The sequence below is a fragment of the Aethalodelphis obliquidens genome, unplaced genomic scaffold (genome assembly GCF_003676395.1).
Source record: "Aethalodelphis obliquidens isolate GAN/ISIS:26980383/991018 unplaced genomic scaffold, ASM367639v1 scaffold10, whole genome shotgun sequence".
In the NCBI taxonomy this organism is placed as follows: Eukaryota; Metazoa; Chordata; class Mammalia; order Artiodactyla; family Delphinidae; genus Aethalodelphis; species Aethalodelphis obliquidens.
The window spans coordinates 41956633-42522453 of record NW_020837954.1 but is presented as its reverse complement, the minus strand read 5'-3'; the positions used below and the strand labels follow the sequence as shown (position 1 = coordinate 42522453).

At 44.7% G+C, this 565821-nt stretch overlaps 8 protein-coding genes, 2 long non-coding RNA genes and 1 pseudogene across 23 annotated transcripts in view; 7 read left to right on the top strand and 4 right to left on the bottom strand.

Moving 5' to 3' along the window:
- Positions 1-37026: 37026 nt before the first annotated feature.
- Positions 37027-39117, top strand: CCDC177 (coiled-coil domain containing 177). Its single transcript, XM_027111766.1, has one exon. It carries the CDS (start codon positions 37027-37029, stop codon positions 39115-39117), a length of 2091 nt encoding a protein of 696 aa, XP_026967567.1.
- A 31956-nt stretch (positions 39118-71073) lies between these two features.
- On the bottom strand, positions 71074-100879 carry PLEKHD1 (pleckstrin homology and coiled-coil domain containing D1). The gene is made up of 13 exons (XM_027111616.1): positions 100301-100879; positions 87362-87455; positions 86948-87037; positions 86641-86717; positions 85695-85786; positions 84657-84709; positions 79429-79523; positions 76704-76797; positions 74827-75005; positions 74180-74312; positions 73635-73779; positions 73159-73308; positions 71074-72863 (listed from the first exon to the last, which is right to left on the bottom strand). The coding sequence occupies exons 1-13, from the start codon at positions 100447-100449 to the stop codon at positions 72694-72696; spliced, it is 1521 nt and encodes a 506-aa protein (XP_026967417.1). The 5' UTR covers positions 100450-100879; the 3' UTR covers positions 71074-72693.
- A 75-nt stretch (positions 100880-100954) lies between these two features.
- On the top strand, positions 100955-103804 carry LOC113623049 (uncharacterized). The gene is made up of 3 exons (XR_003433747.1): positions 100955-101218; positions 102623-102749; positions 103676-103804. It is a non-coding gene; the product is annotated as an uncharacterized LOC113623049 (long non-coding RNA).
- Positions 103805-111889: 8085 nt separating this feature from the next.
- SLC39A9 (solute carrier family 39 member 9) lies at positions 111890-160880 on the bottom strand. 4 transcript variants are annotated; one of them, XM_027111611.1, is made up of 8 exons: positions 160091-160876; positions 139806-139914; positions 136835-136855; positions 125682-125876; positions 119672-119740; positions 118487-118572; positions 117843-117977; positions 111890-115900 (listed from the first exon to the last, which is right to left on the bottom strand). In XM_027111611.1, exons 1-8 carry the CDS (start codon positions 160184-160186, stop codon positions 115670-115672), a joined length of 942 nt encoding a protein of 313 aa, XP_026967412.1. In that variant the 5' UTR covers positions 160187-160876; the 3' UTR covers positions 111890-115669. The 4 variants fall into 4 exon arrangements, with proteins under 4 accessions (XP_026967412.1, XP_026967413.1, XP_026967414.1 ...); XM_027111612.1 differs by lacking the exon at positions 136835-136855 and having other exon boundaries at positions 160091-160880; XM_027111613.1 differs by lacking the exons at positions 125682-125876; positions 136835-136855.
- A 350-nt stretch (positions 160881-161230) lies between these two features.
- Positions 161231-175923, top strand: ERH (ERH mRNA splicing and mitosis factor). The gene is made up of 4 exons (XM_027111615.1): positions 161231-161357; positions 164954-165041; positions 168860-168980; positions 175413-175923. The coding sequence occupies exons 1-4, from the start codon at positions 161355-161357 to the stop codon at positions 175513-175515; spliced, it is 315 nt and encodes a 104-aa protein (XP_026967416.1). The 5' UTR covers positions 161231-161354; the 3' UTR covers positions 175516-175923.
- Positions 175924-196210: 20287 nt separating this feature from the next.
- GALNT16 (polypeptide N-acetylgalactosaminyltransferase 16) lies at positions 196211-296322 on the bottom strand. 2 transcript variants are annotated; one of them, XM_027111609.1, is made up of 15 exons: positions 295507-296319; positions 225931-226088; positions 224259-224357; positions 223017-223084; positions 222398-222463; positions 220178-220299; positions 217313-217400; positions 215675-215759; positions 215275-215378; positions 210551-210677; positions 208927-209019; positions 207460-207543; positions 202457-202598; positions 201687-201809; positions 196211-198417 (listed from the first exon to the last, which is right to left on the bottom strand). In XM_027111609.1, exons 1-15 carry the CDS (start codon positions 295681-295683, stop codon positions 198280-198282), a joined length of 1674 nt encoding a protein of 557 aa, XP_026967410.1. In that variant the 5' UTR covers positions 295684-296319; the 3' UTR covers positions 196211-198279. The 2 variants fall into 2 exon arrangements, with proteins under 2 accessions (XP_026967410.1, XP_026967411.1); XM_027111610.1 differs by lacking the exon at positions 196211-198417 and adding an exon at positions 198424-199040 and having other exon boundaries at positions 295507-296322.
- Positions 296323-307274: 10952 nt separating this feature from the next.
- LOC113622909 (60S ribosomal protein L21 pseudogene) lies at positions 307275-317796 on the top strand (annotated as a pseudogene).
- EXD2 (exonuclease 3'-5' domain containing 2) lies at positions 314280-406004 on the bottom strand. Of its 3 annotated transcripts, none has more exons than XM_027111606.1 (9): positions 405471-406004; positions 347399-347784; positions 333168-333424; positions 328695-328821; positions 321160-321491; positions 320040-320146; positions 319654-319789; positions 318653-319009; positions 315661-316233 (listed from the first exon to the last, which is right to left on the bottom strand). In XM_027111606.1, the coding sequence occupies exons 2-9, from the start codon at positions 347735-347737 to the stop codon at positions 316017-316019; spliced, it is 1872 nt and encodes a 623-aa protein (XP_026967407.1). In that variant the 5' UTR covers positions 347738-347784; positions 405471-406004; the 3' UTR covers positions 315661-316016. The 3 variants fall into 3 exon arrangements, with proteins under 3 accessions (XP_026967408.1, XP_026967407.1, XP_026967406.1); XM_027111605.1 differs by lacking the exon at positions 405471-406004 and adding an exon at positions 372520-372619; XM_027111607.1 differs by lacking the exons at positions 328695-328821; positions 405471-406004 and adding an exon at positions 372520-372619 and having other exon boundaries at positions 314280-316233; positions 321160-321417.
- LOC113622910 (uncharacterized) lies at positions 372773-391938 on the top strand. 2 transcript variants are annotated; one of them, XR_003433719.1, is made up of 6 exons: positions 372773-372963; positions 377945-378163; positions 381423-381614; positions 383927-384126; positions 389371-389606; positions 391581-391938. It is a non-coding gene; the product is annotated as an uncharacterized LOC113622910 (long non-coding RNA). The 2 variants fall into 2 exon arrangements; XR_003433718.1 differs by lacking the exon at positions 372773-372963 and having other exon boundaries at positions 377563-378163.
- A 127-nt stretch (positions 406005-406131) lies between the features above and the next one.
- Positions 406132-503958, top strand: DCAF5 (DDB1 and CUL4 associated factor 5). Of its 4 annotated transcripts, none has more exons than XM_027111601.1 (9): positions 406132-406435; positions 433765-433908; positions 436216-436252; positions 437133-437272; positions 439037-439166; positions 459083-459296; positions 478671-478737; positions 492924-493051; positions 499294-503958. In XM_027111601.1, the coding sequence occupies exons 1-9, from the start codon at positions 406222-406224 to the stop codon at positions 501064-501066; spliced, it is 2847 nt and encodes a 948-aa protein (XP_026967402.1). In that variant the 5' UTR covers positions 406132-406221; the 3' UTR covers positions 501067-503958. The 4 variants fall into 4 exon arrangements, with proteins under 4 accessions (XP_026967402.1, XP_026967404.1, XP_026967403.1 ...); XM_027111603.1 differs by having other exon boundaries at positions 406153-406256; XM_027111602.1 differs by lacking the exon at positions 406132-406435 and adding an exon at positions 406927-407315.
- A 60551-nt stretch (positions 503959-564509) lies between these two features.
- The window catches only part of ACTN1 (actinin alpha 1), a 95960-nt gene continuing 94648 nt past the window's right edge, over positions 564510-565821 (top strand). Inside the window, exon 1 of one of the 4 annotated variants that reach the window (XM_027111597.1) lies at positions 564510-564955. In XM_027111597.1, coding sequence (XP_026967398.1) covers positions 564851-564955 — 105 coding nt within the window. In that variant the 5' untranslated portion in view covers positions 564510-564850. The remainder of the gene's footprint in view (positions 564956-565821) is intronic. The other 3 variants (XM_027111595.1, XM_027111596.1, XM_027111600.1) reach the window with 3 other exon arrangements.

The following is a 565821-nucleotide window of genomic DNA, read 5'->3' as shown; positions in this document are numbered from 1 at the left end:
TGCTAGATGGGATGCTCCCTGATTCCTGAATCATTGAATAAAGACAATTAGATCTTCAAATTTACTTGGTTGAATTTTGTTTTCTAACATCTCCTAGGTCCAGACTCACTGCAGTTGATGGACACCTTCCCTTCCTACTCATTTCCTCCTTTACTGGGGCCTCACTGCCCAGACCACTAAGGGGGTTGAAAGCAAACATTAGATCTGCCTGGATCTGCAACAGAGTTCAGCAACCTGCTGTTGGCTGCAGGAACACCCCAGGCGGACCCAAGGGCCAGGAAAGCAACAAGGGGTTGGAAGCAAAGGAAGGGCTAGGGAGGAGTCAGAGAAGACAGATGAGAGAAGAAGAAAAGAAAAGCGGGCAAATCATCCTAGAAGCAGCTTGGCGTGATGGAAGATGGGTTAAGCCAGGCATTGGAGCCCCTAGTTTTGCACTGCAGTCAGTTTGGCCACTAACTGATGGGTGACTTCATGCAAGACCCTCTACCTCACATTGTAAAATGGCTTCTGAGACCCTATGCAAATCTGTTACTATCTAAAAATCTTATCCTGGACATCCCAGTGTCCACAGAACAAAATCAAACTTGGAGCATGTCTTGGACTGTGTCTTGTGCACCCTACAGTCTGGCCCAGATCCTCTCCATCCCTCCACACATCCCACGCTCCAGCCTCCCCACACCACCTGCACGCCTCTAACAAGCCACCTACTTTCACACTTCAGAGCCCATGCCCACACTGTTTCCTCTGCCTGGAATGCCCTCCCCAGTCACCCTTCGCAACCTTTCTAGAGCTTCCCTTCTGCTCTTCTGTGGCATTTTGGATGATCCTCAGTTTAGCACGTATTTCCTTCTGCTTTATATTGCCAGGATCAGGGGTGAATCTCTTTTCTCCCTTTGTAAATGCTGGCTCCCCAGCCTCTCCTCTCCCACCACTTCCCCTCCTGCCAGGTTCCAGTGGCCTCCTCTATAGAGCTGAGCAAAAGCCCCTGTTACATTCTGCCTGTGGGCCTTACTCGTCTCATCTGCAAAATGGAGATGGTACGCCCTGGCAGAGGTTAAATAATTTTAGGCCATTAAAGAGATAATTCCCAAGATGAGAGTTAAGAATAATTTAAATTTAGAGATTCTCAAGTGGGAGGAACAGTTGATTTTTTTTTAATTTAAAAAATTGTTTTAAAATTTGTAAATATTTTTGAAAATTTAACAGTTTTACTGAGATACAATTCACATATCATACTACTCACAGTTTAAATATATAATTGTATATTTGAAATGTACGACTCAATGGTTTTCAGTATATTTACAGAGCTGTACAACCATTACCACAATCAAATTTAGCACATTTTCATGATCCCCAAAAGGAACTGTATACTCATTAGCAATCACTCCCCATTTCCTCCCACTCCAACCCCTGCCCTAGGCAACCAATAATCTACTTCCTGTTTCCATAGATTGGCTTATACTGGACATTTTGTATATGGAATCCTACGAGATGTGGTCTTCATAATTGATTTTTTTGTATCTTACACCTAGCATAATAAATTTTAAGGCCAGAGCTAATTTTTTAATTTTCACTTATTTATATAGCCCCTGCCTTGTACTAAAAGGGCTTAAGATGGCTCTTCAAGCTAATATTCCTAGGTCCATCCAGATTTCCAGTACAAATCTTTATACTCTAAATCTAGGTACTGGAAAATGGCTTGGTGGCTAGACCCAGGTTGATGGTGAGTAGAGTGATCAATCATGCAGTTTGCCTGGGGCAAAGGGCGTTCCAGGGACATGGACTTCCAGTGCTAAAACTAGTACAGTCCTGGGCAAACCAGGAAGAATCGGTCACTCCCATGGAATGAGTCAGAGGGCACGGTATGCCTTCTCCCTCTCCCAGGAATCTAGAAACTTGTGCCTCTACCACTTAGAGGGCAGGAAAGAGGAGCGTGGCTCCCTGAAAGCGAAAGCGAGAAAAGGTTCAGAATTTGTACCTTGACCCTTGAACAGGGTGGGGTTAGGGGAACCAACCTCTCTGCAGTCAGAAATCCGCTTGTAATTTACAGTCAATCCACCTTTATGCAGTTCCTCTGTATCCACGGTTTGACATCCCAGTGTTCAACCAATGGGGATCATATAGTACTGTAATATTTACTGGAAAAAATCCGCATGTAAGTGGGCCCAAGCAGTGCAAACCCGTGTTGTTCGAGGGTCAACTGTACTCGGTATCTCTGTTGTTATCACTATTACGTATAACAGCAGGAATGACAGCTACTATTTATTGTGCACTACTGTGTACCAGATACTTGGTAGGGACTTTATACATGTAACCACTAATTTTGACAACACCCCCAAGTTAAATATTGTCAACACCACTTTACACGTGAGGAAACAGTCTCTGAGAGATTTCTGTGACATCAGAAACTACATAGCATTGCAAAACCAGAATCCACTCTTGTCTGTTCCAAAAGTTACACTTTTTCGGGACTTCCCTGGTGGTCCAGTGGGTAAGACTTTGCGCTCCCAATGCAGGGGGCCCAGGTTTGATACCTGGTCAGGGAACTAGATCCCGCATGTCGCAACTAAGAGTTTGCATGCTGCAACTAAGGAGTCCGCATGCCGCAACTAAAGATCCTGCATGCTGCAACGAAGATCCTGCGTGCCACAACTAAGACCCGGCGCAGCCTAAATAAATAAATAAATAAATAGTAAAAGAAAAAAAAAATAACAAGAACTCATAAGAAAAAAGAAATGTGAAGCCCTAATTTGTTAATTTGTTGGGCAGATACTACTATGTCCAGGGTTTAAAAAAAAAAAAAGTCACACTTTTTCAAATAAATCATATGCCTTCTCCTGTCCCCAATTTTTAAAAAGAGCAAATAATGACCCAAATGGTCTTTACATATTTCTTGATCTTTTCTTGCACACCAGCTCATTTTATCTACACATCCTCCCCATAAAGTGAGACATTATTATCCTCCAGTTTTACCTGTAAGGAAGTTGAGGCATCCAGCAGACTTCTGGCTTGCCTAACCTGAGGCAGGAATTAGCATGGGGTTTCTTGTTTTGATTAAAGATTCCTTGGGCAGCCTTCAAAGTAAACAAGTAAACCCATCTGACTCCAGGGGAGGTGGAGGTATTCAAGCCACCTTCCCCACAGCAAGTCAGAATCCAAGGTGGGTGGGCTAGGCAAGGCTGGGCACGCAGAGTTGAAGAGCAGTTCCCACTGCGGGGGAGAAAGACCCTGAGCTCAGGTGGTTGTGCGTCAACTGTGGCACCTCTCCCCAAGTGTGTCAGGAAACTGTGAGAGTCAGGCTTGGTGGCCCAGTCCCTGTTGGCCACCGATCTCCAGGGGCTTTGCAGAGGTCAGAGGTCAGAGCGGGGCTTCCCAGAGCAGCAACTGTGATTCCCTGCTCACCCCAACCCTGAGCCCAGCCCTGGAAAAAGTATACCTGAGGCTGCCCGGTCAGCAGGTGTGTGTAAGGGGATGAGCCAACCCCCCCTGTTGTTCTGAAGCACTGACAAGTCTTTGATGACATCTGTATCTCTGACACAGACCAGGTAAGCAGGGTAAAAGTATCAGCCCCGTTTTACACTCAAGATAAGCCAAGGCAGCAAAGAGAGCATCTACCTGCTGTGTCTTCAGACGGGAACTGCCCAGATGCCGCCTGCACAGGTGCCAGCCAGCCTCATTTCCTGCTTCTTCTCCCTGGCCTTGGCCCGAGGGCTGGGCAGTGGCTCTGGGGGGCTGCCAGCAGGGAAGGAGGAAGGCCCTGGGGGCAGCGGTGTCCTGAGCTCCTTCCAGACACAAGTGGCCCTCCGCCCTTGCTGCTCCTGGTCACTTGACACCCATTCCCTTTCTTTCTCAAGTCTGTCCTGACCATTCATTTTCAAGTGATTTAATGGTGGGAAAGCAGATGGTGTGATTGGCTCTGCTACCTCTGACAGCAAGTGGATGAGGATGGAGTGGCCCCCTCCCTTCAGATGGGCCTGGGAGGCAGAGGCAGGGCTGTGAAGCTCTGGTGCCACTGCTGATTTACTAAGTACCCCATACTGTCTGCCAGGCACCGTGCTAATGGTTTTACCTACATGATCTCATTTAATCCCTGCAGTAACCTGTGAAGTTAGTATTAATACTGTTATCCGCATTTTGTGGAAGGAAACTGAGGTACTGAGAGGTTAAAGATAAGGCCAAGGCTACACTTAAGTAGCAGGGCCAGGCCTGCTTACCTCTTACGGAATGCAACTGCAACTTGCACTGCAAAAAACAAATGTGATTTTTTTTTTTTTTTTTTTTGGTGGGGTTAGTTTTTTTGGCCTGGTCGTGCGGGATCTTAGTTCCCTGACCAGGGATCTAACCCGTGCTCCCTGCATTGGGAGCACAGAGTCTGAACCACTGGACTGCCAGGGAAGTCCCCCAAATGTGATTTTTTTAAAGGGAAACCAGAGCCAGTTACCTGCAGTGTTGTGCTGGAGCCTGCTCATGCTGTCTCTCAAGAACCATTAAAGTAATAAATACCCCAACTTATCAGTTCCTAGTTGTACTACATTGTGCTTTTTTACCTATGCTTTCAAGTCTATTTACATCCATTATGTACGTATGGTGGAAATACTGTATAATATTATATTACTTAGAATCTCTTCCCAATTCCAGGTTCAACAACATCTCATTAAAACCTTGAAATTAGACATGGTGGAAGTACTTACACCACAGAAATTAGCAAACCCTACAAATCAACCCTCACTCCCAGGACAAGCTGTTAAACATTTACCAGCACGTGTGCCTGCAGAAGCTGCCATGTAGGAACAGTGAACCCAGCATAGGTGGCCTAGGGTTAGATACACTCAACAGTAAAGCCAGTAGGTGAATGAGGGCAGAGAATATGTGGGGTACCCCTAAGAGACAGCCAGACCCTAGAGATTCTCCATTTACCAGGGAATGTGTGTGAAAAACATCTGATGCCCCCAAAGTATGTCAGTTCCATCACCTCCCCTGAGGTGTACTATGAATATTTCTTTTAATTTCCCCTGGTAATAGAAACTAACACAATAATAGTACGGGACTTTAACACCCCACTTTCACCAATGGACAGATCATCCAAAATGAAAATAAATAAGGAAACACAAGCTTTAAATGATACATTAAACAAGATGGGCTTAATTGATATTTATACCACATTCCATCCAAAAAAACAGAATACACTTTTTCTCAAGTGCTCATGGAACATTCTCCAGGATAGATCATATCTTGGGTCACAAATCAAGCCTTGGTAAATTTAAGAAAATTGAAATCGTATCAAGTATCTTTTCCTACCACAATACTATGAGACAAGATATCAATTACAGGAAAAAATCTGTAAAAAATACAAACACATGGAGGCTAAACAATACACTACTAAATAACGAAGAGATCACTGAAGAAATCAAAGAGGAAATCAAAAAGTACCTAGAAACAAATAACAATGAAAACACAATGACCCAAAACCCATGGGATGCAGCAAAAGCAGTTCTAAGAAGGAAGTTAATAGCAATACAATCCTACCTCAAGAAACAAGAAACATCTCAAATAAACAACCCAGCCCTACACCTAAAGCAGTAAGAGAAAGAAGAACAAAAAAATCCCAAACTTAGCAGAAGGAAAGAAATCATAAAGATCAGATCAAAAAGAAATGAAAAAGAAATGAAATAAATGATAGCAAAGATCAATAAAACTAATAGATGGTTCTTTGAGAAGATAAATGAAATTGATAAACAATTAGCCAGACTCATCAGGAAAAAAAGGGAGAAGACCCAAATCAGTAGAATTAGAAAAGGAAAAGGAGAAGTAACAACTGATACTGAAGAAACACAAAGAATCATGAGAGACTACTACAAGCAAAACTATGCCAGTAAAATGGACAACCTGGAAGAAATGGACAAATTCTTAGAAAAGCACAACCTTCTGAAACTGAATGAGGAAAAAACAGAAAATATAAACAGACCAATCACAAGCACTGAAATTGAAACTGTGATTAAAAATCTTCCAACAGGGACTTCCCTGGTGGCGCAGTGGTTAAGAAACCACCTGCCAATGAAGGAGACACGGGTTCGAGCCCTGGTCCGGGAATATCCCACATGCCACGCAGCAACTAAGCCCGTGTGCCACAACTACTGAGCCTGTGCTCTAGAGCCCGCAAACCACAACTACTGAGCCCACGTGCCACAACTACTGAAGCCCGCATGTCTAGAGCCCATGCTCTACAACAAAAGAAGCCACCGCAATGAAGAGTAGCCCCCACTTGCTGCAAATAAAGAAAGCCCGCACGCAGCAACAAAAACCCAATGCAGCCAAAAATTAATTAATTAATTTTAAAGAAAAATCTTCCAACAAACAAAAGCCCAAGACCAGATGGCTTCACAGGCGAATTCTATCAAACATTTAGAGAAGAGCTAACACCTAACCTTCTTAAACTCTTCCAAAATATAGTAGAGGGAGAAACACTCCCAAACTCATTCTACAAGGCCACCATCACCCTGATACCAAAAAGCAGACAAAAATGTCACAAAAAAAGAAAACTACAGGCCAATATCACTGATGAACATAGATGCAAAAATCCTTAACAAAACACTAGCAAACAGAATCCAATAGTACATTAAAAGGATCATACACCATGATCAAGTGGGGTTTATCCCAGGAATGCAAGGATTCTTCAATATACACAAATCAATCAATGTAATAAACCATATTAGCAAACTGAAGGAGAAAAACCATATGATCATCTCAATAGATATAGAGAAAGCTTTCGACAAAATTCAACACCCATTTATGATAAAAACCCTCCAGAAAGTAGGCATAGAGGGAACTTACCTCAACATAATAAAGGCCATATATGACAAACCCACAGCCAACATCATTCTCAATGGTGAAAAACTGAAACCATTTCCACTAAGATCAGGAACAAGACAAGGTTGCCCACTCTCACCACTATTATTCAACATAGTTTCGGAAGTTTTAGCCACAGCAATCAGAGAAGAAAAAGAAATAAAAGGAATTCAAATTGGAAAAGAAGAAGTAAAACTGTCACTGTTTGCAGATGACATGATGCTATACATAGAGAATCCTAAAGATGCTACTAGAAAACTACTAGAGCTAATCCATGAATTTGGTAAAGTTGCAGGATACAAAATTAATGCACAGAAATCTCTTGCATTCTTATATACTAATGATGAAAAATCTGAAAGAGAAATTAAGGAAACACTCCCATTTACCATTGCAACAAAAAGAATAAAATACCTAGGAATAAACCTACCTAAGGAGACAAAAGACATGTATGCACAAAATTATAAGACACTGATGAAAGAAATTAAAGATGATACAAACAGATGGAGAGATATACCATGTTCGCGGATTGGAAGAATCAACACTGTGAAAATGACTATACTACCCAAAGCAATCTACAGATTCAATGCAATCCCTATCAAACTATCAACGGCATTTTTCACAGAACTAGAACAAAAAAATTCACAATTTGTATGGAAACAAAAAAGACACTGAATAGTCAAAGCAATCCTGAGAAAGAAAAACAGAGCTGGAGGAATCAGGCTGCCTGACTTCAGACTATACTACAAAGCTATAGTAATCAAGACAGTATGGTACTGGCACAAAAACAGAAATATAGATCAATGGAACAGGATAGAAAGCCCAGAGATAAACCGACACACATATGGTCACCGTATCTTTGAAAAAGGAAGCAATAATATACAATGGAGAAAAGATCGCCTCTTCAATAAGTGGTGCTGGGAAAACTGGACAGCTACATGTAAAAGAATGAAATAAGAACACTCCCTAACACCATGCACAAAAATAAACTCAAAATAGATTAAAGACCTAAATGTAAGACTGGACACTATAAAACTCTCAGAAGAAAACATAGGAAGAACACTCTATGACATAAATCACAGCAAGATCCTTTTTGACCCACCTCCTAGAGAAATGGAAATAAAAATAAACAAATGGGGGGCTTCCCTGGTGGCGCAGTGGTTGAGAGTCCGCCTGCCGATGCAGGGGACACGGGTTTGTGTCCCGGTCCGGGAAGATCCCACATGCTGCGGAGCGGCTGGGCCCGTGAGCCATGGCCGCTGAGCCTGCGCGTCTGAAGCCTGTGCTCCACAGCGGGAGAGGCCACAACAGTGAGAGGCCCGTGTACCACAGAAAAAAAAATTAAAAAATTAAAAAAAAATTTAAAAATGGGACCTAATGAAACTTAAAAGCTTTTATACAGCAAAGGAAACCATAAACAAGACAAAAAGACAACCCTCAGAATGGGAGAAAATATTTGCAACGAAGCAACTGACAACGGATTAATCTCCAAAATATACAAACAGCTCAGGCAGCTCAGTGTCAAAAGAATAAATAACCCAATCCAAAAATGGGCAAAAGACCTAAATAGACATCTCTCCAATGAAGATATACAGATTGTCAACAAATACATGAAAGAATGCTCAACATCACTAATCATTAGAGAAATGCAAATCAAAACTACAATGAGGTATCACCTCACACCAGTCAGAATGGCCATCATCAAAAAATCTACAAACAATAAATGCTGGAGAGGGTGTGGAGAGAAGGGAACCTTCTTCCACTGTTGGTGGGAATGTAAATTGATACAGCTACTATGGAGAACAGTATGGAGGTTCCTTAAAAAACTAATAATAGAACTACCATACAACCCAGCAGTCCCACTACTGGGCATATACCCTGAGAAAACCACAATTCAAAGAGAGTTATGTACCACAATGTTCATTGCAGCTCTATTTACAATAGCCAGGACATGGAAGGAACCTAAATGCCCATCAACAGATGAATGGATAAAGAAGATGTGGCACATATATACAATGGAATATTACTCAGCCATAAAAAGAAACGAAATTGAGTTATTTGTAGTGAGGTGGATGGACCTAGAGTCTGTCATACAGAGTGAAGTAAGTCAGAAAGAGAAAAACAAATATCGTATGCTAACACATATATATGGAATCTAAAAACAAAGAAACAATGGTCATGAAGAACCTGGAGCAGGATGGAAATAAAGATGCAGACCTAGTAGAGAATGGACTTGAGGACACGGGAGGGAAGGGTAAGCTGGGACGAAGTGAGAGAGTGGCATGTGCATATATACACTACCAAATGTAAAATAGATAGCTAGTGGGAAGCTGCCGCATAGCACAGGGAGATCAGCTCAGTGCTTTGTGACCAGCTAGAGGGGCGGGATAGGGAGGGTGGGAGGGAGGCAGATGCAAGAGGGAAGAGATATGGGGATATATGTATAGCTGATTCACTTTGTTATAAAGCAGAAACTAACACACCATTGTAAAGCAATTATACTCCAATAAAGATGTTAAAAAAAAAAAAAGAGTCGTGTACCACAATGTTCATTGCAGCTCTATTTACAATAGCCTGGAGATGGAAACAACCTAAGTGTCCATTGACAGATGAACGGACAAAGAAGATGTGGCACATATATACAGTGGAATATTACTCAGCCATAAAAAGAAACAAGATTGAGTTATTTGTAGTGACGTGGAGGGACCTAGAGTCTGTCATACAGAGTGAAGTAAGTCAGAAACAGAAAAACAAATACCATATGCTAACACATATATATGGTGTCTTAAAAAAAATGGTTATGAAGAACCTAGGGGAGAACCTACCAAATGTAAAATCGATAGCTAGGGGGAAGCAGCCGCATAGCACAGGGAGATCAGCTCGTTGCTTTGTGACCACCTAGAGGGGTGGGATAGGGAGGGTGGGAGGGAGGGAGATGCAAGAGGGAAGAGATATGGGGATATATGTATATGTCTAGCTGATTCACTATGTTATAAAGCAGAAACTAACACACCATTGTAAAGCAATTATATTCCAATAAAGATGTTAAAAAAAAAAGAATATTAACAGAACCGTTATTTGCAATAGCCGAAAACTGGAACAACCCAAAAGTCCAACTACAGCAGAAGGCATAAACACGTGTGGTATGTTCATACAATGAAATACTATGCAGTGACAAGAATGAACAAACTTCCAAGTCACAGAACATGTGGCTGAATCTCACGAACATGATCTTGACTGAAAGAAGCCAGACACAAAAGAAGTATACACTACATGATTCCATTTACATAAAGTTCAAAGATAAATAGGCAAAATGAATGTAAGGTGTTAGAAGTCAGGATGTTACCTTTAGGGGGGCATTGTGAGTAGAAGGGAGTATGAGGGGACTTCCGGGGTGCTGAGAACGTTCTGTTTCTTGACCTGAGTCCTGGTTACACAAGTGCTCGTTTTGCAAAAGTTCATAAGGTATATTCTTATGATTTGTTCACTTCTTTGAAGTATGTAGTTAGTTAATAAAAAATTTACTTAAAAAACCCTAAAACATCAATCAATCCAATGCTTGCACCTAGAATTACCATGACTTTGGTAACTATAAACACAGATGGATGTACGTATGTAGTTTTAGTGACTCAAATGCCTTCAGCGTTGTTGCTGCCTGTTGCATGATTTTTCTGAAATGGTGAGCTTTTGGTAAAGTGCTGAAAAATAAAGCACACTCTTCCTGCAATTGTTGTGATTATTGTATTTCTGATTGTTATACAAAGGAGCTTTTTTTTCCTGCATAAACATCCAGCAGGGCATACAAGAAGCTGTGGAACACAGGGTGGTTCTTTGACGCGCAGGGCTGTCCTGTCCATTGCAGACCTACTGGCACCCCTCACCCACCCTGCCGTCTGTGAAATGGGTATGATGGCAGTATCTAGCTTGTAAGACTGTTGTAAAGACTAAATAAGTTCTTTTCAATAAAGTGCTTGGAAGAGAGCCTGGTACACAATGAGCACAAAGTAAGTGTTTAAATATTATTTTTGTCCTTCTGACCACTCCCACCCATTAAATGCCAGTGGTGCTGTTAATCATCATAACAACCAAAAATACCCTCACAGGTGTCTAAACAACCCCTAGGAGATGACACTGCCCATAATGAACCATGGCTTTAAACCCACTGGATAACCAGGGCTCACAAGAAGTAGCACAAGAAGTAGCAGCAGCACCCACTGATTCATTCATTCATTCATTCACTCACCAAATATGTGTTAAGGACTACTTTCTTCCAGGTCCCACCCTCAAGCTGCCACCAGGCTGAGTGGGAAGACCAAGATGTCCACAAATAATGACAACGCAAGATAGTAAGTGTTTACATAGACCAGCAAATTGTCTATCGGAGATTCTAGCCTCCTGTAGAGGGGTGTGGTCAGCCTTCAGTTTGTTTTAATTTTTTATTTAGTTACCAGTATTTGAAAAGGAGAAGATTTCACATAAAAAGCAAGACTTCCTGCTTCTTTTTCAAAATCCAAAGCTTTGTACATGCTGGGCCTGCATTTGTTTGTCTGGTCGTGGGCTCTGCGTATACCACAGTCTCCAGCTGGCCCTCATTTACCTTCCCTGTCTTGAAGACCCTGGAGCTTGGGGCCACTGTCACAGATCTGTCTGCTGGTAGCTATGGGGACCCTGAGGAAAACAGAAAGCCTCCAGGATGAGCAGGTGAGTGAGCCTTGAACCCTCAGCGGGAGGCAAATAAAGAGGGAAAGGACCTGTCACTGGAGGCGGAAACGGTGCTCTGAAAGCAGGGGCATGCCTGCAGACCAGTCGCTAAGACATGGAGGCATGTGGCAGAGCCCTCGGGCCCACTGCTGCAGAGGGAAGCCTGGGACCAGCTGGAGTCAGGCCAGCACTTGGAAGTTCCGAGGTCTGAGACCAGCCTGCTGTCTTTCCCTGCGTACTTGTTTGAGAGGTACGAGGTCAAAATCCGAGTGAGTGCCTGGGCTGAGGTGCTGCCAGACACTGCTCACGGTGTCCTTGCACCTGGGCCTACCCATCACACGTCTGGGGTCGGGGCTTGGGAGATGAACAAGAAGCATGAAGAAAGTGGCAGGAACAGTGTGGTCCTCAGGGTCTCTGCAGGGCTGGCCTGACCTGGCATGACTGAAGGGTCAGAGACAGCTCCTCCCACATGTCTAAAATACACTGTTAGAGATTCACGTCCCCTAGCTCGGCGCTTCTCAAACTTTTCTGTGCACACCAATCACCTGGGGGAGCTTGTGAAAATGCAGATTCTGATTCAGCAGGTCTGAGGTGGAGCCTGAGAGTTTGCCTTTCAAACAACCCACCAGGGATGCCGTTCTGCTGGTCCAGAATCACACTTGGAGACTGGATCGGGGTTTCTCAACAGCCCCACTGTTGATATTGTGGGCCGGGTAACTCCTTGTTGTGGGCCTGTCCTGTACACTGAGCAGCACCGCTGGCCTCCACCCACTAGATGCCAGTACCAGCCCCCTAGTTGTGACGACAAAAAATGTCTGCAGATACTGCCGCATGTCCCCTGCGTGAGGGACAAAATCGCCCTTGGTTGAGAACCAGTGCTCTGGAGTCTGGAGAAACTCTTAAAACGTAAGAGTTGGGCTTCCCTGGTGGCGCAGTGGTTGAGAGTCCGCCTGCCGATGCAGGGGACACGGGTTCGTGCCCCAGTCCCGGAAGATCCCACATGCCGCGGAGCGGCTGGGCCCGTGAGCCATGGCTGCTGAGCCTGTGCGTCCGGAGCCTGTGCTCCGCAACGGGAGAGGCCACAACAGTGAGAGGCCCGTGTACCGCAAAAAAAAAAAAAAAAAAAATTGTAAGAGTTTATATGTCTATGGGCTTTGCTGGAATTTAGAGAGCCTTCAAGGTACTGAGCGGGGCAGACTGCATAATCTGTGGGTCCAGTACAAAATTAAAATGTGGGAGCCCCTGTTCAAAGAGCAGGAAAAATGTGCCACTAAAGGTACTAGAATATAAAGGTTTTGCCTTTGAAATATTTTTATTACTTGTAGAATCTACGAGGGGTAATAGAGATACATGAGTAACAACATGAACTCACAAATTGTAAAAATGTATTTTTGGTAACTTATTTTACATAACTCAGTATATAATAAGACTTCATTAGTGTTAGATCTTGATTGATTATAAAAATTTTCTGGCTTGATTTTCTGCAAATTCATTTATTAGGTCATAAAAATGTATAATTTTAGCAACTTTATTTTCAATCAGTATAATGGAGAGTGATGTTAGTTGCTCTTGGCAAATGTAAGATTGCAATTTTTTTTTTTTTTTTTTTTTGCGGTACGCGGGCCTCTCACTGTTGTGGCCTCTCCCGTTGCGGAGCACAGGCTCCGGACGCGCAGGCTCAGCAGCCATGACTCATGGGCCCACACTCCGTGGCATGTGGGATCTTCCCGGACCGGGGCACGAACCTGCGTCCCCTGCATCTGCAGGCGGACCCTCAACCACTGCGCCACCAGGGAAGCCCAGATTGCAATATTTTCAATAATTTTTTTATTTTGAGAAGGAGGTTTCCGCCGATGCAACTGTTACTGAAGCTGTTAAGAGTATTTTATGGGCTGTGAATACATTTCTGATAAATTATTTCAAAATATAAATTTTAGTACATTTAGAGCTGAAGATTCTCATGGAAAAATTTTTCCAGGCAGATTGAATTCTTCATACAAATCAGTTTCATGCAAGTCTGAATTTGATTTTAAATGTAAACTACACAATGGCCTTTTAATGTTTCTTCTGACATTTCCTGTATGTTGAGGTCATATAAGAAACTGAAAGTGGTTTCATCTTTCGTATATAATTTAAAACACCTATTTCTTCATTCTTTCATTGTATCTTCAATTACAAGAAACATTAATTTTGAAATTGTCTTGCTTGTTAATGATTGGTTTAATCCAAGCTTCATATGAATACAGTGTTCTTTTTCATTGAATGAGACAATTCGATTTCAATCTAATCCTTCTTTCTAAGCCTGTGAATACTTGCTTTGCAATTTTTCAGTAGTCTTTAAAGATTCTAAACTCCTTGAAGAATTCTAATAATTCCCTGATATGCTCTATTACAATGTCTAGATATATGTTTTTATTTTGTAATAATTTACTGACAAAGTCTACTGCCTGGAGGCCAGGAATTCCTGTCTGGGAGCTCAGATCCAAGAGTTCATTTTTGTACGGACACTGCAAGGATGGGCTCCAGGGACACAAGTAGGCCTCCCAGTGGGGTATCTAGTGCTGCCTTCCTGTAGAGCCCCTCCCCGCTCCTGGGGTTGCTGCTGCCACCACTGTCACTGCCACCAATCTGGGCCCAGGTCTGGCCCAGCGACGTTGGAGCCCGGTGGTGCCCCAGACTGTGCCAGGCATGCATGTGCACGTGGGGCCACTAAGCCCATTGTTCTGTGTTCCTGTTGCCTACCCAATCTGTTGTCTTGTCTCACGTGTGCTCCATTGATCCACTGGATTTCCCTTACAAAACACTTATCTATTTCAAAGGATACATTATTAAGAATTTCAAGATGGAGACAGAAGAAGAGCATTAACCAAGGCAGATTTGGGGAGTTCCCTGGTGGCCTAGTGGTTAGCATTCCAGGCTTTCACTACTGGGGCCTGCGTTCAGTCCCTGGCTGGGGAACTGAGATCCTGCAAGCTGCATGGCATGGCCAAAAAACAAAAAACCAAGGCAGATTTAATGCTCTTTGGGAGCATAGGACCTGGTATAACCACACAGGTAGCACACCCAGGAAGCCTACCCCACAAAGGGTAGTGATAGGTAGTGAATGAAAGGGGGCTTAGTGAGAGCAGTTACCAGCAGAATCCATGGGCCTCTCAGAGGCAGCAGGAGGGCATATGGAAAGGAGAGCTAGAAGACTCTGAGGGCAAATGAGATGTTTTGTTTTGTGTCTTTTTAATTTATTTTATTTTTGGCTTAGTTGGGTCTTCATTGCTGCATGCAGGCTTTCTCTAGTTGCCGTGAGCAGGGGCTACTCTTCGTTGTGGTGCGCGGGCTTCTCATTGTGGTGGCTTCTCTTGCGGAGCACGGGCTCTAGGCGCGCGGGCTTCAGAAGTTGTGGCGCATGGGCTCAGTAGTTGTGGCTGGCAGGCTCTAGAGCGCAGGCTCAGTAGTTGTGGCGCACGGGCTTAGTTGCTCCTCAGCGTGTGGGATCTTCCCGGACCAGGACTCGAACCCGTGTCCTGTGCACTGGCAGGCGGATTCTTAACCACTGTGCCACCAGGGAAGTCCTGAGATGTTGATTTTAGAATCTACACATAAGCATCCCCTGCACAGCTCCATGGAAGCAGGCTGCTCTGGTGTGGACAGGAGTCCCTGGGAGAAAGTATGTCCATGGGGACTGCTGGTTCCCACAGTTACTCAGGGAGAGACCCTCCAGGTTCAAGGCCCCCTTCCTCTGCCCTCTGACTTCCTGCACTTTCTCTATTTGCTGCTCTCACACTATTCCTTTTCCCGACTTCACTCCAACTTTTCTCCAGCTCTTCCTTCTCTGTCCTGCTCTCCTTTGCAAATGTGCCTGGGGGCAGGCCTAGATCTTCCTTGGCGGTAAGAAATACTTCCAGAGAAAGATTAATTTCAGAAAGATGAAAACATTTTCCCTAAGGCTGAAAATAAATGGAAAAAATATGACAAAGGGAAACCAGCCTCAAAATGTAAATACCTTTTAAGGCTTCGGTGAAATCCAAGCTGCCAGCCTCTCAACAGCTTGCGGGGAATGTCACCACAGCTTCTGTAGTAACCGCCCCAGAACAAGTAGGGGCCTTGGGCTGAGAAGAACAATCACAGCAGAGAGAATCTCCTCGGCTAACAGAACGTCCCGGCGCCGGCAATGCCAGTGACACTTCGGGGCTGCCACTGCTAATAAATTACACATGTGCTCAAGGTCTCAGTAAGAGAGTGTGTTCACAATCACAAGCCTGTGAGGCAGAAATCAATACCCTGCCTTAGCGATGGGAAATGGGGAATCAGAGAAGTCAAGTAACAAGTTCAAAGTCACCCAGCCAGTAATTGTCAGAAGCAGGATTCAAACTACGGTCTACCTGACTCCAAGTCCAATGCACACTGTTGAATACTACGTCTTTGTCCCAAAGCTGTCCTTAAGCAGATTAGCACAGTCAGCAAAGTGTATCTTTCACCACATCTTTTTAGGCCTCCTGTCCTCACCTTGTGGGTCGTCGTTGACCTGACTCAGCCACCCACTTCTTCCGACTGGCAGTGGTAGAATTTCAGGCATGATAACATGCCCATGGAGAGAGATGTCCGCCGGTCGGCATACCTCTCTGGTCCCTCATGCACTTATTCCAAAGGGCAAGATCAGCTTTGTCTGAGGCTCTGGGCTCCGTGTACAAAACACATGGTTTATGGATATGATGCCTACGTTATTCCTACTGTTTCTTAAAGCCTGACTCCTTTGCTGAAAGCAAAATTCAGGCATTAAGTTGTTCCCATTTTCCAAACGAGGAGGCTGAGTGTAAAGGTGAAAGAAGGAGGAATATGCATGGAGTACCGTGTGGTCATGGTATCGGGGAGGTGCTCATAGGAATGCCTGTTCTGTGCCCTTCCTTTCTGTCTGAAATGAGTCACTGCAACTCCAGTCTCCTGAGGCACTGAGAGGGGCTCTCCTGGCGACCCTGACAGCTGACCCTCCCTCGGCCTGTCCATCGGAACAGTGTCTCCAGGGCTTTGCTCAACAGTTTTGTGAGCCAGCCAAATTCCCATCCACGCCTACCTCCCGCTCAACTCTCTGAATGCTGGCGATCCACAGGCAACATCTGCTCCAGGGGCTTAATCCAGCCTTTGGAAGGTTGCCCTTCCGAAATCTCTGGCCTGGCACCACTCCCAGCCCCAGTCATCAAAGGGCTGCTGCATTGCTGTGGCTTTTCCAGCAATGGCTTTGTATGGTCGAGGGAGCAGCTCTGATCTCCATGGAGCTGGGAAGGGCTGGGGATGGAGGAAGGAGGCCAGAGACGAGAAGGCAGGAAGGCCTGCACACACTTGCTCAGGACCTTCCACCCAGCACCTGCAGGCTCTGTACAACCCCGAGGAGTCAACAAATGTGACTTACACTTTCACAATTCAGCTTTGATACTAACCTTCAGGCATAAACAGTTGTCAGTTCTAGCAGTATATCGTGGAACTTGGAGTTAAGAAGGACGCACGGTTTTATCTTTCGGAGTTAAGCATCTATGAATGCATTTTTTCATCCAGTTATGGGACACTTCAATATTTTGTATTCATATTAACAAAGACACTCTGTCTACAGTACTGCTCTCTGGGTTTCCCAGCTTCACAGATTATTCTAAAGTATTGCTCTGTAATATGGCTTGGAAGAGGACGAGGCTTTTGTGACAAGCGACGACATAGATACTCAAAAACAAGAAGTAATTGGACAGAAGTCACAGGAATTTTGCAGAGAAAACCACATCATGAACAATCCAATGACCTCAAACAATTAACTAACGCAGGGTCCCAACATCCCCATGGTCTCTCTGGTCTCAGAGCCCTGCAGAAGGTCCTCTAGACCCCTCTACCCGGTCCCAGCACCAAGAGCCCTCCTGTCCTTTCCCAGTCGGCCCCTCGGTAGCCTTTGTGGAAGCAATGAGTGTTCACTTTGTGAGCCACGTCTTAGGCTTCCCCCGACCACAGCAGTCCTGCAGCGTGCCTCAGGCTCCACCCTCTGACTCTAGCCTTCCAGACGTGCAGTCCTCCCCAGAACCACTCAGAGCCAAGGCTCTCGCAACCCCCAACCCTCACCCCACCCTAACCCTCATAAGACTGACCCTCTCAGGACTTGTTGGGTTCAGGAACAGAATTAGATGAAAGCCCACCACCACTGACTGATCATTTTCTGCAAGTCCTCCAAGGGGCCAAGGGCCCCTCCTGGGCTCTTATACTCCCACCCTAGAGGCCTCATCCCTCTCTCCCTGAAGCTAGCGTCATTGGTTGGAAAATTGAACACCAATAAGACTCCTGAGTGCTTCTTTCCCATGGCAGGAACTCAGGCTCAAATGGAAGCTGAGGGGATACCAGCTCACTCCTTCCTTTTGGGCTGTCCTTAACATCATCAGAACATCTCCATGGGTACCACATCTCTTCTTTTGTGCTCTTATGGACTTTCTTGACACTTATAAGCCTTCAGACTTTTTATTAGGCCATTGCTTCAGTTAGTATTACCTTTAAAAGATATCAAACTGTGGCTTAAACACACTCAAGATGGCTGCTGTAGCTCCAGCCATCCCATCCATATTCAGGCAGTAAGAAGATGGGCTAGGACATATACCTAGAGAAAACTATAATTTGAAAAGATAAATGCACCTCAGTGTTCATAGCAGCACTTTTTACAATACCCAAGACATGGAAGCAACCTAAGTGTCCATCAACAGATGAATGGATAAAGAAGATTTGGTACATATACACAGTGGAATATTACTCAGCCATAAAAAAGAATGCAATAATGCCATTTGCAGCAACATGGTTGGACACAGAGATTATCATATTAAGTAAGTCAGAAAGAGAAAGACAAATACCATATGATATCACTTATATATGTGGAATCTAAAAAAATGACACAAATGAACTTATTTATGAAACAGAAACAGACCCACAGACATGAAAAACACACTTATGGTTACCAAAGGGGAAAGAGGTAGGGGAGGGATAAATTAGGAGTTTGGGATTAGCAGATACAAACTACTATATATAAAATAAACAAGGTCCTACTGTATAACACTGGGAACTATGAACCCCGTAATAAACCATAATGGAAAAGAATATGAAAAAGAATAGATACACATATGCATAATTGAATCACTTTGCTGTACACGAGAAACTAACACAACATTGCAAATCAACTATTCTTCAATAAATAAATAAATAAGGCGGGCCAGAAGAAAAGAGCTGTTTTCCTGGAAGCCCCACCCAACCACTTCCAATTACATCTCATTGCCCACTTTTATTTGCAAGGAAGACTGGAAAGCAGTACTTTAGCTGGGCACATTTCTATTCTTAATAAAATCAATCCGGGTTCTATATTAAGCAAGACGATAAGAATGGATATCGGGTAAGCAATTAGCAATACCTGCCCTGCTATTTTTGTACCTTATCTTTCTCGTCACTGTTGGGCTAGATGTGTTTCGGAAGTCAGAATTCCTTGGGTTTTATAAAGGTGATATGGAGCTTATACTGCGTGTCATATAATGCCCCCACTGGGGGTCTGGTACAGCACTAGGTAGCCCACACAGTAACTTTTCCATAGTGAAATGTTTGAGTCACATTAAGGGTGATAAATAAAACTATAAATGGCCTCACATCAGCCCAGGTCAGATTTCATCACCTAACCAGTTTTTACAGCCAAACTTAGGGGAAAATTCAATTTTTAGAATTTCTGGGATTTTGCAGCTATGAATGAGGAATGGTGGCTCTGTATCCTTATTTTACTTAGGGAGAGAGCAAGGCTCTTCTTTCTTAGAGAAGTTAAGTAACTCACTCAAGGTCACACAGCTGTAAGTGCGATAGCCAAAACTGGAATATGGGTTTTCTAACTCTAAGGTGAGCACATAGGGAAAAGAGGCCTATGGGAAGCTGACTTTTTATGATGATGCCCGGAGCCATGATGAAACGACACAGGAGTGCCTGCTTAGATTGAGGTCTGCTTCGGGGAGGTTATATTTAAAGTGAAGATTTATAAACACATTTTAAGCGCGCCGCAGATGAGCTTAATTTAAAAAGAAACCACATGTTATATACTCCAAACAGTCCAAATGACAAGACTTCTAATTTATTTCTTATAAAGTTCAAAGAGCCTACTCTTTACTATTATTTATATAAAATAATACATTTTTTATGTACATCGTACAAAATTCAAAAGGTACCAAGGTGAGAAGTAAAACCGGTCTCCCACCACTTCTTCGCAGAGACAATTGCAGTGACTTTTGTGTATCTTTCCAGAGATAGCTCCTAATTTAGAAATTACCAAATATTATCAGTGGTTGCCTGTGAATCATGGGATTAGAAGTGATTCCCGTTCCTTGTTTGTTATACTTTTATACTGTTGAGATTTTGTGCCAATTATTTAACCCCATGGAGCCTCAGTTTCATCCTTGGTAAAAGAGATGTAATACTATCTGTACAGTACCTGTTTCAATATAACGCGCTTATCCCAGAGTCCAGCCCAGAGCAGGCGCCCAAGCTCTTTCCCTTCAGGTTTTGGATCAGACCAAAACACAGCCAGGCTCAGACCCTAAGTGCATTGGTGTGTGCTGGCTGCTGGCCACATTTTTCCCCTGGGTACCTCACCTTTGTGGTGAGGTGAAGAAAGTGGGTGAGATTTCAGGGCGGGCAGGGCACAAAACCTTTCCAGGGTTCTTGTCCACCTCCTCCCGCCCTCTTCCCCCTTTATCTCCAGGCAAAGCAGTCTTGCGCTCACAACTCTGCTCTAAGACAGGAGGCCTAGGAGCCTTCCAGGCAGATCCAGGGTCTTGCCTTTGTAGGGTTAAGGCAGCCAAAAAATTGTGTCACCACTCTCCTATAAATGAGAGGAACAGGACTGGCTACATAATTTGCAGGGCCCAGAGCAAAGATAAAAATCTGGGGGCCCTTGGTCAAAAATTAAGAATTTCAGGGGCTTCCCTGGTGGCGCAGTGGTTGAGAGTCCGCCTGCCGATGCAGGGGACAGATTCGTGCTCCAGTCCGGGAAGATTCCACATGCCGCGGAGCGGCTGGGCACGTGGGCCATGGCCGCTGAGCCTGCGTGTCCGGAGCCTGTGCTCTGCAACGGGAGAGGCCACAACAGTGGAGGCCCACGTACCACGAAAAAAAAAAAAAAAAAAAAAATTAAGAATTTCAAGTTGAAAACAGTAAACCATTAAACTAAGGGCAGAGTTATACTAAATGTGGGACCCTGGGAGACTGCACAGGCCTCATGCCCAGGAAGCTGGCCCTGGATGGGACCGAGATAGGCTCTGTCCCCCCCAGGAATGTCCTCTGTAGGCCACTCTCCCTGCCACTTGGGGAAGGCATTCACCAGCATTGCTTCCTCTCCATTCTACACCTGAGAGGATTTGCAAGAAGACTCAGACCTCAGAAAAGATACTCAGGGTTCTGATGGAGGTCGTGTCCACCTACCTAGACAGCCAGCCACATGCCCACACAGAGCTTGCTGTTTTTGCTGCTTTGCAGTTTGATCTCTTTGCCATCTTGAAGGTCTCAAGCTGACGTTGCTCAACATAGCCTATACATGTGTTTGAACATGAGTGCCTTTAGGTAGAGCAAGCCTGTTCTCACACAGCCACGGGCCCTCTGCTCTGCACTGCAAGCTCCTCCTCTAAGGATTCAATTGTCTGGATGGTATCCAATCTTTTTTCTTTTAAAAACGGAAGGCCTTACACCTCATGAGTCGTTTTCAGTCAGATCTTCTCTGGGAGGCATGAGGAAGGTATTCTCCCACAACTGGTTCCCTCTCCAGGACTGTTAGTCTTTGAACATCTTTGCAGAGAGAGCATGGCTTTGAGCTGATCTGGATTTTAATCCTGGTTCCACTAATTAGCCGGTGTTAGGGACTTCTCTCTTGTAAACCAGAGCTCACTTCTGCTGATTAATTGATATGCATCAAACATCTTTAAAACACCCATATCCCTAGCTAAATTATTGTCTATCCTTAACAAGAAATACTATGCAACTATTAATATGAATGAGGAAGCTCTTTATGTAATGATAGGAGACATCTCTAATTTATACTATGTAAAAAGGGTAAGATGTGTTTGTAGTATACCAATTTTAGTTTTCTAAAAAACTGTGGGTTATATAGACATATATCTGATGTTACACTCATCATCTCTGGAAACATGCACAAGAAAGCAATTTTGGTGCCACTGAGTGGGAAACTGGGAGACAGGAGCCTCAGGTAGACCTCCTTCTCACTGTATATTCTTATACCGTCTGAATTCTTTTTTACCACTTGTACATCTTCCTGTCTAAAAATAAAATATTTAATACAATAAAAAACCCCAAAAAGTCCACATCCTTTATCCCAGTAATTCCACTTTTGTAACTCGATCCAAATGAACTAATTGAAAATATAGACCAAATGACTGGCACAATCACTGGCACATTTATAAATAGTGAAACATTAGAGATAAACGATGTCTAACAGGGGAGCATTTAAATAAACGATGATAACAGGTACATGTAAAAGTATGAGATTACATCACTCCCTAACACCATACACAAAAATAAACTCAAAATAGATTAAAGACCGAAATGTAAGGCCAGAAACTATCAAACTCTTAGAGGAAAACACAGGCAGAACACTCTATGACATAAATCACAGCCAGATCCTTTTGGACCCACCTCCTAGAGAAATGGAAATAAAAACAAAAATAAACAAATGGGACCTGATGAAACTTAAAAGCTTTTGCACAGCAAAGGAAACCATAAACAAGACCAAAAGACAACCCTCAGAATGGGAGAAAATACTTGCAAATGAAGCAACTGACAAAGGATTAATCTCCAAAATTTATAAGCAGCTCATGAACTCAATAACAAAAAAACAAACAACCCAATCCAAAAATGGGCAGAAGAGCTAAATAGACATTTGTCCAAAGAAGATATACAGGTTGCCAACAAACACATGAAAGAATGCTCAACATCACTAATCATTAGAGAAATGCAAATCAAAACTACAGTGAGATATCATCTCACACCAGTCAGAATGGCCATCATCAAAAAATCTACAAACAATAAATGCTGGAGAGGGTGTGGAGAAAAGGGAACACTCTTGCACTGTTGGTGGGAATGTATATTGATATAGCCACTATGGAGAACAGTATGGAGGTTCCTTAAAAAACTACAAATAGAACTACCATATGACCCAGCAATCCCACTACTGGGCATATACCCTGAGAAAATCATAATTCAGAAAGAGTCATGTACCAAAATGTTCATTGCAGCTCTATTTACAACAGCCCGGAGATGGAAACAACCTAAGTGTCCATCATCGGATGAATGGATAAAGAAGATGTGGCACATATATACAATGGAATATTACTCAGCCATAAAAAGAAATGAAATTGAGCTATTTGTAATGAGGTGGATGGACCTAGAGTCTGTCATACAGAGTGAAGTAAGTCAGAAAGAGAAAGATAAATACCGTATGCTAACACATATATATGGAATTTAAGGAAAAAAAATGTCATGAAGAACCTAGGGGTAAGACAGGAATAAAGACACAGACCTACTAGAGAATGGACTTGAGGATATGGGGCGAGGGAAGGGTAAACTGTGACAAAGCAAGACAGTGGCATGGACATATATACACTACCAAACAAAATAGATAGCTAGTGGGAAGCAGCCGCATAGCACAGGGAGATCAGCTCCATGCTTTGTGACCGCCTAGAGGGGTGGGATAGGGAGGGTGGGAGGGAGGGAGACGCAAGAGGGAAGAGATATGGGAACATATGTATATGTATAACTGATTCACTTTGTTATAAAGCAGAAACTAACACACCATTGTAAAGCAATTATACTCCAATAAAGATGTAAAAAAAAAAAAAAGATGGCAAAAATAAGTGATGGAATTTTATTCAGACAGTAGATGTTTACATAAAACATCTGATGCCAGTGTATAGTGTCTATGACGTAAGGTTAAACAAAAGAAGGGTGGTGTTTATTTATCAAACATTATGTAACTTTGGTATGTGCTGGCACTCTTTTTAGTGTTTACAAGTAATTAGCTAGTTTACACTTCAAACAAGTCTATGTGGTAAATACTAATATTATCCTCATCTTACAAACGAGGTAACAGGGATAAGAGGTGGAGTGCTTTGCTCACGGTCAGACATCAGATGAGGGGCAGAGCCAGGATTCAAGCCCGGGCCGAGGGCCCCAGAGTCGACCCTCTGACCACTCCGCTTCACTGCTCTCTAGACGTGTATACACACACAAACACGCACACACAGACACACAAACACGCACACACAGACACACACACGTGCGCATCAACAAAATTGTGTGTCTGCACAGTATGCTCTCACTACATCTTGTAGAGCCTAGGAAAAGTGTTACAAGGAGTTATGGCAAATGTTATCGATGATTACCTCCGGATAATGGAATTAAAAGTGGTTTTTTTCCTTCTTTATACTTTTCTTCTACTTTAATGTCTGCACAGATTCATTTTATCAGCAGAAAAGAAAAGAGAAAAAGAAATCGGATTCCCTTAAAACTCCTTCCCACAGACCCCAGGTTTTTCTGGAAACAGCTCTTATGCTGCCCCAGACATCTCCACCTGGGATAAATGGTTTTTCTGGCCCATCCCGCTCACTGCCCCAGTGCGGCCATCATCGAGGTAAGACAATCTAGTTTGTCTGTTAGGGTCCAGGCAGGGTCTGACCAGTGCCAAGAGCAGAGGGCCCATTCCCCGACTCTACCCCTTTCCTCAGAGCAACTTCAGATTATATTGACTCTACCAGATCAGTTGAGACTCCAGCCTCTCTCATGCCAGCCCAGTTTAGGCAGTCTCCTGGACTTAGGCAACTGCTGTGCTGAGTCCAGGTACAAGACTCTACGTGTATCCTAATCAATTTCTTGAAACTCAGTCCAGAATCACAGCTCCCTTGGTACCCAGTAAAGTCTGGTGCTCTGTTTCTCAAAGGTGCCAAACCCACTCCGCCTTGGGGTCTTCCCCCAGGTCCTCCCCCCCATGGTTCCTTTTTGCACAGATGTCACTTCCTCAGAGACACCTGCCCTGACCATTCAACCTGAAGTGGCCCTCTCCTTTTATCCCACTTTATTTTTTATAGCACTTCTGTGAAATCATCTTTTTAATTTGTTTACTTCTTTATGCCCCTTCTCTCCCCTAGGATGTAAGCTCCAAGACAGCGGGATCTTGTCTGCTTTACCTCACATACTGCACGTGGAAGGACCTTGATAAATATATGTTGCATGGATAGATGGATGGATGAATGAACAAATGAATGAATGCAGTTTGTCAGTGCTGATGTGAGCCTTAAAGGGTTTTCCAAGCCCATCTCCCCACTTGCTAGCTGTGTGACCTTGGGCATTTTGCTTAGCCCCTCTAAAACTGCGTCCTCATCTGTCTACTGGGGACTGTAATAACCCCCACTTCTCCAGGACTACGACCATTAACTAAAAAGTAAAAATTATGTGACAGGGTGAAAAGTTCCTGGCATATAAATCTAGTTACAGTTACTTTTATTATTTCTCTGCCCAGATTAGTGTCATCTTTGATCACCCCGTCTACAACCAAGTTGTGGATAAAACCCTTGAACAGCATTCGGGAGGGCACTGCCACTAGAGATGACAGCAGAAGGCTGGAGTCTGACCGGGAACACGCTTCCCCATCCCATCCACAAAGGGTGTCCAGGACCTTGCCTTTGATTGCCAGTGTTGCCCTGATCTGCCAACCTAGTCAAGAAAAGGAAATGAAAGCACCTTGGTTCTGTTCTTGGTGATCCTTCTTTTCCTTTTGAGGCTCACAGGCCATTTGTTGGCTGACCTCACCCAGGGCTGATGTCAAGTTCACTTTTTGCCCTGGGCTGGGCCAGGTCGTGTTGCCTGGCAACAGAACACCTGCGTGTCCTAGTCTGATCCCCTGGGCTGCTCAGGGCTCTGGCCTCTGGCTGTACCAAAGCAAGGAAGACAGGCTCCGGGGGTTGCTGGGTTGCTCTGGGGCGGGGGGGGCGGGGGGGAAGCTAAGGGGTGCAGTGATGGAGAGAAGGAGAGAGAGGAGGGAAGCCACTTATGATTTCCCAAAACACTGGGCAGAAAGTGCCTGAGATGCTCAGTATTTGGAATCTGTTCTTTAAAAACAGTTCCTCTGTATGCCTCCTTGAGTAGACGGCAAGTGCTCCTTGAGTGGACATGTTCTCAGCTGTCATCTTAGGGAGGCATCAGCTGTGATCATGCTCTCAGCTGTCATCTTAGGAGTCTTCCTTGAGGAGAAGGAGACTAGTTCCTGCAGCCACTTGAGAAGAGGGCTACAGGGGCTGAGCCAGGAGGTTTGGGAGGTGAGGCTCAAGTAGGGCTGTGTGACAGGGAGCTCAGGGTGGGGGGGATCCACCTGGAGTGCCCCACAAGCGGATGGGGAGAGTGGATGAGCTAGGGGTGGAAGGATGGAAAGCTTCTCTTCTCCCTACACACTTGGGCCTGGCTCACTCCCATTCATCTTTTTTTTTTAATTTTTTTAAATTTATTTTTTATTGAAGTATAGTTGAATTACAATGTTGTGTTAATTACTGCTATACAGCAAAGTGACTCAGTTATACATATATATTTTTTATATTCTTTTCCATTATAGTTTATCACAGGATATTGAATTTAGTTCCCTGTGCTATACAGTAGGTCCATGTTGTTTATCCATTCTGTACACACCAGATTGCATCTGCTAATCCCAAACTCCCACTCCTGCCCTCTCCCACCCTCCTCTCCCTTGGCAACCACCAGTTTATTCTCCACGTCCCTGATTTTGTTTCTGTTTCATAGATAGGTTCATTTGTGTCATATTTTAGATTCCACATATAAGTGGTATCATATGGTATTTGTCTCTTTCTGACTTACTTCACTTAGTATGATAATCTCTAGTTGCATCCATGTTGCTGCAAATGGCATCATCTTGTTCTGTTTTATGGCTGAGTAGTATTCCATTCATCTTTTATGTCTCTGTTTCAACGTCACTTTCTCAGGGAAGCCTTCCCTTCCTCCAGACTAGGGTAGATCCCCCTGCTCTTCCCTCTCATAGCCCACACTCTTTATTCACAGCCCTTATCCCTTGCTGCAATGTGCACCTGTCTCTCCCTCCACCCCAGCCACGAATACCGTAAGCTCTGTGAGGGCAGCGGCCACCTCTGCCTGTTCACTGCCAGTCCCAGCACCTCACCCCGTGCCTGCACACGGAAGGCACTAAAGAGCATGGAGTATCAGATGGAGTAAACGAGTGGAAGAAGGGACAAACAGAACAGGAGGGCACTTGCAGAGGCCCCACTGCCCTGGTCATTTGCCTCAGCCTGCCTGGCCTCCCTGGTCAGATACAGAGGGCTTGGGAATGCAGGCAGGTTGACGTTCTGTTTCCTATGCCCGGGCAGGGGAAGCCAGTGTTTCCCAAAGATTTGTGTTGTCACTGCTCCACCTGCATAATGAATAACAGCCACTCTTTCCCAAGGATGAAGTCATTTCCCTGGGATCAACATAAAACCCACAGGAAGGAAACTAGCATTCATTGCACACCTACTATGTGCCAAGCCACTGGGTATCTTACTTGACTCTCAAAACAGCTCTGCAAAGCAAACAATTTCTGTTTTAACCGAGGCTCAGAGATGTTCAATAATTTGTCATGTTCATAAAAAAAGATCTGAAATTTGGACAGTTGTGTGCGTGGCCCTGAAGCCCATAGCAAGCCTCGGTGGAGGATGGTGTCATGGTGAGCCTTAGCCCCGAGTGCTGCTGGGACTGCCCGTGGCTGCCTCTCCTTGCTTGCCTCTCAAAGACCAAGGCGATGATGGGGAGAGCCTCCCCAAAAAGGAGGAAAGAGGGGGCAGAGCATGAACAGAGAAATGAGACCAAGTATGCATCGTGTCCATTTATTCCTCAAACCTTTTGAGTATCGCTCTCAGGCACAGGGGTTTTGGGACAAAATGTCATAAAATACAGACCCCCTCCTCACAGAGGTCATTATCTAGCGGGTAAACTGAATAAAAAATCAGACATTACACTTTAGCAAAATTGATGTCATTAGATCACTCATTCTAATTTTTAAAATACCTGAAGTTCTCTACAATAAAATGTTTAAAAATACATATTGTAGCTCTATTCAAATGCAGTGCTCAGGGTGTGGAGAAAGCCCGGTAGAGGGTTGTCCAACCCAGACTGAAGGGCAAGTCAGGGAAGGTGTCATCGAGGAGAAGACATCTGAGCTGAGTTTTGCTAGACAAGAAGGAATTCGTGAGGCGGAGGGGCAAGAAACAAGTATTGCTGGCAAAGGGCACATGCAGAGAGACGCCGAAGCATGAAATGGCATGGCCTGCTGAGAGAATTGTAGGTACCAGTCGATTCCTAGGGCCAAAATGAGGAAGCCATTTTCTTCAAGTTCCCTTGTAGAACTGTCCCTCAAGTGCATTTGACACCCCTCGGGTTTTAGGGGTTTGGTGTGGTGTTTTTGGTCCTGGTTTCTCACTCTAGAGAACAGCACCAGAACCACCAGCAGGGACTTCCCTGGCGGCGCAGTGGTTAAGAATCCTCCTGCCAATGCAGGGGACACGGGTTGGATTCCTGGTCTGGGAAGATGCCACATGCCACGGAGCAACTAAGCCCGTGCGCCACAACTACTGAGCCTGTATGCCACAACTACTGAAGCCCGCGCGCCTAGAGCCCGTACCGCACTGAGAAGCCCGCGCACCACAACCAAGAGTAGCCCCCGCTCGCCACAACTAGAGACAGCCCGCCCGCAGCAACGAAGACCCAACACAGCCCAAAAAAAAAAAAAAAAAAAAAAAAAAAAAATCACCAGCAGATGAACAGAGGAGGGGCACCACCTGGTGGCCAGAGTGTGGAGCCTTCCCTCCTCAAAACTTGCCTTCAGTAAACAAAAACAATCCTGCCTGCCATCAGCTCTATTAAAGAGCTAAGCATCAGGGAAATCCTCTGATCTCCAGGAACAAAAGGCAAAATAAGTAGAGGGCAATGTTTCCAAATGGAGCCGAGGACCTGAAATCCAAGTTAGAGGCATAAAGGAAATTAGCCATAAGAAAGCTTGGATTTGCTTGTCATTTCATCCAAATTTAGTAGCCATATAGTGATATTATATTTGTGGAGTGTTTTCTTTAATATTTGCTGATTTTCTGGCCTTTAAACTTATTTTTTTAATTAAAAAAATTTTTTTTGGCTGCACCGCTCATCATGTGGGATCTTAGTTCCCAGCCAGGGACTGAACCCGCATCCCCTGCGTTAGAAGAGCAGAGTCCCAACCACTGGACCACCAGGGAAGTCCCTATTTGTGGAGTGTTTACCATGTGCCAGCGACATGGGTACACTGTGCTATGCGCTGAACATATTTCCTCTCATTTAATTCTCAGCAACAACCTTATAAGGGAGACACTACTATACCTATTTTATAGTGAACAAAGGGCAGTTCAGAGAGGTTGACTAACTCTCCCAGGATCACACAGCCAGGACACAGACAAGCTGGGAGTTGAACCCAGGTTTGTGGACTCAGAAGCTCACGCTCTCAACCACTGGGTTAGACACCTGAGGGATATGGCCATTAAACAGGTCCAAAGAACTCATCATATTGGCCCCAAGCTTCTTCCTCTTCCTCCTGCATTCCCCATCCCAGCAAACGGCACTACCCTCTGCCCATCCAGTTGCCTAAGCCAGCATCCTGAGAGTTTTGACCCCACACCTAATCACTCTCCAATTTATGATGCTCATAAATATCTTTAACATTTTTCTATTCTGTCTTCACTGCTGCTGCCTCAGTCCAGGCCAGGGCCATCTCTTGCCTGATTTGATGTTCTCCCAGCAGTCTCTCTCCTTCCCAGCAATCTATAGTCATCTCTCCCATTATAGACTCCATGACGATGGGGCTCCACCACTATAATCCCAGTGCATGGCACACAGTAGGGAACTCAGCCAATATTTGAATGACTGAAGATAGCCTGGAATCATTATTTCCATTTCACCAATGTTACGGGCTGAATTGTGTCCCCTCAAAACTCATATACTGCAGTCCTAACCCTCAGGACTTCAGAATGTGACTGGAAATTGGACCTTTAAAGAGGTAATTAAGTTAAAGTGGGGTCATTAGGGTGGGCCCTAATCCAGTATGACTGGAGTCCTCATAAGAAGATATTAGTCCACAGAAAACACACACAGAGGGATGACCATGTGCGGACATGGCAAAAAGGCGGTCGTCTACAAGCTAAGGAGAGAGACCTCAGAAGAAACCAAATCTGCTGACACCCTGATCTTGGTCTTCTAGCCTCCAGAGTGTGAGACAGTAAAGTTCTATTGTTTAAGCCATCCAGTCTGTGGGATTTTGTATAGCAGCCCAAGCAAACTAATATAGTCAAGAAAGGAAATCATTCTCAGAGAGGTAGAAGGACTTAGCCAACACTGGATGGTAAGTAGTAATACACTCAATAGTAATCCGTTAATCACATTCTGTCTTGTGATCACTCTTTTATGTTGTTTACCAACTCTTATAACTGACTGATCTCATGTATTATTTAACTTCTTGAATATTTGGGTACTGTTACTTCAACTGGCACCCAGGACCAGGACGGTCTTACCCTTCTCAGTATTCCCAGACTTCCTAGCTCAGCTTGGTGCTTTTTACCAATAACTTTTCAATGCATTCTTTGTTCTGTGTGATTGATTGCCACATTTGGATGGGCAACAAGGAGCCTGGTGGAAGATTCCCGGTCCTCAAGAGAAACATGCAAAAAAGGGGCCACCATTTCCAGTAATGGAATATGACTCATCTCTGAATCTCCAAATACAAACATCAGGATGACTGTCTAAGACATTGTGGAAGGCAGTGATGCACAATGTTTGGCGTTAAAATTTCCGTCTTTTAAAAAAGAAGTGTGTGTGTGTGTGTGTGTGTGTGTGTGTGTGTGTGTGTTGCCAGATAGTGGGGGGAAAGGCCTGTGGAAACAGGAGTTATACCTTCAGAGTAGCGCCTCTGAAAACAGAAGGGGGCCTAAAGCACTGTGCGGGCAGGTGGCTTCATGCCAGACACAGATGACCCAGCAAAAGAGGCAGAGACTGAAGACAAGTCTGGCTCCTGAGCAGTAGCCCCTCTTTTGAGTAGACCTATAAACATTTCATAGTCAAAATGCCCAGGGGGCCCCCAGGGCCTAGCCATACTCAGGAATGAGGACCCTTCTCCAGTATCACACAAAATGGAATGAGTATGGCCCTTCCAGAAGTGAGAGAAAACCCCACTAGATTAATTGTAAGACTCCCTCTAGATTTCCTTGCTGACGCACCTCCATGGTTTAGTGCAGGTTGGGGTCTCTTGTCCCACAGGACAGTCCTCAAACATGAACATCACCTGCTTAAGATACTTAACTCTAAAGATTCATCCAAGTGGCCTAATAGCTCAAAATATCTTGACAAGGCCAGTTTCACGGGACATACACTGGGCAAAGTAGCACCAATTAGACCCTGTTCCCTCTCATTGATGCGTTCAGCAGGAGGGCCCACAATGTACCAGGCCCTAAGCAGTTGTGAGCAGCAACAGACATGGACCTGTCCTCCCATAAGTTATAAGTCCCTGCCACCTACACACCAAGCTGTGTAACTGAGCTGGTGGGCTTTGGGTGATTATTTATCTACAGGTAATTTTTTTCCTTCTTACTTTTTAATTTCCCACTCTGATGAACATATATTATTTCAATAAAGTATGAAAGAGAGCACTTTATGTTTAACAAATATTACCTGTACCTGCTAGCTTGTTTCATAAATTTCTTCTTAAGGCCTTAGTCTCAAGCATTGGGAACGGTTACACTTTACACTGTGTATTACCCTGTGTCTAATCAGGAGACAGAAACCACGCAGTAATGTAAACAGAGGAAGCTTAATATAAAAAGTTACTAAGCTCTGAAAAGGGAGTAAATAAAAAGATATAAAGAGAAGGCTCAAAGGTTCCCTAAGGCTGAGGGAGAGTCCTCAAGGAAGGACAACTTGGAAGGGGAGCCCCTGCCTCATTGGAGAGGGTGTGGTTACAGCCCACTGGGTTGCAGAGAAGTCTGGGGCAGAGCTGCTTTGCAGTTGTTGGGCGAACACGAAACAATCGTCATGGGCACAGGTGTCCAGAGGCTGGTGACAGGGAGTAGAGGGACAGTACAGGCTCAAGGCTCAGAGCCCATGGTGTCCGCCTCAGGGAGGCATGGGAAAGTGGTTAGCAGGCCTGGGCTAGGGCTGCGAGGTTGCCAAGGGACTGCTCTGAGTATGCAGCTGCAGTAGGGGGGGGCCACAGGGTAGTCCCACATACCTGCACCACTCACTCTGGAGCAGGAGGAAGAAAAAGCAAAAAGCACAGCACACAGGAACCAAAAGGAGAAGCCTCCTTCCTCCGGCGAAGACCCTGCAGCTCCCTCTGCTGGCAAACCTTAGCACTGTGCTGTCAAGTAGAAAATGCTTATAGACCGTTATCCCAGAGCAAGTACTGATGGGTGAATCTGGAGGTATAAGGCAATAAATTCATAGCTGGCACAAGCTGCTATCAGTAATTAGAATAAGGGTTGCCAAGCTTTTTCTATAAAGAGCCTGATAGTAAATATTTTAAGCTTTCTGAGTCATATGATCTGTCAAAACTGTTCAATTCTGTCATTGTTGCGTGAAACACAGCATAGACAACAAGTCACCAAATAAGCCTGGCTTCTTCCAATAAAGCTTGATTTACAAAAATACCCAGTGGTTTTGACCCACAGATCATCATTTACCAACTCCTGATTTAGAACTTTAGATTGAATCATCTCTGCTCTGTGAATGGGATTACATTGAAAGGAAGGAGGATGAATGCACAGAGCTGAGGTGGGTGGTGGAGACTAAGAAAAAGGAATTTAAGTGGAGATAATGTCTATGTTGTATTTTTTTGGTCCAAATTAGATGAGTGCCATGTAGAGTGTGTCCCCCCCACCCCCCGCCAAATTCATATGTTGAAACCCTAACCCCCAATGTGATGATGTTTGGAGATGGGGTCTGTGGGAGGTAATTAGGTCATGAGGACAGAGCCCTCATGATGGGATTAGTGCCCTTATAGGAAAAGACAGGAGAGAGCTTGCCCTCCACCGTGTGAAGATACACCAAGATGGTCATCTGGAAACCAGGAAGTGGGTCCTTACCAGACACCGGATCTGCCAGTAACTTAAACTTCTCAGTCTCCAGAATTGTGAGAAATAAATGTGTTTTTTGAACCACTCAGTCTATGGTAATTTGTGATAGCAGCCCAAACTGACTAAGACGGTGAGCTGTCACATTAAAGGATCTAACGGGGTCCTTAATAAATTATTATCTCTAAGGGTCTTTGCAAGACAAAGTAACAGTCCATATTGTGCTTTCTTTTCAGGAAGCTGAGACTCAGAGAGGTTAAGACACTTGCCTCAAATCATAGAGCCTGGCTGAGCCAGATTTTGAATGATTAATCTGTCTGACTCTTAAACGCACCATGTCCACTACCCCACTCATAAGGGACAGGTGGGTGTTCCCAAACTGGGCTGCTTTAATAAAGTTGCATTTAACACCCTTGATCTTTGGCAGGCTGGGATTCCCGATCTGGAGGAAATCAATGCTTAACCTGTGTGAAGCCCATCTCCTGAAATGTCCAAGGCACGCAGAGATGAGAGGTGAGAGATATCTGACTGTCCAGTGGCACCCCATGGATTGCCAAGTCAGTTTTGCTGAATTGGCTGGCTAGGTCACTGTCCTATTTTAGGGCCCCCTTCCCATGGCCGCTGCTTCCACGACCCTCCCAGATGAAGAATCGTTTCTTAATCAAGGATGGAACATTTGTGGGGTTTTCCCTTAAAATCTTGCAGACACTACACGTGTCCTTATTCTGATCACCCCTATTAGATGAGCTTTATCAAAATAAATAGTAACAATTTTATCACTGTTTACTGAAATGTGTTGGTCTAGGTACTTCGCATATAGTCCTTCCAGCTCTGACAACAACCCTGAAAGGTACCTAATACTGTCTCTATTTAATGACAAAGATGACATTTACATAGCAGACATTATTAATCCTTGAGGTAGGCAATTTAGTGGGATCTTCTGTAAAGAAGGGAAAACCGAAGTAAAGAGGTTTGAAGAGGTTGACTTGCCCACCCCACTTATCTCCATCTGCATCCACATCTCTCCAGATGTTCAATTTGGTGTAGAAATATAATACATGGGACCCACTTCAGGGTTAGACAGAGCCAGGTCCAAATCCCAGCCCCATTTCTTACTGGCCATCTGACCAATTGCTCCTTTTCTCTATTGAGAGCAATTCATGGCATTTTTGCATGTCTTGTAAAGGCTTTTATTCTGGACTACTTTTCAAGGATGTTTGTGCAGCAAACATCCTTGGAAGACAGAGATAGAGTCTCCCTCTACGTCAGGGGGGAAATTTGTTTTCTCCCAGGATAATAAAGTTAATGCCTCCCTCTGGGGCAAAGTTTAAACAGGTTTGCTAGCAGTCCCCTTTAAAAGGGTAGGGTCTACTAAGCTTAGGGTCACTCAGCTGGGACACAAACCCATTATATGTAAAATATCTATCTCAGCCCACCTCTCCATTGCCCCACGGGACTTGGGGAGCAAGGGGGACCAACAAGAACATAAACCTCATGCTACCTGCTGTGCCACGAGTAACAAAGTCCTTTGTTTCTGACCCACGAGTTTCACGTCTTCTGCCCGCATCAATGAACCGGTGGCAGGCTAACTTGTTAGCATGTAAGTAGGCTAAAATCTCAAGCCCTTCACAGTCTTTAACACTCTCATCCAAATGTCAAAAGAGTCAGTAACTCTCACCTTCTCATCTCCCACTGCACCGCAGCCTCCTGTGGTTTGGCATCAGCTCCAAGGACAATACTGAAACTATTTTTGCCGATGTCACCAAAGACCCTCTCACTGTCAGTTTCAGTGGGTATTTGATTCTGGCAAAATCTTTCTGGACCTCTGCAGCCTTAACGCTAGGGGCACACCCTCCTTCTGAAGCGCTCTACCATTAGATTCCACGAGACCACACTTGCCTGCCTGTCCTTATTCGTCCTTTTCATGGGCTCCTCTTCCTTTAGCAGCCCCGTCAATGTCCTGCCCACCTCCCTACTGCTCCGCCTGCCCTCCCTGGATGATCTCACTCACACTTCTGGCTTTAGAAAGCTCAAATATGGTGCTGATGTGCCAAACTCTAGCTCTAGTCCAGACCTGTGACACAACTTACCCAGCCACCTGCTGAGGGGCTCCACCTCAAACTCAAGTGATCCTAAAAGGAACCCATCCATCCTTGGCCCTCCACACCACCCAATCCTCCTTCTTGGACCCACACTCTCAGTTTGTGGTTCACCCAGCCACCTCATCACTCCAGGAAGTCATCCTTGCCCCTTCACCACTCCTCACACCCCAGAGCCAAGCTCCCTTTGAGTATTGCTTCTTCTACTCTCCACCTCAGGAACCTGTTCACCCTTACCTCCCACCAGACCCAGGCCTCCTACTGCTGTCCCCCTCAGGTCCCAATCCTTCCTGCCTTGGGTTACTGTAGTGTCCAGCTAACTGGGTTTCCTGCCCCCCTTTGGCCCTCCTATAGCCCTCACCCCGTGGTTGCCAGAGTTATGTTCCTAAAGTAGAAGCCAAATCATGTCATTTCCCTGCTTTAGGCCTTTCACCTGCTCCTCGCTGCCTATCTGACAATGTCAAGTTTATTAAGGACAGAGTTCACAGTGCTCTCTAAACGTTATGTCCCACCCACGCTCCAACCCCCTCCCTTAAATATTCCTTCCATCTGTCTGCTGTGGCCACTACCACTCAAACTGGAAGAGGTGGGGAGGAGGTATCTCAAAATAGCACTCATTAACTGGTACTGACTGGTTTTAATTTGTACTGTCTGGAACCAGGAAGTCCTAAAATGTTGCATTAAACAGTAGTGTGTTTGGTTGGCTTTTCTTAAAAAAATAAAGTCATGGTTTGGATCAGGAGCCAGAGTTCTACCAAATTATTGCTATCAACTTTGTTTGCTTCTCAGGGTCGCCTTGAGAAGGAATGAGCTATTCCTTCATTCTACCTAGTTAAGGTGCTGCTAGAACAGGGTTTGTTGATGAGAGAGAATATATATACATCTCCCCCCACACACATACAACTTCTCCTTTGCCCTATAAGCAAGGAAATCAACACCCTTGAGCGTCCACCAGGAGGCGCCGGTGGGGGGGCCGTCGAAAGACCTGCGGTACCTTCACGATTGGAGAGGCGGCGGTGGATGCCGCAGCGATGGAAGCCGGCTTGCTTCCCTTTTTAAGAATCAGTGTGAGGGAAGGGAGCAGAGCTGCGTTATTTTAGGGAGACCTTGTCGCACTCCCCCTCCCGCGGGTAGGTAGCGTCTGGGGTGTGCGCGGGCCCCATGGAGAGACGCTGGCGTTGGCTGCGGTGGCAGCTGGGGCTCCTATCGCGGCTGCGGCCGGCAGTAATCCGACCCCGCCGACGCAGGGACTGAAGAGGCGCAAGCGAGAGCGGCAAGCTGCGAACAAAAGCCCGCCGCGCGGGACGTGCGGTAAGCTAACCGGCCGGGAGACCCGGGAGCGGACGGGCTCGCTGAGCTCCAGTAGCCCAGCTGGATACGGTGGGGGGGGGCCTCGGAGGACATCTGGGGGCAGGTGTCCGAGCCTAGACTGAGGTGGATGGAGCTTTTAGCATGGATTTAGAGAGGATTAGGTGCATCCGGGAGGACCCAAGCTCCTTCACCATCCCTGGCAAACACCCGGTGGGGGGGACGGGGGAAGGCGGGCACAGCTCCTAGCAAGCCCTGTCCAAGAGGCAAGAGCAAGAATCGATCACCCGTCCCAGGGAGGTCTTTTCGGACTGAGGTATTTCTCTGCGCCCTTCCGTCACCCCTGGGCCCCGCGCCTGGGTCTCCTTTGCAAATGGAAATCAACCATAAACTTCTTCCCTAGGCAAATGGGGTCTTCACAGCAGTGCACTCTGGGGATGAACAGACCTCTTCCTTTTTGTTCCTGCAAAGCTGCATCCCCGGTCGCCCGCCTAAGCTACAAACAAATACGCTAATCCTCCCGGGAATCCTCCAGAGCCTCTCTGGTCGGCTACTGCCTGCTCCTCGATCTTTTCATTTTAACTCGCAACAGGGAGGAGATGCATCTAACGGGCCAGACGCCCAGGGGAGCCTGGCCACAGGCCTCCGCCCAGCACTCCGGCGCTGAGGGAGACTGAGGCTGCTCTCTGTGCACCCTCCCGCCCGCTGGGGTTTCAGGGCATCGGTATTATGATTTACATTCCACCGGGCCTCTGAGCCTAATCCCAAAGCGGATTAAGTTTTTTGGGGGGGGCGGTGAATATGAACGGGGAGGGGAAAACTGCTTTCAAATGTGTTCTTCGATGTCCTCCCTTGTCATCCGCAGAGCCTCCACAAAGGGACAGGGCTCAGCCATGGTGGATCCCGTGCCTGAAGAGGAGAAGGCGGGAGCCGAGCCGGGAGGCTCCGGAGGGGACGAAGCCGCCGCGTCCGTGCCCCCTGACTCCCAGGGCGCCCCGCAGCCCGCGGCGACTTCGGCCTCGGCCTCCGCCGCGGCGCCCCGTAAGGCTGAAGTCCCGTGCGCAGCAGAAGGCGGGCGGCGGGAGCAGTCCCCGCTATTGCACCTCGACCTCTTCAACTTCGACTGTCCGGAGGCCGAGGGCAGCCGCTACGTGCTGACCAGTCCCCGCTCGCTAGAGGCCTGCGCCCGCTGCGCCGTTAAACCCGTGGAGCTGCTGCCACGGGCCCTGGCGGACCTGGTGCGCGAGGCCCCCGGCCGCTCTATGCGAGTAGCCACTGGCCTGTACGAGGCTTACGAGGCGGAGCGGAGCGCCAAGCTGCAGCAGTGCCGGGCAGAGCGCGAGCGCATCGTGCGCGAGGAGAAGCGGCGCCTCTTCACGCCTTTGGGCCCCGCGGCCGCCGCGGCCTCGGCCCCTAGTGCTGGCAGCAGCAGCAGCTGCAGCAGCGCCAGCCTCCCGGCCTCGCCCGCACCGCGCGCCGCCCGCAAGGCCTCCTCCAGCCCGGCCCGGCCCCAACCTACGCCCGCGCGGTCGCGGGCAGGAAGGAAGAGCCACTCACTAGACTCCCTGTCCCGCCGGCGGGAGGGCGCCCTGAGCTCCGAGTCAGGCGCGTCGTCGTCGTCCTACAGCGGTGAGAGCCTGCGGGAGCTGCACTGGCCGCCGCGGGCCTCGGCCAGGAACAGCTGCCCGGCGGGGTCGGCGTCCTCTGCTCCCAACCCTCTGGGCCGCCCATCCGCCCTGGCCCTGGTTCCCCTCACCGGCCGCAGCTTCAGCCTCGGCGACCTGAGCCACTCGCCACAGATGGCTCAGCACGTGGAACGCATCGTGCGCCAAGTGCGCGCCGAGCGGGGTCTGCGCGCGGTGCCGGAGCGCGACCGGAAGATCGCGGCGCTGATGCTGGCGCGGCACCAGGAGGAGCGCCTGTTGCTGGAGCAGCGCGCCGCGGCCCACGGCCAGTGGGAGCAGCAGCGCGTCCGCGCCGAGCAGCGACGGGAGCGCGAGGAGCGCGAGAAGCAGCGCGCCCTGGAGCAGGGCCGCCGAGCCTGGGCCGCGCAGGTGGAGGAGAGGCGCGGCCGCCGGGGCCGCGAGGAGCGCGAGGAGGCGCGGCGGCGGCAGCGGCAGTGCGAGCGCAGCGAGGAGCGGCGGCGGGAGCTGGCCGAGCGCCAGGGACTGCTGCGGCGGGAGCGGGCGGAGCGCACGGCCCGGGAGGACCGACTCCGCAAGCTGCAGCAGGAACAGAACCTGAAGCAGCGGGAGGAGGGGCTGCAGGAAGTGCGCGAGCGGGCCGAGCAGGTGCGCAGGGAGCGCGCTCAGCGCGCGGCCCGCGCCAAGCAGAGTCAGGAGGGCCAGTTGCAGCGAGAGAAGCGGGAGCTAAGCCGGGCGGAGCGGGCGCGCCATGAGGCGTTGCTGCAAGGCCGGGCCCGGCTGGAGCGCCAGGAGCGCGAGGGCCTGCGGAGCTCCCTGGAGGCCAGCTTGGGCCGCGCGCAGGAGAACTACGAGCAGTTGGTGGAGCAGCGCACCCGGGAGCTGCGCGAGCGGGCCCGGCGGGAGGAGCTGCAGGGCCGGCGGGCCAAGGAGGCGGCCGAGCGCAAAGACCGGGAGCATCAGGCACACCTGGAGGCTCTGGCCCGGGTGGGCGAGCGGCGGCTGCAGCACGCGGCGCAGGCGGCCGAGGAGGCGGTGCAGCAGAAGGCGCGGCGCGTGGGCCAGAGCCGGATGGAGAAGGAGCGGGCCCAGCGGGCCAACAAGGAGAAGGTGGAGAGGGACGAAGACTGCCGCCGGCGGGAGCTGCTCCAAGCCATCGGTCGCAAGCTGGAGCGCAGCGAGCAGCTGTCTCGGGACCGGCGCAGCGCGCTGGAGAGCGCCCGCTCCACAGCCCGGGCCTCCTTCCACGTGCGCGAGAAGGTACGCCAGGAGACCAACACGCGCTCCTTCGATCGCATGGTTCGCGAGGCCCAGCTGCACGCCAGCCTGGACCGTAAATGACCGCCGCCGTACGCTGGCCGGAGTGCCACGCTCAGCCCCGTGGGGCCTCTTTTGGCCATTTTGACCGGACCGTGGGAGTCCCCAGTCTGGGCGCGGCACCGCAGCGTCGCCAGGCTTCTGACCAATGAGGCAATGAGAGGACCGACGTGTGAGACCTTTCAGTCCGCCGCCATTGTTTTTAAAAACTGACTTCGTTTGGAAATGACATAGCACAGTCTTTGACCACATCCAGCCTTGGTGGATCCCGCATCGCACCGGTCCTTGCCAATGTTCCCATTGTGTCTGTTGAGTTGGAAAAGAAAAAAGCTGGGAGAAAGGGGCTGGGTCGAGGCTGGGGGAGGGGAGGGCAAGGAGACAGTGCAGAGGTGACTGCCCCCCCCTGCAGTAGTCCCCCCAGGCATCTTTCACATACTGGTGTCTGAGGCGACTGCGGGAACTGCAGTGGAGGAGGCATCTCCTTGGCTCCCCTACGTCTTTTAACATATGGCAAGTTGCACAAAGCTCGGAGGCCTTGCAGAAAAGCACAGCTCTTCCAGGGTATTAGGCCACACTCAAGTGACCCAAAAGCTATTGATTTTTGTGGGCTAGACTTTTAATCTGCCTAAATTCTGGTCTTACTTCTGATAGGTTTTCCCTTGATTCCGCTAGGTATTCTAGTTAGACAATCATTTGCAAATAATGATCAGTTTGGGTTTTTTCCCCTCATTCTCCCAAGTGACACAAGAAATCAGTTGGTTTGGTGATGCTGTTTAGCTTTAGTGGGAGCCCCCAGCCCCTCGGGGGAGGCGGATTCCTTAGGCACCAGTGTTTCCCCCATTGAGCTTTCCTGCAGGGTATTTTCAGGGGAGGCAGTGTCTGATGGCCACCTCCCAATGTGGAGCCCACTCCTCGCAGACAGCAGCCATGCCTTAAGAAGCAGAGCTACCTTATGTGCCTGCCCAGGCCAATTCTGCCTCAGTCTCCAGCCCTGGATGCAGCCCCAGCAGTGGGCCCCAGAGAGTCTGGGGTGTCGGATTCCCTCTGTGAAGGAATCGTCACAACTGCTCTGAGGGCAATTACTTTACTGTGGTGGCAGAAGAGCTGGAATTGCCTCTTTGCTGTGAGGGTCGTGCTCACTACGGTTGGCAGTGTATCTTCCTCTCCTTCCCCACGTGAGGAAAAAGAGAATCTCCCTCTGACATTCCTGCGTCCCTCTCCCCTATAACTGAAAGTATTTAGTCAGTCTCTCCGTGCCTCACCTTTCCTATTGGCCAGATGGGGCCATCAGTACTCTTCTCCTGGTACCTCAAGATCTCCCGGATCCAAAGCATCGCCTCGGTATTATTTGTTGGTCTTCTTTGTGCCTTTCTTGACCTAGAGTTGGGAGGCAGGAGGGCTGCTCTTGGCCTAGTTTGTTTCTGGGAATATGGATTCCTGGCATAGGAAGGGGCAGTGCGACACGGACAGATGGTCATTTAGCCTCTGGGGGAAAATGCACGCAAGACCAGGCCACTTTCTGGTCCAAAAAGTCCCATTCAGTTGTCTTCCGGCAACTTTAACCTCTAGAGTGCTTCCCTTCCAGGAAGCCAAAATCAGCCCCCAGCCATGTCCACCCAAGGACTCTACCTTCATCAAGGAAGGTGGGAAGTAAAACATTTCTTTTTACATTAAGTCAAGATGAAGAAATAACAGTTACCAAAAAAAAAAAAAAAGAAGAAGAAGATTCAAGGTAGAGAACTACTCTGCTAGACATATTTCATGTATATTCTGTTGGGCAGAATTGTCCCTAAAGTGTCTGGTGTTACACACACACACACACACACACACACACACACACACACACATTCTGTTAGCCCCCCCCCTCCACAATCAAATGCCGGCAGGTACAGGAGTATTGTGTAGAAGGAAGCAGTGCTTAGGTGTTACACTTCAGATGACGTGAAACCAGAAAAGGAGTTGTGCCAATGCTTACTTCTTGAATGGGTGAATTTTTCCTTAAATTTTCATGTTGGTAACCAGGTTGTCAGTGAGCTATAATAATCGGCCTTTCTGTGAGTCAGGGGCATTTAACTAAAAATGTTAATGTGATACTGGTTCTTACCTTGTGGTTCCTGATTTGATAGAGGGGCCTTTGAGGCCTTAATAGAAAGTTCCACCTAAAACTACTTCCTTCCAAAGTATATGCATTCATTTGAGAAGGACACAGTCTGCTCTTTTGGATAAGGCACTGAAAGGTACGTAGGGGATCTTCCTCGGCCCTTTAGTCAGTTTGTTTTCTGACTTCTGGGTGACTTTGGGTAGATCACCTCTGTGTGCCTTGGTTTCCCCACCTGTAGAATGGGGATCATGATTTCTGCCCTCCCCACACAAACACTGTGAGGATGAATCAGAGTCAAAGTGGTGCTCTCAGTTCTAAGACTTTGGAACGACAGGTGCCATCACTGTAAACAGGAAGGCTCATGTGACTGCACTATGCCTAGCGTGTAAAGTACCATCGTGGCCTAGTGCAGAAAGGAATGTTCTCGAAAAGCACATTGTGGCTCATAATGCCACATGTGATGCAAAGGCCCAGCTCTGAATGTCACCAAATCAGATGTTTGCACTTAGAGAAAAGCACAGTGTAAAGGAAAAAAACCTTTGGGATCCTTTAAATATACATATATAGCTAAGTAGAATTCAAGCAAAAACAGAAGCCAAACTTGGTAATAATAAAGAAAGGTTCTTCCAAGTGTCATACCATCTTCTAGAATGTAGAGCATCTCTGTATTCTAGGATAAGTGGTCATGTTGCTCTTTGAGGAGGAGCGATTTCCAGGATCCTTTTTTTATAGTCTTCTCTTTGAAGTGATGCCAGAGAGGAGGAGTGTTTCTTATTCTGAAATGCAGCGAGAGAAAATCAGAGGGGTGGGAGGACGGTGGGGATGATGGACGGAGAAAGTCTTACTTTCCAGGAAAATGCAGCCTTGACATGACCCCAGGCCTTCACATTTGCCCCTTGGAACAACCCCTTGCTCAGAGGGAACATGAGGTGGGAAGAGGAGGAATGGAAAAGGTTGGAAAAAGCTTTAGTTTGGTTCGTTACCAAGGGAACAAGCAAAACAAAACCATTTCAGATGGAATCATCGGTGAAGCTAGCCCAGTGTCCTGCTCGGGCAATGACCAGTGCCTACACCACATCTGGACAGGAAGATGGAAGTTTCCTTTCAGAAGCACACAGACTGTGAGTCTTCAGTGGAAGCAGGAAGCAGGATTTTCCTAAGGCAAAGAGTCTGTAGGAGAGTGAAGGCACGTAAGAATGCTGTTAGTGTTCAGGCCATTCTGGAAAGCCTACCACTTATCATCCCCCTTCCTTTAAAAAGTCCACTGAGGGCTTCCCTGGTGGTGCAGTGGTTGGGAGTCCGCCTGCCGATGCAGGGGACACGGGTTCGTGCCCCGGTCTGGGAAGATCCCACATGCCGCGGAGCGGCTGGGCCCGTGAGCCATGGCCACTGAGCCCGCGTGTCCGGAGCCTGTGCTCCGCAACGGGAGAGGCCACAACAGTGAGAGGCCCGCGTACTGCAAAAAAAAAAAAAAAAAGTCCACTGAAACAGAGGAGTGATCAACTCTACATAAGGGCCTGTATCTTATTTACCATTGAATCCCCTGCAGCCCATGGTTTAGCACCTCGTATGCGGTAAGCACATAAACACTGGATGGAGAGAGGATGGATGATGGACAAAGAATGGTAACCAGAGGACATCTCTATAGAATGGATTGAATGGAGGCCTCCATTCATTTGTCAAATTAGTATTGAGCTGTATGCCAGGCATTGCTCTTGGTGCTGGGGAGACAGAGTCCCTCTGATCCTTGACCCTGGAGAACATCTATGCTGCAATGTCATGAGATGAGCAGACCCCTCCATTTCCCCATTGGGCTTAACTACCTTCCCATCCTGGTATCCAACCACAGGCAAACCTGATGGTCCTTCAAGCACTAATTTCAAGGCTTTTCAGTTTCCCGGGGACATGCAATCCGCCAACCAACCATCATCTAGTCACTGTTCTCTTTCCCTCAGAGGAGCCTTGATTAATCAGGTCAAATTCATAAGGTCATGTACTTAATCAGCTTTAAATTACAGTAAAAAGAGAGAGAGATTAATTACCTTCAAGGGCATTATCTGTGTTGCCTTTAACAGAGGCAGCGTAAATAATGATCGTCAACATAGAGAACCAAGCCTCAGGCTGTGCAGAGTCCCAGATCACCAAAACAGGGTACCACCTCCATCATTCGACTGTTCTTGCTGACACAAGCACCTCCACACTTCAGAAGCACTTCCAGCTTTAAAGTCCCAACAGAAAGAGATTTCTGATTAGTACTAAATTGATAAGAACGTTTAGTGAACCAGAATATCCCACTTCTTAAAGCTTCCAGGTGATTGCGCTTACCCCCAGGTTGCTCCGTAGACTTGTCTTTTTCCACCATTTGACTGCAGCTCTAGCCTGCATGTCCCAGGAAAACGTTAGGCAGAGGAGCATAAGGAAATCTGGCATTTCTCAACACAGCCTGGGAAGGGGCTGTCAGAGACAAGTCTCTGTTCTAGAAATGTTATTTAGGCCTTAGATGTGACACACTGGCTTTGGGCATCTGATGCAACCCCTGCAGCATTACGCCTGATCACATGCTTCGGTTACGTGACTACGCAAGAGCGCTTCGTCTGCTCACATACATGCTCTGTTCCACGGAGCTCTGGTGCTCTGGACACGCACCTCCTCCCAGCCCCTCATACTCTCCCTGGTGCTGCTTTGTCGTCACATAGGTCGGGGCTGTGACAGAGGGTGCAGTTAGTAGCAGGTGTTAGGATATAGAAGCGGAGGCGGTTTCTTTCTGAGGAACACTGGTAATCACTGTTCGCAGCCTTGTTACTTCCTGATTCATCAAATGCCGTCATGTCGGTATTCGAGCGCAAAAACCTAGTCCGCAGTGGTTTTTCAGTTAGCTGCCACTTTGAAGCGTTCATGCCTTTCTTCCTCTCCACTAGTACAGTATTGATGGCATGTTTTTGTGTCAGACGCTTGAACGATTCACAGGACTGTCAGAAAGATGATCCATCTCTACTCCTGTGTTGGAGTGTACACGCGCACGCACACACACGCTCCTACCCACCCCAGCATCAGCGTTCTTGCAGAGGGAGGGGACGTGTAGCCATCTCATTTTTCAGAGAAGGGTAAGCTCTGGGAACAATGAGCTGCCCCCTGGTGGGGGTCCAGTGATTCCACCTATACCTCCAGTTCCAAGGCTGCTTCAATCTCTGGCTTGTGAGCATGGTGTCCATATTTCCCAATTCCACCACTGAGCCACATGGGTGACAAAGGATTTTCATGTTGCCACTACACCTCTTCCCCCTACTTAGTGTGAGAGACTGACTGGGAAATGGAATTTGGATGCCAAAATGTTGACATTTAGAGCATCTCAGTGTGACAGAATGATTGATATCTACAAAATTCTGAACATCCAGTCCGTGTGGCTACCATACCTTCAAGGCAAAGTGTTTGGCAAAGGAACAAGCTTTGTTGACTTATTCAAACTATTACCTACTATTCCACAGGCCCCTCCTGTCGTCTGTAAAATGAGGACAAGGAATCCTACTTGGTAGAGAGTTACTAAATGGAGTTAACACTTGGAAGGCAGCACAGTCCTTGGCAGATAGCACTCAACTTGCGGATACTGTTATCCTGAACTTGGGAAGGTGGCAAAGGAAGGAATGGGGTAGGTTGAACTTTAGCCAGGTGGTACTGGTGGACCCCAGGCTCAGATGGCAGCCCTTTGCAGCTGTATGTATCCCTTGCTGTGTGGCAATCCCTCAACCATTCCAAAGGAGGGGGCTCTGGAATAATGGGTCCCAGTAATGTGTCATAGTCTGGGTCGGGGAGGGGGGCGGATTACCGTGTTTACCAAATGTTTGGCAATAAAATTGATGTATGATGATAATTTTTGAAATTTTATCTTAAGACTTGACTAAAATGACAAAATGTTTTTAAATTTACATCTCTTCTTGGGGAAAAGAGGGTGTGCTGCTGTCTTGGTTAGACTCCAATGCTTTGGTAACATCTTTAGCAGAACCAAGTAGAAGAGGGTGTGGGAGAACCACTGTTCTGGGGTGCTCTGGTAATGCAGGATGTGGTACCTGGCAGGAATTCTGAGATATGCAGCCATCTCTGCTATGGCCCCGTGGGCATGAGGAAGAGGGTCTGGGACAAGCGCAACCCGGGAGAGCGCTGATGGGCTCACCGTGGGAACCGATGTTGGACCAGGAAGGAGAGAGGTGGGTGTGCGTTAGCATTGCTTCATCCTCAACAAATGACATTCTCTGATGAGGCACAGAAAATGCCCCCGTCTCCTTCCCTGTCCCCCAAGCCTGCACACAGTTGCATGGAGGTTAGCTGCAGGACTGGATCTGCAGAAGTCCATTCCCCACTCTGGAGGTACATCAATGCACAGAGATGCCGAACAGGCCTCCTGGCCCGTGCCGGCCCGCACTGTGCATCGGGAAGTGAGGACCCCAGGTGAGGTGAGCTGCTAGGAGCTCGCCTGCATTTGTCACCTTTCTTCTGCCCTTGGATACCCTAGAGGGAGGCCCCAGTGGACCTTAGAGGCCTCCTGAGCCCTCATCAAAATCATAGAGGAGGCAGAACATGCCTCCCAAGAACATCTGCTTGTTTGAAGAGAACCCACAGGGTGAGCAAAACACGTAGCCAGAGGAAAACATTTGCTCATGTTGTGACTGCAGGGGTAACGATAGCGGACGCACGCTAAGCACTTAGACTGGGCAGCTGACTGTTTTTTGGTTTTGATTTTGGGTTTTTTTTTAAGCACTTAATCCTCACAAGGGCTTTAGGAGGAAAGTACATTCTTATTCCCATTTTACAAATGAGAAAATGGAGGCACCGAGTTTAAGTGACTTGCCCAAGGTCACACAGCTAGTGCTGGGCAGAACTGGGCTTGGGGAATTGAGTTTAAGTGGGCTTCACTTCGGCTGATACGCATGTCACTTACTAGACCAGCCCTTCCTGCCTCTTGAGATTCAAAGCCAAAGGATATTAGGAGTGGAGCAGTTCATTGTTTGATCCAGGCTCAGCCGAAATCTCTGGCCTTACGTTTCACAGTCTGCCTCGGTTGCCACGTGTGGGTCAAGAATTCTGCCTGGGCTTCTCCTTCCTGCGGCCACTAAAATAAGTGGAAACAAATGACAGGGAGGGAGGAAAGTGAGCTTCTTTGGGAAAGGAAGGGGCTGATTTATGAAGGGTCCTTAAAATAAGTAAGAGCATCATTATGTCCAAGAAAGGAGAAAATTCAGTGACAGTGGAGGAAAAAAGGAAGGGAATCAAAAAAGAGAGAGGCTGGGGCATACTAGGAGGAAGCCAGAGACAGAAGAATTCAGCTGGGATCTATATCTTGTGAGTCTGAGCACAGCTAAATAAGTCAGTGCCTCAACAGAGGAGCGACAGGCCCACCTCTGGAGCCGCCTTAAGGCAACTGAAGCAAGACTCAGGGAGGAGAAAGGAGAGAGCAGGTTCCTTAGACACTGATAGTTGCTGTAGGTCCCACTTCAAAATTATTCATAGTCTAGATGTGTCAGATCTACAAAGATAAGGCTAGGCAAGCCATCCCTAAAGGGCTTTCCAAAAGTCGCCAAACTTCTAGCAAAAAGAAAGTACAAGTAACGAAAACATACATAATTTCTTGTGCTGGTGATTAAGCCAGTTAAGAAATCCTTGGAATCCATTCGAAGGTACTCTTGAGATACCCCTTCGCTATGTGGGCCCAGAACAGATATAGTTTCTACCTCAAGTAGCAGAAAAAGTAAACAACACTCAAGGCCAAGACCGCATGCTTTGTAACGTTGAGGACATGATGGGTAGCCGTATGTGGTAACGTTGAGGACATGATGGGTAGCCGTATGTGGTAACGTTGAGGACATGATGGGTAGCCGTATGTGGCAGGTGAAGACTTGAAATGTACACAGTGCACTAGAATGTAGAACGATTTAGAGGGCAATAGATATATTTATTAGGCAAGAGAAAATCTATTATTGATTTTCTTTAATGTTCTTATCATCTAATCCCAATGAAAGAGGCCAGATTGCCCTGAAGCTTTCAGTTTGCCTGAACAATATGAAACCGTTGATATTCAACTGTTTTTTTGCCCTACAGAGCAGCGAACAGCGGGATGACTTGCGCCCTAAGCGGGCTGTCTGAAGCTCCTACCGGAACTGGAGGTGGGGGCTGTGGGTGTGGGTAGAGGCCCAGATGGCTGGGGCATCCAGGTCTCATGCAGAGAGAGATGTCCCTTAAGGAGCTGGCACAGGCAGGTCAAGGGCAGCCTGCTGGCCTGCATAGCAAAGGGCAGCTTTTCTGCCTGCAGGGAGCGTACATTTGCATCAGCACGTCTAAATGGGAATCCATTTGGTCTCCCGCCACAGATTGGGCTGCACGGCCCTTCATTTTCTTAAAATCTGCAAACTTTTCTGCAGAGGCTGCGGCCTCCTGGCTGACTGCACACTCCCAGGAGTCCTGCAGGGAGCAAGTTGACCAGCACGCTGCTGCCTGCCCAGAATACCAAACAGCCAACAGCAGTGCAGGCTCCCAGTCCTCTGCTGCAGCCGGCTACCCCGGCACAAGCTCCACCCTCCAAGAGCCCTTTCTCTCCCTCCATTGTCGCTTTTCTACAAGCCCACTTGTTTCCAGGTGGCAGAAATACGTCTGCAATCCAGCAATATATTTCTAAAACCTTCTCCATGACAACGCAGGGCCGTGAGCAGACTGCCAGATCTGCGCAGCCAGAGAACCACCCTGGGGGCAACGGCGTAAAGACAGCACAGGGCAGCTGCGGATGCTAAAAGTCTGCCTTAGCAGTGTTGCAGTTTGGGGTTAACACTCCCCATCTTCTGGGGAAGCAGTGAGCCCATGTCTCCAGATGCCCAACAATGATAATTCATAAACCCTGATGTTAACACAGAAGCCAAATAGTCCAGGGGAGCTTGGACGTCTTTTCTTCTTGAAAGATCTTTTGCAGCAGAACAAGAAGAGAGAAATGCAGCAAAGAAGGACCTGGGTTTTATAATGGGCTGCCAGTGTTTTGTGATTGTACAAAGTCTTTATATATCTCAAGTGCCATCCAGATGGTATGTCTCACAGATGTCGCCTCCCCACACCCGCCCAAATCACCCCTAGCCCCAGACAATCTCACAGTGGCCAGGGCCTAAGAACCAAAATCTCTACTTTCCCTCCCCGATATTGAATGACATTAACCTTGGGGCAGAACGCCAGGCACAGCAGAGATGGCTCCTCGAGACCCAGCATCCACAAAGAAGCTTCCTAGGAGCTTGCTGTGGGGAGATGGAGGTCATCAAACAAGGGAGAAAGCCAGAGGAGCAAGGGGGGGCCATATCCGTGAGTTGGAAACAGGGGTGAAGGCAGAAGCCAAACCAGATGGCACTGATTCTCCTTCCCAACTCTGCCCTTCAATCTAGCTTCTTTATGGCTAAACCAGAGGCAGGACCTCCAGACCTCAGGGCATCCTTTAGCGAGGAGCCAGGTGCTTTCCCTGCCACGCTCACACTGCACCCTTCCCCAGCCTGCACCCCACCTGTTTAAGCAAAGCCCTCACCAGTGGTGTGGTGGCTTAATAGTTTGGCCTCAAAACAAAGGGTACCAAACCTCTGCACTCCGATCCGGGTTCAGAAGGACATACTCATGTCAGAGGCATTGAAATCAGACCATTTGCCACCAGTCAGGGCATCAAGCAAACCCAAACTCAGGGAACCTTGAGCCACCTACCACCATTCTCCTGGGGTTTTCAGATAGGATCAGGACTCCCTCCACCTCTGTTCTCCTGATGGGGTCAGTGCTGAGCTCCTGCTCTGCGGTCAACACCAGCCCTCGCTGCAGGGCAGGGGAGTAGACGTCTCCTCTGGGCTGTTTCCTATGGTCGCTTACTCTCCACACAGTCAGTGAGTTGACAAGGGGGTGCCACAGGCACGTCAGCTTTGACTCTGGGGTAGTTCACGGCTACGGCTACTCTGTGTCGTTAAGTACGTTATTTTTATCTCCTAAATTACAGGACTGGCAACAAAACGCGCAGTGCCCAGTGCAAACTGAAAATGCATGGCCTTTCATTCAAATATTATTAACAATTTCCAGACGGCTACAGCAGAACATTCAACACAGCACAGGACCCTTCTACAGGGCACCGTGAGCTGCACAAAATCTACCCCCCTGGAGCCAGGTCTGCCAAATCCTTATCCTTGGTAGAAGAAGCTGTAGCCACACACCAGGAGATAACATTTCTGGAGTTTTATTTTATTTTATTTTAATTTTTGGCTGCGTTGGGTCTTCGCTGCTGCGCGCGGGCTTTCTCTAGTTGCAGCGAGCAGGGGCTACTCTTCGTTGCGATGCGCGGGCTTCTCATTCCGGTGGCTTCTCTTGTTGCATTATGCAGGCCCTAGAGAGCGCGGGCTTCAGTAGTTGTGGCTCTAGGGCTCAGTAGTTGTGGCTTGCAGGCTCTAGGGCGCACAGGCTTCAGTAGTTGTGGCGCCCGGGCTTAGTTGCTCCACAGCATGTGGGATCTTCCCGGACCAGGGATCGAACCTGTGTCCCCTGCATTGGCAGATGGATTCATAGCCACTGTGCCACCAGGGAAGTCTGTTTCGGGAGTTTTAAACTTTAAGAATGATAAGGACTTTTACAGTTGCAAAATTAGACTCAGAGAAAAGAAATTCAGACATCCTATTTTGTTGTTTTCCTTTATCTAATTCCCATTCCGATCTTTCCCTACACATGAGTACAAGGGTTGGGGAGTGTTTTTCTGGGCCCATCAGACGTGGGTGGTAGGACACAGCCTTCGCCAAGGTGGAAGAACTTGGTTTCTGCCCATTTCATTAACAATCAGCCTTTTTACAAAATTATGCAGTGGTTAAAACTGTAGTCAGACAACCTGGCCTTCAGATCACCTTGAGCAAATTATATAATTTCCCTGAGCCTCAGTTTCCTCATCTGTAAAGTAGAGACAGTAATGGTACCTACCTCACAGGTGGTCGTAAGAACTAAATGAGATAAAAAGTGAAGAGAGAAGAGCACAGTGCCTGGCATGTTATATGAGTGCAATAAATAGCTTTTATGATTAATCTCATCATTATTTTTTTTAAGTAGGTGCTTCTAAAAGTTGAGCTCTGTTGAAACAGAGGTAACCATGAGCTGAACTATTTCTCTTAACCTCACTCTCAGGGAGAAAGTGCTAGAAGGGATACAGAGAGACTGGCCGGAGGTGTCCATGTTCAACCCAAATTGTCTATCCTAACAGCCCATTAGGGTGGGATCATGGACCCTCAACTAACTTCCTGAGATTTCTCCCCCAAAGCTCAATTAAGGCAGTTCTCTTGCCAATTCACAGACAAAATTAAGTCAACGCATAAAACTGCTTTAATTTTAGATTCCCACCCCCACCGTGAGGTTTTTCTTAAGACTTTGGTGTGTGCTTCTGGATAGCTAAACTAGAATGTAGACTAAAACGGCAACCATTTAAAACCAACGTAGAGTGAGTATCTTTAAATTTAGGACCACAAAGATTCATGACTTCCACATGATTTGTCACCTGAACATATTTAAGTAAGGTGAACATGAACTTTGCAACAGTGACCTTGCATCAACATTAGCTTATGTGAACTAATCCCAGGCCCTAGGGGGTCCCCTTGCTTGATGACTTATTTGAGGGTGGCCTCCCCTCCGACCCCTCCTCACCCTGTGCTCCACTGGGGAGGAAATCTGAGCATGGCCCTAGGAAGCTCAGCCCTTTGTATCCCTCCACAAACATGTGCGATTCTGGCTCAAACACCAGGAACAATTAAACCACCATCATCTCCTTGTCATGGTCAAGGACAAGTCGGAGACGAATGTGGGGTCTGAATGCCCCGCTCTGACGCAGCACTCCCCTTCTTCTCCAAAGCTCTTTTTTAGGCTAAAAAGAGTTTGCTCTGGGGCAAACTCAACCCCTTAAAGACTTGCTTACACTCCAGGCTGGGGCTCACTAGACCCACGGAGCCGTCAGGAAAGCTGACGTTATTTCCGGGCCTCCCGGGCTGCAGGATCACAATAGTGCATGTTTGGAAGTTTGGGAATGGGGATGATGCTGTGCATTTGGTCCCCAAAGCCAAGGCTGGTGGACAGTGAGACAGGCCAACTGTGCTCTTCTGAACCCTCAGGTCGCAATTAAAGCTGCTGTCCATGCAAAGCACCCCAAAGAAAGTCTGACAAAAGAGAAGGAAGCACTAATAAAAAGCAGCGGCATCTAACTGCTGCCAACGCTAGTGCTCTTGGGAACTGTCTTCAAGGAAATGCTGGCGGGAGGCCAGAGCCCCGGCTTTCAGAGTCAGCTTCCAAGGCCTTGGTCCATTGGATGGTTCCCTCCATACAGTGACCAGAGAAATCCACCAGGGCTGCCCTGCCCCAGATTTATAAACAGACCTCCCTAGCTGTCTATAAATTGAAAACAAATTACAAAAGAGTTTACATACCTTTTCCAATTAAATTTGATCTATGGATTTTTCCCCTTTTTACCAAGAGACTACTTTTGCCCAGGTTTTCAAGGCAAAGATAATCTAGTGAGACCTAATCAAAATACTCCCAGGTCTCATATTAGGGTGGAGCTTTCCTGATAACAGGGGCCTTATGGTAATGTACCCCATGGACTGGGGTCCAGCACTGGGCTGCACTTAGCCCATAGTTAACAAGCTCCCTGGGGAGCGCTTCTCTGCGGAGCCTAGACTGGCTGACTGGAGGTGGAAGAAAGCCCTGGGTGTGTTTGGAGGAAGGGAGAGAAGAGTGGAGATTGCTTTTCAGGTTTTGCTTGGGATTAAGCAGTGGAAGTGTTTGAGATCCCTTTAGGCAAGAACCGAGGCAGTTTGCAAGTGAGTGTCACTACCATTGATCCAATCAATATTCACTTAATTCTGACTGTAGTCCAGATCCTGAGAACAGAGGGCAGGTGAGAGCGTGGCCCCTGCCTTAAAGCTCTGCCAGTCAGGTAGGGTTGCAAACAAGCCAATAGGTTTTGGTTTTTTTTTTGTTCTTTTTAATTTGCGGTACGCGGGCCTCTCACTGTTGCGGCCTCTCCCGTTGCAGAGCACAGGCTCCGGACGTGCAGGCTCAGCGGCCATGGCTCACGGGCCCAGCCGCTCCGCGGCATGTGGGATCTTCTCGGACCGGGGCACGAACCCGTGTCCCCTGCATCGGCAGGCGGACTCTCAACCACTGCGCCACCAGGGAAGCCCAAGCCAATAAGTTTTTACAAGACCCTGTGATGTGTATGCTCCAGTGAGGACACGGGTGAGAGCTCACAGGAAGTGCTGGTCCTGGGAGCAGCAGAGACAGCTTCCTAGAAAAGTGATGTCTAAGCTGAGACTGGAGGGATGAGTAGAAGGCTGAGAAGTGACTTGTTTTTCTCTTGCCTGATATTCCATAGGCAGGCAGATGGTCCAGACTGGGTAGACAGCCCACAGCACGAGGTTGTCCAGGGCCTGGCTTCCTTCTATCTTACTTTGCCATCTTCTATGGCATTTTCCTTGCTTGCATAATCAAAGCTAACTCACCAACACTGCTTCCATATTCCAGGAAAAGAGAGAACGTGGAAGACAAACAATTTCCTCTTCTGGGAGTTGCATGCATCACATTTGCTTCCATCTCACTGGCCAGAACTTAGTCCTATGGTCGCTTTTTGGCTACAAAAGAGGCTGGACAATATAATCTCTGGCTAAGTTGCCGTGTCTCAAGCTAAAGCTAAGAGGGAAAAAGGGGAGAATGGACACTAGTGGACAATTAGAAGTCTTTGTCACAGTGGGAGAGAGAATGGTCTATGCATGTATGCCCTTGTCAAGGGCAAGAGGTGAAAGAGAGTACAGTGGACTCGGGGAGGAATGTACCATACACTATACTAAGTACATTACCTACATGGTTTCATTTAAACCTCATAATCCTACAAGTAAAAAGTGTTACCATTTTAATTTTAAAGAAGAGGGAAGTGAAGGTCAGAGAGGTTGGGTGATTTTCCCAAGGTCACACAGCTGTAAAGGTGAAGCCAAGATATTGATCTAGGTCCACCTGGCTCCAGACCTGCTGGTCTCTCCATGAGGCTACAGTGCCTCTCTGTGAAGCCACCTAGAAGGTAGAGGGGAGGCTATGGGAGACTCCAGGAGTCACTGGCTGAATGGTGCCAGTGGTGGGGCACTGCAAGGAATGAGTGAAGACTAGGAGGCAGGGAGGGGACTGGCAACAGTTGGCAAGTGAATCCAGGAAGGCACAACTGATAAAGCCAACCATGTCTGAGTCTAAGAGAATCGGTGTTTAGATTCTGCTTTGAGATCAAATTATCCCTAGTAGTTGAATTCTAGAATCTCAAGGCACTCAGATGTAAGGATCTGGTTCCTCAAACCGATCAACAGGATAGTTTTGACGTCTAGTCCTACCCGACTCACAGCAGGAGCCCCTCCCGCAGCGTGCCTGGTGGTTGTTCATCATGGGCAACTCAAACACTTTCAGTGCAGGGAGCTCACTACCTCCAGCCAGTGTCTGTGTCAGAAAATGCTGGGTACCCTGATCCCCTTCTGAATGGTCCAGCTGAGGGGCAGATGGATTCTACACAGCTGTAGAGGTTGGGTGAGGCCCAGCTCTCTGCTGGTGCATTTAATCCATCAATCCACTGATTGAAGAGTTCAGGGAGTCCAAGGCCAAGGTTATGTGAATCTCTACACAAGATATTTCTCTTCACTATGCTTGTCCTAGGGCCTTATGAGACAGAGACCCTGGACTCTCTGATTTCTGAGGGCTTTTCTGACCTCCATGAATGTTAGGCATGTTCATTAATCCTTTTACCCGTAGCCTCACAATCACAACCTTGGAGAAAAATCACTTTGAAATTTGCAGCAGATTTGGCCTATGAATAATTCAGCACGGCTCCCGACTCAGGGGAAGGATTCAGTTTCTGAAGCTTCTTAACCTACAGGAGACAGTAGATAGGATACTGCAGGGATGCATCTGCTTAGATTTGAGTGAATGGATGGGAGGAAGGATGCAGGGAAGGAAGGAGGACAGGGAGGGCGGGAGGGAGTGAAAAGGGAAGGGAAGTCAGATATAAGACAAATTTCCTTCTTCAAGCAGTCTTAGAAGCTCCCAAGGACTTCAGCTCATGTTGGGGAACAGGCACTGGGGTAAGAATTGTGGTCAGGCTGTGGTGCCAGGCCAACCTGCCTCGAGAGCAGCTACAGGAGAGTAACCATTGAGTGTGGAGCTTGTCCACCATGGAACCAAACTCAAACACAGGTAGGAACCCGGCACCAGCATGCAGAGCTCCTCCCTGGAATGCCCAAGCCTGTGGGACCATCCCCCATCCTCCTGTTTTGTCTTGGCTTTGTCTCCAGACTAGAAGAGAGAGAAGGAAAGAGATGGGGACTTGGCTGAGTTTCAGCCCTGGTTCTACTTTTCATGGCAGTGGGACCTCAGGCGGGTCACTAATGTGTGGTGTCATCGGGTAACTTTATCCGGCTAAGGATGACCGTATCTGGCCAGAGCCCCTCCCACTTCCATCACAGGTGGGGTCTCAGCTTACTATCTTGGAATTCTTTTGCTTTTTAAATAAATGCATTTTTTACTATTCACCTCCCACTCCAAGGAGGTGAAGTGGATAGAATTTTTTTTTTTTTTAAATCCTATCCTATCACAGGTCAAACAAATTCAAACTCTTTACTACTGAAGCTCATTTGCCCTGGTGGGCCAGGTTGCCCCATGTAAGGGACTCCCTAATGCAGGCTGAGGGCTCACTTAAGAAGCCTATTTTTTTCTCCTGTATCCCCAAACTACTTAACACTCCCATAGAAAGGAAAGGTGAGTCCCAGGAAAAGCATGTCAAGGAAACGTGAGCAAGAATTTCTGTCCAGGATCCAGACAGAGCAGGTCCAATCCACACACCTCAGGCTCACTCAGGGAGGGAAGTCCCCAGGCATGGAGAAGAGCCCAAGGAGGCACCCTTCCCCACCCTGTGGGCCTGGAGTGATGCCTCCTTCCCCAGGCCCTGGATCACCCCTGATATCATCCTGTTCCTTGGGGATGGGAGGAGAGGGTGGGCAGGGCTAGGAAGAGTGAGATTTCAAGCTTCTCTTGAAGCCAGCAGTCTCTGATCTCTGTTTCTCCACCTTTAAAATGGAAATTATAGAAGCACCAGCCCTGTTTCTTCATGGGCTGAGGCAATGGAGGTGAAGGTGTCGACAGTGAGGAGCCTCACAATACTGGCTCTCATTGTGGGGCTGCCAGTCCCTATTTCAGGAAGCCCTCGCCGGACTGGAGATAGACAACGGGCATCCTCTGGCTGCAGCAGGTTCCTTGGAGGGACGCACACTGTGTATGAAATATAGTCCCTGCCTGCAAGTTGCCTAAATGCTTGTCGGGAACAGAACATACTCCTGCACTACCCCGAGGAACCACCCTGCAATGGTGGACAACCTGGTGCAGGTTCTTTGCTGCAGATTGACGGTTGTATGAGTTAGCGTGCTTGTCCTAGCACCTGAGTCCCATGGCCTCCCTCCAATCGGGCTCCTGGCATCCTCCACACCTTGGTGGAGTCACCAGGACTCCCAGCCTGGTCCTTTACTCAGTAGCTCCAAAACCCTTTCAGACACTAACCCACCCTGGGAAAGAGGTTCACGTCAGCCTGATCCAGATGTCAGTGCACTGTTTACAATGGAAAAGCAGCCCCTCATTTGCACGGAGCCCACATCCTTCCGAGAAGGCATACATCCACGTAAGGGACCCAGTGAGAGACCGGAAATTTTCCTCATGAAAAGAGTGAAACCAGAGGGTACTGGGCAGCCTCACGAGGCATCATCTGTTACTCCATCACAGTTGCATGGTGGCTGCCTCCTTTGCCCTTCTCATCCACAGTCTCTTTCTCGCTGGGTATCTTGGGAAGCCTCACTCTCCTGAAAGTCCATTTCCTCTTTTTTTTCTGTCCTCCATGAACAGTTCTGCCAAGAAAATAAGTTAAATCACAGTTTATCTCGTGCTGTTCGCACATTGGACATGGACCTCCTTAGTAAGACTCACGGTGAGCCAAACCCCCAAGAACTGCCCCACCCTCCCGGGCTGCCAGCCCCAGGGAGCAGCAGTTCCTTCTGTGACTGGCCGTACTGCAGTCACTGTCCGAAGGACCAACTCTATTTTTCAGGAGAGACTTCACGCCCCCAGCCAAGGAACTTAGTAGCGAACAATCTCTTAGGCCCTGATTCTCGACATTTTAAAATTCATAGTCCACAAAGATTCAAGCAAGCTTTACTACTATCTGTGGTTTGAAGGACAAAATGCTGGATGATGACAATGACGAGGACGATGTTTAAATTCTATTAGAATATTGGGTGTATTTTCAAACTCTGCTGCCCCCAGTCCATGTGCTGACACCCTGCCCCCTCCCAGAAGGAGGTTCCCTTCTACCCCCCACATTGTTGTAAATTGCTGTTTGGGGGTCACCTCTTCAAATGAACCTTCTCGTTTGTGCTGCAGGAATCAATTCTACAAGCGTTGGGAGTGCCAGGCTCTACGCTGGTATCGCCAGCCTGTTTGTGGGTGGACGGGGGGCGGGGAGAGGCAGAGTTTCAGATGGAATAGCACAAAATTCAATAGTGAAAGAGTGTTGGTTTCTTTTTTTTCTGTGTTGGAGTTCTGAGAGTGGATCTGGCGGTGAGGTGTGGCATCTCACGGAATGTAGGAAGATCTTTTCAGCTGTAGAAGGAAGGATATAAGGACCCTCTGCAGGGAGCCGAGGGAATACTGGAGAAGGCTGTCTGGTGCACCTGGCTGGACCTGGCGGTGCCGCAAACGGAGAGGTAAGGGTTGGGTGGGGTGACCCAAGACAAATAAAAACCCCTCTCCTCGGTTCCTTTCACACCTTTGAAAAGGTGACTCAACCTGGCCACTCCTGGGCTCCGCCTCTACAGTCTACGCAAAGAGCGGCTTTTTCCCAGTTTCCTGTGGAGGACCTAATGGTCTCTTTCCTGCGGTTCTGGGAGGGCAGGTGGAGCCTCTCTGGGAGTTTTCTCATTATTAATTATCCCATGAAGCCTCCAAGGCTTTGTCTCTGCTGCGAGTGAGAAAAATGAGTCGTGAGCATCCCTAACGCTGTGTGAGTCATGGGCAAGAGTGAGGCTATTTTCCCATGGGTTGTTTTTCTGGGTGAAGCCACACTCCTGTACCAGTGTGCGCTGTGGGGAGCTGGGAAGGCTGACTGCCGCTCATCTGGCAGGTGAGAAGGTGAGTAGGTGAGAAGATAAGGTCCTCAGGTGCCACAGCAGTAGCCATGGGGAGGAGAGAAGCCAGGGAGTGGGGTTGGGTGAGGCTGCCAAGGGGGCGCACAGGGAGGGGCAGTGGCAGCAACGCCCCTCGTGGAGTGGATCAAAATGCGGCACGGTGGTAGGGGACCCTCACAGGTGTTCCTTCTTCTCCTGGAGGCTAGAAATCAGCGGATGATCAAAGTAAAAACTTTCAACTCTCATCTCAGATTTTTATGCTTTTTTTTTTTTTTAAGGTTGGAGATTTGCAAGCATTGAAAAACTCTAGGCCATGGCATAATAATCTTAGAGGAGAGGCTGGGCTGCAACCTTGTGAGGAGGTTAAGATTGGAAACCTGTCCCTGGGAGCCTACAGGAAGTGGTCTCTAGTTCTCTGTCTCCCCTTTGTCCTCTCCTGGAATGCTGGTTCTGAGCTTATCAGCCTTGTTCTTAGTCTTTCTGGCAGGTTCCTCCTCTTGTTGGGGTGCCCCAGGGTCAAACCTTTGTCCTGACCTTCACTCACTCCCTTGATGGTCTCACCTAGTTTCAAGGTTTTAAATACCATCAGGATGGGATGACTCCCAAATTTATGTCTCCATCCCAGCCTCTCTCCCAACACCAGGCTTAAATATCCAATTACCTTCCTGATACATCCACTTGGATATCTAGCAGATATCTCACATTCAATATATCTAACATGGGAACACCTGATCCTTTCCCCTAAACCTCCTCTACCTGCAGCCTTCCACATCTTAACTAATGGTGACTCCATTCTTCCCACTGCCCAAGCCAAAATCTTGGCATAATCTTGACTCCTTTTCCTCTCCCACTCCATATCCAATTTGTTAGGAAATCCTGTGGATTTTCCCTTCCAAATAGATAAAGAATCTGACCGCTTCTCACTGCCTCCATTCTCATCATCCTGGTCCAAGCCACTGTCATTCCTTATCTGGATTTCTGTAAGCGTGTCCTAACAGGTCTTCCTGTTTCTACATGGTCTAGTCTCAATACGGTACCAGGTTGTCATTTAAAACGTAAGTCTGATCATGCTGCCCCTCAGCTCAACCTCCTGAGATGGCTCCCATCTCTCTCCCAGGAAAAACCAAAGTTCTCAAATGGCCCACAAGGCCCTGCATGATCTGGTCCTGTCACTCCTCTAACTTCACCTCCTACTGCTACTGTCCCCTTGCTCACCCCACTCCGGCCACACTGGCCTTCTTGCGATCTCTCTAACACCTGGACACATTCCCACCCCAGGCTCTTTGCAATAGCCATTCTGTTGCCTGGAATGCTTCCCCCAGGATATTCCAATTCCCTCACCACCTTCAATCCCATCTTCAAATTTCGCCTTCTCAATAAGGCTTATTTTGGACTGAATTGTGTCCCCCACCCTGCCCCTGAGTTCATATGTTGAAGCCTTAACCCCCAATGTGATGGTATTTAGAGATAAGCCCTAAAAAAGAGGCAATAAAGATTAAGTGACATGATGAGGGTGGGGCCTTCATCCAATAGGGCTAGTGTCCTTTTAAAAAGAGGAAGAGACACCAGAGCTCTCTTTCCTTGCACACACAAAGAGGTCATGTAAGCACACAGAGAGATGGCGGCCACCTACCAAGAGAAAGAAGAGGCCTCAGAATGAAACCTAACTTGCCTGCACCTTCATCATGGACTTCCCAGGGTCTGGAGCTGTGAGAAATAAATTTCTGTGGTTTAAGCCACCTGATCTGTGGCATGTTGTTATGGCAGCCCTAGCAGACTGATCCTGTTTCTCTATTACTATTGCAATCTGCCCACCCTTCCTTCCTGGGGCTCCCAAACTCCCTTACCTTGTTCTACTTGTCCGATTTACCATAGCCCTTAGTGCCTTTTAATAAATTATATAATTTATTTTTTTCTTATATTTACTGTTTACTGTCTGTCTCCCCTGCTAGAGCATAAGCTCCATGAGGGCAGGAATTTTTGTCTGTTTCGTTTACCAGTGTATCCAAGTGTTTGGAACGGTGCCTAGTGAAACCGAAACTCTGCAACTCAGGTTGGGACTTGAACCCATGGCAGGGACTCGGACCCAGCCAAAACTCAGATTGGGACTTGAACCCATGGTCTTCTAAGAAATTTATATATATATATATATATATATATATATATATATATATATATATAAATTTATTTATTTTTGGTTGTGTTAGGTCTTCGTTGCTGTGTGTGGGCTTTCTCTAGTTGTGGTGAGCTGGGGCTACTCTTGTTGTGGTGCGTGGGCTTCTCATTGTGGTGGCTTCTCTTGTTGTGGAGCACAGGCTCTAGGTGCGCAGGTTTCAGTAGTTGTGGCTCGTGGGCTCTAGAGCACAGGCTCAGTAGGTGTGGTGCATGGGCTTAGTTGCTCCACGGCATGTGGGATCTTCCCAGACCAGGGCTCAAACCCGTGTCCCCTGCACTGGCAGGCAGATTCTTAACCACTGCACCACCAGGGAAGCCCAACCCATGGTCTTGTTTTTTTTTTCAACCCATGGTCTTTTAACTGAGATCACACACCAGGTCTCAGGACTTAATAAGCTCAGGTTCTTGATGTCTCATCACAGAAAGAATTCAGTGAGAGACAAAGTGATAGGTAGGAAGTGGATTTGTTTAGAGAGAAACACACTCCACAGACAGAGTGTGGGCCATCTCAGAAGGCGAGAGCAGCGCCTGGGTGTGGGGTTGTCAGTTTTTATAGGGTGGGTAATTTCATAGGCTAGTGAGTGGGAGGAATATCCCAGCTATTTCGGGGAAGGGGTGGGGATTTCCAAGAATTGGGCCATTGCCCACTTTTTTTGCGGTACGCGGGCCTCTCACTGTTGTGGCCTCTCCCATTGCGGAGCACAGGCTCCGGACGCGCAGGCTCAGCGGCCATGGCTCATGGGCCCAGCCGCTCCGTGGCATGTGGGATCTTCCCGGACCGGGACACGAACCCGTGTACCCTGCATCGGCAGGCAGACTCTCAACCACTGCGCCACCAGGGAAGCCCCATCGACCACTTTTTGACCTTTAGTAGTCAGCCTTGGAACTGTCATGGCACCTGTGGGTGTGTCATTTAGCTTGCTCAAGGTCTAGTGGAAGTCGATCATCCACCATCTTGGGCCTAGTTGGTTCTAACCAGTTTATGTCATGTCCTCAGGCTAAGTCATTCTTTTAAAGGTTGTGCCCTGCCCCCTTCCCTCCTGTTTCCCTAGTGCATAAGGGATATTCACCAAGTCTTGTCAAATGAAGGGATGAGTCATCTTTTTTGAAGGTGCAAAAGAAACCAAGGAACCAAGGAGAGGGTTTTTTATTTATCTTGGGTTTGCTTGTCTCTAAAGGGAAAGCAGCCCAACCTGGCCGGGGGGTGGGGGGGGCAGGGGGGAGGGGCACGTGCGCAGATGTGCTGGGCAGGTGTGGCCGTGGCCTCCAGCACCCAGAGGGACAAATGAGGCTCAAAAGGCTCAAGCACGGCCACTTGGCTGGTGCTCTCCTAGACTGAGAGTCATGCAGATGGGAGGAGCTGTCACCCACTTTGTTTAAAGAAGGAGCCAACATTCTCCAATGGAAGCAGGAAGACGGTCCAAGCACACAGCATGTGCAAAGGCACCAGGCATGAAGCCATCTGGGAATACAGATCTGCAAGGAGTGTGAGTGGAGGAGAGTGAAAGCAAAGCAGAGTCCAGAGAAGACGAGGTCTTGAGGACAAGGAATGTCAGGTTCAGGCACTTGAGCTTTATTCTGTCAGCGATCAGGGACCACTATAGGACTTCAGGCAGAGAAGCAGCCTGATGGGATTTACTTGCTAGAAAGATCACTCCCTGAGTGCAGAACACGAGTCTTTGTTAACCGATAACAGGCAGAGCTACCGCCAAGCCTCCCTTGCAACCACAGGGAGGGAAACCTAAACCCCACTCCAACCCCCTCTCCTCAGAGTGAGACAACCCAAATAGCTGGGCTCTGTCTTTCTTTGGCTCTTAGCAAGAGAGGGACTTATCTATAGGCAAATACCATTCAAAACACTCCAGCCTCAGTCTTTTCCTTAAAACACTCCCATCAGGCTGTTGCCATGACAACCATGGCTGACCCAGCCTCCAGGAAGCTATTGCGAGTCCCGAGAGGATGTGGTCCTGCTGCAGCTGCTGCTCATCAACTCCTCAACAATGCTCGCCCAGCGATGCAACAGTCCCGCTGGCTACGGTTCACACACACACCCACAACCCTCCCACTCCTCTGCATCTGTCCTGTGCACATATCCTTCCCACTCACATCTGTACTGGTGGATTTCCTGACCAATCACAGATCCAGTTCTCCCCACCTACAACAATGATTCAGCCGAGAGGCGGGCATATGACCTGAATTGCAGGACCAGTTCATTCCTTGGGATGAGTACAGGGAACCTCAAAAAAGGAGCTCCCCTTCCTCTAGGGTGCCAAGCTGGGGCTGGCAGCGGCCATGCCCTCTCCCAGATGTTTGCGGTGGGAAAGCGAAGTCAACACACAAATAGAAGCAAAGATAAGCAGAAAAGAGAACCAACATCCCGGCGGCAGAGTCTCCAGTTCTAGGCCCTAAGCCCTGGCTCCTGTCACTCATGCTTTGATTGAGTCCTTCCCAGCCTCCAAAGCCAATATGTTCTGTCACGGGAATCCGAATTGTCCCAGATGGGCCCTCCCTCTTTCCAAGTGAATTCTCCTCAGGCACCGCCCATCCACCTCTATCCCCTTTCTGAAGAAATCCCCTGCCTCTCTGTGCCTTAATTTGCATAGCTCTACAATGGAGACAGTTCATCTTGTTCCCAACCTCCCTTCAGCCTAAGAACTGTTAATGGAACAAGAGGAGACAGAAAAGGCTTGGAAGGCTCGGAAACTCAGGAATATGTCACAGGATTCAGGAAATGACAGAAATGGTTCATGCTGAAGAGACGTGGAGGGACAGAAAGGGCCCAAACCTGCCACGCTGGCCTGAGCAGGGTGACAAAACTGTGGGCCCGGCACTGGGCACTGGGCGTGTGGGCTGCTCCTGGCATCCCAGCCACTGCCAGGCTGCTGCCAGTGAAGAAGGCATCCGGTTGCCACACAGGGTGAGAGGACAGCACGACCCACAGCTTTCCTCACCTTCCCAAGGATGTCCCGCTAACATTAGGCTTCAGTTCCTCAGCCCTGACCCAGAGGCTTTACCCTGAGTACCAAAGGGAACAAGTTCCTCTGTGTGTGTGAAGGACAGGGAGAGACTTTCAAACAAGCGGCGTAGAAATGCTGAATCTGAGGCAGAGAGCATGAGGAAGACCATCAGGATTCACCCAAGCAGCGTTCACGTGGTCCCTCCTAAGTGCGGAGGTGGCCCTCTCACCTCAGCACAATACCTGTTTGCAAAGGTTTACGGTTCCCAAAGGTCTCCCTTACTTCAGCTCTCTGGATCCTCTGAACAACCTCTGAGGTAGTAAGGGCAGACATTACAGCTACAGTTACTAGTGAGGAATGTACACTGACAACTGAGGAATCCAGTGCCTAGAAACGTTAAGTAATTTGCCCAAGTCACACAACTTATAATTCGTGAAACCTCAACTCCGCCATGGGACTCCATTGCTCTGTTCTCCCTCCTGGAGACTGGAGCCCTGTGTCCCGAGACACTAGCATATACGTCACTGAGCAAGCGAAACTTTCCCCTCTTAGCCCTCTGGGCAGGCAGAGTGGTGATATGGGCAGTGCTAAGTGACGGGGTTTCACAGACGCTCTAGAAAAACGTCTGCCCCAAAATAGCTCAAGTAGAGATCCATGGTTTAGGATAAGCGCCACAGCCTCCATTAACCCCGTCAGCTTATAGCTGGTTACCCATGGGGCTAATATTCTGAGTCATGGACACCTTCCTGTTTGATAATGGGTCTGATATTCAGGACCAGCATCCCTAGACAGAATGTGGTAGGATAAGCGGGTTGGTGTTTTGATTTGTCTCCTTTTGGGAGGCTCTGAGCTGCTGGGACTCTCCCCGACCTCCACAGTGTCGCTTACGGTGAGGGGTACCGACCGCTGGCTGCTCGTCAGCGTCCACGTTCGCCTTTTTCCTGGTGCTCAGCCAGGCTACGTTTCCCAGACTCCCCTGCAGGGGAATGTCGCCATGTGATAGTTTCAGCCAATTAAATGAGGACAGAGGTGCTCTGAGCCATTTCCAGGCCCAATGGAAAGGCGTTAGGGATGGCTGGAGACTATGACACCAGGGCAACTTTGGAAGCCTTGGGTTGATAGTGAAAAATTGGCCGCTATGCAGTTTCCTGAATGACATATATAGGACTCTCCACAGTCAACCTGCACAAACAACCAGGCTTTGTCTCTTGTCTCCTGTCATCTCCCCAGCACCAGAGCAGGGTTCGGCACATAGTACATATCATCCAACATAAGACATCATTAGATATAGGGCACACCACTATTCTATGTACCACTAAGAAATAAAGGGTGGGGACTTCCCTGGTGTTGCAGTGGGTAAGAATCCACCTGCTAATGCAGGGAACACGAATTTGATCCCTGGTCCGGGAAGATCCCACGTGCTGCCGAGCAGCTAAGCCCGCGCACCACAACTACTGAGTCCGCGCCCGCGTGCCTAGAGCCCGTGCTCCACAACGAGAGAAGCCACCACAATGAGAAGCCCGCACACCGCAACAGAGTAGCCCCTGCTCACTGCTGCAACTAGAGAGCGCCCGCACGCAGCAACGAAGACCCAACGCAGCCAAAAATAAATAAAGAAATAAAAGAAAGAAAGGGTGTCGTCAAACTATGACACTATACTTGCACTCGGAATTTTTTAAACTAAATTTATTTATTTGGTTGCAAATAAACTAAAATTTATTTAGTTAAATAAACTAAATTTATTTATTTATTTATAAATAAATAAACTAAATTTATTTATTTGGGTCTTAGTTGTGACATGCAGTCTCTTAGTTGCGGCACGCATGTGGGATCTAGTTCCCTGACCAGGGATCGAACCCGGGCCCCCTGCGTGAGGAGCGTGGAGTCTTAAACACTGCGCCACCAGGGAAGTCCCCCCAGAATTTTTATTTTACACTTATTGAAAGAGCTTTTTTAGATGTGGTTAGTCATAGGTTTTCATCAGATATCACTCTTGTGCATAATAAAATGGGAAATAGAAGTGAAATAAGTGAGCTAAGGCATTTCTAGAACTTCTCATCCCAAATCTGACTCCTCTCTCTTTGACTAAGAGTGACGGTGACCACATTTTTTCCACACAATGCCATCTTCTGAAGCATCGAGAGTGTCAATGATGCAGCATTTCTCAAAAGAATCCGTAAAAGAACTAAGTGTCATAGGTGCTGGGCTCTTAAGCCAGTTTTACAGTTGTGTGGATCAGCTCTGTCTCAAGCACTGCCAAACGAGTCTGATTCACCAGCTCCCCGGCAACCATCTGGTTCTTATCTGTTAAGTGCACCTCCGTGAGTATTTCGGGATTTTTTTTTTTCACCAAACTGTTGATGCGCATTCAGCACATTTTGACGCTGGGACTTCTGATGCCCGCAAAGGCAAGGACAACCTGATCAAACTGCTGTACGGCCAGCAGCTGCCATCGATTTAAGATACATCCCAGTTTCAGAGATTTTGAGTTGGGGTGCGAGTGTCATAGAATTTTAAAGAATATGATTGTAGACTGTCAATAAATATTCGTTGAATGAATGAGTAGATGAATTCTAGTTCCCAGTCTGCCTGAAAAAACGCCTTGACTTTCTTAGGAAAAGGTCTTCAGGGGCTTCCCTGGTGGCGCAGTGGTTGAGAGTCCGCCTGCCGATGCAGGGGACGCGGGTTTGTGTCCCGGTCCGGAAGATCCCACATGCCGCGGAGCGGCTGGGCCCGTGAGCCATGGCCGCTGAGCCTGCGCGTCCGGAGCCTGTGCTCCGCGGCGGGAGAGGCCACGACAGTGAGAGGCCCGCGTACCGCAAAAAAAAAAAAAAAAGGTCTTCAGACTTTGGGATCACACAACAAGTCTGATAACGCTAAGGTGATTACGCTCCTTTTTCGCAAATAACAGAAAACCCAAGCAAAATGACCTAAACTATAAGGAAAGATACATCAGCTCACATAACAAGGAGTCCTGAATAGGCAGATCTAGTGTCAGTTAACTCAGTGACAGCTCAGCAGGGACCAAGGCTCCTTGCCATCTTTCTGCTCAGTTACCCTAGGCACGCTGCCTTGGGCCTCAGGTCAGCTACCCCCATGGTCACAAGTAGGCTGCCTTAGTTCTAGGTGTCATAGCCAGACATGAAAATGTCCAATGGAGGAAAAGGGACTGTATCTTCACCATGACTCTCTTTGAAAGTGAGAAAACCTGTCCCCCAGCAGACTTCTCATCTCATTGGCCAGCCTGGCCCACACCTAAAGCAGTCTCCAGCAGAGAAGTGGGGTCACCAGAATTCAAGAAGGGCGTTTTAAAATTTTTTTTATTTTATGAAGGAGTATCGTTGATTAACAATGTCATGTTAGTTTCAGGTGAACAGCAAAGTGATTCAGTTATACATATACAAGTATCTATTCCTGTTTCCAATTCTTTTCCCATTTAGGTTATTACAGAATATTGAGCAGAGTTCCCTGTGCTATGCAGTAGGTCCTTGTTGGCTATCTTTTTTTTTTTTAATAAATTTATTTATTTATTTTTGGCTGCGTTGGGTCTTCATTGCTGTGTGCCTGCTTTCTCTAGCTGCGGTGAGTGGGGGCTACTCTTCGTTGCGGTGCGCGGGCTTCTCATTGCAGTGGCTTCTCTTGTTGTGGAGCACGGGCTTTAGGCACGTGGGCTTCAGTAGCTGTAGCTCGCAGGCTTAGCTGCTCCACGGCATATGGGATCTTCCCGGACCAGTGCTTGAACGCGTGTCCCCTGCATTGGCAGGCGGATTCTTAACCACTGCACCACCAGGGAAGTCTCGGATATCTATTTTGAATATAGCAATGTGTACCTGTCAATCCCAAACTCTAAATCTATCCCTCTCCCACAAGGAGGATTTTGAGAACGTCTAATTTCACATCCTCATTTAATCAAGGGGAGGTCAGATGGCTTGCCCCTCTCTCAGGATTAATCACTGGCTTTACAGGAACACACGGGCCTCTAGATTCCCAGCCCAGGGCCTTCCCATGGGCTGCTTACTTCCACCCTGAGAGGACTCTTATGTTCCGGAGGACACTGGGCGGGGGAGGGGGAAGGGCAAAGGAAGGTGAACGTCAGGACACTGCCAGTCTGGAAGTGGTTGGAGACAGCGAGAAAAGGCCTCGCTGCTTTGCAAAGCCCTTAGGATGAGAAGCTCTGACCCTCAGGACCTCCTATACTGGACTAGCCACACTTTCAGAAAGGAAGAGTTCTAGGGAGACTGTCAGTTACCAAGCCCCTGAATCAATCCCTTAAGAACCCTTGACAGAAAATATCTGTGTGGAGACTCTGGGCCTAGAACACAGAGGAGCTCAGTATATTTGTTGAAGGAAGGAAGGGAAGGAGGAAGCTCACTGAAAATAATTTACATGTAACAATTTACATCTTTACACATAATATTTTACATACTAATATTCCACATTAATATTACATATGCTAGAAAGAACACTGGCCGTGAACTCAAATACCTGAAACTCCATTTAGAAGCTGTGTGACGTTGGGGTTCATTTTTCTGTAAATCAAGGAGAGGGATGTTGTAAGGACAAAAGAGAGAACTCAGTGTGAAAGTGCATGGCTCACGATAGACTGAACACATGCTGGCTGTGGCAGAGACTTTTGTTTCATGTCTTAAAGGGGAGAACAGCTGGGAGACTCACACCGATAATGCGGAACCTCGGCCTTGTCACAAAGCCCTCCCTTTTCTTTGAGAGCCTCAGTTCACTTTCCCACTGGAATTTGCTGGCCCAGCTCAGAGCATGCTGCCATCTGCTGGGGACAAGGAGGAGGTGAACACCAAAGCCTCCCTTGACGTGAAGCCATCACAAGGAGCAGCCTGGAAAAAGGGAAGCATAGGGACCCAGCTTCCGCTCAGCTGTGACTCTCTTACCCTTTAAGAAGGGCAGGGCCCTCACCCCGGGACAGCAATTTATGAGAAAAATAAGATGTCTACCCCTTTTTCTTTTTAAAAGTAAGTGATAGGATATTATTCAGGCTTAAAAGGGAAGAAAATTCCTACACATGCTACAACATGGATGAATCTTGAGGACATTATGCTAAGTGAAATAAGCCATCACAAAAAAGACAAAGATTGTACGATTCAACTTACACGAGGTAACTAAAGTCATCACATTCATAGAAACAGGAAGTGGAATGGTGGTTGCCAGAGGCTGCGGGGGAGGGGAAATGGAGAGTTGTTTAATGGGTGTAGAGGACTTCCCTGGCGGCCCAGTGATTAAGACTCCAGGCTTCCACCGTGGGGGGGCACAGGTTCAATCGCTGGTCAGGGAACTAAGATCCCACATACTCCATGGCACAGCCAAAAAAAAAGGGGTGTAGAGTTTCAGTTTTGCAAGATGAAGAGTTCTGGAGATTCGTTGTACAACAATGTGACTATACTTAACACCATTGAACTATACACTTAAAATGGTAACTTTTATATATATACATGTTTTTAAATTAATTTGTTTTTGGCTGCATGTGTCTTCGTTGCTGCGTGCGAGCTTCTCATCGCAGTGGCTTCTCTTGTTGTGGAGCACGGGCGGTAGGTGCGCAGGCTTCAGTAGTTGTGGCTCGCGGGCTCTAGAGCGCAGGCTCAGGAGTTGTGGCGCACGGGCTTAGCTGCTCCACGGCGTGCGGGATCTTCCCAGACCAGGGATCGAACCCATGTTCCCTGCACTGGGAGGTGGATTCTTAACCACTGCGCCACTAAGGAAGTCCCCAAATGGAAACTTTTATGTTATGTATATTTTATCACAATAAAAAAAAAAAAACAGTAAGTGATAGGGATAATAAGCACATAGTAGAAGAAGTGATGCTGACAGGTGATCTCAGACGCCAGGGTGAACATGAGAACGGACATCTTCCCTTTCCCAGGACAGCCTTCCAACTGACCTTCTCCTTGGGGTGATAAATCAGTTATCCTTCCTGTTCTCATCTCAACCCTAAACTTTCCTCCTCTCATCCCTTCTGACAACAGCATGGCTCCAAGTTCAGCCTAAGCTGGAACGTCATCCCTGAGAACTGTATCTTCCTGGGCAGTGCTGTCGGTGGCGGCCATGTCTTTGCTGATTCCATGACTGCAAGTTCTCAGATCATAGAACTTCAAAACTGCAAGGGCTTTGAGCAGCCTCGTGAGATTTAAGAGATTTATGTCCTATCTAATAAAAATATATAAGTACAAAAAACATTTAAAACAGTGGCTTATCAAAAGCTCCAGAACAGGAAGCAGTGAGACAACGCTAACCAGCCCCACCCCCTGGGGAGCAGCAGGCAGCGTGTGGGACAAGTTCCTCCCCTCAGCGCCTTGTGATGGGGTCACTGCCCTGCAAGAGGAAAGGCTCTCCTGTGGTCAGTGTCACTCCAAGGCCCATCGGTCCTAGTTTTTGCCAGGATAACAGGGCAGGTTGAGTCTGTTCATAGCAGGACTCTCGGCCCAGAGGTAGATGTCAGATCCTCCAAGGCAAGCAAGGCAGAGAACCTGAGCCCCAAACTCGCTGGCTGGCTCTGCAACTGCCCGGACAGCTCCTGGAGCCCCTGTGGCCGAGCACTGGCCTTTGAGCAGCCCTGACTCACAACAGCTTCGCTGCCTGATTGTCAAGGGTCGCACAGAGGGAAAGCCAAAGGACACACGGAATGCCGGACTGCATTGAAACATTGGTGGCCGTTGCAGGTAGAATTCATCACAAGGGGATGGAGTTTATTAAGACCCTCCCGCCCCCAGGATTTCTGGGCTTGGAGTGCTTCCTGAACTTCCCCTGAACAACTTTAACCCAGCGGGATGGAGAGGGAAGCTCATTTTGGGGCCAGAGGAGTTGGTAGCAATGAGTGGAAGCCCAAGTCTAGGGAAAAGAAGGGGAGATGGGATGTGCAAAGAGCCAGGAGGACCAAACCTGGGGCGCTACACCGCACCCGTCCACAGCCACGTGGATGTTTGAACAACCAGTTTCTCCCAGTTGCTTTGGATGTCTGGGACCACTCCAGACCTCTATTTCTAAGTGGCAAGAACAAGAGGATACCACTGTACCCTCTCCCAAAGCCTTGCAAAGGACACCCCTTCACCTCTGCTCCCAGGTGTGGGATGAGATAAGAGAAGTCAGCATCTTCCCCCCCACCAAGAGTCAAAGCCATAGGGTTTCTGATCTTGGAGAGCCCTTGCTGCATCCTGAGGGTCTGAGTGGCTTCATCCTGGCTTAATGCAGAAGCACGAGGGTCCCCAGGGACTGCTGGCCTTTATCCGAGGGCTCCTTTGTTTGATGGGTTTAATAACTACCTTCCAATTAGACCAAATCTGACCCACCCTGGGCTCGAGCAAGTTTCAGTTTCACCTTCATCATTCATTGTAGGCTCCAAATCTCATGTGGATGGTACCCAAGCACCCACGGGCTGCCCAGGTCATGCTGGGCTGGGTGACATAGGGTGGATGGGGGCAAGAATCACATTCCTCCAGAGACAAATACAGGCAGTGGATCCTTCCCAGGAACTGGGAGCTGGAGAGCAGATCAGAACACAAGTGTTTTACACTTTACAGATCTCTTGCCTCACCCATTAACATTTCACTGGAGAAAAGCACTAAAGCTAAGATGACCATGGAAATACCATCCAAAGTGGGACCCTTGTGATAGCAAAAGGGGGAGTCATTAATAATTATGCTGGGAAACAACATATAAAGGGCTACAATATAGATCATCCATTCCCCAGTGAAGGAACGGATCAAACAGGAGGAGAACCCAGTCATCACCATTTCTCTCCCTCCCTTACATGATTACAAAACAAAAGCATAAGCCTCTCCTCATCAGAGCAGGTAGAACTGTCAGTTTCCAATAGGGACACCAAAACTAGCAAGCCATCAAACTAGGCACCCTTTGCCTGCCTAAGGCCATTCCCATGGGCGCAGTCAGCTCTGTCCCTTTTGGTCTGTGCTCAAATCAGAAGAAAATCTGGCTGGTAGTCCTTGTTACAAGGGGACAGCCAGGACCTCAGGGCGGGAACACAGCTTTTTCAGATATTAAGAAGCCACTCCCTGGAGGTGCAGCAATGGGGAGTACTTCCTCATAGGGAGGGAAACGTGTGCGCTAATGAGCACAAGCAGCCAATTCCATAATTCCACATTCAGCCTGCAGGGGGCAACATCTCTCTAGCAATGACCACAGTGCAAGCGACGCGGCAGGCAACCCTTTTAATCGGCCGAGGAATAGGGTTTTGTTTCTGTAAAAAATCAGGTCCATATATTTCCAGTAAGTAATTTTCACCCCTACATATTTTCACATAGGGATGTTACTCTTTTTCTATTTACAGTGTCTAGGTACAGAGTAAGTTTTTAACAAATAAATACTTATGGATTGATCAGTTGGTTGACGATAACACAGACTTGCCTGAGGCGTGGAAAGTACAGGGTGAGATAGGAGGGAAGAAATTAGAGATTGGTGAATGTGCGTTAGAAAGCACTTTCCTCTCTGGTTAATAGCTTGCCCAGGCCGGGAAGTGCGTTTGAAAATTTCGGAAAGATATCTCTCCAAGAACAAACCATTATTAATTTAATTCTTTAAAAACAGAAAATAAAATAGTAATCTTGGTTTCTAAAGCTTCCTTATTTTAAAGTCCATCCTACAGACACGTTAGGTCAATGAGTTCAGGTTTATGCAGGTTTCTACACGTTTAAAGCTTTGACATTGAGACTCATGCCTTTCAGATGCATTGATTCTGAAGCACCTCCACCCCTATTCCCACCTAGGCTCGTAAGAGACTGGCTGAGGCCATCCAAGTCCACCCACCGCTGAGAAGGGACTGATGAGGTTCATTTCACCAGGCAGTCCTGCCCGCAGAGCAGGGCAGCCTGCCTGGCCTTGGCTGGCCCAGCCGCAGACACGCCCATGTTTCGAGTCAGTAACATTCCTTTTCCCACAGAACAGGCTGCAGGCCCCTGCCCTGCAGCCATCTGTCCACCTCTCAGACTGGGCTCCATTGTCCAAGCAGCAGACCATCAGCACCTTTAATACTACCCGTGCCCCTGAGCACCCTGACCCCAGGGAGACCCCTTTTCTGGAGAGACCAACAGACTCAGGCAGTTTCGGAGGGAAGGCCTGGAGGGAGAGGAGCCAGACAGTCTGTCCATGGGAGAGGGACACACAGTCCTTAGCACCCTGGAGGGCAGTGTCTCCCAGAAAAGCTGCGAACAGATGTTTCAGCTTCGCCTCTGATGACCCTGCGCCAACCAATGGCCCCCCATCTTCCAGGGCTCGTGGTCACATTGTTTCACTGGGTAAAGCCTCTACGGGAGAGGAGGCAGCAAGGTGACCGAAGGAAGGGCAGCTGGGAGGGAGACCTCTGGGGTCCCGCAGCCCAGCAGGGCCATGGCAGCCAGAGGGAGCAGCCTCCCTGCTGGGCCAGGAGTGGATAATGCAGGAGCCCGCCGCCTTCTTCCACTCGCTGACTTGCTGCCTGTCCTCTGGGAGAGACCTCAGTTTCGCTGCTGGCCACAGCTCCCTCCCGCCCAGGGCCCTCGGTACATGCACAGGAGGAATGTCGGGGCCACATCTTCCCCGGAGGGCGCGGAGGCTGCAGGTGGGCGAGTCACCCTGAGTAGGGCAGGGAGTGGGTGGCCCCACAGCCAGGGCCCGGCCCCGGGAACGGTGTGTCTGGCGAGGGTGGCAGGCCACCGGCCCAGAAGCGGCTGTGCCAGCTCCCTTTCTTCCCTGCCCCGCGGTGTGGTCAAAGAGGGGCCTTGACCGAGGGACGCCTGTGGCTCTCAGAAGCAAAGAGGGTTGGGAAGCCCTGGGAAGCAAGGGTCAAGGTGGGCAGGGCGGCAGAGTCACAGAGAAGTACAGCGGGCACGGCAGAAGGTGGTGGGCCCTGCCCTGCCCATCCCGCTCCCCGGCCAGAAAAGTCTCTCCGTGCCGCCAGGCCGCATCCTTGCTTCACCATGACAACCAGGCGGCACCCAGCTTGGCCTGAGCTGACCCAAGGGTAGGGTCTGGGGTGAGGGTAAGGGAGGTGGCGTCCCTGTCCTTTGCGGGTGAGGCCGGCCCCCACGTGGAGCGCTGGCAGAGAGGAGCCGCGGAGAGTCAGGCCTCCCCCTCCCCCTCCCTCCTGCCCCCAGTGAGGAAGGACCTGGGCGGCGGGGAGGGGCGCCCATCACTTTCCCACCGGGGGAAGCGCAGAGGGGGCTCCAGGCTGGGTCGCCATGATGTGGTAGATGGACTCGCGGAAGCGCTGGTCCCGGCTGAGCCGCTTGGCCACCTCCTTCAGCTCCTGCATGTTGTTGGCTTCCAGCTGGGAGGTCATGAAGGACTGGGACGGCTTCACTGGGGATACGGTGGCCCCACGGGCCGGCCGTGAACAGCCCTCCCTCCACTGGGGCACAGCCCTGTCCCCAACCCCAGCCCCCCTCCCTCGCACCCCATCCTCCAGCCCCTCCCGGCCCATGGGCTCCCATGACCCCGGGAGAAGCCCAAGGTTGGGGGAGCCGGGCTCGGGCCACACTCGGGGCTGGGCCAGCCCCTCTCCCTCCCCGCCCTGCCCTCTTCCTGCCTAGTCACCGACAGCCCCGACCGTCCCACCCGCCAGGGCCCTGGTGGGGGGGGGGGCAGCCACACCCACCGTCATTCCAGGAGGTGCTGGACCGGCGCCGGTGGAAGCGGCAGCTCTTGATGCGGCGAGTGGCCGCCTTGTGGATGTACACGGAGTTCTTCATGATGACCGGCATCTTGGCCTCCAGCTCCGCATTCCGGATGCACTCTTCAAAGAACCCTGCGGCCGCAGTTCCACTGCACCCTCCCCTCCTGCCCGCCCCTCCCCTCCCCAGGATCCTGGTGGGGTGGAGAGGGAAATACGCTGACCCCCATCCCTTTGAAGACCTAAGTCACCTGCCAAAGGGGGCAGAACTTCAGGCTTTCCCCCCACCCCGGATCCAAGAGCCAAAGGCAGCCACGCCCAGGAGATGCCCATCAACACCTATGGGTCACCTAGTGCACACCAGGCCCCCGAGTGGCGCTCCGGCCCCAGGCCGGGCTCCGCAGGGCCTGGACGGCTGGGCAGAGCTCGAGGGCTGGGCCGGCGGCGGGGGCAGGGCTTACTCTTCAGGTGGCTCACGTCAGCCCGCATCCTCTCCTCCTTCTGCTTGTTCCGCACCTTGGAGTTGAGCCCTTGTTCCAGGCTCCGCAAGGCCCCCTCTGCCTCCCGCAGACGCCTCTCCAGTTCCACGCGGACCTTCACCTCAGCCTGAGGGGAGAGGCGAGGAGAGGGAAATGGGTCCTGGCGGGGCAGCTACCATCCCTTGGAGGCCTTCCCTGATCACCGGTGGCTCAGCGGGCTTTCTCGCCTCCGGACTGGGATGCAAGTTACCACATCCTGCTTCTTGTCTTACGCCCTCCACCCGATGGCCGGGACTCAGCCCCTGCACGGGACAGGTGTCTCCAATGATGCCCCGCCGCAGGTCAGGCTCAGGGCTTCCCCTCGTGGTGGCTGCACTGCCTGCACCTGGCTGGTCAGATTAGCAGGGCTCATTCAGGAAGTTGCCCGGTGAGGGGAGGGATGTGAGGGAAGTGTCTCCAGGTGAGGGAAGTAAGCCTCCATGTGAGGGGAGGGCCCCGAGCACCACGTGCTCCCAGTGGCCCAGCACCTTGAGCTCCCGCTCGGCCTGCTGCTTCTCCGCTGTCAGCTCCTGCAGCGAGTTCTGCAGCGCCTGGGATTGGCTGGAATAGAACTCCCGCTCCTCCTCCAGGGCCCGCGAGCGTTCCTCGTTCTCCTTCATCCTGCCCCGGGAGAGGTGTTCACTCAGGGCCCACTCACCAACGGGGCTTCCCTTCCAGTAGGGACCTGGCTGGAGAAACCTGAGACCCTGCTTCGTGAGCCCCAGAACTGGCTGGGTCCTGTCTCCCAGGTGGTGATGGGGGTAATGTGGTCAGTGAGGGGAGTCCTGGGTCCACGTCTTGCTAGTTCTGTGAGCTCGGGGAGGTCCTCCAACCCCTCCAAGGCTCAGTTTCCTCATCTGTAAAATGGGGCTGAGAGGACCTGCCCAGCCTGTCACAAAGCTCTGTTAGACAGGCCTAATGACTGTCTATATGGGTCACACCATTGCAAGAGACAATTATCAAGTCTGTTTAGGATAGTGAAGGATTGCTTCCCATTTGTCTGGTGGGGAAACTGAGTCCTAGCCAAAAGGAAGTGAGTGACCCATTTGATCGAGGACAACTAGAACCCAAGAGCCCAGGTGTCCAGTTCATGGAGAGTCTCCTCTGTGGACTCAGGGGGTTAGGGCTCCCTCACCGCTTCTCCGCCAGAAGCTTCTCCTCCAAGAGCTGCTGCATCTTCTCCTCTATCTGCCTCAGGTTGCTATGGAGACCCCCACTGGGAGGGGGCTCCTCGCTCTGATTGGCCAGTGTCTGCAGCTGGTTCTCATTCTCCTCCAGCATTTCCAGGGTTTTCTTCTTCTCTATGGAGAGTTCCTGGCATGGAGGGAGGCGAAGAGAAAGAGCCTAAGTCAGGTTCTCCGCCATGGCTGCCCTCACCTCGATTTCAATTCCGGGAAGTGAGGCTCTCCTCGCTCAGTCCTCTGAGGAACACCTGAAATGTCTTCATTCTTCCCTGAGGTAAAAGGCCAGCGAGGATCTCCTTCCTCCCACTGAGGCAAGGCTACTCCTCCACCGAGGAAGTCAGGGAGGAGCCCAGCTCGTGGCAGTGGACGTGGACGGGGCACCTACTACAACGGGGACCAAAGGCTCAAGGGCATCGTGAGCTTCTGGGGTCCTTGTTCCTCCAGGAACAAGTGAGGGAGTGTGCTGGGCTTGTGTGAAGAACACCCAACAGGAACCAGTCCACGAGCAGACTTAGACATTCTCCCCACTTATCAGACTGGGATCTTGCACTACTAAGAGATTCTGGAGTTGAAACTACCCATGAGAACGACTTCCTGTGGTAAGACAGGGAAAGATAAACAAATAAAGGCACCACAAAGCCGCAGTCAGTCAAGGGGGAATAGAAACCTTGCGATCCGCAAGGCAGTTCATGAATCTGGTAACCATCACGGATCTCCCACGACATGCCAGGCTCACTCGAGGTGCTGGGCTTGGAGAGAACTTAAGATGCAACCTAGTGAAGCTCACTGTTGGGAAAACACAACCTCATGTGTCAAGTGCATTAACAGATGTACAAAGTGCTGGGGGGACCCAGAGCTCAGAGCAAATCCCTCCTTCGAAGAGTCGGGGAACCTTGACTACAGTGATATTTGAGCTGAGCTTTAGGATGAAAGTGTTCTCTAGGCAGAGAAGAGGTGAGAGCACGTTCTGGAGAAGGAGCAGTGTGGGCAAAGGTGTGGAGGGTGGAGGTCACGGCTTCCTCGGGGCACTTGTGTTCAGTGGTTTAAACCAGATGTGGGGATGTCATTGTGCTGCGTGTGGAGGGGCAGCAGAGGGAGAGGGGACAGGAGGGTAGCAGAGGCTGGGGCCAGAGTGTGCACCTGGACGCCCTGCTAAAGAGTTGGCACCTTGTCCTTGACACATGCCCCCTCCTCCTCCTCCCTCGCTGTTTCCGTATCAAGTGGAGGTGATCTGGCAGTGGATTTTCCCTCACGCTCAATTTCACCGGGGAACAGCTCAGTGAATGAGCCGCAAGAAGGAAGTGGTGGGTGGCCGTGCAGCCCACCCTAATCGATCCTCCATCGAGTATAAAAATATAAGCACTGGGGCTTCCCTGGTGGCGCAGTGGTTGAGAGTCCGCCTGCCGATGCAGGGGACACGGGTTCGTGCCCCGGTCCGGGAAGATCCCACATGCCATGGAGCGGCTGGGCCCGTGAGCCATAGCCGCTGAGCCTGCGCGTCCGGAGCCTGTGCTCCGCAACGGGAGAGGCCACAACAGTGAGAGGCCCGCGTACCACACAAAATAAATAAATAAAATATATATAAGCACTAAAGAAGGTGGATTTCCTAAGGCCAGAGTCATGGCCAGGGCAAACTTGAATTTGCCCTCAAGTGTCAGCTGGAGTTCCCAATGGTCCACAGAGAAGAAACCCTTTAGATCAGCTCCCCTTCGTGCCCCGTTTCCCTTGCAGATAACTCTCTGGGGCAACACTGCTGGAAAAAACTGTATCACGTGGCCCAACCGACCATGGCTCCCTCCAGGCAGCCAGCCCGCCAGTGGCCCCTCACCTCCAGCATCTGCTGTAAGGACTCTGTGAGGCGCCTCAGCTCCTTTTTCTCTTGTTCCACACCCTTGAGGCATCTTGCAGTCAGTTCTAGCTCCCTGCAGGGACAGAGGGCTGGGTATGGCAGTGCCCACCCCTCCCAGGCCCCTTCGTGGCTTCTGCTTCACAGAAGTCTATGCGGCTTCCCTATACAGCTCAGAGGGCTCTTTGGAAGGCCAGCCCCTCACGTGGCTGGGTGCTGCCAGCAGCTGTAGGAGCCCAGGGCTGAACGGAGGAGATCCCGGCCAAGTGGGGCTGAAGTCACTTGCTCCAGGTGTACATGAATCTGTCAGAATAAATCCAGGGCCACCCCAAGGGCAGAGAGGAGTACTGGAGAAACAATGGCCTCACCCTGTCTTCCCTGGACAGCCCTTGCTACAATCTGCTCACTCTGACATGGGACATGGCTGAGGCCCTTCTCTGGGGTGACAAACTCCTTGCTGCTGTCTTAACAAGCCTGGGTCCCCTTGGGCCTTTACACCCGGTTTCCCTTCCTCCTGCTTGAGATGCCTTTTCCTTCTCCCACCCATTTTCCAACTCCTACCACCCTTCAAGGCCCAGCACAATCTAACCTCTGTTGAAACCCACATATATCTTAATTCGTATAAAACGAATGTGCTGTGCCCTTGAGCACCTGTTTGTACATCATTGTAAACATTGTTGATGTTTCCTGGGTGTGAGTCTGGTTTTCCCAACCAGATCCTCAAGGGAGAGAGGGCTTATCTTCCATTCCAGGGTCTGGCACGATTCTGGAAGTGAGCAGGTGCTTGGCCATTAGCTGATGAGAGTCTCTGAGCTTCTCCCTCCCCGAAACACATGTCTAATGACTTTCTTTTATAACGCTGTTTCAAGAACACTCTTTCTGGGCTATCACTGATAATCAGTAGTGACGATGGTGCTGGGGATGATAATGATGGTGATGGTGACAACAACCAGCACCATGAACAGTAACCAGAGCCGTTGTCTCCAAATTCATGGATAGGCGACATAGAATGACCTGGAGGGACTTCCCTCGTGGTGCAGTGGTTAGGAATGTGCCCGTCAATGCAGGGGACACGGGTTTGATCCCCGGTCCGGGAAGACCCCACATGCCGTGGAGCACCTAAGCCCGTGCTCCTCAACAAGAGAAGCCACCGCAATGAGAAGCCCGTGCACCGCAATGGAGAGTTGCCTCCGCTCGCCACAACTAGAGAAAGCCCGCGAGCAGCAATGAATAACCAACGCAGAAAAAAAAAAAAAAAAAAGGAAAAGAAAAAGTAACGACCTGGAGAACTTTTTAAAGTACAGTAAGTCCCCTACATACGAACCTTCAAGTTGCAAACTTTCAAAGATGTGAACATGCATTCGCATGTCCAATCACGTAAGTTAGTTTACGTGTCTGGCGTACGTTGTCACGTGCGTGCATCCTCTATAAATGGTTGTGCTTTTGTGTGCTTTACTGTACAGTACTGTACAGAGTACACAGTACAGTATCTTTATCTCAAGCCCAGGAAAGAGCTACTACCCACACGTCACTGGATCGTTTTTTCAAGAGGGTGGATAGAATTGAATCCAGCAAGGAACCAGAACTTGTGCCATCAGCGTCAGGCGTGAGTGAAATGGCAGCTCGCCCTCCACCTCCTGTTGCTGACAGTCCTTCAGCTCTACCATCTCCCACCTCCCCTCCCTCCTCCAGTCAGTAATTCTTCTTGCCTGTTCACTCAATGCCAGCCCCTGTATGCCAGTTGTACTGTACTTTTCAAGGTACTATGCTGTAAGATCGAAAAAGTTTTCTTTATTTTCTGTGTTTGTTTTTTATGTATTATTTGTGTGAAAAGTATTATAAACCTATTACAGTACAGTACTATACAGCCGATTGGGTCAGTTGGGTACCTAGGCTAAATCTGTTGGACTTACAAATTGGACTTAGGAACAAGCTCTTGGAACGGAACTCGTTCATGTGTAGGGGACTTACTGTACAGATGTCTGGGTCCTAACTTCAGCAGATTCTAATCCTCTTAGATGATTATAATATGCAACTGGGTTTGCAAACCATACACAGACTAAAGATCCCAAGGGACAGACATCATTAGCCAGAATGTGAAGAGACTGTGCAGGAAAGACAGGGAATGTTGAGGATTTTGGCCAAGGGCACCTCCAGACCAGCCTGACCTGTCTGCCCCGGGTAAGGGAGGTTTGCCCGAGGCAGGAGGGGGTCATTGCTCATGGGGATTTCTGATTGCACCTGCCCATGCGTCATGCTCCAGGGTGCAGAAGTGGCTCATCGGTGTGGGGTCTGCAGCTTTTTCTGGGCACACTCCAAGGCCCGGAGCATTGGGAGGACAGATCTAAACCCAGTCATCAAGCAGTAAGGATCTCCTGGGGGGAGGCCTCTCCAGCCTAACGGGAAACATGGGTCCTACATGTCCTAGCCTGGGTGCACCTTGCCCCCGCCCCATTCCCCCAGGCACCACCACCACCTCTTATTTTTTTTATTATTATTTTTTTTTGCGGTACGCGGGCCTCTCACTGCTGTGGCCTCTCCCGTTGCGGAGCACAGGCTCCAGACACGCAGGCTCAGCGGCCATGGCTCACGGGCCCAGCCGCTCCGCGGCATGTGGGATCTTCCCGGACCGGGGCACGAACCCGCGTCCCCTGCATCAGCAGGCGGACTCTCAACCACTGCGCCACCAGGGAAGCCCCACCACCACCTCTTGATCTGCTCCTGTTCCATCTTCAGCTCCTGTACCACCTCCTCAAACTGCTGCTTCTCGGCCTCCAGCACCTGGTTCAGGCGCTCAAGCTCCTGAAGAGAATCAGAGAGGAAGAAAAGCGTCACAGGCAGCAAAGGGCTCCTGAGGCCAGGAAGCCCCGCTCTAACCCAGGGGACCCTCTGCGGTTCAGCACAGTCTGCACCAGACCTGGAATTAAGCCCTGAGGAGCCCTGGTCCCATTCAGTGACACACAGTCTCAATGACACCGAGATCTGTGATGAACTGGGCTCACTTAAAACACACTTAGAATATATATGCATACGTGTGTGTGTGTGTGTGTGTGTGTATAGAAATGAATCACTTTGCTGTACACCTGAAACTAACACAACATTGTAAATCAACCATACTACAATAAAAATTTCAAAAATAAATAAAAAATGAAACAAAACAAGAACACACTTAGCATGCTGAGCTAGGGTTTAGAAAGGATCCCAACATTATCTCCTGCGACAGGATGTGATGATAATTCTAGATGTCTGCTCCACTGGGCAACTCCAGTCACTCGCACCCTAAGGCGTGTTGGCTGGCCCCCAAGCCCTGGAGGGAAACGTGTGTGTGTGTGTGTGTGTGTGTGTGTGTGTGTGTGTGTGTGTAGATTTCCATTAAAGATCCCTGGCGTGGCACCTGTTAGAAGCCGCAAAGGAAAGCTATTCCCAATCCCAAAGTCAGAGAGTAAAGCCCTTTTCCTCAAGGCATCTGGGAAACAATGAGCACAGGTGGCTGCAGCCTCCCCTGGACTCACCCGCAAGGGAACAGTATAGCCAGAAAGCCCAGGACAAGCTGGCCCGGGGAACCAGACCAGTCCCTTCAGGATTGCCGGCGAGCTCAAGTGTTTTCCCAGCAAGCAGGTGCCCCCCAGGGGTTCTGTTTTCCTGGGGTTCAGTGGCAGGTGGTATTGAGGGGTGCACTTCAAGCCAAGGGTGGTTAGAAGCATTTTGTGACAACTGTTTTGTTCTTCCACATTTTACGCTGTGGGAGGATATTATTTCTAGATCCACTTTCTCTCTCATCTTCTAGCTCCAAATTACGCCCTCATTCTTCACCCAGGGGCTTTGTTCTCAAGGAATGGAAACCCCACCAGGGGGTGGGGCTGCCTGTAGGGAGAAGTTGCCCTTGGCTTTGAGGAGGATCAGAGAAGGAATAAAACCCAAAGGAAAGGGAAGAGTCCGATTAGTGACCCTAGAGTCACTAAAACTAATGTTTTCAAAGAACGTTCAATGACATGGAAGACTGCTGAAGGTACAGTGTTAATGAAGGTAAAATGAAAGGTATCATGAAAAAGGCCATAAAACTGAATATCCGATGTGATCCTATTATGTTTAAGATATATATAAGAATATTATATAGGGAAAAAAACCAAGGAAAAACACCAAAAAGTTGACAGTAGGGGCTTCCCTGGTGGTGCAGTGGTTAGGAATCCACCTGTCAATGCAGGGGACACGGGTTTGAGCCCTGGTCCAGGAAGATCCCACATGCTGTGGAGCAACAAAGCCTGTGCGCCACAACTACTGAGCCTGCGCTCTAGAGCCCACGAGACACAACTACTGAGCCTGCGCTCTAGAGCCTGCGAGCCACAACTACTGAGCCTGCACTCTGGAGCCCGTGAGCCACAACTACTGAAGCCCGTGGGCCTAGAGCCCGTGCTCCGCAACAAGAGAAGCCACCACAGTGAGAAGCCCGCGCACCGCAACGAAGAGCAGTCCCCGCTCGACACAACTAGAGAAAGCCCATGCGCAGCAACGAAGACCCAACACAGCCAAAACTAAATAAATAAAATAAATTAAAAAAAAAAAGTTGACAGTAATTACCGATCAGTTGTGGGGTTAAGGATAAAATATGTTTTCTTCTTCATGTTTTCCAAATTTTCTACAAAGAGCACGATTTCTACCATTAGGGGTTAAAGTTCTATATTAAAGAGGAAAAAGAAAGAAAATCTCCTTCCTGGTTGCTCCCTTCCTTTCCACCTTCCATTTCATCTGGGTGATTCTTAAATGAAGCTGATGTCCAGGTAGAGCCTAAGAATGCTGATGGGAGTGGAACACACAACCTGTAACTGAAGCAGCCAGAACTTTCTGTTCACACGGCCCAAGGCAGCATGAGTGTTTGCGGCACCGCTGCCATGACTGGGGTCAGCTAAGACCCCCTGCAGCTGAAGGCTTTCTCCACCACATCATGCTTGTGCTTCTGACTTTTTTTTTTTTTTCTTTTTTTTTTTTTGCTTCTGACTCTTGCACCTGACTTAAGTTGCCAAAGTATGAGGTTGGAAAGAAGGCACTAGACGGCAAATTCCAGCTCCACAGAAGGAAGAGCTTCCAAATAGTGGAGCAATAATGCAAAGGATACCTCCGGAGGTAGTGAGCTGCCCATGCCAGAATCAGGATCAGTAACCATCAGGGAGGTCGGCAGAGAGCCTCACCTTGAAAGGGGCCGTCCTTTCCAGCTCCAAGAGTCTGAGTTCTGACTGGGAGCACCCCGCATGGCAGGAACCCTGCCTGACTTGGCCCTGGGCATTTCTGATTTCCCATGTGCCTGCCCACATGCAAGGCTGAGCTCTCACAGTTCAACCAGAAAAGGGAAGGTAGGCAGGCTGCCCTCCTGCAGGGGATAAGAGTGATGATAAGGGAGCCAGGGACAACTGAGGGACCTGCACCCAAGGAACGGCATTGTCTTCTGACCCCAGGGCAGAAGAGCCCAGGATGGTTCCCTTTGAACTCTCAGCTCGTACCCCAAGAGTTCCCTGCCCTTTCTGCCAAGTGGAGGATGTCAGAGCTGCACCATCACACAGCGCGTATCTGCACAGGCCTTACCGGTCCACAAAGCACTCCCTGGCTTCTATTTCACTGAGCCCCTCAGCAACCTGGGAGCTCGTCAGGCACAGCCATCACTCTTACTGGAGCATCACAGAGCCAAATCTGTCCAAGGTCACACAGTCAGTGATAGACTGGTACCAGACCCTGAGTCTCCTTTTAAACCAGACTGCCTCTTGGAGACCAGAGAATCTTCAGCTTCTCACTGGGCCATTGTACCAAATGCCTTTCTAAGTGGCCCAAGCAAGGTACTCCCAGACAATCTCTGTGACCTGCAGTGGAGATGGGAAGGGTGAAGGGGGCAGGTGGGTCCATAATATAGATGAACAAGTTAAGGAAGGAAAACCCTTGACAGAATGACTCCGTGAGTTCTATTCCCAATCTAGAGCACACAGCTGACACCGGAATGAGAACCCGAGCACATCCTCTCCCTCCTGCCAGCCCAGAGCAGCCTTTACCAAGGTGGACCCAAGCTGGACCCAAGTGAGTCTTGTTCACATTTTGTACCCAAAACCCAGGACGTTCACAGCTGGCAGGTCTCCTTCCTTCAGCGTGCTATGGCTTTAAGCAACGTCTGTGAGCAGTGGGTCTCTGCTGGCCTCATTTCCTGGCTAAAGACCTAGATAGAGTGTCTAAATTTTCCTCGGGCTGACTGCTGTCCCAGATTTAGTCTCTCTGATGGATAAGTCTGTCTCTCTCTGCCAGCGGCTGTGTCTGTCACTCCATCCCATCCCCTGGCTTCCTAAATTACCTGCTTTTAAGTTGCTGACAACCCACCAGAAGTCTCACTTTTCAAAATGTGCAGAACTGTATGAAGAAAATGCCAAACTCCTAATGTGGGAAGAGCCCAGATGACAGCGCGGACCCAGCAGCCCACACGCTGCGGGTGGGGGGAAGGCTCAATGCCGTCATGGTGCCAATCCTCAGATCCGTGCAGTCCTAATACAAATCCTCAACAGATTTTCTTTTCTGTTTGTCTGGGTTTGGGTTTTTTGTTCGTTTGTTTGTTTTGTAATTGACAAAATGATACTGAAGTCCAGCTGGAAGAAAAATAGGGCAAGAATATCTGATAAATTTTTGGAAGAAGAAAAATGAGGGTGGATTGTCCTCAAGATGTAATGTAAAATTATAAGAATCAAAAATATTCATTCATCAAGTCATTCCACAACATTTATCATGCACCCATCCTGGGCCAGGTGCTCTGCCAGGCCCCGGGAGTGTTTGGGGTGCTACAGGGCCATGATGCTTCTTGACTGTCGGGCCCGTTTCTGAGCCCAGTGACGGGTGGTTGGAAAGGGTGGGGAGTTTGCAAGAGTCAAGTCAGAGAGGCAGGCACTGAGCCCAGGCTGATGGGCCCAGCCCTGGACTTGCCTGGGAGAGACAAGGAACAGGAACCAGGCAAAGAGAAGTGGACCAAATCAGGCCCTCCCTCTGTAGGCACCTCAGGGTATGTCACTCTGGGGCAGTTCAAGTGCAGGATGGGCTAATTAATGATCGTAACACTCACAAATGTAGATGTTCATTAAGCATGTACTATGTGCTAAGCACTTTCTATGTAACACCTCACTGAATCCTCAAAACATCCCTGATAAGATGGGTTCTATTATTATCCCCATTTTCCACATGAGACTATTAATGTTCAGAGAGGTTAGGTAACTTGCCCAAGGTCACACAGCCAGAAGCAGTGAAGGTCCAATCCAGACACAGGCAGCCTGACTTGAAGTCAGCACCGCTAACCACTACCCTACCCTGCCCTTCAGGGGTGGTCGTGATTTCTCAGAACAGGCAAGGCCCAGTGCTGCATGGAGATCCCAAACGGCATGGACTTCAGCAGCCCCCGTCTTCAAATGAGGCAAGGGTCTCCTTCACGCCACAGCCTGCCCCCAGCCAATGCTTGGCCTCCTTAGAACTTGTACGTTGACATTTAGAGGATGAAGGAACCTCTGATATCATCCAACCCAATCACCTTTATGGTGCCAGAAGCCCCGCTGTGGATGAGAAAGGCCACCGCAGCCTCCTGTGAATATCACCAGTGACAAGCAGCTCATTACCTCCTGACACAGCTTATAAAATTTTTGAATGGCTCTTTCTCTAGAAAGTGATCACCCACTCTTTTTATTTTCCTCCCCCGCGACTGGCAAGGAGAAATACACTTCTTGCCAAGAAGCAACAGCAAGTCCCAAGCACTGTCATCTCATTGGCCTCCCTGCTCTGCCCGTCTGATTTCCCAGCGAGTTGTCTGGGTGCCCATCTCCCCTACACCACTCCCTAATGCCAGGAACACAAGTCAGTACACTGTGGCTGTGAAAGGGCCCACAGAGCGGGAGGCGGCGGGGAGCAGCCTCGATGCGCCCCTACCTCTCTCTGCTCCCTCTGAAGGCAGAGTTCTTCAGTCTCTTCCATCAGTTTGTCTGCCAAAGCAAGGACACACGCTGTCACGAAAAGCTCACTCCAGATCCAGTCCTGAGGGGTCAGTGCCTGCGATCACCTCCATCACCCCCAGCTCCTCCCGAGGAAGAGGTCGGCACTGCCGTGCCCAGGCCAGAGGGGGTGGGGCAGCTCCCGGGGATGGACGCTCCATGCTGGCCTGAGCTGCCACACTCCCGTCCCGGCACTGTCCCTGCTTCGTGCATTCATAAGACAATGACAGCTCATCTTTGGAAGCTCAGGTGGGTCTCTGCACCCCCGGGTTAACCTCTGTGCTGGTGTCTGGCTAGTGAGGCAGGGCAGGTCCTGGGGGCAGAGGGTGTCTGGAGCAGGCAGAAGGGAACCAGTGCTGGGGCCCCACTTGTCTAAGCAGGGGAGAGGGTCCCAGGCAAAGGACCGACCTCCCAGGCTCACCTCCTTCTTTCTCAAACAGAGCATGCCTACCAGCCAGTCAGGAACACAGGGGCCTAGAACCTTAAAGTGGGCTGGGGGTCATAACTGGGACCAAGTCCAGACCTTTGGGGCCCTGGGCAGGATAACGTCAATTCCATTAGTGGGACCCTTACCGCATGCCTGACACAAGAGCTTCCAGGCGTTTTCTTATTTAACCTGATCCTCATACCACCTCTAAAAGCTAGGAACAAAAATGTCTCCATTTTAAGGATGAGGAAACTGAAACTTAGGCTGAGCTGCCTAAAGATACACACAGCTGATGGAGAAATGACAAAGCTGGGTCCAGAGGCCAGGCTCCTAACCACCTGCCTCCTGCCTCCTGTCACGCTGGCCTAGAGGACATGTATCACGCCATAGAGCCCTCCAGGCTCCGAGCCAGTCTCTGGCTCCTCATAGCCTGCTAAGCCCCACCCAAGACACGCTCTCTCAGTCCTGCATCAAGCCCTGGGCTGCAGCCCCCGGCCCTGAAATGCTACCGTCAGGGAGCCTCAGTTTCCAGCCCATCCCTCAGCCAACCTAAATACTCCTGCTTCTCCTTGGCCAGCTGCAGCCCCTGGGCCTCTAGGCTTTTGATCATGGCTTCTCCCAGCTGGGCATTCTTCCAAGTCCTGGGGAGGGAGGGCAGATGGGACAGGAGAGAAGAGGAAGAAACACAAAATCGTTAAAACAGAAGGGTGGAGGAGAAAGAGAACGTGCATGGTGTGTACCCGCCATTCTTTCTCCTCCAGAATCCCAGCTCGCATTCACCTCGGCACCCGCGGCTCTGGGCACGCCACCAGCATCGATCAGTTACAGTCCCCGGAGGCGGGCCCAGGCTGCAAAGTGGGCCACCGTGGGCTGGGCCAACAGAACTTTGGGAGCAGGGAAGAGATTGCTTCCTGGACTGCTTTCTACACCATTGAATGCCCACCACCTGGCACAAGGCCTGGCACGGGGCAGGCACTCAGCATTATTTGTGGAACTAAAAGCACGACCCAGCATGAATAGGCAGGGGCTGGGACAGGGCTTTGTGTGCAAATGGATAGCGCTGGGCTGGAGGTTTCTGTGATCTGGACTCTGATGTACAAAGCACCAGCTCTGGTCTGAGCTAGGGTTAATTATGGGCCTGGGGAGATGAGACGGGTATCAGGAGGCAGCCAAATCCTCCTAGCGATGCTGGGTTTGGTCCTGAGAGTTGGAGACAAACGGTGCCCACGTCTGCCACCTGTGACGCTAGACAAGCAAACTCACTTTGCTCAAAGCTCACTTAGGAGACCCCCCAAAGATGCTCGAAATCTGGTCTGTCTCCTCTCCCCACAATAACCAGCTCCCACAGCCCTGTCCTCCCCACCCTGCCCTCTCCTAGGATGCTCAGTGCCCACCGGGATCCCAGCAGAGAGGCAGGGAGATCAGGGTCGGCACAGCCCACACCCTTTCCCCTTCTGGACCCTCAGGCTGACCCCTCCTGCCCGTGCGCACTTACACCTTCCCAGACTCCTGCAGCATCTCCAGCCACTGGGTCTGCTCAAACTCCGACTCGGCAGCCAGCAAGATGTTCCCCTGCCGGGAAGAGGAGCCACGGTTGTGTCTGAGAGGAGGCCACCTTGAGGACCATGGAGGCCACGGCCAGGCCTCTGCAGGCCCTGTTCTGCTCTCCCACCCGACATCCCCAAGTCACTGACACTCTTCCCAGGCCAGCCCGCTGGAGGGGTTGCCCTTAGGGAGCCTGGGGTCCCAGAGAAGCTGCTCTGCCCCTGCTGAGCCCAGGCCAAGGGGAGAGCCTTACTCACGTGGAAATCCTGGTGGGAGATTTTCATGGCATAGGGCATGCTGGGCTCTTCCTTAGCCTCCACCAGGCAGCCCCCCAGAGGGATGACACCCTGAGAAAGAATCAGAAGAGGCGCCCACCCCCACACCCCCGCCCAGCCCAGGTCACTCAAGGCCTCTGGGAGCCCTCAGCCATAGCCAGGTGTTGCCCAGGGCCCAAGAGGAAGCCAGACCAGAACTTTCCCAGAGGGGGCACTGGAGGGTGGGGACCCAGGTCAGGAGGGGTCCAGGGTGGCTTGTGCCCCCAGAAGGACTTGTTTTCCAGACTCCCTGACCAGAGCAGGACAACAGATGGTACCCTACCCTCAGAGGATACCAGCCCCCGTTTTCCCCACTGGGCCCTCCCCCGTTGTGGCCCTGGGGAGAGGCCCCCTCACCTTAGGATGTATATTGAAGTATTTGTTGGTTTCAAAGCTCTTTTTTTCACTCTCAGAGTAGTAAAGAAGAAAGCTCTCTTTGATGATGAAAAACCTATAGCAGGAGGTGGGGAAGGAGGGGCAACAGGAGAGAAGGGGTGAGGTTTCTCGGGACGATAAGAGTGACCTTGAGGGGCCCACGCTGACATGGGGAGCCCCTGGGGACACCAGCTCAGACTCATCCTCACCAACTCATGTGCCACATCCGGGCAAAGGCCTCAGCTGGTCAGTCACCCACCAGCAGGCAGCCCAACCCTGGCACCAGTGGAAGTGGGCACAAGAGGCCTTCAGTGGCTTCCACAACTGGCTCCTCCAGCCCCCTGAGCCGCCACACAGCGGGTATCTGTGGTCCTTCCCCTCAGGTACCTTCAGCCCCGTGAGCCGCCACCTTGGTCCCTTAGGGTCTACCCCAGGAGAGGCAGAAGGAGGGCAAGAAGACACAGGATCCCGACAAGTGGTCCTGAAGACTGGCAGTCAAATGGGGTGTGGGTACCAGGCTGGTGAGGCCAGGCCTGCCGCCTACACGTGACACCCGCATTGCCTCTGGGCTCAGCTGCTCCACAGCCTCCTTCTGGGATGTGGGTCTAACTTAGGATCTCTGGGCCCTTGGTGCTTTCTGACTGATGCCCACAGCTGGAGCATGGCCTAGGGACTCTCACAGACCTCGTGCTTGGAGCTGACTAGGATAAGACACCAGGTGCCCTCCAGGGGAAGATCCAATTGGAACTGAGAGCCCCGAGGCTCTGGGACACTCAGAGTGGCTGGCTCCTTCCTCCCAGGGCCCCTGCTAATGTCACTGTTGGAGCCATGGGACTTGGGGGAGCCAGAAACAGCGCTCAAATGGGCTCATGACAGCCAACAGCATGAGTCTCCCCGGCTCTGTGTTCAGTGACACCGTACTGGTAGCTGATATCAGTCATACTGTGAGTATTTACACCATGAAAATCCTCAAATGTTCCAAAGCAGTGCTGCGCCCCACCCCCCTCCCAAGAGAGCCAGTTGTTAAATATTTATCAGCACATCACTGGTTGGACACACCCTCTTGGGAGGGGCTTGAAAAGTTGCTGGCGAATCTCTGAAGGTGCTACCAGCCCTGGGACCCTTCCTGAGGCCGCGGCTACCGCGGGAGGGTCGCTGGCATGGCTGACAGCTACCGTCTCACCTCCCCTAGGAAAGGAGCTCAGCTCTGTCCTCTGCTGTGTGCCTCACCCCAACCACGTTCTTTATTTGCACCGACCCTCTCTGCCCAGCCAGATACTGAGGGGAGCTGTGGACCTCAGCGGTGACATACTGCTAATGCCAACTCTTCCCCCAGTGGAGGAAGAGCACACGAATACCATCCTCTGCGGAACCGCAGGCACCTCCTGGGCCCCCCAGCACCTGACCCCTGCCCACCTTCTTGGCCTTCCCACCACTTCTGCCCCTCAGCCTCTCTGCTCGAGGCGAACACCGAGCTCACTGCCTACTGTGAAGGAGATTGTGCAGCTCTCCCAGGAGTGCCCACTGGTTGAACCTGCCTCACCCTTGGTGACCAGCCCAGCCCACACTGCCGTCGGAGTTCCTCCCGCACTTGCTGACTGGCCATGAGCTTGGCACTTAGCTCCATAGCCACACCCCGTGTGCTCATCTTGTCTGGAGGGGACACTGGGCTCCTAGAGGGCGGGCCATGGTCCCTCAGTCCTGTGGGATGAGAGAGATGTCCCCAGAGAGTTGCAAGGGCAATTCAGAGTAGTTAAGAACACAGACCTGCCGCTTCTCAGCTGCGGGGCCTTGGGCAATAAGCTCACCTCTCTGAGCATCGTGTATTCACCTGTAGGATGAGGGTGATAATACCGACCCCGTCTGGTTATTGCGAGGATCAAGTGAGATTGTGCTCATCGCTCTGCCAATTCACAGAAGACCCAGGACAGGGCTGAGTGACGCATTCCCAAGGTCCCATTACCCACAGGAAAACGGGAGGCAGCCACCTGCTGGGGACCCTTCTCCTCCCTTTTCAATGGCTTCTGAAATACTGCTGTGGACTGAACTGTGTTCCCCCAGATTCATATGTTGAAGCCCTAACCCCCAATGTGACTGTATCTGGAGATAGGGTCTCTGGGCGGTAATTAAGGTTAAATGAGGTCAAGAAGTAGGGCCATAATCCAACATGACTGTGGCCTTCCAGGAGGAAGCATTTGCTCTCCCACTCTGCCACGTGAGAACAAAGTGAGAAGGCAGCCATCTGCAAGCCAGGAAGAGGGTCCTTACCAGAACCTGCCTATGTCAGCACCTGATCTCAGACTTCCAGCCTCCAAGAACAGTGAGAAAATAAATTTCTGTTGTTTAGCAGAAGGGTTTAACAGTTCGACTGTTTACTCAGTCTGTGGTATTTGCCTGAACTAAGATAAATACCTTCGTGCCTTCCTGATACTTCTGCAGCACCCTCCTCACTCAGAGCAAAGCACTGTGTCAGGGGTGGATGTGGGTGGCAGGTAGAAGGTCTCTAGACACACGGGCAGGGAGAGAACGGGGCTCTGGAGGCAAACAGTCTCCATCCCTCAAGCCACAGCCTCAAGCAAGCTCCCAGCCTCACTGAGGCTTTCCTTCAAAACTCCTCTATAAAAAAAAAAAAAAAAAAAGCTCCTCTATAAAATGAGGGTGCATATATCTGTCTCTTGGGGCTGATATGAAGATACATTCATTGATTCAGCAAAGAATCGCTGCACTCCCACCTACGCCAGGCAATGTTCTGGGTGTTGGGGATAGAGTTGTCAACAAGAGACATGCAAATATCTGTCCCCATAGAGCTTATACTTGAATGAGTGTGTGTAGTGGGAAGGCAGATGGTAAATAAGTAAGAAAGAAATGCCATGTACTAGACGTCAATAAATGCTATGGAGGAAAATAAAACAGGGTAAGTTACGGGGTGAGGGGTGAGTCGGGGAGGTTTTGATATTAAACAGAATGGTCAGGAAGAGCCTGAAGGTAATATTTGCGGAGAGGTCAGTGTTCCAGGCAGAGGAACTGCAGGTGCAAAGGCCCTGGGGTCGGAAGTGTGCCTGGCTCTGGAAGGAACGGAGGCTGCAGCATGGCTGCAGCAGAGGGAGCCAGGTAGAAAGCAGATTGTGTAAGAGGCTGTTGGCTACTGTAATAACATTAATGATAAAGCTAATGTTCACTTAGCACTTATCCCAAGCCATGCCTTATTCCAAGCAGTTACCTCTGCTAATTCATTTAATACTATTATCCTATGAGGCAGGTGTCTGCGTTTCTATGGGCAGAAATGAAGCAGGAAGGTGACACAACCCGCTGAAAGTCAGACTGCTAGTTGTTAGAGGCTGGTTTTTCCTCTAAGAGGTACGGCCACTGAGGGTTCTGAGAGGGGTGACATGATCTGACTCACACTGCAAAAGGTTCAGCCTGGCTGCTGGGCTGAGAACAGATTGTTGGCGGGGAGTGTCGGGGAGGGGGGGAGGCACAGGGATCCATTAGTGGCCACAAGAGGGGCAAGAAAGGATCCGGTGGATAAAGGCCCATAAAGTCCTCCGCACTTGTCTGCCACGCAGGATGTGTCCCCAGATGTCACGGCCCTCCTCCCCTTGCCCTCTGAAGGAGGGCACAGAGAGGCAGGGGAAGACGGATGTCCAGGGTAGCCTTTGTTCCACGCCAGCCAGACTTCAGCAGGCCTCAGGGCCCCCCATGGCTGCAGGGGCTGTGAAGGGCCCATGAGCCATGCGTGCCAAGACTGGCCCTGTTGCAGCTGCTGTCGGCTTGGTTTGGGTAGGGGTGAGGGTCACAGGGAGGGGAGCCGGCACGGACCTGGAGGAGGAGGGTGACTCCCTGGCTGGCGAGGAAGAGGATGGCCCAAGAAAGGGCATATTTGGCAAAGCACACTTCGAGGACCCAAAGGGCTGGCTTTGCTTATAACTCCGCCTCAGTGCCTGCCCACTGCTCCAGCTGATGACTCAGGCTTCACCTCAGCAGGTGGGGGCCCAGGGCCTGAGTGCCCCTGCACAGAAGGCCACTTCCTCTTCCTGCCCCTTTCTCCGAAGTCCCCTTACTCCCAGGCCTCTCATTCTGACTGCAAGCCAGGGGCCGCCTCCTTCTGGGCCTTGCAGAGTTGGGCTGGCTGAGTAAGGGCCGGAGATAGTCACTGATTACTTAGCTGTTCTCACATACTGGCTTCCATGCAGAACGTACGTGTCAGTATTTGATCCATGTAACAATCCTGGAAGGTAGGGCTTTTTGCTCCCATTTTACAGATGAGGAAACTGAGGCTTAGAGGTGAAGTAACACATGCAAGGTCACACAGCCAGGGCAGAGGTGGAGCTGGGACTGGAACCCAAAGACAACAGCCCCTGCTTCTACACCCACACCACACTGTCTTGGGAGCTACTCTGGTCTTCGTGCCAGCACCTGGGCAGGAAACAGATGGGCCAAAGACAGTAGGTGTTAAGGCTGGGGTAGCCAAGGGTCAGAGCTCTGCCACTTACCAGCAGTGTGACCAGGACAAGTCCCCTGATCTCTCTAGGTCTCAGGTCCCCCAGAGTAACTTGAGGATAATAATAGTACGTACATCTCTTAGGGCTGTCGGGATAATGAAATGAGTTTGTTCACATAAAGACTTCGAACATTGTGAGACACATGGTAAATATTCCTTAAGTGTTTACTTTTATTACTACTATTTTATTTATTATTATTAGGTTCAATGTCTGCCGCAGCCTCCCCTGACCTCCTTTCCCATTTGTGCTCACAAAAGCTCCTCCTGGCGGGAGCTCTTGGCTCCAGCCCAGCTGGCCAGCTCGCCATCCTCCAAACACACAGCACTTTCCTGCATTTGCCCTCCCTCCTGTCCAAGGCCCACCCTTCTATCCAGGCCAACTTCAGTCCTGGGCGAAGCTTTGCCTCCAGCCCTGGCCCTCAGGGCCTCCCTGTCCAGCCCACTGTGCTGTGGGGAAGCCCAGAGAGTGTGCGTCAGTCTGTGTCTGGGGGGGGTCAGTGTCTACCCTGGCTGCCTCTTCTCTCTGGTTTTAAAGAATTTAAGTATTTTCACCTCTAGACTAAGGAGTATTTATGAGGTACCAAGACACTCATTTTTCTAAGTGTTTTATTGACATGATCTCATTTAGATCTCTCATAACAATTCTAAGAGATGGGGGTGTTTGTTTTTCCATTTCACTGGTGAGGAAACTGAGGCACAGAAAGATTCAGCAACTAGCAAAGGGCAAACTGGGAACTCAGCTCTGTCTGCCTGTTACCGAACCAGGTTCGTTTGCCTGACGCGCAGCAAGCCAAATGCTGAGAGGCCGAGGTTTGCAGCAGAGACAGGGGCATATGTGGAGTGGCCGGTAGCTCCTGTTATGTGTATATTAATACCACATTGGCAGTTAAAACCTACTGAGAGAACATTAGACAACTTGGCTCCAACAAGGGTCATCACGAGAGCCTGGATCGATCTCTTGGGAAATATCTTCTTATGGATCCCATCAGGAATAAGGTCGATAATTGAGGGATTTACTTAAACCGTCATTTTTCATGTGCTTGCTAGGACCTATACTCCTTCTTGCTAAAACTCTGTACTTGCTCTTTGCCACGCACGCTTAAGCCCCAAGTTCTAATCCATACGATGACCAATCAACATAAAGACCCAGACCACCACCCCACCCCCCGCCAAAAAAAAAAAAAAGAAAAGACCCAGAGCCTTGGTCCCATATTTGCAAGGAAAGGCAAAACAATTCCATTCCTCAAATCCTCTGCAGGCCTTCGCCCCTTAACAGCAGAAAGTAGGCCTCTTCCCTCAAGACTGAGGAATTGGATCAAAAGATAGGGGAGGACTGAAACTGTGCCCCATAGGGTTCAAAACCCATAACAGAAACTGGTGACTCACAGAAACTCTCGAGCTTGTCTTACAGAACTGCAGATAAGGGAACGGCTTCTTTAAAACCCCTCTGCTTGTAACACAACGAAACCTGCTGAAACCGGAGGGACCCAACCCGGCAGATCCCAGTCTGCACAGAATAGACTTGCTTGTCCCGTAGGTGACCTTTTGACGTCACAGCCCCAAATTCCCCCACGGTTCATACCAAACTCACCTGGAATTTGCACACGGGTCCCAAGAAGAAGTCTGTAACTCAGATACGCCTGCGCAGAACACCTCTTTCCTCACCTCCTTCCCTCCAATCACCGCTCCCCACGCCTCAGACCACCCTGTTTGTTTATACCATAAATACCCCAAGCTCCTCGCCTTCGGGAGACGGATTTGAGATTTATTCTCCCGTCTCCTCACTTGGCTGCCTTGTGAGTAAAACTTCCCTCTGCTGTAAACCTGGGTGGCTCAGAGCTTGGCTTGCTGTGCGTGGGGCAAACAAACCTGGTTGCGTCACATGCTGACAGAGCTCAGGTTCTCGAGTGCTGTGCTCTCTGATGCCTGCCCCTCATCGCTGCACTTGTCTCTCCTCATGGCTTCAGACCTGGCATCGTTGTTTGCCTTCTTAGAGCTTCTCTCTGCAAAGTGACTGTAAGCTCCTGGCCGGCTCAGGTCAGACAGCGTGAATGAATCCCCTGGTACAGCCTGGGCCCTGGGGCTTGATGATTTCCTGCCCTCAGGGAGCAAATGCAGGAGCGAGAGTTGTATAAATCAATAATTTGAGAACTACTCAATGCTTATCAAGCTCCTCGTTTGTGCCAGGCACTGTTTTAGTAACATCAGAATGTTTGTTAACTACTCATTCCTCACATGAGCTAGATGAGGTAAGTGGAGAACAGAGAGGTTAAGTAACATGCCCCAGCTTACACAGCTGGTAAGTGGGGAGCTGGGATCATTACAAAGCACCAGGGTACCCTGTGACATGGTAAGTTTGTATGAGACACCGGAAGAGTACAGACCAGTGAGCAACAAATGGTTTGGGTGTCCAGCCAAGGGAGTGGCAAGTGAGAGGAGGTGACAACTGAGCAGGGTTTGGAAGAATGAATAGGAGTATCTAGGAAACTGAGAGGAAGAGGAAAGGGGAGATGCATTCCAGACAGAAGCAACAGCAGATGCAACGAATAGTGTGTTCGAGGTTATCGGAATATGTCTGGCATTACTGGCAGGTAGGTGCCAAAGGGGTGGGCAGTGGTGTGGGAGGAGGGAGGGTAGGGGGTGAGTCAAGGTCAAAGAGACAAGTGGGGACCAGACCAGGGTGGGGCGTGGGGTCCTTGTGAGAAGGTGGGGCTGCTTCTTGCAGATGAAGGGAGCTGCCAGTGGGTTTCAAACAGGGCACTTGTGAGGTCAAATTGCAGTTGTAGACATGGTGACGGTGGCTTTGAGGGCTCCACACCCCGGCAAAGGCGCAGATTAGAGTTATTGGTTATAACAGAGTTATTGGTTATTGCTGATAAGAATCAGCAGGGCTTGTTGAATAGACAAAAGTGGGGAGAGCAGAGTCTGGGATGACATGAGGGCCAGGCCCTAGCATGGGCGACAGGGTGGACACAGGTGCAATCCAAGCTGAACGAGGGAACCTTCCTAAGCTATGCCTCCACCTTTACTCCCCTCCTCAGTGCTCTGAAGGTTGACAAGGGCTCAAGCAGAACTTGAGAGCTAACATAGGCCTCACAGTCGATCCAGCTGGAAGTGAGGGAATAAATGTTACTTAGACCCACAGGTACCTTCTAGGCTGGGTGGGTCCTGGCAAAGAAAGGCCCATCTACTCTGCCCGAGCTCCTTAATGTTTGGAGATGCAAAAGCCAAGTGTGGGCGTACAGGCTGGAAAGGGCTTTGCATCACAGAGTGAGAGAAACTTGGAGTTGGGGGAAATCCTGGAGGGCGGTGGGGAGGAGGGGTGATGGGAGAATGCAGAGGAGAGAGGATGCAGGGAAGTTGCACGAGCCCCGGTCCTACAGGGTCAAGAGATAGCAGTGAACAATCCCAGCTCTGATGCTAGTGAGATGCGGTGCCTGGAAAGCTCGAGAAACTAGGGAGCTGACCCTCAACTAGGTGCTTGCACCTCTGGGATTTAAATGCCTCCTCCACCCTGCTCTTTGCCGAACCTTCCCCTCAGCACAGTCTACTAGACCCCCAAAGACCTTGTGTGGAGGCTGGTGAATCTGTGTGGCGGGGGTGGGGTGGGCGCGAAGACGGAGGAACGAGCCGGGGTCCGTATCCGCTAGTGCAGCCAGAAGCATCTACACTGGGCAGCCAATTCATCCAAAAACAAGGAAACAAGAGCTTAGAGCCCCTCGGGGATCAGCAGAAACCCTGCGCAGGCTTTACACTTCCTCAAGTCTTCCTGTGGGATGAGACCTTGGGCCAGACGTCTCACTCTCAAGAGGGCAGCCGGAGCCCAGCGGACGTGCGAGCTGCCCATGGGTTACGTTTCACGGGAAGGCGGGATACGCAGCCTGGCTGCCCCTCCTTCCCTGGGCACAAACATCCAACACAGAACCAGCACACAGGCTCCCCCATCCCTGAGCCCCTCAGGCACTGAGAACGGGGGTGTGGGGTTTGAAGCCAGGTAAACCCTAGAGCCAGGGAAGGACAGCTTATCAGAAGTGTCCCTTTCAGAAGTGACAGAAGGAAGGTAAAAATGACACAGCCCTCGGTGCGTGTCCCTTTTCATTCTTTCCGGGTGGCCTTGTATGCTCGGGGGATGCTCATCCTGGCCTCTGCCGCTTGCCTGGCTCTAGGTCTGAGATGACAGGACAGGAGGAATCCTGCCTGTGACGTATTGATACATGGGTGATGACAAGTTAGGGTTTAGGAAGAGATCATCAAGTCCAAGGGGCTCCAAAACATGTGAGGATCCTTCAAACAACACAGTGAAGACGAGCTTACTAGGTCAAGCAGGTAACCGTGCAAAGGCACTGGGTGAAGTGGGAGGGGCCTTGGAGCCCCGCCTTCTCTCCCCGCCCCGCTGTGGTGGAGTTGAGGCACTTGTAGGATCACCATGGAACAGAGTTTAAAAGCCACAATTTGATCCGTTTCCATTCTGTGGATGAGACACTGCCAGCCAGCGAGATGTGACACAGCCATGCCTCGGCCTGAGTCATGCGCTGGTCACCGGCAGAGCTGGGACTGGAACTCAGAGGTCCTGCCTCTAAGCATGGGTTCACCTGCCACCAACGGCCACAGCTGCTCTCAAAAGAAACAGCTTTATATTTCCAAGTCTTGGACATAAGGAAGTTGAATTGCCTGAAAGGGTTCTGGCCCCCATTTTCAAACAGGCCATCAACAGCCTCCACTGCCAGCTCCCTGGGAGGGCGGGGAGAGGAAGAAGTGTGTCTTGTCGGCACAACCAACTCCTTTAACTTTGGTGCAGGCGAATCAGCACAGGACCGCAGTGAAGCCTGAAATAATGGGTGTTAATTTCATCTTACAGCTGTGCTGTGATCCGGAGAGCGTACCCATCTCCTTAAGCTAAGGACTCCGTGTAACCTCGATACCACCACCTCAGAAGGGGCAGGGTGCGATGGACAGAGGGGTCTGGGGAGATCCCTGCGCTGCCACCTAGCCACTGCCTACCACCAAATGCTGTCCTTCTAAAAGAAGTTTGGAGAACACAAGTTGATTAGAAAAAGAGGGGCCTGCGGGCGCCCTCCAGCTGGGACAGAACAAGCAGAAATGTTGCAGCTGTGCTGGGGGGACACCTCCCAGTCAGCTGTGAGAAACACTACATGAGCCAGAAAGTGAGACCAAATCCCAGTGTCACTAGCGTGAGGCAGAGCCTAGCGCATGGAGGTGATATGCTAGCTCTTCCCCTCAGCCCTTTGGGACAGCTCAGTACCGCAGTGTCACCTTTAGGAAGCGGCGCTCAGAGCCAAAGATGAAACTCCCGGACCCAAATCTCTGTGTGAAGAAAGTCTCCACGAGTCTTTTTGGTATGATGACCACTAACTGCGCAGATCACCTCTCCACACCTGCGCAGGTTGTGGCCTGAGATTTGGGAAATCAGGCCACTGTCTCCATGGTTTCCCTGGCACTCCGTGGACACCGTGAGTCTCAGCTCCCTGAGGCAGGACCCACCGATGTTCCCCAAGAGTGAGCTGCTGCTGGGCTAGGCTCAGGGCCCACTAGTCACCTTACACCTGGGGGGCTGGGAGAGGAGGGACGGGAGTGTGGACGCTCCTGCTGCAGGAAGGAATGGGCTGGGCCCGCCTCATCAGGGGCTCCAGCCTTGGGAGGTGTTGGGAGGGATTTGGGAGAGGGACTGGAATGCCGGGGAAAGTATGAAGCCCTGAGAGAGAGCTGGCCTGTCTGCTGGACCAGCCCTACCACGGGGCTGACACCAGCCAAGGCAGAGATGCTCTACTCCCTTCCTCCTTGTCTCTGAGCACCCGCATCTCCACTGCTCACAGGTTAGGGGGAGGACAGAGTCAGCCACCTTGCCCTCTAGACACCTCTTCCAGATCCTCTTATCTCTGCTAAGGAATGTTTTTGATTCCTTTCTCTTTTCGTTGTTCATGGAAAAAAAGCTGACCCTTCAGCTCAAAGGCACCTTCCCGCCCCGGGAAGGGCAGGGCTGCTGGGGCACCAGGAGCTGGAGGCACAGCCCTGAAACACACCCTGAGTGGAAGAGGTTTTACAGAACCCAGCTGGCCACAGCCGCCGCCATCCTGCCCGTTCGTTATTTATGTGGCTTGGGAGCCTTTCCAGGGCCCCTCCTCTTAGCTGTCCCCCTCCCAGGGCATCGATCGCCCTAATGGCAAGGCTCTGCAGCGGCGGGCCTGAGCGGCCCCTTCCCAGGCCTTCCTGCGGCTGCTAATTAGCTGGAGTCCACAGACTGCACTTCGCAGATGGGGAACTGGGACCCAGGGGCCCCTGCTGGGCGTTGAAAGGGAGCTAAGCTTAGCATCGTGCCTCCCCCATCCCAGACCCTCTCTGGCTGGCTGTTGCTGATCCAAGGCTAAATCGTGTGTGTGTTTGTGTGTGTGTGTGTGTGTGCGTGTGCGTGTGTGTGTGTGTGCGTGTGTGTGTCTGGTGTGTTCCCAGAACTGTGAACATGGACAGAGGCCTAGAGTGGGCAGGGGGAGTCTTTTCACAGTGGCAACTCCAGAGTTCCCACAAAGGAAGGGAACAGAAGTGACAGTCTCCTTGGAAGGGGGCTGGAGGGCTTGACTTTGCAGGGCATGTACGCTGCTCTGACTTGGACTGGACGGTTTCTGAGTGGCTGTAGGGGTTACTGGTGGAGCTCCTTGGGGTGGGGGCACTACAGCTCTCCAAGGCCCCCTTGGCTCCATCACTGTGCTTTTAGCTGGAGCTTTTGTCCCCAACACCTCCCAGCCCTGGAATCAACTGTAGCTGCAGGGTCCAGGTCCCCACACCTGAGGGTTGCAGACCCCTAGCATTTACTAGGGATGCAATCAGGTGAAAATGCCTGGAAAGAGACATCTTGGATGTCCGGAGGTAATACCAAGGACAGCAGCCAGACCCAGTGGAGGAGTGTGGGCTGCCTGGAGCAGCTGAGGTAGAAGTGGTGATGGGGCCACTCTGCTAATGGTTCTTAAATTTATAAGCGGCCTTCCCATCACCACTCGGGCGCCCTGGTAGAGACAAGCTTGCTCCTGGCGCTCGGGAACTGCAGCTCAGACAGCACAGCCCTGGAAACCCCTCACAAGATGCTCTCCATGCTGCCCCAGGCCTCCATTCAGGGGATCAGAGATAAGCTGAACTTTGGAGGAACTCAAGGAGCCTACATCCCATTAAACCCTAGAGTAAAATCCAGCAGAACTAACAAAAGTATGTGAAACCAGGTATGTAAAATGTGAAACACCGTCTACAGCTCCGTTTGTTCTGTGGTCTTGCAGACATATTAAATTATTCATCAAAACAGAACATCAGAACCAACCACTACCATGTCTCCGTGAACTGTGTTCCTGGGAACATATGAAGCCCCCCCTGCTCAGGGGCAGACTCATAGTGTGGGTTGGGAAGGGGCATCTAGACACAATCCTAGTTTCCTGGGCAGGATCATGCCTCCAGGGAGGGGCCAATCAGGGTCTGAGTTCACTAGACCATTCCATAGAAAACCTCAGAACTGAGATGGGCTTGTCCAGAAGGTGTCCCATTGCTCCTGAAACCAGCATTGGGAGCTTCCTGCAAATTCAGGGCTGTGAACTCCCCCTTCCTCCAATACCTTCCAGGCTCATTTATGAGTGGAAAATAGCTACTGATGTCTGGGGAGTGTGGCCTCTGAGTTGGGACCAGGAAGCTGATGCTGAAAGACCCAGGCTGCTCTGACCTTCCCAACCACTCCTTCCAAGGGATCCATCCTTCTAACAGGACCAGTCCATCCTTTCCCCCACTTTCCTCAGTCTCTGCCCCATCTCCCTTGAAATATATGCATTTCAAGGGACAGTTGGAGGGGTTCCTAGCATCACTCCTCCAGGGGTGGGCACAGAGCCTTCTAGGCCCTTCTCCTGGCCGGTGCCTTTCAGAAGCTCTCTTAGTGTATGTACCAGCTGGGGGTAGGCGGAAGTGGGGGGTGGGATGTAGGACACCCATGTCCCACCTTAAGTGCACTTCTAGAAGCCTGGAGCAGGGGAGTTGTGAAGATGATGGAACCCAGTGGGGCCCCCAGGAGGCTATCTTTGGCTGGAGACAGGGCTTCTTCCTCCGCAGCAGAGTATGGCCCAATCTGACCCAGCTGGGCTCCTACCACGGCCACGCTCTTCAGCCCACACCCACTCTCCCCAACCCGACTTAAATCCATTCTGCAGAGAACTCAGCGGTCCCACCCCAGCTCGACCAGCCTCGGGCAGAGATGACCCAGCCCAGGCTAGGATCCACATCTTCCAGGAGGAGCCAGCGTAGAGTGAAATGGGCCGAGGCCAAGGTCACAAAGGAAGGCAGAGGTAGGACGGTAATGAAGGGTTTGGTAGGGGGTCCTTCGGCCCTGGCTCCCTCCCCCGGCGGTCCTCACCGGGCGCGGCAGGGGCACTCACCGTCGGGACCACTTGGCCGACGGCCTCCCGAAGGGCCGCTTCCACAGCACACCATAGAGCTGCACTTTGGTGCTGATGTCCAGCGCGTCCGAGTCAGCCTGCTCCAGAGACGGCGAGGGCGACACCGAGTTGGATTTGGACGTGAACATCCTGCTTCAGCGGGGCTGCCCCAGCCGGGCCCACCCGCTCCCCGGGGCCGGCACGGATGCGGGGCTCCGGGCGAGGGCGGGCGCGGCGGGAGGCTGCGGAGCGTCGGCGTCGGCAGGCGCCTCCGGGCGCCGTCGGGGCGCGTCGCAGCCGGCGGAGACGCGAGGCGGCTCCAACCGAGAGCTGCTGCGTTAAAGCGCGCGGAGCCCGGAGCGCCGCGGCAACTGGCGAGGGGCACGCAGCCTGCGGCTAGGGCTCGGGGCTGCGCCGGGCCAGGCGGGAACTCGGCGGGGAGGGAGGCTCAGCCTCCAGCCAGCAGCATCGCCCACCCCCCTCCCTGAGACAGCCCCAATTCTGGTGGCCCCGATTGGCTGGGCGGGGCAGGTGAGCTAGCTGGAGGCCGGCCGCGAGCGCCAATCAGTGCGGGCGCCGGCGGTAAGGCCGGGCTCCGTGCGTCCGGAAGGTCCCGGCGGGTCGCGCGGCCCCGAGACTAGGCCCCAGCACTTCCCCACCCCCACCCCGCGTACCCATTTCTCCCCCGGGTTTCCTCTCGGTTGCAGCGCCCACATCGAAACCGGGAACACGTCTGCTTTGTGACGGGCTTGGAGTCACTGCTGCAGATCCCTACTCGCTCTGGGTGGGGGAGAGCAGATGACCGGGCTTGGAATCCCACCTCAGTCCTTACATGACTCCGTGAAGCTGCGGTGAGCCTCAGTTTTCTCTCCTGTAGAGCGGAGACGCCTGTACCTTCTCAGGCAGGGCGGGGACCAGGTAAGACTTCAGCCAGTGCCCGAGCGCCCGCCCCGAGAGGAGGCTCCATCGGGGCTGTCAGCCCCTCCCCGCCTGCTCTGCTGGGTCTCACTTTGTACCACCGCTGCCGCGCCCGGATCGGATTTCTTTTCCCAGAACTTGGCTGCCTGCGTCGGCATTTGGCACTCAGTGCCGATCCCGAACGGTCAGTGCAGCTACTGTCCGTGATTTATCTGCACGCCTGGCCCGTGCTCCCTGGGGCCTGGCGCTCCATCCACTTCCGCTCCTCTCGGCGCCTCTAGATGACCGTCTCACTTTCCGGCGGGTGCAGACGTCTGTCCTGCCTCTGGGGACCGCCAGCGGAGTGGCTCTGTTAGCATCGCTGCGTGCAGGCACCACTCCAAAGGCAGGGAAGTGAGTCTGCTCGGAGAGGCAGCCGGCTGGACCACGCGGCAGTCATCCTACTCTTGGCCGCGGAGTTGCAGGCCATCTCTGGACAGTCAGGATTCTTCCGCGCACTTGGGAAAACCACTTACCCCCTCAGGGGCTCTGATGCCTCAGCTGTAAGATAAAGACGTCAGATTGGAGCAGAAGTTTGCAAATAGGTAGCCTGAGTGCCAAATCACTTTATAGATAGACGTTATTAATTTGCCCAAGCAAAAGTAAAAACTTGAGGTATAATTAAAATATGACAAAACGCACAGATCTCAGGTATTTATTTGATGAAGTTAATTTGATGAATGTATACACCAAGCCACCAGCACCCAAAGCAAGATGCAGAACATTTCCATCGCCCCAGAAAGTTCCCTTATGCTCCTGCTGGCCAACTTCCCATCCTCACTCCGACCCAGGCAAACCACTTTCAGACTCTTATCAACATTGGCACGCCTTTTTAAAAGTTTAAAATTTTAATGTCTAAAATGGCATTCTCTACAGAGCGACCATCCCCTGGAGTCCTTTGCTAAGCCTGCTTCACTCATTATTACCTGCCTGGCTTCTCGTTTCAGGCATTTGAATTTGTGATCCTCACTAGATGCTCCTCCAAGGCCTTCCCAGGCCTAACACCTTATGAGTCTAGTTAAGAAGGGGCTTAATAAAGGGCTTCCGCACCCTGGCACCCTTCCCCTAACCAAGTCTTGGGTTCCCAAGCCCAGGCAACATCCTCTTGTTTCTCACTGTCCAAAGGGGCCCATCTGAATTCCCTTGTGCCCCTCGTGGTTCATGTTTCCCTGCAGAACATCTCAGGCACAGCTCTAACACAGGGTCCAGGGCCTGAGTCCACCAGGTGGGAAGAGACAGGACTAGGAAGATGATGAGAGCCCATGGAGAGCATACAAAGTGGACACTTCACACTTTGGGAGGTTATTTTTGACACGTTTTCATGCTTGGAAAACTTGCCACTTTAGGAGTTTTGTTTTTTTCCAGATGGAAGCTAGAAAACTTGGGTCACAAGCTTGTGGTGTGGAGTTCACTGGTTGGGGCACCAGGACAGGACTAAGTTGCAGGGGACAAACATGAGGAAAGAGAACGCACCGCCACCAGTTTCTCAAGGGTAAGTACCGGAGGCATCTGACTTGCTTTGGGGGTCAGCTGTGGCGGTAAGGTTGCGTGCCCAACGCAGCCAGCAGCATTTGACTGGCCACACGGACAGTCACAGGCAGGTGGGCTCCTGGCAGCACACACATGGCAGCATCAACAGCCTCCCCGTCAGGCTGCTTCTGCCGCATGGTTCTGGATAGCATTCCTGGAAGCTTCACCCCAGGTCAGCCCCTGGTTCCTTAGCCCTGCCAATGTCCTTTTAATAAATTAATTCCTCTTCTGCTTAATCAGGTCAGTACCAGTTTTAGCTGCTTGTGATGAAGGACTGGGGATGAGCCATAGGTGGGAGAAAGGCAGGATGCCTGGAATCATTTTTAAGGGAGTCCTTCCCAAGGAGAAGGGCTGCGTGAGCCCAGATGGTTCCTGGGAAAGAACCATCTTCATTCTGTTTCTTCTGTGGAAGAAATAGAGCACAAGTTCCTTCAGCAGCAAAGAGAAAGCAATCTTTGCCCATTCCCTCTGCAGACAGGACATCTGAAGAGACCTTAGCTACTGGTAGTTAAGGAGAGGTGGAAACACTGCCCTGAGACAAACAGCATGAGTTTGATGGTCCACTAGGTACTTGAGTGTCTTCTGCTTCCCTCAACTAACCAGTCCAGATCATGCTAAGTCAGCCTTGGGAGACGCCGTTTCTGCTTCCACTCTCTGCTCCAGCTGGTGGCAGTGCTGGATGCCTGGCAGATGCTTCTGCATGAGACAAAACAAGCTGGGTGCCAATCCACTGCCCCAGCCCAAGTGTGGGCCAGGGCTGCCCAGTCTTATCGGGAAGCAAGTTGGGGTGGAAACTCAGGGACCTAGTGCTCTACAGGCTCAAATACAGAGATGATGTTCTGAATATATGATTTACATCTTATCTATTTCATTTCATTTTTGAAACAGCCCCGATGAGGTGTGTGTTACTTTTAGTTTTCCTGATGAAAAAAATGAAGTTCAAAAAAGTTGTCTAGGGCTTCCCTGGTGGCGCAATGGTTGGGAGTCCGCCTGCCAATGCAGGGGACGCGGGTTCGTGGCCCGGTCTGGGAAGATCCCACATGCCGCGGAGCGGCTGGGCCCGTGAGCCATGGCTGCTGAGCCTGCGCGTCCGGAGCCTGTGCTCCGCAACGGGAGAGGTCACAACAGTGAGAGGTCCGCGTACCGCAAAAAAATAAATTAAATAAATAAATAAATAAGTTATCTCCCTAAGGTCACCCAGCGAGTCATTTCCTGGAACATGACAGACCCTCAGATACGTGTTGAATGAGGGAAAGGCAGGATGCAGATACTTGATTTGGTCTGAATCCTAAGCCCATACCTGTCACACCGCAGCACACTGCCGAGTGAGGTGCAGTCTGGGAAAGTGCTGGACCTTTCTTTCAGTCTCTCCCCTTTTTTCTAGTAATTTCTCTCAATTGCCAACTCACCTAAGCCTCCGAGTTCCCGCAGAATTGAAAACTCCTTACACTGTAAAATTCCAGCCTCTCAGCTGTGTTCAGGGATAGACTCCTAATAATGAACACACATTTTCTGATAGTTTTTATTTTCTCGCCAGCTTTCCTGAGATATGATTGACAAATAAAACTTTTATATATTTAGTATACAATATGATTTTTTAAAGATGTACAATATGATAGTTTAATATACATATGCATTGGGAAATGCTTACCACAATCAAGTTAGTTAATACATCCATCACCTCACAGAGTTACTGTTTTTGTGTGTGTGTGGTGAGAACATTTAAGATCTACTCTATTGGAAATAGACTCACAGACATAGAGAACAGACTTATCGTTGCCAAGGGGGCAGGGGGATGAGAGACGGATGGAATGGGAGTTTGGGATTAGCAGATTCAAACTATTATATGTAGGTGTGTAAACAACAAGGTCCTACTGTATAGCACAGGGAACTATATTCAATATCCTGTGATAAACCATAATGGAAAAGAATATGCAAAAGAATGTACATATATGTATAACTGAATCACTTTGCTGTACAGCAGAAATTAACACAACATTGTAAATCAACTATACATCAATAAAATAAATTTTTAAAAAAAGATCTACTCTGTTGGCAAATTTCAAGTATACAATACAGTATTATTAAGTGTACATTATATCTCCAGGACTTATTCATCTTATAACTGAAAGTTTTACCCTTTGACCAACATCTCCCCATTTCTCCCACCTTCCAGCCCCTGGCGACCACTGTTCTACTGTCTGGTTCTATGAATTTGACTTTTTTAGATTCCACAGATAAGTGAAATCATACAGTATTTGTCTTTCTGTGTCTGACTTATTTCACTTAGCATAATGTCCTCCAGGTTCATCCACGTTGCTGCAAATGGCAGAATTTCCTTCTTTTTTATGGTAAAATAATATTCCAGTGTGTGTGTGTGTGAAATGTTCTTTCTCCATTCAGCCATCAACAGACACTTTCAGTTGTTTCCATATCTTGGCTATTGTAAATAATGCTGCAATGAACATGGGAATGCAGATAGCTCTTTAATACACTGATTTCATTTCCTTTGGATATATATTCCAGAAGTGGAATTGCTGGATCATATGGTAGTTCTATTTTTAATTGTTTGAGGAACTCCATACTGTATTCCATAGTGACTGTACCAATTTACATTCCCACCAACAGTGTACAAGGGTTCCCTTTTCTCTACATCCTCACAGATACTCATCTCTTGTCTTAATGAGAATAGCCATCCTAACAGGTGTGAAGTGCTATCTCATTGTGGTGTTTTTTTTTTTTTTTTTTTTGCGGTACGCGGGCCTCTCACTGTTGTGGCCTCTCCTGTTGCGGAGCACAGGCTCCGGACGCACAGGCTCAGCGGCCATGGCTCACAGGCCCACCCGCTCCACGGCATGTGGGATCCTCCCGGACCGGGGCACAAACCCACGTCCCCTGCATCGGCAGGTGGACTCTCAACCACTGCGCCACCAGGGAAGCCCTCATTGTGGTTTTGATTTGCATTTCCCTGATGATTAGTGATGCTGAACACCTTTTCATGTACCTGTTGGCCATTTGTATTTCTTCTTTAGAAATATGTCTATTCAGGTTCCTTGCCCATTTTTTTTTTTTTTTTTTGTGGTATGCGGGCCTCTCACTGTTGTGGCCTCTCCTGTTGCAGAGCACAGGCTCCGGACGCGCAGGCTCAGTGGCCATGGCTCACGGGCCCAGCCGCTCCGTGGCATGTGGGATCTTCCCGGACCGAGGCACGAACCCGTGTCCCCTGCATCAGCAGGCGGACTCTCAACCACTGCGCCACCAGGGAAGCCCTTGCCCACTTTTTAATCAGGTTGCTTTTTTGCTATTGAGTTGTATGAGTTCCTTACATATTTTGGATGTTAACCCTTTATCAGATAAATTGTTTGCAAATCATTTCTCCCATTCCATAGTTTTTTTTTTTGGTTTTTTTTTTCCATTTTGTTGATTGTTTTCTTTACTGTGAAAAAGAACATACAAAAAAAAAAAAGAAAAAAAAAAAAAAAAGAACATACATTTTCATAATGTTGCTTTTATCCATGATCTGCAGGCTCATGTGATGGTCACCATTGTTCCATGAAACAGGTATTAGCATGGCTGTTGTATATGGCCAGCCCATGGTACTTAAATGTGTGAGTACTGACAGGGATCCAGCTCTCTGATCTTACACTTCAGCCAGAGCGAGCCAGACACAGAGTCTTACTTAACCCACTCCGGCCAGGGATGGGCAGGAAGACATTCTCAGACAGGGAACAGTGACAAGGGTCTTCCTGGAGTCACATCCTGATTGGGCCTCAAAAGCTCCCAGCAACTTGGACAGAAGTAGCTCTTCCCATAGTGCCATCTCCTCAGCCCTCAGCCCTCTCTGACCCTGACCCCACCCTCAGGCAAGCAAGCCAGGCTGATGCCAAGTGAAGGACCCAGGAACACTTCTACTCCAGGTTCCCTGAGCTGTCCTGGTGCCCGTGTCGGTCTGATGGCTCGGCCCAGCACAAGTACGCCTATAGGGCCAAGAAGCAGAAGAAACAGAAAAGATCTGGGCTCCAGGCCAGGCCTTGCTATAGTATCAAATCTCTTCCATAGAAGCTCTTTTCCTCCTCCAACGCTAATTCCATCATTCAGGCTCCTGTCCGGGATTCCACAGGGTATGGAACCAATTCAGCTGAAACTACACTCTCCTCTGGTTCCTGGGGACCTTTGCCCATCCTTCCATCCTAGCACGTGTCTGTCTGCCTTGTTTGGAGTTTTTTTCTGTGTATGTCCCTTCCAGACTGTGAGCTCCTTGAAGAAAGGGTCCAGGGCGTGTAGTAGGCGCTCAGCAAATGCTTAGTGAACTGATTTGTCTTCACTTGGCCCGTTCAGATGCCAGTTTCTTGTTTCATTTTGCCACCTGAGTGGAGACTGACTTCTCAGGCCCTCAGCTGACCCTCATCTACAAAACAGAATCTGTGGGGTGGCTGAGAATGGCCATGAAACAATCTTTAGATGGCAGGCTTGTCGCCTGCTTTTAGCGTTAAAGTGGGTTTAATTCCAGGTTCTGCCATTAGCTGTGTGAACTGAGAACAATCATTGGACTTCTCTGGGCTTCCCAGCTTGCTTCATGTAGTCAGTCCTCTTCCACTTGTACCCCCTGAAAAGCCTTTTCAAATGACTCCCCACCTACAGCAGGATCCCCGAAGGAATCTCAGCTTGTCACCCTCACTCACATGATCTTCTCAAGACTCAAAGGTGATCATATGAGCCTCCTGTTTAAAACCCTGGAATGGGTCTCCATTCCTTCAACTTCAGCTGCCAGCTCCTGACCTTTGACTAATACCCTCCACAATCTGGTCCCAACTTATTGTCACGGTCACCCCTTGTCACCTTATCCCACATTCTCTGCTCCAGCCACACCGGTTCTAATATTCTGAGGAGCTACCAGGCACTTTCACATCTTCTTTTCACTTGTTCTCTCTAGAGTCTAGAATGTCTTTCTTAACTTCCCCAAATCCTACTTCAAGATTCAGCTCAAATGACTCTTCTTTCGTGAAGCCCTTTCTGATGCCACCCCTTCTGAGGATTGAAACACTTACCTCTTTTTATCGAATTGTATTCCACTTTGACTGCATTTCCTATGACCAAGGGTAGGTCTCAGACGCCTATACTAAGGGGCAGGGCTTGGCTGCCCGCAGGGGAACCCCAGGGGGAAGGGAGGGGGGTAAATGGCACCACGGGTAAGGTCAAAGCCAGCAGCCGAAGGACGAAGGGGATGGGGGATCAAAGGAGCGCACGTGTGGGCCCTGGGCAAATCCCCATTCTAAACGTCTTGAGACCGAGAGGCCATTGCACCAAACTAGACAGCTCTGTTCTCATCAGCAGGGTCAGCCTCTTGCTAGGCTTCTACCCTCTCTGCCAAACACCTGCTCACACTCAAGGTTGCCAATGTGATGTATTTCTGGGGGTGGCCAAGGATCTCCTGCCCTGCCAGCCTTTTCACTGCACTGACGCGGGCTCTTGGTACCCAACAGCATTGCTGAGGACAGCACGCTGCTCAGAAACACTGAAGGTACAAAGGGCTCCCCCTCGTGGGTGATGTGTGGACTCAAATGTAAACATTAATTTGGCTTCTAAGAACAAGTATTGAATATAATATTTTATTAGGGGACGGGGGGTGGTGTTCAATCTGACCAAAAAGCCCATAGCCATTTGTTGTCACAATCTCACACACTCCCAAAACGTCTGAGGGAGAGCCAGGATGCTGGTTCCTCCTCTAGAACAGAGCCAGCAGTTCATGGGACCAGGTGCCAGGGGCTTGGGTGCCAGTGGTAGCTCCATCTTGACTCAGTGAAAAGACCTTGGGCAAGTTACTTTGAAACGTTTGTGACTTCATATATATCATATATGATATTTGATATATGAAGGGCCCCTTCATATACCAAAAGGGGCCCTTCCAACTCTCAGCATCACGTCATCCTTGGACTCTTTCTTCTAGGTCCAATAGCATGTTCTTTTCTGATTTCTCAAAGTACTGAGCAGGGGAAGGGCAGAGACAGAAAAGGAGAAGGTAACACAGGTTCTCCTCACATTCCCAGTCCCACCCCACCGTCAGCGCAGGGGAAGACTCATTTCACACAGGGGCTGGAGCGGGGGAGGAAACAAGAGGTGGAGGGTGGAGGCTCTGGTGAGACAGTGGTAACAAAGGAAGATGGTAGGCAGGACACTTCCCGATCCAGGACAAGTCCCCTTAAGTAAACCAGAGAGTTGGGGAGGGAGAAGCGAAGAGAGAAGGAAGATGGGGCACCCCTCCCAGGCCGGGTCAGGTCCTCTGAATATAACTAACACCAATGTTCAGAAGTGGAAGGAGGGAGTCCTTGGGCCCCAGCCAGGAAGTGGGGAAGGCAAGCAGGGATGAGGGAGGGAAAGTCACCAAGCCCCACCTTGAGGTACCAGCAGAGCCACCAGACTGCAGACTTCTACCTCCACAAGTCATCGTGTTGTGACAGGAGCTGAGGCCAGCCGGACTGCACCCGGGAGTGGCAGTTGAGGCAGGAATTACAAAGACACTGGCTGGGCCCAATTACCTGTAGGATTTCAAATCTGGAAGCTTCGAAGTCACCTAGGGAGCCAGCATGTCTTGCACACCAGCTCTCACCTCCCCTGTCCTCCAGCCATGGCACCTGCTAGGCGGAGTCCATCTTCTTGTGCCACCAGGCCTCTGCCCTCATGGGTCCTCTCTTTCCCACCTTCACTAGCTCATTCTGCTCAGCCTTTGAGTTCAGCGCAGGTGCTATCTCCCTCTGATGTTCTCCCTGAAGCCTACCCTGGGTTCCTTGCCCCCAGGTGTTCTCTGAGCGCCCAGCATTGCCTTGGCTCCCAGCATTGCCAACTGTTTCCTTGTTCGAATGCCTCACTGAAGCATGAGCTCTTTAAGGACTGGAACTGACCCTTATTGCCTTCTGTACACTCAGCTCTGAGGAGTGCCTGGTCCATAGGAAGGGCTGTTAACCCTGCTGAATGAAGAGGTGGGTTAGTGGAGGAGAGGTGGGGGGCTCAGTCTACTTCCTGTTCCACCCACTGGAGAATATGGTATCTATACCCTCCTGCACCTGACAGCCCTTGAAGTATCTGGTGATGGTTATCAAATTCTGTCCCCAAGAGCATTCCAGACATAAGTAAACAATCCAGTCCCTTCTACACCGCCTCCAAGGCCCTGGCTTCCCATCCCCTCTCCACTGGGCTCCCTCCTCTGACGGCTCTAGAATTTGTCAAGATCCCTTTATGAATGAGGCAACCAGATTGGGACACATGCTTTCACTCACGTCCTTATCCAAAATTTACAGAAATGGGCAATGGCTATCATTGCAACAGAAATCAGTAGCTAAGCCAGAAAGGAGAACCAGGTTTTCTGATCCCTAAATCAGTCACATAGTACCTTACTAACATTAGTTAGTACTGGATTAGTAACCTGAACCCAGTTAATTGCCCACCTATATGCTCAGTCTCCTGCCCTGACTCCCCGCCCCTTTGCTAACTCCCAAGCAGCCCTGGCTTCAGTGTGAGACAAAGGCGGAGCTACACATAAGGCCAGCAGCTGATTCTGCCATGAATCAGGGCAGAAGCTGGTGGGGGAAAAGGAGAGGAGAGCACAGATCACGAAAAAAGTGCCCCCTCAGGGCAGACCAATTCATTTAACAACATATTTTTTGAGAACCTAGCTCCCTGGAGCTTATATTTCAGCAGGGAAGAGGGACAAAACAAAGACATATATTATAAAGCAGATTAAAAGGTGATCAGTGCTACAGAAAAAGAAATAGGGTATGGGCTTTCCTGGTGGTGCAGTGGTTGAGAGTCCGCCTGCCGATGCAGGGGAAGCGGGTTCATGCCCCGGCGGCTGGGCCCATAAGCCATGGCCGCTGAGCCTGCGCGTCCGGAGCCTGCGGGAGAGGCTGAAACAGTGAGAGGCCTGTGTAGCGCAAAAAAAAAAAAAAAAGAAAGAAATAGCAGGGTAAAGAACACTGGGGCGGGGGTGAGCAGATTACAGTTTTAAATACAGTGGTCACAGGAGGCCTAATTGAAGGAGACTCTGGACCAAGACCTGGAGGAGGTGAGGGAGCTGGAGGAGGGGTGTTCTCGACACGGGGCAACCAGAGTGGGATACAAAGCAGGCTCATTTCCTAAAAACTACACTGCAGGATGCAGCTCTAGCTTGTAAGAATTAGAAATTAAACAGAATAAGGATTGCTGGCTATTTTGGCTAAAACTGTATATAGACACATGTGTAAATATGTATATGTATACACATACATCTATGTACATTTGGATCTCAGGGCAGTAGGATGAAAGGGCTGTTACTTAGTAATGCTGGCTTCTGAAGATTTCACAACCACCGCTTAAGGCAAAAGAGGGATGAGGCACTTCAGCTGAAAGCTTCCATCAGAGATGGCAGGAATCATAAATACCATGTCCTTTTGGCCTATTTTCTTATTTATGAGGAAAGGTTTTCAGGCAACATGTAACACTCTGGGCACAATCTTTGTAACCAGCTGTAGCACACGTGATACATATAGAAAGTCAGCACAAAGTAGACCAGTGATAATGAAATCTAATGAATAAACATAAGCTATACATTTAAATGATACATTGCTATACAGAGCGTTTATCGGTATATCAGTTAAAAAATGAGATCTAGTACTAAAGTCTACAGAGGGAGAAAACACTTATAAAATTCACAAATTGCACTTCTATTGAAATCTCTATTTCCAGAGTCAGTTGTTCATAGCGTCTACACACTCATATTAGTAACTGTGCCCTTTGAAATGCACCCACTGTGACTGGGATCTATTGGCCTGCTTCTCTTTTCTGGGATTAAATGGCTACCTTCGTAAATAATATTTGCTAACAACAATGGCCATGGAAAAAAACTGTCAATAAATTGCTATCTCTTGGGGCAGATGGTGTATTGAGTGCTTAATCTCCCCTCCTCCTTTCCTTCCCTCCTTCCCTAAAGGATGTACATATAGACACATCTTTCCACTGTCCCTCAAAACTTTTCATTACCTTTTCTGATGTTCGAATGTGGGTCCAGTCTGGTCATCAAACAGAAAAAGAAAACTGCCGAGAGGATAAGTAATGAACCACTCACATAAGGTATGCACTAATAAAAATTTAATATCATAAAATAAACCAGAAAACAGCAAAAACATTTTTTTAAACCATTCACAATTAAAGTGGAAAGAGACAAAATTATAAGGCAGCCATCCATGGAATGATTTCATGTTTACAAAGGATCCAGAAAAGGGGACATTTAAAATCACTGTTCAGGCTACTGAACCAGGGGAACTGCAGTGTTGTCCCACGAGACTTCCAACTTGGTAGAAGATGCTATGAGAAAACAGATCAAAGCCAACCTCCGTGTGTTAGGCTGGGCATATCTAGAAAATTCCTAATGGTTGTCTAGCCCTTTTATGCAAGTCATACATTTCCCTCAGGTCTCCTCAGGTGAATCTAGATGTCTCAGGTACAAAGGGGCTACATCAATGGTTTTAATTTCATAGCATCTCCAACAGTGCTCTTGGGGTTATGTGGACCATTGTGTATTGAGCAGAAGTTTTGTAATGTAAGGAAGGTACCCCTGTGGAATGCCTATAGAGAGTTCTCGCCTTGCCCTACAGCAGTTTTGGATGAAGCCGGTCATTATTCTCAGTCTCCCAAGGGGGCCCCACAGACAGGACCGTTCTTTGGGGGCTTGTGCTGTTGACATACATACAGTTCCCACGTTCAGTACCTAGCTACCATGTGTCTGAGAGGCTGGCATGTCCTCCGAGTTCTAATCCTTGAAAAAGAGAAAAACCAGGCAATGACACTTAGAAATAGGCCGGTAAAAAACGCAATTACATTTTCTCCTTTCTACAAAGAACTGACCACTCAAAACAGCCATCTCTCTCATTTTTCTAATGATTCAAAATACAGGAACAGACTTGGCTGTCTTGAATAGGGAAATAAAAAGGTGATGAGGGGAAGAGAGAACAACATAGCCTCTGTAGGTGGTACTGTTTCCAACTCTCTACACTCCAGTGCAGAACCTTTGCCTAAAAAATGAAATCTGGCAATAGCATGCACAGGAAAGCCATCAGACCTGGAACATCGCTACTTTGGGGATATGGGAACTGACAAGCAATTCACTGGCGAACAAGTGATGGGAATGCATCAGTAGTGTTTTTCAACTTAATCTGCCATTTAAGAGAGCACTTGAGATCTGAAGAAAGTCTATCCCTACCGAGGAAAGGGAGTCAAATTGCAATTCAGATTAACTTTGGTTATGAGGAAGTAAGGGCCATGCTTTTCATCATCAATTGCATCTCTCTGGTAGCCAATAATTCCATCTGTAATCACGGCAGCAACTTAAGTATTGCCAAGGTTTTCAAATGTGTGAGAGCATTAAGGCATCCACATCGAAGGAGGCAGTTTTAAACAAGAGGAAAATGGAACTGAAATGTGCCAATAAGTGACCATCAGTGTGACCTCTCCTGGGACACTGCCCACCATGAGCAAGTTCTTCCCCCCGTGAAGGAGGCCTCTGCCACGCTGCTCGGTTCCTTGCTGCCTTGAGATGCATTGAGCCCTGTAAGATTAGTATGGCTATTTCTGCCTGCTGACCAGGACGGAAGTAAGTGGTTCCGAGGCAGCAGCTTTAAAATCTGGGAAAGCCCATAGCTCTTGAGAGCTGATAGGCCGTGAAAGGTTTGCTTGTTAACGTGAGGTCCAGAGGGGAAGGCAAATTTGGAAGTTAGATGGTCTGATCCTTGCCAGAGTTCAAGGCCCTACCCAGCAAGATATTGTAGCCAAACTTTTAAGTGTGATGGCAAGGCACTGCTGAAAGAGGCTTTGGCCAGCAGAACAAATTTCTGATCATTGCACACAACAATACGATAGAAAGTGCCGCTACCCAAACCGAACCAGACACTAACATGAGCTATTTACGTAACTAAGTAAACTTCCGGGTAGAGTCAAGGCAACCGTGTTATTCTGAAGGACCAGATGAAACCCTAGGACTCTCCTAAGTCAGAGTTGTTATCAGGAAAGTCACGTAGACTTTCATACTGTACCTTCTGTTGGTTTTAATGTCGTACACAATGGCTGCCAGCCACTATCCAGAACCAGATCCTGTTTATGCTACTTTGGTCTACAGCCAGCAGAGGGCTCTCAAGCTCTTTTTCCCCAGCTGCTGACCCAGTAACAAATCTAGGAAGGAAATAAAGATATCCTGGGCATGCTGGCTTATGTGTCCTATAAAATGTTTTACAAACTCCTAAATCCAATGCCCTGACGAAAACAGTCTTGGTTCCCCCTTTCTGTGATGTGGTGTGAAATGGTACAGAAAGTCAAAATAAATTAACAATATATCATATACTTATTTGATAACAAGGTTTACAGGGATTTTGGCAAATATGGAAAAATTATCCTAGTTTGCTTAACACTTTTACTATCTCAATTGTTTAAATTACCAGAATATTAGTGATTGTGTCATCTCACATATGAGGAAGTGATATTTTAAGGGCTTAATAAAGCTGCATTTGACACAAAGGTAACTTCACTGAAAGGAATAAAGAACAGACACGAGACTATCTTCATCATCACAGTTCAAGAAGTGGTTGTCCTGATGAGAGAACTCAACTCACAAATATTAACATCACCACCAGCAGTAAGCAGCAAATTGTAGCGAGGAAGGGCTGGAGGGAAAAGTTAGGAGAAAAGCATGGAAAAGATGAAGAGACAAAAGACATGATTTTAATAAGCTTTAAATCAACAGGCAAACACTTCCCATTTATGATACATCTTGACTTTCTTCACTGCTACAGGTGCTTATGTGACACTGACCTAGCAGTCCCCAAGGGGCACCAAGTATTTTGCCAGAGGGACTGCTGGTCTGCTAAGATAAATACTTAAAGAGACAAAAAAAGGACAACATAGGTTTTGGTAATCTTACTTTTAAAAAGGTTATTACAAAGATGTCAGTAACTATCCGAATTCACTTATAATTGAATCCCCTTTAATTTCCAAAGATACTTTGGGACCTGACTGTTCCTGAAGGAAAGCCTATGCCTAAGGAAAGCCCACCTACTAGAACCTGGCTCCTCTATAAAGAATGTGCTGTACAGGCAGCTACTCTACACAAAGGAGAACTTGAAAAGAAATGCTTTATAAAACACTAGTTACCTCTTTAAAAGCTAGTCCACCTCTGTTGCTCCATTTGATGGAATGGCAGGCTCTCTTTAAAGAGACAAGTGCAGAAGGAGGTGTTTAAAAGACTCTCCAGACATACCCTCTTCAGTGGATCTCTCTCTCAAGTAAAAAGTCAGCTTTCAATGTGTCTTGCCGTCCTTTTCCTGACTCTAGCCCCAAATGAACTACTTATCTTTAGCATCTAAGACAGTGGGCATTATGACCTTCATTCAAGGCATAGATGTGGCATAGATGCTAAAGCACCAGACTTACACGGCGAGAACCATGTTAAAAATCAATGGATTAAAGTGGCAGAGCCTCGAAACTAAGAAAGAGATTTAGCTTAATTACAGAACACTGTACTTTCATAATTATTTCATTATGAGTATGAAGGTCTCCACTTTTCCTTAAAACTAAATTCCATCTTCCCTGAGAATAGGGTTAAGGGAAACAACAAAACTCAAAATGCCAAGGGCCCTTGAAAAGACAACACATGGAATGTCTGTATCCTTCGCAGTGTGTTGTTTCTACTCGAAAAGCTTTCCATTACTCCAGGTTTTCATCTCACCTCCCTCCAGAATCTTTAGGGTTACGGGTGGAGATGGGCAAGGCGAGACAAGAGACTGAGGAAGTGAGCAGCTGTCACGTGCTGGCTGTTCTCACTGGATGGAAAACGGCCATGGCCTGAGGCTGGACCCTCAACAGTCAGTGCTGGTGTCCTACTGACAGAGCGAGCGGGATGAGGCAGCCCAGAACCAGGGCTGCTACCTCCAGGCGGCTGAGGCCTCTCCCTCCAGCGGGGTCGGGTTTGTGGCTGTGCCCCATTCCGCCTACCTCAGGGAGGACATGCACCGTGGCAACATAAAGAAATGTCCCAGCAGAGAAAAGCATGGCCACTCCAGTGGCATTGACCTCTGAAAGGGCTTCTTTACTGCTCTGTGAAGTAAGATAGAGAAGAAAAATTAAGTCAAGTAAAATCCAGAGGCAGGAAGAAGTCCCAATAAAAAAATACCCAATATTCATAACTCGTGTTATCTGGGGCACCGGGGACATCCTGAGATCAGAACGATCTTGTTATTTATGGGAAGCTTCCAAACAAGGGTTTAAGACTATTGGTGATGTACACAATTACTTTTTCAAACAAACTTCAAGTCTGGTTGAACAGGTTTGGCCTATATTATTAAGATGGAATCAACAGCATTAATGCAGATATCAAAGTTCATACATTCATTCATTTATTCTACTAATATTAACAAATATGCCATATGCACCAGGCTCTAGGCCAGTGCCTGAGATACAGTGGGAATCGAGACACAGTACTTGCCCTCACAGAGCCTAGAAATATCTCGTAAGCTAATCTTTATACAATTCATTTCAATTTTTTTTTTTTTTTTTTTTTGCTGTACGCAGCCCTCTCACTGTTGTGGCCTCTCCCGTTGCGGAGCACAGGCTCCGGACGCGCAGGCTCAGCGGCCATGGCTCACGGGCCCAGCCGCTCCACAGCATGTGGGATCTTCCCGGACCGGGGCACGAAACCGCGTCCCCTGCATCGGCAGGCGGACTCTCAACCACTGTGCCACCAGGGAAGCCCTCATTTCAATTTTTTAAATGAAAAAAGTGGACCTACTAAGACAATTAATTGAAAATTTAAGAACATGCCATAAATGTAATATGTAACTCCATGCCTCCAAAATTATCATACCTTCCTCTCAAAAGTTCTAAAAACTTATATTGATCAATGCAGTAATAAATAGGGTAATATTTATTTATTTAGGCTGCACTGGGTCTTAGTTGCAGCATGTGAGATCTTTTAGTCACGGCATGCATGCAGGATCTAGTCCCCCGACCAGGGATCGACCCCAGACCCCCTGCCTTGCCAACGTGGAGTCTTACTCACTGGACCACCAGGGAAGTCCCAATAGGGTAATATTTAAAAGGGAACTATGTATTGCTCAGTGACTAAAAGACGATAAAGCTCACAATCAGGTGTTAGCAATCCAGATCAACTAACCCTTGATTAACAGGAACTTAACCATTCTTTAACCATCTCATTTCTCATATATTCCTTTCAATACCAATTTTACTATATCAAATACGAATTGAATGACGCTCAGAAGAATCAGTGACCTTCAGAGACAGTGGGGGAAAGTGGTTTCCAGGAACTAGCCCTGAGTTGGTTTGGTTCTAAGATTTTCCTCCTGTTGCCTGCCAATTGATATTTAAGTAAAATGGGTAAGGCTGCTGCTAAGAACTGCGGCCCTAGTGGACAAAATTATAAAGCGTGGAAAGGTCCAACTGGAGCAACAGAGCAGAATGCCCGGGCTCTGAGGTGACAAGCGACACATGCCACTTCAGGTCTGGAGCTACACTGAGTGCAATGACGAAGCCCTGGGTACTTAACATGCAGTGATATGGGAGCTGGGAGTAGAAGAATCTGAGTCTCAGCTGAATACAGAGATCTCTGCTCATCGCTTACTGCTCTCAAAGCTGCTGCAACCTTGTCCCTCCCTCACTCTTCCTGTGCCTACTGAAACATTAAATACATTCTGTTGTGACTTATTATGTATCTGTCAAATAAAATTAGCATGTCTGATAAGGTTTAAGTTGTATTATTTTAAAGATCATATATTTGTGCAAGTATTTTTGGAACTGATGGGGAAGAAGTTTTCAAATTAAATGAATAAGAAAATGCTCCAAATTTATGAAGAGGATTGACTTGGAATTAAGATGTACACTTTGTACAGGTTTTTAATTCGAATTTTATCTTTAGTTTGGGGGGTAATTTAACTGAAAAATTCAATATAAGAGACTACACCTTCTAGTAGATCACAAAGAATTAGATACTTGTCTAGATAAGCTAGGAATGAGTCAGACTTACCTTACTTAGTCCTAAGTATGTCACCATGGACATAACTGGTGCTGCCAGTGCAAAGACCAGTAAGTGCTTTCTGATTCGATTCCGCTCGAGGCCTGCATGCATTAAGAAGGAAACCAGCCCAAACGCAGCTGGTGCCTGGAAAAGAAAAACTATCCCTTGTTACTCTGGAAGTTTGGATTGCTTCTACATTATGAAGTACATATCATTTGACTGAATTCTCATACAAGAAAACCAGGCATACTAGTAAGTCTGGGCTTTGACTTTTATGAATTAATGTTCTAAGCTAGAAAATATCCCATTTGTGTGTGTGTGTGCATGTATGTGTGTCTGTGTAATAGTTAAGAAAAGAGTATAAAGAAAGGAAGAATATTTATGAACAAAAATTACTATGAAATGTAGAAATCTGTAGAGGACTTAACAGTTTGTGTATATGACCATAAAAAAATAAAACCCCTTCAAGTATAAGGTTAAGAAAATGGTAGCAGAAGACCCAGCTATGAACAGATTTATTCAATTCTCTAAAATGAACCGCAATTACGAAAATAACTAAAAAAACTTTCCATTCCAGAAAAACATAATGACCAAAGAGAATTTTTAATTATAAATGTAGTCAATACCAAATCTTACACCAAAATTCTGCTTACCTTATGTAGCATTATTGCCACAAACACAATTAACTGGACACTAGTTTGTGAAGTAGAAGCTGCTGCTCCCAAAGCAACACCGTCAGCTGAATTTGGAAAAAGTGAAACATAAAACACTATAACTATAAATAACAACTATAATAGTTGGTGAGTGACTGTGTGGGCTTTAGAGTCAGATAGAGCTGGACTGGACTCTGGGACGGTTACTTAACCTTTCTGAACCTTAGCCTTCTCATTTCTACAATGGGTTCAATAAAGTATGTATTCCTAGGGTTTTCATGAGGTAACATATGTGAAGAGCTTAGCACAGGTGCTATTCAATATTCAATTTGTCAGTTATTGTTGCTGTTGTTGGAAAAGTATGATGCTCAAAAATCTACTGATTAATCAATCAAACTGTAATAACAAAATATCAAAGAATTCCAAAGGAAGCATCTCTGCATCTTGCAGATGAAAAACCAAAATAAAGACACTGCGACTTGGCATAGATGATTTACACGTAATGAGTAAACAGTGGTTGAAATGGATGAATTTTTTTGTTAGAAAAGCATGTTTTACTAGAAAGTCCAGATAACAGTGTGTCACTTTTCACATGCTTTTGTCATTTACAGAGCCCTACTACTCGGACTAGTTTTGGTTATGATTCTAAGGCATGCCCTGTCAGCAATGCTGAGACTTCGACACTCTACAGCCTACCTCTGCCTCACCTGGCACTTGGGCAGATACCCAGCACCAGGGCTACTGAGTACAAAAGTGAGCAGGCTCTTATGCAGATGAGATCCTACAGTAGAGGTCAGCAAACTTTTTGTCAAAGGGATAGATAGGAAGAATTTTAGCCTTCGTGAGTCATTTGGTCTCTTGCAACTACTCAACTCTACCATTGTGTGAAAGCAGCCACAGATAGTACGTAAACAAGTGGCCATGGCTGTGTTCCAATACAACTTTACTATGGACACTGAAATTTGAATTTCATGTATTTTTCATGTACCACAAATTATTTTCATCCATTAAGAAATACAGAACCATTCTTATTGCAACCCCAACACTGAGTACTCCAGGGCTCATGCTTCTGTTGGAGGCCTTCATTAAGCAACCCTTTCCCCAAAAGGCCAGCCCTAGAGTATTTCATGTGGATGGTCCCTGTGTGACAGAAAAGAAAGGGGTTCCACTGCAATGTGACCCTACCTGCAGCATGGACGACCAGACCCAGCGTGGTGGTGATTTTGGAATTGCTAGGCCTTGCTGTTTCTGGATCTGAAGTAAAAATACGCAAGTCAGCCATGAAGCAACGTGAAACAGAAACTATTAGAACATTCACCTGCGGGTGGAAGAAGTCTTTGAAAGCTCTTAAAGTAGAACATTATTATTTTCCTCACTATTGTCTTTTTTCTTCTGCTTCAAACACTTGGAAGTTTCCCCTGTCCTGAAGAGGTGGGCAGGTGGAAACTCTTCATTTGACCCAGGCTTCCCTGAACAGACAAGATGTCACCCCAAACAGCCTCACACCTCTTAACGCTTCACCTCTCCAAGGAAAGTGCTCTGTGGCGTCTGACCACCTCTCTAGACCAATCTCATTGTCATTGCCTACCCCTCCCCCTCCCCCTCCCCAGCCTCCTGCAACTTTATCTGTATTCTAACATCAAAATGTCGTTCACATTTGCCTTTCTCCATTTTGTTGCCACCATCCTAACCTAAATTTTCATCACCTCAAAGCTAAATTAGCAGTAGGCTCCCATCTGGTTGTCTCCCCTTACTCTCATTTCTCCCTAACCTAATTCATCTTACACATCCTTGTCGGATTCATCTTTCTGAATCACCACCCTTGTGATGGGTCAGTTAAGAATTTGCTGCTTTTCAAATTCAGTCCAAACTGCTCTATTAAGTAGGTCTTGAGCCCTCTATCAACTGGTATCATCTTTTTTTTTTTTTAATAAATTTATTTATTTTTGGCTGCATTGGGTCTTTGTTGCTGCTCACGGGCTTTCTCTAGTTGCGAGAGCAGGGACTACTCTTCATTGCAGTGCGCAGGCTTCTCACTGTGGTGGCTTTTCTTTGTTGCAGAGCACAGGCTCTAGGCACGTGGGTTTCAGTAGTTGTGGCTCGCAGGCTCAGTAGTTGTGGCTCACAGTCTCTAGAGCACAGGCTCAGTAGCTGTGGCACACGGGCTTCGTTGCTCCGTGGCATGTGGGATCTTCCCAGACCAGGGCTCGAACCCGTGTCTCCTGCATTGGCAGGCAGATTCTTAACCACTGTGCCACCAGGAAAGTCCTCAACTGGTATCATCTTATTTCTTACTGTCCAGTCCAGTTAAACCAGTTTCTGTAACACCCTCTAACAAAAACTGTCTCATTCTCCTTTCCCCAAATCTCCTCACCCCTAATTCTTGGCATGTACTACACTGCCCAGCTCATCAATCCAAAACCAAGACATTGTTCAAAGTCTTAATTCTAGGACCGCTTACTCTGCAAAAGAATCAAAGATTAATTCCAGCTTAGAACAACTCTCCCCTTGCCTAGAAATGTACAGCTCTATGCACAGTCTCTACATGCTACTTCAAGGTTTCTTCTGTATTCCACCTTAGATATACAAAACTGTTTTCACTTAAATATGTCCCTCCCAATTGACTGTGAACTATACAGAATTAAATTTTATACTTCTTTCCATTTTTTTATTTGTCTTATAGAATGTATCATAGCACTGGTCACCGAACAGTTGCTTAATAAATCCTTGTTGGAGATTAAAAAAAGTATTTACCTGTATTACAGGTATTATAAGAAATATACAGGGCATCCCTGGTGGCGCAGTGGTTGAGAGTCTGCCTGCCAATGCAGGAGATGCGGGTTCGTGCCCCGGTCCGGGAAGATCCCACATGCCGCGGAGCGGCTGGGCCCATGAGCCATGGCCGCTGGGCCTGCGCGTCTGGAGCCTGTGCTCCGCAACGGGAGAGGCCACAACAGTGAGAGGCCCGCGTACCGAAAAAAAAAAAAAAAAAAAAAAAAATTATCTTCTAATTAAAACACTGCAAGAAGGGAAGCTAAAGCCCCTAATCACTCTGAGACAACAGATATTTCAATATCACCCCAAACTGGAAAGAACGATCATATTACACTGTGTGACAAGCTTGTTTTGGCTTTTCTTTACACAGTCTTGTGGTCTAATTATAAGTAGCATCTTAAAAAAAATTAGAGGGGGGCTTCCCTGGTGGCGCAGTGGTTGAGAATTTGCCTGCCAATGCAGGGGACACGGGTTCAAGCCCTGGTCTGGGAAGATCTTACATGCTGCGGAGCAACTGGGCCCGTGAGCCACAACTACTGAGCCTGCGCGTCTGGAGCCTGTGCTCCGCAACAAGAGAGGCCGCGACAGTGAGAGGCCCGCGCACCGCGATGAAGAGTGGCCCCCGCTCGCCACAGCTAGAGAAAGCCCTCGCACAGAAACAAAGACCCAACACACCCAAAAATAAATTAATTAATTAATTTAAAAAAAATTAGGTTTAAAATTAAAACACAATTTCTATAAATCTATAGGAAAAGACTCTGATTCAGAATAAATTTAATAAACGAATTAACTTTTACTGATAATAATACATAAAATCCTGCAGGTAATAGGTAAAGTGAGGTCACCAGATACATGAAAACCAGCAAAAACAGTGACCTCTGAGACAAAGCAGGAGGAAAAATAAACACATACTACATTTAATTCTTTGTATGGGGCTACAGGACACTAATGCACCTATAAATGCATTTTAAATTTAAACTGACAAGAATTGCAAGAAAAATGTCATAAAGGCCACTATGGACAACTATGTAATGTAGCTGGAGTCAGATTCCATCCAACAGAGGGTGCTTCTCATTTGCTATTTGGAATAAAGCACATAAGTAAAACCTTTTACTCCAAAATCAATTTCCTAAAATAAGACTTGGTTAGTTAAAAAAAAAAAAAGTTGCAAGAATAGTTCAAAAAGCAATCATATACCCTTTTCTCAGAATGACTAATTGTCCAACATTTTGCCCCATTTGCTTTATCATTTGGGCTTATGCTCTCTTGTTTTCTATCTACACTACACAAATACACATATTTGTGTATATCTTTTTTTCTGTACCATTTAAGAGTAAATTGCATACATTGTAACTCTTTATACTTAGATACTTCCGTGTGTATTTCTGATGATAAAGGATATTTTCTTATATAATCACAGTAAAGTTATCAACTTCAGTAAATTTAACATTGATATTTTTTTCTACTCTCTCTTGCATATTCTAATTTGTCAATTGCCCAAGAATGTCTTTCAGGGCATTTTTCCTTTTCCAGGAAGGATCCAGCCTAAGATCATATGTTGCACCTAGTTTTATATCTTTAGTCTCCTTTAATCTGAGACATTTTCTCTGCCTTTGACTTTGTGACATTGATATCTCTGAAGAATACATTTCCTTCCCTGCGCCTTTCTTGTTTTATAACAGAGTGGTCCTTCCTTTTGGATTTGTCTGATGTGTTCTTAGATGATGCATTCTTGGATGGAATACTACATAGGTGATGCTCCTCAGGCTATCACATCTAGAGGCACAGGATGAACATCTGCTGCTCACTGGTGGTGTGAATTCTGGATTATATATTGGATATTGTAAATGTTATCTTGTGGATACTATGGATTCTATTATACTCCTCCAAAGAGTGTTGATTTTTTGCTTTGCTTTACATAACTTGATTTGGCTCAAACTGCAAACTCTGTCTTCTGGGCAGCTGCCTAAATCTCAGTTTAGTTCTTTGACATTTAGCTGAGCTGTCTAGAGTCTGCCCAAGAAAGCATGGTTCAGGGCTTAGCCAGAGACTTGGGCAGTTTATACATAGAATTTGGGGCTGAGTTTCTCTGTCTCTCTCCTTTCTAAGATTCTCCCCTCACTTTCCAGGGGCTGGGTAGCTTGAACTCTGTCCTCCAGTTCCTTAGGCCAGAAAGACTGTCTTCTATCAGTTAGTTACCCCATAGGCACTGACTGCTAAAAGCAGTAAAAATAGGAACTAAAAGTAGTAAAAATAGGTTCCAAGTGTAGACTCCCTTCCAGAATTTGCCTCCTTTAGGTCACTCACTCTCCAATGTCTTCAGATAGTGGTTTTCAAAATTCTGTCCAAAGTTTACAGTTATCTGTACAGAGGCTGGTCTGGTAGGAACATTCTGCCCACACTGAAAGCAGAAGACCAGTGACATTAATTTTGATCATCTGATCAAGGTATTGTCCGATTTCTTCATTTAGTTACTTTTTTTTCCCTTGTAACTAATAAGCAAATCAAAATATACCCCCTAGATTTAACATTCATTGATGATTCTGGCCTGAGCCAATTTTTACTATGAAGGTTGCAAAGATGATTGTCCAACTCCAACTGCTTGCACATTTACCAACTGGCATTTAGCTTCTGCTGGAACCAAATGCCCTCCCTTCTCCTTTTATCTTTCTCCCATGTGGATGTGCCCATTGATTCCCATTTTTTCAATGATTTACGCTTTATTGCTGTTCTTAATTATCTTGGTGCACAAACTGTCTGAGATCTGGCCAAGAGAAGCCCCTTCAAGCTGGTTCCTATATCCTGTGACATGTTTCCATCTTCTTTGAGCACTAGATGTTCCAAGCTCATTTTATCCTTACCCTGTCCTGTCCTAGAATCAGCCATTTCTCTGAAGAGCCCTGATATACTCATTGCTAGTGGGGTGTCTTTACTTCTAGGCCCTCTCTGCACACAGAACTAAGACATACATACATGTATACATCGACACACATGTATATGCACACATACACATATACGTTTTAGAAATCATGATTCCAAGAGCTCCGATTCCAACCCATCCCTGTAGGGGTTCTTTCTTGCTTTCCCTCATTCCCTATTTGCATGTCCCTTCTTCCTCAGTGAGGGCTCTGGTTCCACCAACAGCAACACATTTACTCATTTGCTCAATCTTGTAACATATCTAAACTAGTTTCAGAACTGTTTTGCCCACACCATTACAAAAAGCAAAGCCTATTAAAAAGAGTTCAGTACTGTTTACGCTTCTTCCCCAACTCTACTCACCACTAAAGGTATATAGTCAAATACTACATTCATAAGTTACTCGAATTAGTTTTTTCTGCATCCCCTTCAGTGTAACTGTGTTATTCATTTGAAGTATAGTTCATCTGTTTCAGTTAGCTCCCCCATCCTTTGTTGATTTCATTTTATATTTTGAATATGGAAAATATTAACATATTTCCCAAAGTCAAAACTATATCAAAAAGGCATGCCCGGGGAAGTGTCATGCCCTCCCAAAACCCTTCTACCTTATCCCACCCATGCCCTCACTCCTACAAGTAATCAACTTTGTTTTCTAGCTGATCCTTCATGTTTCCTTTTTGTAAAGATAGGCAAATATATACACGTATACTTGTTTCCCCTTCTTTTTTACACAAAACATAATATATGATGTATAATAACTTATTTTTGCTTTTTTTTTTTCCCACTTAACAGTATTTCCCGGAAATCTCTCCATATTGGTTCACAGAGATCTGATTCCTTATTCTATTTCATGGCTACATAGAACTCCATTACATGGACACACCACACTACACTCAACCAATCTGCATGACTAGACATTGAAGTGTTTTTACAATGATAAACAATGCTGCGCTGATTAGTCTTGTGCATATATATTTTCATATTGGAGCCGATTCATCAGAACAGGTTCCTAGAAGTGCGATTTTGGGGTTGAAGGGTAAATTCTCCACTACAGGGGCTGTACCACTATGCATACCCACAGCAAGAGACGAGAGTGCCTGTTTCTTCACAGCTTTGCCAACAGAGTATACTGCCAAGGTTTTGAATTTTTGCCTATCTGACAGGTGAGAAATGGCATCTCAGTGGAATTTTGATTTGATCTAAAGTCCACAGGCTTTAGACTGCTGAAAGGCTCCATGGCACAAAAAGGGTTAAGAACTTCTGCCCTAGACCTCCATCAAATGAGCTTTAAAATAACAAGGGTAATAATATAATAAACACTCCCTTGTGCCACATGTCACAACCCACTAGCTTTCTCAAATGAATGAAGTGTTCACCAGAACCTGAGAAAGTTTTAGCACTAAATAAGGCCACTGATACATACTGAATTATTCAATCACTGGTGATCACCTAAAATGCAAATGTTTTGCACTGCCCAGAAAACCTTGGAGCTACTTACCATCAGTAGAATGCACATGGGAGCTGCCAATCTGGTCCACCAGCAACATGAAAACAAAGCCCAGTACGAGGGAAACACCAATGTAGGCATGGAGCTGTGTGTGGTCATGGCTGTGCTCATGTTCACGGGCAACCGGTATTTCTGCTTTGTCTGACGCAATCACATTCTGTGTTTGACTCGCTTGGTGGTGTTTCCCTAGAGCAGAATGAACCATAAAGAGAAAATGTGTTTTCCCCCTCAAAACATCTTCATGTAGAAGCTTCCATTCTTTTGTATTTCAAGCTCTACAGATTTTACTGCAAAGACATTCACTTCCTGTGTTATAATCTAGCCAATCATAAACTCCCTTAACTTAAAGTTCATGATGAAAAAATTCCCAAGGGTCGTCTGCTTTTGGCATGCAGAGCTTTTAACTGCCTGTTATTCCCAAAACCTAGGAAGTGGAAGCAAATCACCAAGAAAGCAGTCATATTCCCAAGGGATAGCATCCCCAAATCTTCCTTTCGGGCTAGAGAAATTCACACCAATCTCACCAGAAACTACAGTGCGGTTTATTTTGATGAAAATAGGCAAATGAAGAACAGTAACAGTGAAAATAATTACAATCAAATTTATCTAGTTTTACACTTAGGTTGATATAAAAATTGCAAATAAAGGGCAAACTGAGTATAACACTTTTAGCTTTAAAAATCTCAGGGGACAATCACTAATGAGAAACCAAAAGGGCAGAGCAGTTTAAAAGAGACATTTCCTTCTAGAAAGATGATTGTTCTAGAAAGATGACTGTTCTAGAAATATGATTGTCAGGATACTCTGAATTACAGTAAATGACACCTGGCTAAGTAATACTGCTAGTTTATTATACTCACGTATTTGACACTCAAAACATAAACACTTCAAGGCCAGAATCCTGATCTTTGCTGTGTTTCATAAATACAGGCTAACATACTAAACACATTTCTTGCTTATAATTAGATTAAGCATTTTAATCTTTGACCAAAGAAATTACATAAGTCTGTTGCAATATTTTAGAGCCTGCCTTAATTCTTTAAAAGTCATTTTTGAGAAGCACAAAGCCCATACCATCTTAAGATAATAAAAACTCATGTATTTTTCTAATTCTTGAAAGATTTTTTGTTTGTTTACACACCTTTTTTTTAACTTTTAAAAAATGTGGTAAAATACACATTACATAAAATTTACTTACCATTTTAACCATTTTTAAGCATACAATTCTGTGGCTTTAAGTACACTCACATCATTCTACAACCATCATCCATCTCTAAAACTTTTTCATCTTCCCAAAGTAATTTTTTAATCTTAAGATTTTTTTCCCTAATAGTGATTGCATTTACTTGTTTTAAAATGTCTAAATCTCTCTCTCTTTTTTTTTAAATCAACTTTATTGAGGTATAACTCACAAATGTAAAAACTCTAGTAACTACCACCAAGGTCAAGATATGGAACAGTACTTTAAAATATTAGAAAAGTTGTCTTGTGCGTCCCTGGAGTCAATATGTCACTCTTGGTCCCAAGCAGGCACTGAAGAGCTTTTTGTCCCCAGAGTTTTCCCTGATCTAGGATTTCATATAAATGGAATTATGCAATATATCCTCTTTTGCATAAGGATTCTTTTGTTCAGCATAACATTTTGAGATTTATCTAAGCTGTGCATGTAGTTTGGTCCTCTTTTTTGTTGAGTAGTGTTCCATTGTATGGACATATCACAACTTGTTTATCCGTTCAGCTGTTGATAGCCATTTAGGTAATTTCCAATTTTGGTCCATTATAAATAAAGCTGCTATGAGCATTCAGGTGCAAGTCTTTCTGTGGATACACATTTTCTTTTCCCTTGGGTAAATACCTAGGATCAGAACTGACAGGTGTATGTATGTTTAACGTTATAAAAAAAACCTGTCAAACTGTTTTCCGAAGTGGCTGTACCATTTTACAAACCCAACAGCAATGTCTGAGAGTACTAGTTGCTCCATTCCATTGTCAACATTTGATATTGTGAGGCTTTAAATTTTTAACCATTTTTACATAGGTGATCATGTCATCTGCAAACAGATAGTTTTACTTCTTGCCAATCTTTACGCCTTTTCTTTCTTTTTCTGGCCTTACTTCAGACTTGCGTCTGGCCAAGACCCCAAGTACAATGTTAAGTACAAGTGGTTGAGAGGAGACAGCCATGTTTTGTTCCCAGTGTTAGGCATCTTACCTGTAGGTTTTTCAAATATACCCTTTCTCAGTAAGGAAGTTCTTTCCTAGTTTGCTGAGAATTAGGAGTTTAATTCTGTCAAATGTTTATGCTTTTCTGTACCTGTTAAGGATGATCAAATGGTTTTTCTACTTTATTCGATTAAGATAATAAATTAAAATGGTTTTTGGATATTAATCCAATCCCTGATTTGCATTCCTAGGATAGACTCCAATTGGTCAAAATGTATTATCCTGTCTATATATTGCTGTATTCAATTTGCTAATATTTGGTAAAGCACTGTGTCATCTATATTCATGAGGGATATCTGTCTGCAATATTTTTTCTTGTAACATCTCTGTTTGAGTTACACTGGCATCTTAAAATGAGACGGAGTGCTCCTCCAAGAGACAGGCAGAAAAAAACTTCCTCCAGCCCCCCAATTTCCAGTTTATTAATTTAAACAAGTTCTGAGTATCAGCAGTTAATGTTAATGGCGCTAATGTTAAGCAGTTTTTGAAATTGCTGACATGAGACTTATGACAATGTTTTTTAAACTTTTAAGGACATGATCCCTAGTAAAAAATAAATTTTACATCATGATCTAGTAAACATACACATAGATGAAAAACTAAATAAAAATCTGCAAAAAATAATACTTATCCTTACAATGGTTACAACGCACTATTCTATTTCTTCATCTGTCTTGTCCCTCCTTTGTGCTCTTCTTAAATGCCAGTCACAAGTAAGTCACAACTTACTAAATTTATTTCAAGATCCAGAGTTGCTACCTTCAGTTTGGAAGCACTGCTGGAGGTAAAGAGAGACTTTCAGAGGAAGAAATGGATGATTTTGGAATAAAAGGTATTTCCTGGAAATCAGAAGCCTACGCTGCAGTGATCAATTAAAGAGAACTGAACGCTAGACAGGTCTAGGAGGAAAAGGTGGGCAGACAGAATGTGCCTACCCTGTCCTTCATGCAAGCAAAATTATTGTTAGCAGTAAGGATTTTAAGCTAGAGAACTTACTGAAAGCTCAGAGATGAAAAATAATTAAGTTTATGAGAGAAGCAATCTAAGAATTTTGATCAGTAGTGTTGGACAATTAAAATGTAGCCTCATGGTAAAAGGAGGGTGTTCAGTTTGTGAAAAATCATTGAGCTACATACTGCCAATATGTGTACTTTCTTGTATGTATGACGTATACTTTTTTGTATGCAATATTTCAATAAAAAGTTAATAAACTCAAAATGCAGTACCCTGATGACCAATACTGAGATGGCAGAACTCACTACTTTTCAAGTAGGTCTTTGTGTGCTGGGAGAATAGCTTAGCATGGCCTCAAGAATGTAAAATAAATAAACGAAGTAAAACAATTGACTTTCTCTAAAGACAAGGCAATTTTTGGTATGCTTCTGTTTTAACATACAAAACCAATTCTTCATATTTATAGATGTAAAGAAACTACACATGTGAAGTCAGTCATAGAATTTTGCTAACTACAATTTTCAACACTATTTAGAAAGATGCTATTGGAAAGGATTTGAATGATTATCTTTTCATAAGGTACCCACTAAATATTTAACAAAACGGGCTCCTGTCTCTGCCTCTGCTTAGACTCTGCAGGAGTTAATGAATCCATGGGCCTTCCATGCTGCTTCTCCTGGATAACACCTTGTCTTTCAAAACTCAGCTCATAAGTCCCTTCCTCCTTGAGATTTTCTGTGTCCTCCTCTAGTCATGTACACACAGAGTAGTAGTACGTGTCTACCATAGATTTTATATGACTATAACATAATTCAGACAGCAGCAAACTGCAGGACAGAGGCTCATGCCTAGCTCTGTAAATAAAATTTGCACTGGAACACAGCCATGCTCATTTGTTCATGGACTGTCTGTGGTTGCTTTCATGTTATGACAGCAGAGTTGAGTAACTGCAACAGAAACCATATGGCCCACAAAGCCTAAAATATTTACTATCTGGCCCTTTACAGAAAAAGTTTGCCAACCCCTGCTGTCACTGACTGTTAATTTATTCATTTTCCATCAGCTGTGAATTCTTGAAGGCAGGGCTATATTGTGTATCTATGAACGGATAACAATCAATATAAGGCCATAAATTGAGTAGATACTCAACAAATTGATGTTGAAGGCAAAAAAATAGCCTTCACTTCTATATTTTTTTTATGTGGCATTTCATCTCAAAAGTTATGCAATTAATTACTTCCTAAGCAAAAAGATTTTTTTAAATGGAAATAAAATACAATCTTTTAGTTGTATGTTTTAAGGTAATTATGCACATGCTTCTTTATAAATCCAGACTTAATAGGTAACAGATGTACATGCTAAATTAGGTGAAAGGTCATGCTAAAGGAGCTTAGGTACAAAGGTGGGTTAACACCTTATTAAAGGGTGTTAGTCATACTATTATTTGTGAACAGTTGCATAATAATTTTTAAAGATAATTAATTTTCAGGTGTCCATAGTTCTGAAACTAAATGTCAAGCCTAATTACAACTTTCAAAGGGTGGCCAAAATTATTTCCCTTCATAAGGTATAACTATATCAGAATTTTTAAATTTAAATGAGTATAAGATCCTTCTATATCTTATCCTAACAATGCTTTCTTTATCTAAATAATTTTGGAACTCTTGGTACAGCATTCAGAGTCACATTCATGAATCACAATAAAACTGTCATATTTTCTAGTATCACCAGCTTTTGATCTAAAATAATATTGAATAAACAGGTCACCTATCTTATCGAACAGATTGGCATTGAATAAGTTGTACATTTCTCTAAACCTAAACTACTTTCAAGGAAAATTCTGCTGCCACTGATGATTCTCATCTAAGTGTGCTGCATACTCTGGAGGTAAATTAAAGAAAGAGTTCCAACATTTTTTGAGCATTCACTGATACAAGTACATAATTTCCTGACGTTCCCATTTTGAAGGTGTTAACACCTAATTTTATGTAAAATTGTGGCAAATAAGTAAAATGTCAGCAACATTATTTTTATATATATATATATATATATATATATATATACATGTTCACATACATATATATATATATATGGCTTGAAATAAGTGTGCTGTTGATTGAAGCTTTCCATAAAAGACCTGAATACTTATACTTAAGTGGAATTTAACTTTATATAAAAACATGAAATATTTACTGGATTATATACAATGAATGGTAGGCATTATTGGTTTTATTTGCGAGCATTAGCCAAAACAAAACAAAAAAAACTTTTCAAAGTGAGTGATAATCCCATGATCTTATTAGTACATAAACTGATTAGTAATGGGATCCAGATATTCAGTATTAACACATCCATCCTTCCTTCTACTCTAGGACATGAAACTCAACCTAGCAAAAACTGAGATCTCAAAACCCAGCTATTTACTATTTACAGTAGCCAAGACATGGAAACAACCTACATGTGCATCAACAGATGAATGGATAAAGAAGATGTAGTGTATATATACAATGGAATACTACTCAGCCATAAAAAAGAATGAAATAATGCCATTTGTAGAAACATGGATGACCTAGAGAGTATCATACTAAGTGAAGTGAGTCAGAAAGAGAAAGACAAATACCATATGATATCACTTACATGTGGAATCTACAATATGACACAAGTGAACTTATCTACGAAACAGAAACAGACTCACAGACATAGAGAACAGACTTGTGGTTGCCAAGGGGGAGGGGGGTGGGCAAGGGATGGATTGGGAATTTGGGATTAGCAGATGCAAACTACTATATATAGAATGGATAAACAACAAGGTCCTCCTGTATAGCACAGGGAACTATATTCAATATCCTATAATAAACTATAATGGAAAAGAATATGAAAAAGAATGTATATATATGTATAACTGAATCACTCTGCCGCACAGCAGAAATTAACATCACATTGTAAATCAACTATACTTCAATAAAATAAAATTTTTTAAAAACCAAGCTATTTAATTAAAATACATTACGTTGTGGACATGTGTTACTCATTCTCAAAAGAACTTTCAGGTTGTTATCGTTGTGTCTGTTTTACTCAGGGCACTGGTTGGTAATTCACATGCTGAGACATGTTCCACATCACATTCCCCACTGCAGAGTATATAAAACCAGTATTATCATTGGATATTGCTCATCAGACATATATTTCTCGTGCCACTAACAGAGTGTTCAGCAAATCATTATGGGCTTAATTCTTTCCCTAGATATTCATATAGGAGTCCTTCCAGTAAGTTCCATCAGTATAGTATGTAGCCTTTCTATGACACAGACACATACGTTAAATTTAATATAATAGAATTTAATATAATAGAATCAATTACCCTTTGAACAGATTTGTTGGAACTTCTTCTTCAGATTAACATGTACAAAGAACAAAGCATTCTAAGATTCAAACCTTCAGGTAATTTGTTTTTTTTGTTGTTTTTTTTGAGGTGATCCCCAGTTTTCAGTTTTGTATTTTTGGCCTTCACTGGTTGTTTTAAATTTCTTAACTTCTACTCACACCTTATAACCTTCACAGATTTTTACTATATACTTATCTTTTTCTGGCAAAGACAGACAGTTCTTTACACTTGACGTGTTTTCAGTAATAGGGTGGTGTAGCTCTTAATAATGATGCATTCTGTTTCTGATATAAAACAGAAAACTGACCATAGTCAAATGTATAAAGCTGACATTTTAAAGGGATGTTAGTGAATCTTTTATCAAAATACTACCGTGTTTCTGAAAGACAAGAATCTCATTACAAGGTAGGAAACAGATTTCTTTAGCAGATAAACAGTGTTTTGGTAATGTGAAATTCCTTACAAAGTCCACCATGTAGCAGAGTGTCATTAAAAGTGTAGGCTTCACAGAAACTAACACATCATTGTAAAGCAATTATACTCCAATAAAGATGTTAAGAAAAAAAAAAAGTGTAGTCTTCCAAGTAAGACAGGCTGTGTTTCAAATCCTGGTCCTGACGCTTACTGGCTGAGTTCCTTGGGCAAATTATTTAACCTCTTTGTGGCTCAAAAGCCTCATCTACAAAATAGTATCCACCTCAGAGGGTTGCTGTGATGATCAGGCAATATATTCACACAATACCTGGTATGTGGTTAAGTGCTCACTGAATGTTTAGGAACACAGTTGTACATTAAATGGAATTAATTTGGGAGATTTATTTTTAAACATCTTATATGAAATAGTTGGCCTGATTATCTGGTCAGATACAATACTGAACAATAAAACAATGCTGGGGGTGAAGGGAGAGGAAGGGGCAGGGAAAAAGCAGAGACTAGACATTTTAGCAGACAGAATAAGAGGTAGATGAGATAGGTTGTATTAGTCCAGGATCATCCATGTTTCAGAATCCTGAAAGTAAAGTATAACAAGAGCCTTAAAGAGCTCCATTTTTATTAATGAATGATAGGATAAAAGTTAATTAAATATAATAGCAGATTTAACCCTCTACTTTAAATGCAGAGCAAAATGACAGAGAAAGCCATAAAATGATAACTGTATCTCTCTAAAGAACCTGACACACGGCATTCTTGGAGAAATAAGTGGGATAATCTATACTGAACTATTTCTGACCACAACAGTTTCAATGATCATCCAGTTATGAGCACATCACATTTATATTTAGGTCTTTGACCAACAGTCTGCCTTCCTAAACATATCAATTCTCATGTTCCAAAGAATTATGGTGGTTTCAAACATTAGCTCCACAGTAAACAAGGACTGCAGTACTCAATAAACTATGTTCTCAAAACTTCTGTTTCTAGGGCTTCCCTGGTGGTGCAGTGGTTGAGAGTCCGCCTGCCGATGCAGGGGACACGGGTTCGTGCCCCAGTCCGGGAAGATCCCACGGGCTTCGGCCCGTGAGCCATGGCCGCTGAGCCTGTGCGTCCGGAGCCTGTGCTCCGCATCGGGGGAGGCCACAACAGTGAGAGGCCTGCGTACCGCAAAAAAAAAACCAAAACCTTCTGTTTCTATAGTAAGATGGTTTTCTCACATGAACGCTAATAATCATCTAAGGCCAGTGAGTTTAGAGCTATAAACACAGAAGAGTATGTGAGAGGTTCCTTTTTACATTAATTCGTATTTAATAATGCTTATTAAAGTGTCAGAGCACTTAGTTAACATTGTACACTGAGCTCTGAAAAAATATGTTAATTATCATAATTATAAGGTTCACAGAAGAACTAAACCATAGCCTGTAGTTACATGTAAATAAACTCCTTTTTCAAAGTTTGGAGAAAAGTTGGTTTGATGTACAATAAAGAAAGAGTGGAAAAGGGTGGAGGGAGAAAAAGATAAAGTAGCAGAAACTAAAGTGATGTGACTTATCAGTATAGAGAGAGATGAGGAAAATTTGGAGATAGCTTAGTTTAAAACTAACATCATGGTCGAGCTACCTCAAAATTTAATAAAGTGGAATATTAACATTTTACTTTTTAAAAAGAATGATGGGAGGGCTTCCCTGGTGGCGCAGTGGTTAGGAGTCCGCCTGCCAATGCAGGGGACACGGGTTCGAGCCCTGCTGCGGGAAGATCCCACATGCCGTGGAACGACTGAGCCCATGTGCCACAACTACTGAAGCCCGCACGCCTAGAGCCCGTGCTCAGCAAGGAGAGAGGCCACCGCAATGGGAGGCCTGTGCGCCGTAACCAAGAGTAGCCCTCGCTCACCACAACTGGAGAAAGCCCGCACGCGGCAAAGAAGACCCAACACAGACAAAAATAAATAAATAAAATAAATTTTTAAAAAAATAAAAAGAATGATGGGGACTTCTGGTGCTGGCCAAGGTGGAGTAAACCCACTATAGTCTCAATCACACACTGATTATGACAAAAACTCTGGACAAAACACACAAAATACAACTACCTGAAGACTATTAAGAGTAAACAATAGCAAGAGGAGAGAGGGCAGCAAAAACTTCAAAAGAAACCCTGTCCTTCTAGCAGAGGACCAGGAAGAGGGACTGCTGAGAGGTGTTGGTGTGGAGGGAAGCCCTCCCCTTTTTTTTCCTTTTACTCTCCCTCTCTTTTCTTTCCCAGCCCTGCCTTGAAGGCAGCCCCAGCTGCAGAACTTCATGGCAGTACCAACAGCAGTTAAAAACCCAAGAAATACACCATCTTTCTGGCCACAGTACCTAGGAAAAGGGCCCCAGTGGTCTGAAGAGTATGGGGGGAAAACAGGTTATTCTGTTCTCTCTTTTCTCCTGCCACTTTGCCCTGACAGCAGCTCAAGCTACATGGAGCTTATCAAATTTCTAAATACTAGAATATCGGAAACTGACATTTTTAAAGTAACATTTACAATTGCACAACAATATGAAATATTTAGGTATAAATCTAACAAAATATTTGCAGATCTGTATGCTAAAAACTACAATACTGATGAAAGAAATCAAAGAAGACCTAAATAAATGGAGAGATATATTGTGTTCATGGATTGGAAGGCACAATATTCTCAAAATGTCAACTCTCCCCAAATTAATCTATAGATTCAATTCGATATCAATCAGGATCCCAGCATGATTTTTTTTGTAGATACTGACAAGCTGACTCTAAATTTTTATAGAAAGGCAAAGGAACTAGTTTAACCAAAACAATTTTGAAAAATAAGAACAAAGTTAGAAGGACTTCACAATCTAATTTCAAAATCTGCTATAAAGATATAGTCATCAAGAAGACAAATGTAGTATTGGCAAAGGATAGACAAATAGATCAATGGAACAGAACAGAGAATCCAGAAATAGACCAACACAAACATGGTCAACTGATTTTTGACAAAGGTGCAAAGACAATTCAATAGAGATAGTCCTTTCAACAAACGGTGTTGGAACTATTGGACATCCATCCATATGCAAAAAATGAAGGACTTCCCTGGTGTGGTGCAGTAGTTAAGAATCTGCCTGCCAATGCAGGGGACACGGGTTCAAGCCCTGGCCCAGGAAGATCCCACATGCTGCAGAGCAACTAAGCCTGTGTGCCACAACTACTGAGCCTGTGCGCTCTAGAGTTCATGAGCCACAACTGCTGAAGCCCGTGCACCTAGAGCCCATGCTCCTCAATAAGAGAAGCCACCGCAATGAGAAGCCCGTGCACCGCAACAGAGTAGCCCCCGCTCACGCAACTAGAGAAAGCCCGCGTGCAGCAACAAAGACCCAATGCAGCCAAAAATAAAAAATATAAATAAATTTATTTCTAAAAAAATGAACCTTTACATTGTGTTCAAAATTAACTCAAGATGGATCATAGACCTAAGTATAAAACCTAAAATTATAAAACTTCTAGAGGGAAACAAAAGAGAAAATCTTTGTGAACTTGGGTTTAGCAAAAGGTTTTAAAATATGACACCAAAAGCACAATTCATGAAAGAAAGAACTGATAAATTCACTTCATCAAAATTAAAAACTACTCTGTGAAAGATACTGTTAAGAGAATGAAGCCACAGACTAGGAGAAAATATTTGCAAATCACATATCTCAGTAAAGGACTTGTATCCAGAATACATGAAGAACTCTCCAAATTCAATAATAAGAAAACTCAATTTAAAATATGGACAAATGATTGGATACCATCAAAGAAGATACAGCAATGGCAATCAAGCACATGAAAAGATGTTCAACGTCATTTGCCATTAGGAAACTGCAAATTAAAACCACATTGAGATACCACTATCCACCTAATAGAGTGACTAATGAAAAGATGTTCAACGTCATTTGCTATTAGGAAATTGCAAATCAAAACCACATTGAGATACCACTACCCACCTATTAGAGTGACTAAAATAAAAAACTAAAACAAAATAGACAACATCAAGTGTTGGGAAGGGAATCAACTGGAACTCTCACACATTACTGAGGGGAACACAAAATGGTACAGGCACTTTGGAAACAAGTTTGGCAATTTCTTATGAAGGTAAACACACACTTACCATATAACCCAGCAATTCCACCTGTCAAAAGAAATAAAAATTCATGTTCGCACAAAGACCTGTACACAAATGCTTATAGTGACTTTACTGATAATCACCAACACTGGAAAAAACCCATGTCTTTCAACTGGTGAAGGAATAAACAAACTATGGTTCATCCAAACAATGGTTCATCCAAACAATGGCATACTACTCAGAAATAAAAAGGTACAAACCACTGATACACAGAACAACATGATAACTCTCAAACTCATTATGCTAACTGAAAGAAGTCAGACCCAAAGGCTACGAGATTACATGTATATGACATTCAGAAAAGGCAAAACTATAGAGAGAGAGAAGAGATCAGAGGTTGCCCAAGGTTGGGGGAAAGGTTTGACTACAAAAGGGGATGAAGGTGATGGGACTGTTCTGCGTTTTGACTTTATACATTTGGCAAAATGCAGTCATTCATGCCAAAAAGAGTGAATGTAAAATATATAAATGAAAATTTTTTTTTTTTTTTTTGCGGTACACAGACCTCTCACTGTTGTGGCCCTTCCCGTTGCGGAGCACAGGCTCCGGACGTGCAGGCTCAGCGGCCACGGCTCATGGGCCCAGCCGCTCCGCGGCATGTGGGATCTTCCCAGACCGGGGCACGAACCCATGTCCCCTGCATCAGCAGGAGGACTCTCAACCACTGCGCCACCAGGGAAAATAATTTTTAAAGTTTTTTTTTCTTGTTTTTGGCAAGGCTCGGTGGCTTGTGGGATCTTAGTTCCCCGACCAGGGATAGAACCCACACGCCCTGCAGTGAAAGCACGGAGTCTTAACCACTGGACCGCCAGGGAAGTCCCTTAAAAGATTTTTTAATGATGGCTTAGGGCAGGAGAATAATCTATGGTGAAAAGGTTAAAGAGACCAGAACGCTTATTTTTGAAAAAACAGGTTTATACAGCACATACATTTTCAAATGAATCCACAAAATTATTTTAGAACAAAACCAGGAAAACTATTAAAATAAAGGAAAGCAACCCAACACATAGTAGCTACATTTAACTTTAAAACTATACCTGAAAATATGGTATGTAAATTATGTCATAAACTGTTATTAAAAAACAAACAAACAAAAACTAAACCTGAAGCAGTTCTTTCCTCTACCCCAGTGTTTCCCAAACTTGTCTATTAAGAATCATTTGGGGCTTCCCTGGTGGCGCAGTGGTTGAGAGTCCGCCTGCCGATGCAGGGGACATGGGTTCCTGCCCCGGTCCGGGAGGATCCCACGTGCCGTGGAGTGGCTGGGCCCGTAAGCCATAGCCGCTGAGCCTGCGCGTCCGGAGCCTGTGCTCCGCAACGGGAGAGGCCACAACAGTGAGAGGCCCGTGTACCAAAAAAAAAAAAAAAAAAAAAAAAAAGAATCATTTGACAACTTGTTAAAATTAGACATTCCCAGGTCCCTTCCCTGGAAATTCTGATTCAGTAGTCTAGGTTGGGGGCCAGGAAACTACATTTTTAAAATGCACCCCTCCCTCAAGGAACTTTTATTATCAGGCAAGTTTAGGAAATAACTGCCACCCACAATTCTTAGCAGAAAGACGAGCAAAACAAATTTTAATTGTCTATTTAATCATAGTCTGAATGTTTCCTAGGATATCAGGATAGTAATGATCACATGCAGAAAAATTCAAGATGATCCACTAGAATATGAAAGGACTTTAAACCTCACATTCCAAAATTTTCTATTTAAGGAGTGTGTTTTGTAATGTATAGAGTAAATCAGTACAATAGCACGTGTGTATCTTTTTTCCCAATAGAATATATGATCAGAAAAGGGTGAAAACCACTGCTCTAAGGCTCCTGATTTATTATTTTTTTCCCCTAAGGCTGACCAATCCTCAGCTTCTGTCCTATTTTGCAATAAAATCTCCACAATCCTCACTCTTTACCATTATGCCCATATTCATACCCTAGGCATAAGAGCATCATCAATCTGGATAAAAGACACAGTTCTTCTCCTCTACTGAGACCTGAAAGACTACTTATTATACTATAACTAGTAAGAAATTTGGAAGGTGTTTACCTCTTTATACTATTCTTAAAGTCCAACAGACTCTTGGCATTTGAAGATTCAGTTCACCAATTTAACATTTGTGGTTTCACTCCTTCACAGGTATCTGTGAAGTTTCATGACAAGTAGCAATCTGATTTTGCTGAATCACAAATTTGAATCAAGTATGCCTTCCAGCTGGTGTGAAGGACCAAATCATTTAACAGATGAGTGAACCAAGCTGACACTGCTCAGCATTTTCTCTTATACAGCTATACTGTTCTCTGCTTGTCAGGAAAGGTCTCTTTAATTTTTTAGTTATCCTTTACTACAGAGGTCCTCACTACAAAGCTTACTATAAAGGGTCCTTTAATCCAAATGTGTTTATCTATATATTTTTTTCAATTAAAAAACACTAAAAGGGGCTTCCCTGGTGGCGCAGGGGTTGAGAGTCCGCCTGCCGATGCAGGGGACAGGGGTTCATGCCCCAGTCCGGGAAGATCCCACATGCCGCGGAGCGGCTTGGGCCCGTGAGCCATGGCCACTGAGCCTACACGTCTGGAGCCTGTGCTCCACAACGGGAGAGGCCACAACAGTGAGAGGCCCGCGTACCGCAAAAAAAAAAAAAAAAAAAAAAACACTAAAAATACAATCATTATCATGTAGGATCTTGGAAGTTTTTGCACGGACATTAAAAAATGACTGTCATACTTATAAAGCCCAGAATTCATGCATTATTGCAAATAAATCTTAAGTGGTATTCATGGATTGAGGCATTCAATCACAAACTGCTATTGATGTGTTTATTGTCAAAGACGTCAAAAGATGTTTTGGCATATATTCTATGGCGAACCTGAACTGTGTTCAGAAAAAAATACCACTAAGCTTCTCCTTTCAGCCCTCCACATCAATAACGTATCTCAAAGGCCTGTCTCTCTTTCTCACCCTCAAGAAAATCTTCATAAAGTGCATGTACTCCTTCAGGCACGATGACAGCAAGGGCAGTTCCACAGAGGAGGCCAGCACCCAAAACAGTCACCAGCTTTAGTCGCTCCTGGAAAGAAAACATAAGCTGTTGAAAAGACTGATGAATGAACGGGGTAAAGTTTCTGAAGTACCTGCAATGAAGACTGTGAGCTGCTTATCTGTGAGGCCAAAATCTACAATGGCCACTGAACATGAAAAAGCGTCAGCTTCATGAATAATAATGCCAATTAAAACAAGGAGATGCCATTTTTAAGTTTACCAGATTGGCAATGATGTGGGAAAACTTGTCTACTACCCACAATAGGGAGAAATGAGCATACTTGTCTAACACTGGAAGAAATGTGAATTGCTGCAACCTACCTGGACCCCAATTTGGCAATTTAGATTTAAAGCCTCAAAAATGTGAATTCTTTGATCCAGCGATTTCACTTCTAGAAATTTATCCTAAGAAAGAAAGAACTATGCAAAGATGACCACTGCACATATTAAGAATGCAAACCTGAAAATAACCTAAATGTCCACGAAAGGAGACTAGCTAATAAACTTTAATACTTCATCACAGTAGCACAAGACTCAGTAATTAAAAATTATGATACAGGTCTATTCATGGATATAGAAAGTCATGATGTACTGTTATGAGGAAAAAGCTGGTGGCCAACAATATGCATTGATAATCTCGTAATTCTTTTGAAAAGGTATACATACAAGTAGAACAAGTATAAATTACATATTAACAAATTTTTTACTTTATAGATTATAAACATAATGTGTGATATATAATTTACAACACATTTTTTAAATTTTATTTTTAAATTTATTTATTATTATTATTTTTTTGCTGTGTTGGGTCTTGGTTGCTGCATGCAGGCTTTCTCTAGTTGCAGCAAGTGGGGGCTACTCTTTGTTGCAGTGTGCGGGCTTCTCATTGCGGTGGCTTCTCTTGTTGCAGAGCATGGGCTCTAGGCGTGTGGGCTTCAGTAGTTGCAGCACGCGGGCTCAGTAGTTGTGGCTTGTGGGCTCTAGAGCGCAGGCTCAGTAGTTGTGGCACATGGACTTAGTTGCTCCGTGGCATGTGGGATCTTCCCGGACCAGGGATCGAACCCGTGTCCCCTGCATTGGCAGGCAGATTCTTAACCACTGTGCCACCAGGAAAGTCCCTACAACACATTTTTAATTTATCTGCAATGAACATCTATTACTCATACAATGAAAAAACGTATTCAGTTTAAATTTATTTATTTTTGGCTGCGTTGGGTCTTCGTTGCTGCACACGGGCTTTCTCTATTTGCACCGAGTGAGGGCTACTCTTCGTTGCGGTGCGCATGCTTCTCATTGCAGTGGCTTCTCTTGTTGCAGAGCATGGGCTCTAGGCGCACGGGCTTCAGTAGTTGTGGCACACAGGCTCAGTAGTTGTGGCTCGCGGGCTCTAGAGCACAGGCTCAGTAGTTGTGGTGCATGGGCTTAGCTGCTCCGCGGCATGTGGGATCTTCCCAGACGAGGGATCGAACCCGTGTCCCCTGCATTGGCAGGCGGATTGTTAACCACTGCACCACCAGTGAAGTCCCCGTATTCAGTTTGATGCTTAAATGTCCTATAGCTTTTTAAAAAACACTTGACTAAGATTGACATACTAGAGCTATAGATATTTACTGCATACAACTTTCTGTGTTTGGAAATAAGTATACATCTGTGAAACCATCATCACAATCAATGCCATAAATGATCTATGGTTTTAATCCACTTAATCCCAGTATTTTCTTTTCACTCAGGTTTCTTTAAGAGACAGTATCCTGACATACAAGATATAAAAGATTAAGTTTCAAAATTTCTTGAAGCAGTGATGTACCCTATATGGCTTCCTGAAGTCTTAGCAGTATGAAAAATGATCTTTAAAACTACAGGAAGGTGGACTTCCCTGGTGGCGCAGTGGTTGGGAATCCGCCTGCCAATGCAGGGGACACAGGTTTTAGCCCTGGTCCGGGAAGATCCCACATGCCATGGAGCAACTAAGCCCGTGAGCCACAACTACTGAGGCCCGTGCACCTAGAGCCTGTGCTCCGCAACAAGAGAAGACACGCAATGAGAAGTCCGCACACCACAAGGAAGAATACTCCCTGCTCGCCACAACTAGAGAAAGCCCGTGCACAGCAACGAAGACCCAACGCAGCCAAAAATAAAATAAAAATAAAAAAACCCACAAGAGGGCATTTATGTTGCTTAGGACAAAGTTTTAACAATTTAATAGTATATCATGTACTTAACTTTTCTGTTTTAGTTTCTTTTATGAGGTTAGCAAAAATAACAATGGTTGTATTAGTTCTGATATACTACTGAACTTGCAACTGTGAAGCTGTGGGAATATATATGTACAAGTACTGCCTCTATAGGAAAATGGGTTTTTAGCTGAAAGGCTGGTTGAAACATTACCCACTCCTTGTTTGGGAACAAAGAAGGGATCTATACCTACTGTGTATCTATTGAAAATGGCGGAACTACATTTGCAGTGTCAGCACCAGCTAATACTTGCCCTATAGCAAGAGGGAAATCCCCTTAGCACCTAGGCCAGGTCACCCCTTCATACATTCAGGACAGCCATTAACTACTTATAAACTGAGAGTGTTCTGAATGCATCCAGTGGTTGGCGCACTGGCTTGGGGGGCAGAACTGACTCCATGTTCAAATTAGTTAACAAGTTAGCACCTCAACTCTTCTTATTTTTTAATTAATTAATTAATCAATTAATTTTTCGGCTGCGTTGGGTCTTCGTTGCTGTGCGCAGGCTTTCTCTAGTTGCAGTGAGCAGGAACTACTCTTTGTTGCGGTGCGCGGGCTTCTCATTGCGGTGGCTTCTCCTGTTGGGGATCACGGGCTCTAGGCGTGCAGGCTTCAGTAGTTGTGGTACGTGGGCTCAGTAGTTGTGGCTCACTGGCTCTAGAGCGCAGGCTTAGTAGTTGTGGCGCACAGGCTTAGCTACTCCGTGGCATGTGGGATCTCCCTGGACCAGGGCTTGAACCCGTGTCCTCTGCATTGACAGGTGGATTCCTAACCACTGTGCCACTGGGGAAGTCCCTCAACTTTTCTTCTGTAAAATAATATTTCTACATGTCTTGTGAAGATAGAGGAGTCAATAGGAGAAAGTGGCCAAAGCGTTTTGGAAAAATGACACCAGACAACTGGCGTTACTATTTTAATGCTCAATACTGAGCTATTCTAAGAGTCTTTGTCATTTCCAAGTTACTAAACTCACTGAAGTACTGCTAATCAGAGCATTCATTTGAGACAAACTGTCAGAGCATGGAGAACACAAGATGGAAAAACAGCTCTATTCTGTGTAGAAGGTGGCATGGTAATTAGTCTTTTCATCATTCTCTCTAAACAATTCATAAAAGTCACCTTTGTTTAAAAAAAATCATGAATGTCAAGTTTTACTGCTAAGGAAGGACAAAAATGAGGGTAAAACTGAACTGGACTGAGCATACCATTTCATCTGAAGGTCTCGGTTTCAGAACTCCACAATGCAAACTGATGAATAAATTACGAGGAAAGAAAATTGTCCTGTCAGCATTTTGACTATGCTCTACTCTGGGAAATGGAAATGAAAGATACCCCAGATTTGCAAATTAAGGGAAGATGAGAAGAGAGGAAAGGGATGTATGTACCGAAAAGAGAAAGAGCTAATTGCCCTCAAGAATTACTTGGGTTACCAGTAACCCAAGTTACACCTATAACCCAGTTACAGGTGTTACTCCCAAGAGCACTCCCCAATAAACTTCCTGCATGCAAATCTTCTCAGAGTCTGTTTTCTGGGGAACCCAACCTAAGACACTCACATCATACACAAAAGTTAATTCTTGATGGGTTATACACCTAAATATAAAACCTAAAACGCAAAAGCTGTTAGAAGAAAATATAGAATATCTTGGCAATCACGGGGTTGGCAAAGATTTCTCAGCAGGGACACAAAAAACACAAACCATTTTAAGAGAAAAAATTCAATATCAGAATTTTAAATGTTTGCTGATCCATTAAGAAAATGAATTAGGCAAGCTGCATACTGGAAGAGAATACCCGCAGTACCTACATCCGTAATGGAAATACATATATCTGTGTAACGCTGCCCACATCAGCCCCCTTCAGGTTGGAGACACCTATTTCCCCAGCTGCTGGGGCTGTTGCCTGCTGATGGCTTGCAGCTGAGTCCCTCTGCGATACTGCCCTTGGGTCAAAGGAACTGGCTAGCCTCAAGTTATAGTCCCTCTCCCAGGGCAGTCCACATCCAGTGACTAGCCCACTTGGTGCTATGTGGAGGGAGGTACAAAGCCTCATCTCCTTGTCTCAATTCAGAATATCTCAGAAGGGGCATCCAGCTTCAGAGCCTTCTGTGGGTTGATCTGAGGCCTCTGGGGCAACTGAACGACAGTTCAACTTCTCCATCTGCTTAATCCTGCTCATTCTTTCACAGGTGTTACTCCCAAGAGCACTCCCCAATAAACTTCCTGCATGCAAATCTTCTCAGAGTCTGTTTTCTGGGGAACCCAACCTAAGACACTGACAAAGCACTTGTATTTGAAATATAAAGAATGAATACAACTCAATAAGAGACAAAATTAAAGTTAAAAAATAAAAACGGGTAAAACACTGAACAGATACTTCACAAAAGATATATGAATGGCCAGAAAGCCCATGAAAAGGTGCTCAACATCATTTAAGCATCATGAAAGTGCAAGTTTAAACTACAGTAAGATACCTCTTCACACCCACTAGAACGGCTAAAATTAAAAAGACTGAGAACACTAAATGATGGCAAGGATATAGAGCAACTGGAACTCTCATACATTGTTGGTGAGAGCATAAAATGGTACAACCACTTTGGAAAACTGGTCATCTCCTATAAGGTTAAACCAGCAATTCCACTTTGGGGTATTTACCAAGAGAAATGAAAGCATATGTCCCCACCAAAATTTGTATAAGAATGCTCATAGAAGCTTTATCCATAATAGCCAGAATCTGAATCAGATGTACAGCAATAGCAGAATGGATAAACAAACTGTGGTACACTTACACAATGGAATACTAATCAGTAACAAAAAGGAAAAAATGACTGCTTCATACAGCAACGTGAATCTCAAAAACATCACCCCAATGTTTGAAAGGCCTTACACAAAGAGAGCATGTACTGAGTCCATTTACATGAAGTTTAAAAGCAGGCCAAACTATCTATGGCAACAGAAATCAGAACAGCGGCTGCTTCTGGCAGGAGGGTTACACAGTGGCAGAAAAGACTAACTGGAAAATGGCACCAGGTTATTTTTTTAGGATGATGGAAGTGTTCTAAATCTTGATTGGGATGTGAGTTACATTTATATACATTTGTCACATTTCAGCAAACTGTATTAAGATTTGTACCTTTTACTCTATAAAATTATCTGGAGAGTAATTTACTCAGCCAGGACCTCTGAAAGGATTCATTTCAGAACTATTCAATTTTAACAAGGCGTCTTCATGGCAGTTTTTTGAAACCAAGGTCAGAAGTCTATGGAGAATACCAAAAACCACCTTCAAAATGTTTTCTTGGGGAATTCCCTGGTGGCCTAGTGGTTAGGATTCTGGGCTTTCACTGCCATGGCCTGGGTTCAATCCCTGGTTGGGGAACTAAGATCCTGCAAGCTACGTGCTGCGGCCGAAAAAAAAGTTCTTTTTTTCTTAATCTAATTTGTCATTCAGATAGTCCTTAAAAATCATTCACCAGAATTTTATGTAAATAACTGCATGCAGAAACCAGTGGTGCTCACAATCGTGGATCAATCCACAAATTCACAAGGCACTTACCAGGTGCTTCATTATATTCTACACTGGAGTCACATGAAGCACTAGATTGAGACAAGTTTTACAAGCAGGAGCAGAAGGTTTTTGAGGCTTGCATACCACAAAATTAAGGTGCTGAAATAGTACCATCTAAGAGAACTGAGGGATACATGACATCCAGAATAACTACGGACACTACAAAAAACACAAAAGCTTCAAATCTATAAAGAAAGTAAAAAATAATTCTCCTAAAATGCTCTTTTAAATTTTAAGTAATTTAAAATAATTTAATATTTTTAGACATTGTTTCTAAGATGAAATTACTTATAATTCCATTCACGTATTTACATGGACCAGATTTCTGAACATTATCTATCACAACAGATTTTATAAGAATTTCCCAAAGGCCCAAGCTAGAAAACAGTCAAATCTCCATGTGTAGCTAATATCATTACAAAAAAATTATGGTAAATCTTTAAAGTACATAGTCATGAAATTACACTTCTTTGTTAATCATGTATGAACAATTAAATGCTCTCAGCTGAAGGAATGTGAATGGGAGCCTGGTCCAAATTTTTAGAAAGACAGTAAAAATTTTTATTAATCTTTAGACACATACTTTTGAAAGTGTGATACTAGCTACCAAAGTTATCAACATGGAATCCAAGTTTAAGAACTGGAAGAAATTTAAGAAATGATCCTCGCTCTATGAAGATGGAGAATCAAAAGCCAAAAATGAGGGATGATTTGCCCAAGATCACACAGCTAGGCTAGTTAGTGTAGAGGCATGATTAGATTTGACATCGTACTCTGCTGCCCTGTGCATTCCAAGACAATGTCCTTCATATGGCACGAGACATAAATCCATTACATAAAATTTACCTCTAAAAAAAAAGACAAAATCCAATCACACAACCTCTTTAAATAGTGTGTCAGAAAATCCCTTAGCAACATCGAGAGGAAAACCAAAATTACAATTAGTTATAACTGCTCTCTGTTGACATTTTCTAAAGGTCTGTGGCAAAATGAGAAATAAGGACAATGTAATGAGCTTTTCATAACATTTTATTTCTTCAATGTAGAGGACTATTCTTTACTCTAAGATTATGTCCTACATACTCTTTTATGTTAAAATGTCCTTTCTTTTAAGAAATGATGGTGACAATAGTTTTTGTATTTTAGTGTCCTTACTTGCAAAATTAAAGCAGGCAATCCTTTACCAATTCTCCTGAATTTCAAATATATTACTGACCTGTGAAATCCAAAAGCCTGGAAAACCCTGGCCTACAACAGTGTAAGCATGAGATCTGTATTACAATACCATAAAAAAAAGTCAGAAAAAAAAGAATTTGAGAATCTGTAAAAAAGAGATCATTGAGGTAAACTTGAGTAAATCATCTAGCTTTGTAATATTTCCTCTGAGGAAAGGCAGTGTGAGCTAAAATTACTGTATTATGTTTTCAGTCTATTTTGAAATTAAAGCACATTTAATTTACCAAATGAAGTTAAACTTCCTATGTTTAACTAAGTTAACTAAATTGAACAAACTTATGTTTGTTCCTGGAACTCCTTACCCCAAAACTTTAAGTTCTATGAAGGCAGAAACTTTTTTTTTTTTTTTTTTGCGGTACGCGGGCCTCTCACTGTTGTGGCCTCTCCCGTTGCGGAGCAACAGGCTCCGGACGCGCAGGCTCAGTGGCCATGGCTCATGGGCCCAGCCGCTCCGCGGCATGTGGGATCTTCCCGGACCGGGGCATGAACCCGTGTCCCCTGCATCGGCAGGCGGACTCTCAACCACTGCACCACCAGGGAAGCCCAAGGCAGAAACTTTTGTTTTTAATTTCCTGCTGAATACTCAGTTTATAGAACAGTATCTGGCACATAACAGATTCTCCCCTAAACATATACTAAGAGAATGAATGAAATGCCCAGCATCATGCAAGGCACTGGGGACTTGGTATCTGCCACTCCACTGGCCTTTAATATCAACAAATATATGAATGCACTGGAACCTCTTTAGAATACTTGTGCTAGGAAATAGGCCTTTTAAGGGAAAAAGTCCCTTAAAAGCATAACCATATCTAGAATTTTCAGTGGTTATTTGATTCAAAATTTTTCCTTTGGCTCAAGGGGTATTAAAGTACATATAATGAAGAACCATAATAGAATTCCATCATAGTAAATGTGAGGCAATGCTGTCATCTGTCTCATTCATGCAAATACCTTAAATGACAACTGTTTTATTTCCAAGGAGCTCAAAACCTTGTTTCAATCTTCAGCACTGTTTCAATCACTGTTCAGTCACTGTTTCAATCTTAAGCAAAGCGATATAAAGATTATTTATTCTACATAACTTTCATCAGCTTGATAAATGTGTACTAACTTTCTTACGGCAACCTAATTATAGAGGCAACACTTGTGATGAAAAAAAATCAATAGTCAAAAAATAGGCATAATTGTCAAGGCATATAGTTTCAATTTTTCTTAAAAAGTTTTTTTAACTACCTAAATCATTTTAGACTCAATCTTACTTATTTCAAGCACTTGAGGTGTGGCTCCATGTTATTTGTACAGCTGTATTCTTTCACACAACTTCACAACTTGTTATTTAATCTCAAAACTATGTACATGTCAAAGTTAAAATGCTGACATTTTGCTTATGGTTCCCTCCTTTGCTTATGGTAAATCACTAAAAGGGTGTATTTAAATGAAGAACTACAAATTCCAAGTGTTGGTCCAAGATGAAAAGAGTTCCCGAAGCAATAGTTTCTGGTGGAGAAATGAAATATTTGCTCAAGAGAGGCATGAACTGTGCAATGTCATTCATTTTATGATATCTCATTTTACAATTTCACATCTGTAGCCTGACTAAGCCAAACGATTGACCAAAAGTATTAATTAAAACAACAGTTTGTATTCAATGCCATTAGCTATCAGTGCAGTGCAAAGCTTTGAAGTCAGTTTAGTTTTCTTGGCAGACACCAAGGTAGTTAAATGGTTTTTCTTTCCTTGCTCATAGAAACAGTCAATAAATTATTTGGTTCAACTAAACGCATGCTGATAATTTTAAAAGCTTTTAATACCGAAGATTGTTTATTTCAATCTCCCTTATACCATGTTCATGTTAGTTCTGAAAGCATCAACTATAGTTTCCTAAAAAATCAAAGATGCATCTCATGTTATGAGACTGATTCCTTCAAAGCTCCAGGCACTGAAGAGATGAAATATCATAGGGCACAAAGTAACTCTTGTTCAAGCAACAAAGGCTTTCTTTCTCCATATTCTTACAAATAAGCCTGCTTCAAGGAGATACTTCCTAATGTCAATTTAACTACTACATTATCTGCTGCTAAGTGTCAGTAACAGATAACGAAGAAAACTCAAATATGAACTCGATTCTTCAAGTCCTTACAACTGAGGCAAGATGCCAAAAAGCTTACTGCCTCTAAGTAGTGGCTCTGTGATACTGAGCAAGTTCAATATCCTTCAGGGCTGCCACTACTACCGCGATCATGTAGGAGCATGATGTTAGCACATTTAGCACAGAGTAGTTGTCATTATTACTTATCTTCAGCCTCATCAGTAGCATGCAGTAAATGCTTCTAAGCCCCTCCTCCACAAGAATCACAAAACAAAACCCAGATACTTGGACAGAAGTTCAAGTGAACAATGCTACCACAGTTGCCATTATGCCAGTGGCATATAGGCTTCCCCTTTCCTAATTCATTTGACATAGAGGTAAGAACAAGCAATACTTTATTGATGCCACTTCCTTCAATCTTGGAAAACAAGACTAACTTGTCTTTTTGTATGAGTCCTTTCTAAAAATAAAAGGAAATCCCGTAAGATTGTTCGATGTGACTACAAAAACAAACAAAAACCCGTTGATGCATGGGAAAGACCTGGGAAAACACTGGCAATGAAATATTATATTATTAATACATAAGAAGTTTGACTGAACTAAGAAAATTAAAATAATAAACTACATTTTCTCTATCGAATTAGCAAAGTTTTAAAAATTAAAAATGATAGTACTCAGTGTTTGTGAGAACACAGTGTCATTTGCATTTGTTGAAAAAATGCATTTAAAAAACTGGTAATATAGATTGAGAACCTTCTTGAAGATGTTTATGCTCTTTAATCCTGTCATTCTACCCCTGAGGAAATAATCTGAAATATGGTCATAGCTTTAGACACAAAAATAGTCATTCAACACTATTATCATAGCAAAAACTTGAAAACAAATTAAATGCATAATAAGAATTTCTGTATGTAAAATAACTGAACGTAATGAAGACATTAAAAAGTGCCTATAGGGGACTTCCCTGGTGGCGCAGTGGTTAAGAATCTGCCTGCCAAGGCAGGGGACACGGGTTCGAGCCCTGGTCCGGGAAGATCCCACATGCCGTGGAGCAACGAAGCCCATGCGCCACAACTATGGAGCCTGTGCTCTACAGCCCGCGAGCCACAACTACTGAGCCCACGTGCCACAACTACTGAAGCCCGCCGCGCCTAGATCCTGAGTTCCACAACAGAGAAGCCACTGCAATGAGAAGCCTGCGCACCACAACTAAGAGTAGCCCCCACTTGCAGCAACTAGAGAAAGCCTGCACGCAGCAACGAAGACCCAATACACCCAAATAAAAAAAGTGCCTATAGGGAATTCCCTGGTGGTCCAGTGGTTAGGACTTGGCACTTTCACTGCCAAGGGCCCAGGTTCAATCCCTGGATCCCACAAGCCGCGCAGCATGCCCCCCGCCCCAAAAAAGTGCATAGAACATGATTTTAATAATAAAGGAAAATGTTTATAATTACCAGGTAAAAGAAGGGGAAATGTAAATTTATACATATACCACATAATCAACCATATTAAAAATGCAAACAAATAGAAAAAAAAGAATGAAAAGAAACAAAAATGTTACTGGTGATTCTCACTGGACAGTGGGATAATGGATGATTTTATTTTCTTTTTACACATTATCATATTTTTTAAATTTGCCACAAAGAATCCCTATTATATAGCCAGGCTTAAAAAATTTTTTTTTGTTCATTTAATTAGAGGCTATATAAACAGTGGCTTTGAACTTAGTAAACTCTGAGGCTCAGTTTCCTCATCTATAAACAGGGTAAGAATTCTTCCCTTTCAAGGTTACTGTAAAATCAGTGCAGAACTTGACACATGAGTTGATACTGTAGCTACTGTTATTATTAATTATTATACTGTGGTGGGCTTAGAGAGCACAGTGCCCTTAATATGCACGTAGAGATGTTTTCCCCTTTACCAAGTGGTTCTAAACACGTAGTAACACTTCAAATTACTACAAAACACTTAGGTTTTGTAGTAATTTGAAATGTTTTTCAGTCTCCCCCCTTGTTGTCGTGCTGCGACTTATTTCCTCTACTTGTTGCCCCACCCCTTCTAGTTTGCTCTTTCTACTTTACAGAGAGCTTAGAAATCAGACAGTCCAGCCCAGAGGATTGAGACTGGCAGTTCAAAACATAGGGGTTTTTTTGGTTTTGTTTCGTTTCGTTTTTGGCTGTGTTGGGTTTTTGTTACTGCATGCGGGCTTTCTCTAGTTGCAGCGAGCGGGGGGCTACTCTTCATTGCAGTGCGCAGGCTTCTCATTGCGGTGGCTTCTCTTGTTGCAGAGCACGGCCTCTAGGCACACGGGCTTCAGTAGTTGCAGCAATGGGCTCAGTAGTTGCGGCACGTGCGCCATAGAGCACAGGCTCAGTAGTTGTGGCACACGGGCTTAGTTGCTCCGTGGCACGTGGGATCTTCCGGGACCAGGGTTCGAACCCATGTCTCCTGCATTGGCAGGCGGATTCTTAACCACTGCGCCACCAGGGAAGTCCAAAACACAGGTTTTTTGACCCACACAGCGACGCAATAATATTTGAATTAGTAGCCAAAGTATAAAATTTAGAAGGTTCATATAAGAATCCAGATTTCCAACTTCTGAAAAGTAGGAAGATTTGACAACAGCAGGGCTGGTGTCATCAAATGGCACATGCTCTTCTGTGCCACAGTTGACCACGGTTCTCATGACTCCCTTAGACTCCCAGGCACTGACAGTGGAGGTTAGCTGCCACACATCATGACACTTGAACCATTTTATCTTCCTCCAGGCCTGATTCACTGTTCAGCCTCAATACTTATATGATTTTATGACCCGTTACCTAGCTGTATTAGTCAGGGTTCAATCAAGAAATGGAAGTCATAAAGTAATCTGAACCAGAAAAATTTAATACAACGAGTAACTATAAAAGGGGACTGGAGGGCTTCCCTGGTGGCGCAGTGGTTGAGAGTCCACCTGCCGATGCAGGGGACACGGGTTCGAGCCCTGGTCTGGGAAGATCCCACATGCCGCGGAGCGGCTAGGCCCGTGAGCCATGGCCGCTGAGCCTGCGCGCCAGGAGCCTGTGCTCCGCAACAGGAGAGGCCACAACAGTGAGAGGCCCGTGTACCGCAAAAAAAAAAAAAAAAGGGGGGGGGGGAACTGGAATAATGAGAAATTAACCAGTAAGAAAGAACTCTGAAGAACATAAGAACTGCAGCTAAAAGGAGCAGTGACTACCCAGGACCAAAATAAGATTTGCTCAAAGAAGAGGTCTCATAGGGGTTGAGATCCAAACTCTGCTGGAGAGGGCATGGCTGGGGCTCAATGAACAGCAGTAAAAGGTCTGGGACCAATTCCAAGGTATATGTGTGGTGGTGGGGTTTCCCTAGACCAAGCAATGCTTGGACACCAGTAGGGTGTCCCACAATTCAGTTCAATTCTAACACTATCCGGAAATAGCATCAGGTCCTACAAGACTGGCCCCCTGCCATTTCAGATGCCAGTTCCAAGTCCAGGTTGTTATCAGTGCTTCTGACCAACTAGCTATAGGTCAGAGGTTCCTTGGGTTCAATTAATTGGCTAGAGTAGCTCACAGAACTCAGAAAAACATTTTACCTACTAGATTACCTGTTTATTATAAAAGAATATAACTCAAGAACAGCCAGATATAAGAGATTCATAAGCAAGGTATGGGGAAAGGTCACGGAGCTTCCATGCTCTCTGGGCATGCAACTCTCCTAGCACCTCCATGTGTTCACCGAACCAGATCTCCAAACCCTATCCTTTGGGGTTTTATGGAGGCTTCATTACATAGGCATGATTGATTAAATCACTGGCCACTGACGATTCATTCAACCTCCATCCCCTTTCCCCTCCCTGGTGGGACTGTTAAGTTCCAACCCTTGGAATCATGTGGTTGGTTCTCCAGGTGACAAGCCCCCATCCTTAGGTTACCTAGTGGCTTTCCAAAAGTCACCTCATTCACATAATAAGACACCTTTATGGCTCTTACCATTTAGGAAATTCCAAGGGTTTTAGGAACTCTGTGCCAGGAAAAGCAAATACATACTTCTTATTATAAATCACAATATCACAAGCAGAGAAGTTTCTGTGGTGCCACACTGGTGTTAACTCACTGGAAATCTGTACTCTAGGGTGTTGGGAAAACTGTTCATGGGAAAGTGTCTCACCAGAGACTCTCCTATAGAACCACCCAAGATGGGGTTGCCAGTGGGAACTCCTGACTGCTGGGTGCTGGAGAAGCTGTGTGTTCAGCAGGAGGCTGGGGCTTTGAAAGCCACCTGCAGTGCAGAAGCTGGACACTGGTGAGGCTGGCTGTGCTACAGGAATCAAGTCACCTAGGAGGCCTGCTGAGCAAGCATGCCAGAACCAAGAGGGAAAACCCCTTCTCCTTACAACTTCTCTCCAGTATCCTCTACTGACAAAGCTTAACATTGTGCCAGCTGGCAAAGGAAAAATATTTAAAGGGCCCACATCCATTTTTGCAGCGTAGCTAATGAAGAGTGAATTTGGAGCTGAGAGGCAATAAATTGATAACTGGCACACCAGCTTACTAAAATTACATAAAAAGATACACAGGAGCCAAGTGAGAGCCAAGAACAGTAGACAGCAAGTAAAGTGCTTGCTCTTAAGGCTATCTATTTAGCTAATCAGAGACTTTTCTGGTCCTTTAGATTGCTGAGGCTTCTGGATGGACAAGTTCTGCATAACAGAGGTGCTATCAATATTCTTTTCCTTCACCTCTATTAATAATAATATTCACTAAGTACTTACTAAGCCAGGCACGTTCAGTTATAATCACCTTACATATATTAACTCATTTAATCCTCACAATAATCCTATAAGGTAGATACTTCTATTATCCCCACTTTGTACAACAGAGGCAGCGAAAGTTCAAGTAATTTGTCCAGGCTCACAAAGCCAGCAAATGGCAGAGCCATGATCTGAACCTACACAGTCTAGCTCCAGAATCTATACTCTTAAGCACCATGCTAAACTGCTTCTCTATAAAACCTATTTCATTGTTTCATCTTTTGCTTTTAGCACCTGTCTTCTTTCCCCAACTTGCCTTCGTCAAATGCATAAAGAATTAATGAAAGGAACATATACAACAAGGTGCAGAAGCTAGGGTATAATTTTTTGGTTAATAGGAAATTGACCTCCAGATAAATACAGGGTTCACAATCGACTGTTTAATGTAATTATCTAGTAGTTAACCCCAAGACCCTGTCCCTTAAAAATCCATATAATCAGGGCAGAGGAATTTGCAGACCAACTAATACCTGCTTCTATTGCAATGAAGTTAGACATTGAATATTAGTATTAAAGGAGAATTGAGATTTTTATAATTCCATCATAAGTTTTAAGAAATACCTGTACTCATGGTTAGCATTACTACTTATTACTTGGAATTCCAAACTGAGCTACAGAGGCTCTTAAACTTCACTGTCATTCAACAAAGTCTCACATCTAAATTCTTCAATGAGAGGAGAGGTTAAGACCGTCATACAGAAGCATTCTGAATCCAGTTCAGGTCTTCTTCCCTCAAAAAGGATGTCAATTCTTGAAGAGCACAATTTAGAATGACTAAACTATGAAGATATCGAGATATCGAGTGTGAAGTTAATCTTGAATAGTTTAAAATGAGAAGTGCTTCAGATTCCAATTTGGCAGGTGCTAATTTAAAGGGCATCTAAGACATATTCAGTCTTTCTTACAGGTTTCAATGGTATTCAGAGATTGTTTACCTCAGTAGTTTTAATTCTGCTACACTGAGTAAGCACAAGGCATCAGATATACTCTGGAAGGTAAAATGTTAGTGATGCAAGATATTCCTAGTTGGGGAGCTAAAGGTGCTGATTTAGATCCATAATATTTTCATTCCTTCTTTACAATGTTCATTAGGAAAGAAAATATCATCTAATGGTCAAGTGCTTTGGACTGGTAATCAAACTGACTTAGTTCAAATCCCACCTCTACCAGGTATGTGATGTCTTCAAGCCTGAGTATCTATCTCATAGTCTCATCCTGAGGATTAAACAAGATAATGCACATCATTGCCTGGTACATAGAAGGAGCTCAATACGCATTAACTATTATTAATATTATTATGCAGATAAATGTCAATGATGTTTATCCATATAACTTTTTCAGGAAAATAATATTGATCAGATTGCATCTAGACTTTGACTCAAACTTAGCTTTATCAAGCAAAGATACTTATGAGACAATAACAATATAAGACAATAATCTGACGGAAGACAAAGTTACTGATTGCTTTCCAGATATGGATAAACTACAGAGAATTCAAAGTTTCAAAGTCTAAAATTTAGAAATGAAATTCCAAACAACTGTAAAATCTATTGTATTACCATAAAAGGATAAAAGGTTAATACACCTGAAAATGCAAAAGTCCTTAAAAATGAAACTTTGTCAAATCTATTTTAAAAATAATCAATTGTCAGAGAAAAAACATACTGAACAAATTCGTTCTTTAGACACAAACCTTTGATTTGGTGGTAACTCAAGAGCCAAAGAGATTTATTATGAATGAGTCAGTTATTATCATTAGACACAAAATAAAAACTTTAACACATGAAAAACAAAACAAAGCTTAAAATGAGAATAAGTATAATGAAGAAGAGAAAGTTAACTACTAAGAAAAATACTATAAAGCAGGGAGACCAAAGGAAAAGCCCTGGCCTCTCCAAATGAAACATTCATGGTGAACAGGAATGCCAACCCCTAAACAAGACTTTTTGGATTCCAAATTGCTGAGAAGTTTCATGATTTGGGGGTGGGGGGGAGTTTACCCCTTAATAGAAGTCTGTTCCAAAATAAAAGGTTTAAAAATTATAATTTAGAACAAAGTTATAAAAATGAAAATCTTAAAAAAGTTTTTACAATTGGTACTGAGAATAATCCTCAGTGTTTTTTAAAGTTCTTATTATGTTCTAGATACAGTGTTAATCCCTGTGCTTATGTTATTTCCTTACATCCTCACAACAATTCTGTAAAGTCATTTAAGAGAAGAGTTGGATGTTGAACAGCTTGCTCAAGCAGACACTGATTTTGACCTACACTACCCATCTCAGACAGTTCCTTTTGAAATTAGTGCATTACTAATTACCTTAAAAACTTTATTGAAGTAAGAATAGCACTACTTTCATCTGCATATCTATGGATCTATACTGCTTCAACACATGAAAAATGTGGCATTATAATCCAAACTGGCCTGTAACAAGAAAAGTACGAAATGAGAGAAAGTCTTCAAAAAGTTTTATAGCAATATGATATTTACAGTTATAGGAGTAATTGTATGTCTGTTAAATCTCACAATACTGCATTTGGGCTTGTATTTTGTATGCTTTTTTTGAAAATTATTTTTGGCTGTGTTAGGTCTTCTTTGCTGTGCGTGGGCTTTCTCTAGTTGCGGCGAGCAGGGGCTACTCTTTGCTGTGGTGCGTGGGCTTCTCATTGCAGTGGCTTCTCTTGCTACGGAGCACTGGCTCTAGGCGTGTGGACTTTAGTAGTTGTGGCACGCAGGCTCAGTAGTGGCGCACAGGCTTAGCTGCTCTGGGAGTGTGGGATCTTCCTGGACCAGGCCTCGAACCCGTGTCCCCTGCATTGGCAGGCAGATTCTTAACCACTGAGCCACCAGGCAAGCCCTGTATGCCTTTTTTCCACTTCATTTTCTTAGTTATTTCATTTCCACAAGTATATTGCTCTGCAATGGAATGGAAGTTAAACAAGAACTGGCATGCACCAGAGAATTTGAGGAGTGCTGCCCTAGAGCTCTGGTGCAAATACTTTGCTTTCCCAGCTCTGAGACAAAAAGGAGACATGCTCAGGTAAATGACAATCCCCAGACCATCAGTATAAAATCTCACTCTGGCCATCATTTATATCTGAACTTCATTCCTCAATCAGAGCACCTGCTAAGCTGGGTTGATCCCAGGTAATGTTAAGTTGCAGGCTCTCAACCTACTTATGTAGCATTTTCATTTAGAATCAAAGAAAACTACTCATTAACAACTGAATCTTAAAACACAATATAGTACTACACTAGTGTGTCCAACTCTCTCATCCGACAAAACCTCATTTGTGTAAAGCATGTTCTGGCTGCCTTTACAAGTTTAATTTTTCTCCTGCCCATATGCTGAAGAAGAAAGCATCGTGATTATCAGCCACTTATAAATGCATTTGAGAATCAGAGATTTTGTTCCTTTGTTTTAGAAGTCATTTAGGCATAAGGAAGTTACAAAAGCATCAAGAAAGTTGGTTGGGGGGCAAGGCAGTGGAGAAAGTGACCAAAAAAATCAATGCCACACAAACCTCTTGACGGTCAGATATGGCAGCTAGACACCACTGCTACGGCAATTTCAGACTACTTGATTTCAACTCATTTCTAAATACTAATCCTGCCATAATTAATGGCTTTATTGATCTTTTATTCCTGCTCTGAGAAATTCTGAAGAAAAAAGTTTGGAATGACAAAGCAGCAGACAGATTAAGAACATGAATAAAAAGCGAATCTTTTCATATAAATGAAAGTGAACCGCAAAATAAATTAGGTTTATTGGTCCTTTTATTTATAATAACTCCAGTCCCCAAGAAAAGCTAGACTTCCTTAAAAAGAAAAGTTGTTTAGCCAATGTAGGAGTTAGGGGAGCTATTCTCTAAGGGTATAAACTGTGCTTCCTAGTCTCCATGAATGAAGTTTATTTTATTTTATTTTATTTTTGCAGTACGCGGGCCTCTCACTGTTGTGGCCTCTCCCGTTGCGGAGCACAGGCTCCGGACGCGCAGGCTCAGCGGCCATGGCTCACGGGCACAGCCGCTCCGTGGCATGTGGGATCTTCCCGGACCGCGGCACGAACCCGTGTCCCCTGCATCGGCAGGCGGACTCTCAACCACTGCGCCACCAGGGAAGCCCTGAAGTTTATTTTTTACACATTTATCATCTCACTAGTTTCGCAATACATTGATCTATAATAATAGTATAATTTGTCTAGGAAAAAAATGCTAATTCCTAGGAGATAAAAATCACCAGTTGAATTCTAAAATGTCTTTAACTAAGTTACACATAACTTTTATTTTTGTCCTAACAGCTCAAAATGCAGTTACTGCTGTAATAATGAACAGATATTATGAATGATGACTTATAGCATTTCAAGACCTGCATCTGGAAAAAGACCATTCGATCATCCATTTAGAAAGCCCTAAGTGACATATCATACTAATTATCCTTATTAATAGCCTAGTTAATTACACCACTCACGTACACATTTCCTTCAGTGAGAAAAGAAGATAGCGTATACCTGCATATTGCAAAAATCACTCAAGACAGTTTGAGAAAATACTGAAACTGGAAAAGGTCTAAGAATTTTATAGAAATAAAAAGTTCTATCAGTTCTTCATTTGAATTAATTATAATTCTTGATAAATGTTATCTCAATAAGTTTTTAAATATACAAACCAACTTAAACTTCACAAGTGTCAGCTCTAATAATATCAACTCAATTCTACTGTAGTTATAAGAAAATATGATTTATGCCAGAGGGGAGAGAGCAGGTTCACAAAGGACTGGGCAGGCAGGTAGCCCAAATGAGTGAAGTAGGCTTCACAGCCAAGAAGGACCGTGACAATCTACCACTACTCAGCTCTAGCCAACTGTTACCTTGAGGAATAAAGACAAAAACCAATAATAATAAAATTAACATTCTGCTAATCTAATAAAGTAAGTCTGTAGGCTAGATTTGGGGCTACCAGTTTGCTACCTCTGCCACAAGGGACAGAGTGGCTAAGAACTGCTCTGAGTCAGAAAAACTGAGACTGAACAAACAGCTGTGACTCTAACACACTTGAACTCGTCCAAGTTACATGATCTAAATGTCAGTCTCCTCATCTGCACCTCACTGGGTTTTTTAAATGAAATTAAGTAATGTGTATGTTCAAAACATTGTAGCTCAATGTTATCATTAGATGCTGAAAGGAACGGATAAAAAAAGGAAACGGAAAAGGAGCAGCAGCAATTCAAGTCCCCCTTCTATCTGGCTGTGGGCTTTATTTCTCAAACTCATAATGCCTAGTTCCGCCTTCTTTCTCACCCACAGGTTATTTTCTTTACCAGCAATAAATGCCTCCTCTTTCCTCAGGTTTCCTCAAGGCCCACCTCACACCTCACCTATACCTTTCCTTTATATCAATACTTCAGGCCATTCTCCACTCCCCTTTTCTTTGAAAGCACTTTCAGGACTGGCAGTGAAACTATCTTACTGCTGAACCCCAAGGTATACTCAAGAAATCCTGAATGTAGTAGTTTTTCTCCCTCAATCTTTGAGCGCTATGCATGTTGTGAACTCCTTATGACAACCTGAAGAACCTATCTGCACTTTCATTGAAAAATGCTTTCATCATTCTTCCCTGTTAATGTTTGTTCAAGTAATGATAAAGAATCAAATAAATTAAACAATATGTCAAACCATATTAACAAAAAATTCATTTCTAAACAAACATTTGAAAACAACTTCAAAAACCCATTCAATGGTCTCCTTCTTTAAAAGGAAATGTGACTTAAGAACAATCTAATTTAGTGTTTTTCTCACTTCATTCTTATTACAGGTATCCAAAAAAATACCTTTCCCCAAAAAGCTTTGCTTGATTTTCTCAAAAAGAGAAGTTATATTGATTTCAACTCATATGGACAAACAACATTCTCCATTTATATTTTGATTGCAATCTAGAATCTTGATTCTTTGGAACTTCTGGGTATCAAAAGAACATTATGGTGCCTCTCTCCCGTAAAATGCACAGAGTCCCAAATTTTGGTATGCAATTTCAGCGAGTTCAGAGTATTCCAGAATCTTCAGTGGATCCACCCACCCCCGTTATGAACTGTAGTGATGAAGAGAAGGTTTGTTTCTATTATTACATGTTGTGCATCTTTCGAAAAGATAGTCTTCCTTAATAAGACCTTTAACTCTGATATTAACTGGGGAAGCAGCTTCCCTTTACAACTGTCACTACTTCCTAGCTGCCATCCTGACAGCTAACAGAAAATTGAGAACTTCTTACCTCCGAGAAATTAACAGCCAAAGGAATGATTCCAGCCACGTAACATCCCACCAACATAGCCAGAGACAGCAGACTAATGGAGATGAAATCCTCCATTCTGCCCTCCTTTATTCACCCACCACCAGCCTACAAATTCTCGAGGCTTCGAAGGGTGCTTAGGTTCTTAAACGCGTGTGGTTGTTCAAAGATAACAAGTGGACTTTCAGTTCTTTGGTCCTCCCCACCGGCAGATGTGTTCACGAGGCACTTTTCTCTTGAACGTACCTGGAAACAGCCCCTTTTTGCTAATACTAGCACCAGAGAGAACTTTCAGCAATTTTAGGCCCCTGCCCGTAAATTTTCCGATACCAGTCACTGGATTCCCGTGGGTTAACAGATGAGAAAAGTCAATGGGAAATATAAGAGTGAGCGATTTCTTCAGTCGTCGGAATAAGGGTAGCACAATGGGCCTACTTCCTCCACGAACAGCGTTCCAGACGGCAGCAGAAAAGCACGAAAGCCCAAGCGAACTCGTTCGTTCTTCCAGCGGCCCTATCTCCCCGGGGCCGCCCCGCCTGTGATCCTCAGGCTGGTCTGGGACCAGCCCACCAATCCCGGCAAACTCTCTTCTGAGTCTAGAATGAGGAAAGGAGTCCTGCAGATTTTTAACGATGGGCCTTAGGGGTTTAGTAGCGAAGCTGATACAAAGCTGTCTCTGCCCTATACCCAGTGCTGCCCATGTTACTCCACTCCGCGGGGCCTTGACCCGGAGCCACCGATACTACAGCTGCCATGGCCGCCAAGTGGCACCTCTTCATTACTCCACTTCCGGATTGCCTTACCACCCCCTCCTTTAGAAGAGTACTTCCGGGTTACAACTGACCTATGCCCCGGGATTCTCATGCTGCCGCCATTTTTGAGTGGGGCCATTGAAAGATGACTTGTATCACCCTCTATACCAGTGATCAATTTAGCCGCATGCATAATAACGAGAGTACGGAAGACAGCGTCTTGAAAAAAAAATGATTCTTTTTCAAGTTCCGATACATTCCCCGTGGGTCTCGTCGCCCTTTTCCAAGATGGCTGAAACAGAGTCAGTATCTACTCTAGCTGCCGGAAATATGTTAGTCTCTATGGTCCGAAAGGTTCTTTCGCGGTGTCCTTCTGACGACTTCCGGCGGCTCCTCTCGCGGGGATTGGCTGTTGGATACATTGCGGCTAAACTCGTGTGCGGCAGCGGAGTCGGCGGCGGAGTCGGCAGCGGCGGCAGCGAGAGTTTGGCGCGATGGTGAGAAAGGCCTAACCGGCTCCCCGAGCCCCCAGCCTCCAGGGTGACCCCAGCCCCTACCTCTTCTCCCCACCCAGTCCAGCGCGAGTATGCAGCTGCTCGGCCCTCCGGCGTGTGGGTCGACCCTTCCCCTTCCCGCCGCGGAGACGCTGGGCCTGGCGGTAGGCCCCGGAGCCAGGGTCCGCCCTGCGGTTGCGCGCCCGCCGGCTGGCTCGGGCAAGGCGTGCGGTGCGGAGGATGCGCTTTCTCCCGATTGCTGCTTGGTAGAGGCAGGCATGGGGAGGGTGCCCTTTCCCTCCAAACTCTCTAGCTTCCTGTGGGAACAATGGCCGAGGGATGTCTGACAATCCTGTCCCAAAGCTGACAGATTGAGTCTACTGCACCCAGCGTGTGGGCCAGGAGGGGTCATCTTTGCTTTGTAGCGTGCTCTCTCGGCTATTCCCTTTTGTTTTTCTGTGCTCTGCTTTTTTGGAAAAATATGTAATATTTTTCCTCTTCTCTAAGACCTCCAGAGGCCTGGTTTGGTGTGGGGTTTTTTTGTTTGTTTTTTCAGCCCTTAATCCTGTGCTTATCGTTATTTATATTCTCTTGGGGCTGGAGGCAGGAAGGATAGGTTCAGCTGAAGGTCCGGGTTCCTTAGAATCTGACCGGGTTGGTAGTGGAGTGGGTGGGAAGGGTTGTTTGTGGTTTTTTGTTTTTTGCTTGTGTGTGTGTATTTTGTAATCCGCAAAAAGGAGACGCTTACAGGGATTCTGAGGAGTCATGGTTACTTCCACACTGCAATTTTCGTTTTCTGGTTGCTGCAGTTATTAACAGATTATGCAGCTAATGTTAACAAGGAACTTTTTCAGGTTGTCCTTTTCTGAATTTCAATGTTTGACCCAACATAATCTCCCAAAGAGGACTAGGAATTAGAAGACTGGGTTTCCAGTTCCTGTTTTGTTATAACTGGCAATGTGACCTTGGGCAAGTCATTTCATCTCTGAGTTTCCTTCTTTCTGTGCCTTTTATGTCACTATTTGGTATTGTATTAAAATGCTTAGATTAAAATCTGGGAAAATGACAGCAGTTAATATCAACAACCCATTCTCGTTGAACAAATATCAGTGATAATTCTTTATGTCAAGTAGAATTAAAAATTGGAATTTGTATTTAAAGGGAACAATTATTGGTTCAAAAGTCTTAAGTACTTTTGCTTTACTGAAGATACCAGCTTCGATTTCTTTTTTTTTTTTCTTTTTGGTAGTTGGGGAGAAGCATTTGAAGCTAAAGAGCCAGTGTTATGTACTGTAGTATTTCTGCAACAGTAGAATGACTATTCTTAGGGTTCATGTTTGTGAGACTTTAAAAAAGTTAACAAAGCCAGATTGACTATTCATTAGAGTGAATCAAAGCCACTTGGTAATCAGAGAGAGTAAGGATTTTATTAAGGTAATCCTGCATAAATTTTATTTTTCTGATTTAGGTTTCACAGTGTTATCTCCCTATTGTGGCAAATATAAATATATATATGTTTGCCTATATGTACTTACGTTTTGTGTGTGTGTGTGTGTGTGTATGTATATATATATATGGAAGTGGTCATTCCCCTGAGAAAGAGTACCGTAAGGAAGGCCGGCCAGGACCAAATCTGTCCAGAAGAAGGAAAAAATTGATAGGGCAAATATATTTGGATTTTTAGTAAAACGAAAGGGTTCCAAAAATGGCTCCAATAAGAAGAAAGTGACCAAAATTGGTTTGAGAGGTATTATGATCTTAAACTGGTGACAGAAAGGCACTGTCACTTAAGAATAATAACCATTTTGACTACAGTTCTGTAAATTTAGTCATTTCTTGTTCTTAATTTTTAAGCCTTGTCTTTGGGCAGTAAGTACTGAAAACAGTAAACTTCGCTCAGGTTCACTTTAAGGGTAGATATAAAAAGCATACTGTATAGCCATTCCCATATCTTTACTCTTTTAAGTGACTTAATCCTTTATTTTGCATTAGAATAAGAACAAAATATAATAGCAACTGGTATGGCTAGTGTATGGGGCAGGCCCTTTTGCAGGAATGCTAATGTAGTTTGTAAATTAATTTTCTTCTCAACATATGACTTATTGAAACTACTGGTGACTTATAAAAACTTATAAATAACACGTAATCTAATATGCTGCTTTCTTTAGCTTTTACTCACTATTTAAGAAAGGCCTTGATTGTGTTCAGGTCATTATAGGTGAGAATTAGTTTTCATCTCTTGTCATCAAGTTTTGTTTTATCTCAAATCCTCAAACTTTTAATCAGAATGACTCCATTTTTGATGGGGAGGGAGGAGTACGATAAATTCTTTTGTTTTTCATATTGTGTTCAAAGTACTATTTTGGGGGTAATTATTCAGAAAGTCTAGGCATCAGCTATTTCAGTTGCAGATTGTTGGTGGTTAAAAATTCTGATCATTTCAAAACAGTTTGGTTCCTGTAATTAGGAGATTTTGTTTGTTTTTTACCCAAAAATAATAGTACAGCAGAAGAGAAGAGAAAAATATGAATAGTTTGATTTAGGATTGAGTTTACAGTGAGGTTACATCATACTTGAATTTATTTAATAAGTCTTACACACTTGGCAAAAAATTGGAAGGGGTTGTACCCTCAACAGACCAGTGTCTGGGGGCATTTTTGGTGGTCACAGCTTGGCCAGGAGAGGGTGGGAGTGCAGGTACTACTGGTATTTAGTGGGAATAGACCAGGGATACTGCTGAACATCCTGCAATGCACAGGACAGCCTCTGCAACAAGGAATCTTCCAGCCCCAAATGTAGTAGTGTCAAGGTTGAGAAACCCTAAAATAGACCCACTAACAAAAACATGCTCCCCATTGAGGGTGAGATGGAAGATAAAAGTCTATCTGCTGTTCTTTAGGCCTATTCACATCTCTTACAATGTGATCCTCTAGCTATTTTGTGTGATTCCAGAGTTTAAAAATACATAGCCCCTTAAGGTGAGTCATCTACTAGGTGAATAATTTAATGGATTTTCTAAGGTAATGTTAACTATATATACTAATTTTATATTGCCAATTTATCTTACGCCTTAATGTCTGAGTCTAATCCCTGGATAAGATGTGACTTCACTGTTGTGCTAAAGTTAGAAAAAGAACATAGATTGATGCAGTGCTTTGCCGTCATTATAGTGTTTTCCTTCTTCTCTCCTTTCATCAGCCCATATCTGTTTTTATTAGGGACTTAATAGGGCTAGAGCTAGAAAGTGACCAATGGAGATAGAACACCTAAGCAGGTTTATAATCTGGCTAGGAAGATAGGTGCAAAAGAGAAAAAACAGTACAGGGTAGCTTATGCTGAGTACTTGCAGCCAGTAAGTGCAATAAAAGTTTGAGAAAGCACTCATTAAGGACTGGGAGGCTAAGAGAGACCCTGCAGAAGGTAATCCAGCTTCTGGTGCTACACTTGGGCAAAGGCACAAGTACTGTAGAAGGAGCACCCTGATTAATAGTGTTTTAATAACCAGTGATCATTTGTCATGAATGGAGATTCTGTCTCATACTATGAATTTCTCAAATATGAGTTGGAAACTTACATTGAAATCACTTTTCTTTCCACAGTCTCACACCATTTTGCTGGTACAGCCTACCAAGAGGCCAGAAGGCAGAACTTACGCTGACTACGAATCTGTGAATGAATGTATGGAAGGTAAGTTTAAACACTAGTCGAGGGGTAGAAATCTTTGCGTTTGTTTCGGGGGTGGGGAGGTGTTGGGGGGTCGGGGGGGCTGGGCTGTAGAGACTCCCCATTCCTACGCTAGCGTCCACACCAGCTTGTTGACGCTGGCCCAGGGTGAGAGTGGTACGTGCTGCAGCTCTCAGGTGTCTTGAGTTTGTGTTTTCCTCCAGATTTCTTGCATTGTTAATTTGAGCAAGGAAAGTAGATATTTAGGACTGTGTTTGTTGAATATTTGAAATTTAAATTATATATACTGTCTTTTTCTGTTGCAAATATTACTTTACGTTTTTTAATCAAGCTCATTATATAATGACTTTCCCAAGCCTCTGATTGTTATGTAAATGTTCTGTTATTTGTTATGTTATTTTGTTACTGTGTTATGTAAATATTTTACAGGTATTCCTTATATATTGTGGTTAAACTCAAGCACTATAGAGTTGTTAAGGCAGGCCCGAGGAACCTAATAGTGCCTACAGAACCAAATGGTCTGCTTATTAAACAAATAAATGTTAAAAGCTGGTCCATCAGAATGTTAAAGAGTAAAAAATTAGCTCAGTGAGTAAAGGCAAATGGAACCAAACCAGTATCCTTTCATGTACATTTGATTAGCTGGCACCACCCTGAAGGGAAGTATTAGCCCTCAGTAAACCATTAGATGAGAGCACATAGATTGGATCATCACAAATTGGATTCATGTTTACATTTAATCATTATATCAAGTAAACCACCCTGCACCCTGTCTAGCAAATTGCACATTCTTCACTTCATATAAAGATTTTATAGTCGGTGTTTTTGCTGCTGGCATGTCCCTGAATTTGTTGATTATCTGAAGCTAACAGGGTTAGACTTAAAATCTCTTCATTTAAAACCAACAATGAGTAGACCTGTGGGGGGAAAAAAGCTACTTCTAGTAATTAGAGACAGCTTCTACGCTTTCCTGATCCTGCCATCAGATTCTGCTCTAGAAGAGCAAGGCTCTTGTTCTTTTCTTAGGTCCCTTCCTCTGCTGATATCCTTACTTGCCATTAAGGTAGACTTTGTACTTACACTGTCTTTTTAATGAATACACTTTATTTCTAGAGCAGTTTTAGGTTTAAAGAAAAATTGAACAGGAAGTACAGAGAGTTCCCATATACTTCTCCCTAACCCCAGTTTCCCCTATTAATAAATCTTGCATTGGTATGCTACATTTGTTACAGTTGATGAACCAGTATTGATACATTATTATTAAAGTCCATAGTTTACATTAGAGTTATTCTTTGTGTTATGCAGTTCCATGGGTTTTGCCAAATGCATAATGTCATGTATCTACCATTAGAGTATCATATAAAATAGGCTCACTGTCCTAAAAATCCCCTGTGCTCCACCTATTCATCCCTCTTCACCCCATCCCTGCTGCCTGGCAACCACTGGTCTCCTTGCTGCCTCCATTGTTTTTGCCTTGTCATAGAATTGGAATCATTGCCATATGTACCCCTTTCAGACTAGCTTTTTTCACTTAGCAGTATGTATTTAAGGTTCTTCCATGTCTTTTTGTGGCTTGATAGCTCTTTGTTTTTTCTTTTCTTTTAAAATTAGAAATGGTGGTTTATTTTCCATTTTAAAAGTTAAAATGGAAATACTGGAATCAGTTCTCACATGGTGGTTGCCAAATGGTAATTTTCTTTCTTATTTTTCTTCGTTATAGTAGTTAATATTCCTCTGGAATACAGAGATTTCCCTCCCCGCATCCCTTTTTTAAAATTAATAGATTTAATTTTTTTTAGAGTAGTTTCAGGTTTACAGGAAAATTGGTTAGAAAGTACAGTTCTATCATACCCCTGCTTCCTTCCCACCCCCTCCCAGTTTTCCCTATTAGTTATATCCTGTATTAGTTTGATACGTTTGTTACAATTGTAGAATCAATACTGATACATTAATAACTAAAGTCTATAGTTTACGTTAATGTTTGCTTTGAACATTCTGTGGATTTTGACATGTGTAATGACCATTTACTACCCTAAAAATCCCCTGTGCTCCACCCACTCATCCATCTCATACATGGCGTGAGATGGGTCCAAGTTCGTTCTTCTGCATGTGAATGTACAGTTGTCCTAGCACCGTTTGTTAATAAAACTACTCTTTGTCCATTGGATTGTCTTGGTCTCCTTGTCGAAAAGCAGTTGACCATAGATGTGAGGGTTTATTTGTGGACTCTTGCTTCTATTCCATTAATCTGTGTGCCTGTCTTTATGCATAAGCAGTACCACACTGTCTTGATTACTGTAGTTTTGTAATAAGTTTTGGAATCAGGAAGTGTGAGTCTTCCAACTTTGTTCTTTTTCAGTATTGTTGACTATCCTGGACCCCTGTATTTCTGTATCAAATTTAGGATCAGCTTCTCAGTTTCTGCAAAAGTACCTCGGATTTTGATATGGATTGCATTAAATTTATAGATCATTTGGGGGAGTATGACCATCTTGATACTGAGTCACCCGTTCCATGAACATGAGATAGCATTCCATTTATTTAAATCTTTACTTTCATTGACATTTTATAGTTTTCAGTGTGTGTCTTGCATCTTTTTTATTAAATTTATTCATAAGAATTCTTTTTTGATGCTATTTATTTCATTTTCAGATTGTTGGGATATAGAAATATTGATTTTTGTATATTGATCTTATATCATGCAGTCTTGCTGCACTCATTTATTAGTTCTAATAGTTTGTGTTTTGTAGTTTCCTTAAGATGTTCTGTATATAAGATCGTGTCACTTGTGAATAGTGATAGGTACACTTCTTCCTTTCCAATCTGAATGCTTGTTATTTCTTCTCCTTGCCAAATCAACCTGACTAGAACCTCCAATACAATGTTGAATAAGAGTGTCAAGAGCGGATATTCTAGTGTTCTTCTCATCTGAGTGGGAAAGCATTCAGTCTTTCACCGCTAAGTATGATGGTAACTGTGGGTCAGTGCGACAATGAAATTTCCTTCACTGTGAAAGGTTTTTACTTCCTTTCCATTTCACCCTTTCTATTCAGGAACTTATGAGTGATGTTTCTGATCACAGTGTGTGTACCAGTACCAATCAAAAACCCTTACTAAGGAACTTCCCTGTTGGCACAGTGGATAAGACTCCGTGTTCCCAATGCAGGGGGCCCGGGTTTGATCCCTGGTTAGGGAACTAGATCCCACGTGCATGCCACAACTAAGAGTTCGCATGCCACAACCAAGGAGCTGGCAAGCCACAACTAAGACCTGGCTCAACCAAAAAATAAATAAATAAATAAAATAACTAAAACTTTAAAAAAAAAAAAAAAAAACCCTTACTAAGATAGCTTTTGACAACTCTGTGGTTGAATATTACTTTTTCTTAGGAAATTTATGAAGTCAGTTTAGAGGTACATGAAGACCTGTATGTACAGGATAGAACATATTTATTTGTTGAAAAACCTGCTAAGACACACACTGTCGGAATTCCCCGGCGGTCCAGTGGTTAGGACACTGCGCTTCCACGGCAGGGGGCCCAGGTTCGATCCCTGGTCAGGGAACTAAGTGCCACAAGCTGTGTGCGGTGCAGCCAAAAAAAAAAAAAGTTTTATTATTAAGGCACAAAATACCAACATTCTGGTGAATTTATAAAATTTTTAAAAATTTGCTAGTGGCAACAGTGAAAACAAAAGTGATCGACTTACTGTTCTTTTCCCAGCCCAACTTGATAAAAATAAATATTACGATATTAGCATATAACACTACTCATATCTAAAGTTCATATAATTGTAAGATCTTGGTTTTCCCCTCCCTCTTAGGTGTTTGTAAAATGTATGAAGAACATCTGAAGAGAATGAATCCCAACAGCCCCTCTATCACTTATGATATCAGTCAGTTATTTGACTTCATTGATGACCTGGCAGACCTCAGCTGCCTTGTGTAAGTATTAGCCACCATATCTCTTAAATTGTACTTTTCTATTGTTTGTTTGTTTGAGGCGATTTATGGTGTTGGGAACTCACTCTGCCTGACACTGATCGTTGTGTTTTGCTCACTATGTATTAATTAATATTTCTTCTGCATGTGGCTCATAAATTAAGTTGTCAACATAAAGCTAAAGGCACAGGAAAGTCTTAAGAACTTTGCTAATTGATGCAGTTAGTATGCATCAACTTTGAGAACTTTGTTCCTTAACCTTAATAATCTTTTTCTTAGTTTTCTTTTCCCCATTATAGTCTTTATCCTAAAGCAGTTGGCTTTGGATTAAAACTAAGATTATTCTGTTTTCATGACATTATTTTTAGAATGTAAATATATATAGGACTGAAATGGAATTTAATTTTAATTCCACCCAGTGTTAATCAAGTATATTTTGGCATGTTAGAATGAGATTTTTTTTATAGACCCTTATGTTTTCTATTCTCAGAGGTTTGTCAAATTAAAATTTTTTTGTAACATATTATGCTTGTTATAATTTATTTCGATAATTACTTATCACCACTATTACTAAGGAGCAAGTGAGTCTGTAATACTTACTCAGTCTCCTCAACATTTTTGGACAAGAGCCTGAGTGTAAGTACAGCTAATTTTAAAAGGGAAAATGGAAGTACCTTATAATGAGATCTTCAGTCACCAGATGCCTTAATGTTTATTACATGCCAGACACTGCTAGAAGAAAAAAATATTTTTCAGTGGTGAAAAACATATAGGTCCTACTCTGAGGCATTTCCTGGATCACCACTGGAGCCAAGCCTGGACTTGCCGTCTCACCAAAGATTGCTGGTGAAAATAAGCATTTCCTTGCAATTTTTGAGTTTTGAGTTTTGTTTTCTGTTTTTGTTTTTTGTTTTCTTCATTGTGTTTCACTTATAGCCATTTCATTTTGCTCATTCAGAACATTCAGGTGATCCAGTTCTGGTCTTTAATGATATGTGTTTATAATTTTATTATTTTAATATAAAAACTCAGAAAACTGTTGAGGCCAGTAGAGCTATATATATTACGCTATGTTGGTTTGTAATGACTATAGTTGATCTGTTTATTGCCTGACGCACACAGAAAGAGACACATACATATTCATTTAACAAATATTTATGAAGTGCCAACTATGTACCATGTGTGTTCTAGGCACTGGGGATTGAGCAGTGAATAAATCAGGTTAAAAGGAACCCTGTGAAGCTGCAGAAGAATAAGTGAGGGGGAGAGTAGAGGGAGATGAATTTGGTGGGGCAGAGAGGGTGATATCCTAGAAGCCACCTCAAAAGTACTTCATATTATTGGTAGATCAAATTAATGAGGACTGAGAACTGACTCTTGGTTTAGCTGTGTGGAAGTTTTTGGTGACTTCCAGAGCAGCTTTGGTAGTGTGACAGGAGTAAAATCTTTATATAGTCCAGTGAGTTTAAGTTAATGAGAAGAGAAATTGTAGGCAGCCAACACAGACAACTTTTTTGAACAATTTAGCTCAGAAGCAGAGCAGAGAAATGGGGTTATAGCTAGAGAAAGGAATACTTTTTCTTTCCCTTTAATTTTGTTTTTAAGCTGAGAGAAATAATGGTAAGTTTGCGGGCTGTTGGGATGATATAGTAGAGAGGGGAAAATTGATGGCTTTAGGTAGGATCTTGGACAGTACGTTAATAGTAAAGTAGGAAGGATGGGCAGATATGGTGGAAGCTTGGGGAAGTTGTTTTATAATTGCTTTAGTTACCTCAGGAAAATAGGAAGAAGGACACCATTTGAAATTAAGGGTGAGGGAGGAGGTGTCGGAGGCTTGTGAAAAGAGGTAAGAAATTATCTAGGAGGGTGAAGGGATTAGGGAGTGTGTGGTTTAAGAGGTACTTGATAATGAAGTTAAATTAATCATGTGATAAATAGGTTTTTCCTAGTCACTCTAAACCTGAATGGTTACAGGTGAGTCTCTACAGGTAGAGAATCAGCAGAGATTTTGCTAACAGTTGAGGATGTATGCAAGGGAGTATTAATGCAAAGGACTGAATGACCATGTAGGGGTTGGGATGGCGTGGGGCCAGGTAGGATCAATTAATTACAGGTCACAGTGGGGTCAAAGGATTGTTGAAGGTGGGGTATTGGGAAGTAGTGATCAGAGAACGAGGTGCTTGAAATTGGGAGATTGAAGTTGCTGGTAGTGAGAAGGTATAGGGATCTGGCCAAGGAAGGGCAGGGGATGAGATCATTGGAGGAGAGGAGTTCAAGGAACTGAGAGGCCCAGATGTTGGCAGGATCATCTAGTGGATATGAAATCACCAGTAATGTGTTTATTTACTTTCTAGAATTTGAGAACAGGGAGCTCTGTTTTTGTTCACTGCTGTATCCCCAGTGCCTAGAATAGTATTTGGCACATAGTTGGTATTGAGTAAATATTGGTTGTTAAAATACATGTCGTCAATATAATATGATTTGAGGCATAGCTTTTTTAAATTATTGGTAATCTTCCTTTTCTCTCATTTGCATTACAGAGCTACAGTCGGAAATGATAGGATGGTCTAAATAAAAGTGAAAGAATCTAATATGACTTCTTTCATGCTAAATTTTGCAGTGTCTTGTATTCTCAGAAATCTTTGATATTATTTATCTGATTAAGCTGTGGGTATTTTATATTATTTTTACACTGATGGAGAGTTTTGTTTGTTTTTGTTTTTTAATATATGTTCTAGGTGTATTTGGTGAAATATTCACACTTGAACTTAAACATTGGATGTTTCAGTTGGAACTTAAAATTTTAACAGAGCTAGTGTGCATATTCTCATTTCATTCTTTAAATGAATTGTTGATTTTATTTTAAAAATTAATGGCTGTCTTTCTGATTCTATAAAAATCACTTATTGAGACATTGGGTATCTAATCCTGATGGTTTGGGATATGGCACTCATTCGCAGCAGATGGGGAATTACTTACAACCTTGGGAGGTTATGGTTAAGATCTAACTGGAGTTTTAGGATTAGACATAGCTGAGTTTGAATCCTGGCTCTGTCATTTGCTAGCTCCCTTGGGCAAGTTAGCTTAATACTGCTAAACCTCAGATTGCTTATTTGTAAAATTTAGATACATCTGCCTTACAGGACTACTGGTGAGGATGCAGTGCTTACTTAGCACAGCAGTATCAGGTATATGGCAGGAACTCCATTTTTAACTAGGTTGACATCAGGCAGGGTTTTATTTTTAATTACAATGAGGAGGTTGGTTCTTTAAAATTTGCCCCAAGTAGAATGATAGTTTCAAATTTCACAAGTGAGTTAAATCGTACTGTTAACGAATAAAGAGGTGTTATGTTGGTTTTTTGACAGTGAAAGTTACACAGAGTAAAATAGTAGCTTTTATGGGGACATACTACAGGTATGTCATTAGTGATAGAACATAACGTTTCTAACTTCGTGCCATTAAGTGTAAACCAGAAACTACGTCTAGCATGCTAAAATGATTTCTGATACTTGCATTATTAAAGCAAAACAGAGGAAATACATCTTTAATTATATATATTATATACAATTATATATATTACAATAATTATTTAATTATTATAGATAATTCCTTCTAAGCTGTAGCAGTTCAGATAGTATAAAAGAGAGATTAATGGTAATCTATAGTTTTTAATTGTCTATAAAACTGTAAACTGTAGCTATTTATGTTTCTATCTCTAATGTTGAACTTTTGGCCTTTGAAAACTTTCAGAATCAAATTTGGATTTAGAACCATTTTGCTCATATGACTTTGTTATTTGAATGTTCCAGAGAAATAAGATTTCCAAAATTGCTTCCAAAGAGGTCACCTATTGCCATGGCATTTCCTATGACAGCACATCCTGCCCCTCTCCTTAATCAGGGATTGTGACTTGGCCAAGAATTGGCCTCAGACCAAGAATTAAGTTCATTTTTGGTTTGTAATTGTTGTGTACTTGTTGCTTGTATTAAGTTTAAATGGCAAGACATTTTTAATTATTTATTCTTAAACCGGTAGAGGAAGAATGGAATAAATAAGATACTTTGTTGACATAATTAAACCCAAAACAAACTGACCATGCATTAATAGTAAAATTTATTCATGAAGGATTTATATTTCATATATTTGAAATCAGAGTACAGATTTCTTCACAGTTCTGTGATCTGTAAGGTGGTTTTTTTTGTTTTTTCATTTTTTTTCTTTTTTAAATAGGCTTTTTTAAAGATTAAGATAACAGCCTGTTGGCCTTTCGAAGATGAGGGCTTTTCTTGTTTGCTTAGAGACAGAGGGACATTTTTATCCTTAGTTATTGTAATAAGGAAGGTACTCCTTCCTAATCAGGAAGACAGCTTGATATCAGTGAAGACCCCAGCTGATTTCCCTGCTCAGATCCACAGCTTCTGTTCTTGCATAAACCTGACTTAGTTTTATTCTTTTTTGGCCACACTGTAGGGCATGTGGGATCTTAGTTCCCTGACCAGGGATCAAACCCACACCCCCTGCATTGGGAGCGTGGAGTCTTAACCACTGGACTGCCAGGGAAGTCCCTAAACCTGCACTTACTGACCATAATAGTAGGCTAAATGATTTATCTGTACCAACAGCTAAGGATTTTATTAATGTACTTAACATTTAATTGTCTCATTTTCAAGTGTCAGTTAACAGCCATCAACATACAGCTTTCCATAAAGAAGGCATTATTAACTATTTCTTACGTTGGAAAATAGCATGCAAGATGATGGATTCTGAAGTGATCTTGGTGGGGTGAATGATCTAAATAAGGCTGTCCCACCCAGATATTATAGTTCTGAAAAATTCTTTTCCTTTTTTATTTCTGTTCCAGTGTTAATAAAAATATTGTAGTCTATTCTGCCCTACCTTGGAGTAGACTAGATTAGCACTTATTTAATTAGGACATATGAACAGAGGATAGTCAAAGAACATTGGTTTACTTTTTAGGGTATTTCTCATTGTAACAAAAGGACATTAGTAAAAAGCCAAATGTTTTGTAAAAGTAGAAAGCTCATGCATTTTTAATAAACCAGATTCTGACCTTGCCATTCAGGGAAAGAATGTGATAATGGTGTAAGGCATTCCTACTTTGGAGTTCGTTTTTTTTCAAAAATTGGGTCATAGGTTTCTAGCTTAGTGGTTCATGGTAAGGACTCTGGTCAGGAGTGTTTAAGCTTTCACTCCTTGCCTGAAGTCACTTAGCTAATAAGTTACTGAACTTTTTTGAGCCTTGGTTTCCTCCTTTATAAAAAAAAGGATAATTTTATCTACTCAACTGCTAGGTATTGCTTTAGGCGCTCAATCCTGTTGTAAACAGGATGAAGTGAGTTGATTCAGATGAGTGCCTAAAGCAATACCTAGCAGTTGGCAACTTCTTAATAGGTATTTACCATCATTTGTATTTATGTATATAATTTTTTGCTGAGAAGCTAAAAAATGAGGCTTCTGGGTAAAATGAAACAATAATTGATAAACTAGATATTTCATTTTTTTAGGGCATCCCTAAGGGTTTTTTGTTGTTTTTTTTTTAAGGCAAGTTATATCCTTCGCCTCTCTTGAATGCCATGCGATGTTTCCACCAGATGGTGCACATGACTTTGAAACACTGTGATGTGCCTTGTATTTGTGCAATCTCTGCTTCCTTGTTGTCTGCTTTTTTTATACTATAGCTTTAGTTTTTTTTAACTCCAAAAAAATGAATTTACTGCTTAACCAGCTAGATTTCAGTTGTAGGTCAGCTGGAATGTTTCTGTTTTTTGAGTCCTCTAAAGATACCTTGAGTGGTTTGGCTATTAAGTCGATGCCTTGTACTCCCAAAACCCTGGAATCCTAGTGGAGCTTCATTGCTAATGCTACTCCTTGTACTCCAGACCCTTCCCAGCCTCTAGCATTGTTTATATTAAAAAGCAAATCCTAAAATACTGGATGTATATAAAAGTATTTCCTCCTGTTAATACTTTTCAGGGAAGAAATCTTTGTGGCAGTAACATGTTAAAGGTTTGTTTTTTTTAAGTTGATTCAAAGTAAATTTAGCAAATTTGAATTAGTGTTCAATTTTTGTTTTTTAATCACTAAAAGAACCATAAAAATAGTAACTATGTAGGAGAAAGAACACATGGTTTCTGGTCATACTTTGTCAAGAAGTAGATTTGTAACATTACACACATAACTTAAGATCTCTAGGCCTTGGTTTCTTTTTCTGCTGTAAGATAGTACTAGGTGATCTAAACTTCATATCGCTTAAAATTCAACAGTTATGTAATCGCTCTTTTACATTTTCATTAAGTTCATGTATGAACATGTGCACATCTGTGCCATCATTGGGCAGTTATGATTTCAGGTTTTAAAAACGTGACAGTAATTGACCATTGTAACTTTGCTTATTACCTTTCTGTTCCTCAGTTACCGAGCTGATACCCAGACATACCAGCCTTATAACAAAGACTGGATTAAAGAGAAGATCTACGTGCTCCTTCGTCGACAGGCCCAACAGGCCGGGAAATAGTTGAGTTTGGAAGCGTTAGGGGGATGGGGGTGGGCTTGGAACACAGGTGTGTACAGTGTGCTGTAGTAGAAGTTTTGTATTATAGTAATCCTGTTTCCATTTTGGTACACTCTAGCCAGGATTGAATGTATTAGATAAAATAGGATCTTGTTCAATCTGAAACCCCCTTTGCCCCCTTCTCTCCACTCCTTTTTTTTTTTACTTAAACATTTTTATGATGATTTAGGTGGAAGCTGGTTTTTGTCAGTTAATGTTGGTTCCAGTCCTTCAGACTGTTCGTATCTGCTTTATAACATTCACTGTACTAACCCTTCTTCAAATCAGGGTGGGGGTGGTTACGCGGCTTAGTTATGTCCTCAAGACAAAGTCTTAGTGAGAAACAAATAAATGTCCTTTAGTTATATTTTCCCCCTGAGTGATTTTTTTTTTTTTTTTTTTTGTCTCTCAACTGAATTGGATTTTCTTGCCAAAGCATTATCAGTTTCTAAACCAGTAGTCTGCTACACAGTGAATTTGAAGAAAACCTATATATGTGCTGAATTTGTTTTGCTGTGGCTTATATGAAGCTAAAGAGCTTTTACCTCATTTTCCATCCTTGTAAGTGAATCTCAGTTGTATCTCCAAGGACTGTTGATGCAAACATTATGAAGCTCTTTCTGGGGACATAGCTTATCTACAGCAGCAGCCAGGTTAATTCCTTAGCTTTGGTGATGTACTTCTTCTGGAAGGTCCTTGTGCCTTCTCATAGCCTTCAGCAGTTGAATGCTGATTACCACCCCTGTATAGAAGCTATGAGGGTGAGGGAAAGACCACAGAGAAGTACAAGATAATCTTGGTTTTAGTGTAAAGATTGTGGTCACATTGTGACTTGAACATACACTACATTGTACCTCCAGTCATATATGAGAACATTCCCTGATTCTACTATTATCACACTTCACCAATAGCAAATAATATCTTTACACACTATAAGATCGGCAGTTTTTTCGGAGGCTTCATGACTGGCCTCATATCTCCCTTGTCCCCGCCCTCACTTCCACATTAGAGCTTTAACTGTTTTGTTTTATGCAGAATGAAATTATATGTGTAGCTTTAGTTAATATTTCACTGTGAATCAGCTAATTTTTAAAGCTAAAATGTTCTCAGGAAAAAATATAGATCCAAAAGTAAGTCAGATTGGGCTTCCCTGGTGGCACAGTGGTTAAGAATCCACCTGCCAGTGCGGGGGACATGGGTTTGAGCCCTGGTCCAGGAAGATCCCACATGCTGCGTAGCAGCTAAGCCCATGCACCACAACTCTGAAGCCCTTGCACCTAGAGCCCATGCTCTGCAACAAGAGAAGCCACCGCAGTGAGAAGCCCGCGCACCTCAGCAAAGAGTAGTCCCCGCTCGCTGCAACTAGTTAAAGCCCACGCGCAGCAACGAAGACCCAACACAGCCAAAAATAAATAAGAATTTTTTTTAAAGCCCAACAGATTAGACACTGCAGAATAAAAGTGCGATGAACTTGAAGTTAGAGCAATAGAAACTTAAACACTGAAGCATAGAAAGAAATCGGGGAAAAAAAGCTTCAGTGACCTGTAAGATAATAACAAATTGTCTAAAATGTATAATTGAGAGTCTCAGGAAAAAGGAGGATGTGGAGAGAACAAAATGTTGAAGAAATAATGCCAGAAATTTTCAAATTTGATGACAACTCTAAACTCAGATTCACAAAGCTCAACTAACCCTAAGTATGATAAATAAAACACACACATATCATAATTAAATAACTAAAAACTAGTGATAAAGAAAGAAAATCTAAACAATAAATGCTGGAGAGGGTGTGGAGAAAAGGGAACCCTCTAGCACTGTTGGTCAGAATGTAAATTGATACAGCCACTATGGAGAACAGTATGGAGGTTCCTTAAAAAGTAAAAATAGAACTACCATATGACCCAGTGATCCCACTACTGGGCATATACCCTGAGAAAACTATAATTCAAGAAGTCATGTACACAGTGTTCATTGCAGCTCTATTTACAATAACCATATTTATTTACAATAACATGGAAGCAACCTAAGTGTCCATCGATAGATGAATGGATAAAGAAGATGTGGCACGTATGTACAATGGAATATTACTCAGCCATAAAAAGAAATGAAATTGAGTTATTTATAGTGAGGTGGATGGACCTAGAGTCTGTCATACAGGGTGAAGAAAGAGAAAAACAAATACCATATGCTAACACTTATACATGGAATCTAAAAAAAAAGTTCATGAAGAACCTAGGGGCAGGACGGGAATAAAGACGCAGACCTACTAGAGAATGGACTTGAGGACACGGGGAGGGGGAAGGGTAAGCTGGGACAAAGTGAGCGAGTGGCATGTACATATATACACTACCAAACGTAAAACCGATAGCTAGTGGGAAGCAGCCGCATAGCACGGAGATCAGCTCGGTGCTTTGTGACCACCTAGAGGGGTGGGACAGGGAGGGTGGGAGGGAGACGCAAGAGGGAGGGGATATGGGGATATATGTATACATATAGCTGATTCACTTTGTTATACAACAAACTAACAACAGTGTAAAGCAATTATACTCCAATAAAGATGTTAAAACAAAAAGAAGGAAAATCTTAGCAGTCAGAGGAAAAACGCAGATTTGCATACAGAGGAACAAACAAGAATGACAGTAGAATTCTCATCCGGAACTATACAAGCCAGAAGAATGGAATGACATTTTTTTGATGCTAAGAGAAAAAACTGTCAACCTAAAATTCTGTATTCATTGGACATATTCAAAAAAAAGGGCAAAATAAAAGATTCTTCAGACAAACAGAATCTGAGATAATTGGTTGCTAGCAAACTTGTACTACAAGAAATGTTAAAGGAAGTTCCTCAGGCAGAAGGAAAATAAAAACAAACTTGGATCTACACAACAACATGAGAAGCACCAGAAATGGTACATATGTGGGCAAATACAATAGACTTTTTTCTCGTTTTTAAATTTTCTAGTAGATAATTTACTGTTTAAAGATGTACTGTGTGTTTGTAACATCTAGAATTAAACAACAATTGTGTAAAGGACAGTAGGGCGAAATGGAAATACATGCTTGAGAGATTTTTAACACCAACATGAAGTGGTATAATATTTGAAGATGTACTGTGAAAAGTGAAAGATACTGTAAACCTGACTGCAATCACTTAAAAAAAAAAACCCTCAATTCAAAAGAAGGCAGGATAATGTGGAAGCCTGGGGTTGGAGGGATTGCCATGGTAAAGCTAACTCCCTCTCACGCACATGCATTTGTTGTGGAGTATCTACTCTGTTCCAGGACCCCCAGAAGAAACAACAGGTGGTCAAATAGATAACAAATAACAAAATGGTAGATTTAGACCCCATCATACTGGTAATTACATTAAATGTAAATGGTCTTAACCCTTAAATTTAAAGATTGGGGATGTCAGACTAGATCAATAAAGCAAGACACAACTATATGCTAAACCCACTTTAAATATAAAAGGATAAAAACAGGTTAAAAGTAAAAAGATGGGGGGGGCTTCCCTGGTGGCGCAAGTGGTTGAGAGTCCGCCTGCCGATGCAGGGGACGCGGATTCGTGCCCCGTTCCGGGAAGATCCCACATGCCACGGAGCGGCTGGGCCCTTGAGCCATGGCCGCTAAGCCTGCGCGTCCGGAGCCTGTGCTCCGCAGCGGGAGAGGCCACAACAGTGAGAGGCCCGCGTACCGCAAAAAAAAAAAAAAGTAAAAAGATGGGGGAAAAATATGCCATGCAAACACTAAGCTTAAGAAACTGACCTATATAGTCAGTATCAGACAAAAGCAGACTTCATAATGAGGAATGTTACCAGGGGTAAAGAGGGATGTTGTATAATCATAAAAGGGTAAATTTACCAAGAGACATAATCTTAAATATGCCACTCAATAATGGAACTCAAAATATATGAAGTGAAAAACTTTTCGGGAGGTTCTGATGTGCTGGCACTACCTCTCATTCTGAATGTTGCATACCTCTTGCACCTAAATCTGCACCTAAAATGCAGATTTAGGTCAGTGGACTTTGACATTCTGCATTTTTAACAAACTTCCAGGTGCCCACACGTTGAGAGGCAAGATATCCTACACCACACTGCTTTCCAGGAGATAACATAGCAAAGTGCCTGGTGTGTATTAGATGTATAGTAAATAGTGAATCTGACTAAACATTGTGAAGTACATAATTAGCTACAAAAGTGAACAAAGAATGATCTTAGTATAAATCTCACCATCTAGTAGAGGGTAGATGAGAGCATAAATTTAGTACAAGAAACAATATAAAATTGTTATGGGAGGAATTCTAGGGTGGGGGAGGGGAGAGTTAAGGTGACAAGGGATCACAGGTAACAAGCCTACTATCAAAAGGCTAACTGAGCTCTGGACTAGACACAAAGGCAAGTGAAAGATGGGCTAAGAGATAAGGAGGGGCTGAGAGACTGAAATCAAGAGGACAATTGGGAGATGGAGAGATTGGAAGAAGCTAGTTGATGGTCTGGGGAATTTCAGTGAAAGAAACCGTAGAGGATGATCATTTCTTAGTGATTCGCTTTCCTGTCTCCTCCACTACATAGTTTGACTTGTAAGCCTGAGCTAAGAAAGATATTTTACCTTTGGAGAAAATAGTAATCCCTTCAGCTACATTTAGAGGTCCTGTGTCAGTTTACCTAGCACACGCCTTTCTGTTCCGTAATTCAGCGCTTCAACAGGATGTTCAATTTCAGGCATATTGTGAAGAGCTTGGTTTAAAAGCCTCTTCTGTGCCAGAGGTAACTTTATGCTTTTCAGGAGAGTAGAGAGAAGGCTAATGAGAACTGATTACATCACGTAACTGAGATGGGCCCTGTGTCCTTGTCAACAGATGTTTGAATTTAAGGTCTCTGGATTGTAATTTAAGAGATATGGGGTAGATCATGGTTTCTTCCTCGGAAGCCTGAGGTTGGAGGGGTTGCCATGGTGATGCTAACTCCTACCTTCACTTACTAGCATTTGTGGTGGAGTATCTACTCTGTTCCAAGACCCACCCAGGCTTGGTCAACTATATTGCCCCCTAGTCTTTGAGGGAAAGAATATGTTTGAGTCTTTTAGTACTGCTTCAGGATGAACAGTTTGAGGAGCACCAGACAATGCTGGGCCCCTTCTCTCCAAAGTCCTGGCCATTGATTGCGGAGATTGCTTTGTCCTTGACACTGTCCGTGAACACGGAAGCCTGTTAGAAGCATGGTCACCCGCTTCCTTTCACCTACAAAGCAATTCCAGAAAGGATTACCATAATGATCTTCCCAATGACTAAGCAAATCCCAGTGGGAGGGACTTCCCTGGTGGTCCAGTGGGTAAGACTCTACACTCCCCATGCAGGGGGTCCAGGTTCAATCCCAGGTTGGGAAACTAGATCCCACATGCATGCCGCAACTAAGCATTTGCATGCCGCAACAAAAGATCCCGTGTGCCACAACTAAGACCTGACGCAGCCTAAATTTAGATAGATAGATAGATAAATAAAAAATTTTAAAATCCCAATGGGAAGTGGCAGTTGTACTGACAGAAGGGGAGTTAGCCTCATTCTCCCTTCAGCGGGGTGTTCCTAAAGGATTTGAAGGTACAGGTACTGATGAGGCAAATGCTCTTTAGCATGAGGTCCTGGTACAACGCTAAGGGATTTAAGACGGAAAGCCTTGATACCCCAGTATTTGGGGGCTTCTCTGAGCCAGGCCCTCTGGGTCTATTCAAGTACTTGGTTTGAGAAATTACATCTTTCCTTCATGTAAAAGGCTGATGGTCACTACTTAAAACAGCAGAGCATTTGAGGCCTATGTGACCTGTACATGAACAGCGACCATCTCTGTAATATTGCCCAGTAATTCCAGCAACTGACCATCTTAGATAGGGGGATTCTGTAGCAGTGCTTCAAGGGACCACCCACCATTGAGCCGGTGTTGGTATCAGCATGGAGCATGCTGTCCTGAGAGCCCATGGCTAGGACGGTCACTCAGGCTCCCCACGTGGACAGATTCTTCGCCCCACTGGGCTCTGACAGCCACCACCTGGCTACCCTCTGCACAGACATCTCCCCACTTAGTTCTGATTCCCACCTAGGCCACTCATGGAGAGGCCCCTCTCACTCTGCTCTTCCACAAAGATGATTTCACATGGTAAACACTTACATGACCAGCTGCCCTAATGGCTGTCATGCTGTTTACGTCCCATTTTTAGTGCCATTTTTACTGTTTAACTTAATCCTCAAGATAAATGTAGAGCTCAGTAAGTAACAACTGTTACTACAAAACAGACTCCTAGAGTTTTGTGCACTTTTCTCTCTCTATATATGGTGTAGTTTAACAAAATGTATTCCCCAGAAATATTTAATACTGTTATTAAAACAATACTTCCAGAAAGAAGTCTAAAAAATTCACGTTACCGTGAAGTTATCCCTGTATCTTAGTAGAGGCCTGAGACCCTATGGCAGCCGACCAGCCGAAGAATCTGGTTCACCTCCCAGCACTTCTTGGTTCTCTAATGGGCTGTCCTTGCAGCACTGGGAAATGCCAAAAGGTCTGATAAAAATGTGAGGGCTGCTGTTTAACTTCTCTTTTAGCCTATTTCAAGAAATGTTTTAAACATACTAGAGTTGCTTAAATATTGGTGATGATCCTAGTGTGGGCACAATCTTGCTTTGCTTTGATCTTTTTCCTTTTTTGTTCCTTTGCATTTGACACATAATTCCTTGAGGGATGAAGGGTAAAGGAGATGGGAGTGCGGGAGCCCCCTTTGCTCACTAGTATACGATTCCATCAGTGTTAAGGAATTGTTGTGAAGTTCCTTAGGTTTGATAATGGTATTGTGCTTTTTTTTTTTAATTGTTATCTTTTGGAGCATGTACTGAAATATTTACAGATAAAATGATGTAATATCTATGATTTTTTTCAAAATAATCCAGTGGAATGATGTAGAAGAAATAAGGTTAGTCATAATTTAATAATTGTTGAAACTGGGAGATGGGCATTAATCTCTTTGCCTTTTTATATGCCTGAAATTTCTCATAATGAAAAGCTTGAAAGAAAATTGATAGCACAGTTACAATCTTGCCACTCCTGTGCTAGTGGGCTATAGGTAGCTGTAATGCTGATCGTTTGTGAGGCTGGCAGTGAGCACTGGTCCCTTACCCCTGTGTAGTGCTTGGCCATTTACAGCACCTCATGTTCACTACTCCATTCCACCTGCCCAGCTCCCTCCTCGAAACCTGAGCTCAGAAGAGGGCATGCTGAATTCTTAAAGCAGGACATATGTGGGTCACAAAAGAAGGCTTTGCCCTGCACATTTTGGCCACCGTGGCAGAAGAGCTTACAAGGAAGCCTAGCTAGCTATGCTGTGTCAGGCTGGCGTTCCCGCAGGCCCAGGAGCAGCTTGGGATGTTTGGAGCCACTGAAGCTGCATTTCTGACACGTGTTAATGAGCTTTGCTCAGGAATGTAAACAGAGTCAGCCCTTCAAACTAAATTCTGGTAGAATTTAACAACCTTTGCTTAACCATCTCCCTAGACTGCTTCTGGGTGGACACAGAGTGTCAATCTAAAAGGGGGCATTTCCCACCTCTGACAGCTTTCCAACACCAGTTTTTAAAAAGCTGCCAGCTACACCCAGCCTGAGTGTGGGTATTTGCATTTGACACATTGTTCCTGTTAGAGGAAAGCAAATGTGTTTTCTGAATACCCGGTTTCAAACTTTTCTCAACTGCCTCCATAATCATCCCCAGTCTGGCTGGGTGTAAGCTGTCATACCGGGGACGCTGGAGAATCATGCTGGGAGTCAGAAGGACTCAGGCTGACACTGGACAGCTGATTTTTGTCATGCTAATTTTAGGCCATTCCTAATCAGGGACCACCAGGTCCCAAGGCAGTTGTGGTCATTGCCTATTTGCCAAATTAGGTCTTTCTCTAGCCGAGTAAATAGACTTTGAGTACGTGTAGCTGCGCCCCTCAGTTACATGGTCAGAGCTAAGGAGGCCAATGACAGAGATGAACTCATGTAGACAGGTTAACATCTCTGTTCCCTAAGACTAGACACTCCTTGAAAACACATGCCAGTAATTCAAAACCAAACTCATCACCCTTCCCCTTGACCCCATCCAAAGCAGCATTTCCTGTCTTGAATAGGACTGCAAGCCAGCCATTCAAGCCTGAGACCAGAGTACGATTTATTTCTCCCTCTTTCTCATTTTCTATATCCTATCAGTCAGCAAGTCTTGCTTTTCCTTTGTCTCCCTGCCTTCATTCATTCATTTCCACTACTATGTGCCAGACACAGTGTTAACGTCTGGGGATAGGATGATGAATAAGATAGTCCTATGTGACCCCTGCTTTCAGTTCTTATATGTTCTCCTATTTGGGCCCTAATCACCATTCCCAGTGCCCTAGGTCTGCCCTAAGTCAGCTCTCAGCTGTCTCACTCCAAGTTTCCTAACTTGCCTGCCTCAGTATGACTCTGCATCAGTTAGTCAGTTGTCTTCTTTCTTGTTACAAATGACAAAAACCCACCTGAATTACCTTAGGCAAAACTAGAGGAGGTGTCGTTTATTGACTTGTATAACCTAACTACGGGAATGGCCGGAGCACAAGTGAATCTCAGGGTCAGATTCAACCAGAAACACGGACAATCAGGAATGCCTGCTATTTCCAGTCTCTGCTTCCCTTTCAGTGTCAGCTTCATTCTTCCCACAGACCAGCTTCTACTTGGTGGGGACCATGGCTGTCCACAGTCTTCAAGCTTCACCACTTTAGAAAGATTTCTTCTTCTGGTTGAGTGCACAAATCGCAAGGCAATGTTCAGGTTGCCCCAGTTTGGGTCACGTAGCCTAAGGAAGAGGCGGGGTCTGTGTGGTAGACAGCCCCTTAGATGGCCCCCCATGATCCCCACCTCGTGGTCGTCGTGCCCTTGAGTAAACCCCTACTCTTAAGTGAGGGCTGGACTTATTAATGATGCTCTTCTAATAAAAAGGATACAGCTGAAGTGATGGACTCTCACTTATATTAAGTTATGAAAACGCTGTGGCTGCCATCTTAGGCACACTCTCTCTCTCTCTCGGGCTGTTCACTTGGGGGGCAGCCAGCTGCCATGTTGTGAGACAGCCCTGTGGAGAAGCCCTCATGAGTGGGCTTGGAAGCAGATCATCAGAGGCCTGCCAGCAGCCATGTGAGTGAGCTTGGAAGTGAATTCTCTAGGCCTGGTTGAGCTTTGAGATGCTTGCAGCCCTGGCTGACACCCTGACTGCAACCTCATGATGTCCCTGAGCCAGAACCGTCAGCTAATCCGTTCCTGGATCCCAGATCTACAGAAACTGTGAGATAATAAATATGAGTTGTTTTCAGTCACTAAATTGTGAGGTAATTTGGTACACAGTGATAGATAACTAATGCAGTCTCTAACAAAATGGAAGCCTCTATTCAAGCCACAAGAGAAGGCGCATTTCCCAGGAAAAGGAGGGGGCCGTTCTGCTGATAAAAGAACAGCTTCTACCACTACTCTCTCCTAGTCTATCCTCTTTCTTGCTGTGGAAGAGAGATTTTTCTATAATGAAAGTCATTTTCCTGCTTAAGATTCTTAAAGCTGTCTATGACTCTTAAAATAAAGTCCAAGTTTTTAGCCTGATGCCCAAGGCTTTTTATGATGAGCACCTTGCCACCTCTCAAACTTAGCTCCCACCACCCTCCTCCTGCTCCCACCACACTTCTTACGGTCCCTTGAGTACACCACGTCACCTCTGGCTTGCCTTTGCACAAGCCCTTCCTTTTATGATCATGTCCACAAGGCCCACACACTCTAACCCCTAATCACAGGTTAAGGCTTGACTCAGTATCACCACCTCCAGGAAGCCTTCCCTGATCACCTGATCCCTCCAGTCTTCTATCTTCTGAGCTCTAGTAGCATCCTCTGTCATGGTTCTTTTTTTTTTTTTTTTTTTTTGCAGTACGCGGGCCTCTCACTGTTGTGGCCTCTCCCGTTGCGGAGCACAGGCTGCGGACGCGCAGGCTCAGCGGCCATGGCTCACGGGCCCAGCCGCTCCGCGGCATGTGGGATCTTCCCAGACCGGGGCAAGAACCCGTATCCCCTGCATCAGCAGGCGGACTCTCAACCACTGCACACCAGGGAAACCCTGTCATGGTTCTTAATCCCACTGTGTGGAATTGTTGGTGTGATTGTCCACCTCCCTCGATATTCTCTGCTCTTTGAAGGAGGAACCAAATCTTTCATATTGGAATCCCTAGTTCCTTCTAAATAATATCAGTAGGTTCTCAAGATGTTGATTAATTAATCCATTAGCTAATTAATTGAGTTATGGTATCAAGGAGTTACTCTCACCTGCACTTGCCTATTAATCTGGTTCCATTATAAAAGAGTGTAGGCCTCGGGGGTCAACTTCATTTTATTACCTCAACTAGGGTTCATAAATGAATGAAATAGACATAATCCCAATCCATGATACCTTCATGATGCTTACAGTCAAAAGTAAAACTAGTGTGGTTACGACGATCTCCCTGGAGGTCCAGTGGTTAAGATTCCACCATTCCCCTTCAGGGCACAGGCTTGATCCCTGGTCAGGGAACTAACATCCTGCGTGCCGCTTGGCACGGCAAAAAAAAAAAAAAGCAAAACACACACACACACACACAAAACTAATGTGGTTACTATTATGAAGGAAACCATTAGGTTTTTTTGAGAGAGAATAATATTTTGAGTTATTGGAGCTTGCAGAGGCAGAGGCCCCAATAAGCCTTGACATTAAGCTGAGATTTGAAAAATGAGAAGGAGCCAGCCAGCCAGAGTGGGGGAGAAGCATGTTACAGGCAGAGGATCTGCTGTGCAAAGGCCCTAAGTGGGGAAGAGGTTGGTACATTTGAGGAATTCAGAGAAGACTGGCACAGTGACGGCAAGGGGGAGCAGAACAAAATGAGGATGGACAGGTAGGTGGGGAGCAGAGCTCAGGACTCTAGCTCACCACACAGGAAACCCCAGTACGGAGGTACCCGCCCAGCTGTGCGGTTCTTTCATTCTGGCCAAGGGCGTCTCCCGCGAGGCCTTGCACTCACTACTCCCTCTGCCCAAATGCTCTTCCCCAGACAGTCCTCTCCTAGCACTCAGGTCTTGCATCAGTTCCAATTCCTGCCCCATCTGAAGTTAGCCCTTACCTTCCTAGTAACTGAGTCCCATAGGCACCATTTACTTTCTGCATAACACCTATTAGTATCTCAGAATAATCTGGTACATCTTGTGGGTTACTTTTTTTTCTCTCCCTCTAGAATATATGCTCCATATCAGGACCTTGTAGGTATTGCTCACTGCTATATCCCCTGTGCCTAGAGCACTGCTTGGTGTGTAGTAGTAGGTGAGTATTTATTGTTCATTCAGTTAGTCAACAGTTTTTTGTTTTTTTTTAAATTTTATTTATTTATTTTTGGGTGTGTTGGGTCTTCGTTTCTATGCGAGGGCTTTCTCTAGTTGTGGCAAGCGGGGTCCACTCTTCATCGTGTTGTGTGGGCCTCTCACTATCGTGGCCTCTCTTGTTGCGGAGCACAGGCTCCAGACGCGCAGGCTCAGTAGTTGTGGCTCACGGGCCCAGTTGCTCCGCGGCATGTGGGATCTTCCCAGAGCAGGGCTCGAACCCGTGTCCCCTGCATTGGCAGGCGGATTCTCAGTCACTGTGCCACCAGGGAAGCCCTAGTCAACAGTTTTTAAATGTCTGTCATGTGCCAGACCTAATGCCTTGTTCCAGGACAAAACAGACATGTTTCCACCAAGAACCCTGACTCAGGGCCGGCTTCTCAGGTGTGCAACGTGTGCAGTTTGTTCCGGGTGTTGTGCTTAGAAGGGCCCCATGCTGCTGTGATTGTTTTGAAATTCTTAATAGTTTATGCATTAGGTGACCCATATTTTCATTTTGCACCAAATCCTGCAAATTATGTAGCCAGCCGTACCCTAAAGATAACTCCAGACATCTCCTCAGCACATTCAGATTTGAAAACAGTTTAGGGACAAATCAGTAGATTCTGCACATCACTGTTAATAATTTGGACCAGACTGCCTTGTATATTTAAAGCTCTGGAAAGGGTAAGTGATTTACAGAGATAGTGTGGTTCAAGAATATAATTCTGGAAGCCAGACATCCTTGGAGCCCTGGTCCTGCCATTTCCTAGCTGTGTGACTTTGAGCGACTCATAACATCTGCTAACCTTGATTTCCTCGTTACAGATGGAGATAATGATAATGTCTACCCCCACAGAGCTGGCTTGAGAATTAAATGAAATAATACTTAAAACCCTTAGGTCCGGTTCTGCATGTCCTGAAAAGCAGGCCCAGTGGCCCAGCTGCCCACTCCCTTCTTTGCTCCTCTCCCTTTGGCTCCTCCCACTCTCCTGTATAGTCCCAGGTGGAAAATCTGGGTCAGTGTGAGTGACTGCTAAGTGAGAAGAATACTGAGGAGAAAAACCAAGGAATTATAGCCTTCATGGAAGCAATAATATTTTACTTAAAAATTGCTTGAGGGAAGACTTTGTAGATGTTTGCAATTTGTATGCAAATACTGAAGACTCCAACACCCTGAGCCGGGACATGGCCCTGGGCAGAAACTTCAAGAAGACCAAGGCTTGGACCACAGAGAAGCCTTCATCAGTTTCTCTCTGCTGCCTGCCAGTTTAAACTAAAACCTTAGATAATCCCAAAGCTGCCGTTTTCACTGCCTTAGCCTTTAATGTATTCATTAGTATGTAAGGCAGTTTTCTAACAAGGTAGGTGCATCCCCATCTGTATTTGCGGCATCATCTGCTGTATTATCCTTGTTCTCACATTCATTGTCTGTTTAATCAGGCACTGATTTGGCATTAACTTGCAAATGCTGGGTCTCCCTGCCTGATGAAAAAGTATTTTCACTGGTCAAACCTCACCTGATTCCTTGAAAACCCAAATCAACAGCCAGTTTAGAAGAGAAAGCTGAGAAAAAATTGACCTGCACACCAAACCCTGCTTTCTAAGGCTAAAGACTCTCAGAACTGAGAGAACAGAAGCTTTATTGCACTCATTCAGTCATTCAACAAACATTTATTGAACACCTACCATGTGCTAGGTGTTTACCAGGTGCTGTGGATATGTCTTTATCTTCCTGCAGTTTGCATTCTAGTGGGAATGTAGAATACAACCCCGATTCAAGGTGAGAGGGGGAAATATGGACGCTCAGGGAACCTTTAGGAAGACCCCTCCCCCAGTGGCTAGGGATGGAGGTGGAGAATCTCAGGGAAGCTCCCAGCATTCTTGCCCATGAATTACATCCATTTGTCCATCTCTCAGATCTGGGCCTGCCAGGACTCCTCTGTCTGCAAAGTTAACAAGCCTGACATGTACCTATCTTGAATACATGCCCCCTTTTGGAGTCCTGGGGACCCTGGACCAGGGCTGGGGCTAAAGTTGGAGTCAAGGCCTTCCCAAGGAGACTCGTTTGCTTCCCACTGAGCTACACTCATTCATTCGTTCATTCATCCACATTTATTGAGCACATCCTCTGCGTCAAGCTCTGGGGGTCCAGTTGCAAACGAGACAAATACTTCCCCCCTCACAGAGTTTGGGCACCCCTCTAGGCACCATGCCCCCTTTTCTTTGTTTATTCCTGTCCATTCACAAATGTCACCTCGTTCAGCTCTTACTACATCGCTAAGAAGCAGGTAGTGTTTTCCCTGTTTTACCAGGGAGGAGACTGAGGTTCAGAAAGGTGAGGTGACTTGCTGTAGGTTATCCAGCTAGTCAGAGAAACAGCCGGGCCACAGCTTTCAGTGTGGCTCCCCAGCTGCTGCTTTTTCTGCCCCACCAGGCAGAGCGAACCCTGGGCTGGGAAGGGGCCTCCCAACAATGACACGGGCTTTCTCTGTGTCATTGATTAATATCTGTGGGGCCTTCTCAAAGTGTGGCTTTGTCATGCCCCCTCAGGCCTGCTGAGAGTGCCAAGGTCGTGCCTGTGTAGCCTCCAACGACAGAGGCCGCGGGCCTAGGACAGTCATCGCAGCCCCTCTGCTCCAGGGGGTGGGCCCATGAGCCCTGATCCGTGTCAGGCCGGGGACGCAAATGAGAGAGGACCCCAGATGGAACCACGCTTCTGCCTCGTAACCCTCCCTCCCGGCTCCCATCCTGGCCCTCCCCACCAGGCTGAAGCTTTGCAAAGCCTTGTTGGAACATCAAGTCCCCTGCTGAGTCAACCTTCTCTGCTTCTCAAAGGTAAAAGCAAGTGGTACCAGCAAAGTTTCGGAGCCAGACCAGCAGCTCAGGAACAGAGCGGACGCCAGGGCTCGGGCCCCCACGTCTGAGCTGCGAGGCCGTCTCCTGTTGGCTGGAGAACGTCCTTAGCAGCTGGGAAACCCACAGGCTCGGGGTCTGGCAGCTCTGGCCTGGCCCAGGGTCAGAGAAACCCTCCCTGATAGTTTCCAGAAGGCTGCACATGCTTTCCAGTTTCTGACCACAGACATTTTCTCATGTGACCTCTGCCCACATCACCCCCGTTTACAGTTGAGGACCCTGAGGCTCAGGAAGCCTAAGTGGCGTGCTGGAGATTACCTGGCGCATAAAGGGCTGGGCTAGAGTTGGAGCAATTGTTCTCTTACTGCCAGGCCAGCACTCTCCTCGCCACCCCTGTTGTCACATGGTAAACAGCCAAGAAATAACTGGGACGGACACATTGGGTTATAAATTTAAAACAAGCCCAGGTGCTTGACGAGCATACAAGACCACCTAGGTGCCTGGTGAGAACTGGGTGAATCTCCCAGGCTCCACAAAGAACCCTCAAGTCCCCACCCGAGCTGGACAAAGCCACAGGGGCTAGTGTGCAAAAGGAGATTCCACCTGAGCAAGCACAAAACTAGGGCCTGAGGAGAAATAATGCAGAACAAAGAAACTTACTGGCAGGAAGGTGTGTGGAAAACAGCACCCTGGCCAGGCTGCAGGGAGAAAGCAGACAATGTACGAGAGAACCCTGGCCTGTGGGGCCGGAGCATTGGAGGGGGAGCCTGGCACCAGGCAGAGACATCAGCAATTGCCTCTGTTACTGTGTCACGGAAGGTTACGTTCTCAGATCTCCTGGGGCTCCCAATTTCCTGCTCTGTGACTTTGGGCATCTCAGCCTCTCAGCCTGTTTCTACATCTGTAGGAGATGATAGTAGAGCCAATCCTGGCCCACCCTACCGCTCAGGCTTCTAGGAATCAGCCATGGAAGGAACTGGGGTGTAGGGGGACAAACCTTGGGCCCTGGAATAAGACTGAGAGCTTTGCACAGGGCCTCAGTTTCCTTAAGTGCAAGATGGAGAAATAACAATACAGAAGTGTGAGTTAGTAAGAGGATATGAACTAATATATGAAAGGCAATGAAGGGCAGTGAGGAGCTTGGACCCTGGGTCAGACCTCATGAGTTCAAATTCTGGCTCTACCTCCAGCTTAGCTGGGTAATCTTGAGCAGGTGTGTTAGCCTCTCTGGGCTTCAATTTCCTACTTTGTAAACGGGGTGATGATAAAACACCTACCTGATAGAGTTGTTGTTGGAATAAAGAAGTTGAAATGTGTGACTGTCAGTGACTGGTGGATAAGTGATAGTACTGGCTATGAATGTCATCAGTTGGATGACCCATAAAAAGGACTTAGTCATATAACTCATGGCACAATGTATGCCCATCCTGTGGGCTTGGGAGGTGCAGCACTGATTCCTTGATTCATGAATCTTCTGGGGTGGAAACTCTTCTATACCCAAGTCAGCCATCTGTGGCTGGTATTGGGGAAGAAACTCAAATCACACAAAGCAAAGCTGGCATGTGACATCTGGCTCAGCAGCAAACCTTGGCCAAGCCCCCTGCCCACCCACCCTCTGCCCGGAGATATCTGGCAGCCTACTTAGCAGAGGCCGGGTCTGCCACACACAGCGTCAGCTCTCTGAGCCCTCTGTGCCAGGTGGTGACCCACGCCCTCCGGTAGGAGACCAGGACCCATCTCAGTCACCAAACCAGTGAGTGGCTCTCAAACTTGAGGGTGCATCAGAATCCCCTGGGGGCTTGTTAAACTCAGGTGGCTGAACGCCACCACCAGTGTTGATTCAATAGGTCTGGGTGGAGTTCAAGAGTTTGTATTTCTAGGAAGTGCCCACACGATGCTGAGGCTGCTGGTCTGTGGGACCACACTTTGAGAACCACTCACCTGCACCTCTGTGGGACTGAGTTTACACCTTGCTGTTTGTCCTTGAGCAAGTTTCTTCTCCTGACTGAGTCGCCACTCCCTCATCCCTAAGGTGGGCACACCAGAACCTGCCTCATGGGGGTGTGGACACCAAATGAGACAAGGCACATGGTAGCCCTCTTCAGTTCTGGGATCCCAGGAAATGCTCAGTCCATTAATCCACCAGTGCATTGTTGTTGAGGGCTCAGAGACAACTAATAAGTAGGAAGGGTGGAGATTTGAAGATCCTAAGCTTTTAAAGACAAGTGAGAGGGAAAATGAACAAATAGAGATTGGGTGCCTTCTGAATGCAGTGTACTGATTCCTCAATGCAAAAATGCCTTATCACTCAAAACAAAAACCAACCAACCAATGAAATGCAGCTAGAATCTTTCATTTCATTCATTCGACAAGCCAACACTTACGGTGAGTCTGAGAACTGGGCTCTGTGCTGCAGCTGTATTGTACTGTGCTGGGAAGTGCTGTCTGAAGCTGGAGCAGACATAGGTCCTGTAATCAAGGAGCTGCAGTCCAACAGAAAAAAGTCCACCTCCCAGCATAAGGAGGAAGGTGCTCACCAGCTGGAGAGGAACATTCAAGACGAGGAAGAAACAGGCCAGAGATGCTTTCAGGCAGGTGGGAGATAGGGCAGGCTTCCTTATGGAAGCAGCATTTGCCTGGAAAAGGGATAGCATTCAACCCTTGGAGATGACAGGTAGAGGCGGAAGAAACACAAAAGTACAGACAGGAGAAGACAGACCGCAGCTTCCAGAAACAGGACGCAGAGTGGTGTGGTTGGATTGCAGGGTGAGGAACAGAGGGTGGGAGCTGAGGTTGGCCTGGCTGCCTGGTGTCCAGGGATGGATGGCCTTGACCGTCGGTGGTTGACACGGCTCCTCCGAGCCTGTTCTGTGCCCTCTGTGGGGTCGGCGCTCAGCACATTATGGGCTTGGTGAGGATACCACAGGTGTGAGAGTCTGCATGACCCAGGAAGGGTATCCACAAGGAGCCCAAACCGCTGCCCAGAGCCTGCTCACCTTCCCAGCATCCGTCAGTCCCCTGCCCTCCCCCGACAGCCGCAGGACATGAGCCCAGGGCTGAGGTCACACACACACCCAGGAGAGGGCCCCCAGCACCACTCTGCTGCTACACCTGCTGTCCCCCACTGCTTACTGTGACCTGACTTAAACTTAACAACCTCCCACTCTCCCACCCCTGTGGAGAAGAGGCTCTGGAGAGCAGAGTCATCCAGGCAAGGTCTGCCCTTGCCTGTAAGCAGAGGAGCCCGGAGCTATGCAGCTACCCCAGAGCGCTGGGGCCAAGGGTCACCCGTGCTGCAGCCAGCCTCCTGCTGCGCTGGCAACCGCCTCTCACCCGGACGGTGGCAGAGGTCCCGACAAGGCCCTGGAGACTCTTCCCTCCTGGTTCTGGACCCAGAACCCCAGACTCTCCTGCCAGCCCTGGTTTCCCCTCCCAAAGAGGGTTTCCCAGCTGGGGGCATTTCTCCTTATGGGGGCGCCGGTCTGGCTCCGATGTCTGGCTCCCAGATCTCGTCCCCACATTCATCCAGCTCCCCCTTGGCTTCTCCTTCTCGCAGTGGGGTCGAGGGCCACTGTACTCAGTGTACACAGTCCAGAGCCGGCCTGTGTGCACCGTGTCCTGACTCTACCCTGCGCGGCTTTCTCTCCCTCCTGCTTCAGAGCACTGCGGACTCAACATGCGTCGTATCAGCCGGGCCACGTGTCATCACGCAGGTGAACTGGGAATCAGCAGGTCTGGGTGGGAGCCCGGGCACAAACGCGCTTACAAGCACCTCAAGCGATTCCAGCGGGTTATCTGGACGCACCTTGAGAGACAACTTATTTGAAAGAGGAATTGTTGAAAGACAGGCCTGCTTTTCAGATGGCTTGAGCGGTCAGAGAGAACCCAAGCCAGGGAGCAAGAAGAAAGCGAGCCTTTCTGAACACCTGCTGGTCATTTGTATTCATTCTCTCCAGATAAGAATCACTGAATTTTCCAGGCCATCTCATCCCACCCTTTCTTTTGCCCTCCCCACACTAAGAAAACTGAGCCCTGCAGGAGTGGTCACTGGCTCAAGGAGCAGAAGGCCCATCTGTCTGGGTTTAAATGGCTCCTGTATTTTCTATCTATATTCTGTGATTACAGCCTGGTCCACATCACCACCATGCTGCAATGCACTGGGGTAGAAAGCCAAGGCCACTTGGTAGTTGCCCGCTGAGCCTCCAGCTGGGCTAGTATGGCCAGCGGGCCTCACCAGGCCTCATCCTACCCGCCCTTTACCCGGCCCGAGACAGGCATTGCCCAGAATGTCATTTCCAGCTGCCCTGGAAGCACCATGACTCCCCGGCCCCCAGGCCGCAGTGAGAGGCCCCTCCGTGTTTCTCCCATAGCTCCCGCCTTCCCTGTAGCTTTTCTCTTCTGGTATTACGGTGGCCTATTTATCTGTCCATCTCCCCTGCTAGAACATTAGTTCTAGAACATTTGCCTTGTTTATATTTGTGTCCTCACCCCTAGGAAAGTGCCTGGCGTGCAGCAGGCACTCAGAAAACGCTTGTTAATAACAGCAATAACACACACTTACTAAGCCCTTAGAAAGGGCTGGCTGCTTCGCAGTAGTTAAATAAGCCAGTCCTCACAAAGACCCTCAAGAGCTATGAGTACCCCCATTGCACAGGTGAGCAAACCAAGGCTGAGAGATGAAATGACTTTCCAGCTAGTAAGTGGCAGAGCGGGATGGACCTGGCTGATGGGGTCTCCGGATCCCCACTCCTGCTGCACCCTTGCCCACACTCCGTGGGGCCGAGTTCCACAGCAGAGGGCTGTCCCCAGATGGCTCAATCCAGCTTGGCTGCCCACAGACTCGTTGCCAGGTCAGGAGAGAGCGGCCCACCCTGCTCCATCTCAAGGTTTTTGCTAAGGGCCTGGCAGCGAAGACTTTTAAGATGAAAGAAGCTGCCCTGGTCCCCCTCCCTCGTGCTGGAGGAAACTGACTCAGACTATCAAGGGGGACACACAGAAATACCACAGACATTGAGAACATTGTCGGGAATGAAGTTGTGGACATTGTGAACTCCAGCCCTTCCTCTCCAGGTTTTTCCTTTCCTGTCCCATGGTGGGAGAGGACCACACCCCTTCAGCGCTGGAAGACATCCTCCCCAGGCCTGGGGGTGCCAGACCCCCGAGAGGACAGAGATGTTGCCTGGGTTATATTCTCCCAACTGTGAGTGGGGAGACCCCTACCGAGGGGCCGGGAGGAGCCTTTGTGAAGGCAAGTCACAGATGTCCAGGGACAGGGGACCCCCTCCCCGCTTGACATATGGGAGGTTGGCCCCATGCAGACACCCCTCCCGCCCTCCCCTTCCCATGTGCTCTGGAAGACTCTCTTCTGCCGCATTAGGGTTACGTAAGGCCCAAGGCCATGGTTAATTGCTGGCCCCAGGGCTTTTGCTGATTCCTCCAGGGGCTGGCTAAGGGCAAAGAGTCTTAGTTCCCAGGAAAAAGGGGGGGGGGCGGTGAGAGAGAGAATGGGCCTCTGGAGAGGTAGGCTTGGAGGAGGGCAAGAGAGAGCACGACTCAGGAGAAGCCAGCACCAGAGCCCCTCAGGCTAGGAGTGAAAATAGAGGCCAAGTGGAAAGCTGGCTCAGCCTGGCCAGGAAAGGGGCCCGAGAAGGCGGCAGGCAGTGTGCTGCACTCCTTGAGAGGACGAGGGACAGACAGACTCTGCAGCCACGTTGTGTGCTCGGAACTGTCACCAGCCAGGGCTTTGCTCTGGGCCCCTCAGGCCTGGTGGTCAGTTCTGGAGAATCCTGTATGAGCAGCCCTGAGACCAGGTGGGTGCAGGGGTGGGAACGGCTGTGTTCGGGGAGACTTAGTGGCGCGCTGGCCTGCCCACTACTGTTCATGTGCGCACCGAGGCAGTGCTTATTTTTACCTGGGTAGGTTCAGCTTCTGATCACAGAAATGGTGGGGACTTTCCATTGGTTTCCATGGAAACATTAGACAGAGCATCTGCTACCCCATCAAACAAGGCTAGGCTGGTAGGACTCTTTCTGGAATTACTTTGCTATTTCTACCTAGGAAAATCGTCCCACCTGCGTTTTTACCACTGCCGTCTTGCGTGGCAGAGGAAAGGAAGGGCAGTTCAGAGGGACCAGGCTGGTGCCTGGGAGCCTGGGCTCTGGTCCCAGCCTGCCCCACCTGATGGCTCCCCCCCCCCCCCGCCCCAGCAGCCAGCCTGTCTTCCAGGAGCGCCTGGGGTCGTATGGGGGGGCACGTGGGCCGAGGAGCAAGCTACCAGGTGCAGGAGGGGTGAGAGCTGAGCGTGCTCAGTTTCAATTTTCCAGAATAGAGGGAGGGTGGCACTGAAGGCCTTGGCTCTGGAGTCAGAAAGGAAGGCGCTGGTGCACGTGTGCATGTGAGAAGTGGCTTTATTCCAGGAGTTCTTCATAAAGATGAGGTCCTCAGGGGCAGCGAGTGGCACATGCTTTGGTCAGGAAGAGGAAAAGCAAAACAGAATAGGGCTGCGTCCCAAAGGACAGCTGACAAGTGCTGAGCCTGGTTTGATCACAGGAAAGGAGGGGGCCCTCTCAAAGGCTCTCTGAGCAGCAGTCCTCTTACATTCATTGAGAGATGCCCACGTTCCCTGTCCCCAAAGGTCCACACTACCCACTGGGGTGGCAACGCACAAGGGAGATGGCGGTGGATGAAACATCACACAGAGGATGGGAGAAGTGTTGCCCTGGGGGCCAAGGGCTCCGTGCTGGGGAGCGCAGGGGTTCAGGCTAGGGCACAGGAGCACTGCTGAGAGCACGCCAGCCAGAGCCAGGAGGTGAGAGGAAACCACCGAGAGCCCTCCAGGGTGGGTGTGGCCACCTCTGTGGGTGTGGGCACCACGGCCCCAAGGGCTGCATGGAGGGAGCAGGACCACAGCAGTTGAGGCACAGCAGGGAGGGGGAGGGGCATGGCAGCTCCAGTGACTGGTAGCTCCAATCCAGACCGTTTGGCGATCAGGGGCCTCTGTAAGAAGCTGGGGAAATCCATGGACCCTCTCCTCAGGAAAATGCATATATGCACACAATGCAATATTTGGGGGACCATTTCAGGACATTCCTAGGCCTTCTGGAATCCATGAACTCCCTAGGGGTTCCAGGCTGATTTGCTTTGGGTGGGAGACCCACCAGGGTTCCTGGTACCACCAGTCTTTTCCCTAAGATCACACTGCCTGAGCCAGTGGGGCGGGGGGAAGAGGAACGTGGGAAACAGCAGAAGCATTCCAAGACCAGGCCCTGGGGGAGGGGAGAGACTCCCAGTGGTTGTGAGAAGGAACTGGGAGCTCTGCACAAACTGGGGCCTCCAGCCAGCCTCCAGGCCACTGCAGCAGCCGAGCCCCAAGGGCCTCCCTCCTGCAGTGGGGCGGGGTGAGGACAAGTTCCAGCCCGGAGGGCTTCGCCCCCATGACCTAGGGATGCTCCAGAAAGGAGGTCCCGTGCTTACCGCCCTGCCCCCGACCCTGTAACGCTGTACTTACAGAGGCAAGGGCTTTTGAGAAGGCAGGAGTCAAAAACTAAGAGGGAGGATGGGGCTGTTCAGTGGTGTCTGTCCTTATGGGGTCCACACGGTATGACCGGGCAGGGAGCCAGGGCACCCGCTGGTCTTTAAGGCCCAAGGGAGAGGTCTTGTCCTGACACGTATCCACATAGAAGTGGGATCTGTTTAATAAACTGTGTCCTGAGGCTGCCCCTGGAGATCCCCCTTCAGCCCCTTGCTGAGGCGTGGGAACCAGAGCGCAGGACCGGAGACACTGTCCCTGGGGCTGGTACGTGTGGGAGGAATTAGGTCCCCGGGGAGAGACCCAGCCTTTTCAGTGCTATGCTGCTCTTCCGTCCTCGTCTTTCTGCAGATCACCCATCCTTTGCCCTGGATCCTATCCCTCCCGCCCCCAACCCAGCAGCTGCCTGGGACAGGCCACTGAGCTGCTTACCTCTTGCTGTTCTCCACCTGCCCCGCAGGCTGCCCTTTCCTCCGCCTTCAGCCTGCCCCCCGTCCACACTGCCCGCATTCTCCTCTCGTGCCCGATCCCACAGGCAGACCCCTGGCCCAGCGGGACCCGTGTGGGCTGCTGCCCTCGTTCTCCCCAGCCAACAAGGGGAGGCCCCCAACCACTGTCCAGACCTCGGAAGGGTGAAGGGAGGTAACAAAGGGCCAGGGCTCCTGCCCAGTCTCTGCCCAGTAGCAGTCCAGCATCCTGACCTGCTCCTCTCCTCAGGCAAGGCCGGGGTGGCGGCCAGGGCAGCAGGGCATCACCCCTGCGTCCTCCCCGTACAAGCTTTGGAGACTCGTGTGTCGTGGCAGTGGTGTTTGCTGATGATTCCGGCAGAAATGTGAGGAGATGGAAACGGCCCGCTTTACACTCCCCCACCCTAACCCCCTTCCGGTCCCAAAGTCTCATGCAAAAGGTACAGGAGGCCCCAGGCTACGGTCATGTGTGCGGCAGCAGCTGCCACTGCTGGGCTGGGACGTCGGCCTGGCACTTGCTGGCCACCAGCTGGGTGGTCTTGGCCTCCAGGCAGAGGCCGCTGACTGAATGCTGGATGAAAGAGGCTTTTCTCCTCCATCTCTGTGGGGAGAGGCAGGAAAGGAGGGGAAAGAGAAAACAATGATTAATAATAATCATAGCGTTCATCCCTTCATTACACGTGGATGCAAGTGGCCCTAGGACACACCCCCATCTAAATGGTCTGTGTGTCCTTACAGAAGAGGTGGCCACACCCCACGTGCAAGCCTGAAGCCCGTTCCTCCTGAACGCTCTGGCTTCCGTAGGCTGGCACGAAGAACTCACTGTCTAGGTCAGAGGCCCACGGGCTGAGTCTAGCCCAGAGATGTATGTTGTCTGGCCTGCACGTGCTTATTTAAAATGTGGCTTAGTCGTCGCATAAAAACCTGCATTTACAACTTCCCTTTAGACATGGGCCTGGTTTCTTTGGTGGCATCAGTCGGTTGTGGCCGAAGACCTGCTCTCTGCTAGTCAGCCTAGTTCCTGTTCGCCATAGTCCCACCTGGGCCCAACTCTTCTCCTCTAGGGCTTCCCCACTTGCACTCTGTAGGCCCTTGAGGTTGAGTCCTGGACTAGGTGAATCCTTTACTCCTTCAAACAAGATTTCTTCTTCCTGAGCTCTAAGCTTCTGCCTGCAGCTGTGCAGCCGGTTACCTACACACTTTAATGGGAACTGGTCGCCGTCCCTGCAGAGATTAAGAGTGATGGGAGGGTGAGGGCACTTGAGTCCCCCTATCAGAGTCATGTCCCCCAAACTTGACAAGGGGGACAAGAGTTGTTCCTGTAGACCATTCTGGAAGTGGCTGGATGGAGGATGGAGTGTGGTTTGGAGAAGGGATGAGAGGCTGAGACCCAGGTTTCGAGGCTCAGGGAAAAGTACAGGGAGACAGGTCTACTTTTGGTTTCTCTGCTATTTCCCTCCCTTGCATCCACAGCCCCTCTTCCTATATCTACCTCGTCCTCTGTCCTCCGAAGAAGTGGGTAACGCTGGAGCCGCAGGGCTCTGATGGGGAGGGGCCCTGTTCTCACTGGAGCAACTGGGAGAAGGGAGATGAGCAGCAGCAGCTGCAGGGCCAGGGCTGGGGCGGCAGGGGAACGTGGGGTGGCCAGAGAAGGGGACCAACTGGGAGGTGCCAACAGGGTGGAAGGCAGCGAGGGGGCGTGCTGCAGAGCCCAGATTCCCTTTAGGAATGCGGGGCTGAGAACCAGTCTCTCTGGCCCATGTGGTCCCAGCAGAGAGGGCTCCCTGGCTTAAAGGTCCCGGGCAGTGGGCAGGATAGGGCCTTTGGTCCCTCTGGAAGTCACAGCATCCTACTGCCTTGTGCTCCTCCAGTCTCTGACCTCCTGGGAAGGGTTGGCCACACACCCCATCTGGGCATTGCTGGGCCACACCCTTCTTTCATCCTTATGGCCAATGTGATCGGCACCTTCCTTGACATAAGGTAGGCACCCAATGCAGTTTTGTTTTATGAAGAATGAATGCATGGGTGAATGAATGAATCACCCAGTCATGAGGAAGTGCTCTGCAAATCATGGGATTCTCACTTCCTACCTGTGCCATCAGGCACGGTCTCGGGGTCTCCCTGACTCTCCTGGCCATTATGTTCTGGCCTTGCCAGGGAAACAATATCACCTCACAGCGCTCTCCCATCGCCAGTCTTGGTTCTTGGTTCTTATAAGGCAGACAGGGAGGGAGCCCCTCATTTCATAAGTGAGGAGACTGAGGCTCAGAGAGGTGAGGGGGGTGACGGAGCTAGGACCTGCTGACACCATCCCAGCAGCTCTATGCACATGTAACTCTCCCATAACTGATACCCAGGTGGCCTCAGAAATGGGGCCAAAGGGTGACCAGGAAGGGAGGCCTAGATTTGAGAAGGCACCGTCAGTGGGAGAGCTGCTCACCCTGTCCTCCTGGAAGAGAGGGCTCAGCTGTTGGGGCCCCTGCAGGATTTGCAGGGGCAGAAGGAATGGGGCCAAAGGAGATTTCTCGGAGCCCTGGGTCAGTGTGAAGGGGCAAATGGATGCTTCAGCTCCAGAGAAGTATTTGAGTGGTGGCTGCCCTCGGAGCTACTTCCCTGACTTTGGCCTCAGCAAGGATGGGGTTGGGAGTGGGCTCAAGGCCTGACCCTCAGAGAGGCCGGTACTCCAGGTAAAGGGGAGCCTGGGGACCCACCTAACTGCAGGGCAGGCAGAGGGGGCAGGCAGGACGAGCTGCAGCGTCCCAACCAGGAAGTGCTTCAGAGCTCTCTCTCCCTTCCTCCCATGCGCGCGCGCGCGCACACACACACACACACACACACACACACACACACGGAGGCTGAAGGGAGAGGAAGGATCCGGCTGCTTTTCCAGAATAAAATAGCAAACTGCCGGTCATCCCTAAAGAAAGAGCCGACCCAGGCAACAGCACAGGGGTGGGAGGAAAGCCCGTGGCTGAATCAAAACGCCAGGCACTCTTCTGCCCCTTGCACTGCCCGCAGCTGGCCAGGGTCAGGCACAGGGGGAGCTACAAGAAGGTGTGGGCAGAGGAAGGACTGGACCAGAGCTCTGGCCTTTGTGTCCATTCCCGGGCAGAGGGGCAGCCCTCCCAGCCAGGAATGGAGTGGGGCTGACTGTCACTGGCTGCTGTGTGCCCTGAGCATCCGATTCTTCCTCAACAGGCAGGTCTGACCTGTGTCTCCCAGGATTCATGAAAATAGGGCACGTGAGATGTTTGGCAAATGGAAAAGGCAGTGCTCACGTGAGGCCAGCATGCCAGCTTGGAAAACACTGTGGCTGGATCTGTTTCCCCAATCAGCCAGCAGTCAAGAAATACTTACTGAGCACCTACTATATGCTGGGGCAAGACTGTGGGCTTAGGAGTCATGCTGACCTGGGTTTGAACCTCAGTTCCACCCCTTCCCCACTACGTGATCTGATATGTTTCTTAAATTCAGTGAGCCTCAGTTTTCTCACCTCTAAAATGGGGTTAGTACTAGGGCGCACGTTGCTGGGTTGCTGGGAGAATTAGATGAGATGACCTATGTAACACTCCTAGCACAGCTTCCCAGTAAAAGCTCACATTTATTTTGGCTGTGCTGGTTGTCAGGGGTTAGGGATACAGTGTTGACAAGATAAATAGTCCCTGCCCGCAAGGAGCCACGGGATGCAGGATGGACATTTAACAACTATTTACCGTACTTCCTCATGAGGAAAACAATAGACTTGACCTGGATACTGGCTTAGGTCCCCCAAATCCTCACTCTGGAGGGCTTATTTGAGTCTGTATGTCAAACCCGCACTGTGTTCCCCGGGGCTGCGGCCATCCCGTGCCCATGGGCGAGAAGGCTTACCTGCCTGCCTTCTCTTGGGTTGCACGCCTGTAGTACGACCAGGGACCCGGGGGAGATGGAGGTGGAAGTGGCAGCCAGGCACTTCCCCTGCTGCTGGATGAGATGGTCACTGAACAGCCACGCCTGCAAGACAGGGAGCAGAAAGGCCAAGTCCACAAGTACAGCAATGGATGGATGGATAGATGGGTAGATAGAGCAAATACACTGTGTATTTTGGTAAAATTTTCTACAAATACTAGGGATGGGTGTATGGGTAATCACTGTACAGTTCTTTCAACTTTTCTCTGTTTGAAATTTTTCATAATAAAATATTGGGGTGGGGGAGCTTAGCTGGAACTGGCCAGAGGACGTATGAAGGGATGCTCAGGGGATGGGGAGAAAGACAGGACATGGGAGCAGGGCAGCCAGGGAGCCAGTCCACGCCGGGGTCTCCACTCATGTTGCGCACGTGTGTACACAGGAGTCCTGGATGCCCTGTATATAGAGGCGGACCACAGCTGCATCCCAGGAGAGAACTGGACTCTGTTTGGGCAGCATTTCTACCTCTGCAAGGAGAAAGCAGGTGGTGCCCATAGGGCGACTGTGTGACAGGCTACAAAGGCGACCGAGTATGGTGGGAGCAGACCCAAGGAGCAGAGTGGGAGGGGACAGCTTGCAGGGTCCTTGGGAAAGTGGGTTTGTGGAAGGTGTAGGCAGAGGGAAGATGAGAACGGGCAGAGGGAGGCCCCCACCCGTGCCCGGTCCTGACCTGGGGGCCCTAAGCCACCTACCTGAGCCGCCGGCGGGCTCTTGGCAGACCCTCTGCAGGTCCCCATGCTGAGCAGGAAGTTACCAGCCGTGTCCTGGCCCTGGGATTCTAAGCAATTAGCCCCCTGCTTAATGATGCCGGGGAGCACTTCCTTCACGGGGATGCTGAGAGAAAAGGCAGCGGTCAGACTTGTCCTCTGCCCTCCCTGGGCTTACCCACACTTACCCAGAGGGTAGCGCCCTGCCAGCTCTCGGGGCACCCAGGTGTCCGTGGGGAGGGGAGCCGAGGAGCAGGCCTGGCAGCAGGGGGAGGTGAGCAGGGGTGCCTCTGGGAAGACTGGGCCTCGCTCTACTGGGTTCTGGGCAGCTCCGGGAGCCCCAGGGCCTGCCCTGGAGGCCAGGCCTGAGAGGGTTCAAACCAGAAACCAGGGCTCCCCAGCCCAGAAAGAGGACAGGCTGGGGAGAGGCTGAGGCCCAAATGTGGGCTCAATAAACAATCTCGAAATGACAGGGAAGGGGTCACTTTGAAGAGGCAAATGTAAAATACACAAATATGAAAATGTGTTCAACCTCACCAACGATTAAAGAAATACGTATCAGAGAGGTACCACTGTTTGTTTACCATATGTGTATATATGTGTGTGTGTGTGTGTGTGTGTGTGTGTATGATTTATTTACATACATAAAACATTTATATATTTAAGTGTATGTGTGTATATCTATGTATATATATACACATATACATATATATATATATATACATATATATTTTTTTAAATATCACTACCTAGTATTGGCAATAGCTGTGGGATTGGGTGAGAACATAAACTGACCACCTTTTCTGGAGGGTACTGTGGTATTACGTATCAAAAGCCTTAAAAAGGTGCACACCTTTGTCCCACTTCCAGTAACTTAGTATCCTAGGGCAATAATTAAATATGTGTGCAGAGATTTAGTTTAAAAGATATTCATTCAGAGTGACTGCTTATACTGAAAACATTGGAAATTCCTAGATATCCAACAATAGGGGATGGGCTAAGTAAATTCTGATTCATCTGTAGGAAGGAAACAACCTTTAGCCATTAAAAATGACTCTGGTAATGTGGGAAAGTGTTCAAAACATACAGTTAAGTAAAAGAGGCATGTTTCAAAATAGTGTATTATTAAAACATTTTGTATGCACAGGAAAAACAGGAAACACACACACACACAGAGATATAAAACACACTATCTTACCCTGTGGGTAATAAACCTAAGGGGGATGCTGGCCCCAGCTGACGTGGGCTGGTATTCCTGGGTTTAGGTCATACACGCACTTGGCTTACGGACCCACAGGGCATGATGGGGAACCAGGAGGGCTTAGAGTCTGACCACATGCTAATCCTATCTGCCTCTGTTACCTCTGTCAGGAAGAGAACCTGGGCGGGGGGCATGGATCAGAACATTTCCGGCACTCTCTTGTCTCATGTGGACATCCTGCAGGACCTTGACCAAACCAGGTCTTCCTTCCTCAGGGCTGGTTGGAAGCCCCCGGATTCCCCGAACCTACCCGCTCTCACAGAGCCTCAAGGAGAGCCCTTCACTTTCCCTCCACACTACCGGTAGCAGTGCCCCTTCAGAACCCCACACCCCCTTGTAAGAGGTCGTGCAGTTCTAGAACAGAGGCTGCAAACTGTTGGCCCCTAAGCTGAATCTGGCCCTGGACAGGTTTTTTCTGACCTGCACAGTGTGATTATTGGTGCTTTTAATTAGTTGGCCGTATTTTAAGATTTCAAGTTTACACAGAAAAATCCAGCTTCTTTTTTTTTTGAACTTTAGAATTTTTTTTGAATTTAAAAAATTTTTTTATACAGCAGGTTCTTATTAGTTAGTTACCCATTTTATACATATTAGTGTATATATGTCAATCCCAATCTCCCCATTCATCCCACCAAAAATCCAGCTTCTTTGGAAAACATAGCAAGGTCAGGCTGCCACACCGAACTTGCATTCCAGCATGGCACTAACACACTGTCATGAGCAGCAGCTGCCCCCTTATGGGTGGAGCTTGTGCATTTCAGTTTGCCACAGTCCCCTCCACTCCCTACAGTCATCCCCACCCACTTGACTTATTGACATTGTCTGTCTGATCACTGTAGGATGTAAGTTTGCAACCTGCTAGGTGCAAGGCTGTCGGGAGGCAAAAGCTCCACCCCCTCTGCTTCATCCAGGGGCAATGTGTTATACTTCCCCTCTATACAGAGACAAGGTCCTGCGGGAGCCTCTTTGAGAAGCCAAGGTTGTTTCAGACCCTTCTCTTCTCTTCCCCCCCCTACCCACTGTTGCTTAGGAAGATGTGCAAGTTGATCAGTTTTCAGAGGTGAGATGTGTACTGTCCAAGTGTGGCAATGTCACTGACAACAAAGGCCTGCCCACTGATGCTTATGCAGGAAACCCGGGGCTTGGGCAGCAATCTCAAGACCAGATGCAGCTCCTGAGGTGTCTGAGTCGTAGCAGCAGCCCTGCAGCAGCTGGGATGGCCATCACCACCCTTCCTCTGCTCTCTGGCAGAGCCAGGCTAAGCTGTCCTATTTGTTGGTAGCCCTCTTAAGTCTGCATCTGCTTTCCTCTCTGTGGACCACCTCGAAGCTGGGCTGCCATTAGCCCTTATGATGCCTTTGTAGAAACAGCAATAGGCATCCCTTTCTTGAGACACTTTACTTCCATCTGTTAGAAAATCATCATAATATAGATGATTTTCTACATTATGAAAAAAAAGACAAAAAAGTCTTTTGTTAGAAGACTTTTACTGTCATTTGCCAGGAATTGTAGTAATAAATGTACAATAGTGTGTGACCAGCACCCTTCACATATGGTGTGCTTGTGCAATGCACAGCCTGCACAACTGTTCCTGAACATCCTGATAAAAGTAATACATTAGCAATTGCTGAGGCTAGCCACAGAACTCTGATCTGGAAAAGCAGTACTGCAGGCAGGCCTAGGAAAGCAAAGGCCTCTCTGTTCAGCCTCCTAAGTTTCTCCACTGACCATCTGCAAGTGTGGCCCAACTATTAGGATCCTGTTTGGAGGAACATGGTATCGTTTGGGCCTATAGATCTCCTTTCTAATTAACAACCTGATCCACTCCGGGCCCCTCACCCTGAGAACTGAGGCAGAACATGAAGGAACAGACCGAGGATGAGTAAACTGGATAGGAATGAGCTGCAATTTCTACCTTAACAACAAAAAGTCATTTTTAAACGTCCACACAGTGACAAAACAAACGGAAGATGACTTATGCTCCTCGTATCACACGGCTGGTTTCATCCACTCTCCTGTCTTTGTGATAGATCCAGACTTACGGTAGTTATAAACTACTTCTTCCTCTTGGTCCTCAAGGGATTGCATGGGGACTGGGGTGTGGGGAGGAGAGGCACATCCCCGATCCTCCCAACTCTTCCCCCAGCTCCCCAGCTCCTGTCTGAGGCCTGGAGTCCATGACTCCAACCAGATAGCATGAACTCTGACAGAACATAAAGAAAGACTATGCTTTTTTCCCTCAGAAATGACATGTCTGAATGAAACTGTCCCCTTAAAAGTGGCCACTTGAGGAAGCGGTTCATTTATTACAAGTTTGTAAAGTAATGTTCTTCCATGCACAGCCATCATCTGGGGAGCTGGGGTTATCCGGCTGCCAACTTTTTCCAAGGATGCAGCCGCTGCTCAGACCCTTCTGGAATTCCTTGAACATTGCTTGCAGAGTCAGTTTATCCTTGTTACTTGTTTCAGTCTTGTCACCCTGTATTTGGGACCCAGGATTGTATTATCTGGGTTAATCAACCAGCTTACTCACTGGACTTGGCTACAACTTAACTATGGCTGTTTTCCAAAAATCAAATCTGCCCTTGAAGGACAAAGATTTGCCTCCTTGGAGGATCTGCAGGCTCTGAGAGGTGGAGTGTTCTGGAAAGCCATGATAGCATCCTTGGGAGACAGCAGTGGAATAACCCATTCCCCGAGGTGACATTTCCAGAAGAGAGAATGCTAATTTCAAAGTTATTACTGATGCTTATTGACTATGCAATTTATTCAGTTAAAAATATTTATCAAGTGCCCATTTTGTGACAGGCACTGTTCTAGGGGCTGGAGATAAGGCAGTGAACAAAACAGATAAACACCTCTACCCTCACGAAGCTTCCTGTCAAGTGTTGGGAGATGACAGTAAAATTAATTGGCCACATATATGCTGAATGACAATAAGGGTGACAGAGGAAAATAAGCAGGGAATGCTGGGGAAGGTGCAGTCGGCCAATGCAGAGTTTGGGGGAGCCTCACGCAGCGGGGACAGCTGAGTCAAGACCTGGAGGAGGTGAGGAATGATGTAGCCAGGATGCTGAGAAAGATTTTGAAATGAGGAAAAAAAGAAACAGCTCTGCCCTCCCTACCCCTGTCATTACAGCTACTGCCCACCGTCCTGTCACCCACGCACATACACCATTTGCATGCTGCTTCCTCATTTGCTGGAGCAAACATTTCCCCATGTTTTTTCACGGTTTATGATTATAACATTAATTGACACATATTTGTTTAGATCGACGCATCACGATTCACTAAACTCAGCCCCTATCGTTAGTTTTTTCTCAATTTTTTCACAGCAGAGAAGCCTACAGTGGACATTTATTTGTCAACAGGTTTTTTTTGCTTTGGTTGCTTTATTTCCTTAGGATAAACTCCCAGAAGGAAGAGAGGAGAGTCAAAGGAAATGAGTGTTTCTGCAGCCTTTGCTACATAATGCACTGTTGTTGTCCTAAGGGGACAATGCCCATTTCTAGCTCTAAGGCCCGGTCTGTTAAACTTTGGTTCCTACCACACCTCACTCTTAACTCCTGGTAACCACCTCCCGGTTCCTCCAGACCCTTCACATGACAACAAACACTGACAGCTATTAAGAGCCAGATTGCCTGGGCTGGGGAGAGATCAGGGTGAAGGGTCCCCAAGCTGCCGGCCCCCACCCAGGCCAGATGCACGAGCTGAGGGCTGCACTCACGTGAGCTCTGGGTAGACGTTATCCAGGTACCAGCGGAAGGACTTGCAGTTCATCTTCTTCCTCTGCTCGATCCGCGTGGCCACGCTGGAGGAGAAGGCAATGCTCAGCGGGCATGAGAAGGCCCGGGAGGCTGGCCCCCTCTTTCCACCTACCCCAGGGAGCTAGGGCCAGGAGCTGTCCAAGGCTGCCTTCCAGCCTTGGTCCCTGCCTTAAGTCATTCTCTGACCTGCAAGCTCCTCCCAGGGTTCCTGGCCATGCCTTATTTCTCTCCTCAAATTCCTGCTCACCTTTCAGGATCTGCCCAGCCCACGGGGGCCAGGCTTTAATCTCGGCTTCTTACTCCTTGAGACCTCAGGTGAGGATACCACTATCTGGTCCTTATTTTCACAGAGAGAGCAGAGCCTTAATGAACTAGAAGTTTTCCTTTCCTGCATTCCAGCTGAGCAGAAAGTATCTACCAATAAGAAAACCACGCTTTAAACATCTTTCCATAAATTTGGCAGATAAAAACCATCTGATGTGTCCATGACACTTTCCTCAGCTCCACTGACCATAACGGCCACTGACAGATAACCTCACCGCCTCTCTGAGCCTGTTTGTTCTCAGTAAAGTGGGGACACAACCATCTACCTCCAAAGGTTTTTGTGAGAATCAAATGAATAAAGGGGACATAAGTGCCTAGCACAGGGTAGGTCCTCAGCAGATGTTACTTCCCCACTACAAGAAATAGTGACATAACTTCTTTTTTTTTTTAACAAGGGATAGATACAAACAAATAGAGGGAGATTCATTGATGATCGCTAATAATGTTTTCAAACATATCTGACCACAGCATTAAGTAAGAAATAAATACATTGTGACCAAGTATACCCATGGGCATATATGGCTACAAACGTACAACCAAAATAAGAATTTTCACAAAACAGTATCTATCCGTAACTGCAATCAACTGTTATTTTCTGTTCTGTTCCGTACTAATCTGTAATATTCTAGTTCTCTATCATTTAAAAAAAAAACTGGTCACGACTCTCTAAATTGATTTCACAATTAATCCACATTTTGAAAATGCTTAACTAGACTGTAGTCATAACAGTCCAGGGCAGAAAAATAAGCTAACAGATCACTGTCAGATTTTGAACAGCAAGGGGTGGAGTCAAACCCCCGAGTGTTTTCTACAGAGAGCCATCCTTAAGCACGTCCACAGATGTCTGTCCTGCAGGCAGCTTGTGGACCGGCAGTGCTCTCATAAGCGAGCCCTCCCTGGTTATTTCTCCCTATGAGGCTGCATCCTCCTCAAGGACCAGAACCTTGTCTCTGCGTCGCATACCCTACAGGCCCGGAAGAGCCCAGCGGCCTGGGGCAGCTCAGGTGCTAAGGAGACCCTGAGTGCTTCCCTGGTGTACACACAATTTTGTATTTTGCTAAGGCTGTGGAGGAAGGCCAAGGGGGGCTGGGAGAGGGGCCCACCTGCCGAAGGCCTTCCCTATGGCCGAGGGCCGGGCCTCGTAGTAATACTGCTTGTATTCATCCATCCACACCTCTGCAGTGCGCTTGGTATTCCTAAAAGGGTAGGAAGGAGCAAAATAAGGTCACCAGGGCAGTGACAGAGTTAGGGTTGGGCTCAAGATCAGCTCTGTGAAGTTCAGGGTGCGGAGACAGGAGTGCACGCGAAAGAATGCTGATTGGGGTGGTATCAATGAGAACAGTCTTTTTGGAGGACAATCTGTCAGCATCCATCAGCTCTGTGGGTATGGTCTTTGACACTCCACTTTGAGGAACCTTTTCTACCAAAATACCAGCATGTGGGCAAAGGGACATGTACAAGAATACTCGTGTCATAAAACATTCGTGACAACCTAAATGCCCATCAATAGGAGAATAATGAACTATGTCCACATGATGGAGTACTAGGCAGCCTCTAAAAAGAACACCAAGGTTAGTACATACTGACGCTGAAGGACGTCTACAATTTAGTGTGGAGTGGCAGAAAAGCATGCTGCAGAAAAATCATGCAGTGCGACCCCATTTATATAAAAAACACAAAAAGAAGAGACACATGTATATGTATAACTGAATCACTTTGCTGTACACCTGAAACTAACACAACATTGTTAATCAACTATACTCCAATATAAAATAAAAAGTTAAAAAAAATGTAAAAAAAAACACCCCACAAACACATGCATCTCTATACAGAAACTATATATATATATATATATATATATATATATATATATGAAAAGAAATTAAAAGACCTGAAATGATAGGCTAGAAATCTATTAGCAGTAGTTACTTTTGGAGAGACAAGTGGATAGGAGTAAGACTGGGTGAAAGGGACTTTCACTTTTTTCTCTCTATGTGATATGAAGAGTAAAAATTATAATGTATAATATACTATATGTACAGATATATATATAATATATATGATATAGTTTGAATTTTTACAATAAACATGTACCACTTTTACAAGTATAAAAACAACTAAAATGGGATAAGGGGAAGCAAAACAAAAAGACAGGCCATTTGATGAGCTAGACCTGGGGAGCCACTGCTGGCAACAAGGGAGCCTTAGAAGATGAAGACTCATCCTTGGGAAGGAGTGTTCATGGTGCTCCTCCCACTCTCCCCTTGCCACCAGCCTCAGGGGGGCGGGTGATGGGGGTGGACCCTTCTAGGACCCGCCCCTAGAAGGGGTGGACCCTTCTAGGACCCTGCCTACTGCCCCTCAAGATGAAGTGCACGCTGTGGCTGGGGACACGGATGGGCAGACGCTGACCAAGTCAGGGTCAGGACATGGCGTCTGTGACCAGTACTTGGGACCCAGTGAGGGGAGGGCAGCTTCCAGTTGGTCATTTGGCTGGTTTTCCAAGACCTGCATGGACAAGGACAGTCAAAACAAGCGAGGCCTGGTGGAGACATTCCCAGCTTCATCCTTCCAGCCTGAAAGTACTGGGATCCCAGAATGGGGGGCAAATGGGGAAACCAACACCCAGAAAGGTGGGGTAGCTACCCACAGTCCCTTGGGTAACTGACAGGGCTGGGGTCTAGGTGTCCTAGCTCTTAGCGCGGTGCTCTTTGCACTGTGACCCACCTGATGTAGGTGAGGGCGTTGCCCTCAGGAAAGTTGTAGGGGTGCCGTTTCCTGAAGACGTGGCCCACCCGGCTGCAGGGCACGATCTCCAAGCTCCCACCGCACATCCACACCCGGAAGGAGAGCTCTGCAGAGACGGCAGCCATCAGGACGGGAAGGAGCCACTCGGCAAGTCCCCACGGAGTGAAGGTGGGAAGGAGCTGGCTTCCCTTGCCTTTGGTGTCTCCTTGGAGGCATATGCTGGTGTCAGAGCTCCTGGGCCTGTTTACACGGGGTGCACCCACTCCTTGCACGTGTTCCTGACTGCTTCCTCCATGCTTGTGCACACACACATCCCCCCCATACACACCCTCCTCACACCCATCCCACACACACATACCCACTGGCATCTTTCTGGCTGGCCCAGACCTCCCTCATGGCCCCGGGGGTCTCCATTTACAGCTACCAGTGGCCCTACTGAGACATACTTCCTTTTGGTGGGGGTGTGACGCTGAACGAGCCTTCACAGATGACTGTGGTCCCTAGTAGCGCTGGGAGAGGCGAGCAGTGGCCATCCTGCCCCCCAGAAGGGGACGTCACAAGTTGCCTACTCTATTTTCCACTCAACAATCCTCACTTCTGGCAAGGACCCACCTCGGCAGTTGGCCGAACCTCTTCTGATTTTCTACTTTCTTTCATTTTAACCCTGAAGTTGGACACCCTTTGACATTAAAACACCTCCCTCCTGTCCCAGAAAATCCATAGCCCTTGTTTTTTTGTTTTTAATTAAAAAAAACAAAAACAAATGGAAAGACCATTTTTTTTCATGAGTTCCAGCCTTGGTTCCTCTTCCTACTCCCCAGGTGGCTGTAAGGACACTTGTGGTCCCTGGCCAGGTCTGGGGGCTCTCATCTGGAGCGACTGCTCAGGGACCTCCCAGGGACTAGCAAAGTAGGGACGGAGGCGGCAGGGCTAAGGCCTACCTCCTGGCCAGCCTATGTGCACCCGGTGACTTCCCAGTGTGGTCCACGACTGGACGTTAGGCATATCTGGACCCGCACCCAGGGTTGGCTACGTTAATGGGCTTCCCTAGGCCTGCCTGCAAACTGCCAGGCCTCTGTCCCTTCTCCTGGTCAGGGCCCTGCAGCTGGTTCAGCAACTGAGATTTAGAACTGGGGACGGAAGGTCTGCATTCTGGTACCATTTCTTCCAGATTAACTTTGTTATGTTAGTTAGGTCATTTCATCCCACATAGTCCATACTGTCCACATTACTATTACTTATTGTCATTTTTATCAACAATGGCAATGACAGGGAATTCCCTGGTGGTCCGGTGGTTAGGACGCTGCGCTTTCACTGCCGAGGGCGTGGGCAGGTTCGATCCCTGGTCAGGAAACTAAGATCCCACAAGCTGCATGGCACAGCCAAAAAAAAAAAACAACAATGGCAACAACAAAAGCGGTAACCATCGTCCATTTACTGAGCGCTCACTCCATGCTCTTTATGGCTGATGTCTAATTCTCACAGCTACCATGTGGCATTGGGTGTTATGATCCCCATGGTTTTTTTTAAATTTTTATTTATTTTTTAATTTAATTTTATTTATTTTTTTGTGGTATGCAGGCCTCTCACTGTTGTGGCCTCTCCCGTTGCGGAGCACAGGCTCCGGACGCGCAGGCTCAGCGGCCATGGCTCACGGGCCCAGCCGCTCCATGGCATGTGGGATCTTCCCAGATTGGGGCACGAACCCGTGTCCCCTGCATTGACAGGCGGACTCTCAACCACTGCGCCACCAGGGAAGACCCCCCCATGTTTTTGATAAGGACTGTGAAGCTCAAAGATGTTAAATGACCTCTCCAAGGTCACCTCCACGCTCAGGTGCAGAACTGCAGTGTAAAGTTCACACTTTGTCCAGCAAGTCCCACTGTTTGAACCAGATCATGGTCTGTCAGACGCCGTTGTAGAATCCCTTACACTCTAGTGGGGGGAGGCAGGAACTCAGTAAAAGAAGAAACCAAAATACAAGTAGACAAGAAAATGAGTAGAATACTTCATCTGCGAAGCAGGTAGGAGACTGAAGCAGGTGAGTGGAGTTGGGGGTGAGGCTGCAGTTTTAATGAGGCTGATCAGGGATGTTCTCGATGAACGGGGTGGGGGGGCATTTGAGCCGAGGCCTGAAGGAGGTGAGGAAGAGGCATGTGACTCTTAGGGATGAGCGTTCCGGGCAGAGGGACAAGCAAGGGCACAGAGCTAGAGGTAAGAGCACAGTAGGCAGGAGCGGAGCGAGATGCGGGGAGGGCCGGAGGGGCTGAGGGCGGAGCTGGCGGTGTGTGCTTGTGGGGGAAGGGCAGATGGTGTAAGGACTTCCGGGTTTTGCTCTGAGTGATGCAGGAGCCCTTGCAGGGTCTCGAGCAGCTGAGTAACATGATCTGACTACCTTTTAAAAGGATCCCTAATGAGAATCCCAAGGTTTTCACGTTTGCCACCCTCACTTAAGGTGGCCTCTGGGTTCTGGCGTTTGGCTCTCTCAGGGGAAACAGGAACGAGTCTGGGTTTGGGCATCTCCCTTCCTTCCACAAATGAACAGTTCTTTTTTTTTTTTTGCAGTACGCGGGCCTCTCACTGTTGTGGCCTCTCCCGTTGCAGAGCACAGGCTCCGGACGCGCAGGCTCAGCGGCCATGGCTCACGGGCCCAGCCGCTCCGCGGCATGTGGGATCTTCCCGGACCGGGGCACGAACCCGTGTCCCCTGCATCGGCAGGCAGACTCTCAACCACTGCGCCACCAGGGAAGCCCCAAATGAACAGTTCTGAAAGGCCCAAACCCATCAGTGACGAGAGTCTCCTGGCTCAAAACTAGTCCCAGCAACTGAACGTCTGAGCACCACGGCTAGCCTAGGAATTTCTTTGAATTTTTCGAAGAAACAAAACCCTCCCTAGAACCACTCTGTGGTTCACCTTTCAATTCCCCAATCACTGAGCCCTGGCCTCAGGCAGAGTTTGAAGTTAGCTATTTGATCACTCACTTGTTTCTCCATCAGGCCCCAGCCTTAAAAAAAAAAAAAAAAAAAAAAGGGAAGGAAGGAGAAAAGAAAAAGGCCTCTGGATGCAGCAGAGACCATTAGTTTCCCAGCCCTCTGAATCTTTACAGGAAACTGGATTTGCCAAAGCTCCCTTCAGGCTGAGATGGAGAACACAAAAGAGGTCACTTAGGCCCAAAATACATAAAAGGAGGTCAGAATGGAAGGGTCACTGCACCCCAGTTCCCAGAATTTACTCCTCTGAATGCCTGCCTGGAAACGGTTTCCAAGCATTAAGTTACAAAGGGGAGAAAATCCCACGCCTGTTTCCACTCCGGCTGATCCTGAGCTGGAGCCCCACTGCCCATCTGTCCCACTGCCCTAGTCAGAGAGGGAAGAAAGACCTGGTCCTTGCCTCCCAGAAACACAGACTCTGACTTGGATCACACCTCACAACACTTAAGTGGCTCCTGTAAAGGCACTACCTACACCTGTCAGACGTGGAGTTTCCCAGCTGAGATCTGGAAGGAGGCGTCTACCTCAGTTTGCCCATCTGTCAGATGGGTGAGATACCACCAGCCCTATTTACTATGCAAAATACCTGGTCAGGATGAAAAAGGAAGCAGTGGGAAAGGGCTCTGCAAAGGACTGACTGGGTCCACTGCCAGAGCAAGGACAGGCCTTTGTGTTTCACAAGCCTCAAGGTACCTGCCCCCACAAACCCTGGCCCACTCCTGGATCCCTGGGATCGATCGCCACCCTCCTCCACCACGCTCCTCATCTGGGAGGCTGCCTGTGTGGGCTGCACCCCTGGGCTTCCTTCCTATGTGAGGAAGTTCAGCCAGCAGGTCGGGGGAGAGTGAGGGTGGGTGTTTATCCCCTGACACCTTCCACCTGGCACAGTGGACTGGCTGCAGGCGCCCCAAGACCACAGCTACTGTCGGGGAGCACTCCCTCCCTGTGTTTCAGACCTGAGGGTGGCTACACTTCCCAGCAGTCACCAGCCCAGCCCTACCCTGGCCCTTGTGGTTCCCTGTAACTTGCCCACGCCGTGTAAATAGGCCCTTTTATAAACCCCCCTTAAATCACCCACATCAGATGTTCCATCTGTACCCAGCCTTTATCTCACCTGAACCTCACCAGCGACCCTGGGGGTTCACTGGCTCTTCCCTTTCCTTGTGGGGCTAAAGGGTTCCTATGGCCTCATAATAATAATAATGGCTGCCAGTATCTTCACCCCCCTCATCTCACTTAGTACTTATAACAGCCTCTTGGGGAAACTGAGGCTCAGGGAGGCTTTCACTTGCCCAGGGGCAAACAATTTATAGGTGGTAGGGCCAGGATTTGCACCCAGGCCATCTGACCCCATTGCTTACGTTTAACCGCCACCCCCTACTGCCACCCCCTACTGCACACACCACCCCCAGCCTTTCTTGTAGGGAAGCAGCCATGTGCTTCCTCCATACACGTGTCTAGCCATGTGGCCACAGGTTCTCCCTGACCACCTAATCTCTTTGTTGACTAGCTGTGTGGCTCTGGACAAATTACTTAACCTCTCTGTGCCTCGGTCTCTTTACCAGTAGAATGGAGATATAATAGTACTTACTTCAGAGATCCATTGTGAGGATTTAAGGAGTCAATATGTGTAACATCCTTAGGGCCTTACATATAGAAAACACGCAACCCAGGTTACCCATTATTATTACTGTGGTTATTTCCCAACTTACCAAAATTCTCTCCCCCCCAGATGTCCATCTGGGCATCATACTTTCCCAAGTGGTTAAACCAAGACTTGTCAATCACGAAGATTCCTCCAGCTATGACAGGCGTCCTGGGAACAAGGAGAGGAAAGAAGCAATACATGAGCTGGAAGATCTGAACCCCTCTAGACGGCCCCAGGGCCCAGGCCATTTGCCCTAGCATCCCCCACTTGCAGAGTCACTGGGGTCGGATATCTGGCCCGCTTGCTGGCCTCTGGCCTCTCTCTCCCCCGGGCCCAGAACAGAGTTAGCCCTGGGATCGTGCACCCCTAGGAGCCCTGGCAACTGCAATGGCCCTCCCAGGAGCCTCCAAAGCCCCTGACTCAGGCAAGGAAGGGGTCTCTCCAGAGCCCACAGCAGTCCTGACCTTATGGGCTTGGTGGGGTCTGTCCGGGCAATCTTCTGCTCCAGAGGGATCTGCTCCCACTTGAAATGCAGGCTCCAGTCAAATCCTAAGGGCCAGACTAGGGTGAGGATGCGGCTCGGGGGCTCTTGTCCCCTCACTCCACCCCCCCCGAGAGTCTCCCTTGATCAGAACCCAGCTTGTAGAGGGCCCTGGGCAATTCACGTAGTCATTCCTTCATTCAGAACGAGACAGGTCCCTGTCCTCATGGAGTTTCAATCTACTGGGTAAGACAAAGACTTACAAAGATAAATCAGTAAATGGATAATATGTCAGTTGGGGTTGTAAAGTGCTAAAAAACAAAAAGAAAAGAAAGGAGGGGTACCCATACTATTCTAGTAAGGGTAGCCAGGAAAGGCTCTCTGAGGAGGTAACATTTGAGTAGAGACCTGAATGAAGAACTGATCCATGCAGACATGTAGGGAAAGGGAATTCCAGGTGGGGGGAACAGCAAGTGCAAAGGCCCTGAGGTGATTTCCCTAAGGAGAAATGCCTGGCTCCCTTCAGAATCCCACTCAGCCTCAACATCTAACTAACAACTGTGTCCATTTATTGGAAATCCGAGGCCCAAATAGGAAATCCACTCTGCGCATTAGCTCCTGGCAACAGGTTCTCTGGAGCAGCCTGCCCAATAGAACTTGCTGCAATGACGGAAATGTCCTATATCTGCACTGTCCAACATGGTAGACTCTAGTCACATGTGGTTATTGAGCACCTGAAATGCTGCTAGGGCAGCTTAGGAACTGAGTTTTGAATTTTACTTAATTTTAATTAATTTATATGTACATAGCCAGAAGTGGCTATTATCTACTGTATTGGACAGCACAGTTCTAAAGTCTAGACCAGAGCTGCCCAAAAGAAATACAATGCAAGCCGGAGACGCAAGCCACACATGCAATTTAAATTTTTCCAGTAGCCATGTCAAAAAGTAAGAAGAACATATGAGATTAATTTGAATAATGTATTTTTAATGCAATATATCCAAAATACCATCATTTCAATCATTATCATTGATGATCATATTCATAATCAATACAAAAAATTATTAATGAGATATTTTATATTCTTTCATACTAAGTCTTCAAAACCTGGTGTGTATTTTTTCTTACAGCATATCTCAGTTCAGACTGGTCACATTTCAAGAGCTCAGTAGCCAAATGTGGCTAATAACTACCATATTCGGCCAGGTCTAGACCATTTCCAGGCGTACAGGTTAGGAAGCCGTGCAAAGTTGAGGGCTCCCCCTTCCTCACCCCCAAGACGACAGCAGTCATATCATGTTATTCTGCCAGGACCTGTGGCAATGGTCCCCGGGGCTGGCAGTATTTGAGAAGGATGTGTCAAAGTTTGGGGGGAGGGAAAGATCAGAGACTAGCTTGGCCCTGTCCCTGATAGTGCCAGGAGCCTGCAACTGCCAGCCCTGGGCCTTCGTCCCCAACCCCATGGCTCTACACAATCCCCTTTCGTTTTCTAGAGGTAAAGGGGGTGGGGGTGTGAGACGCTCTGGCACAGTTGGGAAGAAGAGCACCAAGCCAGGGCTTTTGCCTGCCCTCACCTGCCTCCTTTCAGGTCTAGAGCCCCTCCCCTGGGAGCCGGACCCACCTCCCCGAAGGTCAGCAGATGCAGCAAGGTAGGCAAAATTATCCAGACTGATGACATCAATGATGGGGCTCACCACGCGGGTGTGATCCTAGGAGAGGACACATGAGATGGCGTGAGGCCAGGGACTCTGTGAATAAAGGCCCAACTGCCTGCTCTGGGAAGAAGTTCTCTTCGAGGCATTGGGCACTCAGCACCTCCTGCAGGACACGTTAGGCTCCCAGGAGCTGTCCTGCATCACCACATCTAGGCTCCCGGAAGGTCCCTCTTGGGTCTCATGGGCACGATGCTCTCCCAGCCTCTTCCTCTCACATCATGTTGAGCCCTGCCAGGATCTCACCTCCTCAGTAAAGCCCTCCCTGACTGCTGCAGGCTGAGGACTTCTTCCTCTTTTAAACTGCTCTCACAGTTATAGAGCAGACAATTCCTGGGACAGTGAATCAGCTGCTGCCTGATGTGGATCTTCTGTTGCTGGTGTGAGCTGTTGTTTTACTAATTGTCGTCCGTCTGTGTACATGTTGAGGTTGAGTCTTCCCACCTGGACAACCGGCAGCTGAGGGCAGGGACGCTGCAGGCTCTGTGTAACCTGGGTGGCACTCCTCTCATGCCACGTCCACTTCAAAGTCAGACTCACGCTCCCTTCATCATCTCCCAGACACAAATCCACCTCTAAAACATTGGTGGGTAATATGCCAGCTTTACTGAAGGTTTTATTTTTTCTGGGGGTGAGGGGTGGGGGGATAGTGGTGGTGGTGGATTCTGTCATATACCACGTGCAAAACTTAATTGCCCTCCATCAGCAGGATGTCTGTTCTCTTCTTTTCTCCCTCCGTGGAGGGACATGGAACAGAGCTTCTTCTCCCTCCTCTCTCTGCATTCTGTGCTGACCCTCAAAATCCTCTTGTCTGGGGCTTCCCTGGTGGCGCAGTGGTTGAGAGTCCGCCTGCCGATGCAGGGGACACAGGTTCGTGCCCCGGTCCGGGAAGATCCCGCGTGCCGCGGAGCGGCTGGGCCCGTGAGTCATGGCCGCTGAGCCTGCGCGTCCGAAGCCTGTGCTCCGCGACGGGAGAGGCCACAACAGTGAGAGGCCCGCGTACCGCAAAAAAAACAAACAAACAAACAAACAAAAAAAAACAACAAAAAAACATCCTTTTGTCTGCAACTTGGAATCCAGCTCTGCCCCTCAGTTCACACTCCATCTCAGGACGACAAAACTGTGGGACATGGCGGATCAGGGGAGACCATCCACGGTCTCCCACAGTGTTCTGTGGGGGCCTCACCTTATCCTTTTTATAGACTTTTTGTATTGAGATTTAATTCACATTTTTATAACAATTTTATTAGATATAATTGATAGACCATAAAATTTGCCATTTTAAAGTGTACAATTCAGTGGTTTGCAGTATATTCACAAGGTTGTGGCACCATCACCACTCTCTAATTCCAAAACATTTTCAGCACCCCAATAAGAAATCCTGTACCATTAGCAGTCACTCCCCATACCCCGCTCCCTCCAGCCCCTGACAACCACGAATCCCCTTTGTATTTCTACGGATTTATTTATTCTGGACATTTCATATAAATGGAATCATATAATATGCAGTTTTTGTTACTGGCTTCTGTCACTTAGCATAAGGTTTTCAAAGTCCATCCATATTGTAACATGTATCATTACTTCATTCTTTTTATGGCTGAACAGTATTCCACTGTATGGATACATCACATTCTGTTTATCCATTCACGGTTGATAGACATTTTGCTGTTTCCATGTTTCAGCTATTCTGAATAACACTGCTCTGAACACTCAGGCACAAGTTTTTGTGTGGGGCGTTTTCATTTCTCTTGAGTATATACCTAGCAGTGGAATTGCTGGGTCATATGGTAACTCTATGTTTACACTTTTGAGGGAGTGCCAGACTGTTTTCCAAAGTGGAGAACAGCACCATTTGACACGCTCCCCAGCAATGTATAAAGACTCCTATTTATCTATATCCTCACCAGCACTTGTACTGTCCATCCTTTTGATTATAACCATCCTGTAGGTATCAAGTGGTACCTCATTGTGGTTTTGACTTGCATTTCCCTAATGACTTAACGTTGAGCATCTTTTCATGCTCTGGTTGACCATTTGTCTATTTTCCATTGCGGTGCGTGGGCTTCTCAATGCGGTGGCTTCTCTTGTTGCGGAGCATGGGCTCTAGGCGCCCGGGCTTCAGTAGTTGTGGCACTCGGGCTCAGTCGTTGTGGCTCGCAAGCTCTAAAGCGCAGGCTCAGAAGTTGTGGCACATGGGCTTAGTTGTTCCGTGGCCTGTGGGATCTTCCCAGACAAGGGCTTGGACCCGTGTCCTCTGCATTGGCAGGTGGATTCTTAACCACTGTGCCACCAGGGAAGCCCTTTTCTCATTTTTAAATTGGGTTATTTGCCTTTTATGGTTGAGTTGAAATCACCTCATCCTATGTTCCGTATGTCCAAATCCTCCCCATTCTAGAGAACAGCAGGCACATGGGAGGGCGCCCCCCGCTTGAGAACACCATCCTCTCCTCCCTCCTTCTCAGGCTTCCCAGCCTGACTCACCCTCACTCATCACTCCCTCAGGAGGAAAACAACAACACCCATTCATAGTAGGAGCTTTGTGGCTCACCCAGGCTTTCAGCCAATTTAATTCTCACCACAACCCAGTCAGACAAATATTACAATTATCCCTGTTTTCAGATGAGAAAGCTTAATGAGGTGAAGTTACTCAGGAGGGAGCAGACCATTTAGGCTTCCTACTCTGCCTGCCCAACTCCAGAGACCGTTCATCATCCCCCCTCATGCCAAGAACATGTGGGCACGTCCAGAGCTCCCCCAGGGACAGACAGACTTACCTCCTTCACCCGCTGCAGCATGGGCTGCAGCCACTCGGTGTTCACTTCGCAGTGGCTGTCCAGAAAAGTGAGGACAGCAGCTGCGGCCACATCTGCCCCGCGAACTCGGGACCGGATCAGCCCTGCAATGGGAAGGGACAAAGGATGGTGCTGGGACTGAGCCAATTTGCTCATCCGTCCCCCCAAAGTCTCAGGACTCTCCGCCCCTTAAGGCTGAGGTTTCCTCTGAGTTATTGTGATTTAACTTTACTTTGTATTTCTTGACTTCTTCCCTCCCTCTTTTTCTTTCTCTCACCCATCCATCAACCATCATTACTCCAAGGTTATTCTCTGAGTGCCCTCTGCATGCCAGACACTGGACTCTGGGGACACAATGATGAACAGTCAGAGTTTAGCGAACAGAAGTTGAAATAAAGTGTGGTTTGGTACCAAAGGAGAGCCAGAAACCACCACTCAGGAACCTCAGGGTGGTCCTCTCCAGCTGCACTATCCTCTACGACATGCAGAGAGTCTTCTAGACTGAGACAAGCTGGAGTTAGTATGCCAGCCCCTTCACTAACTGGAGCATATTATTTAACCTCTCTGAGCCTTAGTTTTCTTATCCAGAAGATTCAGAGAGAATAATCCCTGCCTCTTGGGGACAGGGCGTGGTGCCCAGGAAACCGACATGTGCAGAGGTTCTACTCTGCTTCCACCTCGTTCCCCAGTCTCGTCGAAGGCTCGTCAACTGTCAAAAAATGGCCTCACTTCTGGCAGCACCCTGGTCAGAGCTGGGGACTTGCCTGATCAGGAGGGAGGAGACCCAGATGGTCCTGCCCCTGACAGAGCAGCCACTGGTGTGGGGAGATTTCCCTGGCCTCACCTCTGCCCGGCACTCTACTGCCCCGTCCTTCTACTCCATAGGGAGCTGTAAAGCACCTAATCATAAATTTACATCTATGTTGTGTAAAACCCCAGGGAACAGCATTCTCCCAGGCCTAAAGGCACCTGCAACCCAGGGCTTGGGAGAGAGCTCTCTCTGGCCTCTTCCATTCCAGTTTGAAGGTCCCTTCGGCCTGACTAGACTTTCTTAAATACACCCATCACATCTCTTTCTTTCCTTCCTTCCTTCCTTCCTTTCTTTCCTCCCTCCCTCCCTCCTCCCTCCCTCCCTCCTCCCTCCCTCCCTCTTTCCTCCCTCCCTCTTTCCTCCCTCCCTCCTTCCTTCCTTCCTTCCTTCCTTCCTTCCTCTCTCTCTCTCTCTTTTTCTCTCTCTCTCCCTCTCTCACCTTCAGTGGTGCCCTATTCTCTGCTTTATCAAGTCTAAATGCCTCCCCCCATCATCTATCCTCACCCCACTCATTCCTCGTGCTGGCCAGGCCCAATTCTCCCAGGAAGGGAGACTAAGTAGAGGGAGGTTAAGAGGCTGGGCTCTGGGTGGGCCCCCTGCCCCGGGGTGGAATCCTGGTTCCTTTATTCATCACTCCAGGCAAATTACTGAACCTTCCTAAACCCCAGTTTCTTTATTTCAAAACAGAATGATGGGCTGTTATGAAGACTGAACATGAGAATGTGGGCAGAGTGAATGCTACAGGGTGAGAATGCAGGAAACGTAGGGAGAGAATGTTAGTACTTCCTGTACCCAGGCCGGACTGATGCCTTTGCTTGCAGAGTCCCCGGGCCTGGAACGCCCTCCCTTGTGCCCTATTCATCTGTCTCACAACCCCTTCACCCAATCCAGGCACCCTCTCCGATCATTCCCCTCTCCTCCATCTCCTTTCTACCCCATATAATTATAACCAGCCTCAGCTCCATAATAAGCTCTCCGAGGGCAGGGACCACATTTATACTTCTTTTGTGTCCCCTAGAGTGCCGTGTACAATCCTATGCTGTAGTCGGTGCTCCAAAACACCTCTTGATTGGAAGTGAGGTCACATCTGCTTTATACTGCCCTGTGGTTTTCTCAAAGCATTTAATCCTTAAAACAACTGTGCAGGACAGAAAGGGTACTATCATTATTCCCATTTCTCACGAGAGACAACGAAGGCAGCCGGAAGTCATACTGTGATAGGGGCTGACCCAAGATAGCAAGAGGGTCTTTCCCCAGACCTTGGTCCTGGCCACCAGGAAGGCAGCAGGACCACGCTGGCTTGGTATGACATGGCCCCAAAAGGGAGCGGGGAGGTGCAGAAGTCTAGATCAAAAGAGCTCTGAGGTGGCACCTAGGGTCCAAGAACTTACCTTCCCGCCGGCCGTTGCGCAGGCATTTGACCTTGGTGATCCTGGTCAGGAGAAGACAGTCTTCAGCTGAGGGTGGAGAGAAGGAAGCAAGCTCATTCAGATATTGACGTCAGACCACATGTGGTTCGACCACTACTGGAACCTCCCAGGAGCTTCTCCAGACCAGGCCCAGGGGAAGGCGAGGCATGGAGGAGAGTGGCCATCTCCACTGGCCAAAGGATTGCCCTGTCCTCCACTCCCCGGCCAGACTGAGGACTGCCTGTACTTGTGGCATTACCCGCCAGGGGGCACCAGAGAGCGCCAGCACTGTCACCGGTCCAACAGCCTCGGCGCTAGATTGTGGGGACAATATTCTGCACACGGCAGTTGTGGTAATGAAGGCTGCTGCTGATGCAGTTTAATTTTTTTTTTAATGTCATCTCACTGGTGTCCCATCAAAGCAACACCACTCCTTTTGCACCAGGGAGCAGAGCCAGGGAGGGCACCTAGAAAAGACTGAAGATCCCTGTGGGGAGCAGAGGTCAGCCTGTGATAGCCAGAACAACCTCAAGTGCGCTTCCCTTGGCATTCTGGGGAAATGGGGTGTGAAGGGGTGCAAAAAAAGAAGGTGCACACTTACGATCTGAACTGAAGTCATCCACTAGAATGATCTCCTGGATCAGGCTGGCAGGAGTTCTGTTCAGGACGCTGGAGGAGTGACGGGGACAGAGGAGCCCAGATCTAGGGGCCACCTTCTACTTCCTTCTTCCTGCCGTGGGTTCCCCCACCGCCCACCTCGGAAGCCAGCACACTGGCCACGGGCAGCTTCTAGCAAACCTTCCGGGCCCTGGTCAATGGCTGAGGGGCAGTGTGTTCCTCAGGCTCCTCCAAGACCCTGCCGACCCTGCTGCCTGGACCCTCAGGTACTTGGGACCCACCCCAGATAGGGGGTAGGGACTGCCCTAGTTTAGCTGTTGAGGCAGGACCTTAGTTGCTCTGGCTACCTGGGCTTAAGAAGCCCACCTGAGGACAACACCCGCTGGCCCCGAAGCTGTCTGCTTGGAAAGCTAGCGAGACTCCTTCTGGCCTGATGGGTCAGGAGGGGTGTTCTCAGAAAGCTCCCCTGCCAACTCTTTCCCTCCCACCATCCCTCCTCCTCCTTTATGCCCTGGTGAAGGAAACCTAAACTTCTTTAATCCCTGGGTACTCCATTCCGAATCCTATTCTTTTTTTTTTTTTTTTTTGCGGTACGCGGGCCTCTCACTGTTGTGGCCTCTCCCGTTGCAGAGCACAGGCTCCAGACGCGCAGGCTCAGCGGCCATGGCTCATGGGCGCAGCCACTCTGCGGCATGTGGGATCTTCCCGGACCGGGGCACGAACCCATGTCCCCTGTATCGGCAGGCGGACTCTCAACCACTGTGCCACCAGGGAAGCCCCCGAATCCTATTCTTATCTAAGTTCATTAAGAAATGAGGTGAGTAGAAGTCAGACTTGACCACGGGGCCAAGCTTAGGAGAACAGGAGGAGCACCGCTCTCTGAATCGCTGACAGGTGCCTACTGGGCTGGCATCCATCCACCTGAGGCCTCAAGTCCATCCCCATCGCCCTGGGCTCCTGACCCCTGCATTTCTGCCCGAGTCCTGGGGACCTGACCTTGTGTTTGTGCATCTCGCTTACAGTTGGACTTCTTGGGTCTCCCTGACCCTGATGCACCAGCCTCAGCCTCTCAGAAGGGCAGAACCCCCCCTGCCAGTGCCCGCTGGTCTTCACGCTGTCTGGCCACAGTACCCAGTCTCAGTGTCCTCCCCTGCCAGGGCCCAGCAGATCCCCGAGGCCTGGGGGAACAGCACCGCGGAGATGAAAGGTCCAAGGTGGGGCTTACCTTTTCACCGTGCGCAGGAGGGTAGAGCGGGCTTCGTTGTGGAAGGTGATGATGATGCTGGTGGCCGGCAAGTCCGACGAATAGGACACGGATGGGCAACTGAGAAGAGAGCAGAGAGGTCAGAAGGCAGCTGGGAGAGTGATCTCAGGGCAGGCTTAAGCTTCTCTTTGGCCGGCCTGCTGCGCCCTGAAGACAGGCGTGGGCCCTGGGCCTCCACACCCATGCCCACCCCGCTCAGGCCGCCCAGCCTGGAGTCCTTGGAGGGAAGCACGGGTTGGGGGACCTTCCCAGGCCTGGATGCTCTTTACAAAAGACCTAGAGCACTCGGAGCCCCACAGTCACTGAAGTGTTGAGGAGGGATCGACGTGTATAGGCACCACACAGGCCCCAGGATCAAGCCCTGGACCAACAGACAGAACTCCCTGCCCGATGGGGCAGCCAAGAGAGACAGAATGGTGGAGGGGAGAAGAGGGAAAATGGCCTCTCTTTGTCTCTGACACGCTGTAGCTTCTTCCTTCGGATGTAGCGGCTCCTGACATCTGGTGGGATCTGGAGAGGAATCGTTCCCATCCTGCCCTCCCGTGAATTCCTCCCTCTCGCTGCCACCGTTAACAGCCACGTGGTGACACCAGGCAGGGGAGCAGTCCCACTCTTCCCACGGGCCCTGGGACACCTAGGGGAAACCGAGTCTCTGAGGAGACACCAAACCACTTCCCCCTACCTCACTCCCTCGCCCAGCAGCTCTGCGCTCTGCCTTCTCCAGACACCACATTTTGGGCCCATTGGCTTCCCCATGCTCAGAAAAGGGAATTAAAATGATCCATCCCTGCCAGGCTTCATCCTTGTTGGTTCTGCGACTGCTTCTGTGAATGCATTTATTGGTGCTCCTGGGGCCGCAGCGGGAAGGCAGCCGCAGTGCTAGTTTTCATGGCAATCTTCTTTATTACAATTGCTCTCTGACTATTCCAGCGGTGACTGTTTTTTTATTATGGCAAGAGGAGAGATTGAAGGTGGAGACACGTATCCTCCAGACGGGACACTACAAGGGCCTGAACGAGGGAGGGGGCTGATGACTTGCCCGCTCACACGGAGCAGAGTCCGAGCTGGGATCAGCATGGAAGGTGTCCTTGATCCTGGTCTAGGGCCTCTCCCACCTACCACTCTGGGAGAACAAAAAGCAAAAGACTGCCGAGCATTTCTGGGAGTTGCCGAGGAAGTGGCAGCAGTGGGGCAGGAAGAGAGGAAGGAGAGGGATACCAGTGGGGCGGCGCACAGCACTCTACTGTTTGCACAGTGCAGGCAGGGCTGGCGGCCCCCCTTCACCTCAGACATCACCAGACGGGCACCAAGAACGCCAGGCTAGCCTACCCCCTTCAGACCTCCCCGTGGTCCCCTGGCAGGTCACTCTTGCTGGGATTCCAGCCTGAGGTATATAGGGGCCTCTCTGGCCTCGCTGGGAAGTCTCCTTGGACCTCTCAGGCTCTCAGGAGGTCAATGAAATAAAGATGAGTCAGGAAAACGACAGATGGTAAGGGTTTGAATGTCTCAAGAGCTGGACCGAGTCTGAGGAAATCTTCCTCATTTCTTAAATCCACATGACTGAAAGAAAAGCCAACTGGTGCTGGCCCTTCCCTCCACCTTTCTTTCTCCACCGGCACAATGGAGGCCACACCTGTAATGGCGCGTGTCCCGGATGGGCCGGTCAGGGCTCAGCTTGTCGCTCTCCAGCTGGTTGAAGGCATGCTGTCTGTAGGGGTCCTCTCCAGGCTTCAGCTGCTTGGCTGCCAGGTACGCCTTCTCATCAAAGCCTTTCGAGGGTGTTCCTGTCACCTGAGACAAAGGTCAGCATCAGAGGGGCCACAGGCAAGAGGATAAAGTAGCCACTGTGTGGTAAGCACTTACGACGCGGTAGGACCCAACTGCATTACCTCATTTGTACCTGTGAGCAGGAGATCGTTATTTTCCCCATTGCACCAATGAGGAAACTGAGGCTCGTGACGGTACCCCCACGTGTGGGGGCAGGGAGTACATGGGAACTCTCCGTACCTTCCGCTGAATTTTGTGCACCTAAAACTGCTCTTAAAAAATAAACCTATTAATAAAAAAGCTCAAGGTCAGAGCTAGTGAGTCACAGGTTTCTGGAGTCAAAATGGTTGTTCTGACTCTGAAGCCCACACTCTTGACCAGGGCTCTTCGCTGGATATGGAGATGGTGACACCTGGAGGGCACCTGACCCCCAAGATGAGGTGTCCTGAGAGGTCACCAAGCAACCTGCAGAATGACAGTCTCCTAGGGATAAACCTGGGCCTGACACTGGGCTAGGCATGAAGGAGGTGCCTGATCAGTAAAACATCCAATGCTGGGACGAGATGCTGCCCAGAGAACCACCTGTGAGGTCAGGTGGGCCCTCACAGGCTAATGCCAGAGCTGCTAGGATGCAAATGCACGGGCAGTGACGCATCTTCTCTGGGACTTGTGTTTGCTGCTGAAATAGCTCACGTCAGACCTCCCGGGCAGCCTGGTTTTAAGTGCTGGGGAGTGATGGATGACAGATGCCATGGCCCAGCCTCCCTCCTCTTAGCCACACCCTGCTTTGTGCTCCCAAAGTCCCCCCATGAAAGTCACTGGGGAAAGATACATCTGAGACGCATGGGTGAGTGGATGGATGCTGACATCTCATTATCTGAAACACACTGCCAGCCGGATGTTGCCTGGAAATATCATCCACGGTGAGTGCATCTCGACTCCGCCCCTTCCACTGGACCAGCAGCCCGGGCAGCAGCTGTGGGCCCACAGGGGCAGCAGGAAGGTGGGTGAGAGTTGTCTAGGCACAGAATCCCTGCATGAGAACTCCATCACAGGCCTAGTCTCTAGAGGGACAGTCCCAAGAAGACAGCTCGACCTGTGGAGAGGACATGGATGTGTTGGGTGATCCACCAGCAGCCCAGGGCCTCCACATTCCCCTGAGAGCCTAGCTCCCAGCCTCATGGGACAGGAATGCAAAGGTTCCGGGGAGTGCCTGTCTCCTAGGGCTGCCTCTCTGTAGTGTTCATGCCTCCTAGTAACCAGTCCCTGAGCTCCCTGAGGTCACAGCCAGTGAGGGAGGTTTCCTCGTGTGTACTGGGCCCAGCCCTGTGTCACACACATACTCAGGATGGTGACAACAGCTGCACTGCCGCACTGTGATATTCTTATTTGGTGCCATGCCGGGGACTGGACAGATGGGTCCCCACAGACTCGCAATCCATTGCAGGAAAGAGAGAATGAGTGGAAGGAGGGGATTGGTTCAAGATGGTGGAGTAGAAGGACATGCTCTCACTCCCTCATGCGAGAGCACCAGAATCACAACTAACTGCTGAACAATCATCGACAGGAAGACACTGGAACTCCAGAAAAGATACCCCACATCCAAAGACAAAGGAGAAGCCACAATTAGACAGTAGGAAGGGTGCAATCACAATAAGATCAAATACCATAACTGCTGGGTGGGTGACTCACAAACTGGAGAACACTTATACCACAGAAGTCCACCCACTGGAGTGAAGGTTCTGAGCCCCACGTCAGGCCTCCCAACCTGGGGGTCCGGCAACAGGAGGAGGAATTCCTAGAGAATCAGACTTTGAAGCCTAGCGGGACTTGATTGCAGGACTTCAACAGGACTGGGGGAAACAGAGGCTCCTCTCTTGGAGGGCACACACAAAGTAGTGTGCCCATTGGGACCCAGGGGAAGGAGCAGTGACCCCATAGGAGACTGAACCAGACCTACCTGCTAGTGTAGGAGGGTCTCCTGCAGAGGCGGGGGGGTGGCTGTGTCTCACTGTGAGGACAAGGACACTGGCAGCAGAAGTTCTGGGAAGTACTCCTTGGCGTGAGCCCTCCCAGAGTCCGCCATTAGCCCCACCAAAGAGCCAGGTAGGCTCCAGTGTTGGGTGGCCTCAGGCCAAACAACCAACAGGGAGGGAAACAAGCCCCACCCATCAGCAGACAAGTGGATTAAAGTTTTACTGAGCTCTGCCAACCAGAGCAACAGCCAGCTCTACCCACCACCAGTCCCTCGCATCAGAAAACTTGCACAAGCCTCTTAGATAGTCTCATCCACCAGAGGGCAGACAGCAGAAGCAAGAAGAACTACAATCCTGCAGCCTGTGGAACAAGAACCACATTCACAGAACGATAGACAAGATGAAAAGGCAGAGGGCTATGTACCAGATGAAGGAACAAGATACAAACCCAGAAAAACAACTAAGTGAAGTGGAGATAGGCAACCTTCCAGAAAAAGAATTCAGAATAATGACAGTGAAGATGATCCAGGACCTCAGAAGAAGAATGGAGGCAAATATCGAGAAGATGTAAGACATGTTTAACAAAGACCTAGAAGAATTAAAGAACAAACAAACAGAGATGAACAATACAATAACTGAAATGAAAAACACACTAGAGGGAATCAACAGCAGAATAACTGAGGCAGAAGAACGGATAAGTGACCTGGAAGAGAGAATGGTGGAATTCACGGCCACGGAACAGAATAAAGAGAAAACAATGAAAAGAAATGAAGACAGCCTAAGAGATCTCTGGGACAACATTAAACGCAACAACATTTGCATTATAGGGGTCCCAGAAGGAGAAGAGAGAGAGATAGGACCTGAGAAAATATTTGAAGAGATTATAGTCGAAAACTTCTCTAACATGGGAAAGGAAATAGCCACCCAAGTCCAGGAAGCACAGAAGAGTCCCAGACAGGATAAACCCAAGGAGAAACATGCCGAGACACATAGTAATCAAATTGGCAAAAATTAAAGACAAAGAAAAATTATTGAAAACAGCAAGAGAAAAACAACAAATAACATACAAGGGAACTCCCATAAGGTTAACAGCTGATTTCTCAGCAGAAACCCTACAAGCCAGAAGGGAGTGGCATAATATATTTAAAGTGATGAAAGGGAAGAACCTACAACCAAGATTGCTCTACCCAGCAAGGATCTCATTCACATTCTACGGAAAAATCAAAAGCTTTACATACAAGCAAAAGCTAAGAGAATTCAGCACCACAAAACCAGCTCTACAACAAATGCTAAAGGAACTTCTCTAAGTAGGAAACACAAGAGAAGAAAAGGACCTACAAAAAAAAACCCATAACAATTAAGAAAATGGTCATAGACACATACATATCAATAATAACCTTAAAAGTGAATGGATTAAGTGCTCCAACCAAAAGACTGAGGCTCCCTGAATGGATACAAAAACAACACCCATATATATGCTGTCTACAAGAGACCCACTTCAGACCTAGGGATACATACAGACTGAAAGTGAGGAGATGGAAAAAGATATTCCATGCAGATGGAAATCAAAAGAAAGCTGGAGTAGCAATACTCATATCAGGTAAAACAGACTTTAAAATAAAGAATGTTACAAGAGATAAGGAAGGACACTACATAATGAACAAGGGATCAATCCAAGAAGAAGATATAACAATTATAAATCTATATGCACCCAACATAGGAGCACCTCAATATACATAAGGCAACTACTAACATCTATAAAAGAGGAAATCGACAGTAACAGAATAATAGTGGGGGACCTTTAACACCTCACTTACACCAATGGACAGATCATCCAAACAGAAAATCAATAGGGAAACACAAGCTTTAAATGACACAATAGATCAGATAGATTTAATTGATATTTATAGGACATTCCATCCAAAAACAGCAGATTACACTTTCTTCTCAACTGCACATGGAACATTCTCCAGGATAGATCACATCTTGGGTCACAAATCAAGCCTCAGTAAATTTAACAAAATTGAAATCATATCAAGCATCTTTTCTGACCACAATGCTATGTGATTAGAAATCAATTACAGGGAAAAAAAAGTAAAAAAAAAAAACACATGGAGGCTAAACAATACGTTACTAAATAACCAAGAGATCACTGAAGAAATCAAAGAGGAAATCAAAAAATACCTAGAAACCAATGACAATGAAAACAGGATGATCCAAAACCTATGGGATGCAGCAAAAGCAGTTCTAAGAGGGAGGTTTATAGCAAGACAAGCCTACCTCAAGAAACAAGAAAAATATCAAATAAACAATCTAACCTTACACCTAAAGGAACTAGAGAAAGAAGAACAAACAAAACCCAAAGTTAACATAAGGAAAGAAATCATAAATATCAGAGCAGATATAAATGAAATAGAAACAAGGAAAACAATAGCAAAGATCAATAAAACTAAAAGGTGGTTCTTTGAGAAGATAAACAAAATTGATAAACCATTAGCCAGACTCATCAAGAAAAAGAGGGAGAGGACTCAAATCAAGAAAATTAGAAATGAAAAAGGAGAAGTTACAGCAGACACCGCAGAACTACAAAGCATCCTAAGAGACTACTACAAGCAACTCTATGCCAATAAAATGGGCAACCTGGAAGAAATGGACAAATTTTCAGAAAGGTATAACCTTCCAAGACTGAACCAGGAAGAAATAGAAGATATGAACAGACCAATCACAAGTAATGAAATTAAAACTGTGATTTAAAATCTTCCAACAAACAAAAGTCCAGGACCAGATGGCTTCACAGGTGAATTCTATCAAACATTTAGAGAAGAGCTAACACCCATCCTTCTCAAACTCTTCCAAAAAATTGCAGAGGAAGGAACACTCCCAAACTCATTCTATGAAGCCACCATCACCCTGATACCAAAACCAGACAAAGATACTAGAGAAAAAGACAATCACAGACCAATATCACTGATTAATATATATGCAAAAATCCTCAACAAAATACTAGCAAACAGAATCCAACAACACATTAAAAGGATCATACACCATGATCAAGTGGGATTTATCCCAGGGATGCAAGGATTCTTCTATAGATGCAAATCAATCAAAGTAATACACCATATTAACAAATTGAAGAAGAAAAACCATATGATCATCTCCATAGATGCAGAAAAAGGTTTTGACAAAATTCAACACCCAGTTATGATAAAAACTCTCTAGAAAGTGGGCATACAGGGAACCTACCTCAACATAATAAAGGCCGTATAAGACAAACATTATTCTCAATGGTGAAAAACTGAAAGCATTTCCTCTAAGATCAGGAACAAGACAAGGATGTCCACTCTCACCACTATTATTCAACATAGTTTTGGAAGACCTAGCCACGGCAATCAGAGAAGAAAACGAAATAAAAGGAATACAAATTGGAAAAGAAGAAGTTAAACTGTCACTGTTGGCAGATGACATGATACTATGCATAGAGAATCCTAAAGATGCCACCAGAAAACTACTAGAGCTAATCAATGAATCTGGTAAAGTTGCAGGATACAATATTAATGCACAGAAATCTCTTGCATTCCTATACACTAATGATGAAAAATCTGAAAGAGAAATTAAGGAAAAACTCCCATTTAGCATTGCAACAAAAAGAATAAAATACCTAGGAGTAAACTTACTTAGGGAGATAAAAGACCTGTATGCAGAAAACTATAAGACACTGATGAAAGAAATTAAAGATGATACAAACAGATGGAGAGATATACCATATTCTTGGATAGGAAGAATCAATACCGGGAAAATGACTATACTACCGAAAGCAATCTACAGATTCAATGCAATCCCTATCAAATTACCAATGGCATTTTTTTTTTTTTTTTTTTTTGTGGTACGTGGGCCTCTCACTGTTGTGGCCTCTCCCATTGCGGAGCACAGGCTCTGGATGCGCAGGCTCAGCAGCATGGCTCACGGGCCCAGCCGCTCTGCGGCATCTTCCCGGACCGGGGCACGAACCCGTATCCCCTGTATCGGCAGGCAGACTCTCAACCACTCACCACCAGGGAAGCCCACCAATGGCATTTTTTACAGAACTAGAACAAAAAATCTTGAAATTTGTATGGAGACACAAAAGACCCCGAATAGCCAAAGCAGTCTTGAGGGAAAAAAACGGAGCTGGAGGAATCAGACTCCCTGACTTCAGACTATACTACAAAGCTATAGTAATCAAGACAATATGGTACTGGCACAAAAGCAGAAATATAGGTCAATGGAACAGGATAGAAAGCCCAGAGATAAACCCACACATCTACGGTCAACTAATCTATGACAAAGGAGGCAAGGATATACAATGGAGAAAAGACACTCTCTTCAATAAGTGGTGCTGGGAAAACTGGACAGCTACATGTAAAAGAATGAAATTAGAACACTCCCTAACACCATACAGAAAAATAAACTCAAAATGGATTAGAGACCTAAATGTAAGACGGGACACTATAAAACTCTTAGAGGAAAACATAGGAAGAACACTCTTTGACATAAATCACAGCAAGATCTTTTTTGACCCAGCTCCTAGAGTAACGGAAAGAAAAATAAACAAATGGGACCTAATGAAACTTAAAAGCTTTTGCAAAGCAAAAGAAACTACAAACAAGACGAGAAGACAACCCTCAGAATGGGAGAAAATATTTGCAAACGAATCAATGGACAAAGGATTAATCTGCAAAATATATAAACAGCTCATGCAGCTCATATTAACAAAACAGACAACTGAATCCAAAAATGGGCAGAAGACCTAAATAGACATTTCTCCAAAGAAGACATACAGATGGCCAAGAAGCACATGAAAAGCTGCTCAACATCACTAATTATTAGAGAAATGCAAATCAAAACTACACTGAGGTATCACCTCACACCATTTAGAATGGGCATCATCAGACAATCTACAAACAACAAATGCTGGAGAGAGTGTGGAGAAAAGGGAACCCTCTTGCACTGTTGGTGGGAATGTAATTTGATACAGCCACTGTGGAGAACAGTATGGAGGTTCCTGAAAAAACTGAAAATAGAATTACCATATGACCCAGCAATTCCACTACTGGGCATATACCCAGAGAAAACCATAATTCAAAAAGACACATGCACCCCAATGTTCATTGCAGCACTATTTACAATAGCCAGGTCATGGAAGCAACCTAAATGCCCATTGACAGACGAATGGATAAAGAAGATGTGGTACATATATACAATGGAATATTATTCAGCCATAAAAAGGGACAAAACTGGGTCATTTGTAGAGATGTGGATGGATCTAGAGACTGTCATACAGAGTGAAGTAAGTCAGAAAGAGAAAAACAACTATCGTATATTAACGCATATATGTGGAACCTAGAAAAATGGTACAGATGAACCAGTTTGCAGGGCAGAAATTGAGACACAGATGCAGAGAACATAAGTATGGACACTGAGGGGGGAAAGTGGCAGGGGGTGTTGGTGGTGGGATGAATTGGGAGATTAGGGTTGACATATATACACTAATGTGTATAAAATGGATAACTAATAAGAACCTGCTGTATAAAAAAATAAATAAAATAAAATTCAAAAATTAACAAAAAAAAAGGTAAGGACATCTAAAAAAAAATAGAGAGAAGGAGTGAAGGAAGGAGGGAGTGGGGAGGAGAGAGAGAGGAAGAAGGTTCTGGCTTGAATCCTGGATTGCTAGAAGGACCCACACTGTTAACTGTGAGAGTGAGGATGAGGGTTCCTTTGTGCCCTTCCCACCAGAGAAAAGAGTGGGTGCTAACTCTGCCCCCCACGTCCACCTAGCCTGGGATCAGGCAAATGGAAAGCGGCCTCCAGCTGATGGTGGAGGAGCTAAAATAAGAAAAAAAATTGCAGAAGCTCCCAAAGGGAGAGCGTGCCAATGAATTAACCCCGCCAGTCAACTGAGAGAAATAACCATGCTTATTTATTTAGGACTTATGGCCACGCTGTGGGTCAGGAAACCTCCTAGCTCTCCACCCACACTCATCCATTGCCCAGTAAACATTGATCGAGAGCCACCAGCTACCGGACACTAGGACACCCTTCTGCAAGTTCCAAGGATCACCTGATCATTCATTCACTTGTTTACAGAGGCTTGACTCCACTTGCTCATTCATTCATCCACCCATTCATTCAGCAAAACTCCGCTGAGCACCACCTATGTGCCAGGAAGGGGAAGAAATGGTTCTGACACTGTCCCCATCCCCAGCCTGCTGCCTTCCTGCGCCTCATTCAAAGCCTCTTCAGGGCCACAGAGAAGGCTGTGGAAGAGCATCTCTAGAGAAGTTCCTCTCAGGAACTCAAAACTGAGCTAGACATCCTCAAAGATGCGTCTGCTTCTCCCTCCCTCAGACCTGTAGCCTCTGATGGTCCAACCCTCCTCCGAGGTTAGACCCTTCACCTGTGACACACCTTGTGAAGAAGGGCACAAGGGTCTGCTCCCTCCCAGAGGTCTCAGCTCTGCTTTCACGTTGACCCAGCATCCCCGGGGTTTAGAGCTGAAACATCAGTTGGCCCTGCGGCAGCGGAGTGGAGGCGATACCGAGGCAGGATAGGATGTGACCCCTCTATCCAGTCCCTCTCTGGCCTCACCCCAGTCACTGCCCTGAGCTCTTCTACCTGATATCTATCCACACACCCACACCACAGCTCATTTCCCTCCAGTTCTTGAACTCTCCTTTCCCTTTGGCCCTGGTCTTTGATTCTGAGACTTCCAGGCCTTTGGGTGTCCCAGTGGCTACCTCTAACTCAATGCCTCAAAATGAATTCTTCATCCATCCCCAAAGCAGCTGCTTCTTCTGTGCTGCCTGTTGCAGAGGTGGGCAGTCCCACCCTGCTGGTCCTCCAGGTGACAAATCCAGGGGTCACCCCTAGTGCCCTCCCCCATGCTCCACAGCCTGAAGCAGACCCCCGCCCTGGGTCTCACAGGCAGTGTCCTATGCACATGCCACTAGTGTTAAACCAACAGATTATTTACTGAAAGTCTAGTTTGTGCAGACACTGTGCAAGAAGCTGGGAGGATGAAAATAAACAAAAAGTATGGCCCCCAGAAGAGAAATCTAGGAATCTAGGTCACTCCCCTTTCCTCCCCCATCCCATGCCAGGCATGGCCATGGAGGATCATGAAACCTCCACTCTCAAACTCAGATCACGGGTAGCTGGAGAACTGGCCATGGAACCTCGCCCACCCCACCCCGGCTGGGGCAGGAGTCCGGTGATGGCGCAGGCACCAGGCACTGGTGGCCAGTGAATGCCGCCTCCCTGCTCCCCTCTTCCAAAGGGGAAGTGTGTTGTGCGATCCTGTTCTCCCAGCCACACTGCTTACTAAGCATATCGGTGAGGGGTAAATACATCCTTTGGCTCTAGGCTGCGGGACCATAAGGAGATATATCTGGATCAGCCTGAGACCCGAGATCCTGGGCTTGGAGCCAGTCGGAGCCACTGGATAGGAGGACTCGCACTGCTGTCCTTTCTGGAGGGGGTGAGGGCATTTGGGGCTGTCTGTGGAATTCTTATACCACATGGCACTGACATCTGTGCTTCTCTTTCTTTTCCACTAGATAGTGAGCTCCTAGCACCTGGCACATAGTAGGTATTGAGCAGATGTTTACTGAAAAAAGGAATGAATACGGAGTGAATGAAGGAATGGATACCTAGACAGTGTCTCTGCTCTCACCTTACTTACAATCAAGTGGGGAGAAAACCACAGTGGACAAATGGGATCCTCTGACACCACACGTGACCTCCGGTGGCTTTCACTCTCCCTCAGGGCACAAGCCCCAGAGCTCACAGCGGCCCAGGAGCAGATGCCCTGTCACCTCGCTGGACTCAGCTTCTACTGTTGCCCCCTGCCTAGCTCTGCTCCAGCCACACTGGCCTCCTGAGGTTCCTTGAGCCTGCCAGCACCTTCTCCTTAGCCCCTTTATTCCTTCTGCTTCCTTTCTGGGAGGCTTTTCTCCCAGTTGTCTGCATGGCTCCCTCCTTCACCCCCTGCAGGGCTCTGCTCAAACCTGGCTCCTCTGTGAGCCTTCCCCAGCCACCATCTGTGAAACTGTGGCCTCAGCCCCACCCTCGCCTTCCCCATCCTCCCGCCTGCTTTGGTTTTCCTTATAGCACGTAGCATCATCGGATGTTCGATGTGCACTTTTGTTATTAATGTTATCTTTTTGACTCCTTCTTCCTACAAGAATATAAGCCTCACCAGGGCAGGGATTGTCTGTTTTGTTTAATGCTGGACCCCAAAGCCCAGAACAGTGCCCCATGCGACCGGAAAACAATGGCTAATGAGTATGTGAGTGATGAGTTGTCATGCCGACAAGCATCTCCTGGCCCCCCTGCCCCCCTCCCCCGCTCCCCACACTCAGCTCACACACGCTTGGAGTTGAAGTGGACCAAGAAGGTGAGGGTGGTTTTGCTCGTCTTAGGGACCTCCTCACTCACATGCTCCTGGCAAGGCTGTTAATCACTGTCTTCCCATCCCACCAACACCTCAATCACCACCATGGGGTGGGCACAAGACCCAGGCTAGGGTGATCTTGTCACTGCACTCCCAGACGCAGGGGACTGGTTCAGGAACGGTCATTTGACTCAATCGGGGCCAATCAGAATCCACCCTGAGACTTTTCTGTAAACTGAGCTCTTTTTGTCAGCACTGGTCAGCTTGGGAGGCGAGCGTCTTCCTGCCCCTCACATGGAGAAATCTTGTCTGGAGAATGAAACCAAGAAGAAAGAATCAGAGCCAAGAGATGGAAAGAAAGAGCTCTAATGATATTGTTTGGGGTCCCTGGAGCCAATTATATCTGATCCAAGTTCACTTCGGGGCTTTTCTATCTCTCTATATCTGTCTATCTAACTATTTAACTACCGGGGCTTCCCTAGTGGCGCAGTGGTTAAGAATCCGCCTGCCGATGCAGGGGACACAGGTTCAAGCCCTGGTCCGGGAAGATCCCACATGCCGTGGAGCACCTAAGCCCGTGCGCCACAACTACTGAGCCTGTGCTCTAGAGCCTGCGAGACCCAACGCAGCCAAAAGTAAATAAATAAATTAAATAAATGTGTAATAACTATTTAACTACCTATCTGTCCTTTTTTTTTTCTCTTGAACTAGTTTGAGTTGGCTGTTCTTCTCTCATAACCAAAAGTTCTGAGATGTCAGTCCTTCGGTCCTTTCAATGAAAAGCAAGCCATTCTCCAGAAGTAAGAAACAAAAATCAAAACCAAAAACCCATAAATGAGCCACCAATGGCAATGACACAGTGTGGGTGAAAGCCATCCATGCCAAGATTTTCAGGCTGTTCTCTGGCATCTGGCCCAGGGACTTGAGCCCAGAGCCAGGTGAGGCATTCCTAGCCTTGTCCAGCAGGCAGGGCTGTGGCCAGGCTTTGGGAAGGGCGGGGGGCAGGAGGGGGTTCCATCTGGACAACGACTTAAGAGGTCCTTGGGTTGCCATGGTGAGGAACAAGCATTGGGAAGATGGTGAGTGCCAGCCTGATGAGGCTCCCACAGCCCTCCAGCCTCCTGCCGAGAGTTCTTGGTGACGTTTAGGCAGCTGCCTCCTCACCATCACCAGTCTGTCTTTTCAGGAAGTGTCAAATCCAGCACTTCCATGTCCAATAAGGTCAATCACATCTGAAATTTTTTAAGCTGAAATAATGACTCTGCTTTATAAAATGGGAAGAATTATTTCTCATCTTAGAGACTTTTATCTTCAGTCAATCACTCCGATTAAACTATGAAACCTGCCTGACTTGTATCAGTTTTTTTCCAGCTAGATTTGCTTATTTCTTCTTGACTGCTAAATTTAGGAAACCAACAGCCAAGGGGAAGGTCGAAAATAAGAAAGGACAATATTTTCCAAGTCATTTTCATCAAAAACAGTCCAACCCAAATCCCCAAGCCTTGTAAACTTTCTTTGAACCTATGCGCACATGGACCCCTAAATTTCAGATTTAAACAACTCGAACCCCTTTTAAACGACTGCTGCCCAATTTCCTTTTATTGCCAGTGAAACAGGTACCTGCTGTTTGCCTTTCACTAAAGTCACTGAAACTGCAAATAAAAAGGCTCTGGTCCTATTTTATGGATGACTCCTGACTTTTTTTTTCTGAGTCTGCTTTAAACGCCAAACACCTGGCGAACAAAATGTGATTCCCAACCACTCCCGACTCCCCTAGGACAAAAATTTCATCTGATGCTGTGTCCCAAGTTGAAAGACTGCCATTCATCAGGAGAGCTGGGAAACAGAGCATGAGTCACCATCTCGGAGAGCACAGGCTTGGGTTCCACCTCTCCCGTGTGAAAAGGTGGGTCCCCTGGGTCTCCCCGCAAGCTGCTGGGTTCTGCGGAAGCAGCCAACCCCTCTTGGACAGCCAGTGCCCCTGCTCAACCAGACAAGATGCCAGGGGCGGCACCAGGCTGGCAACCTCAGCTTGGGCACAGGCGGAACTCACCTAAGGTTACCAAGGGCCTGCCCCAGATATGTCCCCATCTTCCTTTACACATTGCCTCAAAAGTAGTTGTCATAGGGCTTCCCTGGTGGCGCAGTGGTTGAGAGTCTGCCTGCCGATGCAGGGGACACGGGTTCGTGCCCCGGTCCGGGAAGATCCCACATGCCGCGGAGCGGCTGGACCCGTGAGCCGTGGCCGCTGAGCCTGCGCGTCCGGAGCCTGTGCTCCGCAACGGGAGACGCCACAACAGTGACAGGCCCGCGTACCGCAAAAAAAAAAGTAGTTGTCATAGGGGTTACCAGCCTGGGCTTTGAAATCCCATGGCCCTGGGATAAAATGTCAGTGCTTATTGCTCTCTGGCCTTGGAAAGTCACCTACCCTTTCTGAGCATGCTTCTTCATCTGGAAAATGGGGATTAGGGTGAGGATTAAAGGAGATAATATAGATAATACATTTAGCATGGTAACTGGCACATAAATTATATATTAATTATCATTAGCTTGCCTGTCTCTTTAGCAGTGACTCTCAACCCTGGCTGTACATTAGAATCACGTGGGAAGATTTTTAACATCCTGACGTCCAAGCCCCACCCAAGACTAATTAAATCAGAACCTCTAGGGGTGGGTCACAAGCATCAGGGGTTCTTAAAGCTCTCCAGGTGTTCCAATGTGCTACCAAGGCTGAGCAGCTGCTTCGAATGGATGCAGGGTGGTGAGCGACGGCTAGTCATGGGCTGCTAAAATCACAGGACCAAGAGCGAGGAGGGACCTAGGCCATCTCCCCTGACCCCTTCCCAGGAGCCTCACCGTGAGTCTGGTTTTCTGGCCTCTATTTGTACTGACCCAGAGCTTCACCATCAGCAGAGCCAGCTGCAACTCAGCTAGAGCCCCCAAGGCTACTATAGAAATCCCACCTTGCAACACTTATGCTCACAGGCCTGGGAGGTTCTAGCTCAATTTCATACCAAGGAGCGCAAGGTAGGGGCTGCCTGGGAGGCCCACCTTGAACTTCCAGTTAGATTTCCCACCATGACCTGACTTCTCCAGGGTGCTAATGACTGCACAGCTTTATGATACCAGTGGTCTCACCAAGAAGGAGTTCTAGTGGCTATGGTGATCTCACCAAGAAAGAGAGAGGGCACGTTTCCCATCCTCTTAGATATCTGAGCCAACTAGGATCCTCTATTTAAGGCTGGGACAAGGCATCAGGCCCACTGTTCCAGACCACCTGTGTTCAGATCCAGGAAGCTTCCAGGCCCAGTCAAGCTCTCTGAGTCTCATTTCCCACTCTCTACCCAGCCCAGAGGCCATGTAGGGATGGAGGGATTCTGAAGGTGGTCCATGCTAGGAATACGTGGTGTGATAGCTCAGTTTCCACCTGCTTATCAGTTTACCCAGCTTGAGTAGAGCATTCCTGGGTCTGTGAAGGGTACTAGATCTCTGCCTGACCCTCCCAGCCACAGCTGCCGCAGAACATGAGGAAAGATTAGGCCTCTTCTAATCTGAACTGATACTGTCTGCTCACTGAGGGCCTACCATAAGCTGGATGCTATACGAGGTGCTTATTTCTATCTTCAAGTAGTCTTGTTGCCAAATAGGTGCTCTTCTTACCCTTATTTTACAGAGGTGGAAACTGAGGCCCAGAGAGGTAAAACAACAAGCCCAAGGTCACACAGCTGCTGAGTGGCTGGGCTGGGACTAGAATTGAGGCGGTCCGTCTGGAAAGCCTAAACACAAAGCTACCTCTGTGTGCCTTCAGACTACTCTGGGCCAGATGTGCTTGGCACCCCACTTCCAACTCTGAGTCCCTCAGCTCCACAACCAGGCCCTGACAAGTGCAGGCCGGAGGCGGCCTCCCTCCTGGGCTCAGGGTTCAAAGCATCAGTTCATGACTCTGATGGGGACCTGCCCAGTGCTGTCATCTCTTGGCCTAACATGAGCATGGAAACACTTCTCTGCTTACGGCTAGAAAGAAGACAGAAAAACGGAAAGCGTAAGAGTTTGTATTACTCAGACCAAAACAGCACATAACCAGATCTCCTCAGGTCAGCCCAGGCCCTGCTTGGTCTTTCCAGCCAGGGATGCCTCCAGGGTCCTGGTGACCTTGAGCTGCAGTCACATCAAAAGGGGGACAAAGTTGATTTCCCTTCAGGTTCTTGTCTGCTGGATCGTTCTCAATCCCCCAAACAACACGGCCACGCTCTGCAGCTGAGAGAAAGGATGTCAGCAGAAAGAGCTGCCGTGACAGCTCTCAGGGCTCCCCAGGCCCAACACACACCCTCTTGGCCAACATACGGTGGGGGTCACCACCCCGTTCTGCTCTAGTCACACAGGTGTAATATGTCAATGTTTGTAAGTTATCGTTGCACTTCTGGTGTTTCATATTCAGAATCTATTGAACTTGAACCTGTCAGATATTAACTGAAAAAATAAAAGCAATAATGGGCCATGTAACATAGAACATAAAGAGTATGACAATTTTGAAGGCAGCAATAGCCTCCCGTCTCAACGCTGAGGTCGGGACCAGCTGGGCCAGGATAAAATTCAACCCATTAGCACTCAGCAAGGCCCTGAGCATGGGCTGGGCACCTCAGTTTGTAACACTTTTCAGAACAGAGAGCCAAATCTGTGTAGTGGCTGATGCAGTACACTATTGGCATTGTGGGTCATGTTAAGAAGTACTTTACCTGTGGTTCATGACTAATGTAATTAAACAATTAGGTTAGACCCATCAATGGGATAAAGCATGACAGAGGCAGACTTTTTTTTTTTTTTCTGGTCACACCGTGCAGCTTGTGGGTTCTTAGTTTCCTGACCAGGGATTGAACCCAGGCCCTCAGCAGTGAAAGCGCAGAGTCCTAACAACTGGACCGCCAGGGAATTCCCAAGGCAGACTTTTTTTTTTTTTTTTAACGTCTTTATTGGAGTATAATTGCTTTACAATGGTGTGTTAGTTTCTGCTTTATAACAAAGTGAATCAGCTATACATATACATATATCCCCATATCTCCTCCCTCTTGCGTCTCCCTCCCTCCCACGCTCCCTACCCCACCCCTCTAGGTGGTCACAAAGCACGGAGCTGATGTCCCTGTGCTATGTGGCTGCTTCCCACTAGCTATCTATTTTATATTTGGTAGTGTATATATGTCCATGCCACTCTCTCACTTTGTCCCAGCTTACCCTTCCCCCTTCCCATATCCTCAAGTCCATTCTCTAGTAAGTCTGCATTCCCGTCTTGCCCCTAGGTTCCCGTCTTGCCCCTAGGTTCTTCATGACCATTTTTCTTTTTTAGATTCCATATATATGTGTTAGCATACGGTATTTGTTTTTCTCTTTCTGACTAACTTCACTCTGTATGACAGACTCTAGGTCCATCCACCTCACTACAAATAACTCAATTTCATTTCTTTTTATGGCTGAGTAATATTCCATTGTATATATGTGCCACATCTTCTTTAACAAGGCAGACTTTTAAAATCAGGTTAAACATAAAGAAAAAGGAGGCTGGGAAGGGGAACTGGAAAAAGCAGCCTGCCTCGTGGGCAACTTTCTTCAAGGGCCACTGCTGGGACAGGTACAACTTGTCCCCTCCACAGGACCATGCTCTGGACTCTCACCTCCCCTGCAGCCCAGCATTTTATCTAGGTACAATATACAAAGTGGCCGTAAAAATCTGGAAACAGGGATAATACTAATATTTTTTAACCAATAGAGCCCTTTTGATGACTTCTTCTGGGATATGCTAAAGACGCAGCTTTATTCAATGAGAAATCAGAGACACAGATCATCTGAGCACAGCGTATCACAGATGCATGTGCTGGGATCCATGGAAATGTGATCTTATGTACCACATTCACTGCAGTTTTGCACAATGCACCGAACCATACGTTGTTAATGAGCAACAACAAACAACTATGTCCTGCGTTGTCATGTAATCTAAATGAGCCACGTATTATATATGCTCATCCATGTTTTCCTTGATGGCCAGCCTGTAGCTAAACAGAATCTTAAAGGGAAGACATAGCTCATTCTTGAAAAAGTTTTAGTGATATTAAGGTATGAATCCTCCCTGACTTAATCTACAAACTCAGTGTAATCTGTTTAAATAACAAAAAACAACTGTGTTGGCAGTGAGAGGGGCGGTGGTGGGGACAGGAAGGATTCAGCTGGGAGCACTTAAACATGAGTGAACAATCAGGGAAAATCTGAAAAAAAATAAAGATGAGAAATAGACCTACAGATATTAAGACACAGCAAAGACTGCAGGCTTTATGTAGCAAGATACTACTGGCATAAAACCAAACAGATCAATAGAAGAAAATGGAGAGATCAGAAATAGACCTCATGTAAATATGAAGCATTGGCATAAGATATAGTTGCAATTCAAATGGCAGGGGGAAGGGAATGATGTGCTATTCAGTGAATGATGCTAGGAAAAGTGACTAGACAACATGGAAACAAATAAAGCTGAATTCATTTCTTAAACCAAAGTTAATTCTAGGTGGCCCAAAAATTTTAATTTAAAAAAGAAACTAAGAAGTATAAAGAAAAAACTGTTTACTTTTTATTCTTGCTTTTTGACAATCTTGGACATGAAATTCAAATGTTATTTTAAAAACTACATAAAGGGCTTCCCTGGTGGCACAGTGGTTGAGAATCTGCCTGCCAATACAGGGGACACGGGTTCGAGCCCTGGTCTGGGAAGATCCCACATGCTGCGGAGCAACTGGGCCCGTGAGCCACAGCTACTGAGCCTGCGCGTCTGGAGCCTGTGCTCCGCAACAAGAGAGGCCGCAACAGTGAGAGGCCCGCGCACCGCAATGAAGAGTGGCCCCCGCTCGCCGCAACTAGAGAAAGCCCTCGCATAGAAATGAAGACCAAACACAGCCAAAATAAATAAATAAAAAAAAAAAAAAAAAAAAAAAACTACATAAAGACTTAAAGATTTTATGACTAAAAACACCAGAAAGTCAAGATACAAATATCACACTGGGAAAAAAGCATATTAGCCAAATATATGCCAAACAAAGAACTAACTTCTTTAATATACAAAGAGCTCTTATGAATCAATAAGAACCAAGAATTCAAAAGAATGTAGACAAACTACAAACAACAAATGCTGGAGACGGTGTGGAGAAAAGGGAACCCTCTTTACACTGTTGGTGGGAATGTAAGTTGGCATAGCCATTACGGAGGTTCCTCAGAAAACTAAAAATAGAACTACTGTATGACTCAGTAATCCCACTCCTGGGCATATATCCAGAAAAACTATAATTCCAAAAGATATATGCACCCCGGGACTTCCCTGGTGGCACAGTGGTTAAGAATCCTCCTGCCAATGCAGGGGACACGGGTTCAAGCCCTGGTCTGGGAAGATCCCACATGCCACGGAATCACTAAGCCTGTGCGCCACAACTACTGAGCCTGTACGCCTAGTGCCCATGCTCTGCAACAAGGGAAGCCACCGCAATGAGAAGTCTGTTCACCCCAACAAAGAGTAGCCCCTGCTCGCCGCAACTAGAGAAAGCCCGCATGCAGCAACGAAGACCCAACACAGCCAAAAAATAAATTTTCAAAAAATTAAAAAAGAAAAAGATATATGCACCCCTATGTTCATAGCAGCTCTGTTCACAATAGCCAAGACATGGAAACAACCTAAATGTCTATCAACAGATGAATGAATAAAGAAGATGTGGTACATATATACAGTGGAATATTACTCAGCCATAAAAAAGAATGAAATAATGCCATTTGCACAACGTGGATGGACCTAGAGATTATCCTACTAAGTGAAGTAAGTCAGATAGAGAAAGACAAATACCACATGATATCAATTATATGTGGAATCTAAAATATGACACAAATGAACCTATCTATGAAACAGAAATAGACTCACAGACATAGAGAACAGATTTGTGGTTGCCAAGTGGGGGTGAGTGGGGGAGGGATGAACTGGGAGTTTGGGGTTAGTAGATGCAAACTATTACATATAGAATGGATGGACAACAAGGTCCTACTGTATAGCACAGGGAACTATCTTCAATGTACTAAGATAAACCACAATGGAAAAGAATATAAAAAAGAATGTATATCTACGTATAACTGAGCTGCTTTGCTGTACAGCAGAAGTTAACACAACATTGTAAATCAACTATACTTCAATTAATAAAAAAAGATGCCACCTAATTTCCAGGGCTCAATTTCTTATAAATTAAAAACAGAAATGTAGCCATAAAGGATATGAACAAGTAGTTCATAGAAATATGACATACTGTGACTTCCTTGGTGGCACAGTGGTTAGGAATCCGACTGCCCATGCAGGGGACACAGGTTCGATCCCTGGTCTGGGAAGATCCCACATGCCACGGAGCAACTAAGCCCGTGCGCCACAACTACTGAGCCTGTGCTCTAGAGCCCGCGAGCCACAACTACTGAGCCCTAGTGCCACAACTACAGAAGCCCACACGCCTAGAGCCCGTGCTCCACAACAAGAGAAGCCACCGCAATGAGAAGCCCGTGCACCGCAGTGAAGAGTAGCCACTGCTCGCCATAACTAGAGAAAGCCTGTGCGCAGCAATGAAGACCCAATGCAGCCAAATAAATAAATAAATATTAAAAAATATATATATGACATACAAATGGCCAATAATAAATGACAGATGTTCAACATTTCACTGATTATTAAATAAATGCAAGTTAAAATGATACAATTTCTTACTAATTTGGTAAATTCGCAAATAATTATTACTATAATGCTCAGTATTTTGAAAGTTTGAAGAAACAGAAGCCCTTATATGTTGGTGGATTATAAATTGGTATGACCAAGCCTGACAACATCAGCATTTTAAATGCTACTTTTTGACTCAGTAGAAGTTTCAATTTTGTATAAACACATACCTGGTTTTCCTGAGACAGTCTCAGTATATACCTGTGCTCTCAGGAGCCCCTCTGAATTAGAATCTGCCTTAGTTTACGTGATAGATTATATGATCACCTTACATTTCTAGATATTAACTCTATAATTAAACTCACATGAGAATTTTAAATATACAAGTATCTTAATTACAGTAGTATTTATTTAAAATGCTGGAAATAATTTAAATGCCCATCAGTAGAGAACTGATTAAATAAATTACAGTTTATCCTTACAGTAGAATTCTGAACAAATGTTAGAAGGAATAGGTTATGTATGAATATTGTGATTCATTTCCTATAAAGAGTTCATAAAAACATGCATATCTACATGCATAGATTTGTTTGCAAAAATACACGGCAACTGCTAAACAGTGGTCACCTCCAGCAGGCGGCGCAGGAGTGGGCTGGAAGACTAAAGAATTTTACCTGTTTATACAAATCTGAATTTTTTTGTAAATAAGTACTTATTCTTTTACAATAAAATTATTTTTAAAAACCAGATGAAGCTTAATTCCTCTCTACCTAAAAGAGTTGAGCTAATTACTGTCATCATCAACATTAACATCTTCAAAGTGAATCTCAGATATAAATAAATTGATGAAAAGTAAGCCCTTCCTCAGCTGTAACATTTGGGGGCAGAAGTAACAACCAGGGGCAGAAGTACCAGATGGAGAGGACGGGAAGGGAAGTTTCAGGGAGGAAAAATAATCTTCCTTCTGCCCTTCTGAATTCTTAGCTGAGACCCCTGTAATAAAGACAGATAAAGGGTTCTGGGACCCAAATCCAAGGTGTGCTGGGGTTTCCCCCAAACCACCAACAAGCAATTCTTGGACACCAGCTGGGTGTCCGATAATTCAACTCAATCCTGACACTATCTACCTAGAGGTAGTATCAGATTCCACAGGTTGAGGGCTCAGTCCCACAAGACTGCCTTCCACTTCAGATGCCAATTGCAAGCCCACATTGTTACCTGTGCTTCTGACCTACTGGCTTAAAACCAGAGGTTCCCACAACCCCCTCACTGGGTTCAATTAATTTGCTAGAGCAGCTCAGAGAACTCGCTAGGTTACCAGTTTATTACAAAGGATACAAATCAAGAGCCAGATGAAGAGAGAATATGTAAGGTCGGGGGAGAGCAGGGATAGGGGTGTTGTTGCAGGTGAATCCATCATTCAGGTAATGCTTGAGAGCCAGCTGGGTTTCTCCTGATTTCTCCCCAAAGCGTGAGTCTAACAACTGAAAATGGGGTGCAGGGCAAATCCTGGCCAGGGGCCATTAACCTCATCTCAGGTACCGACCAGAGAAGTACACTCTGAAGAGGTTGGTGGGGAGGTTCACGGGCGACGGGTGTCATTTCCTTTTCATTTTGTCCATTTTAAGCTTTTGCAACCTTTGAAAAGTGCCTGGTGTTGAGTGCTTAACTTAGTAACTTGGTTGAAAGGGGTGGGCGGGCCAAGGAGGGCTTCGAAGGGCTGTCGGTGGAGCCCCTCAGGCTAGCTAGCCCACAAGCCATTCTGCAGCGCCTGGGTTAACCTCTGAGCATAGCAGTTTCCTCACCTGCAGAAAGGAGGTGATGATACTTACCACCCAGAGGTGTCAAGCGTATTCAGTAAGATACATCACATCCGGGCCATGGGAGGCCCTCACTAAATGATTGTATAAAAGGAGGGGGGTTGAACAAGATGGCCTCTGAGGCCTCTTCCATCTTGAACATTAAATGAACTATAACTACATCCATTCACCTCATCATTTTCAAGACATATTTATTGCAGATCACGGAGGCCCTCTAGAGAGCCAAGAGCGTCTTCATAGGTGACCTTGATACATGGTAGGTGCTCAGGGGGGGTGTTTTCACATTAGGAAGGTGTGTACATTATTCCCCAGAGATCCAGGTTCCGAGGGAGCTGGAGGAATGGTCAGCAGCTCTGATTAAGTGTCACCAAAATGGTACTTGCTCCTTCTGGGGCCTTGGGTTTGAACAGGAAGTAAGAATACAAAGGACCTCTAGAATGGGGGAGCTGCAGGAAGCGGGTGAACCTGAGACCCCCACTGTGGCTTCTGCCACGTGCAGGAGCTAGGCAGATGGACATGCTAGCTTTGGGCCCAGGAGGGACAGAAATGTGTGTTTTATTGTGGTTTGAGTCATTTGCAGGAAATGACATTACGGTGGGTAAATGGCAGACAGTGCTTTTCTCCCTTGACTAATATCTTTGAGGATTATATTAATTTTTAAGTCAACAGAATGGTTATTAAATTAGTACCCTTTTGGAAAACAGTCTGGCAGTACATTTTTAGTGCTATATCTTTTGGCACATGGCCTTTTCTATTTTATTCTGTCCATTATCTTCCCTTAGTCATGGCAGGGTACCAAATGGGCCCCAAATCTCCCACATACCCAGAAGATTTAAATTTAACCTTTGGAAGAAGGGAGTGACGTGTAAATATGCCTTCTCATCTAGGATTCTTATTTTAACCACATAATTAATTATAGACAAATACTGGCATAAAGATGTTCATGACAGTCTTATTTATAAGAATGAAAATTTGGAAACAATCCAATGTCAACAGCAGAGAAAAGATTAAGTAAATTATGTTCCATCAACTAAAAAGAATATTTGGCAACCTTTTACTATAACTGTCATAGGCTGGGGGAAATAAATACACTCTTTCATGTTATTAGAGGGAGTATAAACTGGTACAAATCTTCTAGAGGTAAACTTACCAGTGTGTATCAAGAGTCTGAAAAAGATGTGCACATATGATTTAATTTTAGAAATCTGTCCTAAGGAAATGATTAAAAATGGATTCCATTTACAATAGCAAAAGATGGTGGAGGAAAATCCCATAGACTTCCAGTAACAGGGAATTGGTTCAATAAGTTTTGGTACACCCCCCCACCAACAGTATACATTGCAACTATCTTAAAAGATGTAGAAATGTATTTTTTTAACATGGGAAGATGTTCGCCATACACAGTTAAGTGAAAAAAAACAACAGGCTACAAATTAATATGTGCATTGTGATTCCATTTTTATCTAGATGTTCTAATTTGTCTTAATGAATAATTATTACTTGTGAAATCAAGAAAAAATAACATTAGCAATATTAGCTATGAAACCTGTGTAGCAGCACAGAAAATTACTTGCACAATAATGGGAGGAAAGGGGCTTCCCTGGTGGCGCAGTCGTTAAGAATCCGCCTGCCAATGCAGGGAACATGGGTTCAAGCCCTGGTGCAGGAAGATCCCGCATGCCACGGAGCAACTAAGCCCATGTGCCACAACTATGAGCCTGTGCTCTAGAGCCCGCGAGCCACAACTACTGAGCCTGCGTGCTGCAACTACTGAAGCCCGCGCGCCTAGAGCCTGTGCTCCGCAACAAGGGAAGCCACCGCAATGAGAAGCCCGGCGCACCGCAATGAAGAGTAGCCCCCGCTCACTGAAACTAGAGAAAGCCTGTGCACAGCAACGAAGACCCAACGCAGCCAAAAATAAAACTAAATAAAATAAATAAATTTAAAAAATAATGGGAGGAAAGAGCAAGATAAAAATTGTATATACTCTGTGATTGCAGTTATGTAAAAATTATGGAGCTTGACAAGAAAGGCATATCAAAAAATAAAAACAGCGATTTGTTAGGATGGGGAGATTATGAGTGATTTTCCATCCTTTCGGTTATTACTATGTTTAGGTAATTTTTATTTTTCAAGTAGAAAAAACTCCTTTGAGATTTTTTCCTCTGTAGCCTTTCCCCTGCTTGGAATGGTTGTCTTTAGGGAACGCAAGGCTGCTTACTTAAAATAATGCCTTACAATGGGCCTAGCTCTTTGCAGCTTCCTTTACTTCTTGTGGGTGAAGTCTATCCTGGTGACACCTTCTCCTTTTATAGGCCTGTACGTCTCTACCCTATTGCTTATCAACTTGGACCCCTGACCCCAAGCACCCAGATGCTATTGAGCTAACCAGCCCCCTTTGGCTAATCCCAGAGCCCATGGATCAAATTTGCCAGCTTTGAACCTTAATGTCTCAGGGTCTTGTAGGGGCAGAATAACCACCTAACATACGCCACTAATAATGGATTGACGCATGTTTAACCCCTCCTAGAACAGCTGCTTGCATACACAGCCCTCGAGAGTACATTCCTTTGGGGGAAACAACTTGGCAAATGTATTGAAAGACTTTAAAATGTTTACAGCCTTTGGTATAGTAATTCTGATCCTAAGGTGTTATAAACTAATAAATATATAAAGATATGGGTACAAGATATACCGCTCAATATTTTTGATACTAGTAAAACATTGGAAATAATCTAAATGTCCGACCATGGGATCTTAGTTAGGTAAACTACGGCACATGATAAGGTTGCCATGTAAAATACAGGTTGCCCAGTTAAATAAGAATTTCTAAAATGTTTTAGTATATCCCAAATATTGCATGGGATATACTTATTCTAAAAAAGTATATTTGTTGTTTATCTGAAATTTAAATTGGAACATAGTTATACTAAAAGATTATTCATTGTTTACCTGAAATTCCAATTTACCTGGACATCTGGTATTTTTATTTGCTAAATCTGGCCACCCTACACGTTCATATAATAGAACACTATGTAGCCATTAAAACTTGTATTTTTAGAGCAGGGGCTTTCAAATTGTGTTTCTTCTCTCCCTATGCTTTAGCTAGAACATCACATCTTTTATTTATTTTATATTTTAGCCTTTGCATAAGATTTGGTTTGAAAATAAGGGTTCCATTGCTAAAAGAAGGTTGAAAAACACTGTTTTAGAAAACTATTTAACAACAGGAGACAGTGCTATAAAATAATAAGTAGAAAAATTCATGTTAAAAAATCAGTACGATTCTAGGTTTGCATATACACACACACATATGTGGAGAGAGAGAATGGGAGAGTGTGAGAGAAAGATACAGACACTCTGGAAGAATCCTTTTTTTGGCTGCGAGGCACACGGGATCTTAGTTCCCTGACCAGGGATCGAACCCATGACCCCTGCAGTGGGAGTGCAGAGTCCTAACCACTGGACTGCCGGAGAATTCCCAAGAATCCTTTTTTTTTAAAAAATTATTATCTCTCTGGGGCTTCCCTGGTGGCGCAGTGGTTGAGAGTCCGCCTGCCAATGCAGGGGACACGGGTTCGTGCCCCGGTCCGGGAAGATCCCACATGCCGCGGAGCGGCTGGGCCCGTGAGCCATGGCCGCTGAGCCTGCGCGTCCGGAGCCTGTGCTCCGCAACGGGAGAGGCCACAACAGTGAGAGGCCCGTGTACCGCAAAAAAAAAAAAAAAAAAAAAAAATTATTATCTCTGGATGTTGGGATTATAGGTGATTTTTAGAAGATTTCTAGAAGACTTTTTCAGATTTTCTATGATGAACTAAATGCGTTTATTTTGAAAAAATTGCTATTAGAAATATCTAACCTCTCAGATGCCATTAGTACTTTAACATCATTAAGCCTCTATGTCTGAGATTCTTCAATTTGGGAGTTATGAACTCTTTGGGGATCTAATGAAGTCTCTCTGTCCTAGACTCAGAAGGTATTTTCACAGAAAATTCTGCATACAGTCCCCCCTCTCAGTCCTTTTTGTTAAGAATCCCTCCTTAGATTCTAGAATGCCATTCTTTTATTCTGCTTGCTCATAAAGCTACTTACTCTGTCCCTGTGGCAGTTGTTCTTAACCTTTTTTTGCGGGGGTCGGGCAGTGGTCTCACACCTGCTCTGAGATCCTATTTAAAGCTATGGACTCGCCTAAGAAAAAAAAGCACACATGAACCCAAATGCCGCTGCAGGCGGTTTCTGAGGCTCACAAACTCCCTGAGGTCCATTCTCAGACTCCAGGTCAGAACCTCTGGTGTAATCCCAAGCCTCTGGCACTCACTGGAGCCCTGACTTGGTTAATTCCCTTCAGGGCCAAACTGGTTAAATATAGACTTTGAAAAAAGCAACAGAGCCAGGGATAGAATCTAGCTCAGCATTCCCAGGGCACCATCACACAGCAAGCACTTCTAAAGCTGTGTGTGTGTGTGTGTGTGTGTGTGTGTGTGTGTGAGAGAGAGAGAGAGAGAGAGAGAGAGAGAAAGATGCAGAGGAAGAGCTTTTTGCACCCTGAGTGCTGTTGAAAAACATTGGAGTTGACAGGAAGAACCAGAGGGAGATCCAAAGCTGGTACTTCTTGCTTTGTATGATCTGTGCCTGGGATGGCTGCGTGGGGCAGGGAGAGGGTGTGGGAGTGGAATACAGAGTACTGTGTCAACTCCAAGTTGGCCGCCCACTCCTTTCAATAGCTCTTAAGCAGGGACTTAAGTAACATGAACCAATCTCTTTTATGGCCCTTAAAACCCTTGACAAGGGTTGACAAGGTGTGGGAGAGGGCTGGGAGCCTGGGAGGACAGCCCCACGGAGGGCGGGGTAATTTAGTAGTAGCTATTGGAATGTTAAACGTGCACACCCTCCTATCTAGCAGCTCTACATCTTGGCATCTCTTAAAAAACAAACAAACAAACTTAACCTACATACCCAAGGAGGAATGAACAGGGTATTTTTTTGGAGCGTGGTAACCGACACAAAGTTATCTCCGATCCACTATACATTTTAAACCAAAACATAATCACCAAACCCTATGAACATAACACAAATTTATGTTTCTTTCCCTAGGGAAAAACACAACAATATTCTGCATAGGGCAAGTTCCAAGCTCGGGCTAAAGCCACCTTTATCTTTTTCACCTCATTCTTATGTACTCAGAGGATCACAAGACCAGCAAGCGCCTATGACAGCCCTGTACAGCGGCAGGAGCCTGGGCTTGGAAGCTCATGTTAAGACTAAAACGGATGTCCTTCCAGTGGGAACACCAGTTGCTTTTTCTCTTTGTTTTCATCTTGACAGAAAGATCTTAAAGTTCATCTGGAAGAACATCTGAAAAGAGCCCTGGGCTCTCTAGAATAGACCTCTCCCCAGCCCCACACCCCCAAAAGAAGGCAAATAACAATGGAAGAGATTTGCCTTGCCAGTTATTAAAATTAACTCTAGGACTTCCCTGGTGGTGCAGTGGTTAAGAATCCACCTGCCAATGCAGGGGACATGGGTTTGAGCCCTGGTCCAGGAAGATCCCACATGCCACGGAGCAACTAAGCCTGTGCGCCACAGCTACTGAGCCTGCGCTCTAGAGCCCACGAGCCACAACTACTGAAGCCTGCACCCCTGGAGCCTGTGCTGCACAACAAGAGAAGCCACCACAATGAGAAGCCCGTGCACTGCAACTGCTAGCGGGGAAGTGTAATCTCCACTAGCCGCAACTAGAGAAAGCCTGCCCGCAGCAACGAAGAACCAACACAGCCATAAATAAATAAATAAATAAAAATTAAAAAAAAAAAACTAACTCTAAAGCCACTATAATCAAAACAATATGGTAATGGCTGAGGAAAAGACAAAACAGATCAGTGGAACAAAATGTGATCTAGAAATATGAGATCTCAGTATGTGACATATGAGCATTCTAATTCAATAAGGAAGATAGCTTGGCATAAATAGTGTTGACATAACTGGCTACTCATATGGAAGAAAACAAAATTAGGTCCTCACTTCATAACAGGTACTAAAATAAATTCCAGATGAATTTTAAATATAAATATTTTTAAAACAATAAAAATATTATAATAAAATTTAGAATAACTGAACATTGAGGAAGATCCTTAAGAAAGGCAGGAAGCCCATCAGCCATTAAGGAAAAAGTAAATAGATTGGACTTTAAAAAATTAACAATTTTCCTATGGCAGAAATACTATTAAATTCAGAAGACAAATAATATCCTCTGAATTAATAACTCATTATTTATTCCACATTTGACAGATAAAAATTAATCTCTGAAATATGAAAAAGACAACCCAAATAACTGGGCAAAGGATATGAACAATTCATTAAAGGGAAATACAAATTGCCAATGAACATATGAAACAACTGATAGGTAAAAAATCAAAATAAAATAAGATGCCATTTTCATCTATCAGATGGGCGAAAATGAAAACAGAATAATAACATCCAGTGCTGATAAGCCTGCAGGAAACACAGCTAGCGGAGGTACTCATTTCTACCACCTGGGGGAAAATAATTTGGCAAGGTGTGTTTAAATCTAAAATATACAAAACTTTGACCGGTAATCCTAGTTTGGAGACTTTATGCAACAGAAATAAAGGCATGAGTGCAAAGTCCTATGTATAAGAGTGTTTATTATAGCATTGTGTATATTGGCAAAGATTTGAAACACCCTGAATGCCGATTAGTGGGGAATGGGTAAACAATTGTGTTAAGGCCATTCCAAGGAAGAGGTACATCGAAGCACACTGTGCTGAAGAGATGTCCCCAATATTTTAAGAGGAAAAGCAAGTTGAGGAATCATTTATAAGGTTCCATTTTCTGTGTAAAGAGAGCAAGGGAGAAAGCTAGCTATGTATATGTGTATATGCATTTCTATGAACATAGAGAAAAGAATAGGAAATTCCATAGTAGGCTGTTAAAATTTAGCTCAGGGCGATGGGATTAAAGTGGGATGGGGAAAAGGGGCAGGAAGAGAGAGTTTTAGCTTTTTCTTTAGAGAGCTCTGTATCAATGCACGTGTTAAAACAGGCATATGATGGGCTTCCCTGGTAGCGCAGTGGTTGAGAGTCCGCCTGCCGATGCAGGGGACGCGGATTCGTGCCCCGATCCGGGAAAATCCCACATGCCGCGGAGTGGCTGGGCCCGTGAGCCATGGCCGCTGAGCCTGCGCGTCCCGAGCCTGTGCTCCGCAACGGGAGAGGCCACAACAGTGAGAGGCCCCTGTACCGCAAAAAAAAAAACAACCCCAAAACAGGCATATGTTGCTTTTGTGACTTTTGAAAATCTAACAATCCTTTTTAAAGAAGAAAGAATATGGGTTTTAATTCTTGGTTCCACCCCTCATGAACTGTCTGACCTGACGTTCTTGCTATAAAATGGGCACAATTCCTGCCTCTACCTCAGGCTCCCAGGAGGATTAAATGAAGTCACGTGAGCAAAGAGCTGTCCCCAGAGAAAACGAGGCCCAGAAAATAGAGGTACTTCATCTGAGGCTATGAATGAGATGAGGGAGCGCAAACGGGACTGTCAGAGTCCCCTGGTTCTCAGGGGGAAGCCCCCTCACACCACCACCACCACCACCACCACCACCCCCACCCTGAGCAGCTCTCATTCCATTGGAGGAGTCTGCCAAGCTCCAGTCCTTCTGGCATCCTCCAGTTGGACCAGTTAGGGGCACAGCCCACGGCCCTAAAACCAAGCACTGCTAATTGGCCTTCTCAGGGATGGACCAACCGATGCTCTTGGCTTCTGCCACTGGGCAGCCACTCCTTCCCTGCCCTGTCCCAGGGACTCCACACCAGACCAGGCCCCCCTCCACCTCCACCTGCCACCACCCACCAAGAGCCTAGTCCTCAGCCCTCCTCTCATGGGCCCCAAACTGACACCCAGGACTTCAAAAGTCAGTGAAATCCAAGGGGTCGCATCTAAAGCCAGCCTACCCCTCTTTCCCTCCAGCCCCACAATGGATGCTGTGAACATTCTGCAGATGCCGCAATGGCCATCCCCCAAATCTACATGCAAAGTTTCTCCTGCAGGCTTCAAACATCACCCTGGGCTCTGAGTGCGCAAAGGCAAGAATGGTTTTCCGAGAGATCAGATAATGTCCCCTCGATCCCTGGGGACCCCAGGGACAGCAAAGGAGAGAATGGCTTCGCTCTAGGCAGACTCCGGTCAGGGCTTCCATTCTGAGTCTGCATGTTTGTATGAGTACAGGGGTGCGTATGTCTGTCTGCACGGGTATGCTGGTGGGTTGCACAGGTATGCTTACGTATATACATGGGCACAAGTTTTTGTGAGGACATGGGCGTGCTGTGTGCATCAGGACATACGTGTGTGTGTGCACACGCAGATGTGGCACATGCACGTCTACTTTAAATGTTTAAATATAAAAGCTCTTTTTTTTTTTTTTTTGCGGTACGCGGGCCTCTCACTGTTGTGGCCTCTCCCGTTGCGGAGCACAGGCTCCGGACGCGCAGGCTCAGCGGCCATGGCTCAAGGGTCCAGCCGCTCCGCGGCATGTGGGATCTTCCCGGATCGGGGCACGAATCCGCGTCCCCTGCATCGGCAGACGGACTCTCAACCTCTGCGCCACCAGGGAAGCCCTAAAAGCTCTTTAAGAAGGCAGAGGGGTTCACCCCAAAGGTTAGAGATTTGCTTGTTTTGGCATGGACTTCTTTTGTGTGCAAATTTCTGAACCATTTGTGACATATGGCAGCACCCTAAGAAACGTCCCTCCCTGAAGTCTGCACACATATGTGCTGAAAGCCACCAGCTGGGCAGGTCTTCATCCCTTCATTTTGCTTCTGGAGCTGATAGAATTCTTTCATCAACCGCGAACAGCTCCATCAGACCCTGAAACATGGCCACCTTGGTGTCTTAGGGACGGAACCCAGGGGAGGCCCCTCTGGCACCACCTCTAGCACCCTCACCCTGACAGCCACACAGAGAGAAGCTGGAGGTTCTCGGCAGCCAGTCCAGGGCAGTGTGAGTCACCGTGACTGATCAGGGAGGAAAGAAAAGATGGATGGGGGGAGGAGTGTAGTTGCTCCAGGACCGGGTGGGGGGAAGGGAGAATCTGCCCACCTGCCCTCATTCTCAGAGCCCACATCTATTAAGTAAAGGGGCACGTCGGTGCTTATCAGAGGAAGGTCCATGAACCTCAAGAATATGAGGTAATCCAGCCAAAGACATGAGATAATCACAGAGCATCTTCCTTTTGTTGAAAGATCTGGGAGCTAGCTATTTTTCTATTACACAAGAAGTAGGTACAAACTTCTCATACATCTTTAAATGAAACAGGAGACTCCCACAGCTCTGTGGGCCTCAGGTCCTGCCCCAGAGCCCCGGAGGGATGTGTCCCCTCTCCTCAGGAAGGTGACAGCCTTTGGGAACAGGCCCTGGGAGCCCTGCAGGGGTTCATCCTAGGATGCCAGTGGTGAGGGGAGTAAGTGGCAGGGCTGCAGACTCTGGCAGGACCTCCAAGGGACCTGGCCCAAGAGTTTTACTCAATATGCTTATTTTTTTGTAGTTCTATTTTTTTAATTATTATTATTTTTTTTGTGGTATGCGGGCCTCTCACTGTTGTGGCCTCTCCAGTTGCAGAGCACAGGCTCCGGACGCGCAGTCCCAGCAGCCATGGCTCACCGGCCCAGCCGCTCCGCAGTATGTGGGATCTTCCTGGACCGGGGCACGAACCCGTGTCCCCTGCATCGGCAGGCGGACTCTCAACCACTGCGCCAGCAGGGAAGCCCCTATTTTTTTAATTTTTAAAAATATTTTTATTGGAGTATAGTTGATTTACAATGTTGTGTAAGTTTCTGCTGTACAGCAAAGTGGATCAGTTATACATATACATATATCCCCCCTTTTTTAGATTCTTTTCCCATGTAGGCCATTACAGAGTATTGAGTACAGTTCCCTGTGCTATACAGTAGGTTCAGTATGGTTTTCAGAGGCTCTGTGTAGGGTTCTGAGAGGCAGCCAGACTGGGTCTGAGTCCCAGCTCCTCATAGGGGGCACGTTGGAGAGCTTTACCTAGCCTCAACCTCTGCACCTGCAGAATGGGGACACTGACAAAATCTGCTCCACGAGGGCTTTATGAGAACTCACTGAGATAATTCCGCAAAGCGCGGTGCCTGGCGCTCCCTGGATCCCAGCCCTGTTGGCTGGAGCCTTTGTTGCAACAGCGTCCCTGTGCAACTTCTCCCTCTGCGCCCCCAGCATCCCTCAGTCCCTCACAGGCGTTCATCCCCAGGCACTCCCAGTGAACCGGCTCCACGCAGATCTCTGTCTCAGAGCCTGTTTCCTGGGAACCTAAGAATCTAGGTGAGATTCCTTAGGGAGCCAGAGAAGACAGAACAAACAAGAGGACCAAGCCCTGAGTCCTAGCCCTCCAAAGTTTAAGGGTCAGGGAGGAGGAAGCCCCAGCACAGAGAGGGGAGGGAATGGCCGGCCGAGTGTGGTCTCTAAGAAGCCGAGAGTGACGAGGAAAAGAGAGAGTGACCAACAGTGTCAAAAGCAGCTGATAGAAAAGAAGGATGAGGACCCAGATTTAATGACGGGATCTAGTCATGTGGAGGTCATTGGTGACCTTGACAAGAGCATTTCAAAGGAATAGTAGGGACAAAAACCCGATTGAAGTAGATCAAGAAAGAACGGAAGCATAGACTTTCCAGTTTGTTATTTTAATCACAGCACGGAGACCCAGAAACAGCATTCTGCTTCCCCAGGGCCACTGCACACACCGAGATGGATCCCTAGCGGCGGACACCTGCCCTGTCCACCTCAGTCTCGACCTCGCGCAGAAGGTCTGCACACTCTGTCCAGATTTTCCAGTTGTTCCCAGCGGTAGGGCTGCTCTGATACCTCTGAGCTGCAAGCAGCGGTGCAAGGCCTCAGCCGGCCGCTCATGGGTGACGTCTAGAGCCGAGTCTCAGGATCTCTGAGGACACAGGATGTAGTTCTCATCACCGGGCCTACCTCTGCAGGACAAAAGCCCTCCTCCGACACATGCCCTGCTACAGCCCCAGCGCCACAGAAGGTACCCAGTAAAGCCTGTACCAGACCTTCCCACTGGGCCCCCAAATTTAGTTTATTAAATTAAATCTTCTGCCACAGCGACCACTTACAACAGCTGTTGCCATGGCAACCAAGCAGCCAGCCCGCTGTTCTCGCTAAGCAGCCACAAGCCTCCCACTGGCTATCTGGCTTGGTGAACCCAGGGGAAGACACCCCTAAAGTGACTGAGAGGCTGGAACATGGTGGGGGGACATGGGAAGTGAGTGGGGGACGGGCGGGTGTTTGTGAGGAGCAGCGCCCAGTGCTCTTGCAGTTGTTCCACAATTCTCCACCAACAGGTTGGGGTGGGGAGAGCTGTAAAGAACTTGTGCCAGAGGGGTCCCCACTCTTCTTGTGATGTAGGCCATGTCTCCAGCAATACCCACCTGCCCCTTCCACTCCCTTTCTGAAAGGTGAAGGAGGGAGGGGGACTTCAAGGGGCAGAGAGGGGACCACACACAGCCAGGAGAAAAAAGGGCACTGGGCCTGAGACAACTCCACTCCGAACAGAGTGTGTTGGCAGGCCCCACGGTTGCTCTTGACAAGGGCGCTGTAACCCCTGGGTCCTCCTGATTGGTCTCAAGAGAAGCCGTTTATTTGAACCAATCCTGAACGTCTTTAATCTGAAGTATAGTTTAGTGACCAGGGGTTTTGAAGTCACACAGATAAGAGTTTAAGCCTCAGCTCCTTCTCTTACTGTTTAATATTAGGCACATTACTTAACCTCTGGGCTTCCCTGGTGGCGCAGTGGTTGAGAGTCCGCCTGTCGATGCAGGGGACACAGGTTCGTGCCCCGGTCCGGGAAGATCCCACACGCCGCGGAGAGGCTGGATCCGTGAGCCATGGCCACTGTGCCTGTGCGTCCGGAGCCTGTGCTCCGCAACGGGAGAGGCCGCAACACTGAGAGGCCCACGTACCGCAAAAAAAAAAAAAAAGATTACTTAACCTCTGAGCCTCAGTTTTTTTCAGCTGTAAAATGTGATGAGCATAGTACCAATGCCATAAAATTATTTCCAGGATTAACTGGGATTAAGCCCATAAAGTATGCAACACACAAGTGCCTGGCACACTGCAATCTCACAGTAAGTGGGGAGTACTGTGGTTATTATTGCTATTGTTATCATCATCAGTGATAATTATGTTGATTAGCAGACCTAGAATGTTGAAGACATAATTGAGAGACAAAAGAACTGAGAAAGATAAAAGCAAACCCCAGCACAGTATATATATTAAGTATCATTCTTGTTTAAAAAAATGTTAACAATGGAAAACAGCATGGCAGTTCCTCAAAAAACTAAAACTAGAGTTGCTGTATGATTCAGCAATCCCACTCCTGGGCATATACCCAGACAAAAGTCTAATTCAAAAGGAGACATACATCCCTATGTTCATAACAGCACTATTACAATAGCCAAGACAAGAAAACAACCTAAATGTCCACTGACATTTATGTATATGTATATATACATTGCCCATTTATATATATATATATATGTGTGTGTGTGTGTATGTAAAATGGAATATTATTCAGCCATTAAAAAGATGAAATAATGCCATTTGCAGCAACATGGATGGATCTAGAGATTATCATACTAAATGAGGTAAGCCAGAAAGAGAAAGACAAATACCATATGATATCACTTATATGTGGAATCTAAAATATGACACAAATGAACATATCTATGAAACAAAAACAGACTTACAGACATAGAGAACAGACTTGTGGTTGCCGGCAGGGGGCAGGAGTGCTGGGGGACAGAAGGACTGGGAGTTTGGAATTAGCAGATGCAAACTATTATATATGGGATGGGTAAACAACAAGGTCTTACTGTATAGCACAGGGAACTATATTCAGTATCCTGTGATAAACCATAATGGAAAAGAATATGAAAAAGAATATATATGTATAACTGAGTCACTTTGCTGTACAGCAGAAATTAAATACAACATTGTAAATCAACTATACTTCAATAAAATTAAAAAAACTGTTAACAATGCATATCTTTAGGTGATGGCACTATGTTTTCTTTTTTTCTTTGATTTTTGTCTTTCCAAGTTTTCTGAATGGAACATGTATTACTTCTGTAATTAGAAAAAAAAAGCTTTTATAAAAGGTCAGAGATGAGCGTTAAAAATGAGCTATAGACTGAAAACCATCAAAGGGTATACTTTAAACGGATGAATTGTATGATATGTGAATTATATCTCAAAGAACTGTTGCCAAGAAAAGCCTTAAAAACTGACTCAAGGTGGTCAGTCAATAACTCATTCAAAAATTCTTAACGTAAAAATGTATAAACTATGGGCTTCCCTGGTGGTGCAGTGGTTGAGAGTCCGCCTGCCGATGCAGGGGACGCGGGTTCGTGCCCCGGTCCGGGAAGATCCCACATGCCGCGGAGCAACAAAGCCCGTGCGCCACAAATACTGAGCCTGCGTTCTAGAGCCCGCGAGCCACAACTACAGAGCCTGCGTGCCACAACTACTGAAGCCTGTGCGCCTACAGCCTGTGCTCCGCAACAAGAGAAGCCACCGCAATGAGAAGCCCGCACACAGCCAAGAAGAGTAGCCCCTGCTCGCTGCAACTAGAGAAAGCCTGCGCACAGCAACAAAGACCCAACACAGCCAAAAGTAAAAAAATAAAATAAATTTTAAAATAAAAAAATAAAACAAATAAAATAAAAGGTATTCATAATAGTCAAATGTTGGAAATAATCTAAATGTTTATCAACTGGTAAATGGATAAACAAAATGTGGTCTATCCATACAATGGAATACTAATCATCAATAAAATGCAACAAACTACCGATAAGCAAACTGCAACCTGGATGAACCTCAAAAATATCATGCTAAGTGAAAGAAGCCAGACACATGACCATATATTGTATGATTCCATTTCTAGGAAATGTCCAGATAAGGCAACTCCATAGAGAAAGAGAGTAGATGAGTGGTTGCCTAGGGCTGGGACTGGGAAGGGGAAGTGACTGTAAATGGGCAGGAGGGCTCCTTCTGGGATAACAGGAATGCTCTATACTTGCTTATGGTGATGGCTGTGCAACTCTATAAATTTAATAAAAGTCATTGAATTGTGCACTTAAAATGAATGAATCTGGGGAGTTCCCTGGCAGTCCAGTGATTAGGACTCCGTGCTTTCACTGTCAAGGGCGTGGGTTCAATCCCTGGTCGGAGAGCTAAGATCCCACAAGCTACGCAGTGCGGCCGGAAAAAAAAAAAAAAAGAATGTAATTTATGGTGTGTAAATTATACCTCATTAAAGTCGCTTTAAAAAGTGAAGGAGAAATAGAGTCACAGATGTAGACAACAAACTTATGGTTACCAAGGGGGTAAGGAGGGGGATAAATTGGGAGATTGGGATTGACATATACACACTACTATATATAAAATAGATAACTAATAAGGACCTACTGTATAGCACAGGGAACTCTACTCAATACTCTGTAATGACCTATGTGGGAAAAGAATATAAAAAAGAGTGGAGGCATATGTATATGTATAACTGATTCACTTTGCTGTACATCTGAAACTAACACAACGTTGTAAATCAACTCTACTCCAGTAAACATTAATTTTTTTTTATTTTTGCGGTATGCGCGCCTCTCACTGCTGTGGCCTCTCCCGTTGCGGGGCACAGGCTCCGGACACACAGGTTCAGTGGCCATGGCTCACGGGCCCAGCCGCTCCACGGCATGTGGGATCCTCCCGGACGGGGGAATGAACCTGCATCCCCTGCATCGGCAGGCGGACTCTCAACCACTGCGCCACCAGGGAAGCCCTAAAAATTAATTTTTAAAAAAAGCGAAAGAATTGGGGCTACTAAGGAGTGGTAGTGGTTAAGTGCAAGGGTCTTGGCATTATTAGACTCGTTGGGTTAAAATGTCAGCTCTCCCAGTTCAGCTGAGCAAGCTACTTCCTTCCAATGTCCACACCGTAAAGTGGGTCTGTAATAACTAATGCTTACTATAATGCCAGGCATTACTCCAAATGAGGAAACTGGGCACAGAGAGGTTAAGTGACTTGCCCATGGTCACACCAGCTCGCACAGCTAGCAAGCAGAAGAGCAGGTAGGCTGATTTCAAGGGCCGAGTGCTTAACCACCTGACTGCAATACCTCACGATGACACCACCTAACTCAGGTTATTATGAGAACTAAATAAAAATAATTAATACAAAGTTCTTGACCTACATTAAGTACTCAGTAAACGCTACAGAGGGGAGAAACCACCATCTAATTGACTCAAATAGCTTGTGTTCGTCCAATTGTATTTTGAAATGTTCAGAGAATAAAGAGCCAAGCCTGTCTAAGAAATAGTCTGAAAGGAAAGTGCTAAACCCTACAGAGCAGCCATAAAGAAATCTCTTTTCTATCTGGTTTAGATATGAAGGAATGGAGAGAGTAGGGAGAAGTCAATGCTATTCCTAATATGTACTTAAGTGCCTGGGTTTCTTTGCAAGGCGGTGGGACAGTGTGCTGAGGCGTCTGGAGCCCAGTCTTTACGGCGAAACAGAACGAGTTTAATCCCAGCTCCTCCACAAATTTGGCCATCCAATCAGTGACAAGATACTTAACTTCTATTGAGTCTCAGCTTCCTCATCTGTAAAATGGGTTAAAAAAAGAAGAGGACCAGCTTGGGGGTTGAAAGGATTACATAATATGTATAAAGTGATCAGCACAAGTTCACGACACACACTTAGGGCTTAGTAAGTGGAGGCGCTTGTCTTCTATCTAATTTTCTTATCATCTACGGGTAGATTTCTCATTGTAGATCATTAAAGAAACATTGCACTTGTAAAGGAAGATTAACCAAATGTCTTGTGGTCCCAACACTGTGATTCGACATTGGGACAAGGCTGCCCAGTGGGCCAACCCTATCCTCACCCTGGAGGGGAGCCGGGAACTACAGTCACTGTCCCCAGGAGGCATCTGCCAGCCTCTCCACAGGGCCTGCAAACCAGATGGGTGATGGGAAGCCAACCTCACTACACTAAAGACCAAAGGAAGGAGGGGCTTTACTTAGATCTGTGAGTTTGGTAGAAGATTATTGTGGGTAGGATGGAATAATTCTCCATCTCCCCAGAGAGCAGAAGAGCAGCTGGGTCTAGGCTGGGCCAGGAGGCTGGCCAAGTTAGGCACAAAGAAGGACTTCTGTGGCCATAAGACCAATGAAGGGTGTGGAAGGAGACGGGGGACAGGAGACAGCTGAGGGGCAGTCAGTTACGCTCCCCTGGGCTCTGGAATGGTGCTTCCACTCCCTGCCCTGCCTGCCTCGGCTTCGGTCTCCTCTCCCAGGAGGAGCAGGGCCTATCACGAGCAATGCCATCAAGCAGCTGACCCACCTTTTCCCTCCATCCCAGGGTATAGGTCATAATGGGAAACAAAGAGGTGGTCTGGCCAACGGGCTAAGAGCACTAACTTAAGAATGAAACAAGTTATGTGGGGGTCCCGGTTCTGCCCCTGACTAGCTGTGTAGCCTTGGGCAAGTTACTTAACCTCTCTGTGCCCCAGTAACTATCCCACAGGGATGCTGGAAGAAGAAAACAAGATCATGTGTGTAAAACGCTTAGGCCGGTGCTGGGCATAGAGTTACTGCTCCACAAATAGCACTATTATTAAGCTAGCGTTGAGGCTGAGACAAAGCCATCCACAGGTCCCCTTTCCCACCCCAGGTTCCTGTCTTAAAAGAGGGACACAGCAAGATGCCACCTGATCTGTGCCCAGGAGGGGCATCCAAACCCCTCTCAAGTTAGCAGTTCCTGTGGGGTTCCACTTACCATACCCACTACAGTGACGACTGTGGTTCCCTATGCTTTTACGGCACTGGACAGTCTGTAAAGCAGTTTCACGTGCACTATCTCATCTAAGCCCGTGTGTATTATAATTGCGTTTCTACAGATTGAGAAATGGAGAGATTCAAGGGGGGATTGCACAGCTAGTGAAGGGAGACTGAAGCCCGGGGCACTGGGCTTTCTGTTCCATATCACTTTTGCTCATCGTGGCAGAGGTGAGGGTTTGTCCTGCTGCGGCATGTACTCACTTTCCTGCCCGAGCTTCTGTGCCCTGTGGTCTGTGACCACAGGCCTGGCAGGCCAGAGTCAAGGTCAGGGCCTGGCATATGTCTGTGGGAGGAAAACCCCCTCCTACCGCCCTGACCAAGAGCAGGAGAGGTGGGGACAGGCCCTGGTCTCACTGGGTTGTATCCTCACCAACACAGCTGGCCTACCTGGGATCACCCCCTGTAGAGACACGGGAAGTCGAGTCAGGTCCTTCCAAGAGATTTTTGGGGACCAACTTCAAACATTTCTATATAAAAAAAATTGTTGACAGAATTTTAGGTGATTTTTATTTTCTTGAATTCATTCTGCATTTTAAATATTTATAGTGACTATAATTTTTCTATTGAAGTATATTTGATTTACAATATTGTGTTAGTTTCTGGTGTACAGCAAAGTGATTCAGTTTTATATATACATATATATACTCTTTCTCAGGTTCTTTTCCATTATAGGTTACTACAAGGTATTGATCTATGTAAATGTTTAAAATATTAAGTCTTGTAGAAAAAAAGCAAAGACCAGCCCTTCCAAAAAGAATCTCCCTTATGATTTAACCCTAAGGTAAAGGCCACTGAAGTTGAGAATTGGGGTCTGGAAGCCCCTCTCTCCCTCCCTGTGGGCACAGGGGCCTCCTCCGAGAATCACAAGTGTCCCAGGAGCTCCGTGGGTTCCGAGAGCTGTGTGTGGGGTGCCTTCCCAGCTGATGTATGCGTCTGTAACACAGTTTAACTGTCATCAATAATGGAACTGGGATGGAGGGTTTGTGCATTTAATTCTTTCCAGATAGGGCTGAAATAGCATTTTCATTCTCCGTCCTCATTTCCAAGGGCTGGTAATTTTCTGGGACCATTACCAGCGGGGCTAAGATTCTGTTCCCAGACCAGAGGTAAAGTGTGCAGGGAAATTTCCTCCGCGGGTCTGAGCGAAGGAAGGTGCTTTCGGGAGCCACATTCTTAATGTGAATCTTTCAATCACTCTCCACCGCAGCATCTGGGGGGCCAATGAGAGCCTTACTATTTTTATAACTTTTTCATTTGCTTCTGTCATCTTAAAATCATCAACAGTGAAACCAAAGGGTAAAGCCCAGGCCGATGTCTCAGCTCCTCTGGGGAGGCAGCAAGGACAGATGATTCTGGGAGTCCGCCCCTGCAGAGCTGTTCCCAGTGCAGGCAGCCTGGGTTCATTTCTCATGTCTTGAGACACTTTTCTCTTCCCCCACCTTCCTGTTTGCCTGCAAAGCCGTCCAAGATGTTGGTTTCCTGAAGCAAAGGGGCATTCTCCTGGGAGCACTGAATCCGGTAAAACTGCTTCCCAGGAATCTTGCAAAGATCAGGCAAGATGGTGTGGGTCAAAGTGTCTACAAATATGAGTTCTGTGGACACAGATGCACGTATGGGTACGTAGCAATAAAGCATTGTGGCGTTGCCTCTCGCTTTTAAGAATCTTACAGGTTACATCACTGACAATGACCAACAAACCACATGTTCATATTAAATTAATTAACAAAAATAAATTGTAGAACAATTTCTACATTGGGCATGGAGACAGCCTTTGTTCTGGGAAGGCCAGCATCCATTTCCCCTTCTGAGCAGCACCCTGGTTTCCTTTCAGAGAAATGCCTCTTGTCTCTGAGGGCAACCTCAGTGAGAAGGTAAATCCAAGCATCTCCTCCCACCCCACCCCCCAACATTACCACGGAAGCCAGAGGGGTCCTTTCAGGCCCCTTTGGAGACATCCAACTTCTTCCCACCAACGGGCAACCACGGGACTTAAGTGGGCCAACAAGGCCCTCCTAGGCCTTAGGCTTGAGACCAGCAACAGAGAAGTGCAGAGGGTGAGCCTTCTAGCAAAGTAAAGCCTTCGGAGGTTTTGATCACCTGAAGCAGCTGGTTCCCAGCCTCCCAGGTATCCCAGCAGCACATTCGCCTACGACTGAGGTCTGTCATGCTAACTTAAGACCAAAGACGCCAAAATGGCGATCCCATCAAAGTGATGACTTCCAGGTGGGCTTAGCCACTAAGCCTCTCCAAGGCATCCCTCAGAGGCCCCAGAGGGAAAATAATTGATGACCTCTATCCACTGGCCGAGAAAAAAGCCACGTCGTCGACAGACCCAAACATGAGCCTGGGTCACGTACACACTCCCTCTCTCTCTAGGTGCTGACTTTTCCAGACCCTGGCTTGAGTTTTTGAGTTTCTGAGGCTGTGGAGACTTGACTATTTTCCAACCCATTGAGTTCTGGGTTGATGGAAACCTGCTGGAACCTTCTGGTCCTTGAGGATGTACCCCGTGAAAAGCCCACAAATCTCATTATCTCCAAGTGATTCCAGGTGGGAAACTAGTGAGGCCTGGGACCACAATTCACTAGGCCAGGCCAGGTGCTCACTCAATGCAGGAATAAAGTCAATGCCACCAGCTACGCTGGGTCTTGGGGATGCACTGGTGCTGGGGTTACTGGTAGGAGTGCTGTGGTCTCCTGGGCCTGACATGTTGGTGCCGGTCCGATTTGGCAGCATCTCCACTAAATTCATCCACCAACAACTGTATCAGAGGCTTCTGTGAAGTCGGTTGTCAACCCGTTCCAACTGCCTTCTGGTTCACCCTAATGCAGGACAACTGTTCCGTGGCTTTGTGAAGAGGCAGCGTGACATGGTGGGAAGAGTTGTGGCTGGGATGCCTGGAGGCCTGCATCCCAGCCCTCGTCTGCACAAACAAACTTTAAACAAGGCTTTAAACGAGGATGGTCTCTCCGTCCTTCAATTCTTCCTTGTAAATCAGGCTACCAGGTGGCCCGCCAGGTCCTTTCTTCAGATCTGACTGGCCCTCCCTCCCGATGCAGCTGGGAAGCAGGGTGTGGGGACCTGATGGAGGCAGTGGCAGACACCTTTGCTAGTTTGCTCTGGACGTGCAGGGTCACTGATTCCAAGAAACGTTTTGGCTTCTCAGCACCACAGTCTTCCAGGACTCAGGAGACTTCAGGGACAATGCAGAGCTCCTGGTGCTCTGGAGAGCTTTCTGGGCGTCCTGAGAATTAGTCACTCAATACCCAGAAGAGGATCAAGTGGAGAGTTTTCTGCTGGTTTGGACCCTACACAGTTAGGATTTTCGGCTAGTGTATCTCATTTTAGAGGCAGTGGCATCATTTCCAAGCTGTAGTTTCGCCTCCGATCTGAATACAAGAGGCAGTGTGATCCAGGAGAAAGAACTGTGGAAGCAGGAAAGGCTGGATCTGTGTTGGCTCTGCTGTCCAGGAGGCTGCTGTTCACCTTCAGGCAAGTCGCTTAACCTCTCTGAGTTGTTTTCCTCAACAGCAAAATGGAAGAATTGGACTTGACTTTGTTCATTTATTTGTTATGTATTCCCTGTAACATCAGATACAAGAAGACAAAAAAATCCAGAGTCGTAAAAGAGAGGGAGTGGGTAGCTTTCCCACTCCTGGTGAGGGACCCCAGGCTACGGGAGCAGTAATAATTGCTATATTGAATTTCTAGCCACACAAAAAGGGAAGCACTGCGCGACGCTTAGTTCTCACTCTTTGCTTAAAGAGAGCCTATCCACCGGTCAAGAGAGAGATGCTTCTTTCCTCCACTGAATTCTGCAATTCACTCAGTCTTCCATTTAGCCAGTAAACATTTACTGAGCATCTAGGAGAGGCCTACTGAGCTGGGTCTACAATAGCAACCAGACCCGAGGGGATTTTATCTTGGGGATTCTCACACAGTGGAAATACAACAATGATGCCAGTGCTGATGGTACAAAAGATGCTGAGAGGGGGTCTATAAAAGTGAGGGTGTGACGCAGAGTTGTAATTCTGAAAAGCCTTGTCAACAGCAAGCAAAACTGCAAATCAGCACCAGCTATGCCACTTCCTGGGGACCTAGCTTGATGTGGGACCTGATCTGGAAAACCAGGAGTGGTGAGCGACCCACATATCCTGGAGACTCTCTCAATTATTCATCAACTCATTTCAGCTTTTGACAGCAGTTAGGGGCTGGACAAGAGATGCTCAGCCTTCTGTAGCAGGCCCGGGGCGCTAGTGTCCTGTGTTTCTAACTGGAGGAAGAACAAATCGTGTCAGGCAGCACCTGCCCACTCACACTCCCTTGCTTTTTTATTAAAACTTTTACACTTTATTGTAAAAAATTTCAAAGGTACTGAAAAGTTGAAGGAATTATACAGTGAACAGTCATGTACCCACCACCCCGATTCTATTGCATTTTGCTGTGTTTGCTTTATCGTGTATCTATCCCTCCATCCATCCTTCCATCTGTCAATCAATCCACCTTAATTCTTTGATGTATTTCAAAGAAAGCTTTGAAACACATCACCCCTCAACACTTCAGCATGCATATCATTAACTAGAGTTCAAAACATGTTTAAGGTTTTGTGTGTGGACGTAAAACGCACAAATCTTAAGTGTACCTTTAGATGAATTTTGATACTGCATACACCTGTGCCATCCAAATCCTCGCCGAGAAATACAACGTTAATATCCCTCCAGAGAGTCCCTTGCCCGCCTCCTTCTTAAGGGGCCCACCGCCCACCGCATCCCCATAGCCCCAGCTGCCGTAATCTATGTGATCTGCGCCCCACGACTCTGGTTGCTTTGCCACAGCCATCTGGCCAGTGTGGACACTGACCCAAAGGTGGCCCATCTAGGCCTTGGCTAGTGACATTCAACCTCTGTGGCCGGGCTCAGAGGGAGGGGCTGGGCCGATCAGAGGCTCTCTCAGGAGGTAGTAAGGTAGGAGGTAGATGGGCCCCTGGGCTGCACAGCTGGTGTTTGTCAAGTGGAGTAAAAGTGAAGCTTTGTTCTCCCCCCAGACGCTCTAAGGACAAAGCTAGTGGCAGAAGCTGAGCTCTGCTGAAGTAAAGAGATAAGATGACCACTCCTGAGGTCGAGGAAAACTTCCCTGTCTGCACATGCGCAGGAAGGCTCCTTGGGGGTCAAAAAGGGAGGGGCGCCACCCCCTAATAATCTGTGGACATACCCCCAGGGGCCTCTGCGGTGGGATCCATCTTAGCAAAAAGTTGCGCAGGCACGCTGGGGAGGGCCCTAGGGCAGGTCAGGTGTGAAAAAAGAAACTAGATAATTGGCCAAAGGTAAACAAAGACCTGGAAGGACTGTCCTGTATAAGGGATTTAAATCACCTCTACAGAGGAGGATGACGCCCATACCCTTTCTCTTTCTCTCCGGGTGTGTATTTCTGCCTTGCTTCAGTCTTAGATAAATAAACTGTTTCTCTGTGTGCTCTCCCCCTTGTTGTACCGTGTCTCTAATGATAAACTTTGCACCTGTTTTTACAGTTTTTGCCTCCTTGAAATATTTTTGCTTTCAAAGGGTAGGGGGGAGAGCCAGGGGAACTTTGCTTCTAGCCTGTAGACCCTGGGGGACTAGTGGCTAGGATTCCTGGTTTTCATCCAGGCTACCCAGGTCCAATTCCTGGGCAGGGAACTAAGATCTCGCTTCAAGCCACGGTTCACTGCTGTCCCTCCGAGATCAGTAGAACACTGAGAGACTGCACTGGCTGGGCAAAGACACGAGGTGAAGGCCACAAGGCAGATCTGGGGCTGGGTCACCACAGTCACGGGCCACATGTCAGCAGAAGGACAGAGAAGCCAGGGCTAGTGAGGACCACGAGTGTGCGTCCAGGAGACACAAGCCTCTGTGTGAGGACAACATGGTCCCTGAGGGAGGACAGGAGAGAAGGCCTCAGTTCCCTTCGACTGCAGCTGCAACTCCAGGTGTCCGGTGTCTGCGGAAACCTGGGGGCCTCTCCTCCCTACAAACTACAACAGCCTCCCTAGAATGTAAATGCAGACAATGGCATGTAGGATAGTTTGTTAGGAAAATGAAAGGACCTTTCTTACATGAGATCCTGCTTCCACGTGGGATGGGCAGTAGGTGTGACCTAAATGTCCCTGGAAAATGATGACAATAATAAATGACACCAGCATAACAAGTGATAATAAAGCCAAGCCCAGTACCACACGTTTCAACACATAATCTCACCTGATCCTCCGCATTGTCCCCATTTTGCAGTTGAGGAAACAGGCGCAGGACAGAGATGTAATCTGCCCAAGTTCACGGTAAGCTGAGGAACCAGAGCCGTGGTACAGAGCCGGGAGTCCCGGCGTTTGCTCACGTGCCTGCTCAGCGGAGGCCAGGTGGTAAGTTTTCTGCCCTGGAGCATTTGTCACAAGTGAGCAGCCCACGTGAAAAGAACCTCCTTGCTCTGGCTCCCAACCATCACCTCCTCGGAACACACCAGGCAGGGCGAGTTACCTGAAGCGGCAGCCCCAGGAGCTGAGGCGGGGCCGAGGGTTCCTCAGTTATACCTATCTGTGTGCCACCAACCCGCCAACCCCACTCCCCGACATTTGTGTTCCTCTGTCCTTGCTGACAGTGGTGGTCCAGGGTCCTTGAGGCTGGAAGGTGGCAGGATGGCCCCACTGCCAGCATCAAGGAGGCGGCTGTACTCCCCGTTCCCTGTGGCCGAAGAGCCGACAGCCTTTCCTGGAGGAACTGAAGCAGGGGTTGGGTGGGAGAGAAGGAAGAGATGCAGGTCTCCATGGCCCCTGACAGCTCTGAGAAGTCAGGATGAGTCTAGTCCCAGGACAGGGTCAGAGAGAGATGTTCAGCAAGGCAGGTGTGAGCGCCCTGAGGCAGGAATCTATTTTTCCAAACCAGGAGGGGGAACGGCTGAGCGGAATCATTCTTTTTTTTTTTTTTTTTTTTAATTTTTGGCTGCTCTGGGTCATCGTTGCTGCGCGCGGTCTTTCTCTAGTTGTGGCGAGCGGGGGCTACTATTCGTTGCAGTGCGCGGGCTTCTCTTGTTGCAGAGCATGGGCTCTAGGCGCGCAAGCTTCAGTAGTTGTGGTGCGTGGGCTCAGTAGTTGTGGCTCTCAGGCTTCGTTGCTCCACGGCATGTGGGATCTTTCCAGACCAGGGCTCGAACCTGTGTCCCTTGCATTGGCAGGTGGATTCTAAACCACTGCGCCACCAGGGAAGCCCTGATCATTCTTCTTAGGTCTGTCGTCCCCTGGTATCTATCCACACCTCTGTCATCATGTATTCTCCCGCCTGACTGTAAGCACCTTGAGGACAGGGGCCAGGATACTGGTTCACCTTTGATTCCCTGGTACCCTGCACAGTTCTGGATGCATTGTAGGTGTTTAATGATTGTATCTTACGTGAGTGAAGACACAACACAGGGAAGCAGAGAAGACAGAGGGATAATAATAATAACAATCTTAACATAGCACTTACTAAGTGCCAGGCACCATTCTAAGAGCACTACTTATAGTAAACAGTCAAATCCTCATAACTACCCTGTGATGTAGGTACTGAGACACAGACAGGTTAAGTAACTTGCCCAAGATCACACAGCTAATAACCAGTGAAGCTAGATTTAAACCCAAGGCAGTTAGACTTCAGGGTCCACGGTCTTAACTCCTGTGATGACCATCACCCCATCTTTCCTACCCTGGACAAGCTTCCTGGAGTATTACACCAAGCTCCTTACTCGCCTGAGCCCAAGAATCAAAACCTGTAAGAGGACAAGTGTGAATCTGGCAGACGCTCCGATGTCCTGGCAACCAAGACACGGGTGATACGGCCCACAAAGGGCCAAGCTGTGAGCAAAGAAACAGCAGCCTTACCAATAATGGTCAGCTTCCCGCTGATTCGGTCAATGTTTACTGGTAGGTAAACACTCTCCGGTGCCTGTAACCTACCAGAGCACGAGACAGACGTGCTCTCTGCTCTCAAGGAACTCAAGTGAAGGACATTAGCGATTCACCATTTGTGATGTGCCTGCTCTATGCCACCCCCCATGTGTATGGTATATCTCTTTTAATGTAGCCCTCATGAGTAATTATGCCCACTGAACAGATGAAGAAACAGAGGCTTAGAGAGGTCAGGTCACTTGCCCCATGGTAACTACACGTATTTACAGGTAGCTGCATGGCAGGTCTTGCTCTGGTGGTACAGAAGGGAGCTCTCAGGTAAAGGGGGTGAGTTGGAGAGCGGTAAAGAACACATAATCAAGATCATCTGCAGGAGTGATAAGTGTGGGGAAGGCCATAAAGCAAGATAAAAGGCAGGAGAGATGAGCCAGTATGGTCAGCTCTGGGTGGGGGTGGAGGCTCTCGGCAGAGGGGACCACCTGTGCAAAGGACCTGGGGCAGAACAACTTGACTTCCTGATGTTAAGACAGGAGGGCAGTGTGGCTGGGACGCAGTGAACAGAGGGAACATTAAGAGATCAATAAAGCAGGGGATTTGACCCTGGGCCTGGCTGACTTCAGGCCTGTGTGCTCCAACATACAACGCGTCCAAGCTGGTAGTGTGCAAAGGAACGATGCAAGGAATCGCCTCTAGAGGACAAGCGCGGTCCCAGGTTCCAAGCCCCTGTGAAGGGTACTGACCTCACCGTGCAGCTTGAATTGTCTGCATGTAAAGAAAAAAAAGCTACCAAGTGCAAACATAATCTTTATCAATTCTGATGTCTCTCAGAGGTCCTTTGGGGCAAACCACCACCACGTAACTTATGGAAAATCAATAGTCCTAACACCTGGTCTTTGACATGCTCTGTGTATGCAAGTACTCACCAGCAGGAAGTAATTTTAGAAGGAATATCATTTCTCTAATGACCATCGTGGTGGCTTGTGGTTTAGACGGGCCCTGAGGACAGGCTCAGCTGCTACCAACACCCCCATGCTGGGGCAGAGAACTGTGTCTGGAGTGATGGCGGACTTAGTGGGGCTCCCCAGGCCTGTGAAATATCGGGCCTCAGAAATGCCACAGGCCTGCGTCCTGAGAGAACAGAGTGATGTCATTGTCTTGAGCAGTCAGGGCTCCCCGGGTCACGGGAGCATGTGGAGTCCAGGAGGATGGAGGGCTGGGCTGGTGTCCTGACCACACAGCCCTGTTCGCAACAAAGGAGAGCACTTTCCACCTCCGGAGCTCACAGAACCCTGCAAAGAGGGGAAGGCGGACAAGCAGGGCACAGGGGTCCACCAGGTTTGGAATCACCCCTCTTTTCCTCCTGCCTAATCTAGGGATTCAAGTGGGGGCTTCAGGTGAGACCTCCCAAACCTAACGAGCCTGGAGCGGCCATGGATTTCCCCTCTCCTGTATGAGTCTGTGGTGAGCAGCCCCCTGCTGCCTATCCCAGCACTGCAGAGGATTGGCTGCAACAGCAAACAGGTCGCTCGCTCTCTGAGCCATAGTATCTTCATCTGTCAAATGGAGACACTAACAGTCCCTAGCTCACAGAGTCAAGTCAGAGAACATGGGTAAAGTTCTTTGCCCTGGGCCCATCATACAGGAGGCCCTGTAGGTTCAAATATCCCAGAATCAGAGTGCTCACCACATACCAGGCACCGTGGAGGTCAGGTACAAACGCTAACCCTGTCTACTGGGTGTGCAGGATCAGCTAAGGAGGAGTAATCTCTAGCGTGATTGGGTTGATGACACAGTAGCAGGTGCCTGGGCCCTCGGGGAGTGGCGTGGGCATGGGGCGAAGGCCCCAAGTTTTCATTAGTCATGAGCAGCCCAAGCTGCTCTTTTTCTGCTGAACGTGGGTGACTGAAGCTGGACCTGCCTGCCCCTTTCTTTTCCTAAGAGTCACAGTTATCGCTGGCAACTTTGGAACTAATTGCTGCAAAGGGTTGGGGGGCTCCCTGATGGCTGTATCCTCAGATTCTGCCCCAAAAGGAGGGAAGGGAGAAGGGAGGGTGAGACTCCTCCCAGGACTGATGAGAGCCAGGCCCTCTCAGGAAATGGGAATAGCCTGGAGATAAAGAGCCTTTGGCCTCTGGGTTGGCCCCTGGGTTTGAATTTGTTCTGACCTCACTCCCCCACCTCTAGCTGCGGGGCAAGTTACTCATTCAGTCAACCAGCATCACTAGGGGCAGGCAGTGTACCTGGTGCCTCAGCTCTCTTATCTGGTAAAAATAATAAGAAAAGGAAAACAGTATGGTAGCTCCTCAAAATATTAAACATAGAATTACCATAGGATCCAGCAATTCCATTTCTGGGTATGTACCTGGAAGAACTGAAATCAGGATCTCGAAGAAATATCTGTACATCCACGTTCATAGCTGCATCATTCACTGTAGCCAAAAGTTGGAAACAACCCAGTGTCCACAACAAATGAATGGATAAGCAAAATGTGGTATATGCATATGATAGAAAGTGTTCAGCCTCAAAAAGGAAGGAAATTCTGCACTCCCTCTTGCGAGAACACTGGAATCACAACTAACTGCTGAACCATCATCGACAGGAAGACACTGGAACTCACCAAAAAAGGTACCCCACATCCAAAGACAAAGGAGAAGTCACAACAAGATGGTAGGAGGGGCACAATCACAATAAAATCAAATCCCATAACTGCTGGGTGGGTGACTCACAAACTGAGTCTTATACCAGTTTGAGTCTGAACACTTATACCACAGAAGTCCACCCACTGGAGTGAAGGTTCTGAGCCCCACGTCAGGCTTCCCAACCTGGGGGTTCGGCAATGGGAGGAGGAATTCCTAGAGAATCAGACTTTGAAGGCTAGCGAGATTTGATTGCAGGACTTCGACAGGACTGGGGGAAACAGACACTCCACTCTTGGAGGGCACACACAAAGTAGTGTGCGCATCGGGACCCAGGGGAAGGAGCAGTGACCCCAGGGGAGACTGAACTAGACCTACCTGCTAGTGTTGGGGGTTCTCCTGCAGAGGCGGGGGTGGCTGTGTCTCACCGTGAGGACAAGGACACTGGCAGCAGAAGTTCTGGGAAGTATTCCTAGGCGTGGGCCTTCCCAGAGTCCTCCATTAGCCCCAGCAAAGAGCTGGGGTACGCTCCAGCGTTGGGCCGCCTCAGGCCAAACAACCAACAGAGAGGGAACCCAGCCCCACCCATCAGCAGACAAGTGGATTAAAGTTTTACTGAGCTCTGCCCACCAGAGCAACACCCAGCTCTACCCACCACCAGTCCCTCCCATCAGAAAACTTGCACAATCCTCTTAGACAGCCTCATCCAGCAGAGGGCACAGAGCAGAAGCAAGAAGAACCACAATCCTGCAGCCTGTGGAACAAAAACCACAATCACAGAAAGATGGACAAGATGAAAAGGCAGAGGGCTATGTACCAAATGAAGGAACAAGATTCAACCCCAGAGAAACAACTAAATGAAGTGGAGATAGGCAACCTTCCAGAAAAAGAATTCAGAATAATGACAGTGAAGATGATCCAGGACCTCGGAAAAACAATGGAGGCAAAGATCAAGAAGATGTAAGAGGGCTTCCCTGGTGGCACAGAGGTTGAGAATCTGCCTGCTAATGCGGGGGACACGGGTTCGAGCCCTGGTCTGGGAGGATCCCACATGCCGCGGAGCGACTGGGCCCGTGAGCCACAACTACTGAGCCTGCGCGTCTGGAGCCTGTGCTCCGCAGCAAGAGAGGCCGCGACAGTGAGAGGCCCGCGCACCGTGATGAAGAGTGGCCCCCGCTTGCCACAAAGAGAAAGCCAATTTAAAAAAAAAAAAAAAAAAAGAAGATGTAAGACATGTTTAGCAAAGACCTAGAGGAATTAAAGAACAAACAAACAGAGATGAACAATACAATAACTGAAATGAAAACTACACTAGAGGGAACCAATACCAGAATAACTGAGGCAGAAGAACAGATAAGTGACCTGGAAGAGAGAATGGTGGAATTCACTGCTGTGGAACAGAATAAAGAAAACAGAATGAAAAGAAATGAAGACAGCCTAAGAGACCTCTGGGACAACATTAAATGCAACAACATTCGCATTACAGGGGTCCCAGAAGCAGAAAAGAGAGAGAAAGGACGTGAGAAAATATTCGAAGAGATTATAGTCGAAAACTTCCCTTACATGGGAAAGGAAATAGCCACCAGAGTCCAGGAAGCACAGAAGAGTCCCAGACAGGATAAACCCAAGGAGAAACATGCCGAGACACATAGTAATCAAATTGGCAAAAATTAAAGACAAAGAAAAATTATTGAAAGCAGCAAGAGAAAAACAACAAATAATATACAAGGGAACTCCCATAAGGTTAACAGCTGATTTCTCAGCAGAAACTCTACAAGCCAGAAGGGAATGGCATGACATATTTAAAGTGATGAAAGGGAAGAACCTACAACCAAGATTACTCTACCCATCAAGGATCTCATTCACATTCGATGGAGAAGTCAAAAGCTTTACAGACAAGCAAAAGCTAAGAGAATTCAGCATCACCAAACCAGCTCTACAATAAATGCTAAAGGAATTTCTCTAAGTGGGAAACACAAGAGAAGAAAAGGACCTACAAAAACAAACCCAAAACAATTAAGAAAATGGTAATAGAAACATACATATCAATAATTACCTTAAAAGTGAATGGATTAAATGCTCCCACCAAAAGACACAGGCTGGCTGAATGGATACAAAAACAAGACCCATATATATGCTGTCCACAAGAGACCCACTTCAGACGTAGGAACACATACAGACTGAAAGTGAGGAGATGGAAAAAGATATTCCATGCAAATGGAAATCAAAGGAAAGCTGGGGTAGCAATACCCATATCAGATAAAATAGACTGTAAAATAAAAAATTTTACAAGAGACAAGGAAGGACACTATACAATGATCAAGGGATCAATCCAAGAAGAAGATATAACAATTATAAATCTATATGCACCCAACATAGGAGCACCTCAATACATAAGGCAACTGCTAACAGCTATAAAAGAGGAAATCAACAGTAACACAATAATAGTGGGGGAGTTTAACATCTCACTTATACCAATGGACAGATCATCCATACAGAAAATTAATAAGGAAACACAAGATTTAAATGACATAATAGGCCAGATAGATTTCATTGATATTATAGTACATTCCGTCCAAAAAGAGCAGATTACACTTCTTCTTGAGTGCGCACAGAACATGCTCCAGGATAGATCACATCTTGGATCACAAATCAAGCCTCAGTAAATTTAACAAAATTGAAATCATATCAAGCATCTTTTCTGACCACAACGCTATGAGATTAGAAATCAATTTCAGGGGAAAATAACATAAAAAATACAAACACATGGAGGCTAAACACTATATTACGAAATAACCAAGAGGTCACTGAGGAAATCAAAAAATACCTAGAGACAAATGACAATGAAAACATGATGATCCCAAACCTATGGGATGCAACAAAAGCAGTTCTAAGAGGGAAGTTTATAGCGGTACAAGCCTACCTCAAGAAAAAAGAAAAATCTCAAATAAACAACCTAACCTTACACCTAAAGGAACTAAAGAAAGAAAAAACAAAACCCAAAGTTAGCAGAAGGAAAGAAATCATAAATATCAGAGCACAAATAAATGAAACAGAAATCAAGAAAACAATGGCAAAGATCAATAAAACTAAAAGCTGGTTCTTTGAGAAGATAAACAAAATTGATAAACCATTAGCCAGACTCATCAAGAAAAAGAAGGAGAGAACTCAACTCAATAAAATTAGAAATGAAAAAGAAGTTACAACAGACACCACGAAATACAAAGCATATTAAGAGACTACTACAAGCAACTCTATGCCAATAAAATGGACAACCTGGAAGAAATGGACAAATTCTTAGAAAGGTATAACCTTCCAAGACTGAACCAGGAAGAAATAGAAGATATGAACAGACCAATCACAAGTAATGAAATTGAAACTGTGATTAAAAATCTTCCAACAAACAAAAGTCCAGGACCAGATGGCTTCACAGGTGAATTCTATCAAACATTTAGACAAAAGCTAACACCCATCCTTCTCAAACTCTTCCAAAAAACTGCAGAGGAAGGAACACACCCAAATTCATTCTATGAGGCCATATCACCCTGATACCAAAACCAGACACAGATACTACAGAAAAAGACAATCACAGACCAATATTACTCATGAATATAGCTGCAAAAATCCTCAACAAAATACTAGCAAACTGAATCCAACAACACATTAAAAGGATCATACACCATGATCAAGTGGGATTTATCCCAGGGATGCAAGGATCTTTCAATATATGCAAAACAATCCATGTGAGACACCACATTAACAAACTGAAGAAGAAAAACCATATGATCATCTCAATAGATGCAGAAAAAGCTTTTGACAAAATTCAACACCCATTTATGATAAAAACTCTCCAAAAAGTGGGCACAGAGGGAACCTACCTCAATATAATAAAGGCCATATATGACAAACCCACAGCAAACATCATTCTCAATGGTGAAAAACTGAAAGCATTTCCTCTAAGATCAGGAACAAGACAAGGATGTCCACTCTCACCACTATTATTCAACATAGTTTTGGAAGTCCTAGGCCTGGCAATCAGAGAAGAAAAAGAAATAAAAGGAATACAAATTGGAAAAGAAGAAGTAAACCCGTCACTGTTTGCAGATGACATGATACTATACACAGAGAATCCTAATGGCATCAGAAAAGTACTAGAGGTAATCAATGAATCTGGTAAAGTTGCAGGATACAAAATTAATGCACAGAAATCTCTTGCATTCCTATACACTAATGATGAAAAATCTGAAAGAGAAATTAAGGAAACACTCCCCTTGACCACTGCAATTAAAGGAATAAAAAACCTAGGAATAAATCTACCTAGCGAGACAAAAGACCTGCATGAAGAAAACTATAAGACACTGTTGAAAGAAATAAAAGATGATACAAACAGATGGAGAGATATACCACGTTTTTGGATTGGAAGAATCAACGTTGTGAAAATGACTATACTACCCAAAGCAGTCTACAGATTCAATGCAATCCCTATCAAATTACCAATGGCATTTTTTACAGAACTAGAACCAAAAATCTTAAAATTTGTATGGAGACACAGAAAACCCTGAATAGCCAAAGCCGTCTTGAAGGAAAAAAACAGAGCTGGAGGAATCAGACTCCCTGACTTCAGACTATACTACAAAGCTACAGTAATCAAGACAATATGATACTGGCACAAAAACAGAAATATAGATCAATGGAACAGGATAGAAAGCTCAGAGATAAACCCACACATCTACGGTCAACTAATCTATGACAAAGGAGGCAAGGATATACAATGGAGAAAAGACAGTCTCTTCAATAAGTGGTGCTGGGAAAACTGGACAGCTACATGTAAAAGAATGAAATTAGAACACTCCCTAACACTATACACAAAAATAAACTCAAAATGGATTAGAGACCTAAATGTAAGACCAGACACTATAAAACTCTTAGAGGAAAACATAGGAAGAACACTTTGACATAAATCACAGCAGGATCTTTTTTGATCCCCCTCCTAGAGTAATGGAAATAAAAACAAAAATAAACAAATGGGACCTAATGAAACTTAAAAGCTTTTACAAAGCAAAGGAAACTACAAACAAGAGAAAAAGACAACGCTCAGAATGGGAGAAAATATTTGCTAATGAATCAATGGACAAAGGATTAATCTTCACAATATATAAACAGCTCATGCAGCTCAATATTAAAAAAACACAGCGGAATCCAAAAATGGGCAGAAAACCTAAATAGACATTTCTCCAAAGAAGACATGCAGATGGCCAAGAAGCACATGAAAAGCTGCTCAACATCACTAATCATTAGAGAAATGCAAATCAAAACTACAATGAGGTATCACCTCACAGCAGTTAGAATGGGCATCATCAGACAATCTACAAACAACAAATGCTGGAGAGGGTGTGGAGAGAAGGGAACGCTCTTCCACTGTTGGTGGGAATGTAAATTGATACAGCCACTGTGGAGAACAGTATGGAGGTTCCTTAAAAAACTGAAAATAGAATTACCATATGACCCAGCAATCCCACTACTGGGCATATACCCAGAGAAAACCATAATTCAAAAAGACACATGCACCCCAATGTTCACTGTAGCACTATTTTCAATAGCCAGGTCATGGAAGCAACCTAAATTCCCATCAACAGACGAATGGATAAAGAAGATGTGGTACATATATACAATGGAATATTACTCAGCCATAAAAAGGGATGTAATTTGGTCATTTGTAGAGACGTGGATGGATCTAGGGACTGTCATACAGAGTGAAATAAGTCAGAAAAAGAAAAACAAATATCGTATATTAATGCATATATGTGGAAGCTAGAAAAATGGTACAGATGAACTCGTTTGCAGGGCAGAAATTGCAACACAGATGTAGAGAACAAACGTATAGACACCAAGGGGGGAAAGTGGCAGGGGTTGGGGGTGTGTGTGATGAACTGGGAGATTGGGATTGACATATATACACTAATAGGTATACAATGGATAACTAATAAGAACCTGCTGTATAAAAAAATAAATAAAATAAAATCCAAAAATTAAAACAAAAACAAAACAACGAAAAGGAAGGAAATTCTGACATATGCTGTAAAGTGGAGGAACCTTGAGGACACTATGCTAAGTGGAATAAGCCAGTCTCAAAAAGACAAGTACTGTATGATTCCACTTACAGGAGGTAGCTAGAGGAGGCACATTCACTGAGGCAGAAAGTAGAATGGTGCTTTCCAAGGGCTGGCAGGAATAGAGAGTTAGTGTTTAATGGGTGCGGAGTTTGAGTTTACGATGATGAAAGTGTTCTGGAGATGGATGGTGGTGACACTTGCACAACAGTGTGAATGTACTTAATGCCACTGTGTACATTTTTAAATGGTTTATATGGTAAAGTTTATGTTATGTGTATTTTACTGTAATTAAACATAGGAAAATAATAAGAAGAAATCAGTATTAGGCATCAATATTGCCATTTCTGTTACCCAGGGCAAGCGGCACCCCTGGGAGTAAAAGTGGATCATTCTAGGCTGAGCTCTCCTGTAGTCAGTGAGACTTGGGAACAGAACGAATGCTCGGCTCAGGGTGGAATCCCAGGGTCTTCCCCCGCCCATCCAGTCTCATTGTTGACCTACCCCGCACCCCCCATTCCAGGTTAGAAAATGACCTGGAATTGGGCAAAGCATACCATGCCTTTACTCAGGCCACACCTCCTGCCTGATATTCCTTTCTCTCCATGTTCAGCCAGCATAGGCTCATCTTTAAAGTCTTGGCCACCAGAAGCCCTAAATAGACATTTCCCCAAAGAAGACGTACAGATGGCCAACAGGCACATGAAAAGATGCTCAACACTGCTAATTATTAGAGACATGCAAATCAAAACTACAATGAGAATGGCCATCATTAAAAAGTCTGCAAATAACAAATGCTGGAGAGGGTGTGGAGAAAAGGGAACCCTCCAACACTGTTGGTGGGAATGTAAGTTGGTGCAGCCACTATGGAAAACAGTATGAAGGTGTCTCAGAAAACTAAAAATAGAGTTGCCATGTGATCCAGCAATCCCACTCCTGGGCATATATCCGGACCAAACTGTAATTCAAATAGATACACGCACCCCTATGTTCATAGCAGCACTATTCACAACAGCCAAGGCATGGAAACAACCCAAGTGTCCATCGACAGATGAATGGATAAAGAAGATGTGGTGTATATATACAGTGGAATACTACTCGGCCATAAAAAGATTTAAATGTCATTTGCAGCAACATGGATAGACCTAAAGATTATCATACTAAGTGAAGTAAGTCAGAAAGAAAAAGGCAAATATCGTATGATATCACTTGTATGTGAAATCTAAAATATGACACAAATGAACTTATCTACGAAACAGAAACAGACTCACAGATGTAGACTTGTGGTTGTCAAGGGGTGAGGGGGGGAGGAGGGATGGATTGGGAATTTGGGATTAGCAGATGCAAATTGTTATATATAGAATGGATAAACAACAAGGTCCTACTGTATAGCACAGGGAACTTTATTCAATATCCTGATATACCATAATGGAAAAGAATATAAAAAAGAATGTATATATATGTAATAAAAGTTTTTAATTGAAGTTGTCTTGTTTAATAAATAAATAAATAAATAAATAAATAAAGTCTCAGCCACATCATCACCCTCTCAGTGAGGGAGGCAAAGTCTTTGCTCTACTCAGCACATGCCCTGTGATGGTACCCACAGACTTCCCCACCCTCATCAGCTCCCTTCCAAGCCCAAGCAACTAGAGAGCAGGAGCCGGGGCTCATTCACCTTTGCACCCCAACTTCTAGTTCAGTGCTTGTCACGCACTAGAAAACAAATGCCTTCCGAGTGGAAATGTACACAACATTTATTGTGCTCACCGTGGATGCTGTTTTGAGAGGTTTACGCGCAGTCACTCATCATAACAATTCAAAAAGGTAAATACTACTGTTATCTAGGGCTGGGATTAGTGTGAGAGAAGTGAGGAACTCAGGTGCAAAATGTAAAGGGGCACCAAAAATATTCAGGAATCAACATAGATTATATTTTACTGAAATATTTTCTTTTTTTTTTTTCGGTACGCGGGCCTCTCACTGTTGTGGCCTCTCCCGTTGCTGAGCACAGGCTCCGGACGCGCAGGCTCAGCGGCCATGGCTCACGGGCCCAGCCGCTCTGCGGCACGTGGGATCCTCCCGGACCGGGGCACGAACCTGTGTCCCCCGCATCGGCAGGCGGACTCTCAACCACTGCACCACCAGGGAAGCCCTGAAATATTTTCTTAAATCAAATATTAAAATTTTAAAGACAGGATCCAGCCCTGCACTTACAGCGCTCACCTCACTCACCTCATCCTAATCCCAGCCCTATCAGATTATGTCTTTATTTTTTGATATTTTATTCAACAACTCCATTTCCAGGTATTTATCTAAGGAATTAATCAAGGCTATGTGTAAAGATTTACCTGCAAGGATATTCATTGTTGTGTTGTTCACGAAAATAAAAAACAGGAGAACATTTGGTTGAACCATATGAAACTGCGAACATTTGACTATTTTTCATCTAAAAAGAACAGTTTCATATTGTTCAGTCTAATGTAAATATCCATCATTTATGAACTGTGATTATATAATCTATGGAACATTCACCCGCTGAAATTCTAGGCAGCCTTTAAAAAATATTTGGAAGAAGACAATGACATAGAAAGGTGACATAGAAAGATAAAGTGTTAAATGAAAAGAACCAGGGACAAAGCAGGATAAAATGTATGATTTCACTAAGAAAAATCCACCAGAAAAGATCTGAATTGATTATTCACCAAAATGTTAATAGTGGTAAGCCTGAATGGTGGGTTTTAGGGTGATTTTTCAGGTCCTTTTTGATTTCCCATCTCTTGTATATTAAACATGTACCATGTCCAAAGGGAGAAAAAAGAACATTCCTCTGCACATCTGACTCAATACAAGCCTCATCCCTGTTTCTTCAAAGTGGTCAATGTCTTAAAGCATATCTTTCTTTTTATTTACTTATTTAGGCTGCGCCGGGTCTTAGTTGTGGCACACGGGATCTTTTAGTTGCAGCATGCAGACTTCTTAGTTGCAGCATGCATGTGGGATCTACTTCCCCGACCAGGAATTGAAGCGAGTCCCCCTGCATTGGGAGTGCGGAGTCTTACCCATTGGACCACAAGGAAGTCCCAAAGCATGTGCTTTAAGTGGAGAAAATCTCTCGGATAAGGCAGCTTCATCAATGCAGGATCAGTAAATACAATGTACATGTTCTACAGTCCCCTTACTTGCCCTTTACAGACATGGCTAATCAACTGCCTGTTTCCCACTCAGTCTGCATGCAGCTTCAGAATCCTTCTCACCACAGTGCTCCAGGACACCACTTCCACAGGTTCTGAGTTGGCAGTAGAGCTGAGCCCTATTTGTCATTCTGGCTCTAACAGGACAAAGACAAAACACCAAAAGCAACAGACTGGAACTAATCCCTCTAGTTTCCAAGGGAGTAGAAAGGCTCCCTGCCTCCACTGCTCTTACCTCTCCTCCAAAACCGATTTTCATCACAGCAAGAGTTTAGAAGGGACTTTTTTTTTTCAATTATACCTCAATTTTATTTTTATTTGAATTTTTGAATTTATTTTACTTTTTTTTTTTTGCGGTACGTGGGCTCTCACTGTTGTGGCCTCTCCCGTTGCGGAGCACAGGCTCCAGACGTGCAGGCTCAGTGGCCATGGCTCACGGGCCCAGCCTCTCCGTGGCATGTGGGATCTTCCCGGACCGGGGCACAAACCCGTGTCCCCTGCATCGGCAGGCGGACTCTCAACCACTGCGCCACCAGGGAAGCCCTATTTTACTTATTTTTTATACAGCAGGTTTTTATTAATTATCTATTTTATACATATTAGTGTATATATATCAATCCCAATCTCCCAGTTCATCCCACCACCACCACCCTGCCCCACCACTTTCCCCTCTTGGTGTCCATACGTTTGTTCTCTACATCTGTATCTCTATTTCTGCCCTGCAAACTGGTTCATCTGTACCATTTTTCTAGATCCATATATATGTGTTAATATACAATATTTGTTTTTCTCTTTCTGACTTACTTCACTCTGTATGACAGTCTCTAGATCCATCCACGTCTCTACAAATGACCCAATTTCATCCCTTTTTATGGCTGAATAATATTCCATTGTATGTATGTACCACATCTTCTTTATCCATTCGTCTGTCGATGGGCATTTAGGTTGCTTCCATGACCTGGCTATCGAAAATAGTGCTGCAGTGAACATTGGGGTGCATGTGTCTTTTTGAATTATGGTTTTCTCTGGGTATATGCCCAGTAGTGGGATTGCCGGGTCATATGGTAATTCCATTTTTAGTTTTTTAAGGAAGCTCCGTACTGTTCTCCACAGTGGCTGTATCAATTTACATTCCCACCAACAGTGCAAGAGGGTTCCCTTTTCTCCACACCCTCTCCAGCATTTGTTGTTTGTAGATTGTCTGATGATGCCCATTCTAACTGGTGTGAGCTGATACCTCATTGTAGTTTTGATTTGCATTTCTCTAACGATTAGTGATGTTGAGCAGCTTTTCATGTGCTTCTTGGCCATCTGCATGTCTAGAAGGGACTTTATTTATTTGTTTGCTTGTTTGGGTTTATTTATTTTTGTCTGCTTTTGGTTCTTCGTTGCTGTGCACGGCTTTCTCTAGTTGTGGCGAGCAGGGGCTACTCTTCATTGCAGTGTGCAGGCTTCTCACTGCAGTGGCTTCCCTTGTTGTGGAGCATGCGCTCTAGGTGTGGGCGCTCAGTAGTTGTGGCTTGCGGGCTTAGTTGCTCCGCGGCATGTGGGATCTTCCCAGACCAGGGCTCAAACCCGTGTCCCCTGCATTGGCAGGCAGATTCTTAACCACTGCGCCACCAGGGAAGCCCTAGAAGGGACTTTAAAAAGAGAAGACACTGAAAGAAAACATTGACCTTGGTTTTAATGATGGTATAAGGATGAGGGCCCAGACTGGGAGGTGTCTGTGCCCATAGATAATGGTGAAATAGGAACTAAAGACTCAGCAGCAGCTGGATCAGAAAGTACTCATCCTGAAGTCAAGGTAAGCTAGGAACATAGCCACATTCTTTACTTTATATATAACCTTCTGCTGACAACCTCGTAGCACTTTAGAAAGGGGTCATGAACACATGTAAGGACGAGCGACGTCTGAAGAAACAGGATACAAGCCACATATATAATTTTAAAATTTCTAGTGGCCACATTAAAAAAAGGAAAAAAACAGGTAAAATTAATTTTAATAATATATTTTATTTAGCCCAATATATCCAAATATTATTTCAACACAGAATATAAAAAATATTAGTAAAGTATTTTAATTCTTTTTTGTACTAAGTCTCTGAAATCCAGTATGTACTTTACACTCATAGCACATTTCTTTCTTTCTTTCTTTCTTTTTTAAATTATTTTTTGGCTGCTTTGGTTCTTCATTGCCGCGTGCAGGCTTTCTCTAGTTGAGGCGAGAGGGGGCTACTCTTCATGCGGTGCACGGGCTTCTCATTGCGGTGGCTTCTCTTGTTGCAGAGTACAGGCTCTAGGCACGTGGGCTTCAGTAGTTGCAGCACTTGGGCTCAGCAGCTGTGTCTTCCGGGCTCTAGAGCGCAGGCTCAGCAGTTGTGGAGCACGGGCTCAGTTGCTCCGCAGCATGTGGGATCCCCCTGGAACCAGGGATTGAACCTGTGTCCCCTGCATTGGCAGGTGGTCTCCCAACCAGTGCGCCACCAGGGAAGTCTGCACATTTCAATTAAGATACTAAATTTTTGGGACTTCCCTGGTGACACAGTGGGTAAAACTCTGCGCTCCCAATGCAGGAGGCCGGGTTCGATCCCTGGTCAGGGAACTAGATCCCACATGCATGCCCCAAGTAAGAATTCACATGCCACAACTAAGGAGCCCATGAAGCTGCAACTAAGGAGCCCACAAAGCTGCAACTAAGGAGCCCACCTATTGCAACTAAGACCCAGTGCAACCAAATAAATAAATATTTTAAAAATCAAATTAAAAACAAGATACTAAATTTTCACCTGAAATATTTTATCTATATTGAGATTTCATAAAATTTACAGCTGAAAATGTAGATTCCATATACTGAAGTTCTTCTAAACACTCCTAGAAGTTTTCCAATAACTGAAATGGCTTTTAAATTTAAATCAATTAAAATTAAATAAAATTAAACATTCAGTTTCTTCTGTTGCACTAGCCACGTTTCAAGCACCCAATAGCCACATGGGGCTGGTGGCTGCTGACCTTGGTCAGTGCAGGTCTGGACCCTGCAGGGCTCTCCCTACCTGTGGGCAGCTGCCATCTCCCATCAGAGCCCCTGTGACTATGTTCAGGGAACCCATGGCCTGGCTCTTCTGGACACTCCTGCTCAGGTGTGGGCCTCACAACCGGTTTCATTCTCTGACCAGGCCCTTTCTTACCCTCTCAGCTTGGCTTGCTCTCAGCTTTGTCCCAGCACAGGTGTTCAGATCTCCCAGGCTCCATGCTCTGCAGTTCTTGGGCTAGTCCACCCCAACCTGGCTCTGTGCCCCTGCCCAGGTGTGGTTCAGGGACCCTGCTTGGCTGGAAGGGTTGTCTAGGTGATGCTGTGTTTCTGCTTTGCAAAAAACCAGGGGTGGGCAATTTGGGGGTTCATCCAGGGGCAAGTCATTTCCTTTTGGTGTTTTGGGAGAAGGCCCTTGCCATTTTCATGCCCATACAAGGTGGCACCAAGATGGTGCTAAAACGTTACTATGGGCACCTCTGCTCCTACCTGGAATCCCTCTTGGCCTGTGGCTCCAGAAGGTCCTCCATCGCCTTCCCTGGTCCCTGTAGGGTGCGCTCTGTCCCTTGGTTCCCTTTCTTCCTCTGGCCTCTTGGGTTGGTGAACTATCTGGGGGCTGTGGCTCAATCACTTTACTCCTTCAAGCCGCCAGCACCACAGCAGACATCACTAATCAATCACAGTTTCTTTCTCCTTGAGCCTCAGGCTGGGCTCTACCCCAAACGCTGGGATGATGCCTCCAGCCTCCCATACCCCCCGCCAGCTGTCCCCCAGCACCCAGTAAGGGATTTCACAGGAAGGGGAAAAGATGGCTTCCAAGCAAAGAATCTGGTCGCAGACTTATGAGGCAGCAGAAGCTAAGCCCCCTGGAACTGACTTGGCCACTTTGGAAGGCAACATAGGTTCCCTCTGGCATCAAGGCCAGACCCTCTTGAAATTAAAGACCTTGAAATGTCAGAAGCCCTCCCCAGCAGTTAGTTTAAAGAAGCTAAAAGCCGGAGCTGCTGTAAGAAGATAAAGGGATGGAAATCTGAAGTCTGAAAAGCGGTGTCTAAAAGCGCATGACTGACAGGGCTCTGGGACTGAAGGTGTGTGACCTGAACCACAAAAATAGAGTGGCTGCAGCTTGCCGGCCACATGAAGCCCCATCATACCAGTCTCCTGGGCACTGGGAAATCCACGAAACATCAGTGCACATGGCCTCAGACAGGCCCAGGCAGAGCCCACTTCCAGAAAGCAGCCCCTCTCACCCACCTCCTGCCTGAACAAAAAGCTGTGTGGGGTCGTTGATTCTGCCAGGCCTCAGGTGTCCACCCAGGCATAGGTGCCCACCTCCCTGTCTGCGGGAAGGCCCTGGAAGCTTCAGCCTCCAGGGTCTGTTTGTACAGAAGAGGGCAGGAAAGGGCAAGAATTCCAAGTTCCTGCATTGCCAGAAAACATCTTTTCCGGAGTCCCGAATGCACCTGAAGAGAACACGATGAACCAGACGAAGAAACAAAGGGGTGCTGGATCAGGTACCAGCGCACAGAGGAATTCTCCTTCCTGCACAAAACTCTCCCCAAGAGCAGCCTCCCGTCCTGCCCTACTCCAACATTTCAACAAGGGCTCCATTATCTTTTGTCTTTTAAATCTCTTCAGGCACTAGCACCCTCTGTTCCCCCTCACCAGCCTCCTCTCTCTCTCTCTCTCTCTCACACACACACACACACACACACAGGACACACAAGTACCTCACTGATCTCACATTGTGGGGAAATGAAGTGTTCCAGCCATAGAACATTTTTCAAAGAACCTAGTTACCTCTTTAAGAACCAACACTTACTAATATATCTGACGACACTGCTGGAAGTCTTTCTGAACTGAATGACATAAGCTCCCTGACATCCCAAGCCAGTACACTGAATGTAATTGATCACTTCCTGATGACTCAGGAACATGTTTCTGAGCCCATCTTTGCCATGATCTACAAGGCCTAATGATCTGGGCTTTCACCTTGGGCCACTTTTACCCTTGCTTACCCTGTAGAGATAGTTGCCCTGGGCTTTGGCTGGCTGGTACACTCTCTCCCTAGATGTCTGCATGGCTCACTCTTTCCATTCATGCTGCAGCTCAAACACCATCTTATCCAACAAGCCTTTTCTCGCCATCCTTCTATCATCTTTCTGTCCCCTTTTGCCACTTTATTTTATTTTCATAGCGTTTGCCATCACCTAACACATTGTATATCTATTTATGGTCTGTCTCCCCGACTAGGATGTGAGCTCTTTGAGAGCAGGGATTTTGCCTGTTTTGTTATCCCCAGAGCCTATAACAGTCCTGGCACAGTAGGTACTCAGTAAATAATTGTCAAGTGAAGGAATAAACGATGCCTTCAGCACTTCTGACCAGTGTGTACCTGTGGGAGGGGGGCTGCTCCAACCTCACATGGCTGGTTGGTCCTTTGCTGTCACCTGTCACTTCTCAGTGTATCAGCAGCTCCTAGCTCTGCCCTCATCTTGCTTCTTTTAATCTGCTGTATATGCAACCTATGAAAACCTGAAGGTTACCAGGAGATGGACAACCTTCTGAACTCCTTAAACTGATTTTTACAAAAAGTGTGTATTTCGGGGACTTCCCTGGCAGTCCAGCGGTTAAGACTGTGAGCTTCTACTGCAGAGGGCATGGGTTCGATGTCTGGTCGAGAAACTAAGATCCCACATGCCTCGCAATGAGGCCAAAAAAAGCGGATTTCTAGGCTGTGGCCTAATTCCATGCCTGTCTTCTGAATAAAGTCCAAGAGCTTGAGACTATGAATTCTCTACTCAGGGGTCTTTGCAGATTGTTGCAAAGTCCTTCTGGTCTTCCCGGATTGTCGAGAGTCTGAAGTCCACCCAGAGACACTCCTGCACATGTGTCTGCATGCCTCCCAGACACGCACAAATACAATGGAATTCTCCTTCAGCAGAAGGCGAGCTGCGTCCCTCCATCAGACAGTGTTTCAAGAGAAGAGAGCGGGGTGGGCTTGGTACAGGTTATTCCTTATGAGAACTGGTTTCATGCTCTTCTGAACACAAGTGGTCTGGTCTTTGTACACCTCACCCCCGGCCCTATTCTCCTTAATCCAAGCACCATCAGACCACGAGCCCTGGCTTGCGGCCACCTCACCTTTGCAGGAATGAGTCCAAAAGGTCAAAGTTGGTTTGAGCTGGGAGGGACCTTGGAGATCCTCTAGTTCAACCCTCATCTGACAGATGAGGAAACTAAGACCCCGAGAGTGGAAGTGACTCACTTATGGAAACACAGCCCCTTGGGAGTAGGGTTGAGCCTAGAAGGGGGATCACTTGGCCTTCATTCTGCATCCTCTTTCTATCCCTTCATCTCCTGATCCCTGGTAGCCAACATCCGTTTCCACCCTGAGCCGTTTCCTTCTGCCTGGACCTGGCCTAGCTAGGGCCTGGGTGAATCGCAACGTCAGGGCCCACAATTTGGAGCATGTTAAGAGATGTGGTCACCGCCCCCCCCCCCCAAACCCTGTGCTCTGAGACAGTGTTGTCTTCATCTCCACGGAGCCACACCTCACTTCATGGAATGGCAAGGAAGTGGCACTGGTGCCCTTAGGCTAAACTTGCAGCTCTTCCTAATAGGTCCAGAAAAGTGGAAAGGCCATACCTGGGGCAGACTTGCCTCGGTGTCTCCCCAGCTGTGGTCTGAGCCTTACCTTGCCTACAGAGTATAATGATGGCCCCCTCTGTCCCCAAACACCCCTTGTCCGCCACTCCTACCGGTTCTGAAATGTTCACAGAAGTCCTCCGGTGGCCTTACTGTCTCTAACCAGATACTGGCAAAGGGTGTGGCTGAAATTCAGGGTGTTGGGGAGCCAGGCAGGCCTGGGCTTCAGTCTCCTCCATAAACACAGCTCAGGGGCACTGCCAGCCGGCACCGCCCTGGAAAGCAATGGGCAAGGCCCCGGGACGCAGGACAGGCCACCTGGAAACTCTCCCCAGGCTGGATGAGGGAAATAGAAGTGGTATATGGGAAGGTCAGACTCAAGGGGCCTCAGGTGGGTGGAAAACCTTTGTGGGCCTCGTTCTGGGGAGCAGGAAAGAGCCTGAGACCAGCACTTCCGGCTTTGCAGCCTTGCCTCTGACCAGCCTTGGCCCCCTCTCCTTCCCTGTTTGGCAGCTCCAAAGGAACAGGGAGGGGACAGCACTGTGGCAGTTATGGGTTTCTTTTTCATCACCCTCCTCCCTGGCCTCAGTGTGTTCAGCCAGCCTTGCTTCCCAGGGCGCCAGGTCTCTTGCAGTATAATAATTGGGCCCTATTTCAAACTCGGTTACAGAGCTGCCTAACATCTTCCGAGACAGTCAGGACCACGGGCCTTTTTCTCCTCCTCCCACTGCTGCTGGAAGAAAGCGCTGACCTGGCCACAGGGAGTGTGAAGAGAAACCCTGGTCAGCCTTTGGACCATTCCCGTGACAGTCAGCTCAGTGAGAAAGTGTTGCTTCTGGTAAAAACAAATCTCTCTCCCTGCAACTTTTACCCGCTAGCCACAGTTCCATTCCTTGGAACCCTACAGAGTAATTCAGGGATGGGAAACCAAGCCCTTTCAGTCCAGACATGTTGGCAAAGGGAACTGGGGGTGTCTGTGGGGCAAAGAGAACTGGGCACCTACACAAATTAAATATAATTTAATTTATATTTATTTTAATTGAAGCCTCTGCTCTCAGAGAACAGTGCTGGAAAAGCCATCTTCTTTGTTCCCTTCTACTAGGTAAGTGGGGATCCCTGTGCAGCCTCAGGGGTTACTACAGGACCAACTCTGGACAGGGGTATCCCTCAGCTAGCCATAAATCTCACAACACCATTCAAAAGAACTCTCTTAAAGCCATTTATTTGCTTCTAGAAAGGAAGCTATCATCAGCTTATCCAAGGATCAACACACCTAACAAACCATTTCACCCAAATTTATTTATTTATTCGGCCACACCGTGAGGCTTGTGGGCTCTTAGTTCCCCAACCAGGGATCGAACCCATGCCCTGCGCAGTGAAAGCGCAGAGTCCTAACCACTGGACCACCAGGGAATTTCCCTCACCCAAATTTAACATATAAAATACCCAAGGTCCAGAGATGTAAGTTTTTGTCCATGCTCACTCAGCAGTATCCCAACTGTAGGATAAAAAACTCCAGTTTAGGAAAACTCTTGCCTAAAACGTTCATGGTTTCAAATAGGAGACGTTGCAAATGAGTACACCTATCCTGAAAATGCCCACAATGGATAGTCTTTTAAAAATATGTCTGTAAAGTGAAATTCCATGTAACACCTTCGCATCCCACCCACGCCTATTAGAGAATTAGCATATGGAAAACCAAACCAACCACAAATGTTCTTCCCGACTGTGAGTCCTAAAGACTGAAGGCCAGCTGTGTCTGCTCCACCTCCTGCTTTGGAGGCAGTCCAGAGCCAGTGAGCATCAATGTAGATTCAAGTGGATATCCCCAAATCCACTGCTTTGCCCTTAACGTACAGCATGGAAAAATCACAAACCCTGCCACATCATAAGCAGCCATTTATGGATGAAGTCCGTATCTCCCTTTAGTTTTACAGATTCTATAACCAATTTTTCACATCAAAATTTATGCCACATGGGCTGACAACAGGGCAGAATATTAAAAATTAGGACCTCCCTGAGATATCTGGGCCATACGGTTGCCATGCCGACACCCTGCAATGCCAAACAATTGTCTCCAAGGTCCAGAAACAACTTGGCTGGCTTGGAATCACCCAGACATTGTGAAGACGGAGCTGCCTCCTGGCCCAGGCTGTTATGCAGACCCTCCCTTTTCCAGCTCAGCTCTCTGATTCCCCAGGGGAGTGATGATGATGCTTGTCTGAATTTTCTCAGCCTCTGTCAGCCGGACTAGCCACATCATTCCCTAAGAATCTGAAAATCCACATGCAGCGCATTCTGGTCCAACTAGACAGAGACGTGTTCTGGAATGGCAAGAAGACCAGTGAGAGGTTAACCACAGATTTCAAAGAGAAATTAAATCTTCAGCTGCACCTGCCCCTTTTAAGTTGAACAAAGGGTTTACCTCCCAGAGAAGCTGAACATACATTCCCCTGGCTCTCTAGTTATAGTCAGCTGGAGCTGGAATAAAGTATTAGTGGGATATGAAGCTTGGATCATTGCTCCCAGAGTTGGGCAGAAATCCTACTTCACTCGTGTAACAGTACTTATTAAGTCTTGCTGTGCTCATCAAGGTGGGGATGCAAGAAGCTTCCTGCATTGTCCCTGCACGATAGCTTCCATTCAATGAGGAGACAGGCCGATGACTGGAAGTCCCACTGAAGCGAAATACCTCGAATATGGGAATACAATGCAAGGCTGTGTCAAAGGCAGGGTGTGACTGGGGATCAATGCCTATGGAACAGACATTCAGGGCTTAAAGCCTAAGAACAACGAGGGAGCTGGCTATGCCCCGAGTGGCCAGAGAAGGCTCGCGGCTCACTCCCAGGAACTTCCACTCTCCCTCTCTTCCTGCACCTCCATTCCTGGCTCCCCGATACTCCTTCACACTTTAAACTCACTGGGCTTCCAGTTCACAGCCCTCTTCTAATCTGCAGTAAGTCAAACCCCATGGGAACAGGGAGAGGGCCGAGAGGATGTTCACTGCAGCCCCCATGACCTGCCATTGCCACCCCTCAAAACGAGTGCCGCCCACCTCCAGCAATGCCCCCCCAAGCCCCCAGCACCATTCCCAGGCTCTCAGTCTGAGTGGCTTTCCCGGATTTCGAAGCAGAGGCACCTGTGATGAGACCAGCCTCAGGCTTTGAGCAGCAGTTAGTATCTCTGTGCTCTTCCCTTCCATTCCCCCTCCTCTCTCCCCTCCTCCTCTTGCAGCTCAGACCCTCCTTCCATCACGTCACCACAGAGAAGGACAGAACATCTGGGCAGCCTGCCTCTTCCCTGCCACTCCAGGCCCGCCTACCCTGGACCAGAGCTGGCCCTCTCAGAGCGTAAGAACAGGGCAGCTTGGATGAGTCCCTGCTGTGGGAGCTCCCTGGGGGTATGGGGCCACTCCTGGTTTGCCCAGTTCCAACTTGAATCTGTCCACCTAGATCCAACATTCTGGGGTCTTTAACACAGGAGGCTTTCCCTCATCAGCCCTTCCGTCCAAACATCCACAAGTGCTTTGGAAACAGTGTCTTAGTGGCAGGGACCCTCAGCCCAGAAGGGAACACTCCACCTAATCAGGCTCACCCCCAGAGAGCTCAACCAGACGGGGGATCTGGCAATGGGGGAGTGGGGCTGGGGAAAACCCACAAACCCCAAGGTCTCCTCAGGCAAAGCCTGGAAATATGGTTCTTTTGCAGGGGATTTTCACTTCTTTCCGGGTAGGTAACAAGAAAGGGAATCTAGGGCAGGATGGGACTACAGAGCACTTCCACGCCTACAACTGCCACTACAAACAACACACCGTATTCCTGGGGCTCAGCTGCCTTGGCACAAAGATCTCAGAGTCTACTCCACACAAGCCTTTGCCCTCCTGACCCTGCGCCTCGCCAGGAGCTCCTCACCCCTGCCTCCCCAGACCCAGATCTTTCAGAATGGCCACCCTGCTCCACTCCCCCACCCTCAACCCCTCACTCTGCTCTCCTTCTTTCCGGCCCCCGCCGGCCTGGCTGCACCGGGCCCAGCAGTCTGTCCTGCGAGTCGGGTCGCCCAAGAGTCTCGCCCACCATCCGCCCCCATCGGAAGACTGCGGCCCGCCTGAGCGCGCCTCTCGCGGGTTCCAGAGCCTCCCGTCTCAACAGGTGCCCCTGCCACAAAGAGCCGGCTCCCGGGGCCCGGGCGGAGGCGGCGACAGGCACGCCCCAGCCCAGGTCCCCAGAGCGCCTGGGGGGCTCCCCCGCACCTCCACCGTGCCCCGCCGCCTTGGTTTTCCCGCTCGCATTGACATCGCGGGGCTGACCTCGTGAGAGGCAATCTCCGAGCCTGGGCGCAGACACTGCTAGTTAGCGCGTCGTGATGGACTGGTGTTGGGGCGTGGGACGCCTTCAGGACAAGACCTTTCCCCGACCCGAAGAACCCCGGGGGTGATAGTGGGGAGTCCTCCGTGCCCCCCCAAAAAGCAGGTTCAAGTTGACCCGGACTGAGAAGGGAGCTCAAAGTCCAGCAAGTCCCTAGCGACCCTGCCTCACCCAGCGCACCCACCCCACGTCCTTTGCCCCCGAGGGGCTGAAGGGGGGTGCGCACAACCACCTACGCGCTTAGCAGCTTGTGGTTCCCACTGCCGGCTCGCCGCGCGCAAGGTCCAGCCGCCTTCGGGGGCGGATGAGACGCGGACAACCCCTAGCCCTCGGCCCCCGGCCCTCGGCCCTCGGCCCCCGGCCCAGGCTGCGCAGCGCCCGGAAAGCCGCCACGTTCCCAGTCGCGCGTGCACGCCGGGCCCACCAAACTTGCAGTACTTTCTCCCAACCCCCACCCGCTGTCACCCTCCCTGCATCCGTGCGCCCTGGCCCCGCTAGCCCGACAGAGGTTGCCATAACAACGGACAGGAATGCTCCAACGTATACAAAGCCGGCGGGGCGCGGCGGGCACGCAGCCCCCGGCCTGGCCTCTCGCCCTCTGCTGCCGCGCGGGGCTAGGACGCGCGCCGCGGCTCCCCGGCCGGCCGCTCGGCTCGCAACGCGTACTCACAATGAGCGGGATGGTGCGGTCCTCCCGGAGCGGTTCCGGCCTCCCGCCGGCCCTCTGCGCGCCCCGGCCGCCGGAGGATGCTGCGTGGGCTCGGTTGTCCTGCCATAAGTAGTAGAAAGTGCCCAGGATCCAGGCTACGGTCAGAATGGCGATGGCATTGGCGCGGATCTTCCTCATGGTGGGCGGCTGGGCGCCCGGAGTAGGGGCCCGGGCCGGCGTGCTCTTGGAGCCGGAGCGGGGGCACTCGCAGCCTCAGCTGTTTGTTTTCGCTCGCGCGGGGCTGCTCAGTCCCGCAGAGCAGAAAAAGGAGAGAGGTGGGGGGTTGGGGGGGGGATAGGGAGAGACAGGAGCACGGAGCGATCCTCACGGTCCTAATGCCCTTCAGTCCGAGGCGCACGCCTCCCGCGGGCGCCCATTCATTCGCGCGCAGAGCCCGCCCCCCGCTCCAGCCCCGGCCGGCTGCGGGGCCGCTGCGCCCCGGGAGAGGAGCGTAGCGGGTGCAAAGCGGCGCCGGAGGAAGGCCCGGCGAGGCAGACGCCCGCGGCGCAATGGCGACGGGCCAGAGCCAGTCTCGGCTCCAACGGCTCGGCGACCGAGCTCCTGGCGGCTGCCCGCGCGCGGCCCTGGTCTGTCCCGCCTACCTCCACCCACCCCCGGACCGAGCGGCCCTGAGTCACCGGTTGGAGATGCGCGACCCCGGCCCGGGCCCGCGCTGCGGAGCTGCCTTTCAGGACTGCGCTCTGAACTGCGCTCTGGAACAGGGTTTAAGGTGTGTTCGGCGTGTCTTTGGAAAGGGACGGCTGGGCGGGAGGAGCGTCTGGAGTTTGCACCGGAATCCTCCGCAGCCTAGGATTCCGAGCCGCCGGAGGTCCCGCCCCGAGGAGGGATTGGAAGCTGGTGCACTTGACATTCGAAGAGAGCGAAGGGGAAGAGACGCAGTTTCATAGCCAGTGAAAGGAGAATGGGGGTACAACCACCCCCCCTCTTCCGTTGGCCTGGGGCTCCCAGCTTTCATGATGCTTCTTTCCACCCCGCCTCGTTGTCCCCTGGACAACCCTGGGGTATTATCATCACCATTTCATCAGGAAGAAGGGAGGCGGCCAGAGAGGCTAGAAGATTCGCTGGAGACCGCACGACTAATTAGTGGGCAGAGCCCAGTCTAGAAACCACCTCTCCGTCTGACACTTTGAACAAAGTGCAAAACACCGTGTTGAGAGACACGGACACAGAAATCATTGAGATTGTGCCCCAGTCCTGGTGGCACTGAGAATCTGATGTGAACTACTCTCACTCCGGGCAGAAGGCAAGGTGGGCTAAATTAATTCTAGGAGATCAGCACAGTGTCAGGGACAGAACAGACACTCAGATGTGGAATAAACAAACTAAGCAGGGATCACAGAGGAAAAATATTGTATTGCGAGGTGGTCTTAGGGGGAGGCTTCTCACAGAAGGTAGATAACTCCTTAGAATAAATTCTTAAGAGGCAGGAAAGGGAGGACAGGGCAGGATGCGCTGCATGAACAGCATGAGCAAAGGTCCAGAGGATGGAAGTACTTGATATTTTCAAGGAAGAGATCTACCTGGCGGTGCCACGGCCCAGGATGCTGGGAAGTTATTGGTGGGAGTTGAAGTTGGTCAGGCTGGGCGAGTCTGGACTCAGGAAGCCCTTTCATGTGAGACACAGGGTTGTCAGGCTGTTTGCATCCTGCTGGTACTCCTGGGCACTGGCTCATCTGAAAGACCACATTAGGTCCTGGCCTCTGAATGAAGCTACCTCGGGAATCAGGCAGATGGTGAGGTCACAGTTCATGCTTTCCCACAACCACCCCCATCAGCATTTCCCTGTTTCTCCAGCACTCAGGACTGAAGCACTTTTGTAATAGCTGCTCAGTACACTTCGGTTGGAGTGAAGTGAATTGAAGGAAGAAAACCTGAATGGGTTTTTTGCTGCAGAAAAGTCATTGTTTTAACTGCAATACCCTTTCCTCACTCAGAAGACTAACCACGAGGACAAGTCCAAAAATGGCCCTACCAAGAAAGTGACCCTAGAAAGAAGGGGACACGTAAAAGAGGGCCTCACAAAGAAATCTATAAGAATAGCGGGGCGGGCTTCCCTGGTGGTGCAGTGGTTGAGAGTCCGCCTGCCGATGCAGGGGACACAGGTTCGTGCCCCGGTCCGGGAAGATCCCACATGCCGCGGAGCGGCTGGGCCCGTGAGCCATGGCCGCTGAGCCTGCGCGTCCGGAGCCTGTGCTCCGCAACGGGAGAGGCCACAACAGTCAGAGGCCCACGTACCGCAAAAAAAAAAAAAAAAAAAAAAGAATATCAGGGAATCTGAGGCGTGAGCTGCGTGGCAGTCAGGAGCAGTAGGAGATGGTGTGGAGATGCAGGCCAGCCTTGCTCTCCCAGGTCTCCCTTGCCTGGGGAGTTTAATTAGACTGCAGTAGGGACCAGGATTCATTTCCATAGACCAAGATAACCCCTGTCAAGCCACTGGCTTGTTTCTGCAGCAATCATGGGGCAGACCCAGTGGTCATGTCCTCTGTGGGAAGCTAGGGAGACTTGCTCCTTAGGAATCAGGCCCCACAGCCATCTCTAGATGACGAGGAAACGTAAGGGCACTGCCCTACTGGTGTCCCTACCCCCATACAGGCTCTCAGGTCAGCCAGGTGGGAAGACCTGGGGAATGACCCTTTGTTGATATAGGCTACTCCTCTCATCCCAGCCTGGTCTATTAGGTCTAGCTGCCTTTGGTCTCGAAAGAACCAGGTGAGAGGATGTGGGATCCAAAGACATCACATCAACCCATAGTGAGAGGCTCCAAAGTCACCCCTAGGCATGGAGGATGAAGCTGGACCATGCCAAACCGAAATCAGGCTGATGGGTTACTGATGGCTCCAGAAGGAGGGCTCCATGAGGAGAGGGAGGGAAGAAGGAGCTGGAACTTGGCAGGTTTCTACAAGTCTTACCCCTTATTCCTCTGGGCTCAGCAGTGAGGATGCTGTACATCTGCACCAAATTGTCACTGCCAGGTAGCTCTGTGTCAGAGAGAAGTCTTCTCTACTCACCCCCCACCACGAAGAGAAACCCCCCAAAACCCCTAGGAGTGTAGCCTTTCTGGAAGGTGTTAGACTTCATAGCTAGCCCTTCCTTAAATGAGCACAATAAACTTCCCTGGGTGTGGGTGGTGGAGGTAAGGTGGCAGGTGATTACCTCGCTCACTGGACTCACAGAAATTTGATATAGACAGAGGCTGAGTGATGGGTCTCAAGCCACAGGCACGCTGGAAGAGCTGGGAACTTGCAGCTGCCACCTCGGCTACAGCCCACGGTCATTCTTCCAGATTCTAATCCCAAAGAGGCACCGAGCTGAGCCTTAGCCCTCCCTGAGATGGATTTCAGCGTTCAGAGGTGGCTGTGAACATTGTTCCCTCTCTGGGCCTAGCTAGCAGAACCACAGAATCAAAGCAACACCTAAGAGAGGTGGTGTTGCCTAACATCATTGAACTTCGAAACCAACAAGAGTGATAATAATAGCTACAGTTCACTGAGTACATAGCAGGTGCCAGCTGCTGTGCTGACATCTCACACACATTATCTCTAAAGCCCCCGCGACCTGCAGGAGAGGACGCTGAGGCTCAGTGAAGCCCTCAATTGCTGAGAGTCATACAACAGGTGGGTGGAGGGACTGGGTTCGAATCCATTTTCCATGCCGGTGTTTGGGCACCAGTGCCGGGCTTCTGAGGCCACTGGGCAGTCTGCAGGGTGGTAGAAATTCTGCATGTAGGGACCTCACTTCCCTCTCTGGACCTCCGTTTTCTTTTCGGTAAAAGAAGGGTTGCTGAGAGATGACCTCCAAGGTCCCTCCAGCTGTGCCATTTTGGACTTGCAGTTGCCTCCCTTGTCACTGCTCTCAGGCACGGTCCCCTTCTCTTTCAAGCTGCTGAAGCCAGCACTCAGGTAAGCTGGGCAGAGTGCCCTGTGGCCCCGGCGCTCCCAGAGGGCCCAGGGAACTGTCTGCCCCTGTGAATTTGATGTGCGGATTTGGGGGTTGGGGTTGTTAACAGAGGGCAGAAAGGGTATAGGTCAGTGTGAAGCCTGAGCTCTGGAGCTGGACAGCCTGAATTCACATGCTGGTTCCGTCACATATTAGAGTGGCTTGGGCAAATTCTTACTCCCTCTCTTAGCCTCGGTTTCCTCAACGGTAAAATGGGGCAGTGACAGCCCTTAACTTGCAGCATTGTTGGGAAAAGTAGGATGAAATGAAGCAGGTAAAAGCCAGTGCTTGGTAACCACCGGCGTCCCCTGGAGGCCCACTCTCCCAGGCAGTGCTGCTGGCTGCTGGGGTGACGGGGACTCCCGAAGGGCCCGCCAGGGCACCTGCGGGGGACTGCTCACCTGGGCCGCGAAGGAGAACAGACCCCAGACAGGCCTCTTCAGCCACACCCAGGTTCCGACAGGGATGACTGTCCTGCCCCACAGGCGCGTGGCTGCCTCTTCCAGAGCCTCTGCTCAGTGGGGCTGTGGGGGAGGGGAGAGGCAGAGTGTACGGCCGCAGCCTCTGCTGGGTGTCCATTCTCGCTGGCTTACCCATTACCCTCGAGACTCTGGGGCACCTCAGGAGCCTCTTGTCCTGTCTGCATCTGCAGCAGGGGTCCAGAAGGAGGCTGAAGGGAACTGATTAGACTCCCATGTCTGCTCGAAGCAGGAAAGAGGAGCCAGGGATGGTGAACAGAATGTACGTTACCATGAAACAGACACTGTGCCAATACACCATCTCAGAACATTCACGAGGACCCTGTGAGGAAGGCTCCACCCTCTCCATCTCACAGATGAAGAGACGGATGGCTGCAGAGGTCACCCAGCCACCAGGTGGCAGGTATGCTACCCACTGCCAGCTGTCCCCACTTAATGCACCAGCGTATCTAAGGAAAAGGTTTTTATAAGTTAAGTTTCTACGAACCATTATAGATCAAGTTGAAGACCTGGCTCTTTGAAAGGAACTCAGTTCTTTATTAGTCATCATTCTGTTTGTCTGAGAACCGTGGCGTTTTATATCAGTTTCTGCCCCTGGAGTGTAAGCCCCATGAGGGCAGGGGTTCTTGTATGTTTTGTTCATCTGTCTCCCCAGTGCTTAGAACACTGCTTGGTGTATATAGTCCATGCTCATTGAGTATTTTTTTTAATGTAAGTTTATTGTTATTTTATTTATTTATTTTTGGCTGCACTGGGTCTTTGCTGCTGCTTGTGGGCTTTCTCTAGTTGCAGCCAGCGGGGGTTACTCTTTGTTGTGGTGCATGAGCTTCTCATTGCAGTGGCTTCTCTTGTTGTGGAGCATGGGCTCTAGGTGCACGGGCTTCAGCAGTTGTGGCGCATGGGCTCAGTCGTTGTGGCTCGCGGGCTCTAGAGCGCAGGCTCAGTAGTTGTGGCACACGGGCTTAGTTGCTCTGCGGCATGTGGGATCTTCCCGGACCAGGGCTCGAACCCGTGTCCCCTGCATTGGCTGGCGGATTCTAAACCACTGCGCCACCAGGGAAGTCCTTCATTTAGTATTTGTTGGTGGAAGGAAGGAGGGAAGAAGATGGGCAGGGTACTCAGTGCAGCATGCATTTCTGTCTTAAGTCAAGCACCTGAGAGATGGTGCAGGACTAGAACCCAGAGAAAGGGCGCAACTCATCTGGGTCAGTGTGGGCCGGTGTAGTGAGTAACCCAGGTTCCCTCCCAGCGCTTCCACAGGAGCAGCTGGCTGCCCCCCAACCATGGGGCCAGGAGCCAAACCCCGCTGCCCCAGATGAGGGGATGAGAAAATCCTCTGTGGTTCCACCAGAAGTCAGGGAAGGAATGACCCCAATTTGGTGAATAACTGCAGGAACTACAAAAGTTATTACTGATCATGAAATGACCCAGCTGCTACATTTGGAAATAAGAGGATTGCAGAGTTAGAGGGCTAATTAGAAATGTGTCACATGCTTTTTCTTAACAGTAAGGAATTCCTACAAAGGAGAAATGCATAAATAAAGCCAGCTGGTCAGCAGAATTGGTCCTGGAGGCAGAGCCCTTTGCAAGGCCTACCTGACCTCCCTATCTCACTGCCTGTCTCCTTCGCCCCTTCCCCTCCTCCACAGCCTCTGTGGAGCTGAGTGGCAAAGATCCTCAGAGCAGACCAGCTGGCCCAAAATGTCAGGCCACTGCCTGTTACGTGCCTGTCTCTTGCCCTCGAATGGGAGTTCCTCTGGGCCTGGCAGCCTTCTTTTGTGTATCACCAGATTCTCGCACAGCATGGGCCATCATGGCAGCTCTCACTAAGTATCTGTGCGATGAGTAAATGAATGAATAAGTATCTAGGGCAGCAGGCTGGTTGCTACTCCCCATTCTGTCCCACTAAAATGCCACCTAGCCCACTCAGATGGTAAGCCAATGCCTGTTTGCCCATTAGGGTGGTATTTCCAGTCCCTTTCTTCCCTTTCCTTCTCGAATGCCTACCACGCCAAGCACTTCTAGGTTCCAAGAATACAAAAACGAACAAAACCTGATTCCACCGCCCGAGGAGCCCGGTAACTGATAATGGGGAAGTAGGCACAGAAGGTCACAAAAGGGTGTAACAGAACTTTAGTCAAACACAAAGGGGACTTCATCCAAGGAAGGAGTCATCTGAGAGCTGAGTATTAAGGATAAGCAGGTGGACAAGATGTGGAAAGACATTCTGCACAGAGGAAGAGCAAAGAAAGGAACTAACGTGTGGAAGTGTATGGGAGGGAGACCAGGAAATGGTCAGCGGGTGGTGTGTACTGGGTAGGGAGTGGTGATGGTAATGAGATTAGAGAGGTAGATGGGCCAGTTAACAGATGTGTTGTATGCCTTTGTAAGAAGTTTGGACTTATTCTGGTAAGCCACGGAGAGCCACCCAAGATTTTGTAACAGGGAATGACATGATCAGTTATAAATTTTAGTGAAGAGGCTGGAGAGTAGTGGTGGGGGATTACAATGACTTTGCAACAGTCCCAGCAAGCAATGCTGTGGGCCTGGGTTAGGGCAGAAACACTGGAGCAGAAGAGAAAGAGGGTTAGACTCAGAGGATTTGGGGATCGGTTGGAGGCGGAGGCGAGAGAAAGGATTTGAGAATAACATGTACATTTCTCGCGTAGGAGACAAGTACCTTGGTGTAAGGTAACCACTAACTGAAATGGGGACACAGGACGTGGAGCAGATTCGGGAGACTTGTTCAGTTGAACTTGAGTTCTCTGTGGTCTGCCAAGGAAGGGAGCTGCAAATCCAGGTCTGGTCCTCAGGTGAAGAGCAGAAGAGGCCAGTCAGGTCGAGAAGAGAAAACCAGAACACAGCTGGGGCAAAGACGCAGCTGGGAGGCTGCCCGTGTACCCAGCACCTAAGCACGGGGGAGAGGCCGTGTGTACCAGAGATCAGGACTTTTGGATCCCTGTGTGAAGATGAAGAGACAGAACTGGCTTTTTTTTTTTCCCCTGCCTGTCAGATGCCCTGATTCAAGCCCTGGACCCAGGCTGTTAGACATACTCGTCTTTTTATCAAGGACCTCATCATCTCGTACATGTTAGGATGGACCTCTACACCTAGGGCTGGAACAAAATTTGGCTCAAAAATAGGTCAGGTGATAAGACCAGAGAGCATTTGAATTGAAAAGAGACCCGTGGTCCTGGTCCTGCATTTCCTTCCATCTAATGGTGCCTATAATCGAAACCTCCATTTTCCTTGAGAAACTGGGAAGTGGAAACTAAGGGAATGTTCCCAGGATTGGTATATAATTTGAAGCTCTCAGCAAGGCTGAAAATACCCATCGATATATTCTGAAGTGTAATTTCCACTCCCTTACCAGCCAAAATAATTGAAGAGGAAGAAAAAGCTGTTAATGGAGGAGGCGTGTGACATCAGATCCACTTTGCCTGGAAATTTACCATTTCAAAGCAATTGAGGGTTTCTACAGCCAATGTTTGTAGTCATACGTGTCCCCTCTCACTGGAGTCACCCTCTGAAGCGATCAAAAGGCCCATCAGTCTGGCTTGGACACTGAAATTGTACACAGTGTCTGGAGCTGATGTGAAAGCAGAGAGAATTTTTAAAATCATGCTGCCGTTTTGTCAGCACATAAATCTTGGGGTGTTTCATCCTGGTAGGTGGTAGAAACAGTTGGGGCTGCCAGTGCTCATGGGACCAGTGGTGGCAGGGCTCCGTGGTGGCCTGGCCAGGCACAACTTCTGCTCTCCCTTGGCATCCCTGTCCCCATGTCCCTGCACAGACTGTCCTCTTCCTCTAGTCTAGGTTGGCATTTCTTTCTCTTGCCCAAAGATGCCTGCCTCTACCTGCATCCCAGTGACAGTGAGTCCAAGGGCCGCGGGTTCTTCAGCAGAGCGGGGGGTCGTGCCACCTCTCACAGCCTCTGCTGGACTCAGCAGGAGAGACAGACAATAGACTTTACGGACGTCCGTCTTCTGTCTTCTGCCAGTGCCAGTGTCTGTGTGTGTGTGTGTGTGTGCGTGTGTGTGCGCACGCACATGCTATTTTTCAGTTGGAATTGGACTTCAGGTTTTTCCTGGAATTACTGATTTCTTTCCCTATATTTGTGTCCAGTGGAGGAAATTTCTAAATCCGTGTCCAAGCATTTGTCTTTCCTTCCATTTCTGAATCACATACCTTTACAAAGGCCACTACCTAAAGACAGAGCATTTAGTATGTTCTCGGGCAACGGGGATGACTAGGAGGTAGGGAACCTGGGTTTTAGTCCTAGGTGTACCATAGGCTAGCTTGGTGACCCCTTACTTATGTTTCAAATAAGATCTTTGGTACAAAAGAATTTGGAAGGTCCTTTCTAGTGCTGGTATTTTAGGATTCTGTTTACTTATTTTAATTTTTTAAACCATTCCCTGCCCCAGCAAGAATTATTGGCAATAAACTGAGATACAATTTTCTTTATTATCATTGGGTCCCCCGGCCCATATTACATACATACATATACACCCAGACAATTTAAAATGTTCCACTGCATGAAGAATCTGAAAATTTCCAGAATACAGCAAACTAAAAAGGAGAAATTGGAAGAATGTTCAAGAAATTGTTACATCCAGGGACACGTCTGAGGAGGGGAATCCGCAGTGAACGGGAGTGGGGGATTTCACTGCATATATTCTTTTGTACCGTTTGAATTTTTTGCCACGTGCACTTATTACCTCTTCAATTAAAAACTTTTTTAAGCAAGAGTTTTCCTTTCTCTTTCTTCGACCACAGGCCCCTCTGCAGCTTAGTTCCTAGCAGGGGAGGAGCCCAGGATGGGGCTGGCATCATTCGCTGGAAGCCACCCCTCAGCCCAAGTCCTCTGGCTGGGTTAGCCAACATCCCTGCTCCCCTGGCTGCCCTGTGTGCCTGGAGGGGGTCTGTGGGTGCACACTACTGCTGGCTGCCCTTGCTCCTACTGTTGGTGGCACTCCAGCTGGACTGTCAAGCTGGTACAGGGCCTCTATTCAAGGTGCTCCATTAAGGGGCTGGCCTTCATGGCCCCAGCAGCCAGACAGGCAAAGGACCTAAGAGTTCAGCATAGGCGGAAGTGTATCCAGCCTTAAAACCTCCAGATCTCGCCATTCCCTTTCAAAGACAAACTGCCTTTTTTTCCCCTCTTTTTAATATTTATTTAGTTACTTAGTTGCAACGGGTCTTAGTTGCAGCTGGCAGCCTCCTTAGTTGCGGCACATGGGCTCCTTAGTTGTGGCAGGTGGGCTCCTTAGTTGCAGCTCGTGGGCTACTTAGTTGAGGCTTGCCAGCTCCTTAGTTGGGGCATGCGAACTCTTAGTTGCAGCATGCATGTGGGATCTAGTTCCCTGGCCAGGGATCGAACTCAGGCCCTCCACAATGGAAGTGCAAAGTCTTATCCACTGCGCCACCAGGGAAATCCCCAGACTGCCTTTTGTTTTGTATTGTTTTCTGCTGCTAATATAACATGAAGACAGAAACATGAAAGAGAAAGAACAAAAGGGCCAGAGAAGAGTGGGGAGAAAAGGTCTCTAAGGTGCTCTCTTCTCCTGGCCCCAACCCCACTCTGCCTGCCTCTGCTCAGCAGAGCTGGGCTGCAGCATCTCTGGCAGGGTCCCACATCCCTGGTTTTCTCCCCCGGTGCCAGTTCCTCCTCAGCTTTCCCTCACGACATCCAGCTTCCACCTGGCCTTCCTCTTCCATTTCCTTTTCTGACTGTCACCTGCGATGGGTCCTGGGCCACTCCACCCCTCCTGTCATCTCTGATTCCTCCTCCTTTGGCTTGCCTACTGCACTGCCACTGTGTCCAGAAACAGCTGCCACCTTTAAGGTCCACTTCCCAGACTGGAGCCACTACCTGTCCCACAACTGGGATTGCTCAAGGTGGATTCCTCCACCCGCCATTCTTTCTTGCCAGGGTCAATAAAGCCCAGGTTGGGGCAAGGGGACAATTGAGAAGCCATGACAGCGTCAGACAAGGAGCAGAAGATGGAGATGTGCTCTTGAGAGAGTGGACAGAAACAAGACTCCAAGAGACGAAAAGATACAGCGCATGAGGAAAAACAGCTTCAGGGAAAGAAAAAGCAGAGAGCGAAAGCCAATAAAAGTGTAATAAATATTAAAACCAGAAAGGGCTGAACAGAAAGCATCCAGAAAGCAAGGGAGTTAGGTCAGAGGGAAGGAGCAGGAAGGGAGGGGGTGGTCGGCACTTGTGGGGCTGGAGGCCGGAGAAATGGTGCAACAGAAATCTCTCAGGAAGGGTCACTCACCTCCCAAGCTATTGGGCTTATTGGCTGCAGCAAGCAAAATCTATTTAAAACACACCAGGCGTCTTGCCTCGTTCTGTTTCCCTGCCCAGAAAGAGCTGGAGCCAAAGGCTTAGGGAACCATTCTAGTGTTAGGACCCTGCATGGACCACAGGGCTGAGACCATGAAGATCTACTGCCCCATCTAGGAATCACCCACCTCTCCCTGCACACACGAGCTGCCAGGCCACTCAACTCACAGCACCCTGATCGCAGTCCCAAAGGTTACTTGAGTCATGCACTTCCACTGGGAAAGACTCAGTGACTTCCTTCATTCAGTCTTCAAGCTTGTCAGAAAACAGATGCTGATCAAATGTGACAGCTGCTCTAAAGGAGTGCTCAAAGGGAGCTCCCTGACCAGTGGGAATATATTTAATGATAACTGGAGAGGCCCTGGGTGATCGGATTACAGCAAGACAAAGTAGAGAGCATGAAAGGACATCAAGGATAAAATGGCCCTAGGGAAACCATATGGGATTTGAATTGGAAAACCTTTCCCCGGGCTGTGTATCTTCTGGGAATCTCTGATCTGGAGAAGACCTGACCCCTCGTCCACCTGTCACAGAGGAGTACAAAATAAGGTGGCCGCTAGGAGATGCGGCCAAACCATGCAAGCTATGTTTTCTCCCCAGCTGAGGGTGGGTCTGAGAGGTTCTTCCTTCCCTGGCTCTTCAGCCCATATATTGTATAAAATACTTTTCAAGGCTGAATATAAGCCCTCTGTTTTGCATGAGATTTACATTCTTGAGAAACTTAGTGTACAAGTCAAATGAAATTTTGCCTGCCAGAGAAGCTGGCTTTTCAAAATAAATGTGAGGTCAACCTTATGTTTAAAAAGAAGGATGGGGCTTCCCTGGTGGTGCAGCGGTTGAGAGTCCGCCTGTCCCAATGCAGGGGACACGGGTTCGTGCCCTGGTCCGGGAAGATCCCACATGCCGCGGAGCGCCTGGGCCGGTGAGCCATGGCCGCGGAGCCTGCGCGTCCGGAGCCTGTGCTCCGCAACGGGAGAGGCCACAACAGTGAGAGGCCCGTGTACCGCCAAAAAAAAAAAGAAGGATGGCTTTTGAAAGTGAATAATCATCCTGGTTCATGTTTGTAACTTTGGAATTTTGAATGACTGATTTGGATGGATGTAGGGGGTGGAGGATGGGACTATCTAGAGATCCATCTATGGTTTGCTTTCAGGTTGCAATTTAAACCTTACTTTAAAACAAACGCAAAATTTAAGCAGATAGGTGTGTTGCAGGAGCTACTGCTAAAGAAATAAGAATTAAAAAAAATTTATTACAGAAAATTTCAAATATATATTAAAAGAAGTAGAAAGCCTAATGTAAAAAACCCAGCCTACTTCTTTTCGGCCGGAACAGCCATCTTCCAGTAATTCGCCAAAATGATCAACACAAAGGGAAAGAGGAGGGGCACCCGCTACATGTTCTCTAGGCCCTTTAGAAAACATGAAGTTGTTCCTTTGGCCACATGCATGCGAATCTACAAGAAAGGTGATATTGTAGATATCAAGGGAATGGGCACTGTTCGAAAAGGAATGCCCCACAAATGTTACCATGGCAAAACTGGGAGAGTCTAAAATGTTACCCAGCATGCTGCTGGCATCATTGTAAACAAACAGGTTAAGGGCAAGATTCTTGCCAAGAGAATTAATGTGCATATCGAGCATATTAAGCACTCTAAGAGCCGAGATAGCTTCCTGAAACGGGTGAAGGAAAATGATCAGAAAAAGAAGGAAGCCAAAGAGAAAGGTACTTGGTTTCAACTGAAGCACCAGCCTGCTCCACCCAGAGAAGCACACTTCATGAGAACCAATGGAAAGGAGCCTGAACTGCTGGAGCCCATTCCCTATGAATTCATGGCATGATGGGTGTAAAGAAAATAAAAGGCCTGGACTGTGAAAAAAAAAAACAAAAAACCCAGCCTAGACAATTATCAACTCACGGCCAATCCTGTAAGAACCATGGACTTTGGAGCCAGACGACAGATCCAGAGTCTGAACTTTACAGTACAAGACAAATAGGATTAATCCTACTGAGGCTGCACAAATGCCCTAGACTAGAGCCTAGAGTACGGGGAGAAGGGCAGAGAAATTCTTATTTAGCAATCAAAGAAGAAACCTGAGACTTAAAAGAAAAAACCAACCCCCCCGCCACATTCACATTCTGTCTCTGTCTCTCTCTGAAGGACGCACAATGAAGAAGTAATAGTAACAGTGGTTATTGTCAGGGAGGGAAAGGACCGGGGAGGAGATTCCTTTTTCATTATACATTTAAAAAGAAATTTTGTACTATGTGCACATATTACCTATTCTTAAAAGTAACCTGTTAAAAACAAACATCACCAAGCTTTGCAGCACCCAAGTCCCCTAGGTGTGACAAAAGGGCAAACTGCCCAGACTCAGAAGCACCAAATGTTACCGCATTTTGACCTGGATTTGCTGTGTTACAGTAATAGGCTCAGTTAGATGAATGGACAACCTCCCAACGCCAAGCTGTACATCACCAGGATGTATGTTTCATGTAATATAAAAAACTCCAGCCCTTAATAATTACACGGGTGTATACATTTGTAAAAATTCACTGAGCTGTACTTTTTTTTTTTTTTTTTTTTTTTTTTTGCGGTACGCGGGCCTCTCACTGCTGCGGCCTCTCCCGTTGCGGAGCACAGGCTCCGGACGCGCAGGCTCAGCAGCCGTGGCTCACGGGCCCAGCCACTCCGCAGCATGTGGGATCTTCCCAGACCGGGGCACGAACCTGTGTCCCCTGCATTGGCAGGCGGACTCGCAACCACTGCGCAACCAGGGAAGCCCTGAGCTGTACTTTTAAAATTTGTACACTTTATTATGTTCATTATATTGTACTCCAATAAAGTATTATTAACAGCAACAAAAATCCCAGCTTTGTGTACAAATAAACCAAAGAATCACCATTTGGGGGTTTATTGGGTTGGCGGTTTGGAGAAAACTGTTGTTTTGAGAAAACACGCTGCGGACTTCCTGCAAAAACTTGCTCTTTGGAAACTACCACTACAGCATGTGCTTTTGGTTAAGCATTCCACGGCTGAAACGCAACTCGATGCTAAAATGCCGAGAGGATGAGGCAAAATCTTGGCCAAGGTCAAGCTCCGCTGATGGTTTGAGAGGGGGATGGCAGCCAACTCTCTGCACTTGTATAACATTTAAAAAAGGAAAAACTAACCCCAAGTCATCTTCTGTTCCTTTTCTGAGCCAACTTTAGTCTTGCTCATTGTATCCGAGAACTCAGAGGGAGCCATGTGTGCTACGGCTCAGGCTGACCCAACCTCCAGGGCCAAACGTACAGATCTTGATTAGACAGGAACTAAGCCAGCTGACTGGGGCTCCAGTTGGCTCTATGAGATTTAACAAAAGATGTCAACATTTTAGATAAAGTTAGGGTCCGTCTAGGAGAGGGCAGAGAAATATACTTTAGCCTCTCTTTTGGCTCTCTGGTCATTTTTTCTGGAACATCAACAAAATGCCCCCAATTTGGTAGAAAATGGGGGCTCACGTCTACATCGAAGTGATTATTGTGAAAAGAGCCTCAAGTTTAGCATACTTGGTACAAATAAATCTGTGCTACACAAAGAAAAGCCAATACACTATACCCCTTTGGGACTGAAACTAAGCACAAGGATGGAATGGAAAATGTATTTCCTGCCAGGTCACAGGGAATGGATATATCGGAAATGGGAAAAATGTCTCTCAGCAGTTTATAAAATACAAACTTTACATTTTGCACATGTCCCGTCTCACTGGTGGCCAGGCAAAGGTAAGCAGGACCAAGTCCCAGGCAGGTCAGGGTTACACAGAGGCAGGCCCCTGAGACTTCTCAAGTCTCCCTGGGAGTTAACCTTGTCTTAGGACTCACAGATGGAGAACAATGTGTTAACACAGTGGACCCCTCAAATTTTCTTAGGCAGTCCTGACACCATAAAAATAGAGAATTTTTTTTTTTTTTTTTTTTTTTTTTGCGGTACGCGGGCCTTTCACTGTTGTGGCCTCTCCCGTTGCAGAGCGCAGGCTCCGGACGCGCAGGCTCAGCGGCCATGGCTCACGGACCCAGCCGCTCCGCGGCACGTGGGATCCTCCCAGACCGGGGCACGAACCCGCGTACCCTGAATTGGCAGGTGGACTCCCAACCACTGTGCCCCCCGGGAAGCCCAAAAAAGAGAATATTTTTAACTTATTGGTTTAATGTTTTCCTTTTCAAGTATCCAATTCTATCCAATTCTCTATGGCACAGCCTTAATTTCTCCTATCTTTAAACTGAGAAACATTCTTCCCCCTCCTCACCCCCCACCAACATCCTCCCATTTACAGAACTTGGCAAAAGTTGCCTCATTTCTACTCTGTGCTTTTCCCTTATTAAGCCTTACAGCACTGGCGATGTGGGTGAAGATAAAGATTTCTCTTCTTTCTTTACTGTTAAATAGTGAACTGAATAGAAATGTGAGTTCCCTAAGGCCACACATAGTACAACTCTGGTGAGAAGAGTATTTTGACCTCCAGCGGAGCTCCAGATGGAGGGAGCAGGCTTCTCCCTAGTCAACGAGGCCAGGAGGACACCGTGTGTCATCCTGTTTCCCTCGCCCCCTTCCTTTCACGCACAGCCTCCATTCCCAGGGCTGGGGGTGGGATGAGAGTGTGCGATGAAGCAGAAGGTACACAGCACCCAAGGGAAAGTGCCACATAAAGAAACGGTGGGATGTATGACAGAATGCTACACTAGGAGGGCCCCTACAGCACATCTAATTCAAACTCCTAATTTTACAGGTAAAGAAAGGAGTCCAGAAAAGTTCAGTGATTGGCCCAAAGACACACAGCTGTTGACCACAACCAGAACCCAGGTCACCAACCCACTCCTCTGATCCTCCAACACACTATACAACTGAGTTTAGGAAAAAGCAAAATACGAAGTCCACAGACTATACTCCCATCACCCCCCCAACCAGATAAATGTACCTTCTTTAAAACTACCTGTGCCTCAATCTCCTATTTCTTTTCAGCCCTGTTAGCTCACTAAGCTCAAATTTTGGATTCTTATCCAGGACTTAATAGATACCCTGGTGGTCTGAGTAGTCAGAATCCCAACTCTGCCCCAGCATGTTGCAGCCTGAGAAGGCAGATCTCTGGAAACAGGAGTAGAGTATAAGGAGCCTCTCCAACTCAGGAATATCTGAACCACACATCACGCTTATAATAATGCTGACTGAAACTCAGCAGCTCTGGAAGCTTATGCTGGCAGAAAGGCAACAGGCTACCTATCGAGCGAGAGAAAAATTCAAGAATTAGAAACAAGGAAGTTGGGCTTCCCTGGTGGCGCAGTGGTTGAGAGTCCGCCTGCCGACGCAGGGACACGGGTTCGTGCCCTGGTCCGGGAAGATCCCACGTGCCGCTGAGCGGCTGTGCTCGTGAGCCATGGCCGCTGAGCCTGCGCGTCCGGAGTCTGTGCTCCGCAACGGGAGAGGCCACAACAGTGAGAGGCCCGCGTACCGCAAATTAAAAAAAAAAAAAAACAAGGAAGTTGCAAGGAGGGCAAATGCTTTGAGTTCAATCTGGAGGGTATGAGATTAACTATCTATCTGCATTCAGTCAGAGCACAGAATGACCTTTTAAGGCAGCAAGTACCACTGCCTTGGAGGAGGGAACAGCCCAGGATGTGTGAACTAGGTCCTTTGACATTCCCTATTCCTATGCACAGCAAGTCAGCTCTTGGTTATCTCCCACGTGATTGCCCATTTGATCCAGTACCCACAGCGTCTAGGGACTGCCAATAACCAGAGTTGGCCACAGACAAAGCTGGTTAGAAGGAAACAATGGTCTAATGTACTTCCCACCTTCCCAAATAACATGTTGCCAGTTAAGTAAAGGACCTTGGTGCCGCAGGCAAAGACATCTCCCTGGTAGGGTAGGTGGAACAGGTACTTTTGAACAAGTGGAACGAACATTTGGCTGCATGTCAGCCCTGCTCCATCACCTGATGCAAAACTGTCCCAGGACTGGGGAAAGACAGAAGGTTTTTGGTTCCAGCATGAGGGGGCAACTTGGTGAATACCTAAAAAGAATAACTGAATTCCAAAACAAGAGTATTCTGAGGATTATGTATTATTTTTATATTACTCAGATCAAGAGTTAACTATATGAGAATCATTCTTATACCCTCTTACAGCTTATTTCGTCCAAGAAAAACTGATTCTCACTGTATTCCTGAGGGATGAAGTACTCTAAAAAAATGACCAGGTAAACCACAGAAAAGACAAGACACCAGAAAGAAGGATTCTTTTAAAATATGTAACAATTAGCAAACTAGAAAAATGAGAAACTCTGATACCTCTCAGAGAATGAGACACAATGAAGAAAAAAACAAAAAAAAAGGAAGAAAAGGTAAATGAATGAATGAAAAACTCAGAGAGGCAAGGTAACAAAGAATTTAAATTATAGTCAAATGTTAGGGTCCCAAACATTAGAATACAAAGCTGAACAAAAGCTCTTTCTGCTTGCTGGGTCCCTAAGAGTCTAAAATGAGGGATTAAAATGGCTTTATTTCAACAGAACACATTTTGTCATCTGATCTCTGTCTGCGACATGGATAAGAATAAGGAACTTATGGCTGCACCCTTAAGAGGCAACAAATCCCTGAATGTTGTGCCTTGTTCACTTAAGGATGGCAAATCACTAATTGCTTGTCAATCGGGAAAAAAAAAAGTCTATAGCTTTTATTTTAAAATAAATTTTTTTATTTTTAATTATTTTTTTTACATTTTTATTTTAAAACAAACTATATCCAAAAAACACTGCTGCAAGGGGGAACAAGGCAATAAAGGATGGGAGACGGAAGGGAAGCAGAGAAAGACTCTGAGCCTGCAGTTGTAACGATCAGGCACATTCAGAGAGGCCTTTGCTGTGACACTGTCCGCTCACCTCTACTCACAGGGGAGGAAGCTCAGCAAATGCACTGGGACGTGAGTTAAAGGGTCAAAGGGAAGCATTCCCTTCACAGGAATTCCTAGAAGGTGATATCAATTTGTACTCACTCCAGCAATGTGAGTCCCCCTCCTCGCAACCCAATTTCTAGGGTTCTAACCTAAAAAAGTTAGCAAAGATATAGTCAAAGATTTATACACAAAAAAGTTCATCACAACATCATTGATATTAACAAAGGATCTGAAACAACCAAAATTTAACAGTGTGGGAATGGATAATAAAGCAAGGTAGAGTTACTGCAAATCTACTTTCCAAGATTTAAAGACACAAGAAATTACTTGTGATACCATGTTAAATGAGGAAAGAAAATTGTATACCAAGCTGTACATATGACTCTCAAGTTTGTTTAAACACCTTACATGTTATATGCATTTTTCAATACTGAAAGGAAATTCATAAACATACCAGCAGAGATTAGCTCTGTGCTACATGGAGGGAAGACGGATTTTCATTCTTTCTTTAGATTCGTCTCTAACAAGCATACACATTACTTTTGTATCAGAAAAAAATTTTATGTTAAAATATGCCCGCCCTAAAATAACTCACTAGAGATAGCAATTGTCAGTCTTAGAGAAAGGCGTCCAAGGCTGACTCAGAAAACAAAAAGATTCAAACCTACACAGTAACTGCTCTGAAAAGGATACGAAATCGAGGGTGCCACAGTCTAGATGTTTCCTCTACCGTGGCTGCTGGCTCTACATTACTAAGCTTTGCAGGGAGCTCTACTGGAGAAACCATTCCTCCTTCCGCAGCAACCACAGCATCTTAAACGACCTCCTAACGTGGTCCTCACCTCTCTGTATGAGGATCACAGGGAAAGAGAAAGGAAGAGCCCTACTCTCTTGTTTCGGAGGAAGACGTTTTTCTTGTAAAGCTGTCAAAATGACTCAAAGTGAGATAGACACAATCTGAAACATAACTCATGAGTTATGTTTTTTTTTAAAATTTATTTAATGAGTTATGTTTAGGACCCGTGTTATCAATGCCCCTTATTTCTCAAGAATGAATATAAAGCAAGATCTACGACGCCCCCTTGTGGCAAGCCTGACTACGACAACCACTTATCCATCTCCGCGGTTCTCCGCCCCGGGCTGTGGGCAGTAACAGCCCCTGAGGAACCTGCCCCCTAATAACCTTAGTGTGTTGAACAAACGGTCCCCAAGGCAGCTGGTACTATTTGTCTTCAAGACTTTCTAGTTTAGATCCCAGAGACACCTATTCGAGGATGAGTGGGGATGAAAGGGCAGAGGAACAAACTGCAGGGTGTGCATGTGTTGTGGGCCGCTGTCGACAGGCCAAAGCTGTTGGCGGAGGCACACGACGACACCTGCACACGTATCATGGGCTGCCACACGGCAGGGACCTATAGCATAAAGATCTCCTTCCCCAAGAGTATTTGCTGATTTTATAAAATTATGAAGAAAAAGGTTTTACATTTACAATCAATGAACTTTGTGCTTAGAAGTTGTTTTATTTACCAGTGTTAGAGCTACCATCACCAACTCGGGCACAATTCCGAAAGAACTGAGCTCTTGTTGAATTCTGGCCATAAAGCTCTTTTTTAAGCTTGTTAAGATCTTGTAAGGTAAGAAAGTTTTCCTAATACTTTATAAAAATACTAACCGCTAATAAGTTGATTCCGTACTCCAAGTGGTGGCCTCACGTTTGGAAAGATGAAACACCACCGTTTTGAACATCGAAACGTATTAATTAGTCTTGGCGTCCCAGGCATGAAGGGAGATGGAGAAATCCTCTCAACCTAACCAAATGACGCTGGGAGAGAATTAAGAGCTTAAAAGAGGTCAGTATTACAAACCTGATGGAACACTGAAGGGACCAGATACTGATTCTGAGAAGAGATAACCTTCCTCTCAGAAAGGGATTAAGCTAAAAACCCTGCCGTTCTGGGCAGGAGGCTTGCAAGAAACAGCAAAAGGGAAAGCTGAGCAAATTATCCAAGTTCTCTTGGGAGATGGTTCTTGTGCTTCTCTGTGCCCCACCCAGGCTGAAGGCCTCTTTCCAGAAAAGAATTCCCTCCAGCGTTAGGGTGAAAACGTATGGCAGGAAGTTGCTGCTTTGGTCCTGAATGTGTCAACGGGAGCATTTTCAAGCATGTGAAATAAACCGAAGCAACCCAGATGGGCTGGAGCCCAACCAGGTGAGTCACCGCACGGCACCAGGCCAAAGAATTTCTAATTATGAGGTTGAACTGGGAATAGGAATCCGACCCCTTTTCGCCTCTCCAACCTCTAGAAGAACGTTTTTTCCCCTCCTAACCTGATGGGCTTGAAATACATGACAGCTCCTGTTTGAGGTGAACCAACATGCTGGACAGGGAGAAAAAGCATTAAAAACCTGAGTGTCTTGACAAGACACTTCAGGGAGAATCCTTCATTTGTCGCCTGCACAGGGAAAGCAGAAGAGGGAGAGTAAAATGAAGGCCAAGCCTCCCATTTGTCCAGAAAAATAAAATAAGAGGGTGGAGTAAAGAACGCTCACCCTGCCCAACTAAAACTCAAGACCATAAGCTCCCCCTGAAAACAACAGCCTTGCTCCACCAGAAGCATCCTGGGATCAGTACAGGTTAGTATTGTGAGTTGTGTCACCAGGCTTTGACAATGACATTAAAACAGGAAGAGGTGAAATTTTCACCCCTGGCTCCAGCTTCCCAGCTGTCCCAACGTGGAAGGGAAGCAGCCATCACGACAGCTTGATGAGAAGGTCCTCCCCGTATTTCCGGAGCAGCTTCTGGTGGTTGTGGTCCACCGACCACTGCTGGGGCAGGTGCTTGGGCTGCATGGAGTCCAGGAAGTGCTGCCGCCAGCGGCTCTCCAGCTGCATGAGGGAGCGCAGCCCGCCCTGGGTGTGGCGCTGAACCACCTTCAGCCCGTGCGGAATGTAGTTTTCATTGGAGATCCTGTCAGGACACAAAGTACATGGGTCTGAGGGAAACAAGCAGGACAGTAACACAGTGGCTCCAAATGCTATGGGCCAAGATGCTTCGACAGGGGTTACAGAGAGGCTGCTGCATTCCTAAAGCGTTGGTCATTTTGATGCTTTTAAAACCATCCTCTTTCCCATATCTGCCTTTTTAAAAATAGTTTGGACATATAACACACAATCCAGCAGAAGGCATTTGGGGATTCTGATCTATACTTATGGGAAGGCCACTGCATAATGCTCGGCCCCCACCAGAGAGGCCCCGCTGTCTGGCTGATGATGGGTGAAGAATGTTGGTCTTTCATTGACTCCAGGGTTCCCCAGTTGCTTCTTTTAAGATATTCATTCTGAATATATTATTAGCTGTTTTATTAGCTGAATTATATTAGCTATTCAATCAGCCCGCGTGTTCCAGGTTTTCAGCACAGTGTAACACCTGAATGTAAAATGAAGGTGGTAATATTTCTTCGGCGTCTTCCTTCTTATACAAAGAATGCCAAACCACATCCACAAGATGTGCTTCTGCTGCGATGGAATTCTACCGTGGTTGCTTGGTTGCACAGCTAGTGCTGTTTAATGAGAAGATGAATCCCTGCTTCCTTTCTAACTAAGATACCTTGTGGACAGTACTGTCAGCTCCTATGAATAAAGGAAGCTCCCTGCCCGGGGCTCAGTTCCTCTCCCTACAATCCATACCCTACTCTCAGTCCTCGCTAACTAGCAGTGTTTGTGCCCCCTGGGTATTTGCAGGGCATTTTCTTATTTAGCTCACAAGCATCCCACTAACTTGCCTAAACTTTCCCCAAACAGCTGTTCTTCTCGGTCCTAGATATCCAAGCCCAGCACCCTTCCATCCAAGTCAGCAAGACGAATTTGTTAGAAAGGTCTGTCACTGAAAGGGCAAGTTTAGCTGTTTTAGGAAATACATTTGGGAATTGGTTAAAGGAGCCAGTCTCATTAATTTGTAATATGACCTTGGTAAGTTACTTAACGTTAACCTCGGGGCATCTAATATAAAACTTGGAGAACAGTTTTAAGAATAAAATTTAAGAATACTTTTTTAAAATTTTAAAAGATTTTAAAGATATAGGATATGTTAGCAGTTACCAGTAAGAAACTCCTACCTCATAGGGTTGTTATAAGAAATAATTAAGGCAATTTATATAAAGTTTATTAACTTGGTGGAATAGATTAGGATATCTATACAACATCTGTTCAATAAATATTTTTTGCTATAATTAAGTTCGTGGGGGAAGGCTGTTTTGTTTTTATAACAAAACACTAAGGCAACCAGCATAACTACCAGGATTTGCGACCTTATCAGTTTAATTATTTCAACCCCTGTTACCATTGAAAGAAGTGGCAAGTTGGGAAGCAAAACTATAGCAGGTAGCCCAGAGTTTTTATCATCTGGGCCATGTGCCCATTTATTTCTCAGGACCAAAAAATGCTTCTCATTTAGGGACACTGAATTAAATGATATGAATTCAACTATGTACTGACGGGGAAAGAGAGAGAAAGCAAGCAAGGAAGGAAAAAGGTAAAAAGTAATTTAAATAGTAACAGCAATTCTGGCCAACATCGCATTCAGTAGGCCAACACCCCGGAGTACAGGTGAGACAAGAAACATGAATCCATTTGTCTCAATTCCCACAGACCTAGATAAGGGAAGAGAGGCAAAACCACACACATTGTACTTCACGGGCAACTCCAGAGACTGGAGGATATATATTTTTTATATTTTATTTATTTATTTTTGGCTATGTTGCGTCCTCGTTTCTGTGCGTGGGCTTTCTCTAGTTGCGGCGAGCAGGGGTCACTCTTCATCGCGGTGCGCAGACCTCTCACTGCCGCGGCCTCTCCCGTTGCGGAGCACAGGCTCCAGATGCGCAGGCTCAGTAGTTGTGGCTCACGGGCCTAGTTGCTCCGCGGCATGTGGGATCCTCCCAGACTGGGGCTCAAACCCGTGTCCCCTGCACTGGCAGGCAGATTCTCAACCACTGCGCCACCAGGGAAGCCCTGGAGGATATTTTTTGACTCTTATTTTCCTCTTATGAGCTGACCTGAGGATTTACTTCTGCAGAGAATGTATAAGGTACAACTCCAGTGTCCCTGAACTCTCCTGCTAAGCATGAAAATGGCTGGACATAAGTATATGACCTCGAAGGGTCAAGGATAGAAGGCAAGTCTCCTGTGGAAAGTAAATTAGCAAACAGATTGCTCTATCGCACCCGCATGGTATCTTAAGCCACAGAGACTCAATGGGGTAAGCACGAGGCTGCGCACTGCACCTGGACGACCACTGCTCCCTTCCTGGCAAGCATTCTCACTGAGTAGTCGGGGTTAAGTCACTGGACTAGTCCTCAATGCCCTCTGAGCAGGACTGTAGATCGTACCTGGTCTCCAGGCTGGCAGCCTCCTGAAGCATCTCCTCTGTGACCGTGTCTGTGTGATAAAACTCTCTGAGCGCCTGCAGCAGCTCCTCCTTTCGGTGCTCAGGCAGACCCTCTGCGTTGAGCAGGGCCCTGGCCCCAGAACGCACCTGCCGGCGCTCAGGATCTTCCAGCAGGCGCAAGCCCTCCTCGGAGCCAGTGGGGGCCTGGAACTCCCTGGCCAGCTGCTGCTTCAAGTGGTTGTCATAGTAGTTGGAGATGGCGTGGCAGGAGGTGCAGAGCAGCAGCACATCGTGGGAGTTGTGGTCCTTCATCTCGATGGGAAAGTGCTTCCGGTACTCATGCGGAATCACGTTCTTCCTAAAGAGGCCAAACAGAAGGCAACGCTCGTTAGCACATGACACAGAACATACACGGAGTCGGCAGGCAGGCAGGCAGGCTACTAGCGTTCTGATCTGGGCCTAAACACACCTGAGGAGCTTGGGTCCCACAGCCCAGCAGAGGTGACATTAAGGCCATACCACCTATTCCACTCTTGGCCCACCTACATACAGGCCTTGGGTTCTCCTCTCCTTGAAGTGAGTGCAGGCCACCGGCGGTCAGACTCCTCTGGCAGGCCAGGGGCAGGGAGAGGCTAATAACAACCTTTGGGAAGGCTGTGCTCCCAGAAGGAAAAGTATCAAGGGAGAATCATGAGGACCAGAGAGAAAGGCAGCTTCCTAAGGAAGGAAGGTCTCCGTTCCTTCATGAGCAAAGGGAATGACTCTCTTCATGGCAAACTGTTATCGAGAAGAGTGCTTCATTCCGGAAACTAAGAACTGGCTCAGGAGGGGCAGAAGCCACTACAGCAAGGCCAGGCAGAGTGCTGAAGCTCTTGAGGACACTGGGATGCCCCCTGGGGACAAGTCTCCCAGCCAAAGTAGGCAGACTGAGTCAAGCCCGCCAAGGGCTCTGCGTGTGGCTTGAAGGGCAATTTCCAACAGGGCAGCCCAGCCCACACTCACCGAATGTATGAGTCTTTCTTGCCACACACTACACACAGGTTTTCTTTAACCATCAAGTAGTAGTCTCCCGGGGATTCAGGTCTCCCCGCAGGTTCAAACTGTAGCTTGACCACAAAAGGCTCTTCACTCACCAGCTCTTAGAGGAAAGAAGCAGTGTTAGTGTATGACTGCCCACCTCTCCCACAAGGAAGAAGCACCACCTCAGTTGTTCTCTGCTGTATCCTGGCAGAGATCTCTATTTCTGGGTTCTGAACAGCCCCATCCCATGTGTCTCTAGGTCTCTCTGCCTTCTATCCATCCCATCCCTCTGCCTCATCTCATGCCCACTCCGGTCAGTGCCTGCATGCACCTAATTATAAGTCTAATATGACAGGTGAATCTCAAACCTCCAATGCCTTTGTCCAGGTACCACTGAGCTTTTCTTCGATCACAAGTGCAGAGGGGCTGTCCGTCAGGGGCGTGGAGAAAGCAGTTATCATAGAGGGGTGATTTTCTGTGGGGAAGGGAGAGAGAAATCTAAAACTGGGAGCTAACTATTGATCAAGGTACCAGTTGCCTTCCTATATTGAGTGACCCAAACTATTCAACACTAGGGTCAAACATTACATTTTTGGAAAAAAAAAAAAAACATGGCAAGAAATCATGTTTATTCCTCCATCTGCACTGGGCTAGGAAAGAGAAATTAAAATGAATCAGTTTATACTATTAGTTTTTATATTCATAGGTTGGAACATTAGAGAGTGAGTTGGGTAGTGTTTACGTAGTTCTATCATGAAAGCACGCAGGAACAGAACACCAGGAAAACTTCCCTGTAGAGTGATCATTGGATTAACAAAGTAAATTAAAATGAAAGAACTTCAAGCTAAAGTAATGGGTGCCACGTGGATTTATTTCTGGCTCATCTGCAATAGTTGCTTCAATTTAATCACACAATTCCTAAAGGCACTTTACTATAGGGACCAAACTTCCACTCCAAAGTACTTATTAGTCATCCTTCTGCAGTAGAGGCATGAGGTGTACAGGAAAATCCCCATTGGCTAGAGAATTATCATCGGCTTAGGATTGGATGCCGTTCCAAATAATCAAATGCCAAATGAACAAGAGGTCAGATGATGCACGTCTCCTGAAAAGCATGAGGCACTTCATTTCACCTTCACAGCTGCCCTGAAGCAAGCAAGGAGTAATAATTATGCCCTCGCTTATAACTGGAAAAGTACAGGTCTAAGGTCACATCAAGGTCAGTGACAAAGCTAGGTTAAGCTCTCCTCCTTTTCACTCCAACTGCCCACAAATAAAAAAGTAGAAGAAGGGCAAAAGGAAAAAGTACACAAGTAAATCAAAGGATAGCTCCAAATGTCCTTGAAGGAAAGGAAAAACAGAATTAATCCTTGGAGAGCCTCTGCCACCTTACCGCACTAGCCTTCTCCCCAGAGCCAAGGTAAGGCATCATGCCTTTTGCTGGAAGCTGGGCCTTGGGCTCTACTAGACATGGAACAACTCAGTTACCTGGCAGAATAGCCCACTCCAAGGGGTTTTCTTTTATGTTTTCTGGGGTCTCTCCCTTGGTGGTTGCCTGGCATCATTCCATCGGTCTTCGGCTTCTTATTTCTTGGCTTCTGCTGAGATTCTGTTGCTTCCCCATTAACCTCCTCTCCCAATCTGCTAATTCCTTTGCTTCGGAATGGGATATCTACCACATCCTGACATTTCTCCAAGACTTTTCTCCAGCCAGTGAAGTCATCATTTTCTTCTAGAGTTGAATTCCTAGAGAAAGGGTATCCAAGAAGATGGAGAAAGAGAGCCACTGAAATCTGGGCATCCCTGGCAGCATAAATTACCTGAAGAGAAAAGTCAGAGATCAGTGGAATCCGGAAGGCAAACCAGAGAGAGCAACTTCAAAATTAATCGCCAAGACACAGACAACTTTTAGGTTCCAATTCAAGATGTACAGTAACCCAGGCACCATGTACTCCTTAAAACCTTTTAATTACAAAACAATTCACATGATACAGAAACAAATCAAATAGTATAATGAATCCTCACGTTCTCTATGTTTTTAACTAACATAGCTCAAATAATGACCTACTCTATGTGCTCAAAATTCCTACTCTATATAAATCAGTGAAGTTTCTTTCTATCTGCTACCAAACCTGCTGGACAGATTTTTCTCAAGTTTGGGGTAGGGTAGGTACCACAGGTCTGACAACTTCACTTTGGAAACTGTCATCATCTAGAAAACTGAAACCAAGATTCATTAAGAGGCCTGTGTGACTATTGATCAGAAACAAACTGCTGTACATATTAATACAATGTGTAAAACAAGGAAAACAGTTTCAAACATGGACCTCAGATCAAAAGTCACAAGGGCCCACTTCTGGAATTTATGTATTTATTAATAGTAAGTCATTCACCCAGGCAACTAGGCACAGGCAAGCTGGTCATAAATAAAAGTTGTCAAAACTATAATTAATAGCTCTTCCCAACAAAGCATGTGAGGACTTTAAAATTCCTTTAATTCACCTTTAATAATCAAGCCTGGTAAATAACACTATTAGTATGGATTTTTTGTGTGTGCTTTTAGAATAATAGAAAAAAAAGAATAGAAAAATAAGGTTTGGGTAAAATTCTCCACCTAGACCCAACCATCTACATCTCTGTCAGCAAGTTGTCTCCCACAGGAAAAGAGGGTGCTTGAACGTGAAGAGTTCAGAATGATTTTTAACAAATTATTTCCAAATGATAAGGAATCCAAGGCACTTTTCAACAAATGGTGCTGTAACAACTGGATGTCCACATGCAAAAAGATAAAGTTGGACTCCTACTTCACACCACACACACAAATTAACTCAAAATGGATTATGAACCTAAGTGTAAGAGCCAAAACATAAGACTCTTAGATGAAAACATAGGAGGGACTTCCCTGGTGGCACAGTGGTTAAGAATCTGCCTGCCAATGCAGGAGACACGGGTTCGAGCCCTGGTCCGGGAAGATACCACATGCCGCGGAGCAACTAAGCAACTAACCGTACTGAGCCTGTGCTCTAGAGCCTGCAAGCCACAACTACTGAAGCCCGCACACCTAGAGTCAATGCTCCACACAAGAGAAGTCACCGCAATGAGAAGTCCGCACACCACAATGAACAGTAGCCCCCGCTCGCCACAACTAGAAAAAGCCCACGCACAGCAACAAAGACCCAACACAGCCAAAAATAAATAAATTTATTTAAAAAAAAAAAGAAAACAGAGGAGTACATGTTCATGACTTTGGGTTAGACAATGATTTCTTAGATATGACACCAAAAGAAAAAAGAAATAAAAGAAAAAATAGATAACTGGACCTCATCATAATTAAAAGCTTTCATGCTTTAAATGATCCCATCAAGTAAGTGAAAAGACAATCTGCAGAAAATGGGAGAAAATATTTGTAAATTATATATCTGATAAGGGATTAGTATCCAGAATACATAAAGAATACACACACACACACACACACGTCTTTTAAAATTCAACAATTTAAAGACAAACAACACAATTAAAATGTGAGCAAAGGATCTGAACAGACATTTCTCCAAAGAAGATATACCAACAGCCAATAAGCACATGAAAGATGCTCAGCATCATCGGTCACTAGGGAAATATAAATCAAAACCACAACGAAATACCACTTCACACCTACTAGGATTGCTCTAATCAAAAAGATGAATAATAATAAATGTTGGTAAGGTTATGGAAAATTGGAACCTTCATATATTGCTGCTGGGACTATAAAATGGTATGGTTGCTTTGGAAAATAGTTGGGCAGTTCCTCAAAGAGTTAAACATAAAGTTACCATGTGATTCAGCAATTCCATCCTAGGTATTTACCCAAGAGAACTGAAAATGTATGTCCACATAAAAACTTATACACAGATATTCGTAGTGGCTTATTCGTAACAGCTAAAAAAATGAAAGCAACCCAAATCTCTACCAATTGATAAACGAATAAACAAAATGTGGTCTATCCATACAATGAAGCATTATTTAGCAATAAAAAGGAAATGAAGTACCAATAGTTGCTACAACATGGATGAACCACAAAAACATGGTAAGTGAAGAAGCCAATCCAAAAAAACCACATACTGTATGATTCCATTTATATGAAATGTCCAGAACAGGCAAATTTATACAGACAGAAAGTAGATTAGCGGTTGCCGAAGGCTGGGGTGTTGGGGAGGTGAGATGGGAAGTGACTGCTAATGGGTATGGGGTTTCTTTTGGGGTGATGAAAATGTTCTAAAACTAGATTGTGGTGATGGTTACACAACTCTGTAAATATACTAAAATCCATTGATTGTATACTTTTTTTTTGGCCACATTGCACGGCTTGCAGGATCTTAGTTCCCCAACCAGGGATCGAACCCGGGCCCCCAGCAGTGGAAGGGCAGAGTCCTAACCACTGGACCGCCAGGGAAGTCCCTGACTTGTATACTTTAAATGGGTGCATTTTATTGTATGTAAATTATATTTCAATAAAACTATTAAAAGAAAGGAAGGAATGAACCTACCAAGGCACAAAGAAGTAACTTACTCAGGGTCGCAGCAAATCTGAAATAGCTTTAGAAAAAACAAATCAGATAACTTGATTCCCAGAACTCTCTCACAGGATAATATTAATCCTAAGATACTAACTATTGCTAACTCTTTCCATTAACAATGTTTTGGGGGATTTCCCTGGCGGTCTGGTTGTTAAGACTGCACTTCCACTGCAGGGTGCGTGGGTTTCCCCTGGTCGGGAACTGGGATTGCTGCATGCCATGTGGTGCGGTCCAAAAAAAAAACCACAACACAATGTTTTAGAAGGATGAACAAACAAACGGTAACAAACTAAGCAAACAAGAGAAGTTGAAACCTAGGCCTGTAGGGGGTAGTAAGCAAAAAATCCAAAACTCAAATTAATCTGAGCCACAAAGAATGGCAAAGTATAAAGAATGCGAGGCACCAGGTATCTATAAAAGCAATGATACAAGGTGAAAACAGGAGGATCAGGTGACAGTCTCTGTAAATAACACTTACAACCCCAGATCTCCTCTCTTACGGCACAGGGACAGGCAATTACTCCTTCCCTGACCCAAAAGAGTAAAAGTTTGTAGAACCAAAACTAAAATGGAGTCACTTATGTCAGAGACAAAATGGAGGTGGCCAATGCAGGCGCATTAAAGAAAATGAAACTTTATTTAACGTAACTTGCAGGAATTTACAGCTCTCCTCAGAAATCAGCAGAGGATGTCAGTCAGTCTCCAAACACTGAGTCTGTTCATGCCATCTTTAGACTTCCTTATTCCCCTGTCTCAGCTATCCTGATCCAAATAAGGAAGAAGACCACTAGGCAAACAATCAGCTGAAAAAGCCAAAAATCTTCCACATTTACCCAATGAGAACCCTTTAGTCTGTGAGCTACTTGAAACTCATCGCTCCCGTGGCCTTGAGTTTCCCAGCTTGCAGGTCAAAACTGTTGCAATAAACTCGTATTTCTGCTTTGTTTTACTCGGTGTGCAGAGTTTGGGTTTTGACAAGTTTAAGTCATATAGTGGCTAAATCACAGAGGATCTGGACCTGGTAATACCAGGCATGGCAGAGGTTGGGGGCAAAGTGTCACCAGGAAAAAGGGGGATTATGGGAAAATCTACATATTAAATGATAAGACTACCATCACCTTCTCTCCCACTCAGCTACCAGAATATAGGCTGTGGGGCTGATACCTCTTGGGCAGAAGAGTAGGAGATTCATGTCTGGAGAAACTGAGTGGCCTGAGAGAAAAGACTTACAGTTACTGACATTTGACTTTAATTTATATTAATAGTTACTGATAATTAAACTCGCTAGTCAAAAATACCTGGCCATATGCTCTGTGCTCCCATTCCATTTTTTTTTTTTTTTTTTTTTTTTTTTTACCGGTACGCGGGCCTCTCACTGCTGTGGCCTCTCCCGTTGCGGAGCACAGGCTCCGGATGCGCAGGCTCAGCAGCCATGGCTCATGGGCCCAGCCGCTCTGCGGCGTGTGGGATCCTCCCGGACCGGGGCACAAACCCGTGTCCCCTGCATCAGCAGGCGGACTCTCAACCACTGCGCCACCAGGGAAGCCCTCATTCCATTTTTTTAAATGTCAAATTTAAATATTATTTTCTGTATTTTACAAAATCTCATTAAGCATTATGTTTATAATTAGAAAAACAAGAATTTTTAAATGAAGAATGAATAAGAGTCTTTGGAAATTCTGAATTCTCACAATAATATGGATCACAAATTTGGTTTCAAATTTGGTAGCAATTAACTTTTTCTTCCCAATGCTTTATTTGAAAGATTTCAAACCTAAGGAAAAGTTAAAAGAATGATAATTGACATTCATAATTGTCAACATTTGCTTTATCTCTTTATAATACAATACATACACCACACAAATACTTTTTTTGGGGGGGGGCTGAACACTTTTCAAAATTAAGTTGCAGCTATTATGATATTTACTTCATCTCTAAATACTTTAGTGTGTATCTTCTAAGAACAAGGACACTCTCCTACATAATCACAACACCATTATCACACCCAAGAACTTTAACAGTTGTATTCTAATGTCTCCAACAGTCCCAAAGATGTCTTTTACAGATGTTGCAGGATTCAGAAATTTCAGAATTTTATTTAGAATTTTTAGAATTATTTACAGAATTATGCATGCAACCTTTATCACAGTCAATTTTAGAACATTTTCAGCAGCCCAGTAAGAAAACTTATATCCTTTACCAGTCATCCCCCACTTCTTCCAGTCCTAGGCAGCCACTAATTTATTTTTTGTCTCTATAGATTTGCCTGTTCTGAATATTTCATATAAATGGAATCATACAATATGTGATCTTTTGTGACTAGCTTCTTTCACTTAGCGCAATGTTTTCAAGACTCATCCATGTTGTAGCTTTTTATTGCTGAATAATATTCCATTGTATGGCTATACCATATTTTATTTACTCATTCATTAACTGATAGATTCAACTGGCGCTTTAATGTCTCCTTTGTAAACAAATATGCATAGCTAAGGATCTAAACATTTTAGAAAAATCTTTAACGTGGAAGACAAAGACCAAATCAAACATTTAAATTAGAAATTCAGAGTAAAAAGAGGCAATGCAGGAAAGAGAAGAAAACTTCAGAAATCTTCAATACTCTAAGATAACAGAAGCTATGATATCCATTAAACAAAAATGCAAAGTTATTTTAAAAGTGAATATTGAGAAAAGACCAGGAGCTCTTATGACTTAATATGATAGGAAATTAAAAGTTGATTGGAATACTGAAAGATAAACTTGAGGACATTTCCCAGAAGGTAAAAAAAAAATAGAGAGATAGAAAATCAAAGAGAAAATATTTCACTAAGAAAATTAGAGGATCAATTCAAGGGATTCAATATAGAATCTAGAAAAAAAAAAAGAGGGAAATTCTCCAAGAAATAGTATGAGAATAATTCCCTGAACTGAAAGACATGAGCTTACAGACCGAAAGGGTCCACTGAATTGTAAAACTATAATGAAAAATGGCCCACACTATCATCATGAATTTTAAAAACTAAGAATAAAGAGATTTTCCAGAAAGAAAAACAAGTCACATACTCAACATCAACACTGGAAGCTACAAGGAGCATTGCCTTCAAAGTTCTGAAGGAAAATGATTTCCACCCTAAAATGTTATCTCTCAGCTGAACTCTCAGTTAATAGAGAGGGAAACTAATATCTTTACAGACATGCATGGTGTCATAAATTAACTCCCCATGCTCCTTTCCTCAAGAAGCTATTTTGAATGTACTCCACCAAGATAAGAAAGTAAAAAGACATGATATTTTTAAAACAGAGGATCTACTATAAGAAGAGAGGTGAAGGGAATTCCCAGGTTGACGGTAAATGCAAATTTCAGGATGAGAGTTGGGCAGCAGGGCTGGAGTCCTGAAAGGAGCAGGATGACAGAGCTCTAGCAGGGCTAGCTCCAAGGGAAAATGAAATGAGTAAGTTACCTGACTGTGTCTGAAGCAGCAGAAAGGAGATCGCTACATAGTTCTGTTAGAGTCTGGGGTTGAAACAGTTAACAGGTATATAGAAAACTAAGCAAACAAAAATATAAATTACTACTCCTGGGAAAACAAAAAGTTGTACAAGGAAAAAACATTTACTTTAGTCAGTTTGCTATGTGGAGCAGCTATAAATAATATCAATATGAGTAGATATTAACCTGATAAAAATGATGATTTACCTCTCTATTGGGAGCATGGGGAAGGGAATAAGTATCTGTCTGGGGATACAGGAATTGCAAGAGTACTATACTAAATCATGTCTTCCACAGCAACAAGTCAAAAGATAATATGTAAAATAAGAAAGAGTACTATATGCATGTAATTTTAAAAGATAATGGTAATTACCAGAAAGAAATGAAATCAGTTGCCTCTGAAAAGAAGGAAGAGTAATTAGGAATGGGGGAGGAAGGCAGGGAACTACTGGCTGTTTTTTTTTTTTTTGCGGTACGCGGGCCTCTCACTATTGTGGCCCCTCCCGTTGCGGAGCACAGGCTCCGGACGCGCAGGCTCAGCGGCCATGGCTCACGGGCCCAGTCACTCCGCGGCATGTAGGATCTTCCTGGACCGGGGCATGAACCCGCGTCCCCTGCATCGGCAGGCAGACTCTCAACCACTGCGCCACCAGGGAAGCCCAGCTGGCTGTTTCTTATAATAAGTCTTATAACACTTTGGTTTTTTAAATTATGCATTTGTATTCATGACAAAAAAAATTACATTTTCTGAAATGCCTGGCATATAGTAAATGCTCCAAAAAAATAGAATGGGGACTCTTACCCTTTTATTTAAGTAGCATCTACATTATTATAGAGCATTGTTCTTGGGTATCATCAGTGAGGCTATTTTAAGGCATTTCTGCCCAACACATATCATCTTTGAGGATTAGAATTTTTAAAATAATTATATTTCACAAGCAATGACTCTTCCACTCTTCAACTACTCTGATAAGAAGTACCTGGTCCTCAGTAAGATTCTCAGCATCCCAGTTGCTGCAACGAAGCAGAAGGGACTTGTCAAGGGGAAAGTTCAAAACAGTCTCAGCGAGTGATTTCAGGCTAAGCCCATTAGAGAGCAAATTGTTTCTACAAGAAATAAATAAAATCATGTGTCAAAAATGGGAAAGGACAAGAACAGGCAAATCAAAAAAGGTATACAAATGGCCAATAAACAAATGACACATAATTTCACTACATCAAACCAAATAAAAGTATGTACAATTTTAAAATCTATCAGATTACAAAGATTTTTTAAAAGTAACTAAATCTAGTATTGGTGGAACATGAAGAATCACCATCTAATCTAAAATCTGTGCACTGAACATTTGTATAACCTTTATGAAAAACAGTTTGTCAGTAAATAGCTATCAAAATTTTGAACATGAAAATTCTGTGATTCAATAATTCCACTTCTAGTAATTGATCCTAAGACAAATGTACATAAAACAATCTTCATTACAGCACTGTTTATAGTAGCAAAGAACTGGAAACAACCTAACATCCTCAATAGAAGACTGGTTAAATATCCATGCAATTAAATTCCACGTCGCTATTAAAAATAAGGATGTAGATCTATATTGATGTGAAAAGATGTCCATGATGTATTAGTTAAGTAACAAGAGATTATGAAAGAAAACATGATATGAACTCTTTACATTAATATATATATATATACACTACACAATAAATGTGTGTATGTGATTCTAGGTATGTGAGAGAGAGGAAGCATAAAGAGTTAGCTAGAAGGATATTAATCAAACGTTAGTGATGTTATCTCTGGGTGTGGGGTTTGGGGTGATCATAAATCTTTATATTTTATGTATATATATATATATATATATATATTTTTGGCTGTGTTGGGTCTTCGTTGCTGCGCGCAGGCTTTCTCTAGTTGCAGCAAGTGGGGGTTACTCTTCGTTGTGGTTCACAGGCTTCTCATTGCAGTGGTTTCTCTTATTGCGGAGCATGGGCTCTAGGCGTGTGGGCTCACCAGTTGTGGCACATGGGCTCAATAGTTGTGGCTCACCGGCTTTAGAGCGCAGGCTCAGTAGTTGTGGCACACGGGCTTAGTTGTTAGTTTCATGTGGGATCTTCCTGGACCAGGGCTCGAACCCATGTCCCCTGCATTGGCAGGAGGGTTCTTAACCACTACACCACCAGGGAAGTCCTACATTTTTTATATTTGAATTGGCTAGTGTTTGTGTATTACTTTTCAAATTTGAAAAATATGATAAGCCTACTTTCATTGAGGGCGCGAAGGTACAATAAAATCAAATAATCTTCTGCTCTTCAAACACTTTCTGATTCAAATAGCTGCAGAGTGGTGAAAAAAATTAATTTACCCAAGGATTGGAGAGTCCAAACAAGGGCTAATGTAAAATTAAGAACACACCAGTCTACAAAACTGGAGCTGACTTGCTGGTTACCAAGTGAGAGACGAGAGGTTTTAGAGGAGGAAGCTTGGAGGTGGAGGTTCACATCAGTGTTACTGTTACAACATGCACGATTCCCTCAGGTACTGTGGAAAATGAAATCATTATAATGATGAAGAAAAGGAAGTCCTTCGTTACAAAAACAAGCAGTAACTTGATGGATTTCATCACCCCCAAAAGGCAGCACTGACTAAAAAGTTAAAAAAAAAAGGTCCAGACACACTTAGGTAAAATATGTAAGGTCGTGGTTCAATTAATGGAAATTAAGAATTTGGGGGAGACAAACTTCTTTCCTTTTATTTTAAATTTTTAAAATCTTTTTATGCTTTCCTTTATATTAGTAATTACAATAGCAATGAATGTTTACTGTTAAAAATTCAGACAACAGAGAAGAGTAATGGGTGAAAAGTGAAAGCCCTCCACCCCCACTTCCACTCCTCAGGAAGAATGACCCTTATGAGTATATTGTGGCCGCTCCAGACCTTTTTTACAGACAAACAAAAAAACAGATGGTTAGACGGAGAAGCAGATATAGTTTCTTGGTATTTGTTTTGTTTTTTATTCTGCAACTTGCTCTATCACTTAATGTATCAGGGACCTCCTTCCCTGACAGTAAGCACAAATGTGCTTATTACATTCTTTCTAACAGCTGTGCCATTTATCAAGACTGGGTATTCCATAATCCTTGAAATCATTACCCTCATTGAAAGACAGCACTTAGTTTTTCGTTACTTAATTCCATTTAGGTCATTAGTCTTTTATTTATTTATTTATTTTTGGCTGCACTGGGTGTTCATTGCTGTGCACGGGCTTTCTCTAGTTGTGGGGAGTGGGGGTTACTCTTCGTTGCGGTGTGTGGGCTTCTCATTGCAGTGGCTTCTCCTGTTGCGGAGCACGGACTCTAGGCGCGTGGGCTTCAGTAGTTGTGGCACATGGACTCAGTTGTTCCGCGGCATGTGGGATCTTCCCGGACCAGGGCTCGAACCCGTGTCCCCTGCATTGGCAGGAGGATTCTTGACCACTGTGCCACCAGGGAAGCCCCATTAGTCTCTTTTTAAACGTCCTATTTGGGAAGGTTTCACATTTTTCGAGGATGGATTAAAAACAAGATGCCACCTTAGCTACTTCAAAGTTTCACTAGGAAAGGTTCCAAAATCATATACAATAATCTCAATAATCAACTATCTTCTGCTAACATATAATAAAAATATAGAGAGTATGAAGAAAAGAGGACAGCATTACCAAGAAAATCTGTGCTCCTCTCCAAAGTCAAATGAAAGTAACTACTTACAGCAAACACCAGGAGCAGCCTATGGCTAAAAGCTGAGTATAATTCTTGCACTATAACGTCAAATTTCTTCTACTATATGTCAAAAATTTTTAATTTTACTTTTAAAGTATTCAAGAATAAAATAAGAATGTTTAAAATTTTAATAAGATTTCATTAAAAATGAAGAAGCCTGATAAATGCTTCATTCTTATTTCTAGAGAAGTTCATGGTCATATTCAGCTTTGGCCAAATTTTCTATTTTGACACTTGGCCATTCTGCATTTAGCCAGATAAGTAAGGGCACTTCTAATTTCTATATACTCATAGAGAGGACTGTAAATGGATAGAAAGAGATCTGGAAGGACAAACCAATCAGATCATGGTGGTGCTATAGGTGGTGATGATGACGATGATGATGATGGACAGTAATAGTTGAAATTTACACAGCACTCTCTATATGTCAAACACCACTTCTAAGTTCTTTACATAGTTTAACTCGTTTAATCCTCACACCGATCCTATGAGATGGGAACATTATTATTTCTACTTTTCAGATGAGGGAACTGAGGAACAGTGAGGCTTAGTAACTTGCCAAAGGTCACGTAGCTGGTAAGAGGAAGACTGGGACTCCCACCCACACAGCCTGCTCTGGAGTCAACCCCTGGCCACTATACACATGGCCTCTAACAGCAGAGTAACAGCAGGCAGCTCTAGCACCAAAGGAAGGAGGGCCTGACGAAAGGCGGCTTTGGCTGCTACACTCCAAATACTTTTACAGAGCTAAAAGAATTTTACAGTAAGTATTTCAATGTATTACTTGGAAAAAAATGGATACTTCATTTATAAGAGTTTCTTTTTTTTTTTATAAGAGTTTCATTTACACAAGCCAAACTACTAAACTAAACTAAAATTTCATTTACTACCAAAAAATTATGATAAGCATAGATTTTAATCAGGCCTTCTGTTAGTTTATCAAATTCTCCAACCCTTCAATATCAGTGGCAGGGAGAAAGGCAGGGAGAGAGGCTGTTTCAGTCCACACTATTAAAATGAGGACCTGCATATATACATGAGAAGGTAACTGCAGCTTCCTTAAACAGGGTAGAATTTCCATAGGAATAGAATTCCAAAGGAAAGGAAAATGTCTTCCTCTCAGTAAAGCATTAGGTCTACCATCATTCTGGGCTGAAAGCAGGGTCTGCACATTCAAATGTTGATCAGGATGAGCTGGGTGTGACAGCTGGGAGGGGTGGGGATTCTGGCAAATTGAACAAAGCATGCTCCTCTAAGAGGATGCTTCCAGCCAGCTGCTACCGTCTAGAACTACTGACCTAGTGTAGTCAAATCACCTAATTTTTCAAGAGAAGCCAGGAATACAGGTTTTTACATTAAATCTTCTGAATTTAAACTAAAATCTCCCCAAAATATCATGCAGGACAAAAACAAAAACAAAAAATCTGCAACTCTAATTTGCCCAAGGAGCCCATCAGTTTACAGCCTGTAGCTTATAGAGACACCTTATTAATGTTTCATCTAAAAAGACCAATTCTAGGTAACTAAAGTTTTCCCAGAAGTTGGAATATTTCCTCACAAATTCAATATGCATCTCAGAAGCCTTTAAGCATCTGAAGAATTTTAGAGGCTTCATTACTGAGTCTCAGTAATCTACAACCCTTGCTAAAATATTTGCCCCCCAGCTACAGGAGTTCCAGTATTCGTACGAACCATACCTCTGCCTCATGGCTAGGTATCTGAGGTCCAGGCACCCCTTAACGACGAGGCCATAATCTTGCAGAAGCTTGCTGGCATCTTCTGAACATCCTACTCCAACTTTTAAAATCGTGCCATCTGCCAAAACGTCCAGTAACGTTTTCGGTAGTGCCCTTCCTCCACAGATCAGCTTGGGCAAGCGAACCAAGGCACAGAAGCCACTTGGACAGGCCATTTGAAGGAGTGACAGAGGACTGGCTTTGCCTTCCGAATTCACCTGTAACAGAGGAAAACAGGGCCACAGTTCACACCCCAGCATAGGACCAAGTACAACATGAAAGTCTGGCAAAAAAGTCTAAGAGGTACAGTCTTAATTTCCCAGAGGGAACAACTGACCAGAGTTTGCCTCAAACCTAACGATGAGCCTTTGCTAACGAATGCAATGCACTCTAAGAAGCAGCGGCCTAAACAGAGGTTACCGGGGGCCCAAACATGAGCCTGAAATGAGCAGGCCATATAAATAGTGACCAGCTGACACAGAGCAGTGCTGGGACACACATTGGCAGAGTCACGTGAGACACACTGGTTTTAAAAAGCTAAGGAAATAAAAGGCTAAGGAGCAGAGCGCCAAACGATGATGGACTCTTTTCATTTACTAGACTCTTTAACATACATGTTAGTAACTTGACTTATATACTTGTCATCACTGCCTCCAGATCCGACTTTTAAAAAGAGGTAGGAAATACAGTACCATCAGTAAGTGGTACCTGCCAATATAATAAATCGTAGTAGCACAGAGTGCTTTCTCAGCATTTTATGGTCACAAATGCTGTTCATAAAAAAAATGTATATTGAGCATAAGCTAGGATTCTGATATCTAAAGAAATGAAAATAACTTTATATTTTAACTGATCTAGTTTTAATCTTTTTGATGTAATAGATAAATTGGAGAAAGTGCTTAAAGCTAAGGAAATTATTCCCAGAAAAATTTACATTAATTAAAGGTTTCCTAAAGCTATCCACAGAACCCAGGTTAAGCATCCAATAAATTCCAATCCTTCTTATTTTCCAGGAGAGGAAATTTAAGGGCTACAGATGAAACAGTTTGACTAAACATGCAGAGATAATGGCAAAGTCACAAGTGGAACCCAAATTTCCCAATCTGTACAACAGAGAAGAAACAGTCAAGATCAAGATCACGAAGAGCTGCTGTTAAAAACAAAATTGGGAGGGACTTCCTCCTCGACTTCTACTTCAGTGCTAAGTAAAACCACGGTTTAACTCAGAAAAGCTTTAGGATTCCCCTTCTCAGGCATTGTTTTATCATATCCTCAAATGGAAACATGCCAGTTTGATTTCCAAAGTGTCTATTTCTTGGAAGATCAACAAGACCCAGAAGAAACTTGACTACTGGTTCCTATTCTATAACAATTCATCTGGATGTGACCAAATCACTTTTTTTTTTATTAAAGCGTAATTCCCTCCCTCTATAATACTGGCTCTCTCCAAGAAAAAGCAGAAAATCTCTACTTCTAATATTTAGCACTGCTAATTTGACATAATACTCACTGCTAATTCCTAAGGCCAGATCTTTGAAAATCTTTTCAGCCAAGTTCCGTTGTCTAAAATACATTAAATAAATAGCTAGCTAGCTAGATAAGTTGTCCTTTTAATACTGTTTCTGGATTGTGCTTAAGATCCACTGTATTATAATTAAGGTTTTTCCACTAGGAATCCAAATGTTTATGATTCCAATAGGTACCCAATTTATACTGAATGTATGATTGGAAGAATATTGCTTCTAGCAAACTCAATTTGGCTTAAAGAATAAGGTATCTAGTCTTTTTGGGGGGGCGCTGTGTCAGGTCTTAGTAGCAGAACATGGGATCTTCGTTGCGGCATGTGGGATCTTTAGTTGCGGCATGCGGACTTCTTAGTTGCGGCATGCAGACTCTTAGTTGTGGCATGCAAACTCTTAGCTGTGGCATGCATGCAGGATCTAGTTCTCCCACCAGGGATTGAACCCGGGCTCCCTGCATTGGGAGCATAGAGTCTTACCCACTGGACTACCAGGGAAGTCCCAAGAATAAGATATCTAGTCTTAATTTCTTGTATTTCCCCCTTTTGCCAACATCTTTTTGCCTTGACATCACTTACCACCCATGGAAAATAATGAAACCCTTGGCTTACCAACATTGTATTTAATAGGAAAAAAAAAACACATTTTAATTTCGTTAGCATTATGTAATCCAGGGGTCACTGGGTTTTTTGTTTGGTTTTTGATTAGTCGACTCATAAGAAATGGTTGGGACATACACAATACATGTACATATGCATTTATAAATCATATAAATGTAGTACTATACTAACGTGTTAAGACATTATGAAATACACACGAAAGTAAAAATTTGAAATGAATGATTTCAGTGATTCACTCACAGAGGACTGGTTTAGGGATCCTCCTTCCTGAGGGCCAGTGATCATCCATTTTAGCTTCAGGAATCTTACAAATCCAGAGCAAATAAAACATTATGGAAAAGTCCGCGATTCTTTAAATGACCCCACAATGGCAGCAGGGAGCAAAAAATAATCTGAGACCATATTCTGGGCTGGAACAAGGTTAACTATCTGTGGAGGTTATGTGTCAGTTAAACTAGACCATGGCTCGAGACAGGAATGAGCTTGTCCTGTTCAAGTGACAGAATGAAGGCTCAATGAGGCCGGAAAGTAGTAAGAGGAAGAGAAAAGGAGACAAAATCAGAGATGCTGAGAGAGGCAAGAGCATGTGAGTCCTTAAGAACACATAAGTAATTAAGACATCTTGGTTTTATAAGAAGCAATGGAGGCTTTTCAAGCAGGGGACTGAGACGATCAGATTAGCATTTTTAAAAGATCACTTTGCTTACTCTATGGAGAAGGGATCATAGGTATATGAGTCCAAGTAGGGAGGCCAGTCAGGAGGCTACTACAAAGGTCCAAATAAGAGACTCTTGAGGGTTGGACTAGGAAGGAAGTAGAGGAGATGTAGAGAAGTACATGGATGCAAAATCTATTTCGGAAATAACAAGGGTAATACTTCCTAAATGGAAATGAAGGGTTAATAGTAAGGAAAAAGGAGGGGACTTCAAGCCTGAAGCCTGGGCCTGCAGAAGGATGCTCTTGGGAAAATGACCTTCACTTCATTCAGTCTTTTTTACACCAATTACTTTGCACCTGTTAAGCAAGGCAGTCTATAGCCAGAGACTCCAGAAAAAATCAGGCAGGAGTCAGGGGCCAGAAATCTATTTAACATCTCCCTCTCCCCCAGAAGAAAGGCAATAATAGCTTCTAAAACATGGCAGAATCCTCATTTTATACAGGTGATTTATCCATACTTACACATCACCATGGGTAACTCGGGGGAATCTGGAAACGCATACCTCTATCTGGTAGAATGCTGTGTTATTTCCTGCTTTCTATAACCACTTCTTTGAATTTCCACGTATTTTGCCATTAAAGAAACTTAACATATTATAACTGCCTTTTTGTGTCTGACTTTCAATCATATCACTTCTGTTAGACAAACCTTAGCAGGGAGGATGTCTCTCTTGATTTTAATCTTAAAGGTGGAGACGACTAGGGATAATACAGGTTTGGGAAGAAAAATCGAGAGGTCTGTTAGGAACATGTTAAGTCTGAGATGACTATTAGACATTCAAGGGAGATGTCAAGTAGACGGGTGGATGTAAAGGGCTGGAGTTCTAATTTTGAGAGTCTTCAGCCTATCAACGGTATTTAAAGCTACAAAATTAGATGAGGTCACTTAGAAAAAGAATATAGATCAGAGGACATAAATTAGTAGTCCTTGGACCTGTCTGCTGTCCCACAGATGTTTAATATTATATATTTCTTTGATCTCCACATTTTAAAAACTTGTGCCAGAACTTTTAAATTGCAGTGGAGTTCACATTTTTAAAAAATCTATATATCGAGTTTCTTTTTAAAGAACTGGACAATCTGGCAACACTTGGCTTGAACTGTATAGCAGTTTCCTCATTTATATAAGGCATGAATTCTCTAATTCACCATAATGTCTTCTCAACACTGAAGCCAACTGTCATTTCCCATTTATCATTGTATTTGTAAACCACTGTTTTTCCAGCAAAGAAATATTTCTCAGGATCCATGTCTCTATAAAACTAGGAAAATGGAAGATAGATCACAGAGGTCTTGTGTTTAAAGAAAAAAGGGAGGGAGCATACTTCTTTATGAAATTGAAGAATACTCCTATGCATTCAAAAATGCAAACAATCACTCTACATTGCCCATTTACATTTCCTGTCTGGACCTTGTAGGCATCTGAGTTTGCAGTCCCTGGGGTGGATACAGAAGAGACCAAGCCTAAGTCAACTCAATATTTGGATGTGAGGTAGAAGGGGGATCAGAAAAGGAAAAAGAAGGAAGAACAGTAAGACAGGAGATAGGAGAGTATGATGGCATGAAAGCCAAAGAGAATGTCTCGTGCAGGAATTATGCAGATGCTTTTGAGAGCTAGAATAACATGAGTCCAAATAAGTGTCCACTGGACTGGAAAACAAGAAAGCCATCAACTTCATCCGTTTCAGTGGAGTAGTATGGTAGGATGTCAGACTAGAGTAGGTCGAAGAATAAATGGAGAATAGCAAATTATACCCAAACAAGTAGATGAAAAGAAGTAATAAAGAGCAGAAATCAGTGTAATGGAACATAAACATACAATAATGATCAACAAAGCCAGAAGTTGGTTCTCTGAAAAGACTAATAACACTGATAAACCCATGGAAGGAGTAATCAAGAAAAAAAAAAAAGAGAAGCAAATAAGCATTGTCAAAAATGTCCTTACATAAAAAAAAAAATGTCCTTACATATCCATCAGATAGGAAAAAAAAAAATGTCACTGGATATTATAAACAAGCATATGCCTGTAATTTAAAATTTTGAAAGAAGACACATGTAGATGAAAAATAAAATTTATCAAAACAGACATGAAGAAATAGAAAATATGAATAGCCCCAAAACTATTTAAAAAATTGTATTCATAATTCAAAAACTTCCGTCAAAAGGAAACTCCAGATGGCTTCACCAGTAGATTCTAATCAAACATTTAAGGAAAAAAGAATGACAATCTTACACAAACTCTTCCAGAGAACACAAACCAAGGAACAGCCCTAACTTGTATGAGGCCAGCATAACATTTTTATCAAAATCTGACAAGGTCATTTCTAGAAAGGAAAATTATAAGCCAATATCACTCATGAATATAGATTATTTTTAAAACACTAGTGAAGTGAATTCAGCAATGTATAAGGAGAATAAGACATCATGACCAAGTTGGATTTATGCCAGGAATTCAAAAATCAATGTATTTTCACCACAAGAACAGAATAAAGGAGAAAAACTACATACTCATCTCAAGAAATTCAGAAAAGGCACTTAATAAAATTCAACAACTATTCATAATTAAAAAAAAAAACTTTTTTAAAATTGAAGTATAATTGATTTACAATATTGTGTTAGTTTCAGGTGTACAGCAAAGTGATTCAGTTTTATATATATATACATTTCAAATTATTTTCCATTATATGTTATTATAAGATATTAAATCTAGTTCCCTGTGCTATACAATAAATCCTTGTTGCTTATCTATAATAGTTTAATAGTTTATATCTGTTAATCTCATACTCCTAGTTTATCCCTCCTCCACCCCCTTTCCCCTTTGTTAATCATAAATTTGTTTTCTATGTCTGTGAGTCTATTTCTGTTTTGTATATAGATTCATTTATCATTTTTAGATTCCACATATAAGTGATATCCTATTAATATTTGTACTTCTCTGTCTGACTTACTTTACTTAGTATGATATTCTCTAGGTCCGTTCTTGCGGCTGTAAATGACAATATCTCATTCTTTCAAAAAAAAAAAAAACACTTGGGAATTTCCTGGCGGTCCAGTGGTTAGGACTCCACACTTTCACTGCCAAGGGCCCGGGTTCAGTGCCTGATCAGGGAACTAAGATTTCACAAGTTGCGTGGCGCAGCCAAAACAAAACAAAACAAAACAAAAAACCTCTTAAGAAACCAAGAATAGAATTGAATGCATTTAATCTGTAAACAAACCTACTGCAGATATCGTACTCAATATGAAAATGTTGAAAGCTGTCAATCTGAGATAGAGAATAAGTCAAGGATGCCTACTGTCACCACTCACACTGAGCACTATATTGAGATCCTCGCCAGTTCAGCAAGGCAGGAAAAGAAATACAAACTGTAAGGACTGGAAAAAAAATTGTCACTTCACAGATAATATAATAGTTTATATAGAAACCCAAAAGAATCTAAAAGTAATTAGAATTAATAAGTGACTTTAGTAAGTTCCTTAATATAAGAGAAATACAAATAAAGTTACATTTCTATATACCAGAAAAAACACAACTTTAAAAATAATTAATTAATTAATTAATTTGGTTTTGGCTGCGTTGGGTCCTCGTTGCTGCATGTGGGCTTTCCCTAGTTGTGGTGAGTGGGGGCTACTCTTCGTTGCGGTGCGCAGGCATCTCATTGCGGTGGCTTCTCTTGTTGCGGGGTATGGGCTCCAGGTGTGCAGCCTTCAGTAGTTGTGGCGCACAGGCTTAGTTGCTCCGTGGCATGTGGGATCTTCCCGGACCAGGGCTCGAACCCATGTCCCCTGCATTGGCAGGCGGATTCTTAACCACTGCACCACCAGGGAAGTCCCACAACATTTTTTAAGATTTCATTTATAACAGAATTATTTTAATCACAGAAAACTACAAATATATTATTAAGAGAAGTTAAAGATCTAAATAAATATTCTTAGATTATAAAACTCAATGTTGGAAAGAAGTCAATTCCCCACAAACTGATCTATTGATCCAATGCAATCTTAATCAAAATATCAAGAAATTGTTTTTGGTAGAACCTGAAAAGCTGATTCTAAAATGTATAACGAAATGCAAAGGACCAAGACTATCCAAGACCCTCCGGGAAAAAAACAAGATAGAAAGTCTTGCTGTGGCAGATATCAAGAGTCATTAAAAAGCAACAGTAACTAAGACAGTTTGTGATCACCGGTAGAAGAACAGAAAAATAGACTACTAGAGTGTCCAGAAATAGATCTATTCATATAGAGATACATGTTTGGGGACTTCCCTGGTGGTGCAGTGGTTAAGAATCCGCCTGCCAATGCAGGGGATACGGGTTTGAGCCCTGGTCCGGGAAGATCCCACATGCCACGGAGCAACTAAGCCCGTGCACCCCAACTACTAAGCCTGCGCTCTAGAGCCCACGAGCCACAACTACTAAGCCCACGTGCCACAACTACTGAAGCCTGCGTACCTAGAGCCCGTGCCCCGCAACAAGAGAAGCCACTGCAACGAGAAGCCCGCGCACCTCAACGAAGAGTAGCCCCGGCTGGCCACAACTAGAGAAAGCCCGCACCCAGCTACAAAAACCCAACGCAGCCAATAAATAAATAAATAATTTATTTATTTAAAAAAAGAAAATGAAAGAAAGAGATACCTGTTTTATGGTAAAGTGGCATTGCACAGCAGTGAGATTTATCTTTTCAATCAGTGGTGCTAGGACAATTGGATATCCATAAAAAGAAAAAATGAAACTCAACCCTACCTCACATCATACACACACACACACAAAAATCAATTCCGGATAGATTATAAATCTAAATATGCAATGTTAAAACCACAAAACTCTGGCTTCCCTGGTGGCGCAGTGGTTAAGATTCCACCTGCCAATGCAGGGACACAGGTTCGAACCCTGGTCCGGGAAGATCCCACATGCCATGGAGCAACTAAGCCCGTGCGCCACAACTACAGAAGCCCGCACACCTAGAGCCCGTGCTCCGCAACAGGAGAAGCCACCGCAGTGAGAAGCCCACGCACCATAACGAAGAGTAGCCCCCACTAGCCGCAACTAGAGAAAGCCTGTGCGCAGCAACAAAGACCCAACACAGCCAAAAATAAATGTTAAAAAAAAAAAAAAAAAGACTGGTAAGAATCTGAAAAAGAATTTACTGATGTCTCTCTGTAAGTGAATCAAGCGGATGTACAGCAGCAAGAAACAGCATTGAAAATCAGCTATACACCGTTATAAAAATAAATTCCCCCCCCCCAAAAAAAAAGACAGAGAGAGAGAGAGAAATTCTTACAGAATTCCTTCAGGGGCTGTGATGCAACCTGGACAGACCACATCTAGACCCACAGCTGGATGGGACCTAAGGCTGCACACTCGTGGGGCTGAGATGCTTGGTGAGGATGGGCCAGCAAATGCAGCCCCTTTAGAGTAATACTGCCTGGTCCCCATTCCATGGGTCCCAAATATCCAGGTGCTGGGGACCCTTCCTACAGCTAAAACATGCATGGGACACCCAGAGGATGGTACACCGGCTGATGGGGAAGAGTTTGGAAAAGGCACCTCATCTCCTCATCTCCTGGTGGTCGGGTTACCCCCTCCAGCCTCTTTCCTAACAATCTCCCCACTTGGGGAAGTCAGCACCTTCAACATCCTGTTTCACACAGTTTGGAATTTGTCCAGAGGATGAAGTGGAAGGGGGTGAACCAATGAGAGACAAGCCCTAGTTGTTTGGACAGGCACATGCCACTCTAATTTCCAATCAGGAAGAGGAACTGACCAAAGGCTCAGCCTGCTCCCAGAACCAGAATAGGGCTTGAAGCAATCCTGCTGTTTTGTGGCCAGTTCCCAAAACAACAAGTTGAAAAACGGAGCTCAGGGGCACTGCAATTCAGAAAACTGCAGGGTTGTAAATGATACCTATTGTCGAAAAATGTCTTGAGGTAAGTCATCAAAAAGGACTTGTAAGCAAGGCAGAATTGCAGGAAAGGAATTTCAAGAGGTAGATTGGACCTGCCATTAAAGCACATGAAAAGCGGCTGCACTTCGCCAATGATGCAGTTGGCCAAAAAGGGCGTATGCGTTTTTCCTGATATTCAGGAACAGGTGGACAATGCAAATCAACACTACAAAGAGGTATCACTTCGCATCAGTCAGAAGGGGCATCCTCACAAAGTGTAAAAACCAGAAATGCAGGACAGCGTGTGGAGAAGGGGGAGCCCTGTTATGCTCATGGTGGGAATGTAAATTGCCAACGGCCACTCTGGAGAAGTGTATTGTGTTTAATAAAAAATCTAAAAAACAGAGCTACAGAGCATACGGCACTTCCAGTCATGGGCGTATTATCTTGGGAAAACCAAACATCGACAGGACACAGGCATCCCAACGTTTAGTGCTGCTCTGTTTACAAGAGCCTTGACTTGGATACAACCTAAATGTCCTTGGAAGGAAAAAATGGATAAAGAAGATGTGGTACTTATGTATGATGGAATATTACTCAGTCATGAAATCAATGAAATAAGGCCAGTTGCAGCAACTTGGGTGGACTTAGGTACGATCATTCTAAGTGACATAAGTCAGACAGAAAAAGAGACATCATAAGTTATCACTTATAGGTGGAATCTAAAAATGGCTACATGTGAACTAAATTACAAAACAGAAACAGAGTCACACATTTAGGGTTTCCCTGTTGGCGCAGTGGTTAAGAATCCGCCAGCCAATGCAGGGGACACAGGTTCGAGCCCTGGTCCGGGAAGATCCCACATGCCGCGGAGCAACTAAGCCCGTGCGCCACAAATACTGAGCCTGCACTCTAGAGCTCGTGAGCCACAACTACTGATCCCACGTGCCACAACTACTGAAGCCTGCACGCCTAGAGCCCATGCTCTGCAACAAGAGAAGCCACTGCAAGCCTGTACACTGCTACGAAGAGTAGCCCCCGCTTGCCACAATTAGAGAAAGCCTGCGTGCAGCAACGAAGACCAAACGCAGGCAAAAATAAATAAATAAAATAAGTAAATTTATATATATATAAAAAAAAAACCCAAAAAACTCCAAGAAAGTAACAGGAGAGTATATTCATGACTAGGGATAAGGTAAGACTTGTTACACAGCACTATATATAGATCTTCTGATCATCAAGCTTTAACAATAAAAGGATGTAAAGGCAATCCACAGAGTGGGGGAAGACATTTACTGTACATTTAACTCACAAAGGGTTCATAACCAAAATATATAAAGAACTATAAATCAGTAAGAAAAAGACAACTCAATAGAAAAAGAGGCAAGAGACTTGAACAAGTACTCCATACAAGAAGATATCAAAATAATCAATAAAATATAGAAAGATGCTCAATCTCAGTGCTGGTCAGGGACATGCAAATTAAAACCACAATGAAATATTACTACACATCCTACTACATCCATTAGGATGGCTAAAATTTTTAAATCTGACAGTACCAAATGTGGACAAGGATATAAGACAAAGGGAATTTTCATACAGTCTTGGTGAGAGATTAAATTAGTAGAACCACTTCTGAAAACAGCTAGAAACAATAGGTACACTCATTACTACTGATGAGGGTAAACTAGTTAAAACCACCTTGGAAAACAATTTGGCATTATTTATGAAAGTTAAAGATATATATACAAACTCTATGACCTAGAACTCCACTCATAGATACATATGCCCAATAATAATAAGTGCATTTGTTCACTGCAGCATTCTTTGTAAGAGCCCCAAACTGTAAACAACCCAAAAGTCCATCAATATTAGAACGGATGAATAAATCATGATATATTTACACAATGGACATATGGCAATGAAGCACAGTCACACACAACATGGGTAAATCTCACAAACGTAATGTTGAACAAAAGAAGCCAGACACAAAATACACACACGATAGTTTCATTTACATTAAATTTAAAAAGCAGACAAAACTCGGGCTTCCCTGGTGGCGCAGTGGTTGAGAGTCCGCCTGCCAATGCAGGAGACACGGGTTCGTGCCCCGGTCTGGGAAGATCCCACATGCTGCGGAGCGGCTGGGCCCGTGAGCCATGGCCGCTGAGCCTGCGCGTCCGGAGCCTGTGCTCCGCAATGGGAGAGGCCACAACAGTGAGAGGCCCGCATACCTCCCCCCACAAAAAAAAGCAGACAAAACTCAATTATCGTGCCTAGGCATGCATTTTTTTTTTACATCTTTATTGGAGTATAATTGCTTTACAATGGTGTGCTAGGACATGCATGTTTAAGTAGTAAAAGTATAAAGAAAAACACGAAAGTAAATACCATAAAATCAGGATAATAGTAACCCTTGGTGGGAGAACAGTGATTACTAGGGGTCACAAGGGGAGCTTCTGGGGTACTAGCAAATTCTGTTTCTTGACCTAGTTTCCAGTTACACAGCTGTTCTCTTTAGTGAAATCATTTAGCTCTTTGTTTTTGTTTCAGGCACTTTTCTTTTTTTTTTTTTGCGGTACGCGGGCCTCTCACTGTTGTGGCCTCTCCCGCTGCGGAGCACAGTCTCCGGACGCGCAGGCTCAGCGGCCATGGCTCACGGGCCCAGCCGCTCCGTGGCATGTGGGATCTTCCCGGACCGGGGCATGAACCCGTGTCCCCTGCATTGGCAGGCGGACTCTCAACCACTGTGCCACAAGGGAAGCCCAGGCACTTTTCTTGATGTGTTTTATTTCACAATAAAAAAAGATTAAAAAAAAAAAAGACTCAAGGGGTAAGTTAAATAGCAGATTACACAAAACTAAGGAAAGAAAAAGGGAACTATAAAAGAGACCTGAAGAAATTGTACAGAATGAATCCCGAGAGAGTAAGATACATTAAATATAAAAGAGATTACCAGACATGTAGGAGAGCAGAAAAAGTTCAGAATATAGCTGATTTAATTCCAGCAAGAAAGAAGAAGGAAAAAAAAAAGGAAGAAGAAGAAGGTGAAAGAGGAGGGGTAGGAAGAAGAGAAGGAGGAGGAGAAGAAAAAACAGGGTAAAGGCAATCTTCAAAGAGAATTTAAAAATTGATATGATACCAATCCTTACATCCAGGATATCTCTCAGAATCCCAAACAGGAAATACAGTAAGATAACACTACTAGTCTCATGACAGCGAATCTTCAGAACCAGCAACTCAAAAAGATCTTAAAAGGAGCTACCAAAAATTAGATTACCTATAAAGAATCAACATTTACACTCATAGTTATTTTCAACAGCAACAATGGAAGCCAGAAGAAAGTGGAATGCAATCTTGAAAATGGTAAGTTGCTAAACTAGAATTTCATATCCAGCGAAAATATCTTCAAAGATCAAAAGCAAAATAAAGACACTTTCAAAACAATAATAAGTTTACTATCAATGACCCCTCAAGAAATGAACTTCTAAAGGACAACCTTAAAGAGAATATGCCAGAAAGTTCTGAGATATAAGGAAAGATGAGCAAAGAAAAAGGTAAACACTTTGGTAAATTGAAATGAATACTGACTGTGTAAAACAAGAACAAAAACAATAACTAAGCAAATACTTACACAAAAGTGAATGAAAGAGAAAACAAATCAGAAATGGAAGAATGAAAAGAAGGAGGATGGATGAAAGTTCTTCTGTGGCAGCAATCAGAGAAATGCAATCACACCTGAAGGGAATGTGGCATCAGAAGAAGTTCAATACATTCCAAAGCCATAAGGAACTGGGTTTTGGATTATTTGCCACTTAAACGTACTCTGCTACAGTGATTAAACATATTATTATTAAATCGATTGCATTACTATTCACTTCAGACTACCCTGTTGTTGCTGCAGTTATACTTCACTTGGTAGGATAATCAAGGTGTTTGGCAAATGTGAATTTTCCTAATCTACTAAAGCTCACTGTTTACTAATGTTTTCTTCTATGGTTGTTGGTGTAAATATGTCTAAAATGATATAGAAATATGTTTATTTCTAAAATGATATAATTCTTATACACAATAAACAAAAGGTGCCCAATCCTTTCCTGATGGCCCAAGGTCATTGGTATAAACTACTACTGCTATTGCTGATATAAAGAAATACCCTCGAGAACTCCCTGGCGGTCCAGTGGCTAAGACGCCACACTTTCAAGCAGAGGGCACAGGTTCAATCCCTGGTCAGAGAACTAAGATCCCGCAAGCCGTGCAGCGCACGGCCAAAAAAGAAAAAAAAGAAATACCCTCAGTAGCTCCTTAAGGCCTTATGTGACTACTAAACCTTGCCCACACTGTCAGGTGTTCTCTTCTTGGTCATCATTGTACTGGCATCTTTAGTTCCTCCTACCAACCTGTGATCTGATTTTGTGGCAGCAATTCTGCTTAGGGCCTCTTTCGATTACACTTCCTGACTCTTGACTGTATTCCAGATACCCAGAAGACATAGATCACAGAATTTTGGCAAGGTATTATGCTGAATTAATAAGAGATGATAACTGTGACTTATTTATATTTTGTAGTATCTTCTGTTGCAAGGAGATTAAAGTTCACTCTGTGAGTCAGAATGACAGAAGAGTAGATGTACCATATTATCCTCATCACAACTATGTAACAACTCCCCCAAAGTAATAGCTATTAGAAAAATTAACCGATGGCTAAGGAAAACCAGATCAAATGCTGGTTACTAGCTTCATAGCCTTGGGCAAGTAACTAAACCTTTTAACACTTCCTATCTGTAAAGAAATAATAACAGTATCTTCCTACGAATGATTATTGTCAAAATTAAATGAGATAATGAAAAAAAAAAACAACATAATACCTGGCTTAGAGTAAATAGTGTCTAGCATTTAAACTATTATCTTTTTAAATCCCAATTTGTGTAATAAACACATATTTAACTAGACCTCCTTAACTATCTTCTCCATGGCATCCTATGAAAATACTATTAAAAATATTAACAGTAGCTAATATATAATGAGCAATTACTCTCTGTTAAAATTGTGCTGAAGTCTATACAGGGATTATCTATTTGAATCCTTAAAAAAGCTCTGGGTGGTAGATACCATTACACACACACACACACACACACACACACACACACACACACACACACACACACTGCTACAGATAAGTACACTGAGGCTCAAAGAGGTTAAGTACTTGTTCAAGTTCACAGAATAAGTGGTGAAAATGGACTCATGTAGCTCAGACTCCAGAATCCATGATTATAAGCACTCCCCTATCCTGAGAAGAGAAGCCGCTTCTCCTTCTGCTAAAATCTATTTACAAATAAGTTGAGCACAAGCTAATTCTCCTTTAATCTTACCCTCTATTTGACTATTCAAGGTCCCTAGCTGGAAAAGCAGAAAAGATACGTTTCGTTTTTTGCCTTTTAACTTACCCACTCACAGTCGATTCCAAGCACTGGAAAATCTTCTAACTCACTCCTAAGCAAGGGCTCAATTTGATCCCACTCTGCCTCCTGAGACACAGTCGCCACCTTTGCTCTAAGGATCCTCTCTTCCCACGAGGCTCTGGGGGCACTGGAGTGCTGCTGGTCCTCTGCTGGAGTGGGCCGCTCTCTCCTGCCTGGCGCTTTCGGCTGCTGCTGTGACAGCTGCTGCTGGGTCACACGACTTGCTTTACTCCTCCGACGCTGGATGCCTTTCCACAGGACAAACCCTCCGACAGCCATACCAAGAAGGGTGGTCACTGTCAAAGCCACTAAGTGTTTAGACATCTTCAACTTTTCTGTTGTTTAGGAAAGCATATCACTAATCCCACAATCTGCAAAACAAATGGCAACAATATATTCACATATAGAATTTAAAGGTCCACGGATACAAGTCCCCCCCAACCCCACAAAAAACGTTGCATTCACAATCCATGTGCTCACAAACTAAAACAATTGCTACAAATTTCCACATGAAACAGTGATATTTTAAAATATTTTCCCCCTTTTGTATGTCCTGTACTCCACCTCTAGCTCCATCCAAGAAAAACCCCCTGCCCTCTACCAGTTGCCCAGGGCTCTCTTAATCCTATAAAATCACATCAATCAAAACAGAATAAACTAGACTCTTACTTCCACTTGCTGATTTATTGTGAGTAAATTTTAGTTAATGGATCTTCCTCAGGGTGTTTGCGTTTGAACCTTCAATCTCTAAGAGTTGAATGGAAACTTCTGCTTTGCAATTTAAAAAAAATCTAGGGCTTCCTTGGTGGTGCAGTGGTTAAGAGTCTGCCTGCCAATGCAGGGACATGGGTTCGAGCCCTGGTCCGGGAAGATCCCACATGCTGCGGAGCAACTGGGCCCGTGTGCCACAACTACTGAGCCTGCAAACCTAGAGCCCGTGCTCCACAACAAAGAGAAGGCACCACAATGAGAAGCCCTCGCACCGCAACGAACAGTAGCCCCTGCTCGCCACAACTAGAGAAAGCCCGTGCGCAGCAACAAAGACCCAACGCTGACAAAAATAAATAAATAAAAATTTTAAAAAATCTAATCATCTGCAACTGGTAGGGGGACTTTTACTTTTCTAGGAGGCGTGGCTGGTGAGGGATGGAGCAATCAGGCTTGAGTGCACATGGATTTTCCGTTGCTCCAGAGGTCTCGGTAGTTCTCCGTGGAAACACACTCAGTTATTGAGGGTAAGCTAGGACAGTACAAAAGGGAAGACAGGACTAGAAAAGAAAAAGAACAGAACTTAGAGAGCCAGGATGTTCAGGAGGAGGTTGCAAATTGAAATGTCCACAGGGTCCAAACAGGATAACACAAATAAGTGAAGCAAGCCAAGTGCAAGAGAAAACTGACACAGACATCCTATTAAATATGTAGGAACTGTCTTCCTTTCTATCACAAAATAGCCTCTTTTCCATTTTCTGTACGTGAAATAAAACTCATATTTTATGGCAAGACAAGAAAAATTTAAACAAAAAATTTTTTTCTATCCTTTGGTCTCCTCTCTCCTCCCACTGTGCACTGTGTATCTACATTATGCATTAACCTAACCTTCCCCATTGAGAGAAATACCTGCTCAACCATAAAGAGCAATATTCTAGCATCAGTAAGACAACTCCTTAAAGATGCCATTCCTTCTTGATCTCATAAGGGGTCACATGGCACTTAGATCTGGATCATGTAAACTGCCAATAATACAGCATTTGATGTACGGCCTCTGTCTCAAAAAACTTATATAACTGCGCCTTGACTTCTAAGGGAAGGAACAGGTCTCAGAGCTTTCTGAGATGCTCTTCCTGGGTTATAATCCTCAAATTTGGCTCAAATAAAATCTTCCATTTCTTTCTCAGACCAACTGATTAATTTTTTCATCAATGCTTATTACAATGTGGTTTTTCTCCATCTATCTCTTGTTTTCCTATTTTTGACAGAAAAATAGGCATATACAACTATCTCTGTACTATTTTAAAAGACAACAGTAAATGTGTAACAATAAATGGTAAGTGGCCTTTGGCCTCAATAATGGAGACAAAACATGGGAGAGCAACCATTCAGCACAAGGTGTTCATCCTGTTTGTGAAGAAGGCCCAGTGTGGTCAGATTATCCTGATTACTCAAGAAAAGTTAGATATCTGAATTTTATGTGAAATATCACCATTTTTAAGTGTTGGCAACAAATTTAGAGTCTTTGAAACATTGTGCCAGCCAAATAAAAACATTTTGGGCTCCGGGTTACCCATCTGTAGGCTCTGACCTAAAATCTATACTGCCCAAAGACACAGTGACCTATTAGACCCTGCCTACACTTCTCTATGGCTGAGGGTTTCCCATTTAATGGGAATTCCTTTTTTTTTTTTTTTTTTGGACATGCTGTGGGGCATGTGGGATCTTAGTTCCCTGACCAGGGATTGAACCCAGGCCACAGTGGTGAAAGCTCGGGATCCTAACCAAGAGACTACCAGGGAACTCCCAATGTGCACTACTTTTATCAATTTTTAAAAGCGTCAACAACAAATTTTTAAAAATAATTTAATATTTACAACAACCCTGGGCTATAATTATGCCTACAGAGATATTCATCAATGGAGAGGAAAAATGGAATCACAACCATTATTACAGTACTAATGAAAACAATAAAAGGGCTATGCTGTTTTTAAAATATTTACTTTTTTGCAGAAACTATGCTTAAGTATTCATATGTACTTTCTCCAGCACTTTTATTGAAGAGGAAACTGAGACTTAATGAGTTTAAAGAACTTGCATAGAGAGATTTCTAGTTAAAATACTCTGAGAAGACATAAAAACCCTTCCCTTTCTCACTCTAAACAATACAAATGTTGGAGAAAACATTAAAAAGATAATAAGGGGCTTCTCTGGTGGCACAGTGGTTAAGACTCCGTGCTCCCAATGCAGAGGGCCCAGTCTCGATCCCTGGTCAGGGAACTAGATTCCACATGCTTGCTGCAACTGAGCACATGCCACAGCTAAGGAGCCAGCAGGCTGCAAGTAAGGAGCCCGCCTGCCACAACTAAAGAGCCCACATGACGCAACTAAGACCAAACCCAACCAAATAAATAAATATTTTTAAAAAAGATAATAAAAGTTTAATACACAGTTAAACTTAAAAAGAAGAAAGGGAAATCATCAAGTGTCAGAAATGGAAGAAGGGAACCCACAGTGGGTAGGAGATAAAGCTGGGCAGAGACCAGAACTCATACCAGCCCCAATGCTGGAGAATATCACCAGCCCAGGGACAGAAGTCTAGGCCACAGGCCCAGGGCACAGTGGAGATGCAGGAGAGTGTTGCCTTGTCCATGAACAAGAACCTGTTAAGTGTTCACCTACTATGGTCCAGGCAAGACATCTGCCCAAGGCTGAGAATATGAACACAGTCCCTTGAAGATCGGCCAAAGTGGTGGAGTAGAAAGACCCTGAGCTCACTTCCTCTCACAACCACACCAAAACCACAACTATCTGCAGAACAACCATCTATGAAAAAGACCAAAACCTCCCAGAAAAGATCGTCTACAACTAAAGACACAAAGAAGGAACCACAAGATGAGTAGGAGGGGACATGATATAATCAAGTCCCATACTCCCAGGTGGGCAATACACAAACTGGAGAATAATTATAGTGCAGACGTGGGAATTCCCTGGTGGTCCAGTTGTTAGGACTCCACTCTTTCACTGCTAAGGGTGTGGGTTTGATCCCTGGTCACAGAACTAAGATTCTACAAGCCATGTGGTCAAAAAAAAAAAAAAGTTATAGTGCAGAAGTTCTCCCACAGAAATGAGAGTTCTGAGCCCCACGTTAGGCTCCCCAGCCTGGGGGTCCTGCAGCAGGAAGACTAGCCCCCAGATCATTTGGCTTTGAAGGCCAGCCGGGCTTAATTTCAGGAAGGACTGTGGGAAATACAACTTCACTCTTAAAGGGCACACACAAGATCTTACATGCACCGGGACTCAGGGCAAAAGCAGTAACTTGATAGGAGTCTGAGTCAAACCTACCTGCTGGCCTTGGAGAGGTGGGGAGCCGGCCTTAGCTGACAACAGCTACATTTGGCAGCTCAGTCACATTTGGAAGCCAGTGCTGGTGGGCGTGATCTTGGGCTCCTCCCTCTAGCCATTACAGCCAAGACCTAGCCCCATCCAATAGTCTGTAGGCAGCAGTGCTGGGATGCCGCAGGCCAAACAACTAACCGAGTGTGGACACAGCCCCACCCATAAGCAGACAGGCTTCCTAAAGTCCTCCTGAGCCTACAGCCTCCTCTAGACACTCCTCTAGACAGGACCTTGCCCACCAGAGGGCCAAGACCCAGCTCCAGCCACCAGTGGGCAGACAGTGGCCCTGCCCTCCAGGAAGCCTGCACTAGCCTCTAGACCAGCCTCAGCCACCAGGGGACAGACACCAGACACAAGAAAACCACAATCCCACAGCCTGTGGACCTAGCCTGCCCACAGCAGGCTAGAACCTACCCTGGGACCAGCTGGGCCCTGGCCCTGTGCACTAGCAGGCCAACACAAGCTTCGGGACACTCCAGACCCCATACCAACTGTGTCAGGAATTACCACCTCCCTGCCAACCAATGATCTAAAACAAGCTCTGTGGGCTTCCCTGGTGGCACAGTGGTTGAGAGTCCGCCTGCTGATGCAGGGTACATGGGTTCGTGCCCCAGTCCAGGAAGATCCCACATGCCGTGGAGCGGCTGGGCCCGTGAGACGTGGCTGCTGAGCCTGCGCGTCCAGAGCCTGTGCTCCGCAACGGGAGAGGCCACAACAGTGAGAGGCCCGCGTACGGAAAAAAAAAAAAAAAAAAAAAAGCCCTGGGATCCCTGGACCCTGCAGCCAGACTCCAGGAACTGGCTCTGCCTGCCAGTAGTCCAACAGTAACCTCAGGGCCTGGCTTCACTCGCCAGTGGGCAGGCAACAGCCCCAGAGTCCTCCGGACCCTGACTCTACCCACCAGTGGAGCCCGCTCTAGCCCCAGGACTTCCTAGGGTTCTGAAGCCAGTCACCTTGTTACCAGGCCCTCTTAACAGCACCCAGCAGCAACCATACAAGGCAGGACCTGGCAACCAACCGGACTAGGGACCGACCAGGCTTACCAGACCACCCACACAGTCAGCCCACCACAACAGAAGGACCCACCCAGCCCTCTTAACGGGAACCCCTAGAGCATATAGCTTGGGTGATGAGACAGGAGCTCACTGCTGGGACACACAGGACATCTCCTACAGAAGGACACTTCTTCAAGATGAAGAAATGTAACTAATCTACCACATACATAAAAATAAAAATAGCAACTTAGACAAAATGAGGCAGCAGAGGAACATGTTCCAGATGAAGGAGCAAGACAAAACCCCAGAAGAAGAACTAAGTGAAGTGAAGATAGGTTATCTACCTGAGAAAGAGTTCAGAGTAATGACTGCAAAGATGATCAAAGAACTCAGGAGGAAAATGGATGCACAAAGTGAGAAGTTAGAAGTTTTTAACTGAGAATTAGAAATTATAAAGAACCACCAAACAGAGATGAAGAATACAATAACTGAAATGAAAAATACACTAGAAGGAATAAATAGTAGGCTAGATGATACAGAGGAATGGATCAGTGACTTGGAGGACAAAGTAGTGGAAATCACTGCCATTGAACAGAAAAAAAAAGAATGAAAAGAAATGAGAACTGTTTAAGAGACTTCTGGGATAACATCGAGCCCACTAATATTCACATTATAGGGGTCCCAGAAGAATAAGAGAAAGAGAAAGAGCCTGAGAAAATATTTGAAGACATAATAGCTGAAAACTTTCCTAACCTGGGAAAGGAAACAGACATATAAGTCCAGGAAGCACAGAGTCCCATACAGGATTAATCCAAAGAGGAACACACCAAGACACATTGTAATCAAAATGACAAAAACTAAAGATAGAGAATATTAAAAGCAGCAAGGGAAAAGCAACAAATAATATACAAGGCTATCAGCTTATTTTCTGCAGAAACTCTGCAGGCCAGAAGGGAGTGGCACTAATCCTACTCATGAGGGCTCCACCCTCAGGATCTAATCACTTCTCAAAGCCCCCCCAATTGGGGTTAATTTTCAACATATGAATTTTGAGGGGACACAAAACATTCAGCCTATAGCACTCTTAAATATGAAAAGACATCCAAGAATCACCAGTTATTGCAGGTGTGTCTCCAACATCATTAATTAGCATTTTCTAAGGAACACGTATAGAATTCTGCACCCAGGGCTTCCCTGGTGGCGCAGTGGTTGAGAGTCCGCCTGCCGATGCAGGGGACATGGGTTCGTGCCCTGGTCCGGGAAGATCCCACATGCCGCGGAGCGGCTGGGCCTGTGAGCCATGGCCGCTGAACCTGCACGTCTGGAGCCTGTGCTCCACAACGGGAGAGGCCACAGCAGTGAGAGGCCCGCGTACCCCAAAAAAAAAAAAAAAAAGAATTCTGCACCTAGCATTTTGAGAGTACACATTCTTTAAAAACATACAAAGAAATAGATGGAACATGCCTCAACATAATAAAGGCCATAAATGACAAACCTACAGCTAACATCATACTCAATGGTGGAGGCTGAAAGCATTTCCTCTAAGATCAGGAACAAGACAAGGACGCCCATTCTCACCACTTTTATTCAACATAGTTTTGGAAGTCCTAGCCACAGCAATCAGAGAAGAAAAAAAAATAAAGGAATCGAGATTGGAAAGGAAGAAGTAAAACAGTCACTGTTTGCAGATGACATGATACTATCCTAAAGATGCCACCAGAAAACTACTAGAACCCATCAATGAACTGGGTAAAGTTGTAGGATACAAAATTAATATACAGAAAACTGATGCATTTCTATTCAGAAAGAGAAATTAAGGAAACAATCCCATTTACCATCACATCAAAAAGAATAAAATCCCTAGGAATAAACCTACCTAAGGAGGTAAAAGACTTGTACTTGGAAAACTATAAGATGCTGATGAAAGAAAGTGAAGATGATACAAACATATGGAACAATACATTGGATTGGAAGAATTAATGTGAAAATGACCTTACTACCCAAGGCAATCTACAGATTCAATGCAATCCCTACCAAAATACCAATGGTATTTCTTCACAGAATTAGAACAAAAAATTTTACAATTTGTATGTAAACACAAAAGACCCTGACTAGCCAAAGCAATCTTGAGAAAGAAAAATGGAGCTGGAGGAATCAGGTTCCCTGACTTCAGACTATACTACAAACCTAGAGTAATCAAAACAGTATGGTACTGGCACAAAAAACAGAAATATAAATCTATGGAACAGGATAGAAAGTCCAGAGATAAACCCATGCACCTCTGATTACATAATCTATGACAAAGGAGGCAAGAATATACAATGGAGAAAAGACAGTCTCTTCAATAGGTGGTGCTGGGAAAACTGGATAGCTACATGTAAAAGAATGAAATTAGAACACTCTCTAATATCACATACAAAAATAAACTCAAAAATGGATTAAAGACCTAAATGTAAGACTGGGTACTATAAAACTCCCATTAGAAAACATAAGCAGAACACTTTTTGACATAAATTGCAATATTTTTTTGGATCCATCTCCTAAAGCAAATAAAAGAAAAAATAAACTAATAGGATTTAGTTAAATATAAAAGCTTTTGCACAGAAATAAAATTTTTTTAATTTAAATATATATATTTTTTAATTTTTAAAAAAAAGAAAAAAAGGGACTTCCCTGGTGGTGCAGTGGTTAAGAATCTGCCTGTCAATGCAGGGGACATGGGTTCAATCCCTGGTCCAGGAAGATCCCACATGCCGCAGAGCAACTAAGCCCATACACCACAACTACTGAGCCTGCACTCTAGAGCCCGTGAGCCACAACTGCTGAGCCTGCACGCCACAACTACTGAAGCCCAGGTGCCCTAGAGCCCACGTGCCGCAACTACTGAAGCCCGTGTGCTCTAGGTCCTGTGTGCCGCAACTACTGAGCCCGTGTGCTGCAATTACTGAAGCCCACGCGCGTAGAGCCCACTCCTCTCAACAAGAGAAGCCACCGCAATGAGAAGCCCGTGCACCGCAACAAAGAGTAGCCCCCGCTTGCCGCAACTAGAGAAACCTTGTGCGCAGCAACAAAGATCCAACACAGCCAAAAACAAAAAGCTTTTGCACAGCAAAGGAAACCACTGACAAAATGAAAAGACAATCTATTGAATGGGAGAAAATATTTGCAAATGATATGACCAATAAGGGATTAATATCCAATATATATAAACAGCTCATATAACTCAACATGAAAAAACAAAACAAAACAAACAACCCAATTAAAAAGTGGGCAGAAGAACTGAATAGCCATTTTTCCAAAGAGGAAATGCAGATGGCCAGCAGGCACATGAAAAGATGCTCAACATCGTTAATCATCAGGGAAGTGCAAATCAAAACCACATTCTCACACCTGTCAGAATGGCAATCACCAAAAAACCCCACAAACAACAAATGTTGGTGAGGATGCGGAGAAAAGGGAACCCTTGTACACTGTTGGTGGGAAGGTAAATTGGTGCAGCCACTGTGGAAAACATTATGGAGGTTTCTCAAAAAACTGAAAATAGAACTACCATAAGACCCAGCAACTCCACTCCTTGGTATATACCCCCCAAAAACGAAAACACTAATTCGAAAAGATACACGCACCCCAATAGCACTATTTACAATAGCCAAGACATGGAAGCAACCTAAATGTCCATCAACAGATGAATGGATGAAGAAGATGTGGTACATATACTTAGCCATAAAAAAGAATGAAATAATGCCATTTGCAGCAACATGGATGGACCTACAGATTCATACTAAGTGAAGTAAGTCAGACAAAGACAAATATCATATGATATACCTTAATTGTGAAATCTAAAACAATGACACAAATGAACTTATTTACAAAACAAAAACAGACCCACAGACATAGAAAACAAACTTATGATTACCAAAGGGGAAGGTTGGGGAGGGATAAAATAGGAGTTTGGGATTAACATATACACATTACTATATATAAAATAGATAACCAACAAAGACCTACTGTATAGCCGAGTACTCAAAATATACTCAATATTTTGTAATAACCTATAAGGGAAAAGAATCTGAAAAAGGATGTATATATTTGAATCACTTTGCTGTACACAGGAAACTAAAACAACATTGTAAATCAACTATACTTCAATAATTTTTTTAAAAAGAAGATACAGTATATACAAAGGAATACCACTCAGCCATAAAAAGAATGAAAATTTACCATTGCAGCAACATGGATGAACTTAGAGGGCATTACACAAAGTGAAATAAGTCAGACAGAGAAAGACAAATACTGTATAATATCAGCAACATGTGGAATCTAAAAATTACAACAAACTAGTGAATAAAACAGAAAGAAGCAGACTCACAGAGAACAAACTAGTGGTTACCAGTGGGCAGAGGGAAGGGGGAGGGGCAATATAGGGGTAGGAGGAAAAAAGGGGGTTATTTTGGGATTATATGAAATCATGTGTGTGAAACTTTTGAAAACTGTGAAGTATTATAGAATATAAAGAATCTTTCATTCAATTAAAAAAAAGGAATATGAACAGAGTCCCTCATGAAAGGACAGCCCCTCAAACCTGCACTCTGGACAGATAAAGGACCCAAGTTCACATTATCCTTGAAAAAGGAAACCCTCAGCCAAGAAACTAAAACTAAAATGCTTAGAATTGGTCCGTTCTGTTGGAACCAGGCAGAGCTGATCATAAAACTGTTTTACCATGCAATGGCGAAACTGTTTTATCATGCAGGAAACACGCAGGACTCCCACCGAAGATCACTCCCTAGAAGAGTGCTCACAAACGAATGAAAACAAAACAAAACCCAAAACCCTAAAATCAATCATAATAGCTCACAGAGCCAGCAAAAAAATATCTATAACTGAGATCTGAAAGAGACTTCAAAGTAACAACCAGGGAAATTCAGGAAAATAAAATCCCAAACATGAACAGAAGGCAACAAAGAGTAGAATTTCTAGATATGAAAAATATCTGTTAAAATTTTTTAAAAACTCAATAGACAGGTTAAACAGCAGATCAGACATACAGAGAGAGAGAAAAAGTTACCGAATTGAGGATAAATCTGAGGAAGTCACCCAGAACGCATCACGGAGATAAAGAGGTAGAAAATATAAGAACAGAGACACAGAGGATGGATTGAGAAACTCAATATCCACATAATGAAGATTTGGAAGATGAAGGAGGTCAGATTTGGTACAGTTCTCTGAGTCCCAAGTTGGAGAAATTAAATATATCCAGAAAAAGACTTGTATAAGAATATTCATTACAGCTGTATTCATAACAGCCCCAAACTGGAAACAGCCCTAGTGGTATATCTACATGGAATGCTAACCAGCAATAAAAAGGAACTTATTACTGATACATGCAATCTGGATGAATCTCAAATAACATTAGACCGAGTGAAAGAAGCTAGATATAAAAGAGATACTGTATAATTCTATTTATATAAAGTTCTAGAACAGCTGAAACTAATCTACGATAGAAAAAAATATGAACAATAGTAGCCTCTGGGAGAGGTGGGTACAGGGAAGAGACATTTAAGCTGAGCACTGAATGACAAAAAAAGCCAGATATGACAAATTCTAAGGAAGAGCATTTCAGGCATGAAGGAACTTTCTGGAACTGTGGTAAAGTTTCATGTCTTGATGGAGGCTTGGGTTACACAAGTGTATGCAATTGTCAAAATTCAGGGATATTTCTGATTTTTCTCCTGTTGGCCCAACTAAAGAATTAATGACTGCTGGTTCATTCATTGTCTATCTTTCCCACTAGAATGTAAACCTCATGAAAATAGGGACCTTAACTGGCTTCTTCATTTATATATAAATATCTCCAGCATGTATAGGGACCTTAACTGGTTTCTTCATTTATATATAAATATCTCCAGCAAGTAGCACAGAACTGATAACAATAAATATTTATTGAATGAATAAAACTCAATTCAAGGTATTATATGTTAACATTTTATGATAAATATTTCTTTTTTAAAATAAATAAGTGTATTTATTTATTTATTTACTTTTGGCTGCATTGGGTCTTCGTTGCTGTGCGCGGGCTTTCTCTAGTTGCGGCGAGCGGGGGCTACTCTTCATTGTGGTGTACAGGTTTCTCATTGCAGTGGCTTCTCTTGTTGCGGAGCACAGGCTCTAGGCACGTGGGCTTCAGTAGTTGTGGCTTGCAGGCTCAATAGTTGTGGCTCGCAGGCTCTAGAGCACAGGCTCAGTAGTTGTGGCACATGGGCTTAGTTGCTCTGTGGCATGTGAGATCTTCCCGGACCAGGGCTCAAACCCGTATCCCCTGCATTGGCAGGCGGATTCTTAACCACTGCACCACCAGGGAAGTCCTATGATAAATATTTCTAATTCAATTATCAAAATTACAAAAATCCGTTTATTCACGTGAAACAAAACTTTTTTCTCCTTATTGAGTCTTCATACTATAAAGCAGCAGTATGGTTCAATACTGGGTTAGGAGTGAGAAAAATCAAATCTTGTGTTATAGACTGAATGTTTGTGTCCCTCTGAAATTCATGTGGAAATCACAACCCCAAATTTTTGGTATTAGAAAGTGGGGCCTTTGGAAGGTAATTAGGATCAGATGAGGTCCAAAGGGTGGCACCCTCGTGACTGGGATTAGTGCCCTTAAAAAGTCACGAGAGACCTTGCTTCTCTCTGACCTCTGCCATAAAAGGATACAATAAGATGTTGTTGGCAGTCTGCAGCCCAGAAGAGAACTCTCATCAGGACTCAACCATGCTGGCAATCTGATCTCAGACTTCTAGCCTCCAGAACTGTGAGAACTGCTGTCTATAAACCACCCAGTCTGTGGTATTCTATTACAGCAGCCCAAACGGACTAAAACACCTGCTAAGGACTTGCCTGGGGATCCAAAGCTTTCAGTGCTTCACTATCTTCAGTGACTGAAAGGCTCTGCCATTCTTTTAAAATAAAATTGTATAAAACAACAACATCAAACCGATAACAATGGTTACCTAAGGGTAGTAGGGTTATAAATAGTTTTGATTTTTCAAATTCTATATGAGTATGTATATATTCATAATTAGAAAAAAATAAGTTTTTTTAGTGGTGCTTTTTAGAGATAGGCAAAGTAAATATCCCACTTAACATTTAAGACATATAATTATATTCTTGAAATAAATCTCATTTTAATGAATTAAACAAATATGTTAAAATGTTTAGAGAATAGCATAAAGTAGAGGATAACAACATGAGCCTTAGAGTCAAATATCCTGAGTTCAAATCCAGCCTCTGCCAATTGTTAGCTATATAAACTTGGTTAAATTACTGAACTTCTCTAAGCCTCAGTTTCCTCCTCAGTAAAATGGGAAGGATAGTACCTACCATGTAGGATTATTGTGAGACTTAAGTAAGATGATCAAAATACTCAGCATATTGGCTAGCACATTAGGGTTCAATAAATGTTAGCTATGACTACTACTGAGGTTCTATAAACCACAGAACTATTAAAGGAAAACAAAGAATCATAGAGTTAAAATTTAGAAGCCAAATTCAGCTCTCACACAATTCAAGATTTCTTTCTATGGTAATCCTGACAGATCATGACCTTATCTCTACCTGAATACATCCGGGAACAGAGTTCATCACCTTAAGAGGCAGTTTTTGTTGAAAAGTCCTTGCATTCTGTAAAAGTTCCCTGCATAGAAACTGCTCTCTTTGATGTTCAGTCTGGCCTCTGAAATGACAAGTGTTTACTCCCTCCTTAGAGCTTGTGAAATATGTGAAGATAGCTCTTATACTCCCCTTAGTACATTTTACTTAACCCAATCAGCTTCCTGTGACCTAGTTTAAAGACCACTTGCCATTATGGCCAGATCTTTCTGAATGGCTCCAAGCTCGTCAAGGTATCTCTTAAATGTGGCACCCAGGTCTGTATTCAAAACTTGAGACATGTTCTAATTGATGTGGACTACATTGGTATTATTACTTCCCAGGGTCTGGACCCTATATTTTATTAATGATGGATGAAATGATAGGTTTTTGAATAGCAGAATCACACTGGCGACCCTCATAGAGTTTGCGGTAAATTAAAATTCACTGAAATCATATTGAGTTCCCCATTTTATATACTTGTAATTTATACTTTGCTGTTAAATCCAAAATTTTACATTTCTTTCTTCTAAATTTCCTCTTGTCTGTTTCAGCCAAACATTGTACCCCTTGAAACCAATTTTCATCTTGATTGTGCCTCCCCTCCCAACTTAAACATGTTTTTGTAGAGAAAAGTGAATTTCTGTCTTCAAAAAAAATAACAGCATCTAACATGTGTTTTTATTAATTCATTTTTCAAATTTATTTTTGTATTTCAAATTATCTCCATGTTTAATAACACTAAAATGAGGTTACGTTACAGTAGAAAAGTTGAAAAAACAAAGTATTATTGATTTGCTTCCATCGAGAAGGGCTCCCTCAGATCTAGAATTCCCAGGCTATCAGGTTCCTACTTATTCTTTATCATGTGTGGCCTGAGAAAAAGAAAGGCCTCACAGGGAAACTGAAGGAGCAAGTGGGGTACCTCCATATGAGGGAACTGTTGGCAACATTCAAAAAACTTACTAATTCATTTTTATATGGAGAGATTTTGTGTGGGTTTTTTCCCAGCCAAGGGATTCATTCAGCAAACATGTAAATAGCACTTTCAATAAACCAGACATTGTGTTAGACTTTGGGTAAAAAGAGTTAAATGGCACAAGCTGCTTTCAGAAAAGGAGAAATGCACGTATTGAACAAGCTGCAATTTGGTGAGGAAACACCAACAACAGAAGCACACACGAGTACAGGGATGGCAAAGAGGAAAGAGTAAGGGGATTATTAAGAGAAACACTCGCTGAGAGGGATGAACACTGAGACTGGTACTGGTGTTAAAAAACGAGCAAACATTCTCCAGGTGCGCAAGGCAGAGGGAATAGCACGTGCAAGGACACAAAAGGCATGGAGCATCGTGGTACTCATGAAAGAGTACAAGCAAATTTAACACATACTGTAAGTGTAAAATACCGAATTTTGAAGAATTACTCTTTAAAAAAAGTAAAAAATATCTTACTGATAATTTCTATATTGATATTTTAAGGTGACCTTTTTTTATTGTAGTAAAACATACACAACACAAAATTTAGCATTTTAATCACTTTTAAGTGTAACATTCAGTAGCATAACTGCATTCACAAGGTTGTGCAACCATCACCACTATCCATTTCTAGAACTACTTCATCATCCCAAACAAACTCTGTACCCACTAAACAATAACTTTCCATTCCTCCCTCCCCCAACTCTTGGTAACCTCTATTATACTTTCTATCTCTATTAATTCCGTATTGATTTTTTATATCTTTTTTTTTTGCCGTGCCACATGGCTTGCAGGATCTTAATTCCCTGACCAGGGATCAAACCTGTGCCCCCTGCACTGGAAGCGCAGAGTCCTAACCACTGGACTGTCAGGGAATTCCCGATTTTTTACATCTTATGTTGAAATAATATTTTGGATATACTGGGTTAAATAAAACCGGTTAAAATTAAGTTCACCTGTTTCTTTTTATACTTCTAATGTGGCTACTAGAAAGCTTTAAATGATTTATGGGGCTCACATTATATTGCTACTGGCTAGCACTGTGCTAGAGCACAACGTGCAAGTAAGGAAACAGAGAGGGATGGTGCGAGAAGGAGTAGATGCAGGTCAAGTTGTGAGGAGCCTTCTATTACCCTGAAAGACAAAACCTTATAGGTAATGGAGAGCCAATAACAGACTTATAAGGGAAGTGACAAGTTCAGGCTCCTATTTCAAAGAACACCATGGTGGCAGTGTGGGTGCTGGACTGCAGGCGGGCAAGGCTAGAGGCAAGGAGACCTGTTAGAAGACTCACCATAGCACGGCCAAGAGGGAAAGAAGATCCAAATCAGGGCAGAAGAAGGCAGAATGGAAAAGAATAGCTCTTAACAGAATGGCGGCATTGGAATCACCTGGATTAGTAAACAAGTCACAACTTTTACAACTTAAAATTTTGAAAGTTTGATGAATATAAAATCAATAGCTTTCCATACCCATTATAACAGTATGAAGAAAATCCCATAGCAATATAAGCTGTTTTAAAACTACAAGCCGCATGTTTTTTGTTTTATTTATTTAGTTAGTTAGTTAGTTAGTTGCTCCAGGTCTTACTTGCAGCAAGTGGGGTCCTTAGTTGCAGCTCGAGTGCTCCTTAGTTGCAAACTCTTAGTTGCAGCATGCATGTGGGATCTAGTTCCCTGAACAGGAATCGAAACCAGGCCCCCTGCGTTGGGAGCACAGTTGTAACCACTGTGCCACGAGGGAAGTCCCACAAGCCAAGTCCCACAAGCCACATGTATTTAAACAACAACCACATGCACACACAAACAAACCTAGGTGTAAACTCAACAAGAAATGTTCAAGATCAATATGAAGAAAAACAGAAAGCTTTACTGAAGATATAGAAAAAGACTTGAAGAGCACAGATACATTATAGCAGCTGTCACTTACAGAGCACATATAATGTGCCAGGCTCTTTACATGCATACTCAAGTATACTCATATATACATGACTCATTTAATCTTTTCAACAACTCTCTACAGAAGGTACGATAATTGCCCTATTTTTCTTTAATAAACAAGAGATTGTTTTACTCAAAAACTCAAAATAATGTAGTAAATTAAATGCAAACTTAATTTTTAAAAAAGTTTTAAAAAATGAACTAACAGCAGAAGCAAGAACTACAATCCTGCAGCCTGTGGAACACAAACCACATCACAGAAAGATAGACAAGATGAAAAGGCAGAGGCCTATGCACCAGATGAAGGAATAAGATAAAACCCCAGATAAACAACTAAATGAAGTGGAGATAGGCGACCCTCCAGAAAAAGAATTCAGAATAATGATAGTGAAGATGATCCAGGACCTCGGAAAAAGTATGGAGGCAAAGATCGAGAAGATGCAAGAAATGTTTAACAAAGACCTAGAAGAATTAAAGAACAAACACCTAGAAGAATTAAAGAACAAACAAACAGAGATGAACAATATAATAACTGAAATGAAAACTACACTAGAAGGAATCAATAGCAGAATAACTGAGGCAGAAGAACAGATAAGTGACCTGGAAGAGAGAATGGTGGAATTCACCACCACAGAACAGAATAAAGAAAAAAGAATGAAAATAAATTAAGACAGCCTAAGGAACCTCTGGGACAACATCAAATGCAACAACATTCGCATTACAGGGGTCCCAGAAGGAGAAGAGAGAGAGACAGGACCTGAGAAAATATTTGAAGAGATTATAGTCAAAAAGTTCCCTAACTTGGGAAAAGACATGGCCACCCAAGTCCAGGAAGTGCAGAGAGTCTCAGGCAGGATACACCCAAGGAGAAACATGCTGAGACACATAGTAATCAAATTGACAAAAATTAAACACAAAGAAAAATTATTGAAAGCAGCAAGGGAAAAACGACAAATAACATACAAGGGAACTCCCATAAGGTTAACAGCTGATTTCTCAGCAGAAACTCTACAAGCTAGAAGGGAGTGGCATGATATATTTAAAGTGATGAAAGGGAAGAACCTACAACCAAGATTACTCTACCCAGCAAGGGATCTCATTCAGATTCGACAGAGAAATCAAAAGCTTTACAGACAAGCAAAATCTAAGAGAATTCAGCACCACAAAACCAGCACTACAACAAATGCTAAAGGAACTTCTCTAAGTGGGAAACACAAGAGAAGAAAAGGACCTAAAAAACAAACCCATAACAATTAAGAAAATGGTCATAGGAACATACATATCAATAATTACCTTAAACGTGAATGGATTAAGTGCTCCAACCAAAAGACACAGGCTTGCTGAATGGATACAAAAACAAGACCCATATATATGTTGTCTACAAGAGACCCACTTCAGACCTAGAGACACATACACACTGAAAGTGAGGGGATGGGAAAAGATATTACATGCAAATGAAATCAAAAGAAAGCTGGAGTAGCAATACTCATATCAGATAAAATAGACTTTAAAATAAAGAATGTTAAAAGAGACAAGGAAGGACACTATATAATGATCAAGGGATCAATCCAAGAAGAAGATATAACAATTAAAAATCTATATGCACCCAACATAGGAGCACCTCAATACATAAGGCAACTGCTAACAGCTCTAAAAGAGGAAACTGACAGTAACACAATAATAGTGGGGGACTTTAACACCTCACTTACACCAATGGACAGATCATGCAAACAGAAAATTAATAAGGAAACACAAGCTTTAAATGACACAATAGACCAGATAGATTTAACTGATAGTTATAGCACATTCCACCCAAAAAGAGAGGATTACACTTTCTTCTCAAGTGTGCACGGAACATTCTCCAGGACAGATCACATCTTGGGTCACAAATCAAGCCTCAGTAAATTTAACAAAATGAAATCATATCAAGCATCTTTTCTGACCACAACGCTATGAGATTAGAAATCAATTACAGGGGAAAAAACCGTAAAAAACACAACACATGGAGGCTAAACAATACGTTACTAAATAACCAAGAGATCACTGAAGAAATCAAAGAGGAAATCAAAAAATACCTAGAGACAAATGACAATGAAAACACGATGATCCCAAACCTATGGGATGCAGCAAAAGCAGTTCTAAGAGGGAAGTTTATATCAATACAAGCCTACCTCAAGAAACAAGAAAAATCTCAAATAAACAATCTAACCTTACACCTAAAGGAACTAGAGAAAGAAGAACAAACAAAACCCAAAGTTAGCAGAAGGAAAGAAATCATAAAGATCAGAGCAGAAATAAATGAAATAGAAACAAAGAAAACAATAGCAAAGATCAATAAAACTAAAAGCTGGTTCTCTGAGAAGATAAACAAAATTGATAAACCATTAGCCAGACTCATCAAGAAAAAGAGGGAGAGCACTCAAATCAAGAAAATTAGAAATGAAAAAGGAGAAGTTACAGCAGACACCGCAGAAATACAAAGCATCCTAAGACATTATTACAAGCAACTCGATGACAATAAAATGGGCAACCTGGAAGAAATGGACAAATTCTTAGAAAGGTATAACCTTCCAAGACTGAACCAGGAAGGAATACAAAATATGAACAGACCAATCACAAGTAATGAAATTGAAACTGTGATTTAAAATCTTCCAACAAACAAAAGTCCAGGACCAGATGGCTTCACAGGTGAATTCTATCAAACATTTAGAGAAGAGCTAACACCCATCCTTCTCAAACTATTCCAAAAAATTGCAGAGGAAGGAACACTCCCAAACTCATTCTATGAGGCACCATCACCCTGATACCAAAACCAGACAAAGATAGTAGAGAAAAAGACAATTACAGACCAATATCACTGATTAATATATATGCAAAAATCCTCAACAAAATACTAGCAAACAGAATCCAACAATACATTAAAAGGATCATACACCATGATCAAGTGGGATTTATCCCAGGGATGCAAGGATTCTTCAATATACGCAAATCAATCAACGTGATACACCATATTAACAAATTGAAGAAGAAAAACCATATGATCATCTCAACAGATACAGAAAAAGCTTTTGACAAAATTCAACACAACTTATGATAAAAACTCTCCAGAAAGTGGGCATAGAGGGAATCTACCTCAACATAATAAAGGCCATATACGACAAACCCACAGCAAACATCATTCTCAATGGTGAAAAACTGAAAGCATTTCCTCTAAGATCAGGAACAAGACAAGGATGTCCACTCTCACCACTATTATTCAACATAGTTTTGGAAGTCCTAGGCCTGGCAATCAGAGAAGAAAACGAAATAAAAGGAATACAAATTGGAAAAGAAGAAGTAAATCTGTCACTGTTGGCAGATGACATGATACTATACACAGAGAATCCTAAAGATGCCACCAGAAAACTACTAGAGCTAATCAATGAATTTGGTAAAGTTGCAGGATACAAAATTAATGCACAGAAATCTCTTGCATTCCTATACACTAATGATGAAAAATCTAAAAGAGAAATTAAGGTAACACTCCCATTTACCATTGTAACAAAAAGAATAAAATACCTAGGAATAAATCTACCTAGGGAGACAAAAGACCTGTATGCAGAAAACTATAAGACACTGATGAAAGAAATTAAAGTTGATAGAAACAGATGGAGAGATATACCACGTTCTTGGATTGGAAGAATCAATATCGGGAAAATGACTATACTACCCAAAGCAATCTACAGATTCAATGCAATCCTTATCAAATTACCAATGGCATTTTTTACAGAACTAGAACAAGAAATCTTAAAATTTTTATTTATTTATTTATTCTGTGGTATGCGGGCCTCTCACTGTTGTGGCCTCTCCCATTGCAGAGCACAGGCTCCGGACGTGCAGGTTCAGCGGCCATGGCTCACGGGCCCAGCCGCTCTGCAGCATGTGGGATCTTCCCAGCCTGGGGCACAAACCCATATCCCCTGCATCAGCAGGTGGACTCCCAACCACTGCGCCACCAGGGAAGCCACAAATCTTAAAATTTGTATGGAGAAACAAAAGACCCCAAATAGCCAAAGCAGTCTTGAGGGAAAAAAACAGAGCTGGAGGAATCAGACTCCCTGACTTCAGACTATACTACAAAGCCACAGTAATCAAGACAACATGGTACTGGCACAAAAAGAGAAATACAGATCAATGGAACAGGATAGAAAGCCCAGAGAAAAACCCACACACCTATGGTCAACGAATCTATGACAAAGGAAGCAAGGATATACACTGGAGAAAAGACAGTCTCTTCAATAAGGGGTGCTGGGAAAACTGGACAGCACATGTAAAAGAATGAAATTAGAACACTCCCTAACACCGTACACAAAAATAAACTCAAAATGGGTTAGAGACCTAAATGTTAGATGGGACACTATAAAACTCTTAGAGGAAAACATAGGAAGAACACTCTTTGACATAAATCCCAGCAAGATCTTTTCTGATCCCCCTCCTAGAGTAATGGAAATAAAAAGAAACAAAAAAATGAATTGACCATCAAAAAAGTGAAAAAACCCATGGGATGGGAGAAAATATTTGCTAGTCATAGATCTCATAAGGGCATGTATCTGGACTATATAAAAAACTCTTAAAAAAAAAAAAAAACTCTTATGGGAGTTCTCTGTTGGCACAACGGTTAAGAATCTGTCTGTCAACGCAGGGACACGAGTTCAATCCCTGGTCCAGAAAGATCCCACATGCCATGCCATGGGACAACTAAGCCCATGTGCCACAGCTACTGAGCCTGCGCTCTAGAGCTCACATGCCGCTACTACTGAGCCCACGTGCTGCAACTACTGAGCTGCATGCTGCAACTATTGAAGCCTACACGCCTAGAGCCCATGCTCTGCAACAAGAGAAGCCACCGCAATGAGAAGCCCGCGCACCACAACAGAGAGTAGCCCTTGCTCACTGCAACTAGAGAAAGCCCCATGGGCAGCAAAGAAGAGCCAACACAGACCCCCCAAATTTTTTTAATAAAATAAATTTTAAAAACTCATAACTCAATAATAAAAAGACAAAGAAACCAATTTAAAACAGGCAAGAATCTGAATGGACATTTCTTCAAAGAAGATATACAAATGGCCAATAAGCACATGAAAAGATGCTCAACATCATTAGGTATTAGGGAAATGCAAATCAAAAGCACAATGAGATACTACTTCACATCCATGAGGATGGCTCTAATTAAAAAGACAGCTAATAAGTACTGGCAATAATATGGAGAAATTAGAACTCTCATACGTTGCTGATGTTGATAGAAAATAGTACAGCTGCTTTGGAAAATAATCTGGGAGTTCCTCAAATGATTAAACATAGAGTTGCCATGTGACCTAGCAATTCCACTCCTAAGTATATATCCAAGAGGAATGAAAGCACATGTCCACCCAATAGTTCATAGCAGCATTATTCATAATAGCCAAAAAATGGAAACAAACCAAATGTCCATCAGCTCATGAATGGATAAATAAAATACAGCATATCCATAATGTTATGGGTTGAATTGTGTTCCCCCAATTAAAAGTCCTCACCCCCATTACCTACAAATGTGACTTTATTTGGAAAAGACCTTTGCATACCTAATTAAGTTAAAATGAGGTCCTGCTGGAGTAGAGTGGGCCCTTAATTCAATATAACTGGTGTCCTACATGAAGGGGAGAAGAGACGCAGAGACAGACTTGCACAGAGAGAATTACGATGTGAAGATAGACACTCTGGGATGAAGGCCATGTGAAGAAAACAGAGGCAGAAGTTGTAGTTACACAGTTGCAGCCAAGGAATGCCAAAGAATGCCAAGGATTGCTGGCAACCACCAGAAGCTAGAAAGAGGCAAGAAAGGATCCTCCCCTAGAGCCCTCAGAGAGAGCACAGTCCTCCTGACCCCTTGATTTTGGACTTTATAGCCTCCAGGGCTGTGAGAGAATACATTTGTTATTTTAAGCCACCCAGTTTGCGTTACTTCAATACCGTATCCCTAGGAAACAAATACACCATATGATACAATTTTATTCACCAATAAAAAGGAATGAGTACTGACACATGCTACAACATGGGTGAACCTTGAAAACATTATGCTAAATGAAAGAAGCCAATCACAAAATACCACATATCGTATGATTCCATTTATACAAAATATTTAGATCTATAAAGGCAGAAAGATTAGTGGCTTTCTAGGGCTAGGGTGTTGGGGAATGGGAAGGGGAGTGACTGCTAATAGGTATGGGATTCTTTGGGGGATGATAAAAATGTTCTAAAATTAGGTTGTAGTGGCTGCATAATTGTGAATATACTAAAAATCACTGAATTGTACACTTTAAACAACAAATTATGTGAATTACATCTCAATAAAGCCACTTTAAAAAAAAACTACTTGAGGACTTCCCTGGTGGTGCAGTGGTTAAGAATCCACCTGCCAGTGCAGGGGACACGGGTTTGATCCCTGGTCCAGGAAGATCCCATGTGCCGCAGAGCAATTAAGCCCATGCATCACAACTACTGAGCCTGCACTCTAGAGCCTGTGCCACAACTACCGAGCCCGTGTGCCACAACTACCGAGCCTGCGTGCCATAACTACTGAAGTCCCTGTGCTTACAGCCCGTGCTCCACAACAAGAGAAGCCACCGCAATGAGAAGCCCATGCACCGCAACGAAGAGTAGCCCCTGCTCGCCACAACTAGAGAAAGCCCACACACGGCAACAAAGACCCAATGCAGCCAAAACAAAACAATACAAAAAAAAAAAAAAAACTACTTGACAAGCTGATTCTAAAATTAATCTGGAAAATAAATTGTAAGACTACCACCAAAACACTGATTAGATAATGAGTATGTGAGCTGATAAAGTATATGACGTCTAATAAAATAACAATAAAAATAATCATGAGGACTATTTATACTACTAGATATCAAAGTGTAATATATATTTGATATAGAATGTTATGGTATTGGTCTAGCAAAATAGAAAATTAGGACATAGAACAGAAGACAGTCCAGAAACAGACACCAGAAACAGACACTATGTGGGTGAGAAATTAGTACATGATAAATGCGTCATTTTAGATTAGTGGGTCAAGAATGGACTGACATTCAGAGTGACATTGTTTGGAAAGAGTAAGGCACACACCATTTTCTCTCTCTCTCTCTCTCTCTCTCACACACACACACACACACTCAAACACACACACACAGGAATTAGAGAAAAACTCTACCATATAACAACTTACAGGAGAAAACATACTCATAAGAGAAAACTCTGCTTCAAGGTAGAACAGGGTTTTTCAACCTCAGCACTACTGACATTTTAGGCCAGAAAAATTCTTTGTTATAGGGGCTTTTCTGTGCATTGTAGGATGTTTAACATCATCCCTGGCTTCTACCCACTAGATGACAACCAAAAAATGTCTCGTGACATTGCCAAGTTGCTCCTAGAAAGCAAAATAGCTCCCATTTGAGAACCACTGGGATAAGGAATGAAAGTCACAAAATACAAAATACACATAGTAAAAGACTGATACATTTAAACATAAAATTTACAACTTTTGTGCTACAAAGATGCTCTATGGTTAAAAGGTAACGACTTTAAAATGCAGTATGTTGGGAATAAATATTTCAAACATATATGAATGATAAAAGATTAATATCCTGAATATATAAAACACTACCATTAAAAAAAAAACACTACCATATATAAAAGATAACCCAATAGAAATGAGACATTTCTCAAAAGAGGTAATACAAACAGCCAACAATCATGAAGAAATGCTCAATCTCACCAATGACTAGGGAAATACAAATTAAAACACCAAATTAGAGTCATTTTCCACCCATCAGGTTGGCAAAAGTAAAAAAGATTGATACCATCAAATGTTTAAAAGAGCTGGGGAAATAGGTATGATTATACACTGTTGGGCAGTTTGGCATTAAACATCCACACCCTCCTACCCACTAATTCCACCTGCAGGTTTCTATCCTTGACAAACGCTCACACAAGCACACAGACGCAGGTGTAAGGATATTCTCTGCGACACTGTGCCTAATGGTGAAAAACTGTAAGCAACCTATGGTATCTCACATACAATGGGATCTTAACACACTCTGAAATTTACAGAGCAGGTAGAACGAATACGCTAGATGTCTACATATTGACAAAGAAAAAGTCCCAAGACCCATTTTTAAGCATAAAAAGTCTAGTTGTTGAATTGGTACAATATGCCACATTTGTAAAAGTTTAACACAAAACCTTACATATTTATAAGTACAAACACATATCAATAAATGTAAAGACAAAGAAATAGAAAAAACACCCCAAACTGATAACAGTTTTTACCTGGGGTCAAGAGATTAAAGAAGAAAAGATGGAGATGTAAAGAGATAGGTCAAAGAGGATCTATTTTAAATTTTTGATATGATTGTATGCATGGACTACAACCAAAATAAATACAGAATAAATATATATTTTTAAAACAAACTCAACTTGACCAAAATTTATAATTCCTTCCCCCTCTTAAACCTCTTTTCTCTCGTACCTTCGATATTAACGAAACCTTTCAGTACTGTTCCTTCTACCCTTGCAATGAAACTAAAAAAATACGGTATAGTGTTTTCAAGGAACGGGTATCTAAGAGAGTTTGCGTCCATTAATACATTAAAAGTTTATAAAGGTTTGGGTTTCGTTTATATTTAAACGAGCCGATATCAATTTTGTAATAAATAATCATTAACGTTCTGGTTCTGATCTATTCCAGGGATGCGAAAAGGGAAGGAGGTGGCTCCCAGCAAGGCCCGGAGCAGCGGGTGTGGTCTGGGAGGAAAGAGGTGGTAACAGTGGGGGCGGGGGACGAATGGAGGGGACCAAACCGTAACTGTGGACGCGTGCAACACGCAGCGCCCAAGCGGTCGCCAGGTGCTGCGAGCGGTGCCTCCGTTTTAGCTAACTGGGTCAAGAAACCACGAAGGCGAGGGGCGGGTGGTGGTGGGATGGTGGTGGGATGAATCGGGAGACCGGGATTGACATATATGCACTAATATGTATAAAATGGATAACGTAAGAACCTGATGTATAAAAAATTAATTAAATTAAATTTAAAAAAAAGAAGCCACGAAGGTTTGGTATGTACTCCTATACAGAGCAAAAGAGGGTCCGAGGAGGCGCCCAGGGAAGGGCGTGGGAGGCCGCGGACCGAGGTGACAGCCCTCGGAGCGCACCTGGGTGCTGAACCGCCCCCGCCACGGGCGAGCGGGGCGGGGAGAGGGGCAGGGCCAAGTCGCTTGGGGAAAACGAGGTCCCCGCAAGCAGTCGCCCCCGCACACGGTGACATCGCCAGCTTCCTGAGCCCTCTCCTCAATCCGCGCTGGAAACCCCCTCCGCCACTCGCACAAGTCTGGAGAAGAGCCTCGCCCGCCCCTGATCCTCGCTTACCTGCGGCCCTGGACCCCACCGGGAACACCTGCGGCGCCTCACATTGAAGACCTGGAACCTCTGTGGCCACCTGCGCGCACCCACCCGGATCCACTAGGACCGAAACCACTTCCGGTCCTGTGACGGGCTGAAGGGACAACCCCAGTCAGGGTGTACAAATGGACGACGCCATCTTGTACGGAAGCCGTTGGGGGCAGGTGGTGCCTCCCGAGTTTCTCCACTGCTGAACAAAAGATTTGTTAAAATTGGAAAACCTTAACATCTTTTCAGATAAGTGGTGTTTTTGTTTTTGTTTCCAGGTGATATTTTTGTTTGTTTTGGTTTTAAAGAAAGAAGCCTCTGGAACCCTTACAAATGCAATCTGGGACATCTAACTGTCCTTACTAATTAGCTCCAGTAGTGTTTCTCCACTGCATAGATATTCTTAACTGTTAAATGATGAAGGTAAATAGAAGAGACACTTGTTTAAATAATGTATTCCTCATTAGCAGCACATTTTATACTATAGCCATTATAATAATTTATAACATCTTTTATAACAATAACCACAATACCTTCCATTTATATTTAAAAACTTTCATTCACCCAGTCTATCAGCAACTGTTATTTGTGAGGCAGCTAATGTGTGCTATGTGCTGTTGCTTTGTCACAGAATGTGTAAAATAGGAGAAATGAGACGTGCATAAACAATATAAGGGATAATAATAGCTGCCATTTGATGACTGTGATCACAGTGTGCTAGGAACTCTGCAAAATGTTTTACATATTTTGTCTCATTTAATATTCATAACCTCATGAGACAGTAGTATTATCAGTACCTCATCACCAACCCATCTGAAGAATGTCCACGAGCTGATCACTCACACCCACAACCCCTTTCCCACACCCTGTCTTTAAAAACCTTTCCCTGAAAGCCATCAGGAAGTTCAGATCTTTTGAGCCCTAGCTGCCTGGACCCTTGCTTGGTGTCTTGCAATAAATGCTGCACTTTCCTACACCACAATCCAGTGTCAGTAGATTGGCTTTACTATGCGCAGGTGAGCGGACCCAAGTATGGTTGGGTAACAAGTGTAGTGATTACTCTTAGTGGAGTAGTGACTCTGGAAGAGAACATGGGGAGGTTCTTGAAGTGCTAATAATGTTCTGTTTCTTAATCTGAGTGCTGGTTTACATGTGTGTTCAGGTTGCATATTTATGTTGGTTTTCTGAATGCATACATACATCAATAAAAAGTGATGGTTTTTTTGGGGGGACTTCTTTTTTTTTTTTTTTTTTAATGAAAATAAAGGAGTGAAAAGTTTATAAGCCCAAAGAAGAAAGAGAACAGGAGAGGCGATAATAGCAGTCAAACAAATATCAGTATAATTTTAGAGGATAGAAATTAGATTAGAATGGAAGGACACATCATTTGAGGGATCCCATAATAAACTGTCTACATCCATAAGCAATCACCCTACATTTAAGGCCCAGTCAACAAGCCCCATCTATGCATAAATAATTTCCAGTCAACTTTTTAGTACTTCACTCTGTCTTAGTCCCTTTGGACTGTAATAACAAAATACCATTGACTGGGTAGCTTATAAACAACAGAAATTTATTTCTCACAGTCCATGATCTACGTGCTGACAGATTTATTGTCTGGTGAGTGCCTACTTCCTGGTTTATAGACAGCTGTCTTTTCACTGTGTCCTCACTTAACCAAGGGTAGGGAGCTCTCTTGGGCTTTCTTTTTTATTTTTTTACACACCACACAGCATGTCGGATCTGAGTTCCCCAACCAGGGATTGAACCTGCATCCCCTGCGTTGGAAGGATGCAGTCTTAATCACTGGGAAGTCCTCTTGGGCCCCTTTTATAAGGCACTAATCCCAATCATGAGGGCTCCACCCTCATGACCTAATCACTTCTCAAAGGCCTCTGCCTCCTGATACCATTATGTTGGGAGTTAGTTTTCAACATATGAATTTTGAAGGGACACAAAACATTCAGCCTATAGCACTCTTAAATATGAAAAGACATCCAAGACTCACCAGTGATTGCAGGATTGTCTCCAACACTATTAATTAACATTTACTAAGGAACATGTATAAACTCTACACCCAGTATTTTAAGCACACACATACTTTAAAAACAAAGATTTAAGAAAATTAATTTTAATTTAGGCCATTGAGCAACTTTCTACATACTGAAAAAAAAATGCTATCATACGGATCTCATTTTCTGACCACATTACAATTAAGTTGGAAATCAATAATAAAATGATTGTTTTTAAAACTCCATATATTTAGAGAATTGGGGTTTTTTTTTGCAGTACACGGGCCTCCCACTGTTGTGGCCTCTCCTGTTGCGGAGCACAGGCTCCAGATGTGCAGGCTTAGCGGCCATGGCTCACAGGCCCAGCCGCTCCACGGCATGTGGGATCTTCCTGGACCGGGGCACAAACCCGTGTCCCCTGCATCGGCAGGCGGACTCTCAACCACTGCGCCACCAGGGAAGCCCCTGGAGAATTTTTTTAAAAAAATCTTAGTAATTTAAAGCTCAGAAAAGAAATCCCAATGGAAATTTATAATATTAGATTTGAGAAGTAATAATAAATACTATACATATATGAAAATTTATAGGATTCATGTAAATTGATAACGTTATATGCTTTTTACACTAGAAAATAAGAAAGACTAAAAATTACATAAGTGATCAGGTAATACATTAGAAAAAACAAAAGAATACATCCAAAATACTAGAAGGAAGAAGATAACAAAAATCAGAGAATAAATTAATAAAATAGAAAAAGATGTTATTCATATGGCCAACAAAACTAAGGTTAGATCTTTGAAAACACTAATGAAAAAAGTTCTGTGAGATTGATCCAGATAGAAGAGAAATAACAACAAATAAATAATACTAGGATTAGAAGGGGGAACATAACAAAATACAGCAGAGATATAAGAAATTAGAAAATGTAATGAATGACTTTATGCCAACAATTTATTAGACAAGAGAATGAAAAGACAAAACACAGACTTGGAGGAAATATCTGCAAAACACATATCTAATAAAGGACTGTTATACAGAATACAGAGAGAACTTTTGAAACTCAACAACCCAATTAAAAAGTGAGCAAAAGATCTGAATAGACATTTCAAAGAAGTTATATGATATCCAAAATAAGCATGTGAAAAGATGTTCAACATTATATGTTATTAGGGAATTGTAAACTAAAACAATAATGGGATACCAGTATTTCATTGATTCTGTAAATTCTGTTAGAATGGCTAAAATCCAAACACTACAATGCCAAGTGCTGACAAGGATATGGAGCAACGGAAACTCTCATTCATTGCTGGCTGGAATGCAAAATGGTACAGCCACTTCTGAAGATACTTTGTCAGTTCCTTAACAAAGTTAAACATAGTTTTGCCATACAATCCAGCAATCATGCTCCTAGGTATTTACACAAATGAGTTGAAAACTTAATCCACACAAAAACTTGCACACAAATGTTTATAGCAGCTTTAGTCATAAATTGAAAGCAACCAAGACGTTCTTCAATAGGTGAATAGATAACAAAACTGTATTACATTCATACAATGGGATATTATTCAGTGATAAAAAGAAATTAGCTATCAACCCATAAGAAGACGTGGAGGAACCTTAAATGCATATTGCTAAGTGAAAGAAGCCAGTCTGAGAAGGGTACATACTGTGTGATTCCAACTACATGATATTCTGGAAAAGGCAAAACTATGATGACAGTAAAAAGATCAGTGGTTGCCAGAGGTTCCTGGGGAGGAAGAGAGGGGTGTATAGGTGGAGCACAGAGGGATTTTAGGCCAGTGAATCTATTCTGTATGATACTGTCATGGTGGATACATGACATTATGCATGTATTAAAACCCATAGAACTGTGCAGCACAAGGAGAAAATCCTAAACTATGGACTTTAGTTAGTAATAATGTATCAATATTGGTTCATCAATTGTAACAAACATACCACACCAGTGGAAGATGTTAATAGAAACTGTGCCTGTGTGACAAGGCGGGGGGAGTTGGGGGGAAGGCATATGGGAACTCGTGCTTTATGTTAGAATTTTCTCTGAACCTAAATCTGCTCTAGTAATAAAGTCAATTAACTACAAAAAAAAAAAAAAAAAAAAAGAGAGAGATCATGCTGTGAACTGCTTGATTTATCTAAAAATGGTTTATTCATTTATTTATTGATTCCAAGGACAACTTAATGCCAAGCATTAGGACATCACGTACAGAAAGTTTAAGAGGAACTGTGGCAGAAGTGCTAGTGGCCTACCCAATATCCATTCTCCTCTCTACTTAGTAACAGAAGTCAGGGTATTAAATGCACTAACAAATGCATTTTTCTGTCTCCATTGTGAATAATTATGGTGGCCATGTGACTACGTTCTGGCCAATGAGGTATAAACAAGTTTTTGCATTGGACTTTGGGTAAAGTTACTAAAAAGGGGGCATTTTTTGGTGGGTTTTTTTTTTTTTTTTTTTTGCCTTTTTGTCATTACCCTTCTACTTCTTTCTTGCTGAGACTAGGACCTGATGGCTGGCACTCCACAGCCCTCTGCCACTGCAGTGGCACCTTGAAGATGGAAGCCAGGTACCTAGAAAGGTGGAGTGGAAAGGAGGAAGAAGCCTGGACCCCTGATTCCCTCTATAGTCTGTACTAACCCTGAACTGCCTACCTCTGGACTTCTTTTACATGAGAAAATAAATTAATTTTTTTAAGCCATGCAGTCAAGTCTTTGTTACTAGCAATAGAACCCAATCCCTAAGTGATACAGGACATGAAAGATACTAATAATGAATGCATGCCACCCAGGTTAACTTAAACCTGCTGAATACAGTGCCCAGTAGATGTACAATAAAGGTGGATACCCTGGGCTTCCCTGGTGGCGCAGTGGTTGAGAATCTATCTGCCTGCCGATGCAGGGGACAACGGGTTCGTGCCGCGGTCCGGGAAGATCCCACATGCCACGGAGCGGCTAGGCCTGTGAGCCATGGCCACTGAGCCTGCGCGTCCGGAGCCTGTGCTCCGCAACTGGAGAGGCCACAACAGTGAGAGGCCCGTGTACCGGAAAAAAAAAAAAAAAAAGTGGATACCCTTTACTGGATTTGTTCAGTGTCTTGAAGATAAAGGTCAAAACTTTGAGGAACCACTAAATAGGCTCTTTCTGAATATCCTATTTCCTTCCATTGAAATTCTATTGCTCCTTTCTGCCTGCTGGTCACATCTATAAACTTTTGTAATATTATTAGGTACTATACAGATTATAAAAATATGTAGCTATGCACTCAAGAAGCTTACAAGCTAGTTGGAACCACAAAAAGACTATTTGTCAGCAAGTGAGAAAAGGTATCCTTTTTTGGTGGTTTAGAGAATCAGAACTTTTTTTTTCTCTTAAGGAGCTGGAATGAGACTACCTCTTGGGAAAGATGCCTGAATTCATTTAGAAGAAATTCATGAAGCCTCCTTAGAGTGAGGGTGAGACACATACATCCCCCAGTGAGACAAGTTCATCTAACAATAGGGGTTGAAAGACTGAAAGGCTGAATCTTCCTGGGAGAAAGATACCTCGGAGGAGACACTTTGGGAGAGAAAGAGTGTTTAAAGTGTTCTGGGATGTGAGTTTAAGTTCTTTATGCGGGGTCATGGGGGGGTGCGTGTTATGCAACTTCATCTTCTCTCCCTCCTAGGTAGGTTTCCCTTAAGTCTATATTGTTCTCTAGTGCTTTTGTTCCAGTAGATTCTTTGGAGGAATTTGAATAGGTGTTGAATTTTGCATCCAGGTTTGCAAGAGGAAAAGACAAAGGTTATTTTGGGTTTTCTGGAGCTGGGGGAAAAGTGTAGACTCTGGCCTCTAGATCACAGAGAAAAGAGCACAGAAAGAGAACTCCAGTTAAAGGTGACGGACTGAGCCACATATAAGTCCACTTCCTCCTGAAATTCCTCTTAAAAAATGGGAAAACACAAAGCTTCAAGGTAAAAAGATATAGAAAAAGATGAAGGCCACCCAAATGAGAAAAAACAGAAGCTATTTACTCAGAACTTGCTGTGGCAGGGAGTCAGCCATCACTTCTGTTTGGCAAAGACTCAAAGGCAGGCAGAGAAATGGGAAATCTTTATAGTGAAAACAAGGGAAGGCTTTAGATATTCTCTGAATGGAGTTCATTGTCATGGGGAAGCTAGGGATACGCTAAATGGAAGCCAGGCTTCTTCTGTGATTGTTTTGGCTTTCTCTGTTTGGTCCTGTGTTGGAAGTGGGGGCAAGATATAAGGAAGCTGACTCACTGACACTTCTGGGCTGACTGCCCCAGAGGCTGGTTGCCTGCCGTGGAGATTAGGGGTCAGTGTTCTATTGTCATACGTGGTATGGCTATTTGTCCATTTGTATAGTCAGTCTCTCACGGAACAGGACATAAAATCACTAACATTTTGGAAGCTGGAAAGCAGAAGGATGGTGGGAACTGACTTAGCAGACTCATCATCTGTCAAAGGACAGGCTAAGAGCAAGCCTGCTTTGTCCCAGAGAACCACCAAAAGACTCTAGAATTGGCAGCACCAGGTACCTCAAGAAGCAGGTAAAAGTTGGGACTAAAAGCACAATAATTGGTTAAAAGTCTACTTCGGAAGCAGACCACCAGCTCCTCCCTAGCTCCCAAGTCACTCCCCTACGGGCCCCTGCAGAAGGTTTAGGATTGATTTCCTGGAGAGGGTAGAGGTTACCCTCTACCTCTTATCTAGTTAAGGATAGGGGTGCCATGCTAGTAATATGAGAATTCAGTGAAAATCACTTCTTTCGAGACTCCTGCATTACTCTCTCACATCAGCAACCAATATTAGAAACCAAGTGTTGAAGAAAAATTTTCAGATAATTTTGATATGAGCATGTATCAAAATTTCATTATCATCTTGCAATAAGGAAGAAGCTCTGTAGTAGGATATGGGAGAAAGTGTGAAATACTTTTAAATGAACCAAAAGATTACTGGGAAATTGGAAACTATGCATTGTTTTAAATATACTCTTGCCACTTATCAGATTCTATGGGATTTATGCCTTTTACTGACTTTGAACTGTTTTACAAAACTGAAGAGATATAAGCTAATTTGTAAAAAAAAAAAAAAACTAATAGTAATGCAAATAATTATTGTCTTTATATTTGCAAATAAATTCTGTTAGGTGAAGCTTCTATTGACATCCCTGCCCCCGACACCCTCCAATAAGCAAGCTTTGCATCTATTAAGAAAATTGGTTTCAACATTTCCCATGGGCTTAGATACTTGTCTGGTCTTTGGATGTTCCTTTGAACTGACTGCAACATCTTTTCCCATTCCCTCATTAATTAATGAGTTAAATTAAATCTTTGACACATTCATTTCATATCTGCACCTATCATGATTTTTTTAAAACTATTATCCTTTAAGAAGTTAAATTCAAAGATTTACTTTTGGTAGGGATATCTGAGAGGAAGAGATTGGTTAGAAAATCATTTTAGAGTAGATACAAAAAAGAAAAGTATATTTGGTAAAACTCACTATACTCTTAACTGAAGGGTGAGTGGGTGCATAACTGGTTTCTCAGAAGTTATAATCCCATTAGTTGTGAGCATTTAATCAGTAATTCTAATTTCTTCCTGGAAAGAGGCTGTAAATTACATTACGCAAAAATTGCGTCTTGGTCCTAGTTTGGACTTTTTTCTTTTACAGATGATGATTCCCAAATCTCCAGTCCAAAGCTGTGTCTCTAAATACTTATTATACCAATGCTACTCAAAATACTGGGCTGAAATGAGCAAATGACCTTGCTATGGAATGTAAATCAGCATTCTGCTTCCTTCACTGAAAAATCTTCCAACAAAAATGTGAAGGGAACTTAACATTGTGCTTGCTGACATAGGTAGTTTATACTTTGGCACAAGCTTTTATCTTGTTGAGGATTGATAAAAACAGATTGCACATAATGGTGGTATGTACCAAAAATGGAATATCATTCAGCCTTAGAAAGGAATTAAATTATAATACATGCTTCAACATGGATGAACCTTGAATACATCATGCTAAGTGAATAATCCTAACACAAAAGGACAAATAATGTATGATTTCACTTATACGAAGTAGCTAGAACAGTCAGATTCATGGTGGTGGCCAGGGGCTGGGTGAAGGAGGAATGAGGAGTCATGGTTTAATGGTACAGAGTTTCAGTTTAGGATGATGAAAAAGTTCTGGAGATAGATAGTGATGACAATCGCAAAGCAATATGAATGTAATATAACTAATGCCACAGAACTGTATACTTAAAAATGGTTAAAATGGTCAATTTTAAGATATTTTATACATTTATTTACCTGCCACAATTTAAAACATGATTAAAATGATACATTTTATCTTGTGTATTTTGCCACAATTTTTAAAAATTGCATGCTAGCTAATCCAGAGACTACACTTTGAATTATACTATATTAGACTCCAGGTTTCTCCAACTAAATTTATCAATCGCAACAGATTTTTTCACTCACTACAAGCTACCTCCTCTCTACTCCCCACTCCACATATATTCTACCTCTTTATCCACTATTTATTTGGTTACTAATACTGGAAACCTGTGAAATATTCTAGGCTTCTTCCTCTCCCTCATCTTTTTGTATGTAATCTAATAATGGTTGTCTAACTATGCTGATTGTAAAGAAATTGTTCCTCAGCTTCAAACCCTCCGACCTCTGCTCTCTCTTTTGGTGCTGGGCTAGGTCTCTGCAATTCACATATTTCCTTTGCCAGCCTGGCTCTCCGTTAGGTTCTGCCAATAGTGGGAGATCAGAGACAGAAATAAGGGAGAAAGGACTTGCTCCTTCCTGTTCACTTCCTATTTCTATCAGTGTCACCCAGGCAACAGTTCTTCATGCCAGCAGCAGCGGTTGGTTCCAGCTTTGGACTTCTTTCCATATTCCCAGAAGGAGGCTTATCACATTCCTCAGAGATACCAGTACCAGCCAGCCAGCCAACCTCCTCAGCGGTCTGAGTCCTGACAGACCTCGGGACTCAGGTCCCTCCTCTGAGCCACTGAGGTACCAGTATAAGGTCAGTACAAGGCAGCATGTTCTCCTCAGGGTCTGGATTCCACCTCTAAGACCCTTCCTTCAAGTGCTTGGTCCCAATAACCCCAACCTTGACCTTTTATTTCTCCATCTACTGCTTGCAGTTACTACTTTCTCTGTTTCACTTTCCCTTTTCAATTCTCCAACACCTGTGATAGCTCTAATAACTCTTTGTGTTAATTTCCTCAGATAACTGCTGCAGTTTCTGTTTCTTTATTGAATCCTAATACAGAAAATAGTCTAAGAGTGGTTCTAAGAAACAGACTTTCAGATATAGGATTTCGGGTTGATTTGGTCATATCCTTAAATTCAAACTCAATGTTGAGCAACTCATCAACGGGAAATGAGACGTAATGACATCATTTTATCACCTTTAGTCATTTGTGTTGAAGTGCCCACTAACGCAAATGCTTTGGAGCCATATTTGACTGATGGTAGTGGTGACTATAACAACTGTAGGCTGGGAGTGACTTTATTTGCACGCACTGAAGAACTTACATAAAGAAATGAAAAGTTCAAGTCATTAAACATTCAGTTCAAGGCACGACAAAAGCTTCTATGGCAGCCCTAAAAGAACCCCTTAGTTTTTGCACCTGAAGGCTAAATCAAACATAAAATTTAATTGTGCAGGTTTCAGAATTACAACAGAAGTTGATTTCATAGCCTTGCCAAAACTCTAGTGAAAGATGGAGCATTGTTTGGGAAGGGTATGACACTGAAACTTGGAATGGGGACATTAGGAACACAAACGAAGTTAAGATTCTAGAATGCCCAAATCTCTCCAGTAGAAACAGCCCTTCATCCCTTGCTTAGAAGTCCTGTAATTATATCATCTGCAGGATGTCTATGTTCCCCAAGTTTCACTCCAACCACTCATTGTTAGCTGTAGATCAGGGTTTCTCAATGGCTGTGGATAATTCTTTGTTGTGAGATGTCCTGTGCATTGTAAGATATTTAGCAGCACTCTTGACCTCTATCCACTAGATCCAGTAGCAGCTTCCCCAGCCTGAGTTGTGACAACCAAAAATATTTCCAGACATTTCCAAAGGTACCCTTAGAGGAAAAAATCATCCCCAGCTGAGGACCACTGCTCTAGATCCATAACCAGGGTCAGATCGCAACATTTTCACGGTCTGACTGGGAAGAAATGACTTGTACTTAATGTTGCAATACTTTGCTGATTTATATTTGAAGAAACTTGGAGAATATGTGGAAGAATGGATTCTTCCTTTCCAAGAAGGAAATAAATAAAGAAGACAGAATGTAATATTAGATTCGGTTGAACAGTTGATGTAGGCACTCATCACAATTCTAAATTTACTGTGTTATCTATGCAGCTGGAAATGACTCTAACAGTTGGTTGACTGAAACTGCATTTTAGTAGTGGCCTATATTCAATAAAGTTGAGATGCAAAACCTTCCTGGCATACTTAGAAGGAATCCAAAGGCTTAAGGAGATAGAAATGTTGGAGTGGATCTATCATGTATGAATTGCCACCCCCTCACTCTCTCATCTGAGAAATCCCAGAGGACACTCCCTTCTCTAAAGCACTGAGAAATACATTAGTGAATGGGCACCAGTATCCTTGTAAACTATTTGGTGACTGTTTTCTGTAGACATGTTTCACGAAGGGAGAAGTTATAGTTGAGATGGGTTCCCTGATTGCAGTGGAGATGCTGGGATCTTGAAGTAGCAGAGGTCAAAGACTGTGAGTGAAGAGTCAATGTATGGACTTCCTTCCAAAGAGTACAGCAAGGAACGAGGAGGAAAAAAGAGTCACTTTACAGTGTTGAAACTTGACAAACGCTACCTCAGCCAGGTTATCAAGGCAGTAAGTCATGCTGACAGTACATACTTGCCTAAATAAACTAGGACTGCCATAACAAGACAGCTTGGACTGGATGGTTTAAAGAACAGAAATCTATTTTCTCACAGTTCTGAAGGCTGTGCCAGCCAATTCTGTTTCTGCTGAGACTTCTTTTCCTGACTTGTATATGGCTACCTTCTCACTGTGTCCTCACATGATGGAGAGAGAGAGCCCTCTGGTATCTCTTCTTATAAGGGCACTAATCCCATTGGATCAGGGCCCCTCCATTATTACTTCTTTTAACCTTATTACCTCCTATAGGCCCTATCTCCAAAAACAGTCAAATTGGGGCTTAGGGCTTCGACATATGAATTTGGGGAGAGGGGACAGGGGATGACACAATTCAGTCCATATAATACCCTTGATATAATGTGATGAAAATGCACTTTACCTCTGTGGCCTTTCTCCCAAAAACACATAACCCCAGTCTAATCATGAGATAAACATCAAACAAATCCCAGTTGAGTGACGTTCTACAGAATACTTGACCAGTAAGTACTCTTCGAAACTGCCAAGGTCATCAAAAACAATGAAAAGTCTGAGAAACTGTCACAACCAAGAGGAACATAAGAAGACATGTCAACTGAATGTAAAGTGGATCCCCTGATGAGATCCTGGAACACAAAGGTAATCTGATGTATGGATTTTAATAATAATGTAATGATATTGGTTCATTAATTATGACAAATATACTGTACTAAGATAAGATGTTAATAATAGAGGAAATTGGGTATGGGGTGTATAGGAACTCTTTAATCTACCTTCACAAGTTTTCTGTAATCTGAAATGTTACTGGAGTTCCACTTATGGTATGTCCTAGTAAGCTCCTGTACTGGACTAGACATGGACTCTAGACAAAATACACCACAAGCCAACTCTCTGAAGGCACTGGGAGTGAAAAAAGAAGCAGATAGATTCTGACAGGAGGTCAACACCTACAAGATAGCAATAGCATGGGATGAATTTTCTATGTTTTATAATAGTCTTTAACCTGAAGGCAGGCTTCATCCAGAGTTACTTAGAGTGCTAAAACACTGATAGAAAATTCATAGTCTTTCTGAAAAACCAGAGGAGAGAGTTGGAGGGACCCACAGCTGCTGGACAGTGAGAGGAGAATCCAAGAAAGGAGTGAACTAGACAGAGGGAGCCACATAATTTGTGTTTAAACACTGTTCAACTTCTGGTAAACCGCTGAATTGCATATTTTCAGGGCAGACTGCAAGCAGCCCAACCAAAGATAAAACAACTGAACTGAAATTTGTACTGCAGCCCAAAAACAGTTTGCAGTTTGAATCATCCCTAATGGCATGTTAAAACAAACAACCACCACCACAACAAAACTGACACTCTTTAAAAAAAAATAACTATCAGACATCTAATAGAGACTAGATAGAATTTAGTCTCCACAACAATTCAAAATTACTTGACATATGAGGAAATAAGATGATGTATTACATCTTCTTCTCAAGAGAAAAGACAATCAACAGAGAGGGATACCAACATGATACAGTTGCTGCAATTAGCAAAGTTTTTTTTTTTTTTGCGGTACACAGGCCTCTCACTGTTGTGGCCTCTCCCATTGCGGAGCACAGGCTCCGGACGCGCAGGCTCAGCGGCCATGGCTCATGGGCCTAGCCTCTCCGCAGCATGTGGGATCTTCCTGGACCGGGGCATGAACCCGTGTCCCCTGCACCGGCAGGTGGACTCTCAACCACTGCACCACCAGGGAAGCCCTAGCAAAGATTTTAAGCCAGATATTATAGCCATCTTAAATGATAAAAAGGAAAAATGTCCATAATGTACAGAAGGATAGGACATCTCAGAAGACAAATTGAAATGATAGAAAAGAACCAAATGGAAATTTCAGAACTAAAAAAAAAAAATCTGAAAAAAAATTCACTGTAATGCTGTGGAGCAACTAAGCCCGTGTGCCACAGCTACTGAGCCTGTGCTCTAGAACCCGCGAGCCACAACTACTGAGCCCACGTGCCACAACTACTGAAGCCCGCACACCTAGAGCCCATGCTCTGGAACAGGAGAAGCCACTGTAATGAGAAGCCCGTGCACCACAAAGAAGAGTAGCCCCTGCTCACTGCAACTAGAGAAAGCCCATGCACAGCAACAAAGACCTAACACAGCCAAAAATAAATAAATAAATTTATATTAAAAAAAAATTCACTGGATAAAAGTAACAACAGAGTAGAGTTGACCAAAGAGTCAGTTTAACTTGAAGACAGGTTAATAGGAATGATCCAATATGAAAAACAGAAATGAAAAATCATTGGAAAGAAAATGAACAGAGCTTCAGAGGTCACAGAAAACATTAAAAAAATCTAATGTATATTAAACTGGAGTCTCAGAAGGAGAGGAGAGAGAGAAAAAGAGACAGAAAACAATATTTGAAGGTACAATGATCAAATGATCAAAAATTTCCCAAATTTGTGGATGGACATACATTTACAGGCCCAAAGATTTCAGTAAATCCCAAGCTGTGTAAATTCAAAGAAAACCATGCGTAGGCATAGTATATTCAAACTGCTGAAAACCAGAAAAAGAGCATGTCCTGAAAACAGCAAGAGAAAAATGACTCATTACATACAAGAGAATGATGAATCAAAAAACTACTAATTTTCACCAGAAGCAATGGAGGACAGAAGACAGTGGACTGACATTTTTTAAGTGCTAAAAGAAGACACTGACAACCCATAATTCTATACCTAGGGAGAACATCCTTCAGAATGAAGGCAAAATAAAAACTTTAAGATTAAAAAAAAAGTTTTAAGAATCTATCACCAGCAAAACTGTACTACAAGAAATACTAAAGGAAGTTATTTGGACTAAAAAGAAATGGTACCTGGCATAAAATCAGCTCTTTAGGAGGAATGAGGGGCATCAGAAATGGTATATATCTGGGTAAATAGACAAGAGATTTTTTTCCCACTCATAATTAAAAAACAAAAACAAAATCGTATGACTGTTTAAAGCAAAAATTGTCTTGTTGGGTTTATAACATTTGTAGCTGTAATACATAAGATAACTATAGCATAAAAGATGGGGAATAGAAAATTGATCTGTAGACTTGCAAGTCTTCTACATTCTATGTAAAGTGGTAAAATATTAACTAAGTAGACTGGGAAAAGTTAAGGATGTAGAGCTTCCCTGGTGGCGCAGTGGTTAAGAATCTGCCTGCCAATGCAGGGAACACGGGTTCGAGCCCTGGTCCAGGAAGATCCCACATGCCATGGAGCAACGAAGCCCGTGCACCACAACTACTGAGCCTGCGTTCTTGAGTCCGTGAGCCACAACTACTGAGCCAGCATGCCACAACTACTGAAGCCCGCGTGCCTAGAGCCTGTGCTCCGCAACAAGAGAAGCCACCACAATAAGAAGCCCATGTACTGCAACGAAGCGTAGTCCCTGCTCGCCGCAGCTAGGGAAAGCCCACACAGAGCAATGAAGACCCAACACAGTCAAAACTAAAAATAAATAAAAATTAATTAATTAATTAATTTTTTTAAAAAGTTAAGGATGTAAAGAGAAATACCTAGAACAGGGACTTCCCTGGTGGTGCAGTGTTAAGACTGGCGGAGTTAAGTCTCCACGCTCCCAAGGCAGGGGGCCTGGGTTTGATCCCTGCTCAGGTAACCAGATCCCACATGCATGCTGCAACTAAGAGTTTGCATAGCACAACTAAGGAGCCTGTCTGCCACAACTAAGACACGGCACAACAAAATAAATATTTAAAAAATAAATAAATAAAAATTAAAAATTTCTAAAAAAAAGAAATACCTAGAACAACTTTTTAAAAATATGTTTATTTTATTCATTTATTTATTTGGCTGTGCCAGGTCTTAGTTGTGGCATGCGGGATCTTTTAGTTAAGGCATGTGGAATCTAGTTCCCTGACCAGGGATCGAACCTGGGCCCCCTACATTGGGAGCACGGAGTCTTACCCACTGGACCACCAGGGAAGTTCCTAGAACAACTAACTATTAAAAATGTAATGTAAAGAGGTATAGCTAAAAAGTCAATAGATAAATTAAAATTAAATTTTAAAATATTTAAATAGTTGAAAAGAAGACAAAAAGGAAAAAAAGAGGCACAACAAATCAGAGGAGACAAATAGAAAACAAATGATGAAATAGAAGGCCAAAATCCAAACATGTTAATAATTACATTAAATGTTAATGTATTAAACACTTCAACTGACAGGCAGAATTGCTTCATAAAAAGGCAAACTACACTATTTACTACCTATAAAATATACACTTAAAAATATAAAGACAGATAGTTTGAAAGTAAATAGATAGAAAAAGACATGCAAACAGTAAGTGTACGAAAGTGGAGTGGCTGTATTAATATCAGATAAAACAGATTTTAAGATAAAAAGTACTACAGGAGATAAAAGGGGGCATTTTGTAATAACAAAAGGTCAATATATTGGAAGTCATAACAATTATAAATGTGTATATGCCTAATAACAGAGCTTCCAAATATATGAAACAAAAATTAACAGAATTAAAAGGGAGGGGACTTCCCTGGTGGCGCAGTGGTTAAGAATCCACCTGCCAACGTGGTGGATATGGGTTTGACCCCTGGTCCGGGAAGATCCCACATGCCGCAGAGCAACTAACCCATGTGCCACAACTACTGAGTCTGCACTCTAGAGCCCGCGAGCCACAACTACTGAGCCCTTGTGCCACAACTACTGAAGCCCTCGCGCGTAGAGCCTGTGCTCCGCAACAAGAGAAGCCACTGCAGTGAGAAGCCCGTGCACCACAACGAAGAGTAGCTCTCGCTCACCACAACTAGAGAAAGCCCGTGCACAGCAACAAAGACCCAATGCAGCCAAAAATAAATAAATAAATTTTAAAAGGGAAATGGACAATTCCATAGTCTTAATTGAAGATTTTAACATATCTCTCTAGGCAACTGATAGTCCAACCAGGTAGAAAATCTTCAAAGACATATACGAACTGAACAACACTATCACCTATTTTGTCATAATTGATATTTATAGAATGCTACACCCAACAACTGCAAAATACACTCTTTTCACGTGCAAATGATATGTTTACCAGGAAAGACTGCATGTTAAGCCATAAAACGTATTTTAAACATTGAAATTTTAAAGAGTATTTCTCTAACAATGGAATTAAATTACAAATAAATAATAACATTCTAAGAAAACTCAAAATATTTGGAAATCAATCTACACACTTCTAAATAATCTACAAGTCAAAAAAATCAAGATAAATTAGAAGATAATGAAAATAAAACATTTGATATTTGTGGGATACAGATAAAGGAGTTTTTAGAGGGAAATTTATGGTTTTAAATATTTTACATTCAAAAATAAGAGAGACTTCCCTGGTGGTCCAGTGGGTAAGACTCCATGCTCCCAATGCAGGGGGCCTGGTTCGATCCCTGGTCAGGGAACTAGATCCTGCATGCATGCCGCAACTAAGAAGCCCATGTGTCACAACTAAGACCTGGTGCAGCCAAAATAAATAAATATTTAAAAAAAAGAAAAACACACACAAAAGGAAGAAAGAGCAAAAATCAACAATCTAAGTTTCCACCAGGAGGAATTAGAAAAACAAGATCAAATTAAGCCCAAGGAAAATAGAAGGAAATAATCAAGAGTAGAAATCAACAAAATAGAAAATGGGCATATAATCCATGAAAACAAAGGCTATTTTAAAAAATTGATCAATAGGAATCACAAGCCTCTAGCCAGATTGATCAAGAAAAAAAGAGAAAAAAGAAAAGAAAAAAGGGAGAGGACAAAAATTACCTCAGGAGTTTAAAGTTGGCTTAACATTTGAAAATCAACCCATGTAATTTACCCGAATCATGCCTGATTTACAGATAATTCTGCGCCAAAGAGAAGACACAGCTGTAGCATTACAGCCCCCAATAGGAGTTTCCTTAAAAGACAGTGGTGAAGTAAATCCTCCCAGTGGGCAGATCTTCAAGAAATACACTTGGTTGTCCACTTTATCTGAACTGAAGAATGGCCAGAACACACCTACCCTGACTAATGGGCAGTTGCTTACAGCTTCACAATACGCTTAGGGAACTGGAAAGAACAGCGGCATTGGAAGGTAAGTAGAAAGAAGGTATGGGGAAGAGGTGTGTGAATGGACCTCTCAGATAAGCAGAATGTAATACGTGTCTCATAAAAATGCTCACAAAAGGGCATCCACTGCAGAGGAGGCTGTCAGTCAAGTGGACAAGATGACACTTAGTATGAATATCACTTCATTTCTTTCTCCAGACACAATAGTGTTTGCTCAATGAGCTCAGGTACAATGTGGCCAAGTCGTGTGGACTCAGCAACATCAACTTCCTCTCAATAAGTCTGACCTAAGTAAGCTCCTCAGCAAGTCTAACACACCTATGATAAATACTGACTGGACCCTCAATACGACACTCCTAGGGGAAGCAGTCAGCCGACTGGTAGCAAGTTGATTACACTGGACCCCTTATATAACAGCAATTGTCCTTCCCAGAATAGACATATATTATGGGTATGGATTTGTCTTCCCTGCTCATACGGTGCTTCTGTCAGCATCACTATCCAAGACTTGAACAGAATGCCTTATTTACTGTAATGGTGTTTCATACAGGGTTGCTTCTAATGGGAAGCATATTTCACTGTAAAAGAAGTGTGACAATGGGCTCATGTCTATGAAATTCATTGATCTTTCCATATACCTTATTAACCAAAAGCATGTGGCCTGATGGAGTGCTGGAAGAGCCTACTAATGGCTTGATTTGAGCACCCTTGCCAGTGGGAGATAGCATCTTGAAAGACTGGGATCATCTTATAAAATTCAATATATTCTTTAATATATAGTGCTATTTCTTCTACAGCCAGAATGCATGTATCCACAAATCAAGGGTTGGAAGTAGAAATGGCTTTTCTCATTCTTATACCTAATAATCCCCTTCCAGAATTTTTACTTCCCATGTCTGCAACTTTGAGTTCTGTTGGTTTGGAGGCCTTAGTACCCAACAGAGTAATGCTTCTACCATGAAACACAATAACAGTTCTTTTGAATGGGAAGTTAGATGCCCCCCTAGCCATTTTGGGCTCCTCATGTCACAGAACCAACAGCCAGGAAAGGATTACTCAAGGGAATTCCCTGGCGGTCCAGCAGTTAGGACTCAGCGCTTTCACTGCTGGGTCCCAGGTTCAATCCTCAGTCGGGCAACTAAGATTCCGAAAGGGGCACAGCCAAAAAAATAAAAGGATTGCTCAGCTGGGTGAGGTGATTGATCCTAATTACAAGGGGGAATTGGGTCTCTGTTACACAGGTACCCAAGAGTTTCTCTGGAACCCAAGAGATTCTCTGGGAAGCCTTTCAGCACTTCCACATCTAATAGAAAAGATTAATGGAAAATTAGAGCAACCAGAAAAAAGCAGGACCCTGAAGGGCATTTAGATTCTTCAGGAATGAAAGTCTGGTTCATCCCAGCAGCTAAAGAACTCAGGCCAGAAAAAGAGGTTCTAGGTGAGGGAAAGGAAATAATGAATGGATAGTGGAAGACAACATTTATAAATGTCAGTTATGGCCTTGTGACCACTTACAGAAATGAGCACAGTAATAGCTATGCATATTTTCTTCCAGCTTTTTATGTGTGTACATAAAAAGAATCTCTCTCCTGATTTTCCCTTATTATTTTACATAAGGACTGCTGATGGTTGTTAACTTTACGATTTAGTCTTTTTTTTCTTTTTTTGGCCATGCCGCATTGCCCTCGGCAGTGAAAGCACAGAGTCCTAACCACTGGACTGCCAGGGAATTCCCTACAATTTAGTCTTTTGGTTTCAATCTATGCAGATAGGACCTTGGACTGAATATGAGAAGTAAATAACATTGCCTATATATGATCCTTGTGAAACAGATGGGTAGGCCAAGGCTGAGGGCAAGGGCTTGGAGAGTAGGCTCAATTTGTGAGTGTTTAGGAGAGGTGGCATGGTTATGTTAACATTATTTTATTTAATCCTCACATCAGTCCCATGAGGTATTATTATCTCCACTTTACAATATTATTCCATTTTACAAATACAGAAACAGAGGCACAGAAATTATGTAATTTGCAGAAGACTGCACAGCTGATGAACAATGGAGCCATTTTAGGAAGCTCTAACCCAGGTCTCTCTGACTTCAGTCTGTCTTGGCCTCACATACCTCAGCAAAGAAGTGGAAATGGTCTCAAGCTACACCATCCTCTAACGTAATGGTCCCCACAGTGGAGGAGGATAGGCACATCCTGGGTGTGCGTGATGGTATACTAGGATATTAACAAAAAATGTTAGATTTCTATTTATACTTTTTAAGTCTAAAACAATAATAAAGAAATTCAGCTTTGCTACTATTTAACATACAGCTGGACACTGGCATCCTTATTTGGTCTGGATGCCAGCTGGCTATGAGTCATTTTGGTATCTTCAGGGAGACATAGGAGCTCCGCAGTGCAAATGGATTGATAGTCCTCACCCATATTATACTTTTTGTGCTTAAGCGATGACATCAGTATGTTCATTTTTATAGAACCAAGACTTTTATGTAGCAGAGTGTTCATAATACAGTGGTCTATGGTGAAAAGGGGATTGCTGACAAAGATATTTGGCTTCGCTCAGAGATTCGCTAAGTGTTTCTTGTCAGAGTATTAAAATAGTTGTCAGAACCTACAAATAACTTACACTTTTCTTTTTTTCTGCTGGGGAAGACAGTGGTGAGGGATAACATATACTTTTCTTTTACAAAAAAATGAGCATTTGAATTTGCTAACTTTTTCAAATGTGGATGATGTTAATGATAAGGTGGCTGTCAGTAGTATGCAACTCTATAGATACTAAAAAACAATGTTTTAAACTCTTTTCCTTCAAGATAAGGTTGATAGTGTAATGAGTGACAAACAACTGCTTTTTGAAAGCTACTGTAAACGAATATTTTGGAAAATGATATTTAGAAGTCTTTCTATTTTGGTAGGGGTGTTTTTTTGCCAAAAAACATAGAAGTATGTCACTTATAAAATGTTCATATTTGCATGCCTAAAACCTTGGAAATAGTTTTCTACTGTGTTTAAGAATCTTACGAATAAAAGAGATTCAGTGAATTTTAAATATATTTGCTAAAAATATAACATCTTCTGATTAATTTGCAAGTGTAACTGATTGATATAGAAGATAAAAATTAACTAGATGAATTTCAGTAAAATTCATCGGGACTGAAAAATCAATTTCATGTTTGAGTAAGCCCAGCCCGCTTTTTTCCCTTTGGATCCTTTGTATTTTTGTGAGTTTCATTTCCATTAAAACGAAGTAATAAAGTAAACAGATCATAGAGGCAAACTTCAGAAATCATAACATCATAGTGTGTTAAACCACCATTTCAAAAATAAAGCAGTCAATCAGATTGCTCTTGCTTAAAAAAAAAAAGTTCATGGGAGCAAAAAGCGCTTTTCGTATAGAAAATAAACAAAATTTATATTTTAAAATAGTGTGTTTATTTCAGCTTCAGCTCATCCTTTAGTTTTTAAATTTTTTTTTGCGGTACGCAGGCCTCCCACTGTTGCGGCCTCTCCCGTTGCGGAGCACAGGCTCCGGACGCGCAGGCTCAGTGGCCATGGCTCACGGGCCCAGCCGCTCCACGGCATGTGGGATCTTCCCGGACCGGGGCATGAACCCGTGTGCCCTGCATTGGCAGGCGGACTCTCAACCACTGCGCCACCAGGGGGAAGCCCTAGTTTTTAAATTTTTAAACCTTTTTTGTGATTTAAAAATGTACAAATATATTAGGACAGTATTACATTATATACATATAACATGGGTGTATGTTAAATGTTGAAAGGAGAGTTTGTGATAAAAAATTTATAGATCATTGTTCAAATACATCATGGTTTCTCAACTTGAGCACTATTGACATTTTGGGCTGGAAAATGCTTTCTGTGGGGGCTGTCCTGTGCATTTTAAGATATTTGGCAGCATCCCTGGCTTCAACCCACCAGATCCCAATAGCACCCTTCCCCCCACAGTTGTGACAATCAAAAAACTTCTCCAGACATGACAAATGTGCCCTTAGGGTAGAGTTACTAGATTTAGCAAAACAAAAAAGCAAAATAAAAACAAAAACAACAGGACATATATTTTTCATCCCCTATTCTTTATTTATCTGAAATTCAAAAATTAACTGGCTTCGGGCTTCCCTGATGGCTCAGTGGTTAAAAAACTGTCTGCCAATGCAGGGGACATGGGTTGGAGGCCTGGTCCGGGAAGATCCCACATGCCGCGGAGCAACGAAGCCCGTGCACCACAACTACTGAGCCTGCGCTCTAGAGCCTGCGAGCCACAACTACTGAAGCCCGGGTGCCTAGAGCCCGTGCTCCGCAACAAGAGAATCCACCACAGTGAGAAGCCCGTCCACCTCAACTAGAGAAAGCCCGCGCAGCAAGGAAGATCCAACGCAGCCAAAAAAAAAAAAAAATTAACTGGCTTCTGGTGTTTTATCTGACAACCTCAGGGTGGGAGGGCAACTCCCTCCCCCGCTGAGAACCAAAGTGCTAATGTATTATTATGCCTATATTACTCTCTACAACCTTACCTTTCTCTCAGCCTCACCCTACCTTCCAAACTCTTCCACTGTGCCCTCTAGAACTTATTATCCACAGCCTGCAAAAGCCCCTGCATTGTCAAGCTTTCTCTTCAATTTCTTACCTTTATTAAAATCTGACTCTCCCTTGAGGACACTATTTTCCTGTTGCCCCACCCAAATGGTGCTGTTTATACTCTCAGGTTCCACATACCTCTGGGATGAGAGGTGTACTGAAATTTGGAAGAAGCAAAAAATATAACTGGTGTTTCCAATGGAAAACTATGCATTCTTTAGAGCAGACCTTTCCACGTTATCTGATTCTAGCTTTTTATTGCTTTGGAGGTATTTTACAACTTATGTAAACTGTATTTAACTGGTAACAAGGCAAAATAAATTCTGTCCAGTGGAAGCTCAATTGACTTTCCTGAAAAAATAGAAACTATCCCATTCTCCACCTTCTTAGTACTAAACATATAATCCTACTTTCACCAGTACCCATCCTGTTTTCCTTCCCTCCTGTTTTAATGGAGGGGCTGTCTTTCCTCCTAATTAGGGCCAAATTCTTTTCCTGTGTTTTGGATTCCCTCAACCCTGCCTCCTCAGAACTCTTCCCTGTGGACTACACAGTCTGGTTTCATCTATATATCTTTTTCAATTTTTGTTTTCCTCTGAATAGGACCCTCAATGGTTTTAAACATTCTTTTTTTTTTTTTTTTCTGTTAAAGAAAACAAAACAAAACCCTTCCTGGATCTTAGCTTCCCTTCTAGCTACTCCTCTAACTGCCTTCATTTCCTTTCCTTCCACTCACTGTTCAGCCAGTTCTCCTCTGGGGTCCTGCGTTATCACACCCATGAAGGACCTCTGATTGAGATCACTTATGTCTCACTGATAAAATCTTAGTGTCAACAAATCCAACATTTTTCAGTCATCTTATTGACTTTCCAACAACAACTGACACAATCTGACCACTCTCCCTTCTTGAAATGCTCTCTTTTCCAGCTTCCATGACAGTACTCTCCCAGTTTTTTTCTTATCCTTCTGACCACTCCTTCTGACTCCTTGTAAGTATATCCTCCTCTATCCATGCATTAACCCCAAGCATCTCTCAAAGCTCGGTTCTAGGCCTTCTTTTCTTTTCTTTCCAGTTAATACTTCTGAATATTCTTGTCCATGCCTAGGACTTTACCACCACCTCTTTATCAATGACCTCTGCCTTGACCATGCATCGGAACACAGGCTACTTATCCATTCTTCTTGGAAGTCTCAGAGGCATCTCAAATTCAATGTATATATAACTGAACTCATGATTTTCTCCCTCAAAACTTAGCCTTTTCCAGGAGTTTTATTTCAATGAACAGTTATACAAAAACCTAGGCCCTGATGTCCCTCAACCCCTAATCGCTCCAATCCATCACCAAATTCTATCTTTTTATATTAGATCCATTTACTTCTAACTCTACTTTCACTAGATTTGTCCAAGCTACCATCTTCTCTCCCTGTGTACTCCTGTAAAATCTTCCTAATCATCTACTCTAATCCACTCTCAGCCCCCTCCATCCTTTCTTCTCATAGTAGCCAAAATAATCCTATAAAATGCATATCTGATCACATAAGCCCCTGTTAAAAACCCTTCGGTGACTCTTAAAGACCAAAATCTTCAACATGGCCAGGCCCCTGCATAATCTAGGCTGCATCCTCATCTGATATCATGTTCCTTCAGCCACAATGAGTGCCTTCTAGGTCTCCCTCCACCCCCTCTACCCCCAGAGACTTTGCATGGGCTGTTGCCTTTGCTTAGAACACGGCCACCCAACTGCCCACTTGGCCACATTCACACCTGCCTTTCCTTCAGATCATAGCTCCCCTCAATGCCTCTAATAGAATTCTCCCATTTTAATCTCTCACCATCATCATCATAATAGCTAATATTCAGACATGTTTACTACACATCAGTCACTGATCTAAGGGCTCTACCAATAAGAATTTGTTATATATGGAAACTGAGTTACCACACACTTTTATGTACCATAACTGTAATTTTCCTCATGTGTAACATAGAATAATAATACTTTCTTCATAGGGTGGTTGAGAATATAAAATGAGTTAATATGTGTAAAGGACTTGGAACAGTGCCAGCCACATAATAAATGCTCAATAAATGTAAATGTTAGCAATTGTTAGTATTGTAATCTTACATTGACTGCATGATTATTTGATTAAAGTCTGTCTCTGTCTCATAAGTACTATGAACATTGGTCAGGGTCTTCTTTTTTTACCCACTATTATATTCCTTGTGTCTTCCTAGGGCATTGGTACATTGTAAATGCTCAAAAACATTTCTGGAGTTAATGAATAATAATTTGTGTCCAACCACGCAGGATTGTTGCAAAGCTAAAAAAAGTATGTGAAGTACTTTTTAAAACTACATAGGCATATAGAAATATTAAACATTTAAATGGTAAACTGTGATAGTAACTGTAACCATAACAGGAATCTTAGGAAATGAAAACTAATGTGGCCTAAAATTGTTAGAAAAGAGGCTTGTGGAAGAAGAGGACTTCAAAGTATATATAGGATTTGCATGGATGAAGTGGACCTCAAAATATGTATAGGATTTGGTAGAGTAGTGTGAGCATATACGTATGCAGGGAAGAATGGGCTACCAGCCTACTTGGTGGATGTGTGATGAGGAGTAACAGGAAATATAATTATGGATACGGTGGAGACAAACCATGGAGGGACTTGATAGGCAGATAAAGGAGTCTGGACCTGATATGACAGAGAAGAGAGTATTGACCAGGCACATTTCAGGAAGATTCGTTCACCTAACAACTAGTGACCAGGACCTCTTCTTGATACTGTAGATTCAATGGTAATCAAAACAAACCATGAGGGACTTCCCTGGTGGCACAGTGGTTAAGGATCCACCTGCCAATGCAGGGGACATAGGTTCGAGCCCTGGTCCAGGAAGATCCCACATGCCGCGGAGCAACTAAGCCTGTGCGCCACAACTGCTGAGCCTGCGCTCTAGGAAGTCACCGCAATGAGAAGCCTCTGCACTGCAACAAAGAGAAGCCCCTGCTCGCGGCAACTAGAGAAAGCCCGTGCACAGCAACGAAGATCCAACACAGCCCAAAGTAAAATATAAATAAATTAATGTAAAAAAAAACAACAACCATGAAATAGAGACACAGATGTAGAGAACAAATGTATGGACACCAAGGGGGGAAAGAGCGGGGGACGAATTGGGAGATTGGGATTGACATATATACACTAATATGTATAAAATAGATAACTAATGAGAACCTGCTGTATAGCACAGGGAACTCTACTTCACTTCGCTCTACAGTAGAAACTAATCCAACATTGTAAAACAACCATATGCCAATTAAAAAAAAAAATGGTGAAGGGATTTGACCAGGTGATTTCTGAGATCCCATGGGCTTTATCATTTTGTGATTTGAATAATGATTATCTTTCAGCAAGCTCATACTTCCAGCTCCAACTTAAGTGAGATCTATACTATAGTCAAGAATACTGGTGATACTATTTACATCTTGAGTTCATGTGGTTTGTTCAGAAGGGAGGGGAAACAAGTTTATAAATACATGCTGTGATCAGTTCATTTTCCAGGAGCCTGTCCTCGATTACCACTGAACCCACAACGACAATTTATATTTGACATCTTTATCAAAGAATCTTCTTGCTTCTCCTTCGTTATATTTTACTTTGGGGAAGGGGCATTGCCCAATTTTATTTTCTAAATGGTGTTTAGCAGACTGAAGATGCTCAATAAACATTATATATCCATGGAACCATCTCTGGAAAAGAAATCTTGGCTATGTGACTACATACCCAGCGCAATAAACAATAACTGTTTTAACCCATTCACCAGGGGTAATTCATGTGGAAACCTAAAATTAAAAATAAGTGAAAACAGCTGGCTCATGATGATTTTGTCAAGAAAACTTCAAATATACAAAACCCAGATGGCTGGCATAGAACAGCACAGAAGATACCAGTGAGTAAATATCAAATGAATAATCCTAGCCATTGAGAATTTCTGTTCACTTTCACTCCATAAAGATTATTTCAAAGTGGATTTCTTTATTCATCATGAAGAATTATGCATGGAAACTGACAAAAGCTTAATCTCCAATATTTACAAGCAGCTCATGCAGCTCAATATCAAAAAAAACAAAGAACCCAATCCAAAAATGGGCAGAAGACCTAAACAGACATTTCTCCAAAGAAGATATACAGATTGCCAACAAACACATGAAAGAATGCTCAACATCACTAATCATTAGAGAAATGCAAATCAAAACTACAATGAGGTATCACCTCACACCAGTCAGAATGGCCATCGTCAAAAAATCTACAAACAGTAAATGCTGGAGAGGGTGTGGAGAAAAGGGAACCCTCTTGCACTATTGGTGGGAATGTAAATTGATACAGCCACTATGCAGAACAGTATGGAGGTTCCTTAAAAAACTAAAAATAGAACTTCAATATGACCCAGCAATCCCACTACTGGGCATATACCCTGAGAAAACCTGAGTTCAAAAACAGTCATGTACCACAATGTTCATTGCAGCTCTATTTACAATAGCCAGGACATGGCAGCAACCTAAGTGTCCATCGACAGACTAATGGATAAAGAAGATGTGGCATATATACACAATGGAATATTACTCAGCCATAAAAAGAAATGAAATTGAGTTATTTGTAGTGAGGTGGATGGACCTAGAGTCTGTCATACAGAGTGAAGTAAGTCAGAAAGAGAAAAACAAATACCGTATGTTAATACATATATACGGAATCTTAAAAAAAAAAAAAAAAGGTTATGCAGAACCTAGGGACAGGACAGGAGTAAAAACGCAGACATAGAGAACGGACTTGAGGACACGGGGAGGGGTAAGGGTAAGCTGGGACGACGTGAGAGAGTGGCATGGACTTATATGCACTACCAAATGTAAAATAGATAGCTAGTGGGAAGCAGCTGCGTAGCACAGGGAGATCAGCTCAGTGCTTTGTGTCCACCTAGAGAGGTGGGATAGGGAGGGTGGGAGGGAGATGCAAGAGGGAGGAGATATGGGGATATATGTATACGTATAGCTGATTCACTTTGTTATAAAGCAGAAACTAACACACCATTGTAAAGCAATTATACTCCAATAAAGATGTTAAAAAATTTTTTTCAAAAGACGAATTATGCATGGAAAACTTGAACGAAATGTCTGGAAAGTAAGTTGGATTGTGATTTGAAAATTCTAGTAACAAATGATACTCTGACTTTAATTACTGAATTCAATTACTTCACAGACTGGAAACTCACTCAAGACCTGTGAAAAATGCCCCTTTTAAAAAATGTATTAGAGGGAATTCCCTGGCAGTCCAGTGCTTACAGGGGGCACAGGTTCCATCCCCGGTCAGGGAACTAAAATCCCGCAAGCCGCACGGTGTGGACAAAAAAAAAAAAAAGATATTAGAAATTAATAACAGAAGGAATTTTAGAAAGTTCACAATATGTGGAAATTAAACAATATATTCTTAACTAATGGGAGAAATCACAAGGGAATTCAGAAAATGCCTTGAGATGAATGAAAACACACAACATACAAAAACTTATAGGATGCAGCTAACACAGTGCTTAGAAAGAAATTAATAGCTGTGAATATCTATATTAAAAAGAAAGATCTCAAATCAGTAACATAACCTTCCAATTTAAGAAATTAGAAAAAGACTAAACCCAAAGCAAGCAGAGGGAAGGAAATAAAGACTAGAGCAGAAATAAATAAAATAGAGAAGCAAAAAACAACAAAGAGAATAAACAAAAACCAAAAGTTTGTTCTTTGAAAATATCAACAACATTGACAAGACAGCTGGACTGACCAAGAAAATAGAGAAGACTCAAATTACTAAAATCAGGAATGAAAGAGGTGCTATTACAACTTTACAGAAATAAAAAGAATTATAAGGGAATACTATCAACATGCCAACAAATTAGATAAGCAATATGAATTCCTAGAAACACCCAAACTACCAAAACTGAATCAAGAAGAAATAGAAAATCTGAATAGAACTATAACAAGAGATTGAATCAGTAATCAAAACCTTCCCACAAAGAAAAGCCCAGGCCAGGCAACTTCCCTAGTGAATCCTACCAAATGTTTAAAGAAGAATTAGCACTAATCCTTCACAAACTTTTCCAAAAAACAGCCGATGGACTTCCATCTCATTTTATAAGGCCAGTATTACCCTGATACCAAAACCAAAGACATCACAAGAAAACTGAAAACAAACATTTCTATAAATATAGTCACAAAAATCCTCAACAAAACACTAGCAAAGTGAATCCAGCAACATATAAAAATGATTACACACCATGACCAAGTAGAATTTATCTCAGGAATGTAAGATTGGTTTAACATATGAAAATCATATTAATAAAGGACAAAAACCATATGATCATCTCAGCATACAAAGAAAAAGCATTTGACAAAATCCAACATCCTTTCATGATAAAAACATTCTACGACTAGGAATAAAAAGGAAGTTCTGCAACCTGATAACAAAATCACATAAAATCCACAGCCTACACAATATTTAATGGTGACTAATATTAGGAACAAGACAAGATGTCTGCTCTTACTACTTCTATTCAACACTGTATTAGAGGTTCTAGCCAAGGCAATTAGATAAAAAAAAAAGAGAAATAAACGGAACGTGGATTGAAAAGGAAGATGTAAAAGTATTTCTATTAGCCCGTGACATGATTTTGTACATAAGTTTTAAGAAACCTACCTACCAATTAGAACTAATAAATGAGTTAAGTAAATTTGCAGGATACAAGGTCAATATACAAAAATCTATTGTGTATCTATACACTAGCAATTTTTTAAAATTAATTTATTTATCTTTGGCTGCATTGGGTCTTTGTTGCTGCGCATAGGCTTTCTCTAGTTGCGGCGAGCGTGGGCTACTCTTTGTTGTGGTGCACAGGCTTCTCATTGCGGTGACTTCTCTTGTTGCAGAGCATGGGGTCTAGGCACGTGGGCTTCAGTAGTTGTGGTACGCAGGCTCTGCATTGTGGCGCCTGGGCTTAGTTGTTCCGCGGCATGTGGTATCTTCCCAGACCAGGGCTCTAACCCATGTTCCTTGCATTGACAGGCGGATTCTTAACCACTGCGCCACCAGGGAAGCCCATACACTAGCAACTCAATGAAGGAAAGAACAGTCTTTTTAAAAAATGGTGTTGGGATGATTAGATGTCCACATGGAAAGGAATAAAGTTGGACCATTACCTCACACTATATACAAAAATTAACTCAAAATGGATCATAGACCTAAATGTAAGAGTTAAGACTATAAAGCTCTTAGAAGTACTACAGGAGTAAATCTCTGTAACTTTGCATTAGGTGGGTTTCTCAGATATGGCACCAAAAGTACAAGTAACAAAAGAAAAAATATGTAATTAGACCTTAACAAAATTTTTAAACTTTTGTGATTCAAGGATACAATCAAGAAAATGAAAAGACAACTCATAATATGAGAAAACATATATAAAGATTATAATCTGATAAGGGACTTGTGTCTAAAGTATGTAAAGAACTCTTACAACTCATCAATAAAAGGACAAATAATTTTTAAATGGGCAAAGGATCTGAATAGACATTTCTCCAAAGAAGATATACAACTGGCCAATAAGCACATGAAAATATGCTCAACATCAAAGGCCATCACAGAATTGCAAATCAAAACCATAATGGGAAACCATTTCACCCACTTGTATAGCTATAATTAAAAAAAAAAAAGATAGGCAATAACAGGCATTGGCAAGGATATGAAAAAACTGGAACCATGTTACGTTGCTGGTGGAAATGTAAAATGGTCAGTTGCTTTGGAAAACAGTGTGGAATTCCTCACAAAGTTAAACATAGAGTTACCATATAACCCAGCAATTCCACTACTAGGTATATATACCCAAGATAAATGAAAACATATCCACACAAAAATTTGTACACAAATGTTAATAGCAGCATTATTCATAATGGCGAAAAAGTGGAACCAGCCCAGATGCCTATCAACTGAAGAATGGAGAAACAAAACGTGGTATTGTCCATACAACTGAATATAATTTGGTCTAAGAAACAAATAGAGTACTGACACATGCTACAACAAATATAAACCTTGAAAACACTGTTAAATGAATGAGGCCAGACACAAAGACCACATATTATATGATTCCACCCATATGTAACGTCCAGAATAGGCAAACCCAGAGAGAGTAAATAGATTAGTGGTTGCCAGGAGCTAAGAGGAGGGAGGAATGGGGAGTGACTGCTAATGTGAATGGGGTTTCTCTTTGGGGTAATGAAAATGTTCTGAAATTAGATAGTGGTAATGGTTGCACCACTTTGTGAATATACTAAAAAGCCACTGAATTGTGAACTTTAAAAACGTGAATTTTATGGTATATCAATTATATCTAATAAAATTATTATCATTTTTAAAAATTTATTTATTTTAGGCTGCGCTGGATCTTCGTTGCTGCATGCAGGCTTTCTCTAGTTGCGGCAAGTGGGGGCTACTCTTCGTTGCGGTGCACGGGCTTCTCATTGCAGTGGCTTCTCTTGTTGTGGAGCACCGGTTACAGATGCGCGGGCTTCAGTAGTTGCAGCATGCGGGCTCAGTACTTGTGGCTTGCGGGTTCTAGAGCGCAGGCTCAGTAGTTGTGGTGCACAGGCTTAGTTGCTCCACAGCATGTGGGATCTTCCCGGACCAGGGCTCAAACCCGTGTCCCCTGCATTGGCAGGCAGATTCTTAACCACTGCGCCACCAGGAAAGCCCTTAAATACATACAAATGGATGTATGTCCTATAGATCTTGTTGGAGGAATTTGCATTTAAATAGATATTTCTTTTTTTTCCCAAATTAAAATTGACTGTTGTCTGTTTGAAATGACCAATAACTTATCCTTTAAAATGACATTACAGTTAAATTATACATATATTTGACGCATTGATCGTTGTCTAAATTAATATCTCTTATCTATGAGTAGTAGTTTATTTTAAAGTTGAAAATATTTTGAAGTGAAAAATTTCTGAGATGCTAGTATCCATACATAGCCCTTAATATGCTAAAATTTAGTAAATGTGTGAGAAACGGCTTAGCATTTTCTTAGGTTATTTTTTAAAACAATTTCTAATGTTTGAACATTTCCTTAGCATCTAGTGCTTTTAAAGATTCTTTACTTTTTCTTTAGTGATATCAGGGCCAAGCAAAACAGAAATCAAAGAGTAAATGAATTTCTGGCAATTCTATGTTTAATCAGTATTCAACTCATGGTGGAGCAATTAAGCAAGACTTCCCATGTTCAGTAATTTCCATATCTTGGTTTTTCCAGAATGAATTTTCAAAACAGTGTTTCCAGGCTTTCTGAATGTGAATGTTAATATACAGAAGTTTCTTGGCCTAGGTAAGAAAAATATGAATTTTTTACTTTTTCTCCCTCTTCCTCCACATAGTCTATGTACTGGAGAGATTACTCAGGAGTCCAATTTCATTTGCTATTTTTAAGCTAAGTACACTGGCTTTTTTTACAATAAATGCCTATATCAAAAAGGCCAAGCTCATATGGTCATTGAAGTTAATTGTTTGTGTTATATCGCTATGTACATTATTAGTTTGCAATAAATGACACAAGGGACTATGTCAAATTCATAATAAAAGTAAACAGCTATGGTGGGGCTTGATCTTCTGAAGTTGGGTTATATTATAGCTAGGGTTGCCAGATTTAGCAAACAAAAATACATGATGCCCAATTAAATTTGAATTTCAGATAAACACTGAATAACAATTTCAGTATATCTCAAATACTACATGGGACATATTTATGCTAAAAAATTATTCATTGTTTATCTGAAATTCATACAGAACTGGGCATCCTGCATTTTATCTGGCAACTCTAATTACATGAATAAGAGAGGTTTTCTGCACTCTCCTTACAAAAAGCTGCCCAGACTATCAGTAGGATATGAACAGACTGAGAGGTCCCTACATTTCTGTCCTGGCTGGTCACTGAACAGTTAAGGAAGTATCCAGCAAAGTCCTAGAATTGGGCTGGCTTGTGATCGGATCCTGGTCTATTTTTAGGCTGAGATAAATGGGACAGTTATTCCAGGGATTGGGGAAAAGCGAGTCATATTTAAAATTGTGGAGAAGTATGTGCTTGAGAGGGGAGGGGAGGGTGTCATATATTGTCACAGTAAAGGCCACTTCAACCACATCATTACTGTGCACATCCACCCCACCCCAGGCAAAACAAAGTAGGTATAAATGATGTCCTATTAATTGGAAGGAGCCAGAGGGCTCCCTGTTTTTGAATGTGTGGATTGAGTACGTCAAGCAAACGAACAGTGAGATGGGAAACTGGCTTTGAAATCATCTTCACTGGAATGAAGCTCAGTTACTTCAAACCCAATGCATCTGACACTGATGCATTACCTTCCCCTCCTCATTCTTCCCCTTTCCCTGACTTCATTCATGTATTCAACAAATATTTGAGTGGCTACTCAGTTCCAGCATGTGCTAGCTCTGGCCATATACCCATGAGCAGAATAGGCATGGTCCCTGCTCTCAGAGAACTTATAGGGGGAACATGCTGATATAATCACGAAAATACATGTTTAATTACACATTAAGACATTGCTATGAAGAAAAGATGTTGGTTGCTATGAAGAAAAGGTGTTGGTTATAATCAAGATGGTATACCACTACTGATCTTTACGGTGCTATTATAATGAAAAAACACTATGAAGCATCCTAAGAATTAAACTTTTTAAAAGAAAGTATTACACATTTTCCTGTTTAGGGAAATAATATTGCATTAATATTCCAGGGCACTTAACACCTGTCTCCTCACTGGGGTCACCGCGGAGGCTCCCAGACGACTGTAGTGCAGCTACTTCTGGCCTGGAACGCAGCTGCTAGTTAACAGCTGTACAGCCTCAGAGCTCCACACTCAAGGCCTTGAAGAGGGGCTCACCGCACCCAATTAAATAACATATATTTCTATTTTCGAATAATGCATCTTGTGTCTTGCGGATGTACCTGGAACTAATGAACAGAGGTACTTTCTGCTTACCTGAGCTTTCTCAACTCGGTTTTGGCAATTTTCTTTTTCAGTTAAAAATTCCTCCCCCACACACACTTTTTTCCCCATATACCACTTCATCATCTAACCGATGGAACCCAGTTTAGCCTTTTTCACTGAACGGCTGGAAGAAGGGAAAATCAGGAAACTGGATGGGGCAGGGGTAGTGTCAAAACTTTCTTTGGGGGGCCCCAAGCAACCTTACCCCGAGTGTCCAGTCCTAACTCCTGGTTCCTTTCCCTTGGACAGGGCTCGGGCGGCCCAAGGATGAGGCGAACTGAGGTAGAACAACCGGAGCCTCTGCCCGCAGTCCTCCCTCCACCTCTTTGCCACCTCGGGCTGCATTTTCCGGACCGGAAAAAAAAGAGCCGGGAGCACACTCGCCGCGGCGATGGACCGCCGGCCTCTGTGGGAGGAAGGCGAGTCCGCAGCCCCGCGGCCACTTTGATCGTTGCGCGCCTCCAACTTCACAGAGTGCACCGCTCAGGGGGTGCAGCCCGGCCTCCGCCCAGAGCGACCCCGGTCCTCGCGCGAGGAGGAGCTGCGGCGGGAAAGCCGAGCCGCCGCCCGCGGTCTAGAGGCCACCCGCCCGAGTTTTTCCGGCCCTCAGCCCGCGGCGGGGGAGGAGCCGCCGCCACTCGCGTTCCCTGGCCCCCATCGCCGCCGGCGGAAGGGCCGCGCGCTTCGCGGAAGCGCGGCCGCAGCTGAGGATCAGCTGCTGGAGGAGGCGGAGAAGGAGAAGGAGGAGCCTAGCGGAGGGGGAAGGGGAGGGAGGGGACCGTCAGGAAGCCGCGAACGCCACCGAGTGTCTGCACACCTCGCTCCGTCTGCTATGGCTGGTTAAAGAACCATCCGGATCGCAGCGCGGGGGGAGGGTCGGGTGGGGGGAGAGCGCCGGCCGCGCGTGAGGCCGAGGGAGGGGCGGCGGCGCGAGCGGCGGCGGCGGCGGTTCCAGCATGAAGAGGAGAGCTGGCCTGGGGGACAGCATGAGGTCAGTGGTGGGCTTCTTGTCCCAGCGGGGCTTGCATGGGGACCCCCTGCTCACTCAGGACTTTCAGAGGAGACGCCTGCGAGGCTGCAGAAACCTCTACAAGAAGGACCTCCTGGGCCACTTCGGCTGTGTCAATGCCATTGAATTCTCCAACAATGGAGGCCAGTGGCTGGTCTCAGGTAAATCAACCCCCTTCCTCTCCCTGCGCCTCCCGGCCCCCTTCCAACCTCCCCTTTCCGTTTTCCCTCGCCACCCTCCTCCTGCCCTCCGTCCCCACCCCCTCCCTCCTCAACCCCCCCTTCGGCGGTGGGAAGGTGGGTGTCAAATTAAAACCCTGGCGGGGGAGGGAGGGAGAGAGGGGTAGGAGAGGATGTCTTCTATAAAAAAGACCTAAAATGGTTGACAGGTCCTTAATTCGCTTTATCCCAAGTGTAAAGTGATCTCTCCTGATGACTGCGGTGGAAGTGTGGGTCGGGGAGGGGGGCGAGGTTACCGCTTGACAAAGTTTGATAGGAAACTCTTCCTCCGCGTACTTTAAAAGGTGCTGGGGGCATTTGAGCGATTTGGTGGGGGAGGAGGCCGCGGCACGCCGGAAGCCGGGGGCGGCGCGGGGGGAGCTCGAGCCCCTGTCTCCGTCGTCCCGGGAAGGGGCTTTGGGTCCGGGGGCCGGGCTGTGACAGGGCGGCCGCCGGAGGGGTCGGGGCTGCGACTACGAGTGAACGGAGGGGAGGTGACGAGCGGGTCCCCTTGGGCCGCCCCCTCGTCGCCCTCGGGCCCAGCGCCATCTCCTCGGGTCCTAGAGTGGCCTCTTCCGTATCTTGTTTTTCTTATGGCTTTGGGAGTGCCGAGGGCTCTGGAGGCCAAGGGGCACCGGCCTGAACTTGAATGCGCAACTTGCGAGGCAGGGGGTGGGGGGCTGGACGACCCCCGGGAGACTTGTTGGCTGGAGCCCCGAGCCCGCACCCCCTTTCCCCGCGCCTGCCGTTGCAGGTGGTCTCCGCGCCTCCTCCTCCCGCCCAGCTGGGCTTGGTTGCCCCCCGGCTCCCCCTCCGGTGTTGGGTAAGTGGCGAAATCGAGGCCGGCGCTCTGGCCGGGCGGTGTAGGCCTCGCTCTCTCGGGGCTCCTAGCGACAGGCAGCTGAATCGATAGCCTATTGCTCCCGGGGAGGCCGGGGCCGGGCGGGTGGCGGCGATAGCTGCTCCGGGGGAGGTGCTCCTGCCGCCCGTGGGGGCGCTCGCCGCCGCCGCCCTCATCACGGGGGTCGCGGGCCCACGGCTGGCGAGAGGGGATGGGTTACGCTGGGGGCGGCTCCCCGAAACCCGGTTCAGGGGAGGAGAGCGAAGACGGCTGATCTGGCGTTCCCGCTCGCTTTCTGCCCTCCCAACCCCGTCCCTTTTCCTATATCGAGAGGGAGGAAGGGGGAGCCCAGCGCTGGACGTGGCGCTTCGCTTCACCCAGGCCGGTCCCCGAATGATTTTCTAATTTACGTCAGTGGGCAGCTCGCCAGAAACTTCTGGGATCATGGCAAAGCATCCGTCTTCTTCGCGAGTAACATTCGGAAGTGACACGGAGCGTGCAGTCCAGTTTGGGGGTAACAGAGATAAGACTTGTGATCATTTCATGATAAACCTTCTGGGGTTTCTCCAGAACTGACTTGACTTTTCCACTTCAGATCGTTTTCTCTTTGACTAGGTAGATTTTGGTCCTAGATCATCTCCTGAAGAAATCTAATATTCCACTTCGAGACATACCCCAAACAAAAGCTTCCTTCCCCCACAGGGCCAAAAATTCCAGGGGGCAAAGATGGGGGAAGAGCTCTTTACAGAGCTCCCAGTTTTTTTCCCTGCTGCTACTTCTGTATTCATCATACTCCTGTCTACTTCCCAGACTGATGTATTCCAACAGACATGTTCCCAGACACAAGTAAATGCACCCTACAGGGTGAGGGAATTTAGGGGGTGCTATTACAGACTGAGCTAATCGTGTTGATTAAATCATAAATGTAGTCATACATTGCTCAATTTAACAGGCTTTTTATTTATTTATTTTAAACATCTTTATTGGAGTTTAATTGCTTTACAGTGGTGTGTTAGTTTCTGCTTTATAACAAAGTGAATCAACTATACATATATCCCCATATCTCCTCCCTCTTGCATCTCCCTCCCACCCTCCCTATCCCACCCCTCTAGGTGGTCACAAAGCACCGAGCTGATCTCCTTGTGCTATGCTGATGTCCCTGTGCTATTCGGCTGCTTCCCACTAGCTATTTTACATTTGGTAGTGTATATACGTCCGTGCCACTCTTTCACTTTGTCCCAGCTTACCCTTCCCCCTCCCCGTGTCCTCAAATCTGTTCTCTACGTCTGCGACGCTTTTTAAAAGTAACAGATTTATTAAGATATAATTCACATGCCATACATTTCATCCATTTAAAGTTCATTAACACTTTTTAAATATATATATTTATTTATTTGGGCTGCGCCGAGCCCCAGTTGCCGCCTCTGGTTCCCCAACCAGGGATGAACCTGGCCCCCTGCATTGGGATGGTGGAGTCTTACCCACTGGACCACCAGGGAAGTCCCCATTAACACTTTTTTAAAGATGCTAAAAAGTTGCCTCCATTTTCTACCAGTTAATCCTTGTGTAGTACCTTCCCCCATGAACCCAATTTTCTCTAGACTTGACCAGTTCATTTCCTTTATCTTAATTTTAGTCTGTAGAGGAGCAGGGTCCTTTCCACAGGCAGGCTCTGGTAAACCTTCTGGTTCTAGGCATTCATTTCCTCTTTTCTAGGCCTGAGTTGCCCATCTCCATCAGTACTTCCTGGGTTCCAACTTTCTTTGCCCCTTACTCCTCCTCCTTCCCGGCACGCTTCCTCTAGCTTTCTTCCTGTTTCCTTTTTATCTACTCATGTCCTTGTTCCTAGTCTTCCAGTAGGCTTTTTCACCTGCCTCTCCAGTTTAGCTCAGCTACCGTTAGCTTTTCTTACTTGTTCCCTGAACGGTAGAATTAGCTTATTCACCATCTAGTATGAGTACAACTTATGCAACAGAAAGTTCCTCCTGTTCGCTTCAGATAAGGAAGCCCCCTCTGGGAGTCATAAATACACTTGTTAAAGCAAATTAAATTTTGTTCTGGGAAGTCCTTCAATAAGCTTCCCAAATTTAAAACTATTTAAGGTGTCTACATCTTATTTATCATTGTCCTTCTTTAGCAGTTAACACCTGAGGGGAGGAGCACATGGTATTTTGAGGCTAATGTTATCAATCCCTAATGTTTCACCAAAAATGTGGTGGGAGGCCAGACTCTAGGATGGTAATGAGATTACTTTTATACATTTTGTTGTAGTGCTTGTATCTTGTCTGGATTGGTTAAAGCTCTTGAAAGTGGTGATTAAAGTGAAAGTTTGTTCCACAGAAAAGGAGATCAGACTGTGGTTACCAGAGGAGGGGGCGGGGGAGTTGGGCCGGTGGCAGGGGAATTGGATGAAGGCAAGTCAGAAGGTACAAACTTCCAGTTATAAGACAAACAGGTACTAGGGATGAAATGTATAATGTACAACATGATAAATATCATTAACACTGCTGTATGTTATATATGAAAGTTAAGAGAGTAAATCCTTCGAGTTCTTATCACAAGAAAATTTTTCTATTTCTGTAATTTTGTATCTATATGATAGAGTGAATTCACTAAACTTATTGGGATTATCATTTCATGATGTATGTAAGCCAAATCATTACACTGTACACCTTAAACTTATACAGTGCTGTATGTCAATTATATATCAAAACTGGAAGAAAAACAGTTTTTTAAAATGATAGATTGTTCATAGTTTGCTCACTGTTTTCATTTTCTAATTGTTTGGGCAGGCTCACGTTTCTTGTAACTGATACACTATTTGGGGTTTTTGTTTTGTTTTTGTCTTTTTTTGTTCTTTTAATTTTATTTATTTATTTAGCCGCACAGCTCGGCCTATGGGATCTTAGTTCTCCGATCAGGGATTGAACCCGGGGCAGTGAAAGTGTCGAGTCCTAACTACTGAACTGCCCGGGAATTCCCTGACGCACACTATTTGATAGAATTAACTTAGACCTAGGCCAAAAATAATATTTGCATGATTCCTATGGCCTTATAAAAATGCTGTTTGTTAAGGATACATCATTGCTTTTTTGTTCTAATAGCTAGCCCCTTTTCCAGGGCACAATGAGGCCAGCAGATATTAAGAGTAAAGCAGAGAAAACCAGGAAGGAGAAAAGGTGCTCAGCTGGGAAGTGAGTGTGTGACAGCAACAAGTGGGAGGATGTTTTTTTGACATTTTGAAATACAGAAGTATTTTAACCTAAAAAGTATTTTTCTTTTTTTTTTTTTGCGGTACGCGGGCCTCTCACTGTTGTGGCCTCTCCCGCTGCGGAGCACAGGCTCAGCGGCCATGGCTCACAGGCCCAGCCGCTCTGCGGCATGTGGGATCTTCCCGGACCGGGGCACGAACCCATGTCCCCTGCTTCGGCAGGCGGACTCTCAACCACTGCGCCACCAGGGAAGCCCTAAAAAGTATTTTTCTTTATTGCTGAAAGGGGCATTACTGTGATATCATGTAAGACAGTGTGGTATAGCATACACATGGTTAAAATCACTGCTGTGTCATTTAATGTGTAACTTTAGTCAAGCTGCTAAGCCTCTCTTTCCTGATTTAAGCAATGGGAATACCAGCACCCACCTGAAGGGCTGTTGTGACAGCTACATTAGGCAAAGTTTAGATTGGGTACTGAACAGAGTTCCCAGCCTTTCAGAAAAAATGCTGAGTTTGTTTTCTTTCCCCTTTGTACTTATAACTTGTGGTTTCATTATTAGCTGGTACTTGTTCTTACAGTGATGGTAATGGACATGTGCAAATGGGGCAGACAGGATAGTTTTGTGATTTTTTTGATGTGGAATGAGGAGGCACAATATGGTGGGGAAAGAGCCTGGGATTTGGTGTCACGTGGTATGTTGGAGGCTCTACCAGTCACAGATTGTACGAATTTAGGCAAGTTCCTTCATTCCTCATCAGTAAACGGGATTAACAAATTGCCCTCACTACCTAACAATGAGGTCTGTTCAATGAAATGTCATATGTGAAGGTACTTTGTGAACTGTATGGGTTTGAGTGAACATTATAAAGGACAGCTTATGCCTGATGCAGTCTTATCTTAGAATATTTATGGGTGTTAGTTCTTTGAGAGATAAGGAACAACATTAAGTGCTACTTACAAGAGATTGTAACACCATCAAGGAGGTTATGGTAGTACACATATTTAAGGGATAGCCTGGGTTTACCTTTTAAGTCTTTGGTTGCATCTGATTCTTTCTTTAAATTGCCTCCATTGTCTCCTCTTAGGTTTCTCCTTTTCCCCAGAATGGAAATATGTTTGCTTAAAAGTCTTTTTATTTTCTCTCGGGGAAGGAGATGAACATCTTCTTGCATTCTGACTGCTAGACCAATCAGAATGTAGCTCTGGGGGAATTCCCTGGCGGTCCAGTGGTTAGGACTCAGCGCTTTCACTGCGGGGGTCAGGTTCAGTCCCTGGTTGGGAACTAAGATCCCACAAGCTGTGAGGCACAGTCAAAAAAAAGAGTGTAGCTCTGTATATATAACTCTCTGCTTTCTTATATCTTATAAATGGTTTTGGTAAATAGAATCTTAGCAGTAAATAAAAATATTCAGCTCTTTGGGATAAGAGTTGCTGTAATATTATTTACCCTGAATTGATGTTTAAGGCATTGGAACTTGTAGCACTAGCAGATTAATAGCCCATAGTGTGAAGTTTTGAGTTACAGTGAGAGATTATGATTTCTTTTTTAATGCTTATGACTAAATGTAGAAAAAGCACCCTCAGAAGCTTTTCAGATAGCATCAGCAACTATACTGTTTCAGAGTGTTAATTAAGTAGGAGTTGTGAATGGGGAGAGGCATTAAATTACTTGGGCATAATATTTATAATTGGACTCACTATTTAGTCCTATTTCTATTTCATATGGGTCTCCCATATTCTTATGGGATATAAGTATCCACAGTTATATAGAGAGATTAAGAGTCATATAATAAGGACAGTGATGCATCTCACAGGGTTGTGGTGAGGATTGAATGAAATAACACCTGTAAAGTTTTTAGCACAAGGGCCTAGACCATGCTGTTGCTCTGGTTGCTACTGCTGCTGCAACTGTTACTACTGTAACAGTAGTAACACGGAGGCCCGCGTACCACAAAAAAAAAAAAAAAAAAAAGCTTTTGTAGTACGTACGTTTTTGTTTTTTTTTTTTGCGGTACGCGGGCCTCTCACTGTTGTGGCCTCTCCCATTGCGGAGCACAGGCTCCGGATGCCCAGGCTCAGCGGCCATGGCTCACGGGCCCAGCCGCTCCGCGGCATGTGGGATCTTCCCGGACCAGGGCAGGAACCCGTGTCCCCTGCATCAGCAGGCGGACTCTCAACCACTGCCCCACCAGGGAAGCCCAGTACATACATTTTGACATGGTGATTAGGGAATCAATTCTTGGATTTTCTTCTGGACTTTTCTGTTTACTGATAATGCATTGCTGTGAAGGTGTTAAATTTTATTCTTTGGTCCATTTATTAGTTCAACAAATAGTTTTTTTTTTTTGCGGCACGCGGGCCTCTCACTGTTGTGACCTCTCCCGTTGCGGAGCACAAGCTCCAGACGTGTAGGCTCTGTAGTTGTGGCTCACGGGCCCAGTTGCTCCGCGGCATGTGGGATCTTCCCAGACCAGGGCTCGATCCCGTGTCCCCTGCATCGGCAGGCGGACTCTCAACCACTGCGCCACCAGGGAGGCCCCAGCAGGTTCTTATGTTATCCATTTTATACATATTAGTGTATATATGTCAATCCCAATCTCCCAATTCATCACACCACCAACCCCCACCCCTGCCACTTTCCCCCCTTGGTGTCCATACGTTTGTTCTCTACATCTGTGACTCTATTTCTGCCCTGCAAACCGGTTCATCTGTACCATTTTTCTAGGTTCCACATATATGAGTTAATATACGATATTTGTTTTTCTCTTTCTGACTTACTTCACTCTGCATGACAGACTCTAGATCCACCCACATCTCAACAAATGACCCAATTTCGTTTCGTTTTATGGCTAAGTAATATTCCATTGTATATATGTACCACAGCTTCTTTATCCATTCATCTGTAAATGGACACTTAGGTTGCTTTCATGACCTGGCTATTGTAAATAGTGCTGCAGTGAACATTGGGGTGCGTGTGTCTTTTTGAATTATGGTTTTTTCTGGGTATATACCCAGTAATGGGATTGCTGGGTTGTATGGTAGTTCTCTCTTTAGTTTTTTTAAGGAACCTCCATACTGTTCTCCATAGTGGCTGCATCAGTTTACATTCCCACCAACAGTGCAAGAGGGTTCCCTTTCTCCAAACCCTCTGCAGCATTTGTTGTTTGTAGATTTTCTGATGATGCCCCTTCTAACTGGTGTGAGGTGATACCTCATTGTACTTTTGATTTGCATTTCTCTAATAATTAGTGATGTTGAGCAGCTTTTCATGTGCTTCTTGGCCATCTGTATGTCTTCTTTGGAGAAATGTCTATTTAGGTCTTCTGCCCATTTTTGGATTCAGTTGTCTGTTTTGTTAATATGAGCTGCATGAGCTGTTTATATATTTTGGAGATTAATCCTTTGTCCATTGATTCGTTTGCAAATATTTTCTCCCATTCTGAGGGTTGTCTTCTTGTCTTGTTTGTAGTTTCCTTTGCTTTGCAAAAGCTTTTAAGTTTCATTAGGTCCCATTTGTTTGTTTTTATTTCCGTTACTCTAGGAGGTGGATCAAAAAAGATCTTGCTGTGATTTATGTCAAAGAGTGTTCTTCCTATGTTTTTCTCTAAGAGTTTTATAGTGTCCAGTCTTACATTTAGGTCTCTAATCCATTTTGACTTTATTTTTATGTATGGTGTTAGGGAGTGTTCTAATTTCATTCTTTTACATGTAGCTGTCCAGTTTTCCCAGCACCACTTATTGAAGAGACTGTCTTTTCTCCATTGTATGTCCTTGCCTCCTTTGTCATAGATTAGTTGACCATAGGTGTGTGGGTTTATCTCTGGGCTTTCTATCCTGTTCCATTGACCTATATTTCTGCTTTTGTGCCAGTACCCTACTGTCTTGATTACTGTAGCTTTGTAGTATAGTCTGAAGTCAGGGAGTCCGATTCCTCCAGCTCCGTTTTTTTCCCTCAAGACTGCTTTGGCTATTTGGGGTCTTTTGTGTCTCCATACGAATTTTAAGATTTTTTTGTTCTAGGTCTGTAAAAAATGCCATTGGTAATTTGATACGGATTGCATTGAATCTGTAGATTGCTTTGGGTAGTGTAGTCATTTTCACAATTTGATTCTTCCAGGTCAAGAACATGGTATATCTCTCCATCTGTCTGTATCATCTTTAATTTCTTTCATCAGTGTCTTATACTTTTCTGAGTACAGGTCTTTTACCTCCTTAGGTACGTTTATTCCTAGGTATTTGATTCTTTTTGTTGCAATGGTGAATGGGATTGTTTCCTTAATTTCTCTTTCAGATTTTTCGTTGTTAGTTTATAGGAATGCAAGAGATTTCTGTGCACTAATTTTGTATCCTGCAACTTTACCAGATTCATTGATTAGCTCTAGTAGTTTTATGGTGGCATCTTTAGGATTCTCTGTGTAGTATCATGTCATCTGCAAACAGTGACAGTTTTACTTCTTCCTTTCCAATATGTATTCCTTTTATTTCTTTTTCTTCTCTGATTGCTGTGGCTAGGACTTCCAAAACTATGTTGAATAATAATGACAAGAGTGGACATCCTTGTCTTGTTCCTGATCTTAGAGGAATTGCTTTCAGTTTTTCACCATTGAGAATGATGTTTGCTGTGGGTTTGTAGTATATGGCCTTTATTATGTTGAGGTACTTTCCCTCTGTGCCCACTTTCTGGAGAGTTTTTATCATAAATAGGTGTTGAATTCTGTCAAAAGCTTTTTCTGCATCTATTGAGGTGATCATAAGGTTTTTTTCCTTCAATTTGTTAATATGGTGTATCACTTTGGTTGATTTGCATATATTGAAGAATCCTTGCATCCCTGGGATAAATCCCACTTGATCATGGTGTTGTTGGATTCTGTTTGCTGAGGATTTTTGCGTCTATATTCATCAGTGATATTGCTCTGTAATTATCTTTTTTTGTAGTATCTTTGTCTGGTTTTGGTATCAGGGTGATGGTGGCCTCATAGGATGAGTTTGGGAGTGTTCCTTCCTCTTCAATTTTTGGAATAGTTTGAGAAGGATGGGTGTTAGCTCTTCTCTGAATGTTTGATAGAATTCATCTGTGAAGCCATCTGGTCCTGGACTTTTGTTTGTTGGAAGATTTTAAATCACAGTTTCAATTTCATTACTTGTGATTGGTCTGTTCATGTTTTGTATTCCTTCCTGGTTAAGTCTTGGAAGGTTATACCTTTCTAAGAATTTGTCCATTTCTTCCAGATTGTCCATTTTATTGGCATCGAGTTGCTTGTAGTAGTCTCTTAGGATGCTTTGTATTTCTGTGGTGTCGTAACTTCTCCTATTTCATTTCTAATTTTATTGATTTGAGTCCTCTCCCTGTTTTCCTTGATGAGTCTGGCTAATGGTTTATCAATTTTATTGTCTCAGACAACCAGCTTTCAGTTTTATTGATCTTTGCCATTTTCTTTCTTTCTTTTTTTTGCGGTATGCGTGCCGCTCACTGTTGTGGCCTCTCCCGTTGCGGAGCACAGGCTCCGGACGCGCAGGCTCAGCGGCCATGGCTCACGGGCCCAGCCGCTCCACGGCATGCGGGATCTTCCCGGACCGGGGCACGAAACCGTGTCCCCTGCATCGGCAGGTGGACTCTCAACCACTGCGCCACCAGGGAAGCCCCTGCCATTTTCTTTGTTTCTATTTCATTTATTTCTGGTCTGATCTTTATGATTTCTTTCCTTCTGCTAACTTTGGGTTTGTTTGTTCTTCGTCTAGTTCCTTTAGGTGTAAGGTTAGATTGTTTATTTTAGATTTTTCTTGTTTCTTGAGGTAGGCTTGTATTGATATAAACTTCCCTCTTAGAACTGCTTTTGCTGCATCCCATAGGTTTTGGATCATCGTATTTTCATTGTCATTTGTCTCTAGGTGTTTCTTAATTTCCTCTTTGATTTCTTCAGTGATCTTTTGGTTATTTAGTAATGTATTGTTTAGCCTCCATGTGTTTGTGTTTTTTAACGTTATTTTTCCTGTAATTGATTTCTAATCTCATAGCGTTGTGGTCAGAAAAGATGCTTGATATGATTTCAGTTTTGTTAAATTTACCGAGGCTTGATTTCTGACCCAAGATGTGATGTATCCTTGAGAATGTTCCGTGTGCACTTGAGACGAAAGTGTAATCTGCTCTTTTTGGATGGAATGTGCTATAACTATCAATTAAATCTATCTGGTCTATTGTGTCATTTAAAGCTTGTGTTTCCCTATTAATTTTTGTTTGGATGATCTGTCCATTGGTATAAGTGAGGTGTTAAAAGTCCCCCGCTATTATTGTGTTACTGTTGATTTCCTCTTTTATAGCTGTTAGCAGTTGCCTTATGTATTGAGGTGCTCCTATGTTGGGTGCATATAGATTTATAATTGCTATATCTTCTTCTTGGATTGATCCCTTGATCATTATATAGTGTCCTTCCTTGTCTCTTTTAACATTCTTTATTTTAAAGTCTATTTTATCTGATATGAGTATTGCTACTCCAGCTTTCTTTTGATTTCCATTTGCATGGAATATCTTTTCCCATCCCTTCACTTTCTGTGTATATGTGTCCCTAGGGCTGAAGTGGGTCTCTTGTAGACAGCATATATATGGGTCTTGTTTTTGTATCCATTCAGCCAGCCTGTGTCTTTTGGTTGGAGCATTTAATCCATTCACATTTAAGGAAATTATTGTTATGTATGTTCCTATTACCATTTTCTTAATTGTTACGGGTTTGTTTTTTAGGTCCTTTTCTTCTCTTGTGTTTCCCACTTAGAGAAGTTCCTTTAGCATTTGTTGTAGAGCTGGTTTGGTGGTCCTAAATTCTCTTAGCTTTTGCTTGTCTGTAAAGCTTTAGATTTCTGTCAAATCTGAATGAGATCCTTGCTGGGTAGAGTAATCTTGGTTGTAGGTTCTTCCCTTTCATCACTTTAAATATATCATGCCACTCCCTTCTAGCTTGTAGAGTTTCTGCTGAGAAATCTGCTGTTAACCTTATGGGAGTTCCCTTGTATGTTATTTGTCATTTTTCCCTTGTTGCTTTCAATAGTTTTTCTCTGTGTTTAATTTTTGTCAGTTTGATTTCTATGTGTCTCGGCATGTTTCTCTTTGGGTGTATCCTGCCTGGGACTCTCTGCACTTCCTGGACTTGTGTGGCTATTTCCTTTCCCATGTTAGGGAAGTTTTCTACTATAATCTCTTCAAATATTTTCTCAGGTCCTTTCTCTCTCTTTTCTCCTTCTGGGACCCCTATAATGCAAATGTTGTTGTGTTTAATATTGTCCCAGAGGTCTCTTAGGCTGTCTTCATTTCTTTTCATTCTTTTTTCTTTATTCTGTTCCACAGCAGTGAATTCCACCATTCTGTCTTTCAGGTCACTTATCTATTCTTCTCCCTCAGTTATTCTGCTGTTGATTCCTTCTAGTGTAGTTTTCATTTCAGTTATTGTATTGTTCATCTCTGTTTGTTTTTTCTTTAATTCTTCTAGGTCTTTGTTAAACATTTCTTGCATCCTCTCAATCTTTGCCTCCATTCTTTTTCAGAGGACCTGGATCATCATCACCGTCATTATTCTGAATTCTTTTTCTGGAAGGTTTCCTATCTCCACTTAATTTAGTTCTTTTTCTGGGGTTTTATCTTGTTCCTTCATCTGGTACATAGCCCTCTGCCTTTTCATCTTGTCTATCTTTCTGTGAATGTGGTTTTTGTTCCACAGCCTGCAGGATTGTAGTTCTTGCTTCTGCTCTCTGCCCTCTGGTGGATCTTGGCTGTCTTCTAAAGTCTCCTTCCTTAACACTGCATGTTCTATGCTTACTTACTTCAACCACGTGACTAACTTCACACCTCCTTTACTCTAATTAAGAGTGGGTATACAAACTGTGGTTACCAAGTTGGTTCCTCTTCTCCATTAATCTAACTAAAAGTACAAATAATATATTGTGTTTACTGAGCCTGTGGTTTTGAGTTTGATTTCTGCTGAAAGTATGCTGCTTGAGTATGGCTGAATTTCAGCCAACAGAAATAGGTATCTTTCCTTATAATTATACCTGTGGAAAAAATATCTATGCTTGGGACACAGATAATGTGCTTCAGAATAAAGTGCCTTTTGGAAGAAGGTTTAAACAATGTAACATGGGCGATCTGCCCAGAGAGCACTGTAAGTCATTTGGAAGCACTTTTGACACTTGGAAGCACTTTTGACAGTAAAATGAAGCATAGTGTTATTGCAGGTTAAGTTTACTTCTGTCACCAGCAGCTTCACTCTGCTTCTGTGAAAAAGGTGTTTTCTTTCCAAGCTTGCACACTGACTGGATGAACAAGGAGGGTTACTCTTCAGGTTCTGGTCTTGGATTCCACTTGCTCTTCACCTCAGTTTTTCTAGGTCAGGGATTTATGGAAAGAATTGACAACAGTAGTTCGTCACTTTAGTTGTCTGCTCTTCCCATGCCTGCATGTTTGCACTTGCTTTGCCACCTTGCGCCTCAGTCCTTGCACTGTGTAGTGTTAGACGCCCGAGATTCTATCATGTACCTCTCAGGATACAGAGTTGATATGCAATGGAGATCAGGTCTATGTGCTTTGAGTACTATTTTCCTGTTAGGGCCAATCTTAAGGGAGTTATATTCCAGAGGGCTGGGGCATGTAGAAATCAATGAGAAAATGGCATCTGAAGTAACTGACAAGCTTATAATATATCCAAGTAGCAGAGATTATATTGGCAGCAAGGCTGATTTCCATCTTCCTTTTGCCTCTGCTGGGGCTCCTGCGGTTGATAAAGTGAGGTAAGATTACCTTAAATCGTTGATCAAGTAACTCCTTAGGTCCCCTGCCTTTGCTGGGGTCCTTTATAACTAAGATGACCATATATCCTGGTTTACTTGGGACCATCCCAACATCCTAGTACAATTATTAGTGCTCCTTTCATTCTTGAAAAGGTCCTAGTTTGGATTATAAGTCACATGGCCACCTGCTCATGATTGTCCGAGTTGTCTGGCACTCAGGTAGAACCAAAGCCCTAGTCTCTTAACACCTCCCATTCACTGTTGAATGCCTCTGCTGGAAAAGCTTCCAAGCCCCCATTCTCCCCACGGTCTTTCAACTGCCACTTTTAAGGTACTAAATTGAATCTGAGAGGCAGAGTGGTTGGTTAGTCATTTGTCTCCTCCTTGTCCTCTTATTAGAAAGAAAAACAAACAAAAAGGCTAAAACCATTTAGAAAATGCTAGATCCAGAGGCTAGTAAGTTACCCCTTCCTTTCTATGTACTTCTTCTTATAGTTCTTGTTCTACTGTTCACTTGCTGTACATTCTTTTTTCTTTCTTTTTTTCTTTTTAAGTCTTCCTGTGGGTTGATGTTTTTTGCAGAGTTGATTTTGAGGAAAGATGTTTTGACGAATGATTCTCCACTGAGTTGGAGTTTTTTTCCTAAGGTGTTTTTAACCCAAAGTGATATAATACTAAAACCATGCTAAAGGCTTAGTTTTGTGGAGTATCTATCTAGCACCATATACATTTGGAATAAAAGTTGGCCCCCTCAAGTGTATAGGTTGGCGCGGTGAAGAGTTTTCGGGGATTGTAGTTTTTCAGATATGTGGGCAGTTGGCTGTAGAATATCTTTGGTGTTGTGTAATGTCATCATTAAAGAAGTTTAAGAGATCTGGCCTAGAGTCCTGATTTCACCCTTCCGTGATCTTAGGCTGCTGATGTTCTCCCTCTGTGGAATCATACAGTTTAATTGCTGGAAAGGACTAATGATCATCTAATTGAAGCCTTTAATTTTACATATAAGGGCATAAAGGAGCAAAGAGGTAAAGTGATTAGCCCAGTAGCTCACAACTAGTAAGTAGTACAAGCAAGATTAAAATCTGGGTCTTCTGACCTGGTCCCTCAGTACGGAAAATTATGAGGTTCTGCATTTATAAAGGACTTACTCAAGTAAGTGGCTTACTTCACCAGTACATTCTGTCTGCAGTTTTATTGTCTCTGAACATGGTTGTTTTGATTAAGTTGGTAGTGCCTCATTATTTTGCAGATGAGTAGTAGAGATTTTCCAGGGGGAGGCAGACTGTCACTGTGGCTGACTCTCCAGTTTTAATTCTTAGCCTGCCTATACTTCCTTACTTTAAAAGGTTTTCCAAGAACATTACTCAGAAGAAGGAATTTTTGCAAATCCAGATACCCGTCAGAATCTTATTACACAACTTTCCTCATTCTGAATTTCCATTCAAGTCTTGTATCTAAATTCCAGTTGTATCTTTCATGTTACTCCTTAAAGCCAAGTGACTAATTGGAGTCTCTGAGGATTGTTGTTTCTTTCTTTTTAGGTGTCTTAACCATGTTTGATGGCCTAGTACAGATACCTTATCGCTTGCTGCCGTAGGTGGCTGAAGCATGTTTTGCCTTAGACATACTGGCAAGAAACAACTGAAATTGGCATGTTTGGCAACCAGGTTCAAGCAGCCCTTGATTTTAGTCTCAGAGTTGACCTCTCTGTTTATACCTACTCTTGGGTGGATATTGTGTACCTTCCTGGAAGGACTAAGCATTGGTGCCTGCTTTGGTTCAATTTTTAGAAATAGCCCAAGAAGAGAGAAGAAAGCTTTATTATGTTGTTACTGTTGCTTATGCAAGGAATTTTGCAGAAGTTATGCAGGCAATCTTCTTATTTAAAAAAAGAAAAACTTAAAAATCAGAAACTTCTCAGATTGAATGAAGAGCATCTGTGTTTTAATGAGGAGAGTGTATTGTGCAGGTTAGTTCTGTAGGGCAGAAGAAGTGAGACTGGACATGAAGACAGTCTGTGGTCTGGGAGTACCTCAAAATAAATGCATCATCCACTATCATAACTTCCCTGTAAATCCTTACTGTTGTTGAGGATCTGTTTTTAGCCCTAGCTCTATTTGAGGATCTTTTTGTTCTTTGATATTTTAGAATTCCATACTTTACCGTTGAGAATTTCCTGTTGAATCATACAAGTTATCAGAATATGGCACTTATAAGACAGACTTCCCACTTATTCATAAGTTTTTGAAATGTCATGTATTAATTATGGGAAATTTGGAAAATACATATTTAAAGAAAGAAGTATCCCACCTACTCAGGATGACCATTTTAGATACCTGGGACATATTTTATTTAGACTTTTTGTATTTAAATGTACATATTTTAAAAATAAAATTGGAATTAGGCCATCTCTGCTGTTTTATCTTTTTTTCTTAATATTGACATTTTTTTTCATATGTCATTGAGTATTTTCAAAAGCAGAGTCTCTCAACCTCAACACTGTTGATGTTTTGGGCCGGATAGTTCTTTGTTATAGGCGGCTGTCCTGGGCATTGTAGGACATTTTGCAGCATCCCTGGCCTAAGACTATATGTGTATGCCAGTGGCAGCTCCCCAGTTGTGACAACCAAAAATGTCTCCAGGTATTGCTGAATGCTCCGTGGCGGGGGCAAGATCACCTGGTTGAGAGCCACAATTCTAAAGCAAAAATTCTCAAACTCTTTGGCTTCAGTGAAAAAGACAAATAACATTTTAGTGTTACTGTAAAAGTAGTTTTGACTTAGCAGGCCTCCTGGGGTTTGTGGAACATACTTTGAGAACTGTTCTAATGTATGATATATTATGGCAGCACTGTATCCTGTCAAGGGCCTACATCAGAATTTAACCAGTTCCCTCTCATTCTATTTATTTTTTGCTTTTATCACAATTCTTATAACTAAACCTTTGCAAAAACTTTTTTTTTTTCCTGAGAATAAAATCTTAGAAATGGGATTCTGGATCAAAGTTTTTTTATGATTTATAAAATACATTTGATATATATTTGTCCTCTGAGATGGTTGAATTAATTTATTTATACTTGTACCACTGTATTATTAGACTGCATCATGGCTATTGTTGGGCATCATTTAATCTTTGCTATTCAGTCAATATGTGAAGATGGTATTAAAAATTTTTATTATTACTGAAGTTCTCATATAACTGGACTTGATTATTAGTGAGGCTGAATATTTTTGTCTTAAGTTTTGGCCATTTTGTAGTCTTCCTTTAGGCTGATTACAGTGTAACTGATAAGATTGCAGCTTTCTTTGTTAAAATGGTCACATTCTCCTAATGCCTTTAGAGATTAATCCCTAGTTACTCTGTTTGTGTTTGAGTGTGTGTCAAATCACAACCTCAGGTTTAGAGTCCCCCTCTTAAGGAAATAGGTAGTAGAGGTGCCTGGTAAACTACTGTCTAAATTTCAGAAGTTTGAGCCCCACCTTTTTGACTTTTGTCACATTTCAGGGGTATCATCTGTGCTATTTAACATTTTTTTCTAAATTGACTCCTTAAAACAATATTTGAAAGGAAACTTTATATTATTATAATGTCTATGAAATCATGGGTTTAATGGTCTAGGTTTCTTTTTCCTAATACACATTAAAATACATAATTGTTAAAATCATTTCTCTACTTTCTGAAATCATCCAGTGACCTCTGCTTACTACACTTTAGGAAGAACAGGTGCTTTGGAATCAGACATCTTGGATTTGAATCTCACTTTGCCTCTAACTGATGGTGTGCTCTTGGATAGGCGAGTTTACCTCTTTGTGCCTTAGTTTCTTCATTGGCAGAAAGGGGATGTTGGAGAAGATGATCTGTTAGGTGTCTTCCAACTCTACTCTGTGATTCTGATGTGTATTCCTTTCTCTATTTCTGCTCAGGAATTTGAGACATTGTCTAGGGGTTGGTGTGCTGGCTTAGGATTTAAAAACCCTAGCTCTGTTAAACCCCACTGCTACTAATCATTTAATTTTAGAGAAACTATTTTATTTCCTAGGGTTCTAGCTATCTCTTTAGGGTGTTGCTGCTACTTTAATTTCTGCTTCTCATTTAATGTGAGGTGATTCAAGCAAGGAGTCAAGGCTTCCATCATTGAGGCACACCAGTGCCTCACCCTTCACATCCTTAAAATGGGGATAATGTTTCTGCCTTACTTGCCTAATTGGACATGTGGAAAAATGAAATAATAGGTAGATGAGTAGAATCAGTTTTCAGGAAAAAGGTACTAGGTAAGAGCAGCTTATTAGCAGAAGTATCACTCCTGTGGCTACTTCTGTAGTGAAGAGCAAACTTGTGTGATACCACCTCTCCTTATCTCTCCATACCTGCCTGCACTTGCCATTTGATTTTTTTTTTTATTTCCTGATTTAGGAAGTACCATTGGACCCCAGTTTTGTGACCTTGGGCAAATCACCCCATTTTAACTTATCCATGGGCTAATTGCAGCCTGCACTGAGGCCTGCATTCAGCCTGCAAAAATCAGGTTGCTATCTTCTCTTAAAAAATTGGAAGATCTGGCTGACTTAAGCCTGCACTCTGCTGTGGCAGTAACTGGCTGGAGCTGAGTAGTGGCTTTCCTTTAAAAAGGGTTGTGTAACCTCTAGTCTGCTATTTAATCTGGCAGGTTTCACTCATTTGCTTTGCTACCTGGCCCCTGTTGTACTTGAGAGGCTGGATTGTATTGTGGTAAGGAGCACCGTCTCTGGAGACAGATTACCTGGACTCAGATCCCAACTTCCATTCTTGGTAGCTGTGCACCTTCAGGTTATTTAGTTTTTCTGTAGTTTCATCTGTATAATAAGGATAACACTACCTGCTTCATAGGGCTGTTAAGAGGATTTGAAGAGCCACTACATGTAAAACCCTTAGGATAGTCCCTGACCCAGAGTAAATTTAGCTGATGTTAGCTATTGTTGGAGTTCAAATAGCATAATAATTAGCTAACATTTATCTAGCTTGTATTGTGTATCAGGCAGTGGGCCAAGCCCTTCACACAGATCTATCATTAATCCTAACATAACACTGTAGAATAGAGAGTTATTTTTTCAGTTTTGCAGATGAGAGGGTACAATTTAGAGTGGTTAAGTAACCTGTCTAAAGGTACATGGCTAGTAAGTGGGTAGCAACACTGACAGTTGAACCTATGTTTTTCTAAATTAATTTATTTTAAATTAATTTTTATTGGAGTATACTTGCTTTACAATGTTGTGTTAGTTTCTACTGTAGAGCAAAGCTAAGCCTGTGGTTTTGAATGCTATGCTGTGCTGCCTCACACTACATCCATCTCTAAAGTAGGTTTAATTGCAGAATTGGCATGCTTGGGTAAACAGAGATTAGTGCTCTTAATGTTTTTGTAAGTGATTTGAGGAGAGAATGCATATAAATAGCCCCAATTTATATACGACATTAGTTCCTTCAAGTAGTGGAATGCCAAACCAATGGAAATAAGCTGCAGGCAACTCCTTGGGTGGAATGAGTGAGCAGAAGAGTGGTAACTGAATTTCAGGGTAGGTAAGTATAAAACAATACATAAAGAAAAATAACAGACTGTTTGTAGAATGATGTGCTCCAAGATATTCAGTAAGAGAATCATTTTAGTCTATTATTTGAAGGTAGAAATGGCCAACACATATTTCATACCCATTAGGATAGCTATTATCAAAAAACCAAAAAATCAGAAACAGAAAATAACAAGTGTTGATGAGACATGGAAAATTGGAACCCTGTGCATTGCTGGTGGGAATGTAAAACGATACAGCTGCTGTGGAAAACAGTATGGCAGTTCCTCAGAAAATTAAACATAGAATGTTACCATATGATCCAGGAATTTCATTTTTGGGTGTATACCCAAAAGAATTGATAGCAGGAACTTGAACAGGTATCTGTACAGCCATGTTCATAATAGCATTACAATTGCCAAAAAAGTGGGAGCACTCTAAATGTCTGTCAACAGATTAATGGATAAAATGTGGAATATACATCCAAAAGAATATTATTCAGCCTTAAAAAGGAATGAAATTCGGGACTTCCCTGGTGGTCCAGTGCTTAAGAATCTGCCTTCCAATGCAGGGGACGTGGGTTTGATCCCTGGTCAAGGAACTAAGATCCCACATGTTGCGGGGCAGCTAAGCAGCGCACTCTAGAGCCCACGCGCCACAACTAGAGAGAAGCCCACGCACCACAACAAAGATCCCGCGTGCTGCAACTAAGACCCTATGCAGCCAAACAAATTAATTTTTTTAAAAAATCCAGTCTTTTTTTTAAAAAAAGGAATGAAATTCTGGTACATGCAGCAACATGGATAGACCTTGAAGACATTATGCTAAATGAAATAAGCTAGTCATAAAAGAACAAATATTGTATGAGTCCATTCATATGAGGTACCTAGAGTAGTCAAATTCATAGAGACAGAAATGGTGTCTCTAGAGGTTGAATGGTGGTTGCCAGGGGAGGGGGGAGGCAGGAATGAACAGCTGATACTTTAATGGATATGGAATTTCAGTTTGGGAAGATGAAAAGTTCTGGATGGATGGTGCTTTTCTTCCCTGCGTAAAGCTGTGAAACATCCTCACTTGGAATTGTAAGTAGTGTTCTGGCCTCTTGCACTTTGGTAGAAAGGATACACCTTGGTTTTAGGCTCCAGGCCTAGCTTCTTAGATTGTTAGCAAGTCATTTTGTCTCTCTGATCCTCATCTGGAAAAAGGGTTATATAATCCTTACCTCGCAAGTGAAGATATATGTGAATAAACTTTTATACAAAAGTTAATTATTTTCAACTTTGGGGAAATAACAAAACAGACTTATTTCTCATACACTGATGTAGCTGGGCTGTATGCCACATAGGCTGCACCTCTATATCTCCATGCTTCTTCTTAGAGCTCAAGGAGAGGTATGGTTGTCACAAAAAGAGGTTTGGCTCCGCAGAGTGGCGATTACACACATGGAGAAGAAGGAATAAATAGGCTGAGAAGAAAGCCAGGCTGCTTGATTTCCTTTAAATCTTTGCAGGTTAAAAAAATAAACAGAACTGCAGCAGTATAAAAGTGCATTAAGTAAAATTCCTATCCCCAAGAGTAACTTCTGTTAACCATTTTACATTTGCCCTTCCATGTACAAATTAGTGTATTCTTTTGTTTTATTAAAATACATCATGCTGTTCATACTCTAACGCCACCTAAAACAAGAGTTTGGAAGATTGGGACAAATTCATGGAGGATACTTAAGAGAAACTAGGATGTTTTAAGGAGTGTATATACCTAATAAATGACACACTGGGCTAATAAGTGCTTTTATATTTATTATCTCACCCAAACACATAACAACCCTGGGAGATAGTTGGCATTTTCTTCATTTTACAGTCATAAAATTGAAGCTAGAGTAGTAGAATAACTCGCCTAGGACACATGGGTGGTGAAACCAGGATTTGAATCCAGACACTTTTATTCAAAAGCTTGCACTTCCTGTACCACCTTTGCTGCCTACAAAGATGGAACCCTAAACCCTGAATCTAATCCCACTGTGTCATTTTTTAAAAGAAAATGTTTTGAATGGTTAACACAGTCACTAACACTGCATCATAGTGATTATGCCATATCAGAAGAGACAGAGCTGCCTCATGCTTTTTTTTTTGCCTGCATAATACATAGTATATATATGAACAGTAAACTTTTTGCATTTTTAAAATTGTGGTACAACATACATAATGCAAAATTTACCATTTTATTTTATTTTTTGGCCCTGCCACGCAGCTTGTGTGATCTCAGTTCCCCGACCAGGGATTGAACCCAGGCCACCTCAGTGATAGCCCTGAATCCTCACCACTAGGCCACCACGGAACTCCTTTTTTTAAATTTACCATTTTAACCATTTTTTTTCTTTCTTTCTTTCTTTTTTTTTTTCGGTACGCGGGCCTCTCACTGTTGTGGCCTCTCCCGTTGCGGAGCACAGGCTCCGGACGCGCAGGCCCAGCGGCCATGGCTCACGGGCCCAGCCACTCCACGGCATGTGGGATCTTCCCGGACCGGGGTACGAACCCGTGTCCCCCACATCGGCAGGCAGACCCCCAACGACTGCGCCACCAGGGAAGCCCTTTAAGTTTTTCTTTTTTTTCATTTTAACCATTTTTAAGTGTACTGTTTAATAGCATTAAGTACATTGACATTGTTGTACAACCATCACCACCATCCATCTCCAGAACCTTTTCATTTTGCAGAATGGAAACTCTGTACCCATTAAACAACAGCTCCCCATTGTTCCTCCCCCAGCCCCTGGCCCCCACCATTTCTACTTTATGTCTCTATGATTTGACTACTCTAGGTGCTTCATATAAGTGGAATCATACAGTTTTTGTCCTTTTGTGTTTGGCTTATTTCACTGAACACTATTTAATGAGACTTAGTTTGATGGACATGTACATGTCTTTTGCTCTACAAACAATGTTGTACTGCAGGAGCATCTGATCCCGACTTTCAGAGTCCTCTCTCAGATCTGTCCTGTGCTTGGCTGACTTTGAGGAAACCCAAAGCGAATTCTTTCCTTCTGTGCCTCAGCTTTTCTGGACTTTTCTTATTTTAAGAAGAATGTTAAATAATTTCTTTTGTTAACAGCACGGTGTGAGAGCTTGCAGACTTTCTGCTTATAGCTCACAAGCCACTGGAAAAGAGTAATATTTAAATATAAAGTCTTTCTGTAACTACAGAGCTGCTGCCACAATGTGATTATAGTACATTTTAGGATGAATTGGTCAGTTTGATACAGAATTAAATCAACCCAAGATGACCAGCATAAGTAGCTGTACTCTCTTGGGATTCTCAGCTGGGTTGAAGCTAAGCAGTGGTTTGTGAGGAAACCAGGCTTAGAAGGCCTGCCCTCTCCTTGTCCCTTGCCTGGCACTGGCACTAAGCAGAAAGGTCTTGCCTTCCTAAGAGGTCCTGGTGCTCCCCCTGAAGTGTCTGAGAGGCCAACCCCACAAGCACCCAACTGCTGCCAGACTCACGGAGCCGGCTTAAAGGATCATACTCTTCCCTTGGATTGTTTGCAGGTCAGACAGTCTCTCTCTGTGGGACTCTACAATACATCTTTGGTTTTTTGAACTGACCAGGTGACTCACAGAGACAGAACTGTAGAGCTTTTTTCATGTTCTAAACTGATTTATCCTTGCTTCACCAGCCCTCCTTTGCTTTGTGGGGTCAGAGTTTTGGGCACAGCTGTTCTGCTCTCTCTACTGGCTTAAAAGCAGCCCAGCAATTTCAGATTATGCCTCAGTTTGCACCGTTGGTGTTTTTTGCCAACACGTGGTTGAAAAGTGTCATCTTTACACAGGGCTCTTAATACCTTGCCTAAGGAAATGGGGGTGGGAGGGGCATGTGCACCTTACATCTTCTGACACTGACCTTGAGGGCAAAGCAGAGGAGGTAGGCCCTGCCATAGCGATAATTTCTGCCTCAGTGATTCCAATCTTCTGTGGACTTGGGCTGTCATCATCATTTTAGGTACTAAGGACAAATCATTTTATTTTATTTTTAATTAATTAATTTATTCATTTATTTAATTTTTGGCTGCATTGGGTCTTCACTGCTGCACAGGGATTTTCTCTAGCTGCTGAGAGCAGGGGCTACTCTTTGTTGTGGTGCGTGGGCTTCTCATTTTGGTGGCTTCTCTTGTTGTGGAGCACAGGCTCTAGGTGCACGAGCTTCAGTAGTTGTGGCACACAGGCTTCAGTAGTTGTGGCTCGCGGGCTCTAGAGCACAGGCTCAGTAGTTGTGGCGCACGGGCTTAGTTTCTCTGCAGCATGTGGGATCTTCCCGGACCAGGGCTCGAACCTGTGTCCCCTGCATTAGAAGGCGGATTCTTAACCACTGTGCCACCAGGGAATCCCCAGGACACATCGTTTTAAATTGATCTCAAGGCACTCTACAAATAACCATTCTTTTAAAATCAGAAAGAATTTATTTGGCAAAATTAAATCTAGAATGAGCATTGAAGATAATGCTGACTGGATGATAGGGGAAGATCCTTTGGCTGAGAATGGTTATGACTTTGAGCGCATAGGTATAGATATTCTATTTTCTTTTTTATTGAACTTTTTTTTTTTTTTTTTAAGCTGCTGCAGTTCAAGAGAGGTTGTACTGCCTGCATAGGTCTTAATGAACAAACACAGAGGTGCCCACAGTTATATTTCTTTGCTATGGGTATCCCAGCACATCCTGGAGAGTCTTATTTTCTTTTTCTATCATGAACATTAAAAATATATATATTTATTTATTTTATGGAAATGTGCAAGCATATACAAAAATGTAGTGTACCCATCTACAACAATTATCAACATTTTATTAATCACCTATCCCCCTACTTTTTATTTTCTGGAATATTTTAAAGGAAATTACAGATTTTTGCCATTTCACCCACTTCAGAATGTACCCCTAACTGATAAGAACTTTTTTCTTTTTTAACATGATCACAGTACTGTTACTATATCTCATAGATGTAACAATGTCATGAAATATTTAAACATAAAGAAGAGAAGTATCAATCAGATTTGACAAAGTGTTGACAGTTTGTTAAATTTTCTTCTAATCTATTGTTTTTTTTAAAGGAAATAAAACTTTACAGGTACATTTGAAGTCCTCTTTTGTTATTTGTGTGTTCATAAATAATATGGTATTGTTTTGCATATTTAAAACTATATACTTAATGTTTTCCTTTACGTATCCTTCTGAAACTTGTTTTTATTACTTAATACTAGGTTTTCAAGATGTATTCATTTCAGTACACGTATCTGTAGCTCATTTTAAATGCTGTATAGTGTTCCATTGTGCTTAGATTTCATTCGTGTTTGTATTCCAGTCGGTTTTATCAGTTTATATATTGATGGATATTTATGTTATCTACCTTTTTTTTTTTTGCTATTATGAACAGTGAGGCAGTGAACATTCTTTTGTACATTTCTTTGTGCCATTTTGTAAGAAGGTATCTAAATTATAATTTACATTTCCCTGATTAATACAGAGGTTGATATCCTCTATAATCTCTGTTGGCCATTTGGTTTTCCTCTTCTGTAGTTGTCATATTTGCCTCTTTTCCTAGTTGTTTTCAAAGTTGATTTGTAGGAATTCTTTGTATGTTCTTTATAATAAGCCATTATCAGCTTTGTGCATTGCTAGAATCTTTATAATTTCAGGAAAGCCTTTCCTGGTCCCTGTCCCTGCTCCTTCTGTGTACTCCACTTAAGTTGGTTTCTGTTTTTATTCCTGTGGTCCTTTGTTTTATTCTTACCTACTCATTTTTGAGTAGTGCTACCAAGTCAGAGAATCCTTTCAGTTGTCCATCAGCTGAATTTGCTTTGTCAGTTACGGTTTGTTTTTCATTCTATAAGGCAAGCAATCCAGAATAGTGGTTAAGAGAGTGGGGAGTCTTAACTGCTTGCTTTTGAATCTTGGCTCAACCACTTTACTTACTGTTGTGACCTTGGCAGATTACTTAACTCTCTTGTACTTGACTTTATAATCTGTAAAACCCATGCGAGTAGAGCTGTTATGATCCCAGTTTTGTATTTGATGAAACTCAGGCTCAGGGAGATTAGATTAGAAACATGAGTAAGTTGAAGAAACATGTGGGCCTCTTTATCTTTTAATTTTTCACTTTTGATAGAGACATGGGCACAGAGAAATATTTCTCTAAATATAAGATATAAAGTAACAAAAACAGTGCCAAGTCCCTGACCTGTGGCCTCAAGTGTTGGGGAAAAACAGTAAGAGTAGAGACTATGTAGAACTAAAGTGCCCATGGCCTGTCTAAATCTATTAATAGGGAGGAAAACCCCTTTATGCCATTTTTCATGAAAATAAAACAACAAAAACCCAAAGCTTATTTTCATGACCTTAACTTATAAGAGACATAGAATTTAGAAAACCATCCCAGGCTAGAGAACTCATAGTTGAATTAGGCAGATCATAAACACAGAACATTGTGGACCATACTTAAGGGATCATTCCCTTAAGGGTTGACAGTGAAATACTTTGGAGGAGGACACAGGACTTGATTTTGACGGACAATGGAAGGAAGAAGGATCTCAAGAAACAAAGGAACTCAAGAAATGAAGGCAACTTCTTTCTAGGGGAGGGAGAATAAGTATGATTTGGCTACTATGTTTTCTACTGATTTTTTTTCCTACTAAAAGAGGAAATATGTTTATGGCAAAATGTCAAGTAGTAAAAGAAGGTATAAAGTAAAAATTAAAACATAAAATTTTCCAATGGTATATACCCAAAGGAACTGAAAGTAGGGACTTGAACAGATATTTGTACATGCATATGCTCTTAGCAACGTTATTCACAATAGCCAAAAGATGGAAACAACCTAAATGTCCGTAGATGGATGAATGGACTAAAAAAAATAACGGTATGTGTGTAATGAAATATTACTCAGCCTTACAAAGAATGAAATTCTGATACGTGCTACAATATGGATGAACCTTGAAGACATTATGCTAAGTGAATAAGCCAGACACAAAAGGACAAATGTATGATTCCACTTATATGGGAGTACCTAGAGTAATCAAATTCATGGAGGCAGAAAGTAGAATGGTGGTTACTGAGCACTGGGGAGAGTTATTGTTTATTGGGTACAGAGTTTCAGTTTGGGATGATGTAAAAGTTCTGGAGATGGGTAATGGTGATGGTTGTACAACACTGCAAATATACTTAATGCCACTGAATTGTATGCTTATAAATGGTTAAAATGGTGCATTTTCTGCTATTTATATTTTACCACAATGTAAAGTCTCCAAACAATTCTAGCCTAGAGGTGGTGTCCACTAAAAACTTCTTTTGTAGCCATCTAGATTTGCAAATACAAGCATAGATATGCAAGCATAAGCATATTCATTCAATGTCTGCTCTTTGGGACATTCATTTAGGTGCTGGGAATTCTGCAGTGAACAAAACTGACAAGGTTCCTGCTGTATTGGAGCTTTTTAAAAATTTGTTTTACACAAATGGATGTTGGTATGCATACTGTTTTACACCTCATTTTTTCCCCTAACAAAGACCTTTGGTCATCTTCCTGAGTTAGTTCTTAGAGATCTACTGATTGAATGGTTGCATGGTATGCCCTTGTTACGGATGTGATATAATTTGTGGCTATTATATTGCATGGAGGAGGGGAGGCAGAGGTATAGAGCTTACTATGGCTTGCTGCCCATGTTTGCTCCTGTTGTAAGTTAAATTTTTATTCAGAATATAATATAGGTTTGTTGTAAAGAGTCAAGCAGGGCTTCCCCAGTGGCGCAGTGGTTGAGAATCTGCCTGCCAATGCAGGGGACGCGGGCTTGATCCCTGGCCCGGGAAGATCCCACATGCTGCGGATCAACTAAGCTCGTGTGCCACAACTACTGAGCCTGTGCTCTAGAGCCCGTGAGCCACAACTACTGAGCCCGCGTGCCACAACTACTGAAGCCCGCGCGCCTAGAGCCCATGCTCCACAATGAGAGAAGCCACTGCAATGAGAAGCCCGTGCACCGCAACGAAGAGTAGCCCCTGCTCGCCACAACTAGAGAAAGCCCGCGTGCAGCAATGAAGACCCAACACAGCCATAAATAAATAAATAAAATTAAAAAAAAAAAAAGAGTCAAGCAGTGCCAAATCTATAAAGTAAAAGTAGAAACCCTCTTAATCTGTCCTCTACCTCTCTTTTAATCCTATTCCCTGGAAGTAGTAACCACTGTTTACAGCCCATTGTTCATCCTTCCAGATGTGTATAATGCGTTTGCAAATATAAAGAATATGTAGAGCATGTATCTTCTCATTCTCCAGGAGCTGGCTCATGCAGTATAATATTGCTCATTCAACTCAGACTATTGAGAATTATGCAGAGGAAAGAGCTGGACTGAGCTTCATGAGAGCCAAGTTCTGTCTTAACCCTGCTACTGTGACAGGCAATTCCTCCTCAGTTGTCATTTGTCTGGTGTCCCATAGTCAGTGAGATCACATCAAGGAGAGTGCTTTGGAAACTATTATGGTATAAATACTAGCATATTTAGAGTTCTTTGATTGCAAGCAGTAGAAACCAACTCAGGTTCTGTTAGACAAAAAAAGGTGGGGGGGACATTAGTGGAAGGATTTTAGGTAGCAAATGAAGAAATATTTAAACAGCTGGGTCTCTGGAAATTCAGAAATTTCTCTGTATCTGTTCAAGATGTAATTTCTGGGGAAAAGTGAGTGGCTTAGAGGCCATGTGTCTACTGATGGTTAAGCGGGTAGAGTTCTGGGTTTATGTGTCCCATCAGAATCTCACAGAGTTGGGAAGATGCAGTTTTGGAAAGTATGGGATTCAGGCTGGCAAAACCAAATGTCAGCCTTGAAATGTCAGCTCTTTTAACTCTAGATTCTTACTCACCTCTCAAGGAGGAGATGATCGCCGGGTTCTACTATGGCACATGGAACAAGCTATCCACTCCAGAGTTAAGCCCATACAGCTGAAAGGAGAGCATCATTCCAACATTTTTTGCCTGGCTTTCAACAGTGGGAACACCAAAGTATTCTCTGGAGGTGAGAAGGAGATTTCCCCTTGGGAAATTGTGGCTGGGATTTCAGATAAAGGAGTGCTAAAATTATTCCTTAATTTTCCTTCCTTTATCTCATTGAGTTGTGGAATTACTGTTTTCCCATAGCTTGTCTTCTCTGTATTACAGCAGTTTAGACACATGTATTAGACTAATGTCTGTCTGTCCTTTCTCTCCTTTGCTCTTGTTCTTTCTCTCTTTTTTGGTAGAAAACTTTTCACATTGCAGTCTGATACACAGAAACATGTTAGAAAGAGTACTTAACCTTAGTATGTGTGGTACACTCTGATTTTTTTTTTTTTCCCTATTCTATTCTGTTTTGTTTTTAAAGATTTTAAAGGTTGTGACTCAAATTGGTGTTATGACCCATGGGTGGCTCCTGTGTGAAAAAACGTTGTGTTGGGGTATAATTGGAATGGCTTTTGCTCAAGCCAGCCTCTTGATGATGGCATTCATCAGTCACACTCCTTTCTGACCACTATATTTCTAGCCCTGACCTCTCTTCTGCACTGCAGATTTCCCCACTGAATATCTACCTTTGTTTTCCAAAAGTAATTTAAATCCAGCAGATCTAAAACTAAGATTATTAGTCCTTCTCCCCTGCACAATATTTCCTCTTGTTTCCTGGTTTCCCTTTCTCGGTTATTATCATCATTCAACTAATTATGTAAGTTGTTAGGTTTAACTTTTAAGAAACTGCTGACATTGGAGCATTTTCAGCTTACAAAAATGACAGTTTCATATGGTTCAGTCTAATAGAAATCTCAAAGTCAGCTTCAGACCTGCCTTTCTTTCATTTTCACATCTTGTATGTCACCAACTACACTGTCAGATCTATTTTGGAAGCCTCATATCCATCCTTTGGTTTCTGCTTTCTTGCTATACCGACTGCTCTGATTCAGGTCCTCATCTTTGGCCTGGACTGCTGCAGTGTCCTGCTGTGATTTCTGCTACCGGTATCTAACTCTCCTTATTCATTGCTTATATGAGTTTTCTTCAACCATGTGGACCTTTGACCCTACATGTCCATCCACAGGATAAAGCCTCAATCCAGTCTGCCTATCTGGCCTCATCTTCCTCCCCTGCATCTTGTGCTCTAATTCACTAAATCACTTGTCATCTTAAGTGCTCTGTGCCTTTTGCCCATACTGTTCCTCCATAGGCCATGATTAATTGTCCAGACCCCACCAATTCCCATAAGTCTTCCATCGGTAAGAGTTTTGAGTTATTTGAGTTTCTATTCAAGTGCTTCCCCATAAAAATATTCCCCCTTTGTGCCACGTACTTTCACCCTGCTAATAAAGGACATAATTGCTCCTTTATCTGTGTTCCCATTGTAGAGCATATCGCTACAATAAGATAACCCGTCTTGTCACTATTAGTTGTTTGTACAGGTGGACTGTGAATTCCTCAATCTTATTCATTCCTCTCGTATCCTCAGCACCTCACTCTGTGCCTGTTACCTAAAAGGCATTAGTATGGGTTTGATTTACTTGGTATGAACCCACCATAGAGTTACAGTGAGGACTTTAAGATGACCTGGCCACGTCTCTACTGCTTATGCTTTTAACATAGAGTGGGAAATTTTTTTACTGTCTTCATTTTGGGATTTTTATTTTTTGGCTATATAAACCATTTGAAGGCAGGACTACACATATCGTGGATGCAGTATTTTTAGATTCCTTGAGAAATGCAAGAGAAAAAAGTTGTGGATAAAATCTTTCCCATTATTTAGGATCACACTATCATTAGATTTTAATGCTATAAAAGATGATGAGGGTATGAATAGTAGCAAACGTTTGTTAGGGGCTTAGTCCTACTCCAAATGCTTTTATATTCTTGTCTTCACGATAACTCTATGAAGTAGATACAATTGTTATTCCTATTTTGCTGAGACATAGAAAAGTTACAGATATTTTTCCAGGTCTCACAGTTAATGAATGTTTTGTTTAAAAAAAAAAAAGCTAGCTTGGATGAATGGATTGATTTGCCCATGATCATTTATTCTTTTCCTGAATAGCCACAGTTTTTTGTTTTTTTAATCATCCACTGGATAATGCATTTTGGAAACTTGTTATATCTATGTGCTATTATGCTTTTTCAAATTCTCTATAAGAATATCCTATCCTTCTTCACTATTTTTATAAACCTTTTTCTAATTAACACTCCTAATTTGTAAATATTAACATTGACTTTGTTCATTTGTTTTTCCTGAAATCTTTAAAATACTGAATTGTAATATGAACAGGATCACTTTGTAGGAATTACCAAATGTCTGCTTTTTCCCTTGCAGGAAATGATGAGCAAGTTATCCTCCATGATGTTGAAAGGTAAATAGATTGTTGGTATGTGAAGGTAATTAACTCTATCTTTCGTAAGAAGAAAGGCAGGTATCTCTTTAGACCGAAATAGTTCTTGTCTTTTGAAGAAAATAACATGAAATCAACTGTCCTTTGCTGAAAAAGATTTACAAAGTTGATATAAAATTATAGTTTTCAGGTAAAAATTTAAAGGGAGAGGTTGTAAGGGAAGGAAGCATAATATCTAACCCTCAATAATTTTATGAGGCAATACTATTATGATCTCAATTAGGAAACTGAGGCATAGAGATATTAGGTAACTTAAAGTCAAGTGATGTTAGGATCTGAATGTAGGCAGCCTGGCTTTGGAGCCATGCTTTTACTCACCATGCCAGACTGCCAGGAATCCCTCTTCTACCCCTGCTGGCATCAGGGCTGCTTTAAAGCTTTCCCTCGCTTTTTGGAAATCCAGCACCACCCCAAGGCTGTACACAAGCAGATGCATTCTGTAGTAAGTGAAAACATAAAACTTATCAGTTGAGTCACTTTTTTGGGGGTGGGGATGTTAGTTCCCCGAACAGGGATTGAACCCGGGCTCCAGCAGTGAAAAGCGCAGAGTCCTAACCACTGGACCTTCAGGGAATTCCCTTGAGTCACCTTTAAATATGCTTATTTAGTGCAAAAAGCAAACTTGTCGTGAAGTCTTATCTCTTTAGTAATACTTTTTTTTTTAACCTGGAAGTCGAATACCTACTTTTTAGTAAATGTAATATCCTTTGGGTTTAGCTAGGTTGACTTTCTCCTGGAAATGAAAGAGAACTCCATTCTAGGAACTAGAGGGCTTTAACTCTGCACTACTTTTGTGTGTATGTGTGTGCCTGTGTGCCTCTCTCTGCTCTCTGTCTCTCAGCAGTGAGACCTTAGATGTGTTTGCTCATGAAGATGCGGTGTATGGCTTGTCAGTGAGCCCAGTGAATGACAACATTTTTGCCAGCTCCTCAGATGATGGTCGGGTTCTCATCTGGGACATCCGGGAATCTCCCCATGGAGGTAGGGTCACTGTGCAAAAGGTGATTGGACTGTGTTGAAGAGTTTGATGTCAGTTTCATAGCAGATCCAGTCTATGACTTGAGTAGCCTGGGTAGAAGTGCTATAAAGGGAGAGGAAACTCAGCGACATAAATGTGTCTCTGGAGGTCCCACCTTACCCCTGAGTACTCAGAAGTGAGGCACCTCTGCCAGTCCTCCTCCAATCACTTGTGAATCTCCACAGACCTTTGCACCTGGAGTAAATACCACAGTATCTTGCTGTGTAGTAGCCCCAAGGAGCAGAACATGTGGTGCCTCATTTGTAGAGAGTAGCCACCAAGGGCCAGCTTTGTGCATGGTGCTGACATGCACATATTCTTGGTTACTTACAGAGAATGGGCGTGTTGTGCACTTTGTTACATCCTAGATCCAGGGTTGTTATTTTGCTGAAAGAACCACAGAACCTCACCTTCACTGTGTGTAGGAACTTAAAATGATAGCAGATACCCTCTGTTTAAGGGGGATTGTCTGGGTGAGTTCCTCTTCCAAATGTGTTCTTTGGGTCTCTGAAATGTAAAATGAAGAATTTGTCTTGTTGAATTTCTCTGAAGTTCTTCAGGAAATGCATCTTTTCAGCTCATTTCCTGCAGAGAGACTTCTGTCACTCTATCTTCAAAGGCTCTTTCCTCCAGCATACCCTCAGTGCCACCCCCAGCCCCACTCTTGGTGCAGCTTTGTCATGACCATACCTATGCACATAGAGTTACTATCTTGCCTACCTTGTCTGGCAGGCTCTGAGTCTTTTTATTCTTCTGTATTCTGAGCATTTAACATGCTGGTCTGTGCTCATTATTGAGGTTCAGGCTATAAGAGAAGTTTGTTCTCAGAGTCAGATAGGTTTGGTAGCCAAAAGCAGCAGCTATGGTTGAATGAAGTGGTTTGCTTGGTACGTGAACTTCTCCTTTGTCTGAACTGCCTCGTGGCTGAGATTATTGAGCACTCCCTGTGCCCAGAGGCCTGTGAAGTATCACATATGGAAATCATAGACTGAGGAGTGCTTTCTGTCTATTGCTTCTAAACAACTTCCATAGGAGTATGTCCCCCCAGGCAGCAAAGTGATTCCTTCCTCACCTGGAACCAGCTAGTATATGCAAGAGGCTGCAGGGTTTCAAGGTGAAGTTGATTAGAAACTGGCTGGATGCAAGAGAAGTTCAAGTACTAGATGAAACGAAATCCTAAAATTCTAGACTGAGGCTGTTTTCTTTTCAATTTAGGGAGCAATATTACCAGAAGGAAAAACTGCACTATTGTTTTATTTTGTCTTCATTAAATCTTTGTGTAGTTTTAAAACTTTCAATTTCTAAAGCTAGTAAATTTGGATTAAGGTATAATAATCCTACCAGTAATTGATTGTGAATTTTTTTAGCTCATGAGGAATTCAATTTTACTTACTGTAAAACAGCTTAACTTCCCATTTACAGTGACCATTTCTGTTTTGTTACAGGATCTGAATAGGTACTATGTTTATTTATCGGCATTATAGTTTAAAATTTGTGTATATGTGTTTAAGTTGCTGTTTGCAGACTTTCTGGTGCAGAAGGGTGTGTGCCAGGACTTGGGACCTTGTGAACAAGCGTGGCTACTGGAATGATGTCCTACACTGGATTCCAGCCCACTGGGGTGATTGTTAACGGCTGTGCTCCTCTTGCTTTCACATCCTGCTTGTCTGCCTGCCACAGGCCCAGCAGTGCCTGAAGTGGACTGATCAGAATTTCTCTCTTCACAGAGCCCTTCTGCCTGGCCAACTACCCATCAGCCTTTCACAGTGTCATGTTCAACCCTGTGGAGCCCAGGTTATTGGCCACAGCCAATTCAAAGGAAGGAGTGGGACTCTGGGATATTCGAAAACCTCAGAGGTGAGCCCCCTTTATTCAGAAGTTGTTAAAAGTTTCCCCTGACTCAACTCTCAGGTAATGTCATCAGTCAGCAACAGTCTTGAGAACCTGGTTGGCAGTTGATCTCAGCTGGACATCTCCTAACATATCCCAGTGTCTCTGAAGCCAGGGGGACCCTATTTCCAGGGGGCAGGCAGTGTGAGACATCCACACTCCTTGCTAAGGAGGAATCATAAATTGTAATCTGGACTCTAGACAGGATCAGTTCTAGGCAAACTTTGCAATGGCAGAGCTCTCTTCAGCACTACCTTCTATCTTTAGGTCCAGGGTTCCCCAAATGCATGGGAGGTCTTCTGGAGGAGTGATGGTGATTTGTTAAATGCATTGCCCCTGAACTGGGGATTCTTAACCCCGGGCTGAAGGGAATATGAGCTTCAGGAAGACTGTGAACCCCCAAACTGCATGGAAATTATATTGTGTATTCATCTAAGTATGTTTTTCTGAGAAGGGAGTTTAGTTTTTTTCAGTTTCACGAAAGGACCAGTGACTGCAACAGTAAAGGTTAAGAGCCATTGCACTACAGTGTTAGGGACCTAATGTGTTCCCCTTCTGTTTGCATTATTAAAGAGCACACTTAGGACAATTCTGAGCTGATGATCCGAATCACTAATGGGGGAATTTCAGACATCATTAAGAGAAATATGTGGATGGGGCAAGTAGGAGCCTCTTTCATGTTCCTTAAATCCCATGGGGGAGAGATGACCTTTTATGGCATCTGTGCATGAAGCCAAACCTTGCTTTATGAAAGATTTGCATGCATTGCTAGCTCCTCTGAAAATTCTACATGGAGTTAACTTCCCACTTTAAGGTACTATTGCAGAAGAGTATCATGGAAAGTAAGCGAGGTTATGACTTATTTCATGGGCCTCGGATGAAAGGGGCAATTGAGTACAGAGGATTACCTTCCTTGGTGATTTTTAATTCTAGCTAATTCTCTCCATGGGGCAGTCTGGTGAGGTTGGATCTATGGCAGATCTGTGTAGCCCAGAAGGGGATCCCTGGTGTTGAGCAGGGCTCCCTGAGGCTCCATAGGGCAGCAGAGATTTCTCCTGCTCTCTGTTGCCTATGCACCTGGCTCTTTCTTTTCCACGTGGCTGAAATGCGTGTAGTAGCAGGACCCCTATTGTGCATTTACGCTGTGTGCTGAGGGAAGCTTGTTCTGCCAGGAAGACAGTCTCCTGTGTTCGGCCCAAGCCTCCTCTGCCACTTTGGGCTCTTCAGGAACAACTGTTCTGCCTTGTCCTTATCACAAAAGGCAGAATTTGGACTAAAGATGCCAGCTTTCTCCCAACCTGCTATCTCCCATACTGAGAATGAATAGCTGGCAACTGGAGTGAGCCCTGAGCTATTCATCCCCAGTGGAAAGCTTGAGCAGTTCATGATGTTAGCAGTGTCTTGAGAGAAGAGGGGGGTTGAACGTTAATGCTTCTTCTGATTTTCCCCTACCAGCTTCTTACTGTGCATTATATTGAGGCCCTCCTCCCATTTTTACTTGTCTCCTCACTAAACATGGCTTCTTTCTTTTTAAAAAAATTCTGAGATTTCTGCTTTACTTTTATTGTAACATTTATTAGATTTAAGGTCTATATCCAGAAAAGTATAATGAATAGAAAAAAAAGATAGAAAAAGAAAATCCCATCTCAAGATTATCTCTGTTGCTTGTATGTTTTTTAAATGTTTTACATCAATACAGTACTTCTCTTTCCTGGTCTCTAGTCACTATCTCCAAAGGTAACTACAGTGAACAGTTTCTTATGTATCTGTCCAGAACATAACTTAATGTGTGTAACTCACATAAGGAATATATATCCTTAAAAGAATTTAGACTAAAGGAACCACATAATAATACCACTGTGCTCAGCTTCTTTTTCCAATTAATAATATGTCTTGGAGCTTTTTTCATGTAAGCACTTGCAAATCTAGCACATTCTGTTAATGGCTACGTGGTATTCCATTCATATGATGTACCCAGCAACCAGACTTCTTGTTTCCTGTTTGGGCCATTATAAACTATGCTTCACTGACCCTGATCACACGTCTATCTTGGCCTACCTTTGCAAAAATATCTAGGTAATTGCTGCATCAAACAAAGAGTGTACGTTTTTACATTTTTTATAAAAATTGTCAAATTTTCCCACGACCACAAAAGGCTGCACTGATTTACAAACCTACCAACTGTGCATGAGACTACATGCATCTCCAGACCGTCATGAACACTTAAACTGTTGCAGGTCTTATGGGGGAAAAATATCTTCTTTTGATTACTTCTTCATTTATGGGTGAGGTTATGTGGTTTCTTTGGTAACCTATAGTTTTCAAAGCCCATGTGGGAGAAAAGTCATCTAGTAAAGCTAGTTGGCAATCTTGACTGATTCCTTTTTTAGAATAAAAGGAGGAGCACAGTGCTGTGGAGACTAGGATGTTTTTACCTGTTTCTTTCAACTTTTCTAAGGTTTTTTGGATATGAGGCAGAAAAAGGGTGTGAAATATTCTTGAGGTCCTGTTCTTCACATCCACTAGTGTTTGGGGATTAAACTGCAGATCTTTTCTGTTTGAATTTTCTCAGTGCAAGTTGGTATCGGGAGAAAGAGACGGCCCTTTGTCTTTTCCATGCAGGATTAATTATGCCGAGTTGCAATGGATGATTTGTCTCCTAAACACAGCTGCCTGGAAACCCCAACCCAGATCTTGGGACAATTCTGAATTGCCTGGGAGGACAAGCCTGGAACAGGAGAGATGATCTATTTCAGGGATACTTAAAGTCTAGGGAAAGATTTTAGGGAATTTGTGAACCCCTTGTAATTGCAGGTAAAATCATGTGTGCTTGTGTATCTGAGTGAGCACACGTGGCATTTTTTCTAGGGACAAGGAGAGCTTTTACCAGGTTCTCATAGAGACCTTTGAACCCCAAGAGGATGAGTCACTCAGTGTTCTAAAGATTCTTGATTTAGAGCCTGTTGTGGTTCCTTAGCAGGCTTCTAAGTAACTTCCAGCTTGTAGTAGCTTGGGCACATGTGTGAATCCTGGGCCTTTTCAAGTGGCCCACTGGCTCCCTAGAAACAAATATATCTCTGTGGAACAATAAGGGGGGCTCACATTGAATATCTTTCCCTTCCTACCTTACCTTATGGGTGGTTCCATGCTGGAACGGTTTCCCTGCCCTACCCCAAGCCTAAGCTGTGTCTCTCCACTTTAGCAGGTAGCCCATAGGAGTGTGAACAGGTTCATGTTTGTCCTACTACTGCCCTGAAATAAGCTGACTAGAGGGCTGGCTGGTAGAATAAAGTGTCAGCTCTAGAAGGGACTTCAGTTATCATCTGATCTGACTTCCTATTGTACGGATTGTAAAGGGAGGCAGAAGAGCTTGATGGTTTAGAGTGTAGGATCTGAAGTACATCCTGGGTACAGAGCCAGGTAGTATACCTTAATAGCCATGTGATCTTGAGCATGTTACTTCACCTCTCAGTGCCTCATAATAATAAATAATAGCTAACATTTATTAAGCATTACATGCTGGGGATAATGACAGTTACATGAATAATTCCTTATTTAATCCTATGACACCCTTATGAAATAGATTCTATTATTCCTATTTTAATGATAAGGAAGTCAAGGTACAGAGAGGTGAAATAACATGCATATATGTGTATTATATCCTCCCCTGTATGTTCTAGTTTTCTTTCATCTATGCCTCCTTGAAATAAAGCTTTGTCAGAATTCCTCTCAAATTTTTTTAATACAGGCCTATCCAACTCTAGAGTCTGAGGCCTTTAGACTTTCTGCCTCCCTTTTCACTGTCTTCTGGCCCAGCCCCAGTCTTCATGCTGACTTCCCATGTTTCTCGCTCTCCTAACCCTGGAAACCCGCACATGCTCTTAATTTTTCTTTTGTAAAGCTTTAGAACAGAGGTTGTAAACTAGTTGCCCATAGGTCATATTCAACCCACGGAGATATTTTGCTTGGCCTACATGATGTAATAGTGTTTAGAAAATTACACAGAAAAAATCACAGTTTCTAACATCTCTTGAAAAATTCAAAAGATCTGATATCATTGGACCTTTATTCTCACATGGCAACAGTCAGCCGAAGTTGAATCATGGGTTCCTCTTTAAACCTTTGGGATGTGTTACAGGTTCCACCACTCCTTGATGTCTTAATCCAGGTGTGCTTCTCTCATTTATGTTACTTCCCTGGTCATGTAGTCATTGGAGCTTGAGGGTCTGCTTTGGGGATTTTAGTGGAAATGAAGGGGGCATAGCTGGGGAACTTGAGTATAAGTAACTGGATAAGAGAAAACTTCACATATACAAGTATGCATTGCAAGTTTGGGCGAGGTTTGGTTTATTTCATTTAGATTATTTCTGCTGATGTCTTTTCACAACCATCCTCTCCTTTATCACTGCCAACATCCCAGTTATGATGTCTTGCTTGGACTATTGCAGTGGCCTCTGAACAGTTTTCAAAACTGAACTCCTTGAACACCCAAAGCGTTCAGGAAGAGTGAAGTTTTCCCTGCTGTTACTCTCCTTGTCTCACCGTTTTCATTGCCTGTTTTAGCTGTCTGTTCACTCACCACCTCTCTCCCTTCTCGTATCTTTAGTTTGTCAGTTTTTGTCAGGATCCGTTAGTTCTGTGACAGGTAACAATGTCTTGCTTTGACAAGGATAATAAAGAGAGTGGTTCTTTCCCACTCAATAATAAAACTAGGGCAACCCAGGAATTCCTGTAAAGACTTACCTTATAAGCTGGTGCTTTTACGTGTTGTGTAAATTACACACTTGATAATGGGTAGTGAGTGCAAATTCCTGCTCTCAGAAAGGAGTTGCTCTTAGTAACTCACCTGGCTTTGGGGCCTAAATGTTCTCTCGGCCTGTACCAATCCTACTTCTGTAGAGACAAAGTTAAGTGTAACTCCTTGCCTTCTGAACACCTAGGCAATCTCTGCCACATTGCATTTGAGGGCTACTCATACTATTATGGGAAAATAGAGCCCAAGTGTTCAACTTCAAAGGCCCGAAAAGGCATTTATACTCTGCTTTCTCTCTCTCCTCTCCCACTCACCCATCTTTAGTGTTTATATGTATATATCCAATACTCAGGCAAATGTCCCATCTATTGAAGCCTGTAATAAAAGCTTGTTTTTTTCCCCTAAAACTGTATATCTTTAAGTTCTTTATTTTTATTAATGTCGCCATCACTCTTGTACTCATCCTGGCTAAAATCCTAGAGTCCCATTTGACTCTTCTGTTTCTCCCTCCCTCTGCCATGACCAGCCTTGCTCTGTGTTAGTGCCTGGCCACTATTTTCAGTTCTTAAAGCCCCTGCCCTATTTCAGGTCCATATCACTGTTTCCATAAGGTGTTGACTACACTGGCTTCTTAACCTGCCTCTTGCTTCTGGCACATAGCACATGTCCTTAAACATCACTTCTGCCATTCCCCTACCCAGGAGCTGTAGTGGCTGCCTTTTATCTTTCTTCATGGCCATATCCCCTGAACCAATTATGCAGGATGCTCCAAGAAAATGTTTTTTTGGGAATGAATGTATGACCTAGTTTACTGGATGAAATAAAAACTCGTTACGCAAGCAGTCAACCCCTTCGCTGGTACCAGTGCCCCTTCTCCCCTTGTAACTCCTCCTCTGCATACAAACACACGTAGAGGAGAATTTCTCCTTTTTTCTTGATTTTTCTTTTCCTATTCAAATCCTAGTTACCCCTCAAGGTCCAAGATCAAATGGAAGCCCATCAGTGCAGACGTCCTTGCTGTGTCTCCCTGTTACATACTCTTAAAGCTTACTTTACTCGCTGTGTCCCCAGCATCTAGCCCAGTTTTGGCACAGAGTACATGCTGAATGAATGAAGCTTGCCCTCACTTCTAGCAGAAGGGATCGCTCTATCTAGAACCTCTGTAAAGTATAATGCTTACGGCCTGTGGCATTCATGTTGCATGTCTCAGTCACCGCTTTTGCCATCATTGATTACCTTTCCTGTGACTGTGTTTTATCTCCAGACAGACCAGTATTATGTCTGTTATTTCCTTCCAGTGCTCAGGAATTACTTCTCAGGAAGGAAGCACTTGTCCTAATCTGTACTATTAATTCTCATGTTTTTCTGTGGATTTTTAAGGACAGAGCCATGTTTTATTTATTTTTAATCTCTATCGCCTAGCACAGTGCTTAGAATGTTATGGACCCTTAGTAAATATTGAATGAGTACAGTGTTACACTCATCCCAAAATAGTATGTATTCTCAAAGCTAGCTTTCTGTAATGTTTTCATTAACTCCCTGAGTGTAATGGCATGGATCAAAATGTCATCTGTAGGGAATAAATCCTTAGAGGAGGTTGTAAGGGTTCTTCTGGGGCTTTGGACACCTGTCAACTAGTGATGTATGGAAGTCAAGGATTCTGGCAAAATTGCTTTCTGGCTTTTGGGCCACAAGGTGGAGCTCTAGAATCAGCTTTGGCCACTAGAAGATACCAGGGCCCCAGTATCCTAACCCAGTGATTCTCAAACTTTAGAGGGCATCAGAATCACCTGGGGAGGTTGTTAACGTGCTGCTTCCTAAAGCACAGACCCAAAGATTGAACTGTTGATCTGGGACAGAACCTGTGAATCTGCCATTTTTTAATACATACCCCAGGTGATCTGACAACTTTGCTTATCCTTCAAGGTGGAAGCTGTGATTATTCAGAGGTCTGTTGAATTTGCTGCTGTGTTCATTTGGACCCAGGGTCTTTGGGCTTTAGGCCAGAGCTTCCCTGTGTCCATTCATTCTCACCAGTGTGCTTTTTTATAGAAAGAGACTTAGCTTCAGACCAGAGCATCTGGGGAATGCCTGGTGAACGGATGGGAGTTGTGGAAGCATGTTCCAGTTCATATCCTCCCTTTAATTCTCCCCAACTCTTGTTATTCAGGAGGAGGTGATATCAAATTCCTAAATCAAGTACACTTTATTTTAAAATCAAATCTTGACTTTTTCTTCTTTTTAAAAAGCTTTTTATATTAAAAAATTCACATACACATATATATATGTAGAATTGTAAAATAAACTCCATTATACCTAGCACCCAGCTTAAATTAACCCATTGACAATCTTATTTCATTTATTCTTCCTCTGTGACCTCCCTTCCCAATTATTTTGGATCCATTTCCATGTAGCATTATATCATTTCCTCTGTAAATACTTTAGTATGTATCTCTGAAAGGTATTCTTTTTTAAAAATTGAGATAAAATTTACATAACATAAAATTAACTATTTTAAAGTGAAAACTTGGGCTTCCCTGGTGGTGCAGTGGTTGAGAGTCCACCTGCCGATGCAGGGGACGTGGGTTCGTGCCCTGGTCTGGGAGGATCCCACATGCCGCAGAGCGGCTGGGCCCGTGAGCCGTGGCCGCTGAGCCTGCGCATCCAGGCATTTATCCAAGAGAGAGGAAAACTTACTTTCATACAGAAACTTGAACATGAACGTTCATAGCTGCTTTATTCATAATAGCCAAAAGCTGGAAACTACCCGTATGTTTTTCAATGGGAGAATAGTTTAAAAACAAAAAAAACTGTAGTACATTTATACCATAGAATACTATTCAGCAATAAAAAACAGTGAACTATTGATACATGCAACGATTTGGATAAACCTTAAGTGAATTATGCTACATGAAAAAACCAATCTCAAAAGGATACATACTGCATGATTCCATTTATATAACATTCATGGGAGAATATAATTATAGAGATGGAGAACAAATTAGTCATTGCCAGGTGTTAGGGTTAGAGGTAGAGGGGGTGGATGTGACTATAAAAGGGTGGCACAAGGAAGTCTTGTGGTGATGGTACAGATAAGTATTGTGGTTACATGAAGTTACACAAGTGATAGAATTGCACAGAGCTACACACACACACACACACACACACACACACACACACACACACAAATGAGTGCATGTATAACTGACAAAATCTGAGTAAGCTCTATAGATTGTACCAATGTAAATTTCCTTGTTTTGACATCATACTGTAGTTATGCAAGGTGGTAACACTGGGAGAGTCTGGGTAAAGGGTTCAAAGAACCTTGTTGATTTTCTATGTATAGTATCACGTCATCAGCAAACAGTGACTGTTTTACTTTTTCCTTTCCAATTTGGGTTCCTTTTATTTCTTTTTCTTCTCTGATTGCTGTGGCTAGGACTTCAAAACTATGTTGAATAAAATGGCAAGAGTGGGCATCCTTGTCTTGTCCCTGATCTTAGAGGAAACACTTTCAGCTTTTCACTGTTGAGTATGATGTTAGCTGGGGCTTTATCGTATTTTTGTGTTGAGATATGTTCCCTCTATGCCCACTTTCTGGAGAGTTTTTATCATAAATGGATGTTGAATTTTGTCAAAAGCTTTTTCTGCATCTCTGTTGAGATGATCATATGATTTTTATTCTTTGCAAATTCTTTTTACAAGGAAATTTATTTGCAAATTCCTCTGAATCTATAATTATTTCAAAATAAAAAGTTAAATGCAAGTAACACATAATAACATTCTCCTTTTAAAACTGTCAGTAAGGCTAAAGTTCCTTCTGACTACCTCTTCCAGTCCTGGTCCCCTGCCCCCTCCTCTGGGGGTAATGAGTGTTAGGAGTTTGTAGTATATGCTTCCAGAACTTTTTCTTTGCTTTTATATGCTTATACATGTACCCATAGAAAATATATGATTTTTGTTTCTATATGCATGTATGCTTTTCACACAAATGACGTACCACTCTGCAGTTATTCTACAACTTGACTATTTCACCCATCAGTGTATGTTGGGGATTTATCTATATTAACATATCCAGATTTATCTCGTTTCTTTTGCCAGTTAAGAACTTGAGTCAACTCTCTGACTCTCTCTGTTAAGAGTCAGCTTAGATTTTTCTTCTAGGAAGTCTTTTGTGACTGCTCCCCCTCCTGTGTACCCAGTGGAGGGTAGATATTCTTCCTGTGTCTCTCACAGCACATATTCCCCTTATTAGAACACTATTCATGTTACAGAAGGAAACTGTTGGTTTTCTTGTCCCTGATTAGTTCTTGAAAGTGTCCTTTCATCTTATTTCATCTTTAAATTCATGTGCCTAGCATATTGTCTAGAATAGTTAGCAGGTATTCAATAAATGTTTATTCAGTAAAGGCATGCCTGAATATATGAGTTACTGAACTACAGGGAAGGGTATGAAGTGAATTACTTAGATGAATCCTTCTGGCCCTGATGCATTGTTATATGATGCTATTTTTTTTTGCTGGGTGGAATAATCCATCTCCAGAGCGTATTCTGTGAAATCTTGTTGAACCAAGAAGCAGAAAACAACTTGTTGGCCCTATTTCTGCTGCTTATTTGTTGTATGGTTAAAGCCAAGTCACATAAGCATTCAGGACCTAGGTCTCCTCCAATTTGAGATGAGAATAATGTTACCTTCACTGTCCACCTTACAGGATTAATGCAAGGATTAGATGATACAATTTACAAACATCTTGGAAATTAATTTTTTATACATCTTTATTTTTTAAATTTTATTTATTAATTTATTTATTTTTGGCTGCATTGGGTCTTCGTTGCTGCGCACGGGCTTTCTCTAGTTGCGGCGAGCATGGGCTACTCTTTGTTTTGGTGTGCGGGCTTCTCATTGCGGTGGCTTCTCTTGTTGTGGAGCACAGGCTGCAGGCATGGGGGCTTCAGTACTTGTGGCTTGTGGGCTCTAGAGTGCAGGCTCAATAGTTGTGGCACACAGGCTTAGTTGCTCTGTGGCATGTGGGATCTTTCCCGGACCAGGGCTCGAACCCGTGTCCCCTGCATTGGCAGGCAGATTCTTATCCACTGTGCCACCAGGGAAGTCCCTATACATCTTTATTAAGGTATAATTGCTTTACAATGTTGTGTTTGTTCCTGCTGTATAACAAAGTGAATCAGCTAAATGTATACATATATCCCCATATCCCCTCCCTCTTGCGTCTCCCTCCCACCCTCCCTATCTCACCCCTCTAGGTGGTCACAAAGCACTGGGCTGATCTTCCTGTGCTATGCAGCAGCTTCCCGCTAGCTATCTGTTTTACATTTGATAGTGTATATATGTCCATGCTACTTTCTCACTACGTCCAAGCCTCCCCATCCCCCTCAAGTCTATTCTCAACGTCTGCATCTTTATTCCTGCCCTACCACTAGGTTCATCAGTACCGTTTTTCTAGATTCCATATATATGCATTTAGCATACGGTATTTGTTTTTCCGTTTCTGACTTCACTCTGTATGACAGACTCTAGGTCCATCCACCTCACTGCAAGTAACTCAATTTCGTTCCATTTTATGGCTGAGTAATATTTGGAAATTAAATTTAATGAAGAACTTGTGGCTTCTTCAAGGGTATCTATCGTGATTTGATTCCTTCAGTGAATTCTTCATAGTTTGAACTTTTTATTTTGTGACCTTAGGTTTGACCCCTTGTATTTTATCTGGTGTGAGTCACGTGTTTTAGATGGGGATGTCTTCATACACTCTTTAATAATCTTGGCTTCATTTATCCATGAATTTGCCCACGTATAGAAGACTTTCCAAGAACATTGCTAATGTTTCTGAATTCTACATTAAAAACTTTGTGTTTTGAATCAGTTTTTTATTCCAGTAATACAACTTTGCCATTTATTTATGGGTGCTTGGGAAGTGGAATGGTGGATCTGCAGAATGAAATCAAACTAGGTGTAGTTTCAGATCTAACCTGGTACTATGTCCAGTGCTAACCAAGGGAGGCCTGTTTAGTACTTAAAAACCTTTCAAAGGAGGGATATTATTTGCCTTCATTGAGAAGGATGGTGAGGGACACTGAAATTTTCAGAGTCCTTTGAAAATTTTTGTTTAACTATCATTATATGAATTTAAAACAATGATTTAATTTCAGATTTGCATCTACACCAGAATCCTGTGGGGCAGCATATTATTTGAAGTTTCAATTAAGAAGCTCTTTAAATTCCCCACTGTCATACTCTTCTCAAAGCTATCTTCTGTGGTCCCTTAATTAAAGAGGGAGTATGTTTGAGATGACATTTTAGAATGATGTATTTTCTTCTGATTACAGAAGTTCCTGTTCATTGTAGGAAAACTTGGAAAATAAAATGAAAGGTATAAAAAAAATTACCTAAATGCTATAGTCTAATTAACATATCTTCTTGTTGGTCTCAGTACATCCATCAATCCAAATGTTTATCACTATCTATCCTTAGACATAATTGGATAAGGCATGTATTCAAATCCTATAGAGTTCACTGTCTACCTTCTGAAACCTGATACATAAATTTTCTTTTTTTAGCTTGTAATTGACTTCCTAAAGTTTAACTATTAATTTTCCTTTTGAACTTTCATTTTACAAATATCAGAAACTTGCTTTAAAATACAAGATAAAATTATGATACCTGTTTACCTGTTAAAGTCTTCCTTCTTGCTGGCTGCTTATTAGCAGGTAGATAAATTTAACTCATTTGAAGGACGTGTGGTGGTGTCAGTGAGGAGGAAAAGACCTAAGTGGTCATTGGCAAATCATTTTACTTTCTAGGCCACAGTCCTTTGCCTGTGAAAGAAAACTTTGACTCCGATGATCTTCAAGCCTCCTGCTATTTCTCTGATTTTTATGTTGCTCTTCTGCTTGCCTCTCAAGATTAGACTTTGTGGGCAGACAAATGTCAGGAGCCAGGTGAACCTTTGTGGAGCCTGTTTTGTTTAATGTTCTAAGTCAGGTTTTTCAGACTGCTACTCATGATCCATTAGATCATGCAGCATCTACTTACTGAATGCCTATTATGTGTCTGGCACTGTGTAAGCACTTGGGATGCACAGGAAAAGATATAAAAGTTAATAGTCTAGTGGAAAAGGACAAATAAGAAACAAAAATAAGTACGTAAAAATATATGGTATGTAAGATGGTGATTCATGTAGTAGAGAAAACTAAGCAGGCAAGGGAGAGAGCGAGCATTGGGGAAGTTGCATTTTTGCATAGGGTATATCAGGAAAGCCTAATTGAGAAGGATATTTGAATAAAGAGTTAGGTGAACGAACCATGCTCATATCTGGGGAGGAACGTTCCCTCAGGATTTGCAAGTGCAAAAGCCCTAACGCAGAAACATGTCTGACGTATTCTAGGAGCAGGAAGGAGGCATCGTGTGGTTGAAGCAGAGTAAGGTAAGATGAGTGCTAGGGGGCAGAGCCAGAGACATAGGGATTGAGGGGCTGTCTTGGGCATTGTTGGCATTATAAAGAATTTGGGTTTGGGGGACTTCCTGGTGGTCAGTGGTTAAGACTCTGTGCTTCCAATGCAGGGGGCGTGGGTTCCATCCCTGGTCAGGGAACTAAGATGCCACATGCCATGTGGCGCGGCCAGAAAGTTAAATGAGTAAGTAAGTAAATAAATAAAATTTAAAACCTTAAAAAGAAAAAAAAGAATTTGGGTTTTAATCTGGTTGAACTGGGAAGCCACTGGCAGATTTTCAGCAAAGGAATAATGTGATCTTGACTCATGGATCAGCATGCCTCTGGCTGTCTTGTTCAGGATGAAATGAAGCATGGGCCAAGAGTGGAAGCAAGGAGATAAGATAGGAAGCTCTTTCAGTAATCCATTGGGCCATGAAATTAATTTAGATGGTCACAAGTATTTATTAGATAGAAAATGGAAAATAGGAAATCAGTGCATTGCACACAGCAGACAGTAAGTTGTTTAATGAATTTATGCTAAATAAATGTGAGTGTACTGGAATGCAGTATAAGATGTACTTACTACAAAGGTTTACTATAAACAAGTTTGAAAGCCGTTATCCTAAGACATTTATATTATTGCCAACTAGAGGTGACTTTGGTTTTTGGACACATTCTCAGTAAGTGGCTCCTGTATGAAATAAGCCATCTTCCTATAATCGTGTCTCATCGGTCAGCACTTTGGCCTTCTCTCCCCTTTCCTTTGCACTCCTCTCTTCTCTTGTTTTCAACTGTTTGCATAAGTGTTCTTGTAGAAGATACCAAATTGTAATTTTTGTTTTCAGACCCTCTTCTGCTTAGGATTTTTTCTAGACTGCCTGTTTCCCCTTTAACATTCCTCTAGCTTTGTGGCCTTGTATCCTGACAGTCAGCACACACACCCAGTTTCTCCTCCTGCCATCAGGGTCTGCCTGTTTATCTGCCTGTATTCCCACCCACTCCTTCTGCACTGTTACTGTTGCTGTAGCAACTGCCATCTCAGTTTCCCCCTTCCCCTGGCTTTTTTCTTCCTCCTGCCAACCACTATTCATTAAACTCTTCCTCTCCAGTTTTCTACACTGTGAGGTCAGGGCTGATGCTATGTAACATCTGTCAGACGGTAGGGCCAAGAATAGCTTAAGATAAAGATTAAATGGCTGCTTACAAAACCCCTCTCTGTTTTTCCACAGCTCAGAGTAAAGGGGGGTTTTGAATAAGCAGGTCATCTGATGAACTGAGATGACTAAATGCTGAGTCCCTAATTCCGTAGAAATGTCATGAGTGTCCAAGAACAAAACTGTTGTGGCACTGCTTCTTAATTCATTTTGAGATCTTGCATGAGGTTGAGATCTTGGTTGGTTTTATGTGGCTTTTGGGATCCTCTGAGCCAAAGGCAAAAACGTGGACTGTATGTCACTTCAACTCTGGGTATGTCCCTGTTCTGGAAGGTGATGATTAGAGGCACTGCAATACCTACCATCCATGTTTGCTTCATGGAGGGACTAGATATGCCATTTGATTACCTGAAGATCTTTTTATCAGAAATTTAGTCTAGCACTTCTGCTGACCTCATTCAGACTTAAATTTCTGGATGTTCAAAAAGGGAAGGAAATTTTACCGTGGACACTGAACCTGTATCTATATTTCAACCCAGAGAGGCTTGGCAGTGGATCATGTTCTGAAGAAAATAAGTTTGTTTAGTCGCAGATGACAGTGTGTCTTTCTCGGGCTTATTGTCCAATAGTTCTGGTTTCCTCTAGAGAAGTCTCAATCTTGGAACTGAGGACTATATTAGAAAAAACAAAAGAGAAAGCCCAGGTTCTTCTCCTTCCAACTCACATAAAAGAAATGGTTAAGGAAAATGTGGTAGGGACTTCCCCGGTGGCCCCACGGTTAGGACTCGACGCTTTGACTAACGTGGCCACGGGTTCAATCCCTGGTCGGGGAAATAAAATCCCACGAGTGCACGCACAGCACAACCATTTGAAAACAAAGGAAGATGTGGTATATATATGCAATGAAATACTACATAGCCATAAGAAAGAATGAAATAATGCCATTTGCAGCAACATGGATGGACCTAGAGATTGTCATACCAAGCAAAGTAAGTCAGAAAGAGAAAAACATAACCATATGATATCACTTATATGTGGAATCTAAAATATGATACAAATGAACTTATTTACAAAACAGAAACACACTCACAGACATGGAAAACAAACTTACGGTTACCAAAGGAGAAAGGGGGTGGAGGAGGGATAAATTAGGAGTTTGGGATTAGCAGATACAAACTACTATGTATAAAATAGATAAACAACAAGGTCCTACTGTATAGCACAGGGGACTATATTCAATATCCTGTCATAAACCATAATGGAAAAGAATATGAAAAATATATATATATATAAAAAACTGAATCACTTTGCTGTACACTAGAAACTTACACAATGTTGTAAATCAACTATATTTCAATTAAAAAGAAAACGAAAGAAAAAGGTTAAGTGATCACCAAGATCTTGAACACACTTGAACGGAACTGATGTGGGCTGTGACTTTTTGAACTTTTTCACTTTTTACTTAATTCTAGTATCTTCTAGGGTTTGTCATGTTCTCTGGGTTGTGTTATAGGAAGTACAAAATGCCCCTGTATTCCTTATAGGTCATCCTGTCCTAAAGCAGAAACTGGAGGGGAGAGATTTTCCCCTACCCGTGGGACATTGAATTTGCCTCTCTGGTTGTCTGATACCAGCTCTGATGCCTGTGATTTGGAGTAGCAGTGCCTTGACTCCAAGTGTTTCACAGGTGTTAGGAAACTTTCACATAGAAACTCTGAAGAAATTCATGCCAGTGGGCTTTGGAAAATCTTGTTGGCACTGTCGACGAATTACTTAATCATGGATTTATGGAAATCTAGGTTCAGGAAGCCAGATCTTGGAACGCTTACCAGTGCTCTATCTTGTGCAGGACTTGATACTCCTAGTCACTTTTTCTGGAAACAGCCTTGGCTTGTTCCTCTTCTGTTCCAAGACTTTAGCCTTGGCCAAAGACTTTTAAAATTTTTCTTTTTATCCCACCAAAGCAGTAAAGAAGTCCAATTGAATATTTTTGAGGGGCCAAAAAGCAAAAACCCAGGGGAACACACTAGTGAGGAATATTTTCCTGATGTTCTGAGGTTCTCTTGCTTTTTGTCCTGCGTCTTTTGCATGCTGACCCTTGGATCACCTCCTACCCCATTCTTGTTGCATTTTATGACAAATTCTTGGTTGAAGATAGGCTGGGAATAGATTGATTGCTTGTATTTTTCTTATAAGGATATTTTGGGGGTTTTTTAAATCTATTAACAATCATTTTATTTTACTTGCTTTTATCTTATTTATTTTTTAATTTTTTTAACATCTTTATTGGAGTATAATTGCTTTACAATGTTGTTAGTTTCTGCTGTATAACAAAGTGAATCAGCTATATGTATACATATATCCCCATATCCCCTCCCTCTTGCGTCTCCCTTCCACCCTCCCTATCCCACTCCTCTAGGTGGTCACAAAGCACCGAGCTGATCTCCCTGTGCTATGCAGCTGCTTCCCACTAGGGATATTTTGATTTGAACTCATTTTAACTTGTTGCTAGTCCTTTCAAGATACTGCTCATCTCATTTGGGTGTGTGTAATGGTGACCATTTCTCTGGAGGAGTGGAGATGGTGGAACCTCCGCTGTCAAGATTGAGGCATTCTTTTGTACAGGTACCATCAGTCCTCCAAGAAGAAGTAAGAAATTTCTCCTTCAGGGAATGTGTTGAGGGCAGGAAAAAAAACATTTCAGGCATTGTTGGTAGAGTGGAACTCTGATCTTAAAAGGAGTTAGAGTCCTTTCTGCTGTTAGACATGGGGCTGTAAAAAGTGCCATATTGTGTGGTTGGCTTTTCGCTGAGCCTCTAGTAATCTGCTTTCTCTCCACCTTATTTTCCCCTCTACACCTGCCGCCCCAAATTCCAAAATGGAACCATATTTTTCAAAGTGTGGTTTGAAAGTCACTTGCATCATAATTAATTAAGGTTGCTTGTTAAATTCAGATTCCTGGGCCCACTTCTCAGACTGAATTAGAATATCTGGGGATGGATCCTGAGAATCTGCCTTGTTTTTTTCGTTTTTTTTTGCCCATGTGGCTTGTGGGGTCTTGGCTTCCCCGACCAGGGATTGAACCATGCCCCCTGCCGTGGAAGTGCGGAGTCTTAACGACTGGACCGCTGGGGAAGTCCCAATCTGCATTTTTTAAAAGTCCCAGATGATTTATCATGCATCTTACCCATGGAATCATAAACAACAGGATCTTTGACATTATCTTTATATCTTGACTGTGAGGGGGAACTGCTCCTAAGCCTTTTCTTCCTGATGAACAAGACCATTCTCAACAGGAGGAGCCAACTGCAGAACCCCTGCTGAGAAATTACAGTTAATGTAGCTCACTTTCTGAATTTCAGGTGTCAGTCTATCCCTCTGAAAGGATTTTTGCACCCAAACATGAAGTATTCAGTTTTAGTAGCTGCTGCTACAGGTTTTTGGTAGCTGCACCCCTAAACACTCCAGGAGCAAGATTCCTATGTACCTACTCTCCCTGTGTGAGAGATAGGAGTTCCCTGCCCAGAAACTAAGAGAAAAGTTAGTGACTCTTGTGGAGCCCACAAACAGACCTCTGTAGAGTGGCCAGATTGCAGACATAGGAGCTTGGGTGGGAATGGGATGGGCCCAGATGCCTGTCTTGGGCAGACTCCTGCAGGCCTGACTAGAATCTGCAGAGGAAGTTCCTGTTAACAAATGGAAAGGGTGTTGCCAGAGGCCCCAGCTTTCCTGTCAGGGATGCCTGAGCTGATGCAATCCCCTGCCGCTGTGGCTGACCAAGTTTCTTTTTGTTGAGTCTTGTTCCCACCCCCAATTCCTCTTCAGTCCTACAGATACTGGTTTATTTGCACACTCCATGCTGATCTTGAATTGAAAGGCTTTCATTGTTTTTGAGATCAGTGTTTAGATAACACCACATGCCTGTGGCAGCTAGGACACCCTGTAAAGGAAATGCCTGGGCTCTAACAGCCCCATCATTCATGCCCTGTATGTGAATGACTGTGGCCTGTGTTTAGGACATTATAAGAACATTGCTTTGCAGGGATTATTACTTGGGGACTGCAGGAGTACCAGGCTTCTCCTTCATGTTTAGAGTTCTAGGGACCGTTTTCTAAGTCACTTCTCTCTTTACTTCCCTTCCAAACATAAGAGGATTAAAGTCTTTTGCCTAAGCTTTGTTTCCACACATACCTGCAGTACTAGAGCGTTCTTCCCTCTGGTGAGAAGACTGCTTTGGGGGACACAGGACTCACTGTGGCTAGTGGTGGTGCAGAATGTTTTTATGATTAGGCCAGGTTGGCAGCTTCCTTTGCACTGTGGTCCAGGGCCTCCTTTTCCCATGGGATATCTGCTTTCTTTTTTAAAAAACATTATAGTAGTAATCTCTTTAATTTGTATAGCGCTTTGCCAGTTATAAAGATTTACACCACATATTTCATTATATCTGTATAATGATATAAAGAATATATTAAAGAGTCTTCAGAACCAAAATTAATATCAGAGTTTCAGAGAAAAGATGACTTCTTGGATTTATGGTTAATACAACAGCATGTTGAAAAAACCAGAGTTGTGAATTCAATTATGTCAAATGGTCAAACATGCTAACACTAATAGCAGGAGTAATTTATTCTCTATAAAACCTATAGACACTATTATAATTGTAAATTACTTTTAATTCCTTTTTTTTTCCTCTTTTGGTTGTTTACAGGTTTTGTTTTTGTTTTTTGGTTCAGTTTAGTTTTGTTTTTGAGATATCTCCTTTCTTGTCCCCTTAAACTTCTCCATCACTCTCTTGCCAGAAAAGAAATAAAAGAAAATGTGTTATATTCATTCAGTGTTAAATTTCTTCTGGTAACATGTAGCTCTTTAAGTTTTCACTTGGTAAAATGCTATTAAAACTTCTTCCTTAAAAATGTTTCAAATAAGTCTGGCAGGCTCTAATTTATGTATCTCAAGGCCCTTTCCAGCTCTGATTCCCTAAATTTATAAACTTTTTTTCTTAAATTACTAGAATCTCTTTTCATGACCACGGTGTCTTGTGAAGCAGAGTGAGTTAATAGCACTGATGTGGCCCTCATTTCTATAGCATTCTCCAATGCATATACTTTTTTAAAAATAAATTTGTTTATTTATTTTTGGCTGCGTTGGGTCTTCGCTGCTGCGCATGGGCTTTCTCTAGTTGCGGTGAGCGGGGGCTACTCTTCATTGCAGTGTGTGGGCTTCTCATTGCAGTGGCTTCTCTTGTTGCAGAACACAGGCTCTAGGCACACGGGCTTCAGTAGTTGTGGCGTGCGGGCTCTAGAGCGCAGGCTCAGTAGTTGTGGTACACAGGCTTAGTTGCTCCATGGCATGTGGGATCTACCTGGACCAGGGCTCGAACCTGCATCCCCTGCATTGGCAGGCAGATTCTTAACCACTGCACCACCAGGGACGTCCCTCCAGTGCATATACTTAATCTCACTTTCTTACCAGTAATTTCGTGTTCCAAGAATTAAAGAAAGAAAAGTTGGTTGACATGGACAATGAACCGTCATCCCTCTATAATAAAATAGTGTCCGGGTAATCATAATCAAGGAGCCTGACTACTAGAAAGTTAAAACACACACCATTTGTTACTTAGTACTGTATAATTGTTAATGTTCACTGCCATCCTAGTTAACACATTGTAAGTATCTTCTGAGTCATCAAAATAAATTATTTGGAACCATACTGTGTGACTTTTAAAAAATGTTATGAACATTATGAAACTACAGAAGAATACTGCGTGAACCAGATCATACCACTCTCTAGTAGAAGGTGGATAAATGGAATTATATATATTAGCCAAAGTATATTTTAAAGCTAAATACAAACTCTTTGGGAATTGTAAAGGGAAACAAGTCATCTTGCTTTTCTAATTGTTGTAACTGCTTGCTCTGTGTTTAATTTAAAATTTTCTTTAATATTTATTCTTGAGTTGTGCCATATGGAATATAAAAATTCTCTAAACAGATTGAAAATTCAAAAATAAATGTGTAAGCAATAAAGTGATTATTGTCTTTTTAAAAATCCAGAATAAACTAGAATATCTTGTTTTGGCTGATGGTTCTTGTATCTCTAATTCAAAGGACAAATATATTCCTTAAATACCATCCATGATTAGCCAGTTAGTGTGGACACCACTGACTTCCCAGGGTCTTGACAAGTATCTATTTGCGTATGTAGCTCTGGTAAATAAAAGAACTAATCATTTTAATATGTCTCTTCTTTCAAGATGCTTGTATTATCCTTTTCCTATAAATTTACTGGTAATTTGCCTTTCAGAGATTGAAGAGGGGAACCACCAGGTTAAATAACTTGCTTTAATGTAATCAAGGAGTCATCCCCGTCCTCTTTATTACCTTCTAGCCCACTGCATAAAAACAACTTTCTACCAAAATTCAGATGTGCAAGCCTGACAGGAGGTCCTGGTACAAAATGCAGTGTTTTTTGCAGACTCTGGTCCAGCCCGCCTCATGCCTGAACCTTGTGCTTTCTGCCTTCCAGTTCTCTCCTGCGCTATGGGGGCAACCTGTCCCTCCAAAGTGCCATGAGTGTGCGATTCAACAGCAACGGGACCCAGCTCCTGGCCCTGAGACGTCGCCTGCCCCCTGTGCTCTATGACATCCACTCCCGCCTGCCTGTGTTCCAGTTTGACAATCAGGGTTACTTCAACTCATGTACCATGAAAAGCTGCTGTTTTGCAGGAGATCGTGACCAGGTAAGTGCCTTCTGCCGCCTGCATCCCACACTCATGCTTTCCTCTCAGATTGTTCTTTCTGTACTGGTCTTTATTTCTCTTTAGCCATGTCAGGTAGAAACAGTTGAGGGGAAACAATAAGTGTCTGGAGACTTTCTGGCTTAATAGTGAGTTTTTCCATCAGAGCTGCCTTTGGGTAATATGTATGAGGCACACACCATAAACCACAATATGGTTCTGAGCAACCTAGCTCTGCCAAGTTTGTGAACAGACTTTAAGATTCTAAGAGTGTGTCATTTCAAAAGAAAGGAGGAAGTCCATGGAAAATTAGCCTGCCAAAAAAAGACACCTTTTTTTTTGTATCAGTGAAACACAATGATGTATGAAACACTGTAAGTACCCTCCAAGAGACACACATCCTGAATAGTCCCTTGGAATGGCACCTTTTTCTTGGATGAAATGGGCTGAGCAGCTTTGTTTGAGAGGAAGCCAGATGCTGACGTTTTTCCTTTTTATTGCCAGTATCACAACTGGGAAGGAGAGCCCAAGCTGTGAGTTTCCAGCCTTTTCACAGTCTTACTGGGAATCGAGATACTGATGTTGACTTAGAGCTGGCAGTTTAGAAACGTACTTATACCTTTGCTATACCTGTCTCTCTTGGCCATAGAGTTCTGAAGTGGGTGTCAGTGAATGGATCAGTTGGACTGGTCTGAGTAATCAAGCTGAGTAAAAACAAATATAAAGTAAGATTGATCAAATAAATGGATAAATTTTTTTTTTCTTCTCAAACACAATAAATCTTATTGCCGTTTCACATCTAGATTGGAAAAATAGAAACCTTAGTCTTGCTAATTCTTAGTGTTCACTTTGGATCCATCAACTATGTTAAACTTTGACATATAATTCTCACATGCTGTACTCCACTGCTTTAAAGTTATTTGTGGGCAAGGGGCATAAAAGAAACAGTTCTTTGAGAACTTGTGAAGACCCTGCTTTTTGAAGGCAGTAGCTGGGGTTTTTCTCCCTAGCTGAGGTAGAGGCTCCCCGACATCATAGCTTAAAGATTAGCATATGTAGTAGGAGCACAATAAATGCTTTTTTACTTGAGTTGCATGTTAAAGAAACTGAGAATATCTTTTAAGTTGTCCAGGCTAGGAATTTCCCCTTTTATAAATAGAGAATATATATCTAAATTCAGAATTTATATTTGTCAGAGTCCTAGGGCCTACTTAGCTGCAATCTACACTTAAAACCACTAGGTGGCTTCAGTTATATAAGCGATATCTCCTTGGAGAGGCCACAATGCCTGATAGACTTAGTTTTTATAGACAGTTTGTTTCTTGGGTAGAAAGAAGCAGTTTCTAGAGATGATGTGACTCACAATAGAATAGGTTATTTTTTGTTCTGCAGAATGGTTGATTTAGTTTCATATAGCTATGGAAATGACAACCAAGCCCCTGCCTCCCTGTCTACCTTTCCTCCTTGCTTTTGTTGATTTTCTGTCTTCTGTCATGTCAACCTCTTATGCATGTGATTTTATTTCATTGAACAATAAAGAGCAGGCACTAAATGTAGAAATGTAGTGGTTTATTAGGTTTTATTACCAGAGACACAGGCCCTGAGAGAAAGGAGAAAGAGGTGAAGGAGAATGAATGTTGTGTTTTCTGTTAGTTCCTATGTTAGCAGCCAGAGCCTGCCTGCATGGAGTCCTTAAAAGACCCAGAACAGGGCTTCCCTGGTGGCGCAGTGGTTGAGAGGCCGCCTGCCGATGCAGGGGACACGGGTTCGTGCCCCAGTCCAGAGAGATCCCACATGCCACGGAGCGGCTGGGCCCGTGAGCCATGGCCGCTGAGCCTGCACGTCTGGAGCCTGTGCTCCGCAACGGGAGAGGCCACAGCAGTGAGAGGCCCGCGTACCACACAAAAAAAAAAAGACCCAGAACAAAGGCCTCTAACCAATATGTAAGAGCACATAGGCCATGGTTTCTCCACCTTGGCACTGTCAACATTTTGGTCAGATAATTCTTTATTTTGTGGGGCTGTCCTGTGCATTGTAGGATAATTAGCAGCATCCCTGGCCTCTCCCCACTAGATGCCAGTATCATCTCCCCCAGCTGTCACCCAGACAACCAAAAATGTCCCCAGACATTGCCCCTGATTGAGAACTTTTGACCTAGGTTATAATTACCCACTTTGAGATACGGGGGGACAGGTACAGATACTGCCATAGGCAGAGCCACACAAGGTGTTTTGTGGTGGTCCTGGTTATGTACATTGACAAGATGTAGTTGTTTTGGCCTTTCAGGTTATATAGAATGGTAAAAACATTGAATGGCTTTTGATTTTCTCTATTCAGATTTGACTATTATGTATGATTTTTGTCCTATGGGAAAAGTTTGTGGGTAATATATCCTTTCTGACAAACTAGACTGCTTTTTGGTTGGGATAAGTGGTTTGCCATGGATAGAGGAGGATGGGAAGTCATTGAGTCTAACTTCAAATCCATTTCAGAGTTAAAGTCTATTTATATTCCCTATATAGATTATCAGAAGTATATAACCTAGGGAATAGGAAGTACAGAGATTTATGTTTGGCTGTTTTCTTCACTTCTTAGGGACTAAGAAATGTAGCTAATTCATCATTATCTTGTCTCCAATGCCTGGCACACTGAGAGCACAATAAATATTTGTTGACGTGAATCTTGAGTACTTTGGTCAATGTGTGGTTTTTAGCTTTCCAGGCCTAAGCCTTGTATAACTGTAAGTCAGGATTGATAAGTACCTGTTTTTCTGCTCAACTTCCAGGAGCTTTAGGAGGATGAATTAAATAATGGATTTTCAGTGAAACTAATCTGCTGAGCTTATACTTTCTAAGTGTAGCATAGGAGGCCAAAATTATTGTCTCATTCCTGAAACATGTCTCTCAAAGGTGATTTATGGGCTCTGACTTTCCACACTCAGGGCTAAAGCAGCAGCTGCCACAGTTACAGTATGATCTGCAGGACCGATAGGTATATTCTTTGACTGATTCAGACAGGATCTTTTTAGCTGCTTTCAAATTCCAAAGCCTACCCTTTCCTTATATCGGTCTTTATATTTGATCTTTTTCTTGTATGCTTTGAGTACGCCCACAGCCCGAGGCTCTGTGCTCTGGAACTCTTCATTTAGTCATAGGCTGGGTAAGTAACCATCCCAGAGAGGAATCTGCGAATTTCCATAATAGGAATGAACATGGTCAAGAAAGGCAGTAAGCGACCTATCTATCTGAGACAGTCTTCTGGCTTTTAATTACACTATTACTCAGTCCACACAAATCAAACCATTATGCCAGAGAGCCTGTACTTCCTATAAGACTGTTCTAGGTTCACTAAGTAATTCATTAGCCCCAAAATGAAACTAACATTTCAAGATCAGAATAAAGCATAAAACCGACTGAGCCTACTTTGTGTCTTCCCCATACACATTGCCACCATTGTAGATCAATTCTAATTATAGAGCTATTAGAGATCATTTTGTACAACCCCTCCTTTTACAGATGAGAAAACAGGATTAGAGAGGGTAGGTATACAAGTTAAGACATGTACAAGTTTGAGTAGGACTAGAACCCAGATTTTTGAGCTCTCAGTGGAGACTCCTTTTCACTATACAGAAGGTCACAACGTAATGCCTGAAGCAAGGCAAGCAGCAAAAATGAGTGAGTTGGGCTAGAAGTAAACATTAGTGAGTAGTGGGGACCGTGGCCAGCTGGAGAGCCCACCCCATCCTAAATCTAAGTGAATGCCGTATAAATGAAGCTTTGACGCAGCTTCAGCCCATTGCTGCCAGGAGGGCCTTTGGTTTTTTCGAGGGAAGCCAGAAGTAAAGATTTGTTATGTGAAGTTTCCTGGTTTTTAAGTATTGCAGCAAATTCATACTTCATTGTATGAATTAAACAAACCTGTGAACCATAACACCTATTCTTTATTAGAGCCACCAGTTTCAAACCTCTGTGCTTCAGCAGGATGTTTTTCTGTCATGTTTAGTTTCATGGTCTGTCACTAATTCATAGGTGAGTGGAGACACATTCCTTTTTCCTGTTTTCCTACTGAACCCTTCCTAACTTCATGCCTTTTCATCCCCTCCATCTTATAAAATAAGAAAGCAGATATTTACTGAGCATCTGCTGTGTGCCAGATGCTGTGGTAGCCACATTCACGTGACTGCCAGTTCATACCCTCTTTGAGATTTTCATTCAAACCCCTGTATATACACTCTGTCATCCCCACTTTTGGCTAAGAATACGTGGTTTGTTTATTGCTAGTATAATCTTATTCAAGTTCGATAACTTCTATCATCAGATAAGGTGACATGAGTGACATCAGATTGATTGGGCATCAACAGGAACAATTAGCCCCAAATAAAGCCTTAACTTTTTTTTTTTTAAAGGCAGCCCATCTTCTAATCTTGCAGTATAGTGAGGAATCTTTTAGTAAAACAACAAACAGCATTCCTTCCTCGAGGCTGCCTGAACCCAAAGGTTCTCCTCCTTGCTTTTGTATCATACTTGGATTTTTTTGTTTTTCATTTTCTCTCTGAAGCCTGACTAGGTACATTCTGGCTCCCAAGTTTCACACTCCCCTCTGTATACTTAGTGAGCCAATCTCTTAACAGGGTTAAAAAAGAAGGCCAATTTTCCACCTGCTAGCTTTTCTGGCACACACTTGTAAGACAGCACCCAGCTTTTGTTCCCTTTCTTTCACAATTCCTTAAATGGCTCTTGCCCTAGATTGCGAGAGTCCAGCAGAGCACCTCAGGCTTCTGGGAAATAAGTCTTTCAGGCTAACTGGTTTGTGTGGCCTGGAAATGGACAGTGTGGTAATTTAAGTCTTCTCTTTCGTTAGTCTCATCTAACACCTGGCCTGGTAATCCCTACATCTTGCCGAAAGTCGGATAGGGAAGGAAGGAGAAAGAATAATAAAGTTTTCTTGAAAGGGCTGAGCCCTGGAGTGTCTGAACATTGGGATCACTTACAGAGGTCTTTCTCTTGAACTTGACAGATGGCAGACCCCTAAAATCATGATAATTAAATCATCATATCTCATCCCCTGGAGAAAAGAGCTGACTTGTACACTGTGAATCCAACAAAACGGCCTTGAATACATGGCTTGGCCTCAGACATTACGTCACCACTCAACCTTTCTGTGTTGACATTATACGGGTATAATAGAGGTGTAGGAATTCACCAGGAAGTGCACTCCAGGCCAGTAAAGGAACCTAGAAAGTTATAACTCCGCTTTTTTTTTTTTCCTAATAACTCCATGCAGCCCTGATTAAGCTCACGTGGGGGCCTGGCATGCCATATGTTCTCCTGAAATAAAGGCACACCTTTAATAGGGGAGATTCAACTCTCAGATTCTATCCTTTGACTTGCTTTGTATCTTTAAGCTAACTTTTTCTTCTTCTCCTTGCCTTTCTTTTATATATTTTTTGCTCTTTAGCTTCTAAGCACTTTCATGTCATACTAATCCTCCCAGCAACCTTTGGGTATAGTTGAACAGGTTTCATCTCCATGTGAAACTAAGGTCTAGAGTAGTTTGAAACTGCAGGTCTAATCAGTAGCTGAACCAGGACTAGGCTCAGTCCATTGCCTATGATTGTACCCTCTTCCTCATAGACCTGCTGCCACCTGTGTTTTCAGATCAAGTGGCAATAGCCTCTTCCATGGGCTGATGAGGAAGAGCTGAACACAGTTATGGCAGAGGAATTCCTTGTTGTATGTATTTTTTAGGTGAATATTTTAGGAGACTCTTTACTTTATAAAGAGAAGGTAGCATGAAAATAACTTGTTTATTAAATCAGCTATTTGTAAATCTTTTTGACTCCTGAACCTCTTCGAAAGTCTAAAAGCTTTGAACACCATTTCAGAAAAATGTACATATGCACATCGTTTTGCATGTAATATTAAGGAGTTTATGGAATTCCTGAAAACTAGGGATTTCAGGTATTAGCAATCCTGGATTAAGATTTTACTCAAGGATTAAACCATCTTTTAGTTCATTTACTGATGTAGAACTTAGAAAGCTTACAAGGTTTTGGAGTATATGCACACCTGCTAGATATAGTCTGGTTTTCAATTGTTAAGCTGAAAAGGACCACTAGGTGACCTGATTTCCTCTTAGGAACAAATGGAATTGATGTGATCTGGTGATACAACATGGCAGGGCTCCTTTAATATATAGTTCGTGACTAGGAGTTTGGGCTTCACTAGGAAATCCCTGGTAGATATTAATGATGGGAACAGAGTATAACCTGCTCTACCTGCCCCATTCTCCTTGTAGTGTTTAAGTAGCTTTACCTCATTTTGGGGTATCTTAAAAAAAGGGAAAAGGGAAATAATATTCCTTCCTCTGAAAGACTGGAGACCTTTGCTTGAATAAACAATATAAATACATATTTGCAGACTGAAATGAGTGATGCCATCTCCCCACTTCCCAGTCCCCAAGTATAAAAACTAAGGCCCACAGAGGAGAAATTGATTGTTGAAGGCCATTTGGTTGATGACCCCTCATCTTGCCCAGGTTTCCAAAAGAGTTTTGCCAAACAGAGATTCATCTTTAAGTAATGCAGCCTACTTTGTTACAAGCAGCTGTTAGAGATTTAGAGCATTTTTTTAATTTCTTCCCTACTGATTATTTGACAGTTATTGGCTGTCTTTATGGAACTTTTTTATTATTATTAATAGAATTTTTCCTACTCAGAACCCATAAAAGTTAGTTATTTTAATAAACCAAAGAATCCAGGAGCCTAGTGGAGCTGAAATGGCAAATGATCCAAAGAAGCAAAAATCACGTGAAACTTCACATGCAAAAAATAGTGTTAATCTTATGGGTATGCATATTTGTGTGCTTTTATTGGTAGCCAATGGAATTGTATTTTCTCTGACCACAAATAAAATCAGATAAACCTATGGCTTTGGCCATTTCCAAAGAAAACTTTTCCTCTTTGCTTTGGATAGTATTTGTGACAGGCTCTGGGTATAAGTGATATGATCAAAGGTATATTATATACCAATTGGCAAACCTTTTACTGAAAATAATCTTATAGAGGGCACATCACAAAATGGTTCAGTCACATTTTTTTTTCCCCTTCTGACAAAGGTCAGGGAGAAATGAGAGCTGTGTTTGATTTAAATGTTAAATAGCAATTTCTGCTGTTGCTGATCCAGGCTAGAGAGCCATCTGGTTTTTCTATCCTATTCAATACAGTTAATTAGACAGGCGTGCCATTTACTGGAGAATAATTAATCAGTTACTATGGGAGGAACCTTAGAGAGAACTGTGTAAATTGATCGGTACTCAGTGAATAATAGCTGATTGATATATCTCTTTCTCCATCAGCAGATATTGGGGAATATTAACTGCTGTGCACACACACTTACACACACATATCATATACATATATTTTACTTAGAGAAGTGGAGCGGAGAAATTGAGCAGAAAGAGATTTCTCTGTTAGCAAAGAACCTAAGACATATTCTGGGTTATTTTTGGAGTATATCAGTAGATGGTCTGTTCCTCCTGCATGCTAGAACTTTTTCCTCTTTTTAACATGGATTTCGGGTGGGTAAGAAGTGGGAGGCATTTTTTTGGTTTCAGGAGTTCTTGGAGGGGACGCTGGGCATTACAGCAGTCTACCAGAGTAGGGAGTATTATGTGACTGTTTTCTCTAAAGGTTAATAGATTGACAGAGGACATGTGGGCAAATAAGATAGTGACAGGGTGCTAATATGGGGGGGGGTTGGTTTTTTTTCTTTTTGGTCGTTGTTGGTGGTCATGGTGGTAGTTCCTTGAAATCTATTAAGAGGAGCAGTTGTTGCTCTGTCCCTGTGCTTGAACAAATTAATATCTCCATACTGACAGTGGATTAGATAAAATGCACTGGCTTTAGGTTAGCTCTACTTAAGATGACTGGGCTGCATCAAGATCAGTAAACAGGCTGCCCTCTTGGGCTACGGAATGAATGAACAGTGAGAGATGGGGTTAGAGTGTAACCAACCTTTAACCTTTGTGGCCAGCTGGGAAGGATTGTGGATGGTGTGGATCCACACAACAACTTATGCTCATTTTTGCATTGGTATCACGCATCTTACCCACAAAGCCAAGTTAAAATTAAGTATGTCTTCCACTCTCTGATCTGAAGTAGGCTGTGGGTCTCCTACCTCCTCCTATCCCCCATACCTCAAAGCATTTGGGGAAATGGGGCTTCTATTGCCTAGATAATGGACTCCCTAAAACATTCTTTCTCATTCGGAGACCTGCCCCATCTATCTCTGTGAGGATACAAGGTGAAACACTCATGTGAAGTGAGTTGGTTTTTTTTTTTTAATTAATTTATTTATATTTTACTTTTGGCTGCATTGGGTCTTTGTTGCTGCACGTGGGCTTTCTCTGGTTGCGGTGAGCGGGGGCTACTCTTCTTTGCAGTGTGCGGGCTTCTCATTGCGGTGGCTTCTCTTGTTGAGGAGCTCGGGCTCTAGGCACGCCGGCTTCAGTAGTTGTGGCTTGTGGGCTCTAGAGCGCAGGCTCAGTAGTTGTGGTGCATGGGCTTCGTTGCTCCGCGGCATGTGGGATCTTCCCGGACCAGGGTTCAAACCCTTGTCCCCTACATTGGCAGGCGGATTCTTAACCACTGCACCACCAGGGAAACCCCCTGAAGTGAGTTTTTAATTTGTCACTCACCCCTCAGTCAGAGGCTTCAGCCTCCTTCAACTGGGAGGAGAGGAATCTTTCCAGCTGCTCTGATGACGTTAAATGTATCTCTGGACTCAGTCCACTTGAAATGATGTTTATTTCTGCAAAGGTTTAAAAAGAAAGAAAGGGAAGGGAGGGGAGGAGGGAGAGAAAAAAAGAAAGAGAGATAAAGGAAGAAGGAAAGAGAGGAAGGGAGGGATGGAGGGAGAGAAAAGAGAAAAGAAAAAAGAAAAGAAAAAGAGCTCCTTTGGCTGCCTGTGGTTTTTTTGTTGGTGGTGGTATTTGTTTGTTTGTTTGTTTGCTGCTGCCACACGCATGCAGGATCCTCAGTTCCCCAACCAGGGATCAAACCCGTGCCCCCTGCAGTGGAAGCATGGAGTCTTAACCAATGGACCGCCCCTACCTTGTATTTTAAAATAGCCCAGAGCTCTGTCCCTTCTAGAATATTCTTCTGTTCTTCTCCCAGATAGCCATATAACTTGCTCCCTCATTTCATTCAGGGCTGTACTCAAAATGCCATATTATCAGAGAGGCCTTCTGTGACTACCCTGTATAAAATGAAACTAACCACCCCCAGCACTCCCTACATGCCCCAACCTGCTGTTTAATTTTTCTCTGTAACGCCACCACTGGACACATTACATACATATATTCTTTTTAACTTTTTTTCCCCTACTTACTCTTCACTCACATTATATATGCATAAAATTCTTTTTCTCTCCCCACCCAATAAAATGTAAGTCACATGAAGGTAGGGACAGGGTCTTTCTGATCAGTCCTTTCTCTGGGACAGTGCCCAACACTGTAGACATAGTAGACATTCAGTAAATACTTGTTTAATGAATAAACGGATGAACTCATTTTTATTTCACTCTCTCAGCGGTATCCTAGGCAGCCGACTTTTAATGTTGGAAGGGGCCCAGCAGACAACCAAGAAATGCCATAAATGAATTCCTCAGGGCAGTTTTGTGATTCCGGTGTGTGTGAACAGTTAAACAGTCTGACTAGCCGGCAGTGGGTCGAGACCCCTTCCTTGGAAATTATCCTGAGCTGTTCCCTTGTGGTGGCTGCAAGAGGAAGAAAGGGTCAGCAGTTGACCTTGTCTCTGAGAGGAAGCCTGTACATGGTACTCATTTTCCACCTATTTCTGGAGCTGTCATACTAAATCCAAGAGGCCTCAACTCTGTGGGAGTTTTTTTCCTTCTAAGGAAGGCTTGTGCGTCAGCTTTCTGTCTGGGAGTCCCCTTTTACCTTTTCATGGCTTTCCCTGGTGAATAGTTGAGCAAATGGGAAAGCACTGATCCTTTGCAATGAAATAGTAAAACCTCTGATAAGCCCAGCCTTGGTTCACTCTTTTTTTTTTTTTTTGCGGTAGTGGGCCTCTCACTGCTGCGGCCTCACCCGCCGCGGAGCACAGGCTCCAGACGCGCAGGCCCAGTGGCCATGGCCCACGGGACCCTCCTGGACCGGGGCACGAACCCGCAGCCCCCGCACCAGCAGGCGGACTCCCAACCACTGTGCCATCAGGGAAGCCCCACTCTTTTTTTAATATTTATTTTTTGTTTGTTTAGTTTGGGGAAGATATTGGGGAGGGGGGTGCACAGGGTAACAGGAATTCTCTATTTGAAGTTTTATAGCCTCTTTTAAACACAGAGCATGAAATGATGAGCTGTTGAATAATAAATATGTTTTATATATAAATTATTAGTACACAGTTCTTTTGTGTTCCCTCCCCCATGTGTCTTAATTTGGATTCAAGTTTCAGGTGCAAGTAATTTATTTGGAAATGCAGTAAATATCAGAGGAGTGGAAAAGTGAAATAGGGGAAAGAAGGATGATTTAGTGAGCCAACTACTACTGTGGGCAATTGGAGTTTGATTCTGAGGGGAAAGGGTATAGAACACACACTTCAGGGTTATTCTACCTGGGATCTAGGCAGCTGGGATATGAGTCATTGCTGGAGCCTGCTCACAGGGAGTGTTTATTCCCTAGAGTACCCTGCAGCCTCCTGAGCTTTCGAGAAGCCCTTAGGCAAAGAGATATGGATACTGGCAGTTGGAGATCAGGTACACTAAGCAGTAAGGCCTGAGGGACTTGAGCAGGGTATGAAGGAGTGAGTTACCCGTGCTTCCTGTTTCTGTTAAAACAGTAGACTACATGAGCACTTTATCTTTCCTCTTTCCTTTGCCTTTTCCTACCACATCTTTACCTGTGGGTGGCTCAGGGCTCAAATCTATCTTGCCTTGACTTTTGTGAATCAACAGGCACCTTGTTTCTCATAATGGCACCTAGTGATCTCGACTTCATGGCAGGGTAGCTGTGTACCTACATGTATATTTTCTACTTGGTTTAAGCTCCTTGAGAACCCGGGTATTACCTTATATATCTTTGTAAACACCAGAGTGCCTGGCATATAAGTGCTCGGTTTGTGTGTAATTAATGAATTTTTTCCCCTAACTATTGATAGTAGGTAGTTTTGCCAAACAGGCTGTGAGAGAAAAGCCTTTGGGCTCCTGAATTTCAACTTCCTAACTTCAAACAAGATAGTGTCATTAAACTGCAGGGAGTTACTGGATGGACCCTAAGTCAAGACAATGAAGGTTCATCTTTTCGTTTTTTCTTCTATTTTTAAGGGGAAAATATTTAAGTATAATTGTAGTGATAAGTACATTAACATTGTTGTGTAACCATCACGAGCATCTATCTCCAAAAGTTTTTCATCTTGCACAAGTGAAACTCTGTACCCATTAAACACTAACTCCCCTCCCTCCCCTGCCCCCAGCTCTTGGTAACCACCATTCCACTTTGTCTTTATGAATTTGACTACTCACTTACTCTAGGAACCTCATAAGTGGAATCATACAGTATTTGTCTTTTTGTAACTGGCTTATTTCACTTCGCATAAGGTTCAAGATTCATCCATGTTGTAGCTTGTGTCAGAATTTCCTTCCTTTTAAAATCTGAATACTATTGCATCGTGTGTATGCACCGCGTTTTGTTTATACATTCATCTCTTGCTGGACACTTGGGTTGCTTCCCTCTTTGGCTGTTGTGAATAAAGCTGCTATGAACATTGTTATATAAATATCTCTAAGAGATCTTGCATTCAGTTCTTTTAGCTATATACCCAGAGGTGGAATTGATGAATCATATAGTGATTTTATTTTTAATTTTTTGAAGAACTATTTTCTGTTTTTTTTTGATAGTAACCATCCTAATGAGTGTGAGGTGGTATCTCCTTGTGGTTTTGATATTCATTTCCCTAATGATTAGTGATGTTGAGTATCTTTTTGTGTGCTTATTGGCCATTTGTATATGGCCGTTGTACATTTCTTCTTTGGAAAATGTCTGTTCAAGTACTTTGCCCAGTTTTAAAATCCTGAGGTCTTTGGTTTCTGTTGTTGAGGAAACTTTTAAATTGAAGTGTAACACGATTAGACTTTGAGTTTCCTTATTTTCAACATACTTATGTAGTGACTCGTCAAGCAACTGTGAGCCAGCAGTTTAGGGATTTTCAGCTCTGATCTGGCTTACATCATTCCTTCACAGAGTAATCATAGACTCTTAGAACTGAATGAGCCTCAGAGGGTATCTTAGTCTGTTATGGCTGCCATAACAAAATACCATGGACTGGGTGGCTTATAATTTCAGTAATTTCTTTCTCACAGTTCTGGAGGCTGGAAGTCCAAGATCAGGGTGCCAACCTGATTGGGTTCTGGTGAAGGCCGTCTTCCTGGTTGCAGCCTGCTGACTTCTCACTGTTTCCTCACATGGCAGAAGGGGCTAGGGAGCTCTGCCGGGTCTCTTTTACAAGAGTGCTAATCCCATTTATGAGGGCTCCACCCTTAAGGCCCAATCACCCCCCAAAGGCCCCACCTCCTAATATTATCACATTGGGCATTAGGATTTGAACATGTGAATTTGGGGGGACACAAACATGTAGACCATAGCAATGAGCAACCAGATGAGGAAACTGGACCCACTTCTTTTTCCACTGTGCCCTGAGCCAGATCACCTAACCCCTGTGGATAGCACTTTCTTCATCTTTGAACATGAGTCTCTTTCCCTCCTTTCTCATGTTATTACTAGTGTTTTGAAGACTGGTAAATTGATTTTTAATGATTACAAAGTATTTAGTAATGTATTCATTAGGCATGAGGTTGTGTATATGTTGGACTTACACTTTTTGGATATTTGCAGTGTCATTTTTAAGTCAGAAATTTACTTTTAGAATGGAAATGCATTTCTTTTATTTATTTATTTTATTTTACTTTTGGCTGTGTTAGGTCTTCGTTTCCGTGCAAGGGCTTTCTCTAGTTGTGGCAAGCGGGGGCCACAATTCATCGCGGTGTGCGAGCCTCTCATTGCGGCATCTCTTGTTGCGGAGCACAGGCTCCAGACGCGCAGGCTCAGTAGTTGTGGCTCACGGGCCTAGTTGCTCCGTGGCATGTGGGATCTTCCCAGACCAGGGCTCGAACCCGTGTCCCCTGCATTAGCAAGCAGATTCTCAACCACTGCGCTACCAGGGAAGCCCAGAAATTTTCTTTAGAAAACTGTAGGCCTTTATTTTTCTGGGGGAATAAGCAGATGGGACCAAAAGGTAGGAAGTAATGCTGACCTAAACTTAAAGCAAAGCACTTTTGTTAATCTTTGGAAATAAATGAACTCTCAGAATTGCTCACTGGTTGCTATTAGACAGTGCTCTTATGAGTCCTAATTAAAATAGATCTGGCTTAGTGTCTTCTCTTTCTGAGATCAGGCAGTTTGAAGCTGCCTCATAAAAGGGGATTGCTTACGTCTCTGTCATTAACTCATAGCTGGGTTGGCAATGGCTTCCTGCTCAAAGATGTAGATGACAACAGGGAAATTCAGGATGCTTGGGCTTGCATAACAGATCTCTTGGGAAGCTCCTAAATTTAAAAAAATTTTTTGAGAGATTGGTTCAAGATGGCAGAGCAGAAAGACGTGCTCTCACTCCCTCTTGTGAGAACAGCAGAATCACAACTAACTGTTGAACAGTCATCGACAGGAAGACACTGAAACTCACCAAAAAGGATACCCCACATCCAAGGACAAAGGAGAAGCCACAATGAGACGGTAGGAGGGGCACAATCACAATAAAATCAAATCCCATAACTGCTGGGTGGGTGACTCACAAACTGGAGAACACTTATACAACAGAAGTCCACCCACTGGAGTGAAGGTTCTGAGCCCCACATCAGGCTTCCCAACCTGGGGATCCGGCAACAGGAGGAGGAATTCCTAGAGAATCAGACTTTGAAGGCTAGTGGGATTTGATTGCAGGACTTCGACAGGACTGGGAGAAACAGACACGCCACTCTTGGAGGGCACACACAAAGTAGTGTGCGCATCGGGATCCAGGGGAAGGAGCAGTGACCCCATAGGAGACTGAACCAGACCTACCTGCTAGTGTTGGAGGGTCTCCTGCAGAGGCAGTGTGTGGCTGTGTCTCACCGTGAGGACAGGGACACTGGCAGCAGAAGTTCTGGAAAGTACTCCTTGGTGTGAGCCCTCCCAGAGTCTGCCATTAGCCCCACCAAAGAGCCCGGGTAGGTTCCAGAGTTGGGTCACCTCAGGCCAAGCAACCAACAGGGAGGGAATCCAGACCCACCCATAAGCAGACAAGTGGATTAAAGTTTTACTGAGCTCTGCCAACCAGAGCAACAGCCAGCTCTACCCACCACCAGTCCCTCCCATCAGGAAACCTGCACAAGCCTCTTAGATAGCCTCATCCAGCACAGGGCAGAGAGCAGAAGCAAGAAGAACTACAATCCTGCAGCCTGTGGAACAAAAACCACAATCACAGAAAGATAGAAAAGATGAAAAGGCAGAGGACTAGGTACCAGATGAAGGAACAAGATAAAACCCCAGAGAAACAACTAAATGAAGTGGAGATAGGCAACCTTCCAGAAAAAGAATTCAGAATAATGACAGTGACGATGATCCAGGACCTCAGAAAAAGAATGGAGGCAAAGATTGAGAAGATGCAAGAAATGTTTAACAAAGACCTAGAAGAATTAAAGAACAAACACCTAGAAGAATTAAAGAAAAAACAAACAGAGATGAACAATACAATAACTGAAATGAAAACAACACTAGAAGGAATCAGTAGCAGAATAACTGAGGCAGAAGACCAGATAAGTGACCTGGAAGACAGAATGGTGGAATTCACTGCTGCGAAACAGAATAAAGAAAAAAGAATGAAAAGAAATGAAGACAGCCTAAGAGACCTCTGGGACAACAGTAAACGCAACAACATTCGCATTATAGGGGTCCCAGAAAGAAAAGAGAGAGAGAAAGGACCCGAGAAAATATTTGAAGAGATTATAGTCGAAAACTTCCCTAATATAGGAAAGGAAATAGCCACCTAAGTCCAGGAAGCGCAGAGAGTCCCAGGCAAGGTAAACCCAAGGAGAAACATGCCGAGACACATAGTAATCAAATTGGCAAAAATTAAAGACAAAGAAAAATTATTGAAAGCAACAAGGGGGCTTCCCTGGTGGCGCAGTGGTTGAGAGTCCACCTGCCGAGTTCGTGCCCCGGTCTGGGAAGATCCCACATGCCGCAGAGCGGCTAGGCCCGTGAGCCATGGCCGCTGGGCCTGTGCATCCGGAGCCTGTGCTCCGCAACGGGAGAGGCCACAACAGTGAGAGGCCCACGTACCGCAAAAACAAAACAAAACAAAAAAAGCAACAAGGGAAAAACAACAAATAACGTACAAGGGAACTCTCATAAGGTTAACAGCTGATTTCTCAGCAGAAACTCTACAAGCCAGAAGGGAGTGGCATGACATATTTAAAATGGTGAAAGGGAAGAACCTACAACCAAGATTACTCTACCCGGCCAAGATCTCATTCAGATTCGACAGAGAAATCAAAAGCTTCACAGACAAGCAAAAGCTAAGAGAATCCAGCACCGCCAAAGCAGCTCTGCAACAAATGCTAGAGGAACTTCTCTAAGTGGGAAACACAAGAGAAGAAAAGGACCTAAAAAACCAACCCATAACAATTAAGAAAACGGTAATAGGAACATAATATCGATAATTACCTTAAACGTGAATAGATTAAATGCTCCAACCAAAAGACACAGGCTCGCTGAATAGATACAAAAACAAGATCCATCTATATGCTGTACACAAGAGACCTGCCTCAGACCTAGGAACACATACAGACTGAAAGTGAGGAGATGGAAAAAGATATTCCATGCAAATGGAAATCAGAAGAAAGCTGGAGTAGCAATACTCACATCAGGTAAAACAGACTTTAAAATAAAGACTTCCTTGTTACAAGAGACAAGGAAGGACACTACATAATGATCAAGGGATCAATCCAAGAAGAAGATATAACAATTATAAATCTATATGCACCCAAGATAGGAGCACCTCAATACATAAGGCAACTGCTAACAGCTTTAAAAGAGGAAATCAACAATAACACAATAATAGTGGGGGACTTTAACACCTTACTTAAACCAATGGACAGATCGTGCAAACAGAAAATTAATAAGGAAACACAAGCGTTAAATGACACAGTAGACAAGATAGATTTAATTGATAGTTACAGCACATTCCATCCATAAACAGCAGATTACACTTCTTCTCAGCACACACGGAATATCCTCCAGGATAGATCACATCTTGGGTCACAAATCAAGCCTCAGTAAATTTAACAAAATTGAAATCATATCAAGCATCTGTTCTGACCACAATGCTATGAGATTAGAAATCAGTTACAGGGAAAAATAACGTAAAAAACACAAACACATGGAGGCTAAACAACACGTTACTAAATAACTAAGAGATCACTGAAGAAATGAAAGAGGAAATAAAAAAATACCTAGAGACAAATGACAGTGAAAACAAGACCATCCAAAACCTATGGGATGCAGCAAAAGCAGTTCAAAGAGGGAAGTTTATAGCAAGACAGGCCTACCTCGAGAAACAAGAAAAGTCTCAAATAAACAATCTAACCTTCACCTAAAGGAACTAGAGAAAGAAGAACAATCTACAGATTCAATGCAATCCCTGTCAAATTACCAATGGCATTTTTTACAGAACTAGAACAAAAAATCTTAAAATTTGCATGGAGACACAAAAGACCCCGAATGGGCAAAGCAGTCTTGAGGGAAAACAACGGAGCTGGAGGAATCAGACTCCCTGACTTCGGACTATACTACAAAGCTACTGTAATCAAGACAATATGGTACTGGCACAAAAACAGAAATACAGATCAATGGAACAGGATAGAAAGCACAGAGATAAACCCACGCACCTGTGGTCAACTAATCTATCACAGAGGAGGCAAGGATATACAATGGAGAAAAGACAGTCTCTTCAATAAGTGGTGCTGGGAAAACTGGACAGCTACATGTAAAAGAATGAAATTAGAACACTCCCTAACACCGTACACAAAAATAAACTCAAAATGGATTAGAGACCTAAATGTAAGACTGGACACTATAAAACTCTTAGAGGAAAACATAGGATGAACACTCTTTGACATAAATCACAGCCAGATCTTTTTTTGATCCACCTCCTAGAGTAATGGAAATAAAAACAAAAATAAACAAATGGGACATAATGAAATTTAAAAGCTTTTGCACAGCGAAGGAGACTACAAACAAGACGAAAAGACTACCTTCAAAATGGGAGAAAATATTTGCAAAAGAATCAATGGACAAAAGGTTAATCTCCAAAATATATAAATAGCTCATGCAGCTCAATATTAAAAAAACAGACAACCCAATCGAAAAATGGGCAGAAGACAGACCTAAATAGACAGTTCTCCAAAGAAGACATACAGATGGCCAAGAAGCACATGAAAAGCTGCTCAACATCACTAATCATTAGAGAAATGCAAATCGAAACTACAATGAGGTATCACCTCACACCAGTTTGAATGGGCATCATCAGAAATGCTACAAACAACAAATGCTGGAGAGGGTGTGGAGAAAAGGGAGCTGTCTTCCACTGTTGGTGGGAATGTAAATTGTTACAGCAACTATGGAGAACAGTATGGAGGGTCCTTAAAAAACTAAAAATAGAATTACCATATGACCCAGCAATCCCACTATTGGGCATATACCCAGAGAAACTGATAACTCAAAAAGACACATGCACCCCGGTGTTCATTGCAGCACTATTTACAGTAGCCAGGTCATGGAAGCAACCTAAATGCCTCTCGACAGAGGAATGGATAAAGAAGTTGTGGTATATATATACAGTGGAATATTACTCAGCCATAAAAAGGAAGGAGATTGGGTCATTTGTAGAGACGTGGATGGATCTAGGGACTGTCATACAGAGTGAAGTAAGGTAGAAAGAGTAAAACCAATATCATATATTAACACATATATGTGGAACCTAGAAAAATGATACAGTTGAATGGTTTGCAGGGCAGAAATTGAGACACAGATGTAGAGAACAAACGTATGGACACCAAGGGGGGAAAGTGGCGGGCTGGGGGGAGGGACGTGGTGTGATGAATTGGGAGACTGGGAGTGACATATATACGCTAATATGTATAAAATGGGTAATAAGAACCTGCTGTATAAAAAAATAAAATTCAAAAAAATTTTTTTTGAAAAATTGTGGTAAAATATACATAACATGGAACTTACCACTAAAACCATTTTAAAATGTACAGCTTCGTGGCATTAAGTACATTCACATTGTTGTGTAACTATCACAACTGTCCATCTCCAGTACTTTTTCATCTTCCCAAAGTGAAACTCTGTACTCGTTGAAGAGTAGCTGCCCATTTCTCCCTTACCCCCAGTCCTTGGCAACTACCATTCTGCTTTCTGTCTCTATGAATTTGACTACTCTTGGTTCCTCATGTAAGTTGAATCATACAACGTTTGTCTTGTTGTATATGGCTTATTTCACTTAGCATAATGTCTTCAAGTTTTACCCATGTTGTAGCATGTGTCTGAATTTCGTTTTTAAGGCTAAATAATATTCCATTGTATGGATATATACCACATTTTGTTTATGTGTTCATCCATTGATGAACATTTAGTTTGTTTGGCTGTTGTGAGCCTTCTGCTCTGAACATTGGTGTACAGATATCTCTAGTCCTTGCTTTCAATTCTTTGACATATACCTAGGAGTAGAATTTCTGGGTTATATGGTAGTTCTATGTTTAACTTTTTGCAGAATCTCTATACTGTGTTCCACAGTGTGTGCACCATTATATAGTCCCACCAGCAATGCGCAGTGGGTACCAACTTCTCCACCTCCTCACCAACGCTTGTTTTCTGTTTGTTTGCTTTTGGTAATCGCCATCCTAATGGGTGTGACGTGGTACCTCATTGTGGTTTTCATTTTCATTGCCATAATGATCAGTGATGTTAAACATCTTTTCACATTATTGGCGATTTGTATATTTTCTTTGGAGAAATGTCTGTTCAAGTCCTTTGCCCATTTTTGCCCATTTTTAAATCAGGTGGTTTGGTTGTTGCCAAGTTTTAGCCAGTTAGCCTTTTGATTTGCAAATACTTTTAAGAGAGTGTTTGCTCTGTGGTGCCCTATGAATATATGTTCATTTATCTTGTTTATTTTTAAAAACCTTTTTCTGTATAGATAGATAGGTAGATAGATTATCAATCAATACATAAGTAATAAATAGATTTTTTTTGTCCCAACAGTATATCCTTTCAGGCTCTGATGACTTCAACCTGTACATGTGGAGAATTCCTGCAGATCCAGAAGCAGGTGAGTGTATCCCGAGTGTGAACCTGCTGCTAATGTTGGCTCTATTGACCTCCTGCGTGCTGTGCCCTGAAAGGGCAGATCTTTAGCAGTAGAGGAAGATATTTCTCTTTTAATACAAAAAATTTTTTGGAAAGTGACCGAAGTAAATTTTAAAATAAAAATTAGGAGCCAAATTTAGCTATAACCTTCATGCATACTCTTATCTGACATAATCATGCTCAGCTTTTTTTCCTCCTAAGAACTTTTCTTTAGACTTCATAGATCTCCTTTATGTCCATTTTCCTCTCTCCTGTTTCACACTTGGAGTATTATTACCTTGCTTTTTACATGCTTTTCCTTTATTATTCATGTGCACATTCCTGCTTATGACTCTACAAACAGTTGGTAGGGCCTCTGCCTTTCTTTTAGCCTCCCTGGTGATGTTAGGTAAAGGGAAACTTTCTTTGTTGATGGACAGATATACTCCCTGGAGTTTGGCTAACCCCAGACATGAGAGAAATTAGGAAGAAATATTTCTGCTTTTGCTCTAGATGTATTCTGAAAAAGAGCCTGCTACTTTCCATAAATTTGGACCTAGGCCATCTGAGCTTTCAGGCAGTGCGGACCATTCTTCATTCTTTTTTTTTTTTGCGATACGTGGGCCTCTCACTGTTGTGGCCTCTCCCGTCGCGGAGCACAGGCTCCGGACGCGCAGGCTCAGTGGCCATGGCTCACAGGCCCAGCCGCTCCGCGGCATGTGGGATATTCCCGGACCAGGGCACAAACCTGTGTCCCCTGCATTGGCAGGCGGACTCTCAACCACTGCGCCACCAGGGAAGCCCTCTTCATTCTTGATAATAGTGTCCTCACGTGCTCAGATGAGTGTTACACTGGTTGCTTCCTACTGGTAGAAAAATGTCTATTTTTTGTTCTCAGGACAGCTCAGTACAGCCATCTGCTCCAGGTGATACATGGCATCAAACTGGAAAATGGCCATCAGGAAAGTAATAGAGGACTGTGCTGATTATATTACACAAGATGTGTCTAGTGCTCAGAGTCTAGGAAAGTTGTTGGCTTGCCTATTGCTGAATTAACAATATTGTTACCAAACATCTGCCTTTCAAAACTTGTCGAGGCTTACTTTTGGAAACTATCCTGTTGCTGTGGTCTGGTTACTAAACAAGTTACAAAAGACCTTTTTCCCCTTCTGGAATTTGGAAAGCATGAGTGAAGCATCTTACCTTTGAAGCACTACCAGATGGGACAGCAACAGTCTATCTGAACAAAAAGTGATGTTCCAGCACTAGAGATAGTTCTGTATTAAGTCTCCCACCCCCGTAAGTCCTAGATTGATTAGCTGAGAAATAATCTATGGGCTTAATTGTATCTTTTACCTGATCTTGAAAAGCTTTTCATTATTAAGTCAGTGTGGCTTTTAAAACAGAAAGTGGATCATCCCCTCCCCCAGGACTGTCCTCTGGAATCTTTTTCATGTTTGTATTGAGAGAAGGGGAAAGAATTAGCAGTAGTATTGTAGATTTTTTCACCTCCTGCTGATTTCTGTACTGACTTAGGGTACAGGCCACTGTTAGGCTGTCTTTATATGTAGATGGGTATGCAATCTCTGGGTTGGCAGGGACCCTCATAGCTGATTTAGGATTCCAGTATCAAAACTGCGAAATGGGTGCCTGGACCTTCCAAGGATTGTATAGGCACAGCTGGTTTAAAGGAATCCATTTCTAGATTCTCAAATTCCATGTGTATTGTCCTTTCCCACCTCCCCTTTTCCCTTTGTCCTTCCCCCACTTTACAGAAAAACAAACAAACAAGCAGACAAACAAAAAACACCAGAAAATTGGAAGTACTCCAGAAATTTCTGGCCACTTGAACCTTGGCATGGTGCATTGCCCTAAGGTGTAAAAACCTCTAAGATGCCAAAAAAGCTGAAGTATCCTTTAATCATAGGGCTATAACCCAACCCTCCACCATCTTCTACCTTATCTTCTTATGCACTTACAATAAATTGCTCCTTTTTATAATAATTGGTTTTTATAAAACATTAAAAGTATATCTGTTTTGATCAATTGTGTTCCAGTAAGTATTGTAATGGTAACTCAAATCCAATACAGAAATGTTAACACTTAGAGCCTTACAGTCACAGTAAATAAAGAAAATTTTAAGTTTGTAATTATATTTTTATTGGTGAAACTATGATAGATTTTCATTAAAATATATTAGGTTGAAATTTGGGGGGAGGTAGATAAAGTAGAAATATTATTTCAAGGAGGAAAAGGGAATGATATAAAATTTCTATTAAAAAATAAATTGTTAGACGTCAGATTCCACATAGGATGCAGTAGGTAGCTCCTATTGCAATAAGTACAAAAATCAAATTACAAAAGCCATATTTTTAAAGATGTCAGAGAGCTGTGGTTACAAAGTCTGTGAGGAGAACTGAAGTTCAGAAGAAGGAAGAGCCCTTCCTAACTGAGCAGAAGGTGCTGGCCATGTTCTTTCCTGAGGGCATCTATGCACAGGCTGTAGTTTGGGCTGCCATGGACAGACTCTACCAGGGTCAAAAGAAATCAGAGTTTTCGATGGCCACATGTGTTGATAGGATAGACTGGATTCTAGAGGAACCCCAAACACTAGTGGGAAGGTCCTGCTCCACAGGGCATTTTGAACCTACTTGGGAAAGGATGATAAAGAGGTAAGATTAAAACCTCCAAAGAACAGAATGTTCAGAGCAGAGAACAGAGGTTTGACAGGCTCTCCATCAAAAGTCCAAAAGGACTACACTTGAGGATGGAGCTGGGCCAGAAAGGCCGAGTGTAATATCCTACAATCTCCTGGTACGTAAGTAGGACACGAACTTCCATTAGTGGAAGAGATCTGCAACAAGCACGCCACAGGTCTTGCCTTTGAGACATTTGAAACCAGAAGTAGACTTGGGACTTCCCTGGTGGTCCAGTGGTTGAGAATCTGCCTTCCAATGCAGGGGACGCGGGTTCAGTCCCTGGTCAGGGAACTAAGATCCCACTTGCCGTGGGGCAACTAAGCCCACACGCCACAATTAAAGAGCCACCGTGCCACAACTAGAGAGAAGCCCTCGCGCCACAACGAAAGATCCTGCATGCTGCAACGAAGATCGCACGTGCCACAGCTAAGAACAGATGCAGCCAAATAAGTATTTTTAAAAAAAGAAGTAGACTTATTCAACCCAGTGCTGACCTGGTTCCTTCTGATTGGATTGAGGGTGATCAGCCCCTTCTTTTCTCAAGAGTGGAATGGGTAAATGCATATGGAGGAAACAGCTTTCATCTCTCTATTAGTTTGCTAGGGCTGTCATAACAAAATCCCACAGACTGTAAACATCAGAACCATATTTTCTCACAGTTCTGGAGGCTAGATGTTCAAGATCAAGGTTCTGAGAAGTTCGATTTCTCCTGAGGCCTCTCTCCTTTGGCTTGCAGATGACTGCCTCCTCATTGTGTTCTCACATGGCCTTTTCTCTGTGTACATACATCGCTGGTGTCCCTTCCTCTTCTTATGAGGACGTCAATCTTATTGGATTAGAATCCTTCCCTTATGACTTTGTTTAACCTTAATTATCTCCTTAAAGCCCCTCTCTCCAAATAGTCACATTGGGAGTTGGGGCTTCAACATACGAATTTGCAAGAGACACAGTTCAGTCCATAGCAGTCTCCATGGTTCTTTATCCTCAATGTCCAGCATACAATAAAAAAATTATGAGACATGAAAATGTGGTCAGTAATCAAAAGAAGCCAACCCACAATATAATCTACATTTTGAAGTCAAACACTCAGGAACTTGAAATACTGTAAATGTGATAAAGAAAATAGAAATGATGGATGGACAAAATGGATAAAAAGATGGAGAATTTCAACAGAGAATTGGAATCTACCTAGAAAAAAAAATCATGTAGAACTGAAAAATATGTCTAAAACTAAGAATTTTTTGGATTTGTTTAACCTTGAGAGGACAGGCTTGGTGAATAGAAGACAGGTCAATAGAAGACATTCAAACTGAAGGACGATAAGAATGGAGAATGGAAAAAGCAAAGCAGAGAGTGTAAGAGACAAGTGGGACACAGGTGATCTAACATATGAAATTGGAATCCCAGAAGGATAAAAGAGAGAAAGTGAAGCAGAGCAATATATGAAGAGATAATGACTGAAAGTTTCCAGAACAAATGAAATATGCCAATACTCAGATTCAAGAAACTCAGTAACCAGAAGCGGAATAAATAAATACAACACACCTAGGCATATCATGTCAGACTGTTGAAAATGAAAGATAATGAGAAAAAGCCCAAAAGCAGTCTGAGAAAATGGACAAATTACCTGTAAATAAGCAACAATAAGATTGATGGTCAAATTATGGAAGCCAGAATATAGTAGAATGATATCCCTAAAGTGCTTAAAGAATTAAAACCTGCCAACCTAGAATTCTAGGGAACCTAGAATCCAGGGAAAATATCTTTCAAAATTATAGGTAAAATAGAAGACATTTTAGAAAAAAGAAATTATAGAATTTTAATATAATCACTTAGCAGCCCTCAGTGAATTAATGCCTCTAAACATTGAGCATCTACAGCTGTTCACATCACAAAAAGAAAGACAACTAGACATTAAGAGTCTCCTGATGAAGAAACACAATGGTGCCTAAGGTCTTGCAAAATAAAATAACCCTGAATCTAATCAGACCTCAGGATCCAGCTTTCAATTTGCAGGTAGCACAGAGGACAGAGGAGTGTTCTGTACTACGTTGTGAGGATATAGGTCAAATGATCTGTGTTCTTCAACAAGTATTTACATTTTGGTGAGAAAAGGAAGGATGGACAGGAGAAAATCTATTGTATAAGAAACCCAAAAGATATATTAAAACAAAAAACAGGCAAAACTAAAGTATTTAGAAGGGAATTCCCTGGCAGTCCAGTGGTTAGGACTCTGAGTTTTCACTGCCGAAGGCCCAGGTTCGATCCCTGGTCGGGGAACTAAGATCCCACAAGCTGCACGGTGTGACCCAAGAATAAATAAATAAATAAAGTATTTAGGAATGCATACTTGGATGAATAAAATTATTTTAAAAAGCAGGGAAGCGATTAATGTACAAGTCAGGATAATGATTTCTTTAGGGGAGGGAAGGGGTTGTAATAGGAATGAAGCATATAGAGGCCTCTGAATGGCCAGGAAAAATTCCATTTCTTGAGACCTGGGTGTTGGTTATACAGGTGTTCACGTTAAAAAACGTCATTAAGCTATACTTTTTTTTTTTTTTTTTTTGCGGTACGTGGGCCTCTCACTGCCGTGGCCTCTCCCGCCGCGGAGCACAGGCTCCAGACGTGCAGGCCCAGCGGCCATGGCCCACGGGCCCAGCCGCTCCGCAGCATGCGGGACCCTCCCGGACTGGGGCACGAACCCGCATCCCCCGCATCATCAGGCGGACTCCCAACCACTGCACCACCAGGGAAGCCCCTAAACTATACTTTTTATGCTGTTTTCTGTATCCTTTTTATACTCCTTGATGAAAAAAGAAAAAAAAATCAGTGAATAAACATTGGACAAAGAATAGATCACAAAAGAAATAAAATTTTCTTAAATGAATAAAAATGAAAACATGATATCCCAGCAGAAGCATTCACATGCTGCATGTATTTAGTCCAGATCAGTGGTCTGTAGAATTTTCTGTTCGCATACATATCCCCACAATAATTTTTTTTTGAGTTATAACTTACATATATTAAAGTACACTTTTATTTAGGAATAACTTAAACCCTCTGCTAGGTTGCCCCCCATGATAGGGTGCTTGTTGCCCCAGGGCAACTCCAGTGATTAGAAAGTTCTTATATGTAGGCTCTCTATTTTTAAATGTTGGCAATTCATAGTTTTTAAAAACATTTAGAAAGGTTCAGCAAGCCAAACATAACATAAAAGGGCTAAATGTGGCCTTGAGTTCTAGCTTTGAATGCTTAGATAACGAAAAATCTGTCAGGAAATTCCTCATCTAATCTACTGCCATTTTGACTTAAACAAATCTGGAAAAGGCTGTGCTCGCTCTCTCTGTTCATGCCAGTTGAAAGTAAGATACTGAGGCAGGCTGTGGGAGGAAGCTGGCTTCTTGTTATATGCCTTAATGGCATAATCAGATGACACGCAATCTGCATTTATTGAATACCTGCTGTGTGCTTCTCAGTGTGAGCCACAAGCAAGAGCATCTTTTTCTTCTCCATTCTCCTGTTCAGAAAGACTGACAGTCACTGGAGACATTTTTTGGCTACACAAACTAAAGAGATGAAGTTTATTTATTATATAAACAACACAGAATTAGGCAGTTGGCTAAGTAATTCACATAGGGCTTCCTCAATCATTTCAAGATGTAAGAACTAATACCCACTGTAAAACTTCCTACCTGGAGGATTAGGCTCAATTTTTTTAGTTGATGTCAAATAATTACTCATTTCTCAAAATCTCTTTAAAAATCAGAGGAAGGAACTGGGGATTTTGCTGTAGCAAAGAAAAAGCCCATCAGAATATATTTTACACCTACGAAGTACGTAGGAAGAGCATCTGTTTCTATGTGATAATTCCGAAGATAAAATAAACAGGCTGGCCGTTATCTATAGAGCCAGTATGGTGTATGGGAAGGAGCGTTAGGCTTAAGATCATACCTGGATTCAAGTCTGCAGTACTTCCAGTAACCAAATGATTGAGTGATTCTAGGCAGGTTATATAACAGCAGTTGTCTGAGTCTCAGTTTCTTCTGTAAAATTGCTACCTCCACCCCCCGCCCTACCACCTCATATCGTGGATGACTTAACAGCCTTGGAGGCTTTCTGAAAACTAGGTGCTTTCAAATGTAAGACATTGTTACTGCTGTGTGTAAGATCAATGCCCATAGATCCATAATTTCCAGAGCATTGCTGCCTAGTAACCTAGGTAATAGACGTAATGGGTTTACATTTGGTAGATGTTGGTGTCTTTGGAAAATATTCATACGGCCTTCTCCTTCCCTTTTCCCTAATTCTTGTTGGAAAGGACTTTAGAGTTTTCACTGATAGAATTGCTTCCCCTGAGATATGCCTCTACACTAAGACCTTACTATTTATGGAAAGAAGCATAATGTAATAGAGTTGGTAGGCCTGGGTTTAAATTCCTGATGCATTTGTCTCTTAGTTGGAGGCTTTGGAAAAATTGTTTAATCTTGCCAAACTTTCTTCATCTGTAAAATAAGAATATTAACAATGCAAACAATAACAACAGTAGTAATAATATCTGCTTTCTTAGGGATATTGTGAGGGTGCTCAGTAGCTACTAAATGTTGCTATTCCTCATTTTAAAAGCTTTCTCCCTTTTAACTTTCCTCTGAAAAACTCCTTAGAGACCAAGCCATGGTGCTCATCTGGTGCCCTCCTGAATGGTCAGTTGAGTTTTTCTTGCATGAAGGCTGCTCTTGACTCATCAGTAACTGTTTAAGAGGGGGGAAGTTATACGACAGTTTTTTCCCTGAACAGAGGGGAAAACATGCAGCTTCACTGCCAGGTCACTGCAGCCATCCCCCACTGACAGTAGGCTGTTGAAGTCGGCTGGAAACAGCTGTAAATGTATTTCCATGGGCCTGCATACGTGTGCCTGCTCTGTCTCTCCTCCTTTTTCTAGACATGCATTTACTCTCAGTGAGTTAGGCCTGGGCATCTGCTTTTTCCTCCCATGTAATAGGAAGAACAGCTGTTTTTAATTGGCCACAAGTAGTTGGTTGCAAACACATGTGAAGTACAGATGAAAGAAGAACTTAGTGTAATTGACTTTTTTTGTACAATTAAGCATTGCTGTCTGTGGAGCTCTTTGAGCTTTACTGACAGCACTGGCTGTCCCATCTGGCTTTTCTTAACTCTTAAGTGGTTACAGGATCCCCAGGAGGCAGCCACTGCTCTCTCTGTATTGTCAGTACCCTGATTGTATTTCTCTTTATGGTTTGAAACTTGGAGCCCTGGGAGTGTTCACTAGGGCCTTTTGGAATTACTAAGAGGTTGTTTGGACAACTCTTTTAGATATGTGAGGAAAAGAAAGAGTCCCTTGCCCCTCATGGCTCCTCATTAACTCTACCAGTGGAGTCAGGAATGAAATAGATTAATTGCCTGGACAGGTACTTACCAAACCTCCTTTTGGTAGATAACAGCTTTAGCCTTCTGCTTCAAGCCTTGTTCCAGAGGAAATAATGAGATTTACTTTAATTTGTTCATTTACTGAGTATCCTTAGATAAAACATTATGCAAATCCTATGGGTGATTGAAAAATGAATACTTTCTTGCCTTCCAAGAACTTCCAATCTAAGAGGGATGAGAAAAGGGTATGTGTGTATGTGCACACTGAATTTAAAAATGGATTCCAAAGCCTATAAAAAAAGATAATTAAGGAGGGCTTGAAGAGATTCGGGGGATCAGTGAAGTTTTCATGGAATTAGCATTTCAGAGGACTGTGAAGGATAGGTAGGATCTTAGCTACTTTATTTCTCTGCTCTTAACTATAGTCAAAACACAATAAAAGAAACACACAAAATTGACAGCAGGAAGATGGAGAAAGACACTTGGGTAATCCGCATGTTGGATGGTGAAGCCCACTAATGGAGATTGGGTTCTTTCCTGCATGCTTATATTCCACAGTCTAATACACTCACACCTTTTCATTCATTCATCAGATACTTGTTGAAAATTTACCATGTACTAGGTAGAGACTGTTCTAGAGGCTTAGGATACAGCAGAACAAAAGAGCCCTGCCATCATGGAGCTTACATTCTAGCAGGGGAAACAGACAATTAACAATAGATACAGTAAATTATATAGTATGTTTAAAAGGTTAGAAGTGCTTTGGAAAAAGAAAAAATAGAGCAGAATAAGGGGGATAGGAAGTGGTATGGGAACAGAGTCAGGGAAATGTAATTTTAGATAGGATATTCAGTATAGTCCTCACTGAGAAGGTCACATTGAACAAAACCTCAAATTGGTGAGAGAGCCTTGCAGAAATCTGGGATAAGTGCATTTCAGGTAGAACCAGTATGAAGGTTTTGAAGTGAGAATGTGCCTGAGGGGAGAATAGTAGGGCTTAGTCATAGAGATAAATGGGGTATAGGGGTGTCCAATCATGTAGACTTTTATTGTGAGTGACGTGGGGAGCCATTAGAGAATTTTGAGCAGAGGATTGACATGATCTGACTTATTTTAACAGCATCACTCTGACTACTGAGTTGAGGGTAGATAGTGGGAGTGGGGCTGCCAAGGGTAGAAATGAGGAGAACTAGTAGGATTCTCTCACACAGGTGAGCTGTGGTGGTGGCTTGAACCAAGGTAATAGGGGTTGAAGTCTAGATATATTTTGAAAGTAAAGCCAAAAAAGGGGGAAGGGGTACTTCCCTGGTGGTCCAGTGGCTAAGACTCCACACTCCCAATGCAAGGGGCCCGGGTTCGATCCCTGATCGGGGAACTAGATGCCACATGCATGCTGCAACTAAGAAGCCCGCATGCTGCAGCAAAGTTCCCACGTGCCGCAGCTAAAACCTGTCACAGCCTAAATAAATAAATATGTTTTTTTTAAAGTAAAGCTATCAGGATTTCCTAATAGATTAGATTGGGGGAGAAAGGGAGAGCAGGTAGAGTTTAATATCTCTCTTAAACAACCAGGTAGAGTTGTTGAATAAACACTTTGGATGTTAGAGGTATGGAGGTCTGGAGTTCAAGAAAGACCTGGACTAGAGATAAAAATTTTTCTGATATCATATAGGTAGTATCTAAAGCCACAGACTGGATGAGAACACCAGTGACTGAGATCAGCAGTGAGTGAAGTATAGGTAGTTTAAGAGAAGAGGACCAAAAACTGAGCGCTAAGGCATTCTCATGTTAAGAAGGCAGGGAGGGGACTTCCCTGGTGGTCCAGTGGTTGAGACTCTGCACTTCCACTGCAGGGGACATGGGTTCGATCCCTGGTCGGGGAACTAAGATCCTGCATGCTGTGCTGAGTAGCCCCCCAAAAAAAAGCCAGGGAGAAGAGCCAAAAAGGGAAATCAACAAGGAGTCACCAGTGAGGTAGCAGGAAAACCAAAAGAGGGTGATCCTAGGAGGGCAGTGAAAAAAGTGTGCCAAAGGGGAGGCAATTCTGTTGAATCTTGCTAATAAGTCAAATAAGATGAGTTAGGATGGGAACTGAATTAACCATTGGATTCTTTGGTGAATATCACCAAGCCCAAGTCTTATTGCTTAGGGAAGGACTAGGTAATTACAGAGATTTGAAGTCCATTGCATCATGGCAATAACCATTGTTACCTGATTTTTTGACTTCTTTTCCTGCAAAGTAGTACCACTCCTTTATGTCCTTGCTTCCCATCTTGCCCTATCACTGTGTTCTGCAGGCTTTTGTTTGCTACTCGAGTCTAGAGCTACCAGATGAAGTTTTCCCATGCTTCCAGCATTTCCTATACCAGTATCTGTCTTTTTTTTTTTTTTTTCTTTTTTTTTGCGGTACGCGGGCCTCTCACTGTTGTGGCCTCTCCCATTGCGGAGCAACAGGCTCTGGACGCACAGGCTCAGCGGCCATGGCTCACGGGCGCAGCCATTCTGTGGCATGTGGGATCTTCCCGGACCGGGGCACAAACCCATGTCCCCTGCATCGGCAGGCGGACTCTCAACCACGGCGCCACCAGGGAAGCCCGGTTATATAGTTCTTGGCAAAAATATTCCCCACCTAACTTTTTCCAACTCAATTCTCCTGTTGATGAGCAGGCTCTGGTTAGATAATGGAGGAGAGGAGGCCCCAAGGTCGTACTGGTATTGGCATCTTGACATTAGCCATTTCAGACTAAAGAAATTTATCTGGTATATACAAATCTCCAGAACTGATAAAAACATCTATTCTCTAAGAATCATTGTATGTAAACTGTACAGTAGCAGCTGTATTCAATTACTTGAAACCTGGAAACCAGGAGAGGGACTATAGAGAACCTCTCTGAAGCCCATTCATTGCTATGATTCTCTGTACGCAGCCTGGGTTACCTTATACAGATGGCAGCAATACTTCCTGTACCTGTTTTCACCTTCTGTCTCTTGGCTCTATTGACTTCCTCTTCATTTTCAGATTTTCTGGGTACACATTTGGGTAGGAAGAAGGAGAAATAATTTCTTATTAAAATTGTTGCCAAGGGACTTCCCTGGTGGCGCAGTGGTTAAGAATCCGCCTGCCAGTGCAGGGGACACGGGTTTGAGCCCTGGTCTGGGAAGATCCCACATGCCACGGAGCAGCTAAGCCCATGTGCCACAACTACTGACCCTGCACTCTAGAGCCCGCGCACCACAACTACTGAGCCTGCGTGCCTAGAGCCTTGTTGCTCCGCAACAAGAGAAGCCACCACAATGAGAAGCCCACGCACCGCAATGAAGAGTAGCCCCCACTCGCCACAACTAGAGGAAGCCCGCGTGCGACAACAAATACCCAACACAACCAAAAATAAATAAATTTATTTTTTTTAAAAATTGCTGCCAAGAAGAGAAACCAGATGAAGTCACAGTGCTTGAAAGAGCATTAGAAACAGTTTTTCCATGGTTTGAATTTTCAAGCATTGATACCCTTCAGTTATTCCTTAGATCTGAAAGTTATCGTAATTGTATTCTAAGTCATCTTTGACAGAAAGATTGGTTTAGTTGATAAACTTTAGTTCTCTGGTAGCTGAGTCTTTAAGACATGAGACCTTCTAACTGTCCTCCTTTGGTGGTACTTATTCTAGAATTGCCCTCTCCTGAAACACTATCCATTTAACAATGGATACCTGCTTTAGTTTTACTAAGTTCCTGTTTTAGTTCAGGCATTGCACCCCAGGTTCTGGGTGTGCAAGAGATCCACTTCTACTCTCATAGACTATTCAGTGTTGGCAATGTGATGAAATGTCCTGTGCTGATACTGTAGAGCTTGCAATCACAATACCATTGGATAGAATCTTCTTCTTCCCCTCTTTTAAATTTAGGACTTAAAAAAAAAAAAAAAAAAAATTTAGGACTTAAAAAGAAAATCAACTTGGACAATGACTGCCAGGATTTAGAAATCAGTTATGACCTTTTGACTCCACCCCTATTCAAACCTTTTCATCTCTTAAATGCCAGTGTTACAGAGGGAACGATATTAGGCATTACAACCAAACAGACTCTGGTTCAGATACTGGCTCTGCCATTTACTAGCTACTTGAAAGAAGTCACTGAAATTCTCTGAGTCACTTAAATTCTTTTTCTTAGAGGCAGAAGGATTAAACAAGAGATTGGTACTAGGTTCAACCGTAAGTTTCTTTGCTAGTGACCACCCCAGCGTGGGTATGAATAGGAGTAGGATGTTGGAAACGTAGAATTCAGAAGAGATCCATGAGCAGGACTGCTACTTGTTGAATCAACCATATATAGAAAAGAAACTCACCCAAAGGAACTCCTTGGGGTGGTGAGATCACTGTATTGAGACAAATGTTTTAGATTCCCATGGATCCCTTTTCCTTAATTCTCTCAAGTTTCTTTGTACTTTGACTAGGCTCAGGTTACCTTCCCCTCCTCCCACTCCACCCTAGGAACCTAGTGCACTCAGGCTGCCTAGGGGTTCCCATCAAGGCAGCCTACCTTTGGTGCTTAAACCTTTCCTAATCCTTTGTCTCCATAAAAACACACCTATGTCCTAGTTACTTTTCTTCTCCTTTATAGTTTATTAACAAACATGATGATGTTGGGCTGAAATATGAACGGCTCTAAATACATTATCCATCCTGAATAATTCAAATATTAATAATGTCAAACATGGGGGAAAATTTAGGCAAAGGATATTTTTGTCACTCACAAAGTAGAGTAAGCACCTGGTGCTAGCCAAGTTGGCACCACCAAGGAGCAAATCAGTACAGTCTGAAACCTCTTGCTGTCATAAAAAAAAAGATATGTACATGTCAATAAAGAGGGATATCTTTCATGAGGCAGAAGAGGTGAAGGAGGAGTTGTCAGGAGGCCAAAAGCAGAAGACACCTTCTGCAGAACCAGATTATTTCTGGAAAAGGGATGTTGTTCTGGCCATTTTCCCTCCAGATACTGAGATGAGAAACGTTTGGAATAAATGTTTGAACAAGGTGGAGTTGGGACTGGGATGGAGGCGTGTGGAGCTGAGATAGTGCGTGATGGTACTTTGTGCCCTAGTGGTGCCATGCTCCTGGTAGGGTCTAAGAAGGCACTCATTGCTTAAATAAATGAGCACTCATTTGTTTGTGTCTGTATGCATCACGTTTTGCCAGTTGGTGTGTACTGAGCTGTTGATGGCTGCTCAGAAGTGACCTTATTCAGAACTTGGGTGCATTTGTTCTGTGTGAGTGTGATGCCCTTACCAGTGAAGTTGAACCTTTGAGATTGTCCCGAGTTCATAAATGATGACATTTTCATCTATAAGTTCTAGGCCTCTGGTACTTTTCGCCATCATTGAAGAAGGAAGCCTACAGGATGGTCCTTAAGATACAGCTTTCCTATCAATGGCCTCCATACATGGTGTATTTAAGGCCCACACTCTCTAATTCTCAATACCTGGGCTCTGCTTATTATGAAAGTGACCCATATCTCCTTTCTTTATCCTTAGTTCTCCCTGCCATCAGAGTGAAGAAGGGATTTTCTCCATTATTTTCCCAGAGGTTTTTGTTTGTTTGCTTTGTTTGCTGTTTTCATTATAGAAAATGAGGGCAACTGGATCAGAGATTTTTTTGCGCGTTTAAGTAATTACATGCTTCTGGTTCTGCATGTCCCTGGCTCAGCTGCCACCTGTTCTCAAGCAGTTCGGTCTCATTTTGCTTATGACTGGCCTTTTTTAAGGTAACACTTGGATTCTATCTTGGGGATCAAAACCTTGAGAAATGTTTTAAGTGGCTGTGGCTTCATTGACAATGGAATTGCAGTGGGTGGGCGTGGGCAATGCTTAAAGACTAAATAAAGGCTCTTGGTAAGAGCACATATGCCGAGAGATATTTCATCTTCCTTCTTTCCATAGCAACTTTATCTGTAAGATTAAGCATTCTCCTGGTGGTATAGTTAATAAAATATCTCGGCTCTGGTTCAGAGCTGTTTGTTTGCCATTACTGGAACCTGTTTACTTCCATCTGTTTCGTCATTTGATTTTTGTTTCCTTCTGTCTTCCCAGGTGGCATTGGTAGGGTGGTCAACGGAGCCTTCATGGTGCTGAAAGGGCATCGGTCTATTGTGAACCAGGTCCGATTTAACCCCCACACCTACATGATCTGCTCTTCTGGTGTAGAAAAGATCATCAAGGTGAGGCACCTTACCCTCTTGTCCTTTTAGAGAAATTATTGCAATTCGTAAATGGAAAAAACTAAATGTATGTAGGACCTCATAGCTAAACATACCGAAGGTCTATCAGAATTCTCAATTATTTTGACATATTATAAAATACGGAAAAATTGATGTTAAAGAGGGTGGTTTTAAAACCCTCCTTTCAGGGCCATTTTTAAAAATAATCACTAGGTTTTGAAACTAGATACTACCTGTATGCCACTACATTTCCATGGTCTCTGATCTGGAGTCTGATGAATTCTGCTTTCCAAACCCCATCTGGTGGTAAAGAAGCTATCATCCCCAAAGTTACTCTGTGTGCACTTTTCCTTAATTGCTGTCCTCATAACTAAGTGACTACCGGAACCATAGCTAACTTGTCTCAGGACATATCAAAATATTACAACCACATGCATATCAACCACTGCATGTGGTTGTGATTGAGGCTAACCACTTGCATCAACTGCACATTGACTGAATGAACTTAACTCTGCCAAGGAATATTTTTAGAGCTTGCAACTGAGAGACCCAGCCTGGCCTGCGTCCACGGAAGGATGGCCCGCTGCCCATCACTCACATTCCAGTCGCTAGTAACCCTTTTCCACATCTGAGAAAATGAGGGTTCAGGGCAAAGGACGAATTCTTGAGGACCCTGTGATAACTTGACTATTAAATAAGGATAGATGATCTCCCCCCCTCCCCAGCAAAACATAAAACTCCTCTTTTTTTTCCCCCAAAATGACATTGAAAACCTGAGGGAAGTTTCAGGGGAAAAGTAAAAATTGATTTGTAACAAATTGGTAGTTTTCATTTTCTTTCATTCTTTAAAAAAAACCAGAAAACTATACAACTTGTATCTGAGGCAGAGGAAGCTATCAAAAATGTAATGTTGGAGTATGGGTCAATATTTTTATTTGTCCTTATTCCAACTTCCTTTATTTAGGTTTTATTGGTCCTGTGGATCAGGGCTGACTTTCAAGATTGCATACATTTATTTACCCATAAATAAACAGGGCTAGAACAGGACTTCTAGATCATTTTTACTGACTTTTCCTTTTGTAGATGATGAGGTTTAAATTGTAAATTTACTGTCTGGGGTTAATTATACAGCTAATTAGTGGTAAGGCTAGCATAGAGCCCTGTTCTTTGTTCTTCCTGGTATACTGCCACATTTACCATGCTAGCGGGAAGACAGCAGGCAGCCTGATGCCCCTGCTGGGTTTGATCATCTCAGTAGTCCTTCACTTGGGCAGTCATTGAATTGCCCCTGTCCCTTGCATTGTTTTCCCTTCTCCTTTAGCCTGTGACTCATGGGTTGGCACAGTAGCATGTCCTCTCTAGGCCCATTGACATCATTCTCTCAGGGAGCTCTGCTTGAGCATCTCCTTTAGAACAGAGATTCCTGCTTGGCTGTACACTCTGGGATGCTTCTGAGCTAAGTCTCCCCGATTATTGTTTAGTCAACCGGAGTCCTTACCCGAAAGGTCATAGGTTGGAAACTAGCCAAGTTCTCAGAGAAGAAGGAGAAGAAAATATTTTCTCTGTGAAAATATTCAGACTAAACTATGGAGCTCACTGCTTTCAGGTTCCAGTGAGGTCTGAATATTGCCTCACCAGTAGGCATGTTTAGCCAATTAAAACCTTAAGTCAGTCAGTACCCTTGGGCAGCCCTTCGAGTCTGTCTCCCATCTGTCAAGTGAGGGCGCTAACAGTGACTTGACACCTAAGAGTGCCTTGTAAGTTACCTGTGCCTAACAATTTCTGACTATTTTAATAAAAGTCACTTTCTTGTTTGCTGTTTCTGAGAGAATCAATGGCTCAAAGACCATCATTCCACCATATTCTAGTCCAGCCTGCTTTTCTCTCTCCACCTCTCTCTCTACTCACTCCACCTTCCCCCTGACTTGTCCTTTGCTGATGCCTTTCTGGCCTGGAGGAGAAGAGTCCCTATTGTCAGGGCCAGCCTCTTCTCACCCATAACAGGTCTTCTATCCCCTTGAATTGCCCACACTTAGCAGAAAAAAGGGGGTTCATTTTGTAGTTAAACATAAGAGATAGCAAGATGGAGCAAATGCTGGCATTTTTTTCCTCAAAGACCAATATTCATTTACTCACCCTGTATTTGTGAACCATACCTACTGTCTGCAATTTGTGCCAGGCCCTGTGAGGAACACAAAGAAAGAAAGGTAATGCAGGTCCCCATGGGAATTGGTGACCCAGTAGGAGAGACAAGAAATAAAGGTAATGAAAAATGCAATAAGTACATAAGAGATAGAAACAGTGCTGTGTGGGGAGGGGGAAATTTTTTTCCCCATCTGGGGTAATCTCAGTGTAGGTAATACTTGAACTAGATTTTGAAGGAAAAAGCCTGCAAAAGAAAAGAAAGGAGTAAGATGGGAGGACCATTCTAAGCAGAGAAAATGGACATTTAATTATTTCACTGAATCAATAAATATTTATTGATCACCTACTGCATTCCAGGCAGTGTGTTCATGAATAAATGCTCAGAAGCAGCAAAGTGTAGGACCAGTTTAGAAAATGATCATTTGGCCAAAGTAAAGAGCACAGAAAGGGAGGACTAAGATGTAAGGCAGGGATGGTAGGCCAGAGGTGGGCCCAGGAAGTCTTGGAATCCGGATTAGAGAGTGTGGAGCATCCCTGAATAACAGCTTAAGTCTCTATCTGTGTAGTTTTTCTTGGTAGGTGGGCAAATGTCTAAATTTAGTGTGATAGCACAAAGAGAGAAGAGGGCTTAGAGATGCTACATCAAGCATGTCATGGTCACCTGTGTAGATCAGAACACTTGTTACTTAAATTGCTTTCCATTTCGATGATGTTTTGAATAAGAATTGAACTGCATCCTTTTCCTCACCAGCCTCTTGTGCTAAACTTTTCACTGGGCTTGAAGAGAAAGCTGCTCATCCCTCCTGCTTTTCTCATGAACTTTGCCCCCCCATGAAGAGAAACATCTAGCCACACTTAACATGCAACAGGAAGTTGTGTTTTCATTGCTTCACTTCTGAGTTGTTGACTTTCAGTGTAAGAAAAATAACAAACAATTTCACAAATGTTTGAAATTGATATTTTAGGGATGAGGAAGGATTAACATAATCGGGATGGTCAATGCTTCTGCTGTTCAAAAGTCTCTTTGAGGATGAGTCTCAGACCTTCTAGTTGAGGTATTCAGTTGCCAAACGAAGGAGGAAGCACCACAGTTATTGGTGCTTTGGTATACGTTATATCATTTTATCATTCTCATTTCTACAGTTGAGAAAGAGGTTTCCAGGATGAAGTCATTTGCTCTGGGCCATGTGAAGTGTTGAGGCTCGGGTTCCTACCTGTTCTACTAGTTCCCACAGCTCTGTGCGGCAAGTCCCTTGAGGACTGAAGACTGGCCGTCTGGGATAGGGGTTTTGTTTTGCTCTGAATCTTAGGATTGCATGAGACCCATCTAATTTCACTGTTTAGATAAGGAAGCTGAGCTTCACCCACGGTCACCAGCGAACTAGAGCTGTGTGGGAACCCACATTCAAGACTCTTGCCTCCTGATCCAGCGTTTTGTTCCATTACTCCAAGCTTCAGGAATGAAAATCTACCTCAGCTTAATACATTCCAGAGCGCATATAAATGCCAACTTTCAGTATTTTGATTTTCATTCCTGAAGTGAAGATATAGGAGGCTGGGTAGTAGATTAAAATCTAGGCTTGTTGGATAGTTGGGCCAGCAAGAATCTCACCATTAACATTTTGTGATTCTGTTAAATTCTGAGTTTCTGGGAAGTACATATAGATTTCATATTATGCAACATGGTTAGTAACATTTTCCATTTTTAAACTGGGGGAGTGAGAACTTTAGCCCAGAATATAGACTAAGACCCCAAAACACCCTAAAGGCTTTGCCTGTTGGACCCCTCAGTCTCTCTCTTTTTTAATTAATTAATTATTTGGCTGTGCTGAGTCTTAGTTGCAGCAGGCGGGATCTTTGTTCCCACATGCGGGATCTTTAGTTGCGGCATGTGAACTCTTAGTTGCAGCATGTGGGATCTAGGTCCCTGACCAGGGATCAAACCCAGGCCCCCTGCATTGGGAGCATGGAGTTTTAGCCACTGGACCACCAGGGAAGTCCCCCCCCCTCAGTTTTTTTCTAAGCCACCAAACTTTTATTCCCAGAGACATCTGTTTGCAGAGATAGTCATTTACAGCTTGGGCCATTGCTGAAGGCCAGGTCTAAATGTTTCCCGAAAATTGAGTCTCACAAAGAATTTGAGAATTGCTTCAGGCTAAGCCTTTATTTTCTGCTACTTATTGTATGCTAACTATATTCCAGTGTTTCTTAAAAGTTGGTCCCCCCACTTACCCCTTGAGTGCTAATTAAAAGTGCAGACCCCTGGTAACCTACCCATGACTTACTGAATCAGAATCTCTAAGGGGGGGACTCAGGAGTCAGCTTTTTTTTTTTAAGATAAAACACCTTGATTTATTTATTTATTTATTTATTTATTTTTGGCTGCGTTGGGTCTTCATTGCTGCGTGTAGGCTTCCTCTACTTGTGGCGAGCAAGTGCTACTGTTCGTTGTAGTGCTCGGGCTTCTCGTTGCGGTGGCTTCTCTTTGTTGTGGAGCACGGGCTCTAGGCGCGCGGGCTTCAGTAGTTGTGGATCGCAGGCTCTAGAGCACAGGCTCAGTACTTGTGGCACACGGGCATAGTTGCTCCATGGTGGGATCTTCCCAGACCAGGGATCAAACCCATGTCCCCTGCATTGGCAGGCAGATTCTTAACTACTGCGCCACCAGGCAAGTCCCAGGAGTCAGCATTTTAATTATTCTTCAGGTAATTCACGTGCATGCCAAAGTTTGAGAACCACTGCCTTAAAACTCCCCTGGGTAAGATTATGAAGCTGGAGATGGGAGAACACCTGAGGAGTTGTGGGCAGGGAACAAAGTTGAAGGAGGAATGAATCTGAGTTGGGAACTGGTGAAGACACTTAGCCTAGAAGATTTCTTCAGCCCCTCTTGAACTGGGGATCCTCCAAAGAAACACTGTCTCCCAGGAGATCAAAGTAAATCACGGAAGGAAAGGGCCTCGGGAACAGGGCTTACAAGAAGGCGAATTTGTCCTTGGACAGCTTTGCCGAAACAAAGCCATTGTCTTGATAGGGGATGAGGAGCCACTGTTTTCTGGGTTGGGTGCTATCTAAATATAGACACCAGCCTGTCAAGGCAAGAAAATCATCTGGAATTTCATCTGAGTTGCCATGACTACCAGCTGATGTAACTGAGCTTCTCTGTGCTGCTCTGGACCAGTCTGGCAGTCAGGTGAAGCTCATCGTTCTCATTTGCAGTGACAGCTTAATTACCTTGGATATCGTTTTTGCATAACTTATTCAACTTGTAAAGTTGGGCTTTTGCATTCAGACAGACCTTAGTTTGAATCCTAGTTCTGCCACCTTTCGGCTATGCGCCCATGTCTCTGACCATGGAGTGGAAGGGTATTAAGGGATGGGTCTGTGGTCTTGGAAGGTGTGTCCTACCTATTCCTGCAGCTAACAGAAGAGTTGGGGAGCAAGCCAGCAGCTCCCTGGTTAAGAGAACCCAGATTCCTGGGTAACTGATGCCTGCACGTCCAAGAGGGAACTGCAGTGTAGGCAGCTGGCTATTCTTATCAAGCTCCAGTAAGCAATTCCCATTAGTTTAAAATAGAAATGTTGCAGTTGGGGAGAAGTAGAGTTATAGGCTGAAATATTAACTGTCGCAGAGGACTGACTGCTGGGTCTCTTTTCACTTTGGAAAAGTGGTACCTCTCCAGTCTTCTGAGAGTTTTGAACACATTGGCCAATCTTCAAGTCATCCTCTGTGCTCTGAGATTATGAAGGGGGTTATTGTAGTTTCCAAGCTACTAATAGAGGAAGCTAAAGGGAAGAGGGGTAGTGGCAGACAGGGTGTGTGTTTATCCTGGGCCTAGAGACAGGACTTGGGTCTCCTGAAACTAGGCTAATGCTGTGTCCTAGACCATGCTTTGTCCCACATTTGAATCTGGAAGCTTCCATTTTCATATGTGGCCCACATAATCCAGTCTGGATTATATTTTTAAAGTTGGTTAGCAAGTCCTGGCTCAGTGACGGGGAGGGTCTGGGGAAGCTCTGCCTTAGTGTTCTTTATGTTCGACAGCTTTAGAATACATTCTAATCAGCCCTCATTGGTTTTGTTTTCGCCTTCTGTGCAGATCTGGAGCCCATACAAGCAGCCAGGATGTACCGGAGATCTGGATGGTCGGATTGAGGATGATTCTCGCTGTCTCTATACCCACGAAGAGTACATCAGCCTTGTCCTGAACAGTGGGAGTGGCCTGTCCCACGACTACGCCAACCAGTCTGTGCAGGAAGACCCCCGGATGATGGCCTTCTTTGACTCCCTGGTGCGTCGCGAGATCGAGGGCTGGAGCTCCGACTCAGACAGCGACCTCAGTGAAAGCACCATCCTCCAGCTGCACGCAGGGGTCAGCGAGCGTTCGGGCTACACCGACTCCGAGTCCTCGGCCTCGCTGCCCCGCTCCCCTCCGCCCACAGTGGATGAGTCTGCTGACAGCGCCTTCCACCTGGGGCCCCTGCGGGTCACTGCCACAAATGTGGTGGCTTCAACTCCGCCACCGCCCACGTGCGAGGATGCCACCACTCGCCAGCAGCGCCTGTCTGCCCTGCGGCGCTACCAGGACAAACGCCTCCTGGCTCTTTCCAACGAGTCCGATTCAGAAGAGAACGCCTGTGAGGTTGAACTGGACACAGATCTCTTCCCCCGGCCACGGTCTCCCAGCCCTGAAGACGAGTCCAGCAGCTCCGGCAGCCCCAGCAGCTCCGAGGATGAGGAGGAGCTGAATGAACGGCGAGCGTCCACCCGGCAGCGGAACGCCATGCGGCGCCGGCAGAAGATGCCTCGAGAGGAGAGGCCTGGTGCCCCGACCAAGCCCACTGACACCTGCATTGGAGAAGACAACTATGATTACCCCCAGATCAAAGTAGATGACCTCTCTTCTTCCCCCACCTCCTCTCCTGAGCGGAACACGTCCACTCTGGAGATTCAGCCAAGCCGAGCATCGCCAACTTCCGACATAGAGTCAGTTGAGCGCAAGATCTATAAAGCTTACAAGTGGCTCCGCTACTCCTATATCTCCTACTCAAATAACAAAGAGGGAGAGAGCTCGCTTGTGTCTGGGGAGGCAGATGAAGGGAGAGCAGGAACCAGCCACAAAGACAACCCAGCCCCTTCTTCCAGTAAGGAAGCCTGTCTAAACACGACCATGGCCCAGAGGAGCCAGGACCTGCCCCCCGCAGGCCACAGCAAGGACGCTTTTAAAGAAGGGACTTCTGCCATAAATCCCAGCAATGGCCCAGGCCATGAGCCCAGCGGTCACCCTTGGGCTGAGGCACCAGAGGACACCTCTCAGGACACGAGTAACACTGGCGGCTCTGTAGAACACTCTTTTGAGACCAAGAAGCTCAATGGAAAGGCCCTGAGCAAGGCCCTGAGCAGCCGGGCTGAGGAGCCGCCCTCCCCTCCTGTCCCCAAGGCATCTGGCTCCGCTCTCAACAGCGGGTCTGGCAACTGTCTGAGGACCCAGTCTGATGACAGTGAGGACAGGAGCCTCGAAACCATCTGTGCCAACCACAACAATGGGCGCTTACACCCCCGGCCCCCTCATCCCCACAGCAACGGGCAGAGCTTTGGGGAGCTGGAGGCGGTGGCCTGCTCGTCCCCAGGACGTTCGGACACTGATCATGATAACTTGTCCCTGACGGCGATGCTCCTACACAAAGATTGTTGTGGGTCTGAAATGACCTGTGAGACCCCCAGTGCTGGAACGAGAGAGGACCCCACTGACCCCCCAGACACAGACAGCAGCAGGGCTGTTCATGGCCATAGTGGCCTCAAAAGGCACCGAATCGAATTGGAAGACACAGATTCGGAGAATTCCTCCTCAGAGAAGAAATTAAAAACATGATAAATACAAAGGGAAAACAAAAAGCTATGAAAAGTAGCTTTATAAAAATTTTTAAATCCTGTTTAGTGAACACAGAGGAAAGGAAAAATAGTATTAAAGGCACATGAAACCAGGGCCTGAAGTTTTGTGTCTGATGCTGCTCCCTTCTTTTCAACAATGGGTCTGATGTTTAGCTGGCCACTGGCTGTGCTGTGTTAAGAAAGGGAAACAAATCCAAGTGACTCCTTTCTAGTAAGACTTGAGCATAGTGTACCTGTGCAGATTCTGTTAAAGTAAATCCTCGTTGAGATGTTTGACTTGTTCTTGTGTGTGTGCGCTGGCATGTGTGAGCTCATTGTCTCAGACTTTTCTTTCTTTTCTCCATCAGAAAGGATCTATGGATCTGTATTTTCTGCCATCTCACCCCATTTACATGCCATAGGTGTTCTGGTCTTAATAATGAGTGCCTGCTAAATCAGGTTGTGTTGCCAGTGAGTAGTGGATTTATGCTGAAAGAATGGAGACGAGAATGGAAATAGGCCTTCAGCCCACTGGCTGTGCTGGAAAGGAAAGCATGGTTCCTTTCTTAAAGAAATCTTCCATGTTTTCTCAGTAGCACTTCTTCATTGATCATTTAATGTAGACGTACTAAAAGTGGAGCGTTTTTAATGCTAATGAGAGGTTAGCACTTAAGATCAGATTTCAGAGAACATAGATAGACCCCTGATAAATTTCACTGGTTGCAAATTGAGCGATGGCGCGATACCATACTGTAGGGAGGCCATAAAATATAACTAGTTGTGGGTAACACTTTAACAAGTTAGGTGCTAGTTCCTATGAGGCACTCAGAAAGCCAGCAGGCTCTTCCTGACCGTGTGTGGTGGCATCTAGGCATATTGAAAGAAGGGGAAAGACAGCTCTCGAGAGATTTGTGCTCAGACTACTAAAGTGAATGTTATAGGTGTGTTAATGAAGAAGTATAGGAAAGAGCAGAGTATGGTACTGCCTTCATTTAGTTCAACCCAAAATGGTCAGAATTGGTGGAACTGGCATCTTCCCTCAGGCTTGCTGTCCACAGAGACTGTGGTGTTCTGACTGGATCTTGCAGAGCAGGAGGCATCTCGAAGTAACAGATTCTTATTGAGTAGGTCTGTTAGGAGGCAGAGAGTATGGAGAGAGGAGTCACTGGCTCTGTTTCATTAAGGTAGATAAAGATTGAGAGAGGAAAAGACCAGGAGCTTTTCAGCATTGCAGTGGTGGTCACACTCACTTGGTTATTAATGAAGGCCTGTACAAGACGGGAAGACCTAGGATGACAGATACCTTGTTGGTGTGGATGTCATGAAAAGGCAGGAGAATACTGGGAAGAAATGAGGGAGAGAGAGAACACTACAACTTTCTTGAGCACAAAGGTGCTAGACAATTAGGAGACCAGCGGCACTGGCTTAGAGAGGACCTAGCATGTGACTGGTGTGGCCTCACTGATCCAGCGTTCTTTTTAGGGAAGGACCCGTCCTACTGGAACTGGGACCAAGGGGAGACAGCCTGTGGAGGATGATGACTTGGGTGAATTTAGTCACTGGGGGAAGGGGGGTTATTTATAAAGGAAGGTTGTTGATCTAAGCCAAAAGGAGATATCACCTTGCTAAGCTTTGTTAAAAGAAAGATGTGCCTGGTGTGTGTGATGTGACTTGGGTGTAAAAACATTGGCTTAGGAGAAGGAGACCAAGGAGTGTGAGTAGCAGTGGGGATGCTTACAAGTTAACAACTGTAATCTCACCGGGGAGTGGGAAAGTGATTCTGTAACCATTAGAATTACTTTAATCTGTAATCAAAACGGTTCTATGATTTGTCTTTGACTATTCACAGATAATTGTAAATTCTGGTTTTATAAGCCCAAGTCATTTTACATTTGCTTTTCCAAAATTTATTAAATTGGAATTTTTTAATCCTTTATATACAAAAAAAAAAAGATATAATCACTCAGTGTGTGTTTCTCTTCCCCTTCCTAGTCAGCATTCCCCTTCCCAGTCTTTTTGTTTAATATTATTTAATCTAGTCAGTAGCTAGCCACTTCTGACGTCTCTAAGGACAATCCGCATATCTTTCTGGAGAAGAAGTAAAGTTCCGTTGGGAACTAGCCACTTGGTAGTTACTGTTCCCAAATGCAGAACTTGGTCTTTTCATGTTAAGAGCCGTTATCTCATTTGGGTACTCAAAAGAGAAGTCAAAGTTCATTCTGGTTCAACTTTAGTATCCAAGAAAGACATTTTTAGCAAGGATGGCTTCCATCCTTGGGAGACATCCCAGGTTCAGCTTGCCAAGAGATAGGCCCCGCAGCATACCCACAGAAGCAGGCTGAGGAATGCTTGTCTCTGTAGCCATCCACTCTCATTTCCAGAAATCTCCTTTCTGATCATGGAGAGATCAGAAGTGGTAGTTCCTGCCACTACCACTTCCAGGGTCCCTTCGCCTAAACTTGAGACGCCAACTTTGGAGGCACATTTAATCCTCAGATTCTTCCATGATAGGTATTTTTACTAACAGGGCAGATGGCACTGATTAGGTTATGAGCTATTCAAAAGTGCCTCTTACGGTTTTTTTCCTGCATCCTGTACATAAAATTTTAAGTGGCTGGTCCAGATTTATAAAACCTTCCCTCCACTTTATTTTCCACCTGGTTTTGTAAATGATTCCCATGTCTCTAGGACAACAGGTAAATGAGTTAAATGAATAGTGGGCTTGGGGCAAAAGAAGGTTGCAACTGCGCTTGATTTACTAAGCCCGGAGTCCCTTGTTTGTCAAGGTGCCTTCCTCTGCTGAAGCCTTACCTCCTCACAAGCCCCACCTCTCTCCCGGCAACGCTAGCTCTTCTCTTGTGTATATGCAAATAAACCTATTATTCACTTCTAATGGCTTCCTCTTCTCTTCCAGGGAAGACTTGGTTGCTTAGACACCCCTCCTCCTTCGTTTCTTTCCTGTTTTAATTCTTGCCTAATTGAAAACTTGATTCAGAGCCACACTGAAGACTAGAAGAAAAACTGCGGTGCACTACATCTATGCCAATGATCATTGTCACTTCTAGGTGTTGGGACAAAGGTTACATTGGGACAACAACATTTGGAGTAGGAGGAGGTACCTAACTGGTCTCCTTCACCAGACTTAGACTCAGGATAGTGAAATCCTGGAATTGACTCTTATTAGCTGGAACTGAGGGAATGATGCAGTGAAATGACATTACAAACAGCCTCCAAAGAATTATGTTTTCTCATGTTTCCAAATATCAAGTTGCTTTTCCTGCCCTGTCCCAGACATGCATTGCAAACTTTTTTTCTTAACAGAAAGAAAAAAAAAACCCACCTTATATATATATCCTGTCTGTAAAGCGGCCTCCTTCAGTTAACTGAAAAATTCTTGCCAAGCAAGACTCGTGAGGAAAATCTATGCTTCCAAGGGAAGACTGTCCTTCCCTTAGGACCTAAGCAAGACAATGTGCCAGCGTTGAAATACTAAGGTGAGGTAAGGCTCGGTGAGTCCAGACTTGCCCACAGCAGCAGGATAAGGGCTTCGGACAAGCTGTGTGGTTTCTCTCAGGTGGGGTATTTCAGTCTAAGTGCTCGTTTGTCCTTGAGCACTCATACTAGAGTAAAAATAACATTTAAGTGGCTTGGAAGTAAATTTGAAATTCTTCAAAGAACAGTGCTTCCCACATGCAGCAGAAGAAAAATGTATATGAGAAGAAAATCTAAGCCATCTGCACCCTGATTGCAATTCACTGTTAGTACAAAGGTGGTAAGATGCTTCTCAGAATGGAGGCTGACAGGCAAAGGTAAACTTCACTGGGGCCAGCACTAATGTGGCCAGGGACAACAGGAGGAGTTGCTCAGTTCTGTTCACTCAACAGAGTTTACTTGAGCTGTGCAGAAGGATCTTGCAGTGCTTATCTACAAGACAGTCACGTTGTAAGGAAATCGGGTATCTAGTATTTCATATTAACTAAAATTGGGAAGTGACTCTTTTCTGGAGCCCAAAGCCATGAGCTAATGGAATATTCCAGCTGAAGTACAGAATGCTAGCTTTCAAGACTCCCTGTGTCTGGCTTTGTTAGTACCTCCACCAAGGCTGGAGAAAGGCAATAAAATACTAAGATATCTGGGTGCCAATCCAGATCCTTAAGCATGAGAGACGTTCTTGGGAACGTCTAGAGAAGCTGGCATGGAAGACATTTGGAGGGAAGGAGAATAGGAAGACTGCAATAGAAGGAATGAAATGCTAGGTGCCTTCAAACTGCTTTCCAGATCCACAGAACTAGTATTGAACATGCGATGGATTGGCCTTTAAAACACTAGGTCATAAAGATTCTTGAAAATCCCTAAGTAAGGGAATTCCCTGGCAGTCCAGTCGTTAGGACTCTGCTCTTTCACTGCTGAGGGCCCGGGTTCGATCCCTGGTCGGGGAACTAAGATCGTGAAAACTGCAGTGCCGCCAAAAAAAAAAAAAAAAAATCCCCAAGTAAAATCCCAAGTTTAAAATGGAAGTCAATAAAAATGCAGGATTGGTTTGGGAGAAATTCCCTTTGCTGGAATGCATAAATTCCATGAAATAACAATCATATAATGACCTGAGCACCAGCACACTTAAACATGTACCTAGAACAGGTGAGTGTGTGTTTTTGGCAATTGGCATAGGCTTTCAAAGGGTAACATCTCCCTGTTGGACTATTCCTAGGCACTATGGCTAGCGACACTATTTGGGGCCTCCCCCTACCACTTTTTTAACTTATTTTTTCTTCGTGTCTCAGAGCCAGTATTTTCTAACATTTCTAGTCTCTCCAAGACCCCACCTTAAATTGCTAAAGCTAATGTCTGTTCTTTTCTCTTCCTCCTGAGAGAGACCTGTGAGTTGGATGGAAGTGACATTGAAGTAGCAAAAGAAGTGGATTCTGTACTGATTTCTTCAGTGGAGTAGCGTCATGAACCTTGGGCAAATCACTCAGACTCTTTGGAACTGTGAAATGGAGGTCCCTGTTAAGTCTAAAATCTCATTCTTTCCATCTCATGACCTGTCTACATCCTGTTCCAATGAGTTCTCATACCTGAGCCATCCCTCTAGTGCCCACCAGAACCAGTCTGTGAGCCAAGGTCTTTGGCAAGTGTACAACTGCTCGGAGCCTCAAGCTCCTCATTTGTGAAATGGGGGGAAGAATACCTGTCTCAGCACATTGTTAGAGTGTTAAACATGTGGGCACACGTGTGTGTGTGTGTGTGTGGCTTAGAACAGAGCCTGATGTATGGAAAACACTGAAGTGCTTGCTGTCATTAGCATATCCTCTCTATTCTGCTCTCAGTGCTTGTTGAAAGCAACGTGCACACCACAAAGAAGGCTTTTTTCAATGGGGTCTGCCAAGGAATATAGAAACAGAGAAAGAACTTACTGTTTATTAGCAAACCTTACTCTGAAGCCACAGGAAAGAGTAAATTATCCCCATTATAGTGGACCTGACTGGAGCTGAGTTTGGGGACTTAGACACCACCTCCAACTTGGGGAGCCAACTGTCTAAAGGCTCTGTCTGAGAGCTTCAAAAAAAAGCCAGCCTTGGCTGACAGGGCCCACAGATCCTTGCTTACTACAGCAAGTCTTCAGGGGATGGGGGAGAACTAGCAGATTTCATTAAACTGCAGTCTTAATATGGTGGTACTGGAGATGACCCAGACCTCAGGAGCTGGGACAGCAAACTTCTCTCTGGCCTTCAGAGTTAAAATTCCCCGATCTGGCACTGGGCCAGCCCTAGAGAATCAGAAAAGTGGCAAGCCATGGAAATGTTCTGTGTTTGTGCCTGAGAGAAGTTTTGACCGGAGTTTCCATGCAGGACTGTTTCGCATGTGTATGTGTGTGAAATATTCTGTAACATCTGATTCAAGAAGAAGCTAAACCGTAAAAAAGCCAACAGAAGTCTGACTAGGCCAAGGGGAAAAAGAGTCAAGAGTTCAGTCCCGGCCCGCTAAACCCTCAGGACAGATCTGGAATAGAGATTTAAGAGCACATGTGCGGCCTTGGAGAGGGCAGACAGAGGAATATGAGAGAGGAGGGGTTTGAATTGCTGGTGGAAAAGAGGCAGTGGAATTATACTTGTGGGCGGGGAAAGCTTTTCAAATAAAACACACCTGCCAGAAGAGAAGCTAGAACAAGGGTAGGGAAGAGTGGTCCTGAAGGAGGTAGGGGTGCTTAGCTGTATCATCCGGTCCAGTGCCCTCGTTTTTGAGATGGAGAGCCCAAGGCCAGTTAGTGGCTTGGCCTGGCCTCTGAGGCTGGTGCTCTCCTCACATCTTGCTGTTTCTAGATGTGGTTCTTTGGTTGGAGGGGGCGCTTACCTTCTTTCCTTGACCTTCCCACCCTCAACCAGTGTGACTCCAGCAGGGGCTCTGATGACAATATGCAGCTGTAGCAAGGGATTGAAGATGGCCTGTAAGGAGGAAGCGCAAGGAGGGAAGAGCCTTGTGCAAAGGGAAACCAGAGTCCGCTGAGCTTGGACCACCCTCACCCCCAGAAAATCAGCACCAGGGCCCTTAAACTCAGACTAACGTGACTTGTCCCTGCACCTCTCTGCAACTCTGGAGGCTCCTAGGTTGCTGAATGCCGTCTTGATGTTTCAGCGCCCAGAAATGTCAACAAATCTCTTGGGTGAATTTCAGAGGGGAGCAATAAACATGTTGGGAGACTGGAAGAAAAGATCAAAGGGACCGGAGTGTGGGAACTGAGGTCGTTAGGTTTTAGGTACACCGGCGCTCAACAACGGGAGAAGACTTTTCCAGTTGTAAGCACCCGAGGACCAGAAGAGGAAGGAACAAATCTTAAATGGAATCTGCCCAGCTGCAGGCCAAAGAAGACTGGTTCAAATTGCTGTGTTCCTCTTGGCTGCTGGGTCCTGGTAAGATCTTTTTCCTAAACTAGCTCTGAGAATCAGCTTACCGTTCAGATCCCTTCATTGTTATCTGAGTTTTAAACTTCCCTGCTCAAAGGAAATTCCAGCACTTTGTTCCTCAAGCACCTGCCTGGGTTGGAATTCCATGGGCAGGTGCTACCTAGTTGAGCCTTACTGGGGAAGGCTGGGCAGCCCCAGTAGGTGGAAGAGCTGGCAGAGACTCTGCCTCATTCCGATCTGGCTGACCATGGGGGCAAGAGTTGACACAAAGGCAAATTTGTCCTCCTCTTCAGGCCAGTGTCCAAATCCTACAACTTCCCCAGCTTGTCTTTCTGCCGAGAGACCAGAGAAGATGTCCTAGGCTTGGGCTCCTACTGAGTCGGGGTGCTCTGTGTCTCCCTCGTGAGGTCAGTTGAGTCCAGTCAGCAGCTACATCTGACCTGCTGACCTCCTCTCTCTTCTCCCCTAATTTGGGATCCAGTCGGCAACCTCGCTTCCCCCTAAGACAGGAGAGTACACTGGAGGTATCCCAGAGGGGTGGGGGTTAGGAGCCCCTGCCCGCTAAACATCCACGCTATTTTTACCTCTTCATCTCTCAGGTCAATATGTATGAAGAATTCGGGGAAAAGACAGTTCTTGGATTCCACTCAGAAGGGAGGGAAGAGGATGGTTGGCTGGGTTGATCCTGATGTTGGTACCCTGGACAACAGGAGCCAGGGGGAACCAGGAAGAGGGATGGGGGCGTGAAAAGACAGAGGACCACTGGTTAGCATGCCTCTGGGGTCTCCTTTGGAAAACAGTCGAACTTAGGAAATAGATGAAACCGTTGGAGCAGCAGGCTTAAGAGGCAAAGCTCTGACTTCATTCAAGAGGATTGGCTCATGTGTGTCCGAGATCAGTTAGACCTTCTAGTTATTTATTTATTTTATTTATGGCTGTGTTGGGTCTTCGTTGCTGCCCGCGGGCTTTCTCTAGTCGCGGTGAGTGGGGGCTACTCTTCATTGTGGTGCGCAGGCTTCTCATTGTGGTGGCTTCTCTTGTTGCGGAGCACGGGCTCTAGGCACGCAGGCTTCAGTAGTTGCAGCATGCAGGCTCAGTAGTTGTGGCGCACGGGCTTAGTTCCTTCGCGGCATGTGGGATCTTCCCGGACCAGGGTTCGAACCCGTGTTCCCTGCATTGGCAGGCGGATTCTTAACCACTGCGCCACCAGGGAAATCCATAGATTTTCTCTTTTTAATGGGCATTGGCTCTTGTGATTGCTGATGCAGGGAAAGATCAAGGACTCTACCATTTCAGCCCTGGGTGCCTTTGGGGCCAGGGACAAGGCCTTGGCAGTCAGGAAGATCTCTGGCCAGGCCCTTGCCAGTAACACTTGACCTTATGACCGATGACGGCCTCTTCAGGAGGCCTCTTCAATTCCTGGACCGTGCTCAAGTCCGAGTGTTCCCACCTTCAAAATCTAGAGTAGCCGGTAGCCTCTTTAAGGTGTTCTCTAGGCCCGGAGAGCAGGACCACTATACCCTGCAGCCTGTGGAGTGCCTAACCCTAGAGGTTGCTATTCACACTGTGGTCCACATGACTGGCCCCTCCCAGCGCGATGGGAGGCACCACCTGCTCAGCTGCACACTGTGGTCCTGCCAGCGCCATCCAGTGGAGCTCCCAGTCCAGAAAAGGAGGCATGTGAGTCCCGGGGTCTCCTCCTTCATGCTCTCCTTGCCGCCACACCAAGTGCACTATGGGCTCCCTCCCTAGAGCGTTCCCCTCCCCAGTCTCCCTTCCTTCCCCCTCTTATGAGCAGCATTTAGCTCAAGGACCAGGTCACTGCAGAGGGGGGGTGGAGGGAAAGCTTGAGCCCAGCACACACCTGTGACACCTGCTGAGCTGACGGTCACAGGGATTTTCTTCTTCTCAGTCCTCAGTGTGACTTCAAGGCCTAGGAGAGTTTCAGCTGCCCAGTTTTCCACGCTGCTTCTGACATTCAGTCCTCCCCACTTGGACACGCTGTGGGTCCTGCTCTGTGAGGGGCAGTGAGATCAGAGGGTGAGATTTGAGAAGCAGCTTCTGCACCATCCCTGCCTTCTGGTAATCAGACCCTCCTTTGCCCCTTTCCGCCCACTTCTGGGCATTTCTCTCCTGCTGCTGCTTCCCGTCAGTCCCAGCAGAGAGGGAACTAACAAGCTTATTCTAACTCTCAACTGTCTCCTGAGCTCTGTGTCCCTTGCTGGTGCCAAGAAACCTCCTTCCCCCATGCTCTGAGTCAGAGCCCAGCCACCTTAGAATAGCAGAACAGTGAGTCAGGGAGAGATGAGGGCCATGGTAGGGGGGACTGTGAGGGTCCAGGGTAGCCTGGGGTTGTAGGCTATACAAAGTAGAGATGAGGCTTACCTTGCAATGTTACTGTCTGGGTTAGTGGGGGGAAAAAAAAAAATATATATATATATATACACACACATATAAATACATATGTACATATATATGGGTGTGTGTGTGTGTGTGTATATATATATATATATATCATCTAGCACAACATCCATCATGAAGTAGGCACTGGGTAAAGAGAGCTGCTATTATTGTCATCATAATCTTGTCTTCTTCCAGGTCCAGTGACCTGCTGACCTTTGGCTTCATGTCCATGATGCCGGTATTAAGTGAAATGTCAAGGAAAAATAGAAGTAGGAAGTCCTGGTGACTTCTCCAACTGTGTCCTCTTCTCTTCCTAATCTATTCCCTCTCAGCATTTATGAGAAAGTGACATGGAAATAAAGCTCAGTGTTTTGAAATGCTGGGTTCTTTCTTTGTCCTAAATACTTCCAAATAGAGCCAGCCACAGAAGCCGCTCCGCACAGCTAGAATTTGAAAACCAGAAGCCAGTGAGGGGAAAGAAGTGGCCACAGGCAGAGGGAGCCTAGACCCTCACAGCCACCGCGACTCCTCCCCGCTGTCCGCCCCACGCTTCCAGTGACTTACTGGGATTGTCCAGCAGAGCTTTGGTCTGTCTGGTAGGAGTATGGCCTTCACTTAGGAAAAGACAATAATGAGAAATCCAAACTTAGCAAACCAAAATGAGGACAAAGGGATTCACGTTACATACAAATGGATTCTTGGCAAAAGACTTCGGATGATGCTGTGTGAAAAGAGGCACCCCTGGGTGTAGGGATGTAGGGTAAGCTCTGAGCGAGTCCCTTAAAAAGAAACCACTCCCCCAGGAGACCCAGAGTGATGTGTTAGCCCTGAGCTTTGCCCAGATGGTTGATCCTCCCAAAATGTAGGAAGTTTCCCCAGGGAAGAAATTTCACAGTTTCCATTATCCATAAGGATTTTAATCTCTCTCTAGGAAGTTACCAGAAATCCGAGGGAAAATTCCCAGCTGATCCCTTGAATCCTCCCTTCTCTTCCCAGTTCCTTGGTACTCCTAGTGCTGGGGAGGGTTTAAGGAGCCAATTCCCTCCCAGCATTTCCTCCCCAGTTACAAAACACGAAAATGGTCATTGTAGGGTCAAAGATCTTTGCATCCCAAGAACAAAAGAAAGTTTTTGGAAGAGTAGTTTTTCTTCAGAATTTTCATCCACAAGGGATAGATAAAGAACAACCTTACTTTATGAGACCAGGATGTTTAAATGTAGACAGTATCCTAGAAACTTAGCAAAGTGATGTGAGACATGAAATAAAAAGATGTGTCTATCTCTGTCCTTCAGTAGGCACGGTGCATCTCAGTACTGGTGTCCTGAGGCTTTGCAAATCAGGATGGCGAGTATCTGTTTTGGCTGTTATTTCCATGTGGGGAAAATGGACGAAAAGAACGATTCCGATTCCCTGCAGCCCCAGTCTTGTTGCCTGCCAGCAGTGGAGACTGTTCACAGTCGGGCGCTACTCAAAGTAAGTATGCACATATTCTATTGATATGTCCCAGCAATCCTCTCCTGTACATACGTTCTAGACATTCTCACCCAGGTTCTGAAGGGGACACATACCAGATTCCACTGTGGGTTTGCATGTAATGCCAGGGAAGTGGGCAATAAAGTGGGAGTGGAGGTCCAAAATGTGGTAGTAGCCCACCCCCGAGGACCTACAGCAGACGGCACAATGGACCAGATGTACTGCTCATGGCAACATACATGCATCCCAAAACCACAGAGCTGAGTGAAGAAAGTACAGAATAAGGACTGCAACATAATACAACCACATGTGTAAATTAAAAATGCACGCACACAAGAGGAACACACATTTATCATAAACACATAAAACAAAAGATACACATTATGTAAACTGGAACAGTTACCTATGTGGGAAGGAACATGAGAATGGGGAACAGAGGTGAATATATAAATAAACCAGGACCACACTAACACTTGTACACGAATGTTCATATCAGAATGATTCCTAATACCCAGAAATTGGAAACAACCCAAATGTCCATGAACTGATGGATACATGAAAGTGGTATATCCATACAATGGGGTAATATTTGGCCATAAACAGCAATAAAGTGCTAATTAATGCTACAACGTGGATGACCTTTGAAAACATTATGCTAAGTGAAAGAAGCCTGCACAAAAGACCACATATTGTGTGACTCTATTTTTATGAAATGTCCGGAATTAGCAAGTCTAAAGAAACAGAAAGTAGATTAGGTTGCCTAGCGCTAGGGGGCAGGGGGGTTGAGGGAAAATGGGGAGTGACTGCTAATGGGTGTCAGGTTTCCTCTTGGAGTGATGAAAATGTTTTAAACTTAGATTGTAGTGATGGGTGTACAGCTCAGTATATATATCAAAAACCATTGTTTTACACATTAAATGGGCAAGTTTTATGGTATGTGAATTATATCTCAATAGAGACTTTTACAAAGAAAAACAGGAGGGGGAGGGTATGCTTAAGTGGTTGCCTGTGGGTCCTTCCTCTTTGTGCTTCTGGTTTCATAGGGAACTGGGTGAGGTTCACCTACCTTAACCCTGCCCATGGGCCATTGCCCTCAGATGTGCGCATTTGCCTCTGGCCCTTCTGGCTCAAAAACCCAGCACTGGCCAAAGGCTCCCTGGAACTGAGTCAAAGCTGACTCCAGGACAGGACTGACCAGCTACATGCAGACCATGTCCTCCACTGCCCAAAGAGGCTCACTGCCAGCCTGGGGTGGAGGGTTTCCTCACAATGGAAGTTGGAAGGGACATTCAGGGCCTTTGGTGTTCTATTAACTAAAAGTAAGTTTATCATCAGTCAGCAGTGTAACTCTAAGAAGACATATCTTTCCTTCCTGGCTTTGTCATACTTAACTTCTCTGAGCCTCAGTTTCTCTCTCTGAGAAATGGGCATATAATTACCTAGAGCAGTTTGGGATAGTAAACTGAACCTGCCTTCCAAAAATTTGACCTGTTCCTCCAAAGAGACAACCACATGTACTAATACAGTCTTGAATTTGGCAAAATTGGTAGAAGGCTCCAGATCATGGGAAGTAAAGCATAATCTTAATTGAGAGTCTGTTATGTGCCAGACAGTGGTGGGTGCTGGGAAACAAAGATGGGTGGAATGGTTTTAGGAGTCAGGTATCTTGGGTACAAATGACAGAAACCCAACTTAAACTGACAGCAGCAGAAAAAGGGAATACAGTGGCTCAGAAATGAGCTGAGTGGTAGAGACTCCTCTCCTCTGCATCATTTTCTGTGGATGGTCCGAGAAAAATTCCTATCCCTCCTAGCTTACTGACCTAGGTGGGAGATGAGAGAATCTTTCAGCAGATTCCTAGTCTCCCTTCCTTTGGAAAAAGAGTGGGTATGTCCAGTGCTGTAACTACAGTCGAATGGAAATGCAGAGAAGCCGGTATCCTATCAGGAAAAATCTCAACACTTTTAAGCCTGAAAGGAGTCTCTGCCCATTAGGAGACTAGTAGTGGCAAGTGACAGAAAATGGGGCTTAAACTGCATGGAACAATGATGGTGACTTATTGGCTCTCCCGTAACTGAAAAGTTCTGGGATAGAGTGGCCTGAAGGTTTATCAGGGCTCTATCCCCTTCCCTGCAGTTCTCTCGGCTCTGCCCTCCATGTGTGTCTGCTCTGTCTCAGGCTGGCTGCCTCCATGGCGGTGAGGTAGCCCTCATCATCAGTCAGAGCAACACACTGCCTTGTTCCCATCTGGGGATAAGGCAAGAGCAGCTTCCTGCAGTCGCTGAAGGAAAGTCTGTAAAGGGTGGCTCTGCCTGGACCATCACGGCCTGGGCAACGCCCATGTCAACTCCTGAGACCGTGATGGGCTGATGTGCTTCTATGAGTCAGAATCCACCTGGAAAATCACAGCTCGCTTCCCAGTGGGAGAGCGTGGAAGGACATGGAGAACATGAACACAGTGCTTCCCACAGGGTCACAGATCTCACTTACAGGAGAGGATATGGGGGCCAAAGCTTGCCCAAGGCTCCACATCTGGTTTGTGGCAAATCTAAGACCAGATGTCAGTGGTTTTGCCTACAGTTGGCTGCTTTTGAATCAATAATAGAATAGAAGACCTTGATGGGAAGCAAACACCCCATCACTAAGGAGATTCAAGCCGAGGCTTGATGGCATCCTAGCTATAAAAGGAATTACCACACTGATTTCCAAGGGAGGACAGAGGCCTCTGTTACTGGTGCTCCGTGGGAACAGCATGTGGATGAGACAACTAATCTCAGGAAGGGATAGTGGAGATGGGGCTCTGCAGCAGGGCTGGGCTCATCCTGTCCGCTTTCCTGGATTTGTAACTTCCTGAGAGAGCCTGACTCCCCTCTGCTTTCCCCTCCTCCCTGCCCTTTTCCCAGGTTGAGATGGACAAGCTGGGGCTGGTAATTGTGTTAGTTCAGCTTCTTCCCTGGCCCTGCCAGCCCAGTAATCTGATTTCCAAGGGACGAGGGATGGCAGGGCCCAGGCTCAGGAAGAAATCTCCCCCCTTGTGTCCATCGGGCCTGTTAATTTGATAGAACTACTTGCTGAGCTTCCACAGAACCCTCATTAGGAACAAATTTCATCTGGTTCCCACAACCCTGGCCCTGAAGAGCTCTCCAGCTCTCAGCCCAGAAGAAACTTCAGCTTCCAATTTAATTTCTGCATAAGGAAATTGTCTTTATTATAATAATAGCAACCAGAGATTGAGCACCTACTGCATGTCAGACACAGTACCGGGTGCTTTGTGTCTGATGACTCAGTGTGTGTGCTGTTAGACTTGTGAATTCACAGGTGCTCCGAGCTAGGCTCTTGGCTAATGATCCCCTTTGTCACATGATTCTCCCTCCATTTGAATGGATTTGCTCTTGGGCCTGGGACCTTTGGCCAAATCTGAGGATTGCGTGATCCTCAGTGTTTCCAGGGCAAGATGGCTGCCTGAGTGCAGCAGGATCTGACCCAAGTCTCCTCTCCTGCCCAAGGGTTCCTGGTGTCTAACAGGTGCCAGCAGCCACTCAGGACACCCGTTGGAGCTCACCTTCACCATCCCGCCCCATCACCATAACAACCACCTGTGGCTTCAAACCCTGTTCTAAAGCTCATCCTGCCAAGCATCATGGAAGGTATGTAGCTCAGTGGAAAGAAAGACGCTGGGCCCTGGAGAGAAGCAGCTTTGCCACCTATCAGCTACGTGACCTTGGACAAGTTATCTAAACTCTGAGCTGGGGCTTCCTCATCTGGGAATGGTGAGAGTGTAATCTACCTTAGAGGACATTTGTGAGAATTAAATGAAGGAAAGGATATGCAACCTAGTCTCCAATTTCACTGTGTGGGATGGGAATTATTAATCACCCCTGGCTCAAGTATTTTCCAAGGGCCTGAACCACCTCTATGCCTGGCCATCTGGCCCTACACTTTGACTTCCTCCCCAGGAATCCCAGGATAATCACAGGGTTGTGGGGCTGTGGAGGGATTGCCAGATTGCTCATCACTTGGAAACTGCAGTCACCTGCTTGTTCTTTGAGGGTCCCTGTCCCCACAGAGCTCATGTTTTTATGACACAGATGACAGATAAGTAAATGAATATATAAAGTATCATGTTGTGACATGCTCTGTCCCAGTGGACATCAGGGAGGCTACAGGGACCCCAGCTAGGGTGCTGGTGTCAGTGCCACACTAGGGAAGTGACAAATGACTTTCCGTGCACCACTCCACCCAGACAATAGGCACCCGCTTCCCCAGGCCATCAGCCTGCTACCTAAGTCAGTCTTGGTGCCCACAGGTACAGCCTCTACCCCAAAGAAGCCTCTTCTCTCAGGCTTCTCTCAGGGTCAGACCTGGGCTCAGCCCCCTGCTTCTGCTGCCCAGTATTGTCGTGGGTGCAAATTCTGGGCAGCTCAGGGAAATACCGACTCCCCCTCTCAAAGAGCGTCACAACTGGCTCCCCTGCCTCTTTTGAATCTATTCAGATGTCACCTCTCCCAGGAAGTCTTCCCTGACCACCTGTTCTAAATTAGCCAGCCTCACACATGACCCCCACCCCACTTTCCCCCATCCTAACTGCCCATCTCCTTAGCCAAAACTAACAAGTGAGTCCAAGGAGGTCACATGATACAAAGTCAATATACAAAAATCAATTGTATTTTAGGATTCATTTTGACTTAACATTTGTATAAAGTGTGAGGTAAGGGTTGAAGTTAGTTGTTTTCATATGGATATCAACACCATTTGTTGAAAACATTATTGTTTCTCCATAAAATAACCTTGGCACTTTTGTAAAACATTTCACTAACTATATGTGTATTGGCTTATTTCTGGCTCTATAATGTTCCATTGATCTGTATGTCTATCTTTATAGAAATACCACATTGTCTTGATTATGTAGCTTTATAATAAGTCTTGAAATCAGACAAGTCTTCCAGCTTTGTTATTTTTGTTGTTTTTTGGCCACATTGCTTATGGAATCTTAGCTCCCTGACCAGGAATTGAACCTAGGCCCTCGGCAGTGAAAGCGTGGAGTCCTAACCACTGGACTGCCAGGGAATTCCCTGTTCTTCTTTTATAAAATTGTTTCAAATATTCTAGGTACTTTATATTTCCACATACATTTTATTTTTTATTTAATTTTTAAAGTTTTATATTGAAGTACAGTTGATTTACAATGCTGTGTTAGCTTCTGGTGTACAGTAAAGTGATTCGGTTCTCTCTCTCTCTCTCTCTCTCTATATATATATATATATTCTTTTTCATTATGATTTATTACAGGGTATTGAATATATCCCTGTGCTATACAAGTAGGACCTTGTTGTTTATTTTATACATAGCAGTTTGTAAATTTCCACATATATTTTGGAGTCAGCTTGTCAATTTCTATGGGGAAAAAAAAAAGAAAAAAGCCAACTAGCAGCTTATTGGGATTGCTTTGAACAACTTGCAATTGAAAAATAGCTTAATTTGAGGAGAATTGATATCTTAACAATATTGTGGCTTTCGATCCATAAACATGGTGTATCTGTCCATTTAATGTTCATTTACTTGGGTCTTATTAAAATTTTCAATGGAATATTTTATAGTTTCCTGTAGAGAGTTCCTCACATATTATGTTAAATCTATCCCTGAGAAATCAAGTTTTTGTGTTATTGTAAATTGTATTTTTATATTTTCATTTCTAACTATTTATTGCTAATATACAGAGATACATTTGATTTTTGTATATTGACTTTGTATCATGTGATCTTGCCAAACTTATTTACTAGTTTTGGTAGCTTTTTGTAGGTACCTTAGGACTTCCAAAGTAGACAGTCATGTTGTCTTTGAACAAGGATAGTTTCCTTTTCAATCTATATAGCTTTTATTTGTTTTACTTTCCTTATTACACTGTCTAGGACCTCCTCTACAGTGTTGAAAAGAAGTGGTGAGGTGGTCATTTTTGTTCTTTACCCAATCTTTGGGGGAAAACATTCAGTCTTTCACCATTAAGTATTATATTGGCTGGAGATTATTCATAGATGTCCTTTAACAAGTTAAGAAAGTTCCTGTCTATTTATTGTTTACTGAATGGCTTTTGAATTTTGTCAAAAAATTTTATAACTCAAGTGAGATGATCATATAGTTGTTTGGTTTTTTTTTCAGTGGCGCTAGTATGGTGAATTACATTGATTAATTTTCAAGTGGTAAAAAAACCTTTCATTCCTGGGATAAAACTGATTTGTTCATGCCTCATTTCCCTTTCTATCCTATTACCAGATTTGATTTGTTAAAATTTTGTTAAAGGTCTATGTTCATTAGGGATTCATTTTTTTTTTGCGATCTTATAATCAAACCTTTTTTTCTGATTTGGGTATCAGGGTAGTGCTGGCCTCAAAATATGAGTTGAGAAGTGTTCCTTTTTTTTTCTTTTTTTCATTTTCTGTGTAGAATTGATTCAATTTCTTCCTTAAATGTTAGGTCTGATTTACTATTAAAGCCATCTGGACCTGGAATTTTCTTTATAGGAAGATTTTTTAAAAAATCAATTTACTGATGTATTGTTTATGGCTGCTTTCACACTAGAAAGGCAGAGCTCAGTAAATGCAATGGAGAACATGTGGTCCACCAAAGCCAAAAGCACTATCTTTCCTTCCACAAAAGAAGTTTGCCAACCCTGCTCCACAGCAGTGCCCTGTCCATATGATGGCTGCTTGACTTAATTCAGCTTCCTTGAAGAGGCTGACTCTGAGATGGAAACTGAGCCAAGTGGTTGACAGGGTCTTGGTGCTCCTGCCAGGTTTCAGGCCTGAGCCTCTGAGGTGGGAGAGCCGAGTTCAGGACATTGGACCACCAGAGACCTCCCAACCCCACGTAATATCAAACAACGAAAGCTCTCCCAGAGATCTCCATCTCAACGCTAAGACCCAGATCCACTCAACGACCAGCAAGCTACAGTGCTAGATACCTTATGCCAAACAAGTAGCAAGACAGGAACACAACCCCACCATTAGCAGAAAGGCTGCCTAAAATCATAATAAGGCCACAGACACCCCAAAACACACCACCAGATGTGGACCTGCCCACCAGAAAGACAAGATACAGCCTCATCCACCAGAACACAGGCACCAATCCCCTCCACCAGGAAGCCTACACAACCCACTGAACCAACCTTACCCACTGGGGGCAGACACCAAAAACAACAGGAACTATGAACCTGCAACCTGAGAAAAGGAGACCCAAAACACTGTAAATTAAGCAAAATGAGAAGAAAGAGAAGTACATAGTGGATGAAGGAGCAAGGTAAAAACCCACCAGACCTAACAAATGAAGAGGAAATAGGCAGTCTACCTGAAAGAGAATTCAGAGTAATGATAGTAAAGATGATCCAAAATCTTGGAAATACAATGGAGAAAATACAAGAAATGTTTAACAAGGACCTAGAAGAACTAAAGAGCAAACAAACAATGATGAACAACACAATAAATGAAATTAAAAATTCTCTAGAAGGAATCAGTAGCAGAATAACTGAGCCAGAAGAACAGATAAGTGACCTGGAAGATAAAATAGTGGAAATAACTACTGCAGAGCAGAATAAAGAAAAAAGAATGAAAAGAATTGAGGACAGTCTCAGAGACCTCTGGGACAACATTAAATGCACCAACATTCAAATTATAGGGGTCCCAGAAGAAGAAGAGAAAAAGAAAGGGACTGAGAAAATATTTGAAGAGATTATAGTTGAAAACTTCCTTAATATGGGAAAGGAAATAATCAAGTCCAGGAAGCGCAGAGAGTCCCATACAGGATAAATCCAAGCAGAAACACGCCAAGACACATATTAATCAAACTATCAAAATTAAATACAAGGAAAACATATTAAAAGCAGCAAGGGAAAAGCAACAAATAACACAAAAGGGAATCCCCATAAGGTTAACAGCTGATCTTTCAGCAGAAACTCTGCAAGCCAGAAGGGAGTGGCAAGACATATTTAAAGTGATGAAAGGGGAAACCCTACAACCAAGATTACTCTACCCAGCAAGGATCTCACTCAGATTCGACAGAGAAATTAAAACCTTCACAGACAAGCAAAAGCTAAGGGAATTCAGCACCACAAACCAGCTTTACAACAAATGCTAAAGGAACTTCTCTAGGCAAGAAACACAAGAGAAGGAAAAGACCTACAATAACAAACCCAAAACAATTAAGAAAATGGTAATAGGAACATACATATCGGTAACTACCTTAAAAGTAAGAGGATTAAATGCTCCAACCCGAAGACATAGACTGGCTGAATGGATATAAAAACAAGACCCATCTATATGCTGTCTACAAGAGACCCACTTCAGACCTAGGGACACATACAGACTGAAAGTGAGGGGATGGAAAAAGATATGCCATGCAAATGGAAATCAAAAGAAAGTTGGAGTAGCGATTCTCCTATCAGACAAAATAGACTTTAAAAAAAAGACTAATACAAGAGACAAGGAAGACACTATATAATGATCAAAGGATCAATCCAAGAAGAAGATATGACAATTGTAAATATTTATGCACCCAACACATAAGGGTTTATAAATACATAAGGCAAATGCTAACAGCCATAAAAGGAGAAATCGACAGTAACACAATAATAGTAGGGGACTTTAACACCCCACTTTCACCAATGGACAGATCATCCAAAATGAAAATAAATAAGGAAACACAAGCTTTAAATGATACATTAAACAAGATGGACTTAATTGATATTTATATGACATTCCATCCAAAAAAAACAGAATACACTTTCTTCTCAAGTGCTCATGGAACATTCTCCAGGATAGATCATATCTTGGGTCACAAATCAAGCCTTAGTAAATTTTAAAAATTTGAAATCATATCAAGTATGTTTTCCTACCACAATGCTATGAGACTAGATGTCAATTACAGGAAAAAGTCTGTAAAAAGTACAAACACATGGAGACTAAACAATACACTACTAAGTAATGAAGAGATCACTGAAGAAATCAAAGAGGAAATCAAAAAATACCTAGAAACAAATGACAATGAAAACACGATGACCCAAAACCTATGGGATGCAGCAAAAGCAGTTCTAAGAGGGAAGTTTATAGCAATACAAGCGTACCTCAAGAAAAAAGAAAAATCTCAAATAAACAATCTAACCTTACACCTAAAGGAACTAGAGAAAGAAGAACAAACAAAACCCAAAGTTAGTAGAAGGAAAGAAATAAAGATCAGAGCAGAAATAAATGAAAAAGAAATGAAAGAAACAGTAGCAAAGATCAATAAAACTAAAAGCTGGTTCTTTGAGAAGATAAACAAAATTGATAAACCATTAACCAGACTCATCAAGAAAAAAAGGGAGAACACTCAAATCAATAGAATTAGAAATGAAACAAGAGAAGTAACAACTGACACTGCAGAAATACAAAGGATCATGAGAGATTACTACAAGCAACTACATGCCATTAAAATGGACAACCTAGGGACTTCCCTGGTGGTGCAGTGGTTAGGCATCGGCCTGCCAATGTGGAGGACATGGGTTCGAGTCCTGGTCCGGGAAGATACCACATGCGGCAGAGAGACTAAGCCCGTGTGCCACAACAAATGAACCTGCGAGCCACAACTACTGAAGCCCACATGCCACAACTACTGAAGCCCGCGCACCTAGAGCCCGTGCTCCACAACAAGAAAAGCCACCGCAACGAGAAGCCCACACACCACAACAAAGAGTAGCCCCCACTTGCCGCAACTAGGGAAAGCCCACATGCAGCAACGAAGACCCAACACAACCAAAAATAAATAAATTAATTAATTAATTAAAAAAAAATAAGACAACCTGGGAGAAATGGATAAATTCTTAGAAAAGCACAACCTTCCGAGACTGAACCAGGAAGAAAAAGAAAATATAAACAGACCAATCACAAGCACTGAAATTGAAACTGTGATTAAAAATCTTCCAACAAACAAAAGCCCAGGACCAGATGGCTTCACAGGTGAATTCTATCAAATGTTTAGAGAAGAGCTAACACCTATTCTTCTCAAACTTTCCCAGAATATAGCAGAGGGAGGAATACTCCCAAACTCATTCTACGAGGCCATCATCACCCTGATACCAAAACCAGACAAAGATGTCACAAAGAAAGAAAACTACAGGCCAATATCACTGATAAACATGCATGCAAAAATCCTCAACAAAATACTAGCAAACAGAATCCAACAGCACATTAAAAGGATCATACACCATGATCAAGTGGGGTTTATCCCAGGAATGCAAGGATTCTTCAATATATGCAAATCAATCAATGTGATAAACCATATTAACAAATTGAAGGAGAAGAACTGTATGATCATCTCAATAGATGCAGAAAAAGCGTTTGACAAAATTCAACACCAATTTATGAAAAAAACCCTCTAGAAAGTAGGCATAGAGGGAACTTACCTCAACATAATAAATGCCATATATGATAAACCCACAGCCAACATCGTTTTCAATGGTGAAAAATGAAACCATTTCCACTAAGATCGGGAAAAAGACTAGGTTGCCCACTCTCACTACTATTATTCAACATAGTTTTTGAAGTTTTAGCCACAGCAATCAGAGAAGAAAAAGAAATAACAGTAATCAAAATCAGAAAAGAAGAAGTAAAACTGTCACTCTTTGCAGATGACATGATACTATACATAAATAATCCAAAGGTGTTACCAGAAAACTACTAGAGCTAATCAATGAATTTGGTAAAGTAGCAGGATACAAAATTAATGCACAGAAATCTCTTGCATTCCTATACACGAATGATGAAAAATCTGAAAGTGAAATTAAGGAAACATTTCCATTTACCATTGCAACAAAAAAATGAAGTACCTAGGAATAAACCTACCTAAGGAGACAAAAGACCTGTATACAGAAACTATAAGACACTGATGAAAGAAATTAAAGATGGTACAAACAGATGGAGAGGTATACCATGTTCTTGGATTGGAAGAATCAACATTGTGAAAATGACTGCTACCCAAAGCAATCTACAGATTCAATGAAATCCCTATCAAACTACCAATGACATTTTTCAGAGCTGGAACAAAAAATTTCACAATTTGTATGGAAACACAAAAGACCCCAAATAGCCAAAGCAATCTTGAGAAAGAAAAACAGAGATGGAGGGATAAGGCTCCCTGACCTCAGACTATACTACAGAGCTACAGTAATCAAGACAGTATGGTACTGGCACAAAACCAGAATTATAGATCAATAGAACCGGATAGAAAGCCCAGAGATAAACCCATGCACATATGTCACCTTATCTTTGATAAAGGAGGCAAGAATATACAATGGAGAAAAGACAGCCTCTTCAATAAGTGATGCTGGGAAAACTGGACAGCTACATGTAAAAGAATGAAATTAGAACATTCCCTAAACCATACACAAAAATAAATTCAAAATGAATAAAGACCTAAATGTAAGGCCAGACACTGTAAAACTCTTAGAGGAAAACCTAGGCAGAACACTCTATGACATAAATCACAGCAAGATCCTTTTTGACCCACCTCCTAGAGAAATGGAAATAAAAACAAAAATAAACAAATGGGACCTAATGAAACTTAAAAGCTTTTGCACAGCAAAGGAAACCATAAATAAGACGAAAAGACAATCCTCAGAATGGAAGAAAATATTTGCAAACAAAGCAACTAACAAAGAATTAATCTCCAAAATATACAAGCAGCTCATGCAGCTCAATATCAAAACAACAAACAACCCAATCCAAAAATGGGTAGAAGACCTAAATAGACATATCTCCAAGGAACATATACAGATTGCCAACAAACACATGAAAGGATGCTCAACATCACTAATCATTAGAGAAATGCAAATCAAAACTACAATGAGGTATCACCTCACACCAGTCAGAATGGCCATGATCAAAAAATCTACAAACAGTAAATGCTGGAGAGGGTGTGGAGAAAAGGGAACAGTCTTGAACTGTTGGCAGGAATGTAAATTGATGCAGCCACTATGGAGAACAGTATGGAGGTTCCTTAAAAAACTACAAATAGAACTACCATATGACCCAGCAATCCCACTATTGGGCATATACCCTGAGAAAACCATAATTCAGGAAGAGTCATGTACCACAAAGTTCATTGCAGCTCTATTTACCATAGCCAGGACATGGAAGCAACCTAAGTGCCCATCGACAGATGAATGGTTAAAGAAGCTGTGGCACATATATACAGTGGAATATTACTCAGCCATAAAAAGAAATGAAATTGAGTTATTTGTAGTGAGGTGGATGGACCTAGAGCCTGTCATACAGAGTGAAGTAAGTCAGAAAGAGAAAAACAAATACCGTATGCTAACACATATATATGGAATCTAAAAAAAAAAGGTTCTGAAGAACCTAGGGCCAGGACAGGAATAAAGATGTAGATGTAGAGAGTGGACTTGAGGACACGGGGAGGGGGAAAGGTAAGCTGGGATGAAGTGAGAGAGTGACATGGACATATATACACTACCAAATGTAAACTAGATAGCTAGTGGGAAGCAGCCACATAGTACAGGGAGATCAGCTCAGTGCTTTGTGACCACCTAGAGGGGTGGGATAGGGAGGGTGGGAGGGAGACGCAAGAGGGAGGGGATATGGGGATATATGTATACGTATAGCTGATACACTTTGTTATAAAGAAGAAACTAACACACCATTGTAAAGCAATTATACTCCAATAAAGATGTTTTTAAAAAAGAGAAATTATGAAAACATAAACTATGGGAAATTTTAGGAAAAAAATGTGTAGAAAATTATACAGATCTACCAGCAAAAAAAAAAAAAAAAAAAGAGTCGTTTACCACAATGTTCATTGCAGCTCTATTTACAATAGCCAGGACATGGAAGCAACCTAAGTGTCCTTAGACAGATGAAGAAGATGTGGCACATATATACAATCGAATATTACTCAGCCATAAAAGGAAACGAGGGCTTCCCTGGTGGCGCAGTGGTTGAGATTCTGCCTGCCGATGCCGGGGACACGGGTTCGTGCCTCGGTCCGGGAAGATCCCACATGCCGTGGAGCGGCTGGGCCCGTGAGCCATTGCCGCTGAGCCTGCACATCTGGAGCCTGTGCTCCGCAACGGGAGAGGCCACAACAGTGAGAGGCCCACATACCCAAAAAAAAAAAAAAAAAAGGAAACGAAATTCAGTTATTTGTAGTGAGGTGGCTGGACCTAGAGACTGTCATACCGAGTGAAGTAAGTCAGAAAGAGAAAAACAAATGCCATATGCTAACACATATATATGGAATCTAAAAATATATATGTATGATTCTGAAGAACCTAGGGGCAGGACAGGAATAAACATGCAGATGTAGAGAATGGACTTGAGGACATGGGGAGGTGGAAAGGTAAGCTGAGACGAAGTGAAAGAGTGGCATGGACAAATGTACACTACCAAAGGTAAAATAGATAGCTAGTGGGAAGCAACCGCATAGCACAAGGAGATCAGCTTGGTGCTTTGTGACTACCTAGAGGGGTAGGATAGGGAGGGTGGGAGGGAGACGCAAGACAGAGGAGAAATGGGGATATATGTATACATATAGCTGATTCACTTTGTTATACAGCAGAAATTAACACATCATTGTAAAGCAATTACACTCCAATAAAGATGTTAAAAAAAATTAATTTACTTAAAATTTTTTATATTGAGATAAATTCCACATCACATAAAATTCACCATTTAAACCATTTTAAGGTGTATAATATATTGGGTTTTTACTATACTCACAGCATTGTGCAACCATTCCCACTACCTAATTCCAGAATATTTCCATCACCCCAAAAAGAAACCCCACACCTCTCAGTTCCCTCTTTCCCCATCCCCTGGTGACCAGTAATCTATTTTCTGTTTGTACGGATTAGCCTATTCTGAACATTTCATATAAATTCAGTAGTACACCCTGTGGCCTCTGTGTCTTGTTTCTTTCACTTAGCATAATATTCTCAAGGTACCTCTATGTGTATCATGTATCAATACTTCATTCCTTTTTATGGCTGGGTAATACTCCATCGTATGGACATACCACATTTTGTTTATCCAGGCATCAGTTGATGGAAACTTGGGTTATTTCGACTTTTCGGCTGTTACAAATAATGCCACTATGAACATGTTTTTGTGTGAACATATGTTTTCAATTCTCTTGTGGAATTGCTAGGTCATATGGTAACTCTCTTTAATTTCTTGAGGAACTGCAAGGGCTGTTTTCCAAAGTGGCCACATGCACCATTTTACATTCCCAGCAACAAAGTATGAGGCTTCTGAAGTTTTCATATCCTTGCCAACACTGGTTATTTTCCACTTTCATTGTTTCTTTAAAAAAGAGTGGGCTTCCCTGGTGGTGCAGTGGTTAAGAATCCGCCTGCCAATGCAGGAGACACGGGTTCGAGCCCTGATCCGGGAAGATCCCACATGCCGCGGAGCAACTAAGCCCGTGCACCACAACTACTGAGCCTGTGCTCTAGAGCCTGCGAGCCACAACTACTGAGCCCGTGTGCCACAACTACTGAAGCCCACACGCCTAGAGCCCGTGATTCCAACAAGAGAAGCCACCACAATGAGAAACCTGTGCACCACAATGAAGAGTAGCCCCCGCTCGCAGCAACCAGAGAAAAGCCCGCGTGCAGTAACGAAGACCCAATGCAACCAAAAATAAAATAAATTTATGAAGAAAAAATGAGTATTATAGTCATTCTAGTAGGTGTGAAGTGGTATCTCATTGTGGTTTTGAATTGTATTTTCCTAATGATTAATGACATTGGCAATTTTTTATATCTTATTTGGAGAAATGTCTAGTCAAACCCTTCAGAGCCTTTTTTTTTTTTTTTTTTTTTTTTTTGCGGTACGCGGGCCTCTCACTGTTGTGGCCTCTCCCGTTGCAGAGCACAGGCTCCAGACGCGCAGGCTCAGCGGCCAGGGTTCACGGGCCCAGCTGCTCTGCGGCATGTGGGATCTTCCCGGACCGGGGCACGAACCCATGTTCCCTGCATCGGCAGGCGGACTCTCAACCGCTGCACCACCAGGGAAGCCCAAAGCCTATTTTTAAATTGGGGTGTTTGTCTTTTTATTGTTGAGCTTAAGAGTTCAATATGAATTCTGGATACTAGCCCATTATCAGGTACATGATTTGTAAATACATTATCCCATTCTGTGGCTTTTCATTTCACTTTTTGATGGTGTCCTTTGATGCTTAATAGTCTAATTTACTCTTCCCCCCTTTGGTTGCTTGTGAACTGTTGGTGTCATAATTAAGAAACTATTACATAATTCAAGGTCACAAATATTTGTATCCAAGAATTTTATAGTTTTATCTTATATTTAGATCTTTGATCCATTTTGAGTTAATTTTTTAACATAGTGTGAGGTAGGAACCCAACTTCATTCCTTTGCATGTGGATATTCAGTTGTCCCAGCACCATTTGTTCTAAAGACTGTTCTTTCCCATTGAATGGTATGACAACCTTATAGAACATCAGCTGACCATAGGTGTATGAGTTTATGTCTGGACTCTGTCTGGCCTATGTAACTGTGGTCGAGTGAGAGAAGAGTGGTGGGAGACGAGGTCAGAGGAGTCAAGACCTGGATTGTTCAGGGTCTTGCAGGCTGTAGAAAGGATTTTGGCTTTTGCTCTGAGTGAGATAGAGCCACTAGAGCATTTTGTTCAAAGGAGTGTCATGATCTGACTGACATTTTAGCAGAACCATCCTGTGTGTGCTGCTGTGTAGAGAATAAACAGAGGGGCAACGCCTGAAATAGGAAGACCAGCTGGGAGGCTATAGTAATAATCCTGGCGAGAGAAGCATATCAAGCAAAGAGCATGGCCCAGCAAGTGCCTAATGCATGAACTCTGTCAGGACTGGGTTAGTTTCCAGGAGCAGAAATCCATCACTTAGTTGGTTCTAGGTGGTGGTTAATAGGACAAAAGGGAATCTGGATTTGGGAACCAGCAGGTCAGTGGGTGACCCACCTCCATAGGTCTCAGTGGTCCATCGTCTCTCACCTGCTCTCTCAGCGGACCAGCTTTCTCTGCTTGATCAGTATTGGGCTAGAGAGAGGAGCTGTCCTTCCCTAGTGTCCAAGGATGGTGCCCCCTCCCCTTTTAACTGGCCTAACTTACCACCATTAATTAGACAAAAGCAGCTCCTGACAGGCCCAAGTCTCAGCCTCTCAAAGGCCCTCTGTCCAGTGCTATTATTAATAATGATAAAAATATTTTCCATTTCTGTCTGTGCTTCCCAGTTTTTAAAGCCAGAAAGTAGCATATTCTAGGAGGCCAGAAAGCATTATGGTTAAGATGTGGTTCCGGAACCCAGTGACTGGAGCTGGAATCCCAGTGTTCCATCATTTATTAGTTCTGTGACCTTCGGAAAGTTGCTTGACCTCATTTACAAAAAACATTTAATGTGTTTGTTTGAATAGCTAATCCATGCACTTGTGTAATATTCAATAGGCATAAAAAGATATAGAGTAAAAATAATTATCCTCCTACCCCTGTCTCATATGTCATCAGTCCCCACACTGATCAGTTTCTTACTTAATCTTTTGGAGCCTCAATTTCCTCTTCTGTACAATGGGAACAATGATGTTTGCCCAACCTCCCACCCAAAGCTTTCATAGAAATTAAATTAAACAACCTGAGCAGAAGTGCTTCATTAGTAAGCTGTGAGCCTATACAAATGGAAGGAGACAGTTTATATAAGCCAGGGGCATGACTTTGAAACTTTAAATAACCAGAGTCCATCAGGCTGTCCTCATTGATCCCAGGTCTGGATTTTGTTGAGATAAAGCAAACTGATTTTATGGAGTCTTCCCGTAATTTTTGAACTGTCAACATCCTACTCTTTCAAATTCCAGCTTGGGTGTCACCTGTTCTGAGAGGCTTTCCCTGATCCTTGAGTGGATCCTTCACCCCAACTCACATGCACCTGCTGTTTTTGAGGCCCACAATCTCTCCTTTTGGAGCTCTCTGTGCTGCAGGAGGCCTTTCTCTTGTTTGTCAATACATGGCAATGTAGCCCTGAATGGTGGAGTGAACAGAGCTTGGACTTCGGTGTCACCACCTCGGGGCTATGGGACCCAGGCAAGCGCTTTAATCTCTAAACCTGTTTCCTCAGCCACAGATTTTGGTTAATAACTTTACCTCTAAGGCAGCAGTTTTGGTCTCAGGACCTGACACTTCAAGGAAACAACAGTATGAACACAGAGTATAAAGACCATAGAACTTTTATGTGTGTAGGTTATAGCTATGTATTTAGATATCCACAGATTTACCATATTATTTATACCTATATATTTATTTACTCATAGATTTACCATATTAAACATTAAAGCTGAGAAATTAAAACATCTTTATTTATTAATTTAAAAATAACAATAGCTTTGTTGTACACCTGAAACTAATATTGTAACTCACCTAAACCTCAATAAAAAATAATAAAATAAAAAACTTAAACATCCAACCCATTACATGTTAACATGGTTATTTTTAATTTTTCAAAGTTATTTGTGCTTTCCAAAACAAAAGATTTACTGAGAAAAAAATAATGTTCTTTTGTATTTTTGCAAGCTGGATTCTCATATTTCTTCTACCTTCATTATGCTGCAATATGTGCTTTTGGTTGAAATATATGAAGACAATATAATCTCATGCAAAAAGTAGCTAGAAAAGGGAGAGGTACTGATATTTTAGTGGCCCTTTCAAATTATTGTGGATAGTCTTCTTCGACACTGTACCAAAAATCAACAAGTGATAGTTTCTTTTTTTTTTGCGGTACGCGGGCCTCTCACTGCCGCGGCCTCCCCCGTTGAGGAGCACAGGCTCCGGAAGCACAGGCTCAGCGGCCATGGCTCACGGGCCCAGCCACTCCGCGGCATGTGGGATCTTCCCAGACCGGGGCACGAACCCGTGTCCCCTGCATCGGCAGGCGGACTCTCAGCCACTGTGCCACCAGGGAAGCCCGTGAGAGTTTCTTAAAGGTCTCCTACAGCATGAAATCTGAACTACTCGATAATCTTTTCATAGTCTGTCATATTAAAATCCATGGGTCTATCTTACACTTTAAGTGGATCTTTTTCCTGTGCATGATTTCATAACTTTGTGCATTAGTCATTTGGAGAGTATTTTTTATAGAATATGCAAATCTTCCGAAAGTTGACACATCTCATTATCAACCTAGAAAAATCACATGCCTAATATCACTGCCGATTTCATCAGAAAAGTCTTTAAGCATGAGAAGCTGTCAAGATCATAGTGGCAGATACAAGTTTTCCAAACTTCTATCATACTGTTGTTTTCCTTGAAGCAGAGGGCTCATTTTGTCTATTTTCAACAAAATGACTGCCAAACATCCAGATATGAAGAACAATGGTTTGTCTGTCAAGCATTCCTTAGAACAAAAATGATGTTCCAGGAAAAAGGTGGCTAATCTAGCTCACAACTCAAACAGTCATACGAGTACTAGTCCCTGAGACAGTCGTTGAAAGGCAGCAGAAGTGCTTTCTGTGTACTTCCCACTGTCACACAGAATAGTAAAACATGTACTTGGGGGAGATTTAATAAGATGAATAATGTTTACCGCTTCATCAAGGGCATTCTTCAGTGAAACTGGAATCTTTTTGCTGCAGCTATGTGGTGGTGAGGAAAACAATGACCGTTAGTACAGTTTGGTGCCACTGCCTTGATCTGTGCTAAGGCATCAGCAGTCTTGCCCACCATAGCTTTTGTGCCGTCAACGAAAATGTCAACACAGTAAAAAAGCAAATAATATCTTAGTATTATAATGAAAATACTCTAAACCTTTCTGGATCCCTTGAAAGGGTCTTGGGACCCCCAGGGGCCAGAAAAATACACTTTCAGAACCACTGCTAAAGGGTTGTTGTTAGACGTCCGTAAAGCAGTTGCTATGGTGCCTGGCACACTCCAAGTGCTTGAATGCTAGCAGTTCTGTTTATTATTCAAATTGACTTCACATACTGTATCTCACAATGACCTCTCTGTACCTACCACATCTAGCCCAGACTGCCTTTGTAGTATTAACTTCACTGGATTATACTTATCCATGAGTTTCTCAAGGGCATGTATCTGTAACCAGGAGGCCTGCCTACTGTCCAGCTCATTTAAATGACTAAATGACCTACTCATGGTAATTATGTCAATTTCTGTAGATGAAAAAGGCTGAGTGTCTGAGATTGAGTGACTTTTCAGCTAATGGCTGCACCTGTACTGGTAAGGTCAATGCTGAGGGGCGGGGGAGAGGCTTAGGCAGCAAATGGGGATCCATTGGGAGTAAGGGGTAGAGGAAAGGCAGGGGAAACATTTGCCAAGTGTAAACACTGCAAACAGACTTCCCCAAAGGCCAAGCTTGCCCACGGCTGCCTACATGGTGTTTTAAATTTCAAATCCCTGAGGAAAATGATAGAGTACAAATGGGGAATTTGCAAAAGAGAAAATCCAAAAACTAAAAATGCACTTGAAGAGATGCTGAAACTCATGAGTAATCAGACAAATGCAAGTTAAAACAACAATGAGATCTCACTTTACACCTAATAAACTGGCAAAATTAGAAAGCTGAGTGACACCCAGCATTGGTATCAACATGGGTGGCTGGGAACTCCCATGAAATTTGGGTGAGCAGATCAGCTGATGCTGCTATTCTGAAGCATAACCACTCAGTGTCTAGTTAAACGAGGCATAGACCTACCTAGGACCTGCGCCTGCACAAGTATCCTATGTAAATTCTGAAACTCCTGCATAAGTTTGTATAAAACTGCATGAAGTGGTTCAACATAGCAATGTTTAAGGATGGTGAAGAACCAGGGGCGTGGGAAGGTCTGTCTCAGTGAAATAAATGGGTAAAGTGTGGTTGATGTACACCATAGATTACTGTATCAGTTGGGTCCCTGCAGGAACCAGATGCAGGCTCAAAAAAGGTGACTAAAGGTAGTCTTCAGTCAAGGTATGGGCATGATTCAGGGAAACGGATAAGGAATGGTAAAGCCCCAATCTCTAGCAAGAGGGGCAAGTGGCGAGAACAACCTGAATCAACCAGAACTGGAGTCCTAAGGGAGGGCCACCTGACAAAAGCTGTGGCTTATGTGGAGAAATGCAGCTACTGACAAACTGGACTAGCAAGAAAGGAGCCAGAGAGCAAATACCTGACCTCTCTCTTCCTGCCCTCTTATCTCTTCATAGTGCCCCCTGTTGGCCAATCCAATTGAAATTTGGAGAGCAAGGGAGCACATAGCAGGAAGGAGGAAGCTGAAGGGGCAGACACAGAATATCGATCAGAAGTATAATGCAGGGACTTCCCTGGTGGCATAGTGGTTAAGAATCTGCCTGCCAATGCAGGGGACACGGGTTCGAGCCCTGGTCCGGGAAGATTCCACATGCCGCGGAGCAACTAAGCCCCTGTGCCACAGCTACTGAGCCCGCATGCCACAGCTACTGAAGCCCACTCAGCTAGGGCCCGTGCTCCATAACAAGAGAAGCCACCGCAATGAGAAGCCCTCGCACCACAACAAAGAGTAGCCCCCACTCACCACAACTAGAGAAAGCCTGGGAGCAGCAAAGAAGACCCAATGCAGCCAAAAATAAATAAATTAATTAATTTTTAAGAAAGGAAAAGACATCAAGGCAATTCAATGGGTAAAGGAAAGTTATATCAACAAATTGTGCTGGAATAACAAGTTACTTATAAAAAAATGAACCTTGACTCCTATCTCATACCACACACGAAAACTAGTTCAAAATGTATCACAAACCTAAACATAAAAAGCTAAAACTCTAAAGCTTCTGGAAGAAAACATAGGAGACTATCTTCACAAGCTTGGAACACGCAAAGGTTTTTTAGATAGGACACAGAAAGCAATAGCGATAAAAGAAAAAAATTGATAAATTTCTCTCTCCTTCCCCGAGTCTCCCTTCAGGGCTGGCATGCCTCCTCTCCCCACATGTTCCATACAGAGCCCTCACCCTCTACTCCCATCAGCACCATGTTTCTGAGGGCTTTGGGGGATCATTCACACAAATTTTGCTATGATTTACTCAGCATTTCCCTTTAAACCAACTCACTCCCTTTTACTTAAATCTTGTCCAACCTTCTTTTTGCTTTGTCCTAAACAATCTTTGCTGTGAGATCCCTAGTTTGATAGGGTTTGATAGGGTTGTCATTTTTCTCTACTAAATATTAAAACAAGTCCCTATTAATTTTTTTTTAATGTGTGAAAAATCTAAAACTATTTCATGTACTGCACTTTTTTTTTTTTTTGCGGTACGCGGGCCTCTCACTGTTGTGGCCTCTCCCTGTTGCAGAGCACAGGCTCCGGATGCGCAGGCTCAGCGGCCATGGCTCACGGGCCCAGCCGCTCCGTGGCATGTGGGATCTTCCTGGACCGGGGCACGAACCCGTGTCCCCTGCATCGGCAGGCAGACTCTTAACCACTGCACCACCAGGGAAGCCCTGTACTGCACTTTTTACAGGTTCTTGTGAATGTGTGAATGGGCGCGAGCATGTATGTGTGTGTCTGAAGGTGTGTGTGGGCGGGTGAGAGTGAGCATGTGCAAGTGTTCATAAATATGTATGAGTGTGTGTGTGAGTGTGGGTGCCCTGCAGGTGAGTGTAGGTGTGTGCATATGTGTATGTGTGAGTGTGTGTGAATATGTGAGCATATGTCTGAATGTGTGTAAATGTATGTGTTCCTGACTGTGCCTGACTGTGTAGTGTGTGTGAGTGTTGGGGTGGGATGGGGCTGGAGGAAGACTAGACTGGCTACATAGTGATGAGTCATAGTGGGAGGTAACCACCTCCCCTTGCCCCCCAACAGTGAGCCCTGATCACCAGGAAACAGGCAGGGCAAAGAAAAGGCATGTGGGCCACCATGCCCTTCAGCCACTTCCTGCTTATTATCCGCAGGCCCTCAGAGGAGGGATGTGGGGGAGTGTCTTCTTGGCCAAGGGAGCACCTGGTTACAGCTGGTGTCCTGGTAACCATCACCAGGGACTGGGAGTACTTCTGGGAACAGCAGAAGCCAGCAGGCGGGGGCAGGTCCTCCATTGCTATATTTACAGGTCTGGATTTAGCACAAGACCTTGAGGCGGGGGACCGAGCTCCTAAATTTTCAATATGTTCATCTCCCTGGCAACCTTGTGCAAGGGATATTTTGTAGGAGCTCAGAGAGGTTAGATAAATTGCTCAAGTTCACACCGCTAGGATATTCAGAACCAGAGCAGGACCCAAGTCAAGGGTTTTTCCATTAAAGTTCAGACAGCACGGCACCCCCCAAAACCCTGTGGCAGCCATTCCTTGCACATGAGAACCTGAGCAGTAATGCCACGTGACACCAGATTTCACTGTGGCTATAATCATATGGGTCTACCCCGTGGTCTCAGCTAAGTGGTTCTTCTGCCAATTTCCATGCCAAACCCCTCAGCCGGGAAGCAGCTGGTGTCTTGTGTATGGAAATCTCATGAGTGGGGTGACACTGCACACAGCAATTGGCATGCAAGGGCATTGATCACACAGAACTGACTTCAATTTGAAGTACTGGGGCAGGGTCCTGGAGGTGGGGGAGGGCCTCTGTGGAGGGACAGGGGTGGCCAGAGCATTATGTCTGGAGGGCTCAGGGCTGTGCTTCCATCATGGAAGCATTTCAATATTTAAATAATTCTGGCACATTCTGCATGTCAGCCTTGTACAAAGGATCCCGGTGTGTTCAATCTTCTCAGAGGTAGAAGGTGAGGAAGCTCCTCTCTCTGTCCTTCCTCTGTCCGCTACGCCCTTGCATCGTAGATGAGCCCTTCAGTGCCAGGCACAATACTAGAGACTGAATCTCTGCCTGCACCCCAGGAGCTCCTGTCCTCCTTTTCTAAGAGATATTCTCTCAGGAATCCGGCGCAAATCCTAGGTTATAGAGGAGTCAGGTTGGTGCTGATCAAGGTCAGTGTGCCCTGAGGGTCTGGGACGCAGGTCATTGTCACTGCGTGGAGTCCAGGGCAGAGGCGTTATGCACACAGGGCCCTGAAGTTGACTCTGGGACTCAGTCCCCCACCGTCTCATTTAGGCTTCACAGCGGCAAATGTATTCACAAACTTCGGTCTAAAGAAGCTTCACTTTAAAGAAAGTAGAGGAAACCCTGTGGCAAGCGAGATCGTGGGCAACTCAGGGTGGATGGGTATTTGGAAGGCCCTGGGCTTCTGCCTAAGGACCTGCCTTCCTCTCGCTCAGTGGTTCTCAAACTCAAGTGAACACGGGATCACTCCAGGGGATTAATAGTTAGGCATGTATTTTAGCATGAAATGGAGGAAAATGACAAACCTATCAAACTAGGGATGGTACAGCACTCTCCGTGGCAGGTCCCGCGGGGCAGTGCTGGGCCCCCCTGCCACAGGCAGAGAGTTCCAGCCCTGTGTCCATCTGTCCGTCACTCCACTCCGAGCTCAAAGTCCTGGGGGAGGGAGCTGGAGTGACAACCAAGACTGCCAAAAGGAGAGAGATTCCCCCTAAAAAGAAAATCTGGGTTCTGCTTTCTGAAGCAGGGCAGAATATATGCTGGACAGATGGATAACAGCAGACGCCCCCGACTGGTTTCTGTGGGAGGAAGGTGGTGCTTTGGAAAGACGTGGACTCTGGGGCATGGACACCTGCTTATGACCCCAGGCTTATCACGTCTGCTCTGTAACTGTGGACATCCTCCATTTATAACCGTGCCCAGACTTCCGGCAGCTCCTAGGGAAAAGCCCCAAATATTTTCAAGGCTTGGTGTGATCTGGTCCTGCTTCATGTCTCTTATCTGTCCCCAGACCCGTGGCCTGGGCCTGAGCCATCCCTTCTCTCTTCAAGCTCTTCCTCTCCCTCTCTTCTGCGTAATTAACGGAATTAGGCGGCCTCCTCAGCCTTAAGACCTCACTCAAACCCCCAGCTGCCTGAGGAAGGCCTCTGTATGAGTCAGGGTTCCCCAGAGAAACAGAATATCTCTGTCATCTCTAGCTCTGTAGATATAGAGAGAGATTTTAAGGAACTGGCTCCTATGGTTGTGGAGGCTGGCAAGTCTGAAATTTGTAGGGCAGGTCGGCCAACTGGAGATTCCAGTAAAAGCTCATGCTGCAGTCTCGAGTCCGAAATCCACAGGGCAGCAAGTTAGAAACCCAGACAAGGACGGTTTCTATGTTGCAGTCTTGAAGCAGACTTCCTTCTTCTTCTGAAACCTCAGCCTTTGCTCATAAAGCCTTCAACTAATTGGATGAGGCCCACCCACAGTATGAAGTGTTACGTACTTAAAATTCACGGATTGTAAATGTTAATTACATCTAAAAAATACCTTCACCAAAACATCTAAGTGGTATTTGACCAAACAACTGGGTACTATAACCTAGCCAAGTTGACACATAAAATTAACAATCACACTTTCCCTGACATCTAGGGAAGATAAGCACCCCCTTCGTTCCCCCGCTTCCTGCTTACATGCTATTCCAGGACTGTGACTCCCTCCTTCATAGAACTATGACACTTCCTAATACTATCTGCTTAGTTTTGCTCTTCTCCACAGTTTGCACTGTGTGCCTAAGGTGTGAATTTTTGTTATTTATTCTCAGAAATTGGGTTGGGGTGCTTATTCAGTCTGAAGATTTAGGTTTTTCTTCAACTTTGATCAATTCCCAGCCATTATCTTTTCAAATATTGCTCCTCTCCCGTTCTCCCTCTATTCTCCTGGGTATGCTAGCTAAGGTGTGCTAGATTTTGTCATTTTTTTCTCCTCTGTGTCTCTTAGCCATGGTTGCTTCCATATTTTTCTGCTCTTCGTTTTCTCACTATGCTAATGGCAGAGTGATTTTTTTCAGAGGAATCATCCCACTTGCTAAATGTCTCTTTAGCTGTGTCTTATTCTGCTCTTCAATCTATCAATTTTAATAAATAATTTGTTAAAAATTGGGTTGGCCAAAAAGTTCATTTGGGTTTTTCCATAAGATGTTACAGGAAAACCTGAACGAACTTATTGGCCAACCCAATATATTTTTCATTTCTAAAACTATTTTGCTTGTGTTCCATCAATTTTTTTCATAGTCTCCTATTCTTTTTTTTTTTTGAGAGGTATGTTTTATTTGGCAGGAAATGTTAGGACTTCAAGCTCAGGAGGCAGCATCTCAAGTAACCCTGAGAGAACTGCTCCAAGGAGGAGTTTTGCAACAAAGGGCAGGTAGTTGGGAACATCAAAAGGTTATTGTTAATTAAAGAAAACCAGATATCCCAAGTTAAGGAATTTAGCATCTTTCTATGTATGGGAAGATGCAAGAATCTGGGCTCACTGAAATCATTCCTTTGATATGCACCTCAGCTATCTGGGGCCAGTATCTTATGTTTTCACATCCATAGTTTCCTCAGGGTTTTCACATCCTGAGTTTCCTCAGGTCTCACTGTTGGGAGTGGCCACAGTTTGACGGCTGCTAGATGGCAGGTATTCTTTCCTTCCTGAGTTTCCTCAAGGCTCACAGGCTGGTTGGAGGGCTGTAATCGCTGATGACTGTGACATCCTTTGTTTACTGATATGGCAGGAAATATTCCATTTCTCAGATCCTCCTCTTGGTCAGGAATTCAACGAATATTTGGGAGACATTTCATGACCAAATTTTGTCCCAAGGCACTGGGACATAGTATCCTATTCTTTACTATTATTTCTTTTCTTTAAAAAATTCTTTATAATCACTTAAAATGTTTATTTTAGGTTTTCAGATTTTTTTGTATTCTTTCCATTTCTTAGGGGGTGAATTCTTCTGTATTTTTTGTTTATTTTAAAAAATACTTTAATATTTACTGATTATTTCTTATGGTAGTTTGTTTCCCTCTGTGGTTTATAATTTTTGATTGGGAACTCATCTTCGATGGGAGTTGTTTTGTTGTGGGATGTCTGTGAAAATGTCCTTACAGAGTACTTTAGGTTTTGCTTCTGTCCAGGTCCTAAGTTCCAGACTAACTTTTTTAAAAAAATTTATTAATTTAATTTATTTATTTCTGGCTGCGCTGGGTCTTTGTTGCTACACACGGGCTTTCTCTAGTTGTGGAGAGTGGGAGTTACTTTTCATTGCAGTACACGGGCTTCTCATGGTGGTGGCTTCTCGTTTCAGAGCTCGGGCTCTAGGCGTGCGGGCTTCAGCAGTTGTGGTGCACGGGCTCAGTAGTAGTGGCTCGCAGGCTTTAGAGCACAGGCTCAGTAGTTGTGGTGCACGGGCTTAGTTGTTCTGTGGCATGTGGGATCTTCCTGGACCAGGGATCAAACCTGTGTCTCCTGCATTGGCAGGTGGATTCTTAAACACTGCGCCACCAGGGAAGTCCCTGGACTAACTTTTATGTTAACTTTTTGGCACAGGAGTCCTGGGACCAGTGGCACACCAAGGAGGGGATGCAGTGGGAGCCATCTAACTCTCCCCTCCATGTGGGGCAGGCCTGGACCTTCCATCTTTCACAGGAACTTTTCTCCCACCCAAGCTCAGGACAGTGAGAAAATTTTGTTGCTCCTCCTGCCGGCCTGGTTGGTGGAGTTTTCCCAGGCTTCTTTTTCCCTGACTAGTTCTCTCTTTAAATCTCTAAGCCTTAAAAGGATAAGTTCAGAGGGATAAATTCCTGCCCTCCTGCCTCAAACAGCCTAGGGCTACCTCCTATCTTTGAAAGGGCCTTAGAACTCTAGGCTCCAGGACTTAGGGCCTTTATCTAGTCGAAACCCCATGAATCAAAGGCTCAGCTCTCACTCCTCATTCTGACTTTGAGTTCTTGCACGATCTTTGGAATCTGAGGATTTTCCTTTTTTTCTTTTGAGCTCAGCTGTGTATTTTCAAATGTTTTACTTGTGTTTATGCAGCACTTCTATATGGTAGCAAGAGAGGGGCTGCCTGAAATACTTCATCTAGCATGTGGCCAAAAGTGTTCTAATACATTGATCTGTGTGTTATCCAAGTAATACTAGTCTCCCCCACTAGACGGTAAACTCCATGAGGCAGGGAATGTGTTGGCTTTTGTTTCCAAAAAGGACTGAGCATATGAGTTCAATAAATAGTCTTGAATGAATGAATGAAGATACTCTCTCTGGAGACGTTAGTACCTAATCCATAGAGCTGTTGGGAGAACTTAGCAAGAGAAAGTATGTCAAATGCTTGGCATATGGTGTGAGCTCAGAGATGGTATTTATTAATCATGTCTATTAAGTCAAAGGCTCTACCATGATGGTTTCCCTGTAATTCAGCTCTCACCCCTCACCTCAGACTTTAGTCCTGGCCTAGGATAGCAGACAGGTTCTGTGGGTGTGGCCTCCTGACTTCCCCAGAGTACAAAGGTCAGCCCTTCCCACCAGAACAGCCCTAGCTCCTGGGTTTTAACCTGAGCCCCAAGGCCTGAATATGAACTGGCTAAAGTCCTGTCCTGTCTAGGGATCCCTGACCACGCCATTACCAGTGATCCCTTGTACAGCCCATTTTCTCTAGAAATCTCAGCTTTGAGAGGTTTGTTGAGGAAAAATGCATTTAATAAGTAATCATTGATGTATTTTTGCATTTTAATTAACCGAAGGCATTCAACTGCCTGGGCTTCCGATCAGCATGATAGGGTGAGATAATTTTAGCCCAAAGCAAGGAAACATAATATTTTCATCAGGCTGTGTGGACTCTCCTCCCATTTCTAACCCAGGGATTTGAAGACTCCAAATGATAAAGTCCTGCCCAGGGGGACCCACCAACAGCAGCAGTGCCTTGCAACTCAGAACCAAAGAGGACAACCAGGGACTTCTAAGATGGCACCCAAGGTCAACCTTATAAGTATAGTTTCAAGAAACCAGGTGGAAATGGTGAGAGGCAAGAAGGGAACTGACAAGGCTTACAATAGGTTTTATGTAGCCTCAGGAAAACTAATTTAAAATGTGGTGTGTGTGTGTGTGTGTGTGTGTGTGTGTGTGTGTGTGTGTGTGTGAGGGGGGTCTCCTTGGGCATGTTGGAAAGTATACTCAACCAATGAGGGGAACTTTGAGCTATGGACTAAAAAAAATGAGATATATTAACTGCCTTTTACGTATCAGTCACTTCACTTAATATAATTTCCTCAACACCTGTGAGGTTGGTACCACCCCCCCACCACCACCACCACCACTTTACAAGTAAAGAAACTGAGTCAGAGGGATCTTAAGTAACCTGGCCACGGACATGTAGCTGGTAGGTCAAGAGCCAAACTGGTGTGACTCCCATGCCCAGTCTCTGGCCACCAAAGGACTGCCTCTCCTGTGCATGAGGAATGAGTTTTAGGCACTGATTGCCAACTTTGGCTGCTTGCTGGAATCTTCTGAGGATGTTTAAAAACTACTGATGTCTGGGTCCAAACACTAGAGATTTTTTTAAAAATTAGTTAATTTATTTATTTTTGGCTGTGTTGGGTCTTCGTTGCTGGGCGTGGGCTTTCTCTAGTTATGAAGAGCAGGGACTACTTTTTGTTGCAGTGGGTGGGCTTCTCATTGCGGTGGCTTCTATTGCTGCAGAGCACAGGCTCTAGGTGCACGGGCTTCAGTAGGTACAGCATGCAGGCTCCGTAGTTGTGGCTTGTGGGCTCTAGGGCACAGGCTCGGTAGTTGTGGCATGTGGGCTTAGTTGCTCCGCAGCATGTGGGATCTTCCTGGACCAGGGATCGAACCCACGACCCCTGAATTGGCAGGCAGATTCTTAACCACTGAGCCACCAGGGAAGTCCCGCCGCATGAGCTTCTAAGTCAATGGTGCTGGTGAGGAGAAGTTGAGAATTCTGAATTGGAGATGTGAAGCTTCGAGTCTAGACCCGGGGTGGGGGCCAGGGAGGGGAGGTAAGCTGGAGATAACATTTCATTAGCTTGTAGATGGGACTGACAGCCATGGGAGAGGTGGGATCCCTGGAGAAACTTAGAAGGGAGGGGAAGGGAAGTGAGGACTGGGCCCCAGGCCTCCACCATGGAGAGGTCAGGAAGAGGAGGCTGAACCAACCCAGGAGACTGAGAAAGAGGAGCCAGTGAGGGTAACAGTGAAACCATGTGAATGGGGTGTGCTGATGGGAGTGAGCTCAGACAGGCAGGAAAGAGGGAGGGCTTAACTGTGCCGAAAACTTCGATCAGCTGGTAAGATAGGGACCAACCTAAAACGCTGAGACTTACAAGTTGGAGGTCATGGGCAACCTTGACAAGAGAGCTTCAGAGGGGTGGTGGGGACTTAGACTTCACAAGAGCGAGTACAAGAGTGAACGGGACAGAAGGAGATGGAGATACAAGGACAGACCAATCTACCTGAGGGATTTTGCTGTACAAGGGAATAGAGAAATGGACTAGCCCATTGGGAGAAGAAGGAGAACCCAGATGGTCACTGATGACCTTGCTGAGAGGTTTCAGAGCAGCAGACGTGACAGACTGGGGACTGCTGTGTTAGGCAGGAGGCCGGCATGTCTTCCCTGAGACTGAAGGAAAGAGGGAAGAAAGCGTTAATGTGTAGACATCTCTGAAGGAAATGGAGGGCTTCTGCCAGTGTTCTTTCTCTGTGGCCTGAAATTTCACCATCACTGTTTTTGGAAACCTGACTTTCAGCAACCAAAGAGAAAGATGCCACCTGAAGAGGAGAGCCAAGATGGAGGCCGGTAGAGAAAGGGCCCCAAGGAAAGGATGAGCTCTAGTTACAGCCCCTTTGGCCTAAGCCTGCCTGTCAGGGTGGATCTGGTCAGAAAAGCCAGTCTGGCTGGGGCAGCAGGTGCAGGACAGCACATCTGCAGACAGTCTACAGCTTCAGGACCCAGGACTTTACCACTGGATAATGCATTAATTTAGGAATCCCCCAGTTCTGACTAGGGGCTGATGATTCAGAAGGGCTAATGGACCCTCGGTAGGAAAGAATCCTTCCTGCTGTTTCATGGTTCCCAGAGCCACACCTGTGAAATAATGAGGGTGACCTTTGCATCCAGAAAAGGGATGTACCAGTTGAGATGCCTCAAGCCAATAAAACAGTGATGCTTGCTACTCAAAGTGTGGTCCCTGAACCAGCATCAGCAGCAACTGGGATCTCCATAAAAATACAGAGTCTCAGACCTATTGCATCGGTCTTACTTTAACAAAATTCCCAAGTGATTCGAATGTGTTCACCTAACCACTAACATTGAGAACCACTAACTTAAGCCATAAAGATGTTTACTTTGGGAGCTAGAATCCAGGGTAGATTCGGCAGCCCTCCTGATGTAATTGAGGACTAACAATTATCAGAGGGTTTGTTTTTTTTTTAATCCTGATGCTTATTGCCTCATGATTATAAGACGGTTGCCACAGCTCCTGGAATCATGCACTGATATGACAAGGCTCAAAGCCTGGGAATGGGGTGAAGGGCCAAGCGGATAAGAGCTTGTTTTGTGAACGCTCTCCTTTTGTCAAAGGGAAACAGCTTTCCCAGAGCCCTGCGAGAAATGTCTCCTTGGTTCTCATTGGGCAAAGACTTGCCACCCTCACCTGCTAGGGCATCTGGGAAAGTGAATTTCTGGCTTTTCATTGTCCATAATAGGAAGCAGAATATGGAGGAGATGGGAAAAGGCTACTAGGCAACCAGTCATCAGTGCGTGCCATAAAAGGCAAACGTGAACCATAAATGCACATATGGCAAACTTAACGCATTAAGTAATTCAGTAATTAGTTAAGTAATTATTTAATGATAGAAAACAAAGGAGATCAGGGTCTCCCATTAATTTTGTCTTTAACTGATTTGATCAATTAATAGATCATTTTTTTTCTGTTTGATTGGTTTGCTTTACGTTTGTCCAGATCAAAAATCAAAAGATTTTGTTTAAAATACAAGCTTCTGAACTTCCCCAGTGGCACAGTGGTTAAGAATCCGCCTGCCAATGCAGGGGTCATGGGTTCGAGCCCTTGTCCGGGAAGACCTTACATGCCGTGGAGCAACTAAGGCCCCGTGCATCATAACTACTGAGCCTGAGCTCTAGAGCCTGTGAGCCACAACTACTGAGCCCGCGTGCTACAACTACTGAAGCCTGTGCGCCTACAGCCCGTGCTCTGCAACAAGAGAAGTCACCGCAGAGAGAAGCCTGCGCACCACAACAAAGAGTAGCCCCTGCTCGCCGCAACTAGAGAAAAGCCCGCATGCAGCAACGAAGACCCAGCGCAGCCAAAAAAATTTAAAAAATTAAATAAATTTTTAAAAAAATTACAAGCTTCTTTGAAGGCAGAAGTTCCCATCTGAATGTACTGTTCCTAGCTCTGTGTCACTACACTCAGTAAAAATATAGGTGAAGAGACCAAGAATAAGGTAGTCAACCACGTCTATTAATGCTCTTCAAACATATAAAAGTGCTGTCCACAACAGCTGCATAAAAAAACCCTTAGAATTTTAATACCCTTTACCACAGAAATTCCACTTCCGCAAATTAGTCCTAAGGAAATAATCATGAATGCATTTCAGAAACAGCCATTGACAAGCTGCTTATAAAAACTGGGGACAACTTAAATCTCCAATGACTGGGTGTTTGTTAGATGATACAGCCATACAATGAGATGCTAAACAGCTATAAAAAAAATTGACAGCATTGAGTAGTATTTAATGGCAAGCGAAGATGTCCGCAATATATCATTAAGCGAAAAAAGCAGTTTATGAGGCAATAAGTATACAGTATAATCTCATTTTAATTTTTTTAAACATAATTATGCTATGAAAAAAAAACACTGCAAGGACACACCACAGAATATTGCCTCTCTGGATGGCAGGATTATGTGAGGTTTTGATTTTTTCCTTATGTAATTTATTTTGTAAACATGTTTTATTTTGCTATAAGGAAAAAAAAAGTTAGAGAGGGTTTGTGGAGCTCTGATTAGGACCTAGGCTTCCCTTTCTCAGCCCTTCTCCCTACCCCCAGGCTAAGCAAGAAGACTTCCCCTGCCAACTCAGAACGCTGTGGAGGCTTCTGGATACCCCTCCCACTTGGCCAAGTTTCTGTTTTGGTGGAAACTCAATGTTTCCATTGTCTGACTTGAGAGTGTTCAAATTATTCAGCTTAGTTAAGTAGGACTAGGTGTTGTTTCGATAGACTCTCACCCATCGATTTTCTTTACCTCTTGTTTGTTTTAGGAACCACGAATGAAAAGGGTTGAAAGGGAAGGCAGCCCACCTTGCAGTATCTACGTCTGAAAGGCAGCCTTTCTGCTGGAAGAAAGCACAGTCGGGATGGCCTCTGGCTGGTGACTTTCCACACTGCCAGGTCCTTAGAGTCTTGAAAGCCAGCAAGAACTGTTTCTTCGCAGTAGTAGCTGCCTGGGTTCCAAGGTGAGTCAAATAATATCCCTTATCTAAGTAGACCAGATGGTGGTTTCATGAGTGGACATTTATCCTCTTAACTCAGATGTACGTTCCTACTCTGTGCCAGGTGGTTTTGTGGGGAGAGGGAGCCAGTCTAGACAGGTGACCATGGCAACCTCTCAGGGGTGGTGACATCTGAGCTTAGACTTGAGTGGACTTCCAGCCATGAGCAAATCTGGCAGAACAGGTTTCCAGACAGAGGAAACGACAAGGGGAAGGACTTGTGTGGGAATGAGCTTGGCCATTTCTAGGAAAGGAAGGAATCCTAGGAGGTCTTTTCCTGGGATAAATTCCCACAATGGGGTGACGGGACCAAAAGTTATAGACATTTTTAGACTCTTTATATATATGTGTGTGTACATATATATCTCTCTGGATTGTTTCCAAAATGAACTTAATTAAGATCTTGTGTTCAATTGTTAACAGTGGTTATCCTGGAAAGTGGGATTCAGTGGTCGACAGGATGAGAAAAGAGACTTTAAAGTTTCTATCTTCTGCATGATTTGAATTTTGTGCCGAGAGTATACATCATTTTTATAATTTAAAGTGACCTAATGTTTTAGAACACTGGTAATAAGCAGGGTGATAGATATAGTGTTTTATTGTTCTAAATATCACACATACATATATAAATCCATTATATGTATGAAATATTTCATACTAAAAGCTTGATTTTTTATAAAATGTATTAATTTATACGCTACCAGGTAGCTCTAAATGTGACAGTTTCACCACATATGCACAAGGATCGACGATTATTACTCTTTAACATTTTTGCCTCTTTAATTGGGTTCAGGCTCTAGTTTGCTCTGGTGCTAGACAGATCACTTTATCGTCTGTAGGTTTCAGTTTTTTGTCCAATGAGAAGAAAGATCTGACCAAGCTCTCAATTCCCTAACAGAATTTTTCAGGAAATTTAATAAAATAGTATGTGGAAAGGCACTTAGTAAAATTTTAAATGCAATAGACTAGAACAGAGGAAAGAGAGAATTAGGAAGGAATTTCCACCTGGAATGGACTCCCCCTTTATCCACATCTCACCAAGGCCAGTGGCTTCTCAGTTCAGCCTTCCTGCACTCTCTCATTTACCCCGTTCTGTCCATTATCTACATTCTGTCTCAGATGTTCTTAAACCTAAGCCTTTACAGTGTGACACATTAATTGTTTTGCATGCATTGATGATGACATCCCCCAGAGGAGGGTCCAGTGAAGGCATGGTGTCCTGAGGGTGGCAGTTTAGAGGAGAGGAGATAATCTGGGGGGAAAGGGTGGTCTTTCCCGATACTAAAGTTACAGAGAGTGGGATGGGTTGGGAAGAGTTTCAAATGAGGTTTTATCAGAATTAGGTTCTAGTCTGGGTTTTTCAAAAACTAGCTCTGAGTGTGTCCGGTCTCTTCACCTTTCTGGTTTTGGCTTCTTGAGATGTGGAGCTCAAGAAGCGGGGCTACGAAATTTTCCCTTTCTGTTTCGTTATGGTGTTTTAGGGATTTGGTAAAGCAACGTACTTTAAGAAGCCTTGAAAATGCGGAGGCTTTGTAGAAGTACAAGGGTCTATTGTTGCTATTTAATGACTGCCTTTGTGCCCAGCGGGTCACACAAGGATGCTCACACAAGGCCTGCTGACCGAGGTCGGAGGGAAGGGGTCCTCTCACTGGCTCCAAGTGTCATGGACAGACCTTGAGCTTTGATTCTAGGCAGAACTCAGTTTACACCTTCGTTCTGCCAACCACTACCTGCTAGTTATTAAACCTCTCTGTGTTCAACGTCACCTATGCTCACCAATATCCTGTGCTTCTCCCTTTCCTGGCACATGGAAGACTCAGCCCCCTTGTAGGCGGGTGGGGCCATAGGACTAGTTCTGGCAACTGAAATGACAGCAGAAGTTCACTTCCAGGCTGAAGAAGAAACTCATGGGCTTCCCTGGTGGCGCAGCGGTTGAGAGTCTGCCTGCTGATTCAGGGGACACGGGTTCGTGCCTCGGTCCGGGAAGATCCCACATGCCGTGGAGCGGCTGGGCCCCTGAGCCATGGCCGCTGAGCCTGCGCGTCCGGAGCCTGTGCTCCGCAACGGGAGAGGCCACAACAGTGAGATGACTGCATACCGCAAAAAAAAAAAAAAAAAAAAAAAGAAACTCATGCATGATTCTCCAGTCTCTCTCTTCTCCTGCCAATTGTGCAATTGGGCAATTGTGGCAGAGGCCTTGAGTTTACATGGTGGGCCAAGAGATCAAAACAGCCAGGGTCTTGGAGTCACTGCATGGAAGGCTGCTGTGAGTGGCAAATACACACTAATTGTATAAAACCACTGAGATTCTTAGGACTGTTTGTTACTACAGCACAACCTTGCCTATCCTGACTGACACACAACCTGAGTCTCAGTTTCCCCTCCCCTACTTCACATGACTGTGGTGAAGATATAATAGAGAATATGTGTCAAGCTGTTAGCTCAATGTTGACTCATAGAAGGGACTCACTGAATGTTTAATTCTTGCCCACCCCTAGCAAGATGGTCATTCTTGGTAAAGTCACACAAGGCCACCCGACCAGACCTTCCCATGGACCTCTGGAGCATAGCTATGAGATCAGTAGTTCCTCATGGAAGCAGGCATGCCATCCTTATTAAGCTGCAGGTATTATGAGTTCTGTCTCTCCACACTTCCCAGTTATTTCTGTGGAAATCCTGGGGTCGTAATTTGGATTTGTTGAGAGATGTGGCACTGACAGCCCCTGACATCTGTTTACAACAAGCTGTGACAACTCCGCTTTCCCTGCACCACTGCTACCATCGGCTTCCATCCACAGCAGGGGGCAGGGGTGGGGCTGCTGAATGGTTGGGAGTTGGGAGGGAGCTACCATTGCCCCTCCCGGTCCATCCCTCGACTCTTTAACAGCAACAAAATAATAAAAATAAAATAATTAATTCAAAACAAATTCTGAGCTGTGGGTGCCTTTTTTTTTTTTTTTTAAGGTTTAATGAAATGTTGGTGGTGCTCAAGCAAAACATGAACCTGAGCGCTGAACGGGGAGGAACAAAACCCCTGTGAAAAGTCACCTTCCCCTTGTTAATGACGGCTGGGTGTGTTTGAGGGTGGTTCTGTGAGGGGGTTTGTGCAGCCAGGCTGACACTTTTAGCTACATCAGGAAAGCAGTTTCTTTCTTTCTTTCTTTTTTTAAACTTATGTATTTTATTTATTTATTTTTGGCTGCGTTGGGTCTTCGTTGCTGCACATGGGCTTTCTCTAGTTGCGGCGAGCGGGGGCTACTCTTCATTGTGGTGCGCGGGCTTCTTACTGTGGTGGCTTCTCTTGTTGTGGAGCACGAGCTCTAGGCATGCAGGCTTCAGTAGCTGTGGCACATGGGCTTCAGTAGTTGCAGCACGTGAACTCAATAGCTGTGGCACGTGGGCTCAGTAGTTGTGGCTCGTGGGCTCTAGAGCGCAGGCTCAGTAGTTGTGGCGCATGGGCTTAGTTGCTCCGCAGCATGTGGGAATCTTTCTGGACCAGGGCTCGAACCTGTGTCCTCTGCATTGGCAGGCGGATTCTTAACCACTGCGCCACCAGGGAAGTCCAGGAAAGCAGTTTCTTGAACCCCACAGTGAGGGAGAGAAGTTAAAGAGCCCTTAGAAATTTAAATCAGGGCTCTGGTGGTATTTTCCAGAGCCAGTGACTCAGGATTGCTCACCTAGACACCTTTCCCAGCAATATTTCCCCTGCACACACACTGTCTCTCCACACACACACACACACACACACACACACACACACACACCCTCATCCAGTTATGGAGAAGATGGGAGCACGCAACTCAGAAATGCTTTTCGCCTAGCCTTGGAAGACACAAAAGAAAGGCAAGTCCATTTTCAAAGTCTAGGCCTGGCTGTGGATGGGCCTACACCTCCCTCAGTCCCTCTCCTGACCCACAGGAGCTGTATGAGACAGTTCAGGAAAATGGATTCCACCCCACCTCTCCATCTTATGAGAAACAGATGACTCCTTCCTCGGAAATGGCCAGCGCCTCCAGAAATCCATCCTTGTCCCTTCTTTGTTCCAAAACAAACACTTGCCTTGGCTTCTGTTCTCACGCCCAGACACGCTCTACAGGAGTAGAGCTCCTGAGCCAAAGGCCTGGGACTTGCATGGAAGTCAACAGACTCTCCAGGAGCTGCGACCACAGAGAGGTGGGGCGGGGTGTCCTAACAAACGTTCCAGACTTACACATCCGCACAGGCTTATCCCCTTCACCCAGGTAGGCTCTGGATTCACTTCAAGGGTGATAACAGTTAGCAAGGTATCAGCACGTATGGAGCATTTGCCAAATGTTAGGCTCTCTGCTAAGATCTGTGTGAGTGTTTCCCATTTGATCCTCCCAGTCCCATTCATAGAGGAGGACACTGAGGTTCAGAGAGATCGAGTCACATCACTACTGGGTGGGGAAGATGGAGTCCCACCCAGGCCCAAATCTCTCCACTCCAGGCTTAAAACTACTTTCAGAACTAGGAATAAATGCCGTCTTTTCAGATCTTCACTGATGGCCTGAGGACTCACCTTCCTTTAGGTTCCATCAGTGGAATCTGGAGCTTTCACCTTCCTTCCTTATTTCACTGAAATCTTACCACAGGGAGGCATGTGGCTCCATCTTAGGGAGGGAGCCCTGGACTCTCAGAGAGGTTAAGGACCTTGCGGTAAGTGACACTGTGATGGCTCTTGGGAATGGATTTGAATTTTGGAAACAGCCAAAAGCTATTTGGAGTAAAGTCTACTCAACTAGTTAATGTATCTATCTGCAAAATTAGGCGCGCTCAATATAAATTTACACACAACGGATCATCTTGTGTGGTTCATAGGCTGGTGTTTCAGGAATGGTCAGAAATTTCTTCCGAATCTGAACTAAAATCTGCCTCATTGTAATCTGCTCCTGTGACTCCAGTTCGAATCCTGCAGCCACATAAAATCGGCCTCGTTGCTACCTCTCTCCACACTCCACTCCATCTCACAAGCGCAGTTATCCGGATGCCAACCCAGCAGATTAGAGACTGCAAAATAAAAACAAAGGGACATGGACGTTAGAATCACCTGAAATGATTCCAACGTACCAGTTCCCAGGTTCTACCCCCAGAGGGTCTAATTTTATCAGCCTGGGTTAGGGCCCAGGTGTGGTTGTCTTTTTGAAGTTCCTTAAGTGAGTTTAGCCAGGGTTGAGAACTGCTGTGTTCAGAAGAGAGGAGAAATTAAACCCCGAGAGTCTGGGTAACTAGCCCAGGAACCATATTCTAGAGCTGGGCGTTAGGCCACTGTCCACCTGCCCCTTGGTTCCTCTGGACATGCCCACCCTACTTGACCCAAATGGGTCCCCTTACTGTGGGGTCCCAGCAGGGACAGCAGGGGAATGATGGTCTCTGCAATCTGCCCAGTTCTGAAAGTGTTGCTCATCACCCACAGTAATGTTTGATTTCTTGTGACAAAAGGAATGCTGGAGAGCTCGGCGCAGGTGATGCCCTGAGTGCCACTCTGCTCAGCTCCCACATGAGGACATGGACTTGGGGGTGTGGACTCGGGTCCAGAACCATGAGAGGCCCGTGTCTGTGGACATTCTCTCGACTTGCACTTAGATCGTTAGAAGTACATACTTCTGGAACCATGACACCAGCCCTACTATAATGGAATAAGATATCCAACTTTCCAAGAGATCTTACCTCCCAGGCATTGAGAGGTACCTCCTTCAGAATTCTGAGGGCCAGAGGAAGCCTGTGGAGTGAGGCCGCCTCTATTGCTGTCTTATTTCTGATAAGAACAAAGATTTATTTATTTATTTATTTTGCAGCACGCGGGCCTCTCACTGTTGTGGCCTCTCCCGTTGCAGAGCACAGGCTCCAGACGTGCAGGCTCAGCAGCCATGGTTCACGGGCCCAGCCGCTCCGCGGCATGTGGGATCTTCCCGGACCGGGGCACGAACCCGTGTCCCCTGCATCGGCAGGTGGACTCTCAACCACTGCACCACCAGGGAAGCCCAAGAACAAAGATTTTGAATCCTCACCTAATTTAATTTCTGACCTTATAGGTACTGTGTACGTATAATGCTGATGTTTTGGGACTTCCCTTGTGGTCCAGTGATTAAGACTCTGCGTTTCCACTTCAGGGGCATGGGTTTGATCCCTGGTTGGGGAACTAAGATCTCACATGCAGTGTGGCGTGGGCCAAAAAAACCCAAAAAGCATATGTTTTATATAACCTGTAGCTGGGGACATGAGGATGGGTTGCCCTCCTGCCCTGGCACTGAGACTGATAGGAATAACAGGCCTGAAGGAGCCAAGGCAGGGATTGTCTCCACTGTGGCTCCCCAGGGGAGAGTCCACCGACTCGCCAGGGCCTAGCCTCAGTCCCTCTTCCTGTAACCCTATATTTCAGCTTCTCTAGATGTCTCTTTTTCTTAAGCCCCAGATGCTGTGTTCCTGGCTCTCCATTACCCTTCTGCCACTAACAGAAATATTTATCTGGTTGTTACTCCCCTTACCTTTCCCTTCCATGGCTGTCCCTACCCCCTTCCCTCAGCTCCAGGACACACTTTACCTAGAAAGCAACAGGAGGGAATTTCAGGCCAAGAAAATGGCACAGTTGTAGCGATTAACTCAATTGACTACCATCTATACACATGGATACAAATATATTGATTCCACAGACTCAAGTTCATTTTGTCCATCCTCAACATAACCTTGCGTGACGGATAATTTTATGGGTCAACTTGACTGGGCCACAGGTGCCCAGATATTTTGTCAAACATTATTCTGGAGGTGTCTGTGAGGGTGTTTTTAGATGAGATTAGCATTTAAAGCAGTAGACGGAGTGGAGCAGGTTCCCCTCTTTAATGTGAGTGGGCCTCATCCAATCAGTCGAAGGCCTAAATAGAACAAAAAAGCCTGACCGTCCTCTGAGTAAGAGAGAATTCTTCCTGCCTGATGGCCTTCAAACTGGGATGTTGGCTTTTTTTCTGCCCTTGGATTCAAACTGAAACATCAGCCTTTCCTGGGTCCTGAGCTGCTGGCCTTCAGATCTTGGGACTCGCTCACCTCCTTAATCACATGAGCCAATTCCTTATAATAAACTTCTTTTTCTATTTATATACATCCCACTGGTTCTGTTTCTCTGGAGAACCCTGACTAATCATCATCTTGCCTCAGAGACATTGCCAATATCCCCATTTTGCAGATGGAGAAAATGTTTCAGAGTCAGGCCACCATCACCCACTCCGATGTGCGCTGCCCTGCCCTCTCTGGATCCTGCGCACTCCAGCTCTGCTCGCCTCCTTCCCTCCTTCCTCCCCATGTCTCTGTCCCTTCTGCAGCTCCATCTCCATCCCCCTTCCCCATCTGGGCCAGCATGTACCTCCATCTAAGAGCTGTGATTCTCTCCCTGGTTCTTTACAGGGAGTTGGACAAATCGATATTTATGGGGGAGTTAAATACACACACTGGCCTTCCCTGATTCTGCAGTCACTTCTTTTTTTGAACACTTGAAAATATCTCAGAACCCACATTATTCCTTTGGTTGTCAAGCCACACCATTGTTTTGTAGAGAAGGCTGTATTTGCTGGAGACCCTGGCTCTCTAATCTCCATTTCTTTCCCTACCATTTTGCACATTCCTTTCTCACTCCAGATAATCTCCTTCTGCCTGCAGGTCTACTTGCAAAATAATTCAAGGAAAGGTGTTTGACTGGCTCACACATTTTGACCTGCTGTGGTTCCCAAAATATTTTGGAGAGATCTAGGGGGTAGGTTAGCTTCTTCTTGGCCATAGGCTGGGTAGTTTTGGTGTGACGGCAAATGTATTCTGACTTTCAGATGGTAGAAAGAAAGGAAAGGAGGAAGAACAAAGGAAAGGAAAGAAAATAAGAAAGACACCAATAGCAACGCCCAACAGCTAAGTTTATATGAACGTAACCATAACAATTCTCTAAGGACAGCTTGTACTTTACCTTGGGCCAGCCAGGAGCAGGGGGCACCAACAACCACAGTGAGCCATATACAAGGTTTAAGATTATATCTACCCAGGTTCTTTTTCCATCCTAAGTATTTGAAAACACTTCAACACATTCAGTGTTAATAATTCTTCCTTCTGAGCATCTAGGGAAACAGGTCAGTGAAGGGATTTACTCAATATGATGGAGCAAGTGGGAGACAGGAAGATCTTTGAGGCCTGGACATTGTCCCTTATGAGGCTTCTCCTCCAGGCTGGAACCTGGGAACATGGTCTTAAGCTGGAGCCAAAATAGAGTTAGAGAGAATGTGGAGGAGGGCTTCCCAGAAGGCAGAGCCTGGGAGAGGGACTTGAAGAAAAGGCTAGTGGGAGGCTGCCAGGCAGGTCAGGAGGTCATGATTCCCAGAGTCCTCCAGCCCTCTGGTTGAAGAACCACTTCACTGTGAATTATTACCCCGGCTCTTGTTTGTGTCTGTATAACAGCCATAACAATGGATGCCACAAAGGTCAACCCTGGGGCTCTTGCTGCGCCAATGCATTTAGTAAGGGTTGGGGTTGGAGATGAGTTGATGAAGTTGCTGTTGATCCAAACACGGTTTGGCTAGCCAAGGCGGTTTGAAGCCTGTGAGAAACTCCAGATGGAATTCATGTCCTCTGGGGTCCCAGGCAAGGATGTCAGCTAAAATTTAACTTGAACACATTCAAGGTAAGGCACATGGGGTGGAAGCTCATCTCAGCTTCTCACATGAGACGGAGGACTCTGAGTGGAGTGCCGAGAAGCTGGGGTGACCCACAGGGAGTGGGCACTCACTCAGTCCAGGCCAGAGGCCCACCTTGGTCACCAGAGCAAGCAGCGTGCCAGTTGTAGAGGAGCCCTGGGCCCTGGCCTCCTGAGGAGCTGCTGGACCCCACAAGGGTCTGGGCTGCCCCTTTCTGTGTGGGGTCATCTCACATCCCACCTGGCATTACTTGGTGGGATCTTAGCACTTCCCCTTCATGTGACATTAGAAAAGGAGGCCCCAAGGGGTGGAAAGACCGACCCAAAGTCACCCAGCTGGATGGAAGCTGAGCCAGTACCAGAAACCGACCCTTGGCTTCCAGTTGGATTATTTCCACTTTTCTTGTCTGTGGGTCCCCGACCCCTCCAACCCCCATTCAACCAGAAGCAGGTAAACAGCAGCCCCCCCAGCCCCCAGCTGGAGATGGTGGGGGATGGGCACCTGGGGCCACCCAGTTCTCATTCGCTCCTTCACCCCAGCTGTGCCTTCCAATGAGTGCACACCAAGCCCTTGCTATGCCTCGTGCACCATTACATGTAAGGGCAGGAAATCTAGAGTCAGACCTTGACCATTTAATTCCTCTGAGGCTTGATTTCCTCATCTGGAAAATGGACAACATTAATCCCTGTGTCTAACACATGCGGTGAAATGCTCTATGAAGGGCAGCTATACAAGACAGGGGGTCCAGGCCCCCAAGAAGTTCATGGTCCTCAGGGGAGCCAGATTCACCTGTAACTATACTCAGGGTGTATGAACATGGTGGTTTAGGAGCAAAGGAAGGAATAACTAACTAACTAACTAACTAACTAACTAACTAACTATCTAGGGTATACCAATATTTGTCCTGCCACTTACCAGCTGGATGACCATAAACACATTTCTCATCCTCTCTGGAGGAACCTGAATCTTCTTATTTGTAAAACGGGATAACAGAAATAGCACATAAATTCAGGGTTATGGATTTAAGAATTGGACATAACAAATATGAAGCACCTGACACTCAGTAGACATCAGTATAGTAGTATCATCATTTTTGAGGGTGAAGTCAGAGAAATCTTCACAGGAGAAGTGACATCTGAGTTGAGTTTGAGAGATGAGCAGAGATCTACGGGGAGAAGTTTGAACAGCATGGACGAAGGCATGGACACGTGGAAATATGGCTTATTCAGAGGAGAGCAAGCAGCTTGGAGATTCTGAAGCAGGGAGTTTGTGGGAGAGTGGGAGTGAGGACACAGGGACCAGGCCATGGTGGGCTTTGTGCCTGATGTAAAGAATTTTGGACTTTTGGATAATGAGGGCCATTGGAGGTTTTTGAGCTTAGGCAGGACAGGATCAAGTTGGCATTTATAAGATAAGGTTTGTTGCCACTTTCTTGGCTACTGGTTTTTTGTTTGTTTGTTTTATCACAAGCCACATTATAACACCACTAATACAATAGTACTAAACTCCTGAATATCTATCAATCAGAAGTCTATTGGTTGCAAGTGACAGAATACCAAACTCAAACCAGGTGTGGTGGTTTTAAAATATGTTCACAAATTCTTTGGTCTTCATGCCTTCAAGAGGTAGAGACTGATTCCCTCCCTTTGACTGTAGGCTGGACTTAGTAACTCACTTCTAACAAACAGAACAAGTGGCAGCGACAATGTGCACTTCAGAGTCGAGGTCATAAAAGGCCCCCCTCACTTGCTCTTTTGGATGACTCATTCCAGAGGAAGTCAGCTGCCATGTTGTAAGGACACTCAATCAGCCTACAGAGAGCTCAATGACCAGGAAATGAGGCCTCCTGCCAACAGCCACATGGGTGAACCATCATGAAAGCCCAGTCAGGCCTTCAGGGTCCTTGCGATCACCCAGACTGAGATCCAGTGAGAGACACTGAACCAGGATCATTCAGCTTTCACCACTCCCAAACCTTGACCTACAGAAATAGTGAGATAATTAATGTTTGCTCTTTTCAGCCACTAAGTTTTGCAGTACTTTATTATGCATCAATAAATAACTAATCTGATATACCAGCTTAAGCAAATAAAAGTAAAATAAATTTTAAAAATTAAAAAAAATAAAAAAGATAGGAGAGAAAGAGAACACGTCACCAGAGTTAGATTAACAAAAATCCTTTAAAAAGGAAACATATTAAGAAATAAATGAAAACATGTGACTATAGATGCAACAAAAACCCTGTAATTTTTCCATGGGTAAAAGTGTATAAAGTCTTTAAGACAATCTTACTGAATTTATCTGCCGTATCCTATAGTGTTCTGGTTTTATTCTCAAATATTAAAATGAATAACACACCAACTTTAAAAACTTAATAAATTGATGCACATAACTGAGAATTCCAGAAGTGGTACAACTTCATGCAGGGACTCAAAAGATGTCACCAGGACTCAGTTTTTCTTCACCTCTTAGAACTGTCTTCCTCTGCCCTGGCTTTTTCCCTTAGATTCCATGTGGTAGCTCCTGAAAGCTCCAGGCTCCTATCATCCTTACTGCTGGGATCTCCAGGGGAAGAGACCATGAGCCTCTCTCCCAGGAGTGCCAGCAAGAGTCTCATTGCGTGTCATTCATTCTGACTGGGTCCCCGTGCGCAGTCCTAAACCAATCATTGTGATTGATTGCCCAGGCCCATCATTGCCCAGCCCTGGTGTTTAGGGGTGGGGTCAACTCTACCTGCAGCGCAGGGACTGGGGTAGGGGAAGTGCCTCCCTAGAGGAAAGTCAAGGTACAGTTGCCAGAAGAGGAAATGGTTTCTGGACAGTGAAACAATGAATATCTATTATGCCCACATTTGCCCTGTACTTTTCCATATGTGTCTCATGTGCATTATTCCACACTAGCCTCCTGGCTGTTCCTCAAATGCTTTTCCTTCTTCATGTCACTTAGGTCTTAAATGTTTCCTACTCAATGAAACCTTCCCCGAATACCCCATTTAAAAAAGTAATCTCCCTTTACTTCTCTTCTGTGATATTGTGATTTATAATAAGAAACATATGTTTTCTCTTTGTCCTGTTTATGGCACAGAGCTCCTAAAACCCTCAAAATTTCCTAAGTGGTAAGAGCAATAAAGATGTCTTGAAATTCATTACAAACCCCTTTCAACCACATCAGAGTTTATGTTAATGAGATGACTTTTGGAAAGCACCTAAGGATGGGGGCTGGTTGCCAGGGGAACCGACTGTGTTATTGGAGGGTTGGAACTTTCAGCCCCCTCCTGAGACCTCCAGGGAAATGAGAGCAGTTGGAGGTTGAATCAGTCACCAGTGGCCAATGATTTAATCAATCATGCCTATGTAATGAAGCCTCCATAAAAACCCAACAAGGACAGGGTTGGGGTTGGAGGGTGTTTCCAGAGAGTTTCTGGGTTGGTGAACACACGGTGATTTGGGGAGATGGTGTGCCCAGAAAGGACATAAAAACTCCACCCCGGGACTTCCCTGGTGGTCCAGTGGTTAAGAATCTGCCTTCCAATACAGGGAGTGCACGTTCAATCCCTGGTCAGGAAACTAAGATCCCACATGCCACACAGCACAGCCAAAAAAACAAAACCAAAAACAAAGCACCACATCTTGCCCTATGCCATTCCTCCATCTGGTTCTTCCCGAATTATATCCTTTTATAATAAACCAGTAATCTAGTAAGTAAAATGTTTCTCTGAGTTCTCTGAGCCACTCTAGCAAATTAATCAAACCCAGGGAGGCGGACGTGAGAACCTCAGACTCTATAGCTGGTGGGTCAGAAGCACAGGTGGCAACCCTGCCTGTCGATTGGCATTTGAAGTCCCATAGACTGAGGCTTGACCTGTGAGATCTGACACTGTCTCCAGGTAGATGGTGTCAGAACTGAGTTAAATTATGTGTAGGACACCCAGCTGGTGGTGAAGAATTGCATGGTATTGTTGGAAAACCCACACCCTCTATTCCCCTTCCCTGCTTAATTTTTTCCTGAATACTATCATATTATTTTCCTCATTTATCTTACTCTCGGTCTCTCCCATTGGAATGTGATTCCATAGGGCAGGGATTTTTGTCTCTTCTGGTCTCTGCTATACCCTCTGCGTCTAGAACTGTATCTGGCCCAGAGTAGGTACTCAATACATAATGGTTGGATAAATGAATGATTTTTCACAGCCATCCTGGGAAGTAGGTGGGATGAAGGTGATTCACCTTCTGTTAGAGGTAAGGACATTGAAACCTGAGAGAAGGCTCCCGTTGGCAAAAGATTAAAAAGAATTTTTAAAACTTTAATTGTGGAGTGCTAATGAGAAAACAGCAGAGGAGAACTTAGTGCATGACAGTGTGTTCCTACCAAATGAAGGTTAAATGATGCCCTGATGTGGTGGTTCAAATAGAGAAAGTAATAGAATTGAGTCATCGCCTGGCACGTGGTGATACAGGTACCCTGAATGCGAAAGAAGCACCTGCTCTACCACAGTCAGAACTTACATCATGCTGGGGGTTGTAGTTTAATTTCAGCAAATGGCAACAGTCACATTTAAATTAATATGGCTTGTTGGAGTCTTACTGGTTTTATAGTTTCTGTTAAATACAATTTGTAAGCTTGATTTTATCTCAATCGTCAACCTAACGAAGTTTGTGCCTAGGACTTCCCTGGTGGTCCAGTGCTTAAGACTCTGCGCTTCCACTGCAGGGACACGAGTTCCATCCCTGGTTGGGGAAGTTCTGCATGCGGTGTGATGTGACCAAAAAGAAAAGAGTTTGTGCCTAGTTTTATGTTTGTGCACGTTTAAGGAACATTAAAACAAAAATTAAGTAACTTTGTGAAAATTTGTATCCTTTATAAAGGAATTGAGTACTCCAGATTGAGAAACACTGTTTCCAAAGACTCAAACCCTCTTGTCCTTGGAGATCTGAAGGAGGAGCCTAAGGAGGATATTCTTAGAACAGAGCTCAGAGCTTAAAGACCAGGCGGTGAGTCCAGCTCTCTCAATTTGCAGGTGAATAAACTGAGGAGCTCATGTCTTCTGATAACCTCACCCGCTCCTGCGCCCAGTTAAGGACACCTGCTTCCAAAAAGCTATCCCTTTATTTCCATGGAGTGACCTTAGAAGGTCTCTAGGGTTGAGCTTCTGTGGAAGACCAGTGGGACCCAGTTGCTAAGGGGGGGAAGCTGGGGTTGATCAGACTCCCATGGAACTCACTCCCTTGCCACCTCCCAAGGGGGTGGAGGTTGGGGTATACTACTCACCAGGAACTTCCCAGCTGTGATTTGGGTGTTTTGCTCCAGTATTTGCTGGGAACTAGAGATAGTTGGGGGAGAGCTCCCCCCTCTCCTTGGAGGGCTCAGGTTGGGCAGCCACCAGGCACGACTACCTCCTGCTCACAGAGTTGACCTCAGGGTGGCTATCTGAGGGGGAGGTTTCTGAGGCTTCTGCTTGGATTGACCCCTGGACTTTGGGGGAGAGATATATGCAGAAAAGATGGAAAAGAGGGTACCAGACAGGCCAGGTGTTCCATCACCTGAGGTCTAAGACCTGAGAGCTGGGCAGAGCATGAGAACCAAAGAAAGTTTTCTGCCTGCTCCAGGCCAGTCTTTTAGTAAAGATTCTGCAGGAGGGACACTGTTGATTGTCTTCTTTCCTCCCCTGATGGGCCTGTGGTGGGAGGCGCAGGAACTGGTACCGGTGGCTGAGGACTTAGGCCTGAGGTCTGAGAGCTGCTGGCTGGGGCGCAGGACGATGATGGCCTAGTCACTTTCTCCAGCACTGGTTTCTTGGGAGGTCAGGGGACTGGTGAAATGCTTACATGGACTATGGCAGAAGACTGGCTTCCCAGAGCCTCCCACAGGTTGATGGGGGAAAAGGAGGCACAGAGATGGCATTTGACTCGGGCCATTTTTCTTTCAGCAAAGATTGAACTGGAGCACCTTTTGTGTGCTAGGCCCTGTAGTAGGCTATGTGGGGGCCAGTAGAGGGGTAAGACTGCATAGGAACAGTAGGAGATGAAACGTGGGCAAAGGACTACAATAAAGCCGCAAATGCTATCTCAGTTACAAACGGTGGCCTGTGGGAGCTCAGGGGAAAGTGAGCTAATGAATTAGATTGCTATTGGGTCTGGAAAAAACTGAGGCCTCCAACCTTCTGAGCTAGAAACCCAAGAAACCATAGTGATTCCCCTCTTCTTCTAGCTTCTACAAATACAACCGTGTCCTTAGCTCTTAGGAAGAGCCCAGAAGGAGCCCTAGGCTGTAAGGTCAGATGTTCAGGACACAATGAAGGAAACCCCCAGATCTCTGGGCTTTTAGTTTCCAGAATCTTGCAGATCCTACATGTCTGTGTTTCCCCACAGGACCTCGTGTGGTCAATTACTCATGGCGGGGTAAGAAGAAGGGCCTGAGGAGCATTGGGGTGGCTGTGGCACTCTGCATTGTTTATGTCCCTGCATATGTCAATCCAGTTCATTTTTACCCTCAGACTGTGCCGTCAGTAACTATCCGTTGGATGGATGAATTCTAGGGCAGGAAGCCCATGGTTTGGTCCCAGCTAGACCTGGAGGTTTGGGAGGACCAGGGCTCTTCTTTGAGTCTCCTAATATTCTGCCTGGCACAAAGCAGGTGCTTGGTAAGTACTCCCAGAACTCAAAGACATCATAATTCCTCCCTCTTTCTAAGGGAAGCTGGGTCATCTATTCCAGAGGTAGGTTCTTTCAGCAGCAAAGCACTTCTGGCTTTCTGGGTGATTCATCACCGGCTGGATTGGGGCTGCCTGGAGTGCTGGTAATGGACTGGGCTAGCGTCCCAGAACCTGCTGCTGTTGAGCCGGGAGTTCCATTCTTTGAGCAGCTCCAGAGAAAGCCCCAGCTGGTGGAAAGGACCTGAGTATTCGCTTCCCGGCCACTGACTTGAGCAGACACCTTCAGTCTTGATTCACACCCATTGGCCTGTAGAATGGCAAGACCTCTGCCCACAATCTTGGTTCCTTTGTCATCGCATCCAGAGAAATCCAAAGGATGGATGGAAAAGGGGCAAGAAAGGCTGAGCCTCTGGGAAGAAAGGAGTCAGGGTGGTTCCCCAGATGAACCCTCTCATTTTCCTTTATGATCTTATCTTACTTGGGCTGCCCATGTGACCCTGGGGATTTTTTTTTTTTTTGGAGCTGTTTTTCTTAACCTTCTTTTATTGAAAAGTCATAATGGACCTGCTCCAATGGAAACCAAAACAGCTCCCATCAGGGGCCAAACAGCCTGCCCACACAAGCATTCATGGATTTACTAAGCATCTATTACCTATTTTAAGAGAGACAGGACCACATCTTTCTTGTTTGCTCTTGTATCTTTACTCTCCAGCCCAGTGCTGTGCATAGAGCAGTTGCTTGATAAATATTTGTTGAATGAATGAATGAATGAATTAAATTTGGGGAAATTAATAAAATATGCATGTCATCTATCTCAAGCAGCTAAAAAAATCAATTGCTATTATCAATGGCAGTGGGAATGACAGTTATTGATTCAAATGGTCAATAAGCATATGAACAGATTAAACCCATAAGAAGAGACCACTACTCACCCATCTTCATGGCTAAAATTTAAAAAAAAATTTTTTTTTTTTTTTTCTGATAACACCAAGTGGTGGGAGAATGTGGAGCAACTGAACTTCTCACATCCTGCTGCTTGGAGAGTAAATTGTTACAGCCAGTTTCAAAAACTGGCAATATCCACTAAAATGAAACATGTATCTACTCTATGACGCAACAACTCCCTTCCTAGGTACATATACACCCAAGAGAAATTAATGCATATGTTCATCAAAAACACACATAAAAATATAAAACTGTTCATAGCAGCTTTATTCATAGTTTCGAATTGGAACCAAGGCAAATGCGTTGACAGGAGAGTCGATAAGTTACTTAGCATATGCTTATACAATGGAATACTACACAGGAGGAAAAAATAGAAAACGAAAAACAAAGAAAAAAAATCAACTACTGATACAAACCACAACATAAACAAATCTCACAGACATTAAACTGAGTGAAAAATCCAGAAACCGAAGTGTGCATACTGTATGAGTCTAAAAACAACTTTTCAGGCCTTCCTTTCCCGGCTTCTCTGCCATATCTGACGTTGCTGACGCCCCTCACTTTGAAGCTTCACTCTGGATTTTTGTGACACCATGTTGTCCTGCGCTCCTGCCGACCACTTCCTCTCTTTCCAGGGATCCTTGTTCTTTACACTTCCTTTCTAAGTCCTGATCCTCTGGGTTCTGCTGGGCGCTCTTCTCAGCAGAAGAGCTCTCTTGGTGTCCATACTGTCCGTAGTCAGATGACTTTCAGACACTGTTTCCCCGCAGGTCGGGGCTGTGCCGTCACCTGCTTGCTGGACAGCTGACTCTGGACATTCTCAGAGCACTTCCAGTTCAGTGGGTTCAAACACCATCCATGATTCTGCTCCCAAACCTAAAATTCTTTATCTCAGTTGATTGTACTTCCACCATTCACCAGATCCTCTAAACTAGAAATCTACGGCTAAAACACTGGTTCTTAACCTAGGTATGGCTGATATCTTGGGCTGGATCATTCTTTGTCGTAGGGAGACTGTCCTGTCCACTGTGGGATATTTAGCAGTATCCCTGGCCTTTATCTACTGGATGCTAATAGTAATCCACCAATTGTGACAACCAAAAATGTCTCCAGACATTGCCAAATATCGCGTGTGCGCGCGCGCATGTGTGTAACTATCCCAGGGTTAAAGGCATGGTTTTAGGAGTCACACATAACTTTGGACTAGTTAGCTACCTCTCTGAGCATTAGTCGGTTTTCTCTGTAAGATGGAGACATTCTCACATCACAGGTGGAGCTTAAATAATATAGGTAAAGTGCATGGTCTGTCCCATATCAAACATTTGTTGAGGGAATTCCCTGGCAGTCCAGGGGTTAGGACTCTGCGTTTTCACTGCTGAGGGTGCAGGTTCAATCCCTGGTCGGGGAACTAAGATCCTGCAAGCCGCGTGGCCAAACAAAACATAACAAAAACAACCAAACAAAAACATCTGTTGAGAGCAGCAAAGACTCCTCTCTCTCTCCTGCTTCTCTCTCTCCTGCTCACATCCAAACTCCTAGGTCTCTCAGTTTTATCAAGTATTTCTTGTCTATCCACTCTTCTCCATTCGCTAAATACTCAGTGTTTATGTCCCTCCCAACCAAATTCATATGTTGAAATCCTAACCCCCAATATTATGGTATGAGGAGGATGATTTGGTCACGAGGGCAGAGCCCTCATGAGTGGGATTAGTGCCCTTATAAACGAGACCATAGGGAGCTCCCTGCCCCTTCCACCATGTGAGGCACAGTGAGAAGATGGCTGGTTTTAAACCAGGAAGCATGCTCTCCCCAGACACCAAATCTGATCATGGACTTTCTCCAGCCTCCAAAACTGGGAGAGATAAATGTTCTTGTTTAAATCATGTGATCTACAGTATTCTGTTATAGTAGCCCAAATGCACTAAGACACCATTCCTATCTGGATTATTGCAATTCCTTTGCAACTGGTTGTCACAGCTTCCAGCCAGCCTTGTTCCCCTCAGGGCCACACTTCACAAGGCACAGGAGGCCTTCATGTTCTGGCTGCTGCCCACCTCTCCAGCCCCACCACTTGCCCCTCCTTGCCTTGAGTTTCTAGTCTAGCCAAGCTGAAATGCTAGGCATGCCTTTTATACCATGGTTTCCTGCCCCCATGTATTAGATCACACTGTTACTTCTGCCTGGAATAACCTCCCACTCTCTTCTTTGTCTGGCTGACTCTTGTTCTTTAAGGCTCATTTGAATTTCACCTCCTCCAAAAGGTGATACCTGGAGCCTCCTTTCCTATGCTGGGCTCAAAGCTTGTCCTCTGTGCCCCACTCTGCACCCCCTGGCCGGGGAACTATCTATCTCCTTGCAGTATATTTTTGTTTCTGTGTCTGTCTCTGCAGGGCTGCATGGGGGCAGGGAGCGTGTCTTTTTCATCTCTAGATACTTAACATCCAGCACATCCCCTGACACACGGATGGTACTCAGCAAATATTTGAGTGAATGAATGGATACGGCGCCATCATTACCCTCTATGTCAGGTTTAGAGCCACAGTTTAGAAGTGGATATAAAATAGTCCACAAATCTGCTGTCTCCGTGGTTCTGAAGCACTGCTTCCTCAGCCAGGGACTTGTGGCAGGCACAGTGCTGACCAGTGACACTTGCATAAACGTGCGAGATTGACTAATGATGCAGGGAGCGACAGCACCACCCACATCTGCACTACCCGTATCTGCTTACAACAGCATCAGCTGGCTCTCCTGGGAGTCACAGGCAGTTTCTTCACCTTTTCCATCCGTGGCCTTTCAGGTATCCTAATTCACGGCCCTTTCTAACTTCTTCACTCACCTCTGGACTGACACACTTGCGTTTCTGCAGAAGACCCAGTCATCCCTCAGGGGAACAAATACAGATTAAGCACTACTCTGTGCATAAGCTATTGGAGGCCTTCTTGCTACCCCTCAGAGGAGCCCACCAGGGTGTGAGGCCTGCCTCTTCTTGGTGTCTGTCATTGCTGGAGCCCACTGGGTAGACTTCCCTCTTACTAGGCCTGAGGAAGGAAGCCCAGGCAGGCACCAAGAAGTTAAAGGTGTTTCGTCAATCTTGCCCTCCCTCCTTCTCCAATAACAATATGGCTTTGTTTGTCAGGCATAAGATTGCAGGGTTGGCCTGTGGAGTCCAGAGAACCTGATAAACCCTTTTTAAGCTCAGCTCTTTGAACCTCAGTTTCTCCATCAGTCAGGGGTGTGTGTTGGAGGGACGTGGGGTAGGTAGGTCACTCGTAATTATCGGGATGCTGCCGAGGTGTATATGAGGGTAGCTCGAGCTCTGCCAGCCCGCGGGGACTCGCAGGGGATCCCGGAAAGCTGAGCGACATAGCCCCTGGGCCCAAGGGCGGGCGGCAAAGGACCCCGCGGCGAGGCGGGAAAGCTGTGTGGCCTCTGAGCGCAGTTGGCTGGCAAGAAACCTGGCTCCGGGAGGGCAGGGGTCTGCGGGGTCGCGCAGGGCGGGGCGGGGCGGCAGAATCAGGAAATTCCCAGGAAATTCCTTTCCATTCCGGCACTTCCCGCCCCCCTTCCTTGGGTGCCGACCTCTCCGGACCCTGGGAAAGAGAAAATGGAATGCTTTTCGGGTTTCCTAGCATCTGTCCTCCAGCTCCTGGCACTCTGGGGTTTGGAGCGCGCGCGGGATCACAGGACGCCGGCGCGCCGGAGTTCGGGGCCTTCGTGTCGGCGGGGAGAGTGTCCAATCCCCCGGCGGCTCCTGGGGCTCCCGAGCGCGCGCCCGCTCGGTCCCCGAGCTCGGGGAGGCGTCCCCCGGCTTCGGTCCCGTTCAGCTTAAGCTGGTGTCACATGAGCCGCGGAGGAGTGGGAACCCGGGGAGTGGGCGGGGGCGTGCGCGCCCGGAGGGGGCCGCCCAGTCCACCTATATGCGCCGCGGCCCGGCTGACGGATGCCAGGAATTCCCAATGAGAGGCGATGGGGGGAAGTTTGGGCAACTCGGCCTGGCCAATGGAGAACCTCGGGAGGGCTCTGCCCCTTCCCCTCGCCCCCGCCCGCCTCTGCTCCCGCAGCGCCAGTGTGTCCACCTAGCTCAGTGTGCGTGGAGATTAGGTCTGAGCGGCCGCCTGAGGCAGGCAGTCAGCGAGCTCGACCCGCCGCCGCCGCCGCCGCCGCCCCTGCCCCTAGCAGCCGCCTTCGCGAGCAGCGCCGCGGCGGAACCGGGCGCAGGGGAGCTAGCCCGGCCCCGCCAGCCCAGCCCAGCTCAGCCCATCCCCGACTCCCTCCCCACGCCGGGGCAGCAAGCCGCAGCAGCCGCCGCCGGGAGAGAAGGTGGAGGAAGAAATCCAGCCCCTAGCACGCGCTCACCATCATGGACCATTATGATTCCCAGCAAACCAATGACTACATGCAGCCCGAGGAGGACTGGGATCGAGACCTGCTCCTGGACCCAGCCTGGGAGAAGCAGCAGAGAAAGGTCAGCAACCGCCCCAGCCCACCGCAGCCCCCAGCCGCGGGCCACTCCGCCCGCAGGGCTCTGGGCTCCCGGCAGCGAACCGGTTCCAGGCGCGCACGAGCGGGGGCGGGGGATGCGCGGCCGCAGCGAGGAGGGGTGTTGGGTTACAGGCGCGGGGCGGAAGGGGGAGCGCCCGGGTCCCAGAGCCCGCGAACGCCGAGGCCAAGCGCGGGGAGGTGGGGCCGCCGGCGGGCAGGTCGCGTTGGGGCGGGCTATCCAGGCCACCCGGCTATACAATCGCACCAGCCCCGGGAGGGCAAGGCGCAGGGGCGGTGCTCGGGAGGCTGGGGCTGAGTCCCCGGCTCGGTGGCTGTTAGCTCCGGATCGATTTTCCCTTCCCTTCCCCGCCCCTTGACCGCCTTTCCGTATGGCGTGCGGTGGCAGCGCGCTTCCTGGGTCGCCTTGGTACCTGGAGGGGACATGCCGCACGGGTCCTCCCAGCCCCTGCCCGCAGGCCGAGGGGGAAGCGGGCGCCGGCGGGATTGGCAGCTTCCTCTGGGTCTGCCTGGAGGTGGACCTGCCAGAATGGGGTTGGGGCCGAGAGAACCCGGGGGCAAACGCGAGCTCCCCAGCGGGCCCTGGGGGGGGGCGGGGTCAGGATGGCAAACCGTTTTATTGCTTAACTCAGTGGTTGGTAGCTGCGAGCGGAGATGGACTTGCGTCTGCGTCCTGCCTCTCCGACCCCCGCTCGTTCCCGGGAGATCGCGAATTTGGGCAACTTGATCTGAGTCGAGGGCCTCTAGGGCAAGGCATTGTCTCCGGGGATATTTGGGGTCAGTCACTGGGGCTCCATGCTTAGCCAGCGAGGCGCGTCCCAGGCGCCGCGT

What these genes read in the sequence shown, in the direction of transcription:
- DCAF5 (XM_027111601.1), top strand. Translation starts at nt 406,222, where the DNA reads ATGAAGAGGAGAGCTGGCCTGGGGGACAGCATGAGGTCAGTGGTGGGC. An exon ending in AGGCCAGTGGCTGGTCTCAG is followed by an intron (nt 406,436 to 433,764) that starts GTAAATCAACCC and finishes TCACCTCTCAAG; the next exon opens with GAGGAGATGATCGCCGGGTT. An exon ending in GTGTAGAAAAGATCATCAAG is followed by an intron (nt 493,052 to 499,293) that starts GTGAGGCACCTT and finishes CCTTCTGTGCAG; the next exon opens with ATCTGGAGCCCATACAAGCA.
- ERH (XM_027111615.1), top strand. An exon ending in TGTGAATGAATGTATGGAAG is followed by an intron (nt 165,042 to 168,859) that starts GTAAGTTTAAAC and finishes CCTCCCTCTTAG; the next exon opens with GTGTTTGTAAAATGTATGAA. An exon ending in GCAGACCTCAGCTGCCTTGT is followed by an intron (nt 168,981 to 175,412) that starts GTAAGTATTAGC and finishes TCTGTTCCTCAG; the next exon opens with TTACCGAGCTGATACCCAGA.
- CCDC177 (XM_027111766.1), top strand. Translation starts at nt 37,027, where the DNA reads ATGGTGGATCCCGTGCCTGAAGAGGAGAAGGCGGGAGCCGAGCCGGGA.
- PLEKHD1 (XM_027111616.1), bottom strand. Translation starts at nt 100,449, where the DNA reads ATGTTCACGTCCAAATCCAACTCGGTGTCGCCCTCGCCGTCTCTGGAG. An exon ending in GGAGAAGCAGGAGTATTTAG is followed by an intron (nt 84,710 to 85,694) that starts GTTGGCTGAGGG and finishes TTGCTTTGGCAG; the next exon opens with ACAAACTGATGGAAGAGACT. An exon ending in CCTTACAGCAGATGCTGGAG is followed by an intron (nt 75,006 to 76,703) that starts GTGAGGGGCCAC and finishes CCTCCATGCCAG; the next exon opens with GAACTCTCCATAGAGAAGAA.
- EXD2 (XM_027111606.1), bottom strand. Translation starts at nt 347,737, where the DNA reads ATGTCTAAACACTTAGTGGCTTTGACAGTGACCACCCTTCTTGGTATG. An exon ending in TTGGAATCGACTGTGAGTGG is followed by an intron (nt 333,425 to 347,398) that starts GTAAGTTAAAAG and finishes CCTCTGTTACAG; the next exon opens with GTGAATTCGGAAGGCAAAGC. An exon ending in TACCTAGCCATGAGGCAGAG is followed by an intron (nt 328,822 to 333,167) that starts GTATGGTTCGTA and finishes TATTTCTTGTAG; the next exon opens with AAACAATTTGCTCTCTAATG.
- SLC39A9 (XM_027111611.1), bottom strand. Translation starts at nt 160,186, where the DNA reads ATGGAGGATTTCATCTCCATTAGTCTGCTGTCTCTGGCTATGTTGGTG. An exon ending in TGGAATTGCTGGGTTATATG is followed by an intron (nt 125,877 to 136,834) that starts GTAAGTGTGTGT and finishes ATTCTGCTCTAG; the next exon opens with GGAAACACCACCAAGCGAGT. An exon ending in TGGCAATAATGCTACATAAG is followed by an intron (nt 117,978 to 118,486) that starts GTAAGCAGAATT and finishes TTTCTTTTCCAG; the next exon opens with GCACCAGCTGCGTTTGGGCT.
- GALNT16 (XM_027111609.1), bottom strand. Translation starts at nt 295,683, where the DNA reads ATGAGGAAGATCCGCGCCAATGCCATCGCCATTCTGACCGTAGCCTGG. An exon ending in GCGCAACGGCCGGCGGGAAG is followed by an intron (nt 220,300 to 222,397) that starts GTAAGTTCTTGG and finishes TTCCCATTGCAG; the next exon opens with GGCTGATCCGGTCCCGAGTT. An exon ending in AGAGCCCGCCGGCGGCTCAG is followed by an intron (nt 201,810 to 202,456) that starts GTAGGTGGCTTA and finishes CCTGTCTTGCAG; the next exon opens with GCGTGGCTGTTCAGTGACCA.